The sequence below is a fragment of the Molothrus ater genome, chromosome 21 (genome assembly GCF_012460135.2).
Source record: "Molothrus ater isolate BHLD 08-10-18 breed brown headed cowbird chromosome 21, BPBGC_Mater_1.1, whole genome shotgun sequence".
Taxonomy (NCBI): domain Eukaryota; kingdom Metazoa; phylum Chordata; class Aves; order Passeriformes; family Icteridae; genus Molothrus; species Molothrus ater.
The window spans coordinates 8734644-9306518 of record NC_050498.2 but is presented as its reverse complement, the minus strand read 5'-3'; the positions used below and the strand labels follow the sequence as shown (position 1 = coordinate 9306518).

Genomic DNA, 571875 nt, shown 5'->3' with positions numbered 1-571875 from the left:
TAAATTGCTTAAATGTTGAAACATATGGTCTTGTGTGCTGTTCACTAGGAAACAACTGGCTGTTTCCAGGCTGCCAAATTCAAATAAACTTGGGCTGTAGGAAGGGGGAATCTGCAGCAGCTCAGAGGATAAAAGAGAGGATTTTTAACTGAGGAGCCAACCTGATGTAAGGAAAAATGCTAATTAAACTTAGTGCCATATATCGGTAACAGATAATTAAATGTTAATAGCTGAGAAGTTTTTCAATTAAAAGTGAACTGTTTGTGTCCTCTTGATTTCTTCAGGGGGCCAGGGCCGTGTCGCTGTCGTTTGTGGTGTTCCCTGCTACAGTAATCATTTTAATAAAATGTAATTATCTGCATAATTAATTTCTTTGACTGCTCTGCTGTGTCCTTCACTTGCAGAGGCCAGAATGTCAAAGATCAAGTAGACTGCAGAAAATAAAAAATTCACATTGTGAAAGGATATAAAAAATACTTGGAATTGCAATGCATTGGCTTCTATTTATCTCAAATGTCAAGGGCAGTGTAAAATGTATTTTTAAAATGTGTTTTTGTATGGTTTGAGCCCATTCTTGGCGTAGTTGTGAATCTAGAGGGGCCATTGTTCTTTGAGAGAGTTTGAGGGGGTTTCTTTGTACAAAGTGACAAAAAGAAGACTTGGAGTACTGGGCTGCCATTGTTCCTGTGCGGCGCTGTAAAATTTGATTTGAAATTAGGACCTCAGGGCAAGCTCTTCAATAGCCAGTTTTTATTTTCTGCCAGCATTTTAATCACTCTTGGGCTTAAAGTGGATGACCAACATAATGCCTCTATGTTTAATAGAACAGTTCATATCTTGAAGGCCAGTTAACTGAATTCAGGGATCTGTCATCTGCCCAACATTAGTCTTTTCTGTTTCCTGTCTATTTATGAAGATAGCTCTGCACTCCAGCCAGCTCTCAAAGAAGAGCAACTCTTTCTTTCTTTCTCTTTCCTTTTTTTTTTTCCCTTTTTATTTTTTTTCCCCTCTGAATTTCTCCAGAGCTTTGCCATCTCTTTTAGTGATCCCTTAAAGGAGCCGGGCGGGTGCTGCAGCGTCAGGAGGGGAGGGACAGATGGGAGAGTCAGATTTCCCAGTGAAATGGGATGATGGAAGGGCAAAGTGGTACCCAAGCCTCGTGCACCTCCTTGGGATTCACATTCAGGGATGTGTGAGTAGGGAAAGCAGGAAAACAGGGAGGAAATGGAGGTTGGAAAGGGCTGATGTCCAGGTCAAGCTGCGCTCAGGAGAACAGGAGACTGCAGAACGTTTGGTCAGATTCCAGGGGTGGTTTGATGTTGGTTGGACACTCTGGATGGTTCATCCTGGCCATCCATGTCCATGTTTGCTGCTGGGGAGGTGCCAGGCTGGTGGCTGCGCGTGGAAGAGCTCAGTGCTGGATGTTCTGAGGGGACAGCACCAGGGGCGGGTGGCCCTGGTGTGCCCACAGGGAGATCCTCGTGCAAAGGAGGCCTAAAGCAGAGGTGGAGTTCAGGTTTAAAGCCATTTATTAAATGGCAGGGAGCACACAGGAGGTTTTGCTGGTTTAGAAGGAGTTGGAATTTGTAGTTGTACCCAGCAGTGTCCTGCCCTGCCCTCCCTGGGCATCACACACGAGCTTGGTGGGCTGGCAGGGTGGTGACAAGCCAAGGTGACATTTCAAACAGCAGCAGTGCAAACTGCACTTTTCTAACAAAGACACAAGGACTGGAACAGATGTTCCCTCAAAAACTTGGTTTAGGTTGCTCTATGAGTGCTAATTGTGACAGTGTGATTGGGAAAGGACTTCAACCACCAGGCTGCTTCACACTGGCCACTGGTCATTAAATGGTGATGGTTTCTGATTGAGTTAAAGCTGGGCAAAGCTGACACCAGCAGCCCAAAGTAGAAGGGAAAATGTTTCATATCCCATTACTCACTATGATGTGTTGCACATTAAAATTAATTCTTAGTAAGCCGAAATTCAGTTTGCCAGAAATGAAACAACTTGGGGCACAGATTAGGATATTTCAGTCATAATCATCTGATGCCTTTGTTGTCTTTATTTGTCTGAAATCAACAGAATCCAGCTTGTTTTCAGGCTGTTCCTTGTGCAGATGCAGGAGCAGAGTGGCTCAGCAGGGCTGGGGATCCAGGAGAGGTTAACATATTCAGCAGCATCAAGCAGAGCTTTTCATTCACGTTCAAATGGAGCTGTGTGGGTGGCTCCACAATGTGGGAAACGCTTTTCATTGAAGAATCTGAATATTTTGTAAGGAAGTGAATAGTTGCAAATAATCTTTTCTGTGACACTGAAATAAAGAACAAATGAGCTATTCTCAGAACATACTGAGGCGTTACTGTCCTCAGTGACTTAACAGAGCTATACAGAAAAAAATATTCCAAACTTGACAGATTCATATCCTAATCTTTTGCTCCTTCATCAGGAGACTGTGTGGTTTGTGTAGCTGATACTGGTTAAAGCAGGAGTTAAAAGAATACATTTGCTCCAGCACTGCATTTTGAGGAATACAACTCAACTCCTTAAATTATAAATGTCAGCTAGAACTCCCATAGTCAACATGGGGCCCTATGGGCTGAGTACATCCCCAAAACACCCAGCAGCTCGTGTGGGCCAGAATTTTGCCTCCTGCCAGGCCACTGAGGAGACTTTGGGGCTTCCTGTGAATGTGTCAGAGCACTGGCCCTGCTGCCCAGGGCAGTGGTGGAGTCCCCATCCCAGCAGGGATTGAAAGGATGTGTGGATGTGGCGCTTGGGGACGTGGGTTCCTGGTGGCTCTGGCAGTGGAGCAGTTGGGCTGGATGATCTTAGAGGGCTTTTCCAACCTCAGTGATTCCCTGCTAGAATGTAACAGTGAAATTCTGCTCTCACTGTTTTACTGAGGTGAGGTTTTCCCCTGAGTGCAGGGTTTGAAGGACGGGACCAGACTTTGGGAGCCCCCAGATGAGAATCCACAGCCCTGCTTTCCTGCATTCCCAGCAGTGATGCTGCAGGGCTGAGGTGGGATTTCCCTGCACACAGAAAGCACTGCAGCAATTCAGGGCAGCTGCCACAGCCCCCTGTGCTCTGTGTTCTCAAATAATGAAACTTCAGCAAGCGCAGGGGATCTCCAAGGCAGGGCTGAGTAGGTCAGCATCAGCCTCCACTAAACGTGATTAACTTTATCCATCTCCTGGTGCATTTCTTTCCAATCCACTCCAGTGCTTGATTTAATTTTCCTTTTATGTAAACTCCCAAGATTTAGCTTCATCAGAATGATTGCAGGGATTCCCTGCTCGTGGCTGGCTGCTCCCTGATCCCTCTGGGGCTTTCCTACCGACCCCTCCAGGCTGCTGCTGTGGGGGCAAAACTGCAGGGCATGGAAGAGCTGGGCTGGAAGAGTTGCTCAGAGGGGAAATCTGGTTGGAATCCTGCTTGGGAAAATGAGCAGCAGGTTAAACCTGCTGGGGAGGAGAGGAGCAAGCCCTGGGACTGGGGTCAGGATCTGTGCTGGGATCCCGGGGCAGGTTTGTGCCTGTTTTCCTGAGCATCCTGTGGATTTGTGATCAGTAGATACTCTTCTTCTTTTTATTTTCATTAATTAAAGATTGGCTTTGAAATAATTTTTAACAGATTTTGTAAAAGCTGCAGTGCCCTTATTGTGAATTACCCACTTTGCCTGTGCCCAGAAATGGATCATGTGCTACACAAGCCTTTAGTTGTTTTTACCTTTTCTAACAAGTTCAAAACCCAGCAACAATTGTTTTCAAGCTTTAGGAGGTTACTATTGTATAGACCATTTTAAACACCATTTTAAACTTATTTCATCACCAAAAAAAAAAAAAAAAGAAAAGAAAAAATAAAAAAGACTTCTGGCTTTTTCCACAATATTAGATCTATCATATCAGAGTCCTTTATTGAATATTTTATTGACCGTCTGCTTGCCCTGTGCTAACCTGCCTGACATCCAAAGTTTCTCCCTCTCTGGAGAGGCCACGTCAGTTCCCATTAAGCAGCTGAGCATGAATTTTCCCTTCTTATTTCCTGTGGATAAACTGCATCCCAGCAGGAGAACCTGGGCCCTGGTGCATCCCAGGGACAGGCAGAGCCAGCAGCAGCTCAGGGTGTGTTTGAGGTGGCCTTGGCAGGGGTGGGCTGCACACAAAATCTTCCCTTTGGGGCTGGCAGCAGCGTTTTCTATCATTTTCCACAAATGTAAAGGTATTGAAGAGGAAAATTTCTTCCCCTGGCAAGTTAATTACTTGACTTCTCATGGAAGCAAAGCTTGAAGCAGAAGGGAAGAGGAAAATGCACCTTGTGCTTAAATTAGGCAGCCTGTCCAGGAACAGGGGTGTGATGTCCTGAACTGTTGCAGTTTTAATTGCCTCAGTTAATTTCCCAACAATTTTTTAATGCTATTAATATTTAATTTTACTTACTGCACACCTTCCTTTTTAAATGACATAATATTTAAATTCTGAGTTTTCTGTTTTCCTAAAAAAAGCAGAAAAAGGTGTCACTGAGGGGTTTTATGGCCACACAAACCCTTTGCTTGCAGTGTTTGCTGTGGTTGGGCATCCTGCAGAGCTCTGTGCTGAGCCTGCTGCCCCCTCAATAACGTGCCCGTGGTTTTTTGCTGTGCTGTGTGACATTTACTAAATAGTTTTAATATGAAATAGGTATAAATCTTTCATAAGTCCTCAGCTGACATGGTTGAAATAATGACAGTGGCATTAGGTGCCTTCCTTCGCGTGCAACAATTGTTTGACAGACATTGTGGCGTCTCTGAGCAAAGCATCCAGGGCAGGGGAAAAGAAAACTTTCCTCCAAGCCATAAAGTCTTTTAGGCCACCTTTCATGGTGTATTATTTAATTTATTTTTTTTAACAGAATCTCAAAAAATTTAGAGAATTTGTTTTCCTTTAAGGAATAAGAATGTGCACAGGAACTCACAACAGGACAACTCTACCTGAGTTTTATTATTCTTGAAAAGCTCTCAGAAAAAAAAAAAAAACACACACAAAAAAAAAAAAAAAAAAAAAAAAAACACAAAAAACCCCCACAAATTGGGAAGAAAAGATTGTTAGATTGTGTTTCTAAGTGTATTTTCACTGTGGTGGAGTTGGAGGGGTGAACAAAGTTGGTCCAGATTTTGTCTCTGGGACTGCAGTGTGTTGGCAGCAACGTGTGTCAAACTCAAAATGCAACAAGAAATGGAGGAAATTTAATTTTTTTTTGTGATTATGGAGGTCTGTGGGGAAGTGTGCTATTCTTGGGACATGTAAGGCAGCTTTGGGTTTTTAGTGCCTTTCTTTTCCAAACTTGGTGTCAGATGTTGTAACTTAATTTATTTTCCCATTAGCTTTTGCTAATGATACTAAAACTTCCTTTAAAAGCTTTCCTAATTAATGATCTTCTTGCTCCCAAACAAAAACTATATTGTCTTTGAGAAGTGCCTGAGTATTTTAAAAACAACAGGCTGTTGGTAGGTTTTATTGCCTCATGAATTTAGGGTCAGCACACCTATTATCTGCCAGAGTTAATTTGTGCTGGGTTATTGACTGTCGGCTTGTTGGGGATATCTGACTCTTGTAAAAGTTACACTCATCTCAAATGGTTGTAATTTTATTCTTGGTGCTCTGGTGCCACAATATTTAGCTCATAAAAGGAGGGGAACACTTGTACAAAGGCAGGTATTTAACTTCAGGCTGGTGAGAGAGGTTGTCATTACTCTTTGTATTCCTTCTCTAACACTGAGTGGTTTTAATTTTATTTTAGATAAGGAAAGGGGAAAAGACAACTTTGTTAAAATCATAAGACATGTAAAAAGTACAAGATACTTAGTGTTAGGATTTGTAGGTTTTTAATCTGCTTTTCAGGCGGCTCTGTCTGAGCTCAGGGTTTGTCTAAGAGGAATTTTGGCCACTTGCAAAGGGCTCAGTGGCACTAAAATAACCAACTCCCTGCCAAAATGATGGGAGAGCTCAGTTTGATGTATAACTCATGTGTCAGGGTGAAAATAACCCCCTTGGACACTCCAAACTGGAAGCCCAGCAGATCACAAAGCTGGCAGTTGCTTTAAAAATCCCCTAAGAAACCATCCCTTTTGTGTTTACAATTCAGAATCAAACTGGGGAATTGTTCCTTCTGGTTTTCCAAGTGTCTGCTTCCATCCCAAATCTGAGCCATGGGTCCTTGTGGGGTGAAAACCAGAGTTTTCTGTAGGGCAGCCCTCAAGTGCACAGTGCCCAGCCCAAAGCCTCTGCTGTGCCTTGCTCTCCAACCTGCAGTCCATCAAAAGTTCCTCAGCAGAATCCAAATTAGCACCAGGAAGTCATGACCTGTAATGTGGGAGTTGGAAAATATCCATTTATTCTGCAGGGTGCACTGGGAAATCACATGTTCCTGTGTAGGAAATCCAGGAGTGCTGAGCTTGATCCTGTTATCCCAGTGTTTTCCCAATCCTTTTTTTTTCTTTAATGCCCAACTATGTTACTATTCCTTTGCTTCATTCTGGGCTGACAGAAACAATTCAGAAATATTCCTGGGCTTGCTGGATGTGTGCAGATGCAGGAGTTGGTTCTGAGACCCTCGGCGCAGTCACTTCCTATTAAAAAGTGGATGATTATTGTGGCCCCTAACCCCAGCACTGCTGAGCAGGTGACACTCTGAGTCTTTGCTTGATCTCCAGCAAGTTCTGACTTTTGGCTCTCTGCAGTGGAAATTTATTGCATAAAACCATCTGAGGCTGGTTTAAGTCAAGTCTAGGAGTTTCCCTGTCTGCCACAGCCGCCCTGAGGAAGCACCTAAGGAACTGAAGCATCCCTGCTTGTCCTACATCCCCCTGATCCCTGCTATGGCTGCTTTAGAAATAACCACCCCAATCCTTCCTGAGTAATTTTTGCTAGTTTACAGCGTGTGTATAACTTTTAAAAGTGGAAAACCAGAAGCTGGCTCTGTTTGTTTTCTCACGAAATTGTAGCCAGAGCAGTGAATTCATAGCTGAGCTCTTACTCAGTGGCTACTGCATTATAAATAACTCTTCACCTTGGCCCTGCTTCTCCAGCCATTACTCACTGTGAGTAGCCCTTACCAGCACAGAGCAGCAGAGAAGGAGATGATCCTGCTGTCATTACTCACAGTTTTAGCACCCTGGCACATCAGGAGCTCTGCTTTCAAACAAGGAGCTTTCCTCAAGAAGTGGCAAGTTTTCCTACCTGGTAAAACTACACTTGCAGAAATTATCCCAAGGAATAAGTGCTGAAGATAAATCAAAAATTAAACCAGGGAAAAGTGGGAGAAACTCCAGCCTGGGATATTTGGAAGGGTGATGCCTAAAAGTGGTGCTGTGTTTTTTCCTTGGGCTCTGTCAGGAGTGGGAGCTGAGGAGCAGCTCAGGAGCGCTGCTGGGAGAGGCATCACCTCACCCCTTCCCCTCAGCATCACCCTGCTTGGCTTTCAAAGTGTAAATTAACTTAAAGCTTCAAAGCTTTTGGGAAAGATTCCAGACCTGAGGTCATCTTTCCTGGGTGGTTTATTCGGCTGGCCTGTGTTTGCCCACATCTCCAGTGTTTGCCAGCTGAGGGAGTTTATGAAATTTTGATGCAGGAATTAGGTTGTTGCTCATCTTGTACCTTCTTGCTCATATTATTGACAGTACCACTGAACTGCTTGAGGCAGATAGTATCTCAGTGATCACTGTGCTATTTCAGCTCTCCACTGCTGACAACATCAGAAGTGTTTTAACAGGGTTTTAATGGGCAGCCTCTGCAGCTCCTTGGAGGGTTGCAAATAGCTGCTGTGAAAAACCTTTTCTGCAGCTCTGAGCTGACATGCCCTCCTTTCCTTCCCTTCCTTTCCCTTCCCCATGCAGCTGCTGCCTGTCCCTGTGGCTGCAGCACTGCTGACAAGCGCTCCTGAGCAAGTTCCTGCATCTTTCAGGGCAGCTGTGAAGAGGAACAGCAGAGCTGTGAAACCTCTGGGCAGGGCAGGGAACCCAAATCCCTCTGCATCCCCCAAACAGCAGCGCACAATCTGCACAATGACAACACGCAGCTTCCCCTGGATTTGTTACTCACAACGTGTTTTTCGTGATACCCCAGAGCAAGATTTAACAATTCTGAAGCAAACAACTTTTAATTTTCAGCAGAAAACAGGATAGGATGGAATAAATCCCCCCCTTTGCTTAGGACAAAGCCTTGGTTTGATGGCAGCAGTTTCTAGCTGAGTGGTTGCCTTGCTCTGCTTGTTACCAGAAATGAGGCTTGGAGAACAGCTTTCTTTGCACTATGGAAAAGCTTTCTCCTCCCTATTTTGCTTAATATAACTATAATGTGCCCTTTATCACACTTCAACTTGAGTAATCCCCGTTTGGAAATAGTGCAGAAACACCCATGGGAAAAAGCACGAGAAATGTACATTATAAAAAACACACGGGCCAAGCTCAAAAGATCCACTGACATGTAAATTTAATTAAAAAATTATAGGTTTTCAATGAGGGCTTGTGTCTTCAATTTACCAGTTTCCATGACTTCTCCAGCAAAAGTGTTTCTTTTTTGCATTCTTGGTGGAAAACACGCTGAGGGCTATTACAGTCTCCAAGAAAAGTCTCTATTCTGTGTCACAGGGAAAAAATAAAATTACCCAAAATATGTACACTTGAAATAAGTAAGAAAAATACCCACTTTCCTGTTTTGTTTTATTTCTATCCTCTAACAAAAGTTAAACTTTCCAGTAACCAGCAGTGCATGAAAAAAGCATGTCCTAACTGTGTGAATAACCTTCCTTTTGATTGCATGTGCAAATTTTAGGGTATTTTTGTTCTTTCCATGAGAGATGTGTGAGATTGGATGAAATAGTGGTGAGTGGGTGAGCAGAAGAAGAGCAGATGGCCAAAGGTAAAGGCTCATGATATAAAATGTCACTATTCAAAGAGGAGTCTAGCTTAAAGAAGGGAATCCCAAAGTTTTATTATTAAAAATTATTAATTTCTCCACTAGCTGCATGTTTAAGGGAAGAAATCCCAGCAAGACAACTCCACCTTCCTTGGTGTGATGTCCCAGGACCAAGGGGTGTCCAAAACCCAGAGATTCTCCTCAACGTCCTCAGCCTCTGAGGGAAAATAAAACTTGAATCTCTTGGCTGCTAAAAACTTAAAAGGAAAATCCAAAGGTCTTTGGAAGTCAGCAGGATTAAATGCTTTTCTTAACTCTATTCTTCCATCCACTCTTCCCTAGCAAAGCCCTGTGCAGGCTGAACCTCTCAAATATCAGGGTATATAAAAGCCACTTCTGCCTAATGCCCATTATTTCAGCTTTTAATGCAGTAAAGGCAGCGGCTTTTGTGGTGCTTTCTTAAGTCCAAAGCTGCTGCTCAAAGGACCAAATCTTTAGGTTGAGAGAGGAAAAAACCCTTGTCTCAGGAATTTCAGCCCCTCAGTAAAGAAATGGAGATGTTCAGAGCAGAGCTGTGATTTTCACACTTTCTGCCTCCAAGCTTGTGGGTTCTGCTGCAAGTTGCAGCACTGAAAGCCACTGTGGTTTTTGTTTCTCTAACTTAATTAATAAAAACAATTCATCAGTAGCTGATGCCTTTCAGAGTGGTTTTTCCCTGAGTCAGCTTACTGTGGAAGAGGTTCATTATAAATTACAATGAGCAAAGCAAAAAGAAATAGGCAGAGCGAAGCTTTGGACGTGGTGGGCTTCTCTTAGCCGAGTTTATTTGAGGAAACCTGTAGCCAAAATGCTGCATTCTCATTTATATACATTGTTCCATGCCTAAAATGAAAAAAAAAAAGAGTTGAAATGAGCAAGAGCAGAAGGGACTAAGGGAAGGAAAGGAGCCAGTGCTGCTTTAGAGTAATTTTTATGCAGATTGTTTGTCACCTGTGCTGGTTCAGTGGCTGCTTTGAAGTCAGTCTGGCATTAGTGTTGTGCCTTAGGCAAGGTTGTTTGCTGCCTCTCTGTCCATGTTATTTCACTTGCTTTTATGTTCCCTTCTAGCTCACAGATTGGCTCTGCCAATTTGGATGTAATTGTACGAAACTTGGCTTTTGGTTTTATCCTGGAGCTTTTGCTCACAGCAGCCATCCTTTACCCTGCAGAGAGGGTGAATGAAAAGCACTGGTTTGGCCTGATCATTCCTCAATTTCCCATGAACAAAAAATAATGTTTATAATCTTGTTTGTTAACACATTCTGAACATGATCAAAACAAATTAGAAGTCAGAGGGTTAGAGGCACATTCATTCAGCAGGGGGAATCTGTTGTAATGATGCCTCTGATGTTGGATTCCCTGGCCCTAGAGGTCTTTCCCAACCTAAATGATCCCAAGGCTCATCTGGATGCACAAAGAGGTTCCAGAACATGTGTGAGGATCTGCCTGTCCTGTAGGTTTGGTCTGTGCAGGATCAATACAGAGATCTAAGGGATGAATTCATCACTGCAGCTGTTTCTTGAACATCATGGAACAGAAACCAGCCTGCATTTGCACAGGTTATGTCACTGCTTGAATCCTCCCTGTCTCCTTCCCTTTATTCCCAAATAAGTTTTTATCCCACCTGTCTGGGGACAGGCCAGGTCCTGCATAGCCAAAGGGCACTTCCTTCCTTCAGGGTTGAAGAGTTCCCTTAAAAAATACCCTGTGTGTAACTCTGGGTTCAATCACCCAAAATAATGGCTGAAATTTCCTTATGTTGCCCATAGAGAAGATGTAAACTGCAAATTAAAAAAGGAGGGAAAATAAAATGTGTCTTGTGCTTCCCTGAGGTTCCCAGGTGCAGGGCACAGCACCCATCACCCCAGGTGCCCAGGCCAGGACCACAGTGACAGACTGAGGCTCTGGGTCATGCTTTGTAACGTCCATCTGTATTCATGGCCAGATTCTGAAGGGTGTTAAATGTATAAAATATCTGTTTAAGCGATGTATTTGCATCTCCAAGTCACTCCTGTTTGTGTTTTCATGATGATGTGCTTAGGTGGGAACAAATTGAGCTTGTAGGGAAGATTAGGGAAGATAAAATTTAGGATGCCTTGAGCTTTTTCAGATGGATTTGGCAGCAGGAGAGGCAGGACTGGAGTGGGGTTTTCCTTACCTGTTATTTTATCTGCAGCGTGGGCCAGGCAGGTATCAAAGGGAGATGTCAGTGAGCAGCTGGTGGCTGTGGCAGAGGTGAGGGTGTCCCTGTGGTGGCTGTGACCATCCCAAACCTCTGCCATGGCTCTGTGTTCTCCAGGGGCAGAGATGAGGCCGCTCATCCTGCAGACAGTTCCAGTCACATGCTGCAGAGCGTTTTAGGCAAATTTGGTTTAAGCAGCTGTCGGATGGGAGCTATCAAAGCTCAGTTTTGTTCCTAGAGCTCTCAGAATATTCCTCATGGGTTCCTGGGGCTGAAAGCAGTCATGTGTGGCAAAGCCACACTGCCAGGCCCTTGTGCTCTGGAATTGAGAGGGAAATGAGGATCCTGTCCCTTCATTTACTTCCATTGCTGCCTCTTTCTTTATTTCCATGTGCTGAGGTCTCGCAGTTGTGGAACTGGGCAGCTCCTTCCAAAAATACAGAAAAAAATATTTACCCTGTGCCACTTCTGAGCCTGCACCCTCAGTGACAGAATTGATTCAGTTGGTGCTGCTGCACTTTTAATGTTCCCTTTTATGTTCATGTTTGTTCCAACAGAGTGACCACTAGCACAGACGACTTGAACTTGTATCACCCGCAAACTGACAACGCTGGAGCCACCAGTTTGTCATTATCCCTCCTAGTGTATCTGATTTAATTTTGCAACACTGGATTAATTCTTAAAATTGCAGTGCTTTTTGCTCGTTAATGGTCAGTAAATGATTCGGGGTGGGGGGGAGGGTTGGTGGGGGAATGGAATTCATCAGTTTTGCAGTCGTTTTAATTCTTCTCGTTTTAAGTTGTTCTATAAATATGTCTTTATGGATGTAGTTTTACTAGCTTAAAAACATCTAATTGAAAACAGTTGCTTAAATCTCTTTGGATCAAGGAGGCAGTAATAAGCAAAGAGAGTATCTTATCCCTGCAATCCAGGAACGCTTAGTGACTGGTATACTCAGTGCATGTGTAATCAGCTTCTTGTTCCATCTAAAAACCTTAGCTCTTCTGGTGTGATTTAGTACTTCCCCAGCAGCATGGTTTCCCTTGTCTGTAAGATTATCAACGAGTGAAACAAAATATATAAACCAAAAATGGCCTAAGAGACAGAAGTGTTCCGAGACCTCTCTGGTTCATCCGTGCCCTCTCGTCGTGGGGCTGCTGCCTTGCAGCACGTCCCGGCCTCCATTTGAGTCTTGTAAATTAACATTTTGTTGTACATTATGTAATGTTATTCTTATCACTTAACCTTTGCATCAGGCAGGACTGATCTCTGCTATTTTGTAATGCCCCCCAGCAGATGAAGCCTCTCTTAGAGGAGATCAGCCTGGGCATTTCCCACCGGGGAGTCCCAAACCACGGAGCTCCCAGGGATGAGAGCTGGGATGTGCCTCTGCTCCCTGACTGCTGTGGGACTGCCTGGGGCAAAGGGGTTATTGCTGACATTTGGGGTTGGGACCTTGTCTACTGTTTGTTTGATGTCAGAAATGTGGGTCCTTTCTGGCTGATGAGATGTAATGGCTGCAGATCCCCGTGCACAGGGGGGGGATGCTTGGATGATGTGAATGCTCTAAATTATGTTGTTAATACATTTAAACAAAAATTGCTGATGACCACTCTGGCTGCTGGCCTGTTCTTTCAAGGCTCCTACCTGCGTCCCTCTGGTTTGAAATGTGGTCCCATTTTCCAAAGGGATCCTCAGAAAGTGCCCCAGCAAACCTCAGAAGTCTGTAAATGATCCCTGGCTCATTTCCAGGTGGGGAAGGCAGGGAAAAAAAACCAGTCTGTGCTGGGGGACAGGGAAGGAGAAACCACAAGTGTTTCTTCATGCAAGTGGGAAGTAAAACAGGTTAAATTACGTGAGATTTAGTGATTTTTTTTAAACATCTGTGTTATTCATCTGAATTTGACTGTCCACATGGTTCATTGTAATGTCTCATTAGGAGTGGTAATCAATGGAGGTGGTAATTTCATAAATTGCAAGCCCACATTTAATTAAGATTTCATGTATCTTATTCCTTAAACAGGCAAAACTGTGCCATGGACTTTACTCAGAAGGTTGTGTCATTTTCCTTTTTTATTTATTATCTTTTCAAATGTCAAATAATTTCACACAAATTTATCAATCCGAAGGATTCAAGATCAGCAGTGTGGCAGCACCACAGGACTAAGGAGAACACACTTGTGCAGCATCTGATTCTTTGTCCAGGGTTAAAACTCAGAGTTCAACCCCTGAAAATTCTTTTTCCAAGTCTTTGTGATAAGCAAGCAGCACTTCACACAAGGCCTTTGTTGGAAATCACCCGTGGTTTGGGGCTTTAAGAAATGCCTAAGTGTGTTCTGCCCATCTAAAAGCCATCCATTACAAAAAATAATCAGACATCCTTTTTTTTTTTCTTGTACATTTGTGTCATTCTGCGAATCAGAAGCATTTTGTGTGCTAAGGGCAATGTGCTTTGCTTTTGGAATTCCTGAGTTTCACTAAAACCCTGGGGCATAGTTTGTTCAGGAGACCTGAGGTGACCTGTAAATGGGAGCTGCTGGGTCCCTTTGCTGCTTAGCAAGATCATTTTAAAGAGAAAGTGAAATGCAGTGTCCAGATTTAATGTGATAACATCATCATCCAAAGAGAAAAGCAGTATTTTTATATGAGCTGACCCATTGAAAGCACATTCCTCTAAGATGGACAGTTTCCTCATTTGTAAGTGACAAATCTCAGGTGGAAAAAAAAAAAAAATTGGTGACTTTCCTGAGCTTCTGCAAGCAGGGCTGGGGCTGAAGAGTTCCTGTGGAGGTTTGGATCCTGTGTTGCTGCTTTGGCTGCTGAGCTCTCTGCAGGCAGGGAAAGGTGTAGGAGGAAGGAATTTCTGGTTTGGTTATAGGCTAATGTGCTGTCCTGTTTGGGAACCAGCCTTTCCATTCTTCTGGACTCAAAACCCGCGTTTTTCCCTGACATCTCAGTGACCAACTGTCTGTAAACACACTGACAGTCTAAAAAATAATGGGGAGGAACTGCTCATTATTATTGTCCTCATTTCCCACGGAAAGCAGGAAATGTTGTGTTTGAGCTCCTGAGCTGCTGTCCTGCACTTTAATTCACCTTAAAATTAATTAAGAATCTTTATTGCTATTGTCTTGGAGTTGGATATTTGAGGTTCCCTCAGGGGAAGGGTGAATCTGTCTCCCTGTGGATGGGGCGTGCTGAGAACCCTCTGCATCCCAAAATTCTGCCCATCCAGGGCAGCACATCCCATTCTGAGGTGCAAAACAAAGTTCTTGGGAATTTCTGGGGTTTGCTTCCATGTGAAGCGTTTCCAGATGGGAAGGAGCAGCTCCCTGTTCCTGACTGGGGCCATTCCCAGTTCCCTCCCTGGATTTGGGGTGGGGAGGGGGCTTGGCCACTCTGTTTTCATAGCCTGAGCACAGATGGAATTTCACTGCTCTATCTGGAAGCTTCTCCTCCTCCTCCTCCTCCCCCAGCCCTGCCATAGGTGCTTGTCTTTTGAACCAAGACAAATTCCACTGGAAGCGTTGGAAAGTTCAGTTCCATTTCCAGGGGTTTTTAATGGTTCCTCCCTTTTCTTGCACGGGGGGTTAGGAACGTGTTAAAGCTGGTGGTAAAGTAATTTATGAAGGGCAGCTGGAGTTCAAAAGGTTCAAATATACAAGTTCAGTTCCAGCATCGTTTGGATCTTCACACCTCAGTGTCCCAACAGAGAAACTGGATACTGAGTTTTTACAGGTTTTACTGTAAAAACTGAGCCCTCCAGAACTTTTAGTAACTAATGGATTTTGCAGGAGTGATTTGACTACCCTGGATGTCCATTAGCTGGTTTGCTTTGATGTCTTTGCTGGAAACCTAAATGGCTTTTACTTGCACTTTTCTTTTTGTTACCAGTTCTATGTTTGCAGGAGATGTCTTTTGTATCACAGTAGCCGGTAGGGGAAAAAAGTGATGTACTCAAAAATTGGAGGAGCATTTAATCACAGAATATCCTAACTAGAATTTAAACTGTGTGTTCTCAAGAAAGTTCCCATCTGCAGCTCACCAGTCCTGAGCTGAGTACATTCTGATTCTTGAATTCATTCTTTTCTGGGTGGCTTTGGTGGTGTTAAAATTGAATCCTCATTATACATTGTATTCAATACAATACATTGTATTGAATCTATATTTCTCTATTTTCCTTGCTTGTCCTATTTTATTAGTGGCAGTTAGGTTTGAAATACCCTGAAAAATCTGTGTTTTCTAATATGGGGATAATTGATAAAAATACCTTTCTACTTCATGAGAAGTTTAAGAAAGTTTCTTTTTGTATTTATTGGGCTGCCAGACACTTGGCATCATTAATTTCATGTATTATGCTGTTGCTATTAGAGGTGCACACCTTTGATGGGCAACTCTTAAAAATACCTTGCTGATTTAAAAGAATTTTTCATCATTATGTTCTTCACGTGCCCCTTACACTGAGTTTCTCTATTTTCCACCACCAGTCAGAATTCACTTTGTACTCTTAATATTAAGAGCAAACTTACTCCGTGTTGCAAAATAATAGAGAATAAGGAAAAAAAACCTAGAAAAATCCTGATTTTCAGGGATATGTAACAATTCTGGCTGGATTACACATGGAAAAACTGGCCCAAGAGCAGAGGAATGATCCAACCACTTCCATGTGGAGGAGGGGGCATGGGATGGGCCGGGGGTGTTCTCCCTGTCAGACAAGAGCTCGGGAGGAAGGAGGTGTTGGAGTGGTGTGGTTCCCCACACAAGGGTTTTATTTTGTGGTGGAAAATCTAATCTTTCCGAGCCCATTTCTCTGGGGTCTGAGTCTGAAGTCTGCTTTATATTGGGAGATTGGCATGAAATCCACAGCACTTAAGAGGATAAAGGCCTTTGTCTCCAAAATGTACATTTTTTTTGGAACTGTAAAGGCAGTGGAACAAGAAATGGTTTTAAGTATATAATGTTAAGATTCAACCTTGTAATCCTTTCTCAAGTAAAAATATGTTATAGATCAATTTTATCAATTCCTGTATTTTTTCCATGTGTTTGAGAGCATTCACTTAAAAAAAAAAAAAAAAAAAGGAACCTTCCACATTTAACTAAAAATTGTAGAATTAAATAAGTTAATTACAACCTATAAGGACCTACTGTCACTAACCAGAGTGGCATCTTCTGGTTCCCCTGTAGGCACCATTTGATTTTTGGCAGAAGCATGGGAGACTTTAAAAGTCAATTCAATAAAATACCATTTCTCTTATTGCCTTTCTTATTTGTGTGGCCACTTCAAAGGACCCCAAAGCCTCTTTGTGCATGAGGACATTGGGCAGCTCCTCAAGGTGAATTAAATAATATTTTGAGAGCTGTTGTGCTGTAAATAACCTGCAGTGTTTGGAGCCTTCCTCTGCTTCCTTGAAATATTCCAGGAATATAAGAAATAGAAGAAATCATGGGAAGAAAACTGGGCAGGCTGAGGAGGGAAGAGCTGAGAGTGAAGAAGGCGGGAGGAGGTGGCTCTGTCTGGGTGTGGGTGCAGCAACCAAAGGGGCAGAAGGGACAAAATCAAGAGAAGGGGTTTGAAAGGAATAAAAGGAGAATACTCATTCAGTAAGTACATTAGAAATGATCTCAGGTAAATAGATGGAAACGAGAGCAGACCCCTGACTAATGTCAGTTCTTGTGGCACCACTGACTTAAATCAGTTTACACGAGCTCAGGGTCAGGGCAGACTGGCTCAGATAAAGTTTTTAATCTGAATTTCCAGCTTCCTTGCTTAGTATACTTATATTTTATTTCTTCAACTTCATAGATTAGTGTGCAATAAAATAGAATTGCCACAGGTGCTCACATGGAGAGAGAAGTGATAAAACAGATCAGATGTCTGATGAGCTTTGATGTCAGACTGGATCCCGTGGGTGGGATGGGATATTGGGAAGAATTCTCGGCCCTGGCCCAGGGTGCCCAGAGAAGCTGTGGCTGTTCCATCCCTGGCAGTGGCCTGGACAGGCCTTGGAGCTCCCTGGGACAGTGGGAGGTGTCCCTGCCATGGCAGGGGTGGCACTGGATGAGCTTTAAGGTCCCTTCCAACCCAAATTATTCCGGGATTCTCCATTTCTGTTTTTCCGAAAAAGCCGCACTCGTGGCTTCACAAGAAGAACCACAGCCTGTGACATTTTACAAGGGAGTTTGCTCCCAAAATTCCTCACACACACAGACACACACACACACACTCACAAGTGTTTTCTTCTGTTTGCACTCAGCTCTGGGGAAGGCAGCCCCAGCTTTGTGCCTGGCCCTTGTGCTTTGTGCAGCTCAGGTCCTTCATCAAGAAACTGAATTAAGAATTTTCTCTTCTTGAATGCCTCATTTTGACAGTTGGTTTGCTGGCCACTGTTTCAGTTCCATTCAGATGTCAGATTCAGAGCAAAGCATGGGCAGCGTGGGATGCATTTTTGGGCAGGGAGCAGCAAAGGCCTCTGGCCATCCCTCCTGCAGCACTTTTAAGGCACCTCCTGGAGTCAGGCTGGAGTGCTTTTAAAGTGAGCCAGCATCACTTGGATGTGGCTGAGGTGCAGCAATTTGGGAATTGCTCCCAGCTGGTGGAGAAATGATTTCCAAGCAGTCTGGGTGGCTCTTTAACCATTCTTCCCAGTAGAAGTAAGCTAAAATATATAGAAATTGTTGCTTTGACAAATAATCTAACGAGCCACTCAACTTGCTTTATGTATTGAATGTAGTTGCTTGACAGTTATTATTATTTTCTAATGATATTAAGTTATAAATTATTAACAAGTGTTTAATTTCAGTCCAAACAGACCCAACAAAAGGGATTTGTGCAGTTATGAATTGCAGCAAAATACAAAATTGTTGAGCTTTTAGTAAACGCAAACTTGGAGACCCTGGTTATTTCTCCCTCTTTCAACAGCCAGTCATGAAACTTTCTTGCCCTTTTCACCTTTAAACTTCATTTGAACTTGGAAAGAAGACTTGTGAATTGTGGAGGGGGGAGGAAAAAAAAAAAAAAGAAAGAAAAGAAGAAGGGTGGGGGCTCGGGGGAGAGAAGCTCTGATTCTGTGTTACCGTAACAGTAATTCTGGCACAATAATCCTCCTCTTGTGCATGAGTGTCTGCTACTGCTGCAGGGTAATCAGCTCACATGACATGCCTGGAGGCTAATGCTGGCCTGGGCTTCCTTTCTTTCTTTTTATTTTTTTTTAATTTTTTTTCTTTTTTTTTTTGAAAGTCCATATTTAAACAAAGGCTGATTATCCAAACAAGAATTTGGACTGCATCAGCTGGACCAGTTAAATTATAGTTAGTAAAACTTGGCACCTCCAGAGCTTGGAATGTTACAATTACAGCTGGATCCTCGTTTGGTAGGAGCCCTACAAAGTAATAAAAGTGGAGATTTTTATCTTTACAGGACACAGCTTAACTCTTTGAATGCACAGTGCCAGATATTGCAGCCAGTGCTGACACAGAGCTGCTGGCCAGGACATGGATGAGCAGTTGTGTCCCTGCTTGTGTCCCCCTGCCAGCAGCACAGGGTGGGTGCTGTGGCACTTGCAGGGATGTTCATTATCCAGGATTCCTCTGAGATAAGGAACAAGAACAGCAGCAGCAGCTTGTTCAACTCCCTTGTCTTCCTGTTGTCTTTTTGACAGCGTTGTTGTGGTTTTGTTTGAATTTCTCTTCTTTTTTTTGTGTTTCCTGTTGCTGTGAAAGAGGTTTGTGTCCTTGAAGGATCTGGGTGATCCCTGGAATTGCTGTGATTTTCATCCCTCTGGAAAACTGCCTTCAATACTGGCTTGAAATCCTGGTGGAGCTGCTCCAGGGTGGGCAGAGGCTGAGAGGCAGAAGTTGGATTTTGTTTTAGCAAACTGCTGTTGACCATTCCAGACTTGTTTTCCCTCCTTTCCTATGGGGAGGGCTTGGCTTTGATTAGTCACTTGCAAAGCTGAACTTTGGCTTTCTGGTTGTGTAATAAATAGCTCTGGTTGCCAGTCAGAAAATGAAAGTTCTTCTCCTAAAATTAAACCAAGAGCTGCCCTTATCATTAGCCTAGAACAAATCAATGCCTCTGCATTAATTCCCATGGAGTGGGGCCAGTTGACAGCTTCCCCTGCTGGAGCTCTGTGCATGGATTTATCTCAGCTTCTTTTTTAAGAAAGTGTTTGTTGTTTGCATTTTCTGAAAACCTTCGTGAGGAATAAGGATTGAAATTCAAGCAGTCAGGACTCTCCAGAGTGTTTGCAACAGCCCACCTGCTAGATAATGTTTAGCAGGCTGTATCTGGAGTTTTATCTTTGGTCTTCTTCGCACAGAATAAAAGTTCCCATTTATTAAAGTTGAAGAAGAGAAGGAGAAGTTGATTTCCTTTCTTATGGCAGTTTTACCATGTCCCAAGGTACTTTTGTCAGGGATAAATAATATGGATAACAGGATTGCTGCAGCCATGATGCCATGGCAGCTGGGAGAGCAGGGAGCAGGATTTCTCTCAATGGAAGGACAGGGCTTTTCTTGCCTTGAACACCAAGAAGTTAAAGATTTTTCATCAAGATAAACGTGCAGATCCATAAGGCACAGCTCGCTCTGGGAGGAATGATACCAACTGCAAGTAAGAAAGTCCTAAGGAAAAATTGCTGGTTAATGTTTACTCTTTAATTACTGTTTTAATGGAGGGCCTTTACAACGTGACCTTCCCAGTGGTGGCTGCTTTGGAAGGGGGGATTTGGGCACCCTGGGCTCCAGCAGCTCTTGGCTTTGGATCCAACACTCAGCACTTCCCATGCTCATGGCTCAAGGGAGAATTTCTCCCCCTGGCACCAGAACATTGGGCAACTCTGGGCCACTTCCCCTGAAACTCCTGACTTTGTGTTGGGTGCCATGGGGCCTGCAGGAGGAGGAACCCAAACCTGCAGTCTGAGGGCAAATATTTGGATTTTTTGAGGTGTCCTGCTGTGTGCCTGGGAGGCCATCAAGAGCTTCTTTCCCAGTCTTGGGGAGGAATTTGGTTCTTGCTCTGTGTCCCCAGTCCTTTGCTCTCTGCTCAGTTCTCAGCCAGCACTGAGGAGCGGCAGGGATGCCCCCATGAGTCTTTTCCATGACAATATTTCATTTCAAGCACCAGCATTTGCTTTCTGGCTAGAAGAAACCTCTCTTTATTCCATCTGCTCTCCTTGCTTGCTGTCTGTGCTGAGCAGACTCATCTGAAGCCACAGTGAGATGGCTGAAGTGGTGCTTTGCTGGCTGCTCCAGGTTTCCAACCTGGATCCAAGTGCAGGCCTGTGTATCCAGCAAGGAAATTTCTTTGGATTTAAACAGAAAAGGAGTCCACAGGATTGGGATTGATCAAAGAGGTGCTGACAGAGGGAATCTCACATTTTAGACTCTCTCAGACAGTTGGAATATACTCCCAGCTGCCAAGGAGGAATCCACAGGAATGATCCATGGATAAACGTGAGCAAGGAGCTCTGTGTGCAGGACACAGTTCAGCAGCTTTGCTCTTCAAATATTTCCTGTAATGCTAATTAGGAAACAATCTTGGATTGTAGGTAGCCAATATTGTATTCAGAGATTATTCCCAATCTTAATTTTTCTCATCTGTGGCCTGAATTCATCTCCTCCTCCTCCCTCCTCCTCTGTTTGGTACATTTACTCCCGGATCAGCAGGGAGGCAAGGAGAGGAAGCAGGGCAGGACTTGGGTGCCATTCCAGAGCTCTCTGGGAATTACAGTTCTCACCCTTTTATTATTTCATGGACTTATTGGGAATTAATATTCACCTTAACCTTAAACCAGTTCAGATTAAATCACAGAGGAAAAAAAGAAGAAAGTTCAGGGTGAAGGAGTCAAAGTGAGAAGGGTCCCCAGTAAAATTTCACCAGGCAGTCAGAGCTGTGCTTGGGAAAGAAAATGTATCTCATGTAAAGAGATATGTAAAGGGAAAGGAACTGTATTCTCATGACAAAGGAAATGTATTTCTCTGTATTCAAAATGCCCCCTGTGTTAGGAAACAGAAAGAAAAGATTTTTAACTGTTTTCTCACCTAAATTATTGCTACAGGAGCTACTCTTGGTGCTCCAGATGTGTTGTTATAGCAAGAAAAATTATTTTAAACTTATTTATTCTTAATTAATATTAGATGTAAAATATTTTCTGTGCAAACACAAAAAAACAGTTCAAAATTTGCATTTTTATCTGTGTTTTGATTTCTCAGACTGGTAGAACTGAAATATTTTTAGCCTTCTGAGCGTAGCAAGGCTGCAAATGGTTTGGGAGTTGTTTAAATCAGATTTGTCAGTACAGTCAGAGTTTTTGATGAATGGAACAGGAGCCAAATTTGTTGGTTCTTGTGGGTTGATTGTTTGTTGTTTAAAGCTTAATTAAAGTAACTTCTGCTTAAAAAGGAGGAGGAAAACTCAAATTAAATGTAGATATCTGTGATAATTCTGTAATGCAGCTTTTTTCTCACAAATTGTTCTTGGAATGAGGGTTTAGATAGATGGCCATAGCTGAAAATAATAATAAGGAAATTCTATTTATGCCACAAGTTAAGAATTCCCATCACCAGCAAATCCTAATTTACTACTTCATCTGATTTCTGATGGGAAAAATCTGATTGCTTTTGTACTGGAAATAAAGTTGATTGAACTCTGAGTTTTTCCAGTGCCTCTAAAGGTTATTTCCCAAGCAGTGTTCTTTTACAAACTGCAGTGCTTTTTAATTTATCTGCTTTTTTCAGCAGATGAACATTCACTATTATTATATGTAGGGGAAGGGAGACTCTGAATTCTGATCTCTGTTAATGCATTGGTAGGTGGGACATCACTTGACTTCCAGAACTTCCCACGAAATCTCCTTTTAGAGATGTGATGGCAGAAACTCCCTAGAGATAAAGCTGTGTGATATAGGGAGCAGCTCAATATCATTTTTGTGGGTTTTTTGGTTTCATATCAAGCTCTGCAATTTCTTTCTAGAAGGAAATACTTGAAACTCCTGCTGCCTATAGGAACTGTTCAATCAGTATTAACAGGGCCCTTGTCAGGAGCACAGCCCTTGGAAATACTGACTCTGGAGCTCCCTGGGCTTTAGATTGCAAATGTCAGTCATGAAAAACAGAGATTTATTTGTGCTTTTTAATTTTGTAAAGAATTACAGAAATTTCTATTTCATTTAGGAAAAAATAAAAAAAACAAAATTGGTTTTGTCTTTTGTTTTCATAGAATCAGAAACAATTTACTCACATTTGTTCCTTTTAGTAATTTCAGTTGACCTGGGTAGTACCTGCTGGTGAGAGGAGAACTGATCACAGGCCAGCAGCTTTATCACTCACCACAATCTGCCTTGACAAACTATTTAACATGATCAGTAAAACCCAGCTTTTCTTGTGAGATATCCAGCTCTCTCTGGTTTTGGCAAATCCCAAACTATTTGGAGCCTTGTGCTGCTGCAGGAAAGTTTTGCTTTGTAGCAAAGCCCAGGGAGAAAGGCTCAAAGCAAGGGCGGTGGTATCCCTCAAACTGGGATCAAACCTTCCAAACCTCAAAGATTTCTACCAAAAGCTGCACTTGAAAGCTTAGGTGGCTTTTCCTTCTCACAGAACTTGCTTTCCCATCACTGTGGCAAATTCCATGGAGTCCTTTCCCCCTGCAGGAATGGATCTGCCCTTGGAAAGGATTGCCATGAGGAATGCTGCTGGATTTTGTAGGCATCAGCACTGGGAAGGAGCACGTCGCTGAAAATTGAGGCAAAACTGCCCAAATGGCTTTGGTTGGGTTTGCTTTACATGTGGAGGAATTACTTAATTGGCAGCATTATGTAACTGGAGAAACCAGTTGTTTTTGTAATTATGGGGATGTTTGTGTCTGCCAAGAGACTTCCAATGCAGCAGGTTTAAACTGATCCAATTAGTAACAAAATTGGGGTAATTAACCTATCAGTTAATGAAATATGTGCACGCACGCTGCCCGCAGCCCCTGCTTTGGGCTTGGGTTCTTGTCATTACCCTGCTACAGAAAGCAGATTTAGCTCCATATAATCTATATTTAAAGTATTTAGAACAATAGAATAATTTAAATTGGAAAACACTCTAAGATCATGGAGTTCAAGCATTCCCCAGCACTGCCAAGGCCACCACTAACCCATGTCCCCAAGTGCCACATTCACAAAGTGTTTCAATCCCTCCAGGGCTGGGGACTCCACCACTGCCATGTGCAGCTGTGCCAAGGCTGGACAACCCTTGGTGTGAAGGAATTTCCCCAACTTTCCAACCCTGAGGTGCAACTTGAGGCCATTTCCTCCCATCCCTTTGCTTGTTCCCTGGGAGGTGAACCCCACCTTGCTCCAAACCTCCTCACACTGAGCTGGAGAGTGAAAAGGTCCCCCCTGAGCATCCTTTTCTCCAGGCTGAGCCCCCCCCCAGCTCCCTCAGCCTCTCCTGGTGCTCCAGCCCCTTCCCCAGCTCCTTTTCCCTCTGGGATGAGCTCTCAGTGCCAGGTGATGGGCTGGGGTCTCCTCTTGAGGAGAGCTTTGCTGGTTCCAGGGCTCTTGTGGCTCTGCACCCTGAGGTCGTGTGCAGCTGCATTTTTGGAGGGATGATCCTCCGGGGAGGGATGGTTCCCATCACAGAGCCCAAGGATGAACTGGCACATGGAAGAAATCAGCTATTTTTGATAACAGGGACTGTGATAAACACTGGGCAGGGTTCCCCACAGTGTGGCTTGTTCAGTGCTCAGGGAACAATTCAGGAAGAGTCACCCAAGGCTGGTCCCAGTGCAGAACTCACAGAAGGCTCCTCCAAGACAAGGAGCTCTCTGGATAAACTCCTGTGTGCAGCACAATGGAAAATTTTACTCAGCAGTTGCCTTCCCTTGAAGTTGATTAATACAAGATTTCAGTGTTCCCAGTCCATTAATCTTCACAAGCACATCTGCATACTGAAAAATGTTTTTAAAAACAACATTAAAAAAAAAAAAAGAAATTACAGGCGCTGATAATTTTGAAGATAAAAAGAACTTTAAAGAGTGACAATAAACTGCAGTTCACTTGCATGATGTGAATCCCAACCCAACGTGAGAGAGGGGCTTTGTCACTTGAAATATTTTAATTGAATAAGAGGAAAACATTGAAAAGTGGTTGTTCTCCAAGCAGTTCCCACTGTGAAATACTGTGGCCTGTGTTGCATCAAGTAATAGTATCTTACAAGTCAAAAAGGTATTAGGGAAGTGTTAGAGACATCACAGGAGGAGCTGGAGGTGAAGTTTGGGCTGTTGAGAAATTTAATTACCCTGAAAAGAAATTAATAGTGGAGGTGTGTAAGAGCCAAGTGCCAGGAGAGCGGGATTTGGGATTTAGGAGTGCACAGCTAAAGCTGGATAGCTGAGCCTGTTTTTCCTGGCACATTTGTTGGTACAAACAGGGTAACAGTGATGTCCACATGCCTGATATTTCCTGAAATGCAGGGTTTGAAGGGTTCCCTCCACCTTCTGGAACTGCAGCTTCATGAACAACAAACCCCACAGTTACTTTTATGACCCTGGATTTCTATTTATTTTCCCAAGTACTTCTCTAGTAAGGAGATACCTGGAAAGGCTGCCAGGTAACTTTGTGATCATTTCCCATTTATCCCAGAAGCACTGAAAGCCCTTTTTGTGTGAGGCAGTGTCTGCTTCGAGGGGAGACAGCAAAACAAACCCTCCTGAACTCTGCTCAGCACTTCCAGGGGGGAATTGCTTTGGGAGGAATTTGGGGCCTACAGCTGAGGCAGGATCTTACCATGAACCAGCCTTCATCTGATGGGCTGGGACCCTGCCAGGCACCTTCTGCCAGCCCTGGGGACAGCTGTGACATCTCCAGGGCTGAATTCCTGTATCTCCTCCCAAGCCAAACTCTTCCAGCAAGGCACAGGGGCAAACCAAGCATGAAAGAGCTCAAAGTCTGGAAAATTCAGTTTAGCCCTTATTTAGTTCAGATTTTTACTGAAAGTAACTGGATCCTAAGTTCATTTAAAGAACTAATTTTCTAGATCTGAGTGTTTTTATAGTGAGGGGATGTTGTAAAGGAGTTGTTTATAATGGAGTTTATCTCAGGCATGGAACTTTTTGCCAGCCCAGTATCAGGAACAGTCTGGAAAAGCCTTCCAGTGGTGGTAGCTTAAGGAAGGGGACCAGGATGGGGGAGAAAACCTAATAAAAATAGCTGAGATCATTCAACAGTTATCAAGAAACAGATACTGCAATTTTATAACAGAGAGCACTAAAAGTATATGCACTCTTAAAAGGCAATTAAAATGTATACTCCAAAACTATAAAACATTTTCTTTTCATCTGGAACATTGAGGGCAGATTACAACACATTAATAACGTTTTGTTTACAGTTCAGTTTCTGATGGCTTCCAAATGCAGTCTGTGTAGATTAACCAGAAGGAGTCCAGTTCTCTTTTAAGAGAGCTTGTAAAGGAAAGCAATGTGGTAAGATTGTTATGAAAAGCTGGTGTATTTAGGAAATAGCACTTAGCAGGGTCTCTCTGAATGGCTGCCAGGTCAGGAAGCTGAAGTGCAAGGCTTGGCCCTGGTTCAGGCCCCCCAGTCCCGGCTCCTTGACCACACAGTACGTCAGGAGCAGGAGCCCCACCACGCCCCCGCCCTTGGCACCAGCATTTTCACATAACCCAGGGCTCCAGGGGGAGGGAGGCAGCTTATTAAAATAGAAATGGATAAATAAAACAGGCCTGGGAATGGAGCAGGCCCTCGGTCCCGCTGCTGAGGGCCCTTGTCCCGCTGCTCCTCCTCATCCTCATCCTCTGCCCTCCCCGGGCCTGTGCCAGCTGTGCCTCTCTCTGCAGGGCTGCAGGAGCACCAGGACGCTGTCCCCCAGATCTGTGTGAAAGGACAGCAGGACAGGACGAGGGGGAATGGCCTGGAGGCTGAGGGAGGGTGGATTTGTGTGGGATACAGGGCAGGAATTGTTCCCTGTGAGGCCCTGGCCCAGGTGCCCAGAGGAGCTGTGGCTGCCCTGGAGCCCTGGCAATGCCCAAGGCCGGGCTGGAGCCTTGCAGCCACCACTGGAATCAAGCCCTGCTTTTTGCTCTCCCAGCTGCAAGCCTGTCTGGATGTTCAGCTGTAAAAAAACATTCAAACTTGGGTGCTCGATGGTGAACCCACAACTTCACACTTCACCTCTGGTGTCCTTCCCTCTGTCTGAATTATCCCTCTGGGATAGAGGAAGGTGTGGAGAGGGTGAGCAGGTGCCTGAGCTCCTCTCCCACCCTCAGCCTGGTTTATCCACACAAGAACTTCTCCACATAATCCTACAAATTCCCATTCTCATCCCAAGTGTTGCTGTCTTCCTGATTTTTGTAGTCACAGGAATGGGGGAAAGCAGCATTGGCCTGGAGTTAGTTTAGTTCGTGGTATCATGACTTCTGCCACTCCTGGGGACTTTATCATTGCTGTTCTCTATTGGGAAAAGGCCAAAATGGGACACACTGCTGACCTAGCACAGGGTGTCCTTCTTCAGGATCTCTGCTGTCCACATTTCCCTTTTTCCCTAGCAGCCAGCTCTGTGTTAAGAAGGGTAATACAACAGAGAAACTTTATTTTTCTTCAATCCTGCAATGGTATAGTTTATATTAAATGCAGAGGGAACACAACTGCTCTCCAGTCACTCCTTCCTGAGAGTTGTCCTTTGGCTGTGCTTCATTTCCCTGTGGAAGTAAATGCTGATCATTTGTACAGGCTGTTTTCAGGGCTCTCAAACCACTCTTCTGCCCTTAGAAATTGATCCCCTGGTTAGAAAAATCTGCTTTTCACAGCCACTGAGTTCACCTCAAAAACGTTTTTATAGAGAAGTGGGGTGGATAAAGTGTGTGGTTCTATTCAGTGCTTGGGTTCCTAAAAACTCCTGCCCTGGGTATTTGTAAGATGTTGTACATTAGCAACTCATCCATTTGGTGGGAAAATCTAATAAATTGCTGTTACTCAGAACACAGTAATTATACACAAAATTCAATGTGCATGTGAGGGAGGAACTTCAGCTTGGTCTTGGTCTCAGACAGTGCCTCATTAAGCCACCCTAATGCCTGGGGTGTGCAGCAGAAGACTGGGAACGTTAACACTTCCATTCTCATCTCCATAAATGAGGATTTGAACACATAATTCCCTGAGATGAGTCTATACCTCTTGATTTTTATTTCTAAATCTATGCTGGACTGGCAGATGTTGGGGAATAGCTTTTAGCATTTTTTCATTTAGATTCTGATTAAAAGATACGCTCAGTGGTTTTTTTTTTTTTTCCCTTAAAACCAGCAAAACTAATTATTCATGAGCGCAAAAATCATCATCCCCGACTAAGAGATGTCTCAATTGAGGGTCAGCAGCAGATAACGTGAGGTCTGTAACAACTGTGTCCCAGAATGGTGTTTCTGGATTTCATTATCTGCAGGAATGGAGGGGAGGAGAAAGTTCAGGAGCTGCTCCTGCCTCTGCTCCCACCCAGCCACACTCAGAGCCCGAGTGCCAGGAGCCAGGGAATGTGGCTTTGCTCAGGGCATCATTCCCAGCAGCTGAAAAGCTGAGGAATGGGAAGGAACAGGGAAATTCTGGTTTTTCAGCTGCTCCAGGGTGACTGGATTCCCTCAGCTGCCCGTACTCCAAGACCTGCTCCTGGAATAGCAGTTTTCCCGTAGTTATTATTCATATCCTGCCCAGTTCCTGGTTATTTGTCACCACACCTTCATTACCACCAGGATGAAAACGTTTTCAGTTTCTTTGCTGTACTCCTGCTTTGCTTCCTGATGTTGTGCAGCACCTGAAAGCCTGAGCCTTTGGGCAGGGGGGAAGGATCCAGACCTGTACCACTGTGCATTGTCTAAAACCCCTGACTCGGAGAAAAACAGTAGATCTGATTTCATTAGCTGAGAGATCATAATCCAATTATTTTATTTTTAATTTCTCTTTCCTGAGCTCTTTTGCAGATGCTGCTTTCTGGCCCTTTGACAGAAGCCTTTCAGCCTTCCTTATGAAAATCCCAGATTGCAGCCTTCCGTGGGGGTATTTCTTGAGTTATAGAGTTAACCTGAGAAGGCAGAAAAAGAGCCTTATTACATTGCTACAAGCTGCCAGCTCCTCACTAATATTTTAAAGGTGTGGGTGCATGTGTTGCTCTTGTGTAGTATCAGTTCTCTCTGATTTTGTAAACAGAGCCCTGTGAACCTTGAGTACCCGAACTGCGGTGTAAAGGCAAAACTAAAATTACTCATTTAAGGTCATCTGTTTTTACTGACACACCAAAGGTCTAGGAGAAGGAGTGAGCAAGCATCATATTTCTCAAATACAGAATTTTTACAGTGGGAACGTGTTATAAAACATTCTGCCAGTGTTGTTTCCCTTGGGATTTAGAGTGAGAGACATGAAGGCTGACAACTCTCTTCCTGTTGTAGGTCAGAGCTTCAAGGAACTCTGTAATCTTCCCACCAGCTTTACTCTCTCCTGGAACTCACGGTTAAAATTAGATGCTGGCTGAACTTTAGCAGTTCAATTTGAAAGCTTTTTCAGAGGCAAAAGTAAAACAACTGCAGAGGGGAGTTTTCTCACAGTGCCATTTTGAGAACCGCTCTGTGCACAGGAACGTCCTCCGTGAACCGACGGCTCTCTTGCCTCAATGTTTTCATAAATCATGATCAGCAACAGAGGCAACTGGGCAGCATGGAAATCATCTCTGTGGGTGCCTTCTCTTGCAGTGAGGTGTCTTTCTTCAGGGTGTTATGTTGCATTTTGGGTTGATTTCTGTGTTTCTCATGGTTTCCCCTCCTGCCCCGCAGCTTGTGAAGCAGTTTCTGCCCCAGCAGAAAGTCAAAAATCAAACAAACAAGGGGGAAGGAGTGGGTGACAAGGCCTTACAGTAAGTGCTGTGAGTTATGGGCTGCAAAGGCAGGAATTGGGCAGGAATTGGAGCTGTGGCAGCGTGGGCACACAGGCCAGGAGGGTGAGGTGCTCTGCTTAGTCTCTGCTGCAGGATGCTGTGCCCATCCCGCTCCGAGCCCAGCCTGCCTTGATTACCGCTTTTATTCAGGACTCAAAACAGCTTGTAAATATTTTTATCATTCCTTCCCAGATTGCGTGGAGTGTATTGTAGCCTTGCCTTGCCTTTTCCCACATCTGCTTTCCAAACTCATTACTTCCATGTTATTAGGTTCATTGAAAGAGCTGTCTTTATTTCCATGCCGAGAGTTTATTTTTTATCTTTTGAATTAATGCAACAACTCCATCAAACCATGATTTGAGAGAAACCACCATCTATCAATTTTTCCTGTATATTAGTCGTTGCTAGCACTGACTTTGTCCACAGATTGATACCACCAACAGCCCTGAGAAGCTGCTGTTGAGGTCAGGGATGCTGTGCTGGGAATACTGTTTATAATTTCAATTTCTTGTCATAATAATACAAATACTGTCATTTAGGAGGATGCTTTCCTAAGAGAAGAGCTTTTGTCCCTTGCCTGCTTGCACAGAACCTCACACAACATTTGTCTAATCCCAATTGAACCAAAGAGCTTTTCTGTAATACAAATATTAACCTGAGCCTGTGGCCAGTCTAACAACTGTCTGAGGATGCTGAAATGTCTGTGATTTTCACTTTCCAGGCTGATCACTGGCCTATCTCACTCTTACCTCATGGTTTTGCAGGTCTGTGGGTTATTTTTGCCACCTGCAGTTCCTGCTCCCAGTTTCATAGCAGGGTGTTTGGGGTCTGGCTGATTTTTGGTCTGTATTAATAAAATACCTAAAATATTTGCTTGGGCTGGGACCGTCAGGTGTCTGTGCCATGGGAATAGTCAGTGTGATCCCAAATTCCACACAGTGACACGAGGTGGGGTTAGCAGAGCTCTCCTGTATTTAATCCAGCTTGGAATTTAGGATAAGAAATCCACAAACACACCATGTGCTAATTATCATTAATTTCCCCTTTTTCTCATTGCAACAGTGGACATTTCCTACAGATGAGAAAATTATGTGTATGTGGCGAATCAACCTGAAAAATTCAAGTGGTATCTGTTGCAGAATCTGTGGAGGAGAGTTTTTTCCTGGAAAAATCATGGGAGGAGAAATGCTGTCCCCTGTGACAGTGGCTGTGCTGCCAGCCTTGGTGCTGACGTGGCTTTAGCAGAACCAAGCACGAATTCCTTTGGACTTTGGGGACAGATCCTGACCCCACAGGTGATTCTGGGTTCTGTGCATCAGAACTGCATCGGTCACTGCAGGTTTGTAGCTGTTTGTGCACAAACTGTCCATCCCAAAGGCACCCTGAAGTCATTCACAGCAAACTTCTGGTTCTCCTCCCTCACCATGTCCTACATAGACAGCTCAAAGGGGTATAAAATTGCATTTTATTGTGTTGTGTTTTATCAAAATTTGCAGTTTTCTCCTTGTTGTCCTCAGGTGCTTTATTTATTTATTTTATTCAAGATGAAGGCACTGCACATTCTGCCTTAGAAACATTTGCTCTCCATTAGTATCCAGTAACCTCTGCTGGAAGGGCAGGAGAGGCCTTTGGCAACTGTAAGCAATTGCTGGTTATTAATGCCAAAGCTGTAAAAATGAAAATAGGAAGTCACTGCGTGGGCTCTGAGTGTTAGTGTTGTGTACATTCCTAATTTAAATCACATATTAACCACAATTAACCTGCTCTCTAGATTTCAAGCATATGTTTCTTCTATCACAGAATGGGTTTCTTTTTTTTCCCTCTGGTGCTTTTCTTCAGATTGTTCCTAGTTGGAAAAGCTGTGAACAAATTGAGGCAATGGGGAGGAATTGTGATTTGCATTATTTTAGGGAATCTATTTGTTGGAATGGGGTGGGGATGTTCTGCTGTGCAGTGACACATTCAGCTGTGGTTGGGGGGTGGGGGAATTTTTTTAAATTCACCTTTTTTCTCTCTCAGTCACTCCCAGATGGAGATGATGTTCTTGACTATAAGGGGAATAATAGTAACAGTAATAATAATAATAATAATAATAATAATAATAATAATAATAATAATAATAATAATAATAATAGTAATAATTCCCTGAAGTCACACCACTGCTTGACTCCTGCTCCTTCCCTACCCCTGGCAATAACCCCTCCTTTCTCCCCCCACCCCCCTGATCTGATCTCCCTCATCCCCCCGTTTTCTTTCCTAGCCCTGTGGGCTATGGAGGGATTAATTGTACCAATAAACACAACTTTATTTTATAGTTTTATAGCACGATTAGCTATCAAATACTCTGGGCTAAAATAACATTTGCTAGGCTGTTTCAAGACAAAGTTTTGTTAGGCACAGTGGGCCTTTAATCCCCGGAGGAGTTCAGCTAACTAAATATAATATTAGTTAACATACTTTACTGATGTTAAGAAAATACTTCTGTGCTACTAAGAGCTCCTTAGCCATGGTATTCCACTGGCAGCAATGGCTCTTTTCCTTTGCTTGGAGTTTGTAAACTGGAGAACAATTTGGTTGATTAATTCTGTCCCTTCTTTTAATGGTGATAGATTTCTTCTATTGGAAATTCCCATCAGAGTTACAGACAGCCCTTGATTCTGTCATTGTGCTATTAATTAAGATATTAGAGGAAATTGCTGTTTACATAAGCTTTTGAGGGCTCACAGTTAGGAGCAGCACTTCATCCCTCTTGTGCCATTTTTCCACTGATCTAATTCCCCTGCCTCCTTTGGGCTCTTTGAGATTTATTTCTGATACAATTCCCTTTACTCCATGCCAAATCACAGGATCCCAGAATGGTTTGGGCTGGAAGGGACCTTCAAGATCACCCAGTGCCACCCCTGCCATGCACAGGGACACCTCCCACTGCCCCAGGCTGCTCCCAGCCCTGTCCAGCCTGGCCTTGGGCACTGCCAGGGATCCAGGGCCTGCCCACCCTCCCAGGGAGGAAATTCTTCTATATATTGGCAGTTAATATTATTTATCCAATATTCAGAATATATTTTCCCAAGAACATGAGGGTAAACTACAGAATAATCTCCCAAGAGGTGACAACCTCGCTGTGTGAAACATTTGAAGTGAGACAGATGTGTTTGTTTGGAGCAATGTTGTGAGCGAGGGAGGAGGAGATGAGATGGCTTTGCAAATTCTGAATGTACTTGGGGTTTACATGTGAGACCAAATGAGGAAGGCTGAGCCCAAAGCCAAGTAAAGATTGAGAAATATTCCAGTGGAATATTCAGGGAGCTCCTGTCATGTGTGAGGAGCAGGTGGGTGTCCCTAGGATGGATTGTCTGTGATCTCAAGGGCTGCTCACTGCTGAGAGTGGCTCTGAGTTTCTTGCATGTTAAGGACTCTGAGAGTAAAACCCTCCAAAGTCTTTCAAGTGACCAGATTGTTATAAAATCCATGAGTCAGTGGCGCCTTTCCTCCTGTCCCCATAGTGTCGAGCCCTTTATGCTACGTTAGAAACTCAGATGTTTTGATCCAGTGTAATCCAAATGTATTTAGTCTGTATTTTATTCCACTTTGTAAACACGTTTTTTCCATAGCTGCAAATGTCTCCACAATTATTTGTTTCAATTTGTAAATTGAACAAAAGGCTTTAATAAACAATGTCCTCAGGCAGCCTCTCGTCTTCTTCTCATGAAGAAAGATGATTTCTAAACCCAGCAGCCTGTAAACTCCTTAGAAATTCAAAGGGAAAACTCCCACCATTTTGTCCAGCTTGGCCATTTAGAAGTCCAGAGCACTTCTTGCCATGAATAAACTCTATGGCTGAGTTTGTAAATAAATTTTGGGATGACAAGTTGGTGCTTTGGAGCCTGCTGCTGGTGGCACTGCTCTCATCAGTGGCACCGCGTGTGACAGTAAGAACTTGTTGGAGGAGACTCTAAGGCACTTTATTGCTTGATTCAGTGCTCAGCTCCGCTTTGTAGCTGACCAGAATGTTTGATTTTATACTCTGGGTTCCTGCTTATGGCTGCTGAGCTGTAATTAGACACGTTTGAGCTCATCAAGCAGCTCCTGGCTATGGATCCATAACCGCGGCAGCTCAGGCTGCGATCACCAGGAGAAGCAAGGCTGCAAACTTTGCTGAAAATTCAGACTTCTCATAGCATCCCAATCCACAGCTGTTTCCCTGCATTTTAACAGTGGCTGAGACAGCCTTTAGCTCCCCTAGATGCTGAGGAATCTGAGCTGGAGAATTCCTGATTCATGTTGTTTAAATCACTTATATAAAAGTGTACGATGCACTTACTCATGTGTGTTGATAACATACACACACCCATTCATAGGCAGGAATTCAATCTCCAAACACTGGAGTGCTTACAAAAGAAAGTAAATCTTGTGCTGGTTCAGCTCATCTCAGGATGAGGATGAAGGATTTTGGGAGGGAGAAAACAAGAACAGCCAAAGCCCAACTAGAACTTAATGTGGCTGCTGCCATAAAAGACACAAAAAATGCTTCTACAAATCCTTACCATCAAAAGGAGGTTTTGGGGAAGAATCTCCTTCCTTTATTCCCTTCAAAACTGATTTTCAGGAGAAGGGTGCTGGGGTTTTGCTGACAGATCATGAGCTGGTTTTCCAACTTCTATTAAATCTCTCTCCTTGGTACCTGTTGCAGACACTGAGTTTCAGTGCATTTATCTGCCCATGTTGGTTTTTCTGGCATCAGGAGGGGTGGGATTGTTTATTCTCTTGCATTTATTTTTTTTAATCCTTTTTTATTGTCCTTTCCTCGGGGATGGAACTGGTAATATATAATATTACATCTGTGGTTCCCTGCTAGGTGATACTGTCTTTCTCACAAGTCTTCTGCTCATTTTGTGCAAAATAATGGCGTGTGAGGTTTTTGTTTTGGCTTTGGCCAGATTCTTCTCCCATTGACTTCATTGTTAGTGCTAATAAAACCATGGGAAATGTTTTGATGGCTAGGAGATTGCAGGGACTTGAGGTTTAAGCTTTGATACTGTATTGGCTGCTGCGCATAATCTTTGGTAAACCAAAGATAAAAAGCAAAGCTTGTTTTAGAAAGCCATGGGCTTTGCAGAATGACGCTTGGCAAATTTTGCTCCTCACTTTGTCAAGTATTTGTCCACATATCAGTCGTTTTGTGCCTGTGTTTACACTCATTTTGCCTCCGGGCTTGTTTTAGTAAGTTGGATAAAGTGTTTATTATGTGGCTTGCAAAATATGTTCCTAATGGTGACCTAACCCGTGGTGCCACAGAGACTGGGGGCTGTTGGGATCTCCTGTTGTGCAACAGAGAGTGGGGCAGGTAACCACAAGGCAGCCTTGGCCACCCTTGGGGAGCTGTGGCAGGGCAGGGCTTGGCTTTGCTTCCCCTGCTCGCTTGGCTGGGCTGGAGGCTCCTGGCGGGCTCTGGGGGCTCCTGGCAGGCTCTGGGGGCTCCTGGCAGGCTCTGCTCCAGCCTCCTCCAGTGCCCAGAGCCTCCCCTGCTCAGAAATGAGAGCAAATTGCAGCAGCTCCAGGGACTGAGCCACAGCAGCGCCAGGGCAGCTCGTGGTGCTCCTGCTCCTGGCAGATGGTTTGGGGGAGCTGGTGGGGAAGGGTTTGGGAAGTTCTCCTCACCCTTTAAGCTCTGCTTGCCTTGGAGCTGCTCTGTAGCCTGGTCAGAGCAGTTGGGTGAGCACCCACCAGAATTTCAGCTGATTCTCAGATGGATTTTGGGAGTCTGTTCCCATCCCCTGTGTGGTTTCAGGGTATCTCCCACGTGTCATCTCCCACATTGTTCAGGAACTTTCTCACTTGCAAAAAACTCTAACTAAAGCTCATTTAACAGCTCTTAACCTAATTCAGGCTAAAGAATTTACTCTAAAATGTAACTTAGGCCACAATCCTTCCAGAGCCAGAGTGCCTCCTGAAAATTCTCCTGGAAATAAATAACAATGAAAAAGTTTGCTCTCTTTAATGCAATAATATGTAGGAAGGTAGGACTTGTATTAAATTACTTTATATGTGATAAGATGTGATTATAATAAGGAAAGAGATTTATGATTGCTATAAAAAGAAATGTGATTTTATTATAGTTTAAATAAGTTATTTGCATTTCAGATTTATTTTGGAGTGGTGTCTTTAGGCACCAGCTGTACGCTGGGTTCACATGTGCCAGGAGCTGTACAGAGAAAACAAGATTATTGCTGCTTCAGGAGCCTTGAGGAAAGTTGTGGCTTCCCAAGTTATATCTGGGAATAAAAGTGTATTTCATGTGAGACCTTGTCCCTTCACTGCTGGCCAGTAAAAACTACTTTGAGAATGGACTTGGAAGGTGTGTCATGATCAAAACCTGGTGGGTCTCCCTAAAAGGCATCTTAGGAAATTGTTTCTTCCTCTCACTTCAATTTTTTAAAAAATTTTACACTTTTGTTAAGTACAGACATTCATCCCCCAGCAGGTACAGCTGAGATCCGAGGCTGTGCACATAATGTGGGGTGGATGAGGTGCAAATTGGGATCACACGTTCTGGAGTGGAGTGATTTACACCCCCTGGTTACAGCAGTTAATTGTGGGTGCCCTGATAAGACTTGTTTACTGCCACATCAGCTTGTCCCAGGCCTGCTGAGCATCAGCACGGCCTGATTGAGGGCTTGATTACCTATTCTGCTTACTGCTGCAAGGGTTCGTGCAGGAGAAATCAAAATGCCCTCATCTGCAGCCTGCTCAGGACTGAAATTCCCATTTCAGGCTCTTCTCTGCAGACACCCTCAGGGAGCCAAAGTGTTAAAGGGTTAACTCACCTGAAAATGCATGTTTGGGAGAATTCTTAACTATAAACAGCATTTTTGAGCCTAATGAGGGGCTGAAGCTGGTGCCTGCATGGAGTGGCCGTGCCCGTCCCAGGGAATTTGGGCATTTTAGGGCCATGCTCAGCCCCGGAGCTGGGCTGTGGGGCCCATCCCTGTGAATATGCCACTGCTGCCTGTCCAGCTGTCAGGGGTGCTGCTGGAGGCTCCAAGGAAAAGCCAAGCCCATTCCCCATGCCCCGGTACCTTTCTGGTGTGATTCCCACGGGAGCAGCTCCCACCCTGGACTGCGCTCCTCGCTCCCAGCCTGCCAAGTTTCCACTCCTTTTGTAGGCACATGCTGGTGCCTGGGGATGGGAGGGAAAGGGCAGCATCCAGGGCAGCTCCAGCACCCTTCCTTCCCTGGAAGGTTCACACAGGAGGGGAAAGATGAGCCTCCACAAATATATGTTGTGCAGGGGGTGTGGGGCACAGCCTGGGAGTGCATCCCCTTCCCCTTGTCCCCACAGGGGTTTTTCTTTCCTTTGTGTTTTTCTCTTCCGTCTTCCTCAGCTTGTCACTGCCCTGGTGCTGTCTGCAGCAACACCAAGAAACCTTAAGATAAATTCTCATGAAACACCATTGCAGAGGGTGAGGGATGCTCCTAAACCCTTCCTTGTGTGAAAACAAAACTTAACCAAAGCTTTAAACCCCTCTCATACATGTATGGGAAGAGTTGGTGGCTGTACCCAGCAGGCTCAGATTGCTGGTTTTTTCCCTAAATTGGAAGAAAAGCAGCATCGTGTCATGGGTTTTTGAACATTCTGGGTGTTCTTTCACACCCTTGAACAGCCCCACTTGAGCATCCATGGATACATCAAAAATACAACATACAGAGTTGTGAAACAGCTGCAGAAAACCTTGGTGATAAAGAAATATCAGAAAACCTTGGTGATAAAGAAATATCCTGTGGTGGTCTGAAATCCAAGCTGGAGACACAGGAAAAGTGCCCTGTGAGCAGAGCATCCATTTAGGAGTAATTTTATTCCCCAAGGTTGTCCCCAAGACAACTCCACAGAGGAATTTCAGCCTCACTGAGAAGAGGAGGGGTGAGGAATGAGCTCAGTCACTCAAAAGAAAATCCAGCAAACTTTTCAGATAATGCATCTTGAATGCCAATATGTTGTATAGGTTGCAAGATGCTGGTTAATGAATGTTGAATTAGGATGTCGATATTCCCATTCTCCAACCTTTTAGGGTAATTTCACATGAATATTGAAAAAAAAAAAAAAAGCCCTAAAACATTCAGCAGATGTTTGTACAGGATTCAGTTTTCAAGGGCAGCTTGATCTGGCCGGAAAGTTTCAGTCCAAGCAGTGGCAGCTGAAAGATGCCACTGTCACCTCTGTGGGCCTGGGAAAGTGCAGGGCGGTTCTGCACGTGTTTTGTGGCTTCTCTGTGTGTTCCTGCAAATGGGAACATCAAATCCTATCAGCATTGTGGTGAATTTCAGTTTGATTTTTGTGTTCTTGTGTGGAGTCCTGCTGTGCTGGGATTGCTGGGATTCTGGGGGAGAGGGGAGTTTAAAGAGATACGGGCACGGAGACAGGGAGGGGCATTGCTGGGCTTTGTGGGCACCTGGCCGTGAGCTCCCCTGCTCTCAGAGGGGTCACCTGTGCAGGGAAAGGGGCCTGAGCTCCCAGGCATGGCTTCAGCAGTGCCTAAAGTTTTATTCTTTGCACATCTGATCCTCTTGACCCAATGGAATTCCCTCTGGTGATGCAAATCTCCCAGCACTGAGTTCATGTTAGACCCGGGCTTAATTTTTGGATGAGCAGCAGAGGCTTCTGTGGTTTTACAGTGCAGAAGGAACTGGTCATTTCCCTAAAAAATGATGGATTTGAAATCCATTCAAATGAGATATTTCTGTCTTGTGACAAGAGCTTAATAGCTTCTTGCATTTGTGTTTGGAAACGTATTCTTTGAACTTTTGTGTAACATTCAGCCACTATAAGGCAAACATTCTTCTTCAGCTGGTAATAGGCTGTCTGGTGTCTGTAATTCGGTTATTTAGCTTTAAAATTAACTGTATATATTTGTAAGTTTTTAATTAAGATGTGTTTCTACTCGGAGCTTTTCAGAGCTTACTCAGAGTAGCATCAAACACTCCACAGTTTTGCTCTTTCCTCTCTGCCTATTAGCTTCTCCCCCTCTGCTTATAAATTTCTGATGACAGACATAAACATTTACCTCCGTGGGCATTACTTAACTCTGAGATCACTTTGTTCTATAAATACAAATAAATAAAAGGCCCTTTAATGGGTGAGGGGAAGCCAGCAGTGAAGTGGTTAAAGGTTTGTGCCGGCAGCCTGGCCAGCAGGAGCTGGCGGTGTGGAGCAGGGGGGACGCCAGCCTGTCTCTAAACTTTTTGGCCCTCCCTGAGTGCAGAGATGAAGGAAGAGCCCTCTATAAATCACTGGAGATTAGAGACCCTGTTCTTGCCGACTCTGCAGGGTTGCACTGCTTAATGTCAAAGCCTCACGTATTACTTTAACAGCACTCCTTTTCTTTATTAAATCCACTTTGAAATAAAAAAATGATGATCTTTCCAGTGAGGGGGAGAAGGTCTAAAAGGATTTAGAAAGTATCTGTTATGTTACATTACGGAGACTAATAACTGCACAGGGAGTAGGTAACATTTTTGCACCATTTCAGAAAGTAAAACGAATAGACTTTACAGAGTTTTCCTCCTTCAAAATATTTATTGCTGTTGATTTTGAGGAGCTTTTGTGGGCTCCTCAGTAAAGGTGGACTGAGCGTGAACGCCGGCGGGGATTTCCCTCCAGGTCTGCAAAATTAAATTTGCATCTTCATTTTTGCACGTCCTGCAGCATCTGGTTTTAGATTACTTCTTTTTTAACCTCTGGATTTATTCTGGAGGAATTTTATTCTGTCTCTATCTCCATCTGAGTATGATGAAGACATATTTTAAACAGCTGTATCTGTGTCAAATGTCAGTGTTTGCCCGTAGCCTCGCTGTCTTGAGGACATTGAGAGGCTTCCAGGCACTGCATATTTATCTACTATTATGACCTGATTTCTTCTGATTTGTGAAAGTCACATTAGGCAGGATATGATTTTTTTTTTCAAGTGTGAGGTTAATGGGATTGTTTTTATGTAAAACACTGTTGTTTTTCCACATGTATTTAGTTACCTCCTTTAGTGCTTTGCATCCCACCTAACAAATCTCCTGGGCCAGTGGAATTGCACATATGTATTTTTTCTGCACATAAGTGTTTCAGATCCTCCAGGTCATTTAGTATCCATTAGGACACTAAAGCTTCTTACTGTTTTCTCATTAATAGTCGAGTCTCTTACCACGACAAAAACAATTTCTGAGAGACAGGATTCTTTGAGAAACATCCCTGATGAAAGTCCTGGAAATCCTAACAACAAATGTTGTCAAGTTAGATTTCAGCGAAGCATTTCTGTTTCACTGTGCAGCATTATGCCCCAGGAATGTAGTTTTTCTTTTAGTCTCATGACTTTAAACACAACATTGGCATGAAACCCATTAAGAATAACAGATTTATAAGCTCTTGTTGATGGATTCTGTTCAAATGCAGTATGATGGAAGGTGAAAATATTTTTAGTCTTTAAACGTATTAAAAATAAACTGTGATTATTTTAATTCTCTACATTTGAAGTCATTTGCTTCCTTGCCACCGTACCCGGCGTGTTTTTCTACCCGTTCACAGTTCATTTACGATACAGTTTTGAAGTTTGGAAATAGTTCACACCTATAAAACGCGGTTTTGCCTTTGCCAGGGAAAATGAATATTGTTTTGCAATGCATCTTATCCAAAAGTTGACAAGTAACAGCTTTTTTTTGCTGCTCCACTCTGACAAACAGCTTGAAGGTATCACCTTTGTAGGCGGCTGCCGCAATGAACTGCAGATATTCATTTATAGCTGTTTGTACTCCGTGTGTTCTTTCATGTGCTCAGGAATATTGCCCAGTTCCAAAGTATGAGCTCTTAAAATAACTGGAAATGGGGGTGGGGTCAGGATTTTGTATAAACAGGGCGAGTTTCTGGGGCTGGCTGGATGCACTGGAGGATGCCAGGAGCACGGTGGAGCAGAGCAGGAGGTTATCACATCCCAGAGCAGCGATGCCGACGCTCCGACCGGCAGTTGGTGTTTTATTAGGAGAGAACAACTCTATAAAAGGAACAGGAGATTCAATCATAATATAGCGGGGTGACATGAAGGCAGCTGACAGCATGGCTTCAAAACCCATTTAAGATCCAAGAAAAGTTGCCACAAGTAATGTGCTGCAGCTGGGGAGAGCGTTTTGGAAAAAAGCAGAACCTGCCACAGCCCTGCGGATTCGCGTTCCCGAGCGGAGCCGTCGCCTCGCACGGAAAGGCTGGGCTGGGCTGGGCCCTCCTTACCACCCACAGGCAGGGCTGGGAAAGATCTCTCACCCCGTGTTTGTGTGTGTTTTTCCTGCTGAAAGTGGTTTGGGGAGAAGAGGGAAGCAATGACCAGTCTGGTGGTTTGGGTTGGAAAGAGAGGGAGCGAAGCGCTGGCTGCGAGGTGGCGGAGCGTGTTCTTCTGGAGGGCTTTGCTGGTGGAAGCAGATGCTTCCAAGAAGGGCCATTTTGGAAAGGGAAAGTGCTTCAATTAGGGAATTTTTAATGATACGTGAAGAAGTGAAATGCAATTTAAAATAAAATTTCAAAAAATATTATTTTCTTCCCCTTAATTCTTTCTGCTGTCTGGCAGTTCAGTAAGTGACTGTTCTTTGGGTCACCTCTGCTGGATGGAACATTCCCCAGGGAAGTGGTGGAGTCACTGTCCTTGGAAGTGTCCAAAAAAATCAGTAGATGTGGTACTTCCAAGTGTGGTTTAGTGGGCATGGGGGTGTTAGGCCAAAGGTTGGACTTGATGATCTTGGAGGTCTTTTCCAACCTCAATAATTCTGTGATTCTGTGACCAGCACTGACTGTCTTTCATCTCTCTTCCTCTGAAACCCGTGAGCCAAGTCCTGAGAGGTGCAAAGCCCTTCTAAATCTAAGGCAAAGACTGGAACATTTAAAAGTATAAACTTTGCTGTGCCAGAACTGGTTTGGTTTGGGACTGCTGAAACCCAAGTAATTGGTGAACTGGAATACTTTGGAAATAGGATACTCTAGTGTGTCCAGCCTAAGAATGTACTTCTAAAGATTGTTGAATTTGCATTTTTTAAAAGAAATCCGCTCTCATGTGGCCGTGGCTTTACTGGGAAGTGACTGACAGCTGGATGGACTTCCCAAGGATGGATTTTTCCAAAGGCAGCAAAATCAGCAAGGGTGGTGTCTGTATCTAGAGAGAAGTTGGCCAAATTTCTACTCAGCTATGATCCAAATCAAAATTATCTGATATTTTGGCTGGAAGTAGCATGTCAATTTATGTAAGAAAAGGTCATCTTCTCCCTGGTAGAAGGTAATGCTAATTTAGGAATAAACAGCTTTTTTGTTTTGTTTTGTTTTAGTTGTTCTTATAGAAGGTTCTGTCACACAAAAATGCATTGCGTGGAAAGGAGCTCTAAGAGAAGCACAATTAAAACAAATATCACTGGGCTTTCTGAGTAATTACAAGGAATTTCTGCGTGTTCTCTTCTACAAGGGCAACACAAATACTGTGTAAAGAAAATTTCATAATTAACACATAGGTTTGTGCTGCTTCCATACATGGGGAAAAAGTAGCCAGCACTGAAAAAAAATCCCTCAAACAAGTGAATGTTTCATTTTTAATTTACCTGTATTAGAAGCAGAATCAAAATAGTTACAGTAAGTGTTTGGGATTCCTTTTTTTATTAAAAAATTCCATCCCGATTGTATTTGTTGAAAAAACCAGAGGCACAGGTAGAATTAGGAAATCCAGGCTACCCCATCAGCCTCAGCATTGCATGGAATTGACTTTAAATTGGGCACCTGGTGACACTGACACAGAGAGGTGAAAAATGAGCTCTGGGGTGGGGAAAGGTTTCCTGCCCTCTGTGGCATCTTCTGAGCACTGGAGTTTGGCATGGTTTGACCACAGAGTGCAAGGACAGCTTGATGAAAAAACATGTTCTGTGCTCTTTGTGCCACTTGATTCCTTCATTTCCCTCCTTTTGGAATTCCTTAATTTCTCTAAGGTGCTGCATCCCACGCCAAAGATAGATTGAGTAGATTGATCTAAAACAACCATTTTTTGTGGGGTGTGAAAAGTTGGGGGTTGTTTGCTGCTGTTGTCTCCCCTCCATATTTATGCCTGGCAAGGTAATGTAAAATTCCATGTGCTGCTCTGCCCAGGGAATGCAGCTCTGCAAGGAGGTTGGGGTTGTTAGCAAAGCAAGTATCTGTCATCCAGAAAACAAGGGGCTTAAAGATTATGGACTAATTTCACACTTCCCATGGCATAGCATTACTGGTGCAGAAAATGATGGAGAATAAGCTGAGCACTCATTTGCCTGTAAACCTACAGGGGGGTAATGTCCTAAAAAGCCACTGAAATTGGATCTGTGGAAAATGAACTCATTTTTTAAATGGGTCACAACATCTGTGATTATCTCGTCGGGATTACGAGCGTGATCCTGCTGGGGTAGCACCGACTGCTCCCCATGGGCTTCTCCCCTCTGTGCCCAGCCTGGCAGGGACTCCTGGTGTGCCCTGCACATCCCCTCGTGGGTGGCTGGCTAGAAAAGCATGGCAGGATGGGCCAGGAATGCTCAAAACTTCACCCCTGCCTTAAAAACACAGATTTGAAATCAGGGATGTGTTTTGACCGCTGTTAAAACGACACCGTGCTCTTCTGTGCTTTTGTCCTCTGCTTTCTTGGAGGTAATTGAAATAGTCCCAAGGCTTGAAAATAATTTAGAAAATAATTTGTTTTAGAAGCCACATAGAGCTTTGAGTCATGGTGTGGTGGGCATGGACCCTCCTGCTCTTCCCTTCTGCTGAAGGGGATCCAGTTTGGATCAGGGAGATCCAGTGTGTTTGTGCAGGGGCAGAATATTTTTTTTTGTGTGTTTGTGCAGGGGGCAGAATATTTTCTCTGTGAGCAGTGTAGATAGCAGGCCTGGTGTCAAAATTTAAAACAAATTCATAAAAAAACCTCTTCTTCTACCGAGCCCCCTTGGTTGTGAGGGAAAGGACATGCTCTTTCTAGCTCATTTGGGTCCTTCTTTCACCCCACCTCAGAGCTGGCTCTCGTTTCTGCTCTTGCAATCCCTTTGTGAATGTCTTTGAGGCAAACACAAAGGATTTTAACCTCTTAGCAGTTCTTCCTACACAGCCTTCCAAAAATGGGGCCTTGCTCTAGACCTCGAGGCACTTCAGCTGTACATGTGGTGATTTAATCCTTGGAAGATGTGGGAATCCTCAAAACTGCCTGCTGGGATTTGGGGTGGAATCTCAATTTCCTTCCTCTCAGGTGGAGCACCCTGAGAAGGGGCTGTGGTGGTGGCATCTGTTCCAAAGGAGCCCCCAGTGCTCTCCCTGCTCAGCAGAGGCTGCTCCCTGCTCCCTCTCCTCTGCCAGGACATCAGGTGGGATGGGGGACAGCTCAGTCTTGACTCCTGAAGCCATGAAACTGGGGGGTTTTTCACACCCTAATGGTAACAGCGTTTTAACCATAAAACAGAGTTTTATGGCAAAGAATCCTCCTTGCAGAGGCAACCTGTGCTCCCAGAATGGTGATATTGAGAGGATTTAGAAACAAAATTGACTGAAACTTGAAAAATGTGAAACACTCAGAGGAAAAGCTGCCTTCTGTTAGACTAGTTCTGTAGAAAAGAAAAAAAAAAAAACCCCACAGGACAAAAGCCAAAACTGGTGATCACACTTCTGCTGAAGGCTCTGAGCAGAGGTTGCCTGACCTCACCAGAGCCCTGAGCTCCGTGTTGGGGCAAATCATTGCAAAAAGCTGGTTTTACCAGGTTGTTTTTCTCTGTGGCAGCAGTGGGGTCACAGGCTCCCAGAGGTTATTTCCTGCCCCACAGGCACCCAGCCAAACTGCATTGTTCTTGAGAGTGCCAACCCCAAACAACACTGGACCCCCGTGCCTTGTTTACCTGACATCCATTTGTGCTTTATTTTTCTTCTGGTGGCACTTGGTGTCTGTTCAGGCTCTCCCAAATAAAATAGGAAATGGTAAAACACAAAGAAGCAGAGGGCAAAGCAGAGCAGGGAGAAGATTGATGCTGCTGTGGGGACAGAGGTGACGCCTGCAAGGGACCCTGAAACCTGAAAACTGCAGTTTTTATGTATTTCAGCTTTGCATATAATTAGTTTAGAAGCACTTGATTGTTTTTTTCCATGCCTCAAACAGAGCAGGAAGCTGCAGAGAACTGAGATCTGAGGGGAGATTTATGAGAGAAGGGCCCACAGAGCTTTCGGATGCTGTTTATAAATGTCAGCCCTGTCCCAACCCACAGTGGGCTCGCACAGGAACCCAGGAGCACAGAGGTCTTGTCCTGAAGCATGACAAAGCAATTATTGATCTCCCAGACAGGGAAAGCAGCACTAAAAAAGCACCAGGGACAGCAGAGAGAGGGTGGAACGTGCCACGGAGACGGAAGGAGAGGCCAAGGACAGGTTAGCAGAAGAGTGGGCCTGAATCCAAATACCCCAGATGCAAAATCCCTGAGTTTTGGTAAACTTGGATTAGCATGTAAGAACAAACAGAAGAACACAGCTGGCCTTGCAGCTCTCTCATTGATTAAACAATATCTGCAGGGCTTTGAAGTCTGGAGAAGTTTGGGGAGCTCAGCCTCGCCATTTATCTGCCAGGGCTGAAGTATTCCATCCTGCTTTTCTGTTCTAGCACCTCTGCAGAGGGGATTTCTAATGAGCTAAATATATAGAAAGGTGTAGGGAGAAACTTGGGATTCCTGCATGGGAAAAGATCTATTTAGAGAAGGCCTGTAGGAGCTGCTCTGGAGGCAGATTTCAGAGGCTGTGTCCAGTCCCTGGGCAGATTTCCTCTTGGCATTGCTTCCATCTTCCCACTCAGGATGTTGAGAGAGAGAATTTCTTCTGACTGCAAAACTACCTCCCCAAGCCTGTATACAAACACAGGGATTTTTCACTACTGGGAGGAGGGAGATGGACAAAAATCTGGATTTTGAGGCTGTTCATTGGTGTGTGGATATTTAAAATTCAAAGATGTGGGGGAAGAAGTGGGAACTAGAGGGCAGAAGGGAGATGCAGAAGACAGGAGAGTTTTGTTTGTGATTATTCCACTATTTCTCATGGTACAGGGTTGAATTCCCTCTCCCCTTAAAAACTGAGAGCAAGACTATTTCCATTCAGTGGTTTTTAATGACCATATGGGAGGCAATAAGTGTGAACTGTTATTATATCTGGAAAAAATTGTGGGTGTTTATGAATGCCCCAAGGCTGGGATCCATCCCAGCTGGGATTCAGCACCTGAGAAAAAGAGCTTGAATTGATTTATCTCCTCCACTGACTTTTTAAGAGGAACTTACAGGAACTGTGTCCATAATTTGGTCACCAGTTCTGTGCCTCAAACAAGCCAAAGTTCTATTTTCTTGTCTGTTAGCAGTGGGCATTTTATTTTCAGAAAAGTTGGTGTGTAATTCCAGTGTCCAAAATGCCAGCTTCCTCCAGTAGCCAAACTCTTCCCTGCTTTTGGAGCACCTGGATGCAGCTCAGTAGAGGAGATCAAAAACTTCTGGCTGAAATTCAGGGCACAGAGCAATTCTGACAGCTTCATAAGCAGGAATATCTTCAGTATCTTGAAGGAGATGCTGTTTTGCAGTGGCCACTGAAATCTTTATGGCTCATCTGAGCAGGATGTTATAATGCAGCTGATACCCCTGGTGACTCTGTCCAGATGCTGTATAGAGACATTTTCTTTATCAGGAAAAAAAGAAAAGAAAGTTAAAAAGGAGTTCTCTGAAGCCAGTGCTTTTAGAAGCAGTCTGAAACAGTTCCAGCATGCAAAGAGTTCTGATTTTTTTTTTATGGAAGTTATAACCCACCTGCACATAAGTATTTGGGCTTGATTTGGTCTGAATTTGCCTTCAGGTAGACTCACAGAGGGAGCTTTGCACCCCAAGTTCATGGAAAATGGCTTTTTTTGACTGAGGAGTTCAGCAAAACCCCTTCATTACTGCAACCACTGGGCTCAGTATTTCAGCCCTCCCCTTTCTCCAGGGCAGGCTGCAGGAAATTCTGGATATCATGGCAATCCCTTATTAGAGAGGGGCCTGAGTCCCACAGAACTGGAGCTCATTTGTCATGTCCTGGTGTCTGTTCCCAGACTGATTTCCATGCCTGGTTTTATTTCCAAATCTCTCTTCATTTGTGTTCTCCTTGGCACTCCTTACTCACCCTCAGGTATCATTTCCTTAGGTTTGCAGGTCTCCCACCACTTTTCCAGCAGTTGTCTGTTCATTCAAATCCCTCCTTAAAACTAACATCTTCCAGGAAATTCATCCTCCTCCACTGTCACTTATAATCTCTCCTGCTTCCTTCTTTATCATTTCTCCTCTGTCCTGTTCTCTGTTTTCCTGTCAGACTTTTTGTGAGTGTGCCTGTTCAGATTGTTCTTTATCGTATATATATTTTAAATACATGCTATGAAATATTGTTCACATAATACATTAAAAAAAGATAATATTCTGCCTTTATAAATATTCACCAATACACCTCTGGTGCTTTATGCCATCCTAATTCAAAGGGTAGAAGTAAAACACCAGTTCCTGCATAGCAGTGGGGTCCTTATTAAATATTATAACAGTAATTATAAAATAATTGATATAACTATTATATTAATATTATACTATTAATAATATGAAATTATTATAATATACTATTAGTCATATTAATATAGTATGATCAATATAAATATTATAATAGTAATTTTAATAGTACTGTTTAGGAAATTAGGTGAAGTAGAATCAAATCACATTTGATTCTGTAATTCTCAGCTATGGACACGTTTAATTGACAAGCTGAGTGTGTATTTGGGATTGGAAACATGTTCTGTCTGACTGTAGCTGTATTTTTTATTTGTTCATATATGCACAGTGTGTCCATGTGCACGTGCTGTGCATTAAAATACAAAAACAACGTCACCAGATTTTTATTTTGCCTGAGTGTGCCATGAAGTAAGAGCTCTCTCGTGTTAGACTACAGTAAAAGTGGTAATAAAGGCTGGATTTTAGGCCTGTAGCTAAATGCTTGGTTACACATAAACATGCACACGTAGCTGAGAGCAAAGCAGAGATATGTGGGAGATAAAAGAGAACAAATGGGCAACTTATAATTACACGAATTTTAGTTCATCTGGTGTCCAGATGATCATCCTCGCTTCTGATGGCTTTGACAAATCAGTTTATTAGGACTGTAAGTGTAACCCAGGGCTGTGCAGTAGGCAAGGGAACACTGTTTTGGTTTGTTTTGGTTTTTTTTTTTATTTTTTTCATATTATATTCAGTCATTTCATTATTGGAGGTAAATACTGCTTGTACTTAGAAACACAACAGCTGGTCTCATGTGAGAAGGCAATCCACAGATTAACTTGCCAAATGTATTACCAGTTCATTTCACTAGACTGAGAACCTAAGGGTATTTTAATAGTTTTGACCTTGATCAGACAAGAAAACAAATGCCCTCATTCTCAAGTTGAACCTGTGACTTAAGCACTGCTCTGCTGCAGGGTGAGGAGTGCCTGGCAGCCCTGGCAGGCTGAGGACAGGCTGGTTTGTGAGATAAATGGGTGAATTCAGAGCTGGAATCGTGGTGGTGCTGCTCAGGTGGCTCACAGAGGAGGTGCTGTGATCTCATTGCTGCTGCTCAGAGCTGTTTGCAGAGCCTTGTTCTCTGCAAATTGCCTCTCCAGTCAGGAGGGGTTTTTAGTCAGATGTTTACATGTCTGATTTGGCTTTAATGTAGATTTTTACATTAAAGAAAATCAATTTGATTCCAACTGAAAAGGCCAGATGTGTGCAGCCTCTTCACTGGAGCCCAGAGCCTCCCTGCTGCCGTTCACAGAGCGGGGCTGGATTTCACACACCCCTGGATGTGCCACAGAGACCTGCCCAGGGACAGCTGTGTGTCCAGCCCTGGGGAAGGGCCTTTAGCAGGAGTTAAATTGCAGCAGGTCTTCCAAGAGAGACTGGTTTTTAAAGACTTTTCCCTGTAACTTTTTGTTCCATAGGTTCCTTCTCCAGGGAAGGCAGAGGACTGGAGCCTGCACCCTGAAAGGGCTGAAGGACCCTTACCCAGCTCTGTTGGACATTGCTCTCCCTGAGCAGCCCCTCCTAATGGGTTTCTCTGTTTCCAGGTTCTTCTCATGCTCTAAACCTGATCAGTATTAAAAATTGAGCAAGATTAAGTTTATTCAGAGGGTAAATTCACGTGTGGGGCTCACCCAGGTCCAGCCGCGTTACTGACGGCTCCGGTACCTGTCTGCACACACGGCCCCGACTCTGCTTTCCCTCAGGAAGAGTTATGAGCACAAAGGATTTAAGGATGAGTCTTTGGAAAGCTCCTGACATTGGCCTCATTCATTCCCTTTGAAGTCAGGGAGCTTTGCTGTTGGTTTGTTGGAAGCCAGGCACAGCAGACACCGGCGCTGCCCGAGCACCGTGCTCAGCTCCCGGAGCCCAGCAAAAGGGACTGAGCCTCTGTCAGGAGTGGGTGCTCTCATTTCAGGGGCCACTTGGTAAAACCAGTTCTGCCTTTCCATTTTTGAATCTCTCCTTTCCTCTCTTTCCTTCTCCCTCGCTTCCTTCTGTGCCCCAAGCAGAGGTGAGTGTGAGGGGGTGAGTGACAAACCCTGGGGTCACCAGCCAGTCCTGACAGTGGATGAAGCCCCAACACCCACTTTGTGCCAAACTCTTCTGTCTCATTTCCTAATCAGATCCTGGTCAAAGTCTTGTGGTCACTTCTCATTAATTCTCCTTAAGAATTCTTTGAAATAATCAAGTCTGGAGATGCAGGGCGGCCAAGAACTCTGTAACTCTTTTTCCATGAAATCTACATCTTATTTCACAGTCCTGTGACTGCTTTTAAAAATAGCTTCTCCTTACATCTCCAAAATCCCTTCTCCTGCTCCATGATCTTAGAAGTGAGATAAACCAGACAAATATCTGGATTTTTTTCCTTTTTTTTTTTTGCCTTTTTACAACATTTACCAGATTAGCAAATGGGGATTTATTTCATGCTTCCCTTCTACTGTGCTGTTCCTGGAAGAGATAAGTAAAACTCTGTGTTGTACACAGCTCCAGAGCCTTGAACTTGAATCTCAGCAACAAAACTCCTTCCATTTGATCTCTAAACCCATTTGTAATTGCCAAACCCACGTGCCTTTTCCATTCAGACTGGGTCCTGCCATCACTGATCCTGCAAATAGTCCTTCTTTTACCCAAAGCTCAATGGTTCAGTTTGGATTCAGAAAAAGCATTTATTATTTGGGCTTTTTGAGGGGATTTTTTTAGTAAATAATTCGAATATGCTGAAAATCCTAGATTTTCATTTCCTACCTTTTCAAATTAAAATAGAGGCTTTTCAGTCATAGAATCATAGGATGTTTTAGCTTGAAAGGGACCTTAAAGATCATCGAATTCCAACAGGAATGGGCAGGGACAGCTCCCACTGGACCAAGTTATTCAGAGCCATTATTTCCATTCTGTTATTTCCTTGGGTTTAGAATAATTCAGTATCTAATTTTACTGAATATTTAGGCTTCATCTAATAGTAGGAAACCAAGAATAGTTTCCTTACTGCTTTATTCTCCAAGCGCGTTTACATTTTCATGGTAACACAGATTTGTATTTCTTTAAGAATTTCAGGGTGATTTAAGCATCCATTAATATCCACTTCAACATGTTTTTCACTGGTTTTGACAGTAGTTTCCTGAATACACTGGCACTTCCCACTTTGCCTCACATTCTTAAGGCAAACCTTGCTCCACCAGCACCAATTTTTTTCCTTGTTCACTGAATTTTCCCTTTGATTTTGGTCGCTGGTGATGGAAAAACAGTTGAGTTGCCATTATCGGCTCTGATCAATAAATCTGAAGGAAAAATAAAAAGAGGAAATCCCAACTCAGGGGAGTCCCAGCCAGCAAACATTTCCTGAGAAAGAAAACACTCATAAATCTGTCACGTCAGCAGCTCCCAGGGTTTGCTCACACCCCAGGATTTGTCACTGCAAGGAGGAGCTGCCAGAGCTGGGTTTGCATGGGTCCTCCAAGAGCTGCCTTGGGAAGGACAGTGGGAACTGCTGTTTTCTAGGAATCTTCCTCAGAAGATGGGTGGTTTGAAGGGATGCTTTCAGCAACCCACCCAGAGCTGATGGTGGGGATGGAAGAGCTCCTGGGCTCTTACCCAGGTGGGGGTGAGCTTTGCTGTCATGGTTTTCTGGCCCTGATGCTGCAGCTGGATTGATATTTATTGTTGCCATTGGAATTTGAGGTTAATTTAAAAAGAAAATTTGAGGATGGAATGATGCTGGTAAGGGCAGGGAGTAGTGCAGGTGAAGGATTAAGCTCACAGCCAGGGAGTGGTGCAGAAATGCTTTGGTGAGCCCTGTCCTGGTTGGATTCCTGACAGGCTCTTAGTCTCATCAGCTGGAAAATCTTGAAACAAATACAGCAGATTCAGTGCTGGTGTCTCTGCTGAGGAGCATTATCCACACAAGGACTCCTAAGGGGATGCACTAAGTTGCTCAAGTGCCTTGGTTTAGGATTTAAACTATCTTGCACTGCAAGTATCTGGAAAGGAATGAAAACTTTGTTTATTTTGCAGTGTGTTACTTCCTTTAATTATTCAGCAGACCTCTGGCAACACCTGATTTATCTTCTCTTTGCCTTGCTGCTGTAGCAGCTGTGATCATCAGTTGCTGGAGTGACACCTATGCAGATTAGTTCCTTTTTCCCTAGAAATATCTGTTCTTTATGGCTTTGGTGTCACACAAGTGTGGCTCTTGTTTCCTGTTAGTGCCTTAAACTCGTACTAAATCTATGGCTTGGTGTCTGTGTGAAGGAGTTCTTTGCAGCAGGGCTTAGACCCATTTCAGTGTCTCTTGGGACTGAAGGAAGTTTAATGCTGTTATTTTAGAGAGAGCCTGAGCATGTCATAGGCAGCCTGACCAATAATGTTCTACCCTAAGTAGGGGTTCAAGCTATAAATCTATTTTATACAGCACGAAGAAACACTTAGGCCAGGCAGAGGGATGAAGTGCCACGCCAGGAGCACAAGGTTTGCAAACAGCTCTCTGAAATGAAGACTAGCACAGCTATGAATCTTAGCAGAGCTGCTCTGAAAGGTTTCCCTACCTCAATTTCCCTGATTTTAATTAGATTTTGCAACTTCTAGTAGATTAGAGTGTCACTGTACAAATTGGGTGAAAGTTGAGACCTTCCCTCAGAAGATTGAGGACCTCCAATGCACTGATAGCCCTAATGTTTGCTCATTATTTTTGCAGGCAAATGGAGATTTAGCTTTGTTTATCTGTGGGATTAGTGGTTGGGATTGGCTTTGAAGCCCTGAGGATTATATTCTGATGTTTGTGCACAACACTTGAGGAAATCTCTGCATTCCTGGGAGTATTACCACCAGTGCTCATCGGCACAGGGACAGCGGCTCGGTGGCAGCTGTGACAGGGGCACCTGGGGCACCCTGAGGTCTCTGTGCCCCCTTGGGGCACTGGGGGAGGGTGAAAGGAGCTGTCCACCCTTGCTGGGGCTTTGGGATCAGCCCCTGATCCAGCCCTGCCCCCTTCCATCCGTGCCAGCCCTGCCCTGGGGCGGGGATGCCAGGGTGGCCCAGTGGCCACAGGGGGTGGCTGCTCCCAGCCACAGCCACCTGGGCTGGTTTAAAGCAGTGATTTAGAGCTGCACTCTCTGTGTCCTGGTCCCTGAGCCTGCCAGCTTGTGCTCAGGCACAGCTCATTGGTTATATGGGCAGAGATGGGTTTGGTCCCTGGTGTTTGCTGATTTCTGCTCTTTTTATCAAGGTTGGTTCCTCCCAGGGCTCCCTCTGATCAATCTCATCCCATTAGAGGTCAAGTTCATTGGGAAAGGGTTTATTCCAGTTCTTAAACCTGTTTCTCACTGGGCCCCAGTGGGGTGTGTGTCCCCACAGGGTGTGAGGATGCTGCTGGGGAGGTGCTGGGGGCATCCCTGGATGTGATGCTCAGGGAACCCTGGGTGTGCCAGGGGTTCCAGAAAGCTCCATTTCAGCCTGGATCTGATGCTCAGGGAATCCTCAGTGTGCCAGGGGTTCCAGAAAGCTCCATTTCAGCCTGGATATGATGCTCAGGGAATCCTCAGTGTGTCAGGGGTTCCAGAAAGCTCCATTTCAGCCTGGATCTGATGCTCAGGCCAGGAATCCTCAGCCTGATGTTGCCAGGGAACCCTGGATTGTCAGGGTTTCTGAAAGCTCCATTTCAGCCTGGATCTGTTGCTCAGGGAACCCTGGATGTGCCAGGGGTTCCAGGAAGCTCCATTTCAGCCTGGATGTGATGCTCAGGGAACCCTGGATGTGCCAGGGGTTCCAGGGAGTGGCTGCACAGGCAGAGGCTCTCCTGCCCTCAGTTCAGCTGAGTTTTCACCACTGGGAGCTAATCTACTCCCCATAAATTCAGGTAATGATCACATCCTGGCTGAATTTCTATTTCTGATGATACAATTTCTGTTTCTGATGTTTCTGTTTCTGTTTCTGGTGATGTAATTTCTCCTTTAATTTCATTTTCTCTGTAATTTCTCTGATGTACTCCAAGAATGGGCTCTCAGCTGGAGTCCTCAGTGTCTTCCTGAGCAGCACTTGGTGAATCACTGGGTGAAGTTCCCAAAGCTGAGGAGCCAGGGCAACTGGAGCTGTTTGGGCTGTATTCCCTCAGATCAGGGTCAGAACCTGAAATGATTATGAGAATATTGAGAGCTGCACACTTGAACCACCTGTTCTAGAAGTTGAGGCAGCAATAAAGAAATGTAAAGCAGAAATAAGGATATCTGTGGATAATAATACACAAAAGCCTGTCTTGGATTTTAACATTTTAATGTGGGTGATTTTTTTAAGTTCAGCAATTTATTAACCAATAACATCCTTAAAGGTTCTTCTTTTTTTCACTGTTATTATCGCCTTCCTTTTTGCATTTGAGTGTTTATTCTTTTCCTAGTTACAGCATCTCGTTTTTTTTCTGTCCTTTCCTGGAGGAGTAATGAAAACCAAAAATACCCCACAGTAATGAGAACCAATAGTGTACAAAGATTAACGTCACAAACCCATCACTGACCTCAATAACATTTCACAACATTTAGTTTTCATTACAGTGCAATGTTACTGCAGGCTTTTTTACATGAACTTCTGAAGAAAAATATATGATAGGGCTTTCCAAAAATACACACATGTTGGGAAATAAGACTTTTAAATCAAGAGTTTTACACATCCACTGATCACATTTGACGAATCAGATGTATGGAATTAATTACTCTGAATCACAGCAGAGCAGACTTAAACACTTAGAAAACAAAGATTTTCTGCTTTGCTGGTACAGACACGTGTCATGCCTTCTTCAAAAGGTACATTCTGACTTTTAGTGCTATTTGCTCCCTTTGGATGATGAAAGAAAATTCAATTTTTAAATTGTATTTGTAAAAAGTATTGCTTGGCGTGGAGCGTAGGAAAGAACATTTAGAACAGGTTGATCTGTAACACCACGAGCAGTCTGTTTTCTATCAATGATTCCTAGCCAGCTTATTAAACAGATTTATACAATGAAAGAATCTAATAACAAAAACATTCACCTCCTTTATTACTTGGCATTATTTATGGCCCTTACTTTTTTTTAGCTACCTTTTTATATATAGGAATCTGCCAACATTGTATTTATAAAGTTTATGTACTAGCAGCATTTGTTGGGCAGGGATTTGGGTTATTTTATGTTTCTTTCCTCCTACACTTCTTATTACTAAATCTATATACAAATGCTTGTAAAGATTTAAAAAAGACACCAAATATAATACCCTGGAGAAGATGGAATGCTTGAAAAATTAATTAATTCTGGAGAAACAGAGTTTTTAACGTGCATACATTTTAGATATTCTCTCAATAATAATAAAAAATAATGGTGCTTAAGACTGAGGCTATTCCAAGGCTTAACTGTGTTCCCCAGAATCCTCAGTGTTGAATCATGGATGGGGAAGTGTTTACACACTGTGAAATCAAAAGTTCATCCTATGACTGTCCATTCAAAGCTCTAAATATCCATAATTGCTGTCCAAAGAACAACTTTTGTCTTGCAGAGCTCCTTCCTTCCTTCCCTCCTTCCTCCCTGCTGTCTGTGCCTCTGTCTCAAGGCGATGGAGCCACAATGGCACATTTGTAACCATGGGTGGGGGCTCATGGCAGCCCCTGAGCCTTGCCCTGCCTGGCCTCCAGTGCCAGCTCTTGGCTCTGGCACCCAGGCTGGCTTGGGCCTGGCACAGACATAAATAACAGGGAATAAAATGGAATAAATGGAATAAAATGGTCTCCTTTCCCTATGGATTGGTGTGTCGTGGCAGACCAGTTCAGCCTCTCTGTGGCTCTGCTCAGAGCAGCCCAGCATGGACATGTCTGTTTTTCTAGAAAGCTCCTCTGTGTGCACAGGAAAATCCTTTTGCTGGTGTTGGAAACACCTTGAGGTGCCCCTTCTGTGTTTGGGGAGAGAAATAAGGGATTGCATGGGCAAAGAAGGGAAATGGGGATGGTGGAATTCTCGTGGCAGCAAAGTCAGGACAGAGTGTGGGGCTTGTCCAGGGCTGCAGCAGGGGGGAACAGGGAATCCCTGGGAGATCCAAGCTGCAGGCACAGGGAGCTGCTGCTTTCCCCAGGCACAACAGTGGAGAACTGTTCAAATAAATAAAAAGTGAGAGGCAGAAAGAGGGCAGGTTTTGTACTGAACTCCCTGGGTTGGAAATGCAGCTGTTGGGAGCTCCAGTGGCTGCTGTGTCCCCACGAGGGGTCAGGCAGTCCTTGGTGCCCCCTCCCACCTGAAGCTGGGCTGGTTTATAAATGATCTGTCTGATGCTGGCTCTTGGTTTGCCTTTTGTCTCACCCTCCCAGGAACGTTCCCCCTGAATGCCCAGGCTCCAGCTATTTCAGAAGAAAACCTTTCTTTTTTTTTCCCACTGAGGTTAACCAAGCCTCCTTCTGTTTTGCTGTGCTCAGCAGTTCAGGCCAAAGTTTACAAGAAAGGTAATTACAGTCTTACTTCTAATTGTAATTAACTAGGAGTAAAGAATCAAAATAATCCAGCTACTCTTTTGCTGAACCAGAGCATTATATATAATGTGACAAGGAGAATGCCTTGCCCTTCAGCCATTCATTTTAGCAGCTCTGTTATTCCTAAATTAACTAAACCTCTGGTGTCAGAGGGGAGGGAAAATGAATCAGCTCTGAGATTTCATTGGAATACCTTGCCCATGGTTGTGTCAGAATGTGCAAGGCTTTTGAAGCACTTCAGCTTATGATAAATTAGGAACACATAATGAAGAAAATCAGGAACTCCAAATAAAGAGGTCAGAAGTGAAAAATGTTGGCAGTGAATTACAGGCATTTCTGGTCTCATGAAGACCAAAACTTGAGCTTTTGAAGGGAGCCTTTCCCTTTTATTTCCAAAGGTGTTGGAGCAGTGTGAGTGTGGCAGGGGGTTCAGGGGTTTAGGGGCTGCAGTGCCCCAAGGATGTCACTGTCATCACTGTCAGTGATGGGGGGAGAGACACTTGGAGGAACAAATGGATTCATGCTCAACATAGGGTGAAGATGGGAAACACTTTAGCTCTTTAATTTCTAATTCTATTCACTGATTATGACCCTGGACTCAATTCTGAACATCTGACAAACGCTGCTCTTTCCGAACTCTTTATTTAGCAGGGATTAGTGTCCTGGTTTCTTACCTGGCATCACCTGTGCCATGGTCACTGTCCCTGGTGGCAGCAGCCAGGCCCAAAGGATCTGGGGGGGCACAAGGCTCAATGGTGCCATTGGTGACAAAGAGAGGACTTGACCCAAGCCTTGAAAAGGCAGTGAAATGTCAGATATCCACATTTAAAGCCCCGACCAGGGCGGATTTTCCTCGTGCTGCAGCACTTCCACAGCCAAAAGCCGAGTGCCAGGGACCTTGGCAGCATCACTGGGGGATCTTCCTTTAGAGATGAGCTATTCTGGAACAATTTCCCCACTGTATGTGACACAGACAGGCTTTTCTTTGACACCAGACGTGCATGTCTTCTTGCTCCAGCTATTTCTTTCTTGGACAAACATATGTATTGTAGCCAAGGCAAGGAAAATCCCACTCACTATTTATGTTTGAGTTCCCTGTGTCCCATCAACAATATCCCAGTGTACTCCTGGCACCAGAGCATCTTGATCCACATCCAGCACTGTTTTCCTGGATTCCCCTTTGGTCACTTAAGTGCCACAAGCTAATCAGTCTTATTTAGTGCTCTTCCATCCCAGAGGCTCTGTTTTTTGGGCACTGGAGTTGTTTCCTGTCCTTTTTTCCAATTTTTTACTCAGTAGGGAGCTCCTCTTACAGTGAGTCTGAACTAAGGATAATTATCAGGAGTAGGAACAGATTTTATCTGCTGTCCTGTGACTCTTCCACACTTCCAGGAGCTCACATTTTGATGGGGCTCTGACCACCAGGCAGAGATTTATTATATGTGCACTCTTTGAATATACTGGGAACTTTATGTGGCTCTCAAAGGGCAAAAGCTTTTCACAGGGGAAAAGAATCATGGTGTTGGTGCCTTTCCTTCAAGGCTGCTCTCCTTTGTAGCAATATATAGATGGAGATTAGATTTTCTTTCTCACTTCTTTTTCTGTTTTTCCCTTCCTTTTTCTTTTCCCTTTCCTTTTTTCTTATTGTTCCTTTTTCTTTTCCTTTTTCTCTTATTTTCCTTTTTTCCTTTTTTTTTCCTTATTTTCCTTTTTTTCTTTTCCTTTTCTTCCTATTTTCCCCTTAATTTCCTTTTTCTTTCCCTTCGTTTTCCTCTTTAATTTATTGGCATAAAAGGTGGCCAGGCACACTCTCCTTCCATATAAATAAATACAGCATTTGCATCAATTAAAAAAAAAAAAAGCAATGCTATGGGCTCATATTGCATACATTTATTATAGAATACATGAATGCAGATTTATTTTGAGCTGGAATCTGAGTGTTTTTCTTAGCAGAGCTTTGGAGAGCTGCATTTCAAAGGCTCTCTCAGCTCCATAAGTTTTGTGTCCCATCGATGTCAGCCATTGATTTATCTGAGGAATTGTGTTGTTTACAGCACAGACATTAAATCAGAAAAACAACTCCCATTGTATCCTGGGCCCAGATAGGCAAAAGCACTTCCTAACTGTGAAACCAGCTGCTCTAATCTTTAATGACTTGGGTTCAGTGGCCAAATCTACTTCTGTGTGCTCTCCTAATGCACCATTAGATTAGTTACTGTCGCTGGAATTGCTGTCGTTCGGCCCCAGTTAGGGAGGATCATGGTATTTTTCATAAATCATTTTTTTTCCCCCCTTCTTCTTTTACTGTTTATAGGATAATGGTGCTGCAGCTTTGCAATTGTTTTATGAGGCAGTAATCTTGTTGCTGTGAGGATAAAGCGTGAGGCCAAAGGCAGTGCTTATCTCTGGAGAAGCCAGTTATTGCCCAGGAAATCTCTACAAAACATCAATTATCACAGGTTCCACCCCTCTGAAACAGCAGCAATGAGGTTTTTGTGTCCAAAATGGTCCAAAATGAAACCCAAATGCAGTATTTGGGGGATGCTTTTGCAATCAGTTCCCAGGCTTCTGAAATCAGTGTGTTTGATTAGCAAAGGCCAAAATCCTGGGCTGTTCCTCAGGGCTGCACGTGCAGCTCTGCTCACAGAGCATCCTCAGGCACCAGCACCACCAAAACCAACCAGAACAAGGACCACCCATCCTCCTGAAATCCAGCAGAGAATTCCTGGTTTCTCATCTCCTTCCAGGTGTCTTTAACTCAGGCTGCAGGAGGAGGATTTCCTGCCTGATGCAGCAGGAATTTACCGCTCATTGCCTTTACCTAAACATTAATAACGATTTTAGGCCTTTCTGCATTTAAAAGCAAGTGGAGGGAGGCAGCTCACAGTGCTAATTATGGTGCTGAGCCTGATTTTTGGGCAGGGAGAGTGATCCAGGCAGTCTCCATCCCCAGGAATCCCGCAGCACCTCCCAGGGAAGCGGTGAAACAACACGCGCTGATGCACTCTGTCTGTAAGAGGTTTATTCAATTAACAGTTTAAACTTTCCTTCTATTTTGCCATTTGGTGAAGAGGATCCTTATGCATTTAATAGTTTTATGCATTTACCCATTAGCCCTTTGCAGTGGGCTGGCTGTGCCATTTGGGCAGGGCAGACAGTGATCCATGGCACGTGGCGCGGCCGTTTGCAGCTCCCTGACCTCCCCAATCCATCTCCCTGAAGGTTGCTGTCCATTAATCCCACAGCAGCTGCTGCTGCTGCTGCTGCTGCAGCCTCTCGAGGTGGTACCAAGGCAGGTAGCCAAGGATTCAGGTAGCTCCCTGCCCAAGGAGCCCAGATTGGCAGGATATTTTCATCAAAAAAAGAAAATGACATATGTTTGTTAACCTAAGGACTGCTGATCACTTTAAATACTTTAAATTAATCCAGCTTCATTTGTTAAAACTAGCATCATCTGCTTAGGGACTAAGGGAGCACTGGGAACACTTCAAAACAGGAACTGCAGCAAATCTTGCCCTGCTGCCTCGTGCAGGGTTGTCTAAAACTCACTTTGCAGCAATATTAGTTCTTCATATTCCTTATTCATATTCCATGTTAAATTCCTGCCGCACAGCACTGTGGCACTTTCCTTCCCTTACCTTGCAGATATTTCTGGCCCTGCTGTGTCCATGCATCAGGTCAAGGATTTATTTATCTGCATCCCAGCTCTTTGAAGGGAGCTGAGGGCAGGATTGGCTCACAATGCACAGGTAAATTCAGGTACTCAATGTGCAGGTTCTTCCCACTATCAGGAGCTTCTGTAAGCCAATATTTTAGATCTGTTTGGCTTCTGATACAGGCTGAGAATGAAATCTTCCCTCGGGGACTGGTGCCACCCTGTATTTGCCTTCTGTCCCTTGTATTCAGGCTGAAGTTGAAGAAGAGAAACAAAATCATTAAAATTTTATGAGTTTTTATACTATAAATGGGCAGCAAGTAGTTACTTTTATCCCAGTTTTACAGGTGTTATTTGTTTATAAATTCTCTGGTAAGCTCAATATGAACAGAGATACCAGAACATTCAGCTGCCTTTAAAAGCAGTGAAAAATCCAGCAAAACTCACTTGAGAGGATGATTTCTACATAATCTCACTGCTTCTGGCACTTTCTCCTGGTAATAATCGTATCATTATAATACCTGTGTTAAATTGAGCAGAATTAATTGATGTAATTTGTGGCAATGTGGGGTTTTGTCTAAAATGCTTTTGTGTATGAAGCAGAGGCTGACAGGGAAAGGAGGTGGCACATCCATGGTTTTAGAAAGGATCTCTGGGGTAGTTCAGCTTCAGAAATAAACCCAGAGGAACCAGCTCCAGCTTTTTCCAAGTTAAAAGGGTCAGGCCTTCTTCCAAATCTGATGCTATGCAGAGAGTTGGATTTGGGATGTGGTCCATGAGGAAGGTGTGGTTCTGCAGGAGTTAGTGGGAAATTTTGTGGAAATATTGATTATCTGCAGGTCTTGCAGCAGCCTGCTCTAGTGCAAGGTATCCCTGCCCACGGACCAGCCGACCTCTAAGGTCTTCCCAAGCCAAACCATTCCATGTGCTGGGATCCCAAGCCTCATGTCCCAGCCCAGAGCAGCTCCCCAGAGCCCTGTGTTCTGCTCTGCTCCTCTCTCCTCTGCAGCAGGGTTCTCTCAGGGTTGCTCCATCAGGCTCCTCGGTGGCGGATGTGTTCTCTCCAGCCAAACACGACCACCTGCGAGTTTGTGCTGGTGTTAGCATTTTCATCTGCCATTATTCAAATCCAGCTGGCTCTCCCTTTGAAGTCCTTTCCCTCATGTTAAATGTTAACTCTAATTTCTCTTGGCCAAGGGAACAGATAGTGCATTCTTTCCTGTCTGTGTGATAATGGCCACACTTGTGCTGGCTGCCCTCGGCCCTTCCTGCCGCTCTGGATCCTCGCTCTCCTCCAGAAGGAATTTCCAGGCCCAGCTCTGCTGCAGGGAGTGGGTTTGTCCTGCAGAAAAACTCAGCTTAGCCCTGAGAACTGTCCTTACACATCCCTGATCTCGTATGGCCAAAACTCTTTTCCAAGACTGGGCTTAAGGTAGAGTAAAATTACCAAAATATCGTATTTAGGGGTAAATTTGGAGCAAGCCCAGGGTGGTTTGGGTTTTTCTCAGATTCATGCAGGCTAATGTTTGGCTTTTTCCAGCTGCACTAGCGTTTTTCTAAACATATTTCAGTGCTTATCCTTGCATTAGGCACAATAGGAATGGAGGGGGGAGACTTGTGACCATTTGAACTTGAAATCCCCAGAGAGCTTTTTATTCTAATAAAACAGCAAAATATTGGATACATGACACCCCTTACATCAAACTCTATCATATTAGGGAAACCTTAGAACTCTGGGCTGCAGTCTGGCCTGATACATTACAATTCATCAGGGATCAGTATGAGAAATAATTACATCTATTTATTTATTCCACTGTCAGAATGTTGACACTAGTTTTTCATATTGTCTCTGTCACGAAGAATCCTAATTAAATAACATGTCAAAGGCATTGATCATACATTTATAAATTTGTTTGATATATCATGGAGGCCCTTTGTTATTAGGAGATATCACAAGATTAAAATTAAAGTTTGCCAAGCCATCTAGCTCGTTCTACACGGGGCTTTTTCCTCCTAATTAACCACAGAATTTTGATGGCTTGTCATTCTGATACTGCACAAAGTGATCTCTTCCTTTTTATTTCAATTTCAGGATACCATTTCTCTTCGACCAAAATCTGGCCAGATAAGTACAATTTTATTAAGCTATGAAATGACAGGCTCCTCCTGTATTGTTTTTTCCATTTTTCTGTCCTAATTCCTCTACTTAAGAGGCACTGTCTTATCACAAAGAAGATCAGGAAGAGCTCACCTTCAGTTCTTGTGCTTTCTGCACAAAACAGAGCAGGAGCTTTGACCACCCTCATTCTTTCCCTTCTTTTTGTGGCTGAGTTTGGACCCAACCCCAGTTAGGATCCAATTAGGTGGCCATAGATCCATTAACATCTTTCCAGCTCCTCCACATTCACTCCTTTAGGAAAAACAGATTTTTAGGAAGGTGACAGGACCGGAAAAATCAGTACTTTAATAGTACAGGTCCTTCCCAAACAAATACAATTTGCAAAGAGTCACATTCTCTGCACATTCTACTTGAAAGGATAAAAATGTCAATAAATAGGCATTTGTTGTCCCTTTTTTGATGTGTTTCCTCCCATTTTCCATAAGAACATAAGCTAGGAGGGTTTTACACAGATTTGGTGGCAGAACACATGCATTAAGATTAAGTTTCTTTTTAAAATTTGCATTCTTTGCTTTGTGTGGTTTCCTAAATGGGGCAAGAGGGTTTCTTAGCGTGTCTTAGTATTAAAATCTAAAGTAACAGACCTTCATTCTAATGAGCTTTGTAAATCTGACCTAAAAAGTGTCGCCTGGAGTCTTTGAAATGAGTTTCCTGCAACTTCCTCTGATCTGATTGTGTGTTTTAGGGGAGGTTAAATGGGTTAAGATTCTTAGCTGTCCTAAAGCCATTGGAGTGATTCCTTATTAATCTTTTTCACCCCCTAAGACATCATCTACAGATCTAGGCGGATTTAGTACATAAGATAACATAGGCAGCCCTGCCATAACCATCCACACAGCTTCTGAAAGGACAAAAGGGTGACAAAAAAATGCAGAAAGCCTTCCAAAGGTTCATGTTAACAATACTTCCCCAGTCTTTGCCCTGCCTTTATTCAGGCCTGGCTTGTCACAGAAGGGGAGTTTTATCGTCACAGGATGATATCTCTGTAACTTGTGATCTAAATTACAAAGAAGTTTGTTGTGCTCTGTGTCCTATGGCAAAACTTGTGAGCATAAGATGGGCTCTGCAGTTAGCCCTGTCCCTGCTGATAACCAAGAGCTCCTTGTTCCTGCAGGAAGGGGCTTGGCCCCCCTGCCAGCGGCTCCTCCTCCCCACCACCTCCCAAAGGGATTTTCCTCCCAGTCTCCTCTGCCCTGCTCCCTGTCCAGGCTGGTGGAGAACTTTTCCAGAGCTTTTACTGAGGGAGAAAAGCTTTAATTGAGTGAGAAAAACGGCCTTTTCACCAAGAAATTGGTGAAAAATTGGTGCCGTTCCTGAAAGTGTTTGAGGCCGGGTTGGACGGAGCTTGGGGCAGCCTGGTCTAGTGCAAGGTGTCCCTGCCCTGATCTGGATTAAATCACCTTTCAATGTTCCTTCCAGCCCAAGCTATTCTGTGATTCTAAATAACAGGAAAAAAAGTGAAAACACAGAGATAGTTTCATTTATCTGAGTGATTGATGCTTCTGTCTTAGGCATCCTTTGACATCCCAGGGCAGTTCAGGGCCTTTGCCTCTGGTGGGAAGGTCATACAGTAGCATTGTAATACTTTTGCCATAAATATGCCTTTATTTTTGAAGAAAAAAAATCAAGTTGTCCTTTGACACAGACCATATATTTTATATGATTCTCTTTTACCCCATTCACATGTTATATCTGCATGGCAGCAACAGCATTTTCAGTTCCATGCTCTTCTGCCTGAACTTATTTTTTCCTAATCATTTTCTGTGCTAGAAAATATGAGTGAGGCCCATGGCCAGAAGATTTTTATAGGTCTTGCCCAGGGCTAACAGCATTTGGGAACCTTAGGTGTTGTACAAACAGTGGTAATACAATTTGAGGGATCAGCTGCCATTTAATCAACGTCAGGAGGTTGTCAATTCCTTCCATGATTTATGGCTGGGGAAGTACAGAATCGTTTGTAAAATACCAAGGAGCATCTCCCCCCCCCAAATGGGGTGTTTTGAAAACAAAGCAAACTGAAACACTGAAATTCTGGAAGAATTTTCTCAGGATTTTGAAGTGCTTGCCTTAGCCTTGAACTCCCTGTTGACATAAGTGTTCCTTAGTCCTTTGCAGGTGCTACTGTAGTGTCACAGAGCTCTCAGGAGCCCATTACAGTCTTTTGGCTTGGAAAAAAAAAAAAAGAAAAGAAAAAACACTTTAAAATGGTGAGTGGCTTCTTCAAAGCTGGAGCTCCCTGATAAGGAGCCCAAGTGTGTGGTTTCCATGTGTTCTAACGCTCTCTGCAGTGTAACACACACCCCATGGGGCAGGCTCCCCACAGCCCCCATCCCACGGGGTCATGGCTCTGCCCCACATCCAGAGCGTCCTTAAGTGCCTGCTCGGCTTCTTCCAGGCTGAGGAAAGCATCTAAACACAGTTCTTAAAACAAATATTGTGTAGCTGAAGCAGGGAGGTGGAGCGCTACAGGAGCTTTCCCAGCTCATCCACAAACTCACCTGGATGTGGCATTCAGACTTTCCGCTCTGCTTTTCCTATCTCTAAAAGGAGACTCATGATTTTATTTTCTCCCTGTGCTGCAGATATCGTAGGTCTTTATAATAATAAATGGATTCATGTCACCAGGCCATCAGCAACTTGGAAGCCCATGTTTAGCTGGATCTGGGAGGGACAGCAGGAGAAGGAGTGAGACAGAGATGTTTAACAATATTCACACGAGAAATTGTTAAATTATTAAATTACCCGTTATTTGGAAAGCTGTTTGACCCATTGGTGGCAGAGGATGAACAGCTCCCCCTTTTCCAGCAGCTGGGCAGCAAAAGCCATGGCTGGTGGTGAGCTGTGCCTAGTAAAGACACCTGCATCCAAAATTCCCCTCCTGCTCCTTCTGGCCCCAGCACACCAGGGATTTTTGTCTGCATGGAGACCGGCTTTGGAGTCTTCAGAGATCTTCCAAGCAGAATCTGGGAGAGCTCAGGAATGCATGCTTTATTTAAAAAAAAAAAAAAAACCAAACAACACTGGAGGCAGTTTAGGTATTTAGCTCCTGAAGCGTTTTTTGTATCTCTTAATTACTTATAATCTGACTTTTCTTTCTAATTGAGGCTCCCAGCATCTGTCTAGCTACCAATACTCTTAACTACTAATTTACATTGCAGTTGGCACCTGACCTTACATGACACATATAAGACTCTTAGACAGATAATCCTGGCTTCTTCTTGAGACTTATGTCGCCATGGAGGGGTCAGGGGTGTGAGACAGCACAGCTTGAGGTGCGAAGTGCCACAGCAGCTCACACACTTTACCTTGCTGAGTCTGGCAATCCCTTAACAGGCTGATCTGGGCTTTTGCACAGCCAGCCCTCCTGCTTTTGTCCCAGGCAGGCATTTTTCTGCCTGTCACTTGCTGGCCTTAAAGCAGCAGGTCTGTGTTGGTTCATTTGCAGACATCAGTAGGCACATTTCACACTGAATTCCACCCTGTGGGGCCGTGTCTAATTGGACAAATTTGAGCAGCAGGCAGGAAAGCCACCACAGCATGGAGCAGTGATATATGGGCACAGGGAAAAGGGTTGGGATCTTAAAGTCACAGCTCCTCTGCTCGCCTGCCTGGCTCCCAAATTTGGAGCAGGATGGATCTGAAAAGTGAGATTTAACATCCTGTGCTGTCTCCCCTTAGTGCTTTTCCAGAGTGGCTCTCTGTGCATTCATTCATCATTCATTCATTCATTCAGCTCTGAATCCCTGAATTATTGAGGCTGGGAAAGCCCTCCAAGATTTTTGAACCCAAGCTGTGACTGATCATCACCATGTCACAGCCCTGAGTGCCACATCCTGCCACTCCTTGGACACCTCCAGGGATGGAGACTCCACCACCTTCCAATGTCTGACCACCTTTTCCATGCAGAAAACTCCGTGAGGGGCAGGAAAAGTGTCAGCACCTTTGGAAGGGGGACAGGAACAGTCCAGCTCAACCCTCTGAAATGAAAGCAACTTTAAACTGCACAGCTGCCATCCGCATTAGGGGTTTTGGGGGGAATTTCCTGCAATATTGCAGCACCAAGGTGGAGCAGGGAGGCTGTTATTAGCAGAGAGAAAAGGGGAAAAAAAGAATTTCAGAACCTTGGCAATAAAAGGGAGTTGAAGGGTTGTTTCTGGTCATAGATTTTTCTTTTCTATTTTATGTTGCTTAAGCATAATAAATGTCAGATGGCTGGAGTAGCATGTTTTATTAAAATAAGTGAATTTGGAGGTCAGGAGAGCACTGTGTTGGTAGCCCTGTGCACAGGATGGCTTTGGCTGGGTGAGGGGCAAGGGGAGGGCTCCATCCCACTGCACAGGGACCAGTTTTAGAGGGAGAAATAGCCTGAAATCCTATTTCTGTGTAATTGCTTTGGGTTTTGGTATCTCTGCTCAGCCAACAAACAAAAGTGCCATCTAATGACAACTGTGAAAAACATTTTGGAATGAAAAACCAAAGAATATTATGTGACCCCAGTAAAATTGTTCCTTACAGTACATTTGTATTAGTGACATTTTGATCTGTTGAATTTTGCTTTTTTAAAGATCTCTGAGAAACACTGCCCCATATGCTGATTTTTCACAGATAATGGTAGGTCTGAAAAGGATCTTAATAGGCACAAAAGCCAAGTGTTGAAAGACTTCCCAGAGGATGGCTGTGGTGACAAGTCCTTATATTTTGCATCAGTCAGATTGAAACTCTCTCCCTGACTCTTGAGCGTGCTGAGAACTCGCTGGGTGCAGCTGCTCCAGAGAGAAAGGGGGAAAAAAAAGAAGTGGCTTGGTGGCTTTCAAAGCATCTGGCTGGAGTTTTATGCTTTTACTACACTCTACTGATGCTCAGGGGTTTAAAGAAATAGATGCCTTTTGGCTCTTCCTGTGAGTGGAGTGAGTTGCCACAGCAGCAGAGTCGAGCAGTGTCTCTCACTGCCCTAAGATGCCAAATTATGGGGATGTCATGGAAAGGTCTCTGCCAAATGGCACGGAAGTGATGGCTTCAACAGATAGTAATTATTGGGTTTTTTTCTCTGTGATGGATGTCTGTTTATATTTAATGTAGTCACTAGATGAAAATGGAGGTCTTTGGTTAATCAGATATGGGTTTAGAAACCAAAATTAAGTCATTCATGTGGATATGGTTGAATTTCCTCACTTCCTTGTGACCTGTTCCTTCAGTCCTGTAGCTTAGATCTGAGGGTTTGCTTTACTTAACTTTCCCCAAATTGAAATAAAAAGCAGCTTACTTTAACATATATCATGGGAACACTGTGGATTTTTCCCCCTCTGGGCTACTCCAAACAAGCCCCAGGCCCAGCAGTCCTGAAAACTTGTGTGAAGCTGGAAGTGCAAGATTTAATGCCTTGTAACTTTAGCCTGCCTCCCCAGTAAATTATTGATGCAGAACACGTCAAAAAGGCAGATGTGGCAGAGCAGGGGTTGCTGCTGTGGTGGGTGAAGGCAGGGAGGCCGTGGTGCTGCCCAGGAGGGTGGCACAGAGCCCAGCAGGGATCCAGGCTCCCCTCTCTGGTCACATTCCTGTGGGAATGCTGCTGCTTCCCTTGGCAGCTGATGGGAGTGTCCCAGTGGAACTCAATCCCTCAGAAGTACCAGAACACCTATAAATACTAGAATGGCTTTAAAAACCTGTGGAGTGTTAGAGCAGCAGCTACCAGGGTATGAACAAGAAGGTCAGGGAAAAACAAGGGTCATAAATATTTAAGGAGCAGTTTTCACCTTGATGGGGAAGGGAGGGTCCTGCTGAGCATCCCTGGATCCTGGCTCCATAATCCACTTGCCAGCCATCCTACAGGAGTGACAGGACATTTTCTGCCCTCCCCATCCCCTTTTCCTCCTCCTGTGCAGCAGAAAGTTCCTGGGAAACTGTTGAGGGTCCCAGCCCCATGCAAACCCCATTGGAGCCACGTGCATCCCCCAGCAGCAGCAGCACCAGTCACTTCCACAGAGACTTGTAAATATGAATCCTTGCTCAAGTGCCAAAATTATAATTAAAAAGGTTTTGTCTTTTGGCTTTTGTCTACATAGTTTCCTAGCACTGTCACTTGGCAGGGCCGGGGTGTCTCTCGCGGTGTAATTGCCGCAGAACATTTCCTTGAAAGAGCAGCAGCACCCCTCCTCCTCCTCACACTTGCATGTGGAAAGCACCAACTGTTTTATAGGCATTACTGAGTCCTGCTCTGCACTGCAAGGAGGGATTGACTGTCTGTGCAGCTGGGACAGCTGGGGAACAGCTTCAGAGCTGCAGTGACCTGCCCCAGGCTGCGCTCGCGATGCTGCGGCGAGGAGGGAGCGGTGCTTGTGCCTCTTCCAGGGAGCAAACACAGAGGCTTTGACAGGACAGTCTGGCTGGGTGGGTTGTTTTTCTTCTCTTCCCCCTCTGCAGGGGTCTGTGTGTAGGAAGGGACCTGTCTGGTCCCACAGCAGCAATGCCCTGGCTGTGTGGTCGCGCTGAGCCTTGCAGCACACAGCTCCAGCTCCCTTCCTTCTGCCTCCCTGCCCGTGTCCAGTGGGAAGCTGGGACTGCAGGGATGCCAGGACTTCTTCTCAGGCACTGAGGTACTTAAAAAGCCAAAGGGCTCTTGTCCACCCCATTAAAGAGTGCCAGGTAATCCCTTTATGTAGTTAGGGGCATTTCCCTGCCAGCACATCACCACCTGCATGAGGATGAGGAGTACAGGTGCCTCCCTGTCAGGGGCTGAATGGCAAGGAATCCCTTGGGATTCTTCTTTTTTTTTTTTTTTAAAGAGCAGTTGTGGTATTATTAGAATAAGTAAATAAACAGAACAGATCTTTAAAATCAGTTGCAGAATATGCTTTCTATTTTTGGTCAAAACTTTGAAGATCTGGAAATTGTCCAAGTATTTCGAAACAAAACCTTAAATTAAATCGATGGCTTGGAGGGGTGGTTTAATTTTTTTTTTTTTTTTTTTTAATATTTAGTACCAAGAACATTATCTTCCAGACAGGGGTTACATTTGAAGGGAAGAGCAGTGCATGGGCAATTAGGACTTTTCCCCCCTTCAGAGTGGTGAAGCAAAAGTTTGGGGTAGTGCAGGCTCAGGTCTTCAGCTGGGCTAAATTAGCCCAGCTCTGCTCAGGCTCCAGCTGTAGGCACATATTACTGCTCCATTGCAGCAGATCTCATTTATGACATGTTTTTAAAGCAGATCTGTGAAATGATCCAGCTTTAAAAAAATAACACTAATAAGGGTGTAGTTACATGAGCATCTTATCCCGCAGCAAAGCCAGTTTAAGAGGCTCCCAGCCCTTCCCTGACCCTGCCTTCTCCTTCCAACCCCACACTTCATTTCCCCTCAGCTTTGCTGCTGCAACTTTTTGGTGTTTGTGGGTTTGGGTTGGGGATTTTCATGTTTCTTGCATTGTTTCAGTGATCAAGCAGGAGATGGAGCACCAGGGGTGGTGCAGCAGAGGGAAGGCCAAAGGGGAAGGGGCAGGAAGGGATGCAGCAGAGGCAGTTTTTCAAATGAACTCTTGTGCCAGAATGGGTGTTCCTGCAGCTGCCACTAAACCCAAGTGACCTTTGGGGCTCTTTCTGAAGAGCCAGGCAGGTGAGCAGCTCAGTGGGCACTGCTGGCACTGCCTGGGGCAGGGCTGGGGGCTCACACCCCTCCAGAATCACTGAAAGGTTTGAGTGGAAGGGACTTCTAAAGGCTCCTGCATGACCAGGCTGCTCAGAGCCTCATCCAGGCTGACATTTCCAGGGATGGGGCACCTTCCTGGGCATCCTGAGATGTGGGCTGAGCCTTTGGCTCCTGAGGCAGCTGGAGCAGTTACAGTTCCTGGAGCTCTGCTGAGCTGGGGCCACAGCTATGAGTTGTGAAGTGAATCACACAGATTTTCTGTTCTCCACAGCAGTTTCCCTTCCCCAGAGCAGCACTGGTGTTAGTGCTGGAATAGAGGAGAACCAGTGGAGATTTCAAGGAATCTCAGAATGCTTCACTCTACCAGGAAATCCAGCCTGCCCAGCCTCTGCACCAGGCAGCAATGAGATCAAATGCTTTCCTAACCTATTTACTTTAAATGTATCTTGAATATTAGCAATGATGGAGTAAACAGACAGCTCTTTGAAAAGTGTGGTGCCTGGTGAGTGTCTGACACAGTATTTAATGAGTGCAGGAAGGGTTTTTATCCAACTGCCTTCGGTATGTGGAATGTGTTTTCCCCTTGTTTTGACTGGATGGGTCTTGTGGCTGATCTGTTTCAAAATACTGAAGTGAACAGTTGCAGCAGCAGCACAAGGTGGTGGTATCTGAGACCTGCACGTGGTGCAGATGAGGTGGAAACCCAGAGCCTCCTCCATCTGTGGTGTGGTTATCAGTGCTCCCCAAATCCTGCTGCTGATAGCATTCCACAGCCTTTCTAAAAGAGCTGAAAAACATGAGGACACGTAATGCCACCTCCCTGGGCTGGCAGTTTGGCATTGGCTGGGGAGCTCCAGTCCCTTGGAGTGCCCAGCACGCTGTTGGCAGGAATGCCCAGCCTGGCTTTGCTTGTCTGCTGCTCCCTGGGAGCAAGATCTATTGCTCCCTCCTCTTACTCCTTTATACATTTCACTGAGTGGAAACAAAAATCAGATAGAAACACAGAGTCCATCAATCATTACTAACCCAGAAGATAGACTGTGATAGTAAATCTTCCTTTTGTCTTCTTCTTTCTGGGCTTTGCACACAGCAGTAGGAACACAAGAAGAATTAAGTTGTTTGGGTGGGTACTGGAATGGTCTGGATTAAACCAAAGGCGCTGTGAGGTGAAGTGTAGCAGTTCTGGTTTAGCTGAATCAGGAATAAAGTGCTTAACCACAGCCCCAGGTGGAGGCAATGCCCTGAATATCCCCTAAGTACAGATTGGGACCAGTGGCTTTGCCATTTGGATTTCTTTAGTAATCATTTTTTGCAGCAGCACCAATGAGATCAGGGTGGTCAGAGGGGTTTGTCTGCATTTGGTATTTGTGTGATTTCTTTTCTGATTAACCTTTTGTGTACTACAGCTGTTCACTGCAATCCAGAGGGAGTTTATGAGTTGAGAATTTATGGTAAAGTTCTCTAACACAAGGAATTTGATCAGGATCAGGCTGGGTGTCCATAGGTAATTGCAGCAGCGTTCACTACTTTCCTTCTTCCTGTAATTCTGTGGATCCCAGTTATGTGATCATAAAATTCATATTAGAACATTAGCAAATGCAATTCTGTAGCCACATTCTCATCATTTACCCTCATTTTAATTCTTTGGATAAAGTACTTTGTTTTTATCAATTCACAGGCTTGGAAGTGACAAGCCTGTTTATAACTATCAGTGATACAGAGCAGCAGCTCCAAAAATGCCATGGGATTTTGGAATCAGCACTGAGAAACTTTTCCATAAATGCCAGGAATAACATTATATTTGAATATTTAACCCTTACCCAGGCAATTTGAGGACTGGAAACCATATGTGCTTTTCATGATGGGAGCCAAGATGACCCTACATAAAGATAAATATAACTACATAAAAGCACTCAGGAAGGATGGTGTTGTGGTTAAGAGCTGGGCAAGGGCTGGGGAGCTCCAAGGTCTAATCCCAGCTCAGCCACAGGCTTCTTGGGTGATCCTGGGCATGTAACTGAATCCCTGCATATTTCAGTTTTTCCATTTGGGAATGGGAGATAATAACACTGCCCCAAGCTGGGAGGGGAAGCACGTTGCTGTGTGGGAGGTGTGGGCTGGGAGATGGTGCTGGTGGCCACCAGGAAAATCTGACCAGGTGCTCTGCTGAGGACACACACTGCTCCACTGCCAGTGGGATTCAGTTTCTCCTCTCCTTCTCCAAAAGCTGGATGAATAAACTCCAGCCTAAATTAGCATGTCAAACCAGGGAGGCACACCTGAACTCTGGGAAGTCACATCCTTGGCAAGCGTTCCTCGTTTGAGCACGATTTAAATTCAAAAGCAGTGAGGGGGGAATAATGAGGAAAAGGAAGGGAAACCTGCAGTGGATGAGCCCATCTGGTTTTGGTTGAGTGCTACCTAAGTGAGTTGTGTTTATTGGTTATAGACTCGTGTTTGCTTTATACACTCACAGGCCAGGTAGCTCTTGTTCTGCTCGTGACTTGGCATCCCCTTCTGCCCTTTGGGAGTCTGCTCAGGAGGTCCAAATCCTGGTGCTGTTCTCTGGAAAGGTGGGATCTTTCCAAGTAACCATCAGGAAGGAGACTGAATTGGCCACTGAGCATTCATTCCCACTTGCAGCCCGTGACTCCCATGGGATGTCATTGCACCAGTACAGGAGCCAAGGAGCTGGGCTGGCAGCACATGAGAGGCAGCTGCTGGCATGAGGAGGGGTCCTGTTGGTGAGGAAAGGTCTGGAAGGAGCCGTCCCTGCTCTGGGAAGCAGGTAAAGTCCTGTAGAACCCTGTAAAATCCTGCAGAATCCTGCTGGGTGCCGAGCAGGCGGCGCTGGGCCGCGCAAGGTGCGGGGGAGCGTGATCAGGCATTGTTTGGAAGGAAGAGTTTTGATGTAATTATACCCTTCAGCCATTGCCACACTTTCCTCCCTTTCATCTCCAGGCAGGTCCACACGTTCAGATGTGAAGCTGGAAATGAAACACATCTGGCTATCCCAAAATGACAACAGACTTTTATTTGCTATTTTTGGTATACAACAAAAGCTTTGTATCTCACTAATTGAACATATGGGCTCTCCCTTGCTTTTCCCCCCTGCTAGACTCCGCTTTTCCATGTGTCATCGTCCGAGTCCAACATTTGATCTGTCGAGTCCATCTCAGCCATGTGTTTGTTGTAATCTGCTACACATGTAGCCTTGTTTTTGTGTGCATCCTGACCTCCAGTGAGAGCTGCAGTTGTTTCCATCATGGATAGTGTTGAGGACTTACACATCCTTTTTATCAGGGTTTTTGGCCACCGGCAGCTCCTCGTGGGGCTCCTGCCAAGCCTCTGAAAGCTCAGGGTTTGGGGCAGCCATATCTGTTTGTCTTGTCATAGCAGATGCTGGCTTTCTTCAGTGTAACAGAAGTAGAAGGGGAAAATTCCCAAAATAGAAAATAGCCCTGTCAGTAAAACCCAGGGAAGATGGGGGTCAGCTTAAGCTTGGTAGAACTGGAGCTTAAGGCAGGGATGGAGGTGGATAGCTGGGAGGTGACCACTGGACAGAAGGCAGGGAGCTCTTTGGGGTCAGAACAATCTGATAAAAGGAAAATCCCTTAGTGGGATAAAGAGAGGAAAATGCCTCTTCTGAGCCTTCAAAGCAGGCAGTGTCATAAAAACCCACTGGAGGTTCGTGAGACTCGACTCATTACGGGTCCAGGACCTCTTGATTACTGTGAAAGATTCGTCATCAGAATTGTTTTTTGTGCCTGTGGGGGATCCACTTAGTTATTTCCAACTACAGCTCTAAATTGTTCCCATGCTGCATCGTGCTTTGATTAGCTAAAATTTTGCTGTAACTGTCTGAGGCTCTCACCGTGACAAAAAAAAAACAGGTGACAGTGATCAAACCAGAGGATGTGGAGTGGGAGCTCTTGGGGATTTAGGGTGGGGAGAAGGAGCTGCTGGGACTTTGGGGTAGGATGGGGTTGGAGGTAACCCCTGTACAGGTTCCTGAGCACTGAAGGACAAACCACCTGCAGCTTTCACCATGCTGTGAGTTGTTCCCCAGGAGAAATGGCAAAGAAATGCCTAAAATCCAGGCCAACTGTGCATTAACTGCCCACACAAACATGCAGGCATAGCCCCAGCCCCTGAGTCCCCATCATTTCCAGCTGTGCTAATGGTCACCTTTCCTGCAGTCAATACTGGGCCAATTTCATCACATTTGGCTCATGTTTATCAACACAGCACTTAAGCAATGGGTTTTGGTTGCAGGGAGGGAATGAGTCCATCTCTGTCTCGCCCTGAGGTGAGGAATGAGGAGCCATGCGTGGGGTGTCCTGGCTTGGAGGCTCCTCAGTCTGTGTTGCAACCCTCTGACTGCAGCAAAAATCAAATATTTGTGCTTGAAGACAGAGCTGAGGCAATTTCCACCAGGAATATGCCATCTCTCACCACTTGAACAATATTATGCATTCATTGTGCTATTATTCTGTCCAGTTCTTGACATAAACTGCTGAGCAATTTTGTCTTGAGCTCCCTTTTTAGCCAAGAGTATAAGCTTAAAAAATTTGAGGTTGCACTCGAGGACTTCCCAATCAACTGAGGAATGAACTCTGCAGCAGAAGTTGTATTTAGCAAAATGGACTTACAATTATTATTCATAAACGCACATGTTATGGCTGCAGTTGTTTCACTTCTTTCTTTTACAGCCCTATAAATTGTATACAGAACATAAAGGCTTTACTTCTTAAATAAATGTTTTGCAGCCGCCATAAATTATCTTTCTTGCATTCATAATGAAAAAAGAAAATCACTGTTTGATGTTTTATATCCTCTTCACTAAAATGTAAAATATGGTAGTTGGAGCCAGATTTTATCTCATTTGAAAATAAAAGAAGGTTCATTTCCTACTAATTTTTTTCAGTCTTAGGTTTGGAGTTCCCATGAAGTGTTGCCCAATCTGCAAAGCAGCGTTACAATAAACTCTGCCTTAGCTGAGGCTTTGGGTTTGAGTTGCACCAGCACTAATAATCACCATTGTGAACTGAGTTATGAGCATAACCTGAGTCCCTTTTATCATTTTTTTAGTCCTGGATGTTGTTATTTTTCATCTTTCTGCCCCCCCTGATCACTGGCTGAATTCACATTGTTGAGCTTCTCCCCGCGCCAGCCCTCGAGGACCCTGCCCCAGCCTGGCTGTCCTGGAAGCAGGCCTTGCTAAACTCCCAGCTCACTGGTTTGCAAAGCAAACTTCAGCCTTGTACTATTTACCTTGGCAAGTGCCCGACCAGATTGATGATCTGTAAAGTGGATTTGTTATTTGGCTGTTTGCTTTGGCAGCTCTTGAAAGCAGTTTGCTGATTACAGCCCCAGATGTCATTGCATACATTACTGCTCACTATAAGTTTCTTCTAAAGTTTTAATTTCAGCCACAAATACTATTAAGCTTTTTGCACCTTTGTTGTATTTAGCTCATGGATATTAAATATCAAGAGCAGGCAGCCTTGATTTCCTTAATTTTTCCTCTTATTATCTTTGTTGGCCTCTTCCAGGCATCTCTGTAGTGCAGGACAGGGGATGCTGCTTTGCCCTGGGTCAGTGCTGTGCCCAGCTGTGCCACAGGCAGTTGCAAGTTGGTCACATGCACAGTTTCCTAACTGAAGATAAGATGGGAAATTGCCACAGCACTTGTATAAATTATCAGCTTTAACAGGACCAAGCACTTGGGTCAGGAGAGCAGAGATCAGGAGCAATGGTCACTGAAATGCCCTGTGCCCCGTTTGTGTCAGGGCAGGCACTAAAGGAACAGGGTTTCCCTGGGTAATTCCCATCCCCTCTAGCTATTATCTTGACTTTTAAAGGCTCTCAAACCTGATAAGCAATTTGGCAGATCAATAGGCTCAGAATCAATTTGTTTCTGACATGGGGTAATCCTGAGTTTGGCTCTGCTGCCAGCAGAGCTCCGCTCCCAGCCCTGTGCATGCAACCATCAGGATTAGGGTTGAGAAATATTGGGATATTACATTTCCCTGCTGCCCCAAAGTGCATCTGCCTTCCTGAAGTCCAGTAAGAGGCACATGAAGAGCTCAGCTGGGTGTTTGCTGCTCCCCTTCCTCAAGTTCTGCAGGGCTGTCCAGGAGCAAAGCCTGGCACAGCCCATCTTGGGCAGACACTGCTGGTCCTGGCTTTGAGCAGTTAAACCATCCTTTGTGGCCAGGAGCTTTGTTTTTTTTTTAGTGGGTGCACTTTCAGCTTTGAAATATTTAAGTTGAAGAAGTTAATTCACTTTAAGTAAGTTTACTTTGCAAGGGGAGGATATCACTGTAGTATTTTTGGCCACTGCTTGAAAATTCCTCTAACCCTTTACTATAATAAGCAAATTGAGCAGATTAAAGTCACATTATGCTGCCAAATGGTTTTTCTACACAGGGTGACATATATTTTTTCTGTGGAAAAGGTTGTGGGGGTTTTTGTGAGCTGCTATGCTTTTTTTAGCACTTCCTGTTTTATTGTGTTTGAAGTGTCTTTGTGGTGACCTGTTGGGGTAAGATTCTTCCATATGGAAGTGTTTCTTCAACTTTTAATCATTTTGTTTAAAAAAAAAAAAAGGTTTTAAATCCGATTTGCAGATGTCTCTGGTTTTGTTGGCAGAGAGCTTGTCCAACTCACTACAGTGTTGTAGAAATGATGAATTGTTCATCCACAATGTGATGGTGACATCCACGGAGTTGCACTCTCACAATACCTTCTTTCAAATCTATTTAAAAGATCTGTAGAAAAGCTTTTGTTTGTGTTTTGATGTATTTTTTGATGTATTTTTCTCTTTGAAACCCTGCCTTCTCTGAATGCCTTGGCAAAACTCCTGTTGGTTTTGGTGGAACTGGGATTTCACCAGTAGACCCCTGACTTGGTTGCAGGCATCTCTGAAGTAATTTCAGGATAACAAGCAAACCTGTGTCTATTCCTGGAGAAAATCAAGCTGGGGTTTTATGAAGGGTCAAAAAAAAAGTTACAAGTTTATTTTTAAGTCTACAAGACAAAGTCATTAAAGCACAACAGAATGCAGATTCCCTGAGCTTTTACTGGGCTGGGCAGGTCATAACTGAGAGCAGAGTTTGGACCACTGCAGTTGTGCTGTGGCTGCCTCCTGTTTCCCATTAGTTCTGACACTAACATCTGAATTTCAGATTCTGCCTTGTTTAGGTTGAGCTGCTCTGTCAGTGCATCCAACAGGCACCTCAGGGCCTCTCTGGAGCTGTGTGGCTTGCAGAGGGTGTGAGGGCAGAGCAGGAGCTGCTGGGCACTGTGTGTTACCCAGGCAGCCAGGGATGTCCAGCAGGCATCTCCAGACCTCCCCTCTGCATCATCCCCTCGATGTTTCAACCCTAAGGAAAGTGCCTTTGACAGTGTTTTGGAGCCCACACGTGAATACCACATGTTGAGGTCTCATGTCTGCAGTTTCACTCCTAATGAAGTGTAGATGTAAGTACTGGGTATCATTTAAGGTCTTTGGCTCTCTGCAATTCACCACAAGCATCTAATTCCCACTTCCTTTGTCTTGGACCTATTATTTATAGGAGAAGGGTAGGTGGATTGGTGGTTACAAGCCTCTTGGATTATTATGTTTCTGTAGCTGTCATCCTGTCAAGGGTCCTGCAGAAATTTGCACTGTGGGCTCTTGGTACTTTATTGGGAATAAAATCCCCTCCTGTGCCAAAGGCTGCCCTTAGGTCTCTGCACCACTTAAGTCTTGCTAAGCCCTGAAAATGAGTCTTAAATGTTATATTGGCCTTCTCAGCACAGAGGTGAAGTGCATTCTGTGTGAGCAGTGAGATTTCCAGTTCAGCTTAAGGCTGTTTGTCTCTGCTGCTGTGAGAATTAGGATGGGGGCTCTGAACCTGCTGAAACCTTTTGATGCTCATCCCTCGGAAGCCAGGGCCTTGCAGCTCTCTGACCTAACAACAGCACAGTCTGGAAAAAGGCAGCTTTTTGATGTAGATGGGCACAGTACTCATCTGGTTTGGATTTTCAAGGTGTTCCAGAGCCATATTGTTAACTACAGGGGGTCTTCCGTGAGCAGCAACATGCACTGACTCACTGCTGAGCCCTCAGAGCAGTCCCAGATATCTATTTTCGGAAAACTGAAGTCAGGTAGCTCCTGTCTATTAGACAGATGGAGAAATTGAGCCATAAGATGGACAGGTGACTTCCCTGGGCTGGGCAGAGAAGTATCAACAGGACTCAGACATAAAGCTGGGAAGTTACTTTACTCTGGTGTCCACAGTATTCAGAGTGTGCTGGAAACATTTCCAATAAGGAAATCCTTATTGCATTTCCCCAGAAAAGATCATATTGGTATAACATTCCCAGATGATGCTCTCCCTTGTCCCACCTGATGAGCTTTGGGCACAGATTTGGTTCTGACTTTTGGAAAAGATGGAATTATGCCCATGAAGGTCATTATCATCTCCAGACCTGGCAGGGCTTCAGGGGCTCTGGGGACAAGGTGCCTCCAGCTCAGTGGCAACTCTCCAGTTTAAATATTTCACCAAAACACCTCCAAGGTCTCCCACTTCCTCAGTAGCTTCCTAACAGTGTCCAACTAGATGAAAATTAGCCAGTGTCTTGGTTTGTGGAGCTGCAAAGGTCAAATGTCCTGGAGAAACAAGGTGCTAAGATGCTAATTCTCCCCTGGAATGGGAAGGCAGTTCTCTGCTCAATTGAGCAGAAAATGCAGGTGGGCTTATACATCTCCATTTTTTGCCTTCTGTTTTGACTGCAATGAAATAAAATCTGCTATGACTACAGGGAGAATAACCAGCTTCCAGTGCAATCCCAAATCTCATCCTAACACCAGTTATGAGGCAAACAGCTTGGGAAGGCTGCACATGTCCTGGGCTGGTCCCTGCCCCATCTGTCCCCAGTGTGGGACACACAGGAAGCTCGCCCTGAACTTCTGTTCTCACACTTCTCCTCTTGGAATCTTGTTTTCCACTTTTTGGAGATTTGTGAAACATATGCCTTGGAGGCTTCCCAATTTTTTTTCACAGCAAGAAGAGAATTGCTCTCTGCGCTGTAAAAACTCTCACGAAAGAGCTCACTCCTTTCTAAAGGACCTGGTGCAGCTCAGCAATTCCCATTTCTCATCACTTCACAGTGTATTTTATAGGGTATAAAAATGGTGTTATGATCCATGTTCCCAAACCTTGCCTCAGCTTGCAAGAACATCAATAAACATGGCTTGATAGACACCAGAGCTGCCCCACTGTTCCCCCGGTGCTTTGAACGTGCCCTCACAGACTTTTGGAATCTATTCTCCATGTAGGAAACTCCTCATGCCTCTGTTGAGTTTTTAATGTATCAAAGGTAATAACTGTGCTTAGCAAAAGTGACTTCTCCCAGGATACATTCCCAAGCTGGTCACTTAATGTGCTTAGAAATATTTCCTTTCCTTCATCATCATTTTTTCTCATTCCTTGATTTAAATTAATCTGCAGGTTGGGACGCTGGTGTTACCTAGATCTGGCAAAAGATTTTACTTCATTTCTCCCCCTTCCCTTTCCCTTCTCTCTCTATAAAGTTATTATTGTTATTTCTTCAGTTCACAGCTGGGATGATGGGTTTGCACAGCTCCACGCTCTGTTCCAGGAAATTCTGTCTTTGTTCTGAGGCTGCCAGCGCAGGGGCTCCTTTCACCTTGATCTTTCAGCACAGCACTAAAACATTTGGCAGAGTTTTTTGTCGTGTTTTTTTGCTGCTGTCCAGGGCTTTTTGAGAGATTCCCCTTGGACAACTTCCACCTCTGAGTTTGCCCACTGGAGGAAATACTTCCCCTTGAATTTACACAGCCACATCATCACGAGCGCCTGCATCCCTCTCATATCTTCATTAGCTCCCTTGCCTCCTTGGATTTGCTTCTCTCTGGTTTGAAGTCAGATTTTCCTGCTGAAGCTTTGAGCTGCTGGGAGGATGGTTGGAGCTGGAGCAGCACTGGATCCAATGGGATCTCAGATCCTCCCCAGAGGAGGTGGCTCTGCAGGCTGCAGAGTTCCCTCTGCAAAACATCAGTGGTTTCACTCATCATTTTGGTCTGGAAAAGGTATGGGATCAACTTCTACCTGAATTATATCAGTCTCCCTAATAATCAGCTTTCGTTTCCACATTAAATTCCCCAGAAACTTGTGATTAGCCCCACTTCTGAGAGTTCACCACAGCTTAATTCTACTTTAAGCTGTCAGCAGTGATTTTCTTGTTTAAAGACAGATTTTGGTTCTTGTACAGAACTACTTCTTGCTAAATTCCTTTTCAACCAAACACTCTTGTCATTTCTCAGCCATTAAAGACAATAAACTCCATCTTTGGATTTTTACATGTTGAACATAGTTTATAATGATGGATACTTGTTTATAACACACTGAAGATTTTTGTTAGCTTTCTGGCATAAAAATTGGAATCTTCTCTTTTGATTCGTGGTTATTAGTAGCAGGTTTATCCTTTCAAATATGTACAAGCCATGATTTAAGTGGAATATTTATTGTCCACAAGAATGGTAGGCTGCAGCTCTCAGAATCCATCTTGCCTTTGCAAGCAGCATCTTTAGAATCATCCAGCTGTTCTCGTGGGTTGAAGCTGATTTTGCAGCAGGATTTAGGTGTGGCAACCCAGAAAGTCACAGCCACAGTGCTGGTTTTTGATGCTTTGATCCATGAGGAGAGACCTGGGGCTCCTCTCCCCTGTGTTTTGGGGCAGCTCCGCCTGTGGATGATCCCACATTTCCCATCCTTAAATCAGTTGCTATAAAGTGTATTTTGACGGTGCTGTGAAGCTGAATCAGGATCACCTGGGGAAGTGGGAAGTGAGAAACACCCACCTGGACCATCCTAGGACGGGGCCACAGTGCCATGAATACTCAAATGGTTCTTTCTAGATCCAGAAAAATCTGTTGGGTCAGGCAGGGGTTTGGGGTGGCGTGGTTTGGACTTCCACTGAAATGTCTCCTTCTTCCCTCTGTCTGTACCAGGTGACTCATGGTCCATCCCCATTAACATTAGAGGTGTTATTGCATCATAAATCAGAGCAAAGCATGTCCTTGCCATCAGTGCTCCAATGTGGGGTTTAGTGAAGGAAGGAAAAAAAAATTACTATAAAAATCCAGTTGTTTCCTACTTAGGGCACACTGTGATTCAACAACATGAATTATCAGACTTCCTTCTTAACTGTGATTTTTTTTGCATTATTTTGGGTTGATGCATCCTCTTTCATATTTTTTTCTGGTTTTGTGGGAAGAAAAGTAAGAAAGTAAGGAAAATTTCCCTTTTAATCCGTCCCCATTAGGGTGATAGCCTACAGGCACACCCTTCTAGTCACCTTTAGTGATTCATGTAGCAGGAGGTCAGTGCCATTGTCAAGTGCAAAAATGCTGTTGTCACTCAAGGCAGTCAAAGACCTTGTGTGACTGTTTTTCAGGAGTTCTTGCTTGTTCCTGAGAGCTTTGCTGTGAGCCACGAGCAGAGAGTGCAGAGAGTGCAGCCCTGGCTCCTCTCTGCACTTGGAGCTGCTGCGGCCAACGTGGAGCTGGGGGAAGGCTGAGTCCCTCAGAGCTGAGTGTGTGCTGGGGATGAGAGGGAGATGAGTTCAATGACCAAAAGCCTCAGGCTGGGATGTGCCAGCTGTGATCATTTTTTCACTCCATCATCTCACCTTGCCACGTCGCTCTGCCTTATCCAGCCAGCAGATGCCTGATGGATAACACAAGTGACAAGGGCAAAACCTCCTCCATGGATGCAGAGGAGAACTTCAGGGGCTGCTGGCTGCTGCCCAGCTGTGTCCTGCCTGGCTGCAGTGAAATCCCTGCCTTGCATGGGCTCTGGGAGGAGATCAGACCTTGGTGCTGTGAGTTCTCTGGCCACGCTCCAGCAGCACACTTAAGCACACACTTAACTTTCAGCATATATACTCCCATGGAAGTCACTGGGGCTGTTTGCATGCTTATAAGTAAGTATACGCTTAAGCTGGCTCAGGACCAGAGGTCTCAGTGCTTTGTAGGTCCAGTCCTTGCTGGAGCTCAGATAATTTGCTCGTGCAACTTGGCACAGGCTTTTAATGAATTCAGAATCGGGCCAAAAGAATTTATCTTCCCTGCCTTGGAAGGATTACAAGGAAACAAGTTGAAGGTTTTGTTGAGTTTTTATTACTTTCTAAACATAAAATTTCATGTTTCTCTGTAGTCCTTAAAGAAACACATTTTTTCTGGTGTTCTTGGGGGGATCTAGAGACTTGGAGTGAGCAATTTCCAAAATGCTCAGAGCTGATGGAGGAGTACCTGGGATGTGCTGCCTGGCCAGGGCAGGAGTGGCTCTGGAGGTCCCATCTGTGTTTTCACACCTTGTATTTGCACTGGGTTGTCCTCAGGCAGATTTCATTGTGGTCACCTTTGTGAGTTACTTAAACCTCGATGTTCCAGCTCTTCCTGGAGCGAACAACAAAATTCTCTCTATCAGCCCTGAAAACTCATTTTGCCTCAGTGCTTTAGGGGTATTTTGTAACCTCTTCTCCATCCCCTGATCTTGGTCACTCAGTTAAGAAGTTGCTGAAGTTGCTGAGTTTCCAAACCAATTCCTGAAGTTAATGGTGCTGTATCCTGCTCAGCTGCCCCAAACACAAACATTTCCATCAGTCTGGTTTAACACCTGAATCTATCTCGGGCCAGGTTTGAAATATGTTAAAATACTTGAGGGGAAACTGTAATTCCAGCAGGCTCTTCTCGTCCTGTTGGATATAACCCTAATAAATTGTATGGCAATTCAGATTTGCTCCAAAAGTGGCATCATTAGGAAGAAGCTCTTTCCTGGAGGGATGGGCAGGCCCTGGCACAGGGTGTCCAGAGAAGCTGTGGCTGCTCCTGGATCCCTGGAAGTGTCCAGAGCCAGGTTAGACAGAGCTTGGAGCACCCTGGGATAGTGGAAGGTGTCCCTGACAATGACAGGATGGAACAGGATGGTCTTGAAGGTTCCTTCCAACCCAAACCATTCTGGAATTCTGTACCTTGTGCCGCAGGAGCTGGTCACAAAGCAGCAGGAAGAGTCACCCTGTGGCCAATTCCCAAACACCCAGAGGGTGCCTGGTGTTTGTAAGTGAGATTTCTTTATCCATGTCCAGGCAGTGATTAGACAGTAGCTTGGAACCAGCGTGCACATTATCTCACAGTGAGGTAAGACAAATAAATTACAGCTTGGAAGCCCCGAGCTGGATCACTGATCCACCTTAGGAAAATATTTTGGTTTCTGTTTATAAGTCAGCTGGGTTGTGAAATGTTTCATCTGGGAAAGGTGATATGAGACCAGAGAAATATTTGCTCTTATAATGCAGAAAATATTCCAGTTTCTCTCCTAACGGGTTGTTAGTGATATAAACCAAATTTCTTCTTTCCGGAGCCTCGGTGCTCAGCTGCTTCCCCACAGATGCTCTGCTCTGAGCTCTCTCCTGTCCTGGCTGACAAGAAACTGCCCATTATCTCCCCTTGTTTGTGAACATCTCTCAGGCTGCAAGTTGCTCATAAAGAAGAAATGACCCAAGGCCCAGCAGAGCTCAGTGTCCTGGCAGCCTGGATGTGCTGTGTGGAGGATGCTGAGGATCCTGGGGCAGGGTTTGGGCACAGAACCACACCCATCCCTGCTGTGCAGCTCCATCCAGCTGGGATGGGGATGGGAAAGCCTTCACTCCTCCTCTGCAGCAGGTTTCAAACAGGTATCCCCAACATTCAGCTACAGATAAACTCTCCCCACGATAAACTTGGCCTTTCCACACTCTCTGTTGCTATTACACAAGAAGGAGTCTCCTGTTACAATTTGAGTGATGTATTAGTACATAGCACAGTTCCAATGTTTTTTCAACACTAAGATTTTTTTTTTTTAATTCAAATGAAACAATCAGAATTAAATTCCTTGGCTCACACAGTCACCACTAAGGCTCAAGCAAGATGACAAATCCACGCTTGTGTCTCAAAGTGTAACATAAGATCTCAGTTATCCCAAAAACCCCAATGAGTTGTCAGATCTTTCCTTACTTGTGGGTAAATATGAGCCTTTCTAATCCATTATGTGTCCTTTGTATATGTGTATATGGCTATGCATTTGCACATGCCACGAGATTGATAATAAGCAAGATAAATCTGTTTTCTTAAGGGAAGTAATACATTATTGCAGCCCCTGCAGTGGAATTGGCATCTTCCTACCTCGTTAAGACAGGGTATGACTGCAAACCTCTTCCCAAGAGCTCAGAAATGACTTGGCATGTAAAGGAATAAGGATCATTATGTGGTGTCACAGAAATACCAGATGTATCCTTCCTGTATCTCACACAGCGTTTTCCCCACCGAAGCCAGCACAAAAGGCTTTAGCATCCTAAAATCGCTGCTTTTATTCAGAGGAGAAGTCAAACAAAATAAAGGCTGGTCTAAAAAAGCCTCCACTGAGATTTAATGGAACTCATTCTGTGTTTAAATTTCCTAGGCATTGTTGAAAATCTCAGTAATCATCTTATTGTAAGCTTAGCTAAGTCGTAGATCTTTGGAGAGTGGGAAAATTTACTGGGGGGGAAAAGAAGTTACTGGATTTTCTAATTTTAACCAGGACTGAGAATTATAAGCATGTGAATACCACAAGAAAACATTTCCAACCTTGCAAAAAACTAAAAAGTGCTGAAGATCTTTAGTGAATCCTTTTTTAATGAAATTTCCAAACCTGGAGGTTGAAAGAACATCAGGTGAAGTTTTTTTTTGCTGTGCAGATTCATACCTGGTAACTCAGGCTTGTGCAGAGCCCTGGGTTCTTCAGGACACTCTGCCTTATGCCAGGATTAAATATAAAGAAATGTTAATCTCTAAGGGGGCTTGGGGCTGGTTGTAGCATTCCTGATTTTTTCCAGGCGTTCTGATCCTGTAGAGCATTAAAATATGCACAAATCTTGCTGTTCAAGGGGGAGGGGGAAAGTTTTTTTCTTAGAAATTAATTTTATTACAAAAGGGCAATTTTGTTTTCAAAATCATAATAGCATCCAGTTATACTGTAGATTCCATCTCTTTTTGCTTTTAGGCAGCTAAATAAAGAGCATCCAGTATTGGAAAAATGCTCTCAGCTGACTGTTCAGGGCACTGTGTTCCTCAGGCTGTGGATGAGCTGCTCCTTCTCTGTGGGTGCTACCTCTGGCAGCGCCCACCTGTGCCCACCTGTGTCCCAGCTCCTTGTGTTATTCTTTAAGGCAAGATGACAAAGTTTTGTGCTTCTGGTACCGCAGAATTCTGCAAAATACTCACAAATTCTGGTACCACCACACAAATTTCCCTGTTGACACCAAGCGCGCGTTTTGTTGCATTTTCTCATTTGAAGCCCTGCTTTGGGTGGCTGTCACATCCTGCCTCCAGTTTTTTAACCCATCCTGTGTCCTTGCACTAACCTCCCTGCCCTGGGGAAGCCAGGAGCTCAGCAAGGGCTGGAGGAATCCTTGGCAATGCTGGGGGAGCTTTGGGGGGCTCTGTTCAGCTTTGAGGGCTCTGTTCAGCTTTGAGGGGTCTGTTCAGCTTTGAGGGCTCTGTTCAGCTTTGGGGGGCTCTGTTCAGCTTTGAGGGCTCTGTTCAGCTTTGAGGGGTCTGTTCAGCTTTGAGGGCTCTGTTCAGCTTTGGGGGGCTCTGTTCAGCTTTGGGGGGCTCTGTTCAGCTTTGAGGGCTCTGTTCAGCTTTGGGGGGCTCTGTTCAGCTTTGAGGGCTCTGTTCAGCTTTGGGGGCTCTGTTCAGCTTTGAGGGCTCTGTTCAGCTTTGGGGGCTCTGTTCAGCTTTGGGGGGCTCTGTTCAGCTTTGAGGGCTCTGTTCAGCTTCGGGGGGCTCTGTTCAGCTTTGAGGGCTCTGTTCAGCTTTGAGGGCTCTGTTCAGCTTTGGGGGGCTCTGTTCAGCTTTGAGGGCTCTGTTCAGCTTTGGGGGGCTCTGTTCAGCTTTGGGGCCTCTGTTCAGCTTTGGGGAGCTCTGTTCAGCTTTGAGGGCTCTGTTCAGCTTTGGGGGGCTCTGTTCAGCTTTGGGGGGCTCTGTTCAGCTTTGGGGGCTCTGTTCAGCTTTGAGGGCTCTGTTCAGCTTTGGGGGGCTCTGTTCAGCTTTGGGGGGCTCTGTTCAGCTTTGAGGGCTCTGTTCAGCTTTGGGGGGCTCTGTTCAGCTTTGAGGGCTCTGTTCAGCTTTGGGGTCGCGGGGCTGCGGCGGCACCGGAGCCCCTCGTTTGGTGGCCAGGTGTGCTGGCAGCAGGAATCTGCAGTTGGATGGCATCTGACAGGCACTGGGAGCATTCAAGGCAAAGGCAGAGTTTAATAAATACACTTAATCATTTATGTTTTGACCTTAGCCCAGACTCGTAGTCAGACACAGAGAGCTGGAAACGCACTTTGTCAAGGCTGCTCTGGCAAAGCAGGGCAGCCCCGCTCTGAGGAAAGGCAGATCCTTCAGAAAGGAGAGTAAAAGGTCAGCACTAATCCAAAAGGACAAGCAGTGTATGTCTGTGTGTATATTGGGTTTCACATATGAAATCCAGTCATGATAAATCTGATGGCTTTAGAAACATCTACTTTGATTAATGAAAACATAGTTCCCATAGACCATGGGTTTCATACTTCAAAGTTCCCCTGGATTTAGAACCTTAGGTTTTGCTTATTCATATAACATGCAGGAAACTATTTTTAAATGAATAAGGGAGTATAAAAAAAAATTTTTAAAAGGCAAATGTTTCAACATCGGTGGTACAGATAGGCTGGATAATAAGGAGCAAAATTAACAAACAACAGATATTTTATTATGCATTTTACAATAATGTTTACATTCTTTTCTCTATATTTGTTTTTCCTTGAAAAGATTTATGTATTTATAAAAATATCTCGCTGCTCCAGCTCTGAAAATTGCAGCCTTGCTCGCATTTGAAAGCCTTCAAGGACGGCTGTGATGGCTGGCTGTGCTCCTGAGCATCCCAAATCCCCTGAGCCCCTGGTTAACCCCTTGTGCAGGAGCACTGGGGTATTGGGGAGGAGGAGGAGGGTGAGATGGCCGTGCACCACAATCCTGGACATCACCAACACTGCCTGGGCCACTGTGCTGAGTTTGTGGCCACGTGGGCAGTGGTTGGGCAACCTCCTCCCTGAGCATCCATGCCTGGAGCTGCTGGGCACGGGGCTCCCGAGGCTGCTGGGCCCAAACTCATCTAGAAATCCTGACAGAGGGTTAAACAGCACTTTTGTTTACAAGTCTGTGGTGCTGAGGAGGGATGAGCAACTTCTCAGCCTGACTTAGCCAAGTGTTCAAAGGCATTTGGAAGTGTTGGTTGCCTGTGGGACTGGGTACCCCGGCTGAAGGCTCCATTAATTAAATGCACTCACAGGATATAGAGCTGGTGAGTAATGTCCTGTTTATAGCAGAACTGTGAGCAGTTCTGGAAAAAAAGAAACCCTGTGGGAGGGAGGATGACAGGGAGCAGAGTCACTCCAAAGGCTGTGGCTCCTGCCACAGTTTCCAAAGGCAATAATTAACACTCACACCTCGGTGTACCGGTGTTCTGTCCCTTGGTACCTGCTGTGCTGTGGGACAGAGGGGTGGCAGCAGGTGAGCCCTGCACAGGAGAGGAGCAGCAGCACATGCCATGAGCACAGAGCCACCAGATCCAGGGCAGCTCAGGGGGATGTTGCTTCTCCACACTCAAATATTTGCTTGGATTCCCCTTCAAGTGCTCAGAGCAGCCGCTTTGTGGCATTCACAAAGTTATGGCACGGAAGGGAATTGGCAGAGCCCGTAGGAAAGTTGAACCTTTCATGTTCAAAGGAGGTGTGTGCAGTTTGACTCACTGCTTTGGGCCAGGAGTTTCCATGTGCTGGTTCCTCACACGCCCGGGGGGTTCCCGCTCCTGGCCAAGGTCACCAAGAGCCCCTCCAGAGTCCACTCCTGCTTCTGGAAAGGGCCAGGAGAAGCAGGAGAGGGGATGGGCAACCCTTCTGTCCCTCCTGGCTGCTCCTCAGGGTCTGACATCACGCAGGGTCAAGGTATCCCATTGATCAGGGTGCATCTTTTATCAATTAAAAGTGGCAGGTCCTTTCCCCTCCTCTTCGCTCTGGTATTTTTGCTCACACGTATGTTGCAATATGCAAGGTGAGGCTCAAAACTGTCAAGCTCTTTAATAGAACCATTACTATATTTTTGGAGAACGTTCTCTTTTTGATTTACTGTTCCTTAGAAGACAGGAAATGGAGCTACTTGATTTCATATTTTAAACAAAGCCATCCAGAGGTTTAATGAAAAAAATTTCCCCTGGCTTTTGAATTAAAGAGCTATGGTGAAAGATTTAGCTTAGCTATTTTGACTTAGAAAAATAACACACTAGAAGCATTAAAACATTTTGTAAAAATACTTTTTACTACTGGAGAGAAGAAGTTTCTCTGGTTTTCTCGGCTTTGAAATGAAAGGACATTTCCAAGCTTTAGGGTGGGTTTTCTTTTCCTTTCTTCAGTAAAATTTATTTTGCTTTTATATTAAAAGCCTTGAAACAATTGCAATGCTAGAGACAAATCCTGTGTGTCTAAGCAAGGTAATTTGGTGTGAGTAATGACAGAAGCCTTTGCCATTAATAAAATGCAAGAAATGTTGAGCAGAAAGATGGGAACCTGATTCTGCTCCATCAGCAGTGGCAAGAAAAAAGGGTGGTGCTCCTTGAGAGGCAAATATCTGTGGAAAGAAAGAAGTTGGAGATTGATTTCAAGCAAAAATTAAAGTTTTATTAGGAAAATACTGTGTATGAAGCAGAATTAGCTCAGAGCATTTGGGCTGGAATTGCAAAACAAAGCACTGTGGACCTGTATGGTCAAGACAAGGGTCCTGCTTGTTCCATTTGGGTGATTTGGGGTCTGGGATGAGGCCTGGATATCATACACAGGAGGCTGATGATCTTCATTCCCACCCAGTTTCATCTTCAATAAATAAAGCAGAAGTGAGTGTTCTGCAGGCTTGAAAGCACCGTGCAATAGGATGAAATAGTGACACAATTTTAAGTCAATAAGATTTCTTTTCAGTGAATTAATGAGATTTCACCAGGATTTCACAAGTAATTGCCAGCCTCACATAATGCCTGCTTTGCTCACCCTTGAGCTGTTCCTAAATGAATTTCTCCTTTGAGGTGGGGCCTGTTCCCCACCAAAGCTGTGTCCAGGCTGGGGGACAGAGGGAACTCTGGGTTCCCACGTCAGGGGCTGGCATTGGTGGCTGTCAGGAGGGGTCAGCAGGCTGTCAGCCTGCCTCCCCTCGGCCCTCAGCAATCCCTGGGATCAGCAGGAGCTTTCTCAGCCCCGTGGGTTCCATGGTTCTGCTCTGGCTTTGGCCATTCTGAGGGCAGGAACTCTCCAGCCAGGTTTGTTTGTAAACTCCTCGCTGGCCAGTGATGGGGAATTTGATACCTTATCAAGTGAGATACTGGGATTGAAAAGGGGAGAGTGAGGCAGCCAGGAGGAGAGATTGCAATATAATAAATAGCAGAGATAGGCTGAGCTGCTATCAGGGGAAGTTTAATGCCATTAGCCCGTGTGCTGTTGGGAATGATGTATGCAGGGAATGATGTAGGCAGGGCAAAGCACCCAAAGGCTCCTGGCAGCAACCAGCCCATTGCCATGTCACACTCTCCAGAGTCACTCTGCAAGGTGTAAAAGTACCCAGAACTTAATTCTGCCTTGAAAAAAATATTGAATTCTTTTACTCTGCTACATGTGCTGTCTGCTGATGCCCTGGCAAGAGGAACAGGAAGGGCCATGACAATAAATCTTGTTTTTCTTGACACAGTTTTTTTTTACATCAGAGAGGGACAGAGACAGGGATTTACAGGAGGAAGGAACCTGCCTGCTCAAGCCAGGTCCCCTTTTCTACCCCCACATCCTGAATAACCTGAGTCACACTCTGCATGCTCAGCTTTACCTGGAACCCATTCTGTCAATGTCTGTATTGAAATTGGGGGGAATTTGTGGGTTCCACTGCAGCACAGAGCAGATGATGGTGCAAGGACCTCCCCTGCCTGATGCAGGCAGAGTGATCACCCACGGGCTGCAGTGGTGGCTGCTGGATCCCAGCTGGATGTCTGGATATCAATGCTCTTGCCAGATGTGCGCTGCTACCACGGAGAAGGAGTGAAAAGGGAGGAAAGATAAAACTACAGCTTCCCCAGCCCTACATTTTTTTTTAACAAGCAAACTTTCAGTGCAGTTAATCCCTCTAACCTGCATTTGCATTAACACTTGCAGCCTCACACGTTGCTGCTAAGAAGTTTTGGCAGCTCCTGGCCCTGATTGCAGAGGTAACACTGCACTTGTCTCCTTTGCTCTCACTCAAGGATCTCAGGAGCCAGAGCCCAGCACTCCATGAAGTTTCTCCCTGTACACACAAGCAGGCATCTTGGCAGAGCTTCAAAAGCCATTTGCCTTATTATTCATATGTCTGCTTATAGGAGCAGAAATGCTCCCATTTCTCACTTTTGGAATAAGGGCTGACACCAGGAAAGAGGAGATTTCTCATCTCTGGCACAGCCCTGCAAACCTGTGGGAGCTCATCGTGTCCCTGCTGCTTCCCTGGTGTTTGGGAAGCAGGTTTAAAAGTCCTGATCACTCTCAGGGTACATGAACAGCTCTGTCAAAAACAACTGAAATCCGTGGGGTCTTGGACAGGGGTTCTCAGGGCTGCAAGAAACTGCAGAAGGATGACTTGGGGGAAAAAAACCCCAAATTTTGCTTTTCCTCCTGCCTTTAGGAGAGCTGACATCATGAAAATGCTGTAGAGATTTAAACATCATCGCAATTACTTCGCCTCCTCCCTGCATTTTCTCAAACAAGCTTCAAGAACCCTCACTTTAAAACAAATTAGTAGACTGGAGCAGCCTTATAAATACAGAGAGCCATTAAAAGTTGAAATATTTGGTCGTTCCTCATCTGGGTTGGAACTGGGACTCATCCAGAGTTCAAGTGTGGGCATCACAGAGAGCCACGGTCCCGTTGTGTTGAGGTCCCTCTCAGTGTTGATGGTTCTCTAGTGCCAGGAATCCACTCCCCTGATTTGCAGAGATCCCTCTCAGTGTTTTCTAGAGGTCCCTCTCAGTGTTGATGGTTTTCTAGTGCCAGGAATCCACTCTCCTGTTTTGCAGAGATCCATTTCAGTGTTGATGATGTTCTAGTGCCAGGAATCCACTCCCCATTTTCTAGAGGTCCCTCTCAGTGCTGATGGTTTTGGTTTTCTAGTGCCAGGAATCCACTCCCCCATTTTGCAGAGGTCCATCTCAGTGTTTTCTCGAGGTCCATCTCAGTGTTGATTGTTCTCTAGTGCCAGGAATCCACTCTGCAGCCAGGCCAGCAGATAAATCACCGCCGATGAAATTCAGGAGCCAGGAGTCACCAGTGCAGCCCATATAAATCCCTGAATGCCAGCCCTGGCGCTGCAGCCCGTGCCATTAGAGCTCAGAATTATCAGCCCCTCTTTGCTGATGGATGGATTCACTGGCTGGCCGAGTGTTTACCATCGTTATCAGCCCGTGCTCGGGGCGTTATCAGAGGAAGGGCCGCCTGCCGCGGGGCTTGGTCTCTCACCCTTTCTATTACCACCTGTCAGTGGCAGGGGGTGTGCTGTGAGGCTGTACAGTCACAGACTACAAGTGTAGATAGTTTCTGACGGCTGATCAAAGGGGAAAACCAAAGGGCTGATAACAAGGACGTGTTTCATGTACTTTTAACTCTGAGAAACATTGGCATTTGCATTTTTTCCCCTCGCTAGGCTGGCAGAAACCAGGCACAATAAACGCTGCATATTCAGTTACCTAATAGTGGAGTAAATGGTATGTGCTTGAAGGAACAAAGCATAACTGTAATCTTGTTCCAAGTGGGAATGATTTAAGTAAGCCTTTGCAGAAGACTTGCTGTATAATAAAGGAGAATAATTTTAATTTGTACTTTGAAGTGATCCTGAATTCAGAATCTAATCTTTGCATTCGGCAGAACATCATACCCTGCTGCGAATGAGGTAATAACTGCAAGTCAGAGAATTATTTGAAGGATCTTTTGTAGGTACGTGCACTCCCTCACAAGAGGCAGAGTCTTCAGTAGGGGCTGCTGGTGAAAAAGCCTCTGTTAGAGCACGTTTGAGCTAACACTTCCCAGTGCAGGAGCAGAGAAAACCCACGGATATCCCAGACTGAGGGAAGGCATCCATTTGTTCCTTTGTCAGACACAAGGCAGCTCTGCCTCTTCTCTGTTTCAGAGCAAGAACGGGAATTTAGGTGAAATTTCTGCCCATTAGCAAGGACAAAATGACTGTTTCCATTGTCCAAGATGAGGAGGGGGAAGAAGCATCTTAGCAGCATTGCAGTGGAAGTTTAATCAACTTAAAAAATAATTCCTATTTGTCTAACATAAAAATACATGCATGCCATTCACATTTGTGTTATTTGCTGCTTTCCTGACTCTCTCCAGTCTGTATTTTAAATTCAGTATGTATTCATTATGTATTTTAATACCAATCTGTATTTTAATTTCACCTTTTTGATTACAGCTGCTTGTTGGCTCATACTTAGGGCTCTACTGTGCTGTGTTGTAACACCAACCTTTAACTCATGTGCTAAAATCAGCTTTTCAGGCACCCAAAACACAGCACACACAGGAGGAGGTTGGTGCCAGGGTGTCTGTTATAGATGGATAATGAGATGATTGGCTCTCACAATTAAAAGATAACTATTGTGTGAATATTAAGAAAAGCTTTAGTGCTGTATAGTTATGTTATTGTAGTTTAGATGTCCTCTGTTCTCCCCATGGTTCTCTTTTCCCCCTGTATTGTTGCCATCAGACAGCCTGGGTTGTCTAGGACAGGTACAAAGAAGGCTGCACAGTGTCCCTTACCTGGGGCAGTGTCACTCTTGCACCAGGGTTGGGGCAGGATTGTAGCAAAGGCAAGGAAGGCTTTATTCAAAAGAACTGCGCGGTTTTTATAGAGTGGTACGATAGATTCTATTCTATTGGCTAACTAACAGAAACATCTTTCTCACACCCTGTCCTTGAGAGGAACAGAAAAATAAAGTAGAAAAACACCACCTGCAAATTGTTTATAGTCAACAAGTTATCACATCTTTCCAGCTCCCTAAAACTTCTCACAAGCCACTGTGAGAAACGCTATTGCCATTTCTCTCTCTCTCTGTCCCATGGCATCCACAGGGCAGGTGGGAATGGCATGGCAACACCTGAGCTCCAATCCAGTTACAAAGCAGTGTCCACTGATAAATGGCAAAGAAGAGCTGACTGACAGACTTTGGAAGGGGCCAGGGCTGGCTGATCAAACCCCAGGGGTATAAAAGCCTGAGCATCCCTCTTGAAGATGAACCAGCCACGTGGTGTGCACGAGGGGCAGCTCCCAGCGCTGCGAATTTTTTCCTTTGTTGCATTTTTGTCAAGGTTTAATAAACCTTCTGAAATTTTCAAGGCGAGCAGTGGCTTCCCCCAGTGTCCCACACGTGTCCCCTCTGTCTCTGTCACAGGTGCCTTCGACCGGAGCGTGACGCTGCTGGAGGTGTGTGGGAGCTGGCCCGAGAGCTTCGGTCTGCGCCACATGTCCTCCATGGAGCCCAGCGAGGAGGGGCTGCGCGAGCGCCTGGCCGACGCCATGTGCGAGTCCCCCAGCAGGGACATGGTGGGATCAGGAACAGGTACAAAGAAGAGGTGTGATCAGAGATCACGTACATCTCACCCAATGGTGATTTTGATTTTATTTTTTTTTTTTTTTTTAAGTTTCGCTTTTTTTTCTCTGTACGCTCCTCTCTCTCTCTCTCTCTCTCTCTCTTTCTCTCTATTTGTGGGGATCTCAGAAGTCATTTCTAAAAGGAAGTTAGTGGTAGATCACATAAACACAATCTGAGATATTGGCACATGAATGAAGCTTCCTTATCATACAGCTGGGACAAGGGCTCTGCTGCATCCCCTCCAGTGCAGATTGCTGCCCTGCTCCAAACAATGCCATAATCACACATATCCTCATTTTGTGTCGTGAATGGAGCCACTGTGAAGCGCTGGTTCTGTAATCCAAATTAATCCATCTTCATCAGTGTCCATTATATTGATAAATTGTATCATCTGTTTAAGTAAATGGAATGGCACATCAGAGATTAGGCTGTCAGGAGGGGCCCCGTGGTAGGAGATGCTCAGGAATTAAAGCACAGTTACTGCAGGTTTATTGTCCCCATCAATTTCGACTTGTTCCAAAAAACACCTCCAGTAAAAACACCTCAGAGTGATGGTGGCCCCTAACATCAGCTGCCAACTCACTTGTCACTCTCCTGGCAGCTTCCCTGGGAAGGCAAAAGAGGAGAAACCAGCAGGAAGGTGTGGGAATGCCCACCTATGAATCTTTCAGGAAGAGCAGGGGCTGTCTCTTCCTTTTGCTCTTGCCCTCATGTATCACTGGGGGTCTTGTGCTGCTCTGAGCTCTCTCTGCTCCTCAAGAAGTCTCTCCCATCAGGGCTCATCCTGACTTTGCTCACTGTGGAGCAGGTACCAAACTGCAGCAGCTTCCCAGAGCCTGGAGGAGGAGGATGTGAGGAGCAGGATTTTAGCCCTTGTCTGTAGGTCCAGGCAGCAGTAACCAGGCTGAGTGGTGCAGAAACCCCTTCATAACCCAGCTGGTCACCTTGCCAGCTGTCCTTCCTCTGATTCCCATCTTGAGAGAGACTAAATCGAAGGATGAGTTAGATTTGGAATTAACAGAAAGGCTTGGTTGAGCACTAAGGGTGTGTCTGCTGCAGCTCTGGTGCAAATCCTCACCAGCTTTTTGCCTTGGCCAGGGCACTTCAGGAGTCCATGACTGCAAAGCTCCACCAGTGCACTGAGGACAGAGATGCCTCACATTGCTGGTGTGGACTTCCATCAGCTCATGTCTGTAAAGGGCTGGGAAGGTGGAAAAAGCGGGCTATGAAAATAGAGAAAAGCACATATTTCATCACTCACTGACCCAGGCTGTGATCAGTGTGAACTTTGGGAGGGTATCCACTGCTGATAATGGGTCAGCACCCCTCAGGCTGTGTGTGGAAGGGGAAAGGTGAGGGGAATACCTCCTCTGAAAGCTGAAGCCTTCCAGATGTGCCAGGTTAGGGTGACTGACTGGCCTGGAGCCTTGACAGTGTATTATATTGTAAACCAAGAACTTTGTCAGAGACAGGGCTCTGTATTTTCCTTCCATTTTCACCAAATCCAGCTGATGGCAGCCAGTGCCAGCTCCTTTGGCATAAGATGAGGCTCACAGTCCTGCAGGTGTAAAGACAGAAAGGAGCTGTTTATAGAGATGCCATCACTGAGTTAATATTCATCCAGAGAGATTTCTCCCAGCCCTTGCTCCAGCCCCATAAATCTCCCTAATGAGTGTAAGATAGATGCCATCTCAGAGCAGCGATTTTACGCAGCAATAATGAGTAACATGAGCACTGACCCAGCTCACCCCATCCCAGCACCCTCCTCTCCCTGTCATTAACACTCTCTGCTGTCCTGGGACTCTCTCCACCACTAACACACTTTATTCTCAGGATTTGGGCATGTGGTGACTCAGAGCAGCAGAGAAAACCTGGTGATAAGAGGGTGAACTCCCGTGCCCTTTCCACTTCCATCCCCTAACAGCTCTTGAGCTGTTCCTCTTTAGCAGACAGACAGAAAAAGTTCTCTCCTGCTCAGATGTACCTGGAGAGCTGCACTCACTGAGGGAGAGGGCTGGAGCTGGCTGCCAGCACCATTCCACCACAGGGCTCTCATCTGTCTGCTGCTTAATAAATGGGCAGAGATAAGTGTGGAGCTGCATTACCCTCCCTTCAAAAAAGACGTGTCTTTGTTGGCTCATAACAAGTAGGAGAGTTTTCACTTCCCTCAAACCACTTATATCATAACCAAGCTTGGCTGAACTGAATTATCTTTGAAAAAACTCAATTTTCCTCCTTGGGTTCTCTGCTGCCCACTCACCACAGTGAAATGACAGCAAAGAGTTCAGCAGAAAGGACACTGGAAGTTTGTTTGTTGGTTGTTGATTTCTGTCTTGCTGCTTCTTTCAAAACCAGTGTTTCTATTTCTGCATTGGACTCAAAATTGTGGAATTTATAATCCTTTTAATAGTCCTAAAATAACTTAATTTATTCATGCCTTTATGTTTTGCATGCTTTAACCCCTGATTGTGTTCCATGGATTCTCTTCAGTCCTTAAATAGATTTTGCAGAGATTTAACAAAACTTGCAAAATCTTACTCAAACTTCAGCACAAATTAATGAACATTTCTAGCTGGGAATGTGAAGATTTGTGCATGGCAGTGCTGGGGTCCAATGTGTGGACACAAACTGGGCAGTAGGGTGGACAGTGAGACTTCGTCAAGTGCTCGACTGGTCCTGACATGCACTTAATGGCAGGAGATAAATAGATTCTTTTAATGCCTTAACTGTTAGGGCATAGCTGACACGTAGGTTTATATAGAAATCAGGGCTGATAGGCTGCAGGGGTGTGCAGGAAGTGTGTGCTCTGGGCAGCTGGCATTCCCACAATCTCTGTTCTGTACCTGCCCTGTTGCAATTGGGGCTGGCAGCACTAACCCTGCTCTGGCTACTGCAGAGGCAGAAATACCCCAAGGTTGGTCACAGCACAAATATCCAGCTGGAGGATGCTGAAAACATCAGGAATAATCTGGCATTTGCAGGAAAGGGGATTAGATGGGGCTGTTCCACCTCTGACTCCGTGCCAGGGCTGTCGGACAGAGGGTGGGAGAAGAACCAGGGCTGGAAGCAACCCCCAAAAACCTCCTTTCCTTGTGACCTAAATGATAACTGCAGTTGTCCAGCTAGTTGGCTTGATTGGGAAACCAGCTTTTCCCCTTGTTATCCAATTATTCAGATGACCCATGTCTATCTGAAGTGGAGTCTGCTGTACATAAGCTGTCAGCCCAGATACACATTTAATTCCAAGAAAGGCATAAATTGGCCAAGATGCAAAAAAGATGTTTTTGCTGTTCCAGTTTCTGTCAAACTCACACTGAAAAGAAAAAAATTATGCAAGTCTAGACACAAATGTTAGTGGTCAGTGCCCTCTTTTGCTTGCAAAGCTTTGTTTTCAAGCAGCTACAATATTTACATTACAGTGCAGTTCTTAAGTGTGTGCTGGAGCTTCATATTGCATTCCCTCCCCCAAAAAAACCACCCTAGGACTGTGATTTATGAAACTCTGCTTCCAGAAGACAAATCTCTCTGACAGGATTCCACTCAGACTGGACAGGAAGAAATTATCAGCTCAGGCTAGAAATCTTTCCCTCCAAAAATACTGTAATTAATAAATCCTCTGCTTCACCTATTCCTTCAGCAAGTTCATTTTTTAAGCTTTCCAGTGTATTTTGATCACTTCTAGGCTTAATATTTGAAATCAGCCTGTAGCAGGGGAGCAGCAGGATGTTTTTTCGAGATGCATCTTTCTCCCAAAACTCCTGCAAGCCTCCAAGTCAGCCTTCACCCACGGGAGGCTGGTGGCACAGGGAGGAGCACCTCTGGCCTTCAGAGGAAACTGCCTGGATTCCTTCCAAATTTCATCAACAGACTCATAATGCGCTGAAGGAAGCTCACATGTTGAAGCAAACTCTTTAACCTGATTAATGGGATGTAAGTAAGTGGAGCTAATTAGATGTGCTGTTAGGGAATGGCCTGTGGGATACCCAGGACTGGGGCTCTGGGCACTTTGGGTCCTGGTCCCCAGCCAAGCCCAAAGGCTGAGCCTAACTTGGGTCAGGACACCTTTGAGCTTTGCAGAGGGGTGGTTTTGGAACCTTCCTGTGAGATTTGGGTGCTGGAAAAGGGAAGTCACACATTTCCTGGAGTGCCTGGCTGAGGTGGGAAGCAAAGGGAGCAAGGTGGCTCCTGTTCCAGGACCATCCTTCCTGGGGTTTTGTCCAGAGGCGAAAATTTCTGTGCTCACAAGCTTTATTCAAAGATCAGCAGCCACCTGGACAATGATGTACATTCAGGAATAGGATTAGCCCTTTCTAGAGGTAGAGCTTTCAGTGGTACCTTCCCCTCCCTCTCTCCTCCCTCCCTCCCTTCTTTCCTTTCCTCCTTCCTTCCTCTTTAATTTTTCTAAGACAATTTTCTCCTTGTCTCTCCTCAGCTGTGTTTTATCCTAACTCAGACATGGGCTACAGATGCACAGAGCAAATTATTTTCCCCCTGAAGAGCATTTCTGCCAGGAGATTTCTGCATAGGTTCAGTGCAAAACCAGCTTGGGCAGCAAACCCAGTGGTGGATCAAATAACATCGATGCTAAAAGCAGCCTTTGAACTTTCACAATATTCATCCCAGGGTCAGAGATTAAATTACCCCCTCCAATAAGTCTGGGAGCTCAGTGCAGTTCTTCCTACAAAAGGTTTATTTGGATGGGCCTGGTTGAAAAGAAAGGAAATTTCAGGCTCTTTAGGAGCCACCATTTGGGAAGTGCTGGATGAGAGGAGCATTGGCTTTGTGCACATTTTGGGATTTCAGGCACTTCAGTGTGGGATTTTTACTCTCCTGTCCAAGGGTGTCCCTGAGCAGCCCCATCCCACAGCTCTGGGCAGGTCCAACAAGGGCATTTTTAATTTCCCAGTCATTTCCCATGTCTCCAAATCCAATCTTGCCACCAGCCCTGGGAGGTTTTACTGGAATTTCTTCCAGGTCATACATTATTTAAGGGGGAGGGGGTGTGAATGCTGATACCATGAATATTTCTGATGTGAATTCAGATTCATTGCTGTTTGTAGAAAAATTCTAAAGGGAGCACTGATGCCACAAGACACCTCTGACTTTCTGCCATTTGATAACAATCTTGATCAACTGCATTTGCTTATTATCAACTGTGGTGTGGGGAGATTCCTTTTCTTTTTCTTCTTATTAAATCAAGGCCTTTTTATTTAAGAAATATTTTATTTTTGATACAGACACAGCCGGTGAAGTAGCAGTAAAAAACATCACCACAAAGAGGCACATGGCTTTGAAATGTTTTGGTATGTAACATAACTGTATTGTTATCAGGTCTTAACTTTTGCACAGAGAGTATTTTCCCTTGTTCTAAAAGCAAACCCTCTCTCAGCTTTCCAAGGGCCACATACCTAACATGGCCATAGGGGGACAAACCAAAAAATATCAAAGTGTCTCAAGTCATTTCACAAATAACATTGTTCTGTTGCTCTCCTTAAATGAACAAGAGTTTCTTTGATTTTTTTTTTTAAGTCAAATTTAGGATTCTGCTGTTCAGAGCAGAGAGGTCACAAGGCCCTAATGTATTTAGCATTGACTGCCCTCTCTTGTAGTGCGTCTATTAGTCAGTAATTTGATTTGTACCTATTCATTTGCAGTCCCTGCAGGAGCTCTGAGCTGGCCCCAAGTATAATTGGTGCTGTCTCTATTTTTACATCATTAGATTAGCCCCGACTCCTGGCCACTTGTTGTCTGCGCTTGTCTGTCCATTTATACAACCTAATGTAACACAAAATTCATTACTGATCACATTACTTTCAACTCTGAAGCCAGCTTTGTGATAAACATTTTGTTAACCCTTCCCTGCCAGCACACAGACCTGGGGGATAAATGCACTTTCCCCTCTGCAGGAAAAATCAATATCATAATAAAACAAAGTGCAGTCACATTCCTGGATTTGTCATTCCTCCCAGAGAAAGAAATGGGGAGGAACATATAGGAGATGACTAAATGGTGTCTGCATCCAGGCATCTCACTCTGCTCGATATGAAATGAGCTCAGCACTGTCCTTTCCACTGGAATATAAAGAAGTGACACGAGATAGGGCCAGCACTCAATTTAAAACTTAATTTCTTACTCATTGTTCTGCAAGTGTTTTAGCTCTTCTGGTCAGGCTGTAATCAGGTTATGACATTATTGGAACTGGACATTTTTCTTCCAGGGCTTTGTCTCAAAAGCAGTGAACAGAGACACAGTTCCCTTTTTTCCTTGCAGATTTGCTGCTGTGTTGGGTTTTTTTTTTTTTGTTTGTTTGCTTGGGGTTGTGGTTTTCCCTCCTAATGATTAAGCAAATTAACTGCAGCACTCCAGAATTTCACAGGAAAACTCAAAGCTCTGTCCTGTCTAGCTTGGCTTTGCTCACATTTAATTGTCTGCTGAGTCCCTCCTAAAGCATGAAGCTTTTTGCATCCCTGAGGCTTCTGCTGGTGATTCCAGGGGCAGCAGGAGGAGAGCCATGGTAGGTATTCCACCAGGGCTGAGCATCCTCCAGCTCTGCTTGCAGCATCCTGCCCACGAGGTGATTCCTGCTACCCAAACATGTTTTGGTGCACGCAAAAGCTGTTGGGTTTTTAACAAGTTTTCTAAATTCATTTTCTGTTTGCACAGCTTGGCTTGGAAATCTGTTATTTTGGGTTTTCTAAATATTTAGAAATATTTCTCAGTGTTTATTAAATCTTCCCTTTAAAAGTCTGAGGCCTGAAGCCTGCCCCACACCGAGCGGTCCCACACTGGGAAGGGGGCAGGAGACAAGGGGATTTTTCCATCTGTAATTCCTATAATTACCTTGTCATTCCTTTTAGGAGTCTTTCTATGGTGTTTTTGTGTAGGATATGACTTATGGCAAGCATATCTCTCTCAGTAAGTATAAGAGCCCTCGGGTCCCAGCATTTGAACCAGGACTGGTATTTTTACAGCTGTTTTGTGAGCCAAAACCTCTTGCAGCTGCTGAGGTGGTGGCAGAATAAAGACAAGACAGTTCCTGTCCCTCCTCCCAAGCCCAGCAGCCCCAGAGAGCCGTTGAGTATTTGCTGATTTTTGGGATGTGCAGCACAGGCCATCACAGAGCTCTCATAAACTATGCATTGCCCTCTCCAGGGGAGATGGGAGAGCAGGCTGTGGAATGGAAACCCATTTGTGCAATAAATTGTTAAGCAGTCAAACTGTTAAATGAACACTTATTAGAGAGGTAGGGTGAAGTATGAGTCACCAAACAGCAAAATACACATTAACACAGCAAACCCTCTCCAGTAAATGGGAAGTCAAGAGCCAAGGCAATGCAAAGGTTGCAGTGTGAGCCAGCCCTGTGGCCCTGCAGCTTCCAGTCCTCCCAGCCCCTTTTCCGGCACAGGATCTGCTCCTGGTGCTTCTCCCTTTGGATGCTGGATCATTCCCTGTCGCTGTGTTGTGGCCTGCAGCTGTGCCCTCACCTCCCATCCCCTCTGCCCCTTTCTCTCACAGAATATCACACAGAGTCCCCTGATTTCCCCAATAATCCTGCCTGGTTCTCCATGCTGGACTCTGAGAGCATCAGGGCTTGCTGGGCAGTGATGGTGTTGGGTGTTTGATGTTCACATCGTGCAGGCAGAAAGAGAGGGCCAGGGAAAATGAGAAACAAATCCAAAGGGATTTTGGCTGGGGGAGGATCTCGGTGATCAGTGGAGACTCCCTGGAGCATCCCCATGGGATCAGCTCTGGTGGCTGCCCCCAGGAGAAGGAGGGTTGTGGCGAGGTCCCTGGCAATGCTGGGAACACTTAGTCCTCCTTGAAGTATATATCCTAATTTGTGGTATGAAAAGATTAGCTTTCCTTCCATTCCTAGCCTGCTGTCTCCCCACCATGGATAATACATAAAACAGTAGACTTTTATTCATTAACATTTATGGGAAAATGTTAATATTAAACTGTAAGTGAAAAGCCCCATCTTATTGAATTCTTCTGCTGTGTTATTGGGAGCCTAATTTCATTTTGCATTTAAATAAAAACCAGATGACGTTCAGGACAGTCAGGCGAGCATTCTGTAAGTGAGAATTTATCTTCCAATCTGGGTAAACAGTGTCTCATCATTTAACAGTTATTATAAATAATGGGGTTTTAAGCACTTTGCTGGGAGTTCATATTGGCTCCACACGGGTTGCACTAAGGGAGAGAGAATTTCAGTGACATCTTCCAGGCATCCGGTGAGGAGGAATCATATCCTGAGCTCCTTCTCAAGCTGCAGTTTTCATCCTCCTCTGGTTATTATTGCTCAATATTGTGTGCACCATCCACTGACCAAAAAAAATGAAGAGGAAGGAAAATGACAAATTGGTTGGAAACGTTTTGAAAATGAAGAAACCCTGTTTGAAGCTTCCCCATAAAAGGGGAATGTGTTCAGCCCCCTGCAGATGTTCATGCAGGTAGCTGAGCCTCCAAAAGAGAGATTCTTTCAGTAAAAATGGGGCTGTGTAAAAGTTGTGCTGCCTTTTTCTGTGTGACCCCTTTTATACCATTTTCCAAAAAGACCCCAACAGCTAAAACACCATCTTCTTTTATTTGTTTATTTACTTATTTGGGATATTTATTTGTTGTTCCTTTGGTCAGTGACTTTCTCAGTAACTGCCCAACACATGAACTCTGTGTTTACACCAAAGCTTGATGGTGTTGTGAAAGACAAAGGGTCAGTGTCACTTCTCTGACCCTTTCCAAAGATGTTTTTTTGTGGGAAGGCTGCAGGCAGGACCTGCCCTGCTGCCTCTGCTCCAGCTCAGGGGCATAACAGGGGATGCAGGAGCCAGAGGGGCTGGGCATGGAGAGTCCTGGTTGGGGTGGGTGGCATGGAAATGGGGGCATTTTCCTGAAAAGATTCCACTGCCCTGTGTAGTGGAGGATGCTTGGACGTGTTGCTGTGCTGGAATTCTCCTCAGGCAGAGCACAGCATTCCCATGGGTGGCATCTCCCATCTGTTCCCACGTGCCACAGCTATTCCCCACCTTGTCAGGTAGAAATTTCATTTGGAAGCACAAATCAAGAGACAAATTAACCTTGCAGCCTTCTTCCCTCACCTGCAGCCACAGAGGCAGCAGTGGGAGATGAATGGTGCAGGGACAGGCCCTAATGTAAAATCTGGGGGTGCTTTTTGTCCTCCACTCAGGGCTACTTTTATCCACACCCTCTGGAAAAATATCTTTTGATTAAATCATGCCAGGGCTGTGTTGTCTCTTTGGTTCATCTTTTGGAAATGTGACAGGTCACCCACCAAAATACAAGCAAAAAGTCTACAGAGGAGCACAACACGAGGAGCAGGTGATGTGAACTTCACTGCCAGGTGCCTAAATACAGGGCAGAATTTAAATTGATGATTTAAATTGCTTTTTCTGGGGGATGTGACCAGAGGAATGCCTTGGTTTGCCATTAGGTCTTTCAGGTTTCACACAGAGTTGCCTTCCACCAGCTCCTCCACCAGCTGCAGCTCATCCACACATTTGTAAGAGTGCAGCTACAAAGATGGAGTGTAATAGAATCAATGCTTGGAACAATTTTTAAAATATGACTGTCAAAAAGCAAAAATGTTGAATTTACTATTTCCAGCTGCCTTCTGGTTTCAGGAGCACAAATGTGAATTGTTGTGTTCAACAGCTCCATTAACAAAGAGGCAAATTAAGCTTTGAATGCCATTTTTTATCAAGGCTCTTTCATATTTATGTCTAACATCACAATTAGGAGCTATATAAATAAGAGAGATTATATATTTTTAAATATACATTTATATATTTATATATTTTATATTTATATTTATATTATATATTTATATTTTATATATTTTATTTATATAACTATAATATATAAAATATATTTTATATAATATATTATATATATATTATATATTATAAATATATATTAAATATAATATATATTTGAAATATTATATATATTTAAATATATGTTATTATATGTATATTATATTAATAATTTTATTTATGTTATTTTTATATATATAAATATATAACTACAACTACAAGTATAAATATAAATATAACTATAACTATAACTATAAATATAAATATAAATATAAATATAAATATAAATATAAATATAAATATAAATATAATTGAGACCCTCAAGCAGCCCTGCAAGAGAGGGAGCCCACGAGACTGGGCTGGGGTTTTTCTAGGCTGGGTTAACACTCAGTTAGGGTAGAGCTGTGATTTTAAGGGAATGGCTGCAAGCTCTGAGTGCTTTGTAAAATGAGGGCTGTGTTTACAAAGCTGGTCTGCTTGAAGCAGCCATGTCAACATCATCTTTTAAAAAATGGAGTGAATAGACTAAATAAATTGCATTTGGAGCTAGGAGGGCTTGGATGGGTTTGGAGCTCCTGTGACACTGAACCACTGCCAGGGAAGTGGGAGGAGGAGACTGGTCCTGAGCTCCACCTGAGCTCTCCCAACTCAAGAGCCTTGAACTGTTCAGATGAGCAGCCAGGGCTGAGGCTGTGGTGACATCATTTCGTGAGCTTCAACAAAACTCTCCTGATTTGGACCAGCTGAGCATCTGCTCCCCCCCCCAAAACTTTTTAACTTTTCCTTTGAATCAAACCCAAATTCCAGTCTGGTCTAGCTTCCTCCTCAGCATCAATCTGCACCAGGGGAGCAGCCCAGAGCCTCTCACTGGCCCAAAAGGCCACTTTGTGTCAGAAGCACTAGAAGTTGTGCCAGAATGGCTTTGCTTTGTAATCCTATACTTTTAAAATCAGCTCAGCAGTGCACGTGTGTCAGAGCACAGAGAGCACATGTGGGAGCTGCACAGAGGCACTCTGAGCACTGAGTCCACCCCAGGGCTCTCTTCCTGCCTTTAAGGAGGCCAAATGCTGAGGTGGCATCACAGAGAGTAGAGAATTAGGTCTTAGATGGGAAAGGAACTGAAATTTGGAGGGTCAGGTGTGAAATTCTCATGCAGTGGCAGCTGTCACTGCTCAGACCCCGAGGTCATCACCAGGTTTGTGGGTTTGACCTTGAGGCAGCTTTTCCTTGCCCAGCTTTTTGCTGGAACTGTTTGTCTGAGCCCAGGGAGGAGGAGGAGGAGGAGGATGAGGGAGCCCAGCCCTCCCTGAGGGCTCCTGGCCGTCCCTGTCCTTACCTCTGGGACACAGTCTGTGTCCTGAGACTGGAGTGGCTCCAGCTCTGGAGGGGAGGGGGATGCTCAGATCCACACCTGCTCTGCATAGAAGATGTTCCAGGAATAGGAGCATTGCCTCCAGCATTTCTGAGCAATATCCCCAGAGTTCAGTGGGTGCAGGACGTGGTAGGTGTCATAAACATGCATTTTACTTTGGATTTGTAATTTCCTTCGTGGAGTAGAGGCTGACAGAGGGGTCAGTGTTGAGCAATCCAAGGCACTCCCATAACCCTGGGAATGAGAGAGCAAACCCAGGAATTTTAATACAGTGTTTTCTCTGCAAATGCTTTTGGTCTGATATACACAGATGTGCTGCTTGCGTAACCAAAGATGCAAGATACTTCTGCCTAAATGCATCCAAAAACTTGTCCACACAGGCTAGCTGGCACAGAAAATCATCTATTCCACATAGAATTTCTTACAGGAATTTGGAGTAGCAGCACAGTGAAACTTTCAGGATGGGGTAAGAGAGAATTCCTTTAAACCCAAGCACTGCTGCATATTCATTCAAGAACTTCATCTGTAAATCTTGCACAAGGAGTTGTAGGCTTGCAGGATGTGATGGGCTACAGAAATGATTTTCTATTTGACTGTCATAGCTTTTGAGATTTCACATGCTGGCTGAAATGGGCAACTCATCCTTCTGAAGAGCCATTTATGTAGGAAAACATCCTCAACCTCTTTACAAAAATATACAGCTCTAAGAAACTTGAGATAATTTTTTAAAAGCACTGGAAGTCATTGTGAAAGTGCCTATCTTGAAGAATATTCTCCCTCTAAATACCAGTCCTTTATCTGGTGCACTTTTAACCTTCCATAAAATGCTCAGAGTCAAGTCTGGCCAGATGCCAGAGTCTTGGGTCTCCTACTCCATGGGCTCAGGTCACATTTGCTCTGTTTAAAGGAATAAACAACCTGTTTAGAAGTTCATGCAGGATGTTTTGTCCTTTCCTCACCGATCTCTTTGTACTGAAGCAGACCTGGACATTTCTGTAAGCTCAGGTGTCCTCCCTGTTTTGCAAGTGTTAAATTGTTTGGCATCCCCGCAGTGAAATCAGGCACTAGAAAGGAGATTTGGGCTCTCAGAGGGACTCTGATGTTCACGAGGCTCTGTCTCCATTCCCCTGGATCTCTCCTTCCTCCTGTACCTCCCCATCTCCTTGCTGGATGCTGCCACCTTTGTTCCAGGATGCCAGCTTTCATCTCCAAGTGCATGGCACAAGCCAGCTCTGGGTGGATTCAGCACTGGAGTTATTGTAAGGCAGCTTGACAGGAACTAATATTTTACATAGGCCACTGAATCCTGATTTCACAGAAGTTGCTCAGGCAGTGTTTCCCAGTCTTCTTTACTTGCAAATTTAATGGAGGTGCTTTTGTGGCATCTCAGCATCTTTCAGGTTGTGACAGGATGAGACAGCTTTAACACTGGAATTGATTTTCAATGCTCAAATGACATGGTTTGGATTTTGGTGGGGTTTTTTTTTCCCTCATTTGAAAAGAGTTTAAAATCTCTTTAGTGAAACTGTTGAGTTTGTAAAAAAGGAAAAAGAAACATTTCTGAGGAGCAGGTGTGTCAGGCTGTCACCCAGAGCATGGCAGGAAGTCAGTCCCACTGAACAAGGCTTGGGGCAGGGAGCAGCTTTAACTGACTTTTCAACATTATCATAAGAAGCTGAAATTGTAATCATAGCAATATATAAAACTGGGAACTGACTCTTTGCCTGTGCTCCCTCTGGAAAGGAGCAACACACATTTGCCCAGAAATTTCAGCCATCTCAAATCAAAACCAACTTGGAAAATTAAGATTTTTAACGAGGACTCAGTGCTGTCATTTCACTGCAATTGAATATCACAATTTTTGTTCATCCAAATCCCCAAAAGCACAGGTTCCCCTGGGGGTGCAGTGCCCCCCTGTGCCCTCCCTGCCAGCAGATCCCCAGAGCTGCCAGCGGGGCTGGAGCCCCTCGCTCCGAGCAGCCGCCAAGGGTGCTGGAGATGGATTATAATTAGAGCTCCCTCGTTAGCATAATTGCATTTCATAAAAAAAAAAAAAAAAAGGAAATACTCAAGAAAAACCTCCAAGTGCAGTAGCAGCGATGTAATTGATGTAATTTCCCAGCACCCTGATATTTCCTCATCCCAGTGTGGTTTCCCACCTCGCCTCAGCTCTTGAGCTCTTCCCCACCTTGTGTGTCCCAGCAGCAGCTCCCGCTGCCCTGGGCACAGTGATGATGCTCAGAGTGAATGTTTCCTGCAGAAACAGCGCCAAAAGCACCCAGCAGAGTTTGGGATGTTGTCAGAATCCTGAAAGATGGAACCTTTCCGTGTGCAAGTGCCCGTGTGAGCTCCTGGGGGGAGCACATCCCGCTCCCTTCAGCAGCAATCAGGGAAATTAAAATGTTTAACTCACCCATTCACTGGGGAGCGTTGTGTAAATTACAAACAGTTTAAGAGATCCTCAAGACTTCCATTGTGTTAATACAAATTGCCTTTTAGCGTTCTTTTCAAATAGGGCCCTTTTGAGTGAGAATCCAGATGGCAGAAGCTCCATAATTATTATTCATTACAGTTAATAAATAACACTCGGGAAGCCCCAGTCAGTTCTGCAAGTCCCCTACGATGGGCATTGTGTAAATGTAAGGGTGAAAAAATAGTCCTTGCCACAGAATCTGTCAGGATTTCAGTCAAAGACAAGGAGCTTGAAGGGCCCTTATGTGTGCCTGCCCCAGATCATGGACCAGGCTGGCATTCCCAGAGCTCTCTCCGCAGGGAATCTCCTCCAAAACGAAAGGGAATTGTCTTTGATTTTAAAAAGAGGCTTGAATTTTTGCCTTTTAGCTGTTTATTCAGAAGCCCCCGTGGATGGGGAGAGGTGGGTTTGGTGAGCAGCACCTTGTGTCTCTCCCCCAGACTGGAAAATTCCTGTCCCACATCCTCATTTCGGGAAGGGGTTGAACACATTCCCCCTCACGGCAGAGCCTGAAAAGTTCTCCAGAATAATTGCTGTGAATGACAGAAATGAAATCGAGGAGATTCGAGCTCTGCTGGCCGTTACCCCACTTCCTGCATTCCTACTTGTTAATTGTCTAATTCCTAACGAGTCTTGGGGCATCTGATAGACCTTCTGATGCGTGCTCACTCCGACGCTTCCTTCCCTCCCCTCCCCGGCCTCATCCCTCACCAGAGACCTTGTTCCTTTAAAAATGCCATCCTTAAAAATCAGAAATACTCAGCCCAGCAAAAGGAAAAGGGAACTTGACATTAGTTGAGCTTGAAAGGCTTGGTGCTGTGAAAAGTGACTGACGTGTGAAAAGAGGCTACAATTAGTTCTTTCCCCGAGCACTCTCCCATTCAGTGCAGGGTCACTCCTTCAGCGAGCTGCGGCTTTGAGGGTAATGTGTTGTGACAGTTTGAGATGATGAAGAATAATTCTTGTATTCAGAGTTGCTGCCGCTTCCCCGCTGCCCTGACACATCAGGCTGCTGTCATTGGATCACTTATCCCGGGCAGCCCCTCCGTAGGTAAGAGGAAAGGGTCAGCTCTAGCAGAAAATGATTTGGGATATTTTGAAACTGGGCTTAAAGAGGGGAAAGGCAAACAGAGAGAAAGGAAAAACCATTAGAAGAAATAATAATGCACTGGAGAGGAGATTTTTGAGTGGACATAAAGGAGATACCAGGGCTTCGAGTGGACCACTACAGGAGAGCAGCACGGCTAAGAAAGGCAGCATAATTTATGAGTGTTCCGGGCAAAAGAGGCCTGTATAGATTTTCTTCAGGCATTGAATTAATGTGCCCTATAAAATGGTTTCACATTTAGGCTTGGCAGGCCTTTGTACCTTGGATTTGATGGGGTCCTTTGACAGTTGCTGGAGCTTTCTGGAATGGAGGGTGCAGCTGGACCTCGAGCAGCACTGCTCTCCCAGCCCTGCAGACCCCAGGCTGTGCCCAGAGCAGCTCCTCTTCCTCTTCCTCTTCCTCCTCCTCCTCTCCCTCCACCTCAGCAGCCAGCTCAGGAGAGCAGCGTGGCTGGGGCAGAGGAGTGAGGGACAGGGCAGGCTGGCTGCAGCATGGCAGCCAGGAATATCAGCACAAAGAAATGATTCCTGCAAGGTTTCCTTGCCAGCTCCTCATGGAGCACCCTCCACACTGCAGGGCAGCCCCGCTGGCAGCCATGCCAGGCTGGAGCAGCCATGCCAGGCAGGAGCAGCCAGGATCTGCTCCCAGCTGCTCTGATGCCCCATTGCTGTCCCAGTGCTCCCCCGGGCCCGGAGCTGTGCCATGAGAGGGGACGGCTGCCCTGGGCTGGGCCAGGGACTCAGGGTGGCCACTTGCCATCCCACACCAGCAGCCACAAGGATTTTCGCTGCTGCTGCCTCCAGCACGGTGGAAAGTGTGAGTGTGCCCTGAAAATCCCCTTACTCTGGGACCCTGGGTGATGCCAGCAGTGCCCATTATTGTTACTGTCAAAAGCTCAGGCAGGGCTGTTCCCAGCTCCCCTGAAGTGACTTTCTCCTCATGGCTTCAGCAGATGTTCCAGCTCCTTCACTTTTTTTCCTTTTTTTTTTTTTTTTTTAGGGCAGGCAGGACTTTGTGAGTCGTTTCCTCTGGGGACATGGGCAGGTTTTAGTATTTACGTTTCCAGTATTAGCATTTATTTGTATTTGTGTTTGTTTTTCACGGGCTTCTGAAAGCCTCAGGGAGCCATTTCTGGGGCCAAAATAATGCAAGTGCTGGTCTTCTCACAGTATTTCATTTCCTTGATGGTGGAAACGCTACAAGAAGAGCAGGTCTCATGTTATTTTGACCCCATAAATAGCTCCCAGAGGCCCCTTTCTTCCTTCTCCCACCCACTCCCCCCCAAATCAAATATTTAGGTTTCTGCAAAGCCTGACTTCTCAACCCTGGTTATCTTGCTTCAGCAGAAGCAAATTGCAGTTATTACAAAATAGCCAGAGAGTCTATAAGGCCGAATGGCTTTTATATGATGCACAATTTGTTGGCTACTGTACAAGTTCATTAAAGTGTATCATATGAGGTTGTTTTACTGGTACATTTAAGGAAGTTAATACATCTCGACAGTGTGTGCATGGGGGAATGCAGACACAATAACCCTCAGACTTGCTGGGGCCAAGTCCATTCCTGGCCTAACTCCACCAGAGTGGAGGGAATCACTGCCTGGGCAGCCCTGGAGTGCTGCAGCTCCCTGATCCTGCTGCTCTGGGCTCTCTTGCCACCCACTCCCGTCCTTCCATGGGGATTTGCTCCTGTTTTGTGTTTTCCCAGCACAGAAGATGTCAGTGGTCTGACTGTGTGACATCAGGTCCTTTCAGGTCCTTTCAGGTCCTTTCAGGTCCTTTGGTTGTCCCATCCCAGGGTGGCTTTAGGGACCTGTCTCTCCTGACAGCCCCACCCTGCAGCTCCTGCTGCACTTGCTTGGCCTGTCCAGATCGATGAGAAATTGTCCTGCAGTTTTCCCTCTGTGACAGGAAGGGTGTCCCCATGCCATGGAGCCATTCCCAGTCTGGTCTGTGCTTCCCATGGGAATCTCACTGATGTTCCCCTGCTCTGCCCCGCTCTGCTCTAAGGGCTGGGAGGAACAATAATAATATACAATAATATACACTGGATTTTTTTTTAATTTTTTTTTTTTAATTAATGAAACAGGGCAATCTGGGGGAGCACAGGCTGTTCTGCCTGTGGTGCTGGGTCAGCTGTGTGGGCAGGTGGCCCCTGGTGACCATGTCATGGCTAATTGCCCCCCTGGTGTGACCCAGCCATGCTGCAGAGCCAGCCAGGGTGAGGGCAAGAGCCCAATTTCCTGAGCACAGCAGAGCTCCCTGTGGCAGCCAAGCACTTTTCCAGGGCTTCCTCGGGTATCAGAATACACAGCTCGTCTGCCTGCCTGGGTAATTAGTTCCAGAGTGAGAGCTGGGCTGTGACAGAGTGCTGGGACTCGTGTTCCATGGGGAATGTGTGCCCAGGGATGGCAGCTTGCATGTGGGAGCTCCCCAGGTTTTAGCCTGGCACCCCCCCAGCCTAGATTGGGCAGGAAAATCCTCTCCAGAGCCTCTGCCCCTCCTGTCCCCTGGTTTTGGTCCCTCCTCATCAGGAATGGTCGGGTTTTCCTGCCTGGCAGCTGCAAGGGGAGCTCAGGACAGCTCGGAGCTGTGGGACACGGCCAGGACAGGGCTCCTTTCCCTCCCTCCATCCAGGCCCTGTGCCCACAGCTCTGCATCCCGGATTCCTGCTCCCTGCCTGGCATCAGTCTCTGCAGTGCCACCCCCTGGCAGGCCCCGCAGAGGTGACAGGAGCTGCCAGCTCCTGCAGAGCCCAGAAAAACCCAAATCCCCCCAAATTCCAGCTGCCGGGCACAGGGTCCCACAGCAGGCACTGAGGGACAGGCAGGAGCTCAACCCCAGGGACAGAAACAGCAGCTACAAGAACAAAACTCCTCTCTCTGTCCCTCTCCCTTGTCTTGCTGGAAACACTTTACCTGGAAATGAATTGTGGGTGGAAAAGAGAGTGGGATCACCCCGGGAGGAGCGTGGGGGAGCCCAGCAGCACTGCCCAGCATCCCCAGCTCTGACGTGGGACCTTTAAGCAAAGCCAGCTGTGTGCTGAGGGAGATGAAAGCCCCAAATCAGACAGGATAAGCACGGTATTAGTGTGGGATACGCCACTCATTTCTGATTTAAATTACTGTTTTTACTTCCTGGACTCAGGGGACAGTGAGGATGTGAGGAGGTTTAGACATGGACATTCCTTCACCAGATACTGGCAAGAAATGGTGATGAATGCAGCTGAGGTCATTACCAGCACTGCTTTCAGGGTGATGAGCTTCCTGCTGATTTGTTTTCCTTGTATCCTGGGCAGATTATCTCCTTACAGGTTCCCTCCAGGATGAGGGATTAAATCCCATAGCCCTCACTGCTAGGTGTGTGCAGTGCCCAGGGGCTGGGGGGAGCAGGGCAGGGCCAGAGGATGCTGGGCTGGGATACTTTATGGTTTAGGGAAAAGCTAAATTCTTGCTGTTCCCTGTACTTTATGTATAGATCTGTCCTTATCACAGAGTCCCACTGCAGGCAAAGTGCAGGCAAAGTGTTTACAGGAGGTTAAATAACCCAGGTGAGGCAGTGAAAGTGCAGGAATGTTTAGCAGATTTAGCAGAGATCAGAGCAGGCACTGCCCCTCCAGCTCCTGAGGCTCCTTTCCACCCCAGACGGGTCTTACATAGAACCAGAGAAAGGTTTGGGTGGGAAGGGACCTTAAAGCTCATCTAATTCCACCCCCTGCCATGGACAAGGACTCCTCCCACTATCCCAGGCTGCTTCAAGCCCCATCCAGCCTGGCCTTGAGGATTTCCAGGGATGGGGCAGCCACAGCTCCTCGGTTCTGGTCTCTCACCTCCCTCACAGGGAACATTTTTTTCCAGTGTCCCATCTAAATTTCTCTTCCCATTTAAAGCCATTCCTCCTTGTCCTGTTACTCTGTGCCCTTATAAAAAGTCCTTCTCCAGCTCTCCTGTAGCCCCTCAGGTCCCCTTTCCCCTTTGGCCAGCAGAGGAATTTGCCCAAAACTCCTGTCCCCACCCCTTCCCCTCCGGCCCAGGCTGCCCAGACCAAGTCATGCTCAGGGTCTCCCATCACAACTCCCCAGAGCATTTCTTGTCTCCTGTCACCACTGTCACCCTGGGGGAGGAGATTCCTGTGCCCTCCCTGGGGCTCTGCCTGCTGAGTGCTGCCAGTGTGGCCACCGAGCCAACTGCAGGGTTCAGGTGGCTCCCAGAGAGGCCACGGCTGGGAACCGTGCCCTGCACACACAGACAATCCTCCTGCTGGGAGATCAGGGAGCACTAAAGGCTCCTGGAGGTCAGCGAGGGGAGGTGGCAGGGTGGGTGTGAGCAGGAGAGGCAGAGCCACAGCCAGGCTGCTTTCTCTTGTGTTTAGGGCACGGCTGAGGAAAGGGGATATTTTCTCTTTGAGCTGAAAAAGCTGAGTTGTTTACATCCATTTGGGCAGGATAAAGGGCTGTGGAAAGTCCTGGTGTTCCCAAGGTGGGGAATGGCAGTGGTTCACACTCTGCCAATGGCCCTTCCCAGCATTTCCCATCATCTGCAGTTGTCCCCTTCATACCCTGCTGGGTTCAGCCATGAGATCCCCACCGTGGAACCCTGTCACGTCCTGAGGCAGCAGCCTCGGCCCCAGGGAAGGCCAGCAGGTAATGTCTCCATCTTTGGCCCAGCTGGAGAGGAGTGGAACCAGGAGCTGGCATTCCTCAGGAGCGATTCCCAAACCAGCCCAGGAAAGGACGATGAGCAAATGTCAGAGCAATGCAACAGCAAAGGGATTTGTCAGTAAAGCATCTGTCTGACCACTCTGGGGGTTTATCCCAAACTCTAACCGAGACCTGCTCTCTCTCCCTTGCAGAGCTTCAGCGAGAGGGAAGCATAGAGACGCTCAGTAACAGCTCGGGCTCCACCAGCGGCAGCATCCCCCGCAACTTCGACGGCTACCGCTCCCCCCTGCCGACCAACGAGAACCAGCCCCTGAGCCTGTTCCCCACGGGATTCCCCTAAAGCCGCCGCCCAGCAGGGACACACCCAGCCAGGGGAAGGAGCCGCCTCTCCCCCCGTCAATCCCGCTGTGTCTGTCACCTGCCGGCTCCCGGGATGGTTCTCGTTACCCTGATGAATATTGATGACTCTTAAACCTTCCTGAAGCATCCTCATGAAATCTTGACTCTGTGTTCCTGTGCAATACGAAGAGGCTCCATCTTCAGTCCTGAGAGCTCTGCAGCTTCTTTTCTCGCTGTCTTCAGGAAGAGGTTGGGTGAGGAGAAATACTCCTAAGCCATCTTGGGTCAAGCACAAGGTTTCACAACTGTTCTCTGCTTTTTTTCGTGCTGAGAGATGAATCTCTGTAAGTCAGAGGAGCTCTCACCATTCGTGAAAGTGCCGAGCATTATTGGATGAACTGGAGAGACTGGAAACTGGAGGACTTTCTGTGGACAGGGTTGATGATGTTATTCCCTCCTCATCATGTCTCCTTGCTGCCCTTCTTCCCCTCTGATACTCAGCAATGCCAGGAGTATTACCAATGGAAATGTTTCTTTTTGTTCTTTGGAGGAATTCTCTCTCTCGCTCCAATTTTCTTCTAGTCATGTATTTTAGAAATGTACTTAATTGACTAATTGCAGTCACGGATTTCTCATATTTGGTTATAAAAGTTGTTCATTGGAACTCAGATTATCTGTCCAGAAATGCATGTGTCATTGAATAAATCTAAGTTAAACAAGAAACTGCTTAAATGGCAATGTTCATGGAGTGTTACTGGGCTGACTGTGGGCTTTGTGTATCTCCCTGGGCCAGACTCTGTGTGTATTTACTGACTTGAGGGCTTTAATTAAAGCCATCAGTGGCTGTTATGCAGCCAGTCTAGCATGGTTTTGCCTCCCCATTTCCTTGTCCTCGTGTGCACAGACAGAATTTTTAAAAACAAGGTATTTAGGGGGTGTGCCTTGCACCAACTTGGCTCCTCTGAAAACCAACACCCAGCTCCCTGCTCTGGCTGAGGCCCTGCTTCCTCACCCTACAGACTCCAGTGGGACAAGGACCAGGTGCAGGAGGCAGAGCACCCATTTCCATCTGTTCTGTTGTAGGATCATGGAGCAGAGGCTTTGCAGAGCAGCCTGAACCTCTGCACCCTTCTGAACGTGCACAGTCAGAGCTAGCACTGCATAACCCTGCTGATAAAACAGTTCTGGGCTCACACATCATAACCACACAAATTCCTACATCTCAGCCAACTTGTGTCTAGCAGCAGAGTGAGATGGGGCTGTCAGCTTATGAAATTTCCTTCCCACTACTTGTTTTTAATAGAAGCTGTTTGAGTCATGGCAGGGAGAGGAAACTATCTAAAGCCACAAATCTTACAGCTCCAGCCAGCCACACCAGGGGATGCAGAACCAACCACCCTCTTCCTACTCCATCCCCAAACACCCAGTTCAGTCTTGGGCTTGGTTTGGGTTGGTTTTGTTGGGTTTTTTTTTTGCTTTTGACTGTAACACTCGGAAGGTTTTGTTTTCTTCAGGCTTGGAAACCGCTAATAAAAAGCAAGAGTTTACAGCAATAATTTCAGTTTCTTGCTTGGTTTTCAGTCAGTCTCTTCTCAAGCAAAAAAATAACTTCCTTGGGATGAAATCAGAGGAGAGTTTTGCCTCTAAGTAAGTACTTCAAGCTCTGGCCTGCTGGCTATATCTGCTGTAATGTTATGTTCCTTTTTGTCTGTAAAATAAAGGCTTGAAGTACAGGGCTGAGGGCAGGACTGGCACCGCGGACAAATGGGACCGCAGGGTCAAGTCAGTCCACACCAGTCAGGGTTTTTAACACAGTTCAAGCCAAGGTCAGCTCCAAAAGTTCAAACAAAATCCAGATTAACACATACAGAAGGGATTGTGTTGTCACCGTGATGCTTGTTTCCTTTCAGGCTTTCCAAGGAGCCGGGAAAGGGACAAAGTTCTCCTGGAGGGAGGGAGGAAGGAAGGAAGGAAGGAGCTCTTCTCCCTCCTGCCTGGGACAGCCTGGCTGCTTCTGGCTGAGCACACAGAGTGGGATAGCACATAACACAGAGTGGTGTCATTGCAAATGTATTTGTTGTTGGCAGGCATTAAATCACTTTTTATAAGTGCTGCAATATGGCCATGTGGAAATTCCCAGTCTGCAAGAAGCTCCTTTGAATCAGGATGTTTTGTTTAAAGTGGGGGGGAAGAGATTCAAAAAAACCCCACAAACTGGGGCTGTACCAAAATATTTTCAGTCTGGTTCATTGAAAAGAATGTCCTAAATTCTCTGCTGTTGATAGCCCTGTAGCCAAACTGTTAAGAAAGCCTAGAGCCTAAAAAACAAAAATAAGCATTGCCATGAGGTGGCTAATTTGACTTCAATTTGATACTTTCACAGATGACCCAGCAGAATAACCAGAATAACTCAGAATAACTGAGTTCCAGCTCTTCTGTGAGCCAGAGAAAACCGAGTGTGTTGCAGTGATGACTGTATAGGATCTGATTCATTGATAACTCCATGAGGTCTGAATTATCACTAACTCTAAGGTCTGCAGGGTCCAATTTAATGATAATTTTATAGGATTTCGGTCAATAATAACTCTATAGGATCTGATTCATTAGTAAATGCAACACATCCCTGCACTGTGTTCTTCACTCCCACCCATGGCCCTAAAAGCCCCCATTTCAGCTGGGTGCCGGGTGTCTCATGCCACACCACCCTTCCTCCTCCTCCTCAGCCTCAGCAGCCAAATGAGAACTCATTTCCAGGCACCAGGAGAGAATATTTCTGTCCCTTGATAAGTCTAGAAGCTTCTTTTAAGGGAGGTTCACCCCTGGCTTTAACAGAACCAGGTTTTCAGTCTGGGAACTTGATCCAAACCCCACTTAAAAGCAGCCAGAGGCTCGTGGTCTTTGCAGGATTTCGTGGCTCCTGCCGTGGTGGAAATTCTCCAGGTGAGTTTCTGACACGCCAGGTTCTCAAGCACAGCAGCTGGCAGCCCAGCAAGAATGTTGTGCCATGATATAAACCAAAGAGCCCAAGAGACACGGGGACTTGCAGGTTTTTAAACTCTTTCCAGTAGTTGTAAGCAGAGGGCTCCTGCTGAGTTCAAAAGGCAAAACGTCTCATTTAAAGCAGGGCTGACTGTATATCACTCTGGGCATAAAGTGGGGCTCTTCTATTAAAAGTTGAGTTCAGATTTCATGAATTAACATGAAATATTGCTTTCTTATCCTACCCTGGTTTCTGTAATACACACACACGTGTAGCAAGCTTAAATCATGGGAGGGTGATGTTGGGCCGTTGGAAAAGGAGCGGGAAGTCAGTGGTTTTCCATCGTGACAGCTCGGAGTTCAAATGAAATCAGATCTCAGGAGCAGTCCAGGGCCTGGGTGTAACCATCAGGGTTCCTGGTGCTCTGCAGAGCACGTGGAGCTCAGGCTTTGGTGGCTTTGCTGGGGATGCTGAGCCCCAGCCCGGGCACACCCGATCCTGTCCCTGTCCCTCTGAGGGACAGACTCCGGTCTGTCCTGCCCTGAGCAGCATTCCCCAGGCCCAGAATATTTGCTGGGACAAGGCAAAGAAGTGGCCAAGGGCAAAACACTGCCAAGATCTCCTTCCTCAGCCGAGAACCCGGAGCAGAGTTTGGCAAACGCACTTTGCACACTTTGCACCCTGCAAAGTGCAGCTGTGAAATCCCTGAACGTTGTTCCCCGTCCTCCCCGGGGGAAATCCATGGTGCTCCCACCAGGGCTTCCTCAGGAACTTTTTGAGCATCCAAACCACGTCTGCGCCACGTCTCTACATTTATTTTCTCGCTCCTTTGCTCTGGCTTGTTGCTGTGCAGGGTAGGAAAGTTTGCGCCATTTCCTGTTGTCTTCCCCTTGTGCTCCTGAGATATTGTAAAAATGTTCGGTATCCTCCAGTAGGTTGTAATCACTTCACCCTAATGTTTCACAGCTGCTAAGTGTAACTTTAAACCCGACCATTTGAGTGCTTACAATTAGCGAGTCAATGGGGCTGAGATCGGGTCTTTGTGATTGCAAAAAGGAGAAAACGAAACTTCTTTTTTTTTTCTTTTTTTTTTTTTCTTTTTTGCCTTGAGTTTTAATTGGATAAAACGGGAACAAAAGTTGCGGAGACGAGGGTTTTCTTTTTCTTTTTTTTTTTAATGCAATAAATGATTAGTGGCTTGTGTGCTAGGAAAAAAATAATTGGATCCACTGCTTGGCCTGTTTCACAGATGGAAAAGGCACCGGGACAAGCATTTGTCTGCGGCAGCGCCTGTCCCGGGACTGCGGGAGCTGCTGGGAGCGGAATGGGGAAGGGAAGGGCTGAGAGGTTCAGCTGTGGCCCTCACCTGTCCCCTGTCACCTGTCCCTGTCCCTGGCCCCAGCCGGGCACAGCATCCCTCGCTCCCGCGGTGCAGAACATCTGCCAGGGAGTTCCCAGGATGAATTTTTGCCTTTCTTGGGAGTTTCTGCTGGAGGAAATTATGCTAAAATACTGGCGGCGGGGTCAGGGGCTTGCAGCATTCCCTGGCACCTCCATCCCCTTCCCTCCATCACGTCCCTGGGGATGGGCACAGTGCAGGGATGCTGCTCCCCGGCAGCTCCCCCTCCATGGAAAGCATTCCTGCCACCTGATCATAAATACTAATTAATAGCAAAGCCCTGGTCTAGATCAAGGAGGAGGCTCTGAATTTTCTTGGGAACTTTGCTGTCTGAAAGGTATCTGAAATATTCCCTAGCACTCAGCCTATCAGTGGCTCAATTATACTGTGAGGAGCAACCGTACAAAGTTAATTTCTAATTTAATACAATGTTAAAAGGTTGTCAGGTTAAAATCTAATCTATAAACGAGACATGAAACGTCTCTTTAATAAAAACAAGTATTGCTAACCAGTCCTGGCTCAAACCACAGGCTGCTGCTTCTTTTATAGGATATCATTATTTCCCAGTGAGTATTTACAATATTATTCCAGGACATTAATAAAAGGTGATGCCACTGCCCGTGTGGCAGCTGAGCATTAATCCCATTCCCACGCAGCCCCTCTCCCTCTGGGCCCTTTCCTGGAGAGGTGGGCAATGTCAGTTTGTGGGGCCATGGAAAGGAGGACAGGGAGAGAACTGATTGGATTTTCCCTTCAGAGTGGGGTTGTGGGAGCAGGGGCACCCTGATGTGCTCTGGAGGGAGCTCAGCATCTCTGCATCCCCAGGGATGAGATGGGAACGATGGGTGAGTGCATTCCTTCCTGAGCAGAGGGGAGAGGCCTCTGGCAAGGGTCTGCTGTGGGCTGGAGGCTGGGATCCACGTTCAGAGCAGCAGCTTCATTCCAGCAGAAAACCAGAGAGAGCACCTGCAGCCCGGGCTGAGGAGCTGGCCCTGCACCCTGCTCCTCATCCCACCTTGCACCATTCCATGACCCCCAGAGGGAAGGCCAGGCACGTCCCACGGCCTCTCCTGCCATGCCAGGGTGCCCACACTGCAGCCACCTCCCAAAGTACCCTGAATTTTGCTCTTTTTGCTGCAGCCACCTCCCAAGGTACACTGAATTTTGCTCTTTTTGCTGTGGAAAGGGGAAAGTCCAGCTGTCATGTGGCAGTGATGCCATTGTCCTGCCCGGGTGACTGGCCAGACTGTGAGACTCCTGCTCCTGGTTGTCCACAGTGTCCGTGGGATCAGGGCTGCCCTTGCCAGGCTTAGCCAAAAGCCACCGTGTGTCACCCTGCTGTGGCTCACATGATCAGCCTTGCTGTGGGTGGATTTTCCAGGAGGAATCTCACCACTTCCAGAGGATTGGATCAGAATTCAGAGCTCCCCTCTGCGCCCATGAAGCCCAGCAAGGAGGGATTTCCCTAAAGAAGAGCAAGATTTTGATGGGACCAGGTGATGCCCACCACAGCAAGGGCTGGAGGGGAATGTGAGGTAATTAAATATAATACAGGAGCTGAAATGGAGGCACAGGGAGATGTGCTGGTCTGAGCCTTCAAGGGATGTGTGGGCCCTTTGCTCCGGCCCCCACTGGCCAGGACTCTTTCCCTTCCTTTCCCTGGCTTTTCTGGTGAATTCTGCTGCTCTCTGTAATTGAGAAAAGCTGCTGCAGAACATCTGCACAGGCACTGTCCTCTCGCAGCGGCTGCCGGGCTGTGAGCGCTGCTCTGCCGGGGCTTTGATGTGCGGGTGATTCACGGCTCGGCGGGGCCGCCCCGCAGGCGCTGCCCCGGGGTGGTGCGGGATGGGACGGGATGGGATGGGATGGGGATATGGGAATATGGGGATATGGGGATATGGGGATATGGGGATATGGGGATATGGGGATGGGGATATGGGAATATGGGGATATGGGGATATGGGGATATGGGGATATGGGGATGGAGATATGGGGATATGGGGATATGGGGATGGGGATATGGGGATATGGGGATATGGAGATATGGGGATCGGGATATGGGGATGAGATGGGGATGGGATGGGATGGGATGGGATGGGATGGGATGGGATGGGATGGGATGGGATGGGATGGGATGGGACGGGGTGGGATGTGTGAGGTGAGACAGCACCTGCACATCTGTACAGATGTCAGAACTCAGTGCATCCCTCTGGGTGTCCAGAGTTGCCAAGGACCCCGCCGGGGGGGCTTGGAGACCCTGGCACACAGCCCAGAACACCTGTGGGTTTGATTATTACCCAGGGAGCAAATTGCCAGCTTTGTATAAGGGCCTGAAAGTCACAGAAGTTTAAATAATGTAGTAATAAAATGATAACAGGGTGAAAAGGTAGATTTTGGGATTTTTAGAATGGGGGTTTTGGGGACAAGATGGAGGGACTTGGGTGTGTCTAGTCCTTCTTCTTCTTCTTCTCTATCTCCATCTTCTGCTGTGATGCTGCCACTTTGGGATTGGTTTGGAATAGAAGTGCACTGTCTAACATAGGTGATGGGTATTGGAAAGTAATTCTAAATATGTTATACGTAGTTTGTGGTATAAAAAGACAACAGCGCCTCGGGGGCAGTCAGAGTGCCTGTGGCTGCCCTGCTGAGCGGACCTCGGCCGGGCAGGGAGAAAAAAATTACAGATAAGATTTAATAAACAACTTTAAGAATGAAAACTGAAGAAATCCGGCTCGTTCTTCGGACGCGCGGGCAGAAACAGAGACTTTTCGCGTATCTCTAATTTTGCTGCAATTAACAGCAAAACCTCCCGAGTTACAAACAGCAGCCCGGCGTGTGAAGCCCCCTGTGCCACCTCTCCTGTTTCCACACCTGCAGGGGAAGCAGGAGGAGCCCGGGAGGGCCGGCTCAGGCGCAGCCCTGCATCCCGGCAGCACCTGAAGGGCAGAGGGATGGGGCTGCCCACGCTCGGGGCACCTTGCCGAGGCCAAGGGGAGGGAGCAGAGCCGCCGGCGGGCAGAGCTGCAGCCCGGGGAGCGCAATCTGTGGCCTTAATCCCGGCGTGTCCTGCGCGCTCTCAAATCCCCTTCACTTCAATGAGCGCTTGGAGTGCCGGGCCCGCGGCGGGCGAGACGGCCCGCGGGGCTGGCGGGGAGGATTTGCTCAAGAGGCGCTGGTTTTAAGGTGAGATTTGAAGGATGGAAGACAGATGGCAACTGGAGAGGACAAACGGATCAAGTGAAGGGTTTGTTTTCAGCGTGGAGGGGAAAACACAGGGGGGAATTACTGCTGGCCACAAAATGGGGGCTGTTGATACCTGCGGCAGCTCCAGCCTCGCACGGAGCCCGGTGAGCCGGGACCCTCCCGGGCACCGCGGCCGCGGCAGCCGCGTGGTTTTGTCTGCGGAGATGGATTGGCCCCAGCGCCACTCTGAGTGTCCCCAGACAAAGCTGGGACAAGGGTTATTAGCCAGCCGGCGGCCCTGCCATTGTCCCCACTATCTTTTCTTCCCTTTCAGCCTCGCTCCCCGTGGCCCAGGTCTCAAAGACCATGTGTCAAGAGATTAGTGACCTGCGGGAAGGGCAATTGCTTGCTTTGTGCCGGCGGCCCGGCGGCGGGCTGTTATTTACTTGTTATTTGGTGCTGCCTCCGTTGAGGTATCCATGGAAAACACGCCCTGGAGAGAAAGCTGCCAGCGCCGCCGAGCTCCTGTGGGCACGGAGGCTGGAAAAGAGGCGCTTGAGGGTTTCAGCATGTCTGCCAAAATCCCCAAATTCCCCAGGATGGTCAGCGCAAGAGCCCAGCACCTACAGAGAAGTGAGGGAAAATCTGGGCAATGAGAAAATTAAATTAAATGCAGAGGTGCCCAGGAATGGGGCTGGATGCAGGGCTGAGGCGAGGCCTTGCCCCAGAGCAGTTTGAGTTTTCAGACTGGTTTTAAGAACTGAAAGATGGGAAGAGCCTGTCCTGCCTGCAGGGGCATGTTCCACCTCTCTGGCTTGGAGGAGCACTGGGTTTTGGAGGAAATGTAAATCAAGGTTATGAGAGTTGGCCCTTCCATGCAGTGCTGGTGTGCATCAAATTTGTCCATGGTGAAACACCCAGGAAAGGGACAGATGCAATGAAAAGTGTTACTCCTGCCCAGGACCAGCTCATGATTTATTCTGGCTGGTTTTATTCTCTGGCCAGTGAAATGCTCTCTCCAATAAACACGAGACAATGATTTTCTGCAATTCTAAAAGTCAAACCTAGACCAAAACCACAACTCACGTGACGTGGGACCAGCGGCGTCAGATCCTGCTTCAGATGTGATTCCAGACAAGTTCCCAGATCCCGTCTGAAGCAAACAGGCCAAGATGTGAGACCTTGTCAGCTCTGCCCACGCAGGGCCGGCTCGCTCATCCTTCCTTTGATCCTCCAACTTCTGCCAAACTCCTGGCCCCAAACAGGGAGAAAAGGGATTCTGGGGACCAGGGGGGCTGAGTGACCCTCTGGGGCTGGGGGCTGCCCTGCACCTTCCCCCTTTCAGAGGCAACAGGAGGGGACTGCACCCACCAGGAACAGTTTGAAAATTAAAACTAACAAGGGAGAGAAACCGGAATGTCCCCTGTCCTCAAAGGTTTTGTTGCCCAGGTACACGCAGGGTCCCCTCCCAGAAGGGGATTTTTTGGCCGATTGGGGAGGTTGCACCGTGCGTGGAGCTCCCAGTGATTTTTTTCTCTGCTCCCAGAACCGATTCTGTCACTTTTCCCCTGTTCACCAGGACGTCTCAGGCTGCAGGAGTCAGGCAGCCTCGTCCCGGCTGCTCCAGACCCCAAATCCTCGCTGTTATTCCAGAGAGGGAGCAGAGAGAGGACCCCAACAGGATCATTTTATCAAATAACGCCGTTTGCTGGAGCTGTTGGATTTGAGAGAGGAACCCCGGCTTGCCCCTCCCGAGACCGGCTCCGCTCAGGGAACGCGGGCAGACAGAGGGACCCCGATTATCGATAGGAGCCGATAGAGCCCCCGAGGGAGCAGCGGGACCCCGATTATCGATAGGAGCCGATAGAGAGCCCGAGGGGACAGCGGGACCCCGATTATCGATAGGCGCCGATAGAGAGCCCGAGGGGACAGCAGGACCCCGATTATCGATAGGAGCCGATAGAGCCCCCGAGGGAGCAGCGGGACCCCGATTATCGATAGGAGCCGATAGAGCCCCCGAGGGAGCAGCGGGACCCGGGAAGGGCAGGGACACCGAGCCCGGGCTCCCGACAAGGAGCGCCCCGACGGAGCGGGCGGATCTGCGTCTCCGTTTCCCCGCAGGACCGAGCCGCGGTCACGCGTGGCGGCGGGCGGGGGGTGCTCGCCCCCGGCCCCGTCCCATGACGGCGATGAGGCGGCGATAATGCCATTAGGCCGGGATTACGCGCCCGCGCCGGGATGTGACACACTTTCTCAAATGGAAGTTTTTTAAACAGAGGGATTTGCACGATCCCCCACCGCGCCCCTCCATCCCCATCCCCGCGCCCGTTCCCATCGCCATCCTCGGGGCCATCCCGGGTTCCAGGCGGGTCCCCTCGCTCTGGCACGGCCCGGACCGGGGCTCCCGTCTCCTTTTAAGGCAGCGGGCTCGGTGCGGGCTCGGCGCCGCACCCCGACGTGAAGAGCCCCGGGGGCGCGGGGCTGGAGGGGGTCACTCCGCCCCCGCGCAGGGAGAGCGCTCCGTAACTCAAAACCAATAATAAAATAATTTCAAATTCAATTAAGTGCAGGTTCACAGCTCAAAGTGGCGCGGCGTAACGGGAGGATGGAGGATGCGTGTGTCTCCTCCCGGCCGGGCCGGGGTCACTCGCCGCCCGCCCTGCCAAACAGGCTGGGAAATGTGTTTATAAATTGTTCAAACTCTGGATAAACTTCAGCGGCGTTTGTGTCTGCGTCTCCCCGCATGTTGTTATTTTCCAGAAATCTGGATTACTGGAAATATTTTCTTTAAAGCTGGAGAGAAATCTAAACAGTCTGAGGGCAGGGGGATCTGGGGGGGCTGCCCGGGGGTTCCCTGCGCACCCAAGGGCCGCGCAGCTCCGCAGCCGCGCAGCGGGAGGAGAAGCAGGGTGGCGGTGCCGGGGCCCGTGTCAGACCGAGCATCTCTCTCGGCTGCTGTCGATAAAAGGGCATCGGCCGGGCCCCGGTGCCCGGCGGCCCCTCCCCGTCCCCTCCAGCGGGCACCGGGGCACGGCGGGGGAGCGGAGTCGTTTTCCCGGGATCTCCCGGGGCTCAGGGGATTCCCGCGGGTGCGAGGGGAGATGCGGCGCCCCGGAGAAGGAGAGGGGTGTCCTGGGCGCAGGTGGGTGAGATCAAACGAGGACAGTCCCGTCACACGTGGAGCTCTTTTCCTCCCTAGGTGGAGCGGAGAAAAGGGGCTGCGAAGCTGCTGGGGCTGCGGGGCCGGGTGGGACAGGGGAACGCGGCCCGGGGCTTGGGGGACCCGGTTCCCTTCGGAACAGAGGGAGCTCCCCTGCACCCCGCACCTGCGGCTTCGCTCAGGGAGTCTCTGACGTCCCCAGGTCTGTCTGTCCGGCTGCTCCCGGGGAGGGACAGCAGAGCCCAGCCCTGTGGCACCGTGTCCTTCCCCCCATGCCACAGCCCGTTTCTACCCCCGATTTGGGAAGGTGCGAGCAGCCGGGCCGCCCTCCCCAAGGGCCCGAGGGTCTCCTCTTGCCGTGGCATCGCTGCCGGGGATGGGGGGCCCGACGGGTGGCCCTGGGCACAAGAAAACCCCTTTGGCCTGGTGCACCCGTCGGGGGGAGCGCTCTCCGGGGCGCGGGGCCGCCGCAGCCCGGCGGAGCCGGGAGGAGGGGAAGGCGGAGGCCCGGCTGCTTGTGAGAATTGTTATTTTTCATCAATCACCCGCAATTTGTGTAAGTGCCCCGGACAGGACACCAGCCGTCCTGCTGGCTGGGGTCACGGAGACAACACAGCGATGGAGAAGAGCAAATTGCATTTGCTCACCAGCTCACAGATCCAAATTACGGCCCTCGCATGGCGCGGGGAAGAGAGCGAAAGGTCCATGTGACATGAGGGAAATATGAAGGACTTTGACAGGTCTTAAACGGCCTGGCGCCAAGGCCTAAGTCTACCGGCTAAAAATAGAAAAGGGATGATGAGTGGAGATGGGCAGAGATGAAAGGGGAAGAGCGAGCGGGGCCGCGATGCGGGGCGGGCGGGGGGCGGGGGCGGCCCGACGGGACGGTGTTCCCGGGCTGGACCGAGACGGATCCACGGGACAAGCCCGGTCTCCATACGCCCGGCCCGGGGGTTGGGGACCGGGACGGTTCCCAGGAGCCAGGCACGGCGGCCCCGAGCGCTGCATTGCCCTGGGGCAGGCTGGAACACCTTCCCTCGCAGGGGACAGCGCGGGGACACTCCCCGGGACACAGCTGCCCTCGGGACGGGAAGCGAGGCCGGTGCCTCCTCTGTCCCTGCCCGGTGCCTCCTCTGTCCCTGCCCGGTGCCTCCTCTGTCCCTGCCCGGTGCCCGGTCACCGACGGGCGATGCGCGGGCACGGCCCGTCCGTGGGCGCGGGCTCCTGCGTCGTGTCCGGGGCCGCGAGGGACGGCAGCGCCGTGGGTTCCCCGGTCCCCGTTGTTCCCCGGTCCCCGCTGGTCCCTGGTCCCCGTTGTTCCCCCATCCCCGCAGCCCCACGTCGCTACGGAAGGTCGGGAGCCGAGGCTGCTCTGGATCGGTTTTATTCTGCGGCGTTACAGCGGGGCGGGGGCGCGGGCGGGGTGCCGGACAGTGGCCGGAGGACAGGCGACATTTCCCCGCGGGGACACGGCCGCTCCAGGCCCAGAAGGGCCGGGCCCCGCTTCTTCCCGCGGAGCAGAGGGCGAGGAGTCCGCGGGAGAACCGTCCCGGCGTGGGGGGATTCGCCCCGAGGCAATGAAAGGCTCCACTTTTTCCTTGTGTTGGGGGGGGGGGAAATTGGAAAAAAAAAATACAAGCAAGCCCCACTTTTGCCAAAGCTGCCGTCAGCAGTTTTCCACGGCGGCGAGGAAGCAAAGTCCAAATTGGGTTTAAATTTCAGTCCCCGTTGCCCGTTCAATGGTCAGCGGGACCCCCCCGGGGGCGCGGTGCGGGGCCGGGCGCGGTGCGGGCAGAGGTGAACCTGCCGCGGGGCGCGGGGCAGGTGGAGATCGACCCCGAGATCCCCGGGATGGGGATGGGGCTCCGCCGGGGGCTGCGGGCGGGGGGCGCTGCCAGCAGGATGAACCGGGGCGGAGGAGCAGAGAGGAGAAGTCGGGATGGGAAGGGGACACCCGGGGGTCCCCGCATCGCACCCTGCGCGGGGAGCAGCGCCACAGGACCACGAGGGCTCCGAGCTGCTGCGGCCGCGCCTCGCTGCGCGTCCGCGGAGCGGGAGGGCCCGGGGACGAGGGGGGGACAGGCCGGGGGGCAGAGGAGGGGGCCGGCCGCCACCCCCCCCCCCGTCCCGCCTGGTCGCAGCGCAGGCGGCGGGGGCAGGAGCCTTGGAAGGATGGCAGGGCGCTTTTTGAAGATTTGGGGGTAAATATGAAGTGACAAGAGACGGGTCTTTATTGTGAGGGCTCAGCCGCCTGGCGCCAGGGCCCTCTTCAGCCACCGCGGCCCTCAGTTAATCAGCGCAGATCTCCAAACCGGCCTCTCCGAGGGGACACCCACCGCGCCCGCCGCCCCCCCGGGCCCCGGCGCGGCGGGACCGGCCCTAATCCCTCAGCAAACAGCCCCGGAGTGTCCCCCCTCCTCCTTATCTGCCTCCCCCCGCCCGGGTAAACAGCCCCTCCGGCCGGGCACCGCCGCGCTGGCCCCCGGCCGCGCACCCGACGCGCCTCGACGGCGGGGTCTGGGGATCTCCTCCGCGGGCGCGGAGCTGCGGGCGGGACCCCCCCCGCTCCCGGTCGGGGCGGCTGCCGGCAGGGTGGGGGGCGACGGCAGGGAGCGACTCACCCGCGCTGGAGGTCGCCGCTCGGGGCCTCGCCGCCGCCCGCAGCTCTCCGCCGGGCCGCGCTTCCGGCGGCCGCCCCGTCGGCGCTGCGCGGCGGTGCGCGGCTGTGCGCGGCTGTGCGCGGCTGTGCGCGGCTGTGCGCGGCGGTGCGCGGCTGTGCGCGGCGGTGCGCGGCTGGAGCGGCGGGCGGGGCGCGCCCCACCGCGATCCGCTCTCCAGGATCTGTCGTAAGGCGGCCGCCGCCGGGCTCCCCCCGGCCTCTCCCCCCCGCTTCCCGGCCCGCCGCCCCCGCGGAGACCGGCGGGGGCCTCTGCCGCCGCCCCCCGCCCCCGTGGCTCCGCTCCCCGCTCCGCCGAGGTGGCTCCGCGCTGGCCCCGCACCGGCGGCGCAGCCGGGGCTGACCCGGTATGCGGAAAGGAGCCGGGGGTGGGATTTCGAGCACTTTTCTCTGTCATTGGTTAATATTTTATTCTGTTGACATGTTTTCTTACTGCCGATGCTTCCGACACCTTCTTCTTCTTTTTTTTTTTTTTTTCTCCCTTTTTTTTTTTTTCCCTTCTTCCCTTCCTCCCTCCCTCCGCGCCCCCCGCCCCCCCGCGCCCGGAGCTTGGCCGGAGCTGTCAAAACCCCGCCTATGCAGATCCACAATTGGTCTGAAACGCGTAAAATCAGCAATCAAGGGGGCTTGGCTCATTAGCGGGCGGATCAGAGCAGGAAGGACATGTGAGATAGTCACAGTTTTACAGAGATCAGGACAAGATCTCACCGCTCCCACTCGGCTCCTTTGGCCATGAGCAGCCCGAGCCGCAGCGCCGAGCGCGGAGCGCGGAGCCGGCGCGGCCCCGCCGGGGCGCAGCCCGGGCCCGCGGGGGTGTGAGGGCAGCGCGGCCGCCCCTGCTCCGCCGCGCCCCGCGCAGCCCCGCGCAGCCCGACCCGGCTTTTGTTTCTATTTTAGTGTCGGGAAGGACTTTCCTGGGAGGGCTCGTTCCCTCGCTCGCTCTCCCTCGCTGCAACAACAACAACAAAAAATAAGGACCTACTGTCTCCCCTCCGCAGACCGGGAGTCCCAGGAGCCGGGAACTGCCTCGCTTTTCCTTTTTTTTTTTCCTTCTTATTTTTTAATTTCTTCTTATATTTTTTTTCCTTTTTTTAATCCCGAATCTAGTTCGGCTGATTTTCGCCTCTTTTTTATGCTTTTTTTTTTTTTTTTTTTTTTTTTGGAGACTGTGTGTGTGTTGTTGATTTTCCTTCCTCTTCCAGAGACTCGAGCGAGTTCGCTGGGCAGGAGAGGGAAAAAAAAAAAATAAAACCCAACAAATACACACACAGAGCATTTTTGTAAAGGGAATCCCTCTTTTTCTCCTGGATTTGTGGATGCACCGATGAGAGATCCAGCCTTCCCAGGGACTGCCATGGCTTACCACCCCTTCCACGCACCCCGGCCGGCTGACTTCCCCATGTCCGCTTTCCTCGCAGCCGCCCAGCCGTCCTTTTTCCCGGCTCTGGCTCTGCCTCCGGCGGCGTTGGCGAAGCCCATGCCGGACCCGGGGCTGGCGGGGGCGGCCGAGGCCGGGCTGCACGTCTCGGCCCTGGGACACCACCACCAAGCCGCCCATCTGCGCTCGCTCAAGAGCCTGGAACCCGAGGAGGAGGTCGAGGACGACCCCAAAGTAACGCTGGAAGCCAAAGAGCTTTGGGACCAGTTTCACAAGCTGGGCACCGAGATGGTGATCACCAAGTCTGGGAGGTAAGAGCCGGCCCCGCGCAGCCCCCCCAGCCCACCCCGCACCTGCGCGGCCGCGCAGCGCCCTCGCCCCTCGCTCCATCCCGCTTCCCATCCGTCCCGTGAATTAACGCGGGGAGTTTCGATCCTTGGAGTTTTTTGGAGGTGTTTCCCCCCCTGTTCCTCCGAGTTTTCCCGTCACCGCTCCCCCCGCCTCCCGTTACTGCTTTTCCGAGCGCGATCCCAAATTAAATTCGTGCGCGTTAATTGAGCACTCGGAACCCCCCGCTCCCGCTGTTTACGCCGCTTCCCGCCGCTTCCTGCCCTCCTGCCAAACTTTCCCCACGTCCGGGGTCGTCCCCGGCCCTGCCCGTGGCCCCGGGCCCGGGGGAGGCAGCCCGAGGTGCTGAGCGAGCAGGGTCGGCGAAGGGCAGAGAAAGAGAGGAAAACAAGAATATATTTTCTCCCCTTATTTCCCGAAATGGAATTTTTGAGCTCTTTCCCTGCCTTCTGCCACGGTGTGGGCAGCACAGCGGGATGAGAAGAGGTGGGACGGGAGGAAGGCTGGGAATCCTCAGCGAGCTGAACTGAAAGATGGTGGTTTGGGAGCAGCAGCCGGGGCCGGGCGGTGCGGGAGCCTCGGCGGGGCCGGGGCCGGGGCTCGGTGGGGCCGTCGGGGGCCGGCGGCGGGCGGGGGCAGCCCTGTACCGCTCTGGGTCTCTCCGCAGGAGGATGTTCCCCCCGTTCAAGGTGCGGGTGAGCGGCCTGGACAAGAAGGCCAAGTACATTTTGCTGATGGATATAGTGGCGGCCGACGACTGCCGGTACAAATTCCACAACTCCCGCTGGATGGTGGCTGGCAAGGCCGACCCGGAGATGCCCAAGCGCATGTACATCCACCCCGACAGCCCGGCCACGGGGGAGCAGTGGATGGCCAAACCTGTTGCCTTTCACAAGCTCAAGCTCACCAACAACATCTCGGATAAGCACGGCTTTGTAAGTGCGGCTGCGGGGCAGAGCGGAGCCCCCCGGGCAGGGACCCCGGGCAGGCGCGGGGTCTGCCCGGTGCGGGCTCTGTCCGTGATCTCCCCGGGTGAACCGCGGGGTTTCAGAGCCTCCTCCAGCCGTGTCGGGCTGAGCGGCGGGGCCTGGCCAGGCCTTGGAGTGGCCCGGCTGTCCCGCAGCCCCTGGTCCTGCCCGGCAGCGAGGGGCAGCTCCGGTTCTCCGGGGGAAAAAGCAGAGCTGGGCTGCGGGCAGCCTCGGGCTGCCCTTGGCTCCCGCATCCCCGGCCTGTCCTGCTGCTTCTTCCCAGCCTTCGTGGCTCTGTGGGGAGAGGAATTTTGGGAGGTGGATGTGCGGGGCCGAGGCCGTGCGGGGCCTGCAGCCAGGGCAGCCCCGACGGGGCGGTGGCCGGGCAGGGGCTGTCGCTGCCGCCCGGAGCGAGCGGAGCCGGGGCCGGCGGCACCTGCGCCGGGCTCCCGCAGGCGGGAGAAGGGCTGGAATCGTTGGCACCATCTGCCTCTGAAAGCCCCTGTTTATATCCCCGTTGATGGTATCTGCATCACCTAAAGGAGGTAAAACAAAACGAAGGAATTAAGCCAGAAAAGCTACCAACCAAAATAAACAAAGAAAGGAAAAGGAAAGAGGGAGAGAGAAAAGAAAGCCAGCGGAGAGTGAGTGAGTGAGTGCTGGCCATTTGCAGAGACCCGCAGAAGGCAGGGTCAGAAGGCGAGGGGAGCGCGATCCTGCGGGAATGCTCGGAGGGGGAAATCCCAGCTCTCCTTCCTCCGAGCGAGCGTTTAGGGCGATAAAGGGAAAGTTCATCGTGCGGCGCTGCTGATACCGCAATTAGCGGGGAGCCGGGGGCTGCGGGACCCCGCTCGGGTGGGAGCTCAGAGCAGCTCCGCGCCTCCCGCAGAACTTTCTTTCCCCTCTTTTTTTATTTTTTCCACTCTCTCAATTTTTTTTTCATTTTTTTTTCTCTCTCACTTTTATTTTTTTTTTCTCTTAAGACAGGAAACAGCGTCTTTGTTAAATAATACATTGCGAGGTTATTTATAGCCAGAAAGGTAAATCGATAGAGAAGGAGTCTAAAAAATATCTTCTTTTTTTTTATACTGGTGAAAAACTAGTTTGATTCAGCGCTTTTAACGGTTCGCCTCCTTCAATTAAAGATTTCTGGTGTCTGTCGTTGTCCAAAATCCGGACTGTTAAATCTGCGAGATGAGGGTTTAGCCAGTGCCCATCTGGTCAGAGAGGGATGATTATTTTTTTTTAAAGGAATGCAGATTTGCACGCCTGAATGAGACTTTTTGCACCATTTTTATGATAAATCCCATCTAGATTATATCAATATAACACCGATCCGACAGTTCATCAGCAGGTGATTATTGCTTGGGTTAAAAAAAAAAGGGGGGGATTTTTTTTATTACCTTCTAAACCGAAATGAAGTGATAATTATTTAGCCATTTGGCTGACGTTATTTGACAATAATTACTCAAGCTTTCGCCGTCCCTCTACGAATTCTGGGCAGTGAATTCTGCATTTCAGTCCGACCACAGCAGGTTGGGGAATTATTTAAAAGCTATCGTGCAGGAAAGCAGGCAGCGAGGGGCAAGGGGTCGGAGCGGCCCCGGGGGCGCGGCTTGGGCTGTTCAGCCGCTTCCAAAAATCCTCAGCCAAATCACGGGGAATTCGGGTTTTACTAAAAAAAAAACCAACAAAACAAACTCAGAAAAAAAAAAAAAATAAAACGAAAGAGTAGAGAACGGCTTTGAGTGTTGGCGAGGCTTTCAGACACCTGGCTGGAAAAGAGAAAAAAAAGTCTGTTCCTTCTGCAATGTTGCTCCGAGACATAAATTTGCTATGGCTCGTGGTGAAACGCTCCTTTCAGGTCGCAGGAGCTGGCTGGGGCTGGCACCGGCTCCTGCCGCCCCCGACACTCACCCAGAGCCTTTTAACGTTATTTTTTTTTTGTGGTGGCGAGGGATAGTAATTTATTTTTAAGGACGGAAATATGAAAAGCGGTGAGAAACGTGTCGAAAAGTCGCCTCGCGTTTGCAGGGTTGTAATAAAACTGGGAGATCCCTTTTGCTGCTTTATTGCCGTGCTTAACACCCGCAAAGATGCTGCTCTGCCTGCGTTCCCTGACCTCCTTCTTTGGGGACAGATCCTGCAATGGCATCAACAAAAAAAATTAAGAAATCTCCTTCTCTGGCATCCGCCGGAATTCCTTCCTCACGGTGAATTTGAGTGGTGTGGTTTTTGGGGCTGTTTTCGGGAGAAAAGGGGGTTTTTCTTTAGGGAGGGAGCTGGAGGCGTGGGGCTGACGGCAGCCGCGGGCTGTGCTCTCTCGCCCATCCCAGACCATCCTGAACTCCATGCACAAGTACCAGCCCAGGTTCCACATCGTCCGGGCCAACGACATCCTCAAGCTGCCCTACAGCACCTTCCGCACATACGTGTTCCCCGAGACCGACTTCATCGCCGTCACTGCCTACCAGAACGACAAGGTATGGCCGGGCAGCCCTGCCCCTGTCCCTCTCCCTGTCCTGTCCCCACCCCTGTCCCCATCCCTGTCCCCATCCCTGTTTCCACCCCTGTCCCATCCCTTACCCCATATCAGGGTATTTTTCTGTCTGTGCGTGTTGGCGAGGATATTTCAGGGCAAAAAGCAGCAAGAGTAGAAAGGTTCAACCTCAAGCCCTCAGAATAGGATGCACCCTCATGCTGCTTGTGTTATTATCGCTGTTTTTAGTGTTAACATTAGTGCTGTTGTCAGTATTTTTATTATTACTGTTAATAATTCCCTCATGGAGTTTGTTGCGCCTTTCTGGGCCGTGGGAGTCTTTGCTTCAGGCTCAGGCCCTGAAGAGCAGTACCAGGCCTGGGCAGCCTCACCAAGAAGGTGCCCAGGGCTCTGGAGGAGCCAAAAAATAGAGGCAGATAAGCTAATTTTAGTTGCTTTCGTGATTTAGCAAGTGTCACTCCGTGAGCAGGCAGAGCCAGGAGAGCACGATGGGGAGCAGAGAGCCTCTGCCGTCCCCTTCCAAGAGTTGTGTGTGTGTCTTAACCCAAAAGCTGACCCCCACCTCCACCCCTGGCTGCTGATGCTAATTGACAGCTCTGTCTGAGGGTCCTGGTGGGCTTGTTTCCCTCGTAAAGTTTATGGCGAAGAGTCACAATCGATTAAAGAGCACTTTGTCTGCTCGGCCGCTGCAAGCTGCGCGGCCCGGCCGCCGGCCGTGGGCCCCGTCGGGCGGGGGATGCTCGGGCCGGGGGATGCTCGGGCCGGGGGTCGCGGCGGGGCCGGGCAGCCGGGCCTTTTCCAGAGCCCCTCTCGGGGCCGTGTTTCAGGGCCATGCATTATTGAGCGCCCTGATGTCGCCGGCCCCAGCAGCCCGTGGCAGGGAGGGATAAGAATAGCTTTTAACCAGCGCCGAGCAGCTCAGTCGCCATCTTCCCTCCGGGGGGCCGTGAAAAATAACTTCCTATCATTAAGACGCTATTAATAATTCAAGCCCAAACCTCAGCATCATTTTTAATAAAGCATGCGGTGTGTTAACGCGGGCTCCGCAGCCTGCGCCGCGCACCCCGCGCTCCCCGACGGCGGCGGGGAGGGGGCGGCCGGGGCTTCACACCGCCCCTTCTCTCCTTCTTCCCCCCCGGCAGATCACGCAGCTGAAAATCGATAACAACCCCTTCGCCAAGGGCTTTCGGGACACGGGCAATGGCCGGCGGGAGAAGAGGTAAGGGGTGCGCCCGTCCCCGCCGGCTCCGCGCCCGCGGGGGCACGGCCGGGGCCCGACGCTGCCTTCTCCCGCAGGAAGCAGCTCTCGCTGCCGTCCCTGCGGATGTACGAGGAGCCCTGCAAGCCCGACCGCGACGGCGGCGAGTCGGACGCCTCCTCCTGCGAGCCCTCGGCCGTGCGCGATGCCCTGCACTCGCCCGTGGGTGCCCTCCCCAGCCCCCTGCGCCTCAAGGGCAGCGGCAGAGGTAAGGCAGCATACGGTCCCCAAATGTCCTGCTCGTGCTGATCTCCTGTGGGCAGCGAGGCAAAACACTGGGGAAAATAAAGGTGGGGATGCGCACAGGGGAGCTCAGGGTTCTAAAGGATAAAATCAGAGGAAACGCAAATGGCATTCACGAGTTGCAACGTTTTTCTCTCTATGTATTTTCTTTTGAATGCATATTTGATCCTCTATCCACCTGATGTGAATGTAATACTTCTTGTATTTAAATTATACAAGAAGAAATGGCAAAGCAGCCTCTGTGCTGGCCGCGTTAGCCCGGTGTGCCCTGCCTTCCATGGGAATCTCACCCTCTCCTAAAAAAGAGAGAAAAAAGAGAAAAGAAAAAAAAATTAATACGTTTGAAAGAGGAAAAAATGTTGTAACTCCAGGGCTATAGGCTGGTAAATGAAAATCAACCAGCATCTCCCACGCTGCAGTTGTTGATGCTGGGTTTTGTCTCGCAGCACTATCAATCTGCTCTTTAAACTTTCCACCAACTCCATTCCCTGCAAACCTTCATCAAAACTGCAACCCCCCACCCCGAGCTGCAGGGAGGGTTTATTACACCCCTCTCCACTTTCAAAGGCTTCCCTGAATATTTGCCCCAGCCTGCAGAGCTTCACCTCACCCGCACCAAAAGGCTTTTCTCGTTTAGTGGAGCCGTTCAGGCAGGGGCTCAGCTCCCCTCATCTCGCATCCCCCTGCCTCCTCTGAGGGCTCAATGGGGTTTTTTAAATTAAAGCCCTTTTTACAGAAGTCTGTACCACACTCCCAGCCTTAAAACTGCCTCTTTAACCTGTCTCAACCTGCACATTTGGAATAAATCCACGGTGCACTGGCAATCAGCTCCATATAATTAAATAGACGCAGGACCATTTCCTCCCGCGCTGCCCACTGCCCGCTCTCTGCAGCCCGCTTGGACTTTGCAGCTGAGGAGAGCGATGCTGTAACAGGTTCTGCTTCTCCATCAAACATGTTTTCCTGCCTGGCACAGCCACAGGACTTGCTGTTGTTAATCCCCATTCTCCGGAGCGACCATAGCACGAGGGCCCATTTCTGTCCCCAAGATGAGTCTCTCCCATTAATAATGATCGCGGCTTCACTGTCCAACCTCTCCCTGACACCAGGGCTCTTGTGAGTGACCCCTTCCTCGCCTCCCCTGGGTGCTTCTGCTCTGACCCTGTGCCCCTCCATCCCCTTGCAGAGGAGAAGCCAGGGGCTGACAGTGACACGGAGGTGGAGAAGGTGCCCGAGGAGCGGCCGGTGGCAGCAGCCAGCCCCAGCGCGGAGGACGCGACGCCCCGCGGCAGCCCCCGGTGCCCGGAGGAACGGAGCAAGGAGAGGCACAGCCCAGAGAAGGCCAAGGATGGGGCATCCCCCCGGGAGGGTCCTGGCGAGGGCCTGTTCAGCACACGGGGCCTGGAGAAGGACAAGGTGGAGGGAAGGAGGAAAGAGACGGAGCCAGGCAAGAAGGACACGGAGGGCGGCGGGCTGGGCAAGGAGGCCTTCGCCCCGCTGATGGTGCACACGGACAGCCCCCCGCACCTGAGCACCGGGCACCTGCAGAGCCTGGCGCTCTCTGGCCTCCATGGGCAGCAGTTCTTCAGCCCGCTGGGCGCCGGGCAGCCCCTCTTCATCCACCCAGGACAGTTTGCCATGGCGCCCGGCGCCTTCTCTGCCATGGGCATGGGACACTTGCTGGCCTCGGTGACCGGCGGGGGCAGCCTGGAGAACGGAGCCCTCTCATCCGCCCCGGGCGCAGCAGGGACGGCCACCCCCTTCCCTTTCCACCTCTCCCAGCACATGTTGGCCTCTCAGGTAAGCCCTGTGTCCCTAACCTTATCCCTGCTGTCCAGTTGTGCCCTGGAATCTCCTCTTCATGTTCTCCCAAAGAGCTCCCTGAGTGAGCGCAGCACTTTGGGGATGCAGGTCAGGCCTGGCCAGTGTCACCCCCAGTGTGGGGACATTCAGGGTGGCCCCCTTGAGAGAAAGGAGCTGCTGGTTCCCAGCCTCCCCCAGGCCCTCTGCAGCCCACAGGGACAAGAGGTGACACACCCCTGAGATGTTACAGATTTGGCACAGGCAGAACACAGAGGACGTTTTGAAGGCGGCTTCGGGGTTGATTTGAGAAGGAATCTCGATTTTTTTTGCAGCTGCTATGGCTCCTCCATAGTCAAGGGCAGAGTCAGGAGCTGTGGCCCTGCCTGACCTGGCTGTCCCCATCCAGCAGCTCCCTGTCTTCCTGTCAGCTCTGAAGGGCTCCCACAGCGCCTGTGCTGATGCTGCCTTTCCCATCTCCTCTGGTGGAATATATAAAGATGTCTTTGAACTCCCCTAATTTATCCATCCTGCTTAACAATGTGTTTTAATGTGGTTAAGGGGCTGTGATGCTGCACAGGCAGCGTGCGGGGAGGGGATGGGGCAGATCTCAGGCAGGGGTTTGTGCTCGGTGGCACCAGCCTGGCTCGGGATGGGGTGGAAGGGGCTGTACCCCCTCTCTTTGTGTGGAACGGGCTGATACCCCCACACTCTGTTTTTAGGGTGATACTGGGCTGTTCCATCCTTGCCTTGGCTTTTTTTGGGTACACAGCTGTGGAGGAACGGAAGGAGGGGTGATGCAGCAGAGCAGCAGCACAGCTCTGACAGCTCTTTCTCTCTCTCTCCCCTCAGGGAATCCCGATGCCCACCTTCGGCGGACTCTTCCCCTACCCCTACACCTACATGGCAGCGGCCGCAGCGGCCGCCTCGGCCATGCCGGCCACCAGCGCTGCCGCCGCCGCGGGGCCGCTGTCCCGCAACCCCTTCCTGGGCAGCAGCCGGCCCCGCCTGCGCTTCAGCCCCTACCAGCTGCCGGTGAGCATCCCGCCCAGCACCAACCTGCTGACCACCGGCCTCCCTGCCAGCCTCAACCCCGGCTCCGAGGGCTCCAAGGGCGGCAGCAGCCGGGAGCCCAGCCCGCTGCCCGAGGCGCCCCTGCACAAGGGGGGCGGCCAGCGCCCCGCCGCCTCCCCCAAGGGCTCCCTGAAGGAGTCCCTCAATGAACTGCAGAACATCCAGAGACTGGTGAGCGGGCTGGAGAGCCAGCGGGAGCTGTCACCCGGCAGGGAGTCCCCGAAGTGACCGGCGGGGCGGGCAGCGAGCCCTCCCGGCGGGGCGGAGAAGCACTGGTATTTTGTACAGCACAGTATAAATATTTATTGCGGAGCGAGGGCTGGGAGCGAGCGGGGCTGCCGGAGCGGAGGGACGGAGCCCGGCGGCCGTGCGGAGCCACCACCCCGGAGCCAGGAGGGAGCAGCTGGAGCGCAGGGCTTGCCCACCCCTCGGGCTGGGGGGCTGGGAGCGGCTCCCCCCGCCCCAGCGAGGCCACGGAGCCCCCAGGACCCCCCAGCCCCTCGCTCCGGGCACTGGGTGAGGAGCTGGTACCGAGACACCTGATGGACGGGGCGGCCCCTGCTTCGCTGGGGGGTGAGAGGGGCCAAACCCTCATCTGTGCAAGGGGAGGGGGAAGGAAAAAATAATTTAAAAAGAAAAAAAAAAAAAGAGATAAGAAAAGGAAGATGGAAACCAAACCGCCTCGGCAGCCACCGCCGAGCAGGGCGGGCACGGCCGGGGGAGCCTCGTGGGTACCTGGGCAGATATTTATGAAATAAATGGTAATTTGTGTAAATAAGCTATAAGGATCCCAGAATATGCAAATTGGTATTAATTTATTCAGAGTTGTACATTGGTGTGTACATAATATTTAGAGTTTAACTCCTCGCATTTAAGTTTTTTTTTTTTTTCATTTTACATGAACATATATATTGTAAATGAAAACTATTTAGCTCTTTGTGATTGAAGGAGATATCGGTTTCTCTGTGTTTTAAAATATTGTTTATCCCGCCTGTTCTCTAGGACAATCATGTGCCACTGATAAAACAATTTTTGGAGTCATTAAAACTAAGATTTCAATCCTTTAACGGACTTTTGCAAGGAAAAAAATAAACTAACGAATCCAAAACGTAACTAAACTATTGTTACAGTGCGGGGTATAGAGAATGCAGGAATAAACCTCAGGTTTTTATTTTTCACTCCAGAACAAAACAAAAAAAAAAGTATAATAAATTTAAATATCACAGGACTGTGCTCTATATTTGTTTTAAAATAAAAAGATACATGATTTGCAACGTGCTGGTTACTCGGGTATCTGTCTGTTCAGTTTTGATGAATTCTCACATCTTTCAATAAAAAAAAAGTCTACTCGGAGAAGTCCTGCCGGCTCCCGCCTGTTTCATTCCCGCGGCCGCTCCGCCCCGTCGGGGCCGCCGCTGCTCCGCAGGTGCGCAGCGCTGGGAGCCGCCCCCCCTTCCGCGGGGCGCGGAGCCTCCGTGAGTGACGGGGAAAGACGGAAACGCCCCGGGTTGCGCGGCCGCGGCCCCGCAGAGCGCAGGGCAGGACCCGCGCAGGGCTGTGCCCGTCGGGGTTCGCTGCCTCCCGGGCCCGGCAGGTGCGCGGGAGGGGGCGCGGAGGCACCGCGGGTGCGGCGGGGCAGCGGCACCGGGATGGACCTTCCGCGGCTGCCAGGCTGTGCCCGGGGCGAGCCGGCGGAGCAGAGCCGGGACCGGCCCGCCGGGGCTGCGGGGACGCTCCGGGACCGGCGGGGACCGGGGAGCGCTGCCCACAGGATGGAGGGAGCGGGGCAGAGCGGCACCGGCGGGCGTGTGGAGAGGGTGACGGGGAACGGATGATGGGGAATGGAGGACCCGGGCACGCCGGTGCCGTCCGGGCTGGTGACGGAGCCACCCGGGAGCGCCGGTGCTGTCGGGGATGGGGCCGCTGCGAGCCGTGGGTTTTAAATCCCCCCGTTCGCCCCGGCACCCGGAGCCGCTGGGGCCGTTGCGGGACCTCTGTTTTTTGGTTCCTCAGCCGTTCCCGGTGCCCGTGCGGGGTTCGCGGCCCCGGAGGAAGGAGCGGTGCCGTTCCCCCGCCGTTCCCGGTGCCCGTGCGGGGTTCGCGGCCCTCGGCCGGGCGCAGGGCGCCCTCTGCTGGCGCCGCCGCGCGGCCCCGACGGGGCGGGCCCGGGCCCTCCTCGGCCTCCCCCGCGCTCCCGGCCCCGCGGGCGGGGAAGGGGCTTTGAACCGCCCCCAGTGTGTGAGGAGAGGTGTTGGGTGCGTTATGCGGTGGGGGGAGAGGAGATGATGCCGCTGTGGTTATTTCTGCTCGCAGGGGGAGCAGCAGGGTGGGAATGGCTTCCCCAGGAGGAGGGAAGTGTGGTGACTAAAGTTAGGCTTGCAGGATTATATTGGAATTATCAAGACTCAGGATGAGCAGTAATTTAATGGGCTGTGTGTTTAGTGAGGGGGCACAGCCTGTGCCGGTGTGAGGGCTCCTCTGGCCCTTTCCCTCTAATCCATTCAGGCTGGATTTTGGCAAAGGTGGTTGGGAAAATCACAGTGGGGAGATGGTGACAGTGCTGCAGAACATGCTGGGGCAGTTCACTATGGGTTCCTGCCATCCTGGTAGGTCAGGGATGGCCCTGTCACCCATCCTGGACTGGGGACGAAGCACTGGTGCCAGCGGGACATCACAACCTGCCCACAGAGCACAAAGCTGCTCTTCACTGGGGAGGGGAAAAATGTTCTGTGGGTTCATGACAGTGACCCCGGGGAACTGTGCTCAAAGGCAGGGAGCAGGGCCTGCCCCCACAGCCAGGCTGTTTCAGCAGGAGCCAAGCTGCTCCCTGGCCGTCCCCAGGCTCTGAGCAGCCCCATTCAAGCAGCTCGATGAGCAGCTCCCGATTAGTCACGCACTGGGCTGGGATTTCTGCTCCTCAGCTGGGAAAAGGCGCTGGGAGGCCCCGCGGGGGCACACCCGGCACAGCACCCATGGCCCTGCTGCTCTGCACCTGGCAAAGCCCGGCTTGGCCATGCCACCGTGCTCACTGCTGAGTCACAAAAATAAAGTTCTGGGTGTTCTGGTGGTGCCTGGAGCTGCTGTTTTACCACCTAAACGCTGGTGCCATGTCAGCAGAGCAGCGAGGTCCTCACACACCAAAACCTTCACTGGGTTAGCGGTGAGTTCTGGATTTCTTCAGCTGAACGCACGAGGTGCTTGGCCGGGCACTAAAAATAGCAGAGCTGCCCTGAGGGCTCCGTGGGCCTGGTGGACGAAGCGCGGCTGCCTTGGCTGAGCTGCCGTGCAGCACAATAGCGCTGCTGGAAGGGCTCCATGGGCGGGTGTTTGTAAACAGGAACATGAGCTCATGCCAGAGCATCTCACAGCCCTGCGGAGGGGGAACACTGCCACGGCTCTTGAACCTGGGCAGCCCAGGGGGGCTCTGCAGGACCCCTCACCCCTCATCTGGGCTACTGCGCTCGTGGGTTACCCCAGGGCCACTGCGCATTTTGGGTCTGGGTGTGGGGCAGAGTAACAGAACCAAGGAATGGTTGGGAGGAATCTTAAAACCCATCTTGTTCCAAGCCCCTGCTGGGGGTAGGGACACTTTCTACTAGTCCAGGTTGTTCCAAGCCCCATCTAACCTGGCCTTGGACACTCCCAGGGATGGAACAGCCACAGCTTCTCTGGGCAAGCCGTGCCAAGGCCTCACCTTTCACAGGGGAAGGATTTCCCACCAACATTTAATCTAAATCTCCCCACCTTTAGTTTAAAATCATCTCCCTTGCCCTGTCTGTGTAAAAAAGTCACTCTCTATTTTTTATAAGCTCCCCTTAAATACTGAATGTTGCAAAAGGGGTGAGGGCCTGAGAACGATGCCATGGAGCTGGGCATGCCTGGTGCCAGCATCCTGCCCCACACCAGGAGCTGCTCGCAGCCCAGGGCCTGTCGCTGCCACACACAGGATCCAATCCCGCGCTGGAACTTTTCAACGAGCTCCCGCCGCTCCCGCCCGTGCGAGCGCGGGGTGCGGCCGTCGGGGAAAGGGAGCCCCGGACGGACGGAACGGGCGAGTGGGCGGCAGCTCCTTGCGTCGGGCTGGCGCCGTGCTGCCGCCGCGCTGCCGCCGCGCCCGGGACGGAGCGGAGCGGGCCCAGCCCCGGCCCCGGCTCCCGGTGAGGGCCCCGCTCCCCGCGGAGCGCAGGGGCGAGGGGGGCGCGGCCGCGGTCACGGCCCCGGAGCCCCAATTACCCGCGGGGCCGCCGCTCTGTCTGCGGCTCCCGATCGCGGATCAATGGACAAAGGGCAGCGGCGGGGCCCGGCGGGCTCTGCCCCCACCCGGCCCCGCTCCCGGCGGAGCCTCGCCCCCCATCCCGGCCGGACATCCCCGCGCACCTGCGCGCTCGGGGCGGGATGCGCGGCCGCACCTGCGGCCGGACGGGATTTATGGGGCGGTGGGATGAGCCCCGGTGTGGAGCTCAGCCGGTCTCTCCCTGTGAGAGTTCCCTTCCCGCTCTAGGGCTGAGCCTCTGGACCCTCTGCCTGAGTCCCTCCTCCGGGCACCGGCATCTCAAAGGCTTCTTAGCCCCACTCCTCCGGTTCTGGCCCGTTATCCCCGCGGGGGCACGGTCCTTGTGCCGGGCTGGGGCTGTGGGAAGGACGCACGTCCAGGCTGTTCCCTGCCACAAGGTTCCCAGAGCCACTTTGATCCGTGTGGGTGTCTGGGGGGCGGAGGGGAGGGGGCAAAGACATTATCAGTGAAAAAGCAGCTGTTTATTTTGATACGGAGCCGGTTCTTAGCCGCAGGCACCGTTTGCTCCGTCCTTGCTCTTCAGGCAGGGTGGGAAAGGGGAAAGGGGAGGCTCTCGGTTTATTCCGGTTGTTTACAGCGGCGGGTGATGCCGAGGGAGAGCCAGGTCCGTCGCCCCTCTGCGCCCGCCCGGGCCGTTTCCCAAGCCTTCCTCGGAGCCGCGGCGGGAAGGGAGGAGGCTCTGCTCGGGACATCCGACGGGATGGAGCGGAGGTTCCCGGCGGGGGGAGCCCCGGTGAATCCGCACCGCTCCCAGCCCGCGCCTCGGGCCAGCGGCACGGGAGCGGCACCTCTTGGTTGTGAGGTGGCAGAAAACCCAAACCCAAACCTAAACCCAACCCAAACCCAAACCTAAACCCAACCCAGCCCCAATCCCGGGCTTTTCCCGGGACGCGCCCCAAACCCGGGGAATCCCGGCGCTGTCCCGGGCTCGGCCGCCAGGTGGCGCAGCGGCCTCGCGCCGAGGGGCGCCCCGGGGGCGCGGCCGGGCCGGGGGTCCCCAGAGGGTCCCGGGGGTCCCCAAAGGGTCCCCAGAGGGTCCCGGGGGTCCCCAAAGGGTCCTCAGGGGGTCCCGGGGTTCCTCAGGGGGTTCCTCAGAGGCAGCCGCCCGTACGGGTGCCACTCTCAGCCATCCCAGGGGTTTGGCTTCCTGCAGCCCGCAGGAGTGGGGGGTCTGTGGCAGGTACCCCACGCTGTGCCCGCCCTCCTGTCCGTCTGTCCCCTGTGTCCTGCCACCTGCATGGCCACCTCACACCTTTCTGAGGGAGTTCGTGTGGGTGCCTGTTTGCTTTTTCTGTTCATGTGTCCATGCGAGCAGCCCTCCAGTGGATTGTCGGGGACCTGGCTGGACCATTCCCCAGCTTTGTGGGTTCTGCCAAAAACGCACCTACCACCCCGGGAGTTTGCTCCCTCCGTGTGCTCATGGCTGCTCTGGAAAGCCTGGAGGGACAGGGCTCTTTGCAGGGGACACGGCACAGGGGCTCTTCCTGAAGACCCTTCTTGTCCCCCTGGTGAGCTCAGCCTTGCAGTGGATCTCTGCCAAGCCAGGCACCTCTTGGAGTTTTGCATCCCCAGAGCCCCTTGGAATGCAGGGAGTGCTCGCTCCAAGGTGCCTGAGCCCCAACAAGCAGCTTGAAGCAGCGATGCTCTGTGTTCTGCGCAGAAGGTCTTGCGTTGCCAGGGGAATTGATGGATGAAATCATGCAGGAAAGGCTGCTCCTCTCCCTCTGGCACTGCTGTGAGCACAGGTACATCTGTCCTTTGCTTCCCATTGATTCCTGTAAATGGCCCTTGCCTCCAGCCCTGGGCCTGGCACACTCGGTAATTCTTTGGAAATAAGATCTAATTAAAATGAGACAGCTCTGTCGAGGGACTACCTAATTGTCTTTGCAAAATGACCTTGTGGAGATCCTGGCTCGGTTCCCAGCAGAAAGGTGTTGTCAGTGCAAAAATCCTGTGTGGCTGGGGGGAGTCAGTTAAAGACTTTTGGGAAATAATTCCCCAGGCTGGGAAATAATGAGCTGGAGGAGACACTGCAGTGCTGCTGTCCCTGGGCCAGCTCGAGCCTCCCCTTCTAGGTCTTGGGGACACCCTGAAAATGGCTTTAAAAAAGCCAATTCCATGTGGGGTTCAGCCAAGGCCGATGCCAACAGGAATTCCTGGGGTTTCCCTCTGCTCCCCCTGCACTCCTGGCTTCCCACAGCAGGGAGAAGGGGCAGGAATTTGGCTGTTGAAGTCTCAAAGGCATCCAGGACCCTCAGTGATGGACTCAGACGTGCCCCCAGCTCTGAGCTCACCCCATCCCATGCCTGCTGTGTCCTGCTCACTCCAGAGATCCCCCTGGGCACCGGGGGCTGACACCACGAGGATGCTGGAGGGGAGGGTGTCACCAGCCCCCTTTGTTCTTACAGAGCCCCTCATCCCTGGGGCAGTTTTGGGACCAGACCTCTCCCGGTGCGCCGCGAGCAGGAGAGCAGCCAGCCTCCACGAGAGGGAGCGTTTGCGGGGATTTTGGCTCCAGCTGCGTTGTTTTGGCTTTCCCCCGGTGTTTTAAAGCACAGACCGTCCCTCTGGCTGTCTGAGCCCTTTGCCTGCGTGGAATGCCCGTTTTCCTGGCATGGGGGAGAACTGGGCAGAGGGGATGCTCTGCTCCCTCCCTGGCCGGGTGCAGGGTCCTGTCCCACGTGAACAGGAGGATGCTTTCCTCCTTTTGGGATTATCAAAAAGGGGAAGTCCCTCTCACTGGGGTGGCTGGGGAGTGTGTGTGGGGCAGGGCATGAGCAGCCAAGCCAGCCCCCCACCATGGGGGGAGCCCTGGGTTGGGCTTGCCCAGGTCCCCCAGGCAGGGATGGCTGGAGGGACCCTGACCCTGGGGTAGCCCCGTGGGGCTCCTTGTGGCAAAAAATGGCTTTGGCAGCTCACACGCTCAGCCTGTGGCCTGGGGTGCTCTGCTGGGACCCCATTTCAGGACTGAGGGGGATCCCACCCCCCCATCTCACTGCTCCCTCTGCAAGTCACTCTGAGACCCCCCCCCCCCAATGCTTGTGATCCTTCCAGAACAGGAACAGGCTGTTTATAATTTCCCAAGTGACTGCTGCAAACCCAAGGCCAAAACTCCCACTTCTGGGGGCACAGGATCATGTCTGGGTGCCTTGGTGGCCACATGAGCTGTGGGTGGTTTGGATGCACAGACCAGCTCAAGGCCTGGATGGGAACGTGGTCCTGCCTCCCCCTGCCCTCCCTGGAGCCTGGGAGAGCCCAGACTGCCCTATCTGCAAATTGCAGAGCAGATTATCAGCGAGCACATCTGAGATTAAAGCCCCCTCTTTATGTCTGGCTCCCCCAGAGCTGGGGCTGAGCTCGGGGCAGACTCTTTGGCACCACGGGCTGATTGCTGGGGTAACCTTTAGCTTGGCTGGGAGAAGAGAGGGAGGCTCAGACAAGCTTCAACCAAGGGAAGGAACAAAGGAAAAGAGAAGGGAACACACAACAACAACAACAACAGTTTATTCCAGCAGGGTGGTGGGAGGAAATTGAGGCCCAGCTCTGAGATGTTCCCAGTTTGTGTGATCTGAGTGACTGGGAGGGTTTGTCCCTGTGTTCTTCTCCAACTCCCACTTGGTACTGGGAATTCTTGATGGAGAACCCAGTGAGAAGCCCAGGGGTGGTGGATTGGCAGCTGCAGGAGGCAGAAAAACCCTGGGGCTGCTCCTGCTTTTCTGTCCCTGCTGCACTGCAGAGATCCCAGGGGTGCAGCCCATGAATCCCAGAGCCTGGTGCTGTGCAGGGAGGGCATCCTCAGCAAAACAGGGGGAGATTTTTTTCCTGAGAGTGCTCTTAGGGCTCTGCTAAGGAGAAATGGCAAAGATTTCTCTGTGTTCTCCCAGGCAAAATGTGTGCCCAGCTGCTCTGAGCAAACCTCAGGCTTTGGAGGGTGCTCAGCCCAGAGCTGGGATAGCCCTGGCCAGGCAGAGTGGCTTAACAGGCTTAGAGCAGCGTAGTTCTTATAAACAATCACATGAATTAGCACAAATCTCATTAGATCCAGGCTTCTCCTGGCCTCCTGTGTTCCTAATGCCCCTCACAGGGGCTCTGTGCAGGCGACAAGCAATGCAATTCTTTCCAAGAAGAGCGAGCCGTGGCATTCTGGGTTTGCTCTTCTCAGAACCATTTCCATGACACTCAGTGCACAGGAGAGCAGAAATCTAATAGGTAAAAAGCCATTCAAGGTCCTTGGGTATTTTAAACCTGATTTAATTTTTGGCTGCTCTGTTAGAGCAATGATTCAGCTGATGATGCCCAGGGGTGTCTCCCCTGTTGAGCAGCAGGCACGGGGTGATTTCCCTGCTCTGATGTGCCCCAGACAGCTCTGCTTTGCCTTGGCTCTGGCTCTTGGCTGCCTGGCACCGTGGGGAATGGGGCTGTCTGGCCATGGTTTCATAGCATGTTCTATTAGGGGTCTAGTGGAAGAGGTGGTCAGTGCTCAGAAAACATGGGAATAGTAGATTTAGCCTGGAATGCTTTGGGGAAGGGAATTCTTCTCCTCCTGTTGGTGCCGTGCATGCCTGCTGAATGCTGCCCACTCCTGGGCAGTGCCACCCCCCAGTCTCCCATTTCTCCTCCCAAATCGCTCCAAGAAGCAGCACAGGAGTTTCCCTTGTTCCAGAACCACAGCAGCTCCTGGAGTGAAGCACCTCAGCTGCTGCTTCAGGACCAGGCTTGGGCTCCTGGGAGTTGTGGCAGGAAACAACACAGGACTTTTAATGATTAAAAAAAGAGGTTTTTACATCTCTGCTGAAAGTCTGTTGCTGCTTCACCTCCCGGCAGAGCAGAGATGTGAGCAGCAAAGGGCCGGGACAGGCAGCAGAGCTTGAGAAAGCAGCTCCCAGGGGATGCGGTCTCTGGCGGAGCAGCCCGGGATAAGCGAGCATGAGAAAAGCAGGCTTAGCCCTCCAGTCACCCTTCAGATGCGTTTCCGGCTGCTTTTCATCTCACTCCGAGTTTAAAAGCCATCTTATTCCAGCCCTGCCGCTGCCGCCAGCCTCGGCAGGGCTTCAAAGCGGGGCCGTCTGTGCGGGAGGGGCCGTGTCCCCAGGGCACCTGCAGGCCCGGGCTGCGACACGGGCAGGGACAGGGCTGGGACACGGACACGGGCTGGGACAGGGCTGGGACACGGACACGGGCAGGGACAGGGCAGGGACAGGGCAGGGACAGGGCTGGGACACGGACACGGGCAGGGACAGGGCTGGGACACGGGCAGGGACAGGGCTGGGACACGGACACGAGCTGGGACAGGGCTGGGACAGGGCTGGGACACGGACACGGGCAGGGACAGGGACACGGTCTGGGACAGGGACACGGTCTGGGACAGGGCTGGGACACGGACACGGGCTGGGACAGGGACACGGTCTGGGACAGGGCTGGGACAGGGCTGGGACAGGGACACGGGCTGGGACACGGACACGGGCTGGGACAGGGACACGGTCTGGGACAGGGCTGGGACACGAGCAGGGACAGGGCAGGGACAGGGCTGGGACACGGCTGTGGCACGGACACGGGCTGGGACACGGACACGGGCAGGGACAGGGCTGTGACACGGACACGGGCAGGGACAGGGCTGGGATACGGACATGGGCAGGAGCTGCCCTCCAGCATCCCCCCTGCTCCGGGAATTTGCTCCCTCCGTGTGCTCGTGGCTGCTCTGGAACAGGGCTCTTTGTGGGGCTCTTCATCCAGCCCCTTCTTGTCCCCCTGGTGAGCTCAGCCTTGCAGTGGGAGCTCTGCTAAGCCAGGGGTCCCTTGGAGTTTTGCATCCCCTTTTTACATTCCCGCTTTCCTAAAATTCCTCTTCTCCCCTGCAGCTCTCTGCAGATGAGCACAACCAGGGTGGTTGGTGGCACCACTGTCACGTACCCAGTGTTGGGGGGACACAAGGGAGTCCCACAGAGTGTGTTTGTGGGGTTTGGCATTTGCATCACCTGGAAACAACAGCGTCCAGCAGAGCTGGGACTGTGTTGGCCATCAGGGCGGTGGCTGCGGCTGTCACAGCTCGGAGGGTGCTGGTGGATCACCCCCATCACAGAGGGACCTGAGAACCCACAGAGGGGTTCTCCTGCATCCAAGTGACAGCTGGGAATGGGATCTGCTCCTCCTGGACCATGCACGAGTGATTTCACCCCACCTGGTGCTCTGGAGGCAGCACCTGAATTCAGCTCCAGACAGACAACAGAGAGCAGAGGGGCCAAGCGGTGTCAGGAGCCCAGGACGAGCTGCAAACCTCCCTGATGGAAACGTGCTGCCCAATCTCTTCTCTCCCTGGCTTTTGTTTGTTTGCCAAGCCCCTGGATGTGATTCTCCATTTTCTCCCAGAGTTTTTGCTTCAGCAGGTCTGCTGGGAGAAGTGCACTCACTGCTCGGTGACAAAACGCGTTCTCGAGATGGAAAAAGCTCCTTTCAAGGAAAACATGACATTTCAGTGGAAAAGTACCTTTGCATGCTGTTTCTAATTTTAAAGCTCTGCCTTGGAATGCTCCCATGGACTTTGAAATCAGAGCTGGCTCTTATGCTTTCCAGGTTTTATCCACCTTTCCTATATAATTTCAAATTGCTCCCTCTGTTAACGAGACAATTCTGCCTTGGTGGATTTTGCATAGACTGCTTCCAAAGCACAGTTTCCCTTATCCCATCCCTTTTTTCTGTGTTTTCTTTCCTCCAGCTCTAGACTATAAATACCTTTAGGCCAGACTGTGGGAACTGCACAAAGCCCCGTACCTGGCTATGCCTCCTCAATGGATGAATGAACGAATGTGATTCCCGGTACTGAAATGAACTCTTAAAGCCACATGCTACAAATTAATGCATCTGCTCATTCCCAAAGCATTTCATCTCCCTGAAGCCTGCTAGCATTAATTTCCCCCTGTTAATCTGACCTGCGCCATGAGGGATGAATGCTGGTGGGCTTTTCCCCCTCTGTTCTGTGCAGCCCTGGTTTGTCCTCCCCGAGCTTAACTTGTAAACCAGAGGAGCAAAACCAGCCGTGAGCCAAGCGCTGCTGGAGCCAGCAGAGGGGAGGCGAGAGCAGAGATTCTGCCTTTCCCCACCTCGCGGTAAACTTCGGGGGAAGGGAAAAATGGCTACTGGGTTATTTCTGGTAATTTCCCGCAATAGGAGCCTGATAACGGCAATTATCAATATCACCGGCAATCGATCACGGCAAACCTGCAGAGGCAGGTGAGGCTGAGGGGCAGGCAGAGGCTGGAGGGTTTTTGGCATCCTTTATCCCTGCTAGAGCTGCATCTATTTCCCCCCCAGCATATTTCCCCATAATTTCCCCAGCATTCCCCCATAATTTCCCCTGCATTCCCCCTGCAGCATCACAGTGCAGCCCTAGAACCCCACGGTCACCCCCTGCTCCCACCTCTCCCACCCGAGGGGTGGATGCAGCATTAAACCACTGCAGTGCTGGCCAAATTTCCCTGCGAGCTCCAAGGGCCCGTCCTTCCATCCCCTGAGGGGCCTGGCACCCCTCTCCTTGGCACAGTTTCTGCCCTGTCCCACTCTCTGGGAGGGCAGGGAATATTTACATGGGAGATGCTATCGTGGTGCTGTCCCCTGAGGCGAGGCACAAACAGGTTCACTGCAACCAGGTCACTCCTTTAACAAGTTTAAGTGGGTTTCACTGTAAAATGAATTTATTTCAACAAAACCTTTTTTGATAAATTAAACCAGCGCTGCTCTGTATATAATTTCTATAAACAATCTTCTCTAATGTTTACCTAACCTGGGCATGCAGAAACTCTTGCACGTTAAATATTAGATGAAAAGAGGCTATGAAACCTTTAAATCCTTTAATTAATTACTTTTTTTTTTTTTATTTTTCAAAGCAAGAAAGCCAGAATACCATGGGAAAATACTGAGCTGATGTTTTTCTGGCTTCTGCCAAGGGTGAAGGGAGACAAAGCCCTCATGCTGCCATGGCTTTGTGGTGGTTTTTGTGTTTCCAGGGCTGGATTTACAGGGTGCCAGCACCCATCCACACTCCCCCTGTGTAGCTGGTGATGTGAAGATTTATCTCCTGTGTGATATTTGCAGGGTCCTGGGAAGCTTGTTATTAATAATTTGTGAATTTACTGCGCAGCATTCATTAATTCATTAATTAAATTCATTAATTCATTAATTAAACACAGCCCCACCGCAGGTGCTGGCTGAGGGCTGTTGGGATTTGAGGTGCCATGGAGCTGTGGTGGTTCAGGCTGTGCTGGCTCATTTGCTGAGAGATTTGGATGCTTTCCCTTGAGCTCCCTGATTGCAGAGCAGCCTGGACTTGACTTCAGTGAGAACAAACTGTCCAGCTCATAAAAGAGAGCTGAGGTGAGTGAGAGATCTGCCTGCAACAAGGCTAAAATTGGCCTGATGGGGATGTGTGGGTTTGAGTGAGTTTGGGTGGATTTGGGCTGTTCTCCTCCACAAAGAAGGAAGGTGGCAGTGCACTGCTCCTGTTCCTGCACAGAGCCTGGACACAGCATCACTTTTCCAGCTTTGCTCCTTGAATTCAGGTCAAATTGGCTCAAATCCTTGGGCTGGACTCCTACGGGTAAAAGTCTCAGTCCTGAGTGAGGTCCTTGCTCCACCTGATTTCTCACTAAGAGTCGCCAGCCCAGCTCCCAGAGGTCGTAGGAAAAAAGGGGGAATGTGCTTTTCAATTAAATTAAATGCAGCTTAATTGGGTTGGAGGGAGGACAGCAGAAGTGTTCCTGCTGAATAATTCAGTATTTAGAGATGCCCTCACGTGCTTGTCCTGCTCAGCTCTTCAGAGCCTTGGTGGGGCTTGGGGCAGCCCGGGGTGGTGGGAGGTGAAATGAGATAATCCTTGAGGTCCCTTCTAACCCAAACTCTTCTGGGATTTTGTGAAAGGAATGATACAAAACCGCACAGGAGGCAGGGATGAGATTGAGTGGGTTGCAGCTGATGGACTCTGCGCTGTCCCACCTACCAGGGATGAGACCTGGGCAGGCTCCAAGTGTCCTTTGTCACTGTCTTGAGTGCAAGTGCACAGAAACCCCTCCTGCTTTGGCCTGCAATGAGCTCATGTGTTACTCGAGGGGTTTATGGACACTGTGATTGCAGGATCTGTCCAAAATATGTGTTAAAAATCAGCTTATCTTCCAAATAAACCCTCAAAAATTCCAGTATCTCCAAGATGTGCTTGGAAGTGATTAATTCTTTTTTTGCTTTTGGCGTTTCCCTGCTGATTTTCAGCATTATTTTTCATTCTTTTTTTGCTTTTGGCGTTTCCCTGCTGATTTTCAGCATTATTTTTAATGACACTGTGTTCCCAGAGATCACTTCTGGTGGATAACACAGTATTTATGGAGAAACCAACAGCTAAATCTGGTTATCATCGATGTTGCTTATAAAATACACATAGCAACCAAGATACTGACCATGGCAGTAAATTGAAAATATATTGAAAACAAAAGCATTATTCTAATTTATTAGTAATATATATATAAAAAATATTTTGGCAGGATTTTTCCCCTTACCCTTGATAAAAAGAAAGATATAGAAGCTGTTGTGAGGAAATCTGTGGTAGGGTTGGTTCAGAGGCGGGCAGGGTGAGAGGTGTGCTGGGTTTTGTGGGATTTAGAGAGCCAACAGCCCACTTTGGACATGCTATGGGCACAATTTCATTGCCAGAGACCTTGTGGAGATGCTGCCTCAGGGTTTGTGCTGATCCCCCTGGTCCTGAGGGCTCCAGGGAGCAGCTTTAGGAGGGTTTGGTGGCTTTGGAGTGGTGGCATCAAAGCAGGTGACTTTCCCCTGCTGGCTGCAGCCCCTGGTTCTCATTGAGGTCTCCCCACAGCACTGCACAATTTGGGCACGTTGTGGAAGGGTTAACCCTGGCAACTGCTGGGTAAGTGTAAAAATATTAATAAGGCTTCTGCAGGTCACCCTAAAATGGGAATTTATGGTGGCAGTCAAAGCTAATGTTTGGGATCAATGCAACATCCCTTCTCAGAATGAAAAAATAAATTAAACAGACCGTCACAGAGAGGGTATGTAAGCAAATCAATCATGTTTATGGCATTTAATCAAAACTTGATTCAGTTAAATTTATTCCATATGATAGCCCCGTGCTCCCCAGGATGCACACCTTGCTGGGGAGGCTCAGCAGAGCAGGGCTCAGCCCTGTGGCACTGCAGTTAATGGGATTAGGGGGCATTCATCTGCAGGATGCTCTGAGCAGAGGCTGGGGGTGTCTGTGCACCCAGAGAAATGATAGAATGAAATGATGAAAATGAAAACCCACAGGGCTATGCTGTGGATAAATAATGGGTGTTCAGTGGCAAACACCCCAGTGACAAACACTTCAGGGCCCTGTCTGCTCTCTGCTGGCTGTGTCGGGAGGGTGAGGGGGTTCACAGCCTCGTGGGCAGCTGTGGTGGGGCAAAACCTGCCCCAAACTCAGGGGATTCAGCCCAGGCACTCTGGTTTATGCCATGCTGAAATCACACTCATTGAATCCATCCATCCATCCATCCATCCATCCATCCATCCATCCATCCATCCATCCATCCATCCATCCCTCAGGAAGGCTCCTGCCACCATCCCACAGGCTCCCTGCACCACCAGGCACTGTGTGCCCACCCTGCAAGGAGGATTTGATCCCACAGACCTTCCTTCTCCTCCTGGAAGCTGAATATTAGAATTCTTCCTAGCTGCATATATAATTCACTACATTAATCTTCCCTTAAAACCTGCTCCTTCCACAAAGCCCCTCTGTATTGATCCAACAAAGACAATTATATATTAGGGAAGGGGAGGGAGAAAGAGCTGAAATATTTGAGATTGGCCCTTCTGGGGGATTTATTACGTGTCTGAACTATAGTGTCTGCCTATTTTTTATTCTAAGCCTCCCTGACAGGGGTCATGTCTTCCTCCATACACTGTACAGTGCTGTGCACAGGGATGGGGCTCTATGAAAGGCTCTGAGTGATTAATCACACCCTATAAACACACTTCTGGTGTGTTTGGAGGCGTGCACATGTGTGTGCATCAGCAAACCCCAGCAACAGGTACTGCTGGTACCTGCCCAACAGCCCTGAGCAGCAGGGCCTGGCTGTGGGTGCTCCTTGCTGGGTGCAGGGTGTTCATCTGGAGACCTTTCTGAGCTGGATTTGTTCTGGTTCCCTGTTTTTCCCAGCCCAGCTGGTTTCAGCGGTTTCCTGAGCAGGATGCAGACCTGGGGCATGTCCCAAAGGTGATGCAGAGCACAGCTCTGGGGGATTTTCTGGAGATTCCCCTCATGGGAGCCCATCACCGTCTGGGCATGGAGATCCAGGCTGTGAGGATGCAGGGGGATGCCCTTTAGGACAGGGATTATATTCCCTCTCCATCCACACCCCAAGATCAGAAGGCAAAGCAGACAAGCTGAGCACCCCATGAGTCAGGGAATGAGAAAATAATGAATGAGCAGGATGGGCTGTTTGTAAATGTGGGTGAGATTAATGAGCAAAGGCTTCTCCACAGCACAGAAGGCATGAAATCAATCCCCACTCCCAGAATAATGAGGGAATCAATAGGATTACGAGGTTAAGGCTGGAGTAAACCTGAATGACAGCTGCAAAATAAATTTTATTTGGAGGACGTGGCTGGGGTTAAATGAAATGTAATAAATAATGTAAAGCATTTAAGGGGTGGGGAAATGGCCCAGAGATGTAAGGAAGAACAGAAGGCCCTACAGTTGCTAAATCTACCCAGTTTATGCCCACAGCATGTTTTTACAGGCCAGTGGTGAGTGTGACACACACCCTGCAAGGTCCTGCCCTCTCCCCTCATTGTGCAGGGCAGGGACAGGAGCAGAGGGGTGGCAGTGGTGCCACCAGAGCAGGACAGGGATGTGAATGTGTGAGCTGCAGTCTGGGGTGCATTTGGGGTTTACCTTGTATGAGCTGCAGGTTTGTGTGTCCCTTTTCCCAGCCATAAAAAGCCAACACTGCCTCTTCCATTTCCCACAGGGCTCCTGGAGCTGCTGCATGGCACAGGGACTGCCCAAAGCAAGGCTGACACCTACCCCATGCACAGATCCTCTGCTGTGCTCACTGCAGGATGCAAGAGCTGAAGTTTTTCCACTTTTGCCCCCGAGGTGGGAATGTCTCCTCCTGCTCGATGCTCCAGCAGGCACCTGACGTCCTGCTGGCCTTGGCTTTGGGGGTAAATCTGTGCAGGTGGGGGCAGTGCTGTGATTTCAGGTGCTCACCACCTTCTCCTGGCGGATGCTTTGGAGCCTGAAGCTTTTTGGACATTGACACCGAGTCTGCTGCTCCCTGAGGGCTCGGACACTGCAGTGCCTCAGTGAAAACGGAGCTGCTCTGAACACGGGCCACAGGGGTGGGTGCCAAACCAGTGCGAAACTGTAAATGGCTGCCCTGATTTCCCCAACATTATTAACTCCCGGTCCTCTCCTCCCTGCTAGCCCTCAGAGAAGGAGATTTGGAGCTCCTGGGATATGCTCAGTGCTTCAGAGGCAGAGCCCAGCCCAGAGAGGCGTCAGCAGCCTCTGCCCCCGAGGGAACACACATCCCTCTGCAGGGAGAGCAGCTCCGAGCGGGGATGGAAAACAGAGATTTTCCTCTTGAATCACCACTTAAAACCCTTCTGCTTCCTTCTGGGGTTGTTTCTCTCGGATGCTTTTCCAGCAGGTTCCCCCCGAGCCCCAGGGGAGGACTGTGAGGCTCAGCCCTCTGCTCACGGCTGCTCCCCCTGGCCAGAGGATGGGCTTTCCCCGTGGGACATCCCTGCTGGGCTTGGTGGGAGGCCGAGGAGCTGGACCTGCCTCCCACCACCCTCCCTGGAGCTCTGAGTGTCCATCTGTCCATCCCAGGGCAGTCTGTGCAGCATGGGCTCACTCTGTGTGGGGTCTGCCCTGTGCAGGGGGTGCCCCTGTGTGTCCATGGCACTGCTGTGTGTCCTGTCCCTGCTGAGTGTCCATCTGTCCATCCCAGGGCAGCGTGGAGTCACTCTCTGTGGGCTTTGCCCTGTGCAGGGGGTGCCCCTGTGTGTCCTGACCCTGCTGTGTGTCCATGGCACCGCTGGTGCCACCAGCACGGGCTGTTGGTGGCACCAGCAGTGCCTGCAGGCACAGGTGGGTCCCCAGCTGCCCTCTGTGTGTCCCTGCACTGTCCTGCAGCCCCACCTGCCTCCCACATGAGACCTTTCCTCAGCAGGATGCAGAAAAATGCCTTTGAGTTGCTTTTTAATAGCTCCTGTAAATCTTATTTTATGCTAAAGCTGAAGACACCTTTATTGTTGTCAGAAAGGAGGAAGAGCTGGTGAATCCCTGACTGGCCCCAAACCAGCCTGGGAAGAGCAGAGGGAGAAGGTTGAGGGCCATGGTTACCCCTCATCATCTGGGGACACAGCAATGACACCAGGTATAAAACCATGGGGTGTAGACCCCTATGGCTGTGATGGGCTCAAGGAATCCTGGCTGCAGCACTGGAGCTTAGATCAGGCTCAGGAGCCAGGCTGGGGATATCCTATCCAAGAACCCAGGTGCTCGTTTTCCTCCAGCACCTTCCATGCCATAAGAAACCATACAGGGTGTAGACATTTTTCTTTTTTTTCGTGTTTTTATTTAATATTTTTCAAGCATTGCACAGGCAACCTCAATCCCAAATCCCAGCCCAGAGGTCAGTGGAGAATTGGCCCTGCACCTGCAACCTGAAACCAGCCCTGCCTGGCTGGAGAGCCTCATGCTGGGCCACTAATGAAGGGTTCAGGGGGTTGTTTTTCTTTTCTATTTTATTTTGAGACTCTGTTTTGAAGCACACGGCCAAGAGTGGGAATTTCACAGGGTAAACAGAAAAGCTGCTCTGAAGTTATTTATTGGTTCTGTTTTCCAGCACGTGGACTAGTATTGATTTATTTTGCAGTGTCTCCAGAGGCTTCTTCAAGGTTAAAATGTAGACATTGCACGTTAGGCTGGACTAAATACTGGCAGGAAAACACATTTGGCTCTTTTAATTGGAAAAACATACTCCTTTTGTCACCCTGAGGCCAAGGCTCTGCCACAGCAGCACAAGGAGGGCAGGGAATGCACACAAGTGTGAGATGCTCTGCTTCACACTTGCTGTGGGAGCACAAAGGTCCCCAGAACCAGCTCTGGGGTCCCACCAGGCCCAGAAAGCAATTCCTCAAGGGAAGGGGGGCCAGCAGCCATTCCAGGTGGGGAAGCTGGGGCTGAGCCTCCTGCTGACCAAACTTGGGCTGTTTACAGGAGCCACCATGGCCAGGCTCCATCCCAGCTTCAGTTTTGCCTCTGTGAGCTGCCCCCGAACAGCATCAGGGGCTGAGCAGGTGCCACAGCCCACGGGGGACAATGCTGGTCCCAGCAGCTGATGGCGGGGACTCATCCCAAGCAGAGATGCTCCACACCAAAAGCAGGAGAGACTCCCACATGCCAACCTCAGACCCCAATTCCCTGTTTTCTGCCCATACATTTACAACCATTATTCAGCTGGAGAAGGGGATGGAAAAAGAATTCTCCACCTCTGAGTACTTACATCCTCAAAGTGATTTCCAGCCTCTGCGCTCCTTGTTCCCCTTTCTTTGGCAGGTGAAGGGCCGCTGGAGGAGGCAGTGGCAGGGTGGCTCACAGGATCCCCTTCCCCGTCATTCCCGGGCCGGTAGCGACTGCGTGCAGCCAGGAATGGAGGTGGGGAGCTCTGCTGGGAAGGTACAAGCTGAGGTTTAGAAATCATGATGTGTGAATTGAAATGGGAAGCAACGGATCTCGGGAATCACCGCAACTGCTACAAGGTGTTCCTGAAGCTGTCAGCAAGCCATCTGCCCGCTCGCCCTGGGTAAACAGCGGCTCCAGCCAGCGCTGCTCGGCACACCGGGGAGCGCAGGGGCTGCCATGGGGTGAAGCCCTGCAGGGCAGCGTGGCAGAGGGGGGAAAGGAGCTGCGGGGCTACGGGAGGAGCGAGCGGCGCTGCCTCGCTGGGGCTCTGGAGCGGAGCCCTGGCCGCGCCGCTCGCTCCTCGTAACTCATCGCGGAGACACCGCCGTGGGGAGCCCGCCCAGGGCCCCGCCAGCAATTTATGGCTCCGGGGGAAACACGGCAGCCGCTCTGGGAGCGGAGAGCGCAGGAGGAGAGCGCAGGGGTCAGGAGGCTGCACCAGCATCTTTCGCTCCCGCCTCGCTCCGCTGCCGGGGCACGGCGGAGGCAGAGGGAGAGGTGGGAATTCTGCCGTGCTCCTGGCACTCCGCATGGCACAGCCCCTGGCACAGCCTGGGCATAGCGGGGATGTCACCCCCTTCCCATAGGGACATGGGGACGCCTACGTGCACCGTGTGAGCTGGCACAGGGGCCACGTGGAAGCGGCCACGGGCTCGCAGCCCCGGCACAGAGAGGCATGTGGCCCTGATTGGAACAAGCCGGGTGACCCGGGATGACACGGGTGCGTCAGTGCAGCCCCAGGAACGCCCCCGACGGGTCGGGGCTGCAGCATCGCTGCCAGCCCCGAGGGCGGGAGCAGGAGGAAGGGTCCGTGGCTGAGAGAGACCATGGGAGAGGGTCCGAGGGGCTTCTCGTGGCTCCTCACGGGGTTGGAGTACAGCTCTGGTCAGTGCTCCCAGCCCTGTCCTTGCCGAGTGCTCCAAAACTGTGAATCATGCTGTGCCTCAGTTTCCCCTCTGTGCAGGGGACAGGGGTGCCCTTGTCCCCAGCTGCCCAGAGAAATGCGCTGAGCTTTGGTAAATTCTGGGGCTGAGTGAGCTGAGAAAAGCAAAATTAGGAAATTATTTTTGCAAAACTGGTGCCAAGGTCCATCAGTGCCGTGCAGGGAGGAGTGTGGAGGGTCCCAATTTCAGGGCTGAGCCCCCTTGTCAAGGATGCTTGGTCCATGTTAGTCTGAGTCTTCCTGCAGTGCCAGCCAGCACTCTCAGCCTTCCCCCTCACCCACAATTCAAAATAAATACAGAGAGTGAACATGACCTTGAATGTATAGTCTAAAGCTTTTAAAACTCTCCTCTAATTCTTTTAACTTCCCGCACATCTATCCTCTGCACCAGCCTCCTCATTTCTCTTTCCCTACAGTAAACTTATACCCTCTCTAAAGTGCCCGGAGAAGACGCTGCAGATGAAATGTTGCTTTAGCTTAATTTCCTATTCCTAACATCTGCTTTAATTAATGTCATTTGCTTTGATTTGCTGCCAGCGTGCCAGTGCGGCACTTCCTTCGTTTCGCAACCTCAACCATAACCTTGTGGGAATGAGGATCAGGTGTTCCCGGCTGATCTCATCTGGTTCAGGGCATTTATCTCCAGCTCTGAGGCTTTTCTGCACTGTGGCACCGGCACAGAGGCAAAACCACAGCGTTCTCGTTGGCTGGAGGTGCTGAGAATGTGCTGTAGATGAAGGATGCTGCTCTGGAAAGCACTGAGCAGCATTTCTTACCCAGAAGTTTTACACTTCCCAGGTTCAGCTCGGAGCAGGAACATGGCAAAGCAGGAGAGAGGGGATGGAGCCCTCCCCAGCTCCTGATTTCTGTGTCAGGATCAGAGAGGACCATCCTGCTGCTGGCTCTGTGCCTGCTGTCCCCACAGTGTCTGAGGCTCCCTGGCCAAAGTGCTTCCTCAGGTCGATGTTCCCAACCCAGGCAAGCATTTTCCAGATATTTTCCAGCATGGAAATGGATGAACATCATGTGGCAGAGGTGGGGAAAGTCTTGAGGATGTCCCGAAGCAGCCAGGCCAGCCCCTGACCAGCTGGCAGCCTCATCACCTGGGGCAAGTTGAGAGAGCCCAGCGTGGATCCCTCTTCTCTGGTGGTGGAGCAGTGGTTGGAGTTTGGGGCAGAGCCCATTTTGCTCTCTTCCCTGCCTGGCTGCCAGGTCAGAGCAGGGAATGGCAGGGGCAGAAGCACCTGGACTCTGGAGCTGTGGCTGTGCTGAGGTTCAGTGGTGCAAACCTTCACCATGGGAACAGCTCTGCTGTCCCCCCTGCTCCTGCTTCTTCCCCAATTTCACCCTGTTGGTTTATGACAGGTGCAGACTGATCCTGAGGATCCTGAAATCCCTTTTCCATCCCTCTCTCTGTTCCCACTGCATGGTGAGATGCTTGTGCCCTTCCTCCAGCAGGAGCTGCCTCATCCTCTCTGCACCACCAGGTCAGTGCTCTGAGCTGTTGTGTGAGAAAAAAAAATCCTAATTTAAGGGATCTTTTCCCTTCTCTTCTGATGGAGCCTGCAGAAAAGCACCAGCAATCTCCCCACAACTTTCTGTAACTGCGTTGCTTGAGAGCAGCTCCTCACACAGCGGAGCCTGGAGGAAATTTTAGCAATTGTCTGTTCTGGCCCCAAATCACTGGCACTTGTATACAGCAGGCCTGAAATGGCCCCTTTCCCAGACAGCTCCTTAAGCAAGGTTTTCCTGTCTCTTTATTTAATGAATCTCAGCCATCCTTTCTCTCCTTGCTGGAGCCAGGGGCAGATGCTGCTCCAGCATTTCGTCTCTCCCTCTCTCCAGCTTCCCTCGTTCTACCTACAGCAAATTTGGGGTCCCACAGCAAGTCATGTCCCAGGAGGAGGAAATTCCCAGCTTCTGGGCCCCATCCCAGTTGGCTGTCCTTTCCCTTCCTGTTTGCTTCTGTTGAGAACCTTCCCCAGGAATGGGAATGTGGGGCCTTTTTGCAGTTCTGGTCCCTTTACTGGGGGGCCAACAGCACCCCTAAGACTGAACCCTGTTTTCAGAGCAAACCCACTCCCTGGGCAGGGAGGACAATCCCCAAAGTGCAGAAGAGCATTTGTCCCAGGCCTGGCCCTGTCCCCTGCAGCCCAAGGAATGTGTTTCACATCAGTGTCCCGGCAGTGGGACGGAGCCATGGGGGGGATGTGACTGAGCAGGGAGCAAGCTGCCACATCCCAGAGGCTGGCTGGTGATGTGTGCTGCCCTTGAAGCAAAACCCTTCCCCAGGGTGGCCCCTTTCCCCCAGCCTCCTGCTCCCCAGACCCGCAAACTCCCTTCCTCTCTGCCCTCATCTCCCTCTCGCCTCTTCTTCCTCCATCCCCTTGTGCTGCCTCCTCCTCCCCAGCAGCTCCACATCCGGATGAATGTTTGTGCCTCTGCTCCAGCCTCTCCACTCCAGCTCCTGCTGCTCCCTGCTCCCCTCTGCCCTTTGAAATCCTGGCTGCCTCACACCCCTAAACCTGCCCTGGGTGATTTAGCCAGGACAGGACTGATCCCTGGGAGGGTGATGCATGGCACTCTGGCAAGGGTTTAATCCCCCAGGGTCCCTGTTTGCTTCTGGCTCAATGTTTTCCCTTCCCTCCCCATAGCTGCAGTGCTGAGCCCTGTTTTGACCTCCTGCCACGCTGGGTCCAGCCCTGGAGGAGGGAGAAAGAGAGCAAAGATTCCCTGTGGGCAGCACCGTGGGGCAAAGGGACTGGCCAAGGGGAGCAGCAGGCTCTGGTGGCTGTGAGGGATTGCTGTGCTGCCTTGCTCAGGCTGTGGTCAGGAGTTCTGGCCCCTGAGGGGGCTCTGATGTTTGAACAGGATTGTTTGGCCCCCCTGGCCCTGGCTGCTCTGTCACTGTGCCACACTGGGGGCTTGGACAGCGTCTATGCCCAGCTCCAGGGCAGAGACAGAGCTGGCAGCTGGCTGCCTTCATTCCTCACACTGGGAATGTCTCACCCAGACCAGCATTTCCCTCTGTTCACCCTGGGGGACAGTGATTTCCCAGAGCAATAACCTCCTCCTCATGCCCAGCACAAATTGAATAATCACTTTGGGCAGGACTCTGCCAGTCCCTCATCCCTGCACAGTGATGGATGGATGGATGGATGGATGGATGGATGGATGGATGGATGGATGGATGGATGGACGGACGGACGGACGGATGGATGGATGGATGGATGGATGGATGGATGGATGGATGGATGGATGATGCCAAGGACTCTGTGCAGAACCACAGCACGTTGCTCTGCCAGCGTACTGGCCTGGATTTGCAATACCTTAAGGCAGTTTCTTGCTCTGATGCAAGGCTTTAAACAAGGCTCTCCTCTTTTCTTCCTGTGACAAGTGGCTTGCTGTGCTGTCCCTTGCTGGATTGATGTGCAATCTCTGGAGCTGTGGCCTCTCCTTTTTGCCCACAGCTCCAGAGCAGCTTCACCAGGAGGTTCCATGTGTCCTCCTCCCACTGCACCAAGGTCCCTGCGGGGCACTGAGCTGTCCTGGGGCTGCTGTCCCCTCTCCATGCACACATCTTCTGCCACCCTGACCCACACCCGAGTCCCTTCTCTCCCAGGCTGCCCTCCAGGCCTCAGGATGGTGTGAGCAGAGGCACTGACCTGCTCTGAGTGGCACAGCGGGGGTGGCAGGGCCTGCTTGGCCCCCATCCTGTGCCAATGGCGGGCCCTGCTCAGACCCCACCCCACAGCAGAGTTTGGTGGGTGCAGGGAGCAGAGCTGGGGCTGCTCTGGCCCTGGAAGCCAGGCTGCAGAGAAACCACCAGCTCTGAGCACTGGCCTTTGTTCTCCTTTTATTTTTTAAACCATCATTCCATTCCAGCTCCATTTGCCTGCTCCCATCCTCCCATCCTCCAGCATGTTGTAGCTTTAGGACTTTTTTCATTAAAATCAAAAAAGTTATTGCAAAATAGATGGAGCTTCTTCTTTTTTTTTTTTAATGTATGTAAATCTTGAAGTTAAATCAGAGCTTTGGCTGGGAAATACCGCTGGGGACTATCTCAGTCTGACGCTCAGCAGGGCAGTGATCTCTGGACTATTCATTCTTACAAAGACTTTGCCAAGCTCATGGTAAAACCTCTTCCTTCAAAATTGTGTGATTGATTTGAAATGTTAGTTTTTTAGATGCTACTTCAAAAAATAATAAGTAAGCATATTCAAAAATAAAAACATAAAGCATTTGGACAAAATTTGGGTTAGTTTTAAAAATTAAACCAATTCCACGATTGTTAGCTTTTTTTCCTAAAATACTTAAGCTTTAAAAAAATGTCTACATACATGAATATTCGTTCATAATTTAATTATTTCTGGATACAGGTTTAACATTTCAGGGCTGCATCTTGCATAGCTTTGTTTGAAATTACGACGGCTGAGTACACTTGGTTCGCTGGGATAAAATTAACAAATACCCCCCACAAATATTTAAAAACAAATGGGAATATGGTTCTTCATTTGATTTACCCGTTTCCAGCGAGCTTGGTGCGAGACTGAGCAGCACATTCGTTTACAACGTTTTAAAACATTCGTTAAAATATTTATTTAACAATTTAAAACAAAGCCTTAGAGCCTACAAACGTGCCCAGGTCAGGGAAATACATGTGGATAATTGGGGGAACGATTTAGAAGCAGAGAATCACTCGTATTTCAAACCGTGCAAATTTCCAATGCCCCCTTCGTGCATCTATTTCAGGCAGATGCTTGAGATTAAAGGGCTGCACGTCAGTCCGTATCTTACCCACGCTTCCTTGTCATCGTTTCTTTGCGATTAAATTTTGTGTTTTCCTTTCAGCCTAGAAGTGTTTGGTACCAGTCTCTTGGCAAAAGAGCCTGAGGAATGGAAGGGTAAAGAAATATGACCCAGCTGCTATGCACAATGAGGTTTGTAAGTCCTTGTATGGTATAAATAAGCATATTACACAGTTATTAGAAATCTGGCACTGTCGCTGTTTAGAAGCAAGACTCTGATGCTGTGTAATTCCTCCCGAGTTCATGCATAACTCAGTATTAGCCTTCCGTTCTCCCAGCCTTGTTACTGGCCAAATTCGGCAACATTTTCTCAGTACTCATCCATTCAAACCCTTCTCAGCTGTGTAAACCGGTGAGTTTCCTCTCAAGTCAGTAAATCTGTGCCAATCCACGCGGTCGAGGCTCGGTCCTGACTTTCCCCCCGCCTCGCACGGGGCTCTGAGCCGCCGCCGCCGCCGTCGGGTTCCGTCGGGTGCGGGCTCGGGGTTCGCTTCTCCCCTTGAGTCCGTCGTGGCTGGCAGCTTTTCTTGTGGGGAAGAGAAGCAGGTTTTCTTCGGGGAAAGAGGAGCCACGGAAAGGGGCAGCGGCTGGAAGGAAGAGCGCTGGAGCATCCCGCGGGACGGATCCCACTCGAGTTTCCCCTGAGCGGACTGAGTGTAACTCCGGAGAAAAGCGACAGTGAACTTTTATTAATCGCCGGTGTTCAGGGCCAAGGCATGAGCGAGCTCGGTGACAGTGATGAGTGGTTTGGAGCGCTGGTCCCTGCAAGCGGGGCTTGTCCTCCCACTGTTCCCTTGGCTCGGCGTTGATGAGCCGTGAATAGGAGCCACCCTGCCGTCGGGGATCCGGCCGTTTATCTGCCGGGTGATGACAGTCGGGCTGGTTTCGCCTCGCCGTCAATTGCCGCAGCCTTCGGGAAGCGCACGGAGCTGCCGCAGCCCGGGGGCTCCGTCCGACGAGGACATTTCACCCCTCGGTGTCGGCCCCGTCCCCGTGCTCGGGGGATGAGGAAATCTGTGCGGTCCCGGAGGAACCGATCCCGGAGCCCGCCCCGGGCAGGTGCTGCCCGGGCTCAGGGCACGGTGAGCCGAGTGCAGGCCGGACCCAACCGGGGCCGCACGGCGGGGAATGGGCCCGACCCCTCCGCTCCTGCATCCCCGTACGCACCGACGGGGAAATCAGGCTGGAAGGAGGCCTGAGAGTCTTAGGATTTACTTCAATTAAATCCTCCCCACCTGGGATTGCCCCTCCGCCTTTTTTTTTGTTGTTGTTCAAGGGGGAAAACACTGCATTTAACGAAGCTCAGGCAGCGGTCGGCATTTCCCCTTGCCGCGATTGCGGGAGGAAGGGCTGAGGGGAGACCCATCCAGACAAAGCCGAGCCCCCGGTCCTGGCTGCAGAGCCACACCAAAATTCACCTTGTCGTGGAGCCCGGCCCTCGGCAGCCGGGGTGGGAACCGGCGGCGGGACAGAGCGACGGGCGGGCGCGGTGCCCGCGGGGCTGGGGCACGGGCCGGGCCTGGAGCTCAGAGGCGGCTGCGACCGCGGAACCGGCGGGGAACCGAGCGGGGCGGGTCAGCGGCGGGAGCGGCGCTCCGGGAGCCCTGGCTGGGCCAGGCCTTTCGCTGCCCCTCACCCTTCGCCCCTTCTCAGTCCCCGCTCGGTCCGTGCGGGGACAGGGCGGCCGCGGGTCCCCTCTCGCCCCAGCCCCGTGGGGGCCCGCCGCGGCCCGGTCTCACCTGCCCCATCCCGCTGGCTCCTGCGAGTTCCGCTCGCCTCGCATCTCCCGACCCGCTCGGGTCCTTTTTTTTTTTTTTCTTCCCTTTCCTTTTTTCTTTCTTTTCTTTTTTTTTTTTTTTTTTTTTTTTGGTAGGAGTGGGGAAAAGGTTCATTACGAGGTTGACCCCACTTTACTTTTTATTCTGCTCCTGTTCCCAATTTCGGCACCACGTGACGGTGGGAGTGAGTTTGGGTTTAAATTCACTTTCAAGAAAACCCCGATAAGACCCCTGCCCCTGCCGGCCCATGGCGGGGTCCCTGTGAGCCCGGCGCTGCGGCAGCGAGCGGCGCCTCGGCGCCCGCCCGGGACCCCCGGCTCGGGTAAGGGGATGAGCAGGGGCTCGGGGGGCACGGTGAAGCGCAGAGCCTGGCGCTGTCGCGACATAGCGCGGGGCACAGAGGTGGAGATGTCGCGACAGGCCTGTGTGTACAAGGGTAGCGCGGCCTGGGCGCGGTTCCGATGTGAGGGGCGGCTCGGCAGCGCTGCGGGCCTCTGTGTATGTGGCTTGGTAATCGCGACAGCCGAGCTGAAGTGGCCCTTCAAGTCGCGACAGCACTCGGGAACTCTCCCGCAAGGGTTCTCCTCCTGATTTGGGGGTTTAGCGTGGCGGTGGGAGCCCCGAGCAGGCGGTGCCCGTGCCGCACGGTGAGGGAGCTCCAGCGGGGTGGTGTGAGGGGCCTCTTCCCTTGCCGCCCTCACCTCGGGGCGGCCCTGACGGCCTGGCCTGGCTTTGTTGTGGCCCCCAGGTCCTGCCTGCCTTGTGGAAAGGCTCGAGGCTCTCTGTCGCGACATGGAGAAGAGGGGGAGCGCTGTCCTCGTCCCCGGGCTCGCAAGGGAGACCCGCAACAGAAGGCAGGCCGCAGGCCGGCGGACATGGACGTTTTGGTTGCAGTGCAGGGTCAGGGAGCCCCACGGGGATTGTGGGCCCCTCCTGAGGCGGGACCCCTGCCCAGGCGTGATTTCGGCTCTTCCTCATCACCTCTCTCGGGCTACCCCGGCTCCCACCGCGGGGTCCCGCCGAGCCGGGTGCCTTTCCAAGCGCGGCCTATGCCCTCCGCTGCAGCCCCGGCCTTGCCCGGCTCCACGGCGGGCAGTGGGGAGCCCCAGGACCGTCGGGGCTGTGAGGGGGCGGTGGTGCCGAGGATGTCCCCTCTCCCCGGGCTCCTCCCGGAGCAACGAGCGGCTCCGCTCGCCGCCAGGCCCGGCGCAGCGCCGAGGCAGGCCGGGGAAGGCCGCGGCCTGGCTGTGGTGCGCGGGAGCCGGGCGGCCGCTGCCCCCGCCGGTGCCCCCCGGTGCGGACCGTCGGGCGGGCGCGGGGCCGGGCCGGGCCGGGCCGGGCGGAGCGGGCCAGAGTCGGTGTAAAGGGATGTGATTGACAGCGGCAACGTCAGCAACAGGAGGGGAAGGAAAAGGGAGGGGGGGAGACAAAGAGGGAGGGAGTCGAAAGGCCCCAAACTGGATCTTTATGGAACATTTTCCGCCGAGATCAAGGGAAAGTGAATCCGCGCAGCGGGGGATGCTCCGCACGCCGCTGCCATCGGGGGCCGAGGAGCCGCTCCCGGCCTGAGCACCCCGCGGATGCCCTTCATGCCGCAGCCGCCCCCAGGCCAAGCCCGGAGCCCCCCGCTGCGCCTCCTGCCCCTCGGCCGGCCGTGTGAGTTCCCGGGGTGCGGGGGGAAGGACGGGAGGGAGCGGGGGCTCCAAGGGTGCGGGGCTCCCCGCAGCCCGCCGAGCCCCGGCCTGGGGCGGGACACCGCCGCCAGCCTGCCCCGCTGCTGCCTGCTGCTCCCGCCAGCCAACCTGCTCCGTACCCCGGTAGCACCGGTCCGGGGCTGGAGCCTTGCCCTCAGGCTTCGCCGCGGACACCTCCCTCCCACCTGTGCCCTCCCGGTCACCCGGCTCCGCTCTGCGGTTGGACACCGGGACACATCCGCGCCTCGGCTGGGGCTGTCCCGTCCCGACACCCCGAGCCGGGCGGAGGGACCGGTGGAGTTCTCGGGGCATTGAGCCCCGTACCGTGCTCCCCGCTGGTGCTCCCTGCCCCGGGGATTGCGGCTGGTCGCTGGGGTATGTGTGTCCGCTCGCACACAGCCGGGCTGGCTGTCCGGCTCCTCGGCGGGAGCTCTCCCTGGATATCTGGTGCGAATGGAGCTGGGAGTCCCAGCCCCGCTCTCACCGGAGCTCTGCTGGAGCTGCACTTTGGGGTGCCAGTCGCGCTCTCCCTGGAGCTCTGCTGGAGCTGCACTTTGGGCTCCCAGCCCCTCTCTCCCCCTTCACAGCCGCTGTCCCGAAGAGCGGCTCGGCCTTGGCGGCTCGAGGCAGGACCGGGGCTGCGGGCCGAGCTCAGGAGCGCTTCCTCGGGGGCCGCAGGTCCGCGGCCAGCGCCGGTTTCGGTCCCCGGGAGCGGCACCCCGCAGCCCCCTCGGAGCTGCTCCCCCTCCGCGCCGCCGCTGCCCGTCCGTCTGTCTGTCCGTCAAGCGGGGCGGGCGACCGCGTCCCTCCGCGCTGTAAAAGTCGGCGTTGATGCGCGGCAGCCCCGGCGGAGCTGTCAGGCCTTATCTTTATTGGCTTTTCCCAGTCTCCGTCCAAGTTTAAGAGGGGCCCTTTTATCTCGGAGCCCAGCACTCCCCCTGTTTACACCGTCCGGCTCCGCCGCAGCTCTTCATCGCGGAGCCCCCGCAGCCCCGACGGGACGGGGCAGAGAGACCGACCCGGCCGGGCTGCCCTTCCCGACGGGTACCGGAGGGGAGAAACAATCGGGGCTGGGGGGCTGCGGCCACATCAGACCTGAGCTGCCCTGGCCTGAAGCGGGAGCGCAGCCACGCGTGGGCGGCTCCCCCGCGGGGGCCAGCGGGCCCGGCCCGGCTCTGCCGGGCACAGCGGCTTCCCCCGGGGCCCACGGTGTCACATCCCAGTGCCGCCGCCCGAGGAGCGACCACGGGCCGGCCTGGGAGGGCCTGACCTCGCAGGTGGCTGTGCCCGGGGCTGGGCGAGGGGCAGGACGTGGCCCCCGGTGCCGCGAGCTAACATTGCGCCTCTCTCCCCCAAGGAAATGCTCCAGGAGAAAAGCCTGTCTGAAACCGAGGAAGGGTTTCCAACAGCCCCCGCGCCCGGCCATGCGGACACGTCCGCCGGCTCCCCCGTCCTCGGCGTAGCCGGGGGGAGCAGCACGCCGCTCAGCAGCCCGCAGCTCCCCGACCCCGAGCAGGTACGCTCCGTCCGGCCCCGCGTCCCGCCCTGCTGCGCCTCACCCCCGCCACCAGCCCGGCCCGACACCGCGCATCTCGCCCGGCCACGACACGGGGAGGGATTGCGAGGAAAGCTCATTTTTCTTCACTTTTCTTTGGTTTTATTTTTTTATTGTTATAATTTTATTTTCCCTGTCCGCAGCAGGCCGCCCCGGGCCCGCCGTCGGTGCCTAAGTCGGTAAAGGGCGAATCCGAGCGCTGGAAGCCGCGGCCGGCAGGGCCCGACCCGTGGCGGAGCCGCCGCCGCTCCTCCCGGGGCTGCGGCCCGGCGGGGAATTCACTGCGGGTTTTCCATCCCTAAATCAAACGCGGCTTCTGTGCCTTCGCTCCGCGCACGGATGCGATGTCCCCGGCATCCCGCGGAACGCACAAAGCGCGGCCCTGGACGAGGATCCGTTGTCTCGCGGCTGCTCCTGTCCCCGGTTTTTGGGAGGCTTAGGGCGAGTCAACCCCAAAAGACTTTTTTTTCCCCTTGGAGAAAGGAAAAAAAAAAAAAGAATAAATCCATTTATCCGCAGTGTCCTGCCTGGTTGTGAAAGTCTGCAATTAAAACCGGCTTCCGTTTGTTTCTTTTATTTTTGGCAAAGGACAGCGGAATTTTTGAGACTCCATCCTCCTCCCGCTCAGGCTGGTGGCTTCGCCCGCGGCCTCGGCTGCAGCGCGGGCCCTGAGTGTCCCCAGCCCTTCCCCGGCCCTTCCCAGCCCTCCTCGCACGTTTTCTCCATCGTTTCTTGCTGTTCTCATTATCTTATTTTTTTTACAGACAATAGAAAATATCAAAGTCTATCTCCATGAGAAGGAGCTATGGAAGAAATTTCATGAAGCTGGCACGGAAATGATAATAACTAAAGCAGGCAGGTTAGTGAAAATTCCCTGCAAACATGTATTGCTTCTGATGTCTATGAAATGTCCTGTTTGCCAAGACTGTGTTTTGCAGAGCTGGTACAGTCAGTGGCATTTTAAAAATATTATTGTGATTGCAGATTTCAGTAAGATCATTTTTTTCAGTGTAAACTGTACATGTGTTTGAGTGTGGCAGTTGGAATGTAGATGCAAGAAAATATTGTGGAGTCGTTTGAAACATTTAGTCCTGATTCCCTCTGGTAATGTTTTTTTTTAAATTATTTTTTAATTAGGAAATTAGCATAATTATGATGTTTTGGTTTTTTCCCAAAACAAAGCAAGCCCCTTTCCCTTTTCTGTGCTGTGCATTAAGACCTGTGCTGGGACACTCTGCACCAAAGTTGTAGCAGTACGAAGGTTCTTTTAATCTCAAAACTGAAAGAGAAAAGGGTGCCACTTCTGGATTGAAAAAAAATAATCTGTTTTCCCTTGGAAACAAATAATTATTTTTATCAAAATAAAGCCCCCTCAGTGTGCACACCCAGGGAGGGAGACCAGAGCCTCTCAGAGGCTTCAGTTGCCCAGAGAACTCAGCCCTGCATCTGCTCAGGGCTCCTGTCCTGCCCAGGCTGCTCTGGTGGGAGATGGCAGAATAAATGTCAGAAAATTAAGAATCAGAATTAAACCTCAGACCATCACAGGCTCGGGAATCAGTTAATTCCCGAGAAAATTAGCCGGGTGTCACTGTGGGCACCAAAGTATCTGCCCTTGGCTTCTGCGGCAGCGGGCTCACCTCGCTGCTGCTGGAAAGGAAAATTGAGGCGTTAACGTTTAACTCCAGCACGGCTGAGCGCTTCTGCCGTGCCCTGCCATTGCTTGTTTGACACCGTGCTAGCGAGCTGTGCGGCCAGACACTCAAACAGCAGGGAGAAAACAGAGAAAAAACACCCCCACAAATAATTTCTATGCATTATTTCTTTCTCTGTGGTCTCTGATCTTCGTGCAGAGCAGCCGTGGGTGCTCATGGAGTGTGTGTGTGACTTTCCTCCCGTTTGGTGCTCCCACTGTGAGACCCAGACCCAACCCTCGGCATTGGATTTTTGGGATTGATTTGAGCACTTTCCCTGTGCTTTCCTCCATCCCGGCAGTGCTGCTCGGTGTAGGGAAGTTGGACTCTAATAAGCAAGAAATTCCCATTATTCCCCCTGGAGAGGGGGTGTATGTCCCAGGAATCTTCCATTTATTTGCTGCGTGGCTGTTTATGGAGTGATGGTGCAGGTAACTCTGTCCTTTTCACACCTTATTTTGGCGTACAAAAGCTCAGGGCTTGTTCTGCAGCGTCTGCTGATGGGAAGAGCCGGATTCATTTGGATGGGTCTGCTCCCTAAGTCAGCTCAGATGAGGGGATCAAGACGTCAGATATTTCACCCTAAATTTATAGTATCTGAGTGTGCCTGTGGAGATGTGTAATATCTGTACCAAATTCTAGACCCTAAGCATCCCAAACGTGCATGTTATCTCTCTGCAAGTCTGAACGTGGCTTGTTTAAACAGCTCCAGATGGACAGGGCTCAGTCCCACATTCCTTGTCCGGTGGAGCTGGCAGTGCACCTTTCAGGAGGTGGGATGGGGGGTAGACCACGAGATGTACAAAAATCTGGGTTTTTTACATTACTCGAGCCAAATTCTCCATTGGCGAAATTCAGTGCAGCGCCATCGAGCTAAAAAGTTTTAATTTTTTTAATAAACAGTTTTGAATTTTAAAAAAATAATGAAAGAAGCGGCTGAAATGCTGATGAATAACAGGGAACAAAATAACCTTTTTTTTTTTTTTTTCCCCACTGGGCTCAGCTGCAAATGGTGTCAAAATGCAGGACGAGGGCTTTTATCGGTGTTTTTAGCAGCGAGCACAGCCCCGCAGCCCCCGCGCCGCCGCTGCCGGGACCCGGCTCGGTTCCCCGGCCCGGGCTGGGCTCTGCCGCAGCACCGACAGCAAAAATACACAAAATAATTAGCGTGAAAAATCGAACAACTTAAAGGCCATGGTGCCTCGAGTGTCGGTTCATAGCGATGCCACGCGTGGCCGTGCTGAGGGCAGGGCAGCCCACGAGCTGCAATCTGCTGCTAATCCCCATGCGAAGGACAAAATGAAAATTATTATTTCATGCAGATTTTATTTTACCCAGGCTATTTAAATAGAGAGTCGCAATAATAAACCTCCTCTTGAGCCAATTAAAAAAACGATGGTTAATGGAGATTTGTGTGCACTTGCATTTAGCATTGGGGGGGTGTGGAAAGAGGGAAAGCGGCTAATTGCAGGCACTAATCAGGACTCTAATCCCCCTCCCAGCAGGCACAGAGATGCCCCTGAATGCCGTTAGTTGAAATCACTTAAATGTAGGTCTGTCTGACCTCAAGGGGCACAAACGAAAAAAAATGGAAGCCTGATTTTTAAATTTCAAACAACAACAAAAAAACAGAGTGACTTTAATGACAAGTTCACTCAATGGAGAGGAAATGTAAAGCTCAGCGGAAGCGTTAATTCCATGGCAATGGTGTAAAATAGCTTTTTTTGTATAAACAAGGCAAATATTGATAACTTGGTTGGGGGGGAAAGGGGGAGTCATTGTGGAGCTCCACAGAACGAGCCAACTATAAATTATCGAGAATTTAGGGCTGAGAATTACTTTAGGGGATTATTACTCCCTCTTAGGACTGATCTGTAGGAGATATTAGGAGAACACAGCAAGCTCAGCAATGAAATAGAAATCATGTTGTTGCCAAGAAAGTTTGATTTATAAAGTGGAAACATCTTTAAAATGCACTCGCTATCTTTTTAATGTCCGACTGCTTCATTGTGGGAGGGGAAAAAAAGAGATTATTTTATATTAAAAGGATCATCAAAAGATAAAAAGTTTATGTTAGCAAAGTTCCCTGAACTTTGGAGAAAAGCGCTCGGATCCCTCAGAGCGCCCGTGGCAGCGCCCGCAGGATGGGCGCCGGCTCCACCGCTCAGAGCCTTCCTCTCCTTCCTCCTCTTTGAGGTTTGCTCTAATTGCGGGTTTCTCCTCCGGAGGATTATCTGCTGATGGTTTTAAAGGGCTGAAGGTCTGCGCTGCAGGGATTGCCCCGTCCCCGGCGCTGCCCGGAGCGCTGGGTCCCCGCGGCTGCCCGAGCCGGGGGGGAACGAGAGAGGCAAAGCGGGCACGGGTGATCCCTTCGGGCACTGCCCATCTCGAGGGGCGTTTTGCAGGACAGGTTTATGGGGAGGCAGAGGGAATCCCGTTGTTTGAGCATCCCCTCTCCGCGGAGCCCCGGCGGGGCGGCCGCTCCCGGTGCCCGGTTCCCGCTGCAGCATCCCGGTTCCCATCCCTGCTCACAGCGCTTTCCAGGGATGGGGGGAATGAATCCAGCGCCCACAGCGAGCTGTGAGTGCCTGGTTTTGGAAATGATTGTTCACAAACCTTGCCGTGTGTGTGTGTGTATTTATATATATGTGTGCGTGTGTGTTAAAACAAACAAAAACCGCTCTGAAACCAAACCAACCAACCAAAAAAATCCCTTCTCCTAGAAAAACTACAGAACCGAAAAATACCCTAAAAATCTTCACTGAAAAGTTCCAGTCGGTGAGATCCTATTAAATCAAATTAATCAAATCAATCTAGACTCTAATGAAGGGCACAGGGTGTATTAGAGGATGCAGATGCAGCTGCACATCTGGATTCCTCCCCTCTGGCCGCCCTGCCGTGGGGGCATCGCTCTGTCCTAGCAGGGTGCACACCTTTCCTGTGGGATTTTAGGAATTCCACACTTGTGAAATTGTACGAGGGGTGGGGAAAGCAGAAAGCAAATGAGGGACTTTGTTATAAATCTGGCTTTCCGATTTCTTCCTCTCACTTTTATGTGCTATTATTTGACTGAACAATTGTAGATTCTTTTTGTAGCTCGTGGCAAACCATTCTTTGTGAAACCTCATCTTTCAGACTTTATTTCTGCTGGAAGTTAATCTTTGCTTCCACAGCCTTCCTGGCTCAGGATTTCTTCTTTCTGTTAGATTATTTATTGAGTTGTTCCCTAGGGTTTTTTCCCAGGTGCCAGTCTTTGCAGCATTGTAATTTCTATCCAGGTATTGCCAAGGTTAAACAATTTGATAAAGCTTTTGTTTAATCAGTAAAAAATGCCAGTTCATAGATGTCTGGTCAAATTTTTGTGAGCAGCTCCTGAAGAGAAAATAAAGTGTCATTTCTCTGTCATAGCAGAACTGGCCCTGAGGCGAAACAGGAGGCTCTAGATACTGAATTTAAGTTTTGGCTGGAGTGCAGGGTATGCACAGGTACAAAGCCAGCTTTGGTCTCTATGGTAGCAGGTTTTAAGAAGCATATGGAGGAAAATGCTGCAGAGGAAAAAAGTAGAATCGATAAAGCATCTTGCATGTGCGGAAAAGACGCAAATCCCCTTTAGATGTTCAAGTTTCATTTTAAAAGTGGCTTATTTCAGTTTTTCTAAAAAAAATCTGTTCCTAATAAACTTTAGTAAACCAAAATAAAACTAGTTTTTAGGACATCAAGGTTTGAAGAAGTATAAATGCTCTGGCTAAGCTGGTGCAGCTTTCCTGTGTGAATAATCCTTTAAAAGTTAAATTTTCCATGGCTCTGTAGGGCATATGGATGCCCAGTTCTCATTACAATTAAAGGGAAATATTTGTCCAGAATCTTTTGAGGCAGTTACAAGAATTTCTACTGATGTTTTTTGATTCAAAAGCAAACCTTAATATCCGAGATCAACGAAGGAATGTGAGCCGTCAATATAAAACATAGAAATAAAATAGATATTTGAGGAATGCTTGATCTGCTTGCTCCTAAATTTGGGGTCCTGGAATTATCCTGTTCAGGCAAACTCCTGCTTTTAGAGAAAAAGCAGGAGTGAACTCCAATGGCTCTTGGCTGTGCTGCTAAAGTTGTCGACAGCTTTGGCAAGGGAGGCAGAGCTTGTGCACACCGAGGAGAGCAGGGATGGGAGTCTGGTTCCTGATCCACTTCTCTCTTCATCCCTGCTTTTTAAAGACATGGGATGCTCACAGTTAAGGGTGTTCCCAAAGCTTTCCCTGCTTGTCCTTGTGCTGGAGCTGTGGCAAGGTGAGGAGAGGCTTTGGTCAAGCCCAGATCAGCTGGGGAAGGTCCCCAACCATTGCTGGGGCTCTGCTGCTGCCTCGGAGGCTCCTGGACACCGGGGCTGAGGCTCCCGCAGTGCCAAGGCTGCCTCGGCTCCTGCCTCAGCCCACTGCCAGGCAGCAGGGCTGGAGAGGGAGCAAACCTGCCCTGAAATGCTGTTGGTGACCATGCTCTTGCCCAGGTTCTCTCTGAAGCACCTTTGTGCTGTGCTGCTGGTGCTGCTGGCACCACCTCTCCCATCCTCCTGCATGCTGGGACCTTCTCTGCTCAACTTCAGCTGCAGCAAAATGAAAGCTCAGAGAAGCAACCATGGCCAGGAGCCTGCCCATGCCTCGAGTCACCATGGGGCAAAGAAAGGAAATGTTTCTAGACCATGAAAGCAGTCATCCAGCTCACCAAGTTCTCAAGTATGTGAGAAACAATGTTTTATTTAAAAATTAGATATGCTAGCCAGAAGGAAAAATACAACCTCGCCATTCCAAAATATAAAAATTTCTTAACTGTCTGACCTTCTCATCACTAGGTCATGGTCCTGCCACCAGATAAATCTCTGCTATCTGCCCATAGACTGAGAGTTCAATGTTGCTTGTGTTAGTGACAGTGAATTTGGGGCTGAAAAATGAACTACTGATGAGAACTCCTGTTGAACCTGTATTGTTTGTTATTCTGAGGCAAGGATCTGGCATGGGCTAATCCAGCACTTCAAAGTTAACTGCTCTTACTTTGTATACAGAGCGTCATAACGGAGTGGCGTGGGTGATAAGAGAAATAAGGGACTGAGGGTTAGGATACACTGGGAAAATGGGACCCTGTTGAAAAACTCTTTGATCTCTTTAAAGTATTTTCTGAAAGCAAGAATCTATCAAAAAGGAAATGCCATTTAAAAGGTTAAAAGAAACAGCTGACATCCCCAAATTTGTTTTAATCTGCCCTGGAGAATATTATTTTTAAAGATGCGTTAAGTCAGTGGAAGAAATACTTGTCGAAAGAAGGGAAATTAGAAAAAAATGAAGAAAGGTCATCAGAATGGAGACATAGTTCTTGGAGGCTCTGCACACCATTCTTTTCCCTTCTAACAATGAAGACAAGGAGAAACATCCTCAAGCAGCCATGGCCAAGTCTCAGGAAGAATTTGGGGCCACATTAGTTGTTATCAGGGATGCAGGTGTGTCACCTGCCTTGGAGTTCTGAAAGCATTGCTGGAGGCATGTCAGCGTGCCCAGCAGGTTCTGAGGAGGTGGTTGCTCAGCCATGACATGGTTTGTTAGCCAAGATGTTGAGTGAGCAGTTGTTTTCTGATCCTTTCACAACCTCATCTGCCACAGGCAGCACAGCACAGGAACTTCCAGTCACTGCTTTACTTGATCGTCCCAAAAGCAAGGATTGTAAAATCTCTGTCTGTCTTTTAAAATCTTTGTCTTATTGTCTTAAAAAGTAGAATTTCAGCTGCTGAGCTGCTGAAGTGCTTGGGGATGTTTTTATCCCCTTGAAAAGACAGAAGGAAGCACTCAGTGGTATCTGAAGGACCATTCACATCTCAGGGACGTGCCGTGAGTACCAATCCTCATAAATCCATGGGCTTCAGAGAGCACTGGCAGCCTTTGGTGAGGGCATGGCTTGGGTTGCTTAGGTGTCCTGGTTCTGTGCAGTTTTCTCTATGGAAATACTGTTTGAATCCCCTGCTTGCCCTGTGCTGGTCAGAAACATCCCTTCCCACCTAATGCATCCATAGGGACATCAGGAATGGTGTTGGCATCTAAGTGGAGGTCAGATTCCATCCTGGTGAGCAGGAGGGTAGTGAGGGTTTGTTGCTGATGTGCAGTGTGGCACAGCACAGTCATTGTTCAGAGGAGTATCTGAGCTCCTCAAGCAGCTCTGATTCTCTCTACTTTTCTGGTTTGCCATCCCCAGCCCAAAAAATAAGATTTTGCTGGACATGGGAGCTTTGCAGCCACCCATCTCTCCAGGATCAACCAGACCTGCTCATCTGGGCATTAAAACACACGTGAAATGCCCACAGAGAGGCCAAGGCTGGAGAGCCTGAAAGGCTGGGAACTGCTGCCCCAAAGAAAAGCAAAGCTTTTCTCTTATCTTTCACTTCCAAATCCAACCAGCCAATTACACATCAATTAAACTTTGTTTGAACAATAATAGAAGCTTTGGCTCCATGTCAGCAACTGCTCCACAGTTAAGGGGATTGGATAGTAATAGTATAAATAAATAAACAAGAGATGCTTATTCTAACAGTTCATTTTAAAACAATTTGTGAATATCATGTAGAGATAAAATGTGCCTAGCATAAACTTAGCTAAGCAGTGACTGCTTCATTATCAGAACAAATAATTCACTAGCACATCATCTTTGAAGCTTGGGAGGCCTGTGGAATTGTGCTGCTTGTTTATTTTCCTGGCTTTTACTGTTTTTGCTACATTTCATCTGCAGGGAAGGGTTTAGCTGGGGCTGTGGCAGTGTGGTGCCAAGCTCTGCTGATGCCGACCCTGCTCCCCCTGCCCACGGTCCCAGTGCCAGGCTCAGCCCCTCTGCCCTCCCCAGGGCATCACCCAGGGACTGTGGGGTTTTAATGCCACAGGGGGTGGCACCGTGGCTTTCCCCCCACGATCGCTTTCTTTGAAGGTGCCTTTCTTTTGTGAACATAAAATCTGATTTAAGTTTTGCTTTGTGAGGGGCAGTGAGAGCTGCTGGCATGGCAGAGCAGCACTATTGTCCCTGCCAGTGCAGGGGTGGGACAGGAAGGTGCCTGTCAGAGCCACTAAACCCAGCAGAGAGCTTTGAGGGGCACATGAGACCCTCAGGATAGGGCTGAGGAGCCTGGATGGTCCCTTCTGCTCTGGCTGGAGCTGGAGGGAGGGAGAAATGGGTTTGAATGTGCCTAAAACTGGAGCCCTGTCAATTCTGGTGTTTTGCAGAAGAGGCTGTTGGGGCTGGTGCTTGGCTGCTTGTGCTGAGTCCCTTGTGCATCACACGGGTGCTTGTGGCTGGTCCCTGGGTGGGCAGGGCAGCTGTGGGGCTGCTGGTGGGCCCTGCTGCCTCCACCTGAGCTGTGCTGCTGGGTTGGACACACATCTGGTGTGGCTTTCAAAAAAAGGGATATAAATTGGAAGGAAACTGGTCCAGCGCTGGACATCCCCACTCCAGGGATGGTGTTGTCATTGGCACATTCAGGGCATTTGCTGCAGCCCATGGACACTGTGTCCAAACAGGTTTTGGGTCTGAACAAAAGGTGATGAGGCCAGGAATTGCTGCAATTAATCTCCTGAGTGCTGGTGGCTCAAACTTCACCGGAGTGAACTTCAGTGTTGCTGTGCTGCACTTGTGCCCATCACTGAACCCCACCCAGCTGCCCCATTTGCCCAGGCAGGGCTGCAGCTGCCCTTGGCACGGGAGGTGCCCTGAGGATCAGGTGTCCCCTGCTTGCACACACTCCCCAGGAAGCCCCAAATTCCCAGTTTTTGTCCCCAGTTTCTGCATAGCAATGCTGTCCCGCGGTTTGGAGCCGTGTGGGAAGGAGGGTGGATAAAACAGAGATCTGCCCGGCTCTTGCTTCAGACCTCCCACCAAAGCCAGGCTGAGCTTTCCCAGAGCTTGGCAAGACTTTGGCAAGTTTTATTGCAGCACTGGGTGCTCCTTGTGCCTCTGCCGGTCCCCGAGCAGGCGATGATGAAACAACCTATTGTGCAGGAGCTGGGGGAGCGGAGCATCCCCGGGAGCCGCCCATCCGCCGGGCTCCTGCTGCACCGGCCTGCCGGAGGGGCTGCCTCTGCAAAGCTGCTGCTGCTGCTGAGCTGCAGCTCCTCGTGCCTCTGAGTAGCTCCATTGACCTGGAGTAAATCTGGGGAAGCAGGCAGGTTTTTGGCCCCTTCCCAGGCCTGACAGGGAGCTCTATAGAGCCACTGTAGCACGGCCTCGCTCCTGGGCAGGGCTGGTGCAGCTCCACCGTGGGTTCCTGCTCCCTTCTTAAAAACGGGCCATTTAATAAGGGCCAGGACATGATATTAGGTGCTGTCTCTTGTTTTTTGTTTTTTTTTTTTTCTTTTCTTTTTAATTCAGTCTCTATGACTGCATTTCCTTGGCCCCAGCTCTCGGGTTTGTCATGCCTTCCCATCAGAGATGCACAACCCATGTTTGTATCATATTGCAGAGATATTTACTAAACGAGCCTCTGCCAAGGGGTTGAGAAATATGTTTTCATTAAGAAAATTAAACTGACAAGTCCCTGGACAGCACATTAGTCGCATATTTTTTCTTTAAGGCCAAAATGCAGCAGCTAATAATAATGATGAAATGTCCAGGCACAGCCAAATTACTAAAATCTACCCATGTTTTCCTGGAAAAGAATGTGGAGAGTTGGCAAACTTGGTTGTAGCTGGGTCTGTGGACTGCTGAGTACAATGCTACCACTGCGAGATAGTGAGTGGTTTGCAAGTTAAGCAACACCTTCAATCAGATGTGAGTCCCCATTTGTTATCCTTAAAGAATTTCAGCTGTATATATTATAGTAGTACTTTGGCTCTTTGTATTTATTTTAGAGGGCTATACTAAAGAACATTATAAACTCAGGCATGTCCATGCTATATGAACTCCATATGCTGAAGCTTAATTTTAAATGCCATTAAAAAAGCACTTAACATTTACAATATATCAGTTCAGCTACTTTAGCAGCTTAGATGTTCTACAGTAAATGAAATGATTGAGGGAAAAAGAAATTCAGAAGCTCAATGTTATAAAAATCCCCAGTGCAGGTATGATACTGTCAAATTGTGTTTATTTCATTTATGTTTTTTAATAATTTTATCCTCCTTTTTAAATTTTCTTTTTTTTTTCTTTTTGTTTCATTTTAAAATGCCATTTTAAGGCCTAATTAAAACAAAAAATCTTGGCATTCAGATTGGATTCCTTATTGAATTTTTTTCAATGTGTGAATTGGGCTGTGTATTCACAAATTGAAATGTCCTACTGTATTTACCCAGGTGCTTACCTGTAGGAGGACAAGGTTAAGAGGAGTGCAGAGTTTATGAATGAAAATCAAAGAGGGACATTGCTAAACCACCCCTTTTTAGTCCAGGCTAATTACATGGTAAACATCTGGAATTTATGCAGGGCGGTTAAAAGAGTCAATTGAAACGATTTTGAACAGGGCCCATTTTGTTGCCTTCTCCCCAAGCAGCGACAAAATGGTGCTGCAGACTTGGACCAGCTCAGGAAAAGAGGGATAAAGTGGGGGACAAAGTGGCCTTGATGTCTGACGGAGAAATGACATCAGGATTTGGGCCCATCTTAATTCACGTAATTCGAACGAGGCCAGGATGTGGCAATTCTCATCCTCCATCCTCCCGTGGAAGGAGAACTTTGTGTCCTGGCTGGAGGGCTGTGGTGAGCCAGTTTGCTCTATTGACTCGGGTGTTTTTACTGGATGAGGAGGAGGTGGGGAAGATGGAGCCAAGAAAATAGTTATTCTGAGGATGTGAAGTGCCTAATCCTGCAAATCCTGGCTGCTGCCGCGGCCTCAAGGGATTGGGAAGCCCATGGCAGTGTCAGTATCCATTAGGGCTCTCTCCTTTGGATTGCAGGGCTGGACTGGGATGGAATCTGCTGTTTTCACAGCCACATGGCTTTATTAAAGGTATTATTCAATATCACAAAGAGTCTTTAGGCCTGTGAGGCATGTCAGTGTTCTCTGGTGATGCACTGGTGGATGGGATGCTCTAGTTTGGTGTTGGTTGATGGAGCCAGTGGGACAGGCACGCTCTGGTGGGAGGCTCTGCCAGGCTCCAGGCTCCAGCAAGGTTTAAGGGGTGTGCTGTGAATTTGGGAAATCTGGGAATGCCAGAGGAGCCTGTCTGCACCACCACAGGGTTTAACCCTTTGTCTCCCCCAGGCTTTGCTGATCCTCAGTTCTCAGTTTGTTGGAGGGAACATGGGAGGAGTGGTGGGACCTGGTGGATATTGGGATCGTGTGGATGACAAAGCCTGTGCTTGGTTTCCTCTGAAATGTAGTCATGTCTCCAGACTTTCAAACACTTCCATAGCAGCAAGAAATCTGCAGTTTTGGTGCTGCCATAAGCCAGGCAGAGCCTCTTGTAGAAGTGAGGGCTCCTTGTCCAGGCCTCCCACAAAGAGGGATGTGTTGACCCCCCTGTATCTCTCTCTGCACCCTCATTTTACTGGCACTGGCCCATGGCCCCCCTCCCTAAACCCTCATCAAAATTTGTGCCCACTTTTGCACTGGCACACGCTCTGGAAAGAGAGAGTTTAATTCAGGTATGAACAAGAACAATGTCCTGGCATGAATCCCTCTGATGGTGGATCTGCTTCTTGGGCTGCTGCTGCTGCAAGTTTCCCTCAGTTCCAGTGCTTCCACCCCTCACTAACGTGGTGATCCTCTGCTTTCCCTAAGGAGGATGTTTCCCAGTTACAAGGTCAAAGTGACTGGAATGAACCCCAAGACCAAGTACATTTTGTTGATCGACATCGTCCCGGCCGACGACCACCGCTACAAATTCTGTGACAACAAATGGTAAGACAACACTTCTGTTTGCCTGCTTTTCCATAAGAAATTTGCAGTTGGATCAGCCATTTGTTGTGCAAACTTAGAAACCAACAGAAACACCTTCCCACAGGAAGGATGCCAACATCCCAGAGCTCTCTTTGGTGGAGCAATGATGGACATGAGAGCCGGGGCTGGAAGTTTAAACCAGAAAAATATCAAATGAAATATTACTAACAGGCTGGGTGGTTAACTGCTGGAAAAAAAGTGCTGCTGGGGTGGTGACTTGTCCATCCCAAAGTGTTCTAGGCTGGGGAGCTTTCTTGGAGAAGATGCTTTAGGCCAAGCACGGGTTATCTGGCCGTGTGCAGTGTAGGAGGGTAAAGCCACAGCCTGCCTTGTACCAGAGGCTGGACAGGATGACCTAATGGTCCATTTTGGCCCTCAAAATCAGGTCTCTATGTGACTCGAGAAAAGTTTTAAATTCCTTTCTTCTATAGTAATACTTTGCTTTTAGGAGAGCAGCTATAAAGCGAAATATGGGGTGGTTCACTCAGAGCCCTGATTCTCTTCTGCTGTTCTTCCTTTCCTTGTGCCTTTCCCAGCAAAGTTACTTACCCAAGAGGCAGCTGGGATTTTTGCTCTCTGACAAAGGAAACGTGTTGTTTTCTCTTTTGATTTCCCCCCACAAAATGCCCGGCAGCCTCCCTCACTGCCACTATTTGCTGTGGTTTCCCCAAACCCTTCCCTGGCTGCTGCCTGCTGAAAAGCAATGGAAAATTTCACAGGGAACGAGCCCAGTGACATCCCAGAAAGCAGAAATTATTTACTTGCACATTAGGGCTGCTCCACTTAAAAAAAAAAATCCCTTTTCCGTGAGCTTTTGTCCCGGAATGCCTCTGGGTAAGAGGAGTGGACTGAGGGTCTCTGCACCACGGTGGCCACTTTGTGTGTTTGAGACATTAAACACGAGATGATGGATAGTCCTTAACTCTGTTTAATTTAGTTTTTGCCAGCCCTAGAGCTGTTTCCCCTTTTCCTTTTATTGCTGCTGGAAAGTTTCTGTTGTTTTTGGTAATATTGCTTTTATTGGGGTTTTATAAGAGGAGAACAATGTGGAGTAATGAGGGCGTTGCCATTAAATGATGTCTCATGGCTGGGCCTTGTGTCCATGGGAGCTGCTGGTGCTGTGGGGCAAGGGGAGCTGCAGCAGGGTCTGGGCCTGAGTGGGAAGCAGCCCCTTCCCACTGGGCCAGGCTGTGGGAGCCCTCCCTGGCTGTGAAGGTGCAGCCACACCAGTTCTGCACCTGCCCACGGGTGCTTTCTGCTGTGCAGGGCCATCTCCCTTTGCAGCAGGCTCTTTGTATAGACTTCCAAAAACCCAGACAAGTTTTCCTCCTCAAAAGTGTCTCCACAATGCCCATGTGAGGACACTGCCCCAAGGGAATCCCGCGTGGGAGCAGGGATGTGCCTGCTCTGCCAGCCCGTGATGCTGAAACAAGGATCCCAAAGCAGGAGCCTCCCTGAGTCCCCATGTCCCAGTGCATCCCCCCAGGGCCGGCAGGAGGGTTGCTGGGATGAGTCCAAGGACAAGAAGCTCTTGCAGGTGCCAGGGTGATGCCATGTGTCCCCTCTGTTGTCAGGATGGTGGCCGGGAAGGCCGAGCCGGCCATGCCGGGCAGGCTGTACGTGCACCCCGACTCCCCGGCCACGGGAGCCCACTGGATGAGGCAGCTGGTGTCCTTCCAGAAGCTCAAACTCACCAACAACCACCTGGATCCCTTTGGACACGTAAGAGAGACATTCTGCAAGGGCTGTGGGTGGAGGTGGGCTCAAAATGCTGGGTTTGTGTCTGGGATGCTGAGTGGGATACAACAGTTAATAATTGTTAATTTAATAATAAGGAATAACATTATTTTGTGCTTGGGGGGAGTGTTTAAAGCAAAGGGAGGGGGTCTGTGTGCTTCCCCTGCTCTTGGAAATGCAGCCATGACTGGCTCAGTTGTGTCCTGCTGGATGCCACTGAGGTTTTCTTTTCTGCCCAGGATCTTTCCGGGCAGTGCTGTGGGATTTTCAGCCTGGCACGTGGTACATGCAGCTCACAGAAGCTGGTTGCATAAACTCCTGATTTTCCAGGCTGGCTTTGGCAGCCCTAAAAAAGATCAAGTATTTTATTTGGAAAATTTTGATTGATGTGTATTGGGGAGAGGTGGGGAGCACACAGTTATCTGCCCCAGTGCATTTAATAACCCAGACCAAGGGCCCTGGCAGCCTGTCAGGAGAGTGAGTGCTCAGATACTGCATATAAAAACACAGACCTGTCTGGTTTGCACAATTTGAGCTGGAAGTCATGTAAAAATAAACCATCCTTGGTGAGAGGAAGGGAGAGAGAGTTTAAAATCCTTCTAGGTTTAGTGCCATCCTTTCCTCCTTGTACCAAAGGTAAGAGAATCTAATTTGTGCCATCAAATGTGGGTTTGAACCTGAATGTGTTTTAAGCAGCAGCAGTTTGGAGGGAAGGGATGTATCTGTCTTGTTTAAAATGATTGTGCATTGAGCCTCTGAAGAGCAGCTTTTCACTTGGAGTCAGTGTCCCAATGCCTCCCAAAGCTGTCCAGAAAGTGAGATTCTGGCACAGCTAAACCAGCTGCAGCTCCTGACTCCAGAGGCAGGAGGACCCCAGCAGCTTAAAACACTGCTAAAAATCCAGAACTTTTGCCAGTGTTTGTAATTTTTTGCGAATTTTGAGCCTCCAAAATCCAGGCCCTGGCAGGGACTCGGTGATAACCCAGCCCCGTGCTGGGCCCTGACCCCCTCCCCACCCTACTGACCCCACTGAGACATGTGTGAGCTTCAAAGGCTCCCCGGCACCCTTTAATGCTGCTGTTATTAATCACAGCCCATCTCTGCTCCCCTGAAGGGGGGAAGCACCATGGAAATGAAATGAAACAACTGTGTCAGGGCTCTCTCAGTGACAGTGACACAAACCCACCCCTGTGTCAGGGCTCTCTCAGTGACAGTGACACAAACCCACCCCTGCCACCGTTTGGCTGCCACAGCCATCCTGAGCCGCTGGCTTTGCACGTGGCATTTTTTCACTCTGTGTTTTCCTCTTGGTTAACTCTGCAGCTTAATATACGACTGTTTATGCTGTAAAATGTAAACCATAAAACATGCAGGATGTGCGATGTGGCTGTAAAACAAACAGGATGTGCCGTGTTGGTTTTGCAACTTTAAACGTTTGCTTTTCCTGACTTTGTCATTTTTTAACTGAGATTTTAGCGCTGCATTTTAACAGGGAAGATTTTAACCCCCTCCTCCTTTCCAATGAACAGCCTGCTTGTCTTTTCCCCAGTGAGGCAGTGGTTTGGGTTTTGGGGTGATATCCACCGTGCTGTGGCTCCAGATGAGCCCTGCTCAGTGCCCTTGGGCCGTGTACCACAGCCCAGCACTTTCCCTCTCACATTAATGGGAAAATGCCTGAAATAATCTATTTTAAAGTGTTTGCTGCTCTATTCAGGCACTGACAACCTGCCTGGCTAAATGGGACTGAACCAACCCTCAGCCAGGTCCTCATTAGGCTTCTTAATTAATCCTCTGCTTTAGAGATGTGGTGCTTCCCTTTTTGTGGTGCACATGGGGGAGAGCTGGGATCTGCAGCAGGAGAGGGGCAAGGCTCCCACCAGCTCAGGCTGGGAACAGTTCTGCTCTTGCAGGGCCTGTCCCACGAAGGCATTACGTTAGGAATAATAACAGCTTCTCATTTCTAGGAATTTGTTCCCAGTGACTGCAAACACTTTCTTAAAGCTCCCTAAAAAAACAAGTCAGAAAAGCCACAGGGTTTGTTTGCCTTCCCGTGTGCCAGCAGAGCCTGCCTGCCTTTCCTTTTGTCTTTGATTTCCTCCAAACCTCAAAACCACGTGGAGTGAGGATTTCTGCAGCCTTGGCTGGGGCATTTTTGGGTGTGTGGGCAGCTGCCCAGGCAGAGCTGTGCTGGGTCACCCACCCTGGCACCCTCAGCCACTGCAGTGTCCCCATCCCTACGTGGGGTGCAGCTCCTCTGAGCCAGGGATCTCACCTGAGAGACAGGCAGCAGAGATTTCACATGATTCCATCAACAAATGAACCCATTGATCCATCCATGTCTGACTGTACGCTGAAATAGCTGCTTAATATCAGGGATGAGCAGCCCCATGGAGATTATAACTGGAGGCACATCTGAGGCTTAAAGTAAATAAGGTAAACATCTTAATTAATAAACTGTGGAGTTGAAGCCTTTGCTGCAGTCCATGGAATTAGACTGGAGATTATTTACCATGTGGGATGTGGGAAAGCCTCACTCTCTGACACTCAGCCCTGCAGCCTCACAAGCCCCACTCCTGCTTGCCCTGGCCCGTTATCTGTTGTGGTCAATTATTACAGGCAGAGGCATGGGAGGCATTTGTCAATGCAGACACGTAAAACCGAGCAGGTTTTATATCAGAACAAACTCAGGGCTCTGTAATCTGCCTCAAACCCCTGTGGCTGAGCAGGTTTTGTGGCAGGTAAGGCTGTGCCCAGCTCACACAGCACAGCCTGAAAACGTGGGCTGTATATTCTGCTCCGGGGGGATTTTTCATCCATGAAAGGCTTCTTTCACACCAGGCTTAACAACTGAGCAACGTTCATGTTGGAAATGGATTAAGAAATCAGCAGCCACTGTAATGTTTAGCTACAGTGAGGTCTATCTGATCCCAAAGAAAGCACTGTAAGCCACCTATGCTTAGAGTGAAATCTGAATTTATGTATTTTCAAAGCATTACATGCAGAGATAATCAACCTGATAGAGCCTCTGATTTACGTGGGGCTGGTGAGTGATTCTGAGCATGAGGGATTCTGGCAGGGCTGGTGCTTTGCTCTCTGGGCATTTGCAGAGGTGAGAATAATCTTGTAAGTGCCAGCAAGGGTGGCACATCCCTTCCCAGTGCCTGCTGCCTGGGAAATACCTGGCAGTGTTTTCCAGGTGAAAAATGGGAATGACTCCATCACTGGTGGTGCCTTTTAATTGCTGTAATTACTTTATCTGCTTTTAAAATAAAGCTTTTATTTTAGTTTCTGGGATATAACCTAGTGAGATTTAAAGCTACAGGATATTATAGATGGCCTGTCACTCATCACAGCATTTGAAGTGATATTCCTGTTTTTCTTGACCAAAATCTGCTGTTTACTGGCTTCACTCATTAATGCTGATGAGTTTGTTATTTCTCTTCAGATTTAATATTTGCACACTTGGTTTTATTTGATTATCACTGAAAGCCTTAATTTTTCCCCTAGTCCTGGGGTTTCCTTTTCATTTTTCTGGTAATTAAATCAGCCTTTTTCTGCCTGTGCTCGTCAGACGCACTCAGGCACTTTTAATTAGCTCCACGTCCTACTAATCTTGCAAAACCCTAATTTTGATTCATAATTTTTTTTATTTGTTTGCTTTATGACTTGTGGCCAAGCAGTTTCCTCTCGGGTGCTGGTGGGAGGTTTCTGTGCTGCCTTGGAAGCAGCTTCCCCACCCCAGGCACTGGGATCACCAGAGGGAGGGAGGGGGAAAATCCTGCCTGGGGAAAAGGACACAGCCTCACCCCTCTTGTCCTGCTCCGAGAATTTGCAGCTAAAAATTTCCTGTATTTTTATGTATAACATCTTGGGGGTTTATATATATATATTATAATTTATATATTATATATTATTTATATATATGTACGTATGTATATACATATATAAAAATATCTATAAATAATCCATATTATTTCTTAGATATAAAGAATATATTTATATTTATATTTTATTTATATGTATAGGTATAAGCAAATATATATTTATAAGAACATATATATATTTATAAGAATATATACATACATACATACATATATATACCCCTATATATATATATTTATATTATTATTTATATATATTATTTATATTTATATTTATAGGTATAAGAAAATATATATTTATAAGAACATATATATACATACATACATACATATATATATATACCCCTATATATATATATATATATATACACCTCTAAATTTGCAGGCAATTTTTTCAGAGCATCACTAAGCCTTCTGCTGAAAGAATATCCATTAAAAGATTATTTTCCTTTTCTTTTTTTTTTTTTTTTTTGGTACCCATTCATTTTAGGAAATCAGAGCAATAGTGGTGCCCAAATAAATTACAAAGTGAAGTTTTACATTGTTTGCTGGGAAAAAAAAAGGAGCAGAGCTGTGTGCCCCTGGGAGTGGTGTGTGCTCCACAGGGAGGGATGGATCCAGGGTTTCCATTTCAGTCCTGGGGAAGAAGCGGCCAGTGGGCTTGGTGGTTGACAAGAAGATTTACTTCTCTCTGTTCAATCTTTTTGTTGTTCCATTGCTGGTTTGTGTGAGTCAAACGCAGCAGATCTTGGTGAAGCTGAACTGGAATCAGACCCTGCAATGGTCAGGTTTGGAGTGGGAGCCAGCCTGGGGAAGGCAGGGCAGGAAGTCTCTGTGCAGGGGAGCAGGGGACAGCGGGGGTCACAGCTGGGGTGTCCCAGGGTGTCACCCCTGGGCTCTGCCCAAACCCCCCGTGCCACAGTGGAGCTGGAATCGCCCCAAAGCTGTGTCCTGATGAATTCCAGCTGATGGGAGATGAAAAGGAACCGAGGGAGAGCAAACCCAGAAACCCCAGCTTTGGCCATCTCCTGAGGAACTTTTGTCTGAGCTCATGTTGAACCTTTTCCCAGGATTTTCCAGCCTTGCTTTTGTTCCCCTCCGTGCTGATTGCCAGGGCAGTGTGGATTTGGGAGGCTCCCCTGCAGCCCTGCAGGAGCAGCCTGGCTGCACTCAGGGCTGGGCCTGGTCTGTGCCTGCCTTGGGGCAGGGAGAGGGGAATCCTCCCCTGGAAGGGAAAATCTGCAGGGTGGGATTCAGGGAATATCAGGGATTCAGGGAATGTCAGAGCTCCTGTTTTAGCTGCTGGAGAGGCTGTGGGCACAGAATGTTTCATTTGGTTGAACTGGGTGATCTCAGGGGTCTTTCCCACTGTAAATGTTGGTGTGATTTTCCTGCTGCCTTTGGGGTGAAATGTCCCTGGCAGTCCCAGGATGGGTGCAGGGAGAAGAGGGATCTGTGATCCCAAATCCCCTGGACACATCCTGGGCAGCACAGCTGGGTCAGCTCCAGAGCTGATGGAGCATCTCCAAACCATTCATTCCTAAGAAACCCTTCAGTTTGGGATGGTTTATAGCACTAAATGCTCTAAATATTAATTGAGATGATTCTGCAGAGCCTCCTTGATTAAAACACTGTTTTTTCCATGCAGAAAACTGGATTGTCAGGTTTTTGTGCTGGGCTGTCACACTCCAGCTCAGAGTCCCAATGTGGGACCAGGGCCAGCCTCACTCAAAGGCTTTTTCACTTTGAAAGAATAGAGGGAAGGAAGAAAGAAGCAGAAAATATATTAAAATGCAAGATTTTATATTAGTTGTGTGATCCCCAGGGAGCAACCATAAAATTATGTGGCTTTTTCGTGGCCATTTACTATTCAATATAAAAAGGGGGGTTGCCATAGCAACCACTGCATCATCTGACATCTGATACCTTGGTGAAACAGGGAGCTCTTAAATCAACTCCCCAAATTTCATATGAAAGTAAATACATTTTACTGGTGATTCCAAGGCGAGTTTGCCTTGTGACAAGGAATGTGGCACCATTTCCCCAGCTCAGCTCGTGGCCTTTGGGTCCCATCCTGCAAATTCAGGCCCTGGAGCTGACATTACTCAGCAGTGGGAGAGATTAGAAGTTAGAGGAGTTTTTTTTCCTCAGTAAAATTAAATGAAAGGAGCAAATGACACCATTTCTTTTTAGCATTTCTTGCTGACTGGGGAATGCCAAAAAAAATGAAGTTGAGTTCTGTAACAGCTGAAGTTCCTGCTGCAAGTGTGTGAGCAGCACAAAGGAGGGAGACGGGGGGTGAAAATAAAAGTAGAAAGTAGAAGGATGTTTGTGTAAGCTCACATTGGACTTTGGGGCTGGGCTGTCCCAGTCTGCTCAGCACGTGTGCCATGGAGGGGTAGCAGTGACATCACCCTGGGCGTGCTCTGGCTCCTCTGCCAGCACCAAGGCAGTGCCAGGGCAGGGGGAGCAGCCAAGAGGTGCAAAACGTTTCCCAAAATATCCAGGAGCTCTTTGGGTCTCACCTGGTGCAGCCCAGGAGGGTCCCTACAAAAGCAATTTTAAAATATGACAATTTTAAAATATGTGACAGCGTCTGACACTGAATTCACCTCCCCAGGAAAAAGGGAAGTGCAGGAAAATACAAAGTTACTGTTTTAGCATCACCTTTGAGGCCAAGGGCTCCTACATCACTGCTCAGTGCTCTGTCCCATCAATTAAAATACTTCTCATTTTTGACACAATTCTTGAAGCTAATCTTTCCACCGATCCTCGTCACTGGAGTGGAATTTACTTTTTTTGGTGTATTTTTAGCTTTCCAAAGCAGCCTTGAAAACTATTTAGCCTGAGTTGTTGGCATTTCACTTTGCACAGACTGGGTGTTTTGTGGCTAAAGGTTGTTTTTGGGGTGGTTTGTAAGGATTTTGAATGCACAGGGATTACAGCAAGCACAGGTGAGGAGGATTTGTGTGCAGACACAGCCTCTGTGCAGGAGTTTTTGTTCTTAAGTAAAATGCTGGTTTTATGCAGAGAGGGGTTGCTGACCCCCAGAAAGATGTGGGAAATCCCCTCTGCAGCTGGTGGGGAGCCACACACTCAAATTCCAACAGGAATTGCACTGAGACAGGTGAGCAAATATTCACTTTTTGTGCAAGGCACTGAAATGCCCAAATTTGTAAATGCAGCGGCAAAATTTGGCCATTTAGGGTTTTTTTCATGATGAAACTCCAGGCAGATCTGCAGCCACAACAGAAACATTGAGCATCTGTCAGAAATTCCTTTCCTGAGTTCTTCTATCAGGCTCAAGAAGTTCAGTTGTTAATTCTGAAATTGTTTGAGCTCCTTGACTTTGAAGATGTTATTAAAAATGCATTTATCTTTTTAAAGGGGTTATTATAGACCCAGTGGATCCTTTGGAGGGGGAACACAGGCTATTCATGCAAGGTGTATCAAAACTTGGCCTCCTAATTTTCCCTGTGGAAAGCTCAGTTTAAAATTGTTTTCTCCATCCTGAAGCTGAGTTCCTCTGGCTTTGGGGAAAAGTCCCCCGTGCTGGGCAGTGTGGGACAGACAGTGAGGAGAGCTCAGCATTCCCCAGCTTTTGCTCCAGACAGCCATTATTCATCAGCATGCCTCAACTCTTAATTACTGAAAATTGAAATGTCCCTTCTTTTAGGAAAGTCCTGTCCCTTGGGTGTTACTTTGTTTTATGAGTGGCTGATACATGAAAGCAGAGAAAAGGCTCCAGCCCAAAACCTGAGCCGACCCTCTCAGATCTCCACCCCGCACATCAACAGCCACAAAGTGGTTCAGAGGCTTGATGCAAAGCTGATAAAATGCCAAAAATTCCTCATTCTCTCTCTTGGGGAGCAGGGAGGGTTGTCTGGAAAACGTCAACAGTAAAAATTGCATTTAAGTGGTGCATAATGCAGCAGCTACTGTGGGCAGGGGGACCTGCAGCAGATGGGGGGGTTTGGAGAGCACGAGCTCCATGCACTGCCCCCCATCCTGCCTGCAGCACCTGGAGCTGCTGCTCTGGCTCTCCTGGCCATGGCAGTCAGGGAGCAGAAAGGGTTTCTGAGCACACAGAGCAATCACAGAGCAAAAACCTTCTGCTTCTTGGTAATTCTCATTTGAAACTGGCCAAAACCATAACTAGTGTGAGCTGATGCTGCTGTGCTGCAGTGTGCACATCCATCCATCCATCATCCATCCATCCCTCCATCCATCCATCCACCCATCCATCTATCCATCATCCATCCATCCTTCCATCCTTCCATCCATCCATCCCTCCATCCATCCCTCCATCCATCCATCCACCCATCCATCCACCCATCCATCCATCCATCCATCCATCCTTCCATCCATCCATCCATCCATCCATCCATCCATCCATCCATCCATCCATCCATCCATCCATCCCTCCATCCATCCATCATCCATCCATCCTTCCATCCTTCCATCCTTCCATCCATCCATCCATCCATCCATCCATCCACCCATCCATCCATCCATCCATCCATCCATCCATCCATCCATCCATCATCCACCCATCCATCCATCCATCCATCCATCCATCCATCCATCCATCCCTCATCCATCCATCCATCCATCCATCATCCATCCATCCATCCATCCATCCATCCATCCATCCATCATCCATCCATCCATCCACCCATCCATCCATCCATCCATCCATCCATCCATCCATCCATCCATCCTTCCATCCATCCCTCATCCATCCATCCATCCATCCATCCATCATCCATCCATCCATCCCTCATCCATCCATCCATCCATCATCCATCCATCCATCCATCATCCATCCATCCCTCATCCATCCATCCATCATCCATCCATCCATCCATCCATCCATCCATCCATCCATCCATCCATCCATCCATCCTTCCATCCATCCATCATCCATCCATCCATCCATCCATCCATCCATCCATCCATCCATCCATCCATCCATCCATCCATCCTCATCCATCCATCCATCATCCATCCATCCATCCATCCATCCATCCATCCATCCATCCATCCTTCCATCCTTCCATCCTTCCACCACCCCACCCATCACAGTGTCCCCTCCTTGGCACTGGCCCTGTCCCTGTCCTGGCTGGAGTCCCTCTCCCCCAGGAGCAGCTGGGCTCAATGAGCCCATTTGGGAGCAGAAGGAGGAGATTGGGAAGGATTATGCTGAGAAAACAAGGCAGCAATATTTCTTCTTTGCCCAGTAAAAGGAATAAAGGCTTTTCTTAAACCATCCCGCTTCTTAAAAGAAATTCCATTTCTTGAAGTCATTTTCTTCTGCAGTGTCTGGGCACATCCCTGCTTTGTGCTGCAATGGGATGAGCCTGGGCAGCCTCTCTCAGCCCAAAAAGCTCCACCAAAAAAACCCTTTAGTGGAGCCAGGCTGTGGTCCCTGCTGGACCTCAGCCCTTCCCAGCCCCCCTGGCATCCTCCACAAAAAATCCCTTGGCTGGTGCTGGTCCTGCCTTTCACTGCCCAAGACTCGAGGAGGGGAGAGGTGCCTGGACCAGCCACCCACACTCAGCCACTCCACAAACAGCAGGAAAAAACAATCTGCTGCTTTGTAGTTTTTTGGTTCTTTTTTTTACCATCAGATAAAAGAAAAATAGCTTTCTAGCTTTTTTTCCCTCTGTGGTTTCTGTGTTGTTTTTTTTCCCTCTGCTAAACTGTGTATTTTTCAGCTCAGTAAAGCATTTATTAGGAATCTTTACAGGCCAGGCTGCTGGTGAATTATATATTGTACAGCTTTGGTGTGAGCTGGGGAAAAAAAAAACTTATGACATTTTTTCCAGCCAGACTGATTCTATCCAATAGCAATGGAAAATGAGACTTTACCAGGAAAGCTTTAAGTTCAGCTCTGCTTGCCAGAGCTGCAGATACCTTTTGTGCCTTGGTCCATGTGCATTCCTAGAATGTAAATTTTCCTTCCTAGCTCGCAAGCGAAGCTAAAGCTGAGCTCTGCCGGGCTTTGGGTCCTGCTGCAGAGTGTCCAACAGCCACGGCTTGACTCTTTTCTTTTTGGAATGGATTTCTCACTTTGGCATCAATTGTTTTTCAGATCATCCTCAATTCAATGCACAAGTACCAGCCCCGGCTGCACATTGTGAAGGCAGATGAGAACAACGCCTTTGGCTCCAAGAACACGGCTTTCTGCACCCACGTCTTCCCCGAGACCTCCTTCATCTCTGTCACCTCCTACCAGAACCACAAGGTAGGCAGCTTTTGGGGCCACAAATGCTTTATTTCAGGAACTCTGAGAGAGCATCTTCCTGTTCTGCTGGTTTAAAAGACAAGTTTCCATGCTGGCTTTAAGCAGGGAGAATGAGCCAGGGTGCAGCTCTGGAGGAGCAGGGATGCTGCTGGGTACAATATTTTGGCTGGTTACAATATTTTGGCTGGGTACAATATTTTGGCTGGGTACAATATTTTGGCTCCCCTGACTGGCTGTGCTCACAGAGCTGAGATGTCACTCAAACAGCAAAGCACATGGAATAATGACCAGTAAAGCTTGCTCATAAATCTGCAGTGAGCAGTAATTACAGAATGTGTGTTTAGTGAGACAGATGAGGAATGTAACCATAAAAACGGAACTCGGAGCTGCCTCTGTGGTTTGCAGGAGGGGGCTGGGGGCTGGGGAGGGGGGCTTTGGGGGTGCAGAGGGTCAGTTCTGTGCTCTGGCTGGGTGTCAGGGGCACCTGGGTGCTGTAGGGCTGCTCTGTGGTGTGGGGTGGTGTTACCTGTGCAGTGGGCAGAGTTCTGTCTGCGGGCTGGATGCCAGCAGGACTGACAGCAGTGGGACAGTAAATTGTCACCTCCCTGTGTCACCTCAGCAGGGCAGGGACAGCAGGGGATGGAAAGGCTTCAGGTTCTTTCCTGCTACTGCTCTGCCCTTGCACAAGCTCCTGCTCCCAGGCATTTTCCTCATCGTCAAGTCCAGCTGCTGCATGAGGAATAATTAATAATTTAATTGGAATTTTTAAAGGGCAGCAAGATTCATAACTAAAGGTGCAGAGTGAGGTAGCACTGCCAGAGCTCTCCTGTCACCCTGATTGTGAAATCTGCCATGTGTAACTGTACCAGTTCCTTTCCTACACATTCATAGGAAAATCCTGTAGGAACAGGAACAAGTGTGAAATTCTTCCTCCCCAATAACCTGACCAGAGCTTTTCCTCCCAAGCAGGATGCCTGTGTGCCCTTTGATGCTGGAAGCACAGAGTCCTTGCAAAAATGTTGCAATTAGTGAGGCAGTAAAGAGAGCAGAAGCATGGATGTGGTATGGTCAGGCAGCGTGGGGGAAAGTGCCCATTAGGACACTGAAGGTAGAAAAGTTGTAGCTGTTGATGTAAAATGACCAATTGCCCAAACATGGTTAACCAAAAAGACTCCAAAGAGCTTATATTTAATACATAATTAAAATGTCTGCTGTCAATGGTGCCTTTCATCCCTAAAGCTCCCAGAGTCTCCATAAACTCCACACTTGTGCTGTCACTGCTGTCCAGCTCTGCTGCGGGGATCGTGGCTGGGGGCAGCCCCAGATTGAGGGAAAACGTCCCAGAGGAGCCCAAATTCTTTAGTGAAGATCCTGTGAGGAGCCTCTGGGGACACAGGGACCTGCTGAAGGTGTCACCAGGACCTCAGTGTGGTCTGGAGAAAATCTCAGCCTCAGAGATTTTAAGAGAATATTGATTCTTAAGAGAATAAATAAAACCTGAATGGTTGATGCTTAAGAGAATAAATAAAACCATTCAGGTTTTATTTATTCTCTTAAGCATCAACAATTAAAAGCCTGGTCTAGGTTTCTTTTAGAAGAAACAAACTGCTGAGCTATATTTAGCTCAGAAATCTCCTGCTGGCAAGAAGTGTGGCTGTAAATAATTGTATTCCTAAAGAAAAAAATTGTGAAGTTGAGGATAGAGATTACCCCTGGGCACAGGTCAGAGAGGAAGGGATTTGTGCTCACCCCAAGTCCCCTCCTGGGCTGGAGGAGGCCAGGGGAAGGTGACAAGGAGGGACTGAAGCCCTGATCCTGCTCACGTCAGAGGAAAACCACGATCACTAAATAACAAAATGAAATTAAGATGTACAAACCTGCTGTCAGGCTGTGGCTTTGGAAGGGTCCTACTCTTCTTGTGGTTCATCAGCTGCTTGAGCTTCCCTGGAAGAGTTTGAGCCCTGGAGGCTGCTTAAATTCACATGTCACCACCTTCCCTCCAGCACTGACAGCGGCCAGCTGTGCTCTCAGGAGTTTTTTGGTAAGGGATATTTTTCAACATTGCTAAAAGTGCATTTGTTAGTAACAGCAACGCTCTGCAAAAGCATCCCAAAGCAGAGCTGGCTGCTCTCCTCAGCATTCAAATGGGATGCAGAGAAGGGAGAGGGGCTGTGCAGGGATAAAACAGTGTTTGAGTTGTGATTTTCACAGAGCTAAAATGCCTGAGTGGTGGCCAGAAAGGTGTGTAAAATTGTTATGGGAATTAGGGAGAGCCACACCATGACAAGCAGGGCTCTCTAACATGGAAACATAGGAGACATTTTAAATCAGACAAATAAATTCTCTCTATCAGGAGTCCAGAAGAAGAACACAGGGCCTAGAATAAGACCCAGACCCTGCATTTCACAGACCCACCAGCTCAGCCCTGCTGCTGCCACACTTCTGCTCTGATTTGCTTTCAAATCTTTATTTATTCTTCATTTATTCTTTATTCTTGGTTTTGTTCAAGATAACCCAGCTGAAAATTGAGAACAACCCCTTTGCCAAGGGCTTCCGGGGCAGCGACGACAGCGACCTGCGCGTGGCTCGGCTCCAGAGGTACCTCCCTCCCTCCTCCTTCCTCTTCCTCCTCTTCCTCCTCACGCCTGCAGCTCTTGGGAGAAGCAGCAGAACGTGGCAGTGTTTGCTGGTGCCTCAAAGGCACTGATATCCCTCAGAAGCCCTTCCTGACACACTCTGAGCTGTCAGCCCTGCCCACACCCAGAGCAGTGCAATGAGTTCATCGTCTGAAGCAAAGGGGGGTGAAGTCACTGCCTGGAGATGCTCTGGGGGAGCCAAACCAATATTTCCTCACTCTGCTGATGAAATTCTGATGATGCTGATCTCTGCCTAACCAGCCTTAATTTTTCTCACCTCTTTCAGCAAAGAATATCCAGTAATTTCCAAAAGCATCATGAGGCAGAGGTTGGTGTCCAGCCATGGCCAGCTGTCAGCAAAGCCAGATGTGAACCCACTCCATGGGAATCACCAGAGCCTGCAGCATTATCAGTATGAGAATGGTGCTCACATGCAGTTTGCAGCTTCAGATACTCAAGATCTGCCACTCAACACCTTCACAGCACAGAGAGATTCAGGGCTCTTCTACCATTGTCTAAAAAGAAGAGGTAACTCGAGTTCACAGCTAGAAAAATATCACAGAAAATAAACCTGAGACCGTGAGTTTGGTTTGGATTGGTCTCTTGGGCCTTGATCTTCAACAATACTGCTGTGATTGGAGTGTTTTGGGGTTCAGGAGGCAAGAGCTGCTGTTTGGAGCAATTTTTAGTGGGTTTGTCCCACAGAAGGTAAATTCAGACTCTGAGAGAGAGCTGAAACAATGAATTAGAATGTGTAATTCAAATGGCACAGAGCTTCAGTGGAAAATTATCCATTGTTAGGATCGGCCTGAATTCAGAATTGTTTGCAGGAGGCCATTAGCATTACCAAAATTCTACACTTTCCAAGGCAAAGCCAGGAGCAATTCCCTCAATGTCTGCAGACCAGTGGGACTGTGGGAGCTTGCTATGAGCAGCCCTTTCCTCTCATCCACTAATTCTCAAATTTAAGTGAGCTGTGACTGCATTCTCTTCCTTTTAGTCCAGCATCAGATGAGATCATGGCATGTTTTAAGTTAAATGGAAAAATTTTGCACAGCAGAAGAAAATCCTTCTATTTGCATGTCTCACTGCCTGCTAATTTATTTAAGCTGGGAGAATCCTCTGATCATGGCTAAATGAAGAATCTAACAGCACCAGTAATGAGGGCTGCAAAGCAAATGTGTAATTTTAGCAGATGTTTAGTGTGCAGATGAATTCACTAATTCATCCAGAGAATATTCCTAATAAATAACAGAAAGCTGCTGGGGACCAGGGCCATGGTCCTCACAGGAGGAGAGGGGCTGTGCAAAACTGAGGAAGGGCTGCTCACTGGGAAAGGGCTCCTTTATCTGGAAATATTTCTGCAGCTTTTGACGTGAATATCTGGGAAATGTAGAGCCATTTTTGCAGTGACAGGAAGGCAGGCTGTGATAAGACCCTTTAAGAGACTTCTTGAGTTTGTCAGGAGGAACCGTGCGGGAGTGTCAGGGCCCTCCTTATCGGGGTGAACGTGGAGTAATCCCTGATGTGAGAAGAGTCCCTCACTTAAGCTGACAAATGTCACCGGAGCGCTTTGAGGCCGGGGAGGATTAGCCTGACATTTGCAGCACAATGTCTTTTTGATGTAGTACGTTGTTTTCCCAAAGTAAAATGCTTTAACTGGATTAAGCTGAGAGAGGGCACCACTTTAGTGAAATAACCGCGGCCTCCAAGGGCGCTCCCTAGCAGAGCCGCTCCTCAGGGTGAATTTCTCTTGCAGAAAGCGCTCGGCACCTGGACCTGCCCTGCAAACGCTCCTACCTGGACGCCTCGTCCTCGGTGGGGGACGATCACTATTTCCGCTCGCCGCCGCCCTACGAGCAGCAGATGCTGAGCCCGTCCTACTGCGGCGAGGTGGCCCCCAGGGAGGCCTGCATGTACTCTGGCTCCGGCGCCGACATCGCCGCCGTCTCGGCCGTCGACGATTTACCGCCGCCTCCGCCGCCGCTGAGCTGCAACATGTGGACTTCAGTCGCACCTTACAGCGGCTACAGCGTGCAGACCATGGAGACTGTGCCCTACCAGCCCTTCCCGCCGCACTTCCCCGCCGCCCCCATGATGCCGCGGCTCCCCCCGGCCATGGCGGGCCAGGCCTCGCAGCCGCCGGGGAACGGCCCCTTCAGCGTCTACAACCAGCTGGGCCCGGCGCCGGGCCGGGAGCGCGGCCCCGCCTCGGCCTTCCCCAGGGAGCGGGGACACCCGGCCGTGTGCGAGAGGAAAGCGCCCTCCCCGCACCTGAACGCGGCCAACGAGTTCCTGTACTCGCAGAGCTTCTCGCTGTCCCGGGAGTCGTCGCTGCAGTACCATTCAGGGATGGGCGCTGTGGAGAACTGGACCGACGGGTGACCCCCGAGGCCACAGCCGCCCTTCTGCTCCGGGACAGTTCAGGCAGTGTTGATACCTGTGGGTAACTTGCACTTCGGTGAGACACATGTGCATTTCCAGAGGGATTTGTGTGGGTGAAGAGCTTGTATCTTCAGGCACACAGAGAGTTCCATCTCCTCTCTTAGTGGGCTGGATTCATCAGGCTCTCAGTGACTCCCAAATAAATTCATTCTCGTGTCTTCATCCAGTAGAAACCATCCTCATGACTAACGAGTGACCTAGCTAGTCATGTTCTTTTGCTTGTTATGTTAAACATCCGTGAGCAAATTTTGGCTATTTGGGAAAAATACGAGCTTCACTTTTACGGTCCTTGGCTCACGAAGCCACAAGCTCCCAAAGCTCCGAGGAAAAGCCCGTTCCATCGGCTGCGTAGCTCAAGGACTGCCGTGGCAGCGCCTCTTTAGCCCTTTGGAATTTGTCCCCCCGGCAGTGAGGGAGCGGCGGGGCAGCGCGGGGGCCGTGCCCGAGCAGGCCCCGATGCACAAATGTCTCTTCTTGCCCCCACACCGACATCGGGCGTGGCTGTGGGAAGCAAAGAAGTGAAGAGTAAAGTCCGAGGCCAAACAGCAAATTAATTGCAGCGTTAGGAACAGACCCAGTGTCTTCAGACTCCCATCCCTTGATCGAATCACATTTGCTTATTGCAATATATTTATGAAGTTTAAGCTTAAAAGTCGCTAATACTTTCCAGAACCAATTTCTGTATTTGCTGGTCCTTGATTTCTTTCGTATTCAGCTGAAACGTGCCTTTTGTGCTATGTTCTTTTCTTTTGCAGCTAACTCAGAATTGTCTTCAGCCTAGGAGGCCTAGAGGAACATGGGAAGAGCTCCCATGCCCTGTCAGGCTTTACAGTGTACGAATATTTGTAGAACAGGTAAAATCTGTGAGCAGTGCGTTCACGGCTGCCCGTGCTCACTGGGGAAGGCCCAGGGTGACTCCTGGCTGTGCCCTCTGCGTGTCCCTGTGGGCTCCATCCCAGAGGCCCTTTCCCCCCTCGGTGCTCCCGGCAGGAGGCTGACACTCCTGGGCAAGCAGAGGAATCCTCTGGGGCAGAATTCACCCACAAAGCTCCTGTCCCAGGTCAGTGTCTGCCCCGAGCGCCCAGGTGACGCAGAGGTGGCGCTGGAGCTCGGTGCCACTGAAGAGCACAATGTTCAAGCTTTGGTCATTGCACAGTGGGGCTTTATTTCATTGTTTCCCAAACGGGCAAAGGCAAAAAGCTGAAATGCAGGTTTGGAAGTGGGGAGGTGCTTCTGTGCTTTGGTGAATCCATGCCAAGGAGGAGCTCCATGGACTTGGGGGCTGTGGCACAGCCCCGAGGTCACATTTCAACCAGGACAGTCCCCTGCAGCCACTCAGCAGAATTCCTCTGTGACTGCTGGGGATTTTGTAACCAGATTTTGGAAATCAGTACAATTTTTGCATGCTGAATAGCTATTTATATACATATATATTTTATATATATATATATATAAAATTATATATATCACAAATGCAGGCCACGTGTCCAATTCAGCTTTGCTTTTAATGAATGAAATACTTAATAAAAATGAATGTTGCAAAGGTTTTTTTTTTGAAAGACATCTATTTAAATTTTTTTTATTACACACCTTTGATGTAAAAACTAAGAATTGGTTAGACAAAAAAACATATATACTACAGATAAATCTTTATTAGAAACCACATTAGATACAGGTGGTATGGAATTTTTAAATGTTTGTTACATAGCATGGACATTTTATTTTACATATCAGAACATAAAGTCATTTTACTACTACAAGCTGTCTCTGGGTGCATTTCAATAATTAGTATAAAAATGTTCCATGGTGAATTAAGATGCCTCGTCTCTCTTCTGTCTCCTACTGCCTGACTACACCACCCTCCCACTTCCCAAGGTGCACACCTGGCCCTTTTTCACCATCCCAAAGCTCCACAATGGGGTTTTAGGTGCCCATTGGGTTCATTTGGGATTTTTCAGGTGTTTCTTTGCTTAGGGGACACCTGAGTTGGTGTGAGCACTGAGTTAAAGCAGCCTCAGGTCCCCAGAGCACCAAAGCCCTGAGCTGCACTCCAGGGACAGGGGTGAAGAATGAAAGGTGGGAGGGAGAGGGAAGGGCTGGGGGTGCCACTGCCCAGAGCCTGCAGTGCTCACTTCATTCCTCACTGTGACACTGCATCAACACTGAGCTGACAAATGGAACCCAGAAATGAGTGGGGTCAGCAGCCCAGGCTGCACAGGAAAATCTGCCTGGATCTCCTGCCTGTTTTACAGAGGTGACCAACACAATAACAATGTCATTTTTCATGAATAATCACTGCTGCTATTTTAACCATTTTTCATGTACCTTCTGCTCATCCATGCAATGTTTATTGATTTAAGGCAATTTAAAAAGTAATTCCTGTAAGAATCCTCCCAGAACCTTTCAGTCAATGCAGGGAATGTAGAGAAATCTTGGAATTACTGCGAGTTTTACCTGGCAGCCTTTGCAAAGGGCAGGGCCCAGGCTCTGTCCCACAGCAGCCACTGGAGCTGAGGGAGTGCCCTGGGAGTCCCTGTGCCAAATAATGAGCTTTTCCTTGTAAAAAATAGCACAGGGTATTTATGAGTACAGGACCTGATTGGGAAAGGCTGAGTTAGCAGAAAAATGTGCAAAATTTGGATATATGCTAATCTGGTCATCTGGGTTCCTTTTATAGTCACTGGAGAGAGATCAGACATTGAGATTAAATGGGATGAATCATTCTCCAGTGACAATCTTTTTCCACTCAGAGGAATCCACTTAGAGCAGATTTCCCATTTCCAAATGGCAAAAAAAAAGTGATATTAGTGGATCCCCCTCCTGTGTGACTTTCACAAAAACATTGAAACATCACTGAATTATTTACATTACAAACCCCACTCAAGGTGAGCACAAAAAAGAAACAAACAAACAAAACAAAAAACAAAAACAAAACCCCCCCAAACCCAAACAAGAAAACCCAAACAAACAACAAAAACCTGGTGGTATTAATTTATGGGATGGAAAGAGGTGGTTGTTTTTTAGTTCCCTTTATGTTTTCATGGCAAGATTTCTAACCTGGCTGTGTGTCCAGTCCCAGGTGAGGCAGCCAGGTTCCATTGGATTTCTCCTGCTTTGCCCAGGTGCTGGTCCTGATGGAGATCCTGGCTGAGCAGGATCATTCCTGGGGACGAAGCAGAGCACAGCAACCCTGAGTGTCCTGGAGGATTTGCTCTGTTTGTTTTTCAAATCAGAAACACTAAACTGGGGACATCACTAACAAAAAATCCCAACAACCTGCACAGCTTTAAAAGAGATCAAGTGTGCTTACAGTGTCCCAGTTTGATTTACTGCAGTTTAAACAGCTTTTAATTCTCAAGAATGTGGAGGTTCATGTGTGTGGAGGCTTTTCCAGCCCCAGAGCTGCAGTCAGGGATGGCAATCCAAGCTCAGGGAAACCAGGCCCATTTCAAATCAGATTAAAGCAAAAATTAGCAAGTGAGAAAAACCTGAATACACACGAGGACCGTTTTCCATTGATGTGCTCTAATCTGTGCTAAAAGGCCCAGGGAATTTTTTAATTCTGTTTTTCTTGAAGGGAGATGTCCAAATTTCATCTTGGCCCAGGCAGGCTGGGTTGCAGCGAGCCCAGCAGCACTCGGTGCCAGACTGAGCTTGGACTTCCCTCGAAATAGAACAAATATTTGTATCAGCTTGCTGAGAATGTGAGTCATAGGAAGATTTGCCAGGATTGAAACAAGCTAAACTTCAGTCCTGCCAAAAGCCCCACCATTCAATTTGGCATCACTGGCAGCTCACAGGCTCAAGAGGGGCCTAAGTCTGGAAGAGCTGGGGTGTTTTTGGCAAACATGAATTTATTTTTCTCTCTCTCTACATTTTGGAAAATTTGTGCCTCTCTGTATTAATTTATGATGTCATTAAATAATTCTTTTTGCAGCTTGTATAGAAAGAATGTTTCTTTTGAAGATGAGAACTCCCCTGAGGATGCTTATAGTGAAAAATTCCAGCCAGAGGGAACTAAAAAAAACCCTCCTCTCTCCTTGGCCACTCATGTTTCTGCAGTACTGCTTAAACAGCAGAAAAATCCACAATATTTTAATTTAAGGACCTGCTCCAAGGAGGTGCCATGCACTTGACTGTGACAATCCAGTGTGACTGGAGGGGTTTTATTCCTGTGAAAGCAGGCTGGAAGAGAAACCATGAGCCTGTGACTGGCTGGTAGAAAACATCACATTTTGAACTGATTTGCTCTCTGCAAAGAACGGGATCAAGATTAAAAATTAAAGAAAAGGAAATCTTGGGAGTGGTACAAGCAAAGCACAAAGCCTTGTCCAACATGAACCTTATTTAATGTGCACACCCTGCCATGAGAGAAATGCCTGTCAAACACTGGGGCTTGGTGGTGGTTTTATCACAGGTTCCCAGCACCAGCCTTGTCCTGCTTAAACCAGAATTAAATTTAAACCTGGCATGGGCTGCTCAGCCTCACTGGGAAATGCCAGGGGAAGGTTTGTGTCACCTTGCTGGGTTTTGTGTCACCTTGCTGGGTTTTCTGTGACCTTGCTGGGTTTTTGTGCCACCTTGCTGGGTTTTTGTGCCACCTTGCTGGGTTTTGTGTCACCTTGCTGGGTTTTTGTGTCACCTTGCTGGGTTTTTGTGCCACCTTGCTGGGTTTTTGTGTCACCTTGCTGGGTTTTGTGTCACCTTGCTGGGTTTTGTGTCACCTTGCTGGGTTTTTGTGTCACCTTGCTGGGTGTTTGTGGCCTCCAAGCCCCCAGATCCTTTCCCTGGCCATGGCCAGCAGATGCTCCTGTCTGAGCACTTTGGGAATCTGGTGCCAGCTCAGGTGTCCCAGAGGATTCACAGCAGCAAGGATGGAAAGTTGCCCTCCTGAGCCCCAGCCCACCTTTGGAACTGGGTCCTGAGAGAAGGAAATAAAAAGGGGATTAATTAGTGCAAAGAGCTAATAACACTAATTCAATTAAAATCAGGATAATTGCAGGTTTTGTGTAATTAGAAACTCATTTAATAAAATAAAAGGAAACGCCACTGGAATGAAAAGAGGAGGAAAAGCTGCAACAGGTCACAAAGTTCTTGTTTCACTGAAAATACTGGTGGGGAAGGGGTTTGAAGCATTATTTGGCAGATGCCAACATTTTTCATCCGGGTTTTTTGGTTGTTGCCGTTCTCCTTAGTTCTCAGCAAACACAAACATTTGGCTTTGAACCATTCATTGCTGCAGTTTTGAGGAACACTTTCAGTGGGGCTGTATTTACAAACTGGTGGAAATTTGACTTTTTAACAAGAAAAATGAGGTGGAATGTCAGCACTGTCTGCTTGGGCAGCAACACTTCTAACAGTCCTGAGAGCAGAATTGACAAATTTCTCTTCTTCTAGCTGGGAGGTTGCACTGATAACAGCTCTGGGCCAGGGTTGTGTGCTCGTGCTCAGCCCTGGCAGCAGGGAGGACATCCCTGAACATTCCCAGAACATCCTGTCCAGAGAACAATTCCTGACGTCAGGCAGGGCCTGCTGCAGCTCCGACATGAAAAGCCCCATTTTTGTGTTTCCGTGCCAAAATCCTAAGACTCAGTCCTATTTCTGTTGAAGTCAATAGGAAAACTTTTATAGATTCAGCGTAGCAGGACCAGCCCTTGACTGTCCCCCTCAGCAGGCCCAGCCTGCAGCCTTGGCTGTGCAGCTCAGGAATGACCATGGAGTGTTTGAGTGTGATGGATGACACAGCCACCCTGAAAATTGCAGTTTACTCCTGCCCAGGGTGTCTGAACAGCTGCTGAGAGAATAACAGAAGTCTGGATCTGATATTTAAATTATTAATTGAATCATTTAGTATTTAATAATTAGTGTTTAATATAATAGATAGAATTAATAAATATAATATAAAGAAAATGTTTTAAATTATTGTATTTATAAATATAATGATTTATATTTAAACATTCTTTTTATAAATATAAATATAATAATATTTACACTAAAAAATCCTATTAATTTCCAAAGGACAGGATATTCTCCCTCCACAGGTACTGTATGACCCTTCCTGACAATCTGATATGGTCACAATTCCTTCCTTGGCAGCACCACCACCTTCCAAGGTTTGTTTGGAAATACTTTGCTCCTTTTTGTTGTTTCTTGCTGTGGGTTGGGATCCTGTGTGGGGCAGTGGCTCCTTGGATTGGTTTTTCCACAGCTGAGCTCCTCTTGTGTCCTTCCCAGTTTTCCTTTCCACAGATACTGCACCATTCCAATGAATCATGCTTTCTTCTAATAAAATATTGTTTGAGTCTGATGCCAAAGGCCAGATCTCCATAAAGAGACTCAGAATGAGTAATAAGTACAACAAAAAGGATTTTTATTCTTCTGTTCTTCCCCCCCACTCTCATTTTTGGGGGTCAGAGACTCCTTAGAAGACCAGTGGCATTAGAACTGATATTTTCTATCTTCAGCTTTGATATTTTGATATTAACAAGGATATTTTATATCTCTGTTTAAGAGCTGCCTTTTCTGCTGGTCCAGGTACTGAGGTGTTTCCACCTTCCTCACACACTCTTGGTTCAACAAAATATTTCCCATTCCTGTGACCTTTGTCAGCCCCGTTCCCAGAGCCAGGAGCCAGAGGCAGCTGCCAAGGCCCAGCACAGAAAACCCCAGGGGGAAAAAACTTTCCCCAAGGGAAATCTCTGCTGATCCCCTCAGCCTCCCCTCCTGGCACGGTCCGGAGCCAACAGGAAAATGTTTGGGCCAAACTTGGGGACCTTGGCACGGCAGAGCTCAGCTGAGGCAGGGATGGAGCCTGGAAGGAGGGGTTTGGACCCTGGCTCTGGAGAAGCTCTGCCCAAACTGCAGCAGGAGCATGCAAGGCACAGAGAGCACAGCAGCTCCAGCTTGGAAATCCAGCCCGACTTACAACAGGGATACACAGAGGAGTTGCTGGGTAGGATCCCTGTAACCACAACTCCTCTGCACACTCCTCTGCTTTGGGTGTTTGCTGCTAACCTGGAAACATCTTCAGCTCTCCAAGGTCTCAACAGTGCCTTTCATGTGCTGGTACCATGGCCTGGGCAGGAACAAGGGGGAATTGCCAGTGTAAAGTGATGGTAAAGGCTGTCCTCACTTCTATTTAATAGGGTACATTCCTTCTTGTAATATTGCTGAAAGTCCCTCAAATCTAAGTGAAATAAAAACTGTTCTTTTACTTACTGCTAATAACAGCCAGTCATGCTGTCCTTGAGAGCCACATATAAAAAGAGTCAAGAAATATTTTCAAATGGTAAAATACTGCACTATAAACGAGACTTCTGGAGATGTTACCTAAATTAGCCTCCTTCAAATGCCTTTGTGATATTTAATCATAATCATAAAAGTCAGAGTGCTTTTGCTTTTCCATCAGAAACCAGCCTTATGTGTTTTGCTAGTCCCAGCTCCACACGGGCTGGGTGTCGTGGTGTATAATTTCATAGACACAAAGACACTTCACTACCATAGCTCTCATTATTAAACAATATATTTTAATTGTCACCACCTTTCTCATATAGACATGGGCCAAACCTGCCCTTATTGGCTTCAACTGAGCTCCACAAGGGATGAATTTGGCTCAATATATATAAAAATACAGCAAGTCGAGTCATAAAAAGAAATGTTTGGGTTTCTTTTTTTATAGCAGCTGGGTTTTTTTTTTGCCATCTGAACACACATGCCTGGCCAGTAAAATCCCCTGATAAAGGACTGAAGTGTTTAAGACTTCATATGCAGAATAGCCCATGGTGTTTAATTACAATAGCAAAGATGCCATGCCATAAAAGCCTTTCTTACCTGGAGAAGGGATCCGTGCTCCCAGTGAACCTTAATTACCCAGGACATGCTGAGCTTTCCCCTCTGGCAATAACCTCTCACACCAATAACAACTCCTCTGCTTCCTTTGACATCTGAATCCTTGAATATTGTTAATTTTTGCTCTAATTTCCTTATTTGGGTTGCAGCTTTCCAGTGGTTTGCTCCTGATGAAAGTATTGAGCGTTAGAAGAGCTGAATTCCTGGGACATTGCTCTTCCTTTCTTCCACTTTTCCCTTGGAATTTTGCTCTCTCAGCCTGCTCTGGCACTCCTGCTCCCCATCTCCTTCCCAGCATACTTGGCTCCAGATGGAGATTTATGCATTTCCCCTCCTGTGATCCTTTCCTGCTCCACCAGCAAAGGTTTCAGCTTCATCCCAGGCCCAGAAGATGCAAATTTCTGCAGAATGAATTTACTTTAGACTTTAAAGGAAAAGCTTTACCTGGCTGCCAAGCACTCCCCAGTCATTGCTTTCACAGCTCTCACACACAAACACAGGGCACAGCACAGTAAAAATCCCCATCCAGCTGATATTAATGTGGGGAGACTGAATCTTTGTTATTTATTGAGTTATATCAGATTTACAGCTCACATTTCTGCTGAGCTTTTATTGGTTCATAAAGAGAAGATTCCATTTTTACCTGGAAAATGCTGCTTTTTGTGGGGAGGGGAGGAAAGCTCTGCCTTGGAAAGCCCTGGGATCTCAGGCCATGATTTAGAACCATCACCTGCATGATCCTCCTCATCCTCACTCCTGCATCCTCAGCTTTTGATGGAGCCAATTTCCTGAGTGCATGTGAAAGCCTGTGGCTGCAGCCTGGAACAATCCTAGCTCAGTGCTTCCCTTCTGTTGTTGATCCTTTAATTTCCTCCAGCCCACTCCTGCAGGGGACTCTCAGTTTTATGCTGCTCCTTTGGACTAATCATTTACAACTGCCTTGAAAAAAAACAACCAAATCCTTCTCTGTGCTACTGCTCCATGGAAGGGTCACTAATTGGGATGTACTTCCAGCCAAAAGGCACCACAGGCTTAACAGCAATTCACAGCAACCTGAAAATTCTGCCCAAAGCTTCCTAACCAGAGCAGTTCTGTAGAATTTTACTCCAAAAATTAGGGTTGCAATCCATAAAATTCCTCTGCAGCGCAGATTTTCACACTTTGAAAAGCCAGGCCAGCAGAAAGTCAGATAAAAAAACTGATTCATGGATGAAATGCCAGTGCCAAGATCTGTTCTGGTGGCTGGGAGTGTTACACACAGGGCTCTTATCATGGGCACAGCTCTGGGTGTGGAAATACAAACTTGAAAAGTGCCTGCAGTTGCAGGTCTGGAAGAAAGGCACAAGCTGGATTGGAAGTTTAAACCCATGTGCCTTAGGGGGAACTGTTACCTAATGACAAAACAGGAAACAAGATGAAATACAGAGGGGACATACATTAATGCCCCTGAATTATTGATGTTTGTGGTCTGTAAAATGGAGATCAAAACAGTAATTTTATTATGTAAGAAAAGCAATATTCATTTAAGGCTATTTTAGTAAAAAAAGGTATTAAATTCCAACTTAAAGCTGAGAATGAAATGCCCAACTCTTAGGCAGCAGCCTTTTTCATTTATTTGACCATGTTAATTATGTAATCACAGATGCACATCCTTCCAAATACATTTTTAATGGTGTAGCTTTTCTGAGCTGTGCTAATAACAACCCCCCCAACAGCTGTGACAAACACACAGACATGAATGATCAGTTATTATTATAATTCTTTTTGTATTTCCAAACATTGCAGGTGATAAATTTGCTCTTGAAGAATCATTTTATTGTATTAAAGGATAAATTTATACAACAGTTTGATGCATTTTACACACCAGCAACCTCTACAAACTCTTGCTAAACCTTTAAATAAATACAAGCACATGACCTGCAGTGAGAACAAACCCACAGCAGATTTTTCAGGACCTGAAATGGGGTTTGCAGCCATTTCTGGCTGGATCAGCCAGTCAGACTCACCCTGAAAATCAGCAAATTCGACCTTTCCCATGCTCATGATAAAAACCTGAGATTCAATTAAAAAAATATCCTGGCATCACAAACCAGATGTATGGATGTAGTATTCCAAAGTACTTTAGGGATAGAAAGGAGATTTTAGAGGACAGAAAGAAGATTTTGGGGATAGAAAGGAGACTTTAGGGGACAGAAGGGAGAATTTAGGGGACATAAAAGGACTTTAGGGGACAGAAGGGAAACTTTAGGGGAAGAAAGGGGACTTTAGGGGACAGAAATGAGATTTGAGAGGACAAAGACTTTGTGGGACAGAAGGGAGACTAGAGGACAGAAAGGAGACTTTATAGGACAGAAAAGAGATTTTAGGGATAGAAAAGAGACTTTAGGGGACAGAAAGGAGAATTTAGGGGACAGAAAGGAGAATTTAGAGGACATAAAAGGACTTTAGGGGACAGAAATGAGATTTTAGAGGACAAAGACTATGGGACAGAAGGGAGACTAGAGGACAGAAAGGAGACTTTATGGGACAGAAAAGAGACTTTAGGGGACAGAAAGGAGACTTTAGGGATAGGAAGGAGACTTTAGGGGACAGAAAGGAGACTTTAGGGATAGGAAGGAGACTTTAGGGGACAGAAAAGAGACTTTAGGGGACAGAATGGAGATTTCAGAGGACAGAAAGGGGATTTTAGGGACACACAGGAGGAGCTGGAAGGGCTGGAGGATGCTCTGGGGCTTGGCTGTGCAGGCAGGAGCAGCACGGCCGATTTATGCTCTGCTAATTCCCCCCTCAGCCCATCAGCCTGAGCCTGCTCTGACTGCAGCAGAAAATCTCTGCATGGAGATCAACACTGCTCCCTGCCATAAGATCCTAATTATTTGAGAGGCATTTGTTTTCATAGCTGTTTTTGTTGTTTTTATGTGTGCAGGTCGATGGCATTTTAATGCCTTGTTCCAGGGCTGGTTTACAGCAGCCCGTGGCTGTGCTTTGTGTGCAGCATTTCACCTCCACTGGAATATTTTCCAAATTCCCTGTAAAAGTGGTGGATATTTCCTAAGACAAATAGAGGGAGGTTTTTTACCTGCTCTAATTTGCTGTTGATAGGGGAGATAGGAGGTGGGGGTGTGTGTGTCCCCCTGTTTGTGGCCTGCTTGCAAAAAGGGTTTGTGTTCATTAAAGGATATTCTTGCTAGCTCAGTTTTATGGGGCTTTTTTAGTTACATAAACAAATGGAAGTGTTTTCATTTCTGGGTTTCTTTAATTCACTTGAAATCACAGCAAGACAAAATATGCCAATGCTCCCCTCCACTGTGTTTTCAGCCCAGACATTGCCATGTGGGGGTCTCTGAATGCACAAGAAATTTAAAAATGAGGCAATTCAAACTTGGAATAAAATGGAATTGATGAGAAGTTTTTTATGTTTCATTACTTTGAGGGGTATGTAAGGTAAACAAAATTCAAAAGTGAAAAGGAAGATAAAACCACATTTACCAGCATCCAGAAAACCCCAGTGAAATATTTCCTTTAAACATAATGGTGAAGCCTTTGCCTTGTGCAGTCAAATGGCAGAGCCCCCAGTGAGTTCAATGGGGCCAGAATTTGTACCCAGGCAGCTCCTTCCCATCCCTCACACACAAATATTGTGCTGAACACCAGCTTGGTTGGGGTTGGCATTAAATAATTAAAGTCCTTTACTTATCTGTCTAATTAGTCCTGATGAATACGTGGCATTGATCAGCAAAACTCCTCTAAGATAAAACAGAATCTGAATGTCCTGGTTTCAGTTCTGCAGGGTTCTGCAGCAGCAAGCAATAATGAACAGAGGAGGGAAGCAGCCAGACCTACAAAAGAAATGGTATTTTGAAAGGACTGGATTTAGGGGGGAAAAAAGGGTTTGCCTTTGTACATAAAGAGCTCTATTCATTAAAAGAAGTTTTTACAAATGTGGTTATTTCAAATAGTCAAAAAGTGTGAAATACACTTAAAATGAGTAAAATTTGTGGGTTTTCCTATGGGTTAAATATGTGCCATACTAATAAAGCTCTCCTCACACCTCTTCCTACCTCAGAGTCCTTGGCCTCATTCTGCAAATGTTTGGAACTGAGGGATTCAGCATTCCTGGAATGGACCCTGAGCCCTGCAGGGCCCAGCTCTGCTGGGATTCAGAGGATGTGGCTGAGCTGGACACTCCAGGGAGCTCCTGGTGCCAGCACAGAGCAGGTCCCACAAAGCAGAAACACCCAGCGCCCTCAGACCTTCTGCCAGCAGGGCCAACTTCAACCCAAAAACTGCCTGAATTCTGTGCAGCTGCCAAGAACTTGTGTCACTGCACAGTCCAAGCACCTCTCAAGTACATATAAATATACATGTGTATACATATATACAAACAAACATATATATATATATATATATATATATATATATATATATATATATATATATAAAATATTTTAATATATACATAATTATATATATTTCAATATATATTATGTAACATATATTTTATATATATAAAGATATATTATTTATAAAAATATATTTTTATATATTTTATATATAAAATATTTAAAATATATATTTTATATATATACATATATACATATATATATTTAAAACATACAAAATTAATGTATATAACATATAACATATTTATCAATATATAAAATATGTAATTATTATATAGTATAATATTTTATATATAACTATATAGACAATATGTTTATATAGATATATCATTAATATATATACTAGATAGAACACATATATTAATATATAAAATAATATATAACATATTAATATGTAATTATATATCTGTATTAATTACAGTATGATGATATATATTAATATACATAATAAATATAAATATACACATATCTGCGGGGTCAGTGACCCAGAAACCCCAACATCAGGCACTCCTCACTCCTGGTCTGCTGTTTGAGGACAATGAGCTGCTTTCTGCAGGAGGGTTTCCCACATCCCCTGCTCTCCTTCCCATTCCTGTTTATAAAACCTGCCTGGCACTTACACTGTATAAAAACCACATCAGCAGCTTGTACATGAGAACACATCCCTGCCTCAGGATTTCTGAAAGGTGCCCCTGTGATGCAGGTTACTCCCAGCAGGAGCACGGATTTCCATGGGAGCTCCTTCAACAAGGATTTAGAAACTGAGGAAAATCTTACAGGACTGATTTTCCAGTGTTTCACCCTTCCTTACTGTTGGAAGAAAGCTCCCAACAGCTTTGAAATGAAACAAAGCTGTTAAAATCTAATTAATCATAAGTACCCAATTTCCAAGCTTTTGTCCTTGCATTTTTAAGCCACCAGTGATGTGCAGCAGTTGAGATATCAGTGTTTAAAAGAAATGTTTAAACCCATTTCTGGTTGTGTAACTCTGCTGTGTTGCTGCACATGTCAGTGACACACCTGAAATGTAACATGACATCCCCAGGGTGGTTTAGGTACAGAAAAATCAGACATTTTGGAAAGCATGGCTTAGATACAAAAATGAAAAGCTGAATCTCTGCTGTAGCAAAACCTCCTCAAATTTTCACAGCACTTGGTTTAATGTAGCAAGAAAATTATCAGTCCATTACTTAGTTCACATGCACTGACCCAAGGAATATTTTAATAATATTTTATTTTAAATAATTATATAAAAATATAAAATATTAACATTTTAATAATATTTTAATATTTTATTAAAGAATAGGGATAAAACCACCTATGTTCCAGCCACATGCTATGGTAACAGCCTTCACTAAGGGACAGATTTCTTTTGCTTCATCCAACAGTAGAGATGGAGAATTTAACAGCAGAATAACCTTCCTGAACACCAAAAATTAATATATTTTTATTTATTGCTGTATATTTATGTCAGGAAAGACTAAAGGAGGATAGAGCCACGTGTTTCCTGTACACAATTGTGCTGTTTAAAAAATAAACTCCAGAGCAGGAATCCCAGAGCAGGAGTTGATGTCTTCTCCCACTGCTCCAACTCCCAAAGAGCACAGAATCCCAGGAGAGCCACTTGGACATCAAACCTCAGACCTCAGACCTCAAACCTGGCTGTCCCAGGTGCCCTTTCCTGATGCTCTGGATGGGACAATGTTGGGGTGAAGCTCCAGAGCTGCTCTCTGCATGAAGCTGAGCCTGTCTCACCCCATGAAACCCCAGCTCCTGCCCTGCACACCCTCCAGCCCCTGCAGCCCGCCAGGGTTTGGCCAGCCCTCCCCAGAGGAGCCATGGTGGGACCTTCTCTGGGTTTAGGCACTGTCAGATGTTCCTTGAGCACAAGATGAATTTCTCTCCTGAGAACAGAATGTTTTGTTGTGATAAGTCCCCATCCAGCCTGGAAGGTGTTTGGAACATGGGGAGCTGAAAATGGCAGCAGTTACAAGAGGTTTTATTCAAAAACATTTTTGAAAATATTAAATCACACTGTGCCAGCCACTGAAATTGTTTCCTGCTCACCAAACTCATGCAGTGGTTTTACAATATTAACAAAGCCACAAAAAATCTGCCTGAAATAGTAGCAGTAATCCTTAAAAAAATCCTTAAAAAACCCCTTCACCTGAGGGCACTGCCTGGAGCTGCCCAGGATGGTCCTGCCTGGCCTCTGTCCTTGTGCCTGTGGAGCCATTCCCTGGCTGGCTGTGTACTCACAGTTCACCACTTCCAGTGATCTCCTTGCCTTTGGAGCTGCTGTCAGGCTGAGGCTTGCAGAGTGTTCCAGCCTCCTGTAAATCCATCAGGTCACACCTCAGTGTTGGACTTGGTACCCAGATACCATCTAGAGCTAATCTGATCCAGGCAGGCTGAGCACAGCTCCTTCCCATCCTCAAAAGGCAGCAGGTGCTGGGCCAAAAGTCATCTCCTAAAGCTGCAGCAGGCCTTGTCCTGCTCTGGAAGCTGCTCTCTCCTCTTTTGCCTGAAACTTGGCTCTGCAGGACCCACTCCAGCCACCATTTGACTTCAGTCAGAGCTGGGGGTGAGGTCCAAAGCTCGTTGAAAGCTCATTTATCCATCCCAGTTCACTCCCTGCATGCCCAGTAGCACTTGCTGACAGAGAGGTGCTGGGAATGGCTTGGTTTCCCTCAGAATCCATCTGTGGTACACCACTGTGTGCAGCCTGTGTGTTTATTGGATTCAGAAAACTGATTTTTAACTGGAAAAAACTTCTGGGAATCCAAACAGTGCCCTGGAACTGGGATTGTGGCACAGCTGTGGTGGCTTCAGCCCTGCTCACACAAGTACCAGCAGTGATGGCGCCTCCAAATTCAGCAGAGCCTTGAAGGCTCTGTGGATCCTGAAGGTATTTCCTGCATCTCTAGGACTTGTGTTGACCTCCAAGCTGTTGTATTTTCAGTTTCAATTAGTTGTGAAAGCTGGAGTAAAGCCAGAGTAAGTACAGCCACTACAGCATCACATGCTGCAGGGAGGTCACCTGAAATCTTGCTGCATTTCAGCATTTAAAGAAATTCAGAATTTAAATTACTTAGTGCAAGGAAAAAAATCACCCCTCAAATCTATCAGCAAAAGTTTCTTCAAATGCTTGGCCCTTAAAATATGATTTCCAGCAGTTTAACCTTTCCTTTGATACTGCCCCAAGCAGCTGCTGCAGTGGCTGCCTGCTGCCCTGGGAAAATCTCCTCACTCCAAATCAGTTATCTGCAAATTCTCTGCTTCATCCCAGCCATGCAATTAAAGCAAATTTCCAGGGATTTCATTGGTAAGACAACACTTCCAGCTTGTATTACTCTATTACCAGCCATAATGATCTCCAAATCCCTCCATAGCCTATCCATCATCTGAGCTCCATTTCTTGCTCACAGAGGATGACTTTTCTGAACCAATTTCCCCACCTTTGGAAAGCCCCGTGTCTGCCAGCAGTCACTCTCCCTGCTTGAGCCCAATTTATTCTTTTCCAGCCCACCTTGTCCAATAACTGCAGCCTGAGAAAGGGAACTTTATTCCATTTCTTTCCCAGATCCCAATATACATTCAGAAAGTAAACTGACCAAATCTAGAGAAAAGCTTGAAGCTTTATCCTCATTCCTCTGGAGCTCAGCACTTTCAGCTTCATGTCCTCACATTCCCTGAAGTGATTGAAGAACATTCTCCAGACATTTCTGAGGCTCTGTCCTGGCCAGCCTCAGAACAGCTTTTATGGCCAATTTTTTCAGAAGTCTAATATTAAACTGAATTGCTTCCTTTCTTTTTTTTCCCAGCTGCCAATTTTCCTTGTTTCACAAATGAAGATTATCACTTTTGCTAATTGTACAGTAAGGCCAGGGATCAGATTAGGATTGCCCCTTTTCAGCATTCATTTTCCAAGCACTTACAGGGTTTGGCTGCCAGGAGCTGCAGTTTCTGCCCACCTTTCCAGCCATTCACCAGGGCTGGGGTTTGAAAGGAGCAGACATGCTCCTCCTGCAGCCCAGAGCTCAGGTGGAGAGGGTTTGTTAGCTTGGAAGTTGATCTGAAATATCCAATCAGAATTATTCTTAAATTTCAAATGACAAGTTTGTTTTTGGTCCTAATTTCTCATCTCACAGAGATCACTGGCTGACAATCCTTTGTTGCACTGTGGGCTTCAAATGTGACCTAAGATTCTTTGTTTTGGTTCCAAAATGAATATTTTAGCTTAGATCTTCATCTGCCCCAGACTTTCCTTCTTTCTGCCATTTTCTGGGGAGCTCTGTGGGTGATGGCAGCCAGACCTTGTCAGCTCAGCCTTGGGGGTCTGGATCCAGCCTTCCCACCTGGCCTGGCAATTCTCTACATGTCCCCACAACTTTCTTTCTTATCACAGGTCTCAGTCCTTCCAAAAAAGGGTTTCCAGATGTTGCAGATTCTTGTTGCAATTACATCTGGCCACCTTTGATTTCTGAGTGAGTCCTGCAGAAAACAAGGGACTTCAGGAAAAAAAAATTCAAGAGAAAAAGAAGCAACAACTTCTCAGATACTGATGTTTAAAAACACTGTCTGGATGTTCTGAATTAATATTGTGTTAGAAGAAGCCAAATGGCTGCGTGCCAGGGCTCAACCCAAGGTGTATTTTTATGGCAAAGCTATAAACCCACAAAATAAGTGGTTTATAATGGAAATTCTGACACACTTTTAATATTAAGAGCAGAAATGTACTGCTTGTGGCAAGTGAGTATTTGACAGCTGCAGAGCTCACCTGCCAGCTGTGCCTGAACAATCCCTCCTGAAGGGAGGATTCCTCCTCATCTCCTCCTGCTCCAGCCCCACTCTGGGGGCAGATGGCTCCAGCCCTGCTCAGCCACTCATCCTGGAGCCTCTCAAAGCCTTTTTCTGGCTGATTGCAGGGAGAAAGCAACGCTGGGGTTCCCAGAGCTCAGCAGAGCTCGCAGCAGCTGGAGGGTGGGAGGGTTCTGTGTGAGCGGCACTCACACAGGAGACACAGCCAGGAGCACCTGTGGGGCTGAGCTGTCAGTGGAACCCAAAATCAGCCCTGGAAACCTCATCCCAGAGCTATGGGTCAGTCCTGCAGAAAGGAGGAACCCTGAGCAGTATTCAGGATACTCTATACAGGCAGAAAGATCATTGGTAGGCTGTGGTAATAATAGAAAATATTGGCAACAATGAGAAAGGACTGAAATGAATTTCATAAGCAAATGAGCACTACACCTAAAGCAGTTTAATTTGGAGAAAGCCAAGGGACAGTTTTATTCCCACAGGAATGTTACAAGTGGTCACCTACAGGAGCAGTCTCCCATCAATAAATCATTTATAACACACAAATACATAAAGGGAAAGCAGGAGGGAGAATTGTTTCTGTTCAATTGACAATATCCAATACACTGGGGTGTGCTGGCTCTGGGTCTGAGCTGGCTCTCTGCCATGTATTAAAGCTGAGATTTCCAAATATAATTCAGGGGTTCTGGATACTTTTGCCATCCCAAACATTTTGATTTGCAGTCACATTCTTCAGGAAACCCCAGAAAGGAAGGAGTCAATGTTTGGCTGCCAGAATGGAAGCAGAGACCTGTGTACACACACTTCTATACACAGCTTGAACTTATTTCAGACTGCATACAGCAGTGGCAGAGAAAGGACTGGGAGGCAAAGAGAAGGAAACCTAAACAGCTGACAAATAAACACAGGGTGATGGATTCAACTCCCCAAGCAGCATGAATGCTTTCTATGCCATAAATTAACTTCTGCCCCTCCTAATGCACAGATTAACTACAGCAGCAAAGAACAATGCAGAAGCCTTTTTAAATAAAATGAAGAGAAAATGAAAATCAAATCACACGTTACTTAAAAATAATCTGTCTGGAGATTAATTAAAACATTTGTGACTCTGAAGCAGAATTCATACCTTTATTTCCAGCACCTTCAATTAACACCTCTAGGAAATTTGTAACAGAGTTGAATTAATGTTCTGGAGGGTGTGCTGGATGCAGGGAAGCAGAGCCTGGGGCACCCCAGCTGCCTCCAGTCTTTAGGAGAGTCTAAGAGCTAAAGACATCAGCAACTTTCACTTGCATCTTGAGGATATTACCCACAAATGTACACTGGCTTAGCTTGGTAGATTCTAAGGGCATTTATAGCATGCCTAGAAATGAAATCAAAGCTAAAAAAAGCCATTTGTTGTGTGTCAAATCACAAGCAGCCTGCTGGGCTCAGATGGGAAACGCTCCGTGGTTCTCCAAGGAGCTTCCTGGGAAAGCAAACACTGCTGTGAAGGAAGGCAGGACTGGAACACCAACCCAGGACTGAAACACCACCCCAGGACTAAAACACCAACCCAGGACTGAAACACCACCCCAGGACTAAAACACCAACCCAGGACTGAAACACCACCCCAGGACTGAAACACCACCCCAGGACTGAAACACCAGGCAAGGACCAAAAACACCAACCCAGGACTGAAACACCACCTCAGGACAAAAACACGACTCCAGGACTGAAACACCAGGCAAGGCCTAAAACACCAACCCAGGACTGAAACACCAGGCAAGGACCAAAACCACCACCCCAGGACTGAAACACCAGCCCAGGACTGAAACACCAGCCCAGGACTGAAACACCAGCCCAGGACTGAAACACCAACCCAGGACTGAAACACCAACCCAGGACTGAAACACCAACCCAGGACTGAAACACCAGGCAAGGACAAAAACACCAACCCAGGCCTGAAACACCAACCCAGGACTGAAACACCAACTCAGGACAAAAACACCACTCCAGGACTGAAACACCAGGCAAGGACCAAAACCACCACCCCAGGACTGAAACACCACCCCAGGACTGAAACACCAGTCCAGGACTGAAACAAACTGAGGAACACATGGCAAGAATGGCATGGAGATGGAGAGGCAGCACACAAAGGAATCTTAACAAAGATACCATAAGACACATCAATAATTTGGCAATTAGAGGCTTTAAAAGCCTCTTATTTTTAACCTATAAAATCAGCCCTGATGCTCTGGTGAGCTGAGAGCAGCATCCATGTATCTGGGACAAGAGCTGGAGAGTTCACTTTGATTTTTCTGAGATCAGGCTTTGCTTTATGATTAATTTCATATATTTCTTGGTGATTCCTTAGGTTACTTTTAAAATATAAATTAGTATTGGTTTGGATGCCATTGGAAAGGAGCCCCAGCGTGGGTGCAAGCCCAGCTGTGCCTTGCAGAGGAGGAAAAGGAAGGGGATTGACAGCAGCTCTGGTTGCTCCCAGCCCAGCTCTGCAGATCTCCAGCAGCCCCAGTGCTTTCCTTGGACCAGCTCCCCTCCTTTTATTAGCTCCTAGCTGCTTTTCTGGGGAAGAAAATCAATGGAAACTGGATTTCTCAAAATATTTGTTTTGGTGTAAAACAAAGATAGCCCAAGAAAAGTACTTCAGGCAGAAATCTCATGACTGAAAAATTAGACTGGTAAGATTTTAAGACCAAGTTAAAAGTTATGGGTTTTCTTGGGTTTACTTTCTTTGGAAGCAACAGAAACCTACAAACTCTTTTTTGGTACAACAATGCTCAGGACCCTTGAGGGTCTCAGCATCAGCTTCTGGCACGCTTTAAATCAGGAGAATTTTCATAAATAATTTTAATTATTAGACTTCAATAATTGAGATTTCGAGACACACACACACAACATGAGCTGTAAAAGGTTTAACAACTCAGACCCCTAGAGTCCAGGCAGCAGAAGAGCTCCAACGTTCCCTCTATGGCATGGGAGCAGGATATGGAAAGTTGGAAGGTGAGTGGAAAAACTCTGTGCCACAGGAACTCCATTTTGTTCCTTTGTGAAATCACCAGGGGGAAATAAAGGGATGGGAGGCACGAGCACAACCCTGGGCAGGGGGGCAGCACTCAGGGAGCTGCTGGAGCTCTGTGCCTGTGGTGGGAGTTGGGGAGTTTGGGAATTTGGGATTTGGGGAATTTGGGGGTTGGGGAGTTTTTGGGAATTTGGGAGTTGGGGAGTTTTGGGGAATTTGGAAGTTGGGGAGTTTGGGGAATTTGGGAGTTGGGGAGTTTGGGAATTTGGGAGTTGGGGAGTTTTTGGGAATTTGGGAGTTGGGGAGTTTGGAATTTGGGAGTTTGGGAATTTGGAATTTGGGAGTTTGGGAATTTGGGGAATTGGGGAGTTGGGGAGTTTTTGGGAATTTGGGAGTTGGGGAGTTTGGAATTTGGGAGTTTGGGAATTTGGAATTTGGGAACTCTGCTTTTCTCACTTGCAGCCCTGTGCAAACCCCATTTACCTGGGCATTGCACTGGGAGCAGATCCAGCACCTGGGACTGTGTCCCAGAGAGCCTGGAGGGATCTGGGAAGCCCTAAAAGCCCTGGGACAGAGCTGAACGTGTCCCTTAGCCCTGCCTAGACCTGGGAAGGTTGGGAATGTGTCCCAGAGAGCCTGGAGGGATCTGGGAAGCCCTAAAAGCCCTGGGACAGAGCTGAACGTGTCCCTTAGCCCTGCCTAGACCCAGGTGTGGCCAGGGCTGGAGCTGAGTGGCCCTGCAGGAGCAGCCTTGGCCCAAAAGCCCAGCCCAGCCTTTGCTGAGCCCCTCATTCCCTGTCCCAGCTGAGGGAAGGGACCCCAGCATTGCCACAGCGATGCCCAGAGCACGGGAGGTCCTTTCCTCAGAGCAGAGGACAAGCCCAGGAATAATTGTGAAAATAAATACTTCAAAACTTGGCTCTCTTTCTTCACCTCCTCAAAAAGGAGCAGTTAAATCCATAACCTGAGCTTCAGACTAACTTTTATAAATTATTTCTCCTCTGCAAGAGTTAAGCAGCATTTCTTTGATCTTTGTGTATGAAATACTTTCAGGGGAATCATAGTCAATGTCCACTCTCATTTTAAAGTATAATTTGTGGCTTCAGTATTTACAATGTTATTTTGATGAAAGAGAAAAAATATAATTCATTCAATATTGTTTATGTCTGGTTTGAAGTCCCAGATGTTACAAATTGAAGTTCAGATATTCAGATTTTTCACATCTTTTGGAATTTTAAACTGTGCCTATATGGGACAGAATTTTTGCCTTCCCAGGGCTCCTTCCTTGACTGATCTCCTGTTGATTTCAGCATGATTTGGCTTCTACCTGACAGTAAAACACAGAAACTGGCTAAAAGTAAATTCTGTATCATAGTAAGGATTATTTTGCTTTCTCAATTACAATATCCTGTAAGTCTATACAGTATAAACCACAAAGGAATATTTATATATTAATTATTTCCATACAAAAAGGAACTGATTTTTCCTATCAGTGTAATATTATTGTACCACATACATGGGGCTGTCTGAAAAGGTGAAACCTGGGGTACAAGGTGGGGGAAACCACTTGGAGCATGGATGAATGGAAAATAAACAGCTGGAGGATATTCATGGGCTCTAAAACAAAGCACAGCAACAATTTAAAGAAAGATTAATAGAAATGAAAGTTTCTATTGACAGAAATAGTCCTTAATATAACACATGCCATTTTATATGTATATTGGAATTTATTTATTATATATATGTATATTAGTATATATATATATACATAGTATATATGTATATATGTATACATATACAAGTATATATATAGTATATATGTATTTTTTGTATATTAGAATATATTTATTAGAATATACATTTATATGTATCTTAGAAAAAAGAAAAAAAGGATTGGGGAAGAATGGGAGCACCTACAACATTTTCATGTTTTTCCTGTCTTATTTATGATTGTTTATGTAAGATTGGAGAAATTGCACTAACTTTACTTCCCTTAGGAAGAATATTTGAAAGAATAATCACCCCTCATGCAAACAAGGACTGGCCAAGGAGAGAGTAGTGCCCTTTTTGGGGACGACTTCACTGCATCCCCTCCAAAATAAAACTGGCCTGAGAAAATAGAGAATTCCTTCAGGTACAAGCCAGAGTTTTATTTGTAGCAGCATTCATCTCATCCACTTTGAGCAGCCAGAAATGCAGAAGGACATCTCCAGAAGGGAGAACAGCCCTGAGGCCACGTGAGCCTTTGTCACCAGAGAATGAATTCTCCCAAGAGACACCAACAAAATTAGAAATAGGTGGCAAAGATAAAGCCAATTAGATGCTTATAAAGCATAGCCCCATGCACTATCTCTGCTGCTCCCCAAGAGCCATTCCCATCTGGAACTGATTGTCAGGATGCTCCTCACAGGTCCAGCAGTGCCCGTTTCACACCGGGAGGGGCTGCGAGCCCCGGCCCGAGGATTTCCCAGGGATGCACTAATGTGTCAGACTTGTAAAATTGCTCTTAGAGCTGCAGCTCCACTTAGAGAAGGAGGAAACTCACTTTAAATACTTAAGGCTTTAATATCTAGTCCATTACTCTGCAGAAAGGTCTTGTAAAGAGTCAATTATGGGATACTTCTGATTCGATCCACATGCAAGGGAAATCCGCTCCTTTGCCTTTAAAGCTGGGGACTAAGTGTCCTGTTTAAATAATTAGTGACACTTTTTCTTTGATCAAATTGATTCACATTGTTATTCTTTTATGTTAATTTAAAGCTTAATCCATGTAAAATCCAAGACAGATCTTAATCCATCATTCAGAGGGCTTTTACAAAAAGGCACCGTGGTGACATTGTCCAGAAAACACGACAGGTTAAAGACAGTAGTGAACCAAATTGAAGTAAAATGCTAAAATGCCCTTTTTTCTTCTTTTTTTTTACTTCTAAAAACCTGTGAATGACCAACCCAGTTAATAGCAGTAGCAGGGTAACAATTTGGAAATAATTGTGAGTGGAGACACAAAGCTGGCAGCTGCTCTAGCACAAACCCCATTCCCCAGCATGTTTAATAATGAAGCCAAAATCTGGGCGTCTCCTGCTATTAAAAATGTGTTAATAATGGAAAATATTTTAAAATAAACTGCAGTTACTTTTACTTATATTCTTGTTTTCTCCTCAAAGCTTAGTTGCCCAGGTTACAGGGAAGTTACCAGCAACAAAGTTGGAATGGTTTTCAGACAGAGCTTGTTAAGGTGCTCAGCCAGTAGAGTATGCAGGAGAAAAACCACTTTCAATATTTATAATTTCCATACTTTGGTAATATTTCTATAAATCTACAAATGAGAGGCTGATAATACACTTACCTCTATAAGTGCATAAATATTTAAGTTTTGCCCAAGCCCATAAATTCAAGAAGCTTTGCCAACTCTTTACTTGCTGTACACATTTAAATAATCCAAATTAGCATCTCAAAGCTGAGGTAAAAATTTGTTACAATCTTACTGGAAAGTGACCTGATCATTTCTGGCTATCAGTTACATTCTAACCATAACATTTCAGATGTTTTTGGGTTTTCTCATAATAACAATTCAAGAGTTGTGTTTCTAGACAGCATTACTGCTGCTAAATGAGGCACAGATGAGGCACAAGAAATACTTTGCTAAAATAATGCTGGATGTGGCTTCAAAACACTCCACAGAGGATTTAAACCCTCCAAATGTCTTTCTAAAATATTACTGCAACACTGCAGAGGAAATAACAACAGCAAATATTCCACAATAATAATAATAATAATTTTAAAAATCAAGGCAAACAAGATGACTGTTTGTTTATCTCCATGACAAAATCCTTGAGCAAAATTATTTTCTAGAGTGACAAATGGAAGGTAATTGCTGCAAAATCCCCACTTGGGGATGAACAGCTGGGTCTGGAGGACCTCTGCTGTCCAGGGACTGTACAGGCACACGGTCCCAGCCCAGCCCTGCTCTGCAGCCATGGGAACAGCAATTCCTCTGGCTCTACCATCACTGTGAAATTGCCAAAATTAGTTCATGGAGCTTAATAAACTCAGGACTTCTGTAAAAGGGTGCCTCAGCCGTCTATGGTTTATAAAGTTAGAGACACTGTGAGGAATATTTTGATTTACCTGCTTCAATTTGTACACAGGTGATGAAACTTATATTTTCCTTTCCCAATTTCAAATAGTGTGAAAAGAAATTTCCAGGTGAAACTGGGGACACCAAAGCACTGAAGATGCAGCAGATCCAGCGTGGTCCCACCAGACACAGCAGCTGCAGCCTGGTGAATCCAGCTGGAGAGAAAACTTCCACAGGTTCCTTCTGCACAGAACCACCTCCATCTTCTGGGAGAAATCAAAATACACAGGAGCTGGAGACAATGGGATGAGCCCCAGGGCAACTGAAATGGCACCAAAGCCCTGGGATCCATCCCCCACTGACTGAATGGCACAGCCACAAGCCCCTCTTATGTACAAGAGGGATATATAAGTTATCCCTCTTGTTTTTTATATGTAGATATATATAAAAGTTATGGCTATAAATGTAAATAAGAAAAAAAAAAAGCTTTGCTATTAAAGCAATGAGGGAGCATGAGAAAGGTAAGGATTTTATTCCGCTCTTTAAGCTTTGCAGAGATTCCCCTGTCTGTACCATGCTGAGCCCTGGGTATGCAGAGTTCATACACAATCAACAGACTTATAAAAGCAGCTGGGGTACAGTCTAATCTTGGTTAAGCTACTAATTTTCCTTTATTAAGGAATAGATTTTATTTTTCAGGAGAAGCTGGCCAGCAGAATGCTGCCCCAGCACTGCTGAGTTGTAGCTGCATTTCTCCTCACAGAAAAAAGCAAAGCACAACTTCCCAAGAATATTTCTTAAAATTCACATTCTCTGAACCTCAGAGAAAGGAAAAACAATTCTTATCTCATTTACTGCTCCTGTGTTGTTCACAAGTTATCCACAAATCCCCAAGTAACAAGTAAACGAGTAAAATACATTGTAGAAGGTTGTTTACCTGAAGAGAATTGGTAATTGGATTTTAGTGTAAGTGTTTTAATTCACTGACCAATTGAATCCATACGTGTGTATTGAAACTGTCAGCTGACACTCACGAAATTCAGAGTTGAGTGCTTAACAAATTCAGTTAAAATGTAATGTAACACAGTGTAATACAAAATAATATAGGACAAGATAGTAATTCATTAGCCTCTAATAGCAATAAAGTCAAATGCATCATTTCTGCGCCCCTCATCAGCCTTACCCTGCTCTACTACACTGAGTGCCACGCCAGGGGAGGCTGCCCAAGGCACTGCTCTGTGCCTCCCTCCACGTCCTGCCCTTGACAAGTATTCTCCTTTTAGAGGCATTAAACCTTGGCAACATCCACTGCACTTCCCACTTAAGCTGAAGTAAGTACATGTACAGAAGGGCTCTGTCAACATATCTGGAAAGATGTTTGGATTAACTAACAAAACCTATTTCAAATCTCAGATAATAAAATGTCCTCCTAAATCCTAATTGCAACTTTCCTCTGGTGTCTTAGGGCGGGCAGCAGCTGATGTGCTGCTGCAGATCAAGGTTTAGGTCGGTAAATGCGGCTTAGGGCTGGGTATTGCTGACTGCCAGAGTGGCTGAATAGGATCCAGCCCTCTAAAGGTGATTATCTGCCTAAAGAAGGAAGAAGATGAGCACAGGACAACCTTGTTTGTCATTTTGTGCACTTAATCAGACAAAGCTCATAATGCTAAGAGCTTCTCTATACCAGCAAAAATAAAACACAAGCAGCTTTCAAATAAATTACAGCACCATTTCACAGAGGGGAGATCCATAAGCATGCATGGCAGAATTATCTTTTAGTTGCTGTTTTCCAGCAGAAGAACTTGAAACTGAAACAATAAATCATATTCCCAGAGTCTTTTCCTTACACTGCTGAGGTTGCAGCCAAACCTCTCTATACAGGACATGAAAAGCAGATTTTTTTGTTTTAAAGAACATATCCAGCTAGAGTGACTAGTTAGATAACAAGATCTCTCCTTAGGGTTAAATTGCTATCTAAAAAAATAGAAATATAATTTTCTTTCCAGGAAAATACCCTTTTCTGTACTGACATAATACCAGGGGTATGTGGGCATTGCTTTAGCCCTGAGTCTGCAGTAATAATAATAATAATAATAATAATAATAATAATAATAATAATAATAATAATAATAGTGCAAGAATAAAGCAATTCTAGTGTAATCTGGCAGAGTGGTGCATTTCTCACTTATGGATTTAATTTTCACAGCATTATGTTTAAAGCAGGTCAGTGAGCAGTGTCCTGTTACACTTTCCTTTCAGTTTGTTTTATATGACAAAGAAAAGAACAATTCATTTTCATGAAGGTCTCTTGACTTTCAAAAGGGAAAATCTGAGAAAGGAAAAAAAAAATTACTCCTGGTTTTGTTTAAGGTTAATACAAATTCCACAGCTCTGTCACCAATTTCTATATGGTAAAACATCTGTGATATTTACTTCACAGTACTTTAACAAAGAAATTAAACTTAAATTAAATTTAGCTAAGTACTACTATAAATACAAATGTGGTATTAAAAGCAGACTTGTTCAAACTACGTACAAATAAACAGGATTTTCAGTGGGGAGTTCTCCACCATTTAAATGACAAAACAAAACCTCCAAACTGAAGAAGCAATAAAGGTGCCTGAGGAACACAACTTTAATACTAGTGCTTGAAAAAATTATAGGAATCAAAATCTCAATTGAACTGGGTTCAATCCTGGAAAAATTATACATTTAGAATTGCCAATTACTTGTTACTGGCAGCTGATGGTGACTCACGTTATTTTCAACTTTATCCCACTGTAACCACAATCCAATTCTTTTTTCATGTTGAAATACAAAGCCTGCACTTCTATACAGCAAATATCTATAATTATAAATATGCTTCATACAGAAAATATTTAAGCAGCCTAAATTCTGAAGTGAAGGGCATTTCCTATAAAGGATGTGAGCAGGCTCAGTGACAGGAGCACTCACACAGTGCCAGGGCCAGTGCTGACACTCAGAATTGCACTTTTTGGTCATTGACTGATACCACAATAAACACATTTCAGTTCCCAATCACAGCATTTTCCAATGAATTATTTCCAGTATCACTCATTCCTACCCATTTCCTAGCTGAAAGGTTTGGATTCCCCACTCTGTCACTCCAAACAATTTCCAAGTGTGCTGTGCTCACACAAAATTCTCCACCTAAATCATCAGCAGGATGAAGTTGTTATACTTGTATTGGTATTTGTCCTGCTCTGAAGGTGCCCAAACTGTTTTCTCTAATCCTTTAGGAAACACCATAATGAGGCTCATCTAATGCCTTGGACTAGTTAGGAAGGCAAACTCCAAGATTTAGCTCCTCAGTCTGTCTCTAAAGCTTCTGAGTGAAAGATGATTTACAGTTAAGCTATGAAAAATGTGAGCACTCTCAAGTCTGGAAAGTCTCAATCTGATTGCAGGAACTCCAATCCCGAGGAGAGATTGAGTCCCCCTGGCTGGAGACTGCCTGACTTAGGCAATCAGCAGCTGGTGTGAAACATTCATTAACTTATAAAAGCTTTATAGACCTGTCTGAGCTTCTATTAGGGACAAAATGCTCGGGTTTTGCACTGAAAACACTGATCTGAAAGGTGAAGTTTACGGCTTCTGTGCTGCAGATCTAAACTAAATGTTCCTCTGTCCCACTTTCAAAAATGGTATAAAATCAAATAAATCAGAAATCGTTATTGTGAGGAAAAACAGAGTCATCTCAATACATCGGGACAAACATGAACAAAAATTCAAAAAGAAAGGGAGGTGGTTCTTGTTAGGATGAAGCCAAATCCCCATTCTTGGGAACTGAACCCAAAGGGTCTGGAGAACAAAAGGATAGGGCTGACCTTAGAGAAGCCATAAAACATTTATATAGACAAGACTACATTTTGTTTAGGATTTAAAGCAAAGATTTAATAACTAATTTCACAGTGAGCAAATCAGGAGGCGAGAAGGAGAATGGGACCTCTGCAATTCAATTAATTAAAATATAAATTTATTTGTAGCAAGCTTTTGAAGGCTGATGTTTGTCTTGTCAGAGCCCCTCCTGATCTCGCACCTACTCCAAGCTCCATCCCCTTTTAACTCAGCCTCTACTCAGCATTTCCAACCAGGCTCGAATTTACAATACAGCTCTGCCCAGTTAAAACAGCACCAGCTGATCCAAATTAATAAAACTCAAGTCTCCAATAAACCAGTAGAAGCTGTTTTGTTAAACTGAAATTTTCATTTCATAATTAACCCCTGTGCAGGGCAAAAAAGACAAAAGTGAACCTGCAGCCAACTCAAAGGAGCAGAACTGAAGAGCTGAATTTAATATATCAAGGCCAATATTGACCAAAATATGTATTTAAAGAAATGGATTTCAAAGTAAAGAAATGGATTTGAAGAAAAACAGCCTAGGGAATATGCAAATGACACCTCTGAAAGCAAATTTGGGGTTGATCCTAAAACCCACTCCTAATTAGAGTCAAAGAGGACTATTTCCTTGCAAAAATATTCTTCTGTCTTAAAGTTCTGTACACTAAGCAGGAATTTTATTACCAGTTTGATGGCCCAACAATAATCACCTCAGTGTATGAGAACTGTGCTCAGGCTGACACCAGAATTTAAAGCTCTGCTCCCCTCCTCATCCAGAATAACGAAATGGCTGGAAAGAAAAGCAGAGTTTTCAGTTTCCTTTTCAGAAAGGAAACTTTAAAATGGTTTAGAATGGATGTCACTGCACATCCAATGTATTTATTTGTAAAACTATTTGGAATAGCCACAAAATGGAAATGAAAATCAAAGAAAGATGAAAGCGTACAGCTTTAGAGCCCATTTAGCCTTCCTCTGAGAACAAATTCCAACAGGAATCTGGGACAGGAGCTGTTTCAATGTTCACAGGGCCCAGCTTTGGGCAGTGCTGGCTGGGTTTCAGCTCATGGTCATTGTTCTCCAGTGCTGGGTGGGTTCTGCTGGAGCAGCAGGACCACCTCACCTGCTGAACCATCATTGGTCCATGGTCATTATTCTCCAGTGCTGGGTGGGTTCTGATGGAGCCCACCTGCTGAACCATCATTCTCCAGTTTATGTTCATTATTCTCCAGTTCTGGGTAGGTTTCAGTCCATGTTCATTATTCTTCAGTGCTGGGTGGGTTCTGCTGGAGCAGCAGGACCAGCCCACCTGCTGAACCATCATTCTCCATTCAGTTTATGTTCATTATTCCAGTGCTGGGTGGGTTTCTGCTGGAGCAGCAGGACCAGCCCACCTGCTGAACCATCATTCTCCATTCCATGTTCATTATTCCAGTTCTGGGTGGGTTTCTGCTGGAGCCCAGCTACTGAACCATCATTCTCCAGTTTATGTTCATTATTCTCCAATTCTGGGTGGGTTTCAGTCCATGTTCATTATTCCAGTTCTGGGTGGGTTTCAGTCCATGTTCATTATTCTCCAGTTCTGGGTGGGTTTCAATCCATGGTCATTATTCCAATTCTGGGTGGGTTTCAGTCCATGTTCATTATTCTCCAGTGCTGGGTGGGTTCTGCTGGAGCAGCAGGACCAGCCCACCTGCTGAACCATCATTCTCCATTCAGTTTATGTTCATTATTCCAGTTCTGGGTGGGTTTCTGCTGGAGCCCAGCTACTGAACCATCATTCTCCAGTTTATGTTCATTATTCTCCAATTCTGGGTGGGTTTCAGTCCATGGTCATTATTCTCCAATTCTGGGTGGGTTTCAGTCCATGGTCATTATTCCAGTTCTGGGTGGGTTTCAGTCCATGTTCATTATTCTCCAGTGCTGGGTGGGTTCTGCTGGGGCAGCAGGATCACCCCACCTGCTGAATGATTATTCTCCATTCCATGTTCATTATTCTCCAGTGCTGGGTGGGTTCTGATGGAGCAGCAGGACCAGCCCACCTGCTGAACCATCATTCTCCATTCAGTTTATGTTCATTATTCCAGTTCTGGGTGGGTTTCTGCTGGAGCCCACCTGCTGAACCATCGTTCTCCATTCAGTTTATGTTCATTATTCCAGTTCTGGGTGGGTTTCTGCTGGAGCCCACCTGCTGAACCATCGTTCTCCAGTCCATGTTTACCTGGGCAATGGGTTTGGGGTTGCAGTTCTTTGCTGTGCCAGCACTGCAGAGGTGATTTGCAAAGGTTCTTTATTTCAGCAGCTCCTTTTCAATCACCACCTTTTGGCTGTGGGGCTGCTCTGGGCTTTTGTCTGTTCTGCTGTGCTGATCCAAAGGAGTTATTTGTAACCTGCTGTTCAGAGGAGCTGTGAGGGGCTGGATTTGACTAAAGATGAAATGAAAGCATCTCCTGTGGCACTGGGTGTGCCCCAGGGCACTGGGCACTGTTTGCTATCACTGCTTTAGACATGGATGGGATCAGCTCTGGAGCAAAGCAGCACAGAAAAGCCCCTGCAGTGCCCAGGGGGGTTTAAAGTCCTGTTTGGATTGCTCTGAATGCAGCTGTGACAGTGCCAGGCCAGGCTGATGTGTGACTCAGGCAGGGCAAAAGGAACACCTCAAACAGCCAGGGAAGCTGTGAATTGCTTATTTGTTCTGCAGAATATATTCAAAAAAATATATTCAATATATTCAAAATGTGCTTTGAACTCTGCTGGGCTGTGAATGGTGAGCAGGAAGAACGTGAGAAAGGGGAGAGAGAGCAAACAAATCCAATTTTCTGACTTCCAGCTCCATTGTCCTCAGTGGTGCTTTCCCCACCTTTGCACTGGGAAGAATCCAGATTTAAGAGGTTCCTTTATGCCATGAAAAGGTTGCATCCATGGTTTGGTCTCATCACTGCATTGTCAGCTTACCCACAGCCCACATCAATAAGATATGTGCATTTACTTTATAACTATTTCTGTAAGATTCCAGATTTTTAGGGGAAAACCGATTCTGATAAAAGGTAGACACAGTATTATTGTTCTCAGCAACAACTCCAATGAAAAATAAGGTAAAACTGCTGTCAAATAATAAATACAGAAGCTGCCTATGTTTGTCAGAGACTCATCTTCTTCAACTCCTATCTCTGATAATACAAATTATTCCCACAATCTTCAGAGAGAGGAAGGCAAACAATATAAAATATTCACTTACAAGCAGCTTATATTTTGTATTATGGTGCCACTTACAAATATTTGACTGTTGTGCAAAACTGTACAGGATTCTCTCCAAACATATCTGGCAAATCATCTGCTTATATTTAAAGATACAGTGCTAATCTTATTAATGGTTAATATTCCCTGTTCTGGCTTTATGCACAGAATATCAGTGATTTAGAGTTAAGTAAATAATTGTATTTCTGCAGGCATCAGAGTGAAAATCTCAGGACCCTGGCAGATCAGAATGCTCTGTAATACCAAATAGAAAAATCAGTCCTACTTGAAAAAGAAAATTTAAAATATATATTTCCAGGTTGCAAATGGAAAAAAAAAAAATTTTTTTCAACAGCATGATCAGCTTCTATGTTATTAATTGGCTAAAAGTTGATTTAGATACTGGGGTTGGACACCAGTGTTCTGCTGCCACCTGCAGAATGCTCTGTAATACCAGAGAGAAAAATCAGTCCTATTTGAAAAAGAAATTTTAAAATACATAGTTCCAGGTTGCAAATGGAAAGAAACTTTTTTTTCTCAACAGCATGATCAGCTTCTCTGTTATTAACTGGCTAAAGGTTGATTTAGATACTGGGTGGGTGGAAATAACACCAGTGTTGTGCTGCCACCTGCAGCTGAACCAAGAGGCCTCATTCATTTCTTCAGCAGCAACCCAAGTGGGCCTGAGGTTACACATTATTTTCAACAATTAATATCATATATCCAGGGTTATTATCCCCAAATCTGGCAAATGTTATTATCTGCATGAGTGAAGAGAAAACTGGTGAGAAATTCAAAAGGCTGATGCACCCACTGGAGCAATTGAGGAGAATAAATGCATTAAAGCATTGAAGAATATGAATAAATGTCAATTAATGGAATATTCAATATTTGCAGAAAGAATTTCAAACTGGTCTTTATTTAATATTTAAAATATTTTCACATGCTGTAATGCTTCCTTTTGGTCTTTCCACATGGAAACCAGGACCAAATAAAAGAAAATATAAGAATGTATTGCCTGACAAAAAAGGTAACGCAAAAATCAAATTCTGTTTCTTCAGAGCAAGCCATTAACAAAAAAGGGTAAAGAAGTAAAGCTCAAGTAAACATGCTGTGTTTTGAACCTGTAAATGTTCAAAAAATCAATGTATTCACTACCTGTTATTCTTATCATTTCTACAAGCTTTGGATCTGTTTAACCTGCCATTAATAAAACACTCCAAATACTTCTGGAGCCATCACAAACACACTTGTCACAGCTCCTGGTGCTTTCCTTGTCACCACAATCTATATAAATAGTTTCCTGAGATTACAGGTCATTCCTCCAGGAATGAGGCAGCAGCAAAGATCTATTACAGCCTCCAACCACATCCTGATCCCTTTCTCTGGGTGTGTTATTTCTAAATATTTATTAACATCCAGAAGTCACCCAGCCCTGGATCTGAAGTGACAAGTAGGACTTCACACAGCCACAGAAATGAAATGAAATGAAATGAACAACCTTGCACTCATCTCTCAGCATTGTGTAAAACACTCCTAATTTCTCAGGCATTTTAAAAATAAACAAAGCCATTGCCAAGAAAGACTCTTAAAGCTGGAGATTAAACCAGAAACTTTCTGTAACAGATTTGAATGGTCAGTTCTGAATGGCTTAAATTTGTATGGAATTTATACAGAATGGAAGTCACTTATGTACACATATCCATATGTGTATAAGATAGAAAGGTGTTCCCTAAAGCAATGGTTGTCTGCATATCTCTGTGTGTGTGTTTGTGTGCACACATATTCACCTATTTTTAAAATAAAAGATCTAAAAGTATTGCCTAAAGCAATGCAGATCCAAGGTATGAACAGCCAAAACATTAAACAGGTCATGCCCTGATAACTTATCACATATTGTGCTAGAAGATCTAGAATCAAATAAACAGATATCAATATTAAATCAGAGGAGTAGGTAAGAAAATGTAAACAAAGGATTATCTTTTGAAAAAAAAAATATTTTATCCCAGTAGCATGAGCCCAGAAAATGTTCCATTTCCATTTCCTCAGACAGGGAAGGGTGGCTGCTGTGCTGGCAGTGACTGTCAGGGCCTGGATCTCTGCTCATTCCATCCTGGATCTCTGCTGTCATTCCCTTCTGGATCTCTGCTCATTCCATCCTGGATCTCTGCTCAATCCATCCTGGATCTCTGCTGCCATTCCCTCCTGGATCTCTGCTGTCATCCCCTTCTGGATCTCTGCTCATTCCCTCCTGGATCTCTGCTCATTCCCTCCTGGATCTCTGCTGTGATTCCCTCCTGGATCTCTGCTCATTCCCTCCTGGATCTCTGCTGTGATTCCCTCCTGGATCTCTGCTCATTCCCTCCTGGATCTCTGCTGTCATTCCATCCTGGATCTCTGCTCATTCCCTCCTGGATCTCTGCTGTCATTCCATCCTGGATCCCTGCTGTCATTCCCTCCTGGATCTCTGCTCATTCCATCCTGGATCTCTGCTGCCATTCCCTCCTGGATCTCTGCTCATTCCCTTCTGGATCTCTGCTCATTCCCTCCTGGATCTCTGCTGTCCTTCCATCCTGGATCTCTGCTCATTCCATCCTGGATCTCTGCTGTCATTCCATCCTGGATCTCTGCTCATTCCCTCCTGGATCTCTGCTGTCATTCCATCCTGGATCTCTGCTGCCATTCCCTCCTGGATCTCTGCTCATTCCATCCTGGATCTCTGCTCATTCCCTCCTGGATCTCTGCTGTCATTCCATCCTGGATCTCTGCTCATTCCATCCTGGATCTCTGCTGCCATTCCCTGGATCTCTGCTCATTCCATCCTGGATCTCTGCTGTCATTCCCTCCTGGATCCCTGCTGTCACTGCCAGGGCAGCCATGCCAAGCCCCTGGCACCCTGGCACTGGCAGTGGCCAAAGCCAGCTGTGTCAGCAGCAGCCCAGCTCTGGCACAGTGAAAGCAGATCCTTGTTCTGTGTCCCCAAATGCAGGAATTACAGTGGATCACGGGGAGCTGTGGTGGGATTGACAACACAATGCCCTAACAACAAAACCATCAGGCAACATTTGCTCATTAAATTCCAGGAGGATGCCATGGCTGGTCCTGGCACTCTCTCCCATAGCTGTTCCTATTGATTTTGCAGCTTTCCATTTCATGAAATAATGCATCTCCTCTCAATGTGTGTGTGTGTGAAACTCATCACTTCTGGTAATGTCATCAGCCATGAATTACTGCTGTGCTACATGGAGACTTCTTTCAGAGTTTCTTTTGGCACTTCATGTGCTCACTTCCACTTTCTGTCTGAAGCATTGCAAGATCATTAGCTAAATCTGGAATGCAATTGGAGAACATGCAGGCTGACAGGAGGATCTGAACCTTAGATTCCAGAGAGAAAAATAACTTCTCAGGCAGATATCCTCATTGCTTGAAATATCTGGCACAGTGTTCCCTGGGAAACCACTCTGGCTGGAGGCCACAGCAACTCACATGAACTCACGCTGGGTTTACTGCAAATTCTTGATAGCAAAAAAATGCACAGGTCTGCTAACGATCAGAGCAGGGCATGATACCATCCTGTAAGGCAATCTGTGCACCCAAAGAGGATAAAACTGTCTTGCCCCTCCCTAGCCATGGCTGAGCAGGAATTTACCACCGCAAGAGCAGTGAGGATTTTCCCTCAGAAGGGAGTTTCATGTTCTGAGTGGTGCCCCCACGCTGGCAGAGCAGCTCTGAGAGTTCTCATCCTGACACACACAAAACCCACCCCAGGCATGCAGTGAGTGTGCAACTCCTCCTTTCTCTTGATCATTTCTTTGTGTTTCCTCCCATGGAACCTCTCCAATGAGTGACCTGCAGAACAGGTCACAAAAGAGCTGCCAGTGCCAGATTTTCCAGATCAGGTGAATGCCTGGTGTGGCTCCAATCCCAGCTGAGAAGTGCAAAGCACACTCACAGCACAGGCAGCACTACCTGGGCCCTTCATTAGGAGGTGCAGAGCTGTCAGATTGCCCAGGCCTCTCTGGGGATGGATCAAAATGAATTATTCAGCAGAACGTTGCCAAGCTGAATGGTTTTTCGATGGAAAAACAGGAAAAAAAAAATTTGAACTCTAGGAAACATCAAAAAGAAAGAAGAAAAGAGCAAGGAAAAAAGAGCCTGAGCTGTCTCTGCTCTGTCATGCTTGGAGCAGGCACTGGCACTTCCTGGATGGTCACTTCATGAACGAATTGGTTCATCATTTTTAAGTTGAAATGCTCTGTGCCTGGACAAGTTTTGCTTTTGTACTTTTCTAATTCCTTCATCCTTTTAGTGGCTCTAATGCAATTCAGTGCTGACTCAGTTCATGCAGGGGAGATGCAGTTTTAGTTTGGATAGGAATTAAGAGGCTCTCTAGTAGCAGCAAGTTTCCCCTTCCTGCACAAAATGCTTTTTCCCTCTAGCATGCCATCCTTCCATTGTGCCCCTAATCAAATAAACTGATGAAAGTAAACATCTGTAATTCAGGAGGGGTTTGATCACTGCATTTGAAGCCAGGGGTTCTTTTACAAGTGAGCTGCCCTCTCCCAGGGTGGGACACGTGATTACCCAAGTGCTGTTGTTCCAACAGACATGCTTAAACCACCTATTGTGTGTTCTCTCCATAATTCTATTTGTGGTTTTGTTCTGTCCTGGCTCCTGCTCTGTGAGCTCCTGCCTCCCCTAATCCTCTTTAAATGAATGAGACACAGTTCTGAGGCCCAGAGATCTTGTTATCAACAATTACCAATTTCTGCCTTTTTGCAACACTTAAGGAATCAAAGGTACAAAGAGGATATTAAAGATCTTTCAAATACATGAATCAATAAGCCATATTGGATTAAAAGAATTTATCAGCAACCCTTTCATAAATCTGGAAGCATTAAAACTAAGAAATATTACAGTGACCCCAGGTTAAGTACAATAAGGACCAGAGCTGATGAAACATGGCTAATGATTGTGTTTGAAATGCACACACAGGGCTGGAAAGGCACTGGGGTTGGCCCCCACACCATTATTTTCATTGTGCTGCTACATCATGAATGTTCCCACCCACAGAACAAAAGAAAGCAAAAAGCCCATTTTTTGTAACAGAAAGACTCAAGAAATGTGAGGGCCCTGCAAAGGCTGGTTCTAAAGCATTTTGGCCACTTAAAAAAAGAATATTTCCTTGCTACCAGCCCACACCAGCTCCATTTGTGTTATTTATGGGTTTTGAACCATCAGAGAAATCCACATTTGCACACATTGTTTAGACAAATACCTGGCAAGGAAAAGCAAAGCCCCCTCCCCACTATGGTTAGACCTGCAGGGAGAAGGAGGAAAGGAATTTTATTAAAACTAAAGGAACCCAGTGGCACTTTCATAATTTTGATAACCCAGTAAATTTTCTTTTGGTAATTCTGTAGCAAAACACAGATTAAATACAGGAGTGTTTTATAATGCAAAGTGTGATCAAAATCAAAGCTGGGGAAAAAACTCTCTCTGCAAAGGTCAAATGTTTTTAATGTTTGATGGAAATTTGAAAAAGATCAGAATATAAAAATTACATTGAATTTGGGACACTACAAAAAGTATAAAAAATTCCTTTCCATTATAAAGAGAGTTTTGGTTTTGTGTCAGTTATTTGATGTCTAGAAAGTCTCATACCTTACTAAAGCTACCACCTCCACCTCTATTGATTTAATTTCTTTAAACAAACCACTGCAGGATTACTGAAATGTGTATTTGCTCCATTTCAATGAACATCTAAGCACCGTGTCCCTACAATAATCATATTCATTCCAGAGATAAATATTTTATAGCAAGACCTTACTAGAAAGTTAATATACTAACTATATTCTTTACTCAAACTCAAGAGACAAATTAATATCCACTCTATGCTGATACCACACATAAAAGGTACTTAATTTAATTGGAATAGCTGGTAGAGTAAAAGGAAAAAAATATTAAAGGCTGCATTGGAATACTAACACCCCTTTACAGCCCACAGTATATTTATTTCCTTACTGCCTAACTCTGATGGGTTTATTTTCTTTTCTCTACATACAACCTTTCCCTCTAAGTTGGATTAGAAAGTGGATGGAGATTTTTCATTGAAAGGGGCCAAATTCTGAAAACCCTTTAAATTGAATATTAATAATAATTTAAAACCATGGGCAGACCTGCATGAGCATTGGACAGCCTCTGACAGTGCTTTAAGGTGCCAAGGATTTAAAGATTCAGGTACCCAGAAAATCAGGTTAATCAGCACTTTAATCCCATGCCCTGGCATGATTTGATTCAGAGTCACAGCTGAGGTGACAGAGGTGACAAAATGGAGGTGCCCAGTGCTGAAGCCCCAGCACCAAACTGGATAAACTGGGCCAGCTCAGCAGAGGGGCAGTGGGGAGGGAGCCTGGGATGGGCTCCTTGAGCCTGGCATAGGGCAAGGGGGGCACAGCAGGACCCTGGCACCCCCAGGGCTCCTGAGCACCCCCAGAGCTCCTGAGTAAATCCCTGGCACCCCCAGGGCCCCTGAACACCCCCTGGCACCCTCAGGGCTCCTGAGCACCCCCAGGGCTCCTGAGTATCTCACTGGCACCCCCAGGGCCCCTGAGCACCCCCTGGCACCCCCAGGGCCCCTGAGCACATCCCTGGCACCCCCAGGGCTCCTGAGCAGCGTCTTGGCATCTCCAGGGCCCCTGAGCAGCACCTTGGCATCTCCAGGGCCCCTGAGCACTCCCTGGCACCCCCAGGACCCCTGAGCACCATCTTGGCATCTCCAGGGCCCCTGAGCACTCCCTGGCACCCCCAGGACCCCTGAGCACTCCCTGGCACCCCCAGGGCCCCTGAGCACTCCCTGGCACCCCCAGGGCTCCTGAGCAGCTCCCTGGCACCCCCAGGGCCCCTGAGCACTCCCCATGGAGGGGCTGCCTGGGCCCAGGGGCTGCTCAGGATTCCAACAGGAGGAATTCTCACTGCACTGCAGGAAACAAACAAAAATTCCTTTCTGAGGGAACAACTGAGCAGGGCAAAGCCCAGAGAGGGGGGAAATCTCCACCCTTCCGCCAAAGTTTTGGGGATGGACAAATTCCCAAGCAAGCTGGTCTGAGGTAAATCCTGCTTGGAGCAGGAGGCTGGACTGTGGATCCCCCAACTGGAATAAAGCTGTGTTAGGTCAGACTCAGCACCCACCTGAATCCACAAGATCATTCTTCTGAGAGTGGCCAGAAGTGACCAGGAAGAGGAAAAACCTCAGGACAATTCTAATGACTCAGCCCAGATTCCAGTTCATGGATTTCCAGAGCTGCTGGGGTGTTTATTCTCAAACATCTTGTTTTCACTTCTTGGAATAATGAAATCAATTCTTGCTGCAGAGCTTTCTTCCATGAGCATTTCTAATTGCTTTTGGAACCCATTTGGCACAAGGCACATGTCCCAGCCTGCTCCAAGGAGTCACAATTCAATTCAACAATGCAGGAAAAGTACCAGAGTCTTTCATATACATCAAACACTTCTCATTCACTGCTGAGCTCATTCTTTTTTTTCCTCATTAGAAACCTCCTTTTTTTTGTTATTATTATTTTCAAACAAAGCAATCAAATGTAATCAAGGTTTCAATGATTCTTTTGGAAATGAGGTATAAAAATGTCCTTTTCAGGACATTAGCTCTGCCAGGTTTTTTCAGTTTTTTTCTCTGCCAGGCCTCCACCAGGTCTGCCTGTGACCAGAAGGCAGCTCCAGCCAGATGAGGCATTTTATCATTTTATCATGTTATCATTTTATCATGTTATCATGTTATCATTTTCTTGCTGTGTGCCTCCAGGAGGGCAGGGTCTGGACACAGGAGCTCCTGGCTGTTCAGGATTTGATACCTGTGCAATTCTTATTTTGGATACATTATGTGTCACTATGACAGCTCCAGAGGAGAGAGGTTAAGAACAACAAAGGGCTGCCCTCCCTTGTCTTTCAGCAGCTGTTTCTGCTCTTCGGAAGGTTTGCACTAAATTGAACTCTGCATTGTTAGCAGAGCCGTCTCCTCCCAAACCTTTCAACGCGTGTTTGACGATCCCTCCCTGAGCAAGAATTGCTCTGCTCTGCTGCTGGGCTCGGCCTGCACAAGGATCAGGCTGCAAACGAACCCTCCCAGCTCCAGGAGCAGCCCCTGGAACCTCTGCCAGTGAAGGGTTTTGAGGTGACAAACACCTCACCAAGATCTGACAAACATCTGCCCAAGAGGTCTCGTTATACCCGAGCTCTCCCCAAGCAGAATGTCTCTCTGCTCCCATCCTGCAGTGATTTCTGTGCTTGGTGGATTCTTTTCCAAATTCTGGCTTCTGTGCATTGTGCAAACAAATGGATTGTTGCTTCCAAACCACTCCATGCTCATGCACCAGACTGTACAAGCCACAGGTACAGCAAATTCTAAACAGGTCTAAACTTTTATGCAACTCCAATAGATCACAGGTTTTTCCTTTTTAAAGATAACACCAGAATTTTCTCTTATTCTCCTTTTAAAAGTATCCAAATACACTTCATACATTTACTATTCAGGTAGAGACCAATACCAATACTAGAAAGACATAAGTTTTTTAAACCTAATTCCAGAAAAAATGGCATTTCCTGGCCTCCCTTATTCTACTTGCTGAAGTTGGTTTTAAATTATTATAACTTCTACATATTAAAACATTTTTTCTATCTATATATTGATTTTCATCAATATATCAATTTTCAAATGAGATAAGTTGGGAGAGTCACTTCTCCTATTTTATCTTTTTTAAGAGAGCAATGAAAATATAAAATTTACGAAGTTTGCCCCAAACCAGAAGGGTTTGAATTGGAAAATGGGAAGATTATTCCAATTACATCTGTAGAAACTGCTTTAAACTGCTTAAGAAACCTTCTTGAAATGGTCCTAATCATAATGAACACTTTTAGATGCATTTTTAGACTACCAACAGTTATATCAAAATTGGGCATGCTAAGAACAAAATGCTGAACTGAACTATGAAGCTCATTGATACTTTCAACAATGCATTCAATGTTACTATAACATATTTTTAATAGAATTGAAACATATTTTTAATAGAATTTAAACTAAGCAGAACCCCCTGAACACCCCATATAAACCTCCACTGGGAGAAATACTCAATTACTTTCTGCATGCATAATACCCCTCCATAATAATCTCCAACTTCTAGAGGAAAGCAGTTGAAGTTTTTAACCAGGGATTTGGTCACACTTCATCAGTATCATATTTACATGAGCTCAGGCAAACACCAGTGAAAGTTTTACTGTCAACTTTCTTTGCATGTTCTGCTATTAATCCCCCCAAAGCCCCTTGAGGTGCTCCCCAAGGTGCAATCAGCTCTCCAGGCTTGGGAAGGGAGTTTCAACTCCAGCCTAAATGGATTTGCCAAGGTATGGAGTTTGTCCTATGGCAAGTTTCAAATGTGTAATGCAATTAAAAACATTCTGTAGGAGCAGCTCTAGAGATGGCAGAGAAATAATGCAGAATGTGAAATATGGGAATGCTGCGCACCTGTGTGATTTGTACACATTTATAAATACATCATAAAATATGTAAAAATCCTATCTACAGACAGATCAGACAAGTCCTAATGGATTTAGACACCCTCTAGATAAAAGATACAACAGATAATACAAGAATTGAAGTCCATGTGCCTTTACAAGTGTTTAGTGTATATTTCTATATAGCCACAGCAATTTTTAGTTCTTTGACAATTATAAATAATTGCTGTGTATATGGGAATTCAAGGTCCAAAAAGTGAGTGAGTATGAACTATTCTTGAAGTTAGTCACATAAAGCTGCACATTTTAAAGCCATAAACTTCCCAGTCTATTAGAAATAGAGCACATTTGTATTTTAAGAGGTTTTCCAAGTGCAAGTGTGATTTACATTGTTCAGACACTTCCAGTTATTATTCATTTCCATGAAGGAATGCCCAGGAGAACAGCTTGGAATGATTCATCTTAGACTTGCACCAGTTCTGCGCTTTGTGTTTACACCTGTGTCTATGGCAGAGGCTGTGGGCAGGATTTTGTGGCTTTTTTCCCCCCAGAGCTGTATTTTCCCTCTGAACCACCTCAACAAGCACCATACTCCTTATTTCACAAACACTGCCATCCTTGGAGAATATTTGAGATATTCTATGTGTTAGCTCTAAAAAAATCCATATAGTAGTCAAGAGCTATCAAGGTCATTTCCTTTAGATGAGTTATGTTTTGTCTGGATTTTTCAATTTTTTTCCTCTGGTAACATATGGCCAATCAGAATAAGAAAATCCCATCTGTTTGCAATTGGTTTCAGCTACCATGCTTTAGTCTGCTGGTAATATTTTTGAATTCTAAGCTAAGTAGGTCTTAAGCTGAGGGTTTTTTTGTTTTGTTTTTTTTCTTAAAACAGATCTCTACAAAGGAGAAGATTCCAAACCAGGTTTAAATCAACAGTGATACTTTGAGGAATAATTCTGATTTTTCATTCTATATTATTATCGGAATAAAATGGGTTTTAAGCTGGTTTTTTACAGCTCATTTCTAGAGCTGTAGTTCTTAAAGATAAAAGCACAGGGGAAGTGACAGCCCCTCTTAGAGTGTTTTAATGTTTATATAGAGCCCAGTAGAGCAATATTGTGCTGAAATCAATAATTGTGTGGCACCAGTGATAACAAAGCCTGGCTGCTGCTGGCACTGGAACCACACTGGACTTGTCCAACCAGCTTGGAGTGAAGTTCCTCTCTCATCATCTCCTCCTGCTAAACAAACACCTGGGTGGGGAGAGCAGCTGATGAACCAGGGCTGCAAGCCTGGGCTACATTTATTTTTGCTGGATTATTTCTAACCCACACCATTCCTCCTTTCTAAAACTCTGCCATCGAGATATCCTTGGAAGTGTTCACATCTCCACTTCTAAAGCAGCAAAACTCCTTTTGAGAAACTCAGCCCAAAAGGCCAAGAAATGATCAAGTGGGACAGCGAATGTACAAAAAAAGAGGGCAATATTTCCTGTATTTGAGTTTTTATTCACTACAAGGTGCTGCACCAGATGCTATGAGAGGTGACTTAGGAGATTTTCCTGCTTGCTAAGCAGCAACTAAAGCAAGTTGCACATTCACAAGACAAGGAAATCTTTCAGATTAGTGTCTGATAAGGGAGTAAATAAACCCTACACCAAACAGGAATAATCATCTCAGCATTTGTGAAACCTACTGTGCATCAAATCATCTCAGCAGTGCCTAGGAGGAAACCTCTGGAGAATAAACACCTGATAAATCATCCATGCAGAGACACAGTTAAATACAAACTCATACAATGTCCACAAGCAAATGAACATTTCAGGGCAGATTTATTAGCTTGTGGATGGTCCTAATTACTTGAAAAACTATAGGCTTACTACCAATGGTAATAGCAATCTGTAATAAGACCCTAAATCTTGGGCAAGAAAGAAGTCACTTATTGAAGAAATGGTTTCATTTTCTCTCTCCTTTTATTCTTCAGCCTTGGAACACAAAGCCAATATCTGCAGGGCCAGGGCAGCAGCTCTGTTATCCTGTCACTCCCAACAAGGCTCCCTGTAAGTGTGGACTCAGAGATGCAAAGCAGAGGGCAGAGCAGGGCCTGATTTATTGCATTCAATTATTTTTGTTTAAAAGTTTCCTCTGGGGCACAAGCACATAATATATTGTACTTTCCATTACCTGGTGCAAATGTAAAACATACCTGAAAAACACATTTCATGCTTAAAACATATTAAACCAACAAGTAAGATGTCATGGCATGAGCTTGATAGATTAACTGCCACTTACTGATGTTGTACTATATTAGTTAACAGCAAATTAATATCATCAGGCATATTTCCTCTTTTATACCTAAAAAATATTAGTATGGAACCAGAGATTCCCATAAATTCTTATCACTCAATTCTAGAAGAGGCCTTTTAATCTAATTTGGGACAAGATAAGCAGCAATTTCTCCATTTGTTTGCAAACCTGTTACTCATTCAAACCCTTTTCTACCTCAGTTCCCTTTTGCCAATTAGAAAATTTTTATCCTAAAAGCCCAAAAACCTGCACAGGCATCCCCATGGGCTTTTCACCATGATCCCAGCTGATGAACACACACACACTGCTGGACTTTAGGAAGCAGCTCTGGAAGAGCATTTCAACAATTTGTCCCTGCCATGGGCTGTGATCAGGGCCTTGGGCACACACTGACCCACACCAGGGCTGATTTAATGGAATCTTAAAACCTCAGCCACCACAAGCTTTTGGAATTCTCCAAGTGTGGCATAGAGAATGCTAAATCATTTCAAAAGGAATCATGAGTAGATCCACAAAAGAACAGAGGTAGACTCGGGCTTTGTTTAGAATTTTAGGTCTAGTGTGGTATTTATGGTTTAATATGGAGTGCACAGAGGAAGAAATTGCCTTTGAAATGCTGCCTTGCAAGTTTTTTTCTTTAGCATGCCATGAAGCATCAAAAGAATTGGTATTTGTGTTCTTGTGCAGTCAGAACATCCCTGCTCCAGCTCCTTTCCAAAGCACCTTCCCAGGGCTCTGCTGCAGATTAAATTGTGACAATTTAAACCCAGCAGAGCTGAGATTTGTGTCACTGAAACACAGAGTCATGAAGGGAGAGTCAGCCTCCAGCTCAGTGATGACAAATGAGCTCTAAAGGCTGACATTCCCAGCTTCTGCCAAAAAGAAAAGCAAGAGCATCTTAATGAGGAGCAATCAGAGGCAATCAAACCAAAGAACTGGTTGGGAACCTCGGTGAGAGGAGCAGGGCTGTGGTAACACAGTGAAATATCAGCTCTAAAGTAGAGGAAGAGCTCTAAAGAAGAGCTTGGCCGATGCCCAGAGCCAGCTGGCACAACTGGAACTGCACAAAACAAAGCTTTGAAGGATCAGGATTCAGCTTATTCTAAAAATATTACTAATAAGATGATAAATAGAGGAGAAGAGAAAAATTAGTTACATTATTTTGGGCTGTAAACCCAAATGCTGAAGTAAGTAAACATGGATCTCTATTAAATCCTTATCTTCATATTTTCCAGATCCAGCCCATAAGGAAGTAAAGAGTGGAGGAAGTGGGTTCAACTAATTAAAAAAGAGGCAATACAAGACTGCAGCTGTTCCTGCTTAAGCACAGCTTCAGAAAACTTTGTGCAGTTTTGCAACCTTGATCTCCAGGCATTTCACCCCAGTCTCCTTCAGAAGAGGATGAAGACCTTGAATAATGCTGTAGAACACAGCTGGCCTTTCATCCAGAGTCTCTTTTGTAGGTTTTGTTTTGTTTAAATTAGGAAAATACTTTTTAAAAATAATTTTTTGGGGGAAAAAACCCTGGTATATAATAAAATATAGAATTAGAAAGCAAAAGTGTTCTGGTAAAATTTTATTTAAATATTTTGGAGTGCTAAGCTAAAAGTGGAATATAGATCATATTGCTTTTAGATTATTTCAAACAATAAAAAAGAATGACTGGGCCTGGTTTATTTAGAATCTAAGGAGTGTTCTCAATGCAAAGGGGGAAGGAAGAAGTTCTGTGCTGGAATCCTAAATGAGCAAGTATCAAAAAACTAGTGAAATGTGCAGCCCAGTGAAAGGTTCAGCATCTAATGATAAAAGCACAGCAGTGGTTCAAAAGCAAACAAATCCTGCTGGAATGAAAAATCAATGAGCTTTGAGCAATGGTGACAATGAAAAGGTCCCTCTCCCTGTGAGATCACATGGAGAAGCCCCATTAGCAGAGCTGCCATCTGCCTTGTCCTGCTCCCCACGTCCTGGACCACCACCCTGGCTACTTTCTCCTTCATCAATACCAGCACTTCCACACTGGAGCAAACAGGCCCAAAATTTAGGGGGAAAAAGCAAAATGAATGATGTGGGGTGACACAGAAAGGTGCCAGAAATCAGCCCTTAAAGCCAAGGCCCAGCCAGGCCAGGTCAGCCTTTGGAGGGCAGGGAAAGGAACCCTTGGTGCACAAAATGCCCCCAGGGCCAGGGGAAGGGATGGATCCACGAGCCTGAGGCACATCCCACAGAGAAAACTGATTATTCACACACACCCAGATTAAATAGCGCAGAAATGCTTCTGCAAGGTTATCCCACACAGCACTGGGCTAAAGGTTTATGGCAGCCAATGTCAAAAAAATGAGATTTCCCTGAAAGCTGCTGAACAAACCTGGAGGTGAAGGACAAATCTGGATTATTGATAAGTGTCTCTGACTTGTCCCCTTTGATAACTCTCCAGTGTCTTCCCAGCCAGGCTAAATATTTCCAAAACAATGGCTGCAATACAAACTGTGAGGGAAGAAATTTTACAAGAGACACCACATAACAAAGTGCAGTAGATAACACAAGTTTAAAAGACAACAGGAGTAAAAATTCCACTCTCTTGAAGAGAAAATTGGCTCTGACTCATTCCCTGAAGGTGACATTCATAACAAAACCCAAAGCAACAAGTGGTTTATATTTGGGGTCTGTTTTATCAGCTGAGAGTTGAAATCTGACTGTGAGAAAAGCAACATTCTGCTTCTATTCATGGCAGCTCTCTCCAGCTTTGCATGACTTTCAAAGCAACAAAATAGTTGGGAAATCAATTCAAAAAAAGTTCAAGAACTACTCATTAACAGTCAGACATCTGCACTTCCCAAACCACCCAAAACAAAGGCAGGCTCTTAATCCCAGTGGATCATGTGGACAGCAGACTGTGGGGGAATGCAAGGAGTGTTTTGGCTACAGCACTAATGCTTTGCAGTGAATAAATACATTTGCCTAAAAAGTAATGCAAAACACACATATTCCTTTCCAAATTCCCCAAGTGCCTCATCTTCCTGTCCCCATCCTTTCTGAGGGGCTCTATTCAATGGACAAACTCTGGCTAATTAAGAGGATGTGCCAGTTCTGTACCCCTGGAGTCCAGATCTGTTTCTCTTCAACAAACTCTGCTCTTCAATAAAAGTTCTACTCACAGTGGAGCATGAGCAGACCAACTCTGTACAATGGCTCTCCCATTTATGACATGAGAAAATCATTTTCTCTATTACTATAAACTCTGATGATTCATTTGGAACCAGTAAAACAGGGGGTTTAGCTGCCTTGATGAACTTCCACATCCACCCTGGATTCATCTTTTAAAAAGCATAAATAGCACAATGCATCAGAAAAACCCCAACCAAATCATTCCCCAGCTTGTGGCTTTATGAGTTACAATAAAAACAACCTTTATTTATTTATTTTTCCACCCATAAATATCAGAGAATGTTAAAATTTGGCACGGAATCGATCTGCATCTCAGCGTTGTGCGCTGATAAAAGAGATGGCAATCATTTAAGAGATAACAACACCTGCTTGTGCCCCAGGGGAATGAGGTGTAAGCTCTTGGTGGGGTGGTTCAAACAAACTAACACTGACCCCAAAAACCCCACCCCAAACTACTCTGCAAATATATTTCTTATTTCAGAAAGAATGCCCAGGACTATGGTGGCTTACTGAGATTTCTCAGATGATTTCCAAATGTTTCATTACTACAGAGTATGGGATAGGATTTCTGATCCAGATGCTTAAAAGAACAAATCTAACAGAGAAACTTAATCTGAGCTAGACTTGGCAAATTTTCCAAAAAAAAAAAAAAATAGAATGATGTTTTGGAAGCTGCTCAAACAAAAGCCAAAATGGAAATATGCCTCTTCCAACCATACCCTGGGCTGCTGTTAAAAATAAGAGGGACACTTAGAGTTTCCACAAGTGTGAACTGCAGCTGAGGTTTATAAAATAGAAAACTTCAATGTCAAAACTGCACAAGAACAGTTCTTTACTTTTATCTTAAGCTACAGCCACTATTCTCTACACTGTATTAACAAAAAAAAAAAAAAAAAAAAGAGAGGTCTTGCATATACATGGAAGATCCTAGATTAGAAGGAAAACATCCATTTTCAAAAATTATTATGCTTTTAAAATAACCCACAGAAGCATGAAGATGGCAGAGGAGTGACACAGTGCCCTGCTCAGTAATAATGCAGATTATTTAAACTTTACCCTGACATTTCAGAGCACCTAATGAGCACAGGCTAAACTTACAGAGGGTTTTTTTTTACCTCCAAACCATAGGACAGAGAGCTCCAATCTGCTTGGAGTCACGTAGGATTTATGGGAATTCAAATGTGCTGAGGTATTGCTTTATCTGATAGCCTTGTTCCTCCCCTGAAGAAAGACAAGGCTAAATCTTTGTACAGCCACACATCTCTCTATAAACACCAGGGAAATTTCAAATCCTAGCCAATACTTTTTTATTATTATTATTTCAAGCCATTCAGAGAGGAGAAAGAACCAAATTTATGTTTGGCTTCACTTACTTCTGGGAAAGAATTTGGCCAAATGTTTGTATTCCATCAAGAGGAAGAAACGATGAACTTCAACAATAAAAATAACCAATACCATATACAAATTACATATGGAAGAATGGTGGTAATTGTCTGTCTTTTCACCCCCCTACCTTATATTACTGCTGTATGGTTGCAATTTAAGGAGTAGAAAAGCTCTCAAAGCCGAATTCCTACAGTGAGCAAGCCAGACTGAACTACTACAGGGAGTAGCCCTGCATACCACAGGCTGTGTGGAGTTTAATTATGTAAATCTAGAATACCACATGCACGTTATAGAAATCAATTTTATTCTAATTTCCTAGCAAAGAGGAAAGGCTCACAGAACCCAGAGGTATCAGAGTTAGCAAACATCTGCAACAAATCTAATTCTTTTATTCTGCTACAGCCACTTGGCTCCCAAAGTGTGAAAAATGGCTATCACTTAGTAAAGCTGCTGTCCAACTACTTGAAAGCACACTCACTTTGAGACTAAAAGTTAAATTACAAATGTTCTTACCTTGATTGGAGATTTACATTTTATAATAGCACAGAAATTTATAGGAAGGGAGAGTTCAGTCTATTAAATTTATGATGAGTTTAGATACTTTAACTTCACCTCGATTTTAATTACGTAACAAGATACCAAAGTACAATTTTAAAAAAGCCCTGAACACAATCATTAATATAGACATTTAAACTGCTGTCAGTGAATTGTGGAGCTCTTAATTTCCCTGTGCATGACTGCAATGCTGGTTTGAATTCAGCCCCACAATGGCCAAGACATTTCCCAGAGTGATAACAAAGGGGGGTTTTGTTACGGCCGCTGGAGGGGTCAGTGGCAGCTGCACCCTGGGCCTGCCATAATCACTATAAAATACTGGCCTGCAACAATGGCTGCTCACTGGAATATAAAACAATTGGAATGCTGAAGCTGGAATTTCAGCAGCTGCTACTGGCCATTTTCCATAGCTTTGAAGCATCAGCTATCAGTGCGCTCATTCGCTGTCTCTTCGCATCCCAAATCTCATTTTAGTGATAAAAAACATTTGTGGGATTGTACCACGAGTCAGATGCCTGATATAAGCCAGTATAAAAATAATCCCACAGAAATGGCAATATTCTTAATCCAAACCATCCCAGAGAAGCATTTTGCAAGGCAGCTCCTCCAGGAGTTGCCTGGTGGAGCAGAGGAAGAGCCTGAAGCAGAGGGAGAGGGAGAAGGGAAAGGGCAGAACTCCCCAGCTCACCTTTCCTCCGAAGCAGTTTCATCTGCAAAGATGCCTGAGTTTATTTAAGCCAAACCTTCATGTTGCACAAGTAAAAAGATTGCATTTTGAGCAATCTCACAATGCAATGTGAGCACTGGCCTTGGCTGATGAAAGATCACTTGATTATCAGCAGCAGGCAGACAATAAATCACAGTGCTCTGAGGGTCTCAGCACTTTGTTATTCACACACACTGCACCAGCCCAATACCAGGTTTGTCCCTGTGTTTTTAAATCTCTCTCTCCTTAAAGAATATTTAAAGAAATTATTACATATTGTAAAGCAAATGTCAATATAGTGGAATTCAAATAATGCTGCTAATTTAGATTTCAGGCTTTTTCTCTAGGCATGAGCAGGGAGGAGCACTGAGAACTGCAGGACAGGATTCAGAGGTTGACATTTATTTCTCACTCAATAGGATTTAGTTTCACTTAAATACAGCCCTCAAGGAATGAAAGAATAAAATATTCAGTCCCTGACACCTGAGAGCTCTGAGCCTTCCCAGTGAGCAGTGTAAGCGTGGATGGGATGATAAATACACGGCAGATTTTGCAAACACACACAGAGACATTTGCTAAAACACTGTTCAGCTTCCTCCCAGAGTTCTAAATCCATTTTTTCTTCTTTAATAAAGCTTCAGCAAACAATATTCCCAGAGAGCTGGAAACAGCACTGATCTGCTGAGTGAGACAGGAGGAATAAACACATTTTGGCTGAGTGAAAAGAAACATCTTCAGTGTCAAGCACAAGGAAAGCAACTCAGACACAATTCCTGGGAGACAAATGATTCTGGCACCAGCAGAAAGAAGCAACATGAAAAACCTTTTCCAAGGTCATCTCTGGATGCACAGCATCAGAAGGGGAAAGCCAGACTCATGGAAAATATTTAATCCATTGACACAACGTCAGGTGAGTTCCAATATTCCCTGGCCATCAGAACATTATTTCTTGGAAATTCTCAGCAGCAAGTGCTCAGGAGTTGATGTGTGGGTCATAGCCCACGTGTGAAATACAACCACACACTGAAAAAAATAGTGCTATTTAAATTAATTAAAATGGTAACTAAACAGATCACTTAAAGTAGCACGGAAGGACAAAACACAGAGCAGAAAAAGAACAGGAAAATACAAATTGTGAAGGAAAAGGAAAATTGTCCAAAGGAAATGTGGACATGAGTCCTCTGCAGCCTGATTTGACAACTGGCTGCAATTACAAACATCAGTGTGCAACAGCATCACTGAAAATTCAGAAAGAAAATGATGATCATGGTTGCAGAACCTCTACATTAATAGCAATATATTCATTTCAAATAATGCAAGTAAATACTTATTTCTGCAACTATTTTCAATTTTTGTCTGTCAATTGATTTATCAAGTCAATATCCGTGTGCCCAACAACGAATAGTGCAGTAAAGAGAATTTGGTTTCCACAGAACAATTTAATTTTGATTTTTTGGAAGTGGAATATAGGTCTGTGCCTTAGAAATAATCAGTAATGATCTGTGTGAAATGTTTAAATAATATTTTACAGCTCATATGCTCCATTTATTTTAACTTAAATTGTATGAAGCCACCACCGCATTTAACTGGTGGTATCAGCATAAGCAACTATGCAACATCAACCAAATGCAGTCAGCCACTACAATTATTTAATGTAATAATGTCAGATGGATGTTGTTCTCCTCCTGACCCTCCAGGATACCTGTTTCAGTGCTCATACAGAATAAAGAACGGTGAAATAGCCACATTCAGCTCAGATTGTCAACAAAAGCAGCATTAGGAAGACCCGAGCTGATGTCATGCTTTTCATGGCATCTTGTCGACAACAAAGCCTGGATCCAAGATCTGACCACTCACAATTTCTAAACCAGCTTATAAAGCTAAATCCATGCAAACCCTTAATGGATCAGGATTTTATTTCGAGCGCTGCAAAAACTTTGGCCGTGGCCAAGTCTTATCAGCTCCGGTGGCAGCAGATTACAGGAGCTGTGCCATGGATCAGGGGCAGGCACTCCCGGCCTAAACCAATTACACACTTAGCACAAAGTTGTCAAACTGCAGAGCCATGCCAAGGCCTGGCATGTCATTTCTGAAATGCTTGCAAATTTTAAGGAGAGTTACACTGAATGGAGAGTCTGGGAGAATGGATGGTGGAAGGAGCAGGGTTTGGAAATCCAGGAATTTTAGTGGTGTGTAAATGAGGGATCCACACCAACTCGGGCTGGAGCACTGCAGAATCTACTGGATTTTTACCAAAAGCCCACGGTTCAAACTCCCCTGCATCCATTCATGGGCAGACAGATCTATTAAATTATTTGCCAGCTGGGAGTCATTTCTTTTACAATAAGCAGAGGAGTGAGAGGTAACTACAAAGCAATCCAGAGCTGTCCTAATTACTCCTTCCAGGCAGGAAAACGTGTGATAAAATGCACGTTTTGTGATTCCCTTCCCCTTTGGTGGCTCCAGCACTGTTAACCTGTAGCTTCTGATGGCCTTCCCCAATGCTCTAAACCTGGTGAAAAACCCCGAGACAGACAATCACTGTACAATTTAAGGCACATAATTAGCAATTATTTCATGCACACTTCACAATAATAATCTGTTACGTACTAAGGGGAAAGAAACATTAATGAGCTACTTCTGGTGCCGCTCTGTGTACTGTGTTTGCATAATAATGAGGCCCAATCTGCTGGAAAACACAGAAAGGACAAATTAATAAGGTCGTCATTTTTGTCTAATGATGCTTAATACAGTTGGAGCAATCTGCTCGAGACAAAAGACGGGCACTCAGACATAGCCGATTATGCATTCGCGTGGCAGCTGAAATCTTTATTAAACAGAATGATGAATCTGATTAACATGTGATAACAAATATACAGTCTGGGCCAGGGCCCTGGCACCTCCCGCCAGCTCTGCTCCAGCCCCTCTTTACCGAGGCTTTACTGAGATTGAGGTCACACTGCAATTCCCCATAGGCGCATTAAGATAAAAGTTTGCCAAATGTGGTAACGTGCTGAACAAAACAATATCCTGTTATATAAAAGCTACTGTCTCAACAGCTGACTGTCTAATCAGTGATAGCAACAACTCCTTAATAAGTTTAAAATTCTAATTGTGGGTTTCAGTCGCCTTTTAACATATGAAGGATGATTTAGTACATTAGCTAAGCTACATCTTAAAGCTTGTGCTAGCAAAATATTCTGATTTTATAGTCTAATATTCTAATTCCAAAGTACTGCCTTCTATTCCATTGCACAACACAATTCTATTCCCAAAAAGGAATAGATAATTATTTAGGGGACTAAAAAATACAATTACTCCTTAATTGTGGGTTTCAGTCACCTTTTAACAAATGAAGGATGATTTAGTACATTAGCTAAGCTACATCTTAAAGAACCCCTACATTGGTGCTACCAAAATATTCTAATTCCAAAGAACTGCCTTCTATTCCATTTCATAATATAATTCTACTTCCAAAAAGGAATATACAATTACTTAGGGGACTAAAAATACAATTACTCCTTAATTGTGGGTTTCAGTCACCTTTTAACATATGAAGGATGATTTAGTGCAATAGCTGAGCTACATCTTAAAGCTTGTGCTACCAAAATATTCTCTCTAATTCCAAAGAACTGCCTTCTATTCCACTGCACAACACAATTCTATTCCCAGAAAGGAATATACAATTATTTGGGGGACTAAAAAATACAATTACTCCTTAAGAAGTTTAAAATTTTAATTGTGGGTTTCAGTCGCCTTTTAACATGTGAAGGATGATTCAGTGCAATAGCTGAGCTACATCTTAAAGCACCCCTACATTTACCCATTTCACAATTCTATTCCCAAAAAGGAATATGCAATTATTTATAAGGGACTAAAAAATACATTTTAGGGACTAAAAAATACAATTATTCCTTAATTGTGGGTTTCAGTCACCTTTTAACATATGAAGGATGATTTAGTGCAATAGCTGAGCTACATCTTAAAGCTTGTGCTACCAAAATATTCTGTCTAATTCCAAATACTGCCTTCTATTCCATTGCACAACACAACTCTATTCCCAGAAAGGAATATACAATTATTTGGGGGACTAAAAAATACAATTACTCCTTAAGAAGTTTAAAATTTTAATTGTGGGTTTCAGTCGCCTTTTAATGTATGAAGCATGATTCAGTGCAATAGCTGAGCTACATCTTAAAGCACCCCTACATTTACCCATTTCACAATTCTATTCCCAAAAAGGAATATACAATTATTTAGGGAAATAAAAAATACAGTTACTTAGGGTGTATACAATTACTGAGGGTGTTTTAAGCAGTACAAAAGATTATAATAATTTATATGCCACTGTTTTGGTGTTAATGGAGGTTTCTAGGTCAATGGGGAACACAGGATGGGATTGAATTTGTAGAAATGTAGCAGTAAATTTAAAAATCTAATTTTCAATAGAAATAATTGATAAAAAAAAAGGAGGTTTAAAAAAAGTACAAGATGCAATTTGATAATCCCACCTTAAATTTAAGCCATGAAAATACAGCGCTGCCTCTTTAAGAGTGACCAGATCTAGGAGTAAATAACAGCTCTTAAATGCAGGGGTTCTATTTTAAGCTTGTTTTGCTGAAGCAATGTGATTTCTATTAAATGAACAATTCCTTGCCTTGCAGAACCAACTGTGCTTGATTTCCAGTCAGCCCACGAGACGGAGCAAGTTCAGATGCCACACGATACCTCATGGCAATGAGCATGGTTTAGCCCAGGCTGGGCAGCAGCAGGAACTGTAATGTTGATTTTATCTCCACAAATACATTGCTCAGAACCAGCAGGAGCTTGGATTCAAGAGCGGGGAACTGGGAGCTAAGACTGACTGAATCACAGCTTCTTCACTTGAATGCATCTGGGTTTGCTCTGGTAAATGATAGCACATCATAAATCATCATTTTCACCTCCTTGGACCCCTTCTGTGTGCCCTCATTCACATCAATACATTCCCAATTACAGGACAACAACAGCTCATGGATTTAAAGCAAGGAGGTGATAAAATTAAATCTAGCATCATTCATCCCCAGCCCATCCTACATTTGTAAATAAATATCATTATTTTCACACACAAAAGAAATAAAATAGAATAGAATAGAATAGAATAGAATAGAATAGAATAAAATATAAAATAAAATAAAATAAAATAAAATAAAATAAAATAAAATAAAATAAAATAAAATAAAATAAAATAATAAAATAAAATAAAAGTGGTTTCCTTCCTCACCCCCTCAATCCCCCATTCAAGTCACATCAATCTAGCCTAAGAATGGTCAGCCCCAAAGCAGAGATGGTTCCCCAGCTCTGTGGAAGATGATGGGAGCTGTTTTTCCTGACACAAAGCCATGCATCAGAGATTGGATGTGTCTCTCCCAAAGCCATGAGCTCTCACAGTGACTCCCCAGAGCCACAGCTGGGGGGTTCAGCCTCTTGCAGGCCCTGCAAGGTTCTGAGCTTTCTTTTTAGTGAATACAGAAAGAATAACAGGGAAGAATGGGAAAGGAAGAGACTCATTCAGAAAATCTGCTGGAGTATTTCTATTATTATATATTATTTATAACAGAGTATTTTTAGCTAAAAACCCCCAGAAGTTCAATCTACAGGTGGGCTGAGAAGAAAACACTGGTTTGTTTTACATTTTTAAGCTAAACCCAGCTGATCCCATGTTTACACCTGATGGGATGGAAGAGCCACAAAAAGACAGTTCAGAAGCTAAAATAAAAAAATCAACTTATTCTACCTCAGAGGATCCCTTCATTTCCTATCCTGCCAGTATCCATTCCCTCAGTGTAACATTTCATTATGTTTGATACAAATGAACGCTGGAAATGCCATGAAATCTTTGTGGTGGTGTTTGAAATCCCAAAATTCATGGCAAATAATGCCTTACAAAGCTTGTCCATCACCACTCTGCATTTCCAACAGCTTGGACAGCTGATAATGACACACACAGGCAAAACATGGGGATCATATTCAGCTTTTGGCAAAGATTCAGTCTCAAAAATCTCTCCTTAAGCTCAACTGTCTTTATATCCATGGAATAAATGAAGGAAAATGCAGAAGTGTCCTGGGCTTACCTGCACAGATCCCTCAGGATGGAGCTCACCCTCCACTTTTAAGAAAAAAATCCAGAATTTTCTCATCTAAATTTCAAAGGGTCCTCTTGAGAATTCAGTTTGCTCACAGTGAAACACAATAGCTAGAAATAAATTTCTTCCTGTTGACTCCATTAAACCCTGTCCATGTTCATCCTTCAGGGGCTGATTAACTTCTTCTTTTTCAGTGCCAAAACTAACATAAAATTACATGTCTGAGAATTCAAGTCTACAGCACTTGTGTAAATATGTTTTGTTCTGGTTTTCCTTTCATGAAAGACATGGATGGCTGCTATTTTCCCATCCCTTTTCAGATGTAATACTACAGACATTGCAGCAAATTGGGTACAGGCAAATGTATTCAGTGACCTGAGCTCAGTTATAACTATCATTTCAAATCTCTGTGGTAGAAATCAGATAAATCATAAAATTATCTAGGTAAATATTCATTCTACCTTTTACAAAATTAGTATTTTAGTATTTCCTGTCCAAATCATTCCATTATAATTTTATTATACAAAATAAACTGATCTGACTTACCCATGACTGCACTTTATTACTGAAATTTGTAACCTCAGCTCCTATCAAAGGACTTGGAGAAATGGACTGAAGGGCACAGCTCCTGCACTGCAAGTAACTTGTCAGAGAAGATTCCTTCTCATTCCAAATAGCATTTAAAGACAAACTGCCATCCAGGTCTTTCAAAAAGAAAGAAACAGGGGTTTATATAGGAATCAAGAGAGATGTTTAAAAGAGATAGAAGTAATTTTATCAGCTGCATTGCACACATTTCAAACTGTCAGAAAGATTGGTAAAGAAGGCTCAGTCCTTGTGGCAAAACCACCTCTCATTTACTGTGCCAGCCTCACACCAGGGGATGGGCAGCAGAATTGCCCACAGATAAATAAAATACTTTATTTCTGCTCTCTGTCACCTGAGGAAGCCAAGGGTTGCACCAGGCCTGGGCTGGCAGCTGGAGTGAATTCCTGTCAAACCCAGCACTTCTGTTTAACCACAGGTACATGTGGCCAGCTCCTGGAGTGAACTGGCAAGAAATGGATTCTGTGCTCATTATCCTTTTCTTTTATTCTTCAGCAGGATTTATGAAAGGACCCAACAAATCTGGCAGTGCAGGGGACACTGGAGCTCCTTTTCAGTGTTTTGAATGTGCAGAGCCCACAGAGCTCTGAGGAGGGAAAATCTCACCATGAGTTCCCAAAAGGTCCAAGGGAGGGGTGGCAAATTGTTGCTATTTAATTGAATTTAAAGCAAAAGGACTTGACAAATATTAGCTGGAATTGATCAGTGAGAACTTACCTTTCACTGGCATCTGATAAACCTTCAAAGTCTCTTTAAGGTGACCAAGACTTGCAGCATCTGAGATGACCAACATCACGTTATCATCTTCTGAAATGGCCTCTACTTTACACTTACAATTATTAATGGATTCTTTGCTTCTTATATTGGCATTTCTGAAGAGTTTCCAGATTATTTGCAGCTCACTATTACTGTAGCAAGCTTTTCTCAAAATTCCTATAATTTAAAAAGTGGGGTGTAAGACTTATATACACACATGGTTTTGAATACAGTACTGTTCAACCATGCTGCAAACTTTCCACATTTACAAGATGGGAATTTAGGCCCTGATCCAATACCCACTGCAGGCACTGAAAAGACTTCTATTGCTGTAAATGGCCCTTGGAAGAAGGCCTTCTTTAAAATTTTTAATGTGTCCAAAATTTACTTTTCAACAGATAATTTTCCCCTTGTTATTACTCCCAAATCGACCAGCGAGCTTGGATCCACTTTGAATAAAGCCATTTATTTTTTAATTTTCAGATTTTTTAACTTTCCTCAATCAACTGGCATCTGAGATTCAGTTTAAACAACATAAAACTCCTTGCTGACAACAGCCACCCTGACATTCAGGCATTCTGTAGGCCAGAATGCTTCTCCTGAGCCCTGGGGTTCCAGCTCAGGTTTGCGCCAGGGATTTGATGATGCTGATAAATTCAGGGAGGGAATGAAAGTTCCTGATGAGATTACCCAAATCTTAAAGGTTCTTTTGGGAAAACAGGGAGGCAAGGAATGACCTGGGCTTGCCCACTGTGGACTTTTCTAACTGGCCTGGGTTTAATAGTTGCAGAAAATGGAAAATCTCCCATTGTCCCTCAGGCACAGGTTTGGTTTGCTGAAGAGATTTTTGTCCTTTCTTGCTTTCATCAGCTCCAGACTGTTTAAGCATGAAGCATCTCTAATTTGCATGGAACTGATGAGAATATCTTGTAATTAGGTCATTATCACAATGGCCCAGTGGCCTGAAGATGAAGCTTATTTTTAAAGAAATAGAATTGCTGTTACTTTTATCAGCCTTTAGACATTTCCAACTTCAAGTGTCTCACAAAAACACAAAGAATTCCCACAAGCAGCTCATCCCCACTTTGCACAACAGAATAAAACCAAATTGGTACAAAGCAGGTTACACATTGCAGAATAGCAGTGTCATTATTTCAGGCAGACTTTTGATAGTTCCATGCACTGGATTCCCTGAGTTACTGTGCCAGGGTATTACCAAACTTCTCACATAAACTGGGAGCAAATTAACACCTAATCCTGGGGAGGAACAAACCCCAGTGAATGGGCCACTATGCTCCAAAGAATTCCTCCCAGCCTCCCACAATGGCAGCAGAAGTTGCCTTCAGTTAACTCTCAAATATCAGATTTAAGCTCAACACAGGTCAGCGTGGCAGGAGCCTGAATCAAGAAAACTGCCAGAAAAAATAACTTCTTTTAAATAATTGTTGTTGTCACAACTCCCTTCTCTGCCCTCAAAGGCTTTCTGCAGGTCTCATGTATCCAGACACCAAATCCAGTGGAGAAATGAACCAATTATTCTAAAATATCCCTCCAGCATCCAAAACTGGGAAAGCAAAAGGGTGGATGAGAAATCCCATCCTTCCCAATGGAACAGCTGATCTTACCCTGGGCTTTGGGCAGGATTTCAGCTCCACACACAACACAGTGAAGTCCTTTCCTGCAAGGCTGCTTGGGTGCTTCCTTCTAGCAAGGCAATGCACAAATTGGTGTAAATACTGGTTTGCATACAGTAACTATGCAGATTGAAGCATTTAAATATCAATAAAGTATAATATAAATAAATTAATACTATCCAAACTGCTTCAGAGAAATACAGTACTTGAAATGCTCAAAGGTTATCATTTATATCAGTTAATAATTCAATATACACCATGCTCAAAATGGTTAACCTTACTTAAATAGAAAAATGCCATATAAAATATGAGGGATTTTACAGCCTATAACACCACAGGCTATCAAATTGTTGGGAATTTTGGAAGGAGCCTGGGATGGTTGGTGCCTTTGTGTCTCCCATGAGAAACAAAAGTTGAGTTTGTCAACCAGAGCTCTGCAGGTCAGGAAGGAACTATTTCATTGTGTTATTTCACTTGAAACATGATGTAATAAATGATTCTCACTGCCTTGCACCCTGGCACTCAGCAGCCACTCAGACCAGGCATCTCACCCATGGTACCTTTCTCTCTCGGGAGCAGCCGCTTTGCCTAAGGGCACCTTTCCTTCTGCTGCATCTCCTCTGCACTTTCAATCCTTGAATGAATTCAAGATTTGTTAGTATTGTAGGCAATAGAGATTATACTGAGCTGTTATATCAAAGTAGGAAAAGCATTTTCACTATTTTAGCCTTGATAGATGTGATAAATCCAAATGAATAATTCTAGGAAATTCAGGATATTGACTTCACTTCCCTTCTATCTGCAGGCTGGGCAGCATTTAATTCTGAGAAGTACCACAAATATCTTACCTCTAACCTATCAAACAGCACAATTATGAAATAGAAAGGCCAATTCAGAATGAATTTACACCAAAAGAAACAGTCCACCCCTTACCTTCCAAACCCAGCAAACACAAAGGGGATTTATCCCCCTGCTGATTTGAGTTTTTAGAGGACAGAAATTTTTTCCAGAAATCACAGTAACAAGTGCTGCTGTTTCAAACCATATCTCAGAATATTAATGTTAATTTGATATAAAGTTTAAATGGGTGTGATTTGACACAGAGCAGGCCCTGCCTTCAGGGATTTCTGATCAAAGGAAGAGGCACCACGAGCTCAAGAAAGGAACAATCTGCTCCAGATAAGGAAAAGGAGATGGATTTTCCTCTTTTTTTTGAATGTTATGGATTTAAAGACAGACAAATCTCCTGAAAGACAAATAAGAGGCTGTGCTGTGGGCCCCTGGATGAGCAGACAAGTGACAAAGCTTAAGTGATTTCTGTTGTCTGTTCAGACACACAAAAATGCACAAAGGGGTTTGGGGCAGAAGATTTGCTTTAGGAAAACTGAGGATCAAACCCAAGAACAGCTCTAGAGGCCAGGAACCAACAGGAACTTCAGCATTATTTCAACAGAAATGAAGAATATTTCTCTTTAGATGTCTCAGAGGTTTTCAATAGTGATCCCAACAGGAACTTCAGCATTATTTCTATAGAAATGAAGAATATTTCTCTTTAGATGTGTCAGAAGTTTCCAACACTGATACCAACAGGAACTTCAGCATTATTTCTACAGAAATGAAGAATATTTCTCTTTAGATGTGTCAGAGGTTTCCAATATGATATCAACAGGAATTTCAGCATTATTTCTACAGAAATGAAGAATATTTCTCTTCAGATGTGTCAGAGGTTTTCAATACTGGCATTTTTGCCCTATTAACTAAACCAAACCTGTCAGTGAAATCCAGGACACCTAAACCAAGGAAACTTGGCCATCAATATTGCAAAAATTGAAGCAAAAGCCTTTTGCCAAATCCTGCCAGTTGTGGAAATTCTAGTGTTCTTCTCATTCTTGCAAACAGTGTCCAACTTCATGAAGATGAATTTATTTTATAAAGGAAGGGCACAATTGAAATCCTATTGATCTGAGCATGCTCACAGCTCTGTAGGGATGGACTCAAAATGTTATTTAGATGAACTTCTATGGGAAGTGACCAGTTAATAATTTCATTTCTACTCTCAAACAAAAAGTACCAAGACATATGAACCAATCTTTAGATGGCAAAAATCCTGCATCTTCACATGAATGTAGGATGGCAATGGAGAATCTTTTCTTAAAAAGTCAGTATGTTTTATTACAGAAAAATCCTGGCTCTTTTCATTGCAGAAAATGAAAGAAACATTAAAATACTAAAAAAAAAAAAAAAAAAAAAAAAAAGACTGGGCAAAATTCAAAGACCTTTGTGTACAATTTACATTTTATATGTTACATGTAAAAAGTGCTTGTAGGACATACAAATGAGAACAGGTTTAGACATGAATAAACACAGAATCCAGCCAACAGAAAAGGATTCCTCTCACAAAAGCAAAACTTAAAGAAATCTCAATTTTTTTTCTCAAGAAGCTTCTCATCTTCATCAAATATCAAAATGTGCACAGCTCCTGCTGGACATTTTGATGTAAGAGATTGGCAGGAATCAAAGTACTGGAAAATAAACCTGTTGTGGTATTTAGGCTGAATCTGTGACTTGATCTGCAAAGATGCTGCTCTACATGTTTTACTAAACAAACCCCAGTCTAACAAATGCAGAAAACCATAATTTGGTTATATGGGTGTTTGGCTTTCTGAAGAAAACCCCACTTATTTGACTGTATTTAATGGTGGATTAATTAAATCTGTCCTAGACAAACCAATAATTCCAGGTCAGGTCCTACTTGGGTTTCTATTCAGAATTTCCAGACATGATGTTCCTCCAGCCATGAAGTCAGGATGAAGAATCTTCATCCTATCTAGAAAACTGCACATGGCAAAACTCCCCCAGTGAAAATGCCCAAGATAAAACGAGAGATGGAGCCTGAGGGAAGCTTTTGCTCCATGAGGACAAGGAAGGTGCAGCTGCCCCGTGCTGTTTTGAGGGCTGCTCACCACAACTGCCACAGGAGCTGTCACCAGGTGCCACCACTGCCCAGCAGAGAGGATGACACACCTTTATTTCGGGATCTGGAGAGGCTGATTTTCCTTTTTGGGGTGCTCATCTCCTGAGCTCCTCCCTGCTCTGCTCCTGCAGCCCCAGCTGTGCTGTCCCTGCTCCTCACATCCTCCATGGTCCCATGGGGGCTCCTGCCAGCCTCAGCTTTCCCAGGCCCATTCTGTGCTCCTGAGGTGCTGGTGGCAAAAGGAGCAGCAGGGACTGTGGAGTTCCCACATTCCCCCCAAACCCCAGAGGTGGAACAGGCTGGGACTGGGGGCTCAGTTCTCTGCTCCTCTGGCTCTGCATCATCATACAGCTCTGGAGTGAAGTAAATGCTCTCATCCTCATCCTCATCCTCATCTAATGCTGAAGGGAACTCCCTGCAGGGCTCAGCTCCAGGATGTCCTTCAGCACCTGGGGCCTCAGCACTCCCAACTGAAACATGACTTGTGTCCAAACGTGATTCTGCTCCACTTGCTTTGTGCTCTGCAATTAATGCTGATTGGCATTGACTGGAATGATCAATAAGGTCCCTGGGCCCATTCCCATGCTGCTGCCTGCTGCTCTCTGTGGCCCTGCAGTTCTGGGCTGCAGGAGTTGAAGTCAGTGCCTCAGAGCAGAATTTCTCCTCCACAACATCAGCATTGCCCCAACCATTCGTTTCTTCTCTCTCTATTTTGATTGCTGCCATTTTGGGGGTGCAGTCCATGTCTTTCCTTCTCTGTTTTACGTGGTGAGAATGGCTCTCTACATCAACTTTCTGGTCACCTGTGAGAAATCACAAAACATAAATTAATTGTATCTGATTTACAACATGTTTAGCACATCAGAATTACCACTGTTTTAGAAGGTTTATAGCAATTTTACAACATTCATTAAAAATGAATGTTGTAAAATCACTATAAACAATAATACAAACAAAAGCCCAGATGTTATAACCATCTTTGCACATGAATTGTCTTAATTAAATGAATAGATTAACAGGCACATAAAGGTAGAGTATGGCTGGATTTGAAATTTGTAATGTTTATTATTGTGCTCTTTCTTGATTGAAATGAAATCAGAACCTTTCCCAAAATTTAGGGATGGATTTCACTTTTGAAGCTGGAACTAGAGGAGATCACATGGAAGGTGTCTCACAGCAATGCCCAAACAACAGATGTAGCTTGAACCAGAGCTCAACTTGCAATAATGCTACTCTTGATGTGTTTCAAATATATTTTAAATTATCTTCATAGTGCTCAATGGAAAAAGAAATTAAAATGAAACCATTTTTGATTGTACTATAAACTTATCAAAGATTACTCTTTTAAGACAACCAGATGGAACGAGAATTAATTTCAGTCTGTTGAGCACAGCTCCTCCACATTTGTGAATAATTATCATTTTCCACAATAGCACTTCTGTAATTTAAAAAAACCATTTGTTTCCTCCAAAAAAGATTCAAGTCCCCATTTGAAATTGCCAGTGGAAATGAACATACTTTGTTTGACTGCTGCCGTGCTGCCACTTGGCTGATCCCATGCTGTGGGATGAACTGAGCTGATGCTTGCAGCAAAATGAACTTCTGAGTCCAAATTCTGCTCCTGCCTTGTGGCAGGAGCATCAGGGGACAGAGGAGCGGTGTTCTCCTGAGGAGAGCCCTGTGAGAGGTGCCTGGGCTGTGCAGGGAGCTCGGAGCCGGGCCCTGGGGAGGGCTCCGCACCGTGCTGGTTGCGGAGGGCGAAGGCGCGCAGGGAGCGCAGGGCGCTGCCGAAGGAGCCGTGGTGCTGCACCTGCTGCCGGATCCACTTGGACAGTCCTGGGGGGAAAACACCTTATTGCAAAATACCTTATTGCAAAATACCTTATTGCAAAATACCTCATTGCAAAATACCAGCAGCTTATTGCAAAATATCGGCACCTTATTGCAAAATATCGGCACCTTATTGCAAAATATCGGCACCTTACAAGAACACCTTATTGCAAAATATCAGCACCTTCTCTAAACATCAGCACCTTACACCAAAATATTGGCACCCTACACCAAAATATCAGCAACTTACACCAAACTTACACCAAACTTACACCAAAATATCAGCACCTTACACCAAAATATCGGCACCCTACACCAAAATATCGGCGCCTTACACCAAAATATCAGCACCTTGCACCAAAATATCAGCGCCTTACTCCAAAATATCAAAGCTTACTCAAAATATCAGCAGCTTACTCAAAATATCAGCAGCTTACTCAAAATATCAGCAGCTTGCACCAAAATATCAGCACCCTACACCAAAATATCGGCACCTTACATGAAAATATCAACTCCTTACTCCACAATATCAGTGCCTTACTCCACAATATCAGCACCTCACACCAAAATATCAGCTCCTTACTCCACAATATCGGCACCTCACACCAAAATATCAACTCCTTACACCAAAATAACAACATATCCAAAATATCAGCTCCTTACTCCACAATATCAGTGCCTTACTCCAAAATATCAGCACCTCACACCAAAATATCAGCACCTTACTCCACAGTATAGCAGCAGCTGTACAGGCATTTCCCAGCCCTCGTCAGCAGCCTAAGGTGGAGCAGCTCTCTGGGCACAGACAAACCCAACGTTCCCAGGCATGGTGCTGGGGAAGGCTGGGAGAAGCTCAGAGGAAAGAAAGAGAAACAATTCTTATCTGAACCTGCTGGTAACAGCGGGTGCTGTGAACACGTGCAGTGTGCTGTGGAGATTTCTTCATCAAAGGGTGCTTCACTAATTAGTCAATGGTGATGTGCTTGAAGTAAAGGACCAATGAGGTCCACCTGTATCTAACAGTTTATAAAAGAACAATGGGTTTCTTAATAAAGAATTCTTGATCAACCTTCTGTAATACAGGGAGTCTCTGCTAATTATTGATCAACCTTCATTCATGGAGTCTCTGCTAATTATTGATCAACCTTCATTCATGGAGTCTCTGCTAATTATTGATCAGCCTTCTGTAATACATGGAGTCTCTGCTAATTCTTGATCAACATTCTACAATACATGGAGTCTCTGCTAATTCTTGATCAACATTCTACAATACATGGAGTCTCTGCTAATTATTGATCAACCTTCATTCATGGAGTCTCTGCTAATTATTGATCAACCTTCTATAATACATGGAGTCTCTGCTAATTATTACCTGGCCAGGGGCCTGTTACAATGACACTCTAAGAGTGCAAATATTTCTGTGTAGGTACAGTCTCAAAGGTTTCAAGAATTTGCTCATGAAGCTGCAACAATTCCTCTTTTCCAGGGCTAAGAACCTGATTTATTCAATGGCAGTATTCTGATAAGAAAACTAAAAATATCTTTCTTTTTCTATTAAAAGCCTTTTCCTTTTTCATTAGTCTTCTTTTTAGGTTCAAACTGCTGCCTTGTAGAAACATCACTATATTTCTTTGTTGCCTGGCTGTTCATTCTGCTTGTTATCATGAATTATTTAAAAGTGGCTTACACAGAGTGCAGCTATTTATTATCATATTAACAGGGTCTGATAAAAATTTGAATAAAATGAAGCTTTTCACAACTTTGTGTCAGATTAAGTAACAGTAACTCAAAGAATCACAACTGTTCTACAACTACAGGTTTTATAATAACCTGGTCCTATCAAAATAACCAAAATATTAAATATCAGATGTCTTGAGCAGAACAGCTTTTTACATTATATTGGAGCACAAGTAAAAACTGACTGTCTCAATTTTAGAAAGTGTTCCTGAACCCATTTAAATATTCTTTGTATATCAATTAAAAAAAAAACAAAACAAAAAAACCCAAACCCACAACAACAACAGAGATCTTCACTCTTCTGTGAAGTTTTACTTTTTAGAGAAAGAAATCTTACCAAGTGTTGAACATATGCATTATTTGTGCTCCTATATGAATTTCTAGAGTTTCCTGCAATAATTTCAGTGTATTTTTAGTAGATCAAGAAGGAGCTGGACTCAACTGCAGCAGCTGAGCTCCACCTGCTGACTAAGCCCAGCATGGGCTGGTGAGCTCAGCTCTGCCCAGCAAAAAGGGCAGGAACAAAGGTGAAAACACATTCCTAAGCAGTTCATCTTCTACGTTTTATTTTTTAAAGGTTGTGTGCAGGATCTGTTTTATTTCACTTGCATTTATTTCTACCCAGTATAAAAGTACAAACAGAAACTCCTTGTTGTATATTGAATATTCAGCAGTTCAATTTCTGTTCCATGGCTGGGGCACATTCTGACCCTTCCTACTCCCCTGTATTTGTACAACCACATTTCTGTAATTCAGAGATTTCAGTATTTTTCAACATTAGGAGTTTCCCCAAAAGATTTTTACCTCTTACCAGTGATGTATTTATTGGGGTTCTTCCTGAAGCGGTCATCCACTAAAATAAGAGCCCCCCAGTCATTCCTGTGCCTTATACACCTAAAAGTGAGGGGAAAAAAAAGAGTATTTATGTAATTAGAGGACACCCAGCAAAAATCTGTGGGAATTAGGAAACAGGGATTGCTCTGAGTCAGCTGGAATATGCAAAATTATACAGGAGGTGCTCTTCTACTGGATGCACCAAAAATTGTGATGGATGTCATGGAAGCTTCATTTTCCTTCAGCTGTTGAATGTACATGAAAACAGCTAAATTAAAAATAAAGCACACAAATATTCAACAGCCAATCAAACCACACAATTCATTTTCCACTCTTAACTGGGCAGAGTAAATATTGCAGAGCTTCCTGTATGGAATGTTGTGGTTTTATCAAAATCCCTCCCCACAGCTCAGGTTAGCAAGGTCTTTGGCTCGTGGTTTGATAAGGAATTTGTCCCTTTGTGTCAGAATGGAAGCCTATTTTCTCCATTTTAGACCACCCAAATAATAAATTAAACAACAAGTAATTGTCACTAAAGCTTGATTTAAGTTCAAGCTGATTTATTTCACTACTGGTATTCCACAAGAGAGCTTTCTTAACCTATGTAATTAATGCAGAGGAATTTAAGAAATCAGGCCTGTACCAACAAGAATCCCCAATGAGATTTCCTAATGTTACAATTTCTCTCCATTTTCTCTCTAAGCCTTCATTTATGTCATCACATTTGCATTAGGACTAATTCACATCAGAAGAGTTTTCCAGCTGATGTTTCTGTGCCTCTGTAGCCATGACAGATGCACAGCACCTACAATAGATATGGATGACAGCTCTAATCTTTATTTATATGATAGATTTTGTTGAAGGAGGATGAATTAATTCTACCTTGTTAACAACATTTGGGGGAATTTTTCCATCTAGGAAATGGAAGCTACACCACTTCTTCTAAATCTGGGAAGAGATCAGTGAGCACAATAATTGAATTGACCTTTTGCAAAGGTCTGAAAAACCCCACTGCTATTTCTCCCTTTCAAAAATACTTGTAGGCTAAATATCAAACAAGTGTTCTGGGCCCACTGAGAGTGTGAACAATTAGTGCATGGGAAAAGGCCTAAGGATCTTCATTTGCTTTTCAAGCTCAAGAAAGATTTGTCTCTGCTTGTGCTTTTTTTTCCTGTGTATCTTGACTATGAGCAATAAAACTTCAACTAAATTGAAGTGGGTTCTGAATGTAAAATAAAATCTGAACTATAACAATGCACAACAGGCTGAAAAGCAGAGAATTGCCAGCACAGAGCAGCTCAAGAGACAGAATTTGCAATATGAGATGTTTGGCCTTATCCCTTTCTGCTAAAAGAGGGGAATAAATCCTTAAAGATGTCCCTTAAAAAAGTTGTACAAATTTCTATAATTTTAGTTATGTTTCTCTCACCTTCCCAGGGCTTGGTTGAGAGCTCTGTAAGCTTGAATTTCATACCACTGACTCCCTGATAAAAGGCCTCTTGTGCTTTTGTGCTGGTCATTGTACTTCCTCTTTAATTCAACCTAAGAAGGAAATAATAAAATATTTGGTTTAGGAATGCTGTTGAAAAGGAGATATTCTAAAAGGGGAACACAAGCAAACAGTGATTAAATAAGAGAATATATAAACTGTGCTTCAGTGTTTCACCTCTGTATTTTGTACACTAACCAGTTCTGGCTTCTGAAATTGCCCTTAGCTGTGATCTGTTCCAGTAATTTGAATGTATTGACATGAGCAGCACACACTCATCCAAAGCTCTGTGCCAGTGAGAGGAGGATGAACTGCTCAGACAGGTGAAAACCCCAGAGCAGGGACAGGTGATGGACCCAAAGCCCAGACTCACTGGCCCTTCCAAAAGGAAATGCCCCACTGGGGCTCTCCCTTCATCCCCAAAGCCACTCCTCATCCCAGCTGGGACCAGACTCTCATTTCCCAGTGAGGCTTCAGCAAATTCAACTTTTCCTCCTTGACAGAAGCTGCAGAAGAGCTCTGGGGACAGAGGGAGCTCTGCCAAAGAGCAGCAGTCAGTGACACCGAGCAAAATTCCAGCCTGGCATCAGCTCCTGAGCTCTGGAAATGTTTCACTGCAGAGCATGGGGAGATCAGGCAGGGAAAAACATGTTCCCCTTTTTAAATCTCATCCCTGATGCTTCAGAACCTGGAATGAACTGCCCAAGAAATCCCTTCCCAATCAGGATAACCACACACAGTGCCTGGTCTGAACTGGAACAATTTGCATTAGAACATTATTTATATCAAAAGGTTTTATTATTATTATTATTATTATTATTATTCAACCAGAGGAACTGAATTATTATTTTTTTTAAAGAAGCATAAAACTACACCAAAAAGGGTCCTTCTGCTGCTCTTTTGTGAGTATTAACCTTTCTAAACTGACAAGTGAAAGGACACGCTTCAGGAGAGAAAACAGCAGACTTCTAACCTCTTCTGACAGGTAACTTTCAAGTTGCATTTGGACAAGAAATTTTATTTTATGTACTTATGCCCTTTAAATTGCCTGTCAAATTTACAAATTCAATCTTTACAGCCAGAAAGTAAATTCAGTTTGATTTCACAGATTTAATATTTGTTCCAGTCACTCAGAATTTACTGACTGGCATGTGAGGTTTCCTTTTTAATTTCCCAAACAGAAGATGATTTCTTCTGAATGGTCTATGAAGATTAAACCATTCCTTAAAAAGGAACTTGGCTTTACCTGTGCATTTCTACAAACTGAAATACTACCTGGAGAAGGAAAAGGGTACTGCTCACCTCTGGAAATGAGGAATGATGATGGAAAAGTTCACTGAAGCCTTTAAAACAGAACCATTGACAATATTCCCCTGGGTGTCTTTTGCCTCTGTCTTCTAGTCCTGGTCAGTTTTATAACAATTTATTTTTTGGAAGAATTGTGTTATCAGTAAGATTATGGCCATTTGGAACCAGTGGAGGTTTACCAGCCCCTCATTTTGCCACAGCCTGTGCAAACAGTGCTGGAATTACTGCTCCTGTCTTATGCTGAAAAATGACATTATTTTTAAATACCTGCACAAACTCACTGAAGTAGCAGTAAAGTGCAAACCAGTCAGATCACCTAAACAAAATACATTACTTCCACATTCTTCTAATGTCAGTGTTATCAAGTTTACTGCTTGTATGCACACCACCAATGACATCTCATTGCTCAAATGATATAAAACCCAATTTTTAATTGAAAACCCCATGAGTCTGGGAGGGGGTTTCACCCCAATCCCTTGCTCTAAGGGTGTTATATATCTCTAAAACTTCCTTCTATTAATCTTAAAAGAGTTACCAGAAAAGAAGCATTGTGTTTTGTGCCTGCAGTGCTCCTGCCTCAGCAGAGATGTGAGTTCAGTGTGCAGGGGGATGTCACAGAGACATTTTATGGAAAATCCTTTCCTGAGGATTTGTCCTCCTGAGGAACTGAGAAGCCTCAAAAACAAACTGTAACCAATGGTTATCTGCTGCTGTGGAATGCAACAGGTGCAGCTGGGATTGGCTCATGTGGTTGTTTCTAATTAATGGCAATCACAGCCCAGCTGGCTCGGACTGTCTGAGACACAAACCTTTGTTATCATTCTTTCTTTTTCTATTCCTAGCCAGCCTTGTGATGAAATCCTTTCTTCTATTCTTTTAGTATAATAGTTTTAATATAATATATATCATAAAATAATAAATCAAGCCTTCTGAAAGATGGAGTCAGATCCTCGTCTCTCCCCTCATCCTCAGAGCCCTGTGAGCACTGGGGGAGGCTGTGCAGGTAAAAGGCCAGGGCCTGTCATTTTAATGCAATCAGAATCTATTTCATTGTGGACCTGCTGCACTCCCCCCCATCAATTCCAGGCCAGATTCAAGCTGACATGTTACATATGTGAAAAAGGCAGTGCCTCCTGCTAGCAAATCTCCACAACGTGCAGGAAAGCACAGGCTAGAAGGGATTAGTTAAAATGTCAGAAGACAGCCTTTTACTTCTACCTGTTCATCCTTAAAAACATCCTCCCAGCTCTGGGGCAGGATTTGCAGACAAAGAGCTGCACAAGGCCCCTGGCAAGCTCTGCCATCCTGTAGCTGTCACCCAGATTAGGCTTTGATCTGTCTGGGAGGTCACGGGCACTGCCAGCTGCCCACGTTCCACCTGCACACCCCTCCTGCCTCTAATGCTTAATGGCTCTGACATCTTTCACTCTGCAGCATCAGCTGGGAAACAGCACGAGAAAAGATAAATGCCATGAACAATTCTTGGTTTTTTAAAGGATTGGAAAGATACTTGGAGGCAGTTTGTGCTACAGCTCAAGTGTATTTTTCAAACAGAATTAGCAATGGAGGTTTTTCTCCAATGACAACAACATTAAATGGCATTTGTTACATTAGATTTTAAAAGAAGTTACCTGTGGTGATATTCCTTCATGTGAACAGACTCAGATTATTCAGGCTATAATGGATTTATACCGTGTTGACCATGGATTGTATGAGTTAGTTCACAGCACAAAGCTGAGAAGGGCAACTCAAAATCTACAGCTTGGTTTTGACCCCCAAAATGACCTGCAAATTCACACACAGAGCCTTGGAGCAACACACCAGGCTGGACCAGGTTTATTCACAATACACAAACAGTATTTAAAGCCAGGTATGCAAATACCAATCTATGAGGGACTAACTATTTCTACAGAAAAATCAACCAGGACACTGTAAACTGATTTATCAGTGCCACGGCATGAAGCTGAATGGGGTAAACCCATTTGTTCATTTTGTGCAATTTAAATCAGCAACATGAACTGTGCTTGGTTTTACTTCATCTGGCAAAGTTTGGAGGGGTATTTTTAATGCATTACTTCACTGAACCAAATGCAAACTTTGCTTTTTAAGAACAAATACAAGTAACAGTTTGCAATTTTTTTTGTTTAACAAGTCAGGCCTGTTCTTGGATAGGACAACCCCTCACAAACATCTCCAAGTGCCTCCTGTTTGCTCTGGTAGGTAAAGGAAGAGAGCAGGGAAAGGCCAACAGAGCTGGGCCTGTGTCCCTGCAGGGCCAGGTGGAGGTGGCACAGCCACACCTGGATCAGCTCCTGCCCTTCCCTCCCCTTCCCTCTCCTCCATGGAAAGAAAAACCAGAAAATGGATAGAAACATTTTCTGCCATTCCACTAACTTGTTTCTCTGGTTTTATGAGAGGAAAAATAGTAATGAAAGCAAAGACGTTGCTCACATCATCCAAAAAATTTTTTTAAGTCACATTCATGTTTAACATCTACTAATTCCCCACGTCTTAAAAACAAACAAGCAGAGAAAATACCAGGTGGTAACTCCCCTCTTCCATCCCAAAAAAGACATAAAAATGTTTTTAGAGCAAATCTCCCGTCCTAAAAATCTCATGTGTCCACTTAGAGTCTCTCTTCCACCTGAAATAGCAATAATTCGAATTTTGCAGGAACACTTGCCATCTACTTTCCTCCTGACGAATGCCAAGGAGCCATAAAAGTTTGTGAGTGCAGGAAAGTTAAAACATGAAAAGCCATTTCTTTTCTTTTACATCTGAAAATCCTTCACTAGAAGCAGCACTGAACAGTGCAGCATTTCACTCACTTCAAAAGCAGCAACCAGGGCTGGGGGTTTAACACAAATAATGCACAAGTAAAGGCCTGGCTGAGTCACAGCACGAGCTTCAAACTCCTCAGCCCTCCCAGCCATGTCTAAACACAATATTCCCATTTCTGAGCCCACAGGATAAAGATATTATGGCAGGATTTTATCTTTGAATGTTCCAAGCATTCCAAGTGCAGTGCTAATACATAAATAATGTGGAATAAGCAAATTTTTATTTGCTGAATTTTACCCAAGTAGATTCTGTCAATTACAGTAATTTATTAAGGTCATCCTAACGAGTTCATAGAACTGAATAAGGTCACTAGACACAAATATAACACTTTTATTTTCATTTCTATTTTATAGAAATACTGCATTTCCTCATAAAACAGCAACAACCCCTCCAACTGCCAACGAGACCCAATCAATATTTGTACTGCTCAGTTAGCATCAGGATGCTGCCACCAGAAATTGCTCAGGTGACCTTTTCTGCCTGAACATTTCTGTGTGCACTCATCAAAATTGCCTTCCTTGGATAGCACTGAATAAAAAAAAGGAATCATTCCAGCTCCCAGACTTGCTCTGTCTCACAGGGGACATGGAAATAGCCTGGGATTGAACAGTGCAATGTGAATGGGGATAAAATCAAGAATTAGAATTACAGAGATAGAAAAAATGGCACAATAACACAGTGCAAAGGGATGTTTCCCAGCTCTGGTTAAGCATAATAATAATTTAAATTAAATGCTAAAAGAACAATAATTTTCTAAGAAATCTTGCTTTTCCTAGAGTATGGTAAATAAGAAACAAATTTTTCTAGCAATCACTTATGTAGCACAAGATTCTTTCTCCTTTCAAGGAACACAAAACATATAGGCTTAAAAACTGCCACAAGCACTAGAAATTCAATATTGGGACTCATCATCATTCTGAAATGATAGAAATATCTCAATTTATTGAGAAATATCTCAATTTGAGATAGGAGAAATGGAAACTTCAGCCAAAGAGCTGCAAGGTGTTTGTATCATTAAATTACATAAAGCCCAGAAAATCCCAATTGAAGTGATGATTTCCTTGGTGTAAGAACAAAGGAGATACTGCCCCCATGGCAGCCAGGGAAATAATTCCCATTCAATAATTCCCATTCCAGGCAAACTCCAGCAGTGCCTCTGCTCCCAGCTCCCAGCCCCAGTGAGTTCATTTGCCTCTGCTGATGTGAAAGAATTTGACTTTCTGCATTTTCTGCTGTGTTTTGGTCAAGTTCTGCTGGCTGTTCCACGGTGAATTCCCTCTCCTGCACAGGATCAAAAGCATCTGCAGAGGTGGAAGTGCAGAAAAGCTCCCTGGGCAGGGGGACTCTGCACTTCAGAGCTGCCCATTCTCAACATTTCTCTTTCTTTTCAGCTCCCCAAGGTAAGAACAGTAAATTATGACTTGAACTAAACAAGTCACACTTGGCTCCAAAATCAGATTTTCCTACCTCTACTTTCAGGTCCCAGAGGTAGGCAGAGGAAATCCTGGTCACAGCCAAAGAAGTCATTTTTGGCTCTGAAATAAATTTTCCTGCTTTACTGGAGCCAAACTCTACCATTGAGAGCACCAGAGCTTTGAGCAATCCTTGAACATTTTCTTTTATATTATTTTGTTTTAGCAACCTGATTCTCCAGCAATATGAAACCCTTTGCAATAACACAGAATTAGGGGTTGGCCTCTTTCTTCAATCACTTTTGTTTATAATCAGGTCTGAGCCTGAATCATTTCTTTCTCCCTAACCCTGACAAAGTGGTTTAGACTCTTCTCTTTGTGAAAAGCAGTGAACCTAAGACACAATATGCCTAAAAACGTTGAAGTGAAACGAAATTATTATCTTTAAAGCCTCCACAGAAATTACTGTAACTTATAAAAGCACCCAGTTACTTAAGGAATTCCAATGTTTGCCATTTAATACCAGGATTTGTGGCATATACTTAGCACAAACATATGGAAAAACTAAAATTGGATATTATTCATCACACTTGACAATGAGTCTCTTGCCCAAGATTGATGTCTGGATCTAAAATGCCACACTTCAAAATATCTAAGAGAAGTTAATTAACAGTATGTTAGCATCAGATAACACATCTGTGGGATTATCCATCGCTTGCTGTCACATTATTTATGTTCCTTAATATTACAGCTCAATCAAGTCACAAATCATAAACCATATTTAGAAAGCAGGTTGATCACAGACAAGTCATATTAGTGGAGATGAGCCAACATCAAACTGCCACCATGAAATATTGCCCTGCAAAGGTCCAGTCCCACAAAGCCTGCTGCCTGTGCTCAGTGCTGGGAGCATTAAAGGGATCACTCCCACAAGGAAAAGCTCTGTGCAGGAGTGAGGGGTTATGGAATTGAGGCTTAAGAGGACTTTTATTAACCCAAAAAGCAGACATCCAAGTGGTTTTTCATGTAGAAGCCCAGCACTTTTTAGTGATTTAAACCAATCCCAGAAGTATATAATTCATGGCTATTCCTAGGGAATAGTTAATCACTTGCATTTCCTATTTTTAAAGGAAAGTCATTATCAATCATCTTATCAGTTTCCTCCCTGGTACCTCTGCTGGGCACTATTGCTGTGGGAGAGCCCCAGATGCACCATTTCTGTCCAAGTCCAACCTGGCCTGTGCCACTGTGGTTTGAATTTTATGGCTGCTGGAAACTCAAGATCCTCCCCAGAAGTTCCAGGCTTTACCCACTTTTCTGCTTCACCCACAAAATCCAAAGAAACACCAACCAAATGTGTGCAACTATTCCCTAAATGTAACTGCTGCATTAGGGAATTCCAGCTCCTTTCCTGAGCTGAAAAAGATGTTTCATCTTCCAAATTTCTTTTCTATTTCTACAAAGATACTGATAACCTTCTTCAAAGTGACCCTCCTTCACTTCATCCTTCTTGCAACTCAGCTGGTCAAAAAAAAAAATGAGCATTAATCCAGAATTGTTGGGGATCTGATAACCCTAAAGCTTGAGCAAAACAAAATCCTGTTCAATATAAGGACATTTCAAAGAAAAGCCATTTTATTTTAGATCTGCCATGCAGATCTCGTGCTGTGAGACTGGTGCCTGCCCTGCTCTCATCCAGAATTGATCACTGCAGAGCTTTGGGCATTCCCATCTCTAAACACACTCTCAGACCTTGAGCTGTTTGCAATTTGGCAGCTACTGTTTCTAGCCCTACTGAAAAATTTAGAGGTTTTCTTCAGTCTAATTTAAAAAAATAGTTCAAGAGAACACTGATTTTTAAATATAGTTATCAGAAATGGACTGTAGTGCTGTGATTCTGTTATTTGAAATATTTGGTTGACCTCAAGGTAAAATCAAACCATAATCCACTGTGAAGATAATTCACCCATAACACATTATTTTCAACCTAATTTTGTATCATTTAGAACCCAAACCCATTGATTTTCAGGAAATCATTTGGCATTAATTATAAAGTTCCAGCCATATAACAAAGGATTTCCTAAGTACCCTGTCAGCACATGCCCCTAAAAGCCAGCATTGCTAACTGCAGAAAGAGACTGAGTACTCTTTAAATGTGAATTTTTACACCACAGTGGAGTGCATTATACTTCAGAAGGACAAAGAATGCTGTGGCTGGGTGAGTGCTCCAAGGAATTCTGCAAACACTGGAGGAACTGCGCTCGCCCAGCCTCCCTGGCCCTTGGAGGATGTGGTTTTTCCCAGCAAGGCTGGAAGCAGGCACATGCTGCAGACAACAAAGAAGCCTTTGCTTGTTCACTTAAGCTCAGAACACATCTCTCAAACCAAAGCTGAGTCTGTTTGGCCTTTCAAGTGCTAACCTATGATTTTCTTGTTTGATTTGGCATTAGTGAGAACCAGAATCCAGCTGCTCCTGGTATTTATTTATTCTGTGATCCTTCACTTTGTTTCTTGGCCTCACAGAGCAGTTCCACAAAGGAACACAGAGGACAGGCAGTGACAGTGACTGGCAGCACCTCAGTGGCACAGAGCCCTACAATAATACCCAATAATAAACCACTTTTTCAGTAAGCAGAAAGCCTAGAAAAATCCTTTTCTATATTTATTGGCTTTCTTTTCCATTCAGCTCTGCAGTGCCTGCTCTAATGGAACATCATCTCTCTGTCACACAAGCCCTGCTCAAGTCAAAAGGAAGGAAGTGTTGAGGTGGGCAGTTACACAGCACTGCAACAGGATGCTGCTTTCAGCACCTCCTGAAAAACACAAATAGTTCCAGATTTATTTAAGTGCAGCCATTTCCAACTGCTATTTTTACAAGGGGGTTACAAGATTTTGCCTAAAGTTACACGAAGCTTGAATATTCCAAATAGAGCTGTCCTCAGTATCCAGGAAGAGTTTATGTTGTGGCATAAATTCATGTTCAGAACTGCAAGCTAATAAAGCAGCACAGGCTTGGAAAAAGTTTCCAGTTCCACTGTGTGCTGAAGTGGGAGAAAGAATTACACTGAATGGGATTAGAAAGGTGAGACAGTGCAAGCAGTGGGATATACACAGTTATTTTGTAAAATAATAACATAATTAAACAGTCTTGATCTTCCCACCTGTTTTCTGCAATAACCTGCCTTATTTAAATCACTATTAAGAAGTTTGTATTAAAAAAGCAGTATTAAAAGTTTTTATTTTCTGCAATAACCTGCATTATTTAAAGCACTGCTTCAGCTCTTACCTGTGCAAGGTCACTCAAGGAATTCAAATGGGATGGAGAGAAGTTCAAAGGTAAATAGAGAGAAAAGGTATTTTGTGCATATTTAGTGCTTTGAAGATGACATAAACTAGTTGCTTTTATTTTAGTAAACTAAATATTTAGTGTTTTGAAGATGACATAAACTATTTTAGTTTGGGTTTTTTTTTATTTTAGTAAACTAAATATTTAGTGTTTTGAAGATGACATAAAAATCTGTTTTGAAGATGACATAAAAGTCTGTTTTGTGCATTGAAGATGACATAAAAATCTGTTTTGTGGCTATTTAGTGTTTGGAAGATGAGACAAACCCAGGCCAGGCCTGAAGCCATGTCCTACCTGCAGGTCCTTGACGTTGGGGAAGGGGATCCCGATGGTCACCACGGCCCTGGCGTTCTCATCACAGAAATCCAGCCCCTCACTGACCTTGCCCCTGCACACAGCCATCAGGAGAGCCCCATCTGCAAGAGCAACACTCAGCATGCCAGGAGCACTGGGGCTCACAGGAACTGGCACCAAAACCTTCTAAAGAACTAAATATGATATGATATGATATGATATGATATAATATAATATAATATAATATAATATAATATAATATAATATATAATATAATATAATATAATATAATATAATATAATATAATATAATATAATATAATATAATATAATATAATATAATATAATATAATATAATATAATATAATATAATATAATATAATATATACTGCTGCAAAGGGTGAGTGGCTGTAAAAATAGAGACTCGTATGAGGGATGAGATTAACTCCACTCTGATCAATAATATTCTGATTCTGATCATCAAATAGCAAAATAATTTTAGATTTTATAATACAGGGGAATTAATTATGCAAGAACAATGTGTATCTACAACCAAATGTTAAACCTTGAATTTTATTTGAAGAGGCTGCATTCATTATTTGGAATGGCTGAAAAATGTACCTTTTTCTCCTTTACATTTGATTGCATCATAGTAGGCTTTCAGCAGCTCATCAAAGTCACTCTTGGCCCCTCCCTGGGGCTCTGCAATGACTGTTTTAACATCCTCCAGGTTCCTCCACAAGCCTGTGTGCATCCAGCGCTCCTTTAACTTGTCCAGCATCTGAAAACCAACAGAAAAATCCATCAACTGCTCAAACAAAGCACACAAAGACATTTCTTTTAATGAAGTTATTATTCAGTTTTTGTGTTTGTAAATGCAAGTTTTCCTACCATGCACAGAGCCTCAGCTGGGCAGCAGTTGGGAAATAGTGGGGAGCACTTATTTTGCTAATTAGAAATAATGCAGATTTTTGAGTTGTCAAAGCAAACTCTCTAAATCTATGACAGTGGCCATTAAAGAGCATCTTGTGCTATTCCTCAAAGCAGAGGAATGTCATCCAAAAATATGGAAGTTATCTGTTTTTTGATTACTAGGGAAGATTAGAAATAAATTCCAAATTAATTTGAAACAAGCCTTTATATCTTAAATTTCCAGAACATTTCAATACTTGAAAATTTACATGGAGAAGTTGGGGCAGGAAATATTGATGTGGGATTTATCAGCCTCCTCTGCTTCTCGAAGAGCCCCTCAGCTTTGTTACACCTCCCAAACTCTGAACTGTGCACATTTCACTCCAAGTCAGAACATGTTCAAATAAACTTGTCCTGCTTTTAATGCAAATAGTGAAAATGCTGCATTACAGAAATCAGAGTTTAAAATTAGCACAGAACCTGAAGTCAGCTGGGTGGGGGTGATTTAGCAAATGCACCAAGTTCTACATTGAATTTTAGCAAGTCAGGGAGCCAAAATGTCCCTCCTTGATCTGCACAGAGCTGCCCTTGAGAGAAGGGCAAGGCAAGAACACGTCCAGGGTGCAGCAAGGAGCTCTGGGTCAGTGCACAGAATTCAACCCTTTATTTCACCCTTCTGCTGCTCAGTGATCTCTGGTGTGTCACTGACACATTCTGTGCAGCTCACAGATGAGATTCAAACTCCCAGACTCTGCAGGAAGGGCTGTGCTCTGGCTCTGCACTCCCCTCCTGAAGACTTTTCCAGATTTTGCTCCAGGCTGCACAAACTGCTCCATCTGGAAGCTGCACTTGCCCTGCTCCATTCCTCCAAAAGCCACAGCATCCCTTCACTGCAGCCCACTTGTCCCCAGTGCACTCCAGCCAAGATGCCAGGACCCTGAATGGGTGATTGTTACAAAAAGAATCTGTCCCCTGTCCAGATCCACAGTTTCAGCGCTACAGTGAAGCAGAACTAATGACAACTAATTGTTGTCACATTGGAGAATTTATAGGAAACTGGTGACAAGGCCCTTTGCATTTTTCATGTCCTCAGCATTAAGGATCTGAACTCATTCTCTGACATGAAGAATTTGGATGGGTTCCTCACAAGAGGGGACAAATGCTGTTATTGCACATTCTCCCTGGTTTGTCCCAGCCTCTTGCTTTACTACTGATGTGACACCATTAGCAAGCCAGCACAGAGAGAGTAAGTGCTGAGTAGTAGGAACAGTTTCCCCTCACACAGTGTGGCTGCAGAATAAATCATCTCTGCTAAATGTGTCTGTCCTCCTGTCTGTCCCCTTCCTCCCTCTGTCATTTCCTGGCAGAAGCTGTCTGTAATCTCTTTTTCTATAAAGGCTGTAATCCTGTGACAGCAATGAGTGTCCATCTCGCCATCCCAGCCTGCCAGTGCAGCCTCAGTTCTTGGATGTGATGTGGAGATAATTCTGGGAAGGCAGAGCCTCAAACACATTACAGCTCTCAGTAGATCCATTTGGGAGCTAACACCATTAACTTCCCAGATTTCACTGCTGCTCCTGTGCAGTGGGGCTGCAGCAATCCCTGCTGGGCTCCTGGCACTGCCAGCCATGCCAAGGGCAGCCCTTGGGTAGAGCTCAATTTCACTTTGACGTTCATGGAACCACCCAGCCTTTGACTTCCAAGGGTCCCTCCCCCCTGATTTTCTCCTCTCCTCTTGTCCCACCCATGGGATTTCTCCCCAGCACCCCTTAGGAAGTGTTCTTCCTCACAAAAATTCCTTAATCCCTCAACTCCACTGTATTTCTCTTGTATTTGAAAGAAGTAAAATTTATATCCAGAACTGCAAAGACGGCAGGAGAAAACCTTTATCCAAATTCTTAAGAAAAGATCTTTTCTCTTTGTGGGCTCCCCTCCCTTGGCCCAAGGTTCAGCTTTCTTGTTCCATTGACAGCAACCCCCACAACAAAAATCTGTGATTTTGATGGAAATATGGGAATTATTTATGAAATCTTTGGCAAGAATGGAACAATTCATTTAATTCACACACCAGCTATTACCTCTTCCATTAATGGAGTTTGCTAGATATGGAAACTTTCCTTGTATCCACAAAAACACAGGACCCATGGCATGGACAGACATTAAAACAACAAGAATTATGGAGCTGACTGAATACAAATAAATAAAATATAGAACACACACATGCCTCAGAAGAGCCAGGAACCAAGTGCGGGTTTCTCATAAAAAATTATTTCACTTTGGGTCGGAAAAGTGCAAATGGGAGCAAGATCTAATGCCAGGAATCACAGGAAGGAACCATTAATGCCCCCAGTCAGGCACTCCTCCCACCCAAGGGAATAATAGCTCCTGCACTGGAAGGCAGCCTGGGTATATTTTATTAAATCCCTTAAAAATGGCTTCTCAAATGCTTTATTAACAAATGCTCTTCCTCCAAGAGAGCAGAAAATCTTGTTAGAAAGAATCTGTCATCTCCCCATGCACCGAGGGCTGTTTACTGGGATGGCTTTTCCCTTTCATTGCTTGCTGCAGTTGAAGGACACCTGTCAGCTATGATCCATGAAGACCTGGGGCTCAGGGTGGAGCTCTACCACCCATCTCTGCCAGCATTCTCTTCTGAGCAGTTGTTGGAATATTCTGGAAGTTTGGGGATGGGGGGAGCTGTTTTCTCCTTCCCTCCAAGGCCAAACCCTCCCATGTGTGCCCACAAAGGAGCAGCTTCGCCCTTTTCCATTTGCTGCTTTGTTTTATACAGTGCCAAAAATCACATTAGGAGGCTCCCAGGTCACGAAGCAAACCCAGAGATTTGTTTAATGTATTTCACCCTAAGGCAAGCTGATTGTAATTTCCACCATTGGATCAAACCTGGAGTTAACTTCAGGTTGCTGGGGCTGTGCTTTTCCTGCAGGGTCCATCACCTCCTGACAGGGAGTTGTGGAGTACAAAACAGCTGAGAAAAGAGGAGGTCTAACAGAAAAATTCTGGTTTATTTAACTCTTTTCCTGCTAATTTCTTTACATAAAATATTCCTTAAATATTTTAGCATTGATTCACATCATGAATGGGTCACACCTTGTCAGCAGAGAAAAAATGGTACCACAGAAATAATCAAAAGTGCTTGGGGAAGCAACAAAGCACCCAAAAAATATCCAAGGATGCTCCAGAGCAGTGCAGGACAAAAAGGATTTGACCTAAGAAGCACCTGGCAGCAGAGTAAACCAGCTCTGACTTTACTGGGTAGTTTAAGAGTTCACAACTCTTAACTATTTAAAATAATTATCATTGCAATTCCATTGTGTCCTTGTGCACCTGTAAAACCACAATCTGTCTCATTTCCCCTCATTTACACAATAACTGGAGAAAAGTTATTTCAAGGTGAACAGAACTTACACAAATATCTTGTAACCCTTCTTAAAAATCTTAAAAATTGTACCCTAAAATAACCCCACTCCTTCAAAGTTTTTTTTGATCTTGGCTCTATGTAATGATATGAAGTTGCACTTTTCATTGTAATTCAAATATTCAGGTAGTTGGAGGGGAGAAAGGCAAGAGCCATTAGGTTTTCTTAATAAAAATCACAGTATTGGCACCAGTGTCAGTGCAAAAAGTCTGAGCTGCCCAAGGGAGCAGCATTGATCTAAAAGCCTTTTCCCTGTGCTTGCTCCCAGGGTTTTCTTTGTGAACAAGCACTGCTCCAATCCAAGTGTGTCTCCAGTGGGCTGGAAATGTGTTTGAAGGGTCAAACAGAAGTTCCACAGGCAGGCAGGCAGGCAGCACAAAACTCCAGAGATGCCAACAGGAGCTGGGCACCAGGAGGGGAGCTGGGCACAGAGAACTGCAGGGAGAACAAGGGGGCTCTGGGCACTGGGAATGAAAGGGGGGACTGGGACACAAAGTGGGGGACTGGGACACAAAGTGGGGGACTGGGACACAAAGTGGGGGGACTGGGACACAAAGTGGGGGGACTGGGACACAAAGTGGGGGACTGGGACACAAAGTGGGGGACTGGGACACAAAGTGGGGGACTGGGACACAAAGTGGGGGACTGGGACACAAAGTGGGGGACTGGGACACAAAGTGGGGGACTGGCACTGAGATGGAGCCCCTGGCACTGCAAGGGGAGCCCCTGGCACCAAGCAGGGCTCTCATGCCCCCCACCCACATGGAGAGTGGCCCAGAAAGCCCCAGTGCTGCCCTAAGCATTGCTGTGCAGTGTTTGTACCTGGCCAGATCAATAACAGCTATCACAAAAGGTGCCACAACCAAAGAGGCTTTTTTTTTTTTAAACTCTGAAAACTCTTAAATTCAGAAGGATTGTCAAGAAGAAATGCACTTCCCTTGCTTTGCTACAAAGTATTTCCCACCATTTGGGCTGCCTGCAAAAGAACCAAGCCCAGGTTGTTTAGTGTCACAGAACAACTCAGCCTCCACCTGCACCAGCTGCATCCTCTGCTGCTTTCAGTGAAAATAAATGGAAACATGGAAAGAAAGCCCATCCACCCTGGCAGGTCCTTCTGCAACTTGAAGCTGTAGGTGAAGGACATCGAATTTTCCACTGGGGCAATCTCTGCTGCTCCCAGGCCCAGGGGTTCTTCTCATGGCTGATTCCAGAGGAACTGAATTCCTTCCACACCTTTCCTGATTCCAGAGGAACTGAATTCCCTTCCAGACCTTTCCTGATCCATAGGAACTGAATTCCTTCCACACCTTTCCTGATCCATAGGAACTGAATTCCCTTCCAGACCTTTCCTGATTCCAGAGGAACTGAATTCCATTCCAGACCTTTCCTGATCCATAGGAACTGAATTCCTTCCACACCTTTCCTGATCCATAGGAACTGAATTCCCTTCCAGACCTTTCCTGATTCCAGAGGAACTGAATTCCATTCCAGACCTTTCCTGATCCATAGGAACTGAATTCCCTCCCAGACCTTCCAGGAGCAGCTCTGCTGGGCCAGCTGCTTTCCCCCTGCTGGAATTTTTGTTCCAATCCCTCAGGTCCCAGGAGAATCACCTGGATCAATGTTCCACTTCCATTATGAAAGGATGGAACTGTCCCTATATTAGGGATAATCCTAAAACATATTCAGACATTAAATCAAGGCATTAAATTCCTGTTGTTTCAAAGAGTGGAGAGTGCATCTGGCTGGATTTCACCCACTTTTTTTTGGTATTACAGGTTCCCATTAAATTAATTTCTTCAGTGATTAAGATGCCTTGGAAAAGTGGACAATTAGCAGAAGTTATTTGACAGTTCTTGAACTAAAAACTTTGCCAAAACTTGGTACCAAACGACCCAGAATCCTACAGGCAGCTGAGCTCCAGGAATACTGGAACTCTTCACTTTGGGGAAAAAAAGAATAATTTACAAAGAATTTACCAATGTGGGGTGACAGGAACATTAATTTATTCCATTTCCACCTTTAGTTAAAAAACAAACAAACCAAGCCTAAAACAAAACCAACAAAAGCAACAACAACAACAAAAAGGGCCCTTGAGGTTAAAAATGAACAGAAAGGAAAAAACAGAAAGGAAACAACACAAAAGTGAAGGAAGAAAGGAATGAAATGGGAATAAAAGATTGAAGGGACAAGAACAAACTGCCTGGAAGGATTGGTGTGAAAGGAAAATTGAGTTTCCTTCCAAAAACAGGAGGGAAAATATTTAGGCTAACTATCCAATAAACCCCAATGTCCCTTACCCCAATCTCTGGAATCACTCTGGAACAGCACCCTGGAACTATTAAAATATTAAAAACAGCACCATCCAAAGCACAGCGTCCCTCAACAAGAGCAAAGCAAGAAAGCAAAGCAAGCAAAGAAACCCAAGCACATTTATCAAAATCACCAAAATTATCCCACACTTTGAGAAGGACCAGAACAATATTCCTGCATCTCTGGGCCACGAGTCATTTACCCAACTGGCAGAAATAATCCACATTTCACCTTCTCTTCCTCTTAATCACCCCACAGACTTTTCCAAAAGGTCATTTAAATCATATTTTTCACCAAAAACAAGAGAAAAGCCTCAATTTTGCTCAACACCCAGACATTTGCACTGCTCTGGGCTGGGACTCCAGCAGCCAAGAATAACTGAGGCCATTGAATTATTTAAAGCAGTTGTTTGCACTCAATTAGATTTTCATGAAAGGTTAAGCAAGAAACTGATTCACAGCCCCTCCCCATGTTTATGGGAGGGTTTTAACACAGGAAAAGTCATTGGAATGACTGAGCCAATGCAAAATATAAACTTTTTTTCACTACAAAAAAAGTATTTTAAACTTCAAATTTCATTTTCTCAGCTTCAAATTCTAGCAGATTTAATTTCAAGAGAATGTGAAAATATCTGTGCCAAAATATTTCATTTTTGAAGTAAAATTTACTTTTAAAGTAGAGCTTTACATTCCCACTGTTAATAGGAAACTGGAGAGAAATATTAAACATCCATATAAATACACATGCACAGGGTAATCTCGTCTTTATGGACCAAAAATAAATTGATTAGTGCAGAATTTGAATGGCAACAGGCCACACAAGGATGTTATTCTTATCAAGGAGAGGCTTCAGCTGCTTTCTCCTGCTCATTTCCCATTTATTGCATCAGGGGCAATGCAGAGAAGGGTTCTGAACCTGCCTGGTTCCCTGAGTACAAATTCCAGCTGAATTCCTGCCTGATTGCCCTTCCCAAAGAGCCACAGAGCCTCTGGAATGAAATGCTCCAGAAGAGCAAAACAGAAATTACTAAAAAACATTTAAATGATTCATCCAAGAGGCTGTGCAGGGACCTGGAGCCATGTCAGACATTTATTCTGATATTTTCCATTTCTCCCCCAGTTCTGAGGGAAGATCACAGAGACTCTGAGTTGTCCTAACAGTGGGCAGGGAGTCTGGGCAAAAGCTGCCCTGGACTGGAGATCTCCAGCACTGTGCTATTCCAGGGGATTTGTCTCCTCATCTCTCTATTTCTCCACAGCAAAAGATGAGTTTGAAGGATAAAACTTCAAACCATGGAGGTGGGATTTGCAAGACTCCCTGGAAAAGGCATCTTTTCAAATTGAGAAGTATCACACTTATTTTCTCCAGGAGAATTTTAAACAAACATGAAATAAATCCAAATATTTAGGACCAAGAATGGTGTATTTTAAACCATGGAGGTGGGATTTTCAAGACTCCCTGGAAAAGGCTTCTTTTCAAATTGAGAAGTATCATATTTATTTTCTCCAGGAGAATTTTAAATAAACATGAAATCAACCCAAATATTTAGGACCAAGAATGGTGTTGAGATGCCCACAGATGGTGGGAAATGTGGGGTAAAATCTGTGCTCATCCCCACAGACACTGCAGGGGAAATTTTAAAAACAGGAAAAAATTCAAGAGCTAAAGCTACTGTGCAACTCAACTAAACCCTGAGCAGGGTGAAAACCTCTGCATTGTGACCAAGGTTCTGATCACCATGTGCACACTCCAGCACAATAAAAGGTGAATAATTCATCCTCATTTTCCAAGGCAAAGGATGCATCACTCAGCACGGGGATTTCGCTGGCAGGATTTCTCTTTGGGGACAGTGACAAAGTGGTGCTCAGCAGCAGGAACCTGGAGCACTGAAGTGTGTTCCATGTGCCATAAATCAGCACTGCAGCCACAGGATGTCTCTCTGGTCCCAACATCCCATCAATTTTTCAATAACCCCCTTAAATAATGGAAAACGTGAACGGCGACAACAGTAATGAAAAATGAAATGTTTTGCACGCCAAAGAATTCAGAATAACACTGTTAATATGGTGCTTCTGCAGCTAAAGAAGCTTTTTTATAGACATTTTCTCCCCCAAAACCCAGCATGTTTGCCCCCCAAACAAGCTGGAGAGTTTTTGTTCAGGTTTTGAGCTCTGTGGCTGCTGGTTAGGAACAACCTGCTTCAAACCAGGCTTTCTTTTGTGGTTTTAAAATGAACCAAGACAATGAGTTCTGTGTTCCAGGAGCTGCTTGTACATCCACCCTAGGCTATCATTACACCTTCCCATCCCAGGGAGGGAAAACCCTTCATGCAAAGAGAAAAAAAAAAAATGATTTTTAAAAGGATGGTTTAAATCCTGGTCTGGAATAAAACAGAAAATGATGAAGTGGCCATGGATGAAGCCAGCATCTCCAGTGCTGCTCTTCCCCAGCCAGAAGCCAAGCTCAGTCACCTCTGACCTCTTTGTGTTTTCAGAATAAAGGGGAAAACAACCCAAGGCAGCCCCTGGCACTGGGAGCCTGCCCAGGGTGCCCAGGTGCCAGCTCTGAGCTGCTCCTTCCCCAAGCACAACAGGAAATGCTGCTCCTTGTGCCTCCACACATATATCAGACAATCCTATTAACTAACTCACTTAATTAATAACCTCAGTATTTCTTCCAAGTTCCCAGCTCAATCCCTTCTCCCTCCTTCCATTCTGTCCCGCCCAGAAAAATTACAAAGAAAGAAATGACAGACTTTTTTTGATTCTTAGGAAAATAATTTCTCACCTAATGATGAAAAATTGGAAGTAAAAGCTGAAAATGAAGTTTTTACTGTAGCACATTGCAAGTGATTTGTTTTGAAATATTTTTGCTAGAAATGAGTCCATTAGTGTGCTGTAAAATGAATCAAAGTGCAGTGAATGCTCTTTGGAATACATCACTCACTAATTAAATGTTCTCACACAGGAGCTTGCTTACCCTACCAGAAGGTGAAACTGGGCATGATTTTTCTCATTTTCTAAGTTATGAGTTGTTGGCTCCCAGACCTCCCAATGATGTCAAATTTCTCTGAATTTAAAACAGCCCAAGAACTCCTTTCAATACATTGAATATTCAGCTTCTTGTAGGAGCTGTTTCACTGCTGATGCAGACCATGCCCCTAAATAAATCCTTTCCAGTTATTTCCTCTCATATCTGGTGGTTTTCACACATGAAGAAGCCACATCAGGAACTGAATCCTCCCACACATGGCAAAGGGACCAAGAACTCTGCAGGTTGCAAAGGTTCAGAACATTCATGTCAGAATAACCTGGGCAGGATACACCTTCCTAAGAATGGATATCATTCCCTGTTCACAAGTGCTTTCCTTCCCCTTCATTAAAACCTCCTGAGGAGAAGGACGTGTTCACCCTGTTAGTGACTATCAGGATTCCAGCATTCACAGAGTGCAAACTTCTTGCCTGTGAAAACTCATTTTCAATGCAGTTCCTACATAAATAGGAGGAAAAATATGCAAGCAGCAAGTGTTAATTACAAGGGAAATTGGAGCATGTGTTAACGAGCTACAACAATTCAGCTTGCAGCACTTTGACAAGTCAGAGCTCAGGAGTGAGAAACAATAAAAGATTTTTCGTTGATTCTCCTGATACTGTCTGCTCAGGGTATTGAAATTAACAGTGCAATGAAATATTCAACTGCCCAACTCTCAGGGTGTCAAAGTCACAGGCCAAACACTCATCTGCCAGCATGGCAGATAATTTTTTTAGACACAATATCCAATAATCTGCCACGACTGTCGCTCCGGATCGGCCTTGGTGTGACGAGCAGCAGAGCTGGGAGCTGCTCTGTGCAAAAAGCAAATGCCACAGGGCACCTGAATTATTGCACAGCCCTTGCTGCTGACCACGGCAAGGGAAGGACTACAAGAAGCCATGAGCAGGGGGGTGCTGGTTCATTTTCTGCAGCTGCAATTCAAAGAGGGCGTGTGGGAGCCAAGGCACAGGTGGGCATTTCCCCTGGGCTGAGGAGAAGGTTCCGGAACAAGGAGGAACAGAGGGAAAGGGCTCAGGGCAGGGACAGCACAGAGCTCCAGCCCCAGTGCAGCTGCTGAGGCTCTGCACAGCACCAGGAGCCAGCACAGGGCATTCCTTTCATGTCACCTCACCCACAGCTCAGTCACCCAGAATATTCACCTGAGTGCCTCTCCTGCTACTTGGTTAATTCACAGTCACACAGAGCCAGTAAAGGATGCTGCAAACTCACACCAACAGCTTCAGAACATCAGCCACAGTGAAAAAAACCAGGATTTCCAAAGGAGGATCTTCATAGATTCTCCAATTACAGTCAACCACTGGAAAATATATTAAAATTTAAAAAAAACCCCAGAAACAAGAGAATGTTTCATCCCAGAGACTGAAAACAAAAAAAGGATAATCTTGGAATGTGCAACATCATCTCTTCCCTTGAGCTGTCTCTGACACTTGTCTGACCTCCTGAGGAGACACCACAGTTCATAAAGGCACCTGGAAACTAACTGGGAAAAAATGAATAAAAAGGATCAAAACTTCTCCTTTGCTCAGGAGCTCACAGAGCAGCACAAGAGCAGCCACAGGCAAGGGGGAAGAACCTGCTCATGCAGCCACTGGCCCCCAGATCAGCTCCTCTGAGGTCTCAGAGCATCTCCAACATTTGGATTGTCCCTAATTCCCCAGAAACCAGGAAATCACCCCATCACTGGTGTGTACATCCACGATTGTGTCATATGAGTTAAGAAGGAAAACACATTTTGCAATTATCCAGATTGTCAGTTATCGTCTCCAAAGATACAATTTTATCTTGGCCTGCTGTTGGTAACCAAGCAGTGGGGAAAAAACAACCACAAAAATACCAAAACTCACCCAACTCAAGGTCAAAACATTCTAAATGCAAACCTTCTACTAAATCATTAGAGTTTAGGAGAACTTTAGGGAGCCAACACCTCAGGGATTGCTCTGCAGAGCCCAGCACTGTGAGTTTGCTGCAGTTGCCAGGGTGTGAACTGCCAGCTCCAGCTGCACATTTCATTTGGCACAGCTGGACTGAACTGATGACATTAAAGATAAATATTAAATACCTGGTTATACAAAAACTCTCATTGCAGTTATTTCTGTATGAAGCTAATCATCCCTTCTGCTCCTGCTTTTTCCTATTTGAAGCAATTTCTCAACAGTGCCTAAAGCAGAGCAGTGGTGAGGGAATGGTTAAAATCTTCTTTAATGGTTAAAATTTTTACAGACATTTCTATGCCCAAGTCAATGGGAAAAGCAAACTGTAGACTGCAGGAATCACATGAAGATTTACAGAGCTCTTGGAGCTCTCAGAAGGCACCTCAGATAATTGTATTTTTGGATGACTGTGAGAGCCCCAATAGCTAGACAGTTTATATGACTAATATTGAAATGATGGAAAATAGAGAATTAAACTGAAAGTAGATACTGTATATGATTAATGGGAACAAAACCCCCCATAAAACATAAAGAAGCTGAGATAAAGTTCAAAAAGAAAACTACCACTGCAGGGCAAGAGCAAAAAACAAGCGATGAAGAAATAATATGGACAAGTAAAACAAAATTCTATCTACATTTATTAGGTGCAAACGTTGAAATGAATAATTTGGGAGCCATTAGAATTCAGCTTTTTTTAGAGCTCATTTTCCCCAAATCATGGCCCAGCAGACAGAAATCACTTCCCTAAAGATTTCCAGCAGAGGAAGGACAAAGGACACTGGCAAGAGTCCTTCCTTCCGAAGGGAAATAAAAGCCCAAAGGGTCCCTGTGGTGTCAGAGCCCAAAGATCTCCTGGCATTTGAGGGGCACTGCTCAGCCCAGAGGGCCAGGACAGAGCCAGGTGCCCTCAGGGGTTGTTCAGTGACCCCTCCGTACCCCGCTCTCCTCTAGGCCCGAGTTTGGGGCAGAAAGGTGCCAGGACCCTGTCACTAAAGGCTCTGCAGCTTTGGGCTCTCTGGCACAGCTCCCCTGAGCTGTTTGGCTCAGACAAATGAGGCTCTGGAGAAGAGGAAACCTCTCCCTCGGGAGCAGAAAGAAATGCTGGCCAGAAAGTGAGCATCATGATTAATTCACAATTATTTTCTAACTGACTCCTGCAATGCCAAACCTGTCCAAAGGCAGCTTCCTTCCCATGCCGGGGTGCTGGGCATGAGCTGCAGGGAAAACAGCTAAAATTGAACAGCACCTTGAAACATTCTTGTTTCCTGCAGCGTTTTAAGGCTGTAACTGTGTCAATTACATTCTCTACCACTAAAATTATGCAGAAAGGTAATGCTGATGTAACTTGAAAGAAGCAATTTCTGTCATAAATGACACAAACAGATCCTTACACCCTGCAAATATTTACACACAGGAGTAAATCTCTTCTTCAAAGCCCTCCTAGAGCTGTCAGCAGGAACATCAAGGAGATTATTACTCCTGCTGATGAAGAATTTATCCCTGCATGCAATACAGAAATACACCCAACAGAAAAAGTTCAGCATTTTGATGGAACTTAGTAGATAATTCCTCAGAGCCCCATCTGTGGTGCAAAGAACTATTTTCCTATTTAATTTCAAGTTCACCTTTTAACTGCACGAACCTAATGGTTTCCAATTATTCCTCTGTACATAATACAAGCAAAAAGAGGCTGTGGAATGTTTCTGTCTTATCTGGATATTGTCATTTTACTGTCTCAAACTTCTAAAAACAAGCTTTTGGCTGGGGAGGAAATCAGCCAGCATCAGACCTAGTGGGGAAACCCTGCACTTGCTCAATGTCTGTGGCTCTTACACAGTTCCAGATGTTCAGAACATTAATAATGCACTAACTCAAAACCTCTTTTTGAAACTTTAGAATGTGCAAATTGCATTAAAACCTCTTTGCCCTCATTAATGGTATTGTTACAATCCCAGTACTCTGGAAAATGTTTTTTGGCATTTGTTTAACTTTGTGATATTGCCATTTACTCATTTTAACAGCCAGTGTTCAAATCTTAATGCTTTTAATAGGCTGGGCTAAACAGACTACCATCCTTTGGAAATTTATTGAAGTAATTTATTAAATAAGTAAAAGTTGTCTGAAAGCAGCATTGCTTTGTTTTATTGATGGCAGGAAAAATGGGTTTCTTATAATTTATTTACAAACCCACGTTTCAGGAAAGTTTTAGAAATGAAAATATTGTCTTTTCAGAGTTCTATTCATTACTGAAACACCTCTTGAAAACAAGAACTTCTACCAATGTCCTGTATCTCAATAAGAAAAGGCTCAGTGTGAAATGAAGAGGAGCCAGACATGAGAGTTAATCATGAAATGATCTCCCTCCCTCAGCCTGCCATTCCTGAGGGTGCCACATTTACCTCAGGCCAGCTTTAAATCCACGTGGACACAGCCAGAGCTTAAACTGAGCTCCCTCCCGTTGGTTCCAAATCCTTGCCCTGAACCTGAACGCTCTCAGTCTGTTGAAAGCAGCTCCCCACTGCTCAGAGTTAATTAATATTGTTAATTCCTGCCTGTCTGGAGCTGTGGGAGGGTGCCAAGAAAGGTTTGTCAGCACAAGGGCAAACAACACCTGCCTGAGAGTCCTGTGCAGGTTTGGTGGACACCTGACACAGGGACAGGAGCCAAGCAACCAGGAGAGGAGCTCCAGCCCCAAGGGATTTGCTGTCACCCCAAACAGAAAACAGCAGCAAACATCTTCCCAGGGAGCAGGAAAATGGGGTGAGGCTGCCAGAGCTTCAGCTCTCAACCAGCAGCTCCGGAAGTTACCAGACAAAAACTCCACTGGGAAATTCAGTGTTTATTTTTGCAAGTGGCAAAAGCTGCTGTGTGTCATCACTATAACCTGACCCCAAAATTCTCAAGGAAAACAGCCAGTGCAGTGCAGCATGAATCATTTATATGCTAATTTATGCTAATTGTGCCACTATTCCATAGTCACGGAATAGTTTGGGTTGCAAGGAACCTTTGAATGGGATCCAGTCCAACCTCCCTGCAAGGAGCTCAGGTTTTCAAGCAGAGAATTGTTACCAGTTCCTAAGTTTTGCTGTTGAAAACATTCATTCCAACCCTTTCCAACTCCAGCTGTACAAATGCTGCTTCCAAGTGATGCCTCCTCAATTAGCAGATCCAAATGAACCAACACCGCCTCAGAGAACACAACAAACCAACATTAACATCATCCTCCAAAGCTTCTTTTGTTAAAAAAAACCAAACCCTACTAAGAAAGGTCAGTTAATTCATCATGATGGATCATCAGTACAATTTATAAGCATTAGCATTTTTCTCCTTGCTGCCTAGGCTGACTCTGATATGACACATATTGAATGCATCATCCAAGCTGCAGGCACCAGGCAAGATATATCTTAATGCAGACAGGTTGGCAACATGAGCCCTAATGGGCCTTATCTTAATCTTGTTTAAAAGCATCTTACATTTCTGGGCAATCTTTTCACCTTCTGATATTCTCTTTTATAGAGTGTTTTTTGCTGGAGTTGCTACTGATTTTCACATAAATGTATTTTTGCTGCATAGTATCACCAGTTTTAGGAGCCTTAAAAATGATGGAGCTTTGGAATTTTGTGAATGTTAAGATCAAGCTAATTTTTTACAAAAGTCAAAATGTGCCACAACTCCAAGAATGACATTAAAAATTTCCATGAACCATCACAGCTGTTCATAAGAGACACCTATCAAATCTGGGTATGTACAGCTGATGGGCTGTTTGCCCATCCATATATTTTCCTCCACTGCATTAACTCCATATATTTTAAACAGCCACTTTTCAATTAAAATATATTTTAATTGAAATACCTGATTAAGATAAAGGGAAATGTCTCTAATATTGTTTTTTTTCCCCATTCACATTGCAGGTAGTAATTCCAAACTGAAATCCAATGTACATACCCAACTAAATTCCAGCTCCATCAAATCACCTGAATAGAAAATACTTAAAATTCAAAGCATTGTCCTCAGCCTTCCAGACAGGAAAAAAAAACCCTTTATTTGTCACCTATTCCAAAGTTGAAGCTTCAATTCATAAAACAGATTGAGCCATCAAAAAATCTGCTTAAATCATAATAGTGAGGTCCATGACCATGTGTATTAATCAGATCTTGACAGCTTTGAAAAATTCCTTTGAAGGCTGCAGCTTTTTAAAGAGAGGCAGCAATTTCCTGTGAAAATCACTTTTGAAATGCAAATATTCTTGATGATGATGAAAGAAAGAATACTTTGTTTTCCCTGTATTAATGTGCTTACATTATTCTGTATTTTCAACATATTAATCTCAGCCTTAAAGGCAACCCAATCCTGAATAAAAGCAGTAGGAAGAAAAAGGGCATCCATAGAGAAATATTGGCAATGTGATTTTAAAATATCATCCTTCAATTGTCTGCAATTTCTATTTGTCAATACCGTGCTGGGCTCAGGGAGTGCTGCTCCAAGGAACAGAACACTCAGCGTGTGCAGGGTGACCTTTCAGGGAGGCACAGGGGCAGGGGGAAGGTTCCAGAGCTGGCCAGCAATTGTTTTCCTCCTTTATTAAATGTCATTACAAAGTCTCTGTGTACTTGCAATTCACATTATATTCTCATAAAAACTTTCATAAATATTTGTCAGGTCTGGATATGGAAGATCAAGCCTCCAACACGACACACTCAGCAAGGTAATGCTGGAAACTGGAAGATGCTCCAGTCAAATTCTTAAATAAATTGGAGATTTCTTGTAAGATCATTTCCTTTGCATGCAAGTGCAGGGTTTTGTGAGGTTAAATAAATTTATGGTCAGTAATCTGCTTTTTTCAGGGGCTGCCATTACCTGGTCTGATGTGGTCACCTAATGGTTACTGTCAGGAATTGCACTTAAAGACATCCAGGCAAGAAACAACCCTCCCTTTGCAGCCTGCCAGCTCAATGATAAAAGATGAAGGGATTGCAAAAAAAGAATAAATAGGTTTTATTTCATTTTGTTAAATATTCTCTGCTTAGGAACCTTAGGGATGAGTGGAAACATCTGAAATTCTATTTCCAACATGCTGGTGTTTTTAATCATTTGTAGGATATTTTGAGAGGTCTTTGTGTTTTGTCTGTTAAGATGATTTTTAAAAATCATAAATATTCATTTAAAAATTAAAAAGTCACACCCTTGCAAGCAGTACAGGAAAAATGAGTATGAATTACAGAATTATCTTGCAAGTTTATATTCCTGCTCCTGACCATAAACAACAGGAGCAACAAATAGAGAATAAAGCAGAACTACTGGGAGATCCAGATTAACCATAATTAGATAACTGTTGTCAGTGAAATTAGATATTACATAGTTTGAAATGGAGAAATTTGATTCCTTTCAGCCAATGTCAGTGAGCAATTCCCCTGACTAAAGAAAAATACACTCCAATCTCCAATGCAGTGAAATGGAACAAGAAACAAGTGGAGGAGAAATTACCTGGATGAATTCTGCATTCTGATAGCACAGAAAGAACATGCAAAGACATTGCTGCTGCTGAGTTGTACAGAAAGTATCATTTCATGATGTGATTTTTAATTTTTTTGTTAATAAACAATTTCTAAACCTTCAGGGAAACAACATAAGGAAAATGTATGGATCTGGCTGGTTATCTTGGTAATGCTAATTGAAATGATTTTCTGTGTTAATAAGTGCATCTGTTGAGAAAAACCAAAGATGTTTGCTCATGAAAACAAACCTGAAAGCCAAGAATTAACAATACAATCCCCCTGTGTTATTACATTTATTTGATAAACATTTCTGTCTATTGATGTATAAAGCAGAAAACCACCCAGTGCAGTTTCAGAGTGTGTGTGGTTTGAGGGGAAGAACTGCAATTCAGATTTCTGTTGCAGTGTGATTTCCTGTTTCACCTGTCCCAACCCCTCAGGTGTGCCAACCTCTCCTTTCCCCTCTGCCCTCCTGCTCAGAGCTGCCCATCAATCTTAACATTGCAGCAGGCTCGTGGTGTGCTTGGCAGGACTTCCAAAGATGCCCCTCAGGCTGGGGTTCATTGGCCTGTCCAAGTGTCATTGTCCCCTGAGCCTTCCCCTCCTCACACCTGGTTGGTCCTCACCTGTCCCTTCCCCTCACCTGTCCCTTCCCCTCATCTGTCCCTTCCCCTCATCTGTCCCTTCCCTTCCCCTCACCTGTCCCTTCCCCTCACCTGTCCCTTCCCTTCCCCTCACCTGTCCCTTCCCCTCACCTGTCCCTTCCCTTCCCCTCATCTGTCCCTTCCCTTCCCCTGTCCCTTCCCCTCATCTGTCCCTTCCCCTCACCTGTCCCTTCCCTTCCCCTCACCTGTCCCTTCCCCTCATCTGTCCCTTCCCCTCATCTGTCCCTTCCCCTCACCTGTCCCTTCCCTTCCCCCTGTCCCTTCCCTTCCCCCTGTCCCTTCCCCTCCCCTGTCCCTTCCCCTCATCTGTCCCTTCCCTTCCCCCTGTCCCTTCCCTTCCCCCTGTCCCTTCCCTTCCCCCTGTCCCTTCCCCTCCCCTGTCCCTTCCCCTCCCCTGTCCCTTCCCTTCCCCCTGTCCCTTCCCCTCCCCTGTCCCTTCCCCTCCCCTGTCCCTTCCCCTCCCCTGTCCCTTCCCCTCCCCCTGTCCCCAGGTTTAAAAGCAGACAGGACCATGGGGTCTGGATTCTGCTGGGAGCTGTCACCACATTCAGAGTCTGTCAACCTGGAATAAACTCTGGATTAAAACTCTATGGCAGAATCCTCTCCTTTCTCTCCACTGTCACCTGAACCTTTCCCACCAGAGGTAAACTGAGTTCCTGCTATGCCTGGATTTGTTGTGAGTGCCCAGCTGCAGCACCCAGCTGGCCAAAGGTATCTCTGGGGTGAAACACCACAGCTGCTGCCTTTGGCCCAGCAGTGAGGGTCAGACAGGGCCAGGCACGCCCCACCTGGAAATACTGGGATTAATATTCCATAGATTTCCTTACCTTATAGGATGGCAAAAAGCACAAAATTCCTTGGCCAAGTGTCTGACAGACTGACAGCAGCAGGGCTCCCACCTCATCCTGGAACTCGAAGGTCTCGCTGTGCTGGAAGGTGGCGCACAGCTCCCGCCCGCTGGGGCCGGTGCCCACCGTGCCAACCCACACCTGGGGGCACAGGGACAAGCTCAATCCTAAACCAGCCTGGACACCCCACAGCAGGACCAAGAATGAAATTTAAAAGTGTGAAAAAAAGGTGCTGGAAGGTCAAACACAGCTCCTGCCCGCTGGGGCCCCCACATCTGGGGGCACAGGGACAAGGTTCACTCCAAGCCAGCCTGGAGAAGCCACAGCAGGCTCAAGAATGAAATTTAAGTGTGAAAGAAATGTTCCTTAAATTCATTTCGGTACTTGAAGTTCAGTAATTGATACTGCTAACAGCCATCTCATATAGCACGAGCAACTTTTCCAGGGAAATGTGTCTAAAAATTGCCTCTTAATTCATTTAAAAGTGTAATTTTCCATTGCATTAAGCCAAGCAAGAGTCTGGGCCTTTCTTTTAACTGACAGAATGGGTTTGCCATCACTTTTATTTGGTTTTTGTACCATGGGCAGCATCAGAGCTCAGGAGAGGGAGCAGCCCTGCCCAGCTTACCTGGGAATTCCGGATAACGTGATTCGCCTCCAGCTGAATGGAAAACTTCACACCAAGCTCTGAGGAGAAGGAATCCATGGGAGAGAGTGTGCCTGATGTCAGAACAATTGTTCTAACTTCATTTAAGTCAGAAAACGCCTAGGTGGGAGAAAGAAAAGCAAGAATTTAGAGAATCAGCACAATCCCTTTCAGATCTGCTGTGTATTTGTTATCACTCAGAATATTTTATCTTTTCTTCACACTCAGCTCACCACAGCAGGGTTCAAGCACCAGAAATTCAGCATGTGGACAAGGGTTTTCTGCCTTGAACTCTTTTTGTGCTTGGGCCTTGGGAAGAAGGAACTTTCATCTGCATCATCACGTTGGTCTTCAGTCATCCAGGTGTAAGTTTGTTGTAGAGCAACCCTGTAATCATCTGCAAACCTACACAGAGACAGAAATATCAGTAAAAACCACAATTAAGCAATCGAATCGTGAGCATTCAGCTGATACATGTTAGACCTGACCTGCTGTTCTCTTTGAAGAGGCAGGAAAGGACCATGAACAGGCCTTTGAGCATGACCTGAGCTGCAGGGCTCACAACTGGCACCTCAATAATTTCCTCTCTCCCATGCATAGACACTTTTTCTTCTTTTTCCAGGACAGCAACAAGATGTTTCTGCAAGAGGCAAATTCCATATTAACAACATTCTAAGTGTCTCCTCAAAACCAAAGTTAATAGAGATACAAGACTGTCAGCTCACTGCTTTAAAATTCATTTAAAATACTTCTAAAGTCAGAGGGAAAGGGGCAAAGAAGGACCAAGGGAAAGGGAACAATACTTTCCATTTTTAACAATGCTTTTAACATCACTGGCTTACACAGAAAGGAGGGATAAACTTGAAAACAGGGTAAAAACATTTCAACACTCAATAAAAATGCAGCTGGATAGAACAGGCAAAATGGCTCAATTCAAGTAACTGTATGTGAGCAATTGTACCCTTCAAAACATTGATTCTCCCCCAATTCCAGTAGCTCGAGTGGATTACTCCTGGTTTTCCTCAGGAATCATTTTCAGACAACTTTTCAAGACCTGTTTCCATTTCACTCCTGTGCATTTGAAGATGCTTAACACCACCAATATTATTCATTTATACAGCACCCAACCTTACCTGTAAAATGGGAAAAGTAATGCCAGTTATTCCCATTTGGTACAAGAAGTTGAGCATTTCCTTGCCACTCCACACCTTACAGGCACTTTCATAGGCTCTCTCTACCAGCTGCCCAGAGCTCTCCTGCAGCCAGCTGAAAGAGAGCAAAAGCAGAAATCATTTCAGCATTGATTTTAGAGATTTAGAGACACTTGGCACGTACAAAGCAAACCTCAAAAATTGCACCAGACTCCTAAGATGATGATAAATGTTTTACTGCATGAAAGGGGAGAGATTCTGCTTTTCTTTTATACCTGTTTTTTACTGTTGAACTCCCATGGAACTGCTTTGGATGCAGCTCATTGAAATGAGAAGAAAATTTCTCCCCACATGTTTATACTTCATATAATAGATAATAAAGAAAAGGAATTAAAATGTAATTTCCTCTTATGATGTGTCAGGCTCATTCAAGCAAGACTTCTGCTGCCTGTCTAAGGCCACTCATCACTGCTCCAGTTGCTGCAGGTTGGTTTCTCATCCCTGTCAACTGCTGCCTTTCCAATTAAGAACAAATCCTGAGGCATGAAATGAGCACTTTTCACATTTACACAGGGAAGGGAAAGTGGGGCAGTACAGAGTGCCCATCTACAGCTACCCACAGGTACTGGCACTGCTGCACCTGGAAGCACAATTACAATTGTGATACAATGCAAAATGTGAGTGAGTGCTGAAAGCACCAGCTAAACATGGAGAACATCTTCTCTGTGGCAGAGCTGCCATTGGCTCTGAGTGAGCACATCCTCCTTCATCCCTGCAGGACCCTGTCCCTGGCTAGAAAAGCAGCTCCTTGCTCCCCTCCCAGGAAGGCTGGAGCTGTCTGTCCATCAGAAGGCAGGAGGCATCAAAAGGACAGCTGTCAGTGCTGCAAGAGCTCCAAGGAGTCACTGCAAAGCCAGCTCATCATTAGCAACTCAAGAGCAAGGCTCTGGGACTGTTTCAGTTCTACATTTCCTGCCCTGTCACCACAAATCATCTGATCCATGGAACAATTAAAATATAATTTCCCTTCTGCCAGGTTAAATGCAAACAAAACCCACCAATACTGCCACTACAATCAATTCTTTGGCTAGAATTTGCTTTAGCTCATTAAGGAATGGTGATCACTAAGACTAAGGCCCCAATTCCTCAAATGGAACATCAAAAAGACCTGGAATTGAAATTAGGACAAGGCCCCTGTGACAGGAACTAAACACATTTACAATGGATAAAACACTTCAGGAAATGTAAAGTATTTCCCTGTTATGAACTTCAAACACCATCACATACTTTTGAAATAATAAATGCAAATACAAACTTAACACAAGGGCCAAATATCACCAAAAACCACCCTAAATTCTCAAATAAATTCCATCTAACATTAAAGCATTCACTTGCAAAGCCTGTTAAAATTATTTTTAGAGCTAAGCAGGAAGCATAAATAAAATTAGCTTGATTCCCAGAAAGGTTATCTCTGCTTTTGAAGTGAAAATTGCTGTATGCAGTATTTCCAGGAAAAGAATGAGTGGATGTTGCACACATGCCTTCAATTCCAGGAAGAGAATTTGCTGCTTCTCCCACCACCAGCAAAGGGCCCTGTTGACACAGCATCTCGCACTGAGCACAGGGCCCAGCCCTGCCAAACCTGCAGCTCAGCAGCAGAGCCTGCCAGGCCCCTCCAGGGCCCAGCTGCAAATCCCTCCCAAAGGTCACTGCAGCCCCGTGGCACCCAGCCCATCCCTAAGTGCTTTTTGGAAGGAGGGCCCAGGATCTTTAGAAGTGAAATAAGATTTTTTCTAGCTCCCCATGCATTTGGCAAAGCCATGTCACTGTGCAGGTGCATTTTACCTGTTACTGGCTATTTACACCCAGTCTGCTGCTTTCCAGCAAGTGCTTTTCATGCTGCTGGCAGATTTGCCAAGACAATCAACCTCAGTTTTCCTGATAAGGTTAAAAAGCTTGAGGCAACCAAATCTTCAGCCATGCTGTTCTTATCTTTTACTAAAGTTTAACATTTGAAATATCCAAGGTAGGAGAATTGGCTTCTGCCAAGCAGAAAAGTCCCTTGTCTGTGTGTGGCACAAACATTAACTCAGAGCAGAGTGAGGATGGGGAGTGAACTCCTCCTGTGCTGTGCTGCACAGGCTGCTGCAGCAAAGTGAAGACTCTGCACACACTGGAGCAGAACTCAGTTAACTGCAAAGCCACTTGCAGCATTATTCACTTTTTTCTGCTGACTTTGATCCTTCTCCTTCCCCCAAAAGACTTTGCCCTGGACCTCTTGTTTCCTCCTGGGCTTCTGTCCATTTGCTTTTGTTACATCCCCTCTCACAATGTTCAACTTATGCTCAGCTCTTCCTCTTCCAGGAAGCTGTTTCCTAGGGAAAACAAGAGGCATGACTGACAAATCCACTTTCAACTAGGAAGAATTCAATCTGATTCCAAGAACAGATTCCAAATACTTTCTGTCCAAGGCTCTGAAAGCATTCTATAAATATGAACTGATTAGTTCTTTGATAAAATAATGCTATTATTATTTGTCAAATATGTGACATACAAAATGTCAATAAGATGAATTTTTGTATGTCATACATTTGTCAAATGTGTGACATACAAAAATTCATCTTATGAAAATTTTCATACTGAGCATTATAAACCAGGAGTCCAAAAAAGCCCCATAAAGAGCAGCACATCATTCAAGAGCACAAGACTTTTCAGAAGAGAATTTCAATGTTTCCATGTGAGACCAGCAGTTCTTTTAATAGATCAAACCCAGTGGATTCCTCAAATGAACATAAATCACACAACTGCATAGCTCTAAGTGTACCTTTGCTGCATTTTATCTGATGTGACAGAGTAACTGATACCATCCAATCTAAAGGTAATTTGATAAATATTAAGTGATAGAAAGCAATAAAAAGTTGCCTTACTTGATCAAGGAGCAGCACACAGCTCGGAGGGGCTCGTGGTGCCTCTGCCTGATGCTGTTGCTGACCATGAAGTCGAGCTCCTCGCGGGCAGCTCGCAGCTGCCTCTCGCTAACGCCGTAGCTCACGGACTCCCGAGCACAGTCCTCGATGTTGTGGGCTTCATCCAAAATCACTACTTGGTCTTTTAGGTTAATGTCCATCTGAAAAGGAAATTATTGTCTAGTGAAACAGAGTGAAAGACATGAGAAGCAGCAACTCACAGGAGCCTGTTAAGAAAGGGATATTCTGCAGCATAGCACAAATGAAGCTTTTCAGGTTTTGAATCCATTTTCATAACCTAGAAAAATATCCAAGGGGGGAAAAACCCCAGGAGTTATTTTATAGATATTATTTTGGACATGAATGGCATCTCAGCTGACCATAGAAACAAAACATTCAGTGGGTAATTTCTTTTGAATTCTTCTCTTTAACTTCTTGCCACTGCTCCCCAGGATACTCACGCTGTCCCGGATCTGCGGGTCCAGGAGATAATTGTAGGGACAGAAGACGATGTCTGCCCCCACCAGGAGCTCCCTGGCTGCAAAGTAGGGACAGGCCCGGAGCTTCCTGCCCAGCCTCAGCAGGTCCTCGATGTCCCAGGCCTGGGACAGCCCCGGGGCAGGCTGCAGGGCTGGCTGCTCACTGAGCTTGTGAACACCGTGGTAAAAAGAGCAGGACTTGCCCTGGAAGCAAACGAGTGCAGAGACTTCGTGGGTACAAGAAATAATGAAAACCAAGCAGGTTAAATCTTCCAAAGTTCCATGCATTTGGCTGTGTCTCAGAAACGTTTCTAACAGCTGCTCTTTATGCCAGACAATAACACCTCATGGCATGTAAATCCATGTTTCTAAAGTGTACATCAATAAAGGACACTTCTTTCTTCTTCATTTATAAACCCAGAGATAATTTAAGTCTTATTACACCATTAACCTGGCAGTCATAAATTTTATTCCTGCCATCAGAAGTTTTTACAGTGTATCAACACTTTCTAACAATTAATATTTAATTTTAATGCCACCAGGTGGTATTTAACCAATATAATATAAAGAAGTAAAATATTGGTATATATTGGTATTTAACCAATATAATCTAAAGAAGTAAAAAATGTTACTCATTCCATGTTAAATCTGACTTTGTTTAATGAATGCTCATTGTCTCAAATCAAATCACTCACATGTTTTCCTTCCAGCAATTCTACACACATTTCACTCCTGTTACTACTGTGGGACACCACAGGGTGAATGCAGGTGTAGTCCCTGCTGGAAAGGATTGTCATGGGCACACAGGAATACGCTGTCCTCTTCAGCTCCCTGCTGATCTGGCTGATTTGCTTGTGTGTTCGTGTCCCAAAATAAATTTTGGGAACACACAACCGATCTCCATTTTCTTTCTTCTTTGTGTGACTGGGATCTTTACCAGGTTCTTTCCCAGAAGCACAGGAACACTCAGTGCAAGGGCCAGGAGGCTGCAAACCAAGACATCAAAATGATGCACGGAATCCCACTGTGGATGAATGTGCTGAATCTGCTGATGGTCTGGCAAGTGCCCTCTGGGATGACTGGTTCAGTCACCAGGGCTGCCCAGCAAGCTGCAACAAGTTCTAAAATGTTAAAGCACCACATCCTTGCACCCGGAAATTTCTAAAAGAAAAAACCTTCCAGCAATCACAATTTTATCATAACCCAATCAGAAGGAATTATTAATCCAGTGGGATATTTACACACGTGAATAATGCAAATAAAAATTCTCACATTGAAGCTCCAGCTCAGGACTTGTTACAGAGCAAGAGTCCAAAACCTTCAATGAAGAAAACTTGGAACAGACACTCAAATTAAAATATTTTTTTTCCTTAAAGCAAGCAGAACTGCAGACAGCTCAGGAACTCTGTGTGCAGATAAAACAGACTGCACCACACTCTCTCCATTAGAAACACGTTTGCTGTGCCATTCTGCCAAAGGCCATTGAGTAACCAGGGGAATAAAGGAAGCACAGGGAATAATTCTAAACAGAACCTAATCCTGCAAAATATTTGTTAAAAGCCATTTTTGTTCTGCCACCAGAACATTAAATACTGGAACAACTGACATGAAATTGTCATCATGAATGTGAAGAGCCACACAGGAAACAAGGAACTCAAATGTAACCATGAAATTGTCATCATGAATGTGAAGAGCCACACAGGAAACAAGGAACTCAAATGTAACCATGAAATTGTCATCATGAATGTGAAGAGCCACACAGGAAACAAGGAACTCAAATGTAACCATGAAATTGTCATCATGAATGTGAAGAGCCATACAGGAAACAAGGAACTCAAATGTAACCATGAAATTGTCATCATGGATGTGAAGAGCCACACAGGAAACAAGGAACTCAAATGTAACCATGTCCAAACGCCTCTGATGGAAAACAGAGCTCTTCCAGAGTCAGGTGGCAGTGCAGGTAACAACAGGCAGCTGCCCACTGCAGCACTCCTCCCTGCCTCTAACTGGACCAGTGAGATTATCCATGAGAAACAAATGCTAAGTCGTGCTGTGTGTTCCACCCCAATTGTGGGATCAAGCTGTCCTCAGCTTCCACGGCAAGGAAAAGCAAGTTGGGGTCCCCTCAGCCCCACTCAGCCTTGTCTGCCATTAAACATTACAATTCATGACAGAAAGCATGGAAATGCAACCCCCTGAGCTGCCACTCACCGGGATAAAAGGTTCACTGATGTGCCAAACAAACAGGCCTCAGAGCAGCTAAAGTTACACCCATGCTGGAATTGTTACATTCCCCTCTCAGGTTGCCAGCACCAGCAGATTTCATTACCCTGTGCTGCCACATGAAATAGCCAGTTCCAAATATCCTGCCTCCTCTATTGAATAATTACTTCTTCACTGGAAGGATAAAAAGAAGAGTTCTGAATGGGGCTCTTGTCCCAGGCAGGCAGGACCAGCTGACATGTGGTGTATGTTACACATGTGCAGGGCTCACACTGAAAGCCCCAGTGCTACCTTGATATTTCTATCACTTACATTCTGCTCTGCCCCTGGAAATAATGAAAACCACATTACCAAGGTACAAATTCATTTCACTGAAGCGGTGACTGTGTAGGGCCTTGAAGAATATGTCTATTTTTTAATTTTAATCCAAGTCAGGTTGTGCTTTCAGAGGGAAAGACAATGCACAGGACACCAAGATGAGACTTTAGCACCAATATTTCACTGCTGTGCTAAGGCAACTAAAAAGAATTGACAAATATTAGGACCCATCAGGCAGCTGTTTTGCCAGAGTTCTTAGAACAACAGGAAAATGCAGCTCAAATTAATATATAAAAACATGAACAGAAGGTTCTCCTATGATGGGCTTAAAATACCAGATATTATTCTTTGCATAAAAAAGAAATAAAGTGTTCTTATGTGTGAGGCTTATAAATTACAGTATTTTACAGGTGGGCTTAAAAGTTTGGTTTAAGAGGTTTGGAATTGGTATAATACTGGCATTAAGAAGCACTTGAGCCATTATTCCAGTACTAAAATGTTACCTTAAACTTTGAAAAAAGTTTTATGTTCAAAAAACACTCAAACCCACAATACTGAGAAAGCTGTAAACCCAGGCTGATTTTATAGTAAGTAGTTAAGAACTAAAACTGCCTGCAGTAGTCACAGCATTTCTGAAAGCCACAGCCACCATTAGCCCCAAATACTTTAATAAATAAAACTTTTTTAGGACGTCCTTCATAATGAAGAAAACCTTTAGAAAATTGGTTAAAACACAGTTTAAAAGTTGAGTTCCCCATATTCTTTCCACATTACTCCAGTGAGTCAATTTGCACTTGAATCCTTAAAATACATCTTTAAATTTTATAAAAGGCAAAGTGTTTTAACTCAGTATTTCTCTAAGAACCAACTGTGGATATCTTATAGCAACTCCTCATGTGGTGTTCTTCTCCCATTCCTACAGCAGAGAGAAAGAAAACTCTCCATGAAAAAGGGGTTTCCTGGCAGGGTTGGCTCAAAGCACAAATTTTTACACTCATACCACGGAGATACTGGTTAAGATGTAACACAATTAGAAAATGTTTCAATTTATCTATGAAAGAATTAGGGGAGAGCTGATTAGAAATAACTCATCCTGAGACAACAGAATTGTATTTCATAATACCCTCTGGCTTCAGAACTAAACCTGTTTTCAGCTGTTGGAATCTGAAAGAGGGATTTTCATTTGGGAGAGGGCAAAGAAAGATCCTCCTGTACTTTCTGCAGTATTTAATCAGAAACACCCAGGAGCAGATGCCATTAGAGATCAGATATCAGCCTGGATGGACCTTAGGCTAATGCAGCTTGTTTGTACTTCTGTCAGGGCTAGATAAAGCAGCCTATCACATCAATATTTATATGACAAAAACGTGCAAGTCCGATTAAAAAAGGAATAATCAAGTCCACCACCCTGTACTGTGTGTAAAACAGAGCTAAACAAACACTGGGGCTGTGATCTTTGAAACACAAAGAGGTAAGAGGAGTTCTTCATATCTGCATCTACATTTCCCAGCTCCAAAGGCCCCTGAATGCTGCAGCAGTGAATGTGTCTTGTGTGAAATATCACACAAGCACAATCTAGGGAGATATCAGCAGTGACACCAGCAGAGCTTTTCAGCTGCTCCTTTGGAAGCTCTCAGTCAGCCCAGTACCCTGCTGCTGCAGCCTCTTGTTCAGAGCACACAAAGCAGCTGTTTATCCTCCCCCAGTCACCAGCAGGTGAACCCAGTTCAATATTTATCACAGGCTTTCACAGATCACTGCTAACCAAGCAAACGTTTTAATTAAGCTGGAACTTGCTTCAAAGAGCTCATTCAAAACGTCAATCAGCAGGAAAAGGATCAGATACGGTGTCAGGTGAGAGCATGTAACACAAATCCACAACTTTCTTCATCCCATCGTGGTCAATTAGCCCATTCTGGAGTCCAGACCCTGATTGTAACAGGCTGCCAGTCCCCTGGAATGTGTAACAGAAGTCACCCAAGCCCCATTGTGCAGGTTGTAAGCAATATGTTAAACTGCAATGGGCTAGCACATTAAGACAGATTCTTTTCACAGCTGTTTTTTGATACCCCAAGTGTTTGTTACACTACTCTCCATTTACTGTTTACTTTCTTTCCCTGCTAGAAATGGGGATTCCTTAACCCAGCTGCCCCAGTTTCTCAGGCCATATGCTCTGGCAGAAGGCATCAGGAGAGTACCCTGAGGTTATCATTTCCCCTTTAAACTCACACTGGAGCTGCCCTCCCTTGCAGGAGTTAATCCAGAGCTGGGTTCCCAGGCTTGGAGTGAGAGCAGCTTTGGCTGCTCAGCCACACACCTGCAGTGCTGGGAGCACAGAGCACCTCTCCTGCTCTCACAACAAGCAACCCCTTCCCCTCCTGCAGTAGAAACAGCTCTTGCTAAGAAACTAAATCTGCTTTAAGCAGGACTGAGCACTGTAAAGCACAGGATTTTCAAGGCAGCTGCCTCAGTGAGCAAGACAATGCTGCTCTCACCTCATGGGATCACCCCAAACACACAGGCCATCGGGTGAGTGTTGAACAGGAGCTCTGCTGATTTCATTCCTAAGCCACACCAGAAAAGCATTTTTATACCCAAGAGCTGTGCTGTGATGCTCTTCCTGGTGTAAACTAAATGCAGTTAAGGCTCAGAACTACTAATGACAAATCAGGCTTTACTTTCTGCAATTTTCTTGATGCCAGACAAGTTCTCAGTCTGCTAAATTAAAAGCTCATCACAGCAAAACAATACCCTCTTCTTTCATCCTTAAAAAGAAACTTAAACAGAAATGACCCCCTTTCTTTCTTCTAAGGTTACTTCTTTCTGAAGATGCAGCAAACAGCAGACTGTTTAGTTTGCAATTTTTTCTAGACAAGAAATTTCTACAAGTTTTAAATCAAATTTTTCACGTACCCATACCAAAGTACAAAAGGAAATGTTACCATCAGGAAGGACGAGAGCTCTTTTTATTTGAAAATGAACAGCACACTCTGGTGGCCTTTGGGTTTCCAACTACCAACTGAAGCTCAGTGGCAAAGAGCATTTCAAATCTTACTAAAAAATCTACAGAGCTCTCCAAAACTAATAAAAACTACCTCCCATCCAATGGCCTACAGCACAGATTCACTTTTTAAAGAAAATACTTAGCTCCCAGCATCTTACAGTAATCCTGTAGCTTTTGGTTTCCTTTGGGGTTACTACATCACAACTTGGCCTCTCACACTCAGCCCTCTGCTGCCTCACGTTCCCTCTTCTACTGCTTTTGCCCCAACAAACATTTCTGTAAAATCTATTTTCAAACAGTAAGAAATGCAGAAAATTGCCCCACAAAGCTGCAAAAACAGGTGCAATCTGTATCTTAACTTCTGATGTGATACTCCTGCTACAGAAAGTGGAAATAAAAACCAAAACACTGAGGAACCTTTGCATTAGCTGCAATGGTTGCTCAGACTTCACTAAGCTGCATTTCATGCATAATCTCTTCACATCAAATATTGTTTAAAACTGTTCTTGAACTAACACTGCTGGTGTAAAAGATATCACTGAATTACTCACTGTTTGGGGAGAACAAGTGGTGGTTTTCATGCTTTTTTCAGAGTGAACAATCAGCTCTCCGTTTTTCCTCTGATGATAAACTTGCAGAGCATCAACCAACTGCACTCCTTTAGCAAAGCAGTGGCGTTTTCTAACCTGCTGGGCAAAGAAACAGTGGGAAAAGGCCCTGGGCAGAGGGATGTGCTCACACTGGCAGCCCTGGTCCTGTTTCAGCTGAGTCTGGGTTGGTAACTGGGCATCAACACTTTAACCAAGTCTAAGCCACACAAAAGTCATTAAGGAAAGCTATGAAGTTTTAATTATAAAATAATCTGTAGCTATTGCTGAGCTTTTCTGCTTTGCTTTCCCACTGTTACAAAACTTACAGAAATCATAACAGCATCAACTGGGAATAAAAGTATTTGGGGGATATGACTTGTTTAAATGTGAAAGACTAGGACAGGGTACAATGAACAATTTATTACAACAATGGACTCCTTTGTAACAAGTAACAACAAAAATGAACAAAACCCTGTCACTAAAGTGTGACTGTGATGTGATTCACTTATTTCCCACACCCTCCTCTGTAACATGAGCTGGATTTGAGAGCTTGCTTGAGCTACACCCAGATGATTTCACTGCTCACCTGCTGCTCCGTTTCCAAAGGACGAATCCTCTTCCTGTCTACCTGGAAATCCTCGTTCTCACTGGCACAAAGAGATAACTTCTTTTTGGCAGACAGCTTTGAAGCTAATGTTTCATTTTCCTTACATTCTGTAATTAACAAATTAAAATGGATGTCCATTACTAGGGATGCATTAAATAAGGGCAACATTTTAAAATGTAACTACTACAGAACAGTAACTGCTAGAATGACTAGAAATGTCTGTGGTGTAGGGAAGTGTTAGACATTTCTGGACACATCAACCACCACACAGATTTCGTGCAGGGCAGAACCATGGCTGCTATTATGATGGTAAAAACCCCATCTCTGGCCTGAAAGCAGCAGAATTTTAGCTGCCCACAGATGAAGTTACCTGTGTTGGTCAGAGGGCTCCCAGGTTTCCTGGAGGTTCCTGGGTCAGGGTAATGGGCAGAACAAGGAGCACTGGGAGTCCCACTGGTTGCAGCCTCGCTGCTCCTGGGCTGGGAGTGACACCTGCAGTGACAGGGTGGGGATGGCTCTGCCTTCCTGTCCTCCTTGGCACACGACGAGGTTGGCACTGACTTCTCTGGGGGACAAAGTCATTTATCTGTCATTCAAACCAGCAGTGGAGATGACAGCTCAGTGCCAGTCAAGCTGAGCAGGCTGTGGTCACCTCTGAAGAGCTGCAGTGCACAGAAAGGAAACACCTCCCTCCTCCCAGCAACCCACACAACCCACTTTTGGGAGGGTTTTCTTCCCTTCCCTTGTGGGATCTAAGCCCAGCTCAGCTTTCCTGCCTCATGCTGCCATTAAGGCAAGGTGTCCAGTGCTGGACCCAGACCTGATCCAAACGTTTAAAGGCTGATGAAAACCAATTACTTGTTTTATACTTTGTAATAAGAGTTGTGCAGACACTAAGACACTTACCATACAAAGCCTGCTGCCATGATAATGCAGAACAAAGTAATGCCAAGCTTTTGCCACTTCCTGTGGGGCTCTCCAGCAAACAGTGCTGCCTGCTATTCAAGCCTTTAACAATCTTTAAGGAGAATAAAAGTAACAGAATTAACAAAAAACAAAGCAGATGTGTTTAGCTAATCTTAGCAATAACGTCTTAATGTCCAGCCTAAACTTCCCCTGGCACATCTTAAAGCTGTGCCCTCTTGTCCTGTCACTGGTGAAAAATTTATAAAAATGTTTAAATATAAATGCAGTAATTCATTTAGAAAAGCCCCCCAAAAAATGAAAACTTTTTGAAATATTACTATACATAATTCTTCTGTTTAGACAATGTGGTTTACTAAATCATTCCCCACCCTATAAACCTGAACATTTGTATACAGCTGTAATTACAGCACAGCTGGACAATCATAAACATCCTTACACCACAAGGAACTTGTTTCTGGGCATAAATGCTCCCAAATCCAAAATGTACTTCACCATTCCCTAACCATGGCCCAGGCACTGCACAGCACAGAGAACACTGAGTGGTTACCACTGAACTTCTCAAGGTACTACAAGCTCTGAATTTCATGTGTCAGCTTTCTAGATGCTGGCAGAGATTTTGGGACTCCAAATATTGGCAAAGACAAGAGCTCTCAGTGTGGCAAATGCCAGGACAAACTGCACTCACAGCGTTCATCATGGCCAGCTGGGAGGGGTAAGCCTTGCAGGGGAACAGGATCTTCACCCCCCCTATGGTGTATTCTGCCCCATCTGAAGGCATTGCCAGCTTTCCTCCTGTTTGCTTCAGGTTTGAAACTGCAATTAAAATACAGCATTAGTAACTCAATGCTAACAAACAATAAATAAGTAAAAACACCATGAGCTGCACACACCAGTTCAGATTCTGTCAGACTGGAGATAGAACTCAAATCCACACAAGAAAAGTATTTTAGAATATTAAGTGACTAAAACAAGCCAGTTTTTAACTCTAGAGGTTCATCAGCTTGAACTGCAAGATGTCATAAACTACAAACATACAGCAGCTTGTACATTTTATAACAATGAAAAATAAATCTGGACAGTGACTTGAAAAATGAGATGCTTATGAACATCCTCCCACAAAAAATGCAGTAATTAGCCAGGGGAAAAGAAGCATCACTCAATTTACTAGTCTGTGTTTATTACCTTGAATATCTTGGAATAATAAAAGACAGACAATTTCCCTGTGTTAAAAAGGTGAAATTACTGAACGAAAAATATTGAAGAGGCATAAATGGTTTCAAGAGACAATATTTTTGAACACAGGGGGGTTTTGTCCTCATATTTTTTCAACACTGATAAAGACAGCAATTTTAAACTGGCAGATTCTCTGGGAAAAAATTAGTTCATCTGACTTTTAATAATTAAATATATACATCAGAAAAGCACTAATTCATGGCACGATTCAGCTTCACCATCGAGTTTCTCAATAGGAAAAAGCAATTCTAGCCAAAGACGAGGGCTGACATGAGTTTACATCCAACCCCTCCTTCCAGAGGAAAGGCCCCCTCGCTCCAAGGCTTTCCCCAACCCATTCTGAGAGAGGAACTCGCTTAAACGAGCACAGCTCCCAACGAAATTTGCCCTGAGGAAGAGGGAGGCCCCGGGACGCCGCAGGGCCCCTCCGTGGTGTGACAGGAGCCACCAGGCGCTCCCCCAGGGACATCTCCACCCGATCAGAGCCGCTTTGCCTTCCGAGCGCTCAGGAAGCGGTGGGGCCACCCCAGCCCAGCCCACAGAGCAGCACCTGGGCCTTCGCTTCCTTTGTGTGCTCGGCGAGGCGGAGGCGCCGCTGCCGCCGCTGCCGCCACTTCCCCCGCGCCCCTCACGGCCCCGCACCTGCGGCCCCTCAGCGCCTCCGTCCTTCCCGCCTCCACCCCAGCCAATCAGCTGACAGGAAAGGGCCGCGCGCGGCCAATCAGCACAGCGCACACTGAGACGCTCCCGCCTTCACCTCTGCGCACCGGCAGCCAATCACAGGGCGGCTCGTTGGCTTCCGGGTTGCACACGTTGCTAGGCAACCGCCCTTTTTTTGTGAAATACTCAAATACTTGTTATTGTCATTGGCCTTTATCATTATTATGAATATATTTATTATTCTATTATTTCGTTTTTAGATTTATGTTTTATATTTTATAAGCATTGCACATTATAATTTGGTATCTATCTTTTTTTATCATATTACAACATTATTAAATATTATTAATATTATTGTTGTTGTTAATTTTGTTATTGTAATTATTGTTATTATTACAGTATTGTTGTTATTATTATTGTTGTTATTATTATTTTAGCAGAGTACATATAAAACACCATGGAAAAATTAATAGTTTTTGAAAAGTCAGTGTCTTTTCACTATTGCCACACACAGCTCCTGTTCTTGTCAGGTGTTTCCTTCAGGTGAAATTTGGGATGAAGCTGGAAACTTAAAAGCAAAACAGAAAACCCCCTTTGAACTTCAGTCATACTGTTGTTGCTTTTTGGTTTTTTTATTTAAATACCACTACAGGATATAAAATTACACTTGGAACCGAGGAGAAAAAAAATACATACATTTAGATTATTTACATAATTTACATAAAGATGACAAAAATACACTTGGTAGGCAGATGGTGATGGGGGTGTCACAGCAGGAATCCTGGAACACAAACCCACGGGGCTTTCCCACATTTCCATGTGGGAATTCCAGCCTTGCACACAAAAGAACAACCAACCCCATGGTGAAGCAGAAAGGATTTGGCCCTGGAATTGCTTTGGCACAGCTGAAACCTGTCCCTCCTGTCCCTGTCCCTCTGCACAGTCACCCTCAGCATCCATTTCTCCTTTCAATCTTCTGATGACACCTCCGTACTCATTTCCCAAGTCTTTTTCATCTTTTTTTTTAAGTTAAAAACCACAAAACCATCTGAGCTATATTCTTTAAAAATCCCACTTCTGTGGCTCATTTTTACTATCAGCACTTTTTTTTTTAAAGAAACTTTTAGACCAGTTTCAAACTCTCAGTGAAGCCTGGTTGATCTTTAAATTAAGCTCCTGATTTCATGAACTGAAGCTTTGAGCAATGGTTTGACACAGAAATAAATTTTCTAATTTTCTGAGAACTCAGTGTGAAGGTGCAGGTTTTTGACACCACTTTTTCAAGTATTCCTTGGAGCACTTTATTCCAGCTTGCTCTGCAAGGCCCTGCAGCAGCAGCTCATTTACCTCAAGCAAACTTCAATCTCCAATTTTTCTCAGCCATCATTTTGCTGTTTGCCCAACAAAAGAAATATTTCAGTGTTCTAAAACCCTTCCAGGTGTGTTGCTGTGCCACTTCAGGAGCTAAGCAAGCCTGAAAATCACTGTTTCCCTGGAAATTATTCACTGATCCCTTCAGCCTCAGAAGTTCTCACAAAATCCTGTTGAAGGGATTTTCTCCTCAGCCGTGACTCAATGAATAAAAATTGTGGACTTTGCTCCAGAGCTCTTCAGTCCACTTTCACAGCTTTTTCCAAATTTAGGCACCATAAAGAGAGGGAAAAGCTACAGGACAACTTGCCTGGGTTTTTTTTTTTTTTTTCTAAATCCCACTGACACTCATGTTGATGATTTCAATGATGGTGTTCTCCACACACTGGCACAGCTGAACATCAGGGTCCAGGCTTGCAGAGTCCCTGGAGCAGCTTTTGCTGGAGGAATCTTTACAGAACCCTGAGAAATCGTGTGGCTTCTCCTTCAGCTGCTGGAGACCTAGAAAACACAGCAGGAAAAGCAAAATAAATATTGAGAATTGTTCTTTCCAGCCATAACACAAATAGGAGATAGCAAAGCTGAGCCAGCACCACCCAGCACAGATTATTTCCAGAGACACCATGAAATGTGAAATACAAAGAACTCTCAGAACTTTAGGCTTGCAAGCTAAAGTTTAGAATTAAACACAGCATTTCATCCAAAACTTTAGAGAAAGCTTCCAAAGTTAAGTACTCAAAGCAAGAATATGAATTTATAGTTTACAGCAAAACCACATTAAACTAAGTGAAAAAAGTTTAGTTTTAAAGTTTAAAATATAGGAAAAATAAAAGTAGTTACAAAAGTAAACAATAAGTTTAAAATGCATATGATACATATGCATTTTAATGCATAAACTCTTAAGTTGAGGGATCATAACATAATTAGATAAAACACCTTACACTATGAGTCCATAAGACGAAATATTTAAAGATTGAGTCCAAAACATAAATATCCTTATTAACAATATTTTATTAATCAATAACCCTCAAAAAGCCTTGTAACTAAAGGTCTTGTGACCTTCTAAACCAAACTATAACCATGTAAACCAAACCCTTCCTACCTATATAAAAGATAAAAAGAATAAACCACATCATCAAAACCAATTCAAAAGTCCCATCTCAAATTCCTTCTAGAACTCCCCACAAGTAAATTATCACAACACCACAACATTTAAGTAAATAATTAAGTAAATTAAGTCAAGAATTAAGTTATCCCAGCAGCACAACATTTCTGTCCCATTTCCCTGTGCCTGGCCCCTTTTGGGGTGCTGAGTCCTTGACTCACGGGTGATGATGGGGTCGAAGTCTCGGGTCTGTGTGGCAACATCAGAGGCACAAACTTGTCCAATCTGGATCAGCAGGGACATGATGTCCTCATAGAGGGGAGGAAAGGCCTGGCAGAAGGACACCAGGCAGGGCAGGGTGGGCATGAAGAACGTGTAACGCTTGGACTGGGTCAGGACTGCCAAGGAGGAGGAGGAGGAAATGCAGGAGTAAAAATAAATTATTATAAAATCCAATCAAGAACTGTTACTTTTATAATAGCAGTTAGACAGGAAATACTGCATTTAGCCTAGAGAAATCCTGCTGGCTGCCCCAGAGGTGGATTTTGGGCTGGCTGGGGTGGTACCTGTGAGCAGGGTCCCCATCACGTTGATGGCCAAACGAGCCACGCTCAGGGATTTGGGCAGGGCATACTGGATGCACAGGTAGGAGAGCAGCTGGATGGCAAAGATCTGCCAAAAGAGACAAGAGCAATGAACTTCTACAACTTCTAGCCAAAGCTCTTCACCACACTTAACAGCAAGTAAATATTCCCTGCTTTACCATGAAGGAAATGGAAGCCAAAGAAGCCTTAACAATAGTTGTTATGATTATTTTTCTGGTGGTGTGAAGAAGAAGAACCCACACATATTTAACATGAATCCAAGTGTTTCAGAATCTCCTCCAGACACTATTGCTCCAACATTAATGATGAGCAATAAAGCAACACACAATGTGCAACACAACCCTTGCAGAAGATATTTAGGTCTGATACATTCCAGTTTTAACCTCAGCAGTAACTTAATACAAGAAAGGATTAAATAAGAGCAGCTACAAAGTTGGTTTGATATAGAAACAGGGAATCTTTAGCCCAACAAATTCCAGTTGCATTCAATGCCAGGCCTTTAATTTAAGGTAAAAGTGCTACAAATATTCCCTGAGTATCGCAGGCAAGTCAGAGCAGGATGTTTTTAGTGACTGTTTTATTCTCCCCTAGCCAGTATTCCAGCAGGCTGAGTACCCACAGTGATTCCCAGTACCTGCTTTTCCAGTTCAGGCTGGGCAATGAGCTCAGGAATGAAATCCAGGCAGATGTGCATGGATGGGATCCCAGCCACTGTCAGTGCCAGAAGCTCACATGGATAACCCTGTGGGATTAAGAGAAGAGGTGTGTCAATGTGTCACAGGTGTGTTGGGAAAATTCTGCTTCGAGTCAGATTTTAAATTACACCTGTGTTAATGCTTTATTTGTTTCAAAGTGAATGTATTTATAACTCCCTTTTGTCCAGTTTGCAGCAGGCCTGGAATGCCAAGGAACAAGAGGCAGAGTGGGTACAAAGCCAGGGTCTGGATCAATTCTTTACCATCAATATTCAATGATTCATTTTTATAGAAGCTCTCCCTCCACTCCCCAGAGGAAAGCAGACTGCAGTGACCTTTTCCCTCTGTGTCTTTCCTGTGCTCCAAATTTCACCATCAGCCCCAACCTGCTCATTTCACAACTGCCCCATAATGACATTTTTATCATTTAATCAGTTCCAGGTCAAGGCAAATTAACTCCTTGTAAAGAGTCTGCCATCTGGCAAGGAGCAATTTAATATGCATTAAAACCACATTTGTATTTTAGAAATTACTGATCTTCCCCCTCTTCTATTTTTTTTTGAAGGTGCTCAGCTGCTTTTGTAGGGCCAACCTTTCTCCTTCCACTCTAAAGAGATAAACTGTGCCCAGACAAAAAGGAAAGATAAGGAGATGTTTACATTTGAAGCCAAATTAGTTTTGAATAATGGGAATAATTATTTAAAAACACAGCCAGAAAAAAGTAACCCACAAAAGATGTGGAACAAGTAATTACAAGGTGATTAGGACAGTTTCCATTGGCCTAGATGGACAAACTGAAAGGGGCAGAGGCACAAAGGAGGGGAAGAGGCAGAGTTTGGGTGCTGCCTTCTCACTAAAATCCAGCACTGGAACAGGGAGGAAGTGCAAAGGGGACAGACAGAAGGACAAAAGTGGGTTGTTATCACTTCTGAGGAAGCTCCAGCAGCCCCTGAGCTCTGCCCTTGGCCCTGCCCACGCTGGGGCAGTGCAGGCTCACCTGGAAATGCACCAGTTTGACGATGTTGGGGTCAGCAATGTACATCTGGTGCAGCAGGCAGCAGATGAGGCACTGCACCTCCCGCAGGTTGCACAGCAAACTCTGCTCCTCTTCCTCCTCCTGCTCCTCCTCCTCCTCTGCCTCAGCCCCCTGAGGGCTCGGGGGGCTCTGCACATCCCTCAGCAAACCCTGGGCACTGCTGCTCTGGCCCCTCTCCTCTTCTGTAGGCAAGCAGATCTCCAGCAGGATCTGCACAGCAGCGCTGTCCTGGGGAGGAAAGCCACAGAAGATGCTTAAAAAGTGAAATAAAAACAAATCAAACACAAAATGAGGATAATTTAAGAAATGGAAGATTGTCGTGTGATTAGGATTTCTACCTATCCATTTTTTTATACAGAATGAAAATGACTCAGCTCAAGAATCACAAATCCTCTAGAACATTTAAAAACTTCAACACTTTATCCCAATCAGGATGCAAAGGAAAAAAAAAAAGGCTAAATCTAACAAAATATCATAACCACAGGTGAAAAGAGTAAATGCAGTGGAATCTCATATTGCTTCAAAATAAATATCCAGTGGTCCCTTAAAACACCCAGAGCAGACAGAATATGCACAGAGCCATGGAATTCACAGTATTCATCACCCTGATAATTTAAATATAGAACTTCCTATTAACTCAAAAATCGTATTATAATGGGAACTCCCCTATGTGATATTTTTGCAGGGGAAAGGGTTGGTGAGCAGAACAACCACTATCAAAGCAGTAAATCAGCACAATGCCTCAGACTAGAAAAAAGAAAATATTTAATCATCTGAATACAGAGGCTGTTTTCTTTTCCATGGTAACAAAAGTTGGTAAAAAAAAATAATTTAAAAGGCCTCATTTTTTAATTTCCTGTTTCTGCATTTCTCTTTCATCACTGTTCTTCCTCACATCATGGAATTATCCATTTCTTCCCTCTTACCTGAGCAGCAAGCAAAGCATTTTTTAACTCTTCCCTTGTAACTTCTGGGGCCTCTGGACCCATTGGATTGTTTTGGGATGGCCTAATGTCCTGCTCTGCTGTTTCCTTCAGGTGAGCATTAAGGTAAGCTTTGGAAGCAAGAAGATATCCATTCAACATGTGCAAAATGATGTCCATCAGAGGAGGGCTCCTGAGATGGGAACACAGCAAAACAAAGGCTCTTCAGTACCATGAACTAATTAAAAATATCCCAAAGGCTGTGGCACCACAGCTCCTCCTCTGGCATCACTGACATCTGGGGGAACAATTCCCAAGTACTGCAAAGACTCCCTTGGGAAATGAAGCCAATCTGCCTCTGTCACATCCAGCAGCAGAAAGTGCTGCCCAAAAGGATGGAATAACCACAGGCACAAGAGCTGGGAGGTGTTACAGCTAAACCTCACCCACCAGCACGTGGCAGCAGCCATTTCCAGCACTCTGCAAAGCCTCTTTACCACAAATTCCCACACCTAAATCCAAAATGGATCAGCCACGTGCAAATCCCAAAGTTTTGAAAACACAGCTGGAACAGCAGGCCCAGCTCCACAGTCCTCAGGCCAAGCTTAAAACAACACAGATGATTAGTTTGTGATTAGTCTGAAAAGATGTTTGGAAGTGCTGAAAGCTTTCAGAAGTTTCCTGTTGGACACCTTTGTGTTTAGCATCCCTGGGCAGCAGCACAGACTCACCTGTGCACTCTCTGGTCACACCTGAGCACAATCAGGGGGTCAATCATCAGATCATTCTGGGTGTATTTCTGCTGCCTCACCAGTTTTGCTGAAGGCTGCAGGGCATTAACAGTCATCACCCACAACCTAAAATGAGAATATTTTTATGATTTTTTTTCTTTTAAATAGAAAATGTGCATAAGAAAAGGGGTTCCCTAAGCACTTGGTCACTCAGCCATACTTTTCTAGGCCTATCAATCAGCAAAAACTCCACCTGCAGCCCTTGAAGTTAAGCAAGGTTAACTTACACTCCCTGGACTTAGAGCAGTTTTCACTGCAGCAGAGTATCCACCTCTTAAAAAAGGCATTTTCTTACCAAAGTGAGTTCCTGTTCCATCAGGAATTCAGCACAAACAATGGACACTATAAAACCATACTCCTGTATTTTAAACTGAAGGCTTCCTTTCCTCTGAGAACAAGAACCACCTTCCTCTGAAATGCAAAAGTTCAAAATACCAACAGACTAAAAAAATGCAGCTCCAACACGTTCTATTCAGTCACAGCCTCCAACCTCCCAGCTAAAGGCATTGTGTTATTAGTTCTAAAAGAAAAAGTGGCCTCCCAGCTATGTGCACCAAGAAATCAAACAGTATTTTGAGCCTTGGTACCTTCTGGGCATGACAGTGTTCAGAACCATCCAGAGTTTATTGACAGCCTGCAGAATCCCCCGTGGGACTCCAGCTTCCAGCAAAAGATTCATGTTGGAGGTCAACACCTCTGCATAGGGGATCAATTCTCCAGCTGAGAGAAGGGTCAAATGTTCCAGGATCTGCATCAGCTGGGTGTGATTTCCAGGCAGCATGGAAAAGGCTGGAAAACACAAACAACGGGATCTTGGTAAAACCGGACTTCTGCCATTGGAAGCATTGAAGGATTTTGGTTATTATACAAATGCAGCTTAATCACACACTTCCAAATCAACTATATTCCAATCCATTTGGAAAGAACTTACTTGGAGTGAAGCTCCTTACCTTCTTGGAGCTGTTTGGGAGAGTGGTTCTTGGCCATGTTGGTGAGGAGCATCCTCCTGAGCAGGGCGTCAGTGCCGGTGATCTGCTCCTCGCAGATCCAGTCATCCACGATGCACAGGTGGGGGTAGTTGGTGGCCAGGAGCCTCAGCAGGGCAGAGTGCAACCCTTGGGGACACCAGGGACATTCACAGCTCAGATCTGAGCAGCTGCATCTGTACCTGAACACATCTGTGCCTTCTATTTGAAGCCCTGAACTGAGTGGCTGCCAGCAGCTCAGTGAGGTGCACGTTCACAGCCTGACACTCCAGCTCCAAGAGAGAGGAGGAGTTACCCCTTGGAAAGTAACTCCTGACCTCAGCCTGGAATATTCACCATTCTCAGGTAATTCCTACTCTAAAACCTGCCCTAGGGAGGGAAGAGCTACTTTCAAAGGAACTGCTTTCCTCACACGTTCACTGTGACTCTTCAAACATCTCTGCAATCTCAGCAGCTACTCCTGACAGATTTTAAAAGCAAGAAAAAGGAAAGCAAGCTATGAAAAAAGCAACAGCCCCTGAGCTGAGAACACTCAGCCTTTCCTTTGCATGCACTTTAGACCTTCAGACAGGTTTTTACCTCCCAGCTCCTGCTGCAGCCCCTGTGCCTGCCGGATGAGGTACTTGATTGGAATCTGATCCATCAATGCTGAGGAGTAGGACTTGGGTTTTCTCTGCATTGCAGCTACAAAGGAACAGGACAAGAAACCACATGTAGCAGTTACAGCTGAAAACAATTATATCCCCAATGGATTAATAAAGAAAACTTGTCTCTATATTATCCAGGTAAATTCGAGAAAATATCAAAGAACTGCAATTGATTTTATGGTATTTCAGACTTCCTTGGTTAGCATGAAGAAAAAAGACTGAATAGTACTGGAAGTTTTGCACCTTAAAAAGGGCTGGTAAAAACACACAGCAGGTATAAACACTGAATTTTCACTGAAGTTTAATTTCATCAATAAAATACACAAAGGTCTTTCAGAACTGGTGTAAAGTCTTCACTTCAAAGGTAAAAACTGCATCATTAAGCATTACCAACTATAAAATTGCCAACTCAAAGAAAAGTGTGTGCAAGTTTGATAATGTATGTGAATAAATGAAGACCTCAAATAATTTTTAAGTCTTTGTTAATTGTTATTATATTCCTTAGATGCTCATAAACATTTCTAGTAACTCAGCTTGGACCTCTTTTAATGTGTAAAACAAATTATTCCACTGCAGAGTTCTAGCAGGAACTTTATGTCCTGAATCTCTACAGCAATGTTTTATTTACTGCAAACACCTGAACCTTCTATGCTGTGCTCGAATCTGACAGCAGCATGAATTTTTCCCCTCTTTGCACCTAATTTTCAGTTAATCTGCTTCCCCCTGGTGCTCTCACATTTACCTAGAATCTTTGTGTTGGCCAGCAGTGCCTCTTCATAGGACAGGACGTAGTAGAGGACGAGCAGCTGCGTGGTGATGCTGAAGCGCTGCATGGAACGAGTGTTTTCTCCCTGCACATAAATCACACACAAAGGTCAGGCTGCATTCCTGACTCTTGGGAAGAAAAATTTGGATTTACCCACAAATATGGTGAATATCTGAGTAACAAGAATCACTTCAAAACACACGACTGTCACTGTAGCAGGAGGGAGTTTACAGGCAGAGAAAGCAAGAAGTGAAGCAACAGAAATCCAAAATCCTGAACCACGTGCCCGTAAAGTACAAGGAAGATCCAAACAAGATGATTACCCCAGAGAGTCCTTGGAAAACATTCAGGATCTCCTGCTCTGTGACAGGCTGGTTGGTGGCCTCTGGGTTGGATTTAGATGCAGGAGTGAGGATGGAGTTAATGTAGACATCAATGAGGGGCAGCAGCTGAGGGTGCAGGGGGGTGGTGGTTTCACAGAGCTGCCGGTAGATCCAGTCCTGCAAGAGAACAGCCCAGGACATGAGCACAGGCTTTGACTGTGGAAAGTGGAACACCAGCTCTGAGCTGGTCATAAACTCTGTGTCCTGGACCCTGATTCACAAATAGAACTTGTCCTGGCTGGAAAATTATTCTGACTAGGATTAAACACAGATGGGGGAGAGAGACTTACTGTTTTTAACTTCATTAAGCAGTGGTCTCTGGATTGCAGAGCTAAAAATGGGCACCTTAACTTAAATACAGTTCATTCTTAAATTACATGGTAGGAAGGTACAAGATTGATCAAGAATTCTGCTCCTCTAAGTCAACCAGCCTGCAAAAGCTCATCAGCATTCAGAATTATGGAGAGAGATAAAGCAAAGGTGGTACCTTAATGGATACTTTGTGCTTGGTGAAGGAACGACTCTTTAGGAGCTGGTAAATGCAGTGAATAGGTAAAAAGCCAGTGATGTTGGCACTGAGGCTGCCTGTCACAGGCACACGGACAGCATGGGCTGTGACCACCTGCAGGGAAGGGACAGTGAACAGAAAAACCTCTTAGCACAAGGTGTCAAAGCCACACAGCCCTGACTGGCATCTCCTTACTTTTGGGGAATACCCCAAAGGGAAAGGAAAGGGCAAAGGGGAAAAAAAATCCCTGGGTTGAAAATACCTGTTCAGTGAAAATCTCTTGTGTGAAGATTGTCTTCATTCTGCTCAGTGAGCTGGGCTTGATAACAATCTGAAATTCAGATGAAGTACTTAGAACTTCTATCTTTCTTATAACTAAGGACTGAAGTTTATTTTATACACTGTTAACTTTCAGCCTTTTAAAACTCGTCAGTTTTCCTGGTATCCCAGTCAATTCACATCTGTATCAAATGCCAAACAGAAATATTTTCCAAGGTCACAAGTTAATCACCCAATGTCTTCCTTGTCCTAAAACCTCCCTCTCCAGCTTTTACATCTGCTGAGACACTCTTTCACAATAGTGAATTGCTGGCAAATCTCCTCTGGCAATTTACTGAAATTAATTTTTACATGTGCAGATATTCCTTTTAACTATTTAAAATAAAAACTTTGCAGCTCAATTTGGAAAACACTTCAGTTAGTCTTCTAAGAAGTTCACTTCTCAGAAATGATGATTTCAACAGGGCATCACTTTTTGAAGTTTCTTTTATCACCACGTGCCTCTCTATCAAGAGCTAAGCAAATTTGAATGTCCTTCCAGGTTAATTATTATTCCTTTTTCAGGTTACATTTACTTTAGGTATATTAGCAAAAGTAAAAATCTGATTTTAACAGACAAATATGCAGGCTAGAAATAGTTTAGGATTTACCTTCATTCCCAAGGTGGAGCAGACCAAATCAATGATGGCACTGAGCTGGTTGCTGTGGAAATACATGGCTACCAAGAGGAGCATCTCTCCAAAGGAAGCAGACACACCAGAAATGCTGATGATAACAAAGAAGAAATACAGAACATAAGTAAACAGGACATAAATAAATGTGAGATTACTGGAATCACTAAAAGAAATCCAGCCTGCTCTCACCTTTCAAAGTAGGCTTCTTCCTTTATCATCCAGCTGAGCCACATCACCATGAGCTGCTCCTGTTCTGGGGTGCTGCAAAAGGAAAATCCATAATAGATCCTTTTCCCAGAAAACCAGTGCCAGCTCTACCACCTTTACTTGCAGAAAGCCACTGTTTGAGGAACCTTACACCAAGAGACTTTTGTCACTTTCACTTCAGCATCCAGCTGCTGATAAGAAGTGATATTTGGCACAAAGGTCAGTCCAACTGTCAGGCAACTTCCTGTTGGAATGCACCCAACAGAAAGCTCCACTGAATTATCTGCACTGCTTCTCTCTAAGGAACTTAGCCAGGAACCTGTTCCATGGAAAACTGAACAAGTCAGGCCTACTTCAGTCCTCAAGAAACCACTCACACTAAGCTCATGCTAATGCTCACCTCTCATAAGACTTGGTATAAAACAGGAGTGAAATATCCATTCACTAACCACAGGGTGAGACAAATCAACATACAGAGATTTTATAAAGCATTAGGGGGGAAAAAAAAGTGCAGCTCTTTAAGCATTAAAAGAGTTGGTGCTAAACCAGTCAGATCTTCCAGAGCTCCTCCTGTACTGAGAGTACCTGACCAGAGTGGAGAAGGCCAGGAGCATGCAGAAGGACAGGGACACGAAGCGGACCCCGGCCGGGGTGGCGGGCGGGCGGCTCGTCATCAGCTGCAGCAGCTGCTCAGCCTCCTCATCCGTGGGCCTGGCCAGGGCACAGAACAAAACAAAGCTGGGCATTGAACAGGGAAGACATTTCCAGCCTTTCACAACGGCTAAAGATTCAATTGTCCCTGTTATTCCATCTGTCAAGGTGGTAATTTGCTCTGAACTTAACAGAGATAAAAATCTCTGGAAAGAGACAACAGTGAGGAAACTTCCCCAGGATATAATCGTGCCTATTGGTACAAACTACTTAAATTAAAACTAACAATGCATAAAGATGCTACATCAAAACTCTCTAAGAAGTGAAAGCAAAGGAATAAATTCAAAATCCAATCAATGTATGTTGCTACAAGAGAAAACAGCTGATAACTCTACACTGCTCCAACCATGTGGGTTTAGAGTTCTCTTAACAAGTCTGCAGAAGTGATTTTGCAGCAACAGAGGACTGAAATTGGTGAGTGCTGCCACAAGTTTTGAGGCCACAGTGGCATTACGACAGAAAGCCCAACGCCCTCCCAGCCATGAAGGTGCAGCCATGAACAAAACCCCAGAGCGTGCGTGCCAAGGCTCCTTACTTGAGGCCAGCAATGCCCATGAGGGCACAGTAGAGGCGCAGCAAGGCGCTGGCCTTCACCACGTGCTCCTCCTTGAGCCCCGAGTACACGGACACGGAGGGCTCCGCGTCAGCCTCCGGCTCCTCCACGATGTGCGTGCTGCGCACCGTGGGCAGGATCCCCATCAGCTCCAGCAGCAGCTGCCTCCTCATCTGCCACAGCACTGAGCTGATGTTATCTCTTTTTCTCTGGGAAAGAGGTTAAGAGATGAGAACTCAGCCCAACAAACAATGTGCTATGTAAGAGTTTTCATAGTCAGAGGAAGAGGGTTAATTTTTTTAAATATATTTTTCAGTTCCAAGCTTTAACTGTCACCTGAGCATCTTCCCACCTGTGAACACTGAGAATGAACATTTTTATCAGGTAAATTATTACAAACATACGAACAATCTGAAACTCAGAGGAAGTACTTAGAACTTCTATCTTTCTTATAACTAAGGACTGCAAGTTTATTTTATACACTGTTAACTTTTAGTCTTTTAAAACTTGTCAGTTTTAAAACTGGCTTCCATACCTAAAAACCTCTCAGTCAGGGGAACAACCAAACAGCTGCTGCCTTCGGGGACATTATTTATAGAGAGCCCCATAAGAGGAGGTTGCCTTGTAAAGGTTCCTCCAAGACGTGCAACAGGATTTATGTGCATTCAGACAAATCTGCAGCACACATCCAGTGAGTTACACCAAGCTCCAAGAATATTTCTTTAAAAGCAGAATACTCAAAGATTTTCTTACCTGCTGTCCATTTCGGATGAAAGTTCCAAACCAGGTCCGAACCTTTGCGTTTGTTCCGAGCAGCAAACCACTCACAAAACACACCAGGTCGCTCACTCCATCATCTGGGGATTCGTTCTTGGTGTGATCCAAGGTCAAAGCCACACCAAGACCTGGCAGGTGACACTCCTCCACCTGGATAAAACACTCAGCCTCAGTCATCTTTGCCGAGTTTGAAGCTTCAGGAAGGTTCTTGTGATTCTGATGAGGACTCACCACCATGCCCCGGACCCTGAGGGCTTGGGAAGGGTTCATCTTGCACAGGTGCCGCAGAGCCTCCGTCCTGCGCCGCCCGCCGACGCTCTCCTCGTCCTGCCGCTCGCCGTTCTTTATCAAACCCCTGCACACTGAAGAGCCAACAGCAGCTCTGAGGAAACCTGCCCTTCCCAATTCAAATGATCACCTGTCTCAGCGGCATCTAAATCCCTGTTAGCAGGGATACAGGAGGTTCTCAGCCCCTGCCCAATCAGCCTCTGTAACAGTGACCTACAGATGAAAAGCTGGGACACACACAGCGAGCCTGGCCTGCAAAAAATGGAACTCGACATGCCCAGGTGGCAGCACCCAGCAGTTCAAAGCTGTACAACCCATGGTTTAGCCCAGAATTAACCACACTGGTAGAAAACATATCAAAATCTGGAGGAGAAGCTGTAACTCACCCTCGTTGAAGCTGTCAGGGACATTGGCCACCAGCAGGCAAAGGAACCAGGCTCCATTCTTAACGTGCAGCAGAGCTTCAGCCACATCCACTATTGGCAGCAATGATGGCAGCTCTGCATGGAAAGAGGGTGCTGAAAGTCACAATGTTTCACTGGGAAACAAAAACCCTGTTTCCAAGAGCTTAGATTAACCTTACAACAGCTCCCAAAGTTGCTTTGTTATGTTTGTGAGAGGTCAGAAAACACCATAAGTACAGAAACACACCTGCTTGCAAAATGCAGAGAACATCTGCTGCCTCCTCCAGGTAAACAGGACTCTCAAAGAGCTCAGAAGATTTGAGGAAAAATTCACCATTTGATTCTGACACCTGCGAGATAGCATTTTTCATCAGTGAACAGGTTTTATGGAGCAATTTGTCTAAATCTGTTTTAAATTCAGCATGTTTAGTAGATTAAAAACTGCCAAAAACATAAAGCTATCAACACAGAACAAGCAGGAAAAGTTTGTAGAATAAGAAATATTTACTACTGGAAATACTTCAACACAGATGGTATCATTGCTTCTTTTCAGAAGAAAGAAAAACAGCCCACTGACATTCTAAGTTTACACAAGGAAAACAAAATGTTTGGTCAGGAAGGAAGTGGGGGAAGAAGAATATGATGGGTAATACCACACTGCAGCAGGAGCAAAGAATGGATGGAGAAAAGTCATCACTTCATTTCCAAATTATTTCTGCACTGACAGATCACCAAATCACATTACGTGTGAGTACAGCATATTATAGAGTCTCTATAACATCAGCAAAGACTTCTTTAGGAAGTCACAACGAGTTTAAGCACAAGCCAAGCTGAATCAGACTGAGACTGAATCTTGATATAGCAGGTAAGGACTGGAGAAGCAGCAGCACCAGAAGCACAACCAGCGTGTCAGCCAGTCCAGAGAGGAACCTAAATCTCACAAATATCCACCTATGGGCAAGTTCACCTTGTTCATAATGGCCAGCAACTCGCTGAGCACCAGCCGGAGCCGCCGAGGAGAGTCACTGTGCTCAAACTCCAGCGTCAGCCCGTGCTGCAGCTGTGACACCAAGATGCTTTCTCCACTGCCACCTCCCAGCTTGTGCCTGGCACAAAATTCAAAACAACAAGTGTTAAACGTTTCTGCACAGACAGAAATGCTTCTGGTTAAAGGAAGGCAGCAGTTCCCTGGGGATCTCTTCTATCCTTTAAAGACTGTTGTAATTGCAGTACAAGAAAGCTAATTCAGTACATTGTCAAAATTTCAAGTGCTTGTATTCCCCAGCAGCACAAAGAGTCAGGAAAGCGCATTCACCTGAGCTGTCCCTTCATCCCACAGAGCCATCCCAGCCCTTCCCAGCCGAGGCAGCTCCCCCAGCGCATCCCACACCTCCGCTAAGAACAGCTGCAACATCTGGAACAGCTGGGACAGCCACACAGCGCTTCCGCCACAGATCCCCGCTCCCTGCCTTACCGGAGCTGCTGCTCCTTGCTGGCGTCCTGCTCCAGCGCGTGGAAGTCCACGGACAGCAGCGCCACGATGGAATTGACCGCCTCGACCCCCGAGAGCAGCCGCAGGATCAGCTTCTTGTCCTGCGCCCAGCTCTGGCTCTGGTCGGCGGGCGCGCACAGCGCCATGCGCACGAGGCAGGGCAGCAGCAGCCGCAGCTCGGGGTCGCTCAGCGCGGCCAGGCGCACCACGTCCACCTTCTGCATGGCCTCGAAGGCGTAGGGGCTGACGAACTGCAGCGCCGAGCACTCGGACATGGCGGCGGCAGCGGCTCCCTCACGGCGCCCGCGCCCACCCGCCGCCGCCGCCACTACCGGGGGAAGCGGGAAGTGACGTCACGGCGGGAGGGCCGAGGGGCGGGAACGGCTGAGGGGTGGAAAGGGAGAGGCGGGAAAGGCTGAGGGGCACCGCCCTCCCCGCCCCCTCAATAAACCCACAGCACAATCAAGGCTTCATGAATAATTTATTCCATTTGAATTTTTTTGTTTTTTTTAAAAAGTATAAACCTTTTTTTTTTTTCTTCATTTCCTCGATCACAATTTGTACAACTCAGTGTTTATGGCATTCGGCAGAAATAGTGTTTGTTCCTTAAATCGCTTTTTGTTTCTGTGTTTTGTCACGATGAATGCGGCGGCGGCTCGGCCGAGGGCACATGGCGGCGGCTGTGCGAGGCTCCCGGGCACATCCAGCCGTGCCTGAGGGCTGCGGGAGCGGCTCCCTGACCTGTCCAGCCACGCCAGAGCGGCGTTGAAGCAGCTCCCGGACCTGTCCAGCGCGGTGTCGGAGCAGCTCCCCGGTGTGTCCAGCTGCGGTGTTGGGATTGTCCGTGTGTCCAGCCATGGCAGCGGGGTGGCGGAGCGGCTCCCCGGTGTGTCCAGCCGTGCCCTCGGGGCGCGGGAGCGGCTCCCCGGTGTGTCCGGCCGTGCTGAGGGGCGCCATGTTCATCACAAGGCCGCGGGCTGCGGCAGCCCAAGGCAGCGCTCGGCAAGGTCCTCACGTCCAGTTGACTCGGAAAAACCTAAAGCTCGATGAGTAGCATCCTGAAAAAGTGACCCTGAGGATTGTGGTAGGTCCCAAATCCAGTTTTACTGTAAATTAAGCTTTACTCCACTGAAAATAAAAAGTACACCCACAAATAATAGTAAAAAAACCCTTTGAGTACGAAGCATAGTCCTGGGCCCTTTACTTAAAAAAAAAAAAGGAAAAAAAAATAAAACAAACAAAATCACCTTCCCAGCTGGAGGTTGTGAGACAGTAACATTGTACAATGTCACCCATTAATGAATTCTCCAATGAAACCCCGATGAAAACAAGGTTGATGCAGCATTACTATCCCAACAGACTGATATGCGGTGTCGTACTGTTGTGCAGCAAATTATATGGTGCAATAGCATTTTTTTAAATGTTTTACTCTTATTCTTGAAAGCTTTAAAATAATGCAACATAATATTTTGATATTACAGTATTAACAAATAGTGCTTGATTAAAGACATCGGCAAGTCTTCATAGCAACACACAAAGTTAAAATTACCATCAGAGGTAAATATAGAAATACAATAATCTGCGCCATAACTGACAGCTAAGTAAGAACATAGCTGAGGATTTAAATATAAATCCATTTATCTTTAATTATTTCAGAGAATGTTAGAAAGATCTAAATGTTACAGCTCCTTTTAAAATGTGAGGGTTGTTACAAGTACAGCTGGTAGCCTTGCTGGTCGTAGCAACAGGATTTTCAGAAACCAAATCCAAATAGTAGTGAGTCAAATGTGACTAAAAGGCTTAAATGCAGTAAGATCTGGGTTAAAATATGTATTTTTAATTGGAATGGAAGGATCTCAGCTTCTCCTTTCCTTGAAAGAGATAAACCTCCACAGCTACTTAAAGCGCTGACAGGAACATTTTCTTGCAAGGCCGTTTTGAAAATCTGTAGCTGTAATTTTCAACTACTTAAGCTTGTACTTGCTAAACAACCTCGACTTATTGGATTCTGACAATTTTATTTATAAACCAGCTATTATGTGCACTTAAAATAGTTAAATGAAAGTAGCTAACAAAAAAAGTATGCCCAATATAATAGTTGGCTCCGTGGTGCTGGCAGGTTTGATATGTACATTGCCGGCTGTGACTGTCACTCCAGAAATGGCCCTTCTAGTCTTTTATAGTGGTTATAATATTATAATTTACTTTAATTGCATTTGATGGGGGGGAGGAGTGGGAGACTGGCAGCTTTCACAGTAGGAGTTTCACAGGGAAGGCTGGTCCAGGTAACAGAATACAGTTACACCAACGTTCAGGCAGCTGATTCACTTACCTTTAGGAATACAAGTTCAGATTGAACACAAAACAAAGCCACACCAAAACCCAGCCCTTGGAACTTGGTTAACTGAGCCAGGGTTAGAAATGACCACGTAGCGACAAAAGCTCAAAAAAAAAAAAGGACATACACTTTGAAAATTCCAGTTTTAGGAGCACTTTTCCACGTCAAAAATGCCAACCAAATGAGAAAACCCTTCTGTAAGACAATAATGTGCCGTTTAATCTGCGGTGCATTACCGAGATAAAGTCATGGACAGACCCAGTTTTTTACTCTATTTATCAAAATATGCTAACTTCTGATTGCACTCATGTTGTTCTGAAGAAATGACTGAAAATTCTCATCACCAATTGTACAACTTCTTTATACAAAACCAAAAAAGTTACTAATATTGTATGTACACGATTCAGTGAGACTGTTCATACGAAAAAAAAAAAATCACCTCAGGCAGGTCTTTTGCATTTACAAAACGAGATTTTCATGAACACAGTAAGTTTGGTAACTGCAAGCAAATTCTTCCTTGTAGAGGGGTTAACAGCAGGTGCACAAATGGATCTTAAAAGTTGCTCCTTTCCAGGTTTAAACCAGCGAGACAGACAATATTAAGACCCAGGACTTGGGTTATCGTGACAGGCTCCCAGGAGCGCTGCAGGAGTTCAGTTTTTCATCTGGCAGTCAGATAAGGAACCCACAAAAAGCATCTGCAGCTGCTCTTCAGCACCCGTAGGGGCTATTTTAGAGCAGCCACAGACATTTGGCATGTGCTAGGAAAAAAGGAAGGAAACTACTGAGAAAAAATGGTGACTGTAGATAGAGGGAGACGTTTAGGAAAGCCTTGTGGTTTGTCAGTCCCTTCCTTGGGGAGGGCAAAGCCTCCTTGGCACATGCCCCAGCCAGAGCCTGAAAATGGGTTATGGGGAAGGCCATACACTGATACTTGGGACCTTCACCACAGTGCCAAAAATACATGGAAAAGGAAAATGTTCAGGGTTTCGTGCTGTTTTTTTACTAGTGGAATAAAATCTGAATACCAGAATTCACTGAGAATCTATATACACCACATTTTAGTTAAACACACACCAATCTTAAAGTCAAGATTGACTATTTTTGCATTTGTAAAATGGCTAGAGCTGGGCTAAATCTCAGCCTGGCAGGAGACTTTGGATAAGGTCAGAGTTTTCTGTGTGTCTGCCTCAGATTCGCATTTTATCACAAAAGTGGAAGCAAACAATGCAGTGAGCACAGTGCCAAGAATATCCAGGGAGCAACAATGCACAAGAGATGTTCTTGTGATATTAAAACTTGTGTCCTGGAAGTGGATCTGAGAATCTAGCCACAGCCCTGAACCATCACACAAACTTCAGTTGAAGAGTTTATTCATGTTATTCTCACTACAAGTTAAACCACCTACAATATCACTTATATATTGCCATTGTTACTCTGTAAAGGTGTGATATAAAATGCTGTAAGACCCGGTACCTTTTCAATTTATATAAACACAGTGAACTTCATTACTGTACATGTACTCTGCAACTACAGCTTAGCTGTAAATCCCCCACACACAATGGTATGGACATTAACCCCTCTATCCCCATTAAACTGTACATCAAGACAATACAAATTTACTGTCCCCACCCACCCCTTACAAAAAAATAATACTCTAAAAGCAACCTACTGCAACTTTTAATTAAGACGATTACATATATTTTAGACCAATTGCTTTAAAGCAAGAAGGCAGTATAAACCTTCTAGGAAAATTTTTATAAAAGAGGTTAAGAAATATAAGACAATTTATACATTTAAAAACTTACAATAAATAAGAGATGCAGGCATTTTTGAATACTAAGTACTATAATCCAATACAAGAACATCTTGATGTTCTGAAGCCATAGGTTGAAACTTAATTGTTCCTCGTGTTTCTTCTCATCTCCATGCTTTTCAAATTCATTAACCATGACTGGGTACTATGGCTCATTACTCTTCACAAATACTGTGGCTGGGGAAAAATGGTTAATTTTGCTACTAAAAACGTTATAATACACTTTCTGATCATCATTCTGAAGCGTCCCCCATAGTCAGTAACTCAAGGACAGCAGGGCGATGGGTGCCCCTCTCACAAGTCAGAACAATATTTGCTGGAAGTAACAAGATTCATACCCCATCACAAACAACTTGCACTGAGAAGAATTAGAACTTAGTCCTGCAGTGAAATATCCCTTTTCCTCATTTTTGTCTTGCAAAATTCAGATGAAGATCACAGCATATTCATGATAAAGTTATACAACTGATTCAGCACCACAAAATGAATTGGGAGACATGACCGTCTGTCCTGGGTTGCAGGATCACAGGTTAGCCAGGAGAGTGCATTGTACTGTTCCAGAACAAACCTGAAAAACAAACAGCCTTCTGTCAGGCCAGCACATCTTCTCACCACGATTTTACAGCCCCAATTTACTATAATCCAGCTTCTTTGGCATCAAAAACATAAAATAGGTTTGCCAACACTCAGAAATAACATGTCTTCCAAATTATTACAGCACTTCAGAGCTAAACTTGCTTTTGGTGGAAAACTGTCATTGTAAATGCCTATTCTCAATTCATACCAAGAGGTTCACATTAAAAAAAAAAAAAAAAACAGAAAAGGAAAATTAATCTGGTGTTTTCTCAACTAGCATCCCATGTTTACATGGGTCTGAGCTCCTGTCCTTCAGCACTTCAGATTTTCCACAAGATTGCTGTGCAATATTCTGGCTTAACTATTTCTGTCTTTCCTGCTGGGCTCAAACTTCTTCTAGTTTGAGGAATTCGTTGTTTTTCAAACATTTTCAAAGACTGATAAGTTAAAGAAGGGCTTAGAGATGTTTGGTTTTTATTCCACTGTTCTGTGACAATCACTTAGAGCACAGCAATTTATCTGCACTAAGGATATCAGCTGCACAAAGGAAAAAAAAAACTAACAGCAGGAAAAACAAACATGCAGCTTCACTGCAGCAGCATTAAAAATGAAATGCAGAATATTTTTGCAAGTGATCAATGATAAATACCTGAGCACATCAGAAGTTTGATTAGAATCAAGTGGATGGGAGTGTTTACTGTGGAGTAGCTCGTCTGATTGCACTGAAGGCACGTGGAGGTGCAAAGAGGCCTGAGGAAGGAAGAAGGAAGCCAGGAGTCACTGCCTGATCAACTACACCATATTTCCTTCCCCCATATTGTTGGAGCTTGCAGGCACCTTCTCTGTCTGACACACAAGCCAAAACAAATCTTATCCTCAGGCCATCCACAAGTTCAGGAATTCTCAGAATATTTCTATTCTCTCACAGATCTCTGCTAAAAGCACAGTGCTAGTAGTGCAATATAAATATGGGGTGGTTTTTAATCCCTCTTCTACATTAAGTGATTATTAAAAACTCAACTCAAGTGGCCCAAGATGTCCAATACCACACAGACTTGGAAGTTCAGCTGCTTTCTTAGGCCTGGTTATTTATATTTCATATCTAGAGCTGCTTAGAGCGTAAATAATAAATCCTCTCTTCAAAATAATATCCTATACCCAAGCCACAGCTGAGCTTAGGCCAAGAGGAGCTGCTAATCCAGACCCAAACAAGGCTGCAGAAGATCTGTCTGGATCATTAGAAAACAAAGCACAGTATTAGAGATGCTGATTTGTTCCTACAGAAAGTTTCTCTCTATACCAATGTACGGCCTTCAATGTGCCAAGTGTGTCTTGATTGTGCCATAAGGAGATAAGGGGCTCAGACAACAACCAGACAGACGATACAGTGCAAAGCCAACATGGAAAAAAAACAGCTTTTATGCTTTGTGCAATCTAGAAAGATTCATTTATTCCTTATTTTACCCAGGGCAACTGAGTTATTGTACTGTACTTATTATGTACCTCCCTCTCTACCGCCAGTCCCCACAGGACTGGGCCTCAGCCACAGCTCTGTCCAGGAACTCAACCTGTTCTTCCAAAATCCTGGAGCATCAGGCCAGGGAAAAACCAAAAAGAGTCCAGACTACCAGGAAGAAACCATGAGCAAGGCAGAACCTTCCCAAGAGCCAAATCTCAAAAACTGAATACACCTGGCCTCTCCTGAAGCAAGAGCAGAGCCATCCCCAGAGACAGGCACTGACTTTGGTTTAACCAGAACAGTTTTCACCCCCAGACCCTCAGGCTGCACAGATCTCTGCCAGGACAGTACCTTAAGAAACAAGGGACACTGATTTTGTGCTTGAGGACACGCTGACCAAAACCAGTCAGGCAATGGACCTGCTTTGGCAGTTGACACAAAGTAACCGAGGGCCAGTGGCTGCTGCAGTATATTTGTTACTTCATCGTGAGATTCTGTGGAAAGCAATCGATCTGTGCCTTGACCCTGGAACACAACAGGCAATGGGTTCAGATTAGGAGAGCACAAATTTAATAGAAATCATCTGCAGCTTCTGGAACACAAAGCATTTGGAAATATCCAAGCATGACAAGACAATCCAATATCCAGGTGATCTAAAACCTTTCACTCCACGAAAGAAAATTAACAGATGGAGAAAAAACAGACAAAAAATACACACAAAACTGTATTTACTCTAGTAGTTACCTTGCCCATATCACCTCCATGGGGGTAGTGGGACCCTGGAGAATGTACAGGGGATCCACCAGGAGATGCAGGAAGAATATTTATAATATCAGGATCAAGATCATCTCCAGTGTCTAACAAGTCAAAGATTCCCATTCCATCTGCTCCATCTTGAAAAAAAAAACAAGACCAGTGAATTCCTACAATTTCACAAGGTGCAGGATATGACAATACATTCAGAAATAAAGGGATTTTCCACAGAAATGGAAATGGTTCCTTGTGACCGTGTTCACAGGGATCTGAGGATGAGGGAAGAGATGAGAATGTTGGCTCCATGTTTCAGAAGGCTGATTTATTATTTTATGATATATATTATATTAAAACTATACTAAAAGAATAGAAGAAAGGCTTTCATCAGAAGGCTGGCTAAGAATAGAAAAAAGAGGAATGAATAACAAAGGCTTGTGTCTGGGACAGAGAGTCCGAGCCAGCTGGGCTGTGATTGGCCATTAATTAGAAACAACCACATGAGCCCAATCCCAGATGCACCTCTTGCATTCCACAGCAGCAGATAACCATTGGTTACAGTTTGTTCCTGAGGCCTCTCAGCTTCTCAGGAGGAAAAATCCTCAGGAAAAGATTTTCCAGAAAATATCATAGCTACAGTTCCTTAGAATGAACAGTCTATTCTAATGACAGTGATGAGGGGTCTTTAGGAGGCAAGAACAAATGCAAAGTACCAACCATTGTTTGTGTTAAAGGCCAGGTCCAGGTTCTCAGTGGTGTAAGTGGATGATGCCACCTGCACGGAGGCAGAGGTGGGGAACACCAGGATGTGGGTGCAGGACGTGTCCTGGGGCGTGTTCAGCTGCGACGTCTGCATGTTCAGAGTGGTGCTGCGCCCGAACACCGAGCCCGTGGACACGGAATCTTTGGGGGAGAAACCAAACATTCCCTCAGTGTAACACAGCCTGAGCTGTTCGTTCTAGTGCCAAAAAAAGAGAGAGTTTCCCAAATACCTGGCATAATAATGAAGGATCCCTGGGGTTCCATGGCCACCAAGCAAGCACTGAGGATGCTGGGGGAGTCTGCAGCAGAGATCCCACACATCCTGCACATGTCCTTCAGCCGCTTGCTCAGCGACTGCAGGTTCCGGCGGCTCAGCAAACAGCTCCAGTCTGAGGGAGGAAAATCTCACTTGAGAGGTTCTCTTCCAGCAACAGGGATGGACACATTTGATACTACGGAAAAATTAAAGCTTTAAATCAAGTTTTAGACTAAAAAAAAAGTGCTGCTGTTACCTTTTAATTCCCCATGTCCTATTCTTCCCAAGCGGCCTATGACAACTCTCCATGGCAAAGAGCTCATCTGCACCAGCCCCAGGCACCATTCCCAGAGCTTCTGGAGACCAAGTCTGCGGGCAGAACCCTTTTTCCTACGAGCCCTAGAAGGAAAAAAGAAGGGAAAACAAAGTTAAAACTGCAACAAGTTTTTAATGCCATGTTTAGAACATTTTTGTATTAACCTGCACATTCTCCAGAGCCAAGAGTGTTGGTATTGCAGTCCATCAGCTGCAGCTTCAGGGGGTTTGGGATTTTTAAATTAATCACATTCTAAAACTGACATTAACAGCCAGTAAGTGAGATGGGGAAGTCGGAACACACACACACAGTAACACTCAAGAATCACATGAAACTAAACTATGCTCTTCTAGAAATTTAACTCAAAATGATAATAATAGAGAATATATTCATCTGCTTTAGCCACTTTTGCAACAGCAAGTCTGCAAAAGTCAGTTATTCTTACAGCACCAAACCCAATGTCGTTCTTCAGGGGAATGAAAGAAAATACACCTGCTAAAAATGAATTCAAGTTTGGTTCTTACCTGTTTGGTACATCAATATTAATTATGCAAGTTTCTAACTGCTCTCCATAGAGGTCTGTACAGGATGCAAGCAGCCACCTCTGATCATGAGACAAACAGTAGCCCACAAAAAGCACATTATACTTCTGGCCAGCTTCTCCAAAGGTTTCTCCCAGCTCTGTTTGCTTGTCCTTCACTGGAGCCAGTATAAAAGGAGGGGTGTAGAGTCGAATACACTCAGGTCTCTAGAAAGATGATAGAACAGACAATGAATTTTGGGGATGGAATTATTCCCCATATAAAACATGGTTGGTTGATAAGCAGGGACCGTCCTCTGATCTGGGTAATTCCACAATCTCACGAACAATACTCACATCAGGGCTCCTAAGAGCAGTTTCCATGGCTAACCCTGGCCCAAAGCCAGTTAAGGTTTTCACATTGGTGGAAGTTGGGAGAGGTCTCCGACACTGAGTGAAAGCTGAAAATGCCAAAGATTTTAAATGCTGAGTGTAAATCTGCCTGTCCTCGTGTTTCACAGGCTGCAGCAGGTACTGACATGGGACAATCTGCAACAGAGGAGAGGAGAGAAACAAGAAATAATTGTTTTATCAATAGATTAAATGGCTTCTGACACAGTATTTGGTGCATTGCTTTTTGAATTTTACTTTGCATTTAAATTTCTTCCAATTCTTCCAAAGCCCTGTGGGACTTCAAGAAATTATTCCCATTGAAATTTTCTTCAGGGGAAAAAATAATTTGTTTAGAAGAGAATCATAATGATTCCTCCAAAAAGCAGCCCTGTATTAACAGATCCTGCAGCTGGAGGAGCTCTGCCTACAGCCCAGCAGGGGCAGGCTGCAGATCCCAGGACAGGACCAGTTCTTCACTCATCACTGGAGCTGGCCCTGCATTTCCTCTGAGATAAAACTGATGAGTCTGGAATGTACAACAGGATTCAGCTTTAGTTAATAGCACCCAAACTGCTCTAAAAGCTACAACCTGATGACTGAACAGCTGGAGAACTGTAAGTCATGTTTGTGAAGGAAATGAAACTCTCACCTTGAGGGTGTTACTGCCCCCAAAGCCAAGGATTTACCCTGTTTGTTTCTGTTGGCTCACCTGCACAGAAATGATGTTCTTGATGTGGGGAGGAAGAACCTGAACCATCTCCAGAAAGCAGCGCAGAAGTCCAAGTGTCCACAAACTGGATGAGCTGCTGTTCTCATCCTTTTTTTCATAGGTGAAAGGATCAATTATGTAAACTACAATTGCAGGTGGATAGGTGATAGCATGTGAATCTCCATCTGTGGGGACTCCGACTTTATCACGATCCATAGTGCTGGGAATGAGATTTTGAAACCAGTTACAAACAGCTGAGTTTTGTAAAGATTAGGTTTTACTTCAAAACTAAATCAAACTGTCAATTATTAATCTGAAAGAGTCAACTGTGGTGTAAGAAACAGTCTTTTTATGTCATTTTTGTATAGGAGCTTATCAGTAACTCTGAATCCCTTTTCTTTCCTTTAGCCTTCTTTATTACAGCAGCTCAACTATTGCTTAACTGGGGAACAAGAATATCTACAGTAAGAGCTGTCTTCACCACTCTAACTTTGATTACAGAAAAAAGAACTCTAAGATGGTGCCAATTATCTATCTCCCCCTCCTTCCCCAGCCCTTTAAAATATTGAAGTGAGTAGTTTGGTGAATTTCCTGTCTTTAGAGAGAGAAGAAAAAAAGGAAGTTTATTTTTGTACCAGAGCAGACACTGAGATGTAATTAGAACTGCAGCTACAACTGGAACCAAAAGGTTCAGCTCCACCACAACTGAACTCTCCAATCTCCCTTAAAAGCAGCTTGGTGAAAATAAACGCAGGGTTTTTATTGAAGGGGTAAAAGTTGACGTTAGTTGAGCTGATTTTTCAGCTGAAGGTGTGATTGCATTCCCTACCTTTCAGAAACCTCTGGGTGGGGCTGTGCAGGTGCTGCAGCCGTGTCTCCAGACATCCCCGCTGGCTGCAGCGTTGGCTGCTGCTGCTGCCCCCCCGTTTGCGCGCTGGGGACCGGCGCAGCCTGGGCGGGCAGGGAGGCAGGAGCGGCGTTGTTCATATTGCTGAAGGGCGGGAACGAGGAAGGCTTGCTCGTGGGAATGCCGCTGCCCAGGCTGGCAGAGGAGGAGGATGGGGCAGTGGTGGTCAGGGTGGAGTTGGCTGTGGTGGCTGCCGAGGACATGGCACTGCTGGAGGTCACTGGGATGGTGCTGCTGGTGGGAGCGGCGGGAGCCGACGCTGGAGTGTTGGGATTGGCAGCAGGGGCTGTCACTGGGGCCACAGCAGAGCCTGCCTGGCTGGAGGGAGGGACCAGGTTGGTTTGGGAAAGTAGAGAATTGTCCAAAGGCTGAGAAGCAAGATAAGGACCTAAAACCAGGGGGGAAAAAAAAGCATAAATTTTATATTGCAGCTGTTTTGATGCTTATGTCACCTATGGAAGTCTACAATTGTAACAAAACAGAGCAAACTTTAAGCATACATTTTACCTCTCAAATTAAAATACCTGTATTCAATTTTCAAATTCTAATATTTTCATAAGAAACTTTCAGAAATATCAAGAAATCTGCTTTTAATATAACTTTTTTCCAGATGTGTTGAATTGCTGGAAATCACTGCTACAGAATCCAAGTCATCAGTACAAGAAGACAAGCAAAGTCCCTGTCAGACAGCCACACTGCCATTCCCTAAAGGCACTGCTGGATGGTAAGAGGCCATTTTTGCACATATTCAAATATAGTTTAAAACCAGAAAACTGACCAAAGCAACAAGACAATAAGCCATGATTTCTTCTTCTCTATTGCAAAGGAATAAGTGGCAATTGTATGAAATAAGGAACATTCAAAAAGGTCATACCCAGCTCATATCTGCAAACTTGAGCGTAGAGTTTGAGTTTGGAGAACGCATCGTTGTTGGCATTGGCTGTCTGTGAGAACCACTCTGTGACCAACTTCTCTGACAGCTTCTTGGAGGCTGTAGGGCCAACCCTCATGATCCCATCAGGCAGTAACTTGCAGATAGGTCTGTGCTGACCAAGCCTGCAGGACTGCAAAGGTTAAAAAAATCCTTAAAAGCTGCTAAATATCACACAAATTATATATCATAGAAAGGCAGAGAACTCTCAGCTGATTTACAATATTCCAAAGTAACATTTTAACTCTAGAATTCCACCAGTCGGAAATGCTGAATGGTGATTTTATGGGTTGCTGTCAGCGTTTTCCTAAATGCAAGAAAACCAGGTTGATAATAACCGACTCTAATCTTCATTCGATCCAAGCATGTAACTAATTAATTAATTAAATGGAGGTAACACTACGAACGGGCAATGCAGAGCTTTGCCACCGGGTGGCGTTTATCGGATGGGAACGGCGAATACGGACAGGAAGGGGAGCAGCACGAGCAGCCCTTATCTTCCAAGTGCCCATTCCTAAAATCCCCCCGAGCAGCTTTCCCAGATACCATTCTGAGCAGGCGTCGCTATCAGCCCCGACAAGCCTGATAAGTCCTTATGAGCACGTATTAGAAACAGCCTTTCCCAAATCCATTTCACTGCAAACTGCCACAAATGCTGTACCTCATATATTGCAGTCAGATCCCTAAAGAAGCTTTTGGCTCCGTTGAGCAGGGCCTCGTTCTCCGGGCACACCACGACGTAAGCGACGTCTCGCTGGGAGCCGTAGGGCTCCAGCATCAGCCTCTCCCAGTAGGGCAATGCAAACGGAGACAGCACCAGGAAATCGTAATCGTATCCCAACAAAAATGTTGGGATTGGCAGTGGTTCTGGGGACTCGTCAGTTCCTGGAAAAGCAAGGCATGTTTTTAAGCAGAAAGCTTAAAATTAACTTCAAGGAAACATGAATAGAACGGCCTCTGGTGTTCCCAGCATCTCACAGGAAGGAGCACTGGCTATCAATGGAATAGTTCTCATTTTACAGATCCAAAGTGCAGGATCCAACCCTCTGCAAAAAACCCATCAGCTGACTGTTTTTATTTGAAATATCTCAGGGCCTCAGGAAGAAGTTCCACAGTGTTTTATACTTCCATCAGCACACAGGCAATCAGGAACAGTTCTGCACTGTCCAGGAAGCCTTTTCCCACAGAGCCAAAGCAATCAGGGACTGACGACAGGGAAAAAATGTAAATATTCTAAGCAGATGGGTAAAGGGCCAGAGAAGGAAACAAACTTAAGAACATGTAAATGTATAATTGCCATGTTCTAAATATAGCTACAAAAGATCTGCTGGTGAAAGGTCACTCTCGTAACACACAGTGGTAAATCAATCTCATATGCTAATGAAGTCATTAAATCGTGAGTGCACAAAATTCACCTTCTACCTGTAAATGCATCACATGTTGGCCACTCCAAACATTTATCAGACAAGACACTGAGTAAGCCTGGATCTTGAGCACAGTTCTGACAGTACTGAGCAATAAAGCACACTGTCTCAAGCATTTCAAAATGAGTATTTTTAACTCCCTATGTTTAGAGTAATTAAAATGGGGTGAATTGAAAAACTTGGAGTATAAAACCCGAGCAGTTACTCTGTCTTTAACACCAAACCCATCTTTGCAATTTCAGTCCCTCACTGGGCGAAGTGTCAGGTGTATACAAACAGTGCAACTGAAGCTGTAAATTTTAAATGCACATCTTTAATTCATTGCCTGTTTTAAGGAATATAAATATTTTCTCTTTTTCTGAAGAAAAGAATTCTCCTCTGTCTAATAAGCTCTCGTTAGTTTAAAGAAAGGTCAAGTGCTGTTCAGAATTCCAACAGGCTGAGCAGCCACGGTTTGTGTGGATGGAGCAGGGGAAGGAGGTTGGGAAGGAAGGAGGGAAGGAAGGAGGCTGCAGGGAGCAGGATTCCGTGGAGCCCTTACCATAGGAGCCTCTCCCAGCCATTTTGTGGAACTGCTGCCAGGTGAGGGGGCCCTGCACGCCCCAGGACCGCACCGTCCGCTTCTTCTGGATGGCGTCCTGCAGCACGGGCTGCAGCGAGAGCAGCATGCGCAGGATGTCCTGGGAGCACTGCATGCTCACATCCACCACTGCAGGGACACAAAGGGGGTCAGGGCAGCTGCACCAACAGCAGCCAGCAGCACAAAGCACCTCCACTGCCAACATCTCTTCTAAAAAACACCTGCAGGCACCCAGAGGCTGGGATATAGAGAAAGGCGAGCACAGGCGGATTTACAGTTCTCCCTCCTCCCCTGACAAAACACACAGATGGATTTTTTTTCTTAATTTTGTTTTTTCCTCTAGAGTTTTTCCCATTAAAAGGCTCCTGTCTTATGAGTTAAGCTAAGGGAAAACACCCTAAAATAAAAACCAAACAAACAAAAACAACCCAAAAACCCCCAAAAAAGTTGTAGAAGCCTGGAACTCCTGGATTGCCCTTCCCAAATAAGGCGGATTTGCAGGCTGCCACCCAGTGCTCATTTCAGAGAAGTCAAGGGAAGCCTCGAGCAGACTCAGCCCATTTCATCCAGAGCCACCACTGGGCCATTTCAGGTACAAGGCTTTAGAATGAAAAGCTGACACAAATTTGGCATGGCTACTATTTCCAAGTCCTTTCATTTAAAGTATCTTTACATCTTTTTATCCCAAACATCAGTCACAGTAACACAGAGTCTTCTCCTGTGTGCCTGAAAACATCAATATATTTACAGTCTGGGCTTTCCAAGTTAATCCCCCAGCAAGGCACAGGAACCTGGCTGTGTTCTCCCAGGATTCCTCCTCATCTTCACTTACAGCTATGAACTGCAGCTACCTGTAATTCATAATTTTATCTTTCATCCTAACCCTGTTAAGAGTTGCCACTTGAAAATTCTATTAGAGAACAGTAAGCAAATACACACAATGAAGGTATTCCAGGAGACACTGCATCATTAGTCAGGCCCTCGAAGGAAAAATCCAAGGATTTCTGGCACACTCAACACACAGTGAAGGCTACAATAATGCTTTTTTTGCCACATGTGCCATTAACCTACTGCCCCCCTCTCCTCCCTAAAGAAGGGGGGAAGGCAACTGAATCAGAGCTGTTGTTTAATTCTGCCACAGTGGCCTTGACAATAGGGTCACCACTCAAACCCTTCCTACAGGCATCAATCATTCCAGAGCTGCTGGAGAGCCACTCACCAAAAGCTCTTTACAGGATGAACCCGGTGAAGTGTTGTGGACACTGACAGCGGTCTCATGCTACACTTCAGATATGTATTGGGAATTTACAACTGGGAGCAGCCAAGGCCTTACTGTGCTTGGTGACCAGCACAGGACATGGAAGAGCTGGGTATTCTGAACACCATCAACCAGAAGTCTGTACGAGCACACAGGTGGCAAAAACAGCATTCAAAATCCACAAAGGAAAACCACAAAAAAAGATCCTTCAAAAACAAAACCCCAAACAGGTGGACAAGTAGAAAATAAACTGTTTTCAATATTTACCATTTCTTTTTGACCAGTGGTGCAAGCAAGTAGTTTTCACAAGTGCTTCATCAACTTTCCCTCCTGACATATTGTCCATGAACTGCCGTCCATGTTCCAAGGCTAAGTAGCAGTCATTGCAACAATCCCTTTCTTCTACACGTACCAGGTTGCTGACAGCACCAACTTTGGCCACGGAGTCTTGGTCTGCTGCTCCAAAGGGTGAGAACAGGTTGGTGCATTGATCCTGCAGCAACAGTATCAAGTCATCGGGCAGCTTCTCAGGCTCTTTCAGCCCTCCACTGCCGTGTTCAATGGAAGTAGCTCTGAGAGCCTCAAAGCGTTTTTCTGCTTCTTTGCCGCACTCCGTGTTTCGCCCCAGAATATCCAACTCATCTTCAAGAAACAGCCCGGAACTGTTGCCAAATTTTCTATTCATAACAGCACTGAAACCACAGGTACACCTATACTGGGCCTCTTGTGTTGGATCAGGAATGTAAACTCCAACGTCAGCACCTTTGATGTTCATATTGCAAACACAAATGCAGCAGCTGTCGAAGTTGCAGTCTTTGAAGAGGTTCATGACGGACTCGGAGAGGATGAGGTTCACGTACAGGCTGTGTGCCTCGGGGATGGAAGGCACCGTCGCGGGCTCCACCGAGTTCAGGGGCCGGCACGTGGAGGGCGTGGAGGCCGGCGAGTACAAATCCGAGTTCTCGTATTTCACCGAGCCCTGGGCGCTCGCGGGCCCGCCGGCTCCGCGGGGCGTGCGGGGAGTCCTTGGCGTCCTGGGAGTTGGGAAGCGAGGGGTGGAAGGAGAGGGGAGGATTCCAGCCCCACCGTTGCTGGGAGGGGCGCTGCTCGGGGGCATCCCAAACGGAGTGTGCGTCTGGGGCGTGTAGGCAGGGCCGTACTCCTGGTCCATGGCGCTCCCATCGCTGACGGCAGCCGCAAGAGAAGGAGAGGCTTTAAGTACACAACATCGCACTGGGTTTGAAGTTTAAGACTCAGATTTCTAAAGAAGGACCTTCCTAATTAATATTTGCTTTTTTTAAGCTAGTCTTTCATAATCCACAGTAAGATTTTCATTCCCTAAGGAACTTCAAGAGCGTTTGTTCTAAATGACTTTGCAGGACTCCCACTGACAGCACCATTAAAGAATCTCTCCCTGCCTCCTTTCGTCTTTTCCTCTGCACAAAGCTCCCAGGAAACAAGTGTGGTCAGAATAAATTATAAATTCTGCGGTTGTATGGAGTCTAAAGGACACCTTTTTCATTCATGTTTTATTTACATGTTGTGTTGACACACACTAAGAAAATAGACCAGGTCTATTGACAGCAGACTCAGCTGAATCCATGAGGAAAGTATCACCTGGAAAGGTTTAACATTTTCTTTCCTAAGCATCTGAGTATCTCCAAAAACTTGTAAGGCTAATGAGACCTGGAAACATATTGCTAATGAGTAACAGAAGCAACATCAGTATTTGATCCAAGATTAATATTCATATAATCTTATCAAGAAATCCATAACACCTCCTTGCTGCCTAACCCATTTTTACCAGCTACTAATGCAGAAGAGAAAAAGAAAGAAATCTTTTCCTCGAGAAGAGCCGGCAGCAAGACCATCCCTACCAAATGCAGGGCACAGAAATGTCCCCTGCAGTTCTGCTGTGACCAGACCCAGTCACACAGCACAGGAAATGTTTTCCTACTCCCAGCACAGCTGAGTTTACTGCTACTTAAGAAAATAATTTAAGAAACAGCAGCACCACCTACTAAGCCCTTCCAGCACTGACTACACCACCGCAAAAACAAAGTCCCAAGTTTACATTTATCTTGATTGTTACCATCTTCATTACTTATTAAACCTGGACTTGCACCATTAAGCTTCCCCAAGAAACCTTTAAAGGAGACAACAAATAAAATGTATGTACAGTTAAGAAGCTCTTTGAGAAGAGTCTCCTGCAGTAGGTTTAGCCAGAAGGACGTTTTTAAAGGCTCTTGTCGGTTGTATAAACACAGAGTATATACAAATATTCCCATTACTGATTGACAAAATAAATATTTAGGGGTGGCAGAGTGAGCACATCACAAAGCTGAGGCCCCCAGGGTCGTACCCATCTTTGATGAAAGGCATGGCAGGGCCTGGAGGAAGCAGATCCAGCTTCCCCACAGCCCAGCTCTGGCGGTAAATGCACTCCTCGGGCAGCTTGATGGGAGGAAGACACTGGCTGGGAAGAGTCTTCAGTGGTGCAAACATGGAACATCCCACTAAAGCTTGACAGTTCTCAGGTTTATAAACATAAGAATAATCCTGGAAGGCAGACATGGGAAAGCATTAGTGTGTAAATTAGATGACTGCAGTAATTAAATGATTCTCAAAAAACAGGACCGAGTTCAAGCAGCAGTTCCTTAACCCAAAATCCTGACACGGCTGCAAGGGAAAGCTGAGATGTGTACACACAATATTCACAATACAGCAAAACAAACCTCAGTGAACTGCAGTGACTGAAAGGCATTTCTGCAGCTCACTAATGCCTACTCAGGTTTTACTCTCTCTTAAGTGGTAAAACACTACATACTACAAAGAACATTACCTCCCCCAAAATAACGCAGGACAAGTTCCAGATTGTACTGAATTTCCCCCCATTCCTATTCAGATTTAAGTAATGAACTGGTCAATAATCATCACCAGCATTGATCAGGGCTGTCAGCACCACCTACCTTGATTTCAGCAGGTTTGGGGCTGCAGAAACCCTCATCCACTTCGATTCTGAACTGAGCCCCCACAGTAGAGCTATTCCCTTCCAGCACTGTTCCTCCAAGTGTAGTGTCCATGCTGCCATACTCCTTATTGTTCATGTTCATTGGAGAAAACCCCATAATATGTTGTTCCAGTGAAGGGGGAGTTGGATACATTTTATGGAGATCTGCAGTGCCTAATTTCAGATCAGAAGCAAACTTTAGAGCATGAAAACTTCCTGAAGTGTTTCCCAAATCTCAAAATTTTGCAAAGCAAATGATGGGAACATTTCCAAATTGCCACAACATATTAGAGTCAAATGTTTACAGCTAGCATTCTCTTTAGGCAAAAAGAAAACACAAATAAATCTTACTTATGCATGACAGTGGGTCTAGATTTCCTGCTTTTGCCTCTTTGCAGTTGGATTTGTCATCAGTGCCGTTCACTGTTCGTTTGGATCCAGGCTAAGAAAGAAGCATTTCAGACATAAACACATGTTCATGTTTCCTGCTAACAGGAAATCTCACCTGCACATACAAAGCTGAAACATTGTTTAATATTTAGAAAAATTAAAATAGCTCAGAAGCCTAAAGTTGGGCTTACGCTTGTTCTTAATTCTTGGAACCCAGAGAACCTCTCCCAACAGGTCACAATGTTATTGAAGAGAAAAACCAGTTACAAAATAACCCTCATCCTGTTAGCAGACAGTAAAAGAAGCTAAATTAGGGCTGCCCACAGTCTACCAGAACAAACCACAACACTCCCAGAGCCATATTAACATCACTGGTGTTACCACAGGAACGGAAAAGACAAACACAAATCCTGCAACAAGAAATACAGGGAAAACAGCTGTCAAAAGTAAAAGAATAAGAGATCTTTTACCATCTCTAAACAGTTCAGATGTCTACAGAATGTGAGTGTCCATGTTTAAGAGCAAACACAATTCCTTGCCATACTGATGACCTTTGATGGCTGTTAAGATCCTTCAGCCCTTACTCAGCTCCAGCTCCCATTCAAGTTCATGGGCATTTGGTCTGGGTAAGGGGATTTAGGATTAAACGTGGAGCAATGCACAGTTCAGAAAAGACAACTGATTCTAAATAGTATTGAAATAGAAACTAGAAGGATAATGGATTCAGAGCCATCAGACTGCAAGAGAAACTGTTCCAAGATAATAGCTGCTGCAGACAAGCAGCTTATTTGGCAGAATGTCCAGTGTTTAAATGCCTTTCTCTTTCAGAAGGTGCTGTTTGGTTTCAATATTACCTTGATGAAGCAGTTAAGCAGAGCCCAGAGCACAGGAAAAGAACACCCTAGGACCTGCTGAATCTGTACAAGTCAAACTAAAGGTATGTTCAGGCAGCACACACTGTGGGGATTGTAAGGAAGCAAGATCAAAAGGTTGTTTGCATCAAAAATCTGCCTGCATGAGTCAAGCAGAGCAGTCAGTTTGCCACCGAGGGGCCACAGCTCTTGTTTGTGTGAATGTTCTGCAACCTCTCCTTCAAACACCACCAAAAAAATCAAACCCCAAACCACAGAAGGACAAGAGCTGTTCCTTGCTGGCTTTTTAGCTGGCACCTGCCAGGACTTTTTGCACATCACTTACTGTGAGTTCATCTTCATCAGAATTGAAGAGATTGTCCAGGTCAGTGTAGGACACCACCAGGTCTGTCTCGTGGAACAGGCTGGTGGAGGCCGTGCGGGCGTGGGCAGCCAAGCGCTGGGCGTCTGTGGGGAGAGCACAGCACAAGCACAACTCTGCCACTGCCTCTGCATGAAAAACATCACTGCAGAGCCCTGCCCACAGCTGGGGGAAGGGAGCCCAGGGGAGATGGCCTGGCTTCATCTCATCCAGCTTACACAGAGGGGAGGGCCCTTCCAGTTTAGATTTTACAAACAACATTTGTTTGCAAGGTGCAACAAAGAAATGTTCCAAGCAGACTGAAGGGAAATACAAACTATAAACCACAGAACTGAGAAGCCTATTAGAATCTATTGACTATTCAAGACATCATTAATATAACACAAGACAGAGAGGGAAAAAAAAAGCCTCTTTACCTTGCTTGACAGAAGGACTAAACAGAGACATTGCATCCTCTCCTTCATGGGATAGAACTGTAACACTGGATGTCCCATCCTCAGCCTGGTAAAACAGGAGAGAAAAGTTTGCTTAAATTAATGAGTGGGGTGGGAGGTATTTGATGTCCCCGTGAGGATTCTGTCCCTGGAGCAGGATCAGGTTCTCAATACCCTGGGAGCTCAGCAGGGGCAGGCTGGGGCTGCTGCTGGCTCAGGGGGAGCAGAGCTGGGGCTGCCACCACTGGGCTTGTCCTGGGGATAACCTTACAAAGCAAGTTGTGGATTCTTGCTGCAACACCTTAAGGAAAAACCCTTGCTATCAGATGCTACACATTAACTGTACCAGCTCCTGAATGGAATGCATCCACACCCAACTAATTCTAAGAAGCAAATTTATTTCATAGACAAGCCCCCAGTGCAGTTATATTTTCTCCTTTTCTGCAGGTGCCCTTCTGCTTGAAGTACAAGTCTCATGTAGCTCCACTAATGCACAAAAAAAGAATAAAAATTGCAATTCACTGGCCAGGGAGCGAGTCAGGGCTCACCTCACCTACCCCCAGACCTTTCCACTGATGAACAATGGCCTTGTCCCTCCTCTCTCCCCAGGCACCTGCCAGCACCTATTTCCACAGGGAGGCCACTGAGCCAGACTGATCCAGCAGCTTTTTCCTCATAAGCCCTGATGCAATGGCACCACCAGTGGGCCAAAAAACAATTTAGGTGTCGTTAGAGACATGCTGCTTAATGTCATTGATCATTTCTGCTGGAATATGATTTGTTTTTAATTTGCTTCTAAATACACAAAGAAGGGTTTAAATTCTATCCCGTGCCTAAGGCAATTTGGTTTAATCTCATCACTGATTTGTAGCCTCACTCCTTTACTCACCTTGTGTTTCTTCCCCACTTCCCTCTCCATGTTCTGCCTGTCCTTTTTACTGTCAGGAAAGAGGAATTCCACGTCTCCATCCACAAAGGCATAAGGATCAATTTCAGGTTCCTGGTCAGCTTCCGTTGCTACAGCTGTTAAATATTGGTTTTTACTCTGATACTGTTGCACCAGTTCATCTGAAACCTTCAAAGGTTTCCTACATTGCACCATTAATCTGAACAGAAGAAAAATAAAAATCACAAAATCATTTATTTAGCATTTATTACACAGAATTATTTCTGCTATCACACAGCCTTAACAAGAACAACCTCATCTTTCCACTTCCTTTCTTCACAGCCCAGCTTCAGAAAACTTTTGGGGATGAAGATTAAATCATTACTCATTTAATATCACCTCCTTCCACACATCAGATCCAGCTGTGTGATTCATCCTCCCCTCTCTCCTCAAGCACTGTCAATTCACATAAAGATTAGTAATTTATCCCAGGTCATGGCTGTCATTTGTTATAAGGCACAAATGGATTCAACTCTCCACATCCACTAAAAGAAACTCACCAGGCTAAAGAATCACTCCCTGCATTCCCCAGAAAAGCCCAAGCAATAATCACAAGTAAAGCACACAAATGCCACTGTGCTCAGGAGCCATTTATAGCACTCAGATCAATACAAATGAAGCTTGCAGCACACCAGTAACTAATTTACTAATGAGAAAATTCTAACCACATTTGCCTTTATCAGCATTTTTCTTTTGTTAACATTCTGAGCCAAAACTGGAGCTGGTAAGTACACAGAAATTCAGGTTTTCTTTCAGGAGTATTGGTTTCACAAATGTGGCATTGCACCAGGAAAAAAAAAAGACATTGGCAAGGAAAAAACTGTTCTGATTATGAGCTGTGCCCCTGAACCAGCTTTATTTTCTGTACCCCAACATACAGAAGGAACCAGGTAAGGAAGGTGTTCCCTCAAACAGATGAGAAGCCCCTGCACATTCCTCTCAACTATAAAAAGTTTAACTTTGTCAAAGACACTTCCTAGAAATAAACTGTCCCAAAAAACATCTCCCAGCCAACAACAATGGCAAATCCATCCATGCTGCTCCTCCATGCTCAGTAAATCCGTTTCTAAATCCTGCAAAAATTGCAATCAGGAAAGGAAAAAAAAAGGCAGTAGAAGAGATGGAAATTACTTTCTAGGAATGGGGAATTAACACCTCTGCTGTATTTTTGACCAGCAGAGAGGAAGAGCAGTTTACAGCCAGATATCCCAGGGGAAAAGACTGGTTTTGGTAAGTTGTCAAATCAAACTAGGAAAGACCATGTCTTGAAGAGACAAAAGGAAACATCTTTCCTTATCTACTTGGCTGAAGTGATTCCAAGGCAAAGAAAAAAAGCACTAAAAAATCCTATATGTGCACATCTTGAAAGAGCCTCCTAAACAGTGACCACAAAGAACGTGCAGAGCTGGGTGTGAGCACAGAGCAACAGCTACACCACATTTACTCCTCCTCCAGCCTTGCCAGCCATTGCAGTGCTGCCACCAGTGCTCCCCACTGCCAGCAACGGGACAAAAACCAGCTCCAGGCTTCTGTCCTGTGAGCAGCTGCTCTGCCACCCCAAATTCAGCATCCCAGCTCCTACAATAAAACCCAAAGCTCTCAATAATTTGATGCTGATCACAGTAAAAGTCTCCTTTCACCGGAATAAGAAAATTTGTCCCAAAAATAACGGCCAGAAGTGCCTGGATAGAGGCAGCTCTGGGTGCAGCCCTGAGTTCCTCGATGCCAGCCCCGAGCCCAGGTTTGTCACCTCTCCTGCACAGCCAGCCCTGCTGAGCTGGCTGCTGTGAACAGCCCTGTCAGCACCTGCTGTCCCTTCAGCAGTGTCCCCACGGGGAGGTGTGGTGGACCAGGGGTGACAGGGACAGTTCCCTGCTCACACAGCAGCACAGGGACACGGCCCAAGGGCCAAGCTTCTGCTTCTGGGCTTTTGTTCTTGTGGGTTGGGGATTTGGTGCTGGTGATCTTCACTGGGGAGTTTAACTGGTAAAACAAATTCACCTTGGCTCATTCTGCAGTAAAACAGAGTTCAAAGTTTTAACACTAAAACCACCAGAGTTTGATTTCCTCCAGTGGTCCTAAGCTCCAGAATTTATTCAGACTTAAAACAGTATCCAAAGTGACCAATTCCTTTATCCCAATGGAAACAAGCAGCAGAGCAGAATATTTTACAAGCTGGGGCTTGTAACATCAGTTCTTCTAAGTGAAGACAGGAGCAGAAATGAGAGAAGAAACTTTAACAGGATCTCTGCAGCTGAGACCATCCATATTTTTCTTCAAATAATGAAGAAATCAAATATTGAAGTGGAAAAAGTTATTTCTTTTTTTTGGGAGAGGATGGGGGAAGGAAGGAACTTAAGTCCCTAAGAGGCATCATTTGGCTGCAGATTAATTTTATAGTATAAAAATAAATATCCTTGCTGTCAGCTAAATCAGAACTAAAATGAGAAAAAGCTGGAAAGTCTTGCTACAGATCTGACTGGGCTTTGTCCTCCCATTTCACAAGGATTAACTTCTTGTACCCAGAGTAGTGCTCACACCCTCAGCATTTCTGCTTCTTCTCCTGAGAACCTCCTGCCTCTGGCCTTCCTGTTCCCTCACTGCTCGTGCTGCTCCCCCAGGATCGAGCACCACTTACTCTGTGACTGATGTGACATTTTCCTGTCCAGCAGGTATTACTGGATCATCTCTCAACTTATCATTTGGGAGCTGGGGCGGTAAGAACTCCACATCCTTTTTCTTTGGAACTTTATAATACTTCCAAGTCGTGTCAGCTTCCTCCTCCTCCAGGTTGACGGCAGTGCCCACGTACACGGTGGGCTCGATGACCTCGGGGAAGGCGGCGGGGAAGGGCTGGGACAGCCCATCCAGCCTGTCCTCCATCGCTTTCGTGGGCACCAAGGGCTCTGGAGTTGGCATCTGGTAGAAATGTTGGCTCTGGGGCGTGGAGGGGGCTTTGGGCACCCCCTCGTCGGCGCCGTCGCAGGGGTGGGGGCTGAGCGGGGGCGGCTGCGGGGAGTTCCCCAGCTCGGCCCCGTGCAGCGGCGGCGCCTTCGCGCCCTCGGCACTTCGGATGGCGGCGAACCTCACTTGGCTGTCGGGGGCAGCCATCACCAGCCTCTGACTCGCTGACTCTGCCTCCATGGCAACATCATCGCTGATAGATACACGATGATGAAAAGGAGTCAAAGGGCGTTTCTGTGGCTTATCCCCTTTGTCTTGCTTCTCATTTGTCTTGTGCTTCGGAGCCGCCGGCTGCTGGGGGCCCACAGGTGGGGCCTGCCCCTGTTGACCTGAATTTCTTGGTTTGAGATTTTTGTGCCTGCAGAATTAATACAGGGGAAAAGACTCCACATTAATCTTTCAAATATGTCTGTGGTGTTCTTTTTCACTAGATAAGAACCTGCTTCTAGGCCATTAAACAGCCTGTGAGAGACAGCTGAAACCAAAACTGTTCCAAAGTGAAGCTGCCCCTTCTTTCTGACCACAATTTGAGTGACTTGAGCAGCACTGTATGATTTTTGAGCAGCACTGTATGATTTTAGAATACCATTTTAAAAATTGTATGAGCCAAACACACAAATAATCCTCAGAATTAAGACAGCATTTTATAACTGCTTTAGCAGAAATAGATTGTCACATGAATACCTCATCATTTATAACTTGTGCCAGCACTGATGAATCAGTAGAACAGTGTAAGAATTAGTGAATGGCTTCTGGAATTCAAACACTGGTACCAGCCAAGAGAGCTGCCCAAGCCTCACTGGGTTAAGGACTGCAAAATTAACACCAAGAACCAAGAAGCCAAGCTCACTCCTACTAAAGCTATTTCCAAGCTATTACAAGGCTTTTGTAGCTGCTTACTTACAAATTTAGCAAGTGTGGGAAAAAGAAAAGCACGGTGTCTCAACTGCATTAATACAGCTGGGTCTGTTCAGTGTAAATGCTCTTGAGCTTAAACATTTCATCTGCAAGTTCAAGATGCCAACTTTCAGGATCATCTGACAGAATGAGGCACATGAATGCTGAAGTGTAGAGTGAAATGTTTATGATTAAGCCATTGAACTGCAGGTACATGCTCAGTGCCTGGGAGTTCTTTGCCACTCTTCCATTAGCAAAGTTAAGAAGCACTTGTATTGAAAAAACAGGATTAGGCAGGGATAAAAGGTAAGAGGCATCAAAATCTATTTTTACTTTAAACTCTTACACACATCCACATGTTTTTCTCCACTTAGAATTCAAAACACGTGGAATAATAAGGGGGTTTAGGTCTTTGCAATTTCTCTTTAGGCAATTGCATATTTCTAATACACACCTCACATAGTTAATTGACTGGTTTGCTCTTAACTAGTGCTATCATAGCTAAATTCTCCTTGAAAAGAACATTTAATCCTCCTCCACACCCCAGCTCTTCTCAGGACACAAGTATTTCCACAGAACTTTAACCAACCATTTCAATAAGGGAGTTTAAAAAATGCATTTCTCTCAAAATGCTACATCCTCCAGACAGTAATTTTTTCCTAAGATACCAATATTCCCTGCAAGGTAATCAGTGTAACATTTAAATCAGAGAAAGTGTTTAAACCTATTGCAACACTTCACTCACCTAAAGATTAATATTCTGCCATAAGTACAGAAATTGAGAATTCAATGAAATTAATGTTTCCATTTATTTTAAATACCTGTATTAACAGTCTGTGGCATTGCAGCCTCAAAAAAGGCTGTAATATATACATATATATGTATATATATATATATTTAATCTCAGACATTTTGCCCTTTGTTTTGATCCCTTTTTTCCCAGCTAATATAAAAACACACCCTGGCATCCAGGCCCAGAGGAGCAGTGTTCCACACAGCCACCCACGGAATGCCACCCTTCCCAGAGAGCAGGTCTGGGGCTTTTATTCCTGAAACAGATTTCTCCCTTCAAGGCTAATTCCACAGCCCTCTAGAAGAGGTGCTTGAAGCCCAAATAAACAGCATTTCCTTCCATTCCTGAGAAAGCTGCCCACGAGGTGGTGACTGCCCACATCCACAGGGAATTCCAGCACTCAGGAATTGTCCCACACTGGCAGCAGCTCCCCCCAGCCAATTCACTCCACTCCAAGCTCTGCAGTAACTCCTTGGGCAGAATTTCAAGACCTCCAATGACATTTATAAGAGGAGATACAAATTTTGTTCCAGCTTTCCTCCAAGCAGCTCCTGCTTAATTACTCCTGCAGGAGAGATCAGGAGCCTCTCCTGAGCACTGGAGCCCGGTGAACACCTCTGGGATGTGCCTCTGCCAAGTGCTGTACCTTGAACAATTGCAATTTGTCCTCTGCGTGGCTTCAACAAAATCCCAGGATGCCACCTTGTCAGCTGTCTCCTCCTCACACAAGCCATTTGATGTGGCAGAATACTTCCTCCTAGGATTCAATACCAGGAGAGTTATTGGGGAGCAACATATGTTCTTCTCTTATCTTCTGGCAAAGCTCAAGAGCAGTTTGGTGACAAGGGATTAGGCAAAGAAAGGATAAATAGCCTTTTGCTGACATATTAAACTGAGAACTAAGTAAATCATTCCTAAATAGTTAGGGAAAAGATGAACTTCTTTAGAAATGGTTTATTAGAAGAGTAAAGTAGATTCCACCAGCAGTCACAGCACCCTTAACAGAACTAATTGCTACGAGGAACACACCAAATATTGGTATTTGTGGCTTCAGAGGATAGGTACGTACTTGTTCTGTGCTCTGTTCATGTTGCACTCTTGCCAGACTCTGTCCACCACCTGGTTGGCCAGTTTTCTGGGGATTTTGCCACCGTGATGGCTGGTACTGTCCGAGATCAATCCATCTGAAACTGAGGAAAACTTCACCCATTTCTGGGCAGACTGAGCATCAACTGCAAAGCAGCACCAGAGGAAACAGATTCAGGCAGTGAGACAGTGCAGGGTCTATCACTCCAGTTCAAGCACCAGAGGAAGAAAAGTGACCTCTTGACTCAGTGTTAGGAAATAAAAACACACAGAAAATTTAGGAATATTAGCAGATTATTATAGGAGATTTTAAAAGCCACCATTTAAAAATATATGTTTATGTTGTAATTGGGCTGGATATTCTTTATCTTTGATAAAAGTGACCTGAAATAGAAAACAACTTGAGCGAAGTCAAGATTATGATTTAAAAAAAGGGTCAAGCTTGGGTAACAGAAGATCATGGAAGGAAAAAAGAAACAACACCTCTTCTGCACAATAAAACTTATGTAAGTGTCACCTGAAACGATCAGTGAGTGTCACCTGCTGTGACCTAAATCAGCTCCCCATAAGCCCTGCTCACACCCAGGGCAGAGGGCACACAGCCTGGCTGGAAACTAAAGCACAGCCAATCTCCTGGCCTGGGAGAAAACATCACCTTTCACTGATGACCGAGGGCACAGTGGGGTTATGGAGCTGTGCCAGAACACAGGTGTGCTCACAGGGGGGGAAACCCCAAAAACCTCCCCAGAGCAACCCAAAGTACTGGTACCAAGCCCAAGTACAGCAGCAGCTCTAATTTCAGCAGCTTCCAGCAGAGTTTGAGGTGATTTTGCCCACAGCTGGTGCCATCAGTTTTACTATAACAAACTTAGGACTACAGAAATGTGATTTTTCCTGCCAAGCCAGCTGCACACAGAGCCCTGAATCCCCCTCAAACTCTGCTGTGTTAGAAGCAGCCATGGGAACAATTCCCCGGTGCAGAAACCAATTCCTTCCCACCTGTCTGAACCTCCTCTGGGGACGTGGGCGGCGTCAGGGTGACGGAGGACATGGCAGGGTCTCTGGTGGAAGCAGGCACTTGGTGGACCCCCAGGCAGGCAGTGGAGCAGTGGGGAGCCCCCGCGGAGCTGGGAGCAGGGACGTCTGTCTGAGGGACCAGCACGAAGCACGCCGGGTACACCATCCTCACTCCAGCTGCAAGAGAGGCCAGGGCCACCAAATCATCATTGCAGCAGCAACTCCTGAGCTGCCAGACCTCTCCTACCCACTGAGGCATCTCCTTGGACAAAAACCATCTGTTGGCACCTCCATCATTGCTTGATTTGCTTCATTCACCCAAATCTTCTGTGGGAATCAAAAGGGTTTTGGACAGGCAGAGACATCCACGTGCTGCTACCTGCTGGTGTCATTTTGTTTTATAAAAGGCTGGGAAAATCCTTGTAGGATCATGCAGCACTGCCAGGATCCCCAGCAGCACGAGGGTCTCCAGCCACCACTGCCCTACGAGCTCCTCACAGAGGAGGGATTGCAATTGCTGGGAAATCAAAGGTCCCCAGCCCACAGCAGAACAATCCCCTGCACCCAGGGGCTGGGATTTTGGGAGAACCAGCAGATAAAGGCAGTGCCTGAGTACATCAGGTTCTCCAGGACTGTGGTTTTGAAGACATCCCTGAAAGGCAAGTCTGCTCTGGGTGAATTTGCAGGGACTCTGAACCAGCCCAAACTGCTTTTGATTCAGCTCAGATGTCAACAGTGATCATCCAGAGCTTTTTTTACTCTCTTTATTTTATTTTTTTTTTTAAATCTTCCCTCTCAAGGGCACATAAGAACAAGACCTGGGTCTGCAAAATCCACTCTGAGCAGTGACCCATCATAGACAGTCCTGAGCATCAAACAGGAAAACCAAACCCACCAACCATTGCTGCAAAGGAATCAAATGGTGTCACTTGTGCATTCAGAATTCTGCAGTTTCATCAGCCAGTTTATTGCAGTAATTAAAGGTAATCAGGCTCACCAACAAGGACTTCAACAGCAGCTAAAGAATCATCCTCCCAATCCATTTCTTCTTGTTTCTCCTCAGATCCCTCCTTCAAGTTGGATGTGACAGGGTAGAATTGCTTCCACTCCCCAATCAGCTTCTTTGTGGATGAATCAGAAAGCTTGAAGGACTGCCCTGTGAGTGTGCCATTCAACCCAAAGGGGCTCAGGATAACTAAAACCAGAAAGAATGGAGATGATATTCACCCCAAATTCCCTCTTGCCCTCTGCAATAGCAGCACTCTTATTTCAGCCACACCAAAAAAACAATTTACCACTGATAAGTCAAAATGCAGCCTAATCATGATTTACTACCCAAGTTTTTGGCAATAGGCTCCCATTGTTAAATTCAGAGGTACTGTAAGGACTGAGGAACCACAATAACAACTACAGATTAATCCATTCAAACAAGCAACAGGCAAGTTTTCATCTAGGCTTGCAAGGAGTCTCAGATACAGGTGGGATAAAGAAACACTTCCAGATCCTGGCAGAGTTGAGGTGTTTCCTCATCCTTTCATTCAGCTGGTTACAACAACAGGAATACATAGGGAATTATCTGCTTCATGTTTAGTCTTGTCCATAGTAGGGAAGCACAGCTGCTCTTAAGTTGCATTCAGGAGAAAAAAGCAAGTTTGGGCTCTGAGCACTGCTGAGGGTGTGAGGCCGTGCAGGAGAGGGATCACCCAGCCCCACTGACCAGAGTCAGGCCCCAGCACTCCTCTGTCTGCCAGAGCACAACCTGCATCTGCTGGGGGAGCCACAGGCATTTCCAGGCAAGGAAGAGCCAAGGGAAAAGGGTGGGAAGAGGTTAAATACACTGAGGAATAGATTAAATCCAGAAATGGATGTCTCACAGAGGGTTGGTGAAGGTATCTGGGGGTTACAAGGTGGAAACAACAAAATATTTAAGTCACCAAAATGACAGTACTTGGAAAGGGTGTCATGAGGACAAATGACTCAGTTACATGCCAAGAGATGAATGAATATGCAAATGCTGCACCTGCCAATGCAGCAGGGCCAGGACACAGCACCTGGCAGTGCCAGCACAGGGCACAGCTGGGCACAGCTGGGCACAGCTGGGCAGCTCTGCCCCCGCTGCCAGCCTGGCCAAGGCCTCGGGAGGGCCCAGAGGAGCAATGCAGGTGGCAGAGGCTGCAGTCCCACCTTGGAAGGGGCTGTTGGACTGCTGGGCCAGGGTGAGGTGCTCCTCGCTGAGCAGGTACACGGGCTGGTGCTGGCTGATCTCCACGCTGGTGCACACGTTGCTGTCCCCGTGCAGGAAGAAGGTGAACGAGCAGGACAAGTGCTCACTGCAAAGGCAACAGCACAAAAGAACTCTGAAGGACAGAATTTCTATAAGCTGGTCTCTGTTTCAGTGGTTTCAGGCATTTCCTCACAATATATTCATTAATGGAAGTAACCAAAACACCCTTCTGTAAATAGCAAGAAAACACTGAATATATGTTCCCTTTACAAACCCAAAGACAAATCAGTTAGAAAACAACAGGCACTAAGTTTTCCATTTCTTCAGTCTGACACTTTATATTTTGCTGTCTTGAAGAAATTTAAACCATACTTTTTTACAAGACAAAAACCTGTAATTTAATATTTTTATACCTTATGCATTTATTTAAAATCTCTAGAAATATTTCTGAACATATTTTATTTTTAATGAGGTCATATCTAGGTTGTCCTGTCACAGCTCCACTAAGCAGAATTTAATATCAGCCAACAAGTCACTTATTTAAGAGCAAGAAGAATGGCAACAGCTTTGAGAAGTGGTTTTGTTTTGTTATTTAAATTTAATCTTATCTTCATGTTCTTGAAGCCAATCAAGTAACTAAAAATGAAATCCCATACCTACACACAAAAGGGAAGATACAATCAATTAAAAAAACCGAGGCTCAAGACATTCTTAATTAAAGTCATTAAGGCAAGTGTCAATGTTTAATGGCAGATGCTTCACTGAAAACTCCTCTCATGGTCCTGAGTTTTAGGGGATAAAAACCCAACAGGTCTGAACAGCAGAAAACTCCCCAGCAATGAACATTTCTCTTCCTACACCTCTGATTTAAATGCTGCTTCCCAGTGCTGTGCAGTGATTAGTGAGCAGCTCCACAAGATCACTCTGCAGAGAATTTCTCTTTTTTGGGGACCTGCTCTGTGTTGTTTTCACAAAAATCCAGCTGACCCCTGCAAGGACAACCAGGAAAACATTTCATCTGTATCCACATCAACTCCATGATTTATATGAAATATATTTCACCAATTTTAATCAAAGGGCAGCAAGAAAGGAAGGCAAAACCAAGCAGATCCCTGCTAGAAGTGACACATCCTCATACCCACCTGGAAAACTCTTTTATTTCCCCCCTTTTAAAGAAGCTGAACTTTCACAACATTTCCCAGTTATGGTGGCTACAAGTTACCCCAAGTGTCTGCCAGACTGATGCACTCCAGCAGGAGAAGAGCAGATGTTTAAAAGCAGGAGATGCTGCTCATTTGGACATTAAATTAGGTCCAACATCGTGGCCAGAGAAGGACCAAGGTCAAGGAGAACCTGAGGAGAACTTCATAAAGTGCTGGTGAGAAATAAATCTTCCTTTGTAAGGAGGGAGCAGCAAAACCCTGCTGAGTCTCAGGGAAAAGGGATCAAGTCACAGGAAACACTGATTTTAGTCAGTCAGAACAGCAGATCCTGGAGAAGATTTCTGCAAAACCCAGTGGAAAAGGCACTCCATGAATTACTGCAGCCTGAAAATGAATGAAACACCTCTGGGTCCCAAAAGCACCACCTGACCCCAGCAGGCAGAGCCCAGGATGGCAATGGAGGCTCGGGGACATTCCTGTTCCTCGGGCCAAAACCAGCCTGGCATTCCTGGGAAAGGCACAAACAGCTCCAGAGGCAAAGAACAACCCCTAAAACACAACCTGCACAGCTGCAGGGGCTGGCAGCATCTCCAGTGCCATTCCCAAGGTGTTTCTTTCCCAGAGGGAAACGATGGGATGGGCAACAGCAAAGGGAATGAAAAGATTCTGGAATTGGCACAGTCCGTTCAACCCATGGAAATGGAAATGGGTTGTTCACCCTCACCCCCAAGCCTCAGTCAGGGAGGAGAAAGGTGGAACGGGGGCAAAAACAAAGCAAAATGAAATTGAGGACCAAAAGCATCCAAGAAGGATGAGAGAGGCCCCAGAGTGCTCGTGGAGGAGCAGGAGAGCAGCACATTTTTATTCCAGCACCTCAAAGCAGGAGCTGCAGTGACCCCACTGAGGAGCTGCTCTGAGGGAGAGCAGATCTCCAGCTCTGCTCGTCTGCTCTTCAGGTTTAATTGTGTTTTAGGGGTAAAAAAGGCAAATCTGGATGAATTCTGAACTGCTTTGTAACAGCTGAAACCCACACTGCTCAGGAATGCCAGGAAAGTTACATTTAAAAATGCAGTGAGGGTGGAGCTGAGCATCTTGGTGATGCCTTCAAGTGCAACAGAACCCACCACTAAATTCCAGTATGGAAATCTGATTAAACTGTAATCCTTATGCAAATGGTGGAAGACTGCTTTTCCAACTGAATTTTCTTTCCCAAACCATATTGGATGTTTTGGGGTGAAGGAGGTGGCAGTGCCTTGGTTCCCTGTGACAGACACGATTCAGAAGCTGAGTATCAGCAAGATAAAACTTCAGAATAAAAGCACATATTCCCTATATACACTTTAAATGCAATTAAGCTTCACCTCTTGTAAACAGCCCATTGTTAGCCAGATAAAGGGCAAACAATCACGGCATAATCTGATGGAATTCAGATAAACCAAGACAAAGGGAGGCATCAGCATGATAACAGAAGCATTTCAATTCATCACAGCAAAACCAGTCCCGAGGAGCAGCAAGGAAAACTCAAGGTCACCATGCAAAAGCCAAATCCAAAAATACAAACAAGAAAAAAGAGCCCAAATCAGATTTCTTTTCTCCCCCAGCTCGGCAGGGGAGAGGTTTCCAACAAAATAATCCAGGGAGAGAGCACCCAGTGCTGCCACTGCCATTGTTCCCAGCTCTGCCTCCATGGCATGGAGAGAGGATCCACGGCCACAATGCAGCCTGGAAAACCCAAATTTCACCCAATTTCCACTAATCCTGGCTATAAATATAAGTGTGAAACAGCAGAACAATGGCCAGCACCGGGGGGGTTCCTTTCAGAGGTGCAGCAGAGTTCTGGCCAGGAGGATAATATGTGTCACAGGAGAAATACACAGCAAAAAAAGGAGTCTGGAAACTCGGGATAAGGCAACAGATCCCGGCCGGGACACAAAGTATCCCCTGGAAGCACCAGAGAGCTTCAAACAAAGCCGAACCTGAAAGGCAAAATTACCACGGGATGGACTCAAATGGAGTTTGTTTCTTCTGAGCCAGCCTGCTCGGAAACTGCTTCCCCACATTTAAATTACTTCAGGTTACAGAACTTAGGAAACAGCAATGCATGTGGAAATAATCACAAGAAATACAAATAAAGAATCCTAATTAAAACAGAAAAAAAATCAAAACCACAGGGAAGCTCTTTGGAGGGCGTGGAGAAAAGGAGGAAGGAACATGAAGAACCAGAGCTCTGCAGTACTGGATGCCCCCACACAAATTATTGTATGGGCTTAGAAATTCTACAAACATGCAGGCTTTTTATTATTGTTTTGTTTAAATTAACACATTGGAACATCCTCCAATTCTTTACGTTTCTGCAGCCTGGCTGCCAGTGCACAGCCTCAGCTTAGGAGGAATATTCCAAACTTTACCATAATCTAATTAAAAAAGAAAATAAGAAGAAAAAAGAAAAAAAAAAAAAAAGGAAAAAAGAGGGGAAAAAAAGGAAAAAAAAAAAGAAAAAAAGGAAAAAAATGCGGGTGTATATATTTTTTTTTTTTTTTTCTCCACCATTTCTCTAAGTCCTCCTCTAATCTTCTCAATAACTCACAGCCAAAAATCCTAATCAAGCAAAAAGTCTGCCACATAGCACTTTGGGGTAAATAGGCAAATTATCTTTACAATTCAGCCAAGGACACAGTAACAGAGTCATGCTGGTGGTTTCCTGCCTGCTAACGGAGAGTTCATCCTATTTTTATTTGCAGACTATTTTAGGTAGCTCAGAAGATCACTGGTAATTTGTGCAGAGCATCTCACCACTGAAATATGAAAAAAAAAAATCCCCACACCTCAACACTTTGAAATTTTATTCTGCATAGAGAGAATCAGTGACGTCCTTAAGGTCAGACACAGAATAAAACAATCTGATGCTAAAGTCAGCACTGCTAACCTCTCTTTTTAGCACTTCTACCACTGACATCATGTATTGTTGAATAAACTTTCATTCAGAAAGTTCTGAAAACAAAATCCTAAAAAAAACCTTTTTGTCTTATTCTGAACATCAAGTTGCTGCATTAATATTTCTAATTAATTTCATTAAAGTTCCAATCACAGAATTTAGATATCAATAATCCAGTTCCCAGCTGATTTCTGGGTAGAGATATGAAGTGCCATCAAAACAAGGATTCTTTATGACTTTTGATCTGAACACACCAGAATTCAATTAGCTTGAGGTCCAATCCTGAAAGCAACTTCAAAAACAAATAAAAAATAAGGTAAGAAAGAGACTCCTTGGGAATAATGCTATTTGAAGCAACCTTCAGTCCTCATCTAAACTCCATTAAAATACATCTGTGTAAAACCATTTGATTCCCCCTTGCTCCCTCTTCACTCTAATCACACAAACAAAGATGTTTTCCTTTCAGAGACAAAGGATTATGATTTTATAGAGGGGAAGAAACAGAAGCTGCTGTGGATAAATCCAATACAACTTCAACTTCTACCTTTTTAAGAGTAACTGAAGGGTAGGAGGGGAAACCACACTAAAATCCACATCTACAGGAGGTTTCCATTAGCAAATCTGAAAATATCTCCTTGATAAAAAGGTAATTAGGTCTGGTTTTGTCTCCACATTAGGACTTCTGTGGAGATTTAGATCAAAGTGCTTCCCAAACATTGGCTGCATTAGGACCCCACTAATCCACCCTCAGATCACCCCCATGACAGCACCAGCACAAGGAAGGCTCCAACTAAAAGCACATTTTAATAGTAAATAAAAAAAAAATCCAAATGTTTCAGCTGAAAGAGAAAATGTTTGTTTTATGTAATGACTATCTCCTGTTTTCCTAGCTTGTCTTTGTGAATTACTTCTGAGTTGAAGTGGGAGCACCTTCTGCTGCCAAAGCGCCGCTAACCCAACCAAAATATTTACAGAACCCTCAGGGAGTGCAGGCAGAGCCCTCCCTGCACAGAGCACCCAGTGCAGGGATGGGAATGGGGAATGGGGAATGGGAAAATGGGAAATGGGAAATGGGGAATGGGAAATGGGGAATGGGAAATGGGGAATGGGAAATGGGAAATGGGGAATGGGAAATGGGAAATGGGAAATGGGAATGGGAATGGGGAATGGGGAAATGGGGAAATGGGGAAATGGGGAAATGGGGAAATGGGGAAATGGGGAAATGGGGAAATGGGGAAATGGGGAAATGGGGAAATGGGGAAATGGGGAAATGGGGAAATGGGAAATGGGGAAATGGGGAATGGGGAATGGGGAATGGGGAATGGGGAATGGGAAATGGGGAATGGGGAATGGGGAATGGGGAATGGGGAATGGGGAATGGGGAATGGGAAATGGGGAATGGGGAATGGGAAATGGGGAAATGGGGAAATGGGGAAATGGGGAAATGGGGAATGGGAATGGGGAAATGGGAAATGGGGAAATGGGGAAATGGGGAATGGGAATGGGGAATGGGGAAATGGGGAATGGGAATGGGGAATGGGGAAATGGGGAATGGGAAACGGGGAAACGGGGAAACGGGGGAATGGGGGAATGGGGAATGGGGAAATGGGGAAATGGGGAATGGGGAATGGGAAATGGGGAATGGGGAATGGGGAAATGGGGAAATGGGGAATGGGAAATGGGAAATGGGGAAACAGGGGAATGGGGAAATGGGGAATGGGGAATGGGGAATGGGGAAATGGGGAATGGGAAATGGGCAAATGGGAAATGGGGAATGGGGAATGGGCAAATGGGAAATGGGAAATGGGAAATGGGGAATGGGGAATGGGAAATGGGAAATGGGAAAATGGGGAATGGGAAAATGGGGAATGGGAAAATGGGGAATGGGAAAATGGGGAATGGGAAAATGGGGAACGGGGGAATGGGCAAATGGGCAAATGGGGAATGGGAAATAGGGAAATGAGCAAATGGGGAAATGGGGGAATGGGGAATGGGGAATGGGCAAATGGGGAATGGGAAATGGGGAATGGGAAATGGGGAAATGGGAAATGGGGAAATGAGCAAATGGGGAAATGGGGGAATGGGGAATGGGGAAATGGGGAATGGGGAAATGGGGAATGGGGAATGGGGAATGGGGAATGGGGAATGGGGAATGGGGAATGGGGAAATGGGAAATGAGCAAATGGGGAAATGGGGGAATGGGGAAATGGGAAATGAGCAAATGGGGAAATGGGGGAATGTCTCCTCCTGCCCCACAGAGCCCAGCACTGCCCCCAGCAGGTTCAGCATACCTGGCTAAGGAGCACAAACACAGCACTCAGCTAAGGCCTCATTAATTAATTAATTACCATTACCAGGGTGCTATAACGTGATTGCAGAAGTTGGTACCCCTTGGCCAGCGTGGGGCATTTTCCCCAAGGATCAACCCCTGACAGGAATGGAGAGTTCCCAACCTCAGCCACCACAGGGAAGCTTCTCCCAAGGGCTGTCCTTCACCACTGAGTGCCACTGGAATCATTCAAAGCATCAAAGAACCTCCTCGTGAAAATCTGACAGTTCCCTTCTATAATAAATCCCTAGGATGGAGAACACAGTCTTACAATTAAATAGGTTCTTTTGGAAATAAAAAAAATTATAAGGAAAAAAGGTTTAAGGTGATACAACCCCCCCCCCCCCCCCATGGAGCCCTAAGTCCTTTCCTTTTCCTTTTCCTTTCCTTTCATTTTTCCTTTCCTTTTCCTCTTTCCATTCCTTTTTTCCTTTCCATTCCTTTCCCTCTTTCCATTCCTTTTCCTTTTTCCCAGCTGGGATAGACCACACCAGTTCTTTGGGACACTCCCAGCTGCAGCTGGAACACCACAGGTACTGAGAAGTTTCTTCTCCAGCTCCCTCCCGCCTTTGCTGCTCCAAAAGCCCATCCTGTTCCAAAGGGGGCACCCTCAATCCCCACTCCCCATCCACAATCCTGAACTGTCAAACTCCCCAGTCTTAGTTCTGACTGCAAAGGAGCAGGGAATTCAGTGTGCTTGTGCAAAATCAGCAAAATAGGAAATAAGGCAAACACTAAAGGCAGTGCAGGGAAGCTCAGCAAAAGCACAGCTCCATTTCCAGGGAGCTGCAGGTTCTGTGTCAGAAATGAAGGACCCAGAGCTGGAATTGCTGCTCTCACTCTGGACCAAGGCATGGAGCAGAGATGTTCTTCCAAGCATCCCTGAGTAATTCCCCATGGCAGGCAGGGAAATACAGCAGAAAGCTGATTTGGATGATAACACAAAGCAGAAAAACATAGCTAATAGCAAAGCAGAAAAAACCCTTCCAGTTCAAAGCACATCATTAATGACTCCTGTCAAAAGGCTCTCCAAAGCATTCTTTGGGGCTGAGGATGTTTTGATTTGACTTAGATCTGAGAGTTAAAAATATTTATTTATTCCATAACTGAGTTATGTGCACTAAAACAAACATAAATGCAGCAGGCAATCTGTATTCCAGAATAAGCCACAGTTGCCTTAGACTGCCACATTTTAAATTAACTTCATTATTAACGGCCTTACCTTCATCCCAATAAAACCAATTTTATTTTTATACACACTAAAACTCCAGCATGGTATTTTGAAAGGAAGCAAGCTGATTTTTTCAGGAGGCAGCAAGAGGTTTATATATACACACAAAGGTACATATTTTTCCAGATACAATGAGAAACAATACTACACAGAGTTTGCTCACGTTCCTGTAGTTCAGAACTTAAATGAGCCTAATAAAGCTGTCACCTTGGATTTTAGCATCCTTTAATTTGAGGCTGCAAATCTCAATTATCTGAACTTGAGCTTTCACAGGGCAATATCCATGTGCTATAAAGAATAAAGATGCAGAACTTCTTTGGGAAAGGGATAACAGCTCTAAACATCCCTGTGTTCCCAAGGCAGGGAGCAGCTTTCCCTGTATTGCTCTTTCCCATCCTGAAACATTTACAAACATCTTGTTAAGCCAGATTTTTTCAAAGTTCAAAATGGAAATGCATTACAAAATTGTCATTTAACAAAATCTGAAGGATCTGTATGGGTTTTGTATTATTTTATTGTTCAGTGAACAAAAAGAGCAGATTTATACTTGACAGCTAAAAACCCAGAGTCTTTTCATTTTGTTTCCTTTTTCCTGATGAACCAACTACCAGTGTAATTTAAGCTAAATAAGAGAAAACTGCTTTGTGATGTAAACTGCTAAATTTGTCTGCTTGTAGTCTCTGTAGCAACCCAATATTCCAAAGAGACAATCATGTGATCAATGCTCTCAGCTCCTGCTGTTTATCCTGCACTGTCCTACTTACAGCAGCTCTCAATTCCAGCTGTCTACAGCAAAAGGAAAAACATCACCTGCTCTCCTGCCGGGCCACGGTGCCAGAACAGCCTCATTAGAGCTGCTGCAAAAAAATGTTGACATTGTTTGATTTAAAGATTAACATAGGGAGGAAATTCACACTGCAAAGACTCGAGCAGCCTTAATAGAAAATATTCCAGCACTATCACTTGGTTGCAGACTAAATAGACAGAAACAAACCCAAAACCTGAGGGTGAACCTTGTTTTGGTAGTTAACTCTCTCAAGTATGAAGGAATTTTTGAGCTTTAGCACCCAAAAATCTTGTTCTGTTCCTTAATAATAATAATTCCCAACAGCATCCCAGGGGGATCAAGAAGTAAAATTCTCTGTTCCTGAGGAAAGAAGACCATGGGAAGTGGGAGAAGGGAGGGCAGAGATGAGGGTTAAAAGCAGCATTTCCTTTGTGTGAGGGGCAGTGGGGAGCAGGAGCTGTGGTGCCAATGCTGACACATCTGCTGGCACACCAGGACCATTGCCAGGGCCCAGATTTAAAAACTACCCCCAAACTCACACTGCAGCCATGGCCACCCCCATTCCAGCCTGCAGGGCTGCACAAGCCCAGCACTCACACCCACAGTGCCACCTCTTCCTCATGGCAAGATGAGGCAGAGAAAAAAAAAAAATCCCTCTCCAGAACTATGATAAGCACACCTTCAAAACAAGATAACTACAAGATGTACAAAGGTTTAAAATAAAGCCAAATTGGTATCCGGAATGTTCTTCAGCAGTCACTTCCCATGAAGTTATATACTTATTCTTTTCTATTTCTGTGGGAAATAAAAAAAAAGAGAATGGTGGTCTGGCATTCTAAAATCTGAAGCCAAACTTGTGGTAAACAGAATTACCCTGAAACCTGTGCAGCAAGTCATGATAACCTAATCACTGCTGAATTTTCAAGTGGCTTGTGGGGTGGTTTTTGTATTTTTTGCTCTGGGTGTGTGGTGTTTTTCTCTGGTGTTTTTTCTCCCTTTTTAAGTGAACTCGTCAGACACAAGTTCTGCTTTGCCACCCACTGCAATGGCTGCATTATTTCCCAATTGCAAGGAGAAAAAAAAGCAACCATCCAAGTAATATAGCAGCTTTTAGCATTCTAGACTTTTAGCTGTCTATCAGATCCACCCACCAATTCAGGATTACTCAATTGTTTGCTTACTGCTATTTCAATTGTGCTAAAGTTTAGCAAGTTGTAATTATTCCCAAAAACTCCAAGAGATGCCCCTCACATGAACACTTGGTACTTCATTAGGAGTGTCATATTTGATTTATTTAATTTGTATCTAAAATAGTATTTAATCTGACAGCTTTCCTAATTCTATTTATTCCAGGTATACCCCAGTAATGAGGAACAGCCTCATCCAGAGGCAGTTACTGAGCAATCCAACCAGCAGGGATAGGAGAGATCAGTCTCCATCTCACACTGATGAGGGGATTTTGGAATAACACATACACAACCACATCCCTGAAAGCAGCAACAAAACAACTGCTTGGAAAGGAGAAAAGAGAATTGCATTCCTATTTGTCAAAGTTCAATTTCATGTGTAGCCATTTCAACCACATTAATGAGCTTCTGTAGTCTGCAGGTGTCCAAAACAGGTGGTGACAAATACAGAGACAGTGATTATTTTTGTTTGGTTGGTTGCAGAAAAAACCTTCAGCAAAATCCTCTCTGTGTTTTTTTATTCATCTGGAAAAGTGAAATTACCCACTTAGAAATGGGCAACAAGACCCCAGCACACAGACCCTGCTTCAGGGAGCTGCTCATCCCTAGCCTGTCTAGAAACAGGAGTGGAGCCAGACTTGAAACCCTCAGAGAGTTTCCCCAGGCAGGGCAATGCTGAACTGTAACCCCAACTTCTCTTCTTTAAGTTTCGTACTAAATAATCAGTGTCTCATCCAACTACACTTCCTCCACCTTCACACTTTCAGTACCCAGCTCCAAACTCACAATCCTATCTGTAACCACTGTCAAATCCTTGTAAAAAATGTTTACTATATTCAAAGAATCTCTATGCTAAAAAAAACCTCTTAAAAATTCAATTACTAAATAGTTTAATAATCTTTAACCCTAAAGTTTATACTCATAACTACTATTCTAAAGAACCTTACTAAAAAATGTGTTTAAAAAATCCACCAATTAAAATTGAAACAATAACCCAACTCTACCCAAATAAGACAGTTCCAAGTTTATGGACTCGTTGTCAGAGATGAGGTCCCAGCCCATGCAGGGCTGTCCCTTTGCCCAGGGCTGCTGGAGCAGGGAGGGAGCAGCAGCTCAGGGCTGTGCCCCCACAGCACAGGGCACAGCTGAGGGGTTACTGCTCCCACAGCAAAAGTGCTACCAGAAGGAATAACTGAAGGAATTGTGTGCTTACTCACACAGTTTCATCATATGTAACCCAGAGCTACAGGAAAAAGTTCATTTTTACAGGAAAGTTTCATTCAACAGAGCTCAGTTTAAGGAGTTGGTTTGTTTAGAGTCACCTTTAAAGAGTGGACACAGAACTGTCTCATTCTGGCTGCCCTGCTCATCAGCTCAGCACCACCCCGGTGCCAATATGAACGTTCAGGGTTTTCCCTTTAAAATTAAAGTGTGCAATGACATGGACACTTTATTTTAATATAACCTTACACAAGGGAAAAAAAAAACCCAGCAGGTTTTTTTTCTGGTTTTTTTTTTTGCTGGAGGAGCTGTTCTCACAGCCCAACACCTACCAGACACCCCAGGCTCCCTCCTGGCTGTGCCAGCACCAGCTATTGCTGGGAGAGCAAGGCCAGAAATTCTCCCCTTCTGGAAGCACAGGCTTTCAAACAGAACTGGGAAAAATCCAGCTGGGATCAGCCTCACATGAAAGAACCAGCTCTACTTGCACATCCTTCAGAGGGACAGGCAGGGACAGAGCGGGGCCGAGGGCTGCACTCGCCCAGGCTCAGCCCAGGGGAAGGAGTCACCTCCACACCAAGGGCACTGCCTGCTCCTTTTCCAGCCAAATTCCTTGAAACTGAAGATTTCCAGCAAGAACAACCAACCTGATTGAAATCTGCAGCTGTAAAACACAGGGAACAAGGCTCTGGAGTGGCTGGCCAAGCCTCAAAGTGCAGGCTGAGATAAATTATGATCCAAAGCACTCTGGTAGCAAACTCCACATCCCCAGGATACCAAATTACCTCCAATCACACAGGCACAGGAACTCCTTCCCAGCTTTCTGAACCTTAATGCAAGGAACAGCCCCAAAGACAGCAGAGAAATGGAATGAAAGACAAAAATACAGCTTCAAAACTGATTCTTAAGATCTGTGCATCAATACTCACTAACACAAAAGGGGCTGTTGGGGGTTTGGTCTGGTTTCTAATTAAGTCAGCCACATCTACAAAAAGTTATAAACTTTGTATAGGTTTGGCTGATTAAATGGATCCTAAGGAATGAAAAATGCACAGAAGTTGTACTAAGGTTTAGTTTTTGTTAGTTTTAGAGCAGCTGTCTGGTAGGAAACGTAGCAGCACCCCAGGTGCAACATGCAGAGCTCTTTCCAGGCTGGCTGCAAGTCCCTGTGCGTGGGGTTTGCTGCAGGGTCACATTGAACCTTGGCCATGAGAGAAATGTTCCTTTTACTCAGGACTGCTCCAGACTTGGGAGCTACAGAGGAGGCACCCACAGCACCCATGGCAGTGTTTGCTTTTCTCCCACAAGCCTGAGCTGACCCTTCTGAAGAGCCCAGCTTTGCTGGGAGCAGAGATGATCCCAATTCTAGATGTTCCTAGGAGGGATGAGCCCAATTTGCCACGAGAGCACACATCTGTTCACCATTCCCCCCTTCATTCCATAAAAGCCAGTGCTCAGAGCATCACATGGCATTGAGCTGTCTGCTAGGAAATACTGAAATTTCTCAACAATAAAATATTTTACACAGATCTGTCAAAGCTATTTACATATTTTTCCTGTAGCTCTGGGTTACATATGATGAAACTGTGTGAGTAAGCACACAATTCCTTCAGTTATTTTCATCAAGCATGCTGACATTCTGACCTTCTTCAAAAGAGAATCAGAGCCTCCAAATTAAACAAACACTGCAATTTTATTTTAAAAGCTTTCACCAGCTTTTCCAGCTGCTCTAGAGAGCTTTATAGAATAACTCCAAGAGAATCCAGGACATAACTAATGCTAGTTTTAAATGGCAATTTGGTCAACCAGTTCCTCAAAGGAGGAAAGCCCAGACTGTGCCAACACAACATTGGCCAAAATAGTTAAAAGTAAACTCTTTTCTCTTGATTTATAGCAGAAAAAATGGATGGACAAGGACACCCCAGAGAGGAAACATTTGCCCTGACCAGGGTGGAGAAAGAAATGCCTGGAACTAAAGGACAAGTTTATACATAAATTAAAAGCAGCAGTTCACAACTACTAATAGAAACACACACAAACATGTGCTTCTGCTTCTTTTGCTCCAAAACAGCTTCTAAATTTCTTTCAAGTTTAAATTTATTGCAGAAGATGCCAACAATGGCCAACTCCACACCCAACAAGCAAAGCCACTGATCTCAAAATTTCCTGCATGCAAGATTTAACACATACATAGGCACACACACAAAAAAAAAAAAAAAGCCACACAAAAAATCCCATCATCTGAGCTTTAAATTACTCTGGATTTTAAAAGCTGATTTGGGAACAGCGATTAAACTTGTTCCAGCTAACCTAGTTTTGATTCATTTCATTATTTATTGCTAGGCAACATAGACCGTGTCAAACCACGTTAGAACCATGAGAAGAAGTCCTTCCAATTTAGATCCAAAAGTGTCTCCTCCCCCCAGCATGGAGGCCACATGGATTCTTTTACCAGCAGCATTCCCAGACACCCTCCTTGCCCTGCCCAGGAGCTGACATTGCAAACTCTCAGCATCTCCCATGGGATGCCATTGACCCAAAGCTCAGCTGGGAGCTCTCCATGATGAGTCTTTGGTGTCAGCAAGCAGAACTGGCTCCTGTCACCTGCAGGGCAGGGGCACCTTCACAAGGTCCTTTATTCGGGACCTTAAAGATAGGATATCTTCATTCAGGTCCTTCAAAAAGATACCTTCATTCAGGACCTTCAAAAATGTGAGAAACCTTCATTCAGGACCTTCAAAAATATGAGAAACCTTCATTCAGGTCCTTCAAAAACATGAGAAACCTTCATTCAGGACCTTCAAAAATATGAGAAACCTTCATTCAGGTCGTTCAAAAAGATACCTTCATTCAGGTCCTTCAAAAAGATGAGAAACCTTCATTCAGGACCTTAAAAAATATGAGAAACCTTCATTCAGGACCTTAAAAAAGATACCTTCATTCAGGTCCTTCAAAAATGTGAGAAACCTTCATTCAGGACCTTCAAAAACATGAGAAACCTTCATTCAGGACCTTCAAAAATGTGAGAAACCTTCATTCAGGACCTTCAAAAATGTGAGAAACCTTCATTCAGGACCTTCAAAAACATGAGAAACCTTCATTCAGGACCTTCAAAAATGTGAGAAACCTTCATTCAGGACCTTCAAAAATGTGAGAAACCTTCATTCAGGACCTTCAAAAATATGAGAAACCTTCATTCAGGACCTTGAAAAAGGTACCTTCATTCAGGACCTTAAAAAGCATGAGGTACCTTCATTTAGGACCTTAAAAAAGGTACCTTCATTCAGGTATTTTTTCTTCCTTTCTGGAAGACTCCACCTTCTTTCCCAACACCCATTGTCCATGGTTTGGACATGGGTACCAGAAGGAATCCTGAAGTCATGGGTACCAGCACAGAAGAGATGGGATTATTTACCATGTTTAGCTTTACTTCCTTTCATCATAAGAAAGGGGGATTATTTACCATGTTTAGCTTTACTTCCTTTCATCATAAGAAACTTTTGAAGAACTCCAAGAAAGCAGCAAGATTAGAAAGGGCAGAGACCCAGGCTCCAGAATAAACCATCCCCAGAAGTCTCTCAATCAAACCTTTCTTCTAGCACAAAGAATAAACCCTCCAGCTTCTTCAAGAGGGCACACGAGAGGCTCCTACCTCTTGTTGATGGGTTTCTCATCCTTCTCGTAGGGCTTGACGAACCAGCGGCCGATGCGCACGAAGTTCCTGTTCATGAGGCACCGCTCGAGCAGGTTGTGCACGGCCTTGAAGAGCAGCGTGCGGCACTCGTAGGACAGCCCGTTCTCCCAGACCCCATCCTCCTCTTCTGCAAGGCACAGGGGAAACAGAAATCACCTTTCATTCCAACCTGTCACTGCACACACAGCACAAGAGCCTTTTCTCTCCCACAAGGGTTTCAGAGATATTCACGGCACAGCACAAAACCAAAGCCAGCCTGTGGTGTTCAGATAACTCTGCTTACTTCATGATGGAGCTGCTAAAAGTGATCAGCTGTAAAAATATCTCATCCCCCACAGGGAAAGAAGACTCAACAGTTCTTTGTACACAAAAGGAACAAGCAGCAGCAGCACGTTCTGTGTTGCAGCCTGGAAGAGCACGGTGGGATCTGTCTGTGAGGTGTTCTGGGGAGTCTGGGTTGCTCATCCTGCAGAATTGGTGACAGTTAGGCTTAAAAATAAGTTTAGCAAAGCCAGACTTAATATATCCTGGTGTCTTTGAGTAGCATTGACTGAAGAGTGCCAGGAATAAAAGTCAGCAATCAACTGACCCTCAATGATCAACAATTTGTGCTAGAGATGATGAAAAATGCTCAGATTCAGAATATTGGTAAGAGCAACATGATTCTCCTCACAAGACTCAAAACTGTCAATTTTCTTTTTAATTCAACATTAAAAATGAAGATATTTAAGCAGCCTGGCCCTGCTTTCTGATGTACACAGAGAGATAAATCAGCAAGGCAATGCCCAGTTGCTACCGATGGGATTCTGAAGTCAAACACTGACATCTTCTGTGCCCACAAATCAAACACAGGCACACAATCCAACTTGCACAAGCCAAGGTGATTTGCCAAATGGAAAAGCAAGAGTTATGACAAGGAGCTGCAACTTCTTGCACCACTGTGGCTCCTGCTCAGTGTCTGAACAGGGTCTAGAGGCCCTCAGAGCACAAGCACTGGTCCAAAGAGCTGCACTGGCACTGCAGTTCCCTCACCCAGGTAAAACAGGGACATCTGGAAGTTCCTGGGTGTCTCCCAGAACATATCTGATCTCACTCATCCCCAGCAACACTAACAGGAGGACAATAATATAATAAAGCTTGAGATACTGCCCTGAAATCCCTGGCACTCAGATCTTACCTTTATGGCTCTAATTCCTGATATTTTGTGGTTTACATCCTCCCCTCAGGACGTGCCCCTGCTCTCCTTGGACTAACCTAGCAGAGCTACTCTTCAAATGCCATTGCCTTGTACTCCAGGTAGCAGCAGGGAGGAGAAGCTTGTCTGACACAGATAAGGAGACATTTTTACTCCAGTCTCTGCATAGGCATGGAACAATTTAGGTCAGAGGGGATCTCTGGAGGTCGCTGCTCCAAGCTCACCCAGAGCCCAGGTGAGAACAGGTTCTCCTCTGTCACAGCCCCCCTGTCACAGCCCTGTCTCTGCACATGCCCAGGGGCTGGAGCTCAGGTCCAGCAGCACAGCCCTGAGCAGGGTCTGAGCACAGCTCAGGTCCAGCAGCACAGCCCTGAGCAGGGTCCTGAGCCCAGCCCTGAGCAGGGTCTGAGCCCAGCTCTGAGCAGGGTCCTGAGCCCAGCCCTGAGCAGGGTCCTGAGCCCAGCTCAGGTCCAGCAGCACAGCTCTGAGCAGGGTCTGAGCCCAACTCTGAGCAGGGTCCTGAGCCCAACTCTGAGCAGGGTCCTGAGCCCAGCTCTGAGCAGGGTCCTGAGCCCAGCTCTGAGCAGGGTCTGAGCCCAGCTCAGGTCCACCAATAGCACAGCCCTGAGCAGGGTCCTGCCTGCTCCCCTCTCCCTCACAGAGAATTTTGGTTCCCCTGCTTTGCTCCGTGGTCAGAAAACCTCAGTAACACAGGCAAATCCTTGCATTTAAATCCCCCTTGGAAATAAGCCCCTTCACCTTTCTCTGGAAACCACTCACAAGCTTAAAAGATTGCAATATTATTGACTAAAGTCTTGATATCCTCAAATTAGAGAGCATCTAGAAAACCACACACCTCAGAGTTTTAGTTAGGAGAAAACTTTACAGATGACTACAATAAACAATATTTATGACAGAGATGACAGAGAAGTGAATTTCAATACTACTGGAACCAAAACATGGTGACCATGTTTGTATTTTGGTATATTCCACACAGGGAAAAGTACATTTCCACACAAGGCCGGTATTGTGAGTAAAAGAAAGTTACTCCCAGGAACTCTGAGGGACAGAACAAGAGTAAACAGACCTGCCCCATCATTTATAAAAGAGGAGGTGTGCATCATTACAGATGAATCATTCCATGAAATAATTTTCTGGGAAAGACAAGGAAAAACAAGGAGCAGCATTTCCCAAAGCAGGGACCTCACCGCAAGCTTCCCACCCCACCACCCCGCTCCAGCGCTGGAGTGGAGCAAAAACTTGTTTTTAAAAACTGCAAAGCTACAAGATAACACAGTAACTCACTAAAGCAACATCACACACGCCTCTTGTAACAAAAAAGCAACAAAAGTCCAAAGTCAAAGGGTGTGAAGTGGCCGTGCCAAGCACAGGGGTTGCTCCCAGCTGCAGCCCTGTGGATGCCCAGGCACAGCCCGGAGCAGCACCAAAAGCAGCTCAGCAGAGCAAACATTAACTCCTGAGCTGGCTCACGTTGGACTTTAGCTGCACAATAAACTCCTCACCATTTCAAAGGTTACACACTTGGGTTTGTACACAGCTCCTGGCATATCAAGCAATCGTTCCAAGCACATCCACTGCATCCAGGAGCTTCTAGAAGATGGAATGGAAGGAGCTAATTGCAGTTTTTATGCCTAATTTTGTTTTGGCATATTACAGATTTCACAGGATTCTGGAAATCACTGGGTTGGAAGAGACCTTTAAGATCATTGAGTCCAACCCAGCCTCAACACTTCACTGAGTGCCACATCCAGGCTTGTTTTAAAGCCACGCAGGGATGGTGACTGCACCACCTCCCCAGGCAGCCACTCCAGACCTTTATCACCCTTTCTGTAAAAAAACTTTTCCCTGATATCCAGCCTAAATTTCCCTTGGTGCAGCTTGAGCCTGTCCCCTCTGGCTCTGTCAGCGCTGCCGGGTGTGGCAATGCCAAGAAGGAGCTGAAACTGCAGGGACACTGAAATAACACAGATCCTGTGTTTGGTGGTCACACAAAGGAGATGTGTCCATCCTCTGTGGCCAGGTGCTTCATTCAGGATGGATGAAGCTCCACTCAGGACCACCAAGTTCTGAGCAAGTTTCCACGCAAGGACTTGCCCCAGGATGGAATTGCTGAAAGCTCTCCTCGCTCAGGTTAGTGCAGAAGCAGGGAGCTCTCAGCTGAGTGTGTCATGTGCAGAAAGTGCAAGGTTTGAGATGGGAAGGCACAATTCAAACTCCAATTTTCACTCACCACCTGCTCTGAGTGAGGAGCACCTTGCCACAGAAAGGGAAGGTAAAAGAAGCTGTCAGCTCCAGAAACCCTCCCTTCAGAACATTATTCAAATTCATGCAAAAAGCCAGCAGTAAGTGTTCTCTGACTTTCTGAAGTCTATTTAGTCATCCCCTCCCCCTGTTTTAGTGGTGGAGAGAAGCAAACATGACATCTGCTCACATCTGCCAACTATTTTTCTTCTTAACTCAAATTGTTGTTTCTCGACATGAGAAAACCCCTCCCACTTAACAGAAAACTGTACCCAGCAAACCATTCATTAAAGGAGGGGGAGAGGAAGAGGCACTTTTGTCCTCTAATCTTTCTTAAACAATAAATTCAAATCTTCAATCTGCTAATTCTAATAAACCAGAAGAAGTTGCTGACTCATTTTTCAAAGGTGCTAAGCCACAATTTCACTTTGGACAAGTGTTATCCACAGAAGTGCTCTGGCAACCTGCAGGTTACAAGTATTTTATTTTTGATGAGTTCTCTCAGCTGTCCAAAGCACTCAGCTCTCCCCCAGCACACTGATTTTTATGTCAATCCATTAAACAATCTATACCCATATCCCACTGCTGCCTCTCTCTTTATATCACATATTAGACAGAGTTTTCCTCAAATGAAGCTAAAAATGATTAGGGAAGGAAGAATTCATGGAAACAATGGCCAGGAAAAAGCCATTTGCATACTACACATAAACAAACTTTTCCAGTCAGCACCTTCTCAATATTTCCAATTTTATTGGAGGCATCAGAACTTTTATGTTCTCCTTTCCATCCTTCCCACAGCTCACCTGAACCAGTCAAGTTCATTTTTACTAAAGTTCATTTTTACTGATTGTGCCCTTCTGTCTCTGTGGTGCTCTTAAAGAAGTAAAGAAAAAATTTGGAGCACCCTCCAAATATAAAACTCTTGCAATTTTTAGTGAATTCTGAATAAGGAGTATCTTTAAATATTAAAATATAATTCATGTCAGGTTTTTAAAGCATATTGTTATTCACAGATATTTAGCTAAATTTATTAATGGAGGATTTCTAAGAAGTAATACATACATGGAGATAAATCTATATTGCAACGGATAAATGTACAAGCCTAGAAAATGACATTTTTGACAAGACTCGAGAACATGAATTTCCCTCCTTCAACACACAGGACACCAGTAAACACCAGTTCTTCCACAGGTTGAATGTTTATCACACCATTAAAAATATCTCCCTGATGCTCAATGAACTCTAAAATAAACTATGCAAAGAAACAAAGCCTCCACTTTGGAGTACAATTCCCCCAGTTCTTCAATTACACAATGGGGGAAAAATCCATTCTTTCCTATCAGGAGTGAGACTTTGCTTTTGGAAGCATTTCTCACCTCACGGGCTCCTTTTTTGCCTTTATGTGACTGTGCCAGTTATAAAAACACTGACACAAACCTGATTTCTACAATGAAACTTCCTATATAAACCTCAGATTCCAAGGGAAGCAAATAAACAGAGTAATGTGAAACTGCTGCTGTACACAATATTGTAATGACATGACAGAAACACTTGGAGTAGAAGTTTTCTATTTAAAACTCCAGATTTTTGAATTAAAATACTTTAAACTACCCTAAGCAAGAATTACCCAGCAAAGCTACTGAAATATTGTTTTGAGGGAGAAGTGAGAAGCAGCAGATTTTGCAGGAAAAAAAGGAAAACAACAGCATTTTAAAGCAGCAATAGAAGAAGCTGAGTAAGACAGCTGAAGTTTGGTGCTGTTAGAGGGGTGTCTGTTACCTACACTCACTGAACAGAACCTGGATCCAGGACTCTGGACACCCAAACGGTCCCAAATCCCACACGGAGAACATTCAGCACCATTCCACGTCAGTTCTTGTGCTGCTTGGCCTTTACCAGTGTCACACACAGGGGTTTTTTGCTCTCTACCCAGCAGAATATTCTCTAAATCCCGACAATTTCAAAGCAGAGCCTTTCTGTAAGAGTGTAGCCACGGCACTTTGTAAAGATAACAAGGTAACTGCTCTCCCTCTCCATCTGTCGGGTCTAAGTTTGGCTACAAAGCCACAAGAAAAGCTGAAAAACTTCCCAGCTAAAGGATCCAGTACCCTCCACCACCTGAGTAACTCCATGTTCGGGTAGATGTGGCAGTGGGAGTGAAATATTTCACTGCTGTGATGCACCCAGGTCGTTTTGCACGTGACATTGCACACACGACCAACGTGCCCCCGTGCCAAACCCTCACTGCCTGTGACAAAGCATTTTTCACCTGACCCACTGGTATTTCACGCGCATGGTGGTCAAGGAAAAATGGGGGGGGGAAGTTAAATCTTGGTCACCTTTGAGCTCACAGCCAGTCACAGAAGTTTGATCAAACTGCTTCAGTAATTTTTGCATAATGCCTCTCAGCAGTTTTGCTTAAGTGGCTACATCTCTAACATGGAGGACTAAAGAAATGCTGAAGCATCAATGCAGCAAGAACACTTGGAAAGCCTCTCCTGCTGCCTCAGAACTCACAGATCCTGCCCAGCCAAGGGGCTGCAGCTCACCGTGCTCACAGCAGGTGCACAATGCTTGAAAAAGCATCCTTCCCCTTTTTTGTGGGGTTTTTTTTGGGTATTTTTTGTAGGAGTTAAATGATCTTAGGGAGCAATTGTTATTTTAAAAAGGCATCACTGGCTGAACTCTTTTCCAAGCTGCCTTTGCCAACTCCTTGCAACTGGCAGGGTTTGCAGCCCCTTGGAATGATAACTGGCTCATCCTCTGCTTTCCATTGTCCTGGAGTAATGAGACACTCAGTGCTGACATCAGCACAACCTCACCGAATTTTTGGGGACAGGGATTGGATCTGTAATGCACATGCATTGAAAACTACACAACACACATCAGTCTTTGCTGCCATGACTGTTGTTACCAGACAGACAAACAGCAGGATTCTCCCAAGCTCTCCTGCAGCCAGCATCATTTTTATACATTTCCCTCTCACAGAAGCATGAGCAAGATTGTTCAGCAAACAAAAACTGATTATCTTGATATATGACAGGCAACTCTTTAATTTTTAAAGTAAATTAACCAAATTTAATAGACACCAGAATGAAAAAGATACATCTTGCAGCTCACCATTTAAAAGATGCAATTTGAAGGTCAAAGCCATATAGCAGCATTCCCCTACCCCAGCATTAATCAAATTGTAACCATTTCCTTGGGACTATGTCTTGTACATAATTCATACCCCACTGTTCTCAGGTTTAAAATCATCTACTGCCAATTTAAAAGAAAATAATCCAAGAGTAGAAGTAGCCACATGAAAATAAGAAAGAACCTTTCTAATAAAATAACTGCTGATCAGAGCTGTGAGAGACCATTGCCTGCTGAAATTGGAAGAGATGTCCTACTTTAGGGTTTGAGTTGCAAGAATTACTATAATCAAGCCTCACTGTCAGAACAAAAACATAACCTTTGAGGTTGTTAGAGGCTAAAATAACATTTCACTAACTTCTGTCTGCCTCTAGCTACGTTGGGATAGAAATAGACCTCTGGTTTTTGGCTGTATGTACAGTAAGTAGGTTCCTAGGGAAAGGGAAAAAAAATAAATGATTGAGTGAAGTCAATATTCCTGATCAATCAGCATCTCTGAACAAGTCTCCTTTTGACATGCCCCGAGGCAACAACAATCCCTGACCATCAACAAGACACTTATCCAAGGCTTGCAGTGAGAACTCTGACACAGCCACGAGCAGGATTCAAACGTGACTCCAGGGCAGAGAGTGAACTTCCAGAATGTGCAGCTGAACACAGAGATAGCATTTATTTCTTCAATCTGATATGCACAAATGTACATTCACAACCTCTACATCCCCTGCTGAAGGCATCTTGGGAAGGGGACAAAAGGGCTCTGGAAAGCTGACATATTTCAAATCCCCCCGGGCTGATAACCAAGATGTGCTCCAGTCACTGAACAGCCATTGTTCACTGAAACTGCACATCACCAAAAAAGTCACAAACTGACAAAATACCAACCTCTCCTGAACAGGCAGAGCTCCAGACCAAAGGGAGCCAGAATCAAGAGTTATTGACTGTGGCTATGGCAGATTTCTAACCAGGGCTCTCTCAAGGGCCACTTCTCCAGGAGAAATCTGTCCAAAGGCACTAAGGGACAAACTGCTCCCAGATTCCTCCCTGTCCCCATCCTGCAGGACAATCCTTCACCTTATCCAGCAGCAAACTTCGAAATGAGGCAGCACCTCAACCTCCAGCAGCAAACAATTTCCAATCAATTTTGCAGGTAACCAGCCTGTGCTAAGAAGTCATTTATCATTCCCATTGAAAATGTAACAAGCAGTCATTGGGAGAACAAGGCAGTGTGAATTACCAGGAGAAATTGTCCACCGATGAAAAAATCCATTAGGCTACGACAAAGGTCAGATAACATTGTTTGGGTTCAGCCATAATTCTCTCTTCTATGAGATCCACGTGAAGATTTTGTGTAACAGCAAAGAGAAAAAGTGCAGCTGTGGGCACCCCTGAGCCAGCTGCTCTGTGGTGCAGAGGAGGATCTGTACCAACCCCTGGCACCAGAGCCTCACACACACAAATTCTCTTTTCCATTCTAGGAGGACAAAACCTCTGCAGAGCCCAGGGTGTCAGACACAGCTGCAGGTGACAGCCTCAGGAGCAGCAGCATTGCACAGAACACGTGTGGAACAGCTCTGGGGAAGCACAGGCACCCACAGGTGACCCGAACCAAGAAAATACCCAAAGACGTGGCTGGGAGACTCTAATCCTCCACTATCTCTCCCTTATACCCTGAGAGAGGTTAAGAGTTGGTAAGTCCCTGGGATGATACCTGCTTATCTACCTGTGCAAAAGGGGAATTCTGGACAAGCACAAACAAGGTGCTGAGCTGGGACTCCAGCTCCAAACCACTGCTGCTCTCAGATGTCCCTCTGTGATAAATCACCAGCAGACAGATTCAAGAGGTGGCAAAGAAAGTTGCTCAAACAAATGATTGTAGTGGTTAGGCAGCACAAAATGGCACTTTCCAAATGGCTTAAATTTCACTGGATTTCCCACTCTAAATGTGTTTGTCTCGATTCAATGCCACAGCCAGGAGCACACAAAACTCACACGGGTCCTTCCACACAAGTGCTGCTCTTGGCTCAGGGCAGGCCCAGGCCAAAACCACCCAGCACTGGGTCTAAGTTACATCTCAGCCACACAAAGGATGTTCCCTGCAGGTCAAAACCGAGGTTATTTATAGGTCATCATAAGGAAGTCTTAAATGCACTAAAATATCAAGCAAACTCCAGTGTAAGTGCCATTTAAAATGCAAAGTTTGTAGTTCCAGGACAGACAGGAATAGGAGCAGCAGCCCAATCTTTGAAGTCAACTATTCAAAGAAATAAACATCATTTCAGTGCGTCAATTGTTTTTCAGATCACGGCATTTTTGTATGAAAATTCCACACATTATTAAATTGTTTCAAGTCAACTTCCTCAGTGGCACTTTAAACTCCTGTTTGTTCTCCAGCTTATCCACACACACACACACAAACACAGGCAGCACTAACAATTTCTGGTTACCAGGTCACCAAACCTTGGTCTCATTTTACACTTCAGTAATCTGAATACTGTACATTATTTGAAAGGAAATTAGAGTGATGTGTTTGTTGGGGTTTTTTTTTTTCCCCTCGAATTAGTTGAGTCTCACCTTTAGACTCACCCAGTTTAAATATCTAACTTCGTCACCTTGCTGATAAGCAGCTGGAACCATCTACGTGGGGAATTGAGCTCAACAAGCAAACATTTCCAAAGAAAGGTGCCAAATTTGAAGTACAACATTATTGAGAAATACAAATATTATCAGTCTTTCAAAAGGCTGGGTTTGAAAGCAGCTTCAGGGCACCAGGAAAAGTGGGGGAGAGGAATCATAAAAACTGAAAGTTTACAGATTTTGCATGGAAACAGCTGGTTAGTTCCTGGTGCCTCCTTCTGAGGGCTTCTCACTGATGGTGTGAATTCCAACCAAAACAACTCCAAACGGCTCAAGAGCTGCCCAGATCTCTACACTTCTTATTACATAATAAAATGAGCTTTACTATTTGAATTTGAAAATTCTAATTGCCCAACAAAAGGGATCTTATCAAAACATGTTTAAGACATCACTCGTGAATCACAGGCACAGCTTTCAGCACAGCTTTCTCATGAAGAAGCTGCCAAAACTCATAGGCTCGTGTTTTGTTCCTTTCAAGGGAACAAGTGGGGAGCAAAACCCTTGTTTCTCAAAAATCCAGCAGTCCAAGGGGGAGAGCAGATGGTTGATCGTTGCTGCAGCAATTTGGAGAGGGTTACAGCAACAAATTCATCTTTTCTGGAGACAACACTCCACCTTGGTGCAGGTGTCAGAAAGCAGCCCCGAGCAGCAGCGAGCAAAGCACGCATAGATCCTTCCAGCGGCCAAAGGAAGGTGCCAGCAAGCCCCTACCTGAGAGATCATGATGGATCAGGTCAGCAAAGTTGGGGTCGTCCCCCCACCAGAATATCCAGAGCTCCCTGCGCCCGGGCCTCTGGTCGCGGCGCCAGACGCTGAGCACGTCGGCCTTGAGGCAGCGGCTGAAGCTGCTCAGGATGGGATCCTCCTCCGTCACCGGGAACAGGATGGGGGCAGACGTTGGGCCCTGCCACACGTAACGCTTCCATTTAATGCCAGTCAGATCAGCCTGCAGGGAGAAAAGGGCTCTCAGACTGCGGGTACATCCACAGCAAGCACGAAAGGGATCCCCCAGGGTGTAATGGAAGTGTGTTGGTTAGCTCTGGGTGCTTCAGGATCCCTGGTTGTTCCCAGTTTAATAACTGCAGTAAAGCAAGAGCTGTTTGTTTTCACTGCAGCTTGAAGGGTACACAGAGAAAAAGCAGATTTGATTTAAAGTAAAAGAGTGAAAGACGAGTGAGTAATGCTATTATTCACAGACTGACACAGTCCAATCTCCTAAACACTTGCCTTAGCAAAGAACATTTTCCTTTTTGCTTACTTATGCATACACTGCCTTTTCCATCCAAGATTACTCCATGGAAATAGGTGATACAGTAAACCACACATTCTTCCAGCCATCTACCACTTGGGAAAATTTCACAAGTTTCTCCATGGTAAGAAAATTCTGTCTCTCCCCCAGGAAATCTCTCGTCTTCACCAATTTTACCAAGAGCTATCATACTTTTCATTCCTCACACCACATTTCAATTATTTAAATCCTTATCATTCAATTATATGTTAGACCTGCAACCACGTTGATGATGATCCACTGAACCCCTTCCTAGGCAAAAATTAATTTGACTTTACACAGGGAAAGAGCTACTACTGTGTGTAACGGAAAGCAGACAATTCCTGGATTATCTCCATCACAACACCAAGTTTTAGCACTCAGTTTTTCCACTTGAGCACAGGCACCTTAAGGCAGGTAGGGGAGGCATTGCCCCGGGTTCTCTTTGGGAAGGCAGAGCCAGGCAGGCTGGCATTTGCTAAGTTACTATTTTTTGTCTTCCCAATATGACAACACACAAAAGATTACTGCAACATTTAAACCTAACATGGCAGCCTCCCTACCTTCAGCAGGAGAGCAATTTAGATGAAAGGTTGTCTGCAACAGTTGCTACTTCAGAAAGACTTTCAGATTTAAAATTGTGCTATTAATCTGGAGCTGCAGGCCTGATGCAGGCTGCAGACACAGTCAGGCCGTCCAGATTCCCCCCCATCCAAAAATATGAGTGCCACAGATTGGCACAGGATTGTTGTAACAATCTCTAGGATCATAAATATCAGGCAGACAGCTAAGATTAGCTCATTTGCATTAAAAGCTGATGAAACAGCTCAGCACAGACACCAAAAAATTGCATCACAGTCCAGTTATATCGAATTTACTCTTGGAGCTACCGAAATTCAACAACACGAACCATTTGATATTTGGGTTAAAAAAAGACTACAAAATGGTGCACATCAAAACACAAGACAGGCAGGGCATCACCAAAATCAACCTTCCAGAATAAAAACAAGCAGGGAAAGGGATCCGTCTAAAAGCGAGGAAGAAGGGGAGGATTTGCCTGGGATGTCACGAGTGAGGAGGGAAAAGAGAAAGTTCCCCGAGATGTGGGGCCGGGAGCAGCAGCAGCAGCAGCAGCTCCCCATCCCTGCGAGAAACAGCAGGCTCAGAGGCAGGGATAGGGGAGAAAGGAGGAAAAGTTGGAAGGCACGGAAAGGGAAGGAAAAGGCGAGTTCCAGGGAGGCTGCTATCCAGGAAGAAAGCGGAGGGAGGGGCGAGGCGAGACAGACAGCGATGGAGGGGAACCAGAGGGGCATGGGAGAGTTGGCTGCTCCAGGCAGGGCCTACTCCGAGGGCTCATCCAGCAGAAGCTCTGCTAAAAATGGCTGCTTTGCTTCCACTGCCCCTTCCCCCTCCCCCGGAGCTCCCGGCCCTTCCCTCGGTGGCCCCGGGCGTGTGCGAGCCGGGGGCCGACACTCACCAGGCAGAAGAGGTTGGAATGGCAATCCTCCAGGCTGGCCCCGTTCGGCACGAAGCAGGAACTCATCCTCACAGCCACAACCCACACGCCATTATCCCACAGCCTCCGACAAGAAAGAAAGAGACAGACAGAGAGAGAGAGAGAGAGAGGGAGAGAGAGAGAGAGAGGGAGAGAGGGAGAGACAGACAGCGAGAGGGAAAGGGGGAGGGGGGCTCTGCACACGCACAAATAATAATACAATTAAATAAGGGATTTACAGACACACGCACGCGAAATAGTGGCAGGGGGAATAACCCGCGAGGAGAGACAGAGAGGTGTGGGAGAGGGGGGGGGGGGAAATATTTTTAAAAAAATAAAATAAAAAAAATTAAAGAGGAACTCAGAACGTTTTCTCGTCTTCTGGAGCTCAATCGGGGGTGTAAAGCCGCCGTGGAAGGGGAGAACAGAAAGAGGGAGGTGGTAAGTAATCCAACGACGGGAGATTAAGATCAAAATCCTCCCTGTTCCTCTTGTCTTCTCGTTCGCATAAGGAGGGGAGGGAGAGAGGTAAGGTGAAGGGGTAATTGATCCAACAAGAGAATAAAAATGGGGTAATTAATCCAGGGGGCTAGGGGTAAAAATCAGTTGACATCCCTCCTTCCTCTCTTCTCAGATGCCAAGCAAGAGAAGCAGGAAAAATAAATAATCCAGCGGGGGCAATTAATCCAGAACCCCCCCTCCTCTTCCTCCTGTTCCTTTAGTCATCAGATGAGAAAGGGGCAAATTGTGGAATGACTGGGACGGATTGGCCGTGGGAGAGAGAAAAATCCAGGCTCGTCTCTTCGGAGTCCGAGGGCAACAGGGTGTGGGGGGGTCAGATTCTTCTCCCCTGCTCCAAAAATATTCCAAATAAATTAAAATGTAAAATCATAAAAACAAACTTCAGGGGCCAGAAGCAAGGCCGGTCTGAAGAATTCGTAAAGGCAGAGCAAGAAAAATTTCCTGGGGTGTACCCCAAAAAAACATCTGCGGGGGCAGGGGAGGGGGGAAGGTATTCCTTGAGAGAGAAAGGCCGCAAAAGTCTCCTTAGCAGCCCAGCGGGGGATTAAATTCCCGTGTGGAAACCCCCCCTCCCCAAAACGAAATACTCTTCGCAGCGAGGGCGAAACCAAAATATCCTCCGCTGGGTAAAAATTCCTTCCGTGGGGAAAGGAGGGAGGGGGAGAAGGGTGGAAGGAGGAAATTGCGGGTGACCCTCGAAGTCTCTTCGGGGAAGGATGGAGGAGTCTCCGGGAGGCCGATCCCCAGCCTTTTCGGGGGAGGAGGACGCGGTAAATCGCAGAGTGTCTTCGGGGAGCCTGGTCCTCCCCAGCTGTCCTCGGGGGCCGGGGGACCCCGCAAAGTCTCTTCGGGGGAGCGCGGAGCCCTCACCGCGGGCAGGGGGACGCGACCCCCGCCAGAGCCCGGGGCGCGGGGGGGGCGGCGAGGCGGGGAGGGACCAGCTCAGCTGCGAGGCCGGTCCTTTAAAAATAAAGGGGGAAAAAAAAAAAAAAAGAAAACAAAAAACAAAAAAAAAAACCCCAACAAAACAGGGGAAGAAAAAAAAAAAAGGCGCGAGCGGGGGGGGATATAAAAAACGATCGTCTTCGGCCGGAGCGGTCTGTGCCGGGGGGGCGGGGGAGCCCCGAGACCGCTCGCTCTCCTCAGGTGCGGGTCCCCGCGGGGGCGGTGGGCGGAGGGCCCCCTCCCCGAGGCTCCTGGGCAGGGCGGGGAGGCGGCGGCCGAGCCCCGGGCTCTGCTCAGCCCGAAGGGGTCGGAGCCCCGCAATTCCCGGCGCCGCCGACACACAGGGACGCGGCGGCCGCCGCCGCTGCTGCCGCTGGCGGAGTCGGTGCCGCGAAGCCCCCGCCGGCGCGTCGCCTCCCCTCAGCGGTGCCTCTGTCGGCGGCTGCCCGGCCGCGGCATCCTGTGGCGGCGGGAGCCTCAGCGCGGGTCCCCCATGGCCGGAGCGGGAGCGGATCCGGCTCCCGGGTAATTCCGAGACCCTTTTTCTTTAATGGCGGCCACAGGGACGGCGGTCGGGGCCCCCCTGCCGCGCTCCCATTGGCCGCCGCGCCGTCACGTGGGCTCGCACCGCCATGGCCGCCGGCGCCGCTGGGGGAAGGCGGGTGCGGCGGCGGCGCGCGGCCGCCAGGGGCGTCCGGGGCGCTGCGGAGCCCCCGCCTTGCTCGTTGGGGCGGCGCCATCTAGCGGCTGCGGCCGGCGGCGGCGGGGAGGTGGCACCGCGGGTTCGAGTCCCGCTCCCGGCCGGGCCCGCGGGCCCCGGGATGGTGGGGACGGGTTGCGCTGGAAGGAGCGCGGTGGGGCGGCCCGGAGCGCTGTGGGACAGCCCGGAGCACAGGATTGTGTCTGGGATATTGCCATGAGGGAGCCTCCGCAAGCTCCCTGGGTAACGGGCTCCAGTGCTCCTTGGACAAGTTCTTCTCCGTGTTCAGGTGGAGCTCCCTGGGCATCAGTTCGTGCCCGTGGTGCCATGTCCTGGGGGTTGGCAGCACGCAGCAGAGCCTGGCGCATCTTTTGGCAGCCCTATTTCGATATTTACACGTGGGCTCACCCTTCCCTTATCCCTGCCGGGGGCTCCTGTCCATTCCAGGGCTGATCCTGGTGTGGGCCATGAAGGCGGGACTCAGTGGTCCCTGTGGAAATCCTGGGATTCTGTGCCCAGCCCAGGGCACCTCCGGTCAGCCCGGGCCAAAGTCCGGGCACAGAGTGTCCCCCAGCACAGGAACACTCGCCCTGGCTCCCCTGCCACAGCTCCCACCCCTTGGCAGAGCATTCCCGAGATCCACGCCGGCGCTTTGCACCACGGAGCAAATTCCAGAGTGAGGATCTCGGAGCCTTTTTGAAAAGATAGGCACGAATTGTGAAAGCTGACTTTAATATTTAATGCAAGCATTAATGCTCTCCCTAGTCCCACAGACAGCCTCTGTGCCAAAGCAGAGCCCAACTCCAAAGCCCAGTTTTTTCCATGCCCAGATCCATATTGTGCAGCTCAAGAGGATGAAGTAGGTGGCTTCTCTGTTACTACATGCACAGATTTGCAGAAGGACTGTGAGATTATTCAGAATTAAGATGCTACAGTGACAGTGAGAGCTATTTTTAAGAGATGTTTGGAAAGTGTATGCATCTTACTAATCCTCTCATATTACACATTAATTTTCTAGGCAATGCCTCGCATGTAAAAGGGAAAATTTTAAATTACTATATGCAGAATTTTTACTGCAGTGTTCAAGTGAAAATACAAACCAGTGTAAAGCACCTAATGTAAAAGAAAGCCCTGAATGTCTCAGCTAACCTGACATTCACATTAAAATATGATATGTTCATGCAACAGCAGCACGTTGATCACAACTATGCAACACGATGATGTTTCAAAGGCCCTGCAAATTATTTCAGGACTCCTGAACAAGACGAGCGACAACCTTCTGCAAATGTCTTGATAGAGTAGGAGGAAAGAAGGACACTCTATAAATAAACTTATCATATAAGTTAAAAAAAAGAAGTGGAGCTAGATATATTCACCAAGAGAAACTTTGAAGATTTACTCACACTGAGCCTATTTTTGTACGCCAGTGTAGGCAAGCAAGATTCTTCTTTTCATCTAAATAGAAGCAGAGTATTTTTAAACGCAGGAGATTCATTCCCTCGGTGCTCATCGAAACACGGCAGCTGGGGCCGGAGCCGGGCTGCGGGGGGAGGGCTCCGGGGGAAGCAAACCCCTTTCCAAGGGGAACAGATGGTTTTCCCCGGGCTGGCTGCAGCCCAGGGCTGGCAGGAGCATTCCTGGGTGCCCAGGGCCAGCCCCGGCCCCTCGGAAGTGCCAGCGCCACCCTGATGTCCCTGGGGAGAGGTTCTCAAGTCACTCCTGCCCACGGAGAAATGCAGGGATGTGAAGGACATCAGGGAAAGCGGGATTCGGCGTTAAGCACATCAGAGCTGGTTTGGGTTTGTCACTGAGAGCAAAGAGAATCCCTTGGTAAAAGGGATTTGATAGGTTTGGATATCCAGGACAATGGTTCTTGCAAGTCTGGATTGATTTCAGGATAATTTTCCCATTTCTGTTCCCTCAAAGAGCACAGCTCAGTGTCTGGAGGAGAGGATTAGTGTCTAACACTGGCTTTGGTGTGGCTGCACCTCCCAGTTCTGAGGACCCCAGCTCACTTCTCTACACAAAGCATTTGGGGATCTGCTTCATCAGCCCTGACACATCCATCACAATAAATCCTTCTGTAGGATCCCAGCACAAGTGCAGAACATCCAATAAACCTAAACCCAGGATAAGGAGCTGATAAAATATCCACAAAAGAGGGAAGAAAACTAACACATCAACTGGGGAATTTTGAACTCAAACTCCTCCTGGCTCAGAACCTTGCAGCTTTCCCAATTCCATGTCCAGCACCTCAGAGCAGCAAGACACAATGGAGAGCAATCGCATCCATGGCTGGTGAATTCTGCACCTGAGACACTGCTTGCCCTTGGTACTCTTTGGGAAATAAAACCTCCTGCAAAACAGAGAGGAGGCAGATTAAAAAAGAATGGAGGAAAAAAATGCTGTTGAAAATGTGCTTTGTTTTGTAGATAGGTTCTTATAGAGTTCTCATCTCTGCAACTTCCAGAAGTGCATTAAGCTGCATAATTAGCATCTGTCACATGAAGCTTTTTCCTTCCCTCTTCCTCTCCCTAGAGGGAACCTGCATAAAGAAATTTTAATATAAATTTTAGTATCTACTCTGCACAGTGCAAACATATTAGGAAAGCTACAGGCAAGTCAGTTTGTGCTCAGTCTAAGGCTTATCTTTGTGTAATAGAAACTTTACCAGGTTTTTTTAAATGTTGCTGATCCAATTTAAAAATTAACCAGTCTCTTGGAAAGACACCAGGGCTGGGGGAGAGATGGTCCCCATTGCATCAGATTTAAACCAGTGGAATTGTCAGGAACTGGGCAGTTAAAGCCAGTCCTGGAATTAAATCCCTACAACCTCACATGGAAACATCCAGCCAAAGGGATTAAGGGATGGGTGATTTCCTCTTCTAGTCAAAAGCATTTATTTTGAAAGGAATATTTATATTTTTAAAACATCTAAACAAAGTAGGAGTTCCTGTTGCTTTTTCCCTCACATCAAGAGATATTCCACTGCTGAATGTAAAAGTCAGTGCATTACAGCATCTCCTGGTGAATCTCTGCAGGCAAAAGAAGATGCTGCCTTTTGGAAATAAAGATTAAATAGCAATAAATGCAGCTTAACAATAGCAACATGACAAACAACTCTATTATCCAGCCTCTGATTTCCATTCAGACTCTCTTCTAATTTTTTGAAGTATTTCTTTTCTACTTAATTATTCCAAGAAAATTGAGATTATAGGACTGAACATACTGCCAACAACCTGAGGTATGGAGAGCAGAGTGAGTGCTTAAACTTCAGCTACAGAGGTGGTAATTATTGTAATTGGTGCATGTGAAGCAAATATATCAAGTAGTGTAGAGTTCAAACTCGTGCCAGTCAGTCTCCAGTTGGCACCAACGTTTCTGTCAGGAGGATACAGAGGTCTCAGCAGGACTTATTACTGGCAACTGTTCAACAGTTCTCTTCTCCAAATGGTTTCAAGGGGATTTGGGTGGGAAGAAAGATAATTTTTAACAAATTAAACTACCTACAAATGGCGAGCTGCCCAGAGCCACCTAGTCTGCCTTAGTCACTACTACCAAACCATTTTAAAAAAGAAGATTAAAAATATCACTGCTGGCAAAATTGCTCTAACAACTGGCTTTAACAACTTAATCAGATCCCTGCAAAATTACCCAAACACGTGCAGTGCACCATGCTACAAGTGAGTGTAAAATATGTCCAGAGTAAAAGGCAGAGCAGAACCTTCACTCAATGTGTGTGTCTCAGAAAACAACCTCGAGCTACCAGAATCCAAATATCCCTATAAGGACACATCCTATAGCTAAAAAAAATTAAAATCAGTTTTTAATTGAAAATTAGAAAGATTAGGAGGAATGGTTATTTCCCATTAGCATCTATCTCCCAGCATTTGGAAGGTGTAAACCAGAGCTCAGCTTTGCACTCTGAGCTCTCCCAGGAGCCTCTGCCCTGTGCCAGATTGATGTCCAGCTGCTTTGTTTAGACCTTGCTAAAATGCCTTTTTCAAATGGTGGATTTGTCATTTCTAGCAGAGGTCTCCAAGAGAAGATTGGAGTTTAATGCACAGCAATAAAAAGAGGAATATGAGAATTCTTGCTCTCTTTAGTGTCAGCTTTGGTTAAGACATATGAATGCACATGAATAGTCTTGTCAGAATCTCTGGGGCTACTGACATTCAAGATCTAACATATTATTACTTCTGACCAGAGCATTAGCTGCTGTGCAGGAAGGAGAAGGGAAAGAGGAGAAAGGGAAAAAGATAGGACCACTCCCTAATCAGACAGAAATTGTTATGGGTTTCTCTGGCTGGAAATCTCTGAACAGAACTTTTCTGCTGTGAAAATACAATGCTCACATTCTCCAACCTGATTGTAGAGCCTCCTTAAAATCTGCAGCAGGAAAAACAAAACCCAGCATCTTTTAATGCCTGATCTTGCTCATTTTACTCATGGAAAGGATCCTAATTGACCTATAAATAATGACTGTACAACCAAGTATCACATCCTTGTAAAGGACATGTGCTAAGGAAGGCTTGAGCATTTTAAGCTGCTGACTCTATTTTTTACCATTCCTTTGAATCACTATTTTCAGATACAAATTAGCTAAATAATTCAGTTAAAATAAGGTAATTTTCATTCCAATCTCAGCATATATCAAATCTGGATACCACTACAATGGAAAGATTAGTTCACCAGATGCAAAAATCTTCCAATGTCCTCCTGGCTGAATGAAAACGTATTTCAGATATTTTTAGTTGTTATTGTTCATCATTCATTTCTAAAGAAATTGAAAATATTCAGATATTGGTTTAATCGGTATATTTGTGCTCTGAAATTTGAGCTGAAGGAGTGCAACCAAAGGCAACACCCTGCCTTTTGTGACTGAAACCACCTTCAGAATCCATTCAGAAGCTCCAGCACATCAGACAAAGGCCTGGATTTGTTTGGAGCAATAAATGATAAGAGACCTTTACATATTTGAAGTGCAACAGATGGTCCTCCAAGGAGAACATAATGACTGGCAGACAGCACTTCGTTAGAGGGGCTTGGAATGTCTTCAGCAATTACACAGGCAGTGTTTTGGGGGGAAGCCCTGTCATCTCTGTGATTCTTCCCATGGAAATTGCTGTGATTTCCTTGCTGAGATGCTAAAAAATGGTATCCTCTAAAATCCAGGCAGGGAACTGGAAAAGGAAGCACCTTTGGCCCTCCCAAGGCTGCTCAAGATGAGGCTCCACCTGAGAAGAGAGATGGGAGTAGAGAAAAAATTAAATCAGCATGAACAGGAGAGAACTTTGGGCACATAACTGTAAAACTGTTAATCCATGGCCAAGCCTTCCATGGAAGTGTAATTCAGGAGAAAAGCCAAGGTTTAGCACAAGGTCCAGCAGACTTAGAGAAAGTGGGAAGTCTACAGGTACAACAGGCAGAATATCAAGGGGAAAACACCCAAAATACCTAAATTACTGAATAAGAACCCTTTTTTGGGGGAAATTGGTGATTTTTGAGGAGTCCCTCCTCCACATGAAACACTGTGGCTGCAGTTCTTCGGGGCAGAGGAAAGGGAGCTTTTTGAGGCTGTCCATTCTTTCCATTTTCACAGACAAGCTATTTCACAAGCCAGCAATTAATGACTACAATCTCAAAGAAAGAGCAATAAAATGCTGATTTTCCACTGCAGATGTAGCTTAGAACAGTTTAACTTCCATCTCCCCCATCCCTGTAATTCCAGGATTCATCTGTTCTGTTCTAAAACCTTCCCCACCAAACCCACTTGGAGTAAAATGTTCTGTGGCAACACAACCACAACAAAAAACGTGTCCTTTCCCAATGTAACTTCAATGTTGATGGAATCATAACTGCATTACTCCCTCTCCAATTAGCAGCAGCATTCTTTATGTTTGCTTACGAAGCGTGAACCGTTCGCTTGTCACTACAAAGCCCTTCTGTGGAGGACTTAAAAATACAGCCCCAGCAATTAAAATGACAACAACAGAGGTGCACTGGTCACATCGTGACACAAAATATCCAGCTGTTTCTTTCCAGCAGAAGGACGTGAAATATTATAAGGAAATGTTGACAGGCTACGTAACGCTGCTGGATATTCTGGGCGAAATATGGATTTCCAAGAAAGGAGGAGACTGGTGTGGAACTATGTCTAAGCTCACAGATTGATTTTTTCCACATGATCAGGATTGTCATTCATGCTTTTTATCTGTACAAATTTCCCTTTTTTCTTTGCTGGAATTAGGGATACTTTATTCTGTGAGAAATTCTCTACAGCTAAGAAAAATTTGAGGGGGGTGTCCTCAAAAATAAGGTAAAAAGTGATCTGATAGAGTTAGATCTAGAAAATCAGATTTTGAACTTACTTAATTTGGTTGTGTTAAAACATTCTAAGAGTTTATTAGGACCATAAGTCTCATTATAACAAACAGAACATCTTTTATAATCACATCTGTCTGCTGCTGGTTCCTGCCTATTCTGCTTCCCAATCAGATGGGAAGTTATTTGTAATACATGTGGGGAATTTAAAAAATAATTTAGAATATATATATAAATAATAAGAAAGGCTGAAAATGAAATGTTTCAGGTTAGTTTTTCCTAGTTAGCATTATAGGAGATAGATTTAGAGATATAAATATAGATACATTTATCCTTCCTAGTTAGCATTATAGGAGATAGGTACAGAGATATAAATGTAGATTTATTTATCCTGAAGTGATAAGGTAGCTTTGATTTCTAATAGAACAGGAGAAAATAACTGACACACACAGAACCAGCCACTCAAGGGGGAGAAAAATACCCAAACACTGTCTATAGAATCCACCTACAGATATGTCCTTGGAGAAAAACTGATGAGAAATTTATCAGGCAGATTTTTCCTTGCTGTTTCCTTCCTGGAAGTTTTTGCCTCTCGTAACAGCACAGCCATGGCAAGTGATATGTATCAGAATTCATCCAGGCAGTTTATTTTGCACATCAAATTGATTATCCATGACTTCTTAGGCAAACACAGGAATGCAGAAAACATGTCAGCTGTTATAGACAGAATATATGGGCACTGCACTCCTTACTTTACATTTACAAAGAGCAGCAGATAATGAGCTCAACCATTACCTTGAGAATAAATTTCATTTCCAAGTTCAGGAGTATCTCTGGATTTTCATCTGCTTTGTGAACCAGAACTTACAGGTAGCTCATAACATTTGTCTTCTGAGCTGTGTTTGTCTCCAGAGTAATTGTCATAAGTGGGCAAAAGCTTTGATGTCCTCATCTTCATGCCTTCGACCATGATGACCTTCCAGACTCAAAGCAATCACTGCAAAAATACAGAAGACAAGGAAAAAATTTAAGAGATAAAACCCCTGTATTTTTTCTTCCTTAAATTCCCAGAATTCATCTTCAGATTCATGCCTGTAGCAAAAAAAAAAAAAAAAAAAAAAAAATCAGGCTAAAATATTACCCTTCTGTATGTTTCATCTGAAGTAATTGCTTGGCAACAAACATCTCTTGCTCTGCAAGTATTCTGCAGTGAATTTATTCACATCAGGAGAAACACATCAGAAAGGTGTCTAGTTTGAAAGTTTCCAAATCAGATACCAGGCACAAAAAACCAGAGTGACAGAACAGGCAAGACACAACCTGGAACCATTCTGGGGACACACAGAGCATCTTTTCATCAACAGCCACAGGAAATACAAGACAAGCAAAAGTTTGGAGATCAGCAGGTTTTGACAAATCAGTAATTAATCCTGAGCTGTAATAATAATAACAACGTGTGTTTGAGCAATATGGCATAAATATAATTATTCTTTGCAGATGTTTGCTATTCATTACAATGGAAACTGTTCCATTCTGCACTGTGGTAACACAGTGGTATCAGACACCATTTTTATTAAGACACCAAGCACAAGATGCTCAATCTCAGAAGGTGAATTCCTAGACATTGGGCTGATAAAGCCATTTGAGATTCTGTAAAACATATATCATACAATAATTACATTTCATTATGTGGTTTACAAAAATCCATTCACTAAACTACAGAAGTTTGCCAGGCATTCTTTATTCCCAAAGAATATTTTCTTTATTCCCAAAGAATAACATTCATCCATGAAAACAGTCTGATGTAAATAACTGTGAGTGCTGGCAGATGAAAATTACTGGATAAAGCAAATAGTGTCTTATTGAAAATCAAAGCTACAAGTTTGAGTCACTCTTACTACTGAGATACTCACACCTGACCAGCCTTTAGGTACTGGAAGTGCCATCTGCTTTCAGACACATTGGCCTCGCTGCTGGCAGAATTCTTGCAGGATTTTGTAGTGAAATCAAAACAAATCAAAGTCTGGAAGGCTTGAAAACTTGGCCTCTGAATGACTGCAAAATGCAAAGTAAAACATGAAGTTGCAATCACAATACAGGAGTGGAGATGGAGTTGCAGCTGGAAGTTCAATCAAACCCCTTGGTATGAAGTGAGTGACCATTACTCAGTTTTGTATTTGGCATCAGACTTCAGAACCTGTGGAGCAGAAAACCAAGGAGAAGGCAAAAACTTGTGCTGGAAAGATCTGAAAGATTCAGGGAGGAAATTGGTGGGAAGTGCCCTTCCTCTCCTGCAGACACTGCACAGCCCCAGCAACTGCAGGGAACAAATAAAAGGCAGGAGAACACAGCACATGGATCCTAAAGCCACAAAGTGCTGGAAGTACAAGGGAGAATCAACCCCCCTCCTGTCAGGTAGAGCAGAGCCTGTGTCAACAAGAATCACACACTCCCACTGTTGCTCAACAGATGTACTTGAACCAGAGATAAGGCACTTCAAAACTCCAGGAGAGTTATGTGCAAAAGGTGTTGCCTCCTGTGCCTCTTTCCATGCGGGGAAGGGAACACCAGGCAGGATTCAGACACCCAATTCTGCAGTAAGGGAGGAAAAAAGAGCACAGGAATTCTTGTCAATAGAAATTGTTCAGAGTAGAAGGTGGGGGACAACCTTGTAAAGCAAAAGCACAGAGTCAATACATTTATAAATCAGAATACAGCAAGTACACTTACCACTGGAGAAAACTGAGTAAACCTCTCCTGAAGAAGGCTTTAAGCCCATTTTCCCATTTCAAACCTATATCAGCAGTGAAGTCCCATAAATGAATATTCTCTTGCAGATAAAGTGGTTGTCTTCACCTTTTGGCAGCTGCAGTAAAAACAAAACAAATCCTGCAAGGAGTTTTTACTCCTGAGAGTGATCTCCTCAAAGACTGAGGAGAAAGCAAGAGCTAAAATCACTTGCACAATCATGTTTCATAACTGCTCCCAGTCTGGTGGTATTGCTCTTTCCTGAGTACAAAAAATGCACAAACTTTTCTCCCTCTTCTACTAAGAGGGAAAAAAAAAAAAAATCTGCTTATCTTTGGATACACAGAGACTTTGGAGGAGCTCCAAACAATGGAGCACTGTGTGCCCCACTCATCACACAGACACTGAAGAAAGAGTGTGGCAAAGAATGCACAAAGTATGTAATTACTGTTTCACAAGATAATTCCATTATTAATACATCCCCAAAGATAGCATGCACAGCGCTGCAGTTTAATTAGATGGTAACTGGAGGGGGTTTGAATTTATGAGGTAATAAATATATTTTGGACTAATAAACTCCAAGGCTGAAGTGTTTATTAATCTAGAATATAAAGATTACATAGTTGATAGGAGACAACCTCAGGTTGTGCTGAGATGCCTGTTGTTTATACACTTCAAAATTAATATTTTCCTCTTTTGGGAGCAAGATTAGAAAGCCAAGATTGCTGTGGATGGTGCTGAAAAATACTAGAAACTGCCCAACAGTTCTATGTTCTCAAAGGCAAAGGCTATTTAAGTCTCAGCAGATGGTGTGGTTTTAAGGTTTCACCTTTTAATCAATTTATCACCTCCTAAACTATTCAGTACTGCAAATAAATTCCCTTCTGACACTGTCAGTGCCTCATTCTGATGGTAAAAACCACAGATTCCCTTGTAGGATAACCAGAGCCTTTACAAGACTATCAGATCTCACCTCTGTTCCCCCCAGATACTCAATTTCATCTTCATTTTCCTGCTCTTGGACTCACCTGCAAGACCACACGAACAATTTTGGTTGAATTTTTTTCCCTCCTGAACATGGTTATAGAAACTTTTTACCTAGTGCAGCACAGCAAGGATTTGGAAACCAACTGTTGTGAGGATTTATATCCCAACCAGCTGTGCCAGGAAGTCAGAGGAATCAAATGGTCTCATCTATTAACTTGTCCTCAGGTAGTTACAACTAGAGCTTTATAAATTACCCCACAGTTCAGTCCATTTAAACCACATTTCTCTGCTCTTTTGGAAGTGCCAATGCCTCACTCAGGCAAGACAGAAGACCAGGTTTGGTCCAGGAAAAAATGGGGACGATTGAACTCAAAGACCAGTTTTGCTTAAGCCAAAAGTAAATTTAGGGCTGAGGGAATTACAGAGAAAGAAAAAGGAAGCAACATGAGGAGGAACAAGCTGTGGGATCGTGCAGGTGAACCAAGACTGACGAGTGCAGAGGAACTGCTCCCATTCCTGGCTGAGTGAGGGATGCTGGACAAAACCAGGGCAAGGAATCCTGGCTGTGCCAGAGGAACTGTGGAAAAGAGGAGAGAGGCAGGACACACCACAGCTTGGATTTACTGGGGAGGAAAACCTGCTTCTCTGAGCCAGCCTGTGCTGGGTGCCAGCAGGATGAAAGTATCATGACCAAGAGATTTAAAGACATTTCAGAAAATGTTTATAAGGAGCTTAGGTGATCCAAACAGAATTGGCTGTGTGTAGATACAGATTCCAGGGTGTTCCACAGGTTCAGGGCAAAGGCCTCAACACTAATTCATGAGAAGACCCTACAGATAAATCATGGAAGGTGACAAAGAACCATTCCCAAAGCTGCTGCTCCTTCATTCCCAGGCTTACATCCTCTCACCAAGTGAAGCAAGTCACAGAACCAAGTTTCCAATATTAAATCTCCAGGCAGTGTGTTATTCATACAGCTTATGGAGATGTCTTTACCCTCTGGAAAAACAAAGTTTAAGAAAAATGGCTCCATCTTTGGGGAACAGTTTAAGTCTCAGGATAACTACATTAGGAAATCTAACTCTATTACTTTCTATCTTCCATTTTATTACAAGATTGGTAATAGGAAATTACCAAATAAAATTGGTATTTTACTTGGTAATTTTTTTCCATGGGCCTCGTCTAATATGAAAGATGGTGATCATCAAATTTATTCAAGTTTTCCTGTCAACAACATCATTAACCAAATCCCTCAATTTCAAAGTAAATAAAAGCATCTGGGCTTCTCGCACAGCAAGACTGACTTGCATATTTAAGCCTCATATATAGATGAATCTGCACTGGACCAAATTTGCATATTAATGAAGGACTAATTGCTCTTTGCAGTCAATTTTATGCAGATGAATTTACTCCTCTCAGTACAATTTTCATAATGTTCGGAAAGAACCAAAAAAAATGTAAAACTTTGTAAAAGTACACAAATGTTAGACAATCAAGGAAGAAATATCCTAATGGCTTCCAACAGCTTTACATTAAATTGTATATAATTCATCTTTTATACTGTTGCTTTATTTTAACAGCCTCCCACAAAGAACAGAACAATCCATGGAATAACTTCAGCCTATTCCCCCTCCTCGGTCTCAAATTTTAACAGCTTGTAATAACCCATTATATGATCCAGTTTCCAGCTGGAAGGATGGAGCCTGAATTTTTAGGAGAAGTTAAATTTGCTAAACAGGAATTTATTTGCTCCCAGACATCCTCATGCCACAGGACAATTAGGACAGAGTTTGTCCCACACATTTTTAAGGTGGTTTCTATCCAGTTTTGCACTATTAAGGAAAAAAGGCCCAAATCTTTGTTGAGCCTCCCCTGAGGTAAAGTAAAAAATACCAAAAGAAGGAGAGGGAAATTCATGGGAAAGAAAAACATCAAAAAATGCTAAGGAGAAAATGATAATAAAGGGGAAAAGATATGGAAGTAGAAGAGGAAGGGAAGTGGAAATGGAAGGAGACAAAAATGATCCCTCAATGTGTTTATTCAGGTCTGGCTGAAAAGAAAAGAAGGATGTAGGAGAAAGTTCAAGGCAAAGTAAACAAATAAAAGAAAACATGCAGCCACAAATGTAGCCACAAAAAAGAAAAAGAACAGGAAAGATAATGAAATAAGAAATAAGTGAGAATCAGAGAGCACAGGATACATAAAGAAACAAATCAAAGGAAATACAAACCCCAGAGTTTTTCCTCATTCTGCCAGAACAGAAGGGCAGAGTTGGTGGGAACGCTTCAGGAATCTGAATCTGCATCTATGGCCTTCCTCCTGCCAAAGGAAAAAGCCTTCTTTTAACTGTGAAGACTGATAACCATAATATTTATATGTATCATAAAATCACTTACAGAGGACCATTTTAATCAGAAAAGGAATTGCATAAAAGAAAGTTACAGCTTTAAATGACTTGGAGGCCTTTTGTAGAAGGAACATGGGAACACAGTTCACCTTCCCCACATCTGCCATGTCTTTGATTGCATTGTTTGTCCTTCTCTACAGCTTTTGCTGTTTTAACATCTCCTTTTTGAGGCAGAGAGAATTCACACAGATATTGGATTGGTTTACAGTGGCACCAAGAAATCTTTTGTGGTTTTACTCCATTACTTCTCTAATTTCCTACTATGCCTCTTCCTGGACCATGCTGAGCTTACAGATCTCCTATGATCCCACAATTTGGCTCCAGAGAAGCAACAGTTCATAAAAAAACTGTCATGACCAAAATAAAATAATCCTCAGAATGAACATCTTTTGACTGTGCTGTTGAGTTCTTCCAAAGAAGAGCCAGAAAATCAGCCAGGAGGTCACTGTGGCATCTCTCCTTCTGGTCTTTCCCACCTTGAGGACTGAAGAATTCTTCTGGGATAAAAATCACTCCCCCATGAGCAATAAAGGCAATGGGTTTATGGAGGTAAGATCTCATTGCATGGAGAAAAAGGGGGGAAAAATGCTTTAGGGCAGAGGAGCTGGCAGAAAATATCAAACCAAGGGGAAGGACAGGGAAAACAACAAGAGGCTTTCACTCTAGCACTCAAAAAAAGAACAGGCCACAGAACAAAGACAAACAGAGTTACAAAATAATAACAGGAATAATTGGAAAAGAATGCCAAATACTCCACCAGGAAAATACTGGAATGCTACTGCTGAAGAATCCTCAGTGAGAAGCAGGACTCAGTTCAGCTGGGCAGCCTGGAGGTTTGGCTCTTAGAAGTTGTTTGACAACAAATTACAGCTCTTTGTGAGTACTTGGAATTCTGGATTATTAATTCCAACTGTTTCCCTGTTTTACTCATAGAGGAGAAGGAAGGGAAATGTTTCTCCTTGAAAATCTCTGTACATTTGGAAACCTGCTCTGGGCACTGCCCCTCTTTCCCCAGAAATGTCTGGTTCAAGGCAGTAATGCTGTGTGAATGTAAACAAAGATAATTTATCAAAGCAGAACAAGATGTTCCACCCAAAATGATTTGCTTTCCAGTGGCTGAGATCCCTACTTCCAATCACCAGCAAAGGTTAACCTGACCAGATTTAATTAACCACTTAATACAGTAATAAAGATGCATAAATAAGGGGGGAGGGAGCTCATAGAGGCAAAGTGAATCCAAATAAATCCCTCCAGCAAGCACAAAGTCTGGGCTCTTATCACCTGATTACACTGATGTAAGAATTCCAAAGTTTTTAGATCCACTGGGCAGAGCTTGTTTTAATTATTATTAAACAAACAGCAGAAAGAAGCAAGAAACCACATCCCTAAAATTCAATGATAAAGTGAACCCAGTGATATTTCTTAGTACTGTGTTTCAATTCATAAATAAAGTCAAGTGGTTTGTACAGATTATTTGAGGAGTATAGGAAAATAAACCACTATTTCCTTATATATATATTTATATATATATATATATACATGGAGATATCAGACAGACATTCTCAAGACAGACTTACTATTTTCAGTGAAAAAACCAGTCACATTCTGAAATATTCCCTAGTAATGAAATAAAAGCCTTCTATTACAACAATAAAGTAATTTGCATGTACTAAATGCCATAAATTGGGAATACTGCAAAATATTTTACATTTCAAAGAATGTTAGGAAATATTACTGGCCCTGGATCCCTGGATAATGTGTGCAGCACTTGCTGGTTGAGGCAGGCTGTGCTCAGAGTCACCAAATATTGATTATTAAAGAGGAGGACTGGGCATCAGCCCTTCCATTTTCTCTCAGTAAAGTTTAGACATCCCTTAAAAATAAACAATTCAGTGCAAACCAACAGATCTGCTATTGATTCATTCTGTTCATAAAAAGTAACAACATCGTGGTAAATTCAATCTAGTCAATGAGAAGTTTATGAGGCTAAATATATCAAAAGGGCAATGAAAGCTAATATATAGTGATTAAATAACAATCTGTGAGGAAAAGACACCCAACTTTCAACTCCAGGGCACTGGAATCATCTCCTGATGAAAAATAGGGTTTGAATTGCTTCAGAGGACACTGCAGCCATTTGCCCTTTGTAACAGCCTGGAAGTTCACAAGGCAAGATTAACTTATCATTTAACTGGAGTGGATCTCAAATAAAGTTTTTTGATTGAAATCTCCATTTCTGTGCCTCCTGGCAGTGCCAATATTGCTAGAACAGGACATCAGCTGCAACACCAGCAACTCTGGAATGCACTGCCATGAACTGTAAATCAGCTCTGTCCTACTTTAATATTGGTTTAACAATAAAAACAAGAACTTGGATGTTTAATATTTAAGTAGTACAATTATCCCTTTAGAACTGATCCAGGAGGACCCTTCATGGGTAGACAGTGTGAAAGAACAATGGAGGGAATGTGGATTTGCTCCATGAGGAGGGTTTGATTTGTAGGGCCCAGCTGAAAGGTGAATTTGTGTGTGCTGAGGGGGTGCCACAGGACCCTGCAGAGGGGAAATGTGTCCCACAGTGCCAGGGACAAAACTGAACAGCAAAGCTCAAAGCAGGGAGCTGGGAAGAGCATCCCTGACAGGGACTGTCCCCAGCTGGCCAGGCTGGTGCCTTGCTTTGCATGGCCAGACACAGGGGTGCCTTTCTCCAGCACTGTTTGGGAAGCCAAGGTTAGAGCAAGTAAAGGCTCCCTTTCCCTTTTCCTCTCCTTCCTATCTTTGTCACTTCAGGCTGAGTGAACACAGAAAAATGTCCGGTTTAGGGAGGAACACTTCAAACATGAGCTCAGTATGGGCCCTGAACAGAGAAGCAGGAATGCTCAGGTGCCAATTTCTGTGTTTTGGGGAAGGTCAGAGAGGAAGAGCTGCACCTGCAGGATCAATCACTGCAGGGGAATCTGGGTGCAAGGGCCCCTCTCTGCCAGCCCCGAGGACTCTGCTGTGCCACCAGGGGGTGGCCAAGTGCCCACACCCAGGAGCTGTGGGTGCCACGGGTGACATGGCTGGAGCACACGTGTGCAGGCACTTGTGAGGAACAAAAGCACAGAATTATTTACCACTCACACAGATGGGTAAGTCCACTCTGGAGATCTCTGCAGGCTTGTGAAATCAGGATGACGTGTCTGGAATTCTTCCTCTGCTCTCCACTGCTGAAGTAACTCAGGCAAATGCAAGTTGGCAGCTCCTTTAAAGACTCCAATTTAGCCATTTTACATAATAACTTTCAGCTGCATTAAACACAAACACACCAAAAAACCAGGTAGCACCAACAGTGAAATCTAAATTTGGATTACTCACAGAGAAAACACACAAAGTCTGAATGATTTTGCAATTGAATCAGAAGCAAACTGAAGTAATTTTTACACTAAGCTGGGCTGTCCATGGGACACATCAGTCTGCACCCAGAGGGAAGTGCTAGGAGCAAATGTCTGCACTTCCTGAGGCAGCTGAGGGATGGCAAATACAGCCACACACCTCTAGACCTACTGGTTCCTCCCACATCCAGAAAAATCCACTCTCCTGGGGCATTATAAAGCCCTCCTGAGAACAGCCCTGCCAAAAGCAAAGTGCAGATTTGTGTATTAAAGAATCCTCTTATCCCATAGCTCCTGCTGAGGGCATGGCTGTCCCACTCCTTGGATATTCATTTATTTGTTGCTGGGCATAAGAAAACCTGAAATCATAACTCTCAGATTAGATTCATTTGGTATTTCAATTTCCAATCTGAATTTCAATTAACTCTTTTACTTCAGCATTGCATTTTATCATGATGAATTACTTGGAGGAATATACAATACAGAAGCTCTATGGAGTAACTGAATGTAAAAATATTTTCTTAGAAACTTCCATTTCTTTTTCTCCAAACTGTTAAAATAGAATGTACAGACCCAGTAACAGAAATATGAGGTGACAGAAGATAATGGGCCAGATCCTGATGAATCCACTCCATTTTACAGGCACAGAAAACTAAACTGGCCTCAGCTTGACGTAATTGTTACATCTCAAAAAAGAATGATAGACATGAAATGGCAAAAAGGCTGGTGAGCCAAATTTATCTGACTGGTTTTGGGTTTATTTTCTATTATTCCCTTTCTATATTTTCAAAATATTCTTTAATGCTCTTTCTTTTCAGAAGGAAATGTAAGTCTATCAAAATAATATTTACAAGCTCAGCTGCAACATTCTCCCTGGTAATTCAGCCTGGCTGTGTGTTGCTCTTTGTGAGGAATAGTTCTGCTTGAACTCTCCACAGAGAAGAAAACAACTCTGTTTTCCTGATATACTTCAGATTCCAATTATTGAAGTGCAGGATGGAGAAATGAATTCGATAAAGGCAAATGTGGAATTCCTACCTGGCTGCTGTGATGAGCTCGCTGGTAACTGATAAAGCTGTGAGTGTGAAAAGAACTTTAATGAGAAATGATATTGACCTAAGTGCCTGTGTTATCAGCACTACTGCATTTAAAATAAATGAAATTTAAAAATATTTAACTTGCACTTCAGCAGTGTCCACTGGCAAATATTTTAGTTTAATATCTACCTCTGACTTCTATTAAGATACCTTTAGATGAGATTATCAAAAGCAATTTCCATCTTAGTTTCCTACAGTCCCATAACTTTTTATGCTCTTATAATTAAAAACAATTCCACCTTCTTTCCTCTGTGGAACTAATTCAAAGACAGATGTAACACACATTTTTTGCCACCTCCTCTCTAAATTGACAACATTGTTTCTGTGCAGCCTTTCAGAAAGTTTCCAGCTGCAAACAACAGTGCCCAGAGCAGAGGGGCTGCTGTTCCTGGTTATTGCTGGAAGAAACCTCAAACTACAAAGTAACTCTCGTGATTAAGATGAACTATCAATAATGATCTATTTTTAAGTGCAGCATCCTATAAATCCTCCTAATTAGTAAAGTAGATGTCTTCTTTTCAGCAAGCAATCCCCAGCCTCCCTCCTTATTTCTTTCCCTGAATTCATTTCTGTTTGCACCTGCTGGCCCAGCCACCTAATGACAGATTCTGGGTGGAAGGGAGAAGCTGGGCCATAACCAATAATTTCATTGGAGTTCAATTTGAAGGATTTGCCTGCACCTATTTTCTCTGCTTTATGAAGAATGTTGGTGCTGTTTCCTCCTCTGTGGCTCTGCTCTCCTGTCAGGAGATGCAACAACAGCAACAAGAATTTCACACTGCTCCCAGCCCATCCTTCACTGCTGACTCCACTGGAATCCAAGCTGAGATTCTCCTGGAGGGAAAGGACCATCAGGATAAAGAGGGAAGGAGTGATTTCCAAATCTGGGCTGAAAAACTGATAAAAGTCAAAAGAATTTAGTTGGTTGCTAAAAAGGACTCCTTGTAAAAGAAAGGTTAGGAAATATTTCTTTAGAACACAAAAATAACAGAACTACTTTTGCTATGAAAAGCCATGGAGGAGGAGGAGGAGGTATTCCTGATGGAATTTACCTAAATCTTACTTCAAAATCCATCTACTCCCTAAATCAAATCAGTTACTTTCCCAAAAATCTTCCTGAATGAAATTCAGTCTCTGGATGAAAAATCCTAAAATTTGGGGATGGAATCAAAGCCATTCTCTACCTTGAAGGATTAAACAAGATAGAGATGGATCCCAAACTGTGCATGTTGAAACTCAACAACATCCAAACCATCCCAGCTCTACAGCTCAGGTGTTCAAAGAAATCCACATTTCCTCCCCTCACCTGAAACACAACAAACCTTCAAAATATGTTCTGAAGCTGTCACACCCTGAATGTCAAGTCAGGATCAGGCAGAATTATAAATTTACCATGTTTATCTCACAATGAACAGTAATTTGGGTGAGTGTGTAAAATTGGATTTGTATAAATGAAAACAGTAACCAAAGGGGAGGCAAACAGGCAGCTAAAGCCCTGAGAGAGGAGCTTTGGAGAGAGGAACTGCACAGCATTTTTATGTAACACGTGGGGAAACTGTGCAGCATGGGAGTTTTGAATGTTAATTCTGCAGCTGTACTAAATCCAGTGTGTCAGACTCTGTCTGCAAGCAAGCCAGATTTAAGGAAGCACATTTTTACTGCAGCATTGGAGGCTGAAAAATGGTTAACTTGGTTAAGTTCACCTGGAGGAAGCTTATCTAGGAGTCCAAGGTGAATTCCAGTATTCCTTCAGCGCTGTTTCAATTCAGAAGTAGCTCTTCCTCAAATAGTTAAGTACTTTTGTAAGTATTCTTTCATTAATTCTTTCCATTAATGAAGAAAAGCATGGCATGAGCTAGAACTCTTCAATTAAGATAATCATTATCATAAACAGATGTTTTGTATGACAGCTTGAAGGATCTGGGTGTGCTGTGATTTAGTTCAGAGAGTTGAGTTCAACTCAAGGCTTCCATTAAATAACCTCAGCCTCATCTCTAACTGTACCCATCACAAAATCACCATTCTGAGGGACAGAACTGGACATGTTTGGGGGCTTTTTTTGGTGACAGAGATGTCAACAAGCTGCTGAGGCCTGGGGTTCAGCACAGCAGGCAGGAGCAGGGTACAGGCAGTGAGATAACACACGGGCTTAACAAGCACCCCGTTATCTCCCTGCAGCAGGCACAGGAGCTGGGCTGGCCCTCACCCACCCCACGGGCTGCAGACAAAGGCTGGGCAGGGGGAAAGCCAAGGAGCAGCTTCTCATCCACCTCTAATAACACTGGAAACAGCACACAGCCGTTGATAGGGCTGGGATGGAAACGTGGAATGCACAGGGGAAGTTCTTCTGTGGAAATGAACTTGTTCCTTTGCAAACGTGGTCTTGTCAAAAACTCATCCCTAAAATTCATCTCTGCATTTCCTCCTAAATCATACAAGCCTGGCCACTGTGCTTTGGCTTAACTGAAAACAAATGGTTAAGTTAGTAACTGCTTTCCAAAACAAAAATAATTTCCAGAGTAAGGAGTACTTTAGTTTCACTTTGCCTTCTAAATTAGTGTCTCTGTCTTAGGTTTTACAGCCTAATTTTACAGACATAAGCAATTCCTTTTAAATTTGGTAAGACATTCAGTCAACTTCAAGCAAAAAAAAAAAAAAATCTTCATACTTGTAAAGTGTTATAGGCATAATCTGGATAATCTTATTACATGACAAACATGGTCTGATTCATGGATAACAGCTCCTAATAAACGAACACACCCCTGGTAAAACAAAATCTTTTGTTAAAAAAGAAGCAGAAAAGCCCCCCATATCCTTAAGAGAATTTAAAATATCATCACCAAGCTAAAAACAGCAAGTAAATATTAACTCTGTCAAGTGCAAAACAAGTTTTATTGACCTGTGAGGTAAATATTGACTGAAAGGAAGCAAATATTTATGTGCTGATGTTGAGGGGACGAATCCCCTTCACCACAGCAAACAAGATTTTGCCTACTCCATTTCTGGGTTTGTATTTATTCCAAAAGTTCTGAAAGGAAATATTTCCTTTTCCAGACATCTGCTTTTTAAAAACAAAACTGTCTTTCCTCAGTGACTAAATTGGATGTGCACCCAGAGGGTTGGAATATTGTACAACACACAGGTCTGACAAATTGCTTTCAGACACAAAACTCACTTGACTAAAACCTGACCAGACAACAACATCCAGGACCCCTCTCTGATCCCTGAAAAGGTAAACAGAAAGTCGAACTCCATTTGATGAGTTATGTTAGAAGATTAATTTGGGTTTGGAACATAAAATGTGTTGCTGTATATCACACACACACACATATATATATATTATATATATATATATAATGGTGGGATTGCCAGGGCTGTCCTGCACAGGGCCAGGAGTGGGACTTGGATGACCCCAGTGGGTCCCTTCCAACTCTGGATGTTCTTTGATTTAACAAGGAAAATACAGAATAATAATTAAGGATATAACTACTGGCAGGTATTACAAATGGAATATGAATTAGCAAACCCATCTACTCCTTCCTGGTAAATCCCCTCATGTTTACACACACGAGACTTCACTGTTCAACTGAACGATTCACGCGGGGATTCACACGTTCAGACGAGCAAATTAGAAGAGAAAAACCCCTAATTTTGAGAAACTTCAAAGATCCTATTGAAAATTCTGGCACCTTTAAGGACACCCATTAGAGAATCCACACGTCATGATCATTACATCTGCTGACCTAAATACCTCCGTAATGGCCTAACAGCAGCAATTACCGCACACCTCCCGAAATTCCTGAACATCTGAATAATTTCTGAGTCACCGCACTGAGCAGATCCTCCCGTGTCACTACAAGCAAAGCCCGGTTCAGGAAACAGCTTCTCCACTTGGTCCTGATGACCACGGCAGGCGCTCCTTCCTGCAGATAAAGACAGAGGCTGAGCACCCTCCTGTGCAGGGAGCAAAAACTACAGCTGCCCTTTGTGGCTCCGCCGGCTGATTCTCATTCAAGGCTTTATCTTTGCCTAAAAAAAAAAATAAAAATAAAAAAAACAAGACTCCGGGATCTAATTGAGCAGCTTTGGAACAATGACATGACAGCACTGCGGTGGAATTGCCCTCAGTTTAGAATGACTTCACAGGAACGAGCAGGCTGCTGTACACAGAGGGCTTGAAAGATTTCTGGAAACCTCGGGGAACGGGGTGATGTCATTGCAATACCAAAATATCTGCTTCGAATTCCTCCCGAGTCTCCTTGACAAAGCTTGGAGGAGCGGAGTTCAGCAGTGAAACTCGGCCATCACCTCAGGGCTGTTTTCAGGGCTCCATTCTTCACTGTCTCAGATACAGGAGCTGTTTGCTCGTGCTCGAAATACAAACTGAAGCCACAGCGTTTGGAGAGTTGCAGGAGACAGTTTTTGAAAGATGGAGCACTCAGAGCTCAGGAAACATTCAGATTTTAAAGGTTGTTTGAGCCTCTTGGCAGGACTTCCAAATCCTTCAAACAGTTTAAACTAAACCCTCCTAATTTTGCAGAAGTCTTACATGCTCAAGCAGCATTTTGGGTAAAATGAAGACAAACCAATAAAGCCTTTGAATATTCAGGACATTCTGCTATCCTACAGACTCTTACCAAAAAGCCTATTTTTTTAACATATCATTAACTAAAATTGCTTTGCCTGTCTCTGAGATCAGCTCCTTTAAATTCTACCCCAGATGATGCTGCACACCTCCTTTTAAAGCACCAGTTCCTTCTGATGAAAAAAAGCTGATACAAAAGGTGAAGATTGTAATCCCTTAACCTGCTCAGGTTTCTGCAGAGCTCCTTTAGGACACAAAATATATTCTTCTAATATTTCTGCCCATAGAACAAGCTCTCAGCAACTTCTAGCAGAGAGGAACTGTTGCTGCAGAGGTCAATAGTGAGCTGCCAGGGCATCCCAGCCAGAGTTCCACAAAGATCAGAGTTTGTTCCAATGTTTCCATGGACTGAAAAAGCCCAGGAAGAGCAGGTACACACTGATGGAAAGCGCTAATTGCACCAATTAAGGAGGTACCACCTGTTCCTGGGAAGATGAGAAAGTCTGGGATACTTCTGGGTGTGTAAACACCTGAAAATGCGCCTGGGCACTCTGTGAAATTTATTGGCATCCTGGGAATAGAATCCAAACACAGACTGGTAAATTTATCACCAGGTATTCCATGACCTAATGTGTCCAATGCCCATGGGAAAGGGCTTCCAATTTTCTGTGAATAATCTCCCAAATCTCTCTTGTGTCAGGAGTTAGTAAATCCAGAGGTCATTAATGGCACTAGGAAAACACACCTGTTAAATAACAACATCTCTGAAGAGTTACACACCTTCTAATGAGCTGTGAATTGGAGATAAATCAGCAAGTGACCTGCATGAACAAACACCATTGATTAATAAGCTGCCACGAATTAATTTCATATTTTCAGTGCATGTGGCAATGAGAAACAGTTTGAGAACAACATGGATTTAAAGTTACATTTGTACTTTAATGCATTTTATAATTACAAAAAAGAAACAGCTGAACAAATCTTTTATATTTATACCCTTCCAAGCGATGTACAGAAGGCATGCATAATTTCCAATCATAAAACACTATTTAAAAATAAAAGATTTATAATTGCTTTCCCTGATTTGAGAAGCAAATTAAGATTTTTTTCACATTGTCCTTCATAATCCAAACACGATGTGAGTGAGTGACTGAGCAAAGAGTGGGAGAATGAACAATATGGCACAGCAGAAGCCAAACACAACAGGTTTGTGTTATCCTTGGAAGGATGGGGACATGGCCATAACATTTTTTGAGTGTTTCCTGCCAGGCATCTGAAATCTGCATCGGTGCTGCTACTGAGCAGTATTGAGATAATTAGAAAGAAAAATTACACAAATGAGAAAGGTCTTCTGACTTCAGAGGGCCTACAGGAACAGGAACATGTTTAATACTTAAAGTATATTTGTAATAACCAGCCCAGGTTTCTTCCAATCCATCAGCCACAGCCTGAGCAAAACACAGAGGATATGTGACCTGAACTTTCCAGTCGGGAAATTCTAGGCACAGTTTCCAAAAACATCATAAAAGCAGACCAAATTGCCTCCTCAAAACCTACCTCCAAGAAGCACAGAGATGCAGCCAGTGTTTTCAGCTACTTCATTGAAAAGAAAAGAGAAGCTTTGTTGTTAGATGGTGTCACTGAAAATCAGGCCACTTAACTCTTCCAAACACTTCGTTTTCCACTTCATAACATCTACATCTAAGGGCCCATCCTTTCCCTCTCCAGGGGTTACTGACCCCACAGCATTGCTGTATTCAAACTTTGGAATTAAACCAGCATTTCTGTCCTAACTCAAAACAACACAGCACCGAGTTTCAAAGCTGCTTAGATATTAGTCCCACTTTCCGTGTGAGCTGCATACCTAAACACTTTTTCTAGAAAAATATCTGAGCCAGGGAAAACAGATGCCATTTCTGGACGCAAACTAATTTATTCAAGAGCATATTTCAAAAGAAAACCTGTATCTGTCTCATTCCAAGCCTCTCCCAAGAGCTACAGCAGCATTAACTAGGGCAGCGCCTTCCTCAGGTTTCCTGGGAGGCAAAGCCAATTTCCAGACAGCAGGACTCCCTTAATCGCCACCGACGAGTAATGACACCGCAGTACACATCTACTTTTATATCCATCCCTTCATTTCCTTCCGTATTATTGCCCTCCCAGATTAATTTTAATTGAGACTTTCAATAAACAGCAACAGGACCCTCCCCCTCGTTTTGGCGGGGTTGAGGCTGAGGGGAGGCGCGCCCTCCTCACGGGCCATGGCGGGGCCAAGGCCGCGACGTTGCCAGAGCTACGCCCAGCTCGCAGCCTTCCTCCTCCTCACTCCTCTCCTTCCTCCTTCTCCTCCCCTCACGGCTCCTCCTCTTCCTCCCCCCGCCGCGCCCTCTCCCACCCCCTCGGCCCCGGCGATGGCGGCGGGCGGCGGGCGGGAGGCGCCGGGCGCCCCATGAGGTACCGTGAGGGGAAGGGAGGAAGGGGCCGCCCGCCGCGTCCCCTCACGGCGCGGGGCAGGGAGGGGGACACGGGGACGCGGCTCTGGGGTCACCCTTCCCTTCCCTGTGTGGGGGTCCCGGCGGTTCAAACCCACCCGAGGGGTTCCCGGGATGAGCCCTCCTGAGGGGCTCCGGGCGGTTCGAACCCTCCCAGGGGTCCCGGTGAGGTGCGGGGGCAGCTCCCGGAGCGCGGGGGGAGCGGCGGCCCCGGGAGACGGGGAATGCTCCAAGGGGCCTTTCTCAAGAGCCTTATTTTAGTTAATTTTTTAGTGGGGAGAACAAATTCTGGGTGCGTGCGGGAGTCTTCTCTGCAATCACATTTAATAACTCGGTGATTTGAAAGTTTGTGCCAGGGGCGGTGCGATCCTCCAGCTCCGGCTTTTTGAGCACTGAGCTGTCAGTTCTTGCAGAACCCAGACCCAAAACACCATCAGGGCGAATGAATTATGTTTTTTACTCCTTCCTGTAAAAGCATCGCTCAGTAACACTGTAACACTGTTCACTAGTCATTACCATCTCCACTTCATCGGTTTTATTCGTGTGCAAAAAAATACAGAACGAGAATTTAGGTTGTTTTGGGGTATGATGTCATCTTTGGCCAACGAAACAAAAACAGTAGTAGGAGGAACAGCACTTGTAAATATTAGTAAGTTCTCATATTCATGTGTTAAAGTGGTTCTACTCTTAAGTGTTACCTTCTTTTTTAAGGCTAAAGAATTTGAGGTTTGTGCAAATGCATCCAGAACTTTGTTTCTGTATCCCCAGTGAACCTAGCTGTGAAAAAAAATATTTTCAAAGAGGAATCCGTAAGAGTTTGAACAGTAGGAAAATGATTATATCAAAATTCTCGGTGTTTCAATATTACTCCGTAGTGACAAGGATTGTGTCAAATTCAGCTTCGAGGCATTCTCCAAAATCATTACTCTGATGTCACACCAGTCCAGAGAAGTTGATTTAACCCTATTTGATCCGAGTAAAGACTCACAGAGAAGTGAAAAAGTGCCCAAAAGATGCCAAAGGAAAGATAAATCAGCCCTCATTTGGCTGCATTTCATTTTTCACTCTTTTAAATGCTTTAGAAAATGGCCTAACCTGGTTCTGCTCCCTTCCCCAGACAGGATAATCTCATTAATCTCATAATGGCCCTCAGTTTTGAGCATGCACTGGCTTTTGACTGGACGTGTCCGAGCCAGCGCTCACCAATTAATGGATGCATGGAAATGTCCTCCCTGCTTCCTTCCCATCAGTGTTTGCTCCTTCTCTGGCCCACTGCTGCTGCTATTTTTGTGAAATTATGCAGCACTTCCAAGATCTCTCCCGTACAAGCCAGTGCCGGTCTCCTGTCCAGTTCTGATTCTCACTTTTAGCTGTTCCCAAGGCAGCCAGGAAAATCTGCACATGGAGGGAAGGAAACAATTTTAATTTGGGACACAGGAGAGGGGGTGTGAGCTGTGGAGAGGGGAGGATCTCAGGCAACAAACTCGGGCCGGATCTCAGAGAATCTTGCACAACCTATTGGATTTTTATTTTCCTGAACTATTTCTCTCTTTCTTTCAACTGTTTATTTCCCGCTCTAGGAGACACGAATCAGAAAGAGCCCCGTGGAGCAGCCCCCACCATGCACCCCGCCTGTGCCCATCTCCACAGCATCCAGGGCAGCGGTGGTGACTCCTCCTGCTCCTGCTCCTGCTCCTCGGCCAGGGTGGCTGCGGAGAGCCCCTGCCCCGGGGATGTGCGCATCCAGCTGGGCTCCGGCGCGCCGGAATCCAGGGAAAGCCCGAGCTCCCGGGGCTCGCAGAGCCGCGGCCATGGCGAGGCAGCCGGGCCCGAGGATGCGGCTGCGGAGCCCGAGGAGCAGGGCGGGAGCTCCCTGGCCGAGCTGCGCTGCCTCCTGCAGTGGCTGCACAGGAGCCTGCCCTACCTCCTCATCCTCGGCGTCAAACTCCTCGTGCAGCACAGCACTGGTAGAGTAGAACCAAACCGGCTCCGGGGGAGCAGGCCCTCCTCCCCTCCCCTCCCCGGCCAAGAAATGTACTAATAACCCTGCCTGGAATGTAATTCGATTTATTTTTAGCTTTATTTTTGTTTGCTTTATTCATCAGAAAGAGAGATTTACTAAACTACATTTCAGTGGCTTCTGTTTCCTTTGCTGGCATATGTACAATGTGCTTAATTATCCTGGCTTGAGAGTCTGAGCTATTAATTCTAATTACAAAGACATATTAGAAGTGGCTGCTTTTTAACCCAGTTCAGTGATTTTTTTTTTTTTTCCTTTTCATGTTTATAACTGATCCTATTTTCCTAATAGGCATTTCTCTTGGAATTGGGCTGCTAACAACTTATGCATATGCAAACAAAAGCATAGTAAATCAGGTTTTTCTCAGAGTAAGTATCACTCTATGCAACAAAATTCTTTAAGTTAAGGAAGACTTTAACAAGTTAATCCATTTTTGAAAGAAATTTGAACAGACATGATGTTTTATTTACTTAATAATATTAGCTATCAAGACAGAAGTAAAGTCTTAATGCTTCTGTACAGGGGAAGTTCTCAGATAACAAGGTTTCCAGAATTCAAGGGGGTGTTTTTTCCCCCTCTGACTTTGACTATTGAAATCACTTTTTTGTAAGTTATGGATTACCTTCTTAACTCAATCTGTGGGATGCAATAGCAGTTGACAGTTTAAATCTTCAGCTCTGTGTTCACTCCCAAAAGGAAACCTGCTGTTTCTTCAGAGTGGGGGTTGGGTTTTGGTCATCTTTAGAAAAAACCTTTGTACACCTAGAAATTGGTAGGTTGAAAACACTAAAATTACTGCTTTACCTTTCCATGGAGGTCTCGTGTTTTATGGGGTCTAAACCCCCTAGGATAGTGTCCTCTGGTAGACCTGGTGTAGGATAGTGTCCTCTGGTAGACCTGGTGTTTGGGAGGGATCCCAGCACAGTTCTGAGGCAAGGACTGCCATGTGTCTGTGCAATCCATCCCCTTGCAGGAACGGTGCTCCAAGTTGCAGTGCACGTGGCTACTGCTCTACCTGAGTGGATCATCCCTGCTCTTGTATTACACCTTCCACTCTCAGTCCCTGTATCACAGGTAAGTGCACAAACACCTCTACCCCACCATAAATCACCCAGACATTAACTATCTGCTGTTTTTCTTTAATTGTGCCATTGGTTTGTCTTTCACTTTAATCTCCATTCCTCCCCTTCTGCCAAATTTAACAGGTGCTGTCCTTAAAAACAGTATGCTGGAATTTCCTAGACTCCATACTTGATTTAATGGCATGACTGTAGCCCAGAGAACATTCCTGCCTTTGACTGCCAGCTCTGACCCTTGGGAATGCCAAATGTGGCATCCTGGGGCTCTGTGCAGTTCATGACTCCAGTTGATTTTCCCCCTTGACCATTCTGTAGCTGCAGCCTTGGCTGGAAATCAAAGGCTAAATGCCAAACTGAGACAGCAAACTGAGCTCTGCAGGATGGGGCTGTGAGGAAGTTCCAGCAAAGAAGGCTCCAGGATGGAAAACTTGTCAGAGATCCTCAGTGATCCATTTACAATCAGCAGTTCATTTTCTTAGCAAATGTTCCCCCTTGGTGTAAACCAGGTTTCCTTTTTTAATTAAACCTGCTGTGATAATCTCAGGTTACAGTCTCCTGTAAATAGGGTGCTCCAGTAACTTCTGATACTTCTTTTTGCAGCTTAATCTTCTTAAGCCCCACTGTGGATTTTATGAACTTTTGGGAGGTGCTTTGGATTGTGGGAGTCACAGACTTTATTCTGAAATTCCTCTTCATGGGCTTGAAGTGCTTTGTTCTCCTGGTGCCTTCTTTTATCATGTCCTTTAAATCCAAGGTAAGGAAACAAGCTGTAGTTTGGATTCCTTGTGAAGATTCTCTTATGGTAAAAGTAACTAATTATTAAATTCTACCCAGAGAAAAATCTTTCATTAAATGTCTGTATATAATCCACCACTACACCGTGGGCAAGAAAACCCTGTGGATTTCATGTTCTTCTCTGCTTGGTGCTAAAAAAGGTTTTCAGTCAGATCAGAAACAATTGCTTGTATTATATCATGGGATAAATGGGTTTATTTCTGTCTCCAAGTTGGGGGTTGAAGCAAACCCTTTATTTTCTGCTCTGCAGGAATGTGTACACAGGCAGTTGGCCTGCAGCAGCTGGAGCACAGCAAATTTTGCACATGTTCAACAAGAACTGTCAAGATTTTAAGATCTGCACATGCATACAGCTGTTTTTTTCTGTCTCTTCAAAAATAATCCTGAATTTTCTTTGTTGTTAATAAACTTCAGGAATATTTGTGGCAGATCAAGGAATTTGATGCATAGCTTAATTTCTCAAATCAGTGAGGTTTAATAATTTTCTCAGAAGCTTACACTCACTGGTGGTGTATTTATTTTGTATTTTTATCTGCTCCCCGAGGTGAGGCAGGCAAAACCAATTACATTTTATCTTAAAATTGCAATTACTAGTGCTGGTTCAGAAAAAATAAATTAGCAAGTACAGTTTGATGTGGTAGCATTTGAACAGGGTGTTTTTTATCTCTTATAATGTACCAGAACAAGTTCTTCTGAGGTACAACTGCCTTCTCTAAATACTGATTTATAATCAAGATCTCTTTTTTTTTTCCTACAGTGATGTAACATGCAAAAAATTTACTGAGAAATCCATTACACCAACTATGGCTAAATTAAAGAAGGAATCTGGTCAAGAGCAGCAAATTGTGGCATTATCCAGTGTGCATTATAGAAAGAGTTACAAATACAATTTGAAGAAAAACTTACTTTATTTCCTTAAAAGTTAAGCTAAATATTTATTACACATGTACACACACAGTGTACATGAACCTTCTTGTCACTTTTAAACCCTGAGTGCAGGACACAACTCTGGCTGTGAACAATTTGGGTCATTCTCCTTTTTCATGTAACTTTACTTTTTTTAGTGCTTATGAAATTAAGTCTGACGGCCTTGTTAAGTAGGTGGGCACCTGCCAAGCCATCCCAGTTCAGTCTATAATTTGATTTTCTGCAGTCCAGCAATCAATTCTGTTACTGTGACTTGGACAGTTGTGAGACTCATCCTCTGATCTCTTTTCCTGTGCTCCACATTTAACTGATTCATTAAGAGAAGAAGCTACTCCAAAGAATAACAATGCATCTTTTCTGTGTATTTTGCAAATCCTTGGAGTTTTAAATCTTGAGCTGTTCCTTTGCATGTCTTGCTCAGGGCTACTGGTACATGCTGTTAGAAGAGCTCTGCCAGTATTACCGTATGTTTGTCCCCATACCAGTGTGGTGCCGTTACCTCATGGCCCATGGGGAGCTGGACACTGCCCTGGGATGGACCCTTGGCATTCTGCTGGGCCTCCTCTACCTCATCCTCAAGGTATGCAAAGCTTTGGACTCTTCTCACATTTTATGTGGAGTTCTTCACGTGGTTTTCTGCAGGAATAATCAGTGGAAGGTTACAGACACGACACATTCCTGAATGTTCCCCTCTGAGCTCACTGCCAAGGTGCTGCAGTTTGCTGCAGCCTTCCAGGAGAACTGGCTCAGGACTGAAAATCATCTTTGTCCAGCACTGGATTGGGATTTCAAAGCAAAGGACACAACCCCCATGGGTCCCCTCACATCAGACACAGAACCTGCGAAAATAAAGATAAAATTACAGCTAAAAGAGTCACCATTTTCCAGGCTGTAACTTGTGTAGTATGCTGTGGGACAAGTTAACCATCTTCCTGCTGCCTCTGCTTCTCCAGGAGCCCACCTGCCCCAGTGTAACCAGTTTGGCTTTCAGAATGGCCAACACTTCCTCGTGCCCTGGTACCTTAATTCCAGGACTAAAGACCATTGCAAGTATGATAATAATGCTGATGCATTTGCACTCCAATGCTTCATTTCAGAACCTCAACACTCTTAAAAACCAGACCCCCACTAGGAAAAACTTCAGCCTAAATTCTTCATTTGGTCACATTCCAAACATTTAAAATAGGGTCAGGCTGAACTATTGCTGTGCTTATGTGATTCCAACATCCAACCTGCAGTGAGACTTGCAGTGCTGGAATCAAAAGCTTGGGAGCTTTTTAGTTCACAGTGAAAAAACCACGAAGCATAACTCAAGTTTTCTTTCCCATTTCAGCTTTTGAGCTTTTTTGGACAATGGAGAAACTTCAGGCAGGTCTTACGGATATTTTTCACACGCCCAGTGAGTACTGAATTCTCTTCTGACAAAACCATAACCCCAATTCACGTGAAAATCCCTCTGGAAATTCCTCATTCCCATTCCTTTGTATTGGGATTTGCTACATTTGTTTATTTAGCAATAAACAAATGCATTTTAAATGAACCCCTGGATACTCATTCTCCCATTTCTGAGTTCCTTGACTGAATGATGCTGGTGTCACCTGAACAACAAAATCACCCACAAAAAACCTGCACATCCCTTCAGATAAAAGAATGTGAAATAATCCTTTTTGTCCTGCTTCTATTTTAAAATTTGCTGTGTTCCTTTAGATTGGGGATTTAAGTTTCCCTGACATAGCAGCCCTTATTCCAAATTCCTTTCTGTCCTGGTATTTGGGTGGGGCTTTTTCATCCCCCTCAAAATTCAAACTTGCTGCAAATGCTTTGTTTTGCAGCACTATGGGGTGCCAGCCAGCAAGAGACAGTGCTCTGAATCTGATGATATTTGTTCCATTTGCCAAGCTGAATTTCAGAAGCCTATTCTGCTGATCTGTCAGGTAATGCACATAATCCCAATTATTCTTTTTAAATTAAAGAATATTTTAAAATACTGTTACACAAGACAACATACAATCAGATGAGTGTATGTTTGATGATTATTTTTAAAAATCAGACTGTACAAATAATATAAATGGAAGAGCTTAGAAGCTCTAAGTTGTCATTCTTTTCATTCCAGCACATATTTTGTGAAGAATGCATCTCTTTATGGTTTAATAGAGAAAAAACCTGTCCACTCTGCAGAACTGTTATTTCAGACCATGTTAACAAGTGGAAGGATGGAGCCACATCTATGCATCTCCAGATTTTCTAAAGCTTGTCAAACAGTTTGGGTTCCAGTTTGTTTGTTCACGTTAAGGTTTTTCAGTTTACTGCACATTAAACTGTAGGTGGCACAAGGAAGGAGTTTCCAAATTCCACATACCATGTATTTAAAACAGTGCAGAAAATGGCAACTTGACCTTTTCTAAGTCGAGAAAACTTTTCAGAATGAATGCAGAAAAAGCCAGCATTGCTTCTCCTGTGACTCTCACAGGAAACAGTCAAATCCTTGAAATGTGCTGCATTACCTCTTAATTCAACGTTTTCTTTTAGAAGTTCTGTAGGGTTCCAGACTGTACTAAACTGTATTCATCCTTCTAACACAACTCAAGCCAAAAGGCCAACCCACTGATTTTATTAAGATTATGAGCAAATTTTATCCTCTGGACTGCAGTGAGAATTAGAGCTGCTTGTGACTCCTGGCATTAAAGATCTTTAATGCTTGCTCAGGAAATGGGAAAAATGAGCTTTTTAATGCACCTGGAACAGCAACTATTTCTCACTGCACCTGTAGATAAGCACAAGAATAAGGTATTTCCCTTTTAGGTTCTTGTAGGCTTCTAATGGATCCTTGGCTTAATCTTTTGGCTTTAAACCAACCACTGATGTTAGTTTTTTACTTAGCATTTTATAAAGCTGGTATTTTTAAAAGAAATCTTTAATACTATATTTTTGTCATAATAGGAGCCAGATTTTCTTACAGGGGAGAATCTATTTTATACTCTATTTGCAATTTGTAGCTTGCATAAAAATCAGAGAGAATAAATGCATTTGAATCGATTTGCTTGGTGCATGTTGAATAAAGGAAGAAGATTCCTTATTGTTTTGGTATTAACTCATGTAAGCACATAACAGCTGCTCACTGCCAGGTGTATTTTTCTGGTTGAAGAAAACAAAAACCCTTTAAATTTATTCATGATTTTTTAATGTTATTTCTACAATTTATTCATGATTTTTTATGCTATTTCTACCACTAACTTCTGTGTAACCTCACTTTCTTCCCTGATTTTCTTTTTTCACTTTGCTATTCAGATCAGACTGAAAGCATAACTCAAATGATTGTTACAGGAAAGTTACATTTAGTTACCATTAACTCAGCTTCTCTTGCCTGAGGACATTTAGAAAGCTTGTAAATTCAGGAAAAACAATTAGAAAGTGAAACACTCACTTGAATACCCCAAAGGTACAGCTCCAAGGGCAGAATCCAGTATTCAGAATAAAAATCTAATGATATGGAAGATTCAAACTAAGAAATATAATTACATCTGGCCTGTAACCTCACCAAGGTTATTTTATGGAACACAGCAAAGTGTTGGTGCTTGAAATCAACCCTGATTCTTTGGTCTTTGTCTCCAGCATTGTAGGAACAACTGCACTAAGTGTGGAGATAGGTCAGAAACAGGGACCAGGGAGCAATTTCTCTTCTTTCTCTCTTTCTGTTGATGTTTCTATCCAAACCCAGTAATATTAACAAAATGTTTTATTAAAAAAACAAGAATAAAAAAAAAGAGATGTTGGTCAACCGGTTCAGATTTCCACTTCATCAATCAAACAAATCATTCTCATCTTAGTTAGAGACAGGGGAAAAGGGAGTACCTGACAGGTGGAATTCATCCTCTGTGATCCATGGGCTCCTCCTGATCCAGGCCAGCAGCTCTGAGCCTGCAGGGACACACAAGGTGAGAAATGACAACCAACAGCCACTTTCTAGGAGCCCCAGAGCGCAGGGGAAGCAGCAGAAGGAGCCTCTCCTGGGTCTCTGTTTCTGAGGGAATTCCTGCTCCATTTCCCATCAGAGCTCCCAGCAAAGACAATGATTTACATCTCCTCTTATACTTAGGGCCTACCTACTTCCTAAAATAAAAACAAATAGGTCACTTGGATTAACATATCTGTAAATTTGCATTTAGTTGCTATTCACATCCACCTCATGTAGCTCTTGAGGATATTTAGCTGCAGGAAACTGTGAGAGATGGAAAGCAGGGCAGGGATTACCTTTGTTTCTGCTAAGGCAGCTCAGGGTGTTCCTGCAGACAGCTACAGATGGATTTAGCCTAGAAAAGAGCAACTGGAGGAGTTCATATATGGCACCTGCACACAAGGATTTGCAGGAAAAACATTCAGGTAATTTGCTTTGTTCTTAAGGATTTCTCCTTTGGATAAACTGAACTGGGAAAATGAAACAGCAGCAAGCCTGCTGTAGAGACAGAATTGAAATCAACCATCCAAAGCCCAAACATCTGCCCTAAAACCACAACAGCCTCTGTGTTTGATGCACTTTTTGATTAACACTGAGAGCAGGATGGGAGTTAACAGTGAAAAGAGAACAGACCCAAAATCACCTTCAAGTGTACACTTAGAGTGGACTCAAATATCAATGTTCTCCAGCAGTTCAGCTTTAAACAGCACAGCAAGGAAAAAAAGGGATATTCAAAAGAACAATTGACTCGTTGATTTTTATCTTTTATTATGAGCTAATACCAGGATGACATTCAAATGTCAGATGGCACAATTAAGACAGTCTTGGTAGGAATTATTCCAGCATTCCCAAAATTACAATTTAGTACACGAATGGCGTCAGATGTATGCATCACTCCCACAGAGAAAAATGTTGGAATTCTGAATATCTTCTACCAGAATAGTTTCTGCATCAAATGGGAAAAAGAAAAACTGCTGGTAACACAGCTGACCTAGAAACCTTTTCTGGTAATGACCTGCAGAACAAAATATTTCCCTATTTAACATCTAGTAAAAAAAAATATGACTTTTGTTCAAGTTTAAGATTTAATACTTTTATATGGTTAGCCACAACAGGTATTAACCTCAGTTTTACTATATTTTTGTAATGCTACAAAAATCCTATAAAATCAAATTATAGTGAATTTTTCAGTGATTATAATTAAAAAAGCGCAGCTTGTACAAAATAAAAAAAATAAGATTCTATACTCTAATGAAAAATTTAAGACATTTTTAAATGAACAAAAGAAAGCACTTGTTAAGCTCTCCAATATTCAATGCATTCTGCACTTATCTGAAATAGCCAGACAGGAGCTAGAACTCCACTCCCCTTAGTTCACAACTAGTAATTTTGACACTATTATATATATATATAGAGGATCTATGTCTGATATTTTTACAAATAAATACAGGATAAACCATATTGCATAGTGTGTGCTTGCTGTCTGAGTCACACTCCCAAAGTTTCACAGTTATGGTAGGGAATTCAATTTACAATTAGGGGCTGAAACATTGACAGTACATGGAATTTCCTTGGAAAACCAATGGGTTGGGTTTGTGATTGATCAGTGAACTCAGACAAACAACTCTTGCCATTCTTGCCAGCCATTAAACCAATTCCACTGGACAACTCTGTCCAGCCAAGCAAAAAGCAACTGTTAGCTGTAACTAGGACCAAGAGAGATCTGCCTCTAAAAAGTTCTTTTTTTGTTGTTTTTAAACCAAGTTCCTTCATCCTCAGTGAATGTCAGGAAGGTCCAGGTGCTGTGTGTTTGCAGATAGGCCCAGTGCAAACACTCCTGGATTTTGGTTCCACCAAATCACCCGTGGCCACGTCACCAACTGAACAATGGCAATCCTCCAGTATGTCACTGTAAGGTAACTTGATTTTCCTGCTAAAACTAAAAAAAAACTTAATATTTTTCAACAAAAGGCTTATCAGGAAGTTAAAAAAAAAAAAAAACCACCTCATTTTTTCTCAATCATAACCATTTTTATGTGTTGGTTCTTTGATAGCATCAAGGTATCTCTGAATCCTTCTGCCCTGCCGATTCCAGCAGAGAGCACTGGGATTGGATTCAATGCTTACAGAGAGTTTTATGGCTTGGATCCTATGGCTCAAAAAGATTCAGTATCCACAGAGTAAGCAGAATCTAGAATAAAAAAATCCCTACTGTTGTGAAACACCAGAAGTCGACTTTGCACAGTTTGACTAAAAGATAATGCAAGGTGTGGCAGGCAAAAAGTGACAGGACTTGTATGCAGCTGCATGATCATCTCCACACACACGCACACAGCACCCACACTCTAACCTAGGGTAAAGCTCTGCAGATATTAACCCTTTCACCAGCTATGTTCATGGAAATGCTTTCTCTTTAAGGCAGGAAGTATTTAAAGTAAGGTAAAGTTTTACCTTTATTTTATTCTTTGTACCTGTAAGTCAGTTGTACAGATCGTGACAATTTTAAAAACATAAATAGTGTCCTTAAGAACATGTTTGCTAAATTAAAGTTTTTGCTAAAGTTCTGACCCACTGTGGAAGACATTCACTGAAAGGCCATTGAACACTTTTCTCATACAATCAGCAAATTTATTGCCCCAGCATAGAAAAAAAATGTTGATAAATTTAGAAATGTATAATGGCAGGAAACTACCATAAGCAAAATTTCATTAATAATAATAATAATAATAATTTTAAAAATCCTCAAATTCTTACCCACTGGTTACAAAAATATTTGATTTCCTTATACTCTGGAGGATTTGTCTGTGTTTCCTGTGGTACTTCCTAGAGATTTCTACTGACCTTGTGTTCTGCTCACTGTTGATCTCTCTGTGGGTAAGAATCTGAGCTGCAAGCTGTGCCCAGCTGTACCAAAGTGATGTTTCCCAGTGAAATGTCTGCTGAGGACAGGCATGAAATAAGCAGGACGTGTGTGAGCCCATGGCTTCCAGTTAAGCCTAGAACATAGCAGCACTGCTGTTTGATTAAATCCATTTGTCTGTGCAGGAACAAACGGGGATTTCAGCTGGGGAAGCAGGGAAACAGTTCTCTCCCACCCCACACTGCCAGGCTGGTCAGTGACTGATTCCCTTATTGATTGGTGGGTTCATGAGGAGGAGGAGGAGAATCAGAACTAGAGCCTTGAACTTTCTTCACAGCAACCAATTAAGTTTGCCTTTTTCATTTGGGGATACTTTCCATAATGAGCTGAATCAAAAAATCTATTTGAAAAAAATATATTTTTATATATATATATATATAAAAAAACCTCATTATGTTTTGAATGTGAAACACCAATTAAGTTTAGCTTTCCTCTTTGATTCCACCCCATTGTAGGAAACCGCTTAACGAAGCTTGCATGCTAATTAGCCCTCAGCTGCAAGCCTGCAGGCATTCCAAACTCTGCCTAGTGAAAGGGCCAACCCTCCTCGACACATTCACGACTACACCAGTGATTCTGAAGCAACATCCTGCCCCTTAATACTGTCAGTTTCGAGCTCTCAAGCTGAAAGATCCTTGATAAGGTGAGAAGATGTCACTGGAATCAGTAAGATGATGTGCCTAGAGTTCTGCAATACCATTTGCTAAAGTTTGTTTGTTTTTTTTTATGCACCATTGATTGACAGGAAAAAAAAAAATCCGTTTTTCTTTGCTTTCCAAGTCTCTCTGTGCAACGACCGATTCTTTGATACTGTCACTTTTTAAAAGTAAACCGAACAAGCCCTCAGATTTCAGCTCCAGGGGGGCTCCTGTCCGTTGTGGTGTGCACCTGGCAGGGCTCTGGGGTGGTGCTGTCATAGGTTCATGCGCAGGTGCTCCGGCCGTTTGGAGATCATGGGGAACGCCTGCTTCTTGTAGGGCCCAGAGTTTGGCTGCCGGATTGGAAGTGGTGCTGAAGCCTCTCCACAGACTGTCACATCCATCTGCTCGATTCCACTGGTCTCCATCGGGTACTCCACGGGTGCCTGGGTGGTGGATGCGCCGGCAGAAGCACCTCTTCCCCAGAACTCCCCAGGGGAAAACTTGACAGGGCTTTAAAACAAGAAATACAGAAAATCAGAGACGCATACACAGCACCAAGGGGTTCCCTTACTCTGCAGGAAACTGCACTCAAATTCCTATGGAGGAGCAATTCTAATTCTTCCTTCCACTTCCAGGAGTTTGGGAAATTCCCATGTCTGGCTTCTACCACAGCCTCTTGTAAAATTCTCTCCTGTCGAGGTGATAGCAGAAGGGATTTTCTGTACTAACACAGTTCTTTAGTGCTCGGGATGTTCTGAAACAGTTTTAGCTGTATCAAAGTCACCACTGAGGCTGTATCAGCACTGAAAAGCAACAAATTATAGAACTTCATGTGCTGCCCAACACCACAGATTTGTCTTTAATGATGTGGTTTATAAAACAGAATCACTTCTAATGGAAGTGCTGGGCTTACTCAAAAGCAAGGCTGTATTTTGTATTTTTACAAAATTTCTGTATTTCTGCTTCAACTACTTGTCAAAAAGTGCATTCCAAAAAAAAAGACAAAGAAGATAAAGTACCTGACAGGTGTCCTAGGGCTACCTATGAATCTGCGAGGTGATCGAATTTTTGGTTCAAAAGAAAATTTCTCTTTTACGCTTTCAAGTACAGATGGAGCCACATACGTAAAACCCTGCAAAACAGGAAAAAGGCACTGCAACTCACAGGCAAGGATGCATTCAGGATCGTTTGGGCACTTAGGAAAATCTGATTATTACAGGAAAATGAGAAAAAGAAGAGTCAGTGTAGACAGATGAACCCTTACTCACTCCTTGAAGCAAACAGTGGCACTGCAGGGAGTTGCTACACCCCAGCTATTTCTCCTCAGATCCCAGATTCCCCCAGGCACACTCAATTGAATGAATTTTGCACACTCAATTGAATGAATTTTGCTCTCTGCGCTGGCCATTGTTGTCTCTGCATGGCTGTGACAGCACAGCCATGGGCAGGGTTCACAGTGCAGCTCTGAATCAGAATGCTGACATTCCACAAGGGCAGCACTGTTTGTTGGCTGCTGGACAAAGACAATGTCAGCAATAACCAAAGTATTTCCAAAGCCTTCAAACATTTCCCACCTGTTCCAGGATTTGGGTTCAGTTATGAGAGTTTGCTTCAAGGTGTTGCAGTCAATAGAATGGATTGAGCTGAAATGCCCCACTCCCAGCAGCAAAGCTCCCTCTCCACAGGCACTGCTCACTCACCAGAAAGACCTGGTTGGCACTTTCACTGAGAGTTGAGTCATCTGGGCTATCAACAGGTGTCTGACGTGTAAACTTTGAATCAAACTGGCTCACATCCTCTTCAGATTGCTTTGCAAAAACAAAATGATTAAGGGTTTATATTACAGATATCAACCAAATGGCTCAGCGGTGAGCAGTGCAGCCTCTGGATGGAGTTCATTCCATGGGTTTTTGGCAGAGCTCTGCTGGAGGAAAACCCTGGAGTGGTGTCGGAATCCTGTCGCTGCCACTGGGAGGTCACTATGGGCACTGACACTGAGAAATAAAGGCAAGGGGGAGGGGCAAAAATTATGGATCAAAAAGGAACACGAATTAAAAAGATGACTTAAAAAAAAAAATCTAAAAATACAAACAAAAACTTTTAGAAATACAATGCCAGTTTCTTGCAAGTTTAGCCCTTGTCACAACCAGTATAGAACAGTTGCAACTATTTAGTTTTTGGAGGCCTCTCCAGATAGTTTTGTCCCATTTTTGCAAATACAGGAATGTTTATAGTCTGAGGGACAGAGGACAGCTCTGGAGTAAGTGATTATGAGGAATATTGTTCCATTTGCTCAAAGAACAGCAGTAATTCCAAAATCCCTTCTTTATTCCCCTGTGTCACTGGAAAGGCAGCAGGTATTCATTTGTGCAGGCCTGCATGCAACCATGGAAGCACAAGTTGGAAAACCATCTGCTTTATACAAGAAACTTCCATAACATTGCTACTACCAGAAAAACCCAAAACCACCTTCAGATAAATATTTGGAAATACCAATCTTGAGTCTTTCTGAGGGGAAAAGGGTCTGGAGTCCCCATGCTGTAGAATGCTTGACATTAGTGATGCTGAAGGCAGTTTCAGGTGACAATTTTAGTAGCTGGGAGTTACAGAGGTGGCAATACCCACAGCTGCTGGGCTGACTGCACCCAGAGGGAGAAACAGACACCATCCAAATACAGGATGGGATGATAAAAACTTCATCACATCACTGGTTTGAGGTAAACTCTAACTCCTGCTCATAATGCACAAGAGATGCATCGTGAAGATTAATAAGCAAACACAGAAAATGTTTAATTAGGTGATTTCATTTACTTTTGCTTAGCAACTCTATCTAGTTGAATCTAAGTGCTGACTTACTGCAGAGGGTTTAGAAGCTGATCTCAGAGTGAACTGCACCTGCAGGTCTGTTTAACCTATGGGTCAGAAGCAGGAGGAATCCAGACTGAAGCAGATCAGGTGCCAGATCAGATCTGCCAGCTTTAACCGAGGGTGAATCTGTCCCCTGAGTGATGGAAGCCAAGCACCAGGAACCAGTGGCACTCCAGTTTGTACAGTGAACCTTTCTCAGCTTTATTAGGAGCTTTGCTAAAGGCACACAGGGCACACCTCTCTCCCAGTATTCCCAGTACATACCAATAAGGGTTTAAAAGGAGGCTCCACCTTGCGTGCCAGCAGCTCGTCCCAGTTGATGTGTCTGAAGAAGGCGTGAGCCTGCAGCAGGGACAAGAGCACAGTCAGCACCTGCCCCCAGGGCACAGAGCTCCACCATGAACACCTTCTAGCCAGACCCTTGCTCTGGGGTGGTTCTTTCCAAAATCACATTTGGTCTAGTGTGGAATATTCTGCAGCACTACCTCGGAGAAGCTGGAAGAGCTGGGAACTGAGATCAGTCAGATCCAAGTCAGCCACACGTCCCCACTTCCTTGGAAGTGTCAGAAAAAGCCAGTTTACATGCAAAACACCTCTGCACATTCTAACTTCAGAACTAAACCACGACAAAACACTGCATTAATGGCAAATTAGCAGAACTGTGAAATATGGAGGACTCTCTAATACTTGTCAATATCACCACAAAAGCAAAGCCAAGCTGGAATTCCACTCTTTTCCCTTAGGGAGCTGCACTAATACAGGGTTGGCAAGGCTCTCATCAGACTGCTGAGAGCATCCTCAGCCTTCCAGGGCTGCACAATTAGCATTGTGCAACTGCTAGAGAAGATCTACTGCAAGACACAGCTAAAGAATAGAAGTTATTCTCTAAATCTCACATTATCAAATAGCCAGACAGCTGCTTTTGTTAAGCTTTAAAGACTTCAGGTTTTGATGAGTTGTCACATGTGGCTGCCTTTCTGCTCATTACCCTTCAAGACAGACACTGTCCTTCCCTGAGGTGCCTTCAAAGCTGGTTTATTTTCAATGAGGTCATTTAAGAAGTCTCAAGTTAAGTTCCAGTTACCTGAACTTCTCCAGCATCTCCAGGACCAGCTCCTAGACGTGAGGCAGCATTTCTTTTTAGCAGCTTGATGAGAAATAACACCCAAAAAAGCAGAATTAGTTATGCTGTTACAACCAGACTAGTTCTGCCATGAATCATCACTTCAGTGAGTACTGTACAGAATGAATACAGAACGATCAGGAAAGTCTGCATTCACTTGAAAACAGTTGTATTTTCAAGGGAAATCACTTCCTGTACCACTCAGCAAAAAAGTGATTTAATCAGTAACAAATCAAGCTTGAACTGAACAGCCACAGTGGTATCATTGTATTTCTATTTTCTACATACAAGTGGAGTACTAACAATCATTAAAATTTCACCTTTTTAAGCAGATCTCTGGCTTCTTGTGTGAGGTAGGGAGGCAAGTTGAGTTTACACTTGAGAATCTTGTCAATTGTTTTCTTTCTGTTCTCCCCAGTGAAAGGAGGCTGGAAAGCACCATTGAAAAAGGAGGAAAAACAGGACTTGTTCAGATCTTTAATTTGTGTGTGCAGAACTCACTTCAGTCATTTAGAAAGCAGGTAAAATTACGGCAAATAGGCACTGTTTGGATAAAAGCAGCTCATGTCTATGGTCAAACTGGAGAGCTGGGTTTTGGTTCTTTCTTACTTGCAGTGTGTATATATACAATCTATGGAATATATATAATATATATAATATATATAATACATGCAGCTGAGTTAGGGTACAGGGAAGCAGAAAAGCTACAGAGGGAAAACCATGCAATTATAACTGTGCACCTACTGCTCCAGTCAGCATGTCATACATTAATGCCCCCAAACTCCACCAGTCCACAGCACGGTTATGCCCACTCCTCATCAAGATTTCAGGGGCCCTATAAGCAGAAAAATCAAAAATATGAAAGTGTTTTAATGAGATTAATACGAATTGTGACTGCTAGTTTTCAAACAAAACCCCATTTATCAAGTAAAGCTGTCCTAAGTGACTGAACAGTTAAAAAAGGCAAACCACAGGCATTACCCCCAGAGCAGAGCAATATTTTGTATTTCATGGTGCAGCTCACATGTATTCAATTGTTCCACAGAATGTGTGTGTGACTGTTCCATCGTGAATGGATTCTTTACATAACCCGAAGTCAGTCAGTTTTACATGACCTGAAATTAAAGAGATCAGATTTAAGACTTGTCAGAATTCTGCCATTTGTAGAAGTAACATTGAGAAAAATTAGGAATTTTTAACGTGGATATGTAATTACTCTGAATTACTTCCACATGTGGTCTGACAAAGCAATGCAGCTATAGAATAGAACAAGGTAATCACACTTAGAGAGAAAACCAAGTGCTGCCACTTGACAAACTACCAAAACTTATTCAAATACAGACAAATGTATTTAAAGACTTGAGAGCATCATTTAGCTAAAAAAAGTAGGTTACTGAATTTTACTGCCTGCTTCAAAATTCACAGAACCATCTTCAACAAACTGTAAAGTGCCCTGAATAATTCAGTACAAAGACTCAGACTAAGTAAATATGCTGTTTAGGAAACCATGGAAATTCTGGGTGGTACAGACTGTCAGACTAATCATGCCACAGTCACTGGAGCAGTGCAAGCAGGAACTGGAAGTGCTGTCAGTGGGGAGTGTCAGCTGCTGCCTCAGTCATTCCAGCCACAGATGATCTGGCATCCTACCCAAAGTGCCTTTGCTACCATCAGGCATCCCCATTGACTAAAATGTCACAGGTTCCACTCACAATGATCCAACAGAAGAAAAAAAAAAATCCAGAGGTGCAGAAATGGCAAATCAACCCCTCAGAACGTGCCTGGCCCATGGAAGCTGAGCCTGCTGTGGCCCATTCAAGCAAGGAAGGAATTGGTGTTTGTTTGAGGGCAATCAGCTCTGGCAGCTCTTCACTCATGCCAGGAGTGGTACAGCCCTGCCTCTGTCCTAAGGAGAGTCACCTAAAAGTGAGGTGTGTGACCTTTGGGAGGATTGTTTTCAGAGCACTGGCTCATGCCCACAGTTCTACCTTGGTGATTGAGCATGATATTCTCTGGCTTCAGATCCCGGTAGATGATTCCTTTCTGATGCAAGTGCCCCAGTGCCATGGAGATTTCTGCCAAGTAAAAGCTGAAAGAGAACAAAAATCAGACATATTCAATCATGCAGAGCATCTTAAGCAAATCTTTCACAGTTTTCAACACCCAAAACTTGATCACAGCCCCACGGACAGAGCCTCACTGAGCAGCCAGCATGGACCCTCCTCTGTTTTAGGACTGGAGTTCCACCAGCACAAACTGGTGAGGGCAGCACGTGTACACCCTCCCCAAACCCTCTGAACTGCTCTTTCACTACCCTCTAAAATGAATGAGTAGTTAAATATAGTTTAAGCACTTGGAAAAAAACCCAAACTATTAATTTACAAAAATAGCTTCACTTACCAGGCTGTGTCTTCCATAAATATCCCTTCTCTCTCTAACTGCATAAATAGTTCTCCTCCTGTCATGAGAAAAAATAGATTGTACTCAATTAAAAGTATCATTTTTAGTCAGTCAAAAGTCTATTTTCTAGGAAAACTATAAGCAACAGGTATTTTTGCCTGCTGTACCACAGGCTGTTTCACAAAAAAACAACTGAGCCACTGTTCTGTTACCCTCAGGATTCCAGCAGCCTGAAGAAATCAGCATTTTAAAAACAAGAGCATTTCTGTCCCTGTTTTTTGTAGGTACAGCTTGAAAAAATTGCTTCTAATGTGTGTCTGTTTCCCTAACCATGAAATAAAGGTAACACTTTCTTCTGTCACAAAGAACCTGCAAGGACTAAACCCTCAGGTAACTCTGTAGGATTGCACAGAACACACAAAAATGACAAATCCAGTGGAAGGAAAAGTCTTAAAAACCCCTTCTCTCCTGTACTCTCATGAAAAACAACTATTTTATGTTTCATTCCTCTTTATTGTATGAATTAAAAAGTTTATTTGTGTTCTTCCATGTATTTTTAATAGAAACCTGTTTCAGTTTAAGACACCAAGCCATCATTAATTTTTTACTTGTAGGGCAAGAACCCCAAATTCCTGATTGTGCAAGACCCCGAGAAGGAGTTAAAGAATGTCATCTACTGACCACTGAGATACTCAAGGATGAGGTAGAGTTTTCCACCAGTCTGAAAGGCATAAATTAAGTCTACAATGAAGGGATGTTTCACTTCCTCCAGTATATTCCTCTCTGCTTTTGTGTGAGCTGTGTCCTTGGCATTCCTTACAATCATTGCCTGTAAAAAGCAGGGATGTGTGAGCACAGAACATGCTAAACAAGGCAGACTTTTATACTGAGTTCAGTTCTGAGTTTATTAAATTACAACACTACATAGGAGTTAGCAACAGCATTAAAAATTACATTTCACCACAATATCTACATAAGAGGTTTCTTACAGAAATTTAAGTCTTTATTTCATAGAATCACACAATAATTTAGCTTGAAAGGACCTCCTGACCTATTTAAATGAGCTGCTGAGAACTACCCAGACAGAAAAATCTGAAGTTTAATTTTAATTCCAACTGTATCTGAGTAAAACCTGTATATATCCTAGAACATATTTTTAGGTATATTAAATAATTAGATAATTCTAAAATGGAGGCATAGATTATTTTTTTTTTAAGATTCAGAGAGTAGTGAAATTCAGGTTACCTTTTTAAGAACTTTCATGGCAAATATTTTCCCGGTGTTTGCTCCAGTTACTTTTCGTACTTGAAACACCTAAACAACAGCAACACAATGGCAAACACACATTTCAGCTGCATGAACTAAAAAGCAAAGTTGTGCAAGAGAGAGAGAGAGAGAGAGAGGAGATCACCCACAAACTACAAGGCAGAGGCAGAAAGAGAAGAGATCACCCACAAACAACGAGGCAGGAGGCAGAGAGAGAGATCACCCAGAAATTACAAGGCAAGAGAAAAAGAGAGAGATCACCCACAAACAACAAGGCAAGAGAAAGAGAGAGGAGATCACCCACAAACTACAAGGCAAGGGGCAGAGAGAGGAGATCACCCACAAACAACAAGGCAAGGGGCAGAGAGAGGAGATCACCCACAAACTACAAGGCAAGAGAAAGAGAGAGGAGATCACCCACAAACTACAAGGCAAGGGGCAGACAGAGCAGATCAGCCCCAGAGCAGGAGGCACAAGGTAGAGAGAGCAGATCACACCCAGAGCAGGAGGCACGAGGTAGAGAGAGCAGATCAGCCCCAGAGCAGGAGGTACAAGGTAGACAGAGCAGATCAGCCCCAGAGCAGGAGGCACGAGGCAGAGAGAGCAGATCAGCCCCAGAGCAGGAGGCACAAGGTAGACAGAGCAGATCAGCCCCAGAGCAGGAGGTACAAGGTAGACAGAGCAGATCAGCCCCAGAGCAGGAGGCACGAGGCAGGGGCTGGATGCAGAATGACTCTGGGACATTCCCTGCTGCTTCCAGCCCTGCCAGGGACCTCAGTGCCCACCCTGGCAGCTGGGGCTGGTTCTGCCCCGTCCCAGCTCTGGCAGAATGGACTTTTCAGAGAGGGGGGAATGAGAGCAGAGCAAGGGAGCACTGAGGGGGCAGGACTCAGTGCTGAGGCTCCTGACCTTGCCGTAGCCGCCCTTGCCCAGCACGCGCAGCAGCTCGAAGCACTCGGGCCGGATCTTCTCAGGGCCTCTGTTCACGCTGGTCTCTGAAATCTCAAACTTTTCACAATGTTCCATCCCACTGCAGGAAAGCAGAACAAGGCTGTGAGTCCACCTGGTACTGAGCAGTGAGTGACTGAAAGCACTGACTCCCTGGGAAGTGTCTGAGTAACAGGGGCAGAGATGTGGAGGGCCCCCAGCACCAGGATTATTGTTTATTGTGTGCAAATGCACCCTGCACTGAGAGGGCTGCCTGCAGATTTTGGGGATTTATAGTAGCAAGATTTCCTTCCATCCCCTTCAATTTAATGCACAATCCATCTGCATTACACCAGAATTAAGTTTAGAGGATGGAAACCTCAGATATTTCTTTATATCATTATATCCATATTATATAGTTATATCCATGTTGTATCTTTATATCCATATTATATCTTTATATTGTTATATCCAAATATTATTCAAAGGCAAGAGATTTGTTAGGAGAAACAAGGATCAAAAGACAAACAGCAGCTTTCACCAGAATTCTTTTTATTATTATTATTTTATTTCAAGATACAATTGACAAATTTTAACGTGAGGAAATAGTGAAACGTCTAAAAACGACTCAAAATGGAACCAGAATGACAAAATTTTCTATTTACCTTAACAATGTAACAAATTTAGAAGTTATTGTGGTGGGCATGAATGGTACAGAATATTTTCTAGCAGCAACTTACAGGTCATATTGGCCAACTCCTCCATGGTCCATGCTCTCACTTAATTGACCCTGGGGATGAGAAGGGTAGAAGGAAGATGAATTAGAAAAAGGAAAGTATTAAAAATAAATGCACTGATGTGGTTTACAACTTTTTTAAGTTGGAAAAGACAAAATCTCTATATAATTAAATAGGTCAGGAATAAAAATTATCAGCAGAAGATAAAAAAAATCTACTAAATTCTGTGCCAGATTTGCAGTCCAAACAGTGACACAGGGAACCCCTGTCTTACCTGGCTGCATTGTTATTCAATCCCTCAAATATCAGAGGTGCAATTTCACAGCCCCAAGTGAACTTGAAAAATGTTAAGGTACTGCAATTTTCTTTAAAATTCCTCTTACACAGAAATTTTTGAGTCTTATTGCAGCACAATGCAAATCAGATCAATAATAAAGATTTAACTGGGACTCCTCTGCACTAAAAATCTACTGGGAAGGTTTTATGTTTTACATTGGTAAGTGAAATCCCAATGGTGATGAAAGAATGTGAAACACATTTTCTGACCAATAATCAATACTGAAGAAGTTCCTGCACTTCAGCACCAGAAGCAGTCACCATTAAGGAGTGGGGTTGAATTCTACAGAGATATTTCCACCAAAGAATTTTTAACCTGATCCCTTCCCTCTCACTGGCTCTGCAAAAGTGCAAAGGCAGCAGACAGCTGGAATGAATGCAAATAGAAAGTCAGGAGCAGGCTCCTAGTGAGCTGCAGACTGCACTGTCACATTCTTATTTGTAAAAGTATGGACACAAAATAACAACTGCGAGTCCGTGCTGAACAGCCTGGGACCTACAGACTGAATCTAAATAGACTGAGTGACTTGTGAAATTCAGAGAAGCAGAAGAAAAAGAAAACCACTGAGATCTGCAAAAATCAGCCCAAGCAAGGAGTGCATTTTAAAATATTATCCAAGTGAAAACACTAACCAAAGAAAACTTGAAAGTTTCACCAGCTTCCAGACCATTTCAACGTTAAAGTTTACAGAGGCTGGTTTCTTTTGGGTGATCTAAAGGGGAATTTAACTCTTGGATCCACCTACGAACACCACGGGCAGTGAAGGAGTCCAAAAGATCAGGTTTGTTTCCAGCTCAGAGAGCTGCCAGCTCATGGCCTCCTGTTGACATTTATTAGAGAAATCCAGCTTATTGACATGTTTCACAACAAAAGCCACCAAAGCTGCCCTTGACCCCACTCTCAGATGCCAACTAATGAATTTTTAAAAATTCAACCCAGAGAATAAACACCCCTCAGTTCCCAGAGCAGCAACTCCTGTTACCCAATGGCTCTGGCAGAGTTTACGTGTGCTGCTCTTGCTCCTGTGAACTTTGGGTTTCATTCTCAGTATTAATTTAACCAAAAGTCACTTCAGATCCCATGCTGGTATTTTTTCAGGGCTCCTTCTCTTTCACAACACCAAGAAAGGCACTGGGAAGCCACCAGTCCTTCAGTCCATACATTGTTTCCTTTATTACAAACACCTAAATTAAGGCTGAGGCTTTTTTCACCATCATAATTAGTGTAAACAACCACATGGCTTTTGAGGAAACTCCTTTCAAACAACACTTTAGATTTTCCAGGATAGCTGTGCCTACTCAAAGCCACAGCTGAGCAGTCTGGGCTCCTCCTGGACTCACAGTTTTTGGGAAATACCATAAAATTGACAGCACAGTCCCGAGTGTGCCCCTTGATGTGCCCTGCTCTGGCTGCATCCTCCCTCTGATCCTAGCAGGACACACACACACCCTGGGGTAACTCCACTGGAATGTTGGCCCCTCACACATTCCTGATGTTCCCCTCCTTCCCTGCTCTTACATTTCCTTCTCTTTGGTTGTTTTCATCTCAAGCCCATTCTCACCCTCCTTTATCTGTTTGCCAAAAGGCACCTGAGACCAATCAAGGTTGCCAAAGTCCATAGAGATGCCGGTCATGGCAAGGTTTTAAAATCCACAATGGTTTCATTGTTCCCCGAGACTACAGGAACACAAGAGAGACCAAACTCAACTTTCTGGCCACCTCGATCAGAACCTGTTCTTGGCAGCATTAACAGGGTGATGCAAGAAACGTTTTCCAAAGCCAAGTGTTTATTGATTATTGAGGGGACAGACAGAGCTTCTCCTCCTGCAGGCTGAGAAGCTTTCAAGCCTTCAGCTGTCAAAACAGCGTCTCTGCAGGTTCCATGGAGTGGGGCTAACAGAATATCTGCTTATCTCCCCAAAGCAAGTACCTGGAGGGAATCTACAGCAAACATGGAAGGGACTTTTTACAAGAGCAGGGAGGTTTAGATTAGATATGGGGGGAAATTCCGCCCGGGGAGGGTGGGGAGACCCCAGCACAGGGTGCCCAGAGAAGCTGTGGTTGCCCCATCCCTGGAAGTGTCCAAGGACAGGGCTTGGAGCCACCTGGGATAGGGAAAGATGTCCCTGCCCACGGCCTCAAATGATTTTAAAGTCCATTCCAACCCAAATAGTTCCATGACCTCAAAGACTCCAAGACTGTCATTAGTATTAAAGAGCAGAAAATAGATGCACTGGCAGTTTGAGCAACAGCAAAGGGTTAATATACAAAACAATATCGAGAAGCAACACAAGACCTAGAAAAACATAAACAGAGATGATGCAATAGAATCCCCCTAAGGCTTTGGCAGGACCCAGATGAGCATCACGAGCAGCAAACTGCAATTTATTGTCAGGTGCGCTGCACGGAGAGCACGGGATGCGCGCAGCGCTGACCCGCCTAACGCAGCGTTTCAAACCTCGCCTTTTAATTTTGGCGCGAGAGCAGCGACTTTACACGGCTCCAGAAAGATCGGCATTCCCGCACTGACGTTCGGACATGTGACAATACAGGAATAATTACAACAACCCCGCTGCGGAGCTTGTGCCGCGCTCCCGACACCGAACTTCGGCGGGGAGAGCTGCGGCGCTGCCCGCGGCCCCGGCGCGCTCCGGCCGCGGATGTCCCGGGGCGGCGCGGGCGGTTCGGGCTGTGCCCGGCCCCAGCCGCGGCCTCGCCGCGCTCCCGCCGCCGCCCAAGCGCGGCCCCCGCCCGGCCCTGCGGCGCCTCCCGCGCCCTCCCTCTCTCAGGCCCCGCGGCCTCCCCCGCTCCCTCCCCGGCCCGGCTGCCGCTCTCACCCCCTCCTCCAGCTCCTCGTCCGAGCCCGCCTCCTCGGGCTGGTCCAGGTCGATGTCGAACACTCCCGCCATGGCGCCGCCGCCCCTCGCTGGCTCCGCCGGGTGCCCGGGGCCTGCGCCGCCTCATGGGCCCGCGCCCCGCAGCGCCGCCGCGGCCGCCATCACCGGCTGCGCGGCCGCAGCGCGCCTGCGCCCCCGCCCCGCCCGCGCCCGCCGCGCACGCGCAGCGCGCGTCCCGGCTCGGCCGAGCCTGCGCGGTGAGCGCGGCCGCCCGCCCCCGCCAGCGGCGCGGCGCCTGCGCGGAGCCCGCGGTGAAGCCGCGCAGGGCGGCGCGTGCGCAGAGGGCGCCGTGAAGCCGCGGCGGGCGGGAGCGGCCGGGCCGCCTGCCCAGAGCGCGCTGTGCGCGTGCGCCTGGCGGGCGGTTCGAAGGCGCGGCGGGGGAAGACGGGGATGAGGTGAGACCTGAGGGACTCCGGGGCAAACCGGGACCTGCACCGACATCATCGGGACCCCGCGACGGGATCTTGAGGAGAAAGGCTCGGGGATGGGCCTCGGGACCGAGGGCCGTGAGGGCAGGCAGCGCCGGGAACATGGCGGTGTTCCCTGAGGGGGAGCCCGGTCCTGAGGGGGAGCCCAACCCGGAGGGCGTTCTGTGCCCGCGGGGACCCGAGTGCGGCTCTCCGCGGAGAGAATCGGGCACGGGAGGGTCGGTGTCGAACGCTTTGGACATGAGCCTTTCCTGACAGTAATTCAGGTATTTATTTATTTTCTGCGTGAGCGGTGACTCGGTCTCCCAGTGACGCCCGGCGTGGCCCGACACGGGCTGGAATCGGACAGGAATGGCAATGAGTGCTGGTACAGGAGGGCTGAGGCACGGCTGGCATGGCAGTGAGGAACAGCAGCCCAGAATAACCAAGAGAGTTTAAAAAAAAAATTGACCTTGTTTCTGTGAAGGAGTAGAAAAGTGAGAAAGCAGAGCTGCTGTCAAATGCTGAGTGGGGAAAAATGTCAAAACATAGCAGGATGGAGTCAAACAGTTTGCTCTGTGTGGTGGAAACAAGGGGAATTCTGCAGGGAGTCCTTTTGTCACCTCAGCAGGCTTGGACACCGGGCCTGGTGCAGTTCTTAACTGGAAAATAGCTACGTTTATGAACTGCCTTAAGATTTCCAATTTTGCATCCTAGTCCTCTAACTCTTGAGTTATAATTACTTATTCCCATCCTGCTTTACCAAGCAAAAGTGAGAATGCTAAATAATTTCTTTTTCAGGCTTAAACACCAAGTGAATAAGGATGTCAATTGTCACAGTGCAGCTCGGGCAGTGTGGGAACCAGATTGGGCACGAGGTGTTCAGTGCTCTCTGCAGTGACATCCGTGGCACCCACGGGCTGTGCTCCAAAAATGAGAACCAGTCCTACCACGATTCCTGCAAGGAACGGTTCTTCTGCCAGGAGAATCTGCAGGTACAGCTTTAAAGGGCTTTTTTTTCCTCTCTAAGGATCTGATTTCAGCACAGAGAAACACCAAATGGTTTATTTCATGAGAGATCTGTGTTCTCTGGAGCTCAGATTTGGTTTTGGCACAATAAATGGTTCAGCAGAAATCAGGGCATGGCCAGATCCTTTCTGCATTGGCCCATTAGGAGTGGTAGGAATAACCCTGGGACATTGTAGCCATCCAAGCCCATCATCCCATTAAATAACCAGCACTTTTCCCCACGTTTGTTTTCCTTCCTGTGCAGTGCCTGTTGCCCGGGCCGTGCTCGTGGACATGGAGCCCAAAGTGATCAGCCAGGCCTTGGCCACGGCTGCCAGCTCTGGCCACTGGAGGTACAGCAGCCACTCACACTTCTGCCAGAAGCAAGGATCTGGGAACAACTGGGCCAACGGGTAGGAACAGCTGCCTCAGCTTCCCCGGGGCAGTTCTGGAGGCTGAGGAGCTGCTCAGACTCCCCAGGATTGGTAATGCAGCAGCTGTGGCACTGAGAGTAAAATGTGCTTTATGAATAACTTCACCTTTCTGCTGTTATTGTGATGGCCTGTCTTGGAGCTCTGTGTCACCCCACAGGTACTGTGTTCACGGGCCCAGACACAAAGAAGCAATCATGGACCTGGTGCAGAGAGAGGCAGAGAGGTGTGACAGACTGGGGGGATTTCTCACAGTCATGAGCATGGCTGGGGGCACAGGATCAGGCCTGGGAGCCTTTGTGACCCAGTGTTTGAGAGATGCTTTTCCAAGCTCCTTCATACTGAACCACATCATCTGGCCCTATGGCACTGGGGAGGTGAATGTCATGTTGCCTTTTAATATGTAATAATATTTTACATGGAATTTATAGGTTTATAATCAGTGGTTACTTTTAAACAAAATACCTACAACAGAAATAAACTAAGTAATAGGTAAATAAACATAATAAATGGGTAATTATAAACTACATAAAATGAAATAAACATAAAAATAGAAATAGCCATAAAATGGGTAAATAGAAAAAAATAAAAATAGAAAAGAATAAAAATAGAAATAAACATAAAAAATGGGTACATTTTACACTGAAAAAGTTCAAGTGACTCACTATCACACCCAAAGAATTTTTACCAAAAAATTCCTCTTGATAATTTAATTGCTGAAGTGATGCAGATTCACAAGAAGCCAACTAGAAATCTCCTGCTGTGCTCTTATCTCAGCATTGTAATCAGTTCCCAGGCAGATCTGGTTCCAGCATGTTTGTCTGGAGAGAGATGGATAACCTGATTTTCACAGGTCTTGCCCTCTTTCCATGAAAAGGCTCTGACCTCATTCTGCACTCTGGCAAAGAAAATGAATCACTTCCTAAATCATAACTGAGGAAACAGCAGGAGCCAGGGGATTATAAACTAAAAGGAGATTAAATTGTTTGACTCTTCTTTGTGTGTGTTTTTTGTTTGCTTCCAGGTCATTGTTCAAAACTACAACTCTGTTTTGACTCTGTCACATCTGTACCACTCCTCAGATGCCCTCCTTGTCCACGAGAATGATGTCATCCACAAGATCTGTGCCCAGCTGATGAATATCAAACAGATTTCCTTCAGGGATGTCAACCAAGTCATTGCCCACCAGCTGGGCAGCGTTTTCCAGCCCGCTCGCCCCGCAGGAGGGGGCTCAGGCTACAGCAGGAACCCCTTAGGTACCAAAGGCAGCAGCCACTCACCTTGGTGGGCTCAGCAAAGCTGGGAGCTGAAGTGCTGCAGGCTCCCTGCTCGAGTGTTTGGATACATCCCAAGTTTTAGGACAGGAAAAGAAGTTCAATCCCAATGTTATAGCGGAGTCAAAAATAGGTTCCCCCAACTTCTGGTTTCATTCTTTACCAAAAACCCTGTTTCTCCTTTTTCAAGTGATCACAGACTCCCTTGTACCTGTTTACATTTCAGAGGAAATTTGTGCAGGGCAGTAATTTTGGACTGAGTTCCACATTTCACTTTGGGTTAGAAGTCTGGATGAGCTGAAACAAACTGACTGTTTTAAAGTTTGCTTAGGCAGAAGAGGTGAGCAGAGAACTGGGGTAGAAACATGCAGCAGACTGACATTTGTACCTTGAAAGAATTCGAGAAAGTTGCCCATATTGCTTGTAAAATGAAACTTCCACATCTGTCTGGAGTGCAGAGAGAGTCCTTGAGATTTTTGAAGGAAACTGTAACATAAAAGCTGCAACCCCCTGTACAGAACCCAGTAACACCCAGCAAGTTTGCATGGCTTTGAAATTGCCAAACCTCTGAACATTCCCCACTCCCTCCCATTTGAGCTGCCCTGTGCAATATCTCTGTCAAACATGAGCAGCTGTTGCTTTCTCCTTTCAGGAGATTTGATGGAGACGTTGGTCCCACATCCCGAGTTCAGGATGCTGGGCCTGAGGAACATCCCCCAGATGCCCGAGAGCTCCCTGCCCTACAGCACCTTCAGCTGGCCTGGCCTCCTCAAACACCTCAGGCAGATGCTCATTGCTAATGCTCAGATGGAGGAAGGTAAATAAACACCAGCCCTTCACTCTTGAAACGTTCATTTGTGCAGATGCAATAAAGCTGCATGGTTTGGAGAGTTCAGAAGAAGCTGCTGCCCTCAGCAGGAGTTTGCCCCCACCAAACCAGCTGCTCCTTTCACCATTCCCTCAGCAGCTCCCTGATTGCTCCTGCTCTGCTTCCAGACATCTCAGTTAATTATAACTCTTGGAAACACACAAACCAAGCTGACAGTCTGTGCACTTCATTTACATAACTCATTTGGAACATTCCTTGGATGGTGAGCTCTGCTTTTTCTTTTTACACCTTCTATGCATAAAAATGAGGCTCAGCTCTCCCATGTGATTTACATGGAGAATTCAGCTACAGCTCCCAGTTATGCAAGGAATGGGCTGGAGGCTTGCTCAGTGTACAACAGGTACCCAGGCAAATCCTGCTGGACAAGCACTGCTGTTCTCTGGGAATTGTGTGACTGCTACAAACCCCAGCGTGGTCTCAGCTTGGGGCACAGGACAGTTCCCATCTGCATCTTCACAGAACATTAACTTGCTTTTCCATCTCCTTCTCCCAAATCCCAAAGGCATCGATTGGCAAGTGCGACCACCACACGCAGGCTCCTCCATCCCCTCCACAAACAAACCCCTGCACTTCAACACCTCCATTGCCAACCTGCTTGTCCTGAGAGGAAAAGATGTGCACAGCGTGGACTTGGGTAAGGGAGGAGCCCAGCACCTCAGGGGTCTGGGTTCACATCTCACTGCTGCCTTTGCAGCCACACCTGGTGCAAACAGAAACATCCCAAGACCACACATTTGACTCCTAAAGTTGATATTCCCTCCAGAAACATTTTGCTGTCCAAGGCCACATTGTCTAATTGCTTAGGGCTGTTGTGTTTTACTTCTGAGTTTCCTGAAGCACTTTAGGGAAGGAGGAAGAGACTCGAGTCTGTATATCTGGAATTCTTGGCTATAATGGCTGAAAATAAATTTAGCAGTTTCTGGAGTGGTGAGCATTGCTGGCAGCTGAAGTATCCACACCAGTGTGCTTCTAGGTGATCTGAGGAATCTGTTTGAAGTTGTATTTTCAGCAGGCTGCCCACTGTGCAGGTGACAGCACTGATTAGGCCACACAGGGATCAGGGGTGGGATTGTTCCAAAGGCTCTCCTGTTTCTGCTGCAGGAAGTTTCCAAGATCCCTCCTTGTACACATCATGGCTGAACCCCCAGGAGGCTTTTAATGCATGGAAAACTCCCAGAGCATTTAACAAGTATGAAAAATCTGCTGCTTTGGTCAGCAACAGCCAGTTCCTGCTGAAACCTCTTGACAGCATCGTAGGAAAAGCTTGGAATATGTTTGCTTCCAAGTAAGTGAAAATAGTTATGCTGGTATTTCACTAATTGCCAATATCTTCACTGATTTCTAATGTCTGAGCCATTCTTCAACACACAGAGCTTACCTTCACCAGTACACAAAGTTTGGAATCCAAGAGGAAGATTTCCTGGACTGCTTCACAACCCTGGAACAAGTTATCTCCAGTTACACCAATCTGTGATTTATTTCTTTGGTAAGAGGGCCTGAAATAGAGATTTCCTGAAAGAACCAAGCTGGAAAACCTTCCATCAACTCCCTGAAGTATGTAAATTATTGACTGGAGTTATTTTTCAGTCTTAGGAGCAGAGTGTCTGTGTGTGTGTGTGTGAATAGCAAGAACTGTAGCTGAACTGAATATATTCATATTGTTCTTATTTAATATATCTAATAAATACCTATTTTTCAATACATTTGCTATATACTGTAGCTACATCCTTTTCTGACCATTTCACTAAGCAAAACTACAACTCCTGTTTTTCTCCAAGTTATAAGTTAATTAACTTGTTAATTATTTAAACATATCTGCGATGGGGATGGCTGGTAAATTGCAGATGTAAGAATTTATCATTTGATATCATAAATACATTTTCTAAGTTCCAAAGTCCCTTGAAGGACTTGGCTCCTTTTTGCACGAATTTTACCACGACCACAAGGTGGTGCCCTGGGAAGCTGCAGCTCCCTCCTGGCTGGAGAAGGGGGGGAATGACTTGGGAAGGCACCCACTGAATTAAAATGAATAAAAGAGTGCAGGAGAATTAAAGATTATCTTGTAACACTGAGCTCTTCATTAATGGTAGGGGAGCTTTGGGAATTCTTGCCATTCCCCCCCATTCACCCCGTTCTCCCACAGAAATAATCCCACAGGCCAAAAATTAAAAGAATTAAATCAATCTCAAGGACATTTTCCTTGACAAATGGACAAATTTCACAGTGCCCCTTCAGGTTTTGGTGCCATTTCATTGGCAGCTCAGAGCTGGGACCTGCTCTGGCCAGAAGGGATTTTCTGCTGTTTCTGCCACTTTCAACCATTGTCTAATTTGGGTATTTTCACAGAAGAAACTGCAGGAAAGATTGCACAAGAAGTTCAGACAAACAGCACAGGCAATTCGAGTTTGCAGGAACAAAGGGTCAGGAAAGGAGACCATGGTGAGCTTCTCCCTCCTCCAAAAGGCACAGGATGTTCAGCAGCACAGAAATCAACTCCCATGGTGCTTTCAAGAGATCACAAACAGAATTTCCAGAAATGAGAACAGGTAACTCCATGAAAAGCTGGCCAGGTCCCAGGAATCCTTTTCCTTCTCCCTTCACAGAACAGGTAAAGGAGTTTTTCAAAAGGCTAAGGACAGGTGAGTGCCCTGAGAAAGGAGGAAGAGAGCGCTGGGTTATTGTAGTGCTGTGGCAATGAATAACTTTATTGCAGAAATAACCTCGTGTTATCTCTGGATTCATAATTCTGAGCATGAGGCAAGCACAGCAGGTGCTCAGTGAACCCACGAATGATACAGAACCATATTTGTTATTTATTTATGGCACTTCAGGCTAATGGAGCAGGATATTTGGTCTTTTTTGTTTGTTTGATGGCAGAATTTGTGCCACGTCAGGAAGCACAGCACACAGGTAAGATGTCTGACCCCAAAGCAGAAATTCACATTTTAGCTGCTATAATCCCCTACTGCTCTGGAGCAGGGGCTGACAGGAATTGTTTTAGGCACCTCTGAGCTTCTTCCTGTGAATGTTTTTCAGTCCTGAAATTCTCACACCCTTTTCCAAACTGAGCATTCATTTTTTTTTTTTTTGATCTATGATGGGATTCCTTTATTTTTTCCCCAGGATGTGGAGAGGGTCAGAGGGACAGGAAGTAAGCAGCCACTGTCAAATTGTCATCACCTGCAATGGCATTAAAAGTGGAGGAGTAATTCTCTATGTAATTGATAAAATTAATTATGCAAATAGAGCCTGGAAGGAGGCCTTTATTCCATTAACAATTGCAATTAAAGAGGTAGAGCAAAGGTCAGCACAGGCCAATGGCTCAGACAGGAACAGCAGAACCAGTGGCCCTGACCTTGCTCGTTGTAGGCAAAGGCCCCACAGGATGTCCCTAAAGGCAGAACAATGCTCCAATCTCACCATTGTTTGTTGGAGCAGACAGGTGCAGCTCACTTGGAAGCTGATTCAAGAACTCCAGCTAGAGCAGACATTTCATGGACAGGAGAACATTTTGACCACAAAAAAAACCCCAAAACAAACCCTATCCCCCTAGAAACAACCCACAAACAAAGCAAAATAAAACAAACCCAGCAAAATCAAAAGTAACCTTCAACAATCTAAAATGTTTTAAACACAGTGTTTGGCAATGTAGTTACAAATTATTTCTTTGGGCAGAAATAGATATTGGTGTTTTTAAGGTTAGACACAGTACCAGCACAGGAAGGATGGAAATGTGTAAGAGAAAAGAATCTGTGGTTCCCACAACAACCAGGGTTTAACACACGAAAAGAGGAAATTATATCAAATTACCAGCTGAAACACTACTGAGAAGCACTAAGGTACAAAAGAGCCTTGAATGAATAATTCACTTCTTTCTGCATTTGCTAATAAATTTAGTATGGATAAATATTATGAAATGAGAGCCCAAACATCCAAAAGGAAATAGACTGAGTGTACTTTAAAGAAATCTGCTTTTTGCTGGACTCCACTGTAAAAACTGCACAAGAGGAATCAGGAAAGTGATTCATGGATCCGAAATAGCACGAAAAGCTCCCAAAAGGAACTGAGCTGCTGCCTTTCCTCAAGGGCAGCCCAGACCGAGCTCTGCCAGGGCAGCCAATGCCCCCGGAGCTGGAGCTGATAACGCCGAGTGTGAAGCACGGAGCTCTTCCGGCTCTTTCAGCCCAACCGCGCTCACAATGGTCCCTTCCGAGCCCCATTGTGGCAATCCTGGCCCCGCAGGCCCGGCCACTTCCCCTGCACAGCCCAGCCCCGCTTAACCCTTTCCAGGAGCGGTGAGAGAGAAATTCCTGCCACCCACAGGGAAAAGGTGCAAACGGCCCCAGAGGGGAGATGGGAGAAGCTGCTCCTCAGGAAATCAAGGCAAGTTTTAGAGTAAAGGTGCTCCATGATAAAGAGCATGGAAGAAATGAAAATTCTAACCCCATGTTCGTACAAGCCTGAGAGATAGCAAACAGTGGCTCCTAAGAGAGTCACACTTATCTGTGTGGATTAGGTGCTAGAAACCTTCTTGTCTTAAAGCCAAACTTAAAAATCCCAAATGTTACACTGTAAGATATAAAAATTAGTAAACTGAGGGTGTTCTCCAGGCCAAGATTCCTATTTTAAAAGCAAAAGCACTAAGTAGAGAAACTAAATAAGCCACTAGTTAAACAACAACAACAAAAAAAAGACATAAAAACATTTCTTGAGGTTTTGTTTCAGTGGTTGTGTGTGAGGAGAAAGGAGCCCTGTGCTGGACTTGCACTGAAATGGGTGCATTCTGCTAAAATGATTATTGTACATATTTGGTTACATGGACAATGTCATGTTTATTTAAGGCTCACAAAAACACCCTTCAGTTGCCTGAGATGGTGTTTTGTGGGCAGGATTGGGTTTGAATTTGTGCCCAGCGGTGCCCAAGATGTACCAGATCATTTCCAGGCCCCATCCCACAGGCTGAAGGTAGAATCAAATCCTGCATGGGGCTGGCAAGGGCAGCTGGGGCTGCTCCCTGCAGTCTCCTGTGGGCTGCTGAGAGCTGGGCTCTGGCTCACAGCTCCTGCTTCCCTCATGGCCTGGAACCATCCTGAGCCCAAGGATCCATCTGCCCACGGAGGGGCTCGCTGCTGCTGCCCTGTCCTCGGCCACTTGCAGAGCAAACTCTGGGAAGTTTCCTCCCCACCCCACTGTGGGCAATTCCTGCCTGTGTTATCTGCCTGGGAGTCTCTGGAGTCAGCAATTGTGTTTATGGAGTGATTTGGGGTTGTGAATCTTTCCTTTATAGGCTGAATTTTGGTGAAATAACCAAAACAGTCAAAACCATAAATATGGCAATGAAAAACCAAAAATCCAATTCAAAACTCTGCTCCCAAGAACAAAGCTTCCATTCCCCCCCACCAGCCACATAGCTCAGAGTCTCAGAATTTCATATTACATTTTCCTCTATAAAGATTTAGTCAGGCTCCCCTCAAACCCAGTATTTTCACATAAGAACCAGACACAAACCTGGCGTGTGCTGTGAAAGGAGAGCTCACTCTTCAGTGACATCAGGAAGGAAACCTCAGCACGTGGGGTCCTGTTCCAGCTGAACAAACCTGCAGGGAACAGGCTTGAACTTGGCCAAAAACGGCTCCACACGAGGGCAGAGAGGGCTCCAAGGCTCGAGGGAGGGGACAGCAGTGACAGTTTCAAGCAAGGGCTCTCAGGCTCTGCCAAACACCACTTCAAGCCTTTCCTTTCTCACCGAATTGCAAGGATCCCTCAGTCCCAGCTGGAGCCTATTGCCAGACATTGCCTCACTTCCCCCACAGACACCTGGCTCCTCCTGGGCCGCCCTGGGCTCTGCCCCAGGCAGGAGAGGGAGAGGCACTTTGTGCAGAGTTAAAGGAGGCAGAGAATGAAAATCACCACTTGCAGTAGCAAAATACTGCTCTGAAAATGGTTTTGGCACCCATTCGTTGGAAGTCAAGTAAATACCAGCTTCAGGCATCTTAAAAGTTTCCTCCTTGCTGCTCCCCACCTCGGGCCTTACACAACAGCCAGGAATGCACTGCCTGTGTCACAGGAGGTCAGCTGGGCTGAGGAGAGACCTACAAATGCAGGAATCTGAGAAATGAAACGTTATGAAAATATCCTAAATATGAAGAGCTCTCCAGAGAGCAGCTGCAGCAATCCAGGCCCTGGGAGCAGTGAGGTTTCCAACCAGCCCAGAGAGGTTTTGTGACCATGGTGGGATCTGCACAAGGTTGTAAATCTGAATGTGTTTTCTCTCTGAGACAGAGAAATGCTGAGCACAGAAACTTGTGTTTTCCCATCAAAGGGTGGAGAAATCCTAATAACCTTCCTGAGGAAAGCCCCAGTCCCTCAAAGTGTGAGCCCTGAACAAGGTACTGATGTTTTAAACAGCAGCAGCTCCTGCAAGAGAACTGCCAGGTTCTTTCCTGCCGGCACAAAGAGGCACCACGAGGTCATTTCCTGATGCGAGGAGCTTGGGCAATGCGTGGCTGTGCTGTGAACTTCTCACAGGTGACACCAGAGTCACCAGCCCGCGGTGGCGGCCCAGAGGAGCCGTTGGCAGAGCCGGGTGTGGCTTTAGCAGAGCAGGAACGGTCCCCGAGCTGCCACTGCCCCCGCCGGGTTCCTCCCTGGCACGGCCCGGGCAGCGCCGGGAACAGCCCAGCAATGGCCCGGGAGGGGTCCACAGCAGCCCAGAGCCCCTCAAACAGCGCTGCTGAACGGCGACCTTTGGGCTAATGCTAATGCAGCCGCTGCTCTTGGACTCAATTCAGGGATAATAATAATAATAATAATAATAATAATAATAATAATAATAATAATAATAATAATATAATAATAAATTAATAAATTAATAAAACCTCCTCAGCACAACAAAGGGCAGTGCTAAAGCAAACTAACCCCAAGCTGGGCTCATTCCAGGTTCCCATTTGCACTTTGCTCCACCACACCTGGACACCACCAGCACTGAAGGGCTGAGTGGCCTCAACAACCTCTTCACTGCAATTCAAACATGGCAATAATCACCTTTTATAGGCCAAATTACCAAGGTTTTTTCCTGAATTTTTAACACATTCCAAGCAGCCACAGATTGCAGGGCTCTCCCACTTTGGAGAGGTGACATAACAGTGTTGAGTTTCTGTTTGAGCGCCTTCCCCTCCTGTGACAGCTGACCCAGGTTGTTCCAGCCTCTCCCAGCAATGTTCTGCTGCCTTTCACGAAGGCTGAGTGGATGCATCGATAAACAAGTGAAATGTATGAAGAAATTCAGGCCAGCATTTCCTACCCTCCATTAGACACCTGAATTAGCAAAGCCACAGCAGGCTCAGAGTTTTTCACCCCAATCCTTCTAGAAATGACTTTGCAAGAGCACGTGCAGATATTTACCCCCTGTCTGAAAGCACCAGAGGGGTTCACAGGGGAGGGGCCTGCCCCACTGCCCTCACCCGGGTCCCAGTGATCCAGCACGGATCCTCACCTGCCCAACAGGATCCCCTCCCACTCTCCAGCAGCTGCTGCAGTCTGCAGAGAGCTGGGGGAAGTTCTCACTGTTTTCTTACTGCTTTTCCTTTCTCTCCAACAAACAACCAAATTTACAGCAAAAAAAAGCAGAATTTTAAATCTCAGAAGAGTCATTCCAATTACCTTACCTATAACTATATCCAGCCTTTTAACTGCTGATTACAAAGTATTTTTTAACCATGTGCTTCAAAGAAAACCAATCCTCCAAAGAACACACCCCAGCCCCACCATTCTTTACACTTGCCATCGATTTTGTTCACTAATATTTCTATTTCTGCTTGATAATCAGGGAAACATCCAGAGTGTTTGCACTGAGCAGTGCCTGCAGCGAGGGGGAGGCTGATTCTAACCATGAAATAATGAAATAACGAAGGCCAGAAGCACAGCAGGGAAGGACTTTCTGGAACAGCAGCAAGGCCCTGTCAAGTGCTGGTGACAAGGATGTTCTGGCAGGAGCAGGCAGCTGGGGGAGCTGAACAGAGCCAGGGTGACGCTGGCAGGGGCAGGGCTGGGGACAGGGAGCAGCAGCTCTGATGCTCTGAGGGATGCACAGACTGCCCTGCCCTGCCCTGAGCTCTGCTTCCAGCACCAATTCCGGCTGGGGCAGGGGTGGCTGCCAGCACGGCAGCGCTGCCACCTCTCGGGTGTGGGCAGCCACAACCCTCAGGGCACGGGAAAACAGGGAGAGAACCCAGAGGAGGAGGAGCTGCAGCCCCCCCCGACCTCGTTTCACAGATAATGAGACTAAAATAAAAATCTGTCACATTAAAGTCATTAGTTGTTCTTACAGGGCTGTTACCTCCATGTGATTTTCACTCATTCCCAGCAAAAAGCAAGGTACTTTATTTAGTGTCTAACTGCACAAAACAGCAGCTAAAAATAGGGATTTGTGCCAAGATTGTTCCTCTTGCAAGAGCTCCCTTTGGATTTGTCCCCTACACACTGAACTGACTTGACTGCTGCTAATGTGTAATGAAGAGATGTACAACAAAAGGAAACTTTGGGTTAAGGGACCAAAATCCACATTTTCAGGTCAAGTGCTAAAGGCTGAGTCTTTCTCTGAAGGCACAAAATGCAACTGCTGAATTCTCTCCTGAATTATCTCCTGAATTATCTCCTGTGCTCACACTGGACAATGCCTGGGACCCAAATGTCACAGTGTGATCAAGAGAGTTCAATAAGAGAATGGAAACAATCCAGCTGAAATAAACACTGGGAAACGTTATTTCTTTGTTTATTTAAGCAAACATAAAACTATCCATTGCAGATCTCATCAGGTTTGTGTCATTTTTGTGTCATTTTCTTCTATTTTTATGGGTTTCTTTACCTTTTACCAAGTCTTATCTCCCAGATAGAAGCAGGTAGAATGATCACTCTATTCTTTAATTAGAGTTAGAAAGCTTCAACATAACAGCAGAGCTTATTGGAATGGACACACGGAAACACAAGCTGAAGAACAACATATATATATATATATATATATATATTTCACACTATAAATATGTAAACATATTGAACCAAAAGTGGGAAAAAGTTTTCAGTTTTCCTTGTGGTTTTCCAGTGGGCAAGAGGCAGAATTCTAAGGAGACCTCTAAAATGTGCAGTTTATTGGTTCAGGCTCTAGGGAAAAGGGTTTTTTTCTCTTTTAGTTATTGTTGCAATGTCCTGATTCCAGCCTGAGAACACGCAGGGACCGCAGCACAGCCTCAATCATCAATGCCATCCCCTCCCAGAAGTGTGAGAGGTTAATAAATAAATACCTGTGGCCTTCAGGTGACAGATCTGGGGACCCAACAGCTGCCACAAGGAGTGGGGAGAGCAGCCAAGGGCTGTCACTGACCCAGTGTCCTGAGTGATCCCTCACAGAGTGCAACACCCAGGCTCTGCAGGCTGGAAAGGTGAAGTTCCAAACACAGCTGTGGGGTTTGGAGTTGGACCAGAGCAAGTTCTTTGTGACATTACTGTCAAAGGCCATATTCAGGACAAAAATTGGTAAATGTATTTAATACTGTTCACCTTTTAAAAACCACCAGAGCAGCCTTGGTGCTCTGAACTCCCTCACAGTGACCAACTCCTGCTCTGGGACTGCAGACACTGGGACTGAACGTGTTGGAAGAGCCCCTGCAAACCCTCCCCAAAGTGCCTGGAGTTCCCAGAGAAAGGTACAAACCTCAGCCCCAGCAGGGGAGCTCCACCTTCAGCAGGCTCTGTTCTGCAGGGCTGGAGCTCAGTGCCAGCCCAGGCACTGACAGATGTGCTGCTGCTGCTGCTGCTGCTGCTGCTGCTGGATGGGAACAGCTGGGCAGGATGAGGAAGGGTCAGATGAGAGATACCAAAATGTCAGACAGCCTACCGACTGTTGTTGCCATGAGATCCAACAGTCAACATCAGTCTGATAAGCTATCCGACAGGATGGTACAGCCAGGGCCGGCACAGCTCAGCACAGCTCAGCTCGGCACAGCTGCTCCAGCCTGCCCCACCTGGCCGAGGAGCAGCCTCAGCCCAGCTGAGCTCGGGGCTCTAGGGCCACCTCCTGAGAATGCTCATTAACAAGGCAAATTAATTCTTGGTGCTTACCCCCCTAGGATAAAAATGATAAAAATGAAAAACAATTGTTCACAAGGCAGGTACAGCAGCAGTGGGACTGAGGCACTGAAGAGGGAAAAGAGCCATTTTAGTATCAATTCTGCTCCTGGACATCTGAACTGGCTGATCGTAACACATCTGACTCTGAAAGCAGGAGGGGAAAGGTTCCCGAAGTTCTCTGCACCATTGCTGGGTAGACACAAATCTGCTTTCAGCCGGGATCTCAACTCTTCCCCCTCTCTTCTCCTGCACTGCCCACAGTCCAGGGCTCAGGGGCAAACACCCCAGCAGAATTTGAGACAACCAATCTTGGTCTCTATTTCACCTACTTAAGCACTGACTGTGCTTCAAGCAAGGCACAGCCTTCCTTCCTCCTCCCTTTGCTAAGCAAAACCTTCTGAAGAAAAAAGAACAAAAAAATGAACAAAACAAAAAAAGAACAAAGGGTTTGAGCACCTTTAGTGCAGGAAGGATGAGCAAACATGCACAGAGCATCCGAAAGTGAGAGAGGAAAGGAAACAGCTTCAAAAGACTGACACAAGAAATTCTGGAATGATCATAAGATGACTTTATAAAGTTTTTATCTTAACTTCATTCTAAATATACAGAATAAAAAATGTTGGCTTCAGCATTTTGACATCAACCATCTCTGCTAACATCATGAAGTTGGAGAGGGTGGCTTTTCCAGCGTGCAATGCAATGGGACACTGGGAACTCAGAACAGCCTTACCATGAGGGACATGCAACACTTTGTACCCGGCCTGTACTCAGTTATTTACATTTTCATGGTCTTGAAACTGATGGAAAAAGCAAACCAGCCACCCTTCAAAAGAAAATGTTACCCTCAGGTGAGTCTGAAGTTAAATCAGGAGATGGGGAGTATTAAATCATCAGTTTTGGAAGTAATTTGGATGGACAACATTTGTGTTAAACTGCATTTAACACCCCACTGCCCATCCTGTAAAACACAACCCAGACTGGTGAAGCATTCACACCTTACTGAAACCTTTCTAAGTTTGTCAATGAAACCATTGCTCTAATATCCAAATTACTTTCAAAATAAAACAAACCAAAAAAACTTGTTAAGAGTTGAAAATTGATGTTAAAAATTTTTTCCCCCTTTTGAATAATGCTGTTTTTTAAACATATGAAAAGTTGTGTCATTTCTTGTGTCTGCCAAAACCCCTCCTGAGGGGGTTTTCCCATTTTTTCCAAGCTCATTTGGTTTTTTCTTCCGAGTACATCTTCTGTTGCAGTCGCTTGGCATAGCTCTGGGCCATGGAGTTGATTATAGATAAGATAAAATAACAAACCATGACAATCACCAATTTTTCAAATATCCAGGATAGCCAGTTTTCCCCCTGAAGAGACAAAACAGAAGGAGGAGGAGGAGAATGAAGATTAGGAACACGGAGAGTTCTGGGTGAAAGGGAAAAGCCTGACCGCGTCTTTATTCTACAATTAATCAAATTAAAAGCAGGAACCAAGTGCGAGCTGACAGGATTCCTGCAGGTCCCCTGAAAGACAGTGCAGGAGGGGCTGCCAAACCCACCGGCGGGCAGAGGACGAGTCCCTGATCATTCCCAGGGCTCCCAGAGTTTTTTATTATTCCCAGTATTGGCCGGGCTCCGTTAACAATTCGCGGAGCTCAGAATTAGCAGCCCCTGCCTGTCACTGCCTGTTCCCCGCAGAGAAATCAGGTTGGTGGTTAACAATGGGGTTTTTTTTCCCTAAATTGCCTTTTTTGGGTTATCTCCCCGTTAGGATCCCACTCTTTGGTGGGGCCCTGAAGTTCCCGGCCGCGTTTTCTTCACGGGAATTCCAAGTTGTGCTTTTTGTCAAGGGAGGGCAGCAAAGCCCAGCTCAGCAATCTCCGCGCACTGCCTGGGCCCGGCAGAGCCTCCCCAGCTCCGGCTCTTTCGTGGTAACAAACGGGCAAAGGGACCTTTCCAACAGCTGCAAGTTCTGCACGTGAAACGTCACTCGGATCCGTGGATTTTACCTCAAAATGCCTCAGCAGCCTGAAGAATTTCATGTCAAAGCTGCTCTGTCCCACTGAAAATTCAGGGCAAGTTTTCAAAAACTTTAAATACTTTTTTTCATATCAAAGGGCACCTCTGCCCCCATGTACCTGCCCCGAACGCTGTAATTTCTTTTCCTTTCAAAGACTCAAGGCTTGGGGAGTTTATTTCTCTTACTGCCCACTGAGCCACAGATCCCACTGGTTTCTGAAGCATCGGTGCTGCCCAGTTACCATTTCACGTGGAAAGGCAACTTTTTTGTCCTTAAATTTAACTTTCTAAAGAGGCAGCTAAATGCAGAGGCAAGACAAGCCACCGGTTTTGATTTATACTTTCGTTTTTTCTCTAAAGAATTTAAATCCAGTAGCACACAATATTTTTAAATCCCAGGTTGCTTTTAAAATGAGATTTTTATCTATTCCCTGGGTGAGTGCAGATCTTTGAAAAACAGAATGGGGAGTTATGATTGTAAAAACTACAAGTCTAAGGAAGGCAGGGAGGAAAAAGTGAGGGAGGGACGGAGGGAGGCAAAGAGGGTCTTACCTGTGGCACAGCACTGTCGGATTTGTGGTGAAGTTTTATCCTCTGAGCTTCCAAATATTCTTGAAATGGCTTCTGAAGAGAAGGACCTATACTCGGAATAGCACTGATGGAAAGTTCATCCCAGAGAACAAGACAAAATAGAGGAGGGAAAAAAAAAACGAAAAAACATTTTTTTTAAACTTACCACTTTACCTAATCAGAATAAAATGTTCAGGCTGAGACACAACTCAGCAGAGAACTCGAAGCTACTCGAGAAAACAGAACCCCACGAAATAAATCACATTTCATCTTTTGATCTGATACTTCGGGAGGGATGCATTTCCCCAGATCCTCAAAAAGTGCTTAAAAAGAAAAATCTTTCTGAGCGAGGCAGCGCTGGGAAGAGAGGAGGAAGCCGAGAGCCGGAGCATTTCCTGGGAGGCAGCAGCGCCGAGAACCCAATGAATGACTTCGGAGAAGTCCAACATTTATCAGCGGCAGTTCCTGTAAGAACTGGTTTGAACCGATTAATGAGGAAATGACTGGGGCTTGTGTCATCCCTCGGTTAAAAAAGAAACTGCTCGCCCAGGCCTCGCCCCTCTCCCTCACGGAGCCGGCCCCTCTGCCCGGCCAAGTCCTTTTTAGGACAAGCCGTGCGTCATCCCGGCCCCGAAAGAATGCGGGAGCCATCCCGGAGCGCCTCCCCCGAGCCGGGATTAACAAAGGAACAAAGGAGAGGCTCCGAGCCGGAGCCCCGAGCCCTCAGCCCTGAGCGCTGCCCCGAGCCCTGAGCCCTGAGCCCGAGCCCTGAGCCCCGAGCCCTGAGCCCCGAGCCCTGTGAGCCCGAGCCCTGAACCCTCAGCCCTGAGCGCTGCCCCGAGCCCTGAGCCCGAGCCCCGAGCCCTGGAGCCGAGCCTGTGAGCCCGAGCCCTGAGCCCTGAGCCCCGAGCCCTCAGCCCCGAGTCCCGAGCGCTGCCCCGGCCCGGGCCCGCTCAAAGCCCCGCTCCTAAAGCCGGGACCAGCCCGGGTTGAGAAGGGCAGCACTCGGCTCTCGGCAGCCTCCAGCCTTCCCAGCAACTTTTCCTTAAATCCTGCTTAGCAGGAGAACCAAAGCGCTGTAAGGATGGTCACAACCCTTCAAAATGTCCCCAAATTCAAATATAAATTGTACATGATAAGCAGGCCTGAGCTGCGTGGGGAGAACATTCCCAAAGTTGGACCCACCCCATCCTAACCCCAGAACGGGGCAAGTTCTCATTACTGACCACTTCAATTGTAAAGAGAGATTCTGATTTTGTTTCATTTTAAATAAATCACTGTGTTCTTCTACATTATTCAACTCCCCGAATTCAAATATCAATGTGAAATGAACAGCAGCAGCCCCACAGCCTGAGCTGTGTGGGGAGAACATGCCCAAACTTGGATCCACCCCAGCCACGGGGCAGTTCTCATTACTGATCACTTCAATTGCAAAGAGAAGACAGATTTTGATTTTTGTTTCATTTTAAAGAAATCTACATTATACATTAATGTAGACGTGGTCTTCTACATTAAAAAAACTCACCTGAATTTTGATTATTTGGTTTTATTATACCCACTACTCCTGCTGCTCCTCCAGGGAGGGTTTAGTAAAACCCTTCAGAGCCGAGGTACACCAGGTGTAACTCCACGGAGTTGTACAATTGCCCATCTCAAACCCTTCCCCTCAGCCTCCTGCTCTGACACCATATTCTCTTTTCCAGGCCGAAGCCCAATTAAAAAATAACAGCTTTCTAATTTTAGGAATTTATGAAAAGCACGAAACAAAGTGTCTCATTCTCCTCCAGTAAATCTATTTATTTCCTTCATGGCCGGGGGCAAAGGAGGTTTTTTGAACCCATTTCCCAGCAAAAGGTCGCTTCCCTGGTGATTCACCACCGGGTGAGGAAATTCTGTGCCCAGACTGGTAAAAATTCTGGGAAAAAAAAAAAAAACCTGTAGTGCCCAAAGCACGTCCCTTGTCCATTTTGTACAAGATGTGTCAATGTTCCAGAGGATTCCAATGATCCTGAGGTGTCCCAGCACTGGGAAAAGCTCTCCCAGGGCCGGCGGGACGAGTCACGCCGGGAACATCGGCCACATTTTGAGGTTTCTTTTCTTTCTCACCCAATTCTTGGGAGGCCTGAGGAGCGACTGCAAGGTAATGGTTTACTTTTGAACTGCTGCATGATTATGAAATGAGGAATATTTAAATGGTGAGGGATCAATGATTAACAGGGCGGTGTTCAAATGACTCCGTTCCTCACCGAAAACTGAACTGGGTCAGTCCCCAAATCAAATTAAGCACAGAACAAAGACATGAAACCCAAGAGCAGAGCCTTGAGGAGCTGCTGGTGCATCAAAACAATATTTCAAAAATTTTCTCACTAAATAATTCACTTTTTATTTCCTTTTCTGGGCACGGCTATTTGTTAAGTGCACAAAAGTAATTTTATCAAAGCAATTTTGAAGAACTGCAAGATCCTAAATGCAAGGACCTCAGCTCCTATTTTTGGTACATTTGTAAAGATTTTAATTATGAAAAAAATGTGCCCAGATTTAAATGGGGAGTAAAAAATAAGCAGAGGAAAAACCTAGAAAATCAGGGATCCACATGACATTCTTGAAGTCCTATCTCGGCAGCACAGTGTTGGTTACTGGTGCTTTTTTGGAAAAAACTTAATAATTTAATTTAAAAATTAATTAGTTTAATTAAAAAACAAACCATTTAATCGTCCACTTATGTTTCACCTGATATCCATAATCTTAAATATAAAAATCTTTAAAATAATTTCATTTGATTGAAGTGAGTTCTATATCCCTGCAAAGCTCACAAATCCAGCCCAGAGACCCCTCGGTGCTGACCCGAGGAGGGGAGGGGGAATTGGGGATGAATTTTGTGGGATCCGGGTGGGACCAGGCAGGGCCAGATTTGCATCACAATTCCTGCACTCAGCACCTCCAAAATCCTGCAAATTTCCCGGCACTGCAGCAGGAAGATGCTGGAAGATAACCCCGAATAATCCAAAGCCAATTCCCTGTGCTCCTTCGGGAATCAAACCCGGCGGCTTTCAAACCCAGAATATGGAAGGAGAAATTCTGATTCAGAAGTTGTTTTCATCCAGAAGTTGTTTTAGAAACTCTTAATGTTAAATATTATTTTTTTTGTTAGGATTCATTCTTTGCTAAATTTTAGTGTTTCACAAGGAGTTGAAAATGAGAACAGGCTCCCCGAAATTGCAGCAGCCTCTGGTAATCCTAAATTCACTAAAATTGTAACATTTTAGTCATAACCCATGATTTCTGTTCTAATAATACAACAGAAAACACCCATAAAAAATTAGGATTCACTGAAGAAACACTCTTGGTGCCTGTTTTCAGAACAATTACCTGGTATTTGTAATTAAACAGATGCACTTTTTCATTTTTTTAAACTCAGAGCTACAATTTCTATCCAAAAGACAAATTCTAAAGCTCTTTTTCCAATAAATAAAACAAAAGTCCCCATCTGTTTGAAGCAGCACATGACAGAAATTCAGCAAAGTTGCTCGAGGATTATTTTAAAAGTTACACCAAGAACCTGCAGAGTCTGACTCCAAAAACTTCCAGTCCAGTTACAGCAAATCTGAGTTTAAATTTATTAATTTGCTTTTCCAAGAACACCTGTCAGCAGCTGCACCTCAAATGCCTTTCACTGGTTGTTAAATGATATTTTTGGTAACTTTAAATCTTTTTAACAGAACCTTTGGAACTACAGGAAAGTTTTTCTCAAAGGCACCAGGATGAAGCACCAACCCAGAGGAGAAAGAATTGTGTTTTCCCTGGGCCAGCTCACAAAAAGTAGGAAATTGTTTGATATTCCAGTCATCTGCATTTTTACTAATATTAAAATACTTATTTATAACTATTTAATAATGGTATTTGCATTTCTGGAAGACATAATTTTAATCTTACAAGGTCTTTAGGAGCGTGGGTTGCTCCTGAGTGACTGAAATCTCTCAACCTGTGCTTGGAGAGGTTGGGAACACTCAGGGAATTAATTCCAACTCTGCTAAATCCTCAATTACAGTCTCTCTCAAATGCTGTGTCAGTGTCATTGCACCAATATCTCACAAGAATCTGTCACACCATACACTAGGATATAAAATTCCCATTTTAGCAAAGCATATGGGGATATTTGTTCACTTTTCCAGGGGGAAATGGTGGAATTCCCAAGTGTTTTCCAAAAAAAGATGTTGCCACTGTGGACTCAAATTTTGGGGACAAAACCATGGGATTTTTCATGAGTGAAAATGTAAAAGTTTACAGAAGTTTCTGATGAATAGCCCTGAGCTGTTCTCAAACTGCTCCTGATGCAATTAAAGATGGAAATGGGACCCTCAGAGCAGCCAGCCCTGAGTCTGAGCCCTGAGAGCAACTGGGACCCATCCCAGTGGGATGTCAGGAAACTGGGAGCACTGGGGGGTCACAAACAGGGGAGTTAATATTGACTTTAATTTCATTTAATCACAGAAATTCTAACCTGGAGGGAAAGCAGAGCCCCGTGGGGGAGCAGGAGGTGCAAACAAGGCTGGACACACCTGGGGAAGGTGATGCAATATTGAGTCAGGCTGCACTTTATGGATAATCCCTCCAATATTCACAGCCCTCAGCTTGGAAAATCCCTCTGACTCCACACACTGGGGCAAACAGCAGCAGCTCTTGCCCAGATTCAGCTTCTTGGGCCGAAAGAGGCAGAGCAATTCATCCTTTGGGAAATGGCAGCAGAGTTCCACATGAGGAGCACAGGGCAGAGCTCTGACACAGCAGCAATGCCCAAGGCCAGGGATTATCTCCTGCTGCAGAAAAGGGAGGGAAGAGGCACTGAGGGATGCCACAAAGAAAGGGAACGTGCTGGGATGGGCTCCTCCCTGCCCGGACCTTCAGCTCTTTACAAACAGATCATTTCAGTGGATTATTGACAGCCAGGCCAGAGGGGAAGGCAGAGGCTTTCACCTTCCCAGCCCTGGTGGAAAACATCACAATCCCACCAACACCAACTGTGTGAGATTCCCATTTCTCCATTCCTCTGTGGGAACACCAGAAAAATCCATCCTGCAGCTCCAAAGCAATGAAACATTTAGGAATAGGCACTGGATTTGGGGATTTTAATATTTAGGGTATTTTAGCCACCCCTCCCTCACAAGTTTCACTCCAGCACAGTGGGATCAACTTCTTTGGAAGTCAGGTATTTTAAAATCATTGAAAAACAGATTCCAGTGGAAATATTTTTATGCCACTGGCCAATTAGCAAAGCTGATTCATTTGCATAACGTGTCCCCTGTCTCAACAGGGCACCTTTCCTCGGGTGAGCCCTCTGAGCCTTCAATGGTTAATTTTTTTCCAGACAGTGATCTAAACTGGCTCAACGGTTAGTATTTTAATGAGCTGTCATTTCCTGTGCTGATAAAGATTCTCACAGTATTTAAACCATCCACTTCCCCGAGGCTCCACCACCAGCAGGACCCTGCAGTGACTCACAGGGGCTCAGCCTGAGCCTGACTCAGCCCTGCGAGCTGGGCCTGCCCAAAACCTGGCTTAGGTTTAGGGAAAACTGGGGCTGGGGCTGCCCAAAACCTGGCTTAGGCTTAGGGAAAACTGGGGCTGCCCAAAACCTGGCTTAGGCTTAGGGAAACCCGGGGCTAAAGCTGCCCAAAACCTGGCTTAGGTTTAGGGAAAACTGGGGCTGCCCAAAACCTGAATCCTGGGAGTCAGGGCTGCTCAAAACCTGGTTTAGGCTTAGGGAAACCCGGGGCTAAAGCTGCCCAAAACCTGGTTTAGGCTTAGGGAAACCCGGGGCTAAAGCTGCCCAAAACCTGGTTTAGGCTTAGGGAAACCTGGGGCTAAAGCTGCCCAAAACCTGGTTTAGGCTTAGGGAAAACTGGGGCTGCCCAAAACCTGAATCCTGGGAGCAGAGGCTGCCCAAAATCTGAATTAGGCTTAGGGAAATCTGGGGCTGGGGCTGCCCAAAATCTGGTTTAGGTTTAGAGAAACCTGGGGCTGCCCAAAACCTGAATCCTGAGAGCTGAGGCTGCCCAAAACCTGAATCTTGAGAGCTCAGACTGCTCAAAACCTGGATTAGGTTTAAGGAAACCCGGGGCTGCCCAAAACCTGGGTTAGGCTTAGGGAAACCTGGGGCTGCCCCAAACCTGAGCCCCTGGGGTCTAGGGCTCCCCAAAGCTGGACCCAGCTCCCTGTCCAGCCTAACCTGGAGTAGGCAGAGCCCCAGTTCAGCTCTGGGGCTGAGCTGTTCCCCATGCCCAGAGCTCTGAAGCTGCAGAAAATAAATCTGCTTTATGGTCAGGTTTAACAGGCAGGTTTGGGGGTTAAAAGCTTCATTTGCTCTCTGAGATAGGGGAGGAAGGAAGGATCCTGGTGGAGGTTCCAGGGGTAGCATGGGCCCAGGTCTGTCCTGGTTCACCTGAGCCACACTCCAGGGGCCAGGGCAGCCCAGGAGGCTCCAGGGCTTTCTTCCCTGGGACATTCTGTTATGTTCCATCAGTGCTTTCAAAATGAGGAATTGCAACATCTCTGACCTGCCCGTCCTCAGCTCTGCTCACTGCTGCTCTTTGGAACCAAACTTCTGCTTGCTTTTTAAAGATTCCTTTTTGAAAAACTCAATTTAGGGGAAAAAAACCTTTGCTTATTCAGTTAAATCCTTCGAGCCTTTTGCAAATAAACTCTTCTAATTCTGTTGTGATCCACTGGCAGCCTTTCAGCACCAAAGCTCCTCAAATTTCAGCCACATCTGTGTCCCTTTCAGGGCAATAAAGCCATTTTTGTGTGGAGCTGCTCTGCTGTGCTCAGGACACATGCCCCAGGTTTCTGGTGTACCTGTGGCAGGGAGGTTGTTGAGTTTTCAACCAACAATGTCAAGGGGATTGGTTTAACCTTCCCAAATTCCTCCCTGGAGGCTGTGAAGCCACTGCCCAGCTCTTCCCAGCCCAGGACAAGATTTCTGCTTGTCCCTTTATCAATTCTTGCCTTGTGCTCGAAAGAAATAACCTCAACCTGTACTGTAATTATTTTTGACTAAAAAAACCCCAACAATCTTTAAGCAAACTTTCCAGTTAGCTCAGTCCCCATGATCTCATTTGTGCTTTTTTGGTGAAAGGAACACCACGCTCCCTTTACCAGCATCAACTGAGATTAAGCTGTAAGCCAAGAATTATGGCACAAGAAATAGCAGCAAACTGGTTTGTCCAGGCAAAGCTTCCAGTACCTGGGACCAAAAAACTGCTTTTCTTTCACTGTGCAATCACTGCCACTGCCCTGCAGAGCTGGGGAGGGGGGGAAGATCTTCCACAAAAGCCACTGGGTTAGGGACACTTCAAGAGCACTGATATTTTTGGGTGGATTTCCCAGAGTTTGCTGGATTCTCAGAGGTAACACCCACGAGAAGAGACTTAAAAATCAAAGCAGCAAAATCTCACTGGCTTCTGTTTGAACTCCAGTTTATGCAGTCAGTAATTAAGTGAATAATGAGTCTTTCAGAACTAACAAGGCATCAGAGAGGCTGTGGATGCCCCATCCCTGAAGTGTCCCCAGGCCAGCAGTGGAAGGTGAGGGATGGGACTGGATGAGCTTTAGGATCTCTCCCAAGCCAAACCATTCTGGGATTCTCCTTTAGGTAGGAATTCACTGGTTTTGCTGTAGGATCCAGCCCTGGGCCTGAGCACCTCTTGCAGGAACAATCCCAGACCCTCCAGCCCTGGAGTTCACCATTAACCACAGCCAGAGGGAATCTGTGTGGGCAGGGTGGGATTTCTCCCTACAAAAATGTAGATTTTTTTCTTTCTTTCTGACCATTTCCCACCAGAATGGATCCCACAGTTTAGGGGATGCTGTGTGCTTTCAGAACTACCTCTTCAGTAGTTTTCTGGGAATTCTTAACCCACATTTAAAGCTGCCCCTTCCCAGAAAACATCACCCTGCTCTGGAGCACTCTGCACAGTGGGACTTCACCAACAGCTGGAGGTGAAAAACAGGAACAGAAAGATGGGGGAGCCCAGAACCCCCCAACACACGAGGAAATTAAAGAGTTTTATAAAACCAGCAATAAACCCTTGCTGAAGTGACAGAACACACAACAACTCCAGAGCACCCTGCCCCAGCAGAGCCCAGGGAGGGCAGGATCCTCTCCCAGCCCAGAGCAGGAGCTGCTGGGACAGGCTGGGAATTCCCAGCCCCGGGGAGCTCCAGCACCTCTGGAAATCCTCCTCAGCTTGGATTTGCACCTCATACAATCCCCACTGCTCAAACCCACTCATTCCCAACAAGGTTTGTTGCCAAAAAATCCTACCAAAATTTAAAATTTTCTGTAAACAGCTTCTTAATTTCCTGCCACGTTTTCTTTTCTGTTTCCTTTTTTTATTTAATGAATAGGAAAAGTATTTTATGATCTGTTTGTAAAGGAGACCTAGACAAATCTGTAAAATCAAATTAAATGATATGAAATGCCTGGTTATGGCAGGCTCAGTGAGGGACCCAGCAGCACCCAGTGACAATAAAAACAAGGTCTGCACATCAATCAGTTTTGCTTTTTGAATAAAAAATCACAAAATTGTCAAGAAATTCTCCCTGGCTTATAAAATCATATTTTTCTCAGACTTTATCTCACAACTCAATCTTCAGTCTAGGTTCCATTTATCCTGGCTATCAAATTGTTCATTATTTGCAGGTATTGTGCTCAGACATTTCCTATTGTTTAAGAGCAACAGCCCTGAGAAAGCAAAGCCTAAAAGTCATCGTGGTGGATAGGATTTGATTAAAATGAAGTTAGTGCCCATGAAACAGAGCTCTGCTTTAATTCAATAATAGGGCTTTTAGAGCAAGGTATTGTTTAACATGTTTGAGGCTCCCCTCCACCAGAAATTGATGAGGTAATGCTGGAGACAGCTTGAGCAAAGTCAAGGGTACCAGGACATTCCAAAAATCTCACTGTCTCCCAGGAACATTTTTTACCTCTGACATCAACCCTCCAATAAAGCCCGAGTCCAGCAGAGCTCCTGTGAATGCACTCGAAGTAATTCAATGCAAAATTATCTCCAAGACAGATGAAGTAGGAAAAATCTACTGGGTTTGGCTGAAAGCATCCACAGGAGAGTAAATCCTTGGAAATGTACCTGAGCTAGGGGCAGATCAAACTGTCTGCAGTGACTGATGCTGAGAAAAACTCAGGATGCTTAAAAGAAACCACATTTCCCTCTCTCCCTCTCTTTTTGAAAATAATGTTCACAGCAACAAATTAATTTTGAGTTTTGGTAGAGAGCAGATGATTGGAATAATAAAGCCAGGATTTGTTTCATCAGTGAAATGCCCTGCAAGGTTCTTCTGACACTCCTTTTCTTTTTCAGCATCACTGCTTGGAGTTTTGGTTTAAGAGGAATTATTTCCAGACATTCCTCTCCTGAAACTTTTCTTGAGGAGTGTGGTTTTTATGTGAAAATAGTTCTTACACTTTGGGCAGCAAAATATCCATGTACCCCAGAGAAGAGACTTTGTAAAAGCAGGAACACCTCAACATTTGTTTTATGGATTTATGTTAGGCTGGATTCATTTTAGTTTTAAAAAATCCAAACCAAACCTTCTCAAAACCAGGACACTTTGTCCATTTCCACAGAATTTAACAGAATGGGGACCAAGCTCCACAGACCAAATTTCTCATTCTGGTGTTTTATGAGTGATTTGATGTTGTAAATGTATGAGGTACTTCCACTTAAGGAGGATGTTTATTTTCAGCCTTAAACACAGCATAAAATCTCAGGTTTTTAATATGGAACCACAGCATTCTCTGATTTTTTTTTCCTATAAATACAATTTTCTAGAAACATTCTCATTTTTTACCCACTACACCCTGCAGAAAACCAGGGCAGACACCCCATAAATGCAGGGATGTGGGAGTGGAGGGGCTGAATTTTGGTTTGGGCTGAAAGTTCTGTGCTGATCCCACAGCCCTGAACCTCGGGGCCAGCAAAACCCTGCAGGGGCTGGGGGAAGGAGCTGAACCCTGCACCAGAACAGCCCTGAGCTCCCTGAGCTGCCTCTGCAGGGCTTTCCCCTTGCTGGGAGCAGGCAGCAGTGAATTCCTGAGGCGGGAGTTACTCACCCGATGAGGGCCACCATCTGCTCCACGATGTGCTTGCTGAAGGTGATGATGACAAAGAGTTTCTGTGGAAGGACAAGAGCAGTCACACCAAGCCTGGAGCCACCTTGTGCTCCTTCCCCAGCAGCTCCTGCCCACTTTTCCCTGCTCTCCTCTCTCAGTATTTTCAGTATTTCAGTATTTTCAATATTTTCAATATTTTCAGTATTTCAGTATTTTCAGTATTTTCAATATTTTCAATATTTTCAGTATTTCAGTATTTTCAATATTTTCAATATTTTCACTATTTCAGTATTTTCAATATTTTAACTATTTCAATATTTTCAGTATTTCAGTATTTCCAATATTTTAACTATTTCAATATTTTCAATATTTTCACTATTTCAATATTTTCAATATTTTCACTATTTCAGTATTTTCAATATTTTAACTATTTCAATATTTTCAATATTTTAACTATTTCAATATTTTCAATATTTTCAGTATTTCAGTATTTTCAATATTTTCACTATTTCAGTATTTTCAATATTTTCACTATTTCAATATTTTCACTATTTCAGTATTTCAAATATTTTCAGTATTTCAGTATTTTCAGTATTTTCAATATTTTAACTATTTCAATATTTTCACTATTTCAGTATTTTCAATATTTTCACTATTTCCAATATTTTCAGTATTTTCACTATTTTCAATGTTTCACTATTTTCACTATTTTTTATTTTACTCCTCAGAGAAGAGGCAGGAGAGCAAAGAAGAGCTGTTCCCTTTCTGGCCCTGTTTGCTCACAGTTTGCATTTCTTGCCGTGTTTTTGCTGCCCATTCTCATCCTCCCCAAACTCCCATTCCCAGAAGCTCAAGGTCACTTTACTCTGTCAACAAGGTCCGAGAAATTCAGAGAAATTCACAGCCCCTCACACAAACCCCATCACAGAGGGGAAAATAACCCCGATTCAGACAGAAACAGGAAAAAAAGAAAAGAGCTTTGGGCACCTGTGATGGAACAGAATAATCACAGTCCCTAATAACCACAGTCCTAACCCTAATCCAAAATGTATCCTAAAACTCCTCAAAACCAACTTAGCACAGTGATATTAAATATGAAAATCTAACCTAGCAAGTTTTACCCCTAAATAAAAATCAAACCTGTAATTCCAAATATATTTAATAGTATTAAAAACTATTAAACATATTAAAAGACAAACTTCAAATACAATTTCAACCTTACAAGAAAAAAAAGTCCATGATTTAGCTAATAAGATTTTACAAAACAGAATAACTCCTAATTCCCTACTAACTACAAAATCATTACCACTGAAGCAAACCAGGATGTAAAACTGAAATGGAACTGACATAATTTGAGTAAGGCAATAGAAAAGGAGTCCCAGGATGGCCACTGCAGCAGTCACTCACTTCCTGTCTGAACATTGCATTCAAAGCCTTTTCCATGACTCTCACATTTCCTAAATTCCAAGTCCAGCCAGATCACTCCAAAAAATCAAGGCTATTGCACAAGGGTGTGCTTGAAAAAGAGAATTAAATTACAAAATCATGATTTATCAACTGTACAAGGCACTGGGAAATGTTTTTTCACTTACATGGGATCTGAGTGTGGAGCACTATAAATTACACAGCAAACACTGTGGTAGCTGAACAAGGTAATTAAAATAATAAAAGGAATATTATCTAATATTATTTCACTTTTCTGTGCTGCCAGAACACATTTTAGCAACATATGGATTTAAAAGCAGAGGAAAATTCAACCAATACAAAAATAAGTGTGGAGAAAAAGTTGTTTTATCCCAAGAAATGGAAGAATTTCCAAATCTATTTATCGTTTTCTGCTTAAGCACTGGGCAAAATAAAACAACCATTTTAAAAAATGATGGGAATAAAAAGCTTGTGTTTAGGGCAAAATAAAGATTTTAAAGCAGCCTGATGAGGCTGTAACACGAAATATTTTTTTTACTAAAAGCTTCTGTTATTTTGATGGGAGTCACAGCAGAGATTTCCAAACAACAGAGGCAGAGACGCTGCAAAAACCCAAACTCAGCTGAAAACATCCCAAACACAGAGTGAGCTCCAGCCCTGACCACACCAGCAAATCCCCCAGGGAATCCAGACCCCAGCTCTCCTCGGAGCAGGGTGATGCATTTCCAGGAGAATTCCACATTTTGTGCAAACAACTGCACGTCAAACTCAGCACATCCGACCTGGGACACCAGAGCTGCCCCAAAACTGCAGCAAATCCACCCAGAGTGGGCTGGGCCAGCCCAGGGCTCCCCGGGCTTCTCTCAGCGAGCTCAAAAGGGCATTTCAAAGTGCAAAGGAGCGTTTGGTACCAAAAAGGAGCTCACTGCTGGAGCCCTGGCAGGCTGCTGAAGGCTGCAGGTAAATACTTTGGCTAACCACCAATTTCCTGAGCGGGTCAGCAGCTATAAATTACTCACTGGCCTCAGTTTGGAGCAGCCCAGCAGCTCCTTTATTGTAAATCCTTTGCACCAAATTAATTTCCATTACTTCAAGTCGGGCAAGGAGACTGCAGGATTCATTCCCAAGTGATACAGGGGAACAGGCAGGGAAAAAAAATATCAAAGTTTCAGAAGTTTCATCCCCAAATAACACAGTGGAACAGGCAGGGAAGGAATCAAAGTTTCAAAAGTTTCATCCCCAAATAACACAGTGGAACAGGCAGGGAAAGAGTCAAAGTTTCAGAAGTTTCATCCCCAAATAACACAGGGGAACAGGCAGGGAAAGAATCAAAGTTTCAAAGGTTTCATCCCCAAATAACACAGGGGAACAGGCAGGGAAAGAATCAAAGTTTCAAAGGTTTCATCCCCATATAACACAGTGGAACAGGCAGGGAAGGAATCAAAGTTTCAAAGGTTTCATCCCCATATAACACAGTGGAACAGGCAGGGAAGGAATCAAAGTTTCAAAGGTTTCATCCCCATATAACACAGTGGAACAGGCAGGGAAGGAATCAAAGTTTCAAAGGTTTCATCCCCATATAACACAGTGGAACAGGCAGGGAAAGAATCAAAGTTTCAAAGGTTTGAGGGGGCAGCACTTGCCTGGATGTGCATTTTAATCACAGCTTTTCCAATCAAGGTTGCACCGAAGAAGGTCCAGAAGGGAACCAGAAAGTGGCCACAAGTTATCCCAGCCAGGTCAAACAGGGGGTTTGGGATCTGTGGAGTGCAAGGGAAAGAGGTTCAGGAATTGCAGCACACATTGGATGGACAGGAACACCCCAGAGGCTGGAATTTTGAAAAATGAACAGTTTCCCCTTCTCCAGCTTGATCCAAAACTTTTGTGCCTTAATAATTACAGAAATGTTGATGTCCCACCACATCACTTCAGTCTCTGGGATTCAGCTAGACAATGGCCCAGACAATTCCATTCTCAAGGTCCCTCCTTACCCCTGGATCCTGAAAAAAGTTAATGAAAAGTTTTCCATGTGAAATGCACAGAAACCACAGCAAAGTCATTTTGAGTGATTTATCGAATTTTCTCTCTGACAAGGACATCACTCTTGGAAGCCAGAGCTCCAACTGATCCCCAGTGATTTCCAGCTGAGAAACTACATTAAAAACTGGCATTTATGGTCATATGTATCCAGTTTAAAAACACTGATTAGATTTTATTAAGCATATGCATTTCATTTAAAATTAAAAGAATTTTTTATTATTATTAAACTGCTGGCCTGACTTTTGGTATTGTGATACTATCTGTAAAATATTTTTGAAATGAAATCAAGAAAGTGTCTGAATTCCAACCTTTCCCTCTCAGGCTGGAGCACAGGGGCAGTGTCTGAGCAGGGGCACTCCCAGGAGCAGTGTGGTACTGCTGGGGTTTTGTGATTCCAAAAATTGGAATAAAGAGGGCAGATACAGAATAAAGGACACTGCTCCAATCCTGCAACCTGTGACAAAGGTTGCACTGGACTGCTGGAGAGCAGAAATTCAGATTTATGAGCAGCCACAGCAGCACCTACAGAGGGAGAAATCTGAACTGGGTTCAAACCATGGGTCCCTGAGCAGGCTCCACCTGCCCTGCCCACCTGGGAAAGCTGCTGTGGCCACAGGAGCTGGGATGATTGTTCCAGAACCTTCTGCTCCTGCTCCTGGAGCTGCCAGGGATTGCTCCAGAACCTTCTGCTCCTGAGCTGTCAGGGATTGCTCCAGAACCTTCTGCTCCTGGAGCTGCCAATGATTGTTCCAGAACCTTCTGCTCCTGGAGCTGTGATTGTTCCAGAACCTTCTGCTCCTGGAGCTGCCAATGATTGTTCCAGAACCTTCTGCTCCTGCTCCTGGAGCTGCCAGGGATTGCTCCAGAACCTTCTGCTCCTGGAGCTGGCAATGATTGCCCAGAACCTTCTGCTCCTGGAGCTGCCAATGATTGTTCCAGAACCTTCTGCCCCTGGAGCTGTCAGTGATTGTTCCAGAACCTTCTGCCCCTGGAGCTGTCAGTGATTGCTCCAGAACCTTCTGCTCCTGGCAGTGATTGCCCCAAACCTTCTGCCCCTGGAGCCAAGGCTGCTCCAGGCTCTTCTGGGCTGGTGCTCTGAGGGATTTTTGTTGGTTCACAGAAGGTTTTAATCCCTGCAGAGAATTTGGGGCAGGGGTGCTGTGGGTACAGAATTTACTCAGCACATCCCCAGCAAGGTTTTCTCTGTGCTTGTTACTCAGAGTTGCCAGAAAAAGGCCACAAAAACAAGAGGGCAAATTCTCACAAGTCACAGCGAGGAACTTGGGGGCTGACTCTTGCTTTGTTCTTGCCCAGAGCTGCCTTTATATAGAAATAAACTCCAGACAATCCTGACTCCCTTATTGCCACTAAACAACATGACAGTCAGTTGACTTCACTGGATAAGGCTGCAGAATTTTCATTTCCATTTGCTGGAGTTTTTAGGCAGCATTTTGAAGCCACCACTTGAGAGACAAGGACCCACAGCTGGGACAGCCATTACCACTTCACCAGCAAATTCTCCTAAAATACACATCAAATAGAAGAGCCTAAAATCCAGGAGGAAGATGACAATTACAGGGGAGGCAAGCACAGGAGGCACCTGGTAGAGAAATGCTGGGATGCCCCTGGGCTGGTGAGGGCACAGCTAAATTCAAGGAGCACCCAGAGGGACAGCTCTGCATTCCTGCTTTTCCAAGGCCTCTGGAACCTTCCACCTCTCCCTTTCTCCTGCAGCTGTTGTGTGAGCACATTTACAAACTCACATTTACAAACTCACATTTACAAACTCACATTTACAAAGCCCAGGTGTGCCCTGGTGGATCCTCATCCCTCCCCCAGCTCAGGGCTGAGCAGGGCCTGGGCAGCAAGGTGAGGAAGAGGTTAAACCAATGTTTAAATATCACTGAGCAGGAGCTCTGGGCTGTTTACAGCCTCCTCTGAAGGTGTTCCCAACCCCTTCCTCCTGCTCCCCATTCCCCACCTTGCCCAGTCCCTCACCCCTGCCAGCTCCAAGCTGTGCTGGTGACAAGGACAGGGAATGGCTGGGACAGGGATGTGTCAGAGCAGGGAGCTGCAGCTCCTGGGAGGATTTAAGGAGCAGCTTGTAGGATAAACTCACTGCAAACATGAGAGCGTTTGGAAGGATCAGTGAGCAGGAGCTTTATGTCAGCAACTCTGACCAGATGAATGGTGCCACAGGTGCCCACACTGAGCAGGCTGTGTCATCTGGTTCAGGAGAACAAGTGTGGAGTGAAAGCCTCAGAGCTGGGTGATGCTGTGGTTATTCCAGACCCCATTGGGATTGGGGGTCCCACACTCTGCAATCACATCCCCCAGTTTGTGTGTAAGGTGAAGAACAAGGCACTCCACTCCTACCAGCCCCACAGACAGAGGTAAACCTCCAATGTTATTTTTTTATTCTGAAAGAAGAGCATAAAAAACTAAAACAGCATCACTGGAGATGCTCCTTTCACCTCTTGATTAAAGAAGCCATGAGCAGCTTGTAGCTCCACAGCCACAACTGAAATTTCCTTCCTTTTTCTGCCCTTTCTGGTTCCTAATGGCCCAAAGAGCAGATTTGGGAGGGCTGGAAGGGGTGGGTGGACACCCTAACCAGGATTTCTGCAGGGACTTTTCCACTCTCAATCCATGCACACCTCTGGATCTGAGGATGCCAAGAATTTCAAATACAGTACACCAAGACCTAAAGAAGTAAGAACACAATTCCAGCAGCTTTTGTCTCCCTGAGAGACACAGAAAGTGCAAACAAAAATGAATTGCATGGCAGGACATGCAAAGAGCTGCATTTTGTGCCCACAAATTTCCAATTTCCTGGGAAAACTCACCGAGGCACAGGCCAGGATCCCAAAGAACCCAACCTTCTGCACCAGGTTCTGCACGGCCACCTTCGCCCGGGAAGCGAAGTCCTGAAACAGGAAAATCAGATTATCCACGAGGAAAGCCCACCTGAACAGAGCTCAGAAAGTGTGATATCCCCAGGACTGCCCCGCTGGGACCTGCAGGAATTTCAAACCAGGAAAGCCAGTGTGAAACCCAGAGTTTAGAGGGCCAGTGGTGCTGGAATGTGAGCACCCCGTGCACTGAGTTTGGTTTTTCCTCACCCTGTGAGCGGCACTGAGCTCCCACTGCTATGGAAACAGATTTTCCACTATTTATTTCCCCATATCTTTGGAATGCCAGTGCTGTTTGTACCTATTCCTTAAACAAGCAGAGGGAATGAATTCCTCCAATGCCATTTCCAGAGGTAAAAAGGAACTGAGGACAGAAAGAGCAAAAAAATCCAAATAATCCCGTTATATCCTCAGATCTGCTCTCCCAAACCCAGGATCTCAACCAAAATTGCCAATTCCAGGCACTGCCTACATCAGAGCTGTAAAATTCATTAAAATCCAGAAAGCTGAGCCTAAATTGCTTTCAAAGCAGGGGAGGTGCAGCCCCTGTGAGTGGAGCTGCTCTGCACAGAGCTGCCTCCTTCCATTTTGTGATCAGTTCTTACTCCTGAGGCTCAAAATTTGCCAAACACCCAGAAAACCCCTTAAAAAAAAAAACAACCAAAAATAAAGATTCTCAGGAGGAGTTTCTTTGCATGTGAGAAGGGAATTTACAGGAGATAAAATTCTTTTGAAGCAAAACTGTCCAGAAAAATAAAAGCAAGGTCAGTGCTTGGCCACAGCAGTTGCAGAAAGCTGGGAATCCTTGGGAATAGCAAACATTAAAAAATAATTACCCATTCCTCTTTAAAAACCTACAAATAAGCAATAAAATTCTGATTTTTCCAGGAGCAATGCAATAAATTACCCAAGGAAATGACTTTAATCAATAATTAATGATATTCTGAATTCCACCCTTTACTATTGAATTGTAGAATTTAGAATATCATTAATTATTGATTAAAGCAACTGCAGGGTAATCCAGAAAAATCACATTTATGCAATTTGAACTTGGTTACAGTTCTGTTGAAACCTTAAATACTACACACCAAGGAAGGAAAACTGCAGTTATTTTACAATGTTCTTGCAAATTATTTAAATTTTGAGCTGTAGAATTGACAACATTTTCTGTGGCAGATTAAAAAATAATAGATCTGTGATGAGACCATTTGCTTCTTTTTACACCCCTTTTTCAAGGAGTAACTTTTATCCATTACTGTGCTTTCAAACAGTTAAATTCCCTATTTGAAAATTAAAACAAAACAAAACAAAACAAAACAAAAACCAATTATTACTCAAGTCAGAATAATTCTATTTATTGTATTTAATGCCTGGAAAAAGAACTCAAAACTGTAAGAAATGAGATTTTCTAAATCTTTCAGTGGGACATTTTTAGCCACAGGGGAATATAAAAACCCTCTAGAATATCCCATAAAGGTGAATTTCCACACTCTGACCAGGAGTTAGAGCTTGGGCTCATGATTACAAAAGGGAAGAGATCAAAATTCACTTTTTAAATGCCAATTTTCCCTGATATTTGTAGGATCCCCCCAGAACACGAGGGATTAAACCTGATCCCAGTGAGGCTGACACCAAACCCTTGAGCTTGTTCTGACAGGAAACAATCTGGAAAGTAAAACTAATTTTATTTTATTTTTTTTTTAATTAAAAGAGTGAATTTTGACACGAATTGTTCTAAACAAACAAAACACAACAATTTCCTGAGCACCCAGCCCAAAATTCTTGCGACATCCAGGGCAGTTCCTGCTGCAGCCCCAAATTCCCTCGTGGTTATTTCCAGAAAAACAGAACCCAAAAAGGGGATCCCAGCTCCAGTGGGAGCCCCAGGATTTGGGATGCAGGGAATAAAATACCCTTTTATTTCTATTTGATTAAAAAAAAAAATTTATTTATTTCTAGGATTTTCCCCAAGGAAAACAACACAAACCCACAGTGAAAAATCTTTAGGATTCTTTACAAATTCATTGAAACACCAAAAAGTGCTAAAGCAGATTCTGTCCTTGGGAAAGGTGTCCTGGAATTGTTCTTTGTAGAAGAACAATTTCTATTTTAGAAAAATACTCTTTTATTTTATTTATTTATAAGATTTTCCTTAAGGAAAACAACACCTCTCCAATTGCCCAGGCAAATGCAGGAGTGAATAATCTTCAGATTCTTTACAAATTCATTGAAACACCCAAAGGTGCTAAAGCCGATTCTGTCCTTAGGAAAGGTGTCCTGGAATTGTTCTTTTTAGAAGAACAATTTCTATTTTATAAAAATACTCTTTTATTTTATTTATTTATAAGATTTTCCTTAAGGAAAACACCACCTCTCCAATTGCCCAGGCAAACCCACAGTAAATAATCTTCAGATTCTTTACAAATTCATTGAAACACCCAAAGCAGATTTTGCTTTTGGGCAATTGGAATTTGCCCCTGGAATTGTTCCCTGCTCAGGCATTTCTGGAGCAGAGCTCACTGGGGCCATTTTCAGCCCCTATTTTCTCCCCCATTTCCCAAAGCAATATTTTCACTTTTATCAGCCAATAAATATTTTTTTTCCTCGCAGTTCCATAAATCTGATGGCAAAGTATCTTGAAAATAAAACCCTCCAGGACAATTATTGAAATGGCTCCATGATTTATTTGCATGGAAGTTGTTTCTATTCTGATTTTAATTTATTCCCCCATTATCTTTTACTATGTTGCTAATGCACTGTTGTATTCATTTGCACAAGCTGGGATTGGAAATAAAATCTCTAGAAAATGACCTAGAAACTAATGGTTGCAGCACAGCTGCTTTAATAAAATATATTATTATAATTAGATATAAATTGACTGTATTAACTTAGGGGAAAGCACCATTTTTAACCAAATTTCTTAAAAAGAACCAGCTTCCCTCACCCACATTTCTCAACTACAAAATTCAAGGCTGCCTTGAAATTAATATTTTCCCTCCAGCTAAAAACATATAAAACATTAAAAAGCTAATAATGAAGGTCTTTAAAAGAAGTTTAACAAGTTTGTCTCAAAAAAACCCCAAACCAAAACCAATGTTGGAGCAAATTTTCTCACCTTGTTAATTCCTAACTTTATTTTTTTAAGTTATTGCTCAGCTTGTTTCTTTCCTAAGTTTTGGTTTTACATTGTCTGTCACAAAGTACTTCATGGAAAGCAAATTTTAAATTCTAAAACTTTCACTCAAGAACTTGTCATTGATCTTCCTTTTTTCCAAATTTTCTAAAAAAACCAAAAGACAATTAAAGATTTTTTGTACCTATTTTCTGTCATCTAATGTAATCAGTGCTGTGGATAATTTGCAGGGTAATAAACCAACAAAACTATGAATCCCAGCCTCAACATTTACTCTGTGAAAACAAGTTCAGAACTATTTCTCTTTGGTTCCTTCCTTAAATTTTGTTTGACAAATCTTTGTGACATCTGCAACAATCAAAAAGCCTTCAAAGTTTCATTTCCCTTAGAATACAATCCCCAGTTTTACAAATTTTACCTCTTTCACAACAGAATTTTTTTTTCTTTTCTAAAGCCTGCATGGGGAACAATCTTTTCTCTATTTTTTTTTTTTTAGCATTTGAAATAAAATAACTTTCATCAATTAGTGCTTTCAAAAATAGTATTTATATATATATATATATATATGAAAAGAGACAAAAGTTGAGCTACTTACAGGCAAACCATTTTCCCCCCAAATTAAAGTTTCTAGCCTGGACTGGGCTCCCAGCTAATTGTGATTCATTCTTTAGAACATTTCAGGATGCCTGAGCTCACTGTGGCCCTTTCCAGGATGATTTATTTTTGGGGCTTTGGAAATGGATTTCCTGTGAGTGCCACAGAGCAGGCAGAGGAAGGTTCAGTGATTGAAGATGACTTCACTGGGGTCATCAGCACGTCCCAAAAGCAGGGAAAGGTCAGGGATGGTTCCCCAGCCCCGGCTGGCAGAGCTGTCCTGCATCTGCTCAGCCTCAGCAAAAGAAAATTTTTCAGCGTTTCATTCACCCCACTGCCCCCACAGGACAAAAACCCCTCCCAAATTCCCAAACCTAAAGGCATGGTCAGGAGAATTTGCGTGTTCTGCCTCAGTGTAAATATGGAACTTTTATCCCTGCAAAATCCTTCCTGAGGGAGAGGATGGACAACCTTGTCCAAGTTACAAAGTTTTGCCCCATCCTTCTGTTTGATTTGGTTTCCATTTAAAATTTAACCTCTCACTGTGAAGTTGGTGAGCTCCTCAGTGTGAGGGAAGAACAAGCACCTCACCAGGTGAATAATAGTTAGATTTAACTAATAGTTAGATTTAACTAACTAATAGTTAGATTTAACTAACAAGATTGAGGAAAAATTGTTTTAATAAATCAAATTCTTTTAATAAATCAAATTGTTTTAATAAATAAAACCTCACCAGGTTTAGCTAACAAGCTTGAGGAAAAAAAACAATTTTAATAAATATTTTTTTCCTCTTTTCCCTCTCTAACAGAACAGCCACAATTAATTGTTCCCACTGCAATTGTGGAGCATCTTTTTTCTTCCTCTGCAAGGGCAGATCTGGTTGATTGATCCACAGGAGTAGCTGGAGGTGTCCAAGGAGCTCTGAATAATCAGAGTTGCACTGAATCCCCCAGAAAAAACCTGTGACACTTCCCCAGCCCTGCTCTCTGAAGCCTGCACAGATGATGCAATGTGAGAGTTCATTTTCAAACAGCTGCAATCAGATTTTAGGAGCACTGAGAAACCAACAGCTCCCAGCACATCCCAGCTCAATTCTCTGAGAAAAACCATCCAGATCCACATGCCAGGGATTTGAGGCCTGGCCAAACTTCTCTCCTTTTCTTTCCTGCTGTAAATACCTCAAGCACTTTAGAATAAATTGATGAAGTTGGCAGATGTAACACAAAGATGGAGACTGGATTTAGTGCAATTCCATCCCAAGCTCGTGGTGCACATTCCCTGCTCAGGAGGTCTCATCTGTGCCATGGACATTCCTCACCTGGCAGGTGCTGGCCTGGAGGAGTTAAAAGATTTTTCTAGAAGGCCTGGAAGGGGATACACAGGATTTGTGACTCTGACAGAAAACAGGAACACGAGTGAAAAACCATGAAAAGGCACAAAGAGAGATCTGAGTGTGTCACACCTCAGTGGTTCTCCAGGAGAACTCTGGAGCAGCTGCAGAGAGGGAAATTCCTCCTCCTGCAGGTTCCCCAGGCCAAATGTGTCCCTTTTGTGTGGACAAGCCCTCAAGATCTGAGCATTATTTCTATTATTTTGAGCATTATTTCTATTCTTGTTATAATAAAAAAGTTTAATTATCCAGATAACCATCTGAAGTAGAGAACATTTTTTTCCCCCCAAAGATTGAAGGCTGGGTATGAAGTTACCACTTGGATCACCAAAATTAGAGAGTCCTTAACATTTAAAGAGCTGCCTACAAAGACAGTGCCCCTCTTTATGTAAAAATCCCAGTTATGTTAAAAATGAGCTGCACAGTATTTTGTTTCTTCTGGCTTTCTGTTCCAACACAATGGAATCAAACACAGCTTATGGGAGAATGACCATTTGTGGTGAAGGAATGGATTGCAGGATTTCAGACTGGGAGGAATTATTAACTCCTTGCAATAAAGCATTGACTGCAGGGGAGCCACAGAGGTACCCAAGGCTGGGAGGTCACAATGGTTCAGCACTCACTGCTCAACCCCCCCCAGAATATCAAAAATATGAATAAATTACAAACAGGAATATTGTGATAGCAGCTCAGGGATCTTTGTTCCAGCTTTCTCCAAAATGCTTCCAGGTAAATGCAAAGGGGCAATAAAAAGGGGAAATTTCCATTTGATGCCTGGAGAGCAGGGGAGGTGTGAGGGGAAAGGTTTAAACTTCTCATCACCCAAAAATCTGGGAAAGAAAAGGTCCTGTCTGGGAAATCAGACCCCCAAAAGAGGGAGCTGGAAAAAATAACTTTCAAGGATTACTGAAAGCACTGGTGGGATGGTGGCAGAACAAAGCCAGGACTAAGTCTGATGAAAGAAAGGGATTTACACACAACAGGCACAGGGCAGATATTCCAGATTCTAAGGGAGTTTCACTTCATGAGAAATCTGGGTTTTCTGAGGCATTCAATTCTGGAAAAGGAGTTGGGTAATCATGGAAAAGTTGCAAGAGAAAAGGACGTAGATGCTGAGCATGATAACAGCTTGAAAAAGTACAAGATGAAGGCAACCAAGCAGCAATAAAACAGCCTTGGCTTCTCCAAAGAACTGGGGAAAGAAGAGAGCAGCACCCACAAAGCCTCATGAAACACATTGTGCTGGTGATCTGAGGGCTTGAAACTGGTTCAATATTCAATATTCAGTTCAACATTCAGAATATTTGCAGGCAAGGATCAACATACAGTAGATATTCCAGACAAATCCCAAGTCAACAAGAAATTCTGTTTACAGGTGGATTCTTCCTTTGTGAGGATGAGAATGCAGGACAGATGGTGAGGGATTTATTTCCACATCTGTTTGTCCTCAGATTCTTCAGGCTGGCTGCACGTTAAGGTTAAGGGGAGATGCTGCAATCCAGAGGTAATCAGGAGGATGCTCATCTTTGGGACTTGGGAAACTCAGACATGAGTAACTACAATTAGTCCTTGGGTCAGAAAACCTTAGGTTTTTCTATAGAAAATACAATTAAACCTATTGTCCCCTTATCAGATTTTAAAAGTGCTGTTAGATGATAGAAAAGACAGACAGAAGAAGCCACAGAGCACAAAAGAAGCTGAATTTTTTGCAAGCCCTGTGGGAGCAGAGACAACAGGGTGAAGTGTCCATTCCAACAGCAGGCTTGGCTTTCCTGGGCATTTCATTTCAGCCTGTCTTGGAGTAAAAGTGTGAAACTTCCAAATGATGAGTCCATTTTATGGTAAATAAGATCTCCCCATTAACAGGAGCAGGAATGAAGTCAAGCAGCTCTGGACCAGTCCATTAGTTCCACCAGGAACTTCCAGGTATTTTCTTCATTCCATTAATCATCTGAACCAGGGCAGGAACTTTTTATTTCCCTCCTTTCTCCCTCCCCCTCCTTGAGGGAAGAGCCAGCACAAATGGGTTTTTACAACAAACTCCATCTCAGGAGCTTCCATGTCAGGATTTCAGCCTGTTGCAATGCACACCCAAGTTCAGAAGGGAAATACCAAAAGGAACACAGATTATAGGGCTCTGTCAGCTCTGTAACTCCAATTCAAAGCCAGCTTTTTCCACAGCTAGAACCGAAACCCTCAAACTTCTACATAGAAAAGCCCTTTTGCTTCACACGCTGTAAGAATAAAGAAATTTGGTAAAGAATGAGACACAATTAAAGGAAACAGCCTAGAGGAAGAGGAAGGAGCGTGTCCTTTCAGCCTTATCAGATCTGTCCTGCAGAGCTGTAGCCCCTTTAACCACATCCCCTGCCTCCTCTGCTCCTCAGAGCAGCAAGCGTCCACTCTGACACTCTGCAGCTCTCCAGCCCTGCACAGAAACTCCAAATAAACTGATCTCTTTCCTTGCTGAATAATAACCACTTTCTATTCACATGTGGCAGGGCAGGTCCTGCAGCCCATTTTCAGGGAGGGGAGCTGTCAGTGGCAATGTCAGCAGCGCTGGAGGAGATTTCCCAGGGAGCTTTTGCAGCCTCCAGCCCCGGAGGGCTCCAGGACCAGCCCAGACAATGCCCTGAGGAACCTGAGCTGGACTAGGGGGGGAAAAAAACCAAAACCAGTTGGATTAGAAACTGCCTCAGGTCCTTCTCGAGGTGAATTTTTCTGTGATTCCATGACAAGATACTACAGCCACAGGCAGGGCATGAGTGGAGTAAAGGAACATCCCAGCACTGCCAAACCCCCCTGCACTGCTCCTTTATCTCAAAGCTACCCCTGCAATCAGTGATTGTGAGCACAGCTCTGCCAGTTCCAGAATATTGTTAGTTTTTAAAAAATCCATTCTAAAGAGTCAAGTCTTATTTTGATCCCGGTGGTTTAAGATCCAGGCATTGTAAGGAAGGAATTTTTGATCACCAGTTATGAAAACTGACATTTTCAATCTCTGATAAACCTGAGAACTCAAAGCCATTAGCACTGAAAAAAAAAAATATTGTGTCTCCACATAGGACTCAGACATAAGTTAAGGATTAAAATAGAATGGAAGTGAGGAACTTGTGACACAGCTGACAAAGCCTTTAGCACACACACGTCTTCCCTCTCAGCCCAGATGTGCAACCTCTCCCCTGTTGTCCCTGGAAGGGACAGAGGTTCCCAGACAGCTCACACAAGTGGGCTGCATACCAGACTCTTGTACAACACAGATATTTAAACAGTGTCTGGAGCAAGGAGGAAAAACCAGCCATGTTCTTGATTATGATACCAGGATGAATTTCTATCAGTTATTGAAGGTTGTCCTTAAAAAATATTTAAAACAGCTTTTCTGACCCAGCTTTGGATCATTTTTTGGTCTTTCTCAGAATACTCAGGAGTGAAACATCAAGTATTGAGGCACAAATTTTCCCCTTAGAAACTTGTGTTGAGCATTCCCAAGACACACAGCACAGGGCATGAAAATCCAGTGACAGAATTCAACCATCGGCTTCTCCACAACTCCTGTGCCAATGCAGCCTCCAGCATTTCCAGTACACTTGGTGACATTATTTCTAATTCCTGTTGTAAAGTGAGAAATTTGCTCCTGAGAAAATCCTCCTGACCTAACACCGAGTGAAAATGTTGCAAAGTAACCCAGGTTTCGCTGCCTGGGTGATTTCTGATTTATGTAATTCCACACTGAACATTTAAATCATGTTTTAGGGAACAGACCCTTCAAAGTAGAACTCAAAAAGTCCTCTCCAGCCGGCATTAGTAATTAGTGCAATGCCCTGTGCTGTTTTTTCCTTATCTGCGAGCAGGTGTGCAAATGAATAGAACAATGTGGGCACGTTCTGCTGCCAGTGCCCAAAGAAATCCAACCAGGAGGTGCTTTACACATTCCTTACTCACAGCTCTCATTGTCTTCCCCCTGCCTGCTTTAACTCTTTGCTATCTCTTCTCTCAGGAAATGCTCAAGTTCCCTTATTTACAGCTGCCATTGACTCATTCCAAAACTTATTTTAAACGAGGTAATTTTAGAGAGCAGTTCAAAACCGAGTTGTTACTCAGTGCACCCACTGCTTGTTCTATTGTCTGTGCAAACACACCGGCACTTTGTCACCTCGCTCCCCAGCACTCCTGGGGACTTTGGTCTCAAGTGCAGCTCGAGGTTTGATCAGTTGTGAATTTCTGTTTAATTACAACCACCATAAAAAAAAAAGGGAAGAAACCTCCCCTGGAGCTATTAACAAATCGTGGCATCAAACCTGAGGAATGCAGGGTGTGAGGAGCAGCCTCCTGGTGACCACCCACAGCCGTTCATAAATAACAATTAATAAAGAGAGGAAGCTGATGAGGAAAGGGAAGACTGAGCAAGAGAAAGGATGAGTGGAATTCGATGCTCCTTTTCAACGAGTGATTTCTGGGAAAGCAAAACAAAGAAATAAAAAAGAAGTCAAGGTTTCCCAGTTATTGTACATGACCCTTCCACTTCTATTTTTATGATAAGTGCTTTATAAAAACCTGCTTGTGGTCTGCTTGAACTTCTTTTTTCTTGTACCAAGCACCCTTAAACGCTGTTGATTAAACAAGCCAGCAGCCTTTTCAAGCAGGAACTTATCAGATAGCAGTTGTTAATTTAATCACGGCAGAGATCCGTTCTGACTTTGGCCATCTAAAACGCTGCTAATTAAGTGAGATTTCTCTCATTAGTCGTGCTCAATCATTCCCGGGGAGTGAAGTCAGTGTCGTGTCAGAACACAGCGCTGCCTTCTCCCGGGCGTGGCACGGACTTCGCTCCGCTCCAGCACTGAGAACCCCACGTGAAGCTGTGGCAAAGCGAGGCCGGGTTTCCAGAGAAGCTGCGATGATGTGTGAGCCTGTCCCCAGCGGGCTTTAACCCCTTGCTGCCCTCGGGGAGCAGCCGCGGCTCGGTGGAAGCCCAGGGCAGGCGGTTGCAGCTCGGTTGAATTCAAACCCTCTCGAGTCCACGTTGACAAATTCTTTACCAAGCCCTGTGGTTACAGGGAAGCTGGTTTCACTCTGAGTCACTCCTGTTCAAACAGTTTACTGGAAATGGAGGGGAGGGGGAATTTTCAGAGAAGTCATGTGATGGCCAGACAAACCACAACCAGTAAAGGTTCAGTGGAGGCAAAAACAGGTCCCAGCAACGACTGACAGCCAGTGTGCAGACGGCACTCAGTCATTTCCAAACCAGTCCTGCTGCTGCACCTCCACATTTCTGTGGATTTAACCCTTCTCCAGGGCTCTGTTCTTCCCCAGCTTGCAGAGTAAACAAACAGCGGTGGCTGATAGTAACACAGGCAACTAGAAAATATTTTCACATGGAAATTTGGCTGCGGGCAAGGCTGCACAGAAGCAAACCCCCGATGTGTAAATCATTAGTTCTTAAAGAAATGCTACTTAATGAAGCCAAACACTCAGAGCCATTAAGGATTAGATATTCAGAGATATCAGTACTTTCCCCTCTTAGCAAGGAGCACCGGGATACAGCAGGGCCCATGCACTGTCACCGGGTACCCTGAGGGAAGCTGGCACCAAAAGTTGCTTTTTCACTCCTCAGCTTGAAGTGTTCCAGCATGACAGAGAACCGAGAAAAATTAGCATTCACTTCCCCTAACTGGGGCTGCTTTGAGATACTCCCCGTGGCCAAAAGGGAGCTCTGATAAAACCTTCCTTCACTCTGGAACAGAGCTAACAGCAGCTGAGATGCTGTTTGAAACGCTGCTGGGTTCCAAACCTGCCCTAAGCACGAACAAATCCCAGCTGGGGCGTGCTGGGCTCTGCCTTGCGGCAGCTCTGGGGACAAAGAAAAGCCAGAAAAGCCACCCCCTTGTGTAGGGCACGGCCACGAGGCAGCTGAGACACTCCCTGCAGGAACCGGGACTCACTGTGAGCGCACAAAGGGACGCCGAGGAAGGAGAAGTGAGTGTTCCTTTAAAAGAAGGGGCTTTTTCTCAATGTGCTAATGGGAAGTACAGCACAGGCACATCGGCTGCAGGTTAATGAGCTCTCTCAAAAGCCAGCACAAGGAGACAGGTCACTCAGATCTGACATGCAGGACAGAAAATCCATCAATAGACTCTTTAGAGTAAATGGCATTTTACTCTGTGTAGCTCTGAATGGAGCACTAAACCTTTGCTGTTCAATCCTCTTAGGTCTCTTTTTTGGCTGTTGTTTTTGTGGCCCAGCCAGGAGCATATTCCCCCTCCCAGAACCTTCGGGCTGCATGCTGTAGCCACGGCCTATTCTCACCAGAGAAGATGCTCATCTGTTCCTCCAAATTCCCATTGTTTTTGAGAAACAGCAGCAATGAGCTCTCTGAACAACTCACACGCAGCAAAAACGTCAGAGCAGCTGGCTCTGCCTCATGGGCAAAGAGCAGCTCAGCAATTCTTCAAAATCCACCACCCATGCCCCAAACCTTTCCGAAAAGCTGGGTGCAAGGAGACCTTTCTGCTGCAAAAATGCTCCTGTCACTTGACATCAAGCATTTGCAGCATCCCCAAGGCACAGGACACTTGTCACAGCCCCCGTGTGAGGCTTCAGACTCTCAGGGTGGGAGAAAGCTGATGGAGGTAATAACAATTGTTAGTGAGCAATTTAAAAATAGACATCACCACTGCTCATGAATGCAAATTACAGGGCAAAGAGTGATAAGATGTGCTGGAGATTGGGATTTGCAGAGGTCATAGGAAAGGCAGGCCTGTCTCCCACAGACATCCAGAGAAAACATGATTGAAGCCAAAAGCAAAAAGGAAGTCACATTAGCAAATGGAAAAAACTGAACTGTCAGTTTTATGAGCACAATACAATTTAATCGGATTGTCAAAGCCTCATGTTAAAAGAGTTTATAGAAACCAAACCACAAGTGGAGTTTGAAAGATTTTTTTTTTTTCCTGGCCATCCATCCACAAAACAACACGCTTCAATCCCAACTCAATTGCCAAGAAAATAAAATCAAAAGTACTGGTAAATAACAGCATCATTTTCCTTCATGAATTAATTCCACAAGGCCATTTGTTTACTCCAGGCAGTCAATACAGCTATAGTTTGGCCTGGCCTGACAAAATGCTCTCTAGCAAAAATTTCCTTCCCAAGAATCTCACTGTGCGTTCTGGAAACCGTCTCTGGCTGCTCCCACAACTGTACACACATATAATTTGCTGGGAGAGTTTCAGTAAACACAGATACTGAAGTCATGTATTGAACTGGTTTCCTTGTTGTTTTTTTTTTACCACAACTTGATTTTTGTACAGTTAAGGGATTACTTTGCAAAGCAAAGATTGATGGGAGACAAAAGAACAAAGCAGATTCTTTTTTCCCCCTGCTGCATCTTTTAAAAAAATAGAAGAATTTACTATTTATAATAGCAGAAAAACCCTTTGGAACCTTCTAGTAGGGGGAGGCTTTTGGGAAACACAGGGTTTACTGTTAGAATTACTAGATTGCACTCAGTATTTCCAGACAAACCACTTTCATGGAAAAGCTTCATCCATTTTTTTTTTTTTGAAGGAGGGAAAAGAAAAGTGTATATTTATCTCCAGAAACTACCCTGGCAGAGGAGTTTAAAGACATCAGTGCAGGGTAAATAGCATCTGCTGGTTTTTAACAGCAGTCTCATGACCCGTTTCAACTTAGTGGCAGACAAAACAGGATAAGAAGGAAAAATACAGAGGGAAAAACTCGGTGGCAAACAGCATGAGGAAAAAATGTTTGATTTGGTCTAAAACACTATCAGGAACTCGTGATCAGAATGCAAACTCCTGACCTGAAGGAAAAAATATCCACAGCAGTACCTGACTGATGTGCTGCATCAATTGTAAACTGTGCACTACTCAACCCCTGGAGAAAATAAATGACAAGAGCAACAAAAAGGGACCTGGAGCAGTTTTGCTGCTTTTCCACATCAGGAAAAATGTTTCCTCAGGCTGATGAATGGGACACACACTGGTCCCTGAGGGTGTCAGAGGCAAGGCAGGCAAATGTCATCTGAAAGGGATGAGCTGAGGCTGAAAATCATCTCTGGCCCAGGGAGGATTTCAATGCAGCAAGAACAACCAGGATTATGGAACAGCAGCTCCTCTAGCCCTGTTTTGCCAGCCCAGTGTCTCCCTACCTTTATTGTGCTGTTCTTTTAACTCTAAATAATTACAGTACCTGTAGCAAATACTTGGCTGCACTATTTTATCTGCTCCAACAAGCTGCATTCTTGTCCTGCCATCACCACAGCTATCACCCAGTGCAGGATCTTTCTCCATCCCTGGCAAGTCTGTTGTGAACTCACACCAGCTGATTCTTTGGCCCCTTCTCATTTCGTTGGTTATTTAGCCCCTGTCAGTTGCTCTGGGTTTCATTAGCTCTGCTGTTTCACACACTGTCCTTACTTGTGCAGTCTCTGCGTGTTCCAGCATCTCCTCGAACTCCTGGTACTCCTCATCGTCAGGCTCAGCACCCGACAGCCGGGCTGCCCTCGCCATGAAATAGGGGGGCAGCTCTCCAATGGCTGTACCAGCACCCTGGGAAAAGAACAATCCTGATTTATTTTCCTGTTTATTCCCAAACACAAAACACGTGACACGCACAAATCCCGTGGCCATGCTCCGAGCCGACAAGAGCAGCTGTTTGGAGCAGTTTGCTTTCACCCACCAGGTCAGAATCCCCATCATTTCCAACAGAATGCTGCTCCTTTGAATCCCTATTTCCCTCTCTTTCCCTGTGGGGCTGCAGGGTCAAGCATCCAGGATCTGTGCATCCCGTGGAGCGGCGTGTGGCCGGAGCCCTGGGAGGCTGGAGCTGGTGGCTCTGCTGTCCCCCACATCCCTGCTGTGCCCCACATCCTGAGTCAGCACTGCTGTGTCTCACCCCACCACATGATGCCAGACACATTCCCCAGCATGTGACAACCCTTGATCCCCAAGGGCCTCCAGAAGAATCCGGGAGCTCCTCCCCGGTGCTGTCCTGGAGTTTGCTTGTTCAGTCATGAGACTCTGGGCAAGTGTTTGTTAGAAAACAGACTCAGGTTTTACTACAGCAAGGAAAAAAAAGGTTAAGCCAAGCCTGAGCTCGAGTTTTTCCCTGTCCTTCAGCTGGGATAGCTGGAGCCAACCCCAGATGAAAGGACGGCTGCGTTCTCACCGCAGGAAAATTGTATTTGTTTTCTCAGGACATCAAATGACTCATTTCAGTCTTGTGGGTAAAGGCAGCTTTAGCTTAAGCAAGGGAAAAAAGAGAGACAAGCAAAGATTGAACATATGGATAAACAGAGGCTAATGGAACAGGAACTTGGAATTAACTCAGGATGGTTTAAATTTAGGGCAGGTAAGAGACAATAGCTGGGCACTGCACGGGAATGTGCTCCCTGCAGATGGCTTTTCTCTCCCAGGGTCAGCAGTGAGTAACAAATGCTTTTCTCCTCCTTTGAAGCAACGTGAAAGCTTTTCAATTTCCTTTGTTCCTGCTCTATACACAGCTGCAAGCAAGAATTCCAGCTGCTGTGGATATTCCAAATCAACAGGTCGTGGTTTTAAATACCACCGCAGCTCAATTCTCAGTTTAAGCACCCAAAGTGCACACAGGCCTCAAATGTTTATGCCCTTGTTTTCCACAGAAGAAAAAGTTTAAATGACTGCAAGAAGCTGAACTTCATTAATCTGCATATTTCTGGCACAAGGGGAAGATAAGCCTGAAAACAGTAGCAACAACACTTCAGAAAAATTAACTTGAGGTTATGTTCTCAGGGTGATGCAAGAAGAAAAAGTCACATTGCTCCTCCAGGCTCTGCCAATTTGCTTTGGCTTCGTTCTGTGAACTGAGGAAGAGGTTTGCATGTGTGTACTGGACATGAACTTTCTTTAAATTGGATAAGTCACATGCTCATTATTACAAAACATTTCAGAAGTGCAACAAAAATCATATGATTCATGTCTGCAGGAGATAGGTTCCTTAAGTGCATAAAAGCAAAAAAAAAAAAGGAAAAAAAAGAGCAAAAGCAGCAATTAAGGGCTCCAAACCAGTAACTATTTAACTGCTTTTTGTAACATTAGATATTTTCCCCATTTAACTCTGAATGCCAGTTTTACATGGAGATCCCTTGGACTCACAACAAACTGGAAAAGCAAATGCTAATCAAAATTCTTTTACATTCAGGAAAGGAAACTGGGAAATGACTCCACTAGAAAGAGTCTTTTAAACAGATTTGATCCTGCTCAGGACACAGGCAGCCTGTTCTGCTAATCCCAAGCAATTAAACATTTTTATTCTTTCCCCTTATTTCTTGTTAAAAACCAAAAAGGCTGCAACACATTAAAAATATAGGGCACTATTGAATTCCTGGTCCCTGTGGGATGGGAGGCTGTGAAAACTGGCATTCACCTAAGGATTGCTCCTGAGCCCTTCTGCAGCCAGGGCTGCCGGAGCCAACTTTTACAGGGATTGCAAAAAGCATCATTTTCATCCCACCTAATAACTCAGGCAGACTGAATCCTTGTAACACTCATTATCAGCAGGAATGGCCAGCACTGCCATGCTGGGGACTGGGAATGATTTGAATCTCTGCCTGAAGTTGGCTGCCCATGGTTTGGTGACCCTTGTGCAGATAAATGCTCACATTTCACCCCACAGGACACTCAGCCTGCAAAGTCATCCTGGGGTGAGCTGCAAAAATCAGCTTTTTCACCTTCTGGAAGTCTCCATTCTCTTTGCTAAGTGGACATTTAGCTTAAGAGTGACAGAATCCAAAATAACTTTCCTCCACAGCTTCCATAAGAAGTGAGCTGGAATTAGGACAAAAGAAACACTCTGGGAGCAGAGCAGCAGCAATCGCCAACTTGATTTGGCTTACAGGAAATTAGCAAGCAATGTTTATGTACTCAGGAACATTCCAAGAAAGCATAACATTACACGGGACACCGGGGAGGACAGAGGATGCTCCCCAGGGAACAGCCAGAGGAGACAGAGTTCAGAGCAAAGGTAGCTGACAGGGAGTTGGAAAAGGGGGGGAAAGGGTGAAAAAGTGGGATGCAAATGTTCCTGTTGCCTTGGCCTCTCCCTGATCTAATCCAGGGAGCTCAGAGCACCAAGGCACTGCCTGTTCTCCCCCATGGCTGCTCTGGAGGACACGAGATTCCAGCTCTGCTCTCTCAGTTCTGAACTTCACTCTCCTCATAGCTCAGTTTTTACACGCTGCAGATGAAGCAAGAGATGTTTACCCTCAGCTGCATTTTTATTTTGCAACCCTAGAAACGTAGCTGTAAATGCCATTTTTATTGCTTGTCTCTATTAAACAGATTTCAGCAGAGGGGGATGAGGAAGAAAATAAAAAGAAATCTTAGATATATTTATAGTCTTGTAAGTATTTGTGTGATCAGCTACTTACTGAGCATTCAGGCAATTCTGGACTTTCATTAAGAGTCAAATTTAAGCTGTACTTTGCTTTTTGACAGGGCTGTGAGGCCACTTTCTCTGTTACTATTTTGATTTTAGTCTCTAAACTCACACAACCTGACTGGAATTTTTGTAACTAACACAGCAGCTGCTATTGAAGAAATTGTAGTGACCAGTTGCCTTATATATTAAAAAATACCAGGGCAGGCATCAGATACTGTTTTTAGAATTTCCTTTCCCTGCATTTGAGTTGGACAACCAAGAATTGAGTAATTAAATCACCAGCTAGGACAGGAAGTCAGCAGCAAAATAAAGTTAATTTGGCATGTGGTTCACAGCAGATGCATCTGTGTAAACTGCAATTCAAAATGATCTATATGTAAAGAAAAAAACAGCCTGGATCACCAAAATTCTCAAAAAATTAAACTTCTACAAGAATCTGTAGAGAAAAAATAAAAAGAGGAAAACTGAAAGGAAGTTCCAATGACAGAGTTTCCTAAGACCCTGATTCACTTAAACAGGAAAAGCTGCTCAGCTTTTAAGTGAAAAGTGGAAGCAGGCAGAGAAACAGAAACAAAATATGTAAAAATGTGGAAAAGAACACTTTTTAATGAAATCCAATTGAATTAAAATGTATATATTTTATTAAAATATGTAAAAATGTGGAAAAGAACACTTTTTAATGAAATCCAATTGAATTAAAATGTATATATTTTATTAAAATATGTAAAAAATGTGGAAAAGAACACTTCTTAATTAAATGCAATTTACTGCTGCAGCCCAGAACAAGCTGTGAGATGAGGTCCTGAGTCCTGCAGACGAGGAACTGCAGCTTCACTCATGTTACAGCCCCAAAATTCTTGCAATTATTTCTTACTTAGACTTGAGAGCTGCCAGATCATCTGGGGTGCAGAAACCCTTCCTAAATTTTACTTTTTACATCAACAGCCTTCAAATTCTTTGCTTTGTATTTAGGAAACTGCAGCTGACAGAAACCCCCCAGGAATATTCTATTTAAAAGCATTAAAAAGTTCACTTCTCACATTACCTTGGGCATCATTATTCTGCTAATTGAGGCATTTCTGCCAATTGCTGAGCACAGAAATGAGACCCAGCAATGGTTTTTGAAGAAGCCTTACCCACATGCAGGCCTCCAGCCTGACTTTTGAGATGATTGCCCACAAGGAGATGGAGCCTTCAGCTGCCTCCTCGTCGGGGCAGATGATTTGATCCGGGTAAGGAGGCTCAGGGAAATTCACAGAGTTACATTCATAGGCAGCAAGAGTGACTGAGGCTATGTGTGGACCCTGAAAAATAAAATTAAATTGAAAAAAAAAAACTCAATTGTATTTTATGTGAGTTAGAATAAAAATTAAAATTAGCCACCACCATCCCCAACACTTGTCCCCAGGAGAAAACTTAATGCTTCTCTCTTTAAATAATGTTATTTATGTAAAATTCTTGTTTGTTGGAGTTTTTTTGAGACCATCTGAATCACAATGTTGAGCTACTAATGTACTTTAAAAAAATTAAATATTTCTTTTGATCCACTGAAATGTTAGGGAGACTTTCAGCTTTTGCCCTGCCACTTAGAAGGCTGTCAAAGAGAAATAAGAATCCTTATTTTTTTAAAAAAACAGGAATTTTCAACTATTTGACAATGTTCTCCTTAAGGTATTTATGACCTACAGCTTTATTAGAGGAGGTGTTTTCCCTACTGCTGCTTTTAGAGGATTAGGCATTTAAATTGTATATTGATTTTTTTAATGACTGGGTTTAATGACATCTTGCAGCAGACTTTGCTAACTTCTGTATTTTTCTCCAACAGCCAGTTGTTTAATTTGTGTCTGTTTTTTCTGAGTAAACAAGAGAGGGACCTCAGTGCTTTTTGCTAAAAAATGGTTTGAAATGTAATTCCAAACTTAAACATTATTTAAATACCATTTAACTGAATTAATTTTAGTTTCCATCTTACACTGAAAGATTTTTTTTGGACAAAACTCCAAATAAAAGGAGCATAAAAATCCATTCAAGAAATGAACTGTTACATAGTTTAAAAACCTGAAAGAATTGCCATTATTTTTAATACAAAAGAATTGAGAAGCAATTCAAACAATCTGAACACCAGACACTGTAGCTAAAAAACAATCACTTCACAAAGGTCATGGAAACACTGTCCAGGGAGGAGGGAGGGGGAAGAAAAATAAAATTACTGCATTAAACTGAGATCTTTATGTAAATCCACACATCTAAATAAATGTAAAAGTTTCCTTAAGTGCAGAACAAATTTCACAAACCTTAACTTCTGCTCTTTCATTCGATGGGTTTTGACATCGTGCTGGGAAATGTTGCCAGCAATTTTCATTTATGTTTTTATCTGCAATCTGAATTTATTTTCATTTTATTAGAGCAATAAGGGAGGTTGATATACCCCCCAAAAATCAAAGCAGAATTTTTGAGAGAGCAGAGGGAAAGTGTGAGAGAGCTGAGCCCTGCCCGGGCTCCCTTTGAAATGCAGGAGCCCCAAAAGCTTCATTTGCACATTAAAGGGTGAAATTCCAGCGCAGGTCCCACACAAAAGGGGAAGCTCCAGCACTCCTGGGTTGGCTGGGGAGCTGAGGTTCACCCACCGACATTTCCCAGCAGTGACATCCACGCTGCCATTTTTCAGTGGCACCGAATTAAGAATGTTGAAATAAAACACCAGTTATATTTTCTGTATGGCAGCTGCGACTGCTGTTGTCATATGCAAACAATTGCAAATAAACCCATTCTGCTGGCATGCAACTGGTAAAGGACAAGCTGCTCTGAGAGCAAGAAAATGCTTTGATTTATTCCTTGCTGCTTTACAGGAGGCTCGTTCCAAGTGCTTGGGTGTATTTTGGATTGCAGAAATACAAAACCTGTGAGATGATAAATGAGGCACAGCCCCTCTTGAGGAGAAGAAAAAGGTTCAATGAAATAAAACTGATAAAGAAGGGATCCAGAAATTGATACACAAGAGAGATTTTGATATGGAAGGGAGAAAAAAGACTGGAAGAATGAACCAAGGAGTAATAATTTATATTATTAATATTTCTATAGGCCCTAATGGCAATAAACTTCTTGGTAGCTGTAGCAAGATCATCTCCACAGCAGCTTCAGAGCTAAATAAATAACATCTCTAACATCTCTCTATTTCACTCATCAAGGGCAGATGCAAAGAGATTTGAAACATCCCTGGAATTGTAAAGTAGATTTATGGCAAACCTGGGAACCCTTTCTCACTGTGAAACTTGGAGGATTTAATCCCATCCCCAGCTTGCCCCTCCCTAGGCCTGACAGCTACCTTGGGACCAAAGAAAGGTCTCAATCCTAAAATGAATGGTTTTCACCTGCAGAAATGTGCAGTGAAACCCTCCTGAAGGGCAGGTTTGCATGGAGGAAATCCCCCCTGTTTGAGCTGTGAATGACAATTCCCTCATTCCCTCAGGCCACAGCCAAGCAGTGAGATAGGAAATCCAGAGCTGAGGCTTTCACTTCCACAAAATTTGGAATATACAGCACAGAGGAACTACAGCCAGCTTATTTAGAATAGCAAGGGACAAATTTTATCACTACTGTCAGTAGTGACAAGCAGCCCCCAGTCTTTGCAAGGCTTCAGCATCAGCCAAATTTCTTCCCAAAGTGCACCCAGGGTGGATAAAGCAGGTCCTAAAATCCCAGGGGAGCACATGAGGACAAAATGCCCAAGTGGAGATGCTGCAGGAGCCTCTCCCAGCAGAACTGCCACCCTGCAAGAGGCTGAACAACCTCCAAACCCTCCTGCTGAGAGCCCTCCCAGTCTCAACAAATGTCTGCAAAAGGAAAAATTTCACAGGGAGTAGCCAATGGAAAAAAAAAAAAAAAAAAGGCAAAAAGGCATTTCAGCAAACAGCTGCAAACGGCCACCTGAAGGCCAGGCCAAGGGAACAGAACTCTCCCAGAGCAATGTAAACAATTCTATAATGGAAAAAAGTTGGAGTGGTGGAAGCCACAGAAGCCACATTCGAACTGGAATGAGGAATGAAGCGCAAATGGTTTGTTCAGAGGGATGAAGTGGGGCATGGAAGGGAGGCAGAGCAATCCTGAGGCCTCCTCCCTGTCTGGGTGTCCTGGGGGTCACAGGGCGTCTGTCCCAGGCTGGCCAGGCTCAGAACAACACCCCCACCTCTGATTTTGGAGCTCCCCAACCCTGGGTACCTCGAAACAAAGCTTGGCTGAGCAGGCCCAGGGCTGGGAGGAGAGCAGGAGCATTGGAGGGTTGATTTCTATTTCTGAAAGGAGCAGGGACCAGCTTCAAACAGGCTCCAGTGCCACCTTTGGAGAAGCCCTGACTCTACAGCCAGGAGGATTCATCCTCATCCAGTTCTGTTAGTCCTCTCCACAAATAACACCTCCTCCTCCTCCTCCTCCTCCTCCTCCTCCTCCTGAGTGTGGGGCTGCAGGAAATACTGAGTGCTCTGCCTCCCTGCAAGAGTTCAGTTTGTTACAACACTCGGGGAAGCCCTCTCAGATGTCCCCCTTGGACTGGGACTGTAGCTGTGCCTCTGAAAAGGACAAAACTGCTTCAGACCCCATCACACCCAACACTGAATCCCAGGAATTCCCGTGTGCTCCTGGCCAAACCAGGAAAACTCAGGGCATGTAAGATCCTGAACACCAACTGTCTTTCCCTCACTCACCCTCTCCCAATGATTTTTTTTTCCCTTTTAAGCTGCAGGAGGCACTAAAAAAGGATTGAAGAGGAGAAACTGAGAAGCATTCTGCTGACTGGGGCGAGAAACACCCGCCTGCCACTGCTGAGGAGCAGAAGGAGCCTGTGGTCAGGCCGGAATGTGATGTGTTAGAAATATCTGTACAATTTGCAAATCAAACAAGACAGGATTTGCTCATCGAGATGAACTCAACATAAATCTATTTCTTAGCAACAGCAGCTCAGGGCAGTTTGGAAATCCCTGTCTGCACTACCCTGATGTCTCAGAGAAGGTAACTTTGAACTCTTGAACTCACGGGCCTTCAAAGGAGTTTTATTCCAGTGGTTGAAGGCACCCAAGTTGGAATGACACGGAAATAAGTTAATTAAAGTGATGTATTATGAAATTTCTGGAAAGTAAAAATCTTTTTATCTGTAAATTATGCTAGGAAATTCATCTGTGGAAGTAGAAAGAGACAGCAGCCACATGTAAAAAAAATCATGAGTTAAAATCCTTAAAAACATGCTGATCTGTATAATTCTTACAGCAGAAAGTCTTTACCATAAGGAAAAGTGCCTGAATATCCAATTAAAAATGAATCATATTTTCACATTATTAATCATTCTGAGCACCTGGACTGGGAAGTCAATTAAAGCTCCAAATAAAAATAATGTATCAAGTGTTGGTTTCTCACATGCCCCTTCACAGAACAGCCAGGCTGCTCAAGTGATACAAGAACAACCACATCTAATTTTAACCTTTTATTTTTGGGGAAGATATAATTTTAGACTGGCTTTAATTTAGAAACATTTCTCAAAGAAAAGTGATATGTCTGCCAGCAAGAAAAATATCACCCTGAACTCCTTGCTGAACTTAATGCACTAAAAATCTGTTTTCCTCCATGGATACACTGCTCTTCACACTGGGTTCAGGACTCAGCCTTTGCACAGGGGGGGAACAAGTCATGATGCATTTGATGGAGATAAAGTGGAAAAAGAAAGGTTTGCTTCTCATGGGAAACATCCTCTGAGCGGTGCCCCGGGCCACGACTCATCCCATTCTTATCCATGAAGTCATTGCACCTCTCCAGAAAGCCCCAGCACACTCACAGCATCTTTTTTATCTCTGAGAGCAGCGGACAACTACCCACAGACAGAACTGCTCTGTGATTAAGAGGGAGAAGCTTGGTCTGGAGGTGGCTGGTAAATAAGTGCAGTTTGTCTGTCTGTCTGTCTGTGCTATGAGATTAAAATGTCTCATGATTTTATAATGTCTGGAATGTGGTGCTGGCTGGAAATCAGGGCTGGGGACAGAGGATCCTGTACCTAGAGCATCCTCAAGTGACACCAGCATCCATCAAGGGGCCAGGGCTGGGTTTAGGAGACCTTCACAGCATTTCAAGCTGTGGATTAGTTTTACACTCACGTGGCTGTGGTGAAGTTTCTATTCCCACTTCAGCCAGGCCTTGCCCCACTGTGCAGAGCTGATGGAAATTCCAAATGATCACCACAACCTCTGAATTTGACTAAACAAGAGCCACTGAGGGCAAGAGGCACATGGCACAGCTGTCTGTGTAAAGGACCATGGTGCTGCTCTAAGGAGTAATATGAAAAGCAGATTTTTTTTTTTTTTTAAGGCTGCACCTACATTACTTTCTATAGAAACAGATAGACTCATGTCAGGAGGAGGCACAATTGCAAGAATTCAAATTTATCTTCTGCTGCTGACAGAAAATCATGAATAAAATAATAAAATACTCTGTCAGTGTTCTCTCCTTGCCCTTCCCTAGCCATCCTTTCATTTCTAAAGAGTAAACCTCAGCATTTATTCAAACTGCCACCAGCAGTGGTGATTGGCTTTAAAATCTCCAATTAGAGATCGTTCTGCACAATTATTGTTATTTTCAACCTGCTCCAGGAAGCAGGACATGAAAGGTATAAAGTTCAGGCTGTGCATAAAAAAACAAAACAAAACAAAACAAAACAAAAAACCTTAGAAACTGCAAGGGAACAAATGAGGAGAAAGCACAATGTGCTCCCTCAGCAGAGATCTGACCGAACAAATGTTGAGGAAGTGGAGAGCAGATAAGGAAAACAGGGCTCAGCTTCTAGAAGGTAAAGTCCATCAACCTTCAGGAGGAAGAAAAGGGTGCAGCCACCATCCCATTAACTGCTTCACCACCCCATTAACTCCTCCAGCACCCCATTAACTCCTCCAGCACCCCAGGACTGTTCTTGCACAGCCTGACCCAAGGCAGCAGTGCTGGGTTTATTCTCTGTAGGCATCCAACACAACAACAGGAGCACTCAGAGGGATCAAGACTTCAAATGAAAGTTGTTCTCCTTGAAAACACCACTTTTCACCTCAGATTTTTAAAATGCAAGCAGAAGATTTAAGGAACACCCAGATTGCACAACTGATTTAGCAGCAGTGTGCAGTTAACTCAGCACACCCTCCCAGTTCATCTGGGCGTTATTAAGATCAATGCTGCAGTTTCAGGCAGAACAGAGCCCAGGTGTGCTGGAAGCAGGAATTTCTGGGGACATGATTGCAAAAGTGATTTTTAAAAAAAGTTCTCTGTTGATTCACGTATTCCAGGATATTTCAGTTCGCTGTAGAAAGCTTAGGACAGCTGGAGGAAGTAGTTTAAAGACAGGAAAGAAACAAATGACACAGTAAGAGACAAAAACGACCCTCACACCAACAGGCTCCATTTCAAATTATTTTAGAATTAATTTCTGCCTTCTGCACCCTCCAGGTATTTTTCTTTCAACCATGCCAGCAATTCAATAGCAGTAACGTGAGCACAGGTATTAGACAGAACCCTTTTTGATTTCCTTTGTTTTAGGCTCGCAAACTGACGTGTGAATTGGAGAACAGTGAGGGCTGGAAATGAACACCTCACTTCACAAGAAGAATTCAGCACTGGGAAGGGGAGCACTGCTGCACCTCCCACCTGGCCGAGGCAGCTCAGCCTTTGTTTCTCACTTTTTCCTTTACACACAGAACCATCGTTCTCTGGGTTACTCACAGTAGTTTTGAATGATCTGCGTGGAAAGAGCAAAACCTCTCCTGAAGCTGATAATTACTATGAAAATACTCCTGTGTTAGTCACAAGGAAGTAAATGGAGAAAAAAAAAAAAAAAAGAGAAGAAATTGTGTGGGTTTCTAAATTATTCTGTCTACTTCATAAAAGTGCAGTAAGTCCTGTTTTGTGAGCTTCTCTTTTACGAGGGACTTAAGTAATTTTTATCATGAGTCCTCTTACAAGCTCAGCTCCTGGAATGAGAGAACTAACAGGAATTAGGTTTGACTTGAAAAAGCTTTTAGTAGTCCTGACAGGAAACTGTTTATTTGTGTGGGTTTGTTTTTTTAAAAATTATTTACACCACCAACATCTTTTTTTCCAAGATAATGGACTCATTATTGCACAAGTGTCTGGCTTTTAAATCTTCAAATTCTAACCTAAACCAGTTTGGGTAGGGCAAACACAGGGCTCATTTCAGCTGCAAACTCTGTTTGGGGAGGCCAGAATGTGACCCCTGGGTGAGGGGAACCAATTCAGAATGAAAGTGAGAAGCTGAGCCCTTGAACCAGATAAACCCAGCTCTGCTCTATCAGGGCAGCACAGGCAATAAGGACACTGCCTTTTCTCTTTAAAGGCACATTTCTGCTCTTTATTTTTAATTTTTTTCTATATTTCTGATCTTTATTTTTTTGCTGTACCCTCTTCCACTCTGCTGCCGAGCAGCACTGTAAGAATTCCTGACAAACCCACATATTCCAGAGCTGAAATATCCGGGCTGGACCTCGGCACAACCATTGCTATTGTACCTCACATTTCCTGTTTGTGCTCGCCCAGGGCCTGGCCACCAGCACAAACCCCTCAGCAGTTAAATAAAAATGAACCCCCCATAGCAGCTAAATCAAAATGTACCCCCTCAGCAGCTACATCAAAATGTACCCCCCTCAGCAGCTAAATCAAAATGTACCCCCTCACAGTTAAATCAAAATGTACCCCCTCACAGTTAAATCAAAATGTACCCCCTCACAGTTAAATCAAAATGTACCCCCTCACAGTTAAATCAAAATGTACCCCCTCAGCAGCTATATCAAAATGTACCCCCTCACAGTTAAATCAAAATGTACCCCCTCAGCAGCTAAATCAAAATGTACCCCCTCACAGTTAAATCAAAATGTACCCCCTCACAGTTAAATCAAAATGTACCCCTTCAACAGTAAAAGAGAAATGTACCCCCTCAGCAGTCAAATAAAAGTGAACCCCCTCACAGTTAAATCAAAATGAACCGCCTCAGCACCTAAATAAAAATGTGTCCCCCCTCAGCCCCCCTGGCTCCCCTCAGCGAACAAATCCACATTTAAGCACCAAAAACACCAACAATGCAAACAGGCAGAGCTCACCCTGAGCTTTGAGGGTGAGGAATTCGGTGCCATTCATCCCCTCAGGGATTTCACTTCCCCAGGGAGATGGGACTCACCGCACCCTCAACCACTCGTTTTAAGCACTTTTTGTTTGGCCACATCTTTGACAAAAATCCGTTTTTCAGAGCTGAAGTGAAACCAGAGCACGAGGCAAGCTTTGGGTGGGGATGGGCTGAGCCACGATCCCAGCCCAGCCCTGCACCTCCTCCTGTGCCCTGCTCGGAGCCCTCCGGCACCGCCACCTCATTCATTCATTTTCAGCAGCAAAGATCTCTCAGAGATGTACAAACACCAAAAATTCCTCATGAGTTACCCTCAGCCATCCTCTGCTGGTAATGAGGTGATTCATGCTGTTCGTATTTGAATCTACCACCAACAGAAAACATCTCAGGACCGAGGAAAAAAGCCATGTACTGCTAAAACCAGTATTTGGAGTCATTAATCATAATAGTTTTATTTCCTACAGAACCACATCACGATTCCTATTTTTAAGGGTTGTTTTTAAAGAACTGTGAAAAACCTTTAACAGTTTTTTTCAGGAAAATAAGCCAGCAGGCTTGTTTTGAAAGTGTCAGAATGGAAAGGATTCTTGGAAGAGTGGCCTGCTTCCCTGCTCCTGCCTTGAAGATCTGCTCCGTGCCAGCCCTCAGCTCAGTGCCAAGTGCAGCGCGAGAATTGTTTCCCAAAAAGCCATGTCAGATTTTACATCCAGTGCTGGCAGCAAACAAGGAAGCAGCATTAAAATAGGAACTGATACTTCAGGACAATGTTCAGGCTCTCTCTAACATATAGAAAGCTTTCCAATCACAGGAACAGCAATTAAAAGCCTGGTATCAAACTGACACACTTGACCTGTCCCTCTTGCATCAAGGATTGGCGACCAAAAAAATCCCAAATCTGATGTGAACTGAAATGATCCTGAGGCAGCAACACCCCTCCCACACTGAGGCTGCTTGAAATTCTACTTTTAGCAATTTCCAAGTACTCTCTTCTCAGCTAAGCCTGGGATCTCTCCTGGCACCAGAATGTAGCTCCAAAAAGCAGCTGGTGAGAGATGCTCTGAAGGATCCAGACAAATGACAGTTTTCAACACTGCAAAAACAGCTAAGCAGGCCAGGGAAAGCAAACATCAGAGTCATTCATATCCTGCAGCCATTGCATAACCGCTTCCAGAGCCTGCTCAGTGCTTGGCCACATGCAGTAAATGGCTAATGCAGAGGATTTAATTCAGATGCACCTGTGTGACAGCTGAAGGGGCCTGAGCAGGTGCCTACATGCCATCAATTCCTCCACGTGCCCTCGGTGGCACAGACAGTGCTGCAAGTCCCAGCAGAGCTCAGCACCACATGGGTGGGCCCAAGGGCATTGTTCTCCCAGCGTGTAATTGCATTCCCAACAATCTCCCTGTACATACAGCTTTAAAATGAGCAATTAATTAAAAGCAATTTGAAAGCACTTACTGGGTCTATTCTCTATTGCCAGCAAATCCAGGCACTAAAGCAGGGGAGGATTTGTTTTATAACTTCTCATTTCTTTGAGTCAACAGAAGAATAAGTTTTACCATTATGAAGAAATATAATTAAAGTGTGTGGAACATGAAAAGTAGATCAAGGGTAATGCAGAAGTTAATATTGAGAGCCTCAACGTGTCATATTCCTATTTTAGAGGGAACTGCTGTACAATTAACAAAGCAAAACAGTTACAACTCCTCTCTTTGAGAGCTGGATCTTCTAATTGCATTGTTTCCAGATGGGTTAAATGCAGAACACCACTCTGAAAGAGCTCACCCTAAGGCTCAGGTCAGCACTCCCTGTTCCCTCTCACACCGAGCAGGTCCCAAGCACTGTTTTACTACAGTGATAACAAATTCCGTGTACACCTTGCAGCTACAGCTGCAGCGATTAGAACACGGACAGCTCAAACACGGGTTGTTCGGGTCAGGAGCTGCTGTTTTTACACCCCCTCTGCCATCTAGTGGCAACAACCGCGTGGCTTCCACCGAGGTGTAAACCATGAGGTGCTCAGGCAGCGCCCAGAAGGTGTTAACTGACCTGAGCAGACCATGCTAATCACTAAATCTTACTCAGGAAAAAAGAGGAAACAAATCCTGGCTTCTCGTTGTTCCTGCACTCACTGCCTTCACGGAATTCCCTCAGCGAAACAGGAACATGCTTATCTCATAGATTTATATATTAAATACATTTAAAGCAAACCAGTATTTCTCCTGTAGTATTTACACTTTAGATGTTGATGGTACATTTTAATTACATTTTACTCTATAACCACCTTCTAATTACTCAGTGTAATCTATTCAGTCTCATTTCCCCTCCTAACAAAGTCATGTGAAGCCTTCCCTTTTATGTTCCAAATAAATACCTTCCCTACCAATATTAAACTCAGTTTCTTTTCCTGGGTGACACATGCCTGTAATCTTTGGAAGGCTGTGAACCTCCCAAGCACCCACCACAAATTATACTGATAAACCAACTGAGAAGATGTATTTCCCATAAATTATTTCAGTGTCAGCTCAGGTCAAGGCCTAAGTACCTCCATGAGGTTCACATATCCCACAGGATAATCAAAGTGATGTATTATGGAATTTAATTTTTCTACATTGAAGGAATTGAGAATTTTAATTTTTAAATACAGAGTAAAAGAAAGGTTCCACCTCCTTTAAGAAAAGAAGTGGTGCCATTTTAGGAGGATTTCATGTGCCAAAATAATTGTGAAGTGGCCTGGGGTCTGACAGTGCTCAATGCACAAAGTTGGTTTTGTTTAGCAGGAATTAATCCCACAACCTTTAGGACAGAAGCAGATCTGAGACTGCTCATCCCATGCCATCCCATCTCCCAGGCACTGCCCTCCCTGCTGGGGGGACAGGCAGGAGTTTCCTGCAGTGTTTTCTGTGTTATTGTTAATGATTAAAGCAGCTCTGAAAGTAAACATCTGTAATGGTTCCAAATACAAGATGACATTTGTTGCATGAACTGGTTTTAATTATTTTGTGGCCATGAATCCTTTTCTTGAATCCAGGACAGTGGTTTCATAACCCAGGAACTAATCCAATGGCCAAAAGCAAAACACACCCAAACATTTCCCTGACTTTCATAGCTACACTGAGATAAACAACAACATGCAAATTTTAATATTTTATCTTCATAGAAAAACACTGTTCTTGCTATTATTTTCAAAGCAAAATTAATACAGACTGAACTTTAAACCAGCTGCCTGTTTTGGTGGCTTCAGTTAGAAAAATGATCATTTTAAGCTACTAAAAAAAATACTCTGAAAAATTTTAAATGGAAACACTTGAGCTGCACACAGTAGGACAGGCTTCATGTAAATGAGGAGATTAGAGGGTAGAGCTTGCAGATTTGGCTCATTGTTTCAAAGTGAGGATTAACCAACAGCAGGCCAATATCCACAGTTCAACAAACACAGAGCTTACAAACTACAGAACAGGGTGATGCAGTGTAGAACATGAACAGCATTCACCAGAGCACCAACTTTAGATGTATTTAATGTTTAGGACTTGCAGAAAATTATTTATTCATTGCTTTTAAAATATACAACAATTCAAGTACTCAATTCAAAAAGGACATGGTGTGGAAATATCCTTACCAAGTAGAGCAGAAAGGTGTGGAGACCTGTTCCAAGCCCAACAGAGGACAGAATGCCCAATCCTACCCAGTAGGCACACCAGAAGAACTTCTTCTCCATGTACTGCACATACTGAGCAAGGAAAGGCACAAAAAAAGAAAAAAAAATAAATTATCAAATCTCCAAGGGAGAAAATTAAGCTACAAGCTAACACAGACATTTATCTGGATTATAACAGCTGAAATAGACTCCTGAATACTTCTATTTGCAATTTACTTCAGTAACAGCACAGACATATAGAGGAAGCTGCACTTTCAAAAGAAAAAAAAATCCACATTTTGGAATCAGCAAGTTTCCAAGGAGATAGATGGAAATTCAGGTTCAACAGTAGGAGGTTGAAATTCAGAACAGGCCCACGAGGAGCAAGCCCCAGACAGTGTCAAGTAGAGCCCAGGCAGCTCAGAGAATTGTCTGAACAGTTGAAATAAAGGAATAAAATCAGCTGCACTCCCAGTGAGCCTGCTGGATGTTGCACCTTGGAGCAGGTTTGTCACTTTTATGAAAATATTAAAATGCTGGTTGTGTGCTGCACCCAGAAATGAGGGGATGTGGGAGAGCCACAGCAAGTTCTGGACACTATTTTACACCATCCATGGAGCAACAGCACCAAGGTGAATTTTACACCATTCTTATCCAGGCTCCAACCTGTCAGGGCACAAAAACATCTTGAAAATGCCAAGTGCACACGGCTGACACCTCCTCAACAGGGAGCTCCTGCACTGGCTGTCACCTGAGGGTGACACTGCCCTCAGCAGGCCCAGAGATGAGGTTCCTTCCCAAGTGGCTTGGAACTTGGGGTGCAGAACTGCAGATCCTTCAGGCAGGCAGAGCCATACCACAGCACGAGGGATGGAAGCAAAAACTGGAATTCAGAACCTGCTCATTTCAGAGCTGTGACAGCAGCTGGGATTGGTTTTTAAAAGGGCTCCCTGTCCTCCAGGAAAATCTGAAACTCCAAGAGAAACGGGGAAGGGAAAGGTGCAGACAGCACCATCACTAAGCTTAACCATGTCTGACACTTGCAGTGCTGCAAAAGCACCAGGCTTGGTGTTCCCATCACAGGAACAGATGTGAACCATGAAAACATTTTACATCTCCTGTCCTAGCTGGGCAGGAGACTTTCTACAGGAACACAAGAACCATTTCTTGGGAAACATGAAGCTCTGCTCTGTATGTGCCTGTCCTAGCTGGGCAGGAGACTTTCTACAGGAACACAAGAACCATTTCTTGGGAAGCACGAAGCTCTGCCATGACTCAGGGTAACAACACCTCCCCTCAAGAGCTGCCACCACCATGGAAATCTTGCTGACAGCAGCTGTGAGGGAGTGCTGCAGCACCCGAGGTGTGCTTCACTCAGGAGCAGATGAGACACCTCCAGATCCCCCAGAACAGATCAAATGACACAGCTCATCCTCCCCACCTCTGGAACACAACTCATGCACACCAAGAGAGCAGTCACGACTTGAGAAACAAAACCTCAAAGGATCCATTATAAATTCTTGGAGATGGCAGCAGGATTCATTCAGTTCCCAGCCCAGGGAGGGGGAGCAGGGGAGCAGAGCTGGTACCTGTTGATGTGCTCCCTCTATGTAGTACAGGGCTGTGAGCGCCGCCAGTGCCAGCACCACGCACGCCAGGACCCCTCGCCGCCGCCACAATCTGAAAGACAAATGGCAAATTAGGGTTTTTCATCATTAAACATGCAGATCAGAGTAACTCAGATACCTCTGGGGACTGGGGATGTGCTCAGCAGGGACAATGGCAGCACTGTAAACCTCCCAGGAAAATATCTGGGGAGCTTTTATTCTTTAGGGAAAAATCTCCGTGTCACTGGCAAGCGAGATCAAAGTTCAGCCACTCATATTTTACTTTTTTTAATAAAGAAAAACAAAGTAACTGACTGAAAACAAACACAAGCTGAAAACAATTCAGCTTCTAGAGCCAAGAGTCAGACCCAGGCCCTGAGCAGCAGCTGTGGCCAAGCACAGAGCAAAGCAGGCCCTGGGCAAGGACGAGCTGGGTGGAATTCAGAAATGCTGATTTCCAACTGTGCTGCTGGGCAGAACCACAGTGACAGTCACAGGAACAAATCTTTACATTATTTTGTTTCCCCTTAACTATTAAAATTAGTATCTTGTAACAGCTCCAAATTTAATAAATATGTTTTAGGTAAGCATTTGGTGAGTAAAGGGAGAGAAGTGTTTTCCAAAGTAATTTGCTACCAAATAATTTTTGAGCACATTTGGTTTTACTCTTTTTTTCCTGCTTGATATATATGTGGCCACACACAGTAGGTTAGCAAATACATTTATAATTTTCCAGAAAACAATACTATATTGTCACCTAATGATATATAAAAAAAAAACAAGTGCTAGCATCACTTAAAATTTCCAGCCTAAAATAGCAAACTATAAACATAACTTATCTAATTAGACAGAAAGACAGAAATGTGAGGCATAATACAGGAAAACAGTCACAAATATTTCATATTAAGCAAACTGAAAAGAGCACTCAAAACATTTTAAAATGAAAGTTAGTGCTGCTTCCATTAGTATGACAATTGAATTTTCAAATGATTGTCATTCAAAACACAATTTATGCAATGGAACACAGGAGATCATTAAGAGTCAATCTGAGGTCTCAACTTAATAGCTTGTAATAGTCAGGGTTGTTTTCTGTAAAGATTCTGTCAGGGGAGTGCCAGACAACTGAATGTGCTGCTCAGCAGAGGAGGCAAGTGCTATCTGCAACAGAATTGGATGTCTAGGAAGCCAAATAAGATTTGAGGTCTTAAAATAAATCCTCAAATGTTATTTCTGCTTAGTTTAAATAAATGCTTGGCGATTGTCAGAATTACAGATGTCAGACCCAGTGCAACAGTTCTCAGAGACAACCCCTAATGGTAGTTCAAAGAATGCACATAATTAAATAAATAGGCTTGGGGGGCTCAGGTTTTGGGGGGTGTGGGGTGTAAAAAGGGAATTAGGGCTACCTACACTGGATGAACCTGGTGTTTTTCATACAAATAATTTCAAAAGCAATGGAAGCTGTCAGTAGATCTGGACTGGCAGCACCTCCAGCCTGGCCCAGAGGGGGTGAGCAGAGCCCTGAGCAGCAGGCTCAGCTCAGCCTGCAGAGGAGCAGCCCCACAGCTGCAGTCACCCAAGGTGACCTTAGACCCTGACTCCTGACTGGGGAAGGCTTTGTAAGCTCGGTCCCAAGCACAACAGAGCCCAGTTACCAACACAAGCACTGCAGGCTGCTACTCCTGGCATTTGCATTGCACATTACACTCGTGTTTGGGCAGCCTAAACCCCCGGGCCTTGTGCCTGAAGGACTGGCTCTGCATTTCCAGCACTAGCAGGGAATGGCAGAACTGCTCCTCACAAATTCTCTCACTGGAATAAGAGCTGGTTTAATCCAGTGTGGAAATAACACTCAAGGAAAGTGCTTTAATAAATCATTTCCTGCTGTGAAAGGGCCACAGAGAAGCAAAGTCCTCTTTAGAGCATCATAAACATGACTGCAAGCTCCACAGAGCCCTGATCTCTGCCCTGGCTGAGCTGTTTGAAGATTACTCAGTGTCACCAACACCTGCATTAGCAAGTCAGTGCTGACACTGCAGCCATAAGCACAATATCCCTTTCCTTAAGGATCCCACTCTTTCAAATTGGAATATTCAACTCTTCAGAAAGGCAATCTTCTCCCCAAGCACCCTGCTTCACTTATGTAATTTAGGCAGAAGATCTAAGAGCACAGCTACAATTGTGGGGTGCTCCAGCAGCCACCTTTAAAGGACAAAAATACACATGTTCTCTGAAAAAAAAACCAGTTTTCAGGTTGTGAATCATCAGGGAAAGTGAGATGTCAGAATGACCTACTGAATCAGAGCATGGGTTTGCCCAGAATGCTTAGTAGAAGTTAAAGAAATGATCTTTACTTTATGGTCCATTCCTTCAAGTTTATTAGAGTTTCCAGGCAAAAATACTGCAAGGTAACAAGAGGTTTTTTCCACAGCACAATATTCAACCTCTCCTCTCGCTCCCTTCGCTTCCGCTCACTCAACATCGAGGAATCTGCAAATGAAAAGAAGAAAATATTAAAAAATCAGTAAGAGCACAGGCTGGCAGGTCAGCTGCTATCCCACCCCAAAATACACTGGCTGTTTAACATTTGTCAGGAAGTTAAGGTGAGCTGTGGCTCTAGGACACGAAATAACAGGAGAGTACACAGTGCTGCTCCTGAGGTGAAGACAAGGGAAGTTCATTTGCTGCCTTTAACATTGACAGTGTTTTAAAAGTGACAGTGGAGTGGAAGGTGAAAGTGCCACCTCTCCAATGACACTGGACAAACTAACAGTCTATTAAATGTCTCTTTTTTTTAGAAAAGAATGCAAAATACTAAGGGTTATACAGGGCTCTGAGAGGAGCTGAGAGCAGCCAGGCCCCAGGTCAGAGGCGAGCTCAGCAGGGACGTCTCCCTCTGAACCTCAGAGCTGGGTCTTGTCCAGCAGAGCTATTCCCAGCTGCCCCTTGCAGAGGATGGAATTTCAGGGTGTAACTGGATAGGGGCACCTGCCCTCCCAGGCAGGAGCCTCTCCCAAAGTCTTCTCCTGGAAAGGAGCTGCCTTTGGAGCTCAGCCCTGCCTGGCACTGAGCTCACAGCCAGCCCAGGCCCTGCTCACAAAAAGGATTTTCTAATCAAGGTGTTACTCCTGCTTTTCTAATCAAGGTGTTACTCCTGCTTTTCTAATCAAGGTGTTATTTGTGTTTTCTAATCAAGGTGTTACTTTGTGCTCACAATAAGATGAATAAAACCCCAAACCTGAGCTGGTTTTTTTGGAGGAGAATGCCTTGTTCAAAGGTTGTCAAGCTAGTGAGCAGTAATAATTTTTTAGACTTTTAAAGAAAAGGAATTCTGGATTAAAAAAAAAATAGTAAATGGATTTAAAAAAAAATAATATTTTAAAAAATATTTAAATATTTTAAAATAATAATAATTTAAATAATATATATTTTATATTTTATATAATATAATTTAAAATAATAATTTAAAAAAATAATAATTTTTAAACTTTTAAAGAAAAGGAATTCTGGAATAAGATTTTAAAAATAGTACCAGTAAACAATGAAAAAATACAGCTGTAGCCAAACAGACATCAAACTTATTTAAACACCACTTACTACACAGTCACAGCACATGTATTCTACTTTGCACTGTAATAATATTCATAAATTTTAGATTTTTAAAAGCTGTTGCATTTAAAGAATTAATCTAATCTGATCTCCAGCACACTGGAACCCACAATGTATTATTTCAGTCTTACTGCAGTAATTGAACCATTTTGCCTGATCAGATGCTGATATTTACACAGAAATTGCAGCTCTCATTAGTCACACAGCCCACTTAACTCTGTATTCCTTAGCTGTAAAATCAGTTGCTTAAGATGAACTAACAGAAATCCTGGCAAGTACTGAGGAACATCCACATTCCCTCAGAGTTACAGGATGATTTAAGACTTTAAGTAAAAGGCTTTAATTTGTTCCATACATACAAACATGCAGTTAATAGTTTTCATTTAATATGTGTAATAAAAATGTTTCAACCTTGTTTTTATGACCTTGTTTTTAGTAAAAGGTCGTAAAAGACAATGGTGCAAGACTGCACACAACTTGAGAAATCACTTGATTACAAAACTTAATTAAATATGGAACTGGCACATTCAAAGCTGACAGGAAACAAACAAAGATGATTATAATTTCCATGCTTTACTACACAGCATGGGTAATTCAGCGACACAAAAATCTTCATTAACTGTTTTCAGGTTATTTTTCATGAGTTCTAAACATTAATCCCAGGCTGCTTCCGACATACCAGCAGGAAAAACAGAGGAGAGGCAGGAGGTGAAGTAGTTAAAACTGTTTTGTTGGTAATTTATCACTGAAACCAATAAATTATAGTGACATTAAATTTCAACAGAACAGCTAGAAACTGGGAGACTAATAACTGGATCTGTCCCAGAGTAAATCAGATTTTTATTACCAAGAACTGACTTTTCAGTGCCAAAGGGTGGGGTTGTACAGCCTGACTTCCACAGCCACACATTTGCCAACAGAGTTAAACTTTTTTAGGTTTTTGTTGTTGTTGTTGTTGTAGCCTCTGTTGGTACCCAGGTCAGCTTAAGCTTGTGGGGCTTCAATGTACCAAGAACTTTGGGAGAAGAAAGGAGTGGAAGAGAAATGTGAATGGAAATACACAGCATGAACCTACTCCATGGCTTTGAAATCCTAAATCCCTCAGGTTCAGAGCTGACTGAGGTTTCTAAGCTTCATTCAGGCCTGGAGGCCCTTTGCAATGTGTGGGCATCGAGTCCCAGAGTCCCAGAATGGTTGGGTGGAAGGGCCCTAAAGCCCATCCCATTCCAGCCCCTGGCACAGGCAGAGGTGCCTCTCCCTAGAGGTCAGGTGGCTCCATCCAGCCTGGCCTCTACACAAAAGCAAAATCAGTTCCTTTTCAGTCTTGTGCTGTTTGACAGCCCACACAGGGCAGCTGAGAGCACAAAGTGGTTTCCCACCTACCTGTGAAGCTGCCATTGTGCTGCTCTTTGCTCATTCTTATGCGTCTCTGGTCACAGTCTGTGCCATTCTCTGCCATTTCACAGATCAGTCACCTCTGGGGACCTGAGAGCAGAAGAAACCCAAAAAGGACAAGGTGTGGTTCTGGTTAGGAGCACTCCACAGGCAAAGGATGCAGACAAACAGCCAGCAGCTCCCAAATCCAGCATTACACCATCAAACAGCAGAAAGTGATTCAATCCCCACGGTGACAAAGATTCAAACATTTCCACCTACATAATTCTAAATTTTTCACTCAGATGACAAAACTCCCTCACTTCTAACAGCTGAACAAAAGCTCATTAAACAAACCCCTTCCTTGCCCCAACCCACTGTTTGGGCTCCAGGAGCAGCAGAGCTTTGTACAAACCTCACTTCCATCCTGACACTGGTGCCTCAGGTGTGCTCCTCATCCTGGCACCAAAGCCGTGCAGGTTGTCACTAGGTCAGAAACCTCCCTGGCTGAAGGATCAGCCCCCAGTGTGGTGAGCAAGGGACAGAGCTGCCTCTCCTGCTCTGCACAGCCTGAAGTGCTGGCTCTGAGGCACACAAGGCAAACTCTGCAGAGGACAAGAGCTTCCTGATGGGAGCTTTGCTGCCACTGCCCATACTCAGCGCTGGTTTAGCCTCCCTCTAGAGAGATCAGCCCTAAATCAAACCCCCAAAAGAACAGATGGGGTTTTCCTTATCCAGGAGAGTAAATAATGCAAGAAGTGGGAGCCAGCACAAACCAGAGTGTTGCAAGAGTTGTCTTTTTTTTTCCTTTAAAATAAAAAAAACCTGAACAGCTGACAATTCTTATGCAATCAAACACAAAGAGTGTAACCAGTCAGACTCCTTGTTTTAAAAACCCTCTCTTGAATCCTAAAACTCTCTTAAAAGAGAGTCCCACAAAGTTAAAGCATTTTGTTTGCATTGTATTTCTCCCTATAAGCATAGTTGATTTACAGTTTTTGATACATTGCTTTTGTTGGAAAGAAAAGTGGTGCAGTATTAAAATGACAGGTTATATAAAACTGTCCAGTGGAAGAAGTTGAAGTTCCACAGAAAAAATACTTCCCCATTGATTTATGTAAGGCTTAAGAGCCAAGCAGTAACTCAGGTTTGGTAAACAGGAGTGAGATCACCCTTTGGATTCAGACTGCAATAATTTTGTCAAATTGTTCAATAAAATGTTCAAAGATTTCAGATGCTGTATTTGACATTTCCAGGGTGTCACAAGTCAGTTTTAGACAGGTGCTTTTCTAAACGGGTACAAGCCATGTGCATTAATTGCAATACAGATAAAACTGTTAGCTAGAATCTAATTACTAAAGGTTTTAGTTAAAATCCAGTAGTCAAAAGCTCTGAGGTCTCAGGAAGGAGTCCCTTCTTCAACACCTCCCCCTGACACAAAATGTGCAGAAACAGAAATCTGTCTGGTTAAACAGGGCAGCAGAAACTCATCTCATGCATGTTACAGCTTCTATTCACTGCAGTGTGAACCCCAGAACACCCAAAGCAGCTGAAACATGAAAAAAGCTGAAAAATGCCAAGGGCTCCTGAGTCAGCCAAGGACAAGAGGCCTGAGCTGCTGCATCTCTGCATGCCCTGCAGGCCAGGGAAAGGAGCAGCCCTGCCTCTCCCAGGGGAGCTGAGAGCAGCCTGACCCTCTGGAGCCACCGCAGCCCCCAGGCGAGGAGAACAGGCCAGGTGCTATGGCAAGAGCAGGATCAAACGTTCATCCAGCCCTCAGCGCCACCAGGACAGCTGGGCTGTGCTTTGGTTCTGACTGCGCTCATTCGTTTATATCTGTTGAAATAAGGATTGATGAACATCTACAATTTCATATCTATTATGTGTAGATATACTTTTATATATATATTGAAATAAGCATTGATGAACATCTACAATTTCATATCTATTATATGTAGATATACTTTTATATATATATTGAAATAAATATTGATGAACATCTACAATTTTATATCTATTATGTGTAGATATACTTTTATATATATATTGAAATAAGCATTGATGAACATCTACAATTTTATATCTATTATGTGTAGATATACTTTTATATATATTGAAATAAGGATTGATGAACATCTACAATTTCATATCTATTATGTGTAGATATACTTTTATATATATATATTGAAATAAGCATTGATGAACATCTACAATTTCATATCTATTATGTGTAGATATACTTTTATATATATTGAAATAAGGATTGATGAACATCTACAATTTCATATCTATTATGTGTAGATATACTTTTATATATATATTGAAATAAGCATTGATGAACATCTACAATTTCATATCTATTATGTGTAGATATACTTTTATATATATTGAAATAAGGATTGATGAACTTACAATGTAAGTTTACATCCACACATACCCATGTCTGTACCACAGGAATTTACACACACAGGGCTCAAACTGCATTTACAAACAATATTTAAATTACACACCCCCACCCAGCAGGCCTGATGTTCACAGAAAGCTGCTTAGGAAGCAAAAGCCATCCAGAGCTGTTGAGCACACACACAGCAACACTAAAAAAAGTGTTCTGGCTTAGGGAACTTCAGTCACATTTTGTTGACTTAAATATAGCAAAGATTAGGAAAAAACCCGCCACGAATTTCAGTGGAAGCCACACGTTCCTCATTTTGAAATCTATCTTTTTTCACACGTGCAAATCTAGCCTTCAAAATTAAAGCCTTGATGGGTTTGGTCTCTGCTCTCAGCTTCATTACACTCCCAGGAGTTCATTTAGTGCAATGCCAGCTGCTGTCCTTGTCTGATGCCACAGCCCAGGCTGTGCACAGCGCTGGATTCCAGTGCAGTCCATGGGACTCCTGCCTCTCTGGGGGTCCCAGGTGTGCTGTTCCCAAGGCATGACAGCTTTTTTTTCAGGAGCTCAACTGCCAGAGCCACTTTTACCCTGCCTGCTTGGCAAGGCACTAATCCAGGATTAGCTTTGCATAACAGCACCTCACAAGGCAACGTTTGCACTGAAGCAGATAAATAATCCCCTTCCACTCTTCTGCAGGACAAATACTTGTCAAGAAGGTCTCAAAGTTCAACCGTTCTGCAGGAAAGCTCTAAAAATTCCTATTTAAGACCACAGCTGACTTGCAGATGGGATACCTATCACATAGCAGGGCTGAAAGGGCTGCAAACCCTTCCTGGCTCCAGAAAAGAACCTCCCTGGTTTACCTCAGTCTGATTATACTCAAAGCATCTTAGCAAAGGGCCTGGAGGATGCACATCCCATCTGAGCTCAGCACCCCTGATCTGCTCTGCTGCCTGATGCCCATCAGCACCACTGGTCCTGCCCTGATTGCTCCCCACAGGGATGAGCTGCAGTGGGAGGTGACCCAAAATGCAGTCACCCTTCCTTAACTCACTCCTTTTTCTCCAGTCTACACCCAACCCGTGAGAGCTCACCGCAGGAAATCAAATTCCATCTGCTAAACAGAACTTCACTTCTGACAGAAGCTGGGGAAGACACAGAGCCCATCTCTAAAAATAAATTTGCCTAGTGCATGGAGTACTTAGCAGCAAACATAAAAATAAACTATTTAAAAGAGCGAGGAAAACAACTGTGGCCAGTTTTTGTATCAGGGTGGCTGAGATCATTTGTTAGAGCTCTGCTCACACAGGAGCTGCTTTGTAGGGCTGAACAAAGAGCTGACAATACACCATTGAGCCTTAGTGCAACCCAAACCATGGAGCATAAAAAGACAATTACTGCTAGTCAAAAATGCAAATTGATCAACAAAAAGGGTTTATGGTGACTGTGACTGGCACTTCAGAGCCTAAGTGAGACAAAGCAAAACGAGCTATCGGAGCCTGAGAACACAACAAAACTGGGCACTGCAGCATCTGCTCTCTGGAATCAGAGAAAAGGACAAAGTCTCTCCTCTGGAGCTCTGGGGAGGCTGTGGAAGCACCCAAGTGTTGCACTCGTGCAAAAGGAACCAGCTGTGGACAAACTGGGTGTCTGCACTCTCACCCACAGGAGCAGAATGTGGGCTCATGTTCTGTGCCAAGCATTTTTGGAGGACTCCTTTCCAAGGTGCTGGAACAACAAGGAGCCTGTTTTCACAATCTCACTGCTCTCCCAGACGTTGTTTGAGTCACTAATTCTTACCACTTCTGACTGAAAGAGCCCTGACTCTCAGCTCCCTCAGCTGCTGCTCACACAGCTCCCAGAACCAGACTTAGAGCTCCAAGAATTTTGTTGTTCCCCCCATCCGCCTCAGCAACACATCATTTCCAGTCAGTTCTTGCATTTTGCCAAATGTTCCAAACCTGCTGCTTCTTTCTCCTCAACTTTTCTGATATTCCTTTTTCTTTTCCTACACCACCGTTCTTCAGTTGCAATAAGGAGAAAAAAGGATTAAAATCCAGTCTTTCCAGGTGGGTAAAGAATTGCACATCTGTGAGGGTTTTGGTTGGTTTTTTTTTTCAGTCATCAAATGCTCTACAGAGAGAATAAGTTAACAATTCCCTGGCAAAGAAACAGCCTGGAGAGCGCTTTCCCTGGAAAGCCAAAGGCTGCCTGGCACAGGAGCACACTGAGGTGAAGGATGGGATCAGTTTGGAAGTGAAACTTCACCTACCCCTGCCAGCTCCTCCCAGCCATTCCCTCTGCACCGCTTCTCCTGAAGGCAGTGGAGGAGCCGCCCACGTCCTCAGCTCTGCAGCCCAAAGCAGCCTCCTCCTGCAAAGCTGCTGCCCCTACAGAGCAAGAGAGCAGCGTGCATGTGGCACTGGGGGGACACTGGGGGGACACCGGGGTGACACTGGAGTGACACCGGGGTGACACTGGAGTGATACCGGGGGGACACTGGGGTGACACCGGAGTGACACCGGGGTGACACTGGAGTGATACCGGGGGGACACCGGAGTGACACTGGGGTGACACCGGAGTGACACTGGGGGGATACTGGGGGGACACCGGAGTGACACCGGAGTGATACCAGGGGGACACTGGGGTGACACTGGGGTGACACTGGGGGGACACTGGGGGGACACTGGAGTGACACTGGAGTGACACTGGAGTGATACCAGGGGGACACTGGGGTGACACGGGGGTGACACAGGGGTGACACTGGAGTGACACCGGAGTGACACCGCTGTGACACCGCTGTGACACCGGAGTGACACAGCCCCACACCTGGGGGTTAATGGCTTTCCTGAAGATGACAGAAAATATTAAAATATTAAAAGTAACTGCTCTTTTTTTTTTTTTTTCCAGTCCTTCAGCACTCCTGGGAAGTGTTCAATTAAAATAAATGAGGCCACGTCTGAAAGATGTTCCACATCTCTGCAGGTTTAGCCCATAATGGGTTATTTTGATAGGAGTGCATTTATTCCCATACTAAAAATGCTTTCCTAACTAAAATAGTTTCATTCCTCAAAGGAGAAGTAATTCAGTTGAAGACCACAGGTTTCCATTTTGTGGGTTATGCCTCTGTACACCAGACCTATTTTCCAATTCCTACCCAAATAAATCATCTTAGAATTTAGAGTCAAAATTCCCATTTTTTCAAAAAAAAAAAGGGACTTTGGGATGCCTTTTAGGAAAGACTGTTGTGACATGAGCTTCAGGGCTGCCATGCAATTTCTTTTGAGTTAACAGAAAGTTCTGTCCCCTGCCATTAAAGCCCCCTATATTAAACTGATCTTTTTGGTGTATTTTTTTCTGGTGAAACAAGAATTTTAATTACATCCAGCAGTAGAATCAGGTGCTATAATAAAGGAGGAGAGATAAATAGATGAAAAGGTGAGAGCCAGGATAAGAGGATATGCAGAGGAGGCACAGCACAGATGAAAAGGGATGAACACAAGCGCCTGACAAAGCCCAGAGTGGCTGAAAGCAGCTCCTGAGAGAACAAATTCTGCTTTTCACAGGAACACTCTCTAAGTGCAGCCAATTCAGATTTCACACCTGGCCATCCAGTGAGGACACACTGCCCAGACAAGGCTCACAGAGGCCAATTCTGAGCCCTGGGAGAAAGAAAAATATTCTTTTAATAAGCTTGAAATACCCTGAACAACTCACTAATAACATCCTTCTGGTCCAAGCAGCACCAAAACCAGCGAGGTTCAGTGGTTTTGGTGCTGCCCCATGGTTGTGTTTGAAGCTGGTACAAAAAGCTCAGTGTTGCACCAGCTTCAAGGTTGTGCCCTTTGTCCTCAGGGAACAGCAAAGTCCACCCAGCCCAGATTTGTCCACAAGGAAGAGAAGTTAAAGTTCCAACCCGCAGATAACTCTGTCTCCCAGCACAGAACATCAGGAATTAAAGGGGTTTTCTTTTGTTTTAAACACACGGGTTTTTAAGGAATAAGGAATCTCCAAGCACGCACTAATGGCACAGATTAAGGAGAGCTGCTCACGAGGTGCAGTCAGAGGCAGTTATGACATTCAGAAGGAATTCCAAGACAACAACTCAGAAAAGAAGATTCAAGGCAGAAAGAGTGCAGTTGTTGCAGCCTACTCACCTTCCTCATTGCTACCACCCACCTGAAAGCTGCTGAGTCTCCTCCTACCCTTCCCCACAGCAATTACAAACACCAGTGATTTCAGCAGCTCAGCAGGACACGAAACAAAGCTCAGACTAATAAAGAGAGCTCACCTCCCATTGCACGAGTGGAAAGTGGCTTTTGAAACCCTCACCTGAAAACAGGGGATGAAGCCATTGTTACAACTGTCACTTAGCCCATAAGGAATAAAGGAAAGTCTGTTCCACGCTGCAGAAATGATGGATTGGAAGAAGGAAGACTGACATAACAAAGATTGTTTCAATGGGAAAATTAATGCATTAAGAAGAGCTGATGTGTATTATCATGAGGTGTTAGGAAGCATGAGAATCCCCCATCAAACTGAGGTGAAACTACCTCTAAAAAAGCAGAATTCCTAATAGCAAAACAGCACCAAAATCCCCTGCCCAAACACAACACATGTGGTCCAAGGCATGAAAGAATAACACCACACTTTCTCCACCTCAACCCACATCGTCACCATTAACTAAACCAGGATACCCACTTGTTGGTAAGCACAGAGCAGAGAAAACAAGGGCAGGAGAAAACCCTGAAGAAATGTCGTAGGTGCAGTTGGAAGGGGATAACCCGGATTCACAGCACTTTATAGACAAATAGCTGCTATCAAACATCACCCCTTCTCTCAGGTCACCTTCATGACCTGCCAGGCATCTGAGAGGCAAAACTGGAATAAAATGGGAATCTTGCTGCTTTATTATCTGCTGTAAACACCACATGACACTGGCTAGAGAAATAAAAACCAGACGAGGTGCTTAACCCCGGTCAGCAGAAATGCTCCCATGGATCTGGGCCTCACATCCACGAGCCCAGGCAGCCCACGGGGATGCAGGGATCACCCAGCCAGAAAAGCACAGCACATTTCCAGTGGAAAAGCACACAAAGGCCATGGCTACCTGCCTGTCCGCAGGGAGCAGGACACATTTCTCCCTGTGTCACCAGGCACCGTCCCTTGGGCCGGAGCAGGGCGAGTCTATCCCACCTTCCCGGGGCTTTGGAGGAGCAGAGCCGCTCTCCAGCGCGGTGAGGTGCCAGCGGCTCATTTCTCGCCCTCAAGGCCGGCGAGCAGCAGCCTCCCCTTCCACCCTGCTCCTCCACAGCACTCCCGGCTCCCACACGGGCCCCTCGGCTCGCACAGCACCGGGGCCGCCCGGCCCGGGGGTCCCCTCAGAGCCGGAGGGGCCGTGAGGGGAGCGGGGCGGCGGCGAGGGGCGCGATGGGCAGCGCTGAGGGGCCCCGCTGAGGGCCCGGTGAGGAGACCCCCGCCCGCCGGGACAGCCCCGGGCCCGGCCCCGCACTCACCACGCTCCGGCGGCTCCGCTCGGCCCGGCACAACGCGGAACTGGGCCCGGCACAACACGCCCCGTCCCGCCCCGGGCTCCGTCACTTCCCGAGCGCCGCGGCCCCGTCACCTCCGGGCGGGCGCGGCGGAGCGGCCGGGCGGGAGCGGCAGGTGAGCGCTGAGGGGATGTTCCTCCATAGCCCCCTCGTTTTCCCCCTCAGGGCCGCGGGGTCCCGCACGGTTCGGTGCCCGCTCGGTCTCTGCCCTCCGTGTCCGCTCGGGCCTGGCGGGGCTGAGGTGCCGCAGCCCGCGGTGGAGATGGAGGCGGCCCCGCTCCTCAGCTGAATTTGGGGTATTGATTTAAAACCTCCGGCATTTCACAGTTTTTCTCTCCGTTTTTAGGTGTAGTTTTGACATGAGGCAAGGCTGAGAGAACTGGGAGTGTTCAACCTGGAGAAGAGAAGGTCTGAGGTGACCTAATTGCGGCCTTCCAGTAGGTGAAGGGAATTCACAGGAGAGGTGGGGCAAGGCGAATTACAGAGGCCTGGGGTGATAGACAAGGGGGAATGGTTCACACTGACAGACAGGAGGGTTAATTGGATATTAGGAAAACATTTTTCCCTGTGAGGGTGGTGGGACCCTGGCACCAGAGCAGCTGTGGCTGCCCCATCCCTGGAAGTGTCCATGGCCAGGCTGGCCAGAGCTTGGAGAAATCTGGGATAGTGGAAGGTGTCCCTGGCCATGGCAGAGGGTGACACAGATGAACTTTAAGGCCCTTTCCAACACAAACCATTCTATGATTCTGTGATAATTTGCCATTTTATCTCAGCTCTGAGTCAAAGCCCATCACCAGTGAGGTGTTTGCAGTCAGAAAGCTGTGTCTGGGGAGCTGTTCCTTTGTGTTTATAACAAATGTTCTTTGTCTTCAAATAACCAAGTGAAAACCAGATGAGAGCACACAAAATGCTCTCAGAAGCTGAGAAACCCTCAAGTAAATTCTGTCTTTCCCCCCTTCCAGAGGCAGTCTCCAAAATCCGCCATGATTTCTCTCTTTGAGCCCGAGTTCCTGAATGTCATCATCGGAGTGGTGTGCGGCGTGTGCCTGGGCTGGGGCATCCGGGGGAGGCTCCGCAGGAAGCCTGGAGCTGGGGCAGTGCCAGACCCTTCCAGCAGCCTGGGGGGCGAGCCTGACATCATGGGGGAGACCGGGGAGCTCAAGCTGGTGCTGATCGTCCGCAACGACCTGAAGATGGGCAAGGGCAAAGTAGCAGCACAGTGCTCCCACGCTGCTGTCTCTGCCTACAAGCAGGTTCACAAAAGGGATCCCGAGCTCCTGAAGCAGTGGGAATACTGTGGACAGCCCAAAGTGGTGCTCAAAGCTCCCGATGAAGAGACTCTGGTGCAGCTGCTGGCTGAGGCGAAGCGCCTGGGGCTGACTGTGAGCTTGATACAGGATGCTGGGCGTACTCAGATAGCTCCAGGCTCCAGGACAGTCCTTGGGATCGGACCAGGACCAGCTGATGTTATAGATAAAGTGTCTGGTCACCTTAAACTCTTCTAAACTGGTACCAAAAAGACCTGGATGTGTTCATGTATGTCAGTACTGAAGGGATAAAAATCTAAGTTGGGGTTTTTTGCCATCTCTTCCCTCAGTGTTAATAAAATAAGCAAGTTTTGTAAGATTTAATTTGTAAATCGTGAGTTTCTCTAGCTTTTGTTCCAAAAGTGGGAAAGAATATTCTAGGCTTAGGGCAGTTGAGGAAAGCAGAGCTGGCACAAGAATGAACCCAGTACATTTACAATTTGTGCAATTGTTTGAAGATTTTGCACATTGGGTGATAAAGTTTAAGAGTTTCCTCTTTCTGCCTGTTTTCTGTAGTGAATACATTCTTTAATTCAGAAAGGCCCAGCTGCTGAAGCAGTTAAGGACTGGAGCTGGGGGTAACTGTAGCCAACTTCCTGCCCAAACAACTGCTGCCACAACTTGTGACTGGTACCAGGCTGACCAGTTCGACTGGATTTGCAGCCCAGACCAGTAAAGAGCTGTGGGGAGCAGCTGTAAGCTGAGCTTCCCTCTGGAGGGGTCTGTGTAGCTCCTACACATGCAAAAATGTGCAGTTAAGCCAAGGTGTGGGGAGTTACCCTCCATATAAACAACTGGGCACTCAGGGACAGACTTAAATCCTGGTTTTATTGGGATTAACAGGTGCTCCTGGGTTTAAGGAAGCACCCTGTTATAGATATTAGTGCACAGGTCAGAGCACCTTGGGGGTTCCAGTAAATTCTATGTGAAATTTGTGAAAGTTCTGCTGTTAAGCACCTTTGCCAACCTCTCAGCCACGTGTTCCAGCCGAGTGTTGTGAACCAGTTTGTAGGAGAGGGAACAGGATTGATCCCCATCTCCAGCCATCCACAGACCCAGAGGGAATGGCAGAGGGGCTGAAATGCCAATAAACACAGAGGATGGAAATGTTTTTATACTGCACCTCTTACTTAGAGGCAGAATCCTTTCCAGAGACTCACTGCAGGCTTTGCTCCACCTCTGCTGACCACAGAGAGCGTGGGGCAGGTGAGCCCCTGCCAGCCCCATTCCATGGAAGGGCTGCAGTGCCCAGCCCCAGGACCACAGCACACAACTCTGGAGCTCACAGGAGGAACAGGGAGTGGGATCTGGATCCTGATGGCCAGAGTGGCTCCTGGTTAAGGAACAGGGAGTGGGATCTGGATCCTGATGCCCAGAGTGGCTCCTGGTTAAGGAACAGGGAGTGGGATCTGGATCCTGATGCCCAGAGTGGCTCCTGGTTAAGAGACAGGAGCTCCTAGAGCTGCTGGAAATCTGGTCAGTGCTGTCAGACTCGTTACACTCAAATATGACAGTATTCATAAAGAAACATTTAAGTCAATTTTATTTGAAGCTAAATATGTTTAAGGCAATTTACATACCTAGAACATGATCTCAATTGAACTGGCAAACCCTACTACAATCCTAATGTATCATCTGGTCGAATATGCTGGAGTTGACCACAGTGCAGCCAACTGGTGAAAAGTGCTATTTTCTTCTCTCTCTGGCATAATCTCTCTCTAGAAAAAGCATTACATATTTTCCTGCATTCCCCCCTCAGTGCAAGACCCCACTACTGGTCCCCATTGCTGCTCTGCTGCTGGCCCCTCAGACCCCTGGCTGCACACACCTGCATTGCCCCCCACTACCACCAGCACTGGAATACTTGGTTTGAGTCCAAAGGTCCTTTTTTTGAAGACAGTAAAGTGAAGCTACCACTATGCAGCATGTCCACAGTCCAGTAATTTATTTTTAAATTGCGTAATTTCAAATTGCACAAACAAAACTGAACAGCAATATGCTTGAATTCTCTCTTCTGTACACTCAAAACAGTGATCTAAAACACCACAATATCCAACATACACAAACCTCAGGGCAGGGTTAGTAAATACACAGATTGGAATCATGGTGCTCTGTTCCTGAATGGAATGTCCCACAAAAGCACAGGATACAGCACAACATAAGGTCATCTGTTACATATGGAGTGAGCAAAAAGACACTAGCATTTTCTATATGCATAACTGGAAAAACCTGCATAGGTTAAGGGAAAAAAAAAAAACAAAAAAAACAAAACCCAAAACTTTTACTCATTTTAAGTCAGGCAAGGTTGTCTGTACGCATTTTAAATTCTTTTAGAGCTATGCAATCCAACCCAGGGAGGATATGCTGATTAGTGTTGTCTCTTGTCAGCAGTCTTGCAAGGTCAAATACAAGTATCTTGGCTTTAGCTTTCTCCAAATATACAGTGAGATTTAAATGCATTTAGAATAGACAGTACATACCGTAAGCTGCTCACATACAATGAAATTAAGATTCAATATTAGAGTGTAACACTATAGAGTGCAAATCAGAATCTTCACAATAGACTTAATGGTAATAAGCAGTCCTGCAAAAGCCCACTTTGAACAAAGTCGTTTAAACTATTCCCCTTCTGAAAGTAAAAGTCTAAATGGACATGGAATGTGAAAAAGATTTAACAGAAGTGATTCAAATCGTTCGCGCTAGAAAAAACAGTCCTTCATGAAATAAAGGTTACAAGAACACGAGGCAGAACTCTTTGCTTTTCCCTGTTATGAGTTAAAGCGGGGAGGGACGGTGGAGTTTCAGTAAGAAAAGTTGCTGCTCCAGGCTGGCTTGTGCTGCACCTCACATGCTGTAGCCGAAGCCAGGGCTGCGGCTGCCCGTACGGAGGGGCCGTGTAGCCGTAGCCAAAAGGTGCCTGTGGAGGAACTGCCACGCTGGGTCCTGCTGTCAGCATCAGCTGGGGCTGGCCTGCAACACACAACGGGCATCTTACTCCTCCTCAACTCAGAAATCACTCTGCTTAATGCCTCAACGTTTTTAGGAGGGTTTTTTCTATGCTTCACCCTGCTGACCTGGACTGGGCTTCTTCGGGGCCACAACGGGTAAAAACCTCAGGGCACAACACATGGCTAAAAATACTACAGTGAAGAAACCCTTACTAGAATAACCTGAACATAAAGAAAATACCCAATATAAAGTAGGTATAAATATACTTTAAATATAAAGTATATAACAAAAGATGCAAATAACCCCTTGCTGGAAGTCTGGAATGGCACAGTTATGTACACCTTTCCTTAAGGAGTCTGGAATGGCACAGTTATGTACACCTTTCCTTAAGGAGTCTGGAATAACACAGCTCCTGTACACCTTTCCTTAAGGAGTCTGGAATAACACAGCTCCTGTACACCTTTCCTTAAGGAGTCTGGAGTGGCACAGTTATGTACACCTTTCCTTAAGCAGTCTGGAATAACACAGCTCCTGTACACCTTTCCTTAAGGAGTCTGGAATGGCACAGCTCCTGTACACCTTTCCTTAAGGAGGCTGGAATGGCACAGCTCCTGTACACCTTTCCTTAAGGAGGCTGGAATGGCACAGCTCCTGTACACCTTTCCTTAAGGAGTCTGGAATGGCACAGCTCCTGTACACCTTTCCTTAAGGAGTCTGGAATAACACAGCTCCTGTACACCTTTCCTTAAGGAGTCTGGAATGGCACAGCTCCTGTACACCTTTCCTTAAGGAGGCTGGAATGGCACAGCTCCTGTACACCTTTCCTTAAGGAGTCTGGAATGGCACAGCTCCTGTACACCTTTCCTTAAGGAGTCTGGAATGGCACAGCTCCTGTACACCTTTCCTTAAGGAGTCTAGAATGGCACAGCTCCTGTACACCTTTCCTTAAGGAGTCTGGAATAACACAGCTCCTGTACACCTTTCCTTAAGGAGTCTGGAATGGCACAGCTCCTGTACACCTTTCCTTAAGGAGTCTAGAATGGCACAGCTCCTGTACACCTTTCCTTAAGGAGTCTGGAATAACACAGCTCCTGTACACCTTTCCTTAAGGAGCAAGGACAACCTTCAATCCTGCAGTCTACAGCCCACCTCAGCAGCCACAGCACTTATCTAGTATTTTGGAACACATTCTTTAAGACTTCATTTCACATGGAGAATGTTCCTGTTTCCCAGGGCTTTCTCAGGAAAAAAACAAGATTAGGGAAGGCTTGTTTAAAAAGTGAAATATGTTATTGATAACACACAAACTAAAGCATTACCATAAACAATAGGTTGTGTTTCTGTAGCTTGCTCCTCTTCCTTTCTCAAAGACTCTGATGCATCCAGTTTATCCACCTGGAATTGAGACCAACAATTAAAGAAATCTCCTCTAAAACAGGTACTTATTCGTGGCAGAGAAGTGGAAAAGCCTTAGTGGTATCTCAACACCCATCAAGAAAAGGAGACCATTTACAAGTTAAGATCAATTCAAGTAGCAATGTTGGTACTGGTGCAGTCAAGATTGTCTGTTTCCTGAACAAAATCCCTCACTGAGGGATTTTCAACTACTTTGAAAGCTCACTCCAGGCTGAAGCTTTGTACAAAAGGTTCTGGACTGGACTGGAGCTGGACAGTCTTTGGACTCAGATTTGAGCTCAGTCTCAATTGGAGACCTGCCTTGGAGCAATTGCCAAGATAATGCCCAGACCTGGAGAAGTTTCCCTGGAGGTGACGTTGAGGCAAAGTAATCTGGTTTGCATTTGGATAGAGCAGACTGCAATAGCATCCGACATGTCACTTGAGCCTCAAGATTTCACTTTCCAAACCCATTCACTCATGCAATTTAAGTTCAAATGCAGAGAATGCATGTGTATAAGACTTGCTTTTTCCACTCCAGAACTGTGTGGCAGTCAGCCTAAACCCACAGATACTCCAATTCTTCCAGCTTTACACACAGTAACAGACAAGCCTGGCCAGCTTCACTGCTGCACTGCGAGTGCAATGGTGCTGTTTGCCCACCCCTACAGAAAGGCAAGAGAAGGAACTTCTGTAGTGAATTATTGCTCATTTCTAAAGACAGATCCAAGGGAACTCAGCATTTCTATAGTCTAAGGCAGGCCCTGAAACTAAAACCACAAAATGAGGTACTGGTATTTTACCTGGGAGATAAGACTTAGAACAAAGTCTGAGATAATCATGCCAATTACTTTGAAGGACAATAATACAAGATAAATGTTTCATTTCATTTGTGTCCTTAATAAAGGAGTTTGAAGGTTTCCTGCACTTACACAGGGTCACAGTGTTATTTATTCAGCTACAACATTCACAAGTGACTTTTCAGCTGAACTGTGCTACATGAGCAAATATCTGCTGGCAGCTGCAGGAGCTGTGAGCTCCTCCTTTCAGCTGTGTGTTCCATAAACCTGGTCCTCTGTAACCTCAAGCTGAGGCACAACTCCCAGGGAGTGGCAGAAGTCCTGAGCTGGAGTTCCCTCAGTGGCTGGGCTTCCATGGCCAGCCTGGTGGTGCCTCCCACAGTATCTGGCTCGCAGCTGCCAAAGTGCACGGGGTCGTATCCAATGCTCCAAGACTCATTTCCAGACACCGTGCTGGGAACTGCGCTGCTTTTAACTCCAAACAGCAACACACTGAACACACAAGCACAAGTTTAGAGATGCAAATCCAAGGAGAATGTGCAGAGTTTGCTACTAAGCAGAGGCATTTGGCTTACTCACACTTGGAAAGCCTCCAGCCCAGGACATTCAATGCATTTTGGAGCCAGTTTTGATGCCTCCCCTCAGAGCTGAACAAATACTGACAAGAACAAGCGCAAGTTTGAAACCAGCCCTCAGGATGGTTCTTACACCACTTGCTCGAGCATCACCAGCTTCAGGGCCCTACACTTGGAGCAAGATTGACTGAAAGGCTTTTCCACAGGGACTGCAATAAGCTGCAGAGGAAAAGTAACATGCATTCAATGTTATCGTGTTATGTGTGCATGAAAAAGAGGCAAAAGTACTGAAGCACGAGTGAGGTCTGAAGATGACTGCCATACAGGCTCCCCCCAAAAAACCACACGCAGCCCACAGCAATGCCTTGGAGCTTCAGGAGTAGTGGGATGTAATTGCAATGACTGCTACACATGCGTAGTTTATGCAAACACTGCAGTTCAATTACCTTTTTTCACACACACGCTCTCCTACTTTCCTTACTAGCTGCTGAAGGACCTTACACTATGTGTCTTAGGTTAGCCTTGAGTTCCAGTGGTGTCTTTACAACCAGCAGTTTTTGCATTTAGTCCATCTTCAAAGCTGTCTGTCAACTTTGGTTTGCCCTTTGCTGAACCACATTAATGGAAAACTCCTGCAAGGGCTGACCCCTGGGCGCAGGAGGATCACGGTGGCATTTGTAGGGAAGCAGATGGACAAAAAACCTTGGATTGCCCTTCTGAAGGTCAAAGTTACATAGCAAAAGGCAAGCCCTGGAGTAGCCTCAGAAGAGCAATAAGCATTACCATTTCATTTTTTTTTTTAATGAGGTAGCAAGAGAAGTTTAGTGAAGCTGAAGAGCTTGGAAGGCAGTCTTTTTTTGGACAACTACTAGAAATTTACTGTAGGGAGGAGAACCACAGACTTGTTGTAACAGCTGAAGTTTTAAGTTGCTACATGAACGAGAGCACTGTGTGGATTAGATCAGCACCATGAGAACTGACACCTGAGTGAGGAAGAGTCCCTCTGGAGCAGCCAGTATCTACTCTGCCTACGGTCAGCGCGCATTAGTCATGGTCCAGAGATCAGGAACTGGATCACAGCCCTTCAACTGGCAAATGCCAGACTGATTTAGGCATTCACAGACTGATTTCTTGTTGTAGGAGGTTGTTTCAGTCAGATTGGCTGTCAAATAATAGCATTTGTGTAAGTATTTGTGTGTTGTTTCAATTGCAGGCTGACTGTGATCCAACTGATCACCTGTATGCCCTTCCTGAGGATCTATTAGCTTATTAGTAGCAAACGAATCTACTTTTCTCCTACAGCACTAGCTAGTGAGAGTTAAACAATTTGCAAATGCTTTAGTGATATTTTGTTTGGGGAAAAAGCAGTAGCAGCAGTGTAGTAAACATAGGAAAGAAAAAAACTCATGCAGAATCCTTAGACTTAGTCCTCCAGACTTAAAGATGGAAAACAAGAATCAACTTTCACCTTTTCCTTTATTGCATCAACCTGCAAAGGAATTCAGAAGGTGCAGCTTAGAAAAATCAAATTCCATATTTAGCATATAAAAAGGTAGAAACAAAAGCGTCAGGGAAGAAATAATTAAGGTACAGGCGAGTAAAAACAAAAGTACACCAGAAGTATCTGCTTTAGAAGGCAGCTCTGCTTCTTGCTGGCTCTTAATTCATTAGCTACACCAAAGCTACATCCTAATCCTTTATCAGATCAGGAAATCTTTATGAATCTACTACTCCCTCCAAAGGCATGGTGTTAGCTTGGTGCAGGCACCTCTGACAAACCGTTGCATTGCTCAGCCCACCTCCCCCAGAACAGCATTTCAGGCTGGCTACAGAACCAGAGGTAGTTCTGCCTTTACAAAGAACAGCCAGGCAAATTTCTGGTCAAACAGGCACCTTAGTCTTCACTGACTGCATGAAAGTAAAAGCTGAACTCAAGCTTGGAAAGGTCTTAATCATTAAGCAATTTACACCATTTCAGTGGAAGATACTCCAAAAGCTTCATCTAGGAAAATCTTGCTAGTGACAGTTGGATTTAACTCAAGTCTGTTCAAGTCTGCCAGAGCATTACCAAGTTCCCCCATCCTGAGTCATTTCAAATAAGAGTTGAATCATAATTAGTGCCATTAAGTGTCAGAGCCACATTTTAGAGTTAAATGCATAGCAGAATAAGTTATCTCTAGTCTAGCTGTAAAGCTGGTTTAGTACACAGTCTAGAATTTACTTAAAGCTTGATCTCAGCTGGGATTCCTGACTGACACAGCACAGGAAATGCCTGGAGCCTGGAACTACTTTAGACACTGCCCAGGGTCAGGCAAATACTACTGATGTAGGTTCTGTAATTGGTAGAGGGTGAAGCCTGCAAGTGTTTCAGCCTCTTAGAGGGCGAAGTCTCTCCCCAGATGGACTGAAAAGTAAGTGTGGACATGGACAGACAGACATTGGACAAAGCCCAAACCAATGTTAGTAGCAAGCAGACAGTCTCAAGGCATTCACCACAGTGACTAACAAGCTCTGGGTCTTGGAGGGGCACCTGCTCTTACCTTGGTCAAGTATTCCTTCATGACCTGGATAAAGTATGGCATGGCAAAGTCCATAATGTTGTGCCTCCATGCTGTTTCCAAGACAACATCCGGCCTTAGGAGATCGTAGCAGGTGAAGAGACAAGCACCAAAGCATTCCCTCTTGTTCTCCTGCAGGAACCACTGCAGCAGCTCTTCTGCCAGCTCAGTATCTTTGGATTCAGAAGCGTACTGCATGGCATCCTGCAACAGGACAGAGCCTCAGCCTCGGGGACACAACAACCCACACGGGGCTGTCAGCCAAGAGCCAACAAGGCAGAGCCAACAAGGCAGAGCCAACAAGGCAGAGCTGTAAAGCTGCCCTGGGTGCTGCCTCACCTTGTAGAGCCTGTCCTTCTTGCAGAGCTCCACGCTCTGTTTCCAGCGGTTGTTGCCTTTGAAGAGATAGGCGGCGATCCTCCGGAACTCGATGAGCTCGTGCTTCTCCAAACGTTGGGCAAGAGAAATGTTGTCAAAGTTGTCATAAGCATCTATAGAAGTCCTAAGAGCCTGAGTGAAGCAGAAGAAAAAAAAAAAAAAAGTCACACCTCAGATGTACAACTGCGCCCACAAAATGCAAGTATTTTCCATCAGTTCTCTATTCCTGCTTGTAGGAAGATAAAAGTATTCCAGCCAGACCTGCAGAGATCTGCTATTTCATTTGAGAAGCTGCTGTTTGAAACATATGGAGTTTAGGTGTTTCAATCAGTATTTTTGAGCAGGTTAAGAGTCTCTGAAAACCAGGCAGCTGTTCTCTGAAAACAGTGAAACAGCCAGGCATCACAACTGTGCCTCTTCAGTGAGTCCTTTTGGTAGCACCCAGTGTTTGTCTGCCTTAAATAAAAGCTGTCACACTCATAACAAAGTAGCCACTCTATCCCCAATTGGAATGGCACAAAATGCTCTCAGAAAGCCACTAACACTTTTCCACTTATTCCTTGGCTCCTCATCACTAATTCACTTTAAAGCTGGAGAACATGCACTTAAGGAATTAAAGTTAACAGCAAGCAGGTAAAAACTACTGAAAATGAGAGAGAAAACCGTGTGTTTCTACACATTAAGCAAAGGCTGAGAATACGAGGTAAATCCAGAATGAAGTGCCTAAAGGCAAGGCATACCTGGTAATCTTCTTCAATAATGAAGAGGTTGTTGAGGGACTCATTGACTGATTTGTTGTTGTGATTTTGAACAGAGCGCAGGTAAGGCTTAACCAGGGGCAGCTGTTTAACCTTCAAGGAACCAGAGAGACACGTTTAAGTCAGTTTTTGTGGAAGTCTCTTAGCATCTTCCCTGGCAGGCAGGGGAGTAGGCTAAGCATTTTTAAATGCTACTACAGCTCAATGCTTCCCCAGCTTTTGTTTTGATCTGGATAGCAGGAAAATTACCTTTGTGAAGAATGTGACAGCACGAGTGTGGTCAAGCCGAGGGGACAACACCATCAGCAGATCATTGAGCAGCAGAGGCTTAAATTCCAAATAGAACTGAACTGCCTTGTAGTACAGCTCCACATTGGCCACCTAGAGAGGAGTAAAGATGCATGTTCAGAGCACGAGTTTGATTGTGGGGAAATCCAAATGAAAAACAGAACTTTCACCAGGAAAGCAATACCTTAGTGATGATATCTTTGAACTGGCCTTCTTTCCAAGCATCTGTTGGGTGATTCATCATTGTGATTATGGCATTATCATATTCTTCATACTTATCATACAGGAACACCAGTTCAGCCCAGAGGTGGGCTTGTTCTGCAGCTCTCAGAACCTAAGCAAAAGGCAGAATTAGCAATATTTGTTAACTGGAATTTCCAGCAGGGCTCAGGCTTTAGTGCCATTAGTAACCTCAGGCGCTGCTCATGTAAAAGCTGGGTACAGACAGCCCAAAAAGGTGTTTTCAGCTAAATTTAAAGCCTCAGACATTCACCTTGGGAATGTTGACTCTGGACCAGAACAGCTCCAAGTGCTCCCTCATCTTCTGTGGCTTGAATTTGGAGTAGAGAATTGCCAGCTCTGTGAACATCCCCATGTGTGCTCGCTCCAGCCCAAGCGCTGCTTCCAACATGGTGATCAGCTCCTCAAAGTACCCACGATCCTTAGAGACACAGACAGAGACATTTCACATCAGAAACCATCCAGAATCCCAGATTTTGACAGGGTTGCCATGACAGAACTGACTGTACAACAGGAGTCAGCTCAATTACCTGGTAATAGTTGATTAGCTCTTCCAGCTCATCTGCATGCACTACAATGTGGAGCCCACACAGCTGAGCCAGGCGGAATTCTTTTCCATCCACACAAGCAAAGCAGACCTGGAATTGAGAGTTGTGTTACTGCTTAGCACCAAGGCTTCTGAGCAGACCCCAGCTTTGAAGGCCCTGAGCTCAGGGGCAGTAAATTCACCTCTTTCCACGTGCGAGTGCTGTTGGCTTTGCGAGCGCCATCCACGGCTGCCTGGTACTCGCCCAGGTGCACCAAGGTTGAGGCCAAGCGGCCGAAGTTGGACACGTTGTTGTACAAGAGCTTGGCTGCTTCATACATCTTCTCATCATAGCAGCGATCACCAACCTGGGGCAGAGCACAGCCAGCTTATTCCTGCACCTTTTTCAGCCAGTGCTTTACACTAAATGTGCTCAAGCCCTTGTCAAATGGATTTAAAGGCCAAGATCCATGTGCATATCCAAAGAGACAGAATTTCCAACACTCCTCTGTGAGTCAGGAAAATAACATCAGTCCCACTCACCTGCTGGATATGTGCATTGTTGGGGCCGTTGATGAACTCCTCTAGCTCTGCCAGGCGGTTTGTTTTAGCAAGAGCAAAGATTAATTCTGTTTCCACATACGACTCCCGGGCCTTCTTGCGTGCCATCTGCAGATACTTCACCAGTTCTTCCCAGTTGCCTATGGAAAGGAGTTCAGAATGTTTATTTCCCACCACTGTTCAAGTTAAGCACAAGTGTCCCCAATCAGCTGAGCCTAATTTTGACGTGTTTCTACAGCTATTCCCCAACAATCAACAACCTTCACACTGCTCATTATGCATCAATCAAATAATCTTAAAATGGGCCTAACTAAAATCTTATTTAACTTCACACAAAGACTCTGAAAGAAGTCTCCAGCTATCTAAAGAAAGAAATTTCAGACCACTGATTATCTGCAGAGGGAATACACTACCTTTTCTCATTCTTATTTAGGGCAGTCCTTGCAGGGCCAGATTCCTCTACTTGCATCAAGATACAGGTCTGGCAGAGCTGCAGCTTGAGCAGACCAGGCAAAAGAGCTGAGCACTATCAACAGGCAAGATGTAAACAAAACTTAATCATACCACTGGCATTAGCAGCTTGAACAACTTCCATGTATGAGGAAGGATCATCTGCTTTGATGTAGGAGTCAATTGCTTCCTTCACCATCCCCTTCTGGAGCTGTGCTTTGGCCAGCTGGCTCCACACTGCAGGTTCATTGCAGCGCTCGGCGAACTCGTACGCACGGTCCAGGTTCCCAATGTGCTCTATCAACACCTGGGGAAAGGACAACCACCATCAGCCACTCTCAGGAAGGTCACTTGTACAACACACTGAGCTGGGGTTTATTTAAGTTCCTCAATGGATCCACAGCTTTTAAAAGAGAGGGACTAACTCCATACAACTCACACAGTGTGAGTGATTTTAGGCTTACAAAGTTTCAATAAACAAGTGTTGTTTAGGTTTGAGGACACTTGGATCCTTAAGTGCAAAAGTTAAAACTCATCTATTTTCACAGAAACAGTGTCTGTTTTGTAAGAGAAGACACTGAGCAGCTTTGGGCACTTTGCTAATTGGTGTTAAGCACCAGCAAAGTCCTTGTGTGGGGATGCACAGGGATGTTTTACAGCCTGAGAATTGAAGATACCTGTACAGCTGATGTGTTGACATCAAACTTCCTGAAGATAGCAAATGCCTCCTCAAAAAGCTCGTTGCTGATAGCAATATTGGCTATATCAGGGGCATCGTAGTTATCCAGGCGGTTGATGTACTCCATGACACGGGTGCGGTCAGCCTTGATAGCTGTAAGGATGAGAAGGTTCTGCAGGTTCCTGAAGAGGGAAAGAAATAGTGCTTATCAAATATAATGATCAAGAAATTCAGCCTCCCCTCTGGAGAAGGCATTAGTTTATTTGCTGTTTCACATTACAGCAGTAACTCCAAGTTTCCTGTGGCTTGGTTTTCATTTCACATACCTGTGCTCACTGAACACTGAATTATCCAGAACGATTTTCTCCAGCAGTTCAATGAGCTCATTGGGAAGATCTGCAGTCATGAAGGCCTTCACAGTGACAGAGACTTCCTCGGGGTCCTGGGTCTCTGACAGAGCAGTCTGGACAACCTGCAGGCAGAGCAAGGCATGCAGAAATGAGTGATATCAGGTTCTGCAAAGCCAGGTGGGACAGGCAGGGCTGTGGATGTCCTGCCAGGTGTACCTGGTCAATGAGGGGTCTCCTGTAGGGGTTGCTTTCCAGCAGCACACTGGCCCAGAGCTCGGGGTCCTTACGACGAACTAAGTAGCGGGAGAGACTCTTGAAGAGGGAGTTCTCATTGCACACCTGGAGAAAGGCACAGCTTGCTCAGAGGGAAGGCAAGGCTATGGAGCCTACAGATAAGAGGGGCAGACTGAAATCTCAGCCTTTGATACTCCATTAACCTCCCAGGATGAGCAGGAGAGTTTCTCATTAAGCTGCAAAGGGAGGTTAAACAGCCACCTCCTCTTGTGTGTTAGAAACATGCACTTCCCAGCTTAATACATGTTAAAAAAACCCATGCTTTTGTCCTAAAGCTTTCTATGCAGGCCATGACACCGATGTTAGCAGTCACTCACAGGCAGCAGCCTGGCATACATACGTTAATCAGCTCCAGGTCACACTGTCCACGCTCGTAGGCCACGCAGGCCAGGTGAGGGTCCCTCTTCTCACAGTACTTGCCAACAACACGGCTGTCATAGTAGGGATTCTCACGCAGGAACCTCTCTGGGTTGTTGTTGCTGTCAATGTATATCTTGGCCAGTGCATTGTGAGTGGCAGGCTCCTCACAGCCCTCGTGAATTCTTGCTTCCAGCCAGGGCAGAAGCAGCTTCAGCCTAGAAGGAATTGATTTTCATGTTAGAGGTTGAGTAAGTAAATATCCAATTGCGTGATTTCTCCACCCTGGAAGCCAGTCTTGGTGTAGGAACTAAACCAGAGTTCCAGTGCTCTGTTTTAACCTACATTTTGATTCGTTATTATAATGGTGTAAGCTTCTGACACTATGAAGAAAACACACCAAAGTTATCTGGAGAGATCCCCACACTGGCCAAGAATTAGAGCTGGTTCTCACCCAGTGGCAGCTTCTGCTGGTGTCAGTACCAGCTTTAGCTGTGGGACATGCACTCATGGATGAGCAGCAGACTGGGAATTGCTAAGAGACTTGTAGAAGTTTGATACCTGTTTCTTTTCTCAACCTCTGCAACAAGTTCATCAGTTGAAAATTGACCTCTCACTACAAGGATGAGGTTCTTGATCACATCTTCAGAGCAATCCACATCAAGCAGTCCCCCAATAACAACTGGCAGACGGCTGGGATTCACCTGCACAGGAGCATTTAAAGAGGTCAGGATGCTGTCAGGGAGCAGGGGCAGGCAATACTCATCCCCAGAACTGCACTTGTGAAGACTGACCCCATCTTCCCACCTCTACTCCCAGCCTCTGAGGCTCTGAACAAGCTTAAAAGTCAATTCTTCAGTCAACAGGTGTTCCAGCCCAGCCCAGGGGCTCACTTAGCTCCCACAGGAAGAGCTCCTGAGCAATCTACTCTGTCCCTGCAGGAAGTTAAAAGGAAAACTTCCCCTCCTCCCCCCTCCAAAATGTTGAGACTTAAAATCACCCCAGCAACTCCAAAGTTATTCTACCAAGTCTTCCCCCTTCAAGTGGCACACGAGTGGGAGTTACTGCTTAACCTGACTGAAGAATGAGATCTGACTCACATCAGGGCTAATTTACTGGAGGCCACTAATAATCACTTAAATGTCAGTCTCAGGTACAAATCTGTTTGCAGAATACTTAAACATGATGCCAGTAATTGTATCATATACAAATAAAAACTGATCAATTTGATTCACTGAAGCCAAGGGCCAAGTTGTCACCTACCTTCTGTACATAAATCTCAATATATTTCTGGAGATTATTTCTATACAAATACAGCACCAAGTCGTGGACAAAGTCAAAGCGGTCACACACAATGATGAGAGGCAGCTGGTCAGTGAGTTTAGCTTCCTAGAAAGAGAAAAGCTTTAGTAATTTGGTTTTGCTCTTGGATTTAAGCAGACAAATAATACAGTCACTTAAACTGTCAAAGCAGCTGAATTTGGAAAGCCAATCTCAACAGTCAACCAAATAATGACAGCTTGTTGTTCAGCTAATTGTTTGCAATATGTAAAGTGGGAGCACTCACACCCACTGCAGGGTGTGAGGAGCAAGAAGCTTTTTGGAGTTTAACCCTGCTCCTTTGCATGGCAGACTCTACAGAGTTTTACAACACAATACAACTATTACAAGCCTAGGCTATAGAGAGTATTTTTAGTTGCCACTGATGTTTTGTGTGCAGGATTAGCACTCTGGGATTTCAAAAAAAATTTAACCAAGACTAGATTAAGTTGAGGTTCATAATGTAAAACTTATATACAGAATTAACTTTGAGTGCCATGTGTCATGTGATACCTCCTAACTATGGATTTAGAGAACAGTAAGAATTAAGCTCTATAGCAGTACTAGTTAAACTGCTTACCAGATTAATTATCTAAAAGCATTCCAACTTTCAGCATAAGGTTACAATGGTTACAGTACAGAAGCTTAGTCTATGTGGCAGACAGTATTCCGGATGCATATTTCAGATCACTTATTTCAACATGCACATCCCAGAATATAATCCTACATATAAATTACACTTAAGGACTTTACACAGGGAGGCCTGTACTGGGAGATTTACCTGGTACATGTCCTGCACATTCCAGACATGGAACAGCACAAAAAACAATAACTTTCATCAGGAATTTGACAGCTTGATAACATATCTTAGGTGGCTTGATCAAATGACATACCTTACACCTCGGTGACACCAGGTTAGTTTTAGAGAATTCTCTTGGGAAGAGTTTTGCCATCTTCAGATATGATCAGCAAAATCTAAGACTATGCTATGTAACCAACAAACATGAAGGCAGGAAATGTTCCCAGATAAAGTTTTCCCCTCCCACATGGTTCCTCAGGTATTTCTCAGAGTGTTGCACTTGTCAATAAGCTCAGTACTAAGATTACAGAATCTGAACTTTGAGCCAGCATCTTTTCCTACTCTCCAGCAATGCTCTGGATCAGACAGGATACATCCCCACTGACTGGCATCTCCCAGCAGAGCTAAACCATGGCTCACCTGGCTGAAATTTCAGTGTGTAGGAGTAAGACAGATCAGCCCTGAACCTGAAGTTTCTGGAATTAACTGACTCTTTTCATCTGTTGTTTCTGTAGTTGCTCAGTTGGAGTTGATTACACTATAAATAAGCATTAAGTTATCAACTCGTTTGGCACTATGGGTGTTCTCAAGTTAAGCAAACTGTTTCCTATTTTATAGCAGACATTTTTAACAAGTTCTTGGTAAGCTGGTACATTTACTACAGGTTAAGAGTTCAAGCCAGATTAACCTTAGCAAGAATAGTGAGGAACTGACCTGACATTCTTATTTTTTAGACAATATTCCAGGCTCAGACTTCATTAGGAGGTACTGTCAACATGGCAGATACCTCTGGTTTGAGGACACTTGGATCCTTAAGTGCAAAGGTTAAAACTCATCTATTTTCACAGAGCTGCCTCATTTCACTAGTGACACACCATGTTTTATCAGCACCCCAAACAGCCCCAGACAGTCCAGTGTTACCCAAACATTACCTTGAGGAAGTTTTTAACACGTTCTGGATCATAGCAGTTGCTTTCCCTGCAGATTCTTTCCACTTCTTTAATTTGTCCTGTCTTGCATGCAGCTTGAATGTACTTGAAGTGCACATCTGGATCCTGGCTGAAGTTTACAATGGAGCCCAGGAAATAAAACAAACCTGGAGAGAAACAGTCAACACATTATTTGCCGGTCTCATTTAAAAGTACAAATCCCAAAGGCTACAGAAATTTAGGCACCATTTTGGACAAAGGCAAGAGGCCGGCATTCTAGGTTTTTCTACAGCTCCAAACATTTTCCAGGATTTCAGAAAAACCAATTATGCAACTGAATAGTGGTATCCATCCTAAACAGGGAAACTTGAAGGTTTAGATCTGTTTCAACACAGTTTGAGGCCTAACTACTTAAGCTCATGATGGCTTTCTAGATTTCAGCAGACAGACACACATCTGTAAAAAGGTGAGCACCAGCTTCTCTTGCAGAAGTACACACTTACCTTCAAAGCTCTTGAAGGACTCAAAGAGCTCAATGAGTGACTGTGTTGACAGCTGTTCATGGTATTTGGAGGCCACCTGGACACAGATCTGCAGGTTCTGACGGATGTTAGCGGACAGCATCGCACGCAGACACTCCAGAGAGTCTTCTACCGATAAGGACCCAAAATAATTCACTAACCACTGCAAAGACACACAGGGCATTTTAGACCTGAGCAAAGAGCAGTTATTAAAGGCTGGATTTGTAGGTGCAGGGTGTTTGATGCCTCACCTCAGGGTTGAGGAGGTGAGTGTGAACCACGGCACGCTTGATGTCGTAGAGGTCTGTGAAGTGCTCGAGTGCTCTCTGCAGCAAACCAGCCTTCTCACACAGCTGAGCTATGTGAGCCCGGTCATAGTGAGTAAACATTTGGTTTCCCAGGATGGCATCTGCAACCTAGAAGGAACAGGGAACATTTTCACTCAGTTCCTGAGCACCCCTAGCAGTGTTTGCCACGTGCAGCTCCAGGAAGCCTGAGCAGGTACCTGAGGGGCGTGCATGAGGTTCATCTCAAGTAAACGTGTTTGCAGGGGACCTTCTGAGGGACGATTATTCTTCAGTGCATCCAGCAGAAAGGCTGTACATTGCTGGATTAAATTATATTCCATAAAGACATCCACAATCTGAAAAAAAAAAAAAAAAAGAAAAAAAAGAAAGAAATTTAGGTTAAGAGTAACTGAAAGTATATTTAAGCATCAATGCAGCTTCCAAAGCTAAATCCAAACTCATTGCTCTGATGGTTTGAGCAGGGCTCCTCTTACCAGTTTGATGCTTTGAAGTCAACATTTCACAGCAATAAAGTTATTTACCTGTGTTATATCTGCAAGAGGCTCTTCATCTTGAACGAGCATTTGTGCAAACTGCTGTCCTTGATCAGGGCTGATTCTCATTACATTCCTCAGCAAAAAAATCCAGTCTGGAGTATATCCAACCTGAGAAGATGATGGAAGGTGAGAACTCAGCAAGAGCACACACCTTGTTAAAAATACAGAGCTCAGCCAAAGCTACTGTCAGGAGATTACACAACCCAGCCAGGATTTCCTCTTTGGAAAAGGCTACATGGGGAAGTAGGGAAAGACCCATGTATGAAGTCTAACAGTAACTATTCATAAAAACCTTGAGGCAAAAGTAAATACTATACAGGCTCTCAGATTCCCCACAGTCACTTCTAGCTACTTTGGAACATGCACTAGTTATTATTAAATATAGGACAGATACGGCAATTTAATTTTCTCTCACCTTCTTAGCATACAAAACAATCTTCTGGACTTGTCCTGTTTCAGCAAAACATTGGATGACCTTGTTTGGAACGTTGGCCCTCAGATAGACACTAAGTGCTAGCGTGGGATCCACAGATTTCACAAGGTCTCCCAGCTCCTCCGAGCACTCCAGCTGCTCAGAAACAGAAATGCAGTCAGCCCACCCTGACAGAGCCATGCTGAGATGCACCACCACCCTCTTCCTCATTTCTCTTCCTTTTGGACTTTAAAAAAATTAAGGTCCAGCTTGACAGCCTGAGCTGACTCTCCCAGCAGGGCTCTAGTGGGCTCAGCTCCGCATGCTCCACAGCACTCAAACCAATTTTCAGAGCCAGAACTTGGTGACACATTGTACCAGCATGTTTCTCCAATTAATTACACAGCTGTAACCACTGCTCACAGCACTTGCAATCAGTTTCCAAAGGACTGGTTTGGCAAAGCCCAGCAGCAGCTTAGAGCTTTCCATGCTCTGCACATCCTGCTGTGATTTTAAATGCAGAATGAGTGAGAATTTGATCAATTCTCTTGCAGTAGTTTGAGGCATAGTGACAGGTAGAGTGAGCACCTATTGCTCAGCTATTTGCTGTCACTGCTGAGCTCCCAGCTGAATTTTCTTGGGAAGGGGGGAGGCTGTCAGGCAGTGCTGTTCCTTCCCCCCCACAGCTCTGAAGATATCAATCCCAAACTCACCTTATCTTCTTTTAACCATTTTTCCAAGAGCTGCTTGCGGCCCTGCTGGAGCACGGGTCTGCAGAGCTCCAGTGACTCATACTTGTTCAGCTGCCCTTGGTCCAGCAGAATGCCAAAATACTGCAGGAGAGGGGAAGTCTGTCCTGGCTGAGCTGGAACACTCTGGAACCGGCGTATGGTGTCTGGAGTACGCAGGATTCCCTGCCAGAGAGAGAGAGAGAGAGAGATCCACTTCAATTTTCTTTTCTGCTGTTGTGGCTTGGCAGGAGTTTCTCCAGGAAGCTGGAGGTAATGTCACTGTAGCTGTCACAAGCATTTCTATGTTTTGCCAGCCCAGAATGTCAGGAGCAATATGGCTGAACACCAGCTCAGGCACTGAGGCGCTCTGACAGAAAATGTGCTATAATAACCCATTACATTTATTTCAGTAGCAATGCAGATTTAAGTTCAGAATTAGGACACGCTTGGCCTTGCAAGCAAGTTCCTCTCATCTGAATTTAGTCTTAGCCTGGGTTTTTTATCCTGTTTCCAGGTGCAGTCTCAGCTAGAGGTTGTCTTTTCACAGACACATTTGTATCACTGGAGAAGTAAAGGTGAGTACCAGAAACGTTATGAATCATAGCCATTACTTCATCATTTATTCCTCCCTTCCTCTGTGGGCTTCACAAACTCCAAAATCATCCAGCTTGCAATCACTGTCATCACCCAAGGTACCTGTGAAACACCAAACTACCTTGGGACAAGAGCAGTAAAAAGACTGTGCCCTTTCCACTAGAAAAATTCACTGAGCTTTCCTGAAGCAAGAAGCTGAAGTCAGTAGAGTTCAGTGCTGTTCTGATCACTTTACCTTTGGGGCATTAGCTGCCACTTTTGCTGCCTCTGAATAGTTCCCCTGTGCAAAGAGTGCATTGAATTTCCTGGCAAAGAGCTCCTCGGCCCCCGCCAGGTTGTTGCGGACAGCCATCCGTAAAGCCAGGTCAGGGTTCTGCAGCACGTTGGTGATGTAGGGAATGATGTTCTCCTCTTCCACACACACTGAGAGCACCTGGAGAAACCAGCAGGGAAACCTCCACTTAGCCCAAGTATCAGAAGTGAGCCAAAGGCTAAGCTAACTTCTGAGGGGAAAGTTAGGGTATTTATGGAAACTTTCATCCCTTGGTAACTCATACTTGTCATTTTATTAAAGAGACCTCTGGTCAGAAAGAACCAATGTCATCCATTGTCTGCATCAAAGAAAGCAATTAACAGTTTAATTGAGGTATCTGCAGAGGTAGAAGCACAGGGATACAATGGATCTTTCAGGGATATAGGGATCTTTCTAAAACTCAATGTCTTAAGTAATCAATCCTAGAGGACAGCAGGAACAAGTCTGCTCTATATTCCCCATGCTCAACAATCAACACCACCCAAAATCAACGTGGGCCAAAGGCATGGCTGTACAATGTTAGTAACTTGTTCATAAAGTAGTTAAGTATGGAGATAGAACAGCAAATTTATTTTGGGGCTCAGAACACTGTCAGACCTCACATGCTCTGAGCAGAGTTCAAAGTTAACATTTCTGGAAACTGAATTTTTATTCATAGACATGAACCCTGCAGTGTGTCATGAGGAGCCAGGGGGATCAGCTAAAGCAGTGGCTTCCAGGCCAAGCTCCCTTACCTGTCCCTTTCTGTTGACTCCAATAATTCCAGCTGTTGCTTCGTGCTGTGCAGTAACAAAAATGGTCTCTCCACTGATCCTGTTCATGTAGATACAGGTGCCAGTTTCCAGGTCATACAAGTGGATGTAGCCATACTTTGTTATGAGGAACACCACATCGTGCTTGTCACTGATCTACAAAACACAAATAGATTACTCAAATTTGGCACTGGATAAATGAGTTGGTGCTTTTGAAACAGCTGGGCCATTTCAGGACAGCCAGAAGTGCTGTTTTATTTTTACTTGAGTACTATCACAGCAGAATGACGTCTGAAGAGCTTGAAAAGCAGTTAAAACATATGATATTTCCTCTATAAATAAGAACATGCTGCTTTTGAATGCTGCTTGTCTCCACCTTTACCACTACTGAAGCAGGAGCAGCAGTCCCACCAGTTTAGGGCCACATTAACCAGCTGGCTCCCAGTGCCCTCCCTGCTCCTGTCACATCCACCAAGAGAAGCTGCAGACCTTTTGCAGCTGTCATACCTGCATAGCAACAGGAAAGTCACTTTGTGCTTCAGGAGGGAAGAAGACATCCACAGCTTTCTTTGGAAAGGGCTGATTCCCAGTGGGTGGTGTGCCAACCTCAATGATATGCAGCTGTGCAAGAGATAAGATTAATTCTTGCATCTAATTTATTTAACAATAGATTCAACAATGAAATTACAGCAGTTCTTTTGCTGCTCAGCCTTAATCCCAAGTTTATGCAAAGACAAACTAAGGTAAACTTCCTAAATATTTTCACTGGCTAAAGGTGTGGCACCTGGTGTTCATGTACCAGAGGTGAGGGAAACAGTTAATATGATCTTTAGTTGCCCCTAATTACTTGGAAGTCTCAGGATTCAGTTAGGTTCCTTTAGATGCACTCTTTTAACTTGGTTCACATTCTACAGAGACAGTTCTGAAGATGTTTCTCTGAATCTAGCTCTGGTTTTACTCTGGTTTTGCTGTAACTCACCTAATTCCAGCATTCACATGGGATCACTATTTAGCCTTGCAACACTATTGCAAGGCTAAGGCACTTTTTTTTTTTTCATTTTCATCCAATACTTTGGAAATTAGTTGAGCCTGATACCAAGGATCAGCCCCAAAGAAAGATTACCACAGCTTTTCCCTCAAGCTTAGCCTGTGAAGCTGAGAGCCTCCTGTTTCAAGCAGCTAATTGGGCTGGTCATGACATGCCACTTAACTTCTCCACTCACAGATTCTTGCTACACCAGGTAGTCCAAGCTCTGCATGCACCACATGTCATATCCAGACTGACAAAGTCCTTCACTTTCTTCCTTAAATGTAACTTTTTGCATTAAGCCACTTGTTCTCCTGGAAGCAGAGAACCAGGGTGAGTCACTAAAGACTACAATATGTTTAGAACCAAGCCTTACCTTACCCCCAGCTTGCCCTCTTACTGCAAAACAGAAGAGAGTGGATTCTTCAGCATTCCCTTCCATCTTGAACTGTGCAAAGCTGGCTGCATGTCCCTCGATGGGCTGGGACACTTTTCTGTCCACAGAGTAGAGCTGCATTGCCCCCACTACACGGTTTTGCTACACAAAAAAGAACAAGTGTCAGGAAAACCAGACAGTAATTTCATTTCATATTGGTCAACATGCTGCCATTTAAAGCTTCCTCTTACAACAGCAACACTTCAGACTCTTAACCTTGCACTAGTGTTATATCATTACAAATCCAATTAGAGTAATTTGAGATTTTCAGTTACACTTAAGTTTGTTATTTGAAGATTGAGACAAGCATTTACATTTAATCAAACAAACAGATCAGTCCTGTTCCTGTAGAAGGAGACAACAAGACAAGCTCTTGAGTTTCCCCACCTTCCTGGAGGTAAAGTACCTGTGCAGATATTCCAGTCAGCAAGAGCCATTTCTGCTTGGCATCAGTTCTGTAGTTGATGATCTGGCAGCCAGCAAGGCTGGAGTGGCGATCAAACATCTTCACGGGCTGGGACTCGCCCTCCATGCTCCAGTGGTAAACGGCATTATCCGTCACGAGGGCAACAGTGTTCAGAGAGATCCACTTCCAGAAGGTGACATCATCTGTCATGGTGTGAGCCTTCATCTTGCTCTTCATCTCAATGTTGAAGATTTGCAGCGTTTTCCCAGCTAGAAGACACAGAGTTGTTAGGCACGGGGCAGAGCAGAAGAGCTGCACTAGGACATCAAACCCTGGGGACTTCCTTCAAGAAAAAGCTGTTCTAGACTGGCAGACCTTCAGGGATCGGCTTCCACTTGGAACCAGACCACACTCCTGCGGCTGGTTTTACTGATTTGCCACTACTGAGCAATCAAACAGATGTGGAGAATGGGTTGGTAGGAGACAAAAGCTTCAGCCACACAAATGGGTTGGAGGATACTTCACATACATCAAAACCAGGTCACAGTCATGCTGAGGCTCCTTGGAGCTCTGAGGGAAGCTGTCAGTGGCAGTTAAAGCTATGTCCACATCTGTTTCAAGTATTAAAAGGGCACAACATGGAACAGTCAGGTTGGCAGAGGGCTTTTGTAATTCAGGCTAATTAACCAAAACCTTGGGGTTGCACTAATGGAATACACAGCTACTGACTGCAAACCAGACTGACAGGAACTGTGCAGGGGAAGGAATCTAGGGACCAACACAAGCTCTAGAAGGCAAGAGGAAAAGTTCTCCAAATCACATAGAATGGTGCATACAAACATCCTGAACGGCCACCTGCAGTCATATCTACCAGTTTTTATAACACACTGGCCTAAGAAATTATTTCTTCCTGTTGAGAAGATAAGAAAAGTTCTGACAGTTCTATTACTTACAGGGGAGAATTATTTAAGCACACATAAGTGTAGCCCAGGAGGAATAGAAAAGATCCCACAAAACTGGATGCAGGCCAGAAATCTGCTACAGTTACTAACTGTAGCCCAGCTTGAGGAAGTCACAGTGCCACAGAGGCAAGTGCCTGCACTCATCCAGGACTGATTTAGCTCAAAGCCATTAGCTCAGCAATTGATGCAAGATGCTGAGTGAGGAGTTCCTCCAGAACTTGGAGAAATCTCTCTACTACAGAGTTACTCAGGCTACAGGCAGCAGTTTGTTTCCACATCTAGTGCAGCTGGAGCTTTAGGGTCAAGGGAGAGGACATTCAGGTAACACATTCCTACATGCTAGGCAAGGTATATTGCAAGGCAAAATCTAGACTTGAGTCAAAGGGGTCAGTCCTGTTCATAAAAAGCTCAGTATTAAGATCCCAGTGATTTAAGTACACTTTGGGCTCTTGAGTGGATTAATTTTGGGAATCTTAGGGTCTCCCTTGCTTGGGAGGGTATGAAAAACCTCTGAGTTTTAGGCCTTCAGTTGCTTAAACACCACTGTTCAGCCATGTGCACCATAAATCTGAGCCATTTTATTCTGCTTTTTCTTGTCATAAGACACAACAGGTACTAGGTACAGTCAATTGAGGTAACTCACCATCTGCACACACAAGAAAGCATTAAAGTTGTGACAAAACAGTAGCACAGTATTAAAGTCAAAGTTAGGTAACATTGGATACATACAAATCTTTCCATTAGCATTACATGCATTTCTAGAGTGACTGCACTTAGAGCTTTTTGGGCCTCTGAGGGGAAGAGATGGACATTTCTGGAGACTCCAGAGGAATGCCTGCTCTCTGGAACACCAGAGACACCAAGCTGCCTGACCTTGTACTTCCTTCACCACACAAGTCTTCCCTGCATAGTTTTACTCCTCTTATCACTGGCTGATATAATAAATATGCACTGGTCTCTTTCAGCAAGGCCAAACCAAGGAATATTTGTCTCCCCTTCCCAGCCTTAGTTTTCCTGTCCCTAAGGAAAGGTTTAGTTGATCTAAGGGTTACACTCCTAGGTCAGGTCTCACTTCCCTCTAACATGATTCCTTAAAGCCCACACTTGGCTTCCAGCTCTCCCTGCTCAGAAGCTGCAGCATTTGGACTGAAGGAAAAACCTCATCCTAATGATCAGCAAAATAGCAGGAAGCCTCAGCTGAAGTTCCCTGCCCAGCTGCCTCCAGAAGAACTGAAAATGCATTCAACTTAATCTCCCATTAAGCTGTGGAAAATTGCTGCAGGATCCTCCCACATAAATGACCTGGGAGAGCTCAGTCCCTCATAAACTAGCTCTACAGCAGGCTCTCCATGCACTTCAAGCAGCCCTTTATCAGAACTCATACCTTTCAGTGCAATGACTTTACTGGCAGGGTTCATGATAGCGCTGTCAGCTGAAATTGGTCTCCGGATGGGGTTGCTGGGGTCATTCATGTCAATGATCACCACTTGAGCCTGTTCTCCTACTTTCTCTCTGATGCAGATGAATTTGTCAGACTCCATTGTCAGAGTGCTGAACCCAATGTTTGCTGGGTTGATGCCCAGATTTTGGAGCTGGAAGAGAAGAAAAAGGTTTAACATTAAGTTATTACCTTGGTATAGCCACAAGCAGCTTTTGTGAATTTTGTCACAGGAAATATCAGACTTTGCTGTTTTTTTTGGTGACAAAACAGCAATGCTACCCCAAACCTGCACAACACACAGTGCTGCACAATTTCAACTAAACCCAGCAGGCTTCCTGGAGAAGCATTCAAGCACTTGGTATCCTCTCTTCAGGGTCCATTTACAACTTAACCATTAAGAACTCAATCTTTGAGCCCCCTCACGTGGCTTAAAGCACACTGAACTCACCATACTGGACTGCAGCTTCAGCCCTCACTCTCACCAGCTCTCCTCCCTGAGCTCATCCACTGCCTTTGGCAGCTATCACTATTTCAAGCTTAACATCACACGTGAGGTGTCTGAGCTTTATCTTTATCCCCGTGCAGCTAAAAAAAGCTGCCTGTCTAGCAATTAACCCAGGCTTGTCTCGCAGCAGGAGCAGAGCTGGGCACTCCTGAAATCACCAATGGCCCTGTTTGACACAGAAGTTATCAATAAACCACTTCCTTCTCTGAGCCACAGCCTGCTCCCCTAAGCCTTTCAATGCTCACCTTTCTTGTACAGCTTGCAACAAAACCCTTTTGTTGACAGCATTTTGCAAAGCTACTGTATGAGGAGGATGTCAGTAGGGAAACAAAGTTTGTTGCATTTTTAAGAGTGAAAATGCAGTCATGGTCATATCACACAGATATCCAGCTCGTCCACCTTGAGAACTCCAGTTTTCTTCTACTAGAAGAACTATCAGCTCCAATATTCTGCTGTTTTTCTTTCTGGAGGACCTTCAAGCCCAAGATGCCCCAAGAAGGGCGAGACCTTCCAAGCCATTTTAGGCTGATTGTGCTGGTTTGGAGCTCTCAGCTCTTATCAGCTGTGCTCTGAACCAGCTCCAGGGAGGCCATGCCCCAGCTGCTCTGCTCCTGCCTGTTTGCAGCTCCTGATAAAGAGGGTTTTACTCCACTTCCCCTTTGCCCAGGCTCTGCAACAGCAAATGTGAGGAACAAGTAACATCTCAGCCATGGCACAGCAAGTTAACAGAGCAAGCCTCACAGAAGTCACTTGGATAATTGATCCAGAGTAAGCAGAAAATATTTTGACAATAAAGCCAGGAAACTTTCAGGTGACAGCATCTGACAGCTATTAAAAAAAATAAAAATCAAACCCTAACTCCTTGACAGGTCAGAACTCTTTTACTCAGATTTAAGCAAGTGTTTGAGGTCCAGCATCCCAGAACCTGACCACACATTCTCCAGTCACTCAGAGGATTTTAGATTCAAGCTCCAAAGTCCCTTTCACACTTTGAGCAGTGTCCTCTGGACCTGGCAATTGCACATGAGCTAGGCAGGGTTATACACATCCCAATCAAACCCCTGCAGGGAGGGAAGGGTCGGAGATGTGGGAGTTTGATCTGGTAGGGCTGCAGTGACTTACTGGGATGTGGCATTTCCTTTTGCCAGGGCTGCAGGCTTAGCAAGTGCCAAATCATTTATCAAGCATTCAATTTCCTCGTTAGTTTGGTAGAGGGGGGCGGCTGCAGAGAGCCAAGCAGGCAATAACTCACAGCACTACACTCAAAGGGTGTCAACAGAACAAATCAGAGCAGCAAGTCCAAGCAGATGGCAGGACCTCTTAGGGAGGTCTAGACAAAACCACCACAGCAAAGGTGCTTGGATATTGCAAGCCAGATTTACCTTAATCTGCAGCAAACTGCCATCTGCTAGTGCCAGGCCTGAGCCACTGACCCAGGTGGGACATGGGAGGCTTTGAACATTTCTGTTATCAAAGGTGAGGTATTTCTTTGCAAAGATTTAGAAGACTGGCACAGGAGCTCTGAAGTTTTCTGATGGAGGTGCAACCATCTGCAAGGTCTCTAAGTGCACAAACTCCTCCTGCCAACATTTCATCTTTCATCTCAACAAACCAAGTGTATGAACCACATCTGCTTCAAGGCTCAGGAAATTGATTCTGATGGAGACAATCCCCGTGTTTGGTTACACAAGAGTGTCACCAGCCAGGAGTGGCACTTCCTTGCCCGGCTGGTGAAGCCAACAGTGAATTCCTGGGCTGCACAGAACTCCTGAGCAGAGATCATTCCCTGGAATAGAGGTTGTTTTCCTGCCCAAACAGGCTGAAGTTCAGGTGAGTGAGGCAGGCATGTTTATAAAGCTAAGAAAAGCAAACAGAGATGAAGATTACTGTTAGGAAACACGACAGCAAATATTTCTTTGAAGGCTTTTATTCTGAACATTTCAATACTATTCCATGTACAAACTCAGGGGTTGAACTACAACTAAGGAGTACAGGGGTTTATGGCAGATTTTCTACCTCTTCTCTTTATTACAAAGGGAAATATCCCCAAGTATTTAATGTTGCACCAAGTCCACTACTTTTCACTGATTCATAAACAAAAAAAAAACCAAAAAAAAGGAATTTCAGACATTGCTATATTTTACTACAAAACCCACTTCCTTGGCTTTTAAGCAGATATGAAAGCAGAACTTGCTAACAGTCCTTGGGCAACTGATTTACAGTTGGGAGTTATTTCACACCACCATTTGTTGGAAAGATCAGTTACACCAGACTCCTGTTAGGAATAAAGTGTTCTGTGAAATAGCTGCTCCAGTAGAGTGGAACCATGAAACAGATTGTCAGGGACAGCAGCAACTCCCGTGTTCAGCAGAGATGTCACCCCAAAGGACTCATCTCACCCAGGATCAGACACTTCAGTCACTTGCAGGCTCTGCTGAACCATGGAATTCTGAGATGGCTTTTATCTGAGCAGCCCTGAGATGTGAGTCATTGTAACATTGTAAGGCAATGGCTGATTACCAGAATTATTTTTTCACTGGAAGATAATTCAAGTGCATTCTTGGTAACTTAGCCAGAGAAGTTGTCACATGTATGGGACATCAAACTGAATGGTAAAACTGCTGACAGGAGTCTCTTTGTTGACCCCTTCCTGTAATGTTCCCTTTCTTGTGGCAGTCTGCTTAGCTGTCAGATAATTTCTCCTTGCCTACGAGGAAGGGCGCGGAAGTGCTGAGCACACATTTCACCTCAGCTCTCACACTCAACAGGATGCAACCACTGCTCTTGTGGCCACAAGCAGCTGCTCAGCCCCTGCCCAGAGACTCCTTATCTGCATGCTGCTAGAAATCACAAAGCTGGAAAACGCCACTAAACTGGAAAATACCCATTTTTTTTGAGAAGCACTCCAGTGTGCAATGAATCATATTTAGCTCTATCCCAGGCCATGCTTCCCTAGGCTCTGATTGACCAAGGCAGACACTTGAGCTGCTCTTTTAATTCCACAGACCAAAGTTCAGCAAAGCAAACATAAGTCACACAAAGCCATTTGTGTTGGTGATGCTCTCTCAGTTACTCCCTGCAGTTCTCAGAGCCAGTCCATGGTAAAGCACTTCGTATTTACCAGTGCAAGGTAAGAGCTACAGCTTGTGGCAGCCTAGGAAGTCGTGTTTTCAACAGATAAGGGACCTCTCTGACATTCAAGAGCTCCCCTGTTTCTATATCCTTCCTATTTTCTGCCTCACCCTGAGCAGGCTGAGGCACCACCCGCTCTCAGCAGCCAGGGAGGTGCTGTGGGACTGCCCCAGCTCCCCCAGTGAGGCTGTACCTGCTGGAACTGGAGTTCAGAACCACTGATCCCGCCCCAATCCCAGCAGGAAGCACTAAATCAGCACAGCCACCAAGGCAGCAGGGCCCTGCACCTCAGTGCCTGTGAGGGACATGCCCAGAACAGCTCATAAACTGCTTAACTAATTGCTCCTATCCAATTAGCTGAGACACACACACACAATCTCTCTCACTCCAATTCTCTGTCACGTATTTTCCCTCTGTAGGAATACTCCACAATCGCTGCCTTTAGGAACTGTGGATCCACTAAGAAGCAGAGAGCAAGAACCCCACCAAAACAGCATTAGGCACCACAGTCCTCTAATTCCTGACTTGTACAATCAACAGAGGATGCAACTGCTTCCAACTAATGCTGTTACAGCAGAGATTTAGTGGTTTAGGCTGCATTAAACTCACTGTCAGCACAATACATGGAAGAATTTTGCTGTTTGTCATATTTAGAGCAAAGTACTGAATTTATCTATTTTGTTCTATGATTCCCTGGCTGTCCTGTTTTATTCTCTGGCACAGCTGTGATTCCAAGAGCCATCCAAGCACCACCACAGCAGAACAGCACAGCTGTCATTCAGGTTTGCTCCTTCAATGAACAATAGATACAAACCCCCTTTTCCTAGTGTTAAAAAAGCAGTTCTGTCCTGCTATCAAGTGCACAGCCTGAGCTGGCAGTTTTCTCTGCATTGTCTTACAAAAGTATTTCGATTCAGAAGAGTATTTATTAATGCCTTAACTCAGTACAGCAGTGGGCCTGGTCCAAGTTCAGTATTTCAGGGTAGTGCAGTTAAATTAAGTGGCAATCACAGTTCATCACCTGCCAATTAGCCTGGTTCCTTCCCACTCATCAAGAACGTGTCACCTTAGAAAAGCTCCACTGACCCACCACAGTAAGCACAGTTTTATTTTCACCCTCAAACACACGCAGAGGCACATTCCAGGAATCCCTGAAGCCTGGATAGGAGCAACCAGATTTGCAATCATCCCACACACTGAACTCTGATCTCCCACTACATACACAGTGGATTGTTTCCTCATAGCCACTTTGGGGGAAGAAAAAAAAACCAGCAGCAGCTATATAAAGTTTTCTAACATGAGTGCTGATAGCACAGCAATCGGGCTCCTCCCTGAAAATTCCCAAGGGAAGTTTTGCCCAGCCTGTTGTTGCTGCTCCTTGGTGGCAGGGCAGGGGTGTACAGCAGACATCACACAGATAACAGCAGCTGCACACCTGGGGCTGCTGAGATTGCAGAGCTTGTGACTCTGCCAAACAAACCTTGCAACACTTTTTGGTTCTACACTCCTCAGAAAGCTCCCTCCTCCCAAACAAGTTAACTACTTGTCCAAAGTCCACCTTTAGCTCCCATTTGGGGTACAAAGCACTGTGCTCCCAAGAGATGAGGCGTTCAGGAGCAAGGTTTCTGCAGCTTTCACCTTTTCATTCCCAAACCACACAGCCAAGCTGCCAACAGCTAATGGACTGCCTTGAAGCTGAACACCAGGACAAGCTTTGTACTTGATCATTTTTTAACCTCCAGTAATGAATCTGTGCAGAACCAGAATCACACTGTGTTTATTGATTGATTTCAATAAAAGCCTGCAAGAACTTTCTCATTCAAATCCATCACCTGCTTTTTATGGCTGAGGCTCCAGCTGGGTACCTCCTCTTCCATTAAGAATCACTACAAACTTGCAGGTGTTGCACAACACCTGTACAACAAGTTTCCTAGACAAATGTGGGTCAGGTACAGTTCAAGAAATTGTATTATTGAGTCCATGAGGAGCCTGGATAGCAAAAATATTGCAGTATCAGTGTTTCTGCTCCCAAAATTACATCAGGAACTTCAGCAGAAAAGCAACTCCTAGAATCCAAATTCCTCTGAATTTTTTTTTTCCAATGAAATGAAAGGAGGAAGTTCAAAGGCAAGAGCCACGTGCACCCAGGCTCAGAGGGGTGCACACCCATCTGAGAAAGGATCAGCTCCTGTGTGCAGCTGCAAAAGATACTGGTTCAGCCAGTGCTCCACACTAAATAGGTACAGGCAGAGAAAAATGCAAATCCAATCCCAAATAAACAGATGAATCAGTCTGGAGGCAGAGCAGTCCTGTTCCACCGTAGTGCTGGCCTGAAAGCTCCCAGCACTTGTGGCGTGAAGCAGATGAGTTTCATTATGTAACAGTACTCATGTCATTAGAGACCTGGCAGTGGGTCACATGCAAGGTTTGGGGCTTAAATAATGCACAAAGGTGCACTGCCACAATGCCTGATTGAGAGCTGGGCTGCCCAGAGGGATGGGCTTCACCTGAGTGCACAGAACCTCCTCAGCACCTGGGGCTGGCTTGGCCAGCGCCAGGACAAGGCACTGCCTGGGAGGTGAAGCTCTGGCCAATTCCTGAGATCCGCCTGTCAGTGCTGCTCACTACAGGGACACCCAAACTAGGAATTCTGGCCTGCTTTTGAACCGATATTGGAGTAAAACCGTTCAGTGCTCAGCTACACGCCTGAACAAGCACCAAGGCAGCGTTTATTTAGACACTATGAACAGCTGCAGCCTTCAACTAAGTATTCTGCAGTGGTTCTTTCAACGAGGTGCCTAGAAATGAATTACTTTCCATTCGAGTTAGGAAAAAAAGGCACTGTAAATCATGCAAATCCATCACCGTGTTTGCCCAGCACAGCCCCAGTTAGCTGAACACAAACCAAACACAGACACTGGCACCAAATGCCACCAGAAGACCTTGACCAGGGGTGCCAATGTAGCTTTTATTAGACAAATTCCCCTCAAAAAAAACCACTCCTCCCTCAGCAGTGAAACCGAGCTCAGTAACACCGCGGCTCGCAGCCCTTCGCCCTCCAGACCTGTCAGATGGGAAGTGCCCATTGCACAACTGGATCCAGACCCCTCCCAGTGCTGCAGCTTCACCCACGGGCAGGGAGCACTCGCTGCTGCTCCGGGAGGGAGCCCCGCACTCCCGCACCGCAGCCCGGCGCCTCCAGGAAGTCACCTCAGAGAAATTCAACGCCATCACTCGGAAATAAACTATTAACGTGTGGGTCTGGTGCAACGAGAGCCAGAGGTGGGCTTGGGGAGAGGCCAGCGGACAGCGGAGCTGGCACCTGGGCACCTGCACTGCCACAGCTGCACTGCAGGCAGCCGCAGCAGCTCCCACATTTCGCTGCAATACGCGATTTTCCCTCCACAAAATGACATTCCAAGCGGGAACACCGGCAGATCGCTTTAGCCTGTCCTTAGAACTACTGAGGCTTTAACACCATTCAAATAAATAACACTAAGCGGCACACGGACGCAGCTCGGCCACCTGCCCGCCTCACCCCCCCGGGCCGTGCCGGGCCGGGATTTCCCCCTGGCGCCGCTCCGGCAAGCGCAGCGGAGCCACCCGCGCCCGGCCCGCACCGCCCGGCCCGCCCGGGCACCGCGCCAGCCTCGCCCACCCCGCCGGGGCACGGCCCGCGGGCACCGGCAAGGGCGGGATGCCCGGCCCGGCCCCTCCCGGGAGTGCCCTTCGGGCAGCGCTCCCCGAGCCGGACACCGGCAGGGCGAGCAGCCCGCCGAGCGCGCCCGGCCGCCCTCACGGAGGCACCGCGGGCAGGCCCGGCGCAGCTCCCCCGGCACCGTCCCCGGGTGGCTCCCCCGGCGGAGCGAGGCAGCGGCCCGCCCGCCCCCGCGCCCACCTGGAGGTGCTCCTGGAAGCGGATGGGTAGGATCTGGGCCATGGCGGCGGCGGGGCGCTCCGGGCCGGGCCGGGCTCAGCGGTGCGGGCGGAGCGGGGCCGCGATGGCGGAGCGGGGCCGTGCGGAAGCTGCCCCCGCCGGCGGAAGGATACCGCCGCGGAAGGATACCCGCACCTGCCGCCGGCCTCCCGGCCGCGCGGAGGGATCCCGGCGAGCGGCGCCAATGGGAGCGGCGGCTGTGATGCGCCGCCGGAAGGGACTATTTGAGGACGCATCACTCCCTCCCTCCCTTTCCCCGGCCTTTTTTTTTTTTGCCACATCATGCGACCGAGGGGCCGCGGCGTCATTTCCGGCCCGCGCGCGCGCGGGGTCACGTGGGGCGGGGCGGCGCGGCCGGGCAAGGTGACACCGGGGGGACACCGGGGGGGACACGGGGATACACAGCTGGGACACCGGGGGGACACCGCTGGGACACCGGGGGGAGCCCCTGGACCACCCCCCGCCCCGGGGTGTCGCTGTCACCGGCATGGGAGGGATGTCCCCTCCTCGGGGACACTGAGGGGACAGGGATGTCCCCGTGGCCAGGATGTGATGGATCCCACCTCCTCCTCCCACGGTGTCCCCCTGTCATCGGGATGTGATGGAGCCACACCCCCGGAGGTGACACCGAGGGGACAAGGGTGTCCCTGTCACTGGGATCTGATGGATTCCCCATCCCCGGGGTGTCCCTGTTACCATGGATGGATCGTCCATCCCCTGGTGTCCCTGTCCCCAGCATCTGATGGATTCCTTATCCTTAGAGCATCCCTGTCCCCATGATCTCATGGTGGCCCTGGTGTCCCTGTCCCCAGGATCTGATGGATTCCCCATTCTGGGGTGTCTCTGTCCCCGGGATCTGATAGATTCCCCCAGCCCTGGGGTGTCCCCAGTGGCTCTCCCATCCCCTGGTGTCCCTGTCCCCATGATCTCATGGATTCCTCTGCCCCTGCTGTCCCTGTCCCCTCTGTCCCTGTCCCTCACCCCCCAGGGCTGCTCTCCCACACTCTTCCCATGCCCCTGTTAATGAGTCCAGCACAGTAATGAAGCTCCACACTTCCCTCTGTGTTTTATTAACTCACACTTGACCTCCAGCACGTAAAACAGGTAAAAACTTAACTTTTTCCTGGGATCAGCACCCAGAGCTGTGTGTGCTGTCACACTTGGCATGGCTGAAATCTTATTTTATTTAACAGCTTATTCTGAAATTTTATTTAACAGCTCACTGTTACTTCCCCCAGATAATTTTTGTCTTAAATTTCCCATCTCCAAACCTCTGAGAAGCCCTGGAACACAGTGGGGGAAAAAATATCCCTCATTTCTTGCTATGAAAAAAAAATGAAAAGTAAAAAAAAAAAAAAGATAAAAAAATCAGCATTAGGATCTGCCAAGTGATTTATAGCCCCAAGGAACAGTGGGCATTCTGTGTACTCATTTCAGGCCCACTGGGTGGTGCAGATGGCATTTGACTCATGAGGGGCTGTGACACTGCAAATATAAATCAAATTAAACAGCAAAACTCAGAGCAGAGGATGAGTCAAGCCCAAGTGCTGCAGCTCCAAAGCAGAGCCTGAAAGAACAAAACCCCTTCCCATCCATCACAGCATGAGAAACAATTACCAGACCCGGCACTTTCTTTATAAGCAATAATATTGTAATATTCCAAAAAAATTCCTATGGTTTTGGAGGCTTTGGGATGCTGGGCAGTGCTGGAATGCTGGAGGTGAGGCAGAGGTGGAATGGTGAATGTTTCATTCAGGCTACAGTAATAAAACACAATCCAGCACTTGAACCAGTGCCCAGGGTGGCACAGAGCACACAGCTGAGGCAGGAAAAATCACAGCAAGTTCTTCCAATTCTTTGGAAATTCTTACACAAACTGCTCACTTGAGCCCTGGAGCGTTTCAGGATTATTATGGTGATAAACCAGGATTTTTTATTGAGAAGGAAACAAACTTCATGATGACAAAGCACCACAGCTCCTTGCTCTTTCAGGTGCTCAAGGAAAAACGTTTTTAATTCCCTGTGTGCACCTGGTACAGCACAGCAAGGAATGCAGGTGGGAAATGTCCCTTTGGATCTAATCCTGCAATTGCCCCTTTGGATCTAATCCTGCAATTGTCCCTTTGGATCTAATCCTGCAATTGCCCCTTTGGATCTAATCCTGCTGCTCCCACCACTACAAGAGCCCTTCCTGCACGTTTTCCTGAGCATGAATTCTGTGTGACCACCATCAGACAGAATAAAATGGGTAAAAAATTACAGTTCCACTCCTTACAAAAATAAACCCCAACCGACCTTGAAGAAAAAATTCATTTATAACAGCACTGAGAGCTCTTTAAGTCAAACAGATGCCAGAGAATTGGCACCACACTTGATATCAGGGCTTCAGCCACAGCTGAGGCCATGAAATTGTTGCCACTGACCTGCAGCAACGCAAAGCTTGGGAAGTTTTCCCTGCTGGATGCAGCACAGGGAATTGTGTTTGTCCTCTTTGGCACAAGTTTCCCTGCACTCCTGTCAGTCCTTGGGCATTTTGCAAAGAGCCCAGAGCTGCAGAAGCTCCTCCTCAAGCAGAGTTACCCCAGAGTTACCCCATTTCCTTCTCGGGGCCGCTCAGAGCCTGAGCTCTTTGCTGCTTCCTCTGCAGGTAGCGAGCTCGGGCGTCCTGGATGGATTGTTCATCATTCCTCCTCTCCATCTTCCCTGCAGAGCTCTCTGGGACTCCTTCTGGGGAGAGAGGAGAGGAAGAAAGAAAAATCAACTCTCTGTGTCAAACCCAACTCCCCTGTTGTATTTGTGATCCCCCCAGGTGAAGGGAGGAATGATGAATCTGGCTCTGTGTTCTCAGAAGGCTGATTTATTGTTTTATGATGCTGTATTATATTAAAGAATGCTAAACTAAACTGTACTAAAGAACACAGAAAGGATGCTTACAGAAAGCTAAAAAGATAAGAATGAAAACTCTCTCCAGAGTCCCAACACAGTTTGGCACTGATTGGCCAATGAGTGAAAACAACTCACAGCAGAAAGCAATGAAACAATCTCCAAACACATTCCAAAGGAGCAAAACACAGGAGAAGCAAATCAGAAAATTATTGTTTTCTTTTTTTTTTCTCAGAGGCTTGTCAGGTTCCCAGGAGAAAAATCCTGGGTGAAGGGATTTTTCAAAAAATACAAATGCTTTTCAAAGTGTTACAAGTCCTCCTATTTGTTAAATACCAAAAAAAAACCACCAACAAAATCTCTTTTTTTTTCCTCCCATGCAGCCATTTGAATGACTTCCAGAGAGGACAGACTGCACCACAGCAGGGAGGGAAAAAATTTCAAAATAAAATCACACCTTAGCTCCCATGTCAATGTTTGCAGCTGGGCTCATCTCATCCCCAAATCTTGCTTTTTATTGTAGCAGAGAATATGCAGCCTGTGTTCTGCACACCCATTTCTCCTCTAAACTGCACATCCCAAACTCAGGTTTGGGCAGGACAGGACAGGAAAAAACATTGGGATAAACTATCTTTAAAAAATTTCCGGAGGCAGGAGGGAGGGAGAGGAAAACATGCAGATAAGGGAGTGAAAAAAGTCAATATTGCAGCTCAGCCACCATCAGAAATGCACATTCCCCCACAGCACTGAGACCTTGGGACTGCTTCTCACTGAAGGCAAGAGAAGCAGAAAATATTTTCAGTCTAAAACCAATAAAAAAGAAAATCAAAGGCTCTGAGAGCCTAAAATGTGTGTGAGTGAAGCAGCTACTGCAGCCTGGTCCTGGGGGCTGGCAAGAGAAGAAAAAGGAGCTTTAATCAGCACCCCTTGTTCAAATATTTCTAATTATTATGTCTTGTCAGCTATTTTCATGAAGGTGCCAGAAATACAACATCTGTAAGGTCAAAATTAAACTCCAGTTAATTGGGAATTGCCTGATGAAGTCATAATGTGAAGGGGGACACAGAGAACATTTCCTTCAGATAAACTGATGAGGCTCTTCTGCATTATTTATAACCAAATGGAATCGATGTTTAAAATGGTGAATTTATACAATAATGCAGGGCAGCAAGAGATGCTGGCCTGAGCACAAGTCTGCATTTTTGCCTTTGTTAAGGAAATGGAAGAGAATCTGTACTTAGTGTACAATAAATGGATGTTTTGGAAGGGTCAGCTCAGGAGTAAAGAGGCCCTTTGAATACTTGGCTGCTTTAGGAACCTGCTGACAGGAGAATCCCAGGAATGCCAAGCAGCCAGATCAGTTAGCAGGCACCAGTTCTAATTAACACTGACTATTTACACACTGGCATTAAATTCATTGAGACACCAAAATGTGAGGCTTTTTCTTCTGTATATTGCTGGGTGAGGATTTTGATGGTTTTTTTTCCTTCCCTCTGCACCACAGCTCTCAGGACTTCTCCCAGGGCATCATTATTTGGGCACCAATGGCTAAATACCCTTCACAAACTTAAACAACCTCAAAATGCTTTTATTCAACTCTGCTCAAGCTCTGCTCTAAGAAACCAAAAGGGGGGAGCATGGCAAGAAGCACCACAAGCAAACACCACAACTCAACTGCTGGGACAGAAAATAAGGATTGCAGAGCTGTGAGGAGAATAAAATAACCACAACTACACCAAACAAATTAACACTTTCTAGCCCAGAACATGCCATAATAACCACACAGGGCTCCAAAACAACAAGGAAAACTTTAGTGATATTTTTGCCTGATGTGCGGGAGAAATGATGAGGAGGATCCATCTTATCAGAAGGCTAATTAATTACTTGATTATAGCATATTATTCTATACTATATTACATTACATCCTAAGTGAATCTGCCAAGCACTCCACTGCAGAGAATCTTGTGACTGTCCCAACACACACACCTGGATTCAACAGTCAGTGAATCAAAACACTCACACCAAAATCCAATCACCAATTCCACTCATGAACAACACAGGAGCAGTAAATAAAATAAGAATTGTTTCTTCTTTCTCTGATATTCAGACAACATGAAACCCAGGATATACTTGGGAAGAACTGTGCCTTGCTTTTCTCTGCGACAGAAAAAACCACACACACACACACCCACAGAGAGGGATGAGCACCGTGCTCACCAAACTGCCTTTTGAGCTCCTCCCTCTGCTTCCACCTGGCCATCTCCTCCTCAGTCACCTCTTCCCTGGCCACACTGCTGAGCTCATAGGCATCCACCTGGTGCAGCCTGGGCAGCAGCTCCCTGAGCCACTCGTAGCGCACGGGGCACACGGTGCGCACGTAGATCTTGGAGGTGACGGCCACGTCGTGGAAGATGATCCACTCCAGCAGGGTCTCCTGGTTGTAGAGCTGAAAAATTCAAAAGTTGGCTCGCAGCTGGTTTGGTTTTCACAGCCCCACCTGCAGCAGAATGGCAGTGGTTGGGATGTGAGGGGGTGTTAGCAGGTTTTAGGTGTTCGGGTTTTAGAATTGATCAAAGAGCCAGAGGGGAAGTCCAGCCTGTGTCACTCCCACCTCATAACCCAAAATTTGACCAAGCCTGAGGAATGAACACTGCAGCAGAGCCCAAAGCAAGCACCAGGGAGAGTTTAAGGATCTGCCCCTCATTCCTTTTGGAGATGCTTTTCTGCTTTATCAGCAGGCTTTGGGAACTCACTGCGGATGAAGGGTGGATGTAGACTATGCTGCCATGTCCATCCATGGTGCAGAATGTCCTGGCTGCAGATCTGAAAAAAAGAAATTAAAAAAAAAATAACAACAACAAAACAAAACACACATTGCTGTGATTATACAGCAACACTGAACTAAACAAATCAGTAGCACACAGAAAAAAGTTCTCAAATATCTACCTAGAGGAAGGTGCTTCCAGAGCTAAACTGTAAAAAAGCATTTAAAAAGTGAAATACAACCTATCTCATTTGCCACAGCAGCACTGCAGGTGTAACACCACAATAACAACAGGGTTTGGCAGTGAAGCCTTTGAAAGCTGTGATAGCTGGAGATTTCCAAGCCCTTCAGGTGAGTATCTGGAACCACTCTCAGCTGGTGAGCTCATTTCACAGACAGAAAAATGACATTCCTGGGAAGCTCTCCTTGGAATGGTGAAGACAGCCAAAAGCAGAGGTTCCAGCCCCTCCTTCACCTGCAGTTACTACTCTGCTGCTTTTACCAACATAAAACCACACTTTAAAGTAATTTGCATAATTTCTTTTCCATTCAACTCTCCAAACTTCATTCCTTACCTCCTAGCAACATTAACGAAGTATCCTGCACACAGGCATCTTCTCAGTATTTCAGTTCTGGAGCCTTCAAATGTCTCTTTAGGGAAGTCTGGCAGCTGGGAGAAGAAAAAGCAACATGAATCAGGATGGATCTTCAAGAAAAAGCAGTTAAACCTCTTCCATCCCATGGATTTTAAACTCTGGACATAAACCATGGGGAAAGGAGAAAAACTCTCCTTCTTGCCCATTACCACCACTGTACCTCAGTCACACAAGCAAGATAAAAAATATTTAAGTGGTTTATTTTCTACTGGAGGAAGGCAGCAGCCACCTGGCAAAGGCTCAGCACCCACTACATCTCTTAAATATAAGTTTATACAGCTCAAACATGCCCAGAAATGTTCTGGGGTTTTTTTTACCTGTTTCAGTTTCGTGGTTATTTCCCGCAGCTGCCTTTCCACACTAAAAGCAGATTTCACAGCTCTCCAATGGATCCAGTATTTCTGGCACCAGGCTGAAGGAGACTTGCTGAGAACAGGAATATTTGAATTATAAAGAAGCCCTTTGTCAGCTGCTTGCAAAGAAATTTGCCTCTATTTTATTGTTATGGTCACACAAAGGCAAAAACCTACACAGGGCAGATACTTTGTTGAGTTAAATAAAAAGTGTCTGGATGGAAATTACAGATCACAACAAGGAATAAATCTGAAATGAGGAATGAGCACACAGATGTGTAACTGCAGCACACCTGAAACCTGGGAGTTATGAGCAATGCCAAAGCTCATAGTGTAAGGGAGAGTTTCATACCTTGCTTTGCACTGCTCAAAAATATTTAAGAGGGTTGCAAAGTCATTGCATCCTCCCACTTGAGAGGCAAGTTCCTGGTGTTGAAGCTCAGCCTCCTTTTGCTTCTGAGGATCACCTGAGGAATAAGTGATATCTCACTTAAAGTCATTTTTGTTCATCACTACCTAATTTTCTGTTTGGTTTTGGCAGCTTTGGCTCCCTACTCCTGTTATTTTTAGATTTGTCTCTCCTTCTACAGCTGCATTTACAGTTGTTCCTCCTGCCTATTGCTGAACAAGAGCACATGGATGCTATTAAATCTATGATTAATCTCATCAGTCAGCACCAGGCATGAAGAATTCCAGTCTCTAAGCAAGTATTTCTCACTCATGACCCATCCAGAGGCTGACAGGGAAAGATAAAGGAATAAACAAACAGCTCCCAGGGATCAAGAGAGGAAAAACAAGACTGTTGAAGCCACCCCACCACAGCACCCTCTAATCTACTGAACTCAGCTTTTTCCTGCTGCCACAGTGGTGAGATCTTAAAATAAAGATAAAACCAGTGGATCTGTGAGTTTAGTGGGAAATCAAATTCATCAAATGCAACATTTCCAGAGTGTTCTCTCAGGTTTTCAACACTCAGAGTTTGATCTCTCCCCCAGCACAACCCATTCCCCTCGGGAGAGGGAGGCAGCAGCAAAGGAAGAGGAGCTCGCACCTGGTCGGATGAAGACGTTTTCCACAGACAGCATGGCTGCAATGGGAAGCAGGAGATCCTCACAGCCCAGGGAAGCAGCTTTGATCACAGCACAGGACAGGCTGGGAGGGAGGGGAAACTGCACCAGGAATTCTCCCAGTCTGGTCACATGGCCTCTCCTGATAGGAGAGAAAAAATAAAAAAAAATTTTAAAAAAATTAAATAAATAAAATAAAATAATAATAATAATAATAATAATAATAATAATAATAATAATAATAATAATAATAACAATAATAATAATAATAATAATAAATTTTATATATTCACAGGAAATATATATTTATATTATATAATTTTATATATTTACATGGAAAATTATATTTATTTACATATTATATATACTTTAATATATTTTCTATATCTTATTCTACATTTTATTCTATATCTTATTCTATATCTTATTCTACATCTTATTCTACATCTTATTCTATTTACAGGAAATATATATTTATATTATGTATATATTTATATATTTACAGGGGAAAATTATATATATTTCTATATATTTATATATAATATAAAATATATATTTTATATTAAATTAATATATTATATTTAATTATATATATTTATATTATGTATATATTTATATATTTACAGGGAAAATGATATATATTTCTATATATTTATATATATAATATAAATATATATATTTTATATTAAATTAATATATTATATTTAATTATATATTTTTATATATTATATATTTTAATAGATTTTCTATACTTTTAATATATTTTATTATACATTCTGTTATATCTTCTTATATATCTTATTATATATATCTTACTATATTTCTCTGATATCTATTTTTATATATACAGCTTCAATGCAATGATGTTTACATGTGAACTGGGTAAGAAGCACTTCCCTCTGGACTGTGAGTGCCCACACAGGTGCTGGGGACATGGAGAAGTGTCACCAGCAATAAAATCACCCACATTTCTCCAGCTTGCTCGTGTCTGCTCCATGGCAGGCCCAGCCAGCTTTGGGGGTTTGTTTTTTTTCATTATTTCCAAGAAGAATTCCTGGAAGTTCAGGATAAGATCTCAGTTCCTGCCTTTTGCTCTCGGATGGCGCTCCCAGGCAGAGCCTGAGCTCCTGAGCCACAGCAGTGTGGGATGCAGAGCTGAGCTCATTTAGGAGCTCCAGGACAACTGGAACCTGATTTTCATCTCCCAACCCCAAACTCTGCTCCATGCCTGGCTTTGCAGACAGTACATTAAACCCCAGGAAACTTCCTGGAGGTTAAATGAGGAAACACATTCTGCTGCTGAGGAGTATCCTTCAGTCCACACAAAACACCAATTTAAGCCTTAGATTTGAAATTCTTGTAGTGAAACCTTTTGGTTTTTACCTGTCAATAGCACTGCACTGGTAAAGTTCCTTCAGAGCTTCCAGAATGTGCCTTTCCTCAGGGGGGTCCAAATAGGGAAACCTAGGGTTGAAAATGAAGTAGATTTGTTACTTTCATATTTATAAAAATAAATTTTAAATATTTAAAAGATGGTTTAAATTTTATCTTAATAAATTTTATTTATTCTTTTTCAAAATTTTAAATTTATTTCATTTATATTAAATGTTTAAATATTTATAAAAATCATTTTTGAACCTCCCCAATGAATGTCTTCCAACCAAAGTTAGATAATAATAATAATAATAATAATAATAATAATAATAATAATAATAATAATAATAATAATAATAATAATAATAATAATAATAATAATAATAATAATGTGTGTGTTCCTGTACAACCTCCAGCTGAGGAGTTTCTGATGACAAATCCCAGCAAGGCACACACTAAACTGCATTTTCTACTCTTGTATGGTCTTAGAACTAAAAAATTCCAGAGAGATGAAACTTTTTGAGTAAAAAACCCAGTATTTTAAGGATTTAAATGTGTAAAAAACAGTGTTTTAAACATTTAAAGGTGCAAACCCCAGTATTTTAAGGATTTTAAGCATTTAAAGATAGAAAAACCAGTATTTTAAGAACTGTAAGTATTTAAAGGTATAAAAAACTAGTATTTTAAGCATTTAAAGATATAAAAACCAATATTTTAAGGATGTTAAGCATTTAAAGATATAAAAGCCAATATTTTAAGGACTGTAAGTATTTAAAGGTGCAAAAACCAGTATCTTAAGGATGTTAAGTATTTCAAGGTATAAACCCCAATATTTTAAGCATTTGAAGAATTTCAAGGTATAAACCCCAATATTTTAAGAATTTCAAGGTATAAACCCCAATATTTTAAGCATTTGAAGAATTTAAAGGCATAAACCCCAATATTTTAAGCATTTTAAGAATTTAAAGGTATAAACCCCAATATTTTAAGAATTTAAAGGTATAAACCCCAATATTTTAAGAATTTAAAGGCATAAACCCCAATATTTTAAGCATTTGAAGAATTTCAAGTTATAAACCCCAATATTTTAAGAATTTCAAGGTATAAACCCCAATATTTTAAGCATTTTAAGAATTTAAGGGCATAAACCCCAATATTTTAAGAATTTAAAGGTATAAACCCCAATATTTTAAGCATTTGAAGAATTTAAAGGCATAAACCCCAATATTTTAAGCATTTTAAGAATTTAAAGGTATAAACCCCAATATTTTAAGAATTTCAAGGTATAAACCCCAATATTTTAAGAATTTAAAGGCATAAACCCCAATATTTTAAGCATGTGAAGAATTTCAAGTTATAAACCCCAATATTTTAAGAATTTCAAGGTATAAACCCCAATATTTTAAGCATTTGAAAAATTTAAAGGCATAAACCCCAATATTTTAAGCATTTTAAGAATTTAAAGGTATAAACCCCAATATTTTAAGAATTTCAAGGTATAAACCAATATTTTAAGCATTTTAAGAATTTAAAGGCATAAACCCCAATATTTTAAGCATGTGAAAAATTTCAAGGTATAAACCCCAATATTTTAAGAATTTCAAGGTATAAACCCCAATATTTTAAGAATTTCAAGGTATAAACCCCAATATTTTAAGCATTTGAAGAATTTCAAGGTATAAACCCCAATATTTTAAGCATTTGAAGAATTTAAAGGTATAAACCCCAATATTTTAAGCATTTGAAGAATTTCAAGGTATAAACCCCAATATTTTAAGCATTTGAAGAATTTCAAGGTATAAACCCCAATATTTTAAGAATTTCAAGGTATAAACCCCAATATTTTAAGCATTTGAAGAATTTAAAGGCATAAACCCCAATATTTTAAGCATTTGAAGAATTTCAAGGTATAAACCCCAATATTTTAAGAATTTAAAGGTATAAACCCCAATATTTTAAGCATTTGAAGAATTTCAAGGTATAAACCCCAATATTTTAAGCATTTGAAGAATTTCAAGGTATAAACCCCAATATTTTAAGAATTTCAAGGTATAAACCCCAATATTTAAGCATTTGAAGAATTTCAAGTTATAAACCCCAATATGTTAAGAATTTCAAGGTATAAACCCCAATATTTTAAGCATTTAAAGGTATAAACCCCAATATGTTAAGAATTTCAAGGTATAAACCCCAACATTTTAAGCATTTCAAGGTATAAACCCCAATATCTGAAGCATGTGAAGAATTTCCAGATGTACATTTTTATGGATTTTACGCGTTTAAAGGAACGCTACGAGCGGACTCGTTGAGTCTGGGAGAGCTGGGAGTTTTGGCAGAGCCTGCTCTGGAGCTGGGGGTGCAGGCTGGAGTGCAGAGCAGAGCAGCAGCAGAGCTGATTGAAGTGCCCCACTTGGCTGGGGCCCTGCCCCTCGTGGAGCGGGACAATCCCCGTGGTGCAGGGAGCTCACCTGATGACATCGTGCACGGAGAGGCATTTCAAGGTGAGGATCACAGATGTCAGGCTGGTCCTCCTGATCTCTGGCACGGTGTGCTGGGGCATGCACTGCTCCCAGAACTCCCTGCTGTACACCCCAAAACTCTTCCCCGCCGACGTCCGCCCGGCGCGCCCCGCTCGCTGCTTGGCTTCGCTCCTGGCCCCCCCAAAAAAAACCAGCATTGAAACCTCTCATCCCTTCTGGAGCAGCCAAAGAAACAAAAAGTGTCTCTCTTTACAGATGGAACGGGTATTCCTGCACAGCAGCTGAAAAATCCAGCTGGGCAAGAAATAAAGGAGAATTTCTGTGGGTTTTTTGGTGATATTCAGCCAGCACTGCTCAGACCTCAGACAGTGCAGATCCTTCCTTGATATCTGTGACTTTTAGGACGTTGTGTATCCTGAACCACTTTTTACTTGGTTCTAAATTGGTTAATTAAAACCAATTAGAGTGGTTTCAAACCTTAAAATGGTTTTTAAACCCTAAAGTGGTTTCAAATGGTTTTCAAACAATGGTTTTCAAACCTTAAAGTGTTTTTAAACCTTACAATGGTTTTCAAACCTTAAAATGGATTTTACATCTTAAATTGTTTGCAAACTTTAAAGTGGTTTTTAACCTTCAAGTGGTTTCAAATCATGGGGTCTCGAGGTTGCTGCCTATCTTTTGATTGATTTTTTTTGACACAGAGCATTATTGCCAGAGCAGCTCCCAGGAACAGCGAGTGAGGGACGTTTTTCACTTACTTTGAGATGGGAACCACCTCCAGGATGTCCAAACCCACTCGGGGATTATGGTTCAACTGCTTCACAAAGCCACTGTCCACCACATATCTGGAAAAAAAACAATCCAGAGAGGTAAAAAACGGGGCTCAGCAGGGAACTGACACGTGGATTTAATTTAAAAAACCATATTTATTCTACCTAGACCCTGGTTATTTAGTAGATTTTATTTCAAAACAGGTTCAAAAATATTGGTCACCTCTAAGACTATAAGAATATCAATGGTTTTTTTACTACACACCCAAAAAAAGGCAATAGTAGCAGAATAAATGTGTTTTTTCAAACCCAGACCTTTCTGAATTATTCCCTCTGTTATGAGAGACAGAAATCAATACCTGACTCCTTCAATGGTCAGAGATGTTGCAGCAATGTTTGTGGAGACCACACATTTTCTGATGCCTCTGGGGGCTGGCAAAAATATCCTTTTCTGTTGATCTAAAATGACAGAAAATGATGACGTAAAATAACATGACAAAATAAAATAAAGCGATGTAAAATAAAGCAATGCATACTAAAGCAAAATAAAGCAAAATAAAATATAAAATAAAGTAAAATAAAGTAAGTTAAAATCAAGTAAAACAAAGTAAAGTAAAAGCAAAATAAAGCAAAATAAAATATAAAATAAAGTAAAATCAAGTAAAGTAAAATCAAGTAAAACAAAGTAAAGTAAAATAAAGCAAAATAAAGCAAAATAAAATATAAAATAAAGTAAAATCAAGTAAAGTAAAATCAAGTAAAATCAAGTAAAATCAAATAGAGTAAAATCAAGTAAAGTAAAATCAAGTAAAGTAAAATCAAGTAAAGTAAAATAGAGTAAAATAAAATAAATTTAAAAATAAAATAAATAAATAAAATAAAATGTGACTTCATCTGGACTCTCAGTTACTCAATACCCCCTTCCTAACTGAGGATCTTGAAGCCACATCCAGTGGATCTGGATTTTGACTGGAGGCTCAAGCAGAGAAGGCCGAAGTTTGATTCAGTTTATGATGACCACAATGAAACCCCACCCCAAAGGGCTTCATTACCCCCCTCTTCCCAAGCCAAGCAGACAATCTGATGAGGATGATGCCCATAAGAAGCCCTGCAGCTCAGCTTGCTGTGCTGAAGTGAGATTTTGGCTCTGACCTGTGGACATGGAGCCATAGAGGGGCAGGATGAGGAGCCCCTCCACAGCCCGGTCGTGCACCTCGTACCGGTAATCGATGGACTCTGCTCTCTTGAAAAGCAAATCACAAGCTCTTTCTATCTCATTCTGCCCTGAAAGACACACAAGAGCACTCAAGTCACCTAATTAGCTACAACTCTGCATTCCTGGTTTGCAACACTGTTAAAAAAATTGTTTTGTCCATATGCAGAGCTGCCAGCATCATTAAAATAAGGAATTAATGAGAGGGGGTTTGGGAGGCTACATCCAGCCTTTCCACAGGGCCTCCCACCAAGGATATGCCTTTAAAATTAGATATATTTTTATTAGATATTAGTATTAGATATGGGCCTGGCCCATGCACTGATGTAGGATTTTACAGCTAAAATAATTCATCATTAAAATAAGGAATTAGTGAGAGGGGGTTTGGGAGGCTACATCCAGCCTTTCCACAGGGCCTCCCACCAAGGATTTGCCTTAAAATATTACATATCTCTTTATTACATATTAAATATTAGTATTAGATATGGGCCTGGCCCATGCACTGATGTAGGATTTTACAGCTAAAATAATTCATCATTAAAATAAGGAATTAATGAGAGGGGGTTTGGGAGGTGGCATCCAGCCTTTCCACAGGGCCTCCCAGCAAGGATATGCCTTTAAAATTAGATATATTTTTATTAGATATTATATACTAGATATAATATTAATATTAGATATGGGCCTGGCCTATGCATTGATGTAGGATTTTACAGCTAAAATCATTCTTCCTCCCTGAATTAACCACAAACTAAACCATGCAGACAACACAGAGTCAATCTGGTTATTCCTAAAAGGCTCTGGAAAGTACCATTGCACAGGACTTTGTGCATCAACCTGCACCTTTCCCTTCTCACTGCTCTGGGAGAAACCTGGCAGGCTCTGGAAGCTTTTCTGCTTTGCTGGCAGTGCCGTGATTCACCCAGGAAAACTCTCACCTGTGAGGAAAACCAGGATGTCACCTTCTGGTTCATTTAAGTGAACATCCAGGGCGACCTTCACAGCCTGGAACAAACAACAAACAAGCCAAAACCAGTTGAAATCCCATTTAATTCTTGCTGGGACTCACCATCCCAACTGATCCTCCCCTATTTCCTGCAGAGATGCTGAGAACACAACGCAGCAGCTCATTCCCGTGGCCTCCCCCAGGTGAAAACCACCCCAGAACGGAGAGAAAACAAACCTCTGTGACATAGGCAGAGCTGCCCACATCCCTGGGGCTCAGCAGGTTGCAGAATATCTCCTTGACAGGGTAACTTCTGCCCGGAATGTGCAGCACTGAGCAGTGCCCAAAGAACTCCGAGAGCTTCTCCACCTGCAGGGTGGCTGACATCACCACCACCTTCATGTCTGTCCTCCTGCCCGCTGGCTTCTCCTGCAGGAACAGCTTCTTCAGCAAACCAAATAAAATATCCTGGCAGGAGAACGGGAACAGCTGATGTTAATAGCCTGGTTTTCTTAGAAGAGCCTGACAGACTTGGAAGTTGGATGATTTGATCCCGTGGATAGGGTGAAAATCACACATTACAGGCCTAAGCACTCTGAGGAAAACACACTTTTGCCCTGGGCATTTTGGTTTCTAGAGTTTAATGGTTTTTTTACCAGCTCTCCTCACAGCACCAGTGTAACTCAAACCCCTTTGGTTTTCATTTTTACACTCTCTTGGTCAAGTCATTTGTGAGAAGTTACCTCAGATCCATTTTTCATCCCATTTTCCAGCACTGTGTGTGCACCTTTCCTCGGTTTTTTATTGCTACGACCTCAGCAAGTTTATTTCACTCTGTGCTGCTCTGAGATACAAATCTGCTCCTTCCACCACTTCAGCTCAGTTATTTGCAATTCCCTCAGATGCCTGAGGGCAAACTGGGATTCAGGAGCTCATTTTCCGTTTTTCCAGCTGGACTGGGAGATGGTTTGCTGGAGCAGGAGGTTGTCTGACACACAGCACAATCTCCTGGGGTCTCAGTGACCTCAATGTCCCTTTGCTGGCCACAGAAGGGTCAGGGTGACCTCTGAAAGCTTTTGGGACTCAGGTCTAGATGCTCCATGGACCCAACAGCCATAATCTCTTTGCACAGTCACACACCCACCCTAAAAATCACTGGGCCTCAGGGCAGGAGAGGTGTTTTGGCTATTTTTTGGTGTATTTTGTGTTGGTTTATTTTTTAAATTAATATTCTAGAAAGTCTCTTCTGGCTTCAGACTCCTGGAGATTTTAGGAGAGTATTCAACAGCCAGCAAAGTTTTAACTGCATTTAAATGCAACAACTACAAAAACTCCAACACTATTAGAGGCCACATCTTATTTTCATTTTATGCAGCATGGACTGAACAAAGCAGCACTTCTGTGTTCTTAGCACAGCAAAAGGACAAAGCACATCCAAGGAAAGTCAGTCAAAACCCCTGGGGGTTGTGCTGAAGTGAAAGGAAGGGATAAACAGAGCACAGAGAAGGAGAAACAGTGACCCAAAAACACAATTCTGAGGTGACACTCACAGTGCTGAGGCTCCTCTCGTGGGCTTCATCCAGAATGATGATGCTGTACTTGCTGAGGAGGGGGTCAGCCAGGATCTGCCTCAGCAGGCAGCCATCAGTCATGTACCTGATGGCAGTGTCCTGCAAGGTGCAAGCAGTCACACAGTCACCTGCCAGCCTGGCTTTCATCTCAAAGCAAACACTCCCACACACATCACACACTTGTCCTGCACACCACAAGGATTTTCCTTTAAAGATAGCTGAAGGCCTGGCCCATGCATTGATGTAGGATTTTCCAGCTAAAATAATTCTCATTGTGCTCATGCACAGCAGCACAGGGGGTGCTTGGCAACGTTTCACCTGCAAGGTGCCCAAAAACCTCCCTCAAATGAGCCAGGGGACACCAACAGCCCCTTCCCAAAGCTCTGGGGCAGCCCCCAGCCCCCTGGGTCACCCTGGCACACGCCCAGGGCACCACAAGGGCTTGGCCCATGCACTGATATAGGATTTTACAACTAAAATAATTCTCAATTGTGCTCATGCTTGGCAACGCTTCACCTGCAAGGTGCCCAAAAACCTCCCTCAAATGAGCCAGGGGACACCAACAGCCCCTTCCCAAAGCTCTGGGGCAGCCCCCAGCCCCCTGGGTCACCCTGGCACACCCCCAGGGCACCCCAAGGATGTTCATTAAAATATATTTAAGGGCCTGGCCCATGCATTCATATAGGATTTTACAACTAAAATAATTCTCAATTGTGCTCATGCTTGGCAACGTTCCACCCGCAAGGTGCCCAAAAACCTCCCCCAAATGAGCCAGGGGACACCACAGCAAGGACAGCCCCTTCCCAAAGCTCTGGGGCAGCGCCCAGCCCCCTGGGTGACCCTGTCCCGCCCCCAGGGCAGCCCCCAGGTCCCCACCTCACAGGTGCAGTCGTCGAATCGGACCTGGTACCCCACGAGGGCCCCCAGGGCACAGCCCATCTCCTCGGCCACCCTCTGTGCCACCGAGACGGTGGCCACGCGCCGGGGCTGGGTCACACCGATGGCTCCGTGCCTGGCCAGCCCTGGGGGGACACACAAGGGCTCGGGTTAGAAGGGTGGAAAACGCCAATCGCTCGGGTTTTAGCGTTTGAAAGGTTTAATAGTAATAAAATGGTTGTAAAAACAGGAATGCGATTAGAACGGTAGTGATTTGGACGATTTGGGATTAGGACAATATGAGACAATAGAAGCAAAGAGTTACAGACAGTCTGGGCACCTCTTTCTGGGCAAAATAAGCCTGAAGAAGGACTCACGTTAACAGAGTCCCTTAAAAACAACAGCCTGTTGCATATTCATACAGCTCATCCGTGATGCATAAATTCCATTCAAACACAGGATTCTGTCTGGGCAGTGTCAGCTTCTTCCTCTGAATCCTAACAGCACCTTTGAGGCGGGAAGAAGTTCATTTCTCCTGATAATGGGGCAATAAATTCTTTTTCTCTGAAGGATTCAGGTGTCCTGTGGCTGCTATCTCAGTGCAAGTCCTTTCCTTAAAAAAGCATCTTACATAGCACAGTTCCTATTTTAACATTTTGTTATAACCTAAAACTATATTTAGCACACTACTTAAGAGAATTAATACTGCATTACTTTCTAACACAACACATATAATATTCATTTGAATATTTGCGAAAAGCCAATCATAAATTACACATTTTTCACAGAAGGGACATTAAAGATCATCTCGTTCCACCCCGTCTTGGGACACCTTCCACAGTCCCAGGTTGCTGCAAATCTTCTCCAGCCTTGGATGCTCCCAGGGATGGGGCAGATTCCCTGGGCAGCCTGTGCCAGGCCCTCCCATCCTCGTAGGGAGAAATTCCTTCCCAATATCCCACCTGACCCTGCTCTCTGGCAATGGGAAGCCATTCCCTGTGTCCTGTCACTCCAGACTCCTTCAGGTGCTGGGAGGGGGCTCTAAGATTACCAGGAAACCTGCGCCAGTCCCTCCCATCCTCACAGGGAACAATTCTTTCCCAATATCCCACCTGACCCTGCTCTCTATCAATTCCCTGTCACCCCAGACTCCTTCAGGCTCTAAGATCACCCCTGGAGCCTTCTCCAGCCTGAACGCCCTCAGTGATTGTGGCACACGGGCTTGTGCTGCTCCAGGTCACTTTATAACACGTACATAACGTACACATGGCCACAGTTTGGGGTTTTTTTTATTTAAAAGGTTTAACCGAGCCACCTCCTCTCACCACATCCCAGCCCGAAGCTGCGTCACCCGTGAGGGGACCGGGGCACAATCAGATGAGTTTATCGGTGCTCGTGCCCCACATCCGCATCCCGCGGAGCGGCGGGGGGGGGTTCCGTTACCTGCCTCGTAGAGGTACCTGGGCAGCTGCGTGCTTTTACCGCTGCCCGTCTCGCCGGTGACGATGAGGAAGGGCCGCTCCCGCACGGCCTCCACCAACTCTCGGCGGGAGCGGCGGATGGGCAGGGCGGGGCCGTCCATGGCGGCTCCCGGGGCTCACCTGGGGCTCACCTGCCTCACCTGAGGCCCCGCCCACGCGCGCGCCCGGCGGGAACCCCCCAGTGCGCGCCCCCCGCGCCCCGCCGGTACCGCGCGACTCGCGCATGCGCGCCACGCCCCCAAGGTCCCCGCCTCCTCGATAAGCCACGCCCCCACGCAGCTTCCCGCCTCTTCCTTAGGCCACGCCCCCCGCTCTCCCCTCAGGCTCTCGCGGCGCCTCAGAGTCAGGGAATTGCCCCAAAAATGATAAAAATCACCAAATTACAAAATGCGAAGGGTTGGAAGGACCTCGAAATCAATGATCCCGCCAGATCAGGCTGCTCAGATGTATTTCGTGACCAAACTTGAGTCTTGAGTCCACACGTAAATGTCCTGATGGAACGACCCTGATTAGAAAAACACATTCTAAAATCTAAGGGACAAGAAACCATCTCGAATTCTGTTATAAATCAGAGTAATATTCTCTTATCATAGGTCAGCTAAGTGTCATATTGTGTTACATTAGGCTGTTACACAACATTGAACAAAACACAATTGTACACATGTAGAAAATAGTAAAATATTGATAAACAAACCTGCTGCACCAAAACTTCTTCCTTGAGAGAGAAAAAGTTCTTTATGTTGGATCTTTTTATACTTTCAAACCTAATCAACAAGAGACGATATTCAACCTCTGAAACAGAAAGCAGCCAACACATCTAGGAGAAGTGTTAGAAAAAACAAATTCCTTGTTAGAATTTTACGTGTTTAGGACTGGATATGTTCCAATGATTTCAGACTTAGGGGCAGCTTAACAAAGCTGTGGAAAAAAAAAGGATACCCTTGGTAGTGGACACAAAGAAAGCAGAATTTAGGGGACATCTGGCAGAACTGCCAGGATTTGTAAGAAACTGATAAACCCAACTCAGCTCCAAGTGGGTAAAAGGTAATTCTGGTAATTCTGTGACCACCCACCCAAGAAACCCACTGACCCCAAAGAGAAAGACTCAGCACGGCACTAATTAGCGTCAGAAGCAAATCATTAACTGGTAGAAGGTAGAATACTAATTAACAAGTGGACTGTGTGACCGGTGGCAAATTAACACTAATTCCTTTGTGTGCTAAAACGTGAAACAGTAAGAAGTTTTGATGGTTGGGGTGCCTGCTCTGTGAGGTTCACCCAGGCTTGGCAAGGCTGAAATAAATAATCAGTGTCCCTCTGGTACGTGCTGGTATCGCCTCGTTGTGCTCCGGGTAACAAATGTGATTTTTAAGGACATGAATAACCCAAAACTCGCTGTGATGAACAAATGGAGGCGCTGCAGCTCTGTCTGTGAGTTCACAGCAGGCCTGAAGGTGGCAAGCACAGAACACTGAACACACACCAGCCACAGTCCAGCTCCCCTGCTTTCCCCAAAATGCGATTTTTTATGGTGAATTTTGCCCCTGGCTCAGTGCTTTCTCCCCTCACACACTGTTTTTTTTCACCCTCCATTGGGCTCTATCAGTGAAAAGAAGCACACAGTAAATTTGGTGTCACACCAGGAGCAAATTCAGGCCACCCACTGAGTCTGGTTATCCCAAATTCCCTCCATTTTTGCCTCTGGCACAATGGGAGAAATATTTTCCCACTAGGAACATGCACTCCGAGGCTTGCAAAATATTCCATCAGTTCTATCAGTTAGCTTTGTCTAACCTACAAATAATTGCTTAATCTGCCAACAAGCAGGCATTGCAAAATCTCACAGTAAGCTGGTTTGTGACAATCTGACAAAAAATAATGGAATGTGCCAATACACTCTATGTTGGTACACCCCTTGATGGAAAATATCAAATTTATTGAATCACCGTTTACTTATGTCATGTTGCCACTGGTAATTTACAGTTAATGGTGATCATATACACATTTGAAACTGCAAACACGCCCTTATTTCACTTTTTGCTGTGTATTTGCCAAGAAATATTTAATGGTTTCAGTAGACACACATTTATGCAGACACACTTGCAGTCTGTGTGATTTTATTTGAATCACATCTTTCTTTTGGCAGACACAGGGCTAGGTAAGGTTTTTCAATTCTCTCTTTTTTTTTTTCTTTTTTTTTTTTTTGTTCTCCCAGCCTGGGAATAGCAGATTTGGTTTTAATCAACCCCTTTGCAGTCTTGAACTTTGTCCTCCTGGAATACAGTGCCATTCATTTCAGGATTTTCCCCCTGTCTAATAAACATTAATGAAGCACACTTTACAATTCCCCTGTGATCTTATCTCAGTTTCACAGATGGGGAAAACAGAAACAAATTAAGGGGTCTGCACGCACCACAAATCAAAGGCAGAGCTGGGGGAAGAACCCAGGAATCCCAGCACAATTCCCTGCTCCAATAACTGAGCAATGTGCTCCCATCCCTGCAGTAACTGTGTTGCACAGGACAGCATTGTTACCTTCAGGCCATCCAGGAAGACTAAAATTGCTCTTTTTCCTGAGGTTTAGCTCCCCACAGAACTGCAAATTCTGTGAGGTGGCAGAGGGCTTGTGGCTCTGCTGGATTATCCCTCAGGATGTCTTTATTCCCTTCTGAGCAGAGGATCTCTTTTCTTTTCTGATTAGCAGAGATCTAGCAGGATGTGGGGAATATTCCAGCCCCTGCTGGTACGCCGTAGGGTTTATCCATCTTTCCCAGGAGAGAAGCCTGATTTCCTGGGGAATTTTCATCTCCTAGCTCTGGACAATGTGGTCCATTCCATGTACCTGTGAAGAAAACCACATCTATTAATTACATCCAGCAAGGAAAGACAGGTGATTGCCTTGTGCCTGGAATCTCTAAGTAGGGCCACTCTCTAGCAGAACAATCCCTGAGCTGTGATTTCAGCAGAGACAGAGGAAACCAATGTTCCCTGCAAGCTGCACTCCTGTCAGACACCCAGCAGTTTTTCTGACAGCCAGGATTTTTGTGGCACTGGCTGTGAGTCATTATTGAAGAAGTGTTATTCTTAAAACAGAGGAAGAATGCTGGAAAAAGGAGGTGTTAGACAGGAAAAAACCCAAACCCCTTTCACACCTCCATCTGCTGTCTTGCAGTGCCTTGCTACCAAACATTTACAAATTGACAAGTTTTATTGCAAATCTTGCTCCGCTTGTTAAAGATTGTTTCTTTTTGAAGACAGAATCAGACATTTAGCCTTTCTCCCCTACCATGAATATATTTTCCTTGTGTTTAGCTCCATGGAAAACAACAATTCCTACCGTGCAGCCTTCTGCCAGGACAGCCAGGTTATTCCTAACTGCACTCCCAGGTTTCTGCTAAAAACAGGCTGCAGGAAATACAGCACTGGCAAGAATCTGCACTGCTTTAGCTTGGTTTGTTCTGCAGATGGGCAGTGTCCAGCCAGATCCGAGCTGGGAATCGCTCTGGTGGAATTAAATATTTTTGTGCTGGAAAGGGCTTTGCAGTTCTGTGCTGGGAGCCCATCTCAGCTGTGGCACTGAGAAGCTCCTGAGCCAGGTCTGAGCGAGCCATGGCACAGAGGGTGACAGAACTGCCACAGCAACTGCTCATCCTCTTGTTGGCCTCACAGCCCTGCCCAGCTCACCCCAGGCTGATCCCATTCCCCTCCCAGCTGCTCTGGAGCTGTGTCTGCACATGGCCCGGACCCGCAGTGAGTCACAGTCACACTCTCAGCTCTCTGTGCCCCAGTTCTGCAAACCTTTCTGCACAAACATCATTGTATTCAGCAGAAGAGACCTGGTGTACTCACTGCAGGCCTCGACTGATGTTCTTACAGCCCTGCTTTCTCTTTAAAGTTGCTCTAGGAAGTGATTTTGTTGATTTACCCCCCTCACACGTCCGCCTGCTTCACCCTTTTTAAATTTAACTCCAGTGTCAGATCTGCAGCTGTTTCCGAGGCCACATCCATGAATGATTGCTGCTCCTGCCAGGTGCAAGCCTGAATAAAAAGGTCAGGGGCTGGGGAGAGGATTAAGCTTTGGCTCAGCTGTTTGCATTCTCACACAGAGCACGGGCTGTCCGTCCATCTGTCTGTCAGCCCTCACACACCATCCAGACAGGTGAGGAGCTGAATGTTGGAAACAATTCAGTGACGCTCGTACAAAGCCACTACACTGTGTCTGTGGTTTAAAAAAAGCTCCCCCAGCCATCCCCCAAGCAGCCCTTGGATCAGTGAAATTATCTGTGCAGAAACATAAATGCAGAATGGCATGGGAACAGTCTCCCTGGAGACTGGGGCAGGGCAGATTGGAGAATACCTAAATCTCTAAATGGTGTCTGAGATTTTTCATGTTAAATTGGAACATTTTCCTCCCACGCTTACCTAAGGAGATGAAGGGAGGCAGCTTATGGGCACTTAGCACATACAGTGAGAGCAAGCAGGGAAAAAATCCAGGAGGCAGGGAGCAGATCCATCCCCCTGGATCTCCACCTGAAGCATTCCACTGCTTCAAGGCCTTTTGGACGTGCAGCAGTGAAAGCTCTTGGCTATTTTAAGACCTCCTCATGCTTGCACTTCTGTTTCAACCCATGGGAGGCTTCCAGTCTATTTCTGTATATTAGTAATCCTTCCTCTTCTGACTTCCTTATCAAATGTGCAAAACAATCAATAATTCACTTAGGCCCTCCATTCCCATTAGAGTGCACCGTGGCTGTGATTTAAATATATTTCTGTGGCTGTAGAATGAGCAGATATCCTAAACTGCCCTGGAAATGCCCTCTTACACATGACAGCATCTTCTGCCACCCAAAGTAGTTTTATTTCTCCAGCTGTTAAATCTAGGACAAAATACTACTCTTTTGTTCTATATTAAGACCATGGAATAACAGCAGCTGACTTCCCAGCCTCTGTCCTCGTGGAGGGGAACAGCAGGATGAAGAATTAACCCCTGGCATGAGCTTTTCTCTTGCTAAGTCATTAAGAAAAGCCAGATCTCCTTGATGCTCTCCTGGATAACAGAAACTGGAGGCTGATGAGCTGGGGGTTGCCTTCCTCCCCTTCCCATAGCCCTCACCACTTAATGTAGGTCCAGGCTCACCTGGGATTTTTATGTATCCTTAATTAAGGATAAAAAAAGCAGATTTGAACTCTCCTTCCCCTTACCACAGGTGCTGTCACACCTCCCAGGAATGAACTCACCCCTTACACCCTCGTTTTGGAGGGGAGGGCTGAGCTCCAGGAGATCAAGTGACTTGACCAAGGCTCCAGGAGTCACAGGGTGTCCAGAGTGACAGATACCCAAGTGCCACATCCCCCAGACTTCTGAGACATGTCCAGACCAAGCAAGTACCAAAACTTCTTACCAGGGACAAGGACAGAGCCTATCAGAGCACAAAAACCCCCTCACATTTTATCTGGGAAGCTACAACCTCTCCCATTTCCTCTTGTCCCCATGTTTAACCCTTCAGTGTCATCAGCTCTGTGTGTCCACAACATCCCCCCAGCAAGGAGGGCAGAGCACGGGGCAGCCACACACGTCCTGGTGTCCTGGTTATGACTTCACTTCTTCCACCAGCTCTGGAAAAAACAAAAACAAACCCAAATCCCCGCTCCTGCATAATTGTGGCTCTGTTATTCATGGATCTTAAATCGTACTCCTTCATGAATTTTAATGTGCAGTCCATTTTCTTCCCACTAATCCAACATTAGGCTGGAAGCCTTTCCAGACTGAACATTTGCCCTCCTTCCCTTTTCTTTCCCCTGGCTGCCTGTCCCCAGGCACTGCCCTTGTCTCAGCTGGGCTGGCACTGAACTTCAAGCAACATGAAAGTGTTTCCTTATCAGATCCCCCAGTTCTGTGCATCCCTGGCAGAAGCAGCAGGGTGGCTGCCCAGGCAGCCTGGGAACAGCAGCTCTTTATTTTGCCCACGATTCGGATTTGGCAATCTCTGGGGTGCAGCGTTGTTTGAGGCAACGCCTGTCTGCAAGTCTTTAGCACCATGCTTTTATAAATCCCTTTTTCCAGCTAAAACCATCTCCACAAGTCATCAGGAAGGAGTGAAAGCCTTTCAGGAAATTCTCCTTTCCAAGGAATTCCTGATGAGTGGCACAGAAGAGCAAACCACAGACAGTTCCACACCACCACAAGCTCTGAGATGCTGAACAGCCCCATTTTAAATGATACTTAGGTTAAAAACCAGACAGGACCATGAGATACTCCCATATCACCTTCTGCAAAATGCAGTTTGAGCCTGTTCTTTCACTACTAAATTGAATCATTTATTCAGCTGAAGTGATGCTTCCAAAGGGAAGACACCCAGGCTCAGTTTGGGTAGAGGAGGAAGCCACGATTTCCCTTGGAGACATCCCTGAGGAATCATTCTGCCAGGTCTGCCCTGAGGAGTGGAATCTACAACAAATTGAGGCAAGATGCTCTGGCTGTGTAAAATTGCTAAGAATATCTCAAACCCATCCCTTCCATGTGTCTCACAGAACCCTTATTAGTTGAAAAAGAAATATGGTACAGTTCTCAGCTGTAAACTTCTAAAAATGTAAGAACTTTGATATATAAATGCATGTTGAGGACCTGGCTGGCAAATGTTCCCAATTGCCTTTAATTCCACAGCACTTGCAGAACCAGCAGTGATATTTCTTTTCCAGGATATCCAGAACACACCCCGTGCTCTAAGGATTCCATCCCTGGGGACGGTTTGTGTGCCATCAGTGCAGCAGGCAGGAATGAATCGGGCTGAAAATCTGATTTGACTTAAACAACACTGACCTGATGAGGAGAGAGGAGTCTGAAGCAGGCCTGCAAATCCCATCTGTTCCTTATTTCTATAACGGGCGAGCTAAAACCCTAAATCCACACAGCTCTGAGCTTTGAAGCCAAATTTTGCAGCTTGAGTCCATTACTAGCAAATGATGACTGCTAGCCCAGCTCCTTTAATTGGAGGCTGGGATTTATAACTCAACATTAAATGAAGGAGACGTATTGCAGGGTTACTAACAGCTAATCTGGGAAGGCACTTGGAGACAGAAATTCATGGATTGGTGAATCAATTGGCCCACCTCTTTGCTCCCCATAAAATTATTATCAGAAGCCTCATGGTTAATGATGTTCTGAGGGTTAACTGATGTTTTAGAACCCCTCAGATGCTCCTCAGCTGTTGGGAGCTAATAAAACCCTGCACTAACTCTCTTAGTTATTGTATGAAGTTACAGTTTTTGATGGGTTTTTTCCCAGCAATTTGATGTCAGGAGAAAATCTAATCCATAAAGCAAGCAGCATTTTAGCTTTGTGAAAAATAAAAGTGAGCATATCCAGAAGGGAAAAAAAAAAGAAAAAGTCTGGTCTCTGTCCTTTAATTCCCAAGAACAAAGCTGGAGAAGGCTGGTCCCCGAGTGAGGGTGGAATTTGGCAATTCCATTCCCATTAGTGCAGAGCAAACCCTTTAAATATATAATGGCTCAAGGACAATGTGGATTGGAAAAATAAGCTTGGAACTGTTAAGGCACCTAATTATTTTCCATCCATCTACCTTCACATTAAACCCCAGGGTTTGATGCTTCCCTGGCTGCTGGGGCAGCCACTGAGGTTTTGAAGTGATGCTCTGTTTATAGAATTGCAATTACTCAGTATCGGCCTTTGTTTGGAGAAGAATCCCTGTCCATCCTCACTAATGGCTTCTTCTGATCTCATCCAGTGTGGAGGATTTCCTGAGCATATTAAAAACATTCTTCACTCTGCCTTTTTAGTTTAGCCAAAGATTTAACGACTTCAGCCTAAGAACTGTGTGTTTGGACTGGATTTGCTCCCTGACAGCTGATGCTGTGCACTCTGTTCCCTCCATGTGCTCACAGGCACAAGGGGAGTGCTTGAACTGTTCCCATCTGAGACTGTTTTGGGGTAAGAACCTGTGAGGGTGGTGAGGAGGTGTGGCTACCACACCCCTGGAGGCGCCCAAGGCCAGGTGGGATGGAGCTCTGAGCAACCTGATATTTTTAGGATTTTTTAGGATCCTGATATTTTTAAAGAGTCTCTCACTGTAGAGATGAGTGAGGATTGTAAAATGTGCACAGCAAAACCAGACTTAATTCCCCTGCAGGACACATGAGCAGCACTTGCAGCCACCCAGTCCTTTGGCCAGGGTGAGGCTGGGCATGTAATTGCAGTTATTGTTTGCCAGAGTGGGGCATTTCCATGGTAGGTTTAATTTTACCCTCTAGAACTGAACTTACACAGAGAAAACAACCCTGCAGGGCATGAGAGAGGGCAGGCTGGCAGTGCAGGGCATCTTCTCCCCTGCTGCAGTTCCTGGAGGAGAGGAGGTTAATTAGCAAATTGTAATCAGTGCCTGGGGGAGATCAGCACCTGAACGCCTTTTGGGGGGTGCTGTGGGGCGATTTCGGGGTGCACACAGCTCATTAAACACATTGCCTAAAACATTCAGAACACAGTTTCGGTGTGGACATAAAAAAAGACATCTCATTACCCCTGTCCACTTCTCCAGTTCTCCAGACTTTGCTTCCCCTCTCAAAAACAAAAAAAGGGGGGGAGAATGGAAAAAAAATAGACAGCTCTCATTACTGAACTGCAAACAACATTTCCCCCCTCATTCAATATCATCCATTGAGCCTAAACTAACGTACATCTACGTCAAGCATAGCAGAAGTGTTTACAAACAAACCACTAAAGCAGCTGTGTGACCAAAATTTCCTTCAGCCAAAATATTTTTCACCCTCAGACTGATCAGACACGTCTGAGACACGTGTAATGACTCCCACCGGTGCACACTGACAGGCTGCTACTGATTCCCCATAATTCCTTTTTTGTGCCATGAAATATCATCTCCTCTATCTAAAGCAAATTGATCTTTTCACCCAATCTATTTGACAGATCTACCATTTAGTATTCAATTACTATTTCAGGAATAAAACCCGTTTGTGATGCAGACACAGGAGCTCATGCTGGGGGCTGGTGTCTGCACCAACCCCAGGTCTCTGGAAGGCAGCAAAAAACCCCTTGGAGCAGCTGCTGCCTTTGCTGTCTTCATCATAAATGAAACAAATGCAAGAACTGGAGAGATAATCAGGGACAAAGCAAAATGTTCTGGTCAGGGCTGTTATGGGTGCAGGGTGGGCATGGAGGGGATGGCTCAGCTCTGGAGGAGCCTCCTTGGGCTCTGCAGCTGACTGTGACCACTTAAATGTTGTGAAGTGGAAGACCTTAAACTGTTACTGGAAGGGGCATCAGCAGTGGCTCAGAGGGATCTCAAGCACAGCTCTCCAGGCTGGCTTTGCAGAGATTTTGGGATGGGTTTGCCCAGGAAGGCCAGGCTCCATCCCATGGGTGACAGTGACCCCACAGCCACAGCTGCTCCTCAGCAGGAGGCAGCTCCCAGCCTCATCCCAATTAATCATCTCCTAATGACTTTCTGAACTGGGAGGATTTCCTTAATTACACCACGCATTAGACTTTAATCAAGACATCCATTTTTCACGGCACCCCAGACCCGCGGGTGCGGGGAGGGGCCCGGAAATTCCCTCAGCCTGCACAGAGGGGAATTATCGGTGGGATTTGGGAGCGCTGCGTGCCAGGGCTCCTGACCAAACCCGGCTGGAAGTGATTTAATTAAGCTGCCTGTGCTGCCCCGTGCCTGTGCCCTGCAGTTTTGCTGTGTTTCCAGCCACCTGACACAGATGCCAGGCACGGCAGGGCCCTCGTGTGCCAGCTTAGCGCCCGTGCGCCCAGCTGGGTGTGCTGGGAAAGGATTTGTGTGTGCTGCAAAGGGGCTTCACCCACTCCCACCGAGACCAACACAGCCCCTCGTGCACCTCCTGCCTCTGCAAAGCCTCTGGAATTAAATAGAAATCCTGGGGGTGCTGGGATCTGCTCTGGTGTGACCCCGAGCTGCGACCCGAAGAGGGAAGTTAATTCAATATTAACCTCTCTGTTCTGGTCCACTTTTCAGGATGCTGCGAGGCTGAGTGCAGCAAAGGGTTCATCTGAACCTGCTGCTCATTGGGGAGGATTGGTGGCTGTTCCTGGCCTGATCCAAACCCTGATCCATCTCCTCTTTCCCGGGTTTTGTTGGGATTTACCCCAGCCCAGCAGTGCCAGAGCCAGCGGCTCCTTGCAGGGGGATCCCACAGGATCCCTGGGGGTCTCACCCCAACCAGCAGCACATTCCCAGCACAGCATGGCTTAGATTCTTGATTAATTACTGGGTGGGATTTAATTCTCTCCCTTCTGAGGAGCTCTGGGTGGCAGAGCCAACCTCAGCCAGTTTTATTGTCCCTGGTACCATCCTTGCTTCCATCACTCCCAGCACAGATGATGAGGCTGCTGGGATGGGGCTGGGATTTCCAGTACCTGCTGCCTCTGTGAGGAACTAAAAATAATAAAACATCTGCTAAAAATACTGAATGATCAGGGAAAAAATGCTAAACCCCAGAGATCTCCCTGGACTGCGAGGATTAATTTTAATTTCCCTTTAATCCGGACACAAATCGTGATGTCACTGCTCAGTGGTGCAGGGCTCAGCTCCATGGACAGAGCTGCAGTTCTGCTTCCCCAGCTTTTGGGTGCATTCCAAAGGAAAATGGACACACGACAAGCAGGAGGCCACAGGGTTCAGAGCAGGCTGCCAGAAATGTGTCCTAAATCCCGCGGCTGCAGCTCCCAGTGTGTCCTTCCCCAGCCCCACACTCACAGCCAGGCTTTGTTCCTGCCTACAGCCAATTTTGGGGTGCTCTGATCCTGTACCCCGCTGTGGGAAAGAGCAGGAAAAGGGTCCAGAGGTCCCAGATTACAGCCTGGAATTCTGGAAAATAAGATTTACCAATACTCTCACTTTTAAGGGAAGGAAAACAGCGATTGGAGTGAGTTAATTTGTGTGAATTTGTTGCCCTCTCTCACATTCCCACAGCAGGGGTGGGCTGAGCATCCTCAAACAGAAACTTTGCTCCCAGCTCCCCCCCTTATCAGATAGATGCAAATATATGCATGGAAAAATTTACATACAGAGCTTGGTGCTGGGAGGAAAACTCCCTTAATTCCCAGGACAAGCCCAGGGTTTGGTGCTCCCCCCATGCAGCAGCTAAATTTGAGGGAGAATTTGGGGGTGGAAGGAAGCAGGAAGACATTTTGGGGTCCTTGGGCAGGAGGGGTTCAGCCTCAGGAATATTTTGAGCACTGAGGGCCTGTGAGCAGACAAGGGCTCATAGTTTGAGGTGTGATTTATGTGCAGCAGCACATAAACACCTGAAACGGGGTCTTTAAAAACACCTCAGGCTTCACCACAATGCTGCTGCTGTGGGGATCCACGTGGAAAAAAAATAAGGAAAACGAAATGTAAGCAATTCCTTAAAAGCTGCTCCAAATGTGCTTTCAGTCCAGGAGTGACCAGAGAGGCAAGTCAATATTTTCCTGGAGAGGAAACGCTGCTGTGTTTACACCTGGTGCTGTTTGCTCTCAGTCCTGCTCAGTGTTTGCCCAGGGCAGGATGTGGGGAAGAATTCAGGGTTTGTGTGGAGGAAGCTCTGTGGTTTCAGGAGCTGCAAGGAATCTCTTTTCTGGGCCGTGTTGCTGTGAGTCTCAAACAAAGGGCTGCTGTTGGGCTGGGGCTGGGCAAGGTGGATAAAACCCAAATATTTAATTCAGGAGAGCCCAGCCTGCAGCTCTGATCTGCAGGACCCTTCCCACGTGGTGGCTTTGCTCTACTCTTTGGGAAGATTCCCCATGGCTGCCTTTAAGATTTCCTCCTCCAAGGCACCTGACCCAAAATTTGCTGTTTGTGCCACCCTCCTGTGGCACACGTGACATCCCCGTGCCTGGCACAGTGGAATGGACAGAGCCATGGGAATGGGAACGAGCCCTGCAGCACCTTCCCTTTGGGGAAAGCTGTGTCTGGGCAGGTTAAGGCTCTGCATCCTGGAGATCCCACCCAAATCCTGCACCCTTGGGTGCCTGGCACAGCCACCGCCCTCTCAGAGCATGGAGCAGAGCTCACCCAGCCCAGGGTGGGAATCTCCACCAGAAAAACTGACAAGCCCCTGAACATGGTGGCCGAAATGGAAATATTTCCCTGGGATATGAGAGGATGAAGCCACTGCCAGCTCCCTGGTGTGGGTGGCACGGAGCTGAAGGGCTCAGGAAGGCGCCCCCGTGATCCCTTTGCTCACCAGGCTGGAAAGGAGCACAGAGCTCTCCCCTTCGAGCACCCAACAGCTGCCAAAGGTCAGGACTGAGCTCCACAGACCTTGGCAAGGGTTTGTGCAAAGAAATCCCCTCCAACACCTCGGGAATGTCTGGGCTGAGCTCCACCTCCTCTCACTCCTTGGAGATTGGGGTGGTTTGGCCAGGCAGAGCCTGGGAGGGGACGTGGCCGGGCTCCCTGTGCCACCAGGATCTGCTCCAAATCTCCCCCCACGAGCCCTTAATCAGCTTCCACCTGGGATTAGCTCAAACATTCCCAGCCTCTGGTTCAAAATAGCTTTTCTTGCTTGTGGGCAACTAATCCAAAAGGAGCCCTGTCCCCGTTAGCTCCAGCAAGGGCGGGGTTTTCCTAAGGCCTGAACCTTGCCTGGTTCCCAAATAGTTTTGGATTGGGACCCTCGGGCATGGAATGCACAAGTTCAGAGCTGGGCTGTGATGGGGATTCACAGGAGCAGCTTCACTAAACCCAAGCAAAACCTGGCCTGGTCCAAGGCAGGTACAAAGAGCACAAGAGCCCAGTTTGGGCTGAATTATGTGTATTTTGGGGGGAATTTAGGTTTGGCACAAGGGATTTCACTCAGAAGCTCACAGACCCTCTCCTGCTGACAGCAAACAGAGCCAAAAAAACCTCCCTGTGTATCTGAGGCTACCAGGACCTGGGGATGACCTGAGTAAAAAAACCAGCCCCTCCTTAGGATGGATCCCAGAGCAAAGAACTGCTGAAAAACCACGGAAAAAAAAATCCCCTCCCACAGCACCCAGAGGAGCAGGCGGGTTGGGAAGGGACGTGCCAGCAGCCACATCCCCAAGTGCAGCTGATGACGTGGCTGTGATCTAATAAAGGACATTATTAATGCCCTGCTAATGGCTCCAGGCGCCGGCAGCGGAGCTGGCCGGCTGCTGGCAGCTCCCAGCCCGGGAGAGCTCGTTCCCACCAGGCTTCTAAAGATTAAATTCACCTCCACAAGCCTGCAAAAGGATTTGCATCAACAGTCCCCCATCACAGCCTCCTCCTGCTGCCCCCACAGCCGGGCACACGGAGCCACAGCAGCTCAGCACCAGCTCAAATCCCACAGCCAGACAGAAATCCCGGCTCAAATTAAAGATAACACAGCCTCAACCCTTCAGCCACTTCATTTCCTCCCCATAAAACCTGCTCCCACCTGGCTCCTTCCCACTGAACTGAGCAGCAAAACCCAGCTGAGGTTCCAGCAGCAGCACCACTCCAAAAAAAGCTCCCTCCCAGCGAAAATACCTCCAGAAACCAGCAAAAACCTGGGGGCTGGGGGAGGCACCGGTGATGGGCACAGCTGCTGGCCTCAGTGGCCTCTCAGCCATCACTCCGAGTGCTTCCCCAGCCTTTGCCTCATCAGCAGAGATTGGGGTGTTGATGAGCTGCCCTGCGGGAGATAAGGGCCCCTTGTGTGTCAGAAATTGATATTGACTGCTGAGGTGTTCATTTTTGTGTCTCAGAGCAGGAGTTTTGGCTGAGCCCCCGTTTTGTGCCACGAAGGCTCTGTTGCTTCCCCCTGGTTCAGGCAGCATCTGCACCACAGTTCATCTCCAGGCAGGAAACTCCAAAAGAGAAAAATCCCTGTGAGGCAGAGATGGAGCAAATCCCCCATTTCCACAGGGTGAGACATCTGCCAGCAAAGGCCCTTGGCAGAGCCGGGGGAGCCTGCGTCAGAGGCTGAGCCCTCCCGTGCCCCAGCTCCTCCAGCACCAGGGCTTGCCTGGGAGAGGCCCTCTCTTTCTGTCTGAAACCACCATAAAAATAGCACAATTATGGGAAAATCCTTGTCCAAATGGAAAAGAAAACGCCAGCCTGGCTTTCACGAGGAAGCAGAGCTCTATAAAAGCCTCCTATAGCATTTGCTGTTTCTGTCAGGCATCCAAAGCCTTGCTCAGAGCCCTTCACCCCGGGGCACGGCTCCACGGGGCGAGGTTGGGCCCTGGTAAAGGATTTTATGATTTTTTTTTCCCCCAGCATTTCCCCTTCACCTCATCAGAAGTTTCCATACATTGGGAACAAACGTCTGCAGGAGCTTTCCCTGTGGAGCAGCGCGGGGCAGCCCCCGCCGGGAGCAGCTGCTTGATCCCGAGCCATAAATAACAGCCCAGCCTGGAACAGCTCCATGGGTTTGGGGTTTGGTTTTTGTTTTTTCACAGAAGTCGAGCTGGTGATGTCTGTCACTCCCTGTCCCTGGTGTCCTTCATTCTCCCCGAGGATCCCCTTTACAGACTTGGGGTGCCCTGACGGATGGAGGGGCTTAATCCTGGAGAGGTTAAATTAAAGGTGCCGCAAACTGGACAAAGTTTGTGCTCACAGCACCCCCAGATTCCCCAGAACAGAGCAGCGCTCTGTGTTCATCGGGGTCACATGGAGGGGGTGGCAGCAGGGCTCTGTTATTTCCCCCAGGGGTGACCACGCTCTGGTGACATTTCCCTCGTGCCTGCCCCGCTTCTCTGGGACATTTCTTGGTCAGCAACAGAGAACGGCCCGGGCTCTATTTATACCCCAGCCTGGAGCCGGGTAAAAATATCCCCGGCGTGTTTGGCAGCCTGAAGGCGCTACTGTAAATCCTCCTCCCTGTCAGCCAGAAATGCGCCCGGAGGGAGCCGGGTCCCGCTGGGAAAGGAGGCGCTGGGGAAGCCCAGGGGCATCGTGAGGCTGAACCCCGAGTGAAGGAGGAGGAGAGGGATCGAGTGAAGCCATGGAGGAGCAGCTGGCAGCATCCCTGCGTCCCAAAATCCGCCTGGGAAGCAGAGCAGGAGTGTCAGATTGCTCTTGAACCGGGATTAAAGGCCACTGGCGCTGCTGTATTTTTAGCTTCGTGATCATCCTTTGAAAAAATAAAAAAATCCCTCATTGTGGTGGGATGGGAGAGGAGTCAGGAGCTGCCCCAAGCTCGGCCCCACCGCTCTTTATAGGCTGTCCTCTGGCCACGGGGAAGGTCACGGTGACCCGGCAGCGCTGTCACCCCGCGGGGACCGGGGACTCATCCCTCCATCCCTCCATCCATCCCTCCATCCCCTCGTACCTCCACTCCATCCCTCCCTCCCTCTTTCAGAGCCGCTGCCGGGGCCCGCGGCTGCAGCCCTGAGTCAGCTCTCTCTGCCGGGCTGTCACAGCCCCGCTCGGCCCGGCCCGGCTCTGCCCGCAGGTTCATAAGGAGCCGGGAGGGGCTGTCCCGCATCCCCAGCCGCGCTGGTCCCTCCCCGCCGCGGGATGCGGGAATGTCCCCGCTCCACGCGGTGCTGGCATTTTCCACCATCCCATGGGGATCTGGAGGCTCCTCCCAAGGCCACTGCTCAGGGACAGCCTGGGGTTGTCCCCCTTGCTGTCACTCGGATGCTCGGGTGGGAATTGCTGAGCCGGACGCTTTTTCCTGGCGGGATTTTCCTGCAGGATTTGCGGCTGGGCTGGCGAGGAGGAGCCACGCACGGGGCTGGGATGGGGAACAAGAAATGTCCCCACGTCTGTGGATCCCCTCCCCGCTCCAGGGGATTCCCACTGCCCGCACCACACAGGGTTAAAACCCTGGGGCTTTTCCAGTGGGGCTGTAGGAACAGGCCCAGCCCAGGAGCTGCCCACACAGACCTGCAGGTCAATTTTGGGATGCCAGCGTCCCCAAGGCGGGGACAGTGTCCCTTAGGGACACACCCAGAGTGTCCCAGGCTGGTGTGGGACCAGGAGGAGCAAATTAAGGCTTTGGTGAAAGCAAGAGCTCTGACCCCACT

General features: G+C 45.4%; 14 protein-coding genes and 1 long non-coding RNA gene across 37 annotated transcripts in view; 6 read left to right on the top strand and 9 right to left on the bottom strand.

Moving 5' to 3' along the window:
- The window catches only part of BCAS3 (BCAS3 microtubule associated cell migration factor), a 301144-nt gene extending 188286 nt beyond the window's left edge, over positions 1-112858 (top strand). For 2 of the 10 annotated variants that reach the window (XM_036395055.2, XM_036395054.2), the window contains 3 exons: positions 92151-92318; positions 97589-97654; positions 111988-112858. In XM_036395055.2, the coding sequence (XP_036250948.1) occupies positions 92151-92318; positions 97589-97654; positions 111988-112136 (383 nt within the window). In that variant the 3' untranslated portion in view covers positions 112137-112858. Of the gene's footprint in view, positions 1-11673; positions 11838-92150; positions 92366-97588; positions 97655-111987 lie in introns of those variants that run through there. The other 8 variants (XM_036395056.2, XM_036395057.2, XM_036395060.2 and 5 more) reach the window with 7 other exon arrangements.
- A 13929-nt stretch (positions 112859-126787) lies between these two features.
- TBX2 (T-box transcription factor 2) lies at positions 126788-135498 on the top strand. The gene is made up of 7 exons (XM_036395149.2): positions 126788-127223; positions 127928-128195; positions 130565-130711; positions 131871-131947; positions 132025-132194; positions 133416-134029; positions 134882-135498. Exons 1-7 carry the CDS (start codon positions 126859-126861, stop codon positions 135329-135331), a joined length of 2091 nt encoding a protein of 696 aa, XP_036251042.1. The 5' UTR covers positions 126788-126858; the 3' UTR covers positions 135332-135498.
- Positions 135499-164705: 29207 nt separating this feature from the next.
- Positions 164706-194389, top strand: TBX4 (T-box transcription factor 4). The gene is made up of 8 exons (XM_036395245.2): positions 164706-164876; positions 165680-165774; positions 177345-177464; positions 179078-179225; positions 189216-189368; positions 191878-191966; positions 192291-192532; positions 193764-194389. Exons 1-8 carry the CDS (start codon positions 164721-164723, stop codon positions 194387-194389), a joined length of 1629 nt encoding a protein of 542 aa, XP_036251138.1. The 5' UTR covers positions 164706-164720.
- Positions 194390-250617: 56228 nt separating this feature from the next.
- BRIP1 (BRCA1 interacting helicase 1) lies at positions 250618-303945 on the bottom strand. Its single transcript, XM_036395365.2, has 23 exons — positions 303902-303945; positions 302804-302931; positions 302098-302209; positions 301562-301756; positions 301171-301298; positions 300546-300680; positions 295142-295432; positions 294429-294650; positions 293929-294128; positions 290984-291116; positions 290339-290490; positions 290084-290255; positions 289833-289970; positions 289184-289345; positions 271172-271331; positions 270552-270673; positions 261291-261403; positions 259839-259921; positions 256979-257296; positions 255511-256263; positions 253047-253120; positions 252478-252556; positions 250618-251029 (listed from the first exon to the last, which is right to left on the bottom strand). The coding sequence occupies exons 2-23, from the start codon at positions 302894-302896 to the stop codon at positions 250785-250787; spliced, it is 4080 nt and encodes a 1359-aa protein (XP_036251258.2). The 5' UTR covers positions 302897-302931; positions 303902-303945; the 3' UTR covers positions 250618-250784.
- A 679-nt stretch (positions 303946-304624) lies between these two features.
- On the bottom strand, positions 304625-319529 carry INTS2 (integrator complex subunit 2). The gene is made up of 24 exons (XM_036395208.2): positions 319195-319529; positions 318688-318826; positions 317968-318070; positions 317703-317816; positions 317260-317390; positions 317005-317178; positions 316234-316460; positions 315573-315698; positions 314970-315041; positions 314757-314871; positions 314090-314158; positions 313807-313941; positions 313260-313436; positions 312913-313021; positions 312103-312207; positions 311488-311652; positions 311125-311326; positions 310478-310603; positions 309750-309939; positions 308785-309051; positions 307727-307834; positions 307054-307159; positions 306709-306885; positions 304625-305883 (listed from the first exon to the last, which is right to left on the bottom strand). Exons 1-24 carry the CDS (start codon positions 319485-319487, stop codon positions 305714-305716), a joined length of 3600 nt encoding a protein of 1199 aa, XP_036251101.1. The 5' UTR covers positions 319488-319529; the 3' UTR covers positions 304625-305713.
- A 145-nt stretch (positions 319530-319674) lies between these two features.
- MED13 (mediator complex subunit 13) lies at positions 319675-377179 on the bottom strand. The gene is made up of 30 exons (XM_036394970.2): positions 375722-377179; positions 373689-373923; positions 363707-363875; positions 349162-349307; positions 347975-348172; positions 346960-347154; positions 345944-346106; positions 345521-345631; positions 342859-343542; positions 340164-340380; positions 339257-339341; positions 338805-338926; positions 337569-337659; positions 337177-337391; positions 336570-336766; positions 334475-335391; positions 332911-333078; positions 331607-331830; positions 330889-331078; positions 329937-330402; positions 329108-329327; positions 328363-328554; positions 328010-328233; positions 327426-327568; positions 327144-327302; positions 326869-327054; positions 326146-326294; positions 325753-325926; positions 324592-324692; positions 319675-323934 (listed from the first exon to the last, which is right to left on the bottom strand). Exons 1-30 carry the CDS (start codon positions 375785-375787, stop codon positions 323802-323804), a joined length of 6540 nt encoding a protein of 2179 aa, XP_036250863.1. The 5' UTR covers positions 375788-377179; the 3' UTR covers positions 319675-323801.
- LOC129046913 (basic salivary proline-rich protein 3-like) lies at positions 376806-378274 on the bottom strand. The gene is made up of 3 exons (XM_054517057.1): positions 377835-378274; positions 377339-377751; positions 376806-377221 (listed from the first exon to the last, which is right to left on the bottom strand). Exons 1-3 carry the CDS (start codon positions 378272-378274, stop codon positions 376806-376808), a joined length of 1269 nt encoding a protein of 422 aa, XP_054373032.1.
- A 347-nt stretch (positions 378275-378621) lies between these two features.
- Positions 378622-398935, bottom strand: LOC118694244 (uncharacterized). Of its 4 annotated transcripts, none has more exons than XR_008508759.1 (7): positions 398631-398935; positions 393496-394821; positions 390196-390284; positions 386961-387096; positions 386144-386427; positions 385026-385227; positions 378622-383143 (listed from the first exon to the last, which is right to left on the bottom strand). It is a non-coding gene; the product is annotated as an uncharacterized LOC118694244 (long non-coding RNA). The 4 variants fall into 4 exon arrangements; XR_008508760.1 differs by lacking the exon at positions 398631-398935 and having other exon boundaries at positions 378622-380262; positions 382874-383143; positions 393496-395864; XR_008508758.1 differs by lacking the exon at positions 398631-398935 and having other exon boundaries at positions 393496-395864.
- Positions 398936-401800: 2865 nt separating this feature from the next.
- RNFT1 (ring finger protein, transmembrane 1) lies at positions 401801-421336 on the top strand. 2 transcript variants are annotated; one of them, XM_036394897.2, is made up of 9 exons: positions 401801-401882; positions 403501-403887; positions 404232-404308; positions 404914-405014; positions 405620-405773; positions 407163-407321; positions 408075-408140; positions 408574-408675; positions 408855-409777. In XM_036394897.2, the coding sequence occupies exons 2-9, from the start codon at positions 403542-403544 to the stop codon at positions 408987-408989; spliced, it is 1140 nt and encodes a 379-aa protein (XP_036250790.1). In that variant the 5' UTR covers positions 401801-401882; positions 403501-403541; the 3' UTR covers positions 408990-409777. The 2 variants fall into 2 exon arrangements, with proteins under 2 accessions (XP_036250790.1, XP_036250791.1); XM_036394898.2 differs by lacking the exons at positions 401801-401882; positions 408855-409777 and adding an exon at positions 421263-421336 and having other exon boundaries at positions 403444-403887.
- On the bottom strand, positions 411440-426909 carry RPS6KB1 (ribosomal protein S6 kinase B1). 2 transcript variants are annotated; one of them, XM_036394895.2, is made up of 15 exons: positions 426753-426908; positions 423582-423631; positions 422824-422944; positions 421894-421962; positions 421330-421477; positions 420649-420706; positions 420237-420337; positions 419273-419363; positions 418993-419083; positions 418569-418676; positions 418210-418272; positions 417390-417467; positions 415958-416065; positions 415277-415389; positions 411440-414767 (listed from the first exon to the last, which is right to left on the bottom strand). In XM_036394895.2, the coding sequence occupies exons 1-15, from the start codon at positions 426822-426824 to the stop codon at positions 414530-414532; spliced, it is 1509 nt and encodes a 502-aa protein (XP_036250788.1). In that variant the 5' UTR covers positions 426825-426908; the 3' UTR covers positions 411440-414529. The 2 variants fall into 2 exon arrangements, with proteins under 2 accessions (XP_036250788.1, XP_036250789.1); XM_036394896.2 differs by lacking the exons at positions 411440-414767; positions 415277-415389; positions 415958-416065 and adding an exon at positions 416094-416251 and having other exon boundaries at positions 426753-426909.
- A 262-nt stretch (positions 426910-427171) lies between these two features.
- TUBD1 (tubulin delta 1) lies at positions 427172-432718 on the top strand. The gene is made up of 9 exons (XM_036394959.1): positions 427172-427207; positions 428021-428189; positions 428458-428640; positions 428819-429035; positions 429683-429914; positions 430585-430749; positions 431324-431455; positions 431923-432106; positions 432193-432718. The coding sequence occupies exons 2-9, from the start codon at positions 428044-428046 to the stop codon at positions 432293-432295; spliced, it is 1362 nt and encodes a 453-aa protein (XP_036250852.1). The 5' UTR covers positions 427172-427207; positions 428021-428043; the 3' UTR covers positions 432296-432718.
- Positions 432719-441499: 8781 nt separating this feature from the next.
- VMP1 (vacuole membrane protein 1) lies at positions 441500-503984 on the bottom strand. The gene is made up of 12 exons (XM_036394957.2): positions 503883-503984; positions 495981-496082; positions 493343-493478; positions 490971-491061; positions 489364-489474; positions 477724-477891; positions 473587-473718; positions 459966-460046; positions 456723-456839; positions 453655-453716; positions 443511-443613; positions 441500-442307 (listed from the first exon to the last, which is right to left on the bottom strand). Exons 2-12 carry the CDS (start codon positions 496054-496056, stop codon positions 442164-442166), a joined length of 1221 nt encoding a protein of 406 aa, XP_036250850.1. The 5' UTR covers positions 496057-496082; positions 503883-503984; the 3' UTR covers positions 441500-442163.
- On the top strand, positions 503982-505544 carry PTRH2 (peptidyl-tRNA hydrolase 2). Of its 6 annotated transcripts, none has more exons than XM_036394960.2 (3): positions 503982-504033; positions 504265-504355; positions 504881-505544. In XM_036394960.2, exon 3 carries the CDS (start codon positions 504902-504904, stop codon positions 505421-505423), a length of 522 nt encoding a protein of 173 aa, XP_036250853.1. In that variant the 5' UTR covers positions 503982-504033; positions 504265-504355; positions 504881-504901; the 3' UTR covers positions 505424-505544. The 6 variants fall into 6 exon arrangements, with proteins under 6 accessions (XP_036250853.1, XP_036250856.1, XP_054372989.1 ...); XM_036394963.2 differs by having other exon boundaries at positions 504001-504033; positions 504265-504326; XM_054517014.1 differs by having other exon boundaries at positions 504011-504033; positions 504265-504333.
- A 1609-nt stretch (positions 505545-507153) lies between these two features.
- CLTC (clathrin heavy chain) lies at positions 507154-537553 on the bottom strand. 2 transcript variants are annotated; one of them, XM_036395306.2, is made up of 33 exons: positions 537406-537553; positions 529814-530021; positions 527468-527736; positions 527002-527163; positions 526106-526219; positions 525581-525754; positions 524769-524966; positions 523922-524122; positions 523212-523364; positions 522782-522904; positions 522458-522595; positions 522204-522368; positions 521935-522115; positions 521435-521598; positions 519647-519772; positions 518945-519087; positions 518367-518601; positions 517949-518071; positions 517709-517854; positions 517381-517564; positions 516818-517010; positions 516236-516393; positions 515896-516060; positions 515697-515804; positions 515420-515587; positions 515111-515260; positions 514888-515019; positions 514621-514731; positions 513842-514012; positions 513485-513706; positions 512413-512433; positions 509494-509569; positions 507154-508195 (listed from the first exon to the last, which is right to left on the bottom strand). In XM_036395306.2, the coding sequence occupies exons 1-33, from the start codon at positions 537445-537447 to the stop codon at positions 507942-507944; spliced, it is 5178 nt and encodes a 1725-aa protein (XP_036251199.1). In that variant the 5' UTR covers positions 537448-537553; the 3' UTR covers positions 507154-507941. The 2 variants fall into 2 exon arrangements, with proteins under 2 accessions (XP_036251199.1, XP_036251201.1); XM_036395308.2 differs by lacking the exon at positions 512413-512433.
- Positions 537554-538485: 932 nt separating this feature from the next.
- DHX40 (DEAH-box helicase 40) lies at positions 538486-556022 on the bottom strand. 3 transcript variants are annotated; one of them, XM_036395309.1, is made up of 17 exons: positions 555838-556022; positions 554395-554540; positions 553498-553617; positions 552185-552415; positions 551940-552006; positions 550944-551075; positions 550151-550250; positions 549780-549866; positions 549010-549192; positions 546551-546631; positions 545152-545309; positions 544453-544567; positions 544065-544173; positions 543667-543761; positions 543081-543150; positions 542545-542773; positions 538486-540171 (listed from the first exon to the last, which is right to left on the bottom strand). In XM_036395309.1, the coding sequence occupies exons 1-17, from the start codon at positions 555974-555976 to the stop codon at positions 540032-540034; spliced, it is 2202 nt and encodes a 733-aa protein (XP_036251202.1). In that variant the 5' UTR covers positions 555977-556022; the 3' UTR covers positions 538486-540031. The 3 variants fall into 3 exon arrangements, with proteins under 3 accessions (XP_036251202.1, XP_036251203.1, XP_036251206.1); XM_036395310.1 differs by having other exon boundaries at positions 538486-540168; XM_036395313.1 differs by having other exon boundaries at positions 555855-555996.
- Positions 556023-571875: the final 15853 nt, after the last annotated feature.

Bases quoted from the DNA above. Each gene is read 5' to 3' on its own strand.
- TBX2 (XM_036395149.2), top strand. From the start codon at position 126,859: ATGAGAGATCCAGCCTTCCCAGGGACTGCCATGGCTTACCACCCCTTC. The intron at 132,195-133,415 runs GTAAGGCAGCAT...ATCCCCTTGCAG, and splicing joins CCTCAAGGGCAGCGGCAGAG to AGGAGAAGCCAGGGGCTGAC. The intron at 134,030-134,881 runs GTAAGCCCTGTG...CTCTCCCCTCAG, and splicing joins AGCACATGTTGGCCTCTCAG to GGAATCCCGATGCCCACCTT.
- TBX4 (XM_036395245.2), top strand. From the start codon at position 164,721: ATGCTCCAGGAGAAAAGCCTGTCTGAAACCGAGGAAGGGTTTCCAACA. The intron at 189,369-191,877 runs GTAGGCAGCTTT...GTTTTGTTCAAG, and splicing joins CCTCCTACCAGAACCACAAG to ATAACCCAGCTGAAAATTGA. The intron at 191,967-192,290 runs GTACCTCCCTCC...CACCTCTTTCAG, and splicing joins CGCGTGGCTCGGCTCCAGAG to CAAAGAATATCCAGTAATTT.
- BRIP1 (XM_036395365.2), bottom strand. From the start codon at position 302,896: ATGCCTTCAGATGGGGCAGAATACACCATAGGGGGGGTGAAGATCCTG. The intron at 294,651-295,141 runs GTGAGTGATTTG...GTTTGCTTCCAG, and splicing joins AATTGCTGGAAGGAAAACAT to GGCAAGTCCTGCTCTTTTTA. The intron at 261,404-270,551 runs GTAGGACATGGC...TTTCCTTCTTAG, and splicing joins CCAACGTCAAGGACCTGCAG to GTTGAATTAAAGAGGAAGTA.
- INTS2 (XM_036395208.2), bottom strand. From the start codon at position 319,487: ATGTCCGAGTGCTCGGCGCTGCAGTTCGTCAGCCCCTACGCCTTCGAG. The intron at 318,827-319,194 runs GTAAGGCAGGGA...ATTTTGTGCCAG, and splicing joins AGCAAGGAGCAGCAGCTCCG to GCACAAGCTGGGAGGTGGCA. The intron at 313,437-313,806 runs GTACCACCTTTG...GTTCTCTTGCAG, and splicing joins AGCACAAAGTATCCATTAAG to GACTGGATCTACCGGCAGCT.
- MED13 (XM_036394970.2), bottom strand. From the start codon at position 375,787: ATGAGTTCCTGCTTCGTGCCGAACGGGGCCAGCCTGGAGGATTGCCAT. The intron at 363,876-373,688 runs GTAGGGGCTTGC...TGTGCCTTGCAG, and splicing joins GATCCATCATGATCTCTCAG to AAGAGGAGGATGGGGTCTGG. The intron at 345,632-345,943 runs GTACGTACCTAT...ATTGAATCCTAG, and splicing joins ATGAACAGAGCACAGAACAA to GAGGAAGTATTCTGCCACAT.
- LOC129046913 (XM_054517057.1), bottom strand. From the start codon at position 378,274: ATGCGCCAGGCTCTGCTGCGTGCTGCCAACCCCCAGGACATGGCACCA. The intron at 377,752-377,834 runs GTGCGAGCCCAC...CCGCCATTAAAG, and splicing joins CGGCGCCGGCGGCCATGGCG to AAAAAGGGTCTCGGAATTAC. The intron at 377,222-377,338 runs GTTTTTTATATC...TTATTTTTAAAG, and splicing joins CGCTCCGGCCGAAGACGATC to GACCGGCCTCGCAGCTGAGC.
- RNFT1 (XM_036394897.2), top strand. From the start codon at position 403,542: ATGCACCCCGCCTGTGCCCATCTCCACAGCATCCAGGGCAGCGGTGGT. The intron at 403,888-404,231 runs GTAGAGTAGAAC...TTTTCCTAATAG, and splicing joins CCTCGTGCAGCACAGCACTG to GCATTTCTCTTGGAATTGGG. The intron at 404,309-404,913 runs GTAAGTATCACT...ATCCCCTTGCAG, and splicing joins TAAATCAGGTTTTTCTCAGA to GAACGGTGCTCCAAGTTGCA.
- RPS6KB1 (XM_036394895.2), bottom strand. From the start codon at position 426,824: ATGGCGGGAGTGTTCGACATCGACCTGGACCAGCCCGAGGAGGCGGGC. The intron at 421,963-422,823 runs GTCAGGAGCCTC...GCTGTTGTTTAG, and splicing joins GCAAGGGCGGCTACGGCAAG to GTGTTTCAAGTACGAAAAGT. The intron at 414,768-415,276 runs GTACTTTATCTT...CTTGTTTTAAAG, and splicing joins AGCCCTAGGACACCTGTCAG to CCCTGTCAAGTTTTCCCCTG.
- TUBD1 (XM_036394959.1), top strand. From the start codon at position 428,044: ATGTCAATTGTCACAGTGCAGCTCGGGCAGTGTGGGAACCAGATTGGG. The intron at 428,190-428,457 runs GTTCTTCTGCCA...TTAAATAACCAG, and splicing joins CACGATTCCTGCAAGGAACG to CACTTTTCCCCACGTTTGTT. The intron at 431,456-431,922 runs GTAAGGGAGGAG...TTTCTGCTGCAG, and splicing joins TGTGCACAGCGTGGACTTGG to GAAGTTTCCAAGATCCCTCC.
- VMP1 (XM_036394957.2), bottom strand. From the start codon at position 496,056: ATGGCAGAGAATGGCACAGACTGTGACCAGAGACGCATAAGAATGAGC. The intron at 453,717-456,722 runs GCAAGTGCTGCC...GTCCTTCCACAG, and splicing joins TGATTAAAATGCACATCCAG to AAACTCTTTGTCATCATCAC. The intron at 443,614-453,654 runs GTGAGTAACTCC...ACTTTCCATCAG, and splicing joins CAGATGGTGGCCCTCATCGG to TGCTATTCCGAGTATAGGTC.
- PTRH2 (XM_036394960.2), top strand. From the start codon at position 504,902: ATGATTTCTCTCTTTGAGCCCGAGTTCCTGAATGTCATCATCGGAGTG.
- CLTC (XM_036395306.2), bottom strand. From the start codon at position 537,447: ATGGCCCAGATCCTACCCATCCGCTTCCAGGAGCACCTCCAG. The intron at 521,599-521,934 runs GTAAGTGTGTAC...GTTTCTCTCCAG, and splicing joins GTCCTTCAAGAGCTTTGAAG to GTTTGTTTTATTTCCTGGGC. The intron at 517,565-517,708 runs GTATGTGAAATG...TTCCCTCTTCAG, and splicing joins TCAGTGTTCAGTGAGCACAG to GAACCTGCAGAACCTTCTCA.
- DHX40 (XM_036395309.1), bottom strand. From the start codon at position 555,976: ATGGACGGCCCCGCCCTGCCCATCCGCCGCTCCCGCCGAGAGTTGGTG. The intron at 552,007-552,184 runs GTTTGTTTTCTC...TGTTTGTTCCAG, and splicing joins GCTCTGCCTATGTCACAGAG to GCTGTGAAGGTCGCCCTGGA. The intron at 549,867-550,150 runs GTATTGATTTCT...TTTTTTTTCCAG, and splicing joins CTGACCATTGAAGGAGTCAG to ATATGTGGTGGACAGTGGCT.